Source organism: Budorcas taxicolor, chromosome 10, assembly GCF_023091745.1.
Source record: "Budorcas taxicolor isolate Tak-1 chromosome 10, Takin1.1, whole genome shotgun sequence".
Lineage (NCBI taxonomy): Eukaryota > Metazoa > Chordata > Mammalia > Artiodactyla > Bovidae > Budorcas > Budorcas taxicolor.
Genome location: NC_068919.1, coordinates 58,333,681 through 58,910,396, shown reverse-complemented (window position 1 = coordinate 58,910,396; position 576,716 = coordinate 58,333,681). Strand labels below are relative to the sequence as shown.

The following is a 576,716-nucleotide window of genomic DNA, read 5'->3' as shown; positions in this document are numbered from 1 at the left end:
TCCCTACTTTCTTCAATTTAATCTGAATTTTGCAATAAGGAGTTTGTGATCTGAGCCACAGTCAGCTTTTGGTCTTGGCTGACTGTATAGAATTTCTCCATCTTTGGCTGCAAAGAGCATAATCGATCTGATTTTGATATTGACCACCTGGTGATATCCGTGTGTAAAGTCATCTTTTGTGTTGTTGGAAGAGGGTGTTTACTATGTCCAGTGCATTCTCTTGGCAAAACTTAGCTAGTCTTCGGCCTGCTTCATTTTGTACTCCAAGGCCAAACTTGCCTGTTACTCCAGGTATCTCTTGACCTCCTGCTTTTGCATTCCAGTCCCCTGTGATGTAAAGGACATCTTTTGGTGTTAGTTCTAAAAGTTCTTGTAGGTCTTCGCAGGACAATTCAGCTTCAGCTTCTTTGGCATTAGTGGTTGGGGCATAGACTTGGATTACTGTGATATTGAATGGTTTACCTTGGAAACGAACAGAGATCATTCTGTCCTTTTGAGATTTCATCCAAGTATTGCATTTCAGACTCTTTTGTTGACTATGATGGCTACTCCATTTCTTCTAAGGGATTCTTGCCCGCAGTAGTAGATGTAATAGTCATATGAATTAAATTCACCCATTCCAATCCAGTTTAGTTCATTGGTTCCTAAAATGTCAGTGTTCACTCTTCCCATCTCTTGTTTGACCACTTCCAATTTTCTTGATTCATGGACCTAACATTCTAGGTTCCTATGCATTATTTTTTACAGCATTAGACTTTAGTTTCACCACCAGACACAGCCACAGCTGGGCATTGTTTCCACTTTTGCTCAACCTCTTAATTCCTTATGTAGCCATTTCTCCACTCTTCTCCAGTAGCATATTGGGCATCTACCCACCTGGGGAGTTCATTTTTCAGTGTCATATCTTTTTGCCTTTTCATATTGTTCCTGGGATTCTCAAGGCAAGAATGCTGAAGTGGTTTTCCATTCCCTTCTCCAGTGGACCACGTGTTGGCAGAACTCTCCACTATGACCTGTCTATCTTGGGTAGCCCTACATTCAGTAGCTTGAATTTTCATTTTGTTGATGATTTTCTTCACAGTGCAAAAGTTTTAACTAGGCCCTATTTATTTGTTTTTCCCTTGCCTGAGGAGACAGATATAAGTAAGTACTTTGCCTATGCTTCCTTCTAGGAGTTTTATGGTTTCAGATTTTACATTTAAGTCTTTAATACACTTTGAGTTTATTTTTGTATATGGTATAAGAAAGTGGTTTAGTTTTATTCTTTTTTTTAATTTTTATTTTTACTTTATTTTGCTTTACAATAGTGTATTGGTTTTGCCATGTACATGAATTAGCCACGGGTGCACATGAGTTCCCAATCCTGAACCCCCCTCCCACCTCCCACCCCATATCATCTCTCTGGATCATCCCCACGCACCAGCCCCAAGCATCCTGTATCCTGTATCGAACACAGACTGGCGATTTGTTTCTTACCTGATAGTATACCTGTTTCAATACCATTCTCCCAAGTCATCCCACCCTCTCCCTCTCCCTCAGCGTCCAAACGTCTGTTGCATGTAGCTGCCCGATTTTCCCAACACAATTATTGAAGAAACTTTTTCCCCATTGTATGGGGAAACTTTTCCACTTTTTCCATTCTTTTTCAACTTTTTCCACTCTTGCTTCCTTTGTCATAAATTAATTGACCATATAAATATAGGTTTATGTAACCATTTTCTATTCTGTTTCATTGATCTATGTGTCTGTTTGGGGGCCAGCCCCATACTGTTTTGATTACTGTAGCTTTGTAGTAGTTTGAAATCAGGGCCCCTGATGCCTCCAGCTGTATTCTTCTTTCTCAAGATTGCTTTGGCTATTCAAGGTGTATTTTGGTTTCTCACAAATTTTAGAATTATTTTAGTTCTGTGAGGAATGCCATGAGTAATTTGAATGATAGGGATTGCATTACATATGTGGATTGCATTGGGTAATATGGGCATCATAATAATGTTAATATTAATTCTTCCAATCCATGAGTGCAATATATATTCCATTTCCTTTTAAATGTCCTATATGTTTCAGAATCTTTCACCTCTTTGGTTAAATTTATTTATGATATTTTATTCTTTTTGATGTGATTGTAAATGAGAATTTCTCTTTCTGATGGTTCACTATTAGTGCTTAGATATGCAGTGGATTTCTGTATATTAATTTTGTGTCCTACAACTTTATTGAGTTTGTTTCTAATACTTTTCCATGATGTAGTTAGAGTTTTTTTGGATATAGTATACTGTCATCTGCAGAGAAGGACTGCTTTACCATCAGTTTTTCCTTTTCAATTTGGATGTCTACTATTTCCTTTTCTTAATTGTTCTGGGCAGGACTTTCAGTATTATGTTGAATAATAGTGGCTTTGGTGGGTATTTTTGTCTTATTCCTGACCTTAGAGGAAATTCTCTGAGCTTTTCACCATTGAGTATGTTGTTAGCTGTGGGTTTGTCATGTATATCCTTTATTATGTTGAGGTATGTTCCCTCTGTATCTACTTTGTTGAGAGTGTTTATCAAACATAGATGTTAAATTTTGTCAAATGCTCTATCTGCATCTCTTCATATGATCCTGTCATATGATCTCTTTAGGAGACTGTGCATTGAAATGTATATGTATTCTGCAGCTTTTGAATGGAATATTGTGTGTGTGTGTGTGTGTGTCAATTAAGTCAATTTGATCTAATATGTCATTTAAGACCAGTGTTTTCTTATTTTCTTTCTGGATGGTCTATTCATTGATGTAAGTGGGGTTTTAAAGTCCTCTAATAGTATTATGTTACTGTTCATTTCTCTCTTTGTTTAATATTTGTTTTATATATTTAGGTGGTTCTGTGTTGGGTGCAAAAATATACCATCCTCAGATTGACACATCAGCCATTATGTAATGCCATTCATTGTCTTTTTTTTAGTGTTCTTTTAAAATCTATTTTATGTGCAATATGAGTATTTCTATGACAGCTTTATTTATGTTTCTGTTTGCTTGGTATGCCTATCTCCATCCTTTCAGTTTCAATCTGTGTGTATATTTAGATCTGAAGTGAGGCTCTGGTAGGCCACATATGGGTATTGTTTTTGATACATTCAGCCACCCCATGTCTTTGGATAGAGCATGTAGTCCATTTATGTTTGTTTAGGGTGATTATTGCTAGGTATGTGCTTATTACTGTTAACTATTTTCTCATTTTTGTAGCTCTTCTTTGTTCCATTCTTTTTCTCTTGATCTCTTCTAATATGGTTTGATGATTTTCTTTTGCATTATGTTTGAGTTCCTTTCACTTTATTTTTCTGTGTGTATCTATTGTAGATTTGCAGTTTATGGTTACTGTGAGCTTCATATATATCAGTATATTTTGAGCTGATAGTTACTTATGTTTGAATGCATTCTGAAAGCTCTACATAGTACTCTCTGACACATTTGTTTTTGATGTTCAACTTCATGTGTTACTATTTTGTGTATCCCTTAACTACTTATTGTAGTTATAGTTGATTTTACTTCTTTTGTATTCTAACCCTCACAATATCTTTTTAAGTGTCTGATTCCCTGCCTTTACTAAATATTTATTTTTTATCAGTGAGAATTTTTTCTTTCATATATTTCTCTATTTTTAATTATGGTCTTTCCTTTTCCACTTAAAGAAGACCCTTTAACACTTCTTTTAAGGCCAGTTTAGTAGTAATGAACCCTTTTTGTTTTTCATTGTCTGGGACACTACCTTTCCTTCAGTTTTGAATGATAACCTTCCTGGGTTGAATATCCTAGGTAGTAGGTCTTTTTTCCTTTCATGACTTTAAATATATCCTGTCACTCCCTTCTGGTCTGTAAAGTTTTTGGTGAAAAACACCTGATAGTGTAATGGGAATTTTTTTTGTTTTAGTTTTTTTTTAATTTTTGTTTTTACTTTATTTTACTTTACAATACTGTATTGGTTTTGCCATACATTGACGTGAATCCGCCACAGGTGTACATGAGTTCCCAATCCTGAACCCCTCTCCCACCTCCCACCCCATATCATCTCTCTGGATCATCCCTGTGCACCAGCCCCAAGCATCCTATATCGAACATAGACTGGCGATTCATTTCTTACATGATAGTATACATGTTTCAGTGCCATTCTCCCAAATCATCCCACCCTCTCCCTCTCTCTCAGAGTCCAAAAGTCCATTCTATACATCTGTGTCTCTTTTGCTGTCTCACATACAGGGTTATCATTACCATCTTTCTAAATTCCATATATATGTGTTAGTATACTGTATTGGTGTTTTTCTTTCTGGCTTACTTCACTCTGTATAATCGGCTCCAGTTTCATCCATCTCATTAGAACTGATTCAAATATATTCTTTTTAATGGCTGAGTAATACTCCATTGTGTATATGTACCACCACTTTCTTATCCATTCATCTGCTGATGGACATCTAGGTTGCTTCCATGTCCTGGCTACTATAAACAGTGCTGCGATGAACATTGGGGTACACGTGTCTCTTTCAATTCTGGTTTCCTTGGTGTGTATGCCCAGCAGTGGGATTGCTGGGTCATATGGCAGTTCTATTTGCAATTTTTAAAGGAATCTCCACACTGTTCTCCATAGTGGCTGTACTAGTTTGCATTCCCACCAACAATGTAAGAGGGTTCCCTTTTCTCCACACCCTCTCCAGCATTTATTGCTTGTAGACTTTTGGATAGCAGCCATTCTGACTGGTGTGAAATGGTACCTTATTGTGGTCTTGATTTGCATTTCTCTGATAATGAGTGATGTTGAGCATCTTTTCATGTGTTTGTTAGCCATCCATATGTCTTCTTTGGGGAAATGCCTATTTAGTTCTTTAGCCCATTTTTTGATTGGGTCATTTATTTTTCTGGAATTGAGCTGTAGGAGTTGCTTGTATATTTTTGAGATTAGTTGTTTGTCAGTTGCTTCATTTGCTATTATTTTCTCCCATTCCGAAGGCTGTCTTTTCACCTTGCTTATAGTTTTCTTTGTTGTGCAGAAGCTTTTAATTTTAATTAGATCCCATTTGTTTATTTTTGCTTTTACTTCCAGTATTCTGGGAGGTGGATAGTTTTTCTCTTGATGTCTCTAAAATTCTCTGTCTTGAAGTTTTTTCAGTTTAATTGTGGTTTGTCTTAGTTTGGAGCTCTTTGGGTTCATCTTGTTTTGGACTCTCTGTTTCTTGGACCTGGATATCTGTTTCCTTCCTCAGGTTAAAGAAGTTTTCAGCCATCATTTCTTCAAATAAGTTTTCTCTCTCTTTCTTCTCTGTGACCCTTGTAATGTGCATGCTAGTATGCTTGATGATGTCCCAGAGATTCTTTAAACTCTCCTCATAAATTTTTTTTTGTTTCTGCTATTCCAACTGGGTGATTTTCACTCTTGTCTTCCAGATTCCTGACCCATTTTTCTGTATCATCATACCTGCTATCAATTCTCTGTAGAGTATTTCTGGGCTTCCTAGTGGCTCAGATGGTAAAGAATCCACCTGCAATGCAGGAGACCTGGGTTCGATCCCTGGGTTGGGAAGATCCCCTGGAGGAGGGTATGGCAATTAATTCCAGTATTCTTGCCTGGAGAAGCCATGTGGACAGAGGAGCTTGGCCAGCTGCAGTCCATGGGGTCAAAAAGAGTCAGATGCCACTAAGCATAGCACATTCTTCAGCTCTGATTGATTCTTTGTTATATTCTCTAGTTCTTTGTTGACATTCTCACTGTGTTTCTCTGAGTTCAGTGAGCATTTTTATGACTCGCTTTAAACTTCTAATCAGTTACAGTATTTATCTGTTTCATTAGGGTGTTTTTCTGGGATTTTATCTTTGCCTTCATTCATCTCCTCAGTTTCTTTGACTTTGTTTTTTATCAATTAGATGAAACAGCTACCTCTCACATTCTTGAAGGCGTGGCCTTGTGTGGAAACATCCTCTGTGTAGACTGTGTGTGTCAGGCAACTGGCAGGCTTGTTGGAGCTTCAGTGGGTACAGGCCACAGGGTCCAGCCCTTCTCCACCCATTTATCAGATTCTCTGGGGTTAGTGAGTGGGTTTCTTTCATGTATAATCTGCTGCTGCTAAGTCACTTCAGTCGTGTCTGACTCTGTGCAACCACATAGACAGCAGCCCACCAGGCTCCCCCGTCCCTGGGATTCTCCAGGCAAGAACACTGGAGTGGGTTGCCATTTCCTTCTCCAATGCATGAAAGTGAAAACTGAAAGTGAAGACTCTCAGTCATGTCTGACTCCTAGCGACCCCATGGACTGCAGCCTACCAGGCTCCTCCGTCCATGGTATTTTCCAGGCAAGAGTACTGGAGTGGGCTGCCATTGCCTTCTCCGATGGTGACCTTGAATGACCATTTTTCCTATGTGCCTCAGGGCAGGTGAGTGAGTGACTGGGTTCCTTCAGACATATCCCTCCCTATTGCATGTTGCTGCATCAGGAGTGGGGTGGGGTCCCTTCAATACTGTGTCTCTCTGTTTCTCCTGCCCATCTCTATGTGGTCCCTGTAAATGAAAGAGGGCTGGAACTCTCTCCAAGGCTGGAAGCACCAGAAAGCACCATATTTTGGATTCCCCTTCCACCTTTAAAGCACAGAAGAAACACATTCTCGGCACTTTAGCCCTGCAAAAGCCACCCTTTCGATTTGCACAAATTAAGCTGCACAGAAGATTTTCATCCAGCCCTCAGTTCTTCAGGAGGACTTGCTCTATATGTAGGTGTTGATTCCTTGTGTCAATAGGAGATGAGTTCAGGGTCTTCCTTTGCTGTCATTTTTGCACTGGAACTCTGAATAGGTCTTAAAGAAGGATGATTTTGCTGATAGTATCTGCAACCTCCCCCCAACCCCCGCCCATTGTAATCCCTAAACTTTCTATCCTCTTTCAAAATACAATTACTCCTGAAGATTTAGTGCATTAAGCTTGCTTGGGATTCAACTGCAATTTACTATAATTTCATTGGTTTATACTTATGTAAGTAGGGCCGAGAATACTGGGTGAGTGTATGAGGTGCTAAGGAAGGCAATAGGGGGGTCTTTCATGGCTGTGATGATGGTCTGGGTAGTGTGGAAAATCAGAGACAGCACTAGAGACCTGTTTTGGGGTGGTAAGAAAGTATTATAGGAGAAGGCTAAAGGAAAGGGAGAGAATGAGCCTTATATCAGTATTTCTCGAATGTTCATACATCTACCTTAGAATCACTTGGGGAAGCTTTATAAAGATATATAAATGCTGGGGCTCCACCCAAAGATGCTGTGGCTCAGTGAGCCTGTCCTGGGGCCCAACTAAGTTTAATAACCAGTACTGTTAGGCACTTTTTATCTACCTCATAATTTTTCACAAGGTCAACCGTCTTATTGGCTTTTCTTTACAAACACTTTTCACTTGGAAGGATAGCCTGGTCTACCTCATTGATCTTCTAAGCTGAGAACAAAATAGAGCAAGAAAGCCACTTTCTTCTAGAGGCTCAGTTTCCAGTGGCTGAGACCCTGACTCTTCTTGATGCCTATAGTCCTTTAAGCCTTCTAATTCTGTTGCCTCTGAAAATACCCAAGCAAATATCCAAGGAAAGACAAATTTCAGTCTGATGCCTTCTGGTAAGGGATGTTTATGAAGGCCAATGAATGATAGGGTTTCCCTTCTTGTTCAGTCACCCAGTCATGTCCTCCTCTTTGCAACCCCATGGACTGAAGCATTCCAGGCCTTTCTATCCCTCACCATCTCCCAAAGTTTTTCCAAGTTCATTTCTCTTGCATCAGTGATGCCATCCAGCCATCTCATCCTCTGATGCCCTATTCTCCTTCTGCCCTGAATCTTTCCCAGCACCTGCCCTGACTTTTCCAGTGAGCTGGCTGTTCAAATCAGGTGACCAAAATACTGGAGCTTCAGCATCAGTCCTTCCAAAGAATATTCAGGATTGATTTCCTTTAGGATTGACTGGTTTGATCTCCTTGCTGTTCAAGGGACTCTCAGGAGTCTTCTCCAACACCACAGTCTGAAGACATCTATTCTTTGGCGCTCTGCCACCTTTACGGTCCAGCTCTCACTACTGTACTTTGTTGGCAGAGTAATGTTTCGGCTTTTCAACATACTGTCTAGGTTTGTCATAGCTTTCCTTCCAAGAAACAATTGTCTTCTGGTTTTATGGCTGCAGTCAACATCTGCAGTGACTGTAGAGCCCCAAAAGATGAAATCTGTCACTACTTCCACATTTTCCCCTTCTATATGCCACGAAGTAATGGGGCCAGATGCCATGATCTTAGTTTTTTTAATATTTAATTTTAAGGTGGCTCTTTCACTCTCCTCCTTCACCTTCATCAAGAGGCCCTTTAGTTCCTCTTTGGTTCCTGCCATTAGAGTGGTATCATCTGCATATCTGAGGTTGTTGATGTTTCTCCCACCTATCTTGATTCCAGTTTGTAACTCATCCAGCCAAAATTTCTCATGATGTGCTCAGTGTATAGTTTAAATAAAAAGAGTGACAGCAGATAGCCTTGTCGTACTCCTTTCTCAAACCTGAACCAATCAGTTGTTCCATACAGGGTTCTAACTGTTGCTTGTTGACCTGCATACAGGTTTCTCGGGAGACAGTAAGATGGTCTGGTATTCCCATCTCATTAAGAGCTTTCCACAGTTTGTTGTGATCCACACAGTCAAAGGCTTTAGCATAGTGATTGAAACAGAGATAGATATTTTTCTGGAATTCCCTTGCTTTCTCTATGATCCAGTGAATGTTGAAAATTTGACCTCTGGTTCCTCTTCCTTTTCTAAACTCAGCTTGGACATCTGGAAGTTCTTAGTTCGCATAATACTGAAGCCTAACATGCAATATTTTAAGTGTGACCTTACTAGCATGGGAGATGAGTGCAGTTATCCGATGATATGAACATTCTTTAGTATTAACCCTCTAAGGAACTGGGATGAGGATTGACCTTTTCCAGTCCTGTGGCCACTGCTGGGTCTTCCAGATTTGCTAAGATGTTGACTGCAACACTCTGATAGCATCATCCTTTAGGGTTTTGAATACGTTTACTGGAATTCCATCACATCCACTAGCTTTATTGACAGCAGTGCTTCCCAAGACCCACTTAACTTCACATTCCAGAATGTCTGACTCTGGCTGACAGACCACACCATCGTAGTTATCTGGTTCATTAAGATCTTTTTAAATACAGTTCTTCCATATATTCTTTCCATCTCTTCTTGACCTCTTCTGAGTCTATCAGGTGTCTACCATTTCTGTCCTTTATTGTGCCAGTCTTTGGGTGAAATATTCCCTTGATATTTCCAATTTCCTGAAGAGATCTCTAGTCTTTCCGGTCTGTTGTTTTCCTCTAGTTTTATGCATTGTTCGCTGAAGAAGGTCTTGTCTCTCCTTGCTGTTCTTTGAAACTCTGCGTTTAGTGGGATGAACCTTTCCCTTTCTCCCTTGCTTTTCACTTGTCTTCTTTCCTCAGCTGTTTGTAAAGCTTCCTCAGACAACCACTTTGCATTCTTGCTTTTCTTTTTCTTGGGATGGTTTTGTTCACTGCCTCCTGTTCAATATTACGTACCTCCATCCATAGTCCTTCAGGCACACTGTTTACTAGATCTAATCCCTTGAATTTGTTCATCACCTCCACTGCATATTCATAAGGAACTTAGGTCATACCTTGCTTACCTAGTGGTTTCCCCCACTTTGTTTAGTTAAAGCCTGAATTTTGCTGTGAGAAGCTGATGATCAGAGCCACATTCAGCTCCAGGTCTTGTTTTTTCTGACTGTATACAGCTTCTCCACCTTTGGCTACAAAGGGTATAATCAATTTGATTTTGATATTGACCATGTGGTGATGTCCATGTGTAAAGTTATCTCTTGTGTTGTTGAAAAGGGTGTTTGCTTTTTCAACAACATAAGGAGGTTGCTTATGCCTTTTTGATTGTAGGATGTAGCTGATATCCTTGGGAGTGGGCCAGATCAACCAAGAAACCCAGCTTGAGTGTGTCTTTCTGACAACATAACCGTGTTGAATGCTTATAAAATATAGGAATGTGAGATAGTGCAATGGGGAAGATTGGTTAAGAGATGCCTCTTGTTTTTCCCCAGATACTTTGATGATACTTAATATTTTTACTGGGTTGAATCTGCTCAGTGTCTGAAGGAATTCAAATCTAAAACCATTTCCACATGTTTGTATCAGACTATAATTGGTCCAATATTTGAACCAGTTTGGGTTTTCATTTAATAAGATCCTTATTCCAGATCCAAATGACTATTGAATCATTTCCAAGCTTGAATTGATTCAAACTGTGACTCTTTCTGAATGATGACGGGTTGGGTGGTTGTTTCATGGAGACCTGTGAAGCTATGTGGGAGGGCTGGGATAGGATCTTTATATATCCACCACTTGGTGGCTGATGAGTTCTGTAGTGGGACAATCCAGTGCTTCCAAGCCAGAGAACACAGAGCTATCACTGTCCACTGAGTGGGGCCTGTTCTTGCTTGTGACTCATAGTAAAATATTCTTAGGCTGGTTTGTCTCCAGACTCTCCCTCACTCTTTTCATCTATCGGAAGAAAGCAAATTCAGGTCTGGGGCTGTGTTTACATGAAAGATAATCACGAGGAAGCTGGAATCTATATTCCAAAGTGCATGCTGCTTCACTTCAGGTGTGTCCAACTCTTTGCGACCCTATGGGCTGTAGCCCGCCAGGCTCCTCAGTTCCTGGGATTCTCCAGGCAAGAATACTGGAGTGGCCTGCCATGCCCTCCTCCGGGGGATCTTCCCAACCCAGGGACTGAACCCACATCTCTTACATCTCCTGCATTGGCAGGTGAGTTCTTTACCACTAGGGCCACCTGGGAAGCCCATATATTCAGAAGGGTTCAGTACAGATAGGGGAGTACAGGTGGTGACAAGTGCTGCTCAAAGAACTCAACCAATGACTTTAACTCTATGTAAAATAGGCTGTTTTCTGTATAGCTATCAATTCTCAATGACAATAGAAAAACTTTGTGGTGTATAGAATTATTTGGAATCCTGAGACTACAGGAAACTTAGAAGTATTCAAAATATTTATATATAACTTTTGTCTGAATATTACTTCCATATCAGAAGATAAAGGCCACATTCTCATGGCTAGGATATGAGTGATTTAATGGCTCAATAGCACATTAAAAACATAGGAAAGTTAGCTGGCAACTTTAGTTTCTATAAGCAATATCAATGTGAGTTGTGTGAATTCCTTAATCTAAAAGAACCAAATAGATATCATGTATTGCTTCATACATCTGTGCCCTTGTCAGGATAATTGAAAACAGAGTTTTGGTGCATGTTTGGTAGGTTCTGATTAAAACTATAGGATCATGATCAAATAACCTTGTTTCTCATCAAAACCATGGCCCTAGGCAGAAATCAAAAGTGAACGAACAATGCTGTCTTAAAGTACTTCACCAACATATTTAACTCTCCTTGTTCAGCCCATTTATAATTTTTTTCAAAAAGTATGCAGATTTAATGATCTGTGTAGCAGAAGTTTCCTCTGAGTATCTTATTTTGTTTAAACTTCTATAGACTCTTCTTGGCACTATTTGAAAATTCTTAGGGTACTGGTCAAGTTAAATTACAAACTCATAATATTTTCCTTTAGTTAATAAACTCTCTGAGCCAGGGAAGAAGCTATCATAATTTATTTATGTCCTTTAAATGATAGACCTCAAATCTGGTAGATTTTATTGCTGGTCTCTAAATATGTTATAGAAATCATCATTGATTCTTCATTTCCGTAAATATACTAGTCCAAATCTCAAATCACAGGGCGATCCGTAGGTCTGACTTTATAAGGCATAGAGTCAAAAGACAAGAGACTAATTCTGATACCTTCTCCTCATGTTGTAATTCATTCTGAGGATATTAAAGAATGGCTTTGGTGGGAGAGTTTCCATGTTCCATGTTGCAATTGGTAGCATCCAAACTAAACAGGTTTCAATATTTGTGGTAGCACCTGGGGCTTTAAATTTCTTTTTGTCACTGGAGTTGTGAGAAAGACTTGACATTTACTTAATTTGGCTCGCAATACTAAAAAAATAAGAACCACAGTGGATAAAATGCATGGATTTTTAAAAGTCACTTTTCTGCCCACCACCCATGGCAACAAGTTTGTTTATTTGGAAGAAGACTAAAACCTGAATTCCTACCAATAGTATGAACTGTAACAAATCTTAACTTGTTCTTGGGTGAGAATGCTGGAGAACACACAGACAGGATGCTGTCTCAACTATTCCTTTCTCTCCTAGTGAATTACTTTCTGAAGAATGAGGTTGATCCAAATTCTCCATACCTCAGTATCAACATCTGGAAAATATGGCTTACTGGGTACAATTATATAGTGTTTGAAGAAAAGAAGGGAATTGTTCTTTTATGAACATCATGAGAAATCTGCACTAAAAACCAATCTTGCTTTACACTTTATTTAGCAGAGTTTGGACTGCATACAAATTTAAGATATGAATACCATAATTTGTTGTGTAGACTTTTTTTGGTCCAGGTCTCCTGGTCTAATCTCTTTGGCTAGAATAAAAGTAAATCCTTAGAGGAGCCAAGCTGGGAACTCATTTTCTTCTCTTAAAGAATCAATGCTTGCAATAAGTTAATATCTACAAGGAATTTCCAAAATAATCAAGATACAACTGAAGTGATTGTGATGTGACTTTTAGAGTAAAAGCAAGACTAGTTTCCTCAGAAAGGTAGTAATAATGTTTTTAGATACCAGACATTCAGTAATGAATGTTTGAGTCAAGTCTAATAAAAGCATCTCCATGTAGACACCCATCCTTTCTACCCAAATTTGGAGTGGGATTCAGAGCTCAAAACAATTTTGCTTATCTAGCTATTTCAATATTAAATCATATAAAGAACAAATTAAGAGACTGAGGTAAGAATTAAGTACTTAATAAAGAAATTGGTTGATAATCTGTATGAACTTTTTTTTAATTGGAGTTTGGTTGCTTTACAAGGTTGTTAGTTTCTGTTGTTATAGCAAAGTGAAGCAGCTATATGTATACATATATTCAATTCCCTCTTTTTCAACACAAAGCATTGAGTAGAGCTCCCTGTGCTCTACAGTAGGTTCTCATTCGTTATCTATTTTATACTTAGTAGTGTATATATCAGAGAAGGCAATGGCACCCCACTCCAGTACTCTTGCCTGGCAAATCCCATGGGCGGAGGACCCTGGCAGGCTGCAGTCCATGGGGTCGCTAAGAGTCGGACACGAGTGAGTGACTTCACTTTCAGTTTTCACTTTCATGCATTGGAGAAGGAAATGGCAACCCACTCCAGTGTTCTTGCCTGGAGAATCCCAGGGACAGGGGAGCCTGGTGGGCTGCCATCCATGGGGTCGCACAGAGTCGGACATGACTGAAGCGACTTAGCAGCAGCAGCAGTGTATATATGTCGATCGCAATTCACTTCAACTCCCTGTCCCACCTTGATGTCCATATGTTTCTTCCCTACATATGTTTCCCTATTTCTGCTTTGCAAATAGGTTCATCTGTACCACTTTTCTAGATTCCACATATGTGCATCAATACATGATATTTGTTTCTGACTTACTTCATCCTGTATGACAGTCTCTAAGTCCATCCACGTCTCTGCAAATGGCAGAGTTTCATTCCTATTTATGGCTGAATAATACTCCATTCTATATACGTGCCACATCCTCTTTATCCATTCCTCTGTTGATGGACATTTAGTTTGCTTCCATGTCCTGGCTATTGTAAATAGTGCCACAGTGAACATTGGGATGCATGTATTTTTTAAATTAATTTGTTTATTTTAATTGGAGGCTAATTACTTTACAATATTGTAGTGAGCTGCTATCAAAAAGTCTGCAAACAACAGGAATGCAAACTAGAACAGTCACTATGGAGAACAGTGTGGAGATTCCTTAAACTGGAATTAGAACTGCCATATGACCCAGAAATCCCACTGTTAGGCATACACATCGAGGAAACCAGAATTGAAAGAGACACATGTACCCCAATGTTCATCGCAGCACTGTTTACAATAGTTAGGACATGGAAGCAACCTAGATGTTCATCGGCAGACAAATGGATAAGAAAGCTGTGGTACATGTATCTTATTAAATACATGGTTTTCTTTAAATTATTTTCTCTTGGTATATGCCCAGGAGGGGATGATTGGATAATATAGTAGCTCTATTTTTAGGTTCTTAAGAAATCTCCACACTGTTCTCCATAGTGGCTGTATCAATTTACATTTCCACCAACCAACAGTTCAAGAGTGTTCCCTTTTCTCCATAGCCTCTCCATCATTTATCGTTTGTAGATTTTTAAACGATGGCCATTCCGACTGGTGTGAGGTGATACCCCATTGTAGTTTTGATTTGCATTTCTCTAATAATCAGTGATGTTGGACATCTTTTCCTGTGCCTCTTGGCTATCTGTATGTCTTCTTTGGAGAAATGTCTACTTGGGTCTTTTGCCCATTCTTTAATTGGGTTGTTTGATATTGAACTGCATGAGATGTTTTGGAGATTAGTCCCTCAGTCAGTTGCTTTGTTTGCAAGTATTTTCTCCCATCCTGAGGGTTGTCTTTTCATCTTGCTTGTTTTGCTTTGTTGTGAAAAAGCTTTTACGTTTAATTAGGTTCCATTTGTTTATTTTTGTTTTTATTTTTGTAATTCAGGGGGTGAGTCAAAACAGGTCTTGCTACAATTTATGTCAGAGTGTTCTCCCTATGTTTTCCTCTAAAAATTTTGTAGTGTTCGACCTTACATTTAGATATTTAATCCATTTTGAGTTTATTTTTGTATATGGTGTTAAAGTATGTTCTAATTTAATTATTTTACATGTAGCTGTCCAGTTTTCCTAGCACCACTTATTGAAGAGACTATCTTTTCTTCGTTGTATATTCTTGCCTCCTTTGTCATTGATTAGGTGACCATAAGTATGTGAGTTTAGCTCTGGGCTTTCTGCCCAGTTCCACTGATCTATATTTCTGTTTTTGTGCCAGTACCATACTGTCTTGATTACAATAGCTTTTTAGTATAGTCTAAAGTTCAGTTCAGTCGCTCAGTCATGTCCGACTCTTGGTTTGCGACCCCATGAATCGCAGCATGCCAAGCCTCCCTGTCCGTCACCAACTCCCAGAGTTCACTCAGACTCACATCCATCGAGTCAGCGATGCTATCCAGCCATCACATCCTCTGTCATCCTCTTCTCCTGCCCCCAATCCCTCCCAGCATCAGAGTCTTTTCCAATGAGTCAACTCTTCGCATGAGGTGGCCAAAGTATTGGAGTTTCAGCTTTAGCATCATTCCTTCCAAAGAAATCCCAGGGCTGATCTCCTTCAGAATGGACTGGTTGGATCTCCTTGCAGTCCAAGGGACTCTCAAGAGTCTTCTCCAACACCACAGTTCAAAAGCATCAATTCTTCAGCACTCAGCTTTCTTCACAGTCCAACTGTCACATCCATACACGACCACTCAAAAAACCATAGCCTTGACTAGATGGACCTTTGTTGGCAAAGTAATGTCTCTGCATTTCAATATGCTATCTAGGTTGGTCATAACTTTTCTACCGAGGAGTGTCTTTTAATTTCATGGCTACAATCACCATCTGCAGTGATTTTGGAGCCCCCAAAAATAAAGGGACCCTTATTCCTCCTGCTCCATTTTTCTTCTCAATCTTGCTTTGTCTATTTGGAGTCTATTGTATTTCCCTCCAAACTGTAAAATGTTTTATTCTAACTCTGTGAAAAATGCCATTGGTAATTTGATAGACATTGGATCGAATCTGTAGATTGCTTTGGGTAGTATAGTCATTTTCCCAATATTAATCTTCCAATCCAAGACCATGGTATATTTATCCATCTGTTCATGTTGTCTTTGATTTCTTTCATCAGTATCATAATTTTCTGTATACAGGTCTTTTGCTTCTTTAGGTAGGTTTATTCCTAGGTATTTTATTCAATCTATGTGAACTTTTATTGTAACTATGAAATATATAAATAAAAGTACATTAGGCTCCTGATTGCATAGGTAAATTAAAAGCAACAGGCTGTTCACTTGATGATTTCATAGCTATTGAAAAGCAATTAGTCAATTAAACCCAAAAGCAATACTTTATTTAATTAGATTGAATACTTTTTTCGTTATACATAGAAGTTAAGACAAATTTGGAAGGGAGAAAGAGAATAAAAAATATAATCTTAGTTAACACAATAAACAAGAACAAAAAGCATTTTTCAAGGATCCCAAAATAGAGAATTTTAATAATTTTAAATGTATGCAAGTGTTAAAGTAATTAAACAAAGAGCTTATTAGACTAAGGTGGTTCTAATATCTTGGCAGCTTAAGCAAATAAACTGAAACCTAAGTGATAACCAATTACTTTAAGTGCCTCAAGGTTAAGAAATTGAAACTTAAGGACAACCAATCACACTGACTAGGCTTTCCCAAATAAGGCAATAGATTAAGCAATAGCCAATCAGATAACTTCTTTGCTTTGCTTCTGTGTCTGCTCTATAAGACGTTCTCTAAAGTCACTCTTTAGTGACTAAGCTCTTTAGCCACTGAAGAGTTCCTACTCATTTTTGGTTTGGCATTTAGCCAATTCAAATCAATGTTTACTCAAATAAACTCCAAAACTTTAATGTACTTCTGTTTATATTTTAACATAAGGATAATTTCTCCATTGATGGGAACTGATTTCCAGAATTAGAACACATTTAAATGAGCAAATATAGTCTGATAAACAAATATTTGCTTTAAAAAATAACATGTTTAAAAGGTACTCATTCAGTGTGTTGGATCCTAGTGACCAGGGAGATTCAGTATATCTCAAAAAGGCTAGTCACGTAATTCTTCATGTGTTAGGCCAAAAGACTTAAGCACTTAGGAGATATTACATTTTGCTAAGGGGGTGTCATTGCAGGGTCACTTGTGGCAAAGGATCACTAAGAAGTGGGGTCCAAGATTTAGCATCATCTCCAAGACAAAAATGCAAGGGTAGCAGTCAGAAAAATGGAAAGGCTGATGGCCAAGGAAGATCAGAAAGACCAAAACAAGATGATGATTCAACTTCAAAATTCATTAAGATATTTGGGAAAACATAATGAATACAAAAAATACAGTAATAAAGCAAGGGCTTCACAGAGTCTGAATTCAAGACAAAATAGCTGCTCAAATAAGGCAAAAACAAAAGAACTGAAAATATATCATACTAAATACAAGATCAAAAAACATGGTTGAAAGTCATTTTCTACTCCAGGGGGATCTTCATGACCCAGGAATCTAATCTGTGTCTCTAGCATCTCCTGTACTGGCAGATGGATTTTTTACCACCGCACCAGCTGGGAAGCCCCTTAGAAAGAAGACAGGAAATAATTACATCACAGGAAATGCAACAAGTGGTACCCTTCCATACTTAGCAAAAATGTGGACAACCAGTACGAAGCACCTCAATATGGAGAACAACTTCTATCCCCTCTCACTTCTTGGTAGAGCAGTCAATTCCAAGGCTCAGTTAACCTAGAGTCTGCAGGTTGTAGTAGATTAGTCAGTTCAGAAAATGAATATCTTGGTTGAATTGGGGAGTATGAAGACATTTCGGTGAGCATGCATGTAAGGAATTCATTTATTCATTCACTTATTCAAAACATTTTCCATGGATGTCAGTTAAAAAATGGTAGAGGAAAGGCTTCCAAAGAAACCTCTTCTCTTCTCCTTAAAAGTGTAAAAACACTGGCCAAAAAAAAGAAAAAAAAATCAAGATCAGTTGGTTTTTTTTTAGAACTCTGGAAATTAATCAAAGGCTTACAGTAACCTGGGGAGCAATTATTCAAGAAAAATGGCCAAATCCTGACAATAAAAGCAAACTTCGTGGTGATCTAATGTTCCCTAGTCCACCCCAACCCCCTACTGCTCCAACTTTGTGATAGCATTAAAACCCTACAGCCACCACTCAGGGTGAAAACCAACAGTTTGGCAGCAACTGAAGAAGACAGAATGGGATTGGAACTCCTCCAAAGTTACCTTCCTGGAGAAGTTTTGACCTGTTCAGTGGTTCCATAGAAGATACCACTTCAAGGCTGTCTTTAATTAATCTGACATAGAACTTGCTCACTGAAAACAACTTTTTCCAAGGGTGTCTGTCAAAAACAATCATAGGCAGCTATGGCTGCCTGAAGCAGTAGGTAACATTTGGAGGAAACAATAGGCTATTTAGAAATTGCATTTCTGATAAAGTTCTAGTATCCACACTATATAAGCAACTCATGTGTAATGTGTGTTTGTGTGCACTTGTTCATGGTGTCCAACTTTCTGTGACTCCATGGACTGTAGTCCACCAGTCTCCTCTGTCCATGCAATTTTTCAGGCAAGAATACTAGAGCGGGTTGCCATTTCCTACTTTAGGGATCTTCCCAACCCAGGCATCAAATCTCTTCTCTCTCTTGCATTGGCAAGTAGATTCTTTACCACTGCACCCTCCTGGGAAGAGCTCTCAACACTAAAAAACAACAAAATATGGGCAAATGATTTGAATAATAATTTTTCCAAAGAAAATATGAATGGCCAATAAGCACATAACAAGATACTCAATATTATTCATTAGGTAAATTCAAATCAAAATCACAATAAGACCCCCTTCACATCCATTAGGATAGCTATAATCAATAAGACAGACAGTAGCAAGTGCTGGAGAAGATCTTAAAAAATTGGAACCCACAATACACTATGGGTAGGGACGTAAAATAGTACAGCAACTTTGGAAAACATTTTGGCAGTTTCTCAAAAAATTAAACAGAGTTACCAGAAATTTCACTCCTTTGTATCTAAGAGAATTGAAACTATGTATGCATATAAAAGGAGCTTCCCAGGTGGCTCAATGGGTAAAGAATCTGCCTGTAATGCAGGAAACATGGGTTTGATACCCCAATCCAGGTCAGGAGGATCCTCTGGAGGAGGGCATGGCAACCCACCCCAGTATTCCTGCTTGGAGAATCGCATGGACAGAAGAGCTTGGTGGGCTACAGTCCATAGGGTCACAAGGCATCAGACACAACTGAAGCAACTGAGCACACACATATATGGACATGAATATAAAAACTTTTACATGAGTATCCATAATGACATTATTCATAATAGTCAAAAAGTGGAAACCATCCAAATGCCAATCAACTGATAACTATATAAACATAGTATGCTATATTCATACCAAAGATTATTATTCACCAATAAAAGCAATGAAGTACTAGTTCATGCTACAGTATGGTAGAACCTTGAAAGTTTTATGACAAGTAAAAGAAGTCAGACACAAAAGTCACATATTGTATGATTTCATTTATTTGAAATGTCCAGAAAAGGTAAACCCATAGAGATGCAAAACAGATCAGTGGTTGGCAGGAGCTGGAGGGAGGGTAGAATTTGGAGTGACTGCTATTGGGTTGAGATCTCTTTTGGGGCTCATGAAATCTTATAAGATTATATAGTGAGTAATGGCTATACAACTTTGAATTAAAAAAACACTGAATTGTACACTTTAAAATTTAGGATGAATTTGGCATTGGGTAGATTTTACCTTTAAGAAGAAACTGGACTGAGGATCTGCAAGTATCAGTTCCTATGTTGAGCACTGAAGTTAGAAGAGTGAGGTATGCTCTAGGCCTTTATGAGAGTCTAGTGAAAAAGAAAGACATAAATACAGTTGACCCTGGTCTACTGTAAGTTGTATGTGAATTTTTGACTATGCAGAGGATTGGCACCCTTAACTCCAACACTGTCCAAGGGTCAACTATAATTTACTATAATGAAAACTTGAAAAGCGGGAAACCAGAAGAAGCATGTAATGTTGCTGGAATATTAGGAAAAGCTTCACAAATGAGGCAGCGTTTTTGAGCACTGAAGCAGCTCATCAGACAGGCAAAGGGAGAATGAAATTCAAGGCATAGGAAAAAATTAGTCAAAGATCTAGAAACTTGAAGAGCAGGCTCTGGCAGAAATTCAGTGCATAACACAGTGAGTTCCTATTTCTAAATTTAAGAGAGCCACTTTTAGAAAATGAGACCAGGCAATGAACAATCTAGCAGTGTCTTACCAGCTATGTCATATCCCCAAATAGAAATTCACATGACAAAAACTGTTTATACTAGTCAAGATTAGCTAAGTGTATATAAGATTTTTGTCAAAAATCACTTCTGGATGACTACCTAAATGACCAGTAAATGAATGATTCAGAGTAAATAAATGAATTTGTGGGCCTTTATATGGACTAAGAATTTGCAAAATTCAGTCCCTTGAATCTCACTAAATATAAAGCATGGGAGAGTGGCTTCAAATTACTGTATACTTTAGATGACTTTTTATTAAAATAAGAGATAGGTTAGCAATGAAAGGGAAGAATAAAAGAATATCTCAACTATTTTTTCACATATGAAGTAACTTTATTAAGTTATTCTTACTTTCAATGCTTATTTTGTGTTTATTTTGTGCCAGCTGGGTTAGTTGTTCTCTAGTTGTCTAAAGCTAGGAAAAAAAAGTAAGGATGAGAAGGGTGAAGGTCATACACTTTCTTAAATGTATAAGGGTGGATACATAAGCAGCTTTAAAGGAACAATCACAAACCACAATCACAGAGAACTTACCAATCTGATTACATGGACCACAGCCTTGTCTAACTCAGTGAAACTATGAGCCATGCTGTGTAGGGCCACCCAAGACGGGCCAGTTATGATGGAGAGTTCTGACAAAACATGGTCCATTGGAGAATGGAATGGTGTAAACCACTTCGGTATTCATGTCTTGAGAGCCCCATGATTAGTGTGAAAAGGCAAAATGATAGGACACTGAAAGATGAACTCCCCAGGTTGGTAGGTGCCCAATATGCTATGGTAGATCAGTGGAGAAATAACTCCAGAAAGAATGAAGAGAGGGAGCCAAAGCAAAAACAACACCCAGTTGTGGATGCAACTGGTGATGGAAGTAAAAACCAATGCTGTAAAGAGCAATATTGCACAGAAACCTGGAACGTTAGGCCCATGAATCAAGGCAAATTGAAAGTGATCAAACAGGAGATGGCAAGAGTGAATCAGTGAACATTTAGGACTGGAAGGGGTGAATTTAACTCAGCTGACCATTATATCTACTACAGTGGGCAAGAACCCCTTAGAAGAAATGGAGTAGCCATCATAGTAAACAAGAGACCAAAATGCAGTACTTGGGTGCAATCTCAAAAATAATAGAATGATCTCTGTTTGTTTCTATGGCAAACCATTCAATATCACAGTAATCCGAGTCTATGCCCCAACGAGTAATGCTGAAGAAGCTGAAGTTGAATGGTTCTATGAAGACCTACAAGACCTTCTAGAACTAACAGCCCAAAAAGATGTCCTTTTCATTTTTAGGGGACTGGAATGCAAAAGTAGGAAGTCAAGAAACACCTGGAGTAACAGGCAAATTTGGCCTTGGAGTACAGAATGAAGCAGGGCAAAGGCTAATAGTTTTGCCAAGAAACACACTGGTCATAGCAAACACCCTCTTGCAGCAACACAAGAGAACACTCTACACATGGATGTCACCAGATGGTCAATACCGAAATCACATTGGTTATATTCTCTATAGCCAAAGATGGAGAAGCTCTATATAGTCAGCAAAAACAAGACCAGGCCCTGACTGTGGCTCAGATCATGAACTCCTTATTGCCAAACTCAGACTTAAAGAAAGTAGGGAAAACCACTAGACCATTCAGGTATGATCTAAATCAAATCCCTTATGATTATACAGTGGAAGTGAGAAATAGATTCAAGGGATTAGATCTCATAGACAGAATACCTGCTGAATTATGGACAGAGGTTTGTGACGTTGTACAGGAGGCAGGGATCAAGACCATGCCCAAGAAAAAGAAACGCAAAAAGGCAAAATGATTCTGAGGAGGCCTTAAAAATAGCTGAGAAGAGAAGAGAAGTGAAAAGCAAAGGAGAAAAGGAAAGATATACCCATTTGAATGCAGAGTTCCAAAGAATAGCAAAGAGAGATAAGAAAGCCTTCCACAGTGATCAGTGCAAAGAAATAGGGGAAAAAAATAGAATGGAAAAGTCTAGTGATCTCTTCAAGAAAATTAGAGATACCAAGGGAACATGTCATGTAAAGATGGGCACAATAAAGAAGCTAAATGTTATGGACCTAACAGAAGCAGAAGATATTAAGAGGAGGTGGCAAGAATATACAGAAGAACTATACAAAAAAAGATCTTCATGACCCAGATAATCACAATGGTGTGACCACTCACCTAGAGCCAGAATGCAAAGTCAAGTGGGCCTTATGAACAAAGCTAGTGGAGGTTATGAAATTCCAGTTGAGCTATTTCAAATCCTAAAAGATGATGCTGTGAAAGTGCTGCACTTCATATGCCAGCAATTTTGGAAAACTCAGGAGTGGCCATAGGACTGGAAAAGGTCAGTTTTCATTCCAATCTCAAAGAAAGGCAATGCCAAAAAATGCTCAAACTACCGCACAATTGCACTCATCTCACATGCTAGTAAAAGTAATGTTCAAAATTCTCCAAGCCAGGCTTCAACAGTACATGAACCTTGAACTTGCAGATGTTCAAGCTGGTTTTAGAAAAGGCAGAGGAACCAGAGATCAAATTGCTAACATCTGCTGGATCATCAAAAAAGCAACAGAGTTCCAGAAAAATATCTATTTCTGGTTTATTGACTATGCCAAAGCCTTTGACTGTGTGGATCACAATAAACTGTGGAAAATTCTGAAAGAGATGGGAATACCAGACCACCTGACCTGCCTCTTGAGAAATTGGTATGCAGGTCAAGAAGCAACAGGTAGAACTGGACATGGAACATCAGACTGGTTCCAAATAGGAAAAGGAATACGTCAAGTCTGTATATTTTCACCCTGCTTATTTAACTTACATGCAGAGTACATCATGAGAAACACTGGACTGAATGAAGCACAAGCTGGAATCAAGATTTCTGGGGGAAATATCAATAACTCAGATAGGCAGATGACACCATCTTTATGGAAGAAAGTGAAGAACTAAAGAGTGTCTTGATGAAAGTGAAAGAGGAGAGCAAAAAAGTTGGCTTAAAACTCAACATTCAGAAAATGAAGATCATGGTATCTGGTCCCATCTCTTCATGGCAAGTAGATGGAGAAACACTGGAAACAGTGTCAGACTTTATTTTTGGGGGCTCCAAAATCACAGCAGATGGTGATTGCCACCGTGAAGTTAAAAGACACTTGCTCCTTAGAAGAAGAGTTATGGTCAACCTAGACAGCTTATTAAAAAGTAGAGACATTACTTGCCAACAAAGGTCCATCTAGTCAAAGCTATGGTCTTTTCAGTAGTCATGTACGGATGTGAGAGTTGGACTATAAAGAAAGCTGAGCACCAAAGAATTGATGCTTTTGAACTGTGGTGTTGGAGAAGACTCTTCAGAGTCCCTTGGACTGTAAGGAGATCCAACCAGTCCATCCCAAAGGAAACCATCCTGAATATTCATAGGAAAGACTGATGCTAAAGCTGAAACTCCAATACTTTGTCCACCTGATGTGAAGAACTGACTCATTTGAAAAGCCCCTGATGCTGGGAAAGATTGAAGGTGGGAGGAGAAGGGAATGACAGAGGATGAGATGGTTGGATGGCATCACTGACTCAATGGACATGAGTTTGAGTAAACTCTGGGAGTTGGTGATGGACAGGGATGCCTGGCCTGCTGCATTTCATGGGGTCACAAAGATTCAGACATGACTGAGCAACTGAATTGAAAGGATAAATAAGGCTGTGGTAGAAAGGATTAACTACGTATTCCTCAGATACAGTTAGGACAATAACCATTCAAAAATAAAAGTTTAAATGAAGAGACTTACTTGTAAGGTTTGGATAAAGAAGAATCCTAGGAATCATTTATGTTGCTGTTCAGTTCAAGCTCCGACTAGACATCAGGACCAGGGTTTTATAGGAATAATTATACTTTCTAAACAACATACCAAAGTTCTAAATTAGTACTTCAGAGAGTACACACGTTTACATCACTAACTATGATAGCACGTGCATGCTCAGTCACTTAGTCGTGTCCATCTCTTCACGACTCTGTGGACCATAGCCCGCCAGGCTCCTCTGTCCATACGACTTTAAAGGCAAAAATACTGGAGTGGGTTGTCATTTCCTCCTCTAGGTGATTGATAACGATTATAACTTGCTTAGATAATCCCGTGGAAAGAGTACTCTGCTGGGCTACAGTCCATGTGGTCACAAAGAGTCAATCAGATACGACTGAAGAGACTTAGGACAGACAGATGATAAAAGTTGGACAGAATACCATTAGACAGTAGATTGTAAAGAAAAGAGAGCAGCTAAGGCAGCCAGAAGTTGAGGGGCCAAGATCTCAGAGAACAGGTGCATGTGTTAAGAGAGTCTCATGTTTTACACTGCTCTTCCCCCCCCCCCAGGGCATTTCTGAATTCAAATCATGGGGCATGGAAACACAGAAGAATGCAGGGACCTAGTGCTGTGGTAGGCTCACTGCGCCAGAGCAACAAAACATTCGGGACTTGAGTCAAGGTACTGGAGAAAAGGGAACCAAGGGAAGGTGAGTCTGACTTTTTGCATTCAATTTTTGCTTTGGTGCATTTTTATGTCTTCTAAGCTATATGTGTATGTTAGGAGACTGAAAATCAAAGCAGAAAGCTGTTGGCAAGAGGCTAAAATACTAAACAAATTTTAGTAGTTGGTGCTAAGGATATAAAAGTTGGAGTTCAGAACCTTCTGAGTTCAGTTCAGTCACTCAGTCGTGTCCGACTCTTTGCGACCCCATAAATTGCAGCACGCCAGGCCTCTCTATCAACAACTCCCAGAATTCACTCAGACTCACGTCCATCGCGTCAGTGATGCCACCCAGCCATCTCATCCTCGGTCGTCCCCTTCTCCTCGTGCCCCCAATCCCTCCCAGCATCAGAGTCTTTTCCAATGAGTCAACTCTTCGCATGAGGTGGCCAAAGTACTGGAGTTTCAGCTTTAGCATCATTCTTTCCAAAGAACACCCAGGACTGATCTCCTTTAGAATGGACTGGTTGGATCTCCTTGCAGTCCAAGGGACTCTCAAGAGTCTTCTCCAACACCACAGTTCAGAAGCATCAATTCTTCAGCGCTCAGCTTTCTTCATAGTCCAACTCTCACATCCATTCATGACTACTGGAAAAACCATAGCCTTGACTAGACGGACCTTTGTACTAAACAAATTTTATTAGCTGGTGCTAAGGATATAAAAGTTGGAGTTCAGAACCTTCTGAGTAGAAAAGATCAATGAAATATCCCAAACTTCCCACTGACTTTTTTTTCTTTGAGAAATGCTTGATTTATAATATTATAAATGGTTCAGGTGTATGTAATAGTGATTCACAATTTCAAAGGTTCTACTGCACTGGTAATTATTATAAAATATTGGCTATATTCCCTGTGTTGTACAGTATATACAACTATATATAAGCTACATCCTTGTAGCTTATTTTGTACATAATGGTTCATAACTCTAAATCCCCTACCCCTATCCTGCCCCTCCCTGCCTCTCTCTTCCCACTGGTAACTACTACCAGTAGTTTCTTTTTCTTTTTATCTGTGAGTTTCCTTTTTTCTTATATTCATTAGTTCATTTTAGTTTTAAGATTCATATGTGATATCATATGCTATTTGTGTTTCTCTCCCTAACATATTTCACTTAGCATAATGCCATCCAAATCCATCCATGTTTTTGCAAATGCCAAAATTTCATTTTTTAATGGCCAAGTAGCATCCTATTGTACATATATTCCATATATTCTTTATTCATTCACATGTTGATGGACACTTAGATGGCTTCCATATTTTATAAATTGTAAATCATGCTTCTACGAACATTGAAGCCATTATCTTTTTGAATTGCTGGATTTTTGATTTTTTTATGTATACTCAGGAGTGGAATTTCTGGGTCATAGGGTAGTTCTATTAGCTTTTGAGACAAGTTCATACTGCTTTCCACAGTGGTGGGACCAATTCACATTCCTACCAACCTCTCATTTGTTTATTTCCATTACTCCAGGAGATGGATTCAAAGAGATAATGCTGTAATTTATGTCAAAGAACATTCTGCCTATGTTTTCCCCTGAGTTTTATAGTGTCTGATCTTACATTTTAGATTTTTTAATCCATTTTGAGTTTATTTCTATTTATGGTGTTAGAAAATGTCCTAACTGCATTATTTTACATCTAGTTGTCCAGTTTTCATATCACCACTTATTGAAGAGATTGTCCTTTCTCCACTGCATATTCATGCCTCTATTGTTATAGATTAATTGATTGTAAGTACATGGATTTACTTATGGGATTTCTATCCTGTTTGATTGATTTATATTTGTTTCTGTGCGAGTACCATACTTTTTTGATTCCTTCAGCTTTGTAACATGATCTGAAGACTGGCAGCCTAATTACTCAAGCTTCATTTTTCTTTCTGTAGTCTTCTCTGGCTGTTCGTGTTGCCACTCAAATTTAAAATTTTGGTTCAAGTTCTGTGAAGAATGCCAATGGTAATTCGTTAGGGGTTACATAGAATCTGTAGATTGTCTTGGGTGGTATGGTCATTTTAGCAATATTAATTCTTGAAATCTATGAACACAGTATATCTTTATATCTGTTTCTGCTCAATTTCTTTAATCAGTTTCTTATAACTTTCCAAGTATAGATCTTTTGCTCAAATGAGATTTTCAAAAGAGGTATACTCTAAAACTAGTAGCAGATTAAAATAGGCCAACCTTGAGTAGATCAAAATGATCTGCCCATCAGACAGCTTCTTCCATAAATGGTGCTGAGAAAACTGGACAGCTACATATAAAACAATGAAATCAGAAAACTAACACCTAACACCAGAACACTAAAGCTAAATTCCTAACACCATATACAAAGATAAACTCAAAATGGGTTAAAGACCTAAATGTAAGACCTGAAACTATAAAACTCTTAGAGGAAAACATAGGCAGAACACTCGATGACATTAAGTAAGATCCTCTATAACCCACCTCCTAGAGTAATGGAAATAAAAACAAAAGTAAACAAGTGAGACCTGATTAAACTTAAAAGCTTTTTCACAGCAATGGAAACTATAAGCAAGGTGAAACGACAGTCCTCAGAATGGGAGAAAATAATAGCAAGTGAAACAACTGACAAAGGATTAATTTCCAAAATACACAAGCAGCTCATACAACTCAATACCAGAAAAACAAACAACCCAATCAAAAAATGGGAAAAAGACATTTCTCCAAAGAAGACATACAGATGGCTAACAAACACATGAAATGATGCTCAACATGGCTCATTATTAGAGAAATGCAAATCAAAACCACCATGAGCTATCACCTCTTACCATTCAGAATCAGTTCAGTTCAGTCACTCAGTCGTGTCTGACTCTTTGTGACCCCATGAATTGCAGCAACCCAGGCCTCCCTGTCCATCACCAGCTCCTGGAGTTCACTCAGACTCACGTTCATCAAGTCAGTGATGCCACCCAGCCATCTCATCCTCTGTCGTTCCCTTCTCCTCCTGTCCCCAATCCCTCCCAGCATCAAAGTCTTTTCCAACGAGTCAACTCTCCACATGAGGTGGCCAAAGTACTGGAGTTTCAGCTTTAGCATCATTCCTTCCAAAGAAATCCCAGGGCTGATCTCCTTTAGAATGGACTGGTTGGATCTCCTTGCAGTCCAAGGGACTCTCAAGAGTCTTCTCCAACACCACAGTTCAAAAGCATCATTTCTTCGGCGCTCAGCCTTCTTCACAGTCCAACTCTCACATCCATACATGACCGCTGGAAAAACCATAGCCTTGACTAGATGGACCTTTGTTGACAAACTAATGTCTCTGCTTTTGAATATGCTATCTAGGTTGGTCATAACTTTTCTTCCAAGGAGTAAGCATCTTTTAATTTCATGGCTGCAGTCACCATCTACAGTGATTTTGGAGCCCCCAAAAATAAAGTCTGACACTGTTTCCACTGTTTCCCCATCTATTTCCCATGAAGTGATGGGACCAGATGCCATGATCTTCATTTTCTGAATGTTGAGCTTTAAGCCAACTTTTTCACTCTCCTCTTTCACTTTCATCAAGAGGCTTTTTAGTTCTTCTTCGCTTTCTGCCATAAGGGTGGTGTCATATGCATATCTGAGGTTATTGATATTTCTCCTGGCAATCTTGATTCCAGCTTGTGCTTCTTCCAGTCCAGCGTTTCTCATGATGTACTCTGCATAGAAGTTAAATAAGCAGGGTGACAATATACAGCCTTGACGTACTCCTTTTCCTATTTGGAACCAGTCTGTTGTTCCATGTCCAGTTCTAACTGTTGCTTCCTGACCTGCATACAGATTTCTCAAGAGGCAGGTCAGGTGGTCTGGTATTCCCATCTCTTTCAGAATTTTCCACAGTTTATTGTGATCCACACAGTCAAAGGCTTTGGCATAGTCAATAAAGCAGAAATAGATGTTTTTCTGGAACTCTCTTGCTTTTTCCACGATCCAGCAGATGTTGGCAATTTGCTCTCTGGTTCCTCTGCCTTTTCTAAAACCAGCTTGAAGATCAGGGAGTTCATGGTTCACGTATTGCTGAAGCCTGGCTTGGAGAATTTTGAGCATTACTTTACTAGCATGTGAGATGAGTGCAATTGTGTGGTAGTTTGAGCATTCTATGGCATTGCCTTTCTTTTGGATTGGAATGAAAACTGATCTTTTCCAGTCCTGTGGCTGGAAAGCCAAAATGGTCATCATCAAAAAGTCTACAAACAATAAATTCTGGAGAGGGTGTGGAGAAAAGGGAACACTCTTGCATTGTTGATGGGAATGTAAATTGACACAGCCAGTATGGAAGATGGTATGGAGATTCCTTTAAAAACTAGGAATAAAACCACCATATGACCCAGCAATCCCATTCCAAGGCATATACCCTAAGAAAACCAAAATTGAAAAAGACACATGTATAACATGGTTCAGTGCAGCACTATTTACAATAGCTAGAAAGTGGAAGCAAGCTAGATGTCCATCAACAGATGAATGAATAAAGAAGTTGTGGTACATATACACAATGGAATATTACTCAGCCATAAAAAGGAATGCCTTTGAGTTAGTTCTGATGAGGTGGATGAACCTAGTCCTTCTTATATTGAGTGAAGTAACTCAGAAAGAGAAAAATATCATATTCTAACACGTATATACAGAATCTAGAAAAATTGTACTGAAGAATTTACTTACAGGGCAGCAATGGAGAAACAGACAATGAGAATAGACTTATGGACATGGGGAGAGTGGGGAAAGGATGAGATGTGTGGAAAGAGTAACATGGAAACTTACATTGCCATATGTAAAATAGATAACCAACAGAAATTTGCAGTATGTCTCAGGAAACTCAAACAGGGCTCTGTATCAACCTGGGGGTGGGGATGGGGAGGGAGATGGGAGGGAGGTTCAAAAGGGAGGGTATATATGTATGCCTATGGTTCATTCATGCTGAGGTTTGACAGAAAACAAAATTTTTTAAAGCAATTATCCTTCAATAAAAAAAAAAGATCTGCCCATATGTTATCAGCATGCTAGAAGATAAGTAAATACTCCTTAAAAGATGACTAATCAGATGTCTTATAATATTGCAAACATTAGATTCAATATTCAATTAAACTTTACTAGTTAGGAAAGTGAAAGTGTAAGTTGCTCAGTTGTGTCCAACTCTTTGAGACCCTTTGGACTGTAGCCCAAGTTCCTCTTTCCATGTGATTCTCCAGGCAAGAATACTGGAGTCATGTCCAACTCTATTACTTCATGGACTGAGACCTGCCAGGCTTCTCCCATCGAGAATACTGGAATGGGTTGTCATTTCCTTCTTCAGGGTATCTTCCCGACCCAGGGATCAAACTCAGGTCTCTTGCATTAGGAGGCAGTTTCTTTACCACTGAGCCACCTGGTAAGCCCATTAGTAGGTGTATTAGAAAACAAAACAAAAATGTAACTTAAAAACAAATTATAGAAATAAACCAACCAGTGATTTACATATTAGAATTATCAAATATAAACACTAAAATAATTATGATTGGAACTTTTGACAAAACAAATAAAAAGGTGGAGAATTTCATTAAACTGGAATATGTGAAAAAAAATGAAAGGGAAATTTTCAAACAAAAAATAAAAAGATTTAATTAAGAATGTTAAAAATGGATTTAAAAACATATTAGACACACCAGAAAAGAGGATTAGTGAACTGAAAAAAGGTCAGTAGAAAGTGTCTAAAGTCAAGTCCAAAGAAGGAAAAAATATTTAAAAAATTTTTGAAGAGATAAGAGATATGTGAAATCGGATGTAAAGATTTAACATACATGTAATTGGAGGAGAGGCTGTGGAAGACGCAATACTTGGAAAGCTACTGAATGAGAATCTTTTAAAACTATCAAAAGATATCAAGTCATAAATTCAGGAAGGTATGCAAATCTCAGGATATAGAAATGAAATCAGGATGAAATGAAAACAGGGTGAAATCAAACAGAACCATGTCTAGGCACATCATAGTAAAATTGCAACAAAGACAAAAGAGAAAAATCTTTTAAAAAGCAAGAAAAAAACACACTACCTTCAAAGAGGCCAGCAAGACTGACAATTGAACTCTTAAAGAAGCAACAGAAACCATGAAACAATTGATTGGCATCTTTGAAATAATGTAAGGAAATAAATGTGAATTTAGAATTCTGTACCTAATGAACATAGTCATCAAAAATAAAGGCAAAATAAATACTTTTTCAGACAAAAGCTTAGCATTCATCATCGTTTGTCCTTCACTAAAATACTAAAGAATTTTTTACAGAAGGAAAATGTTCCTAGAATGAGGTTTAATAATGCAGAAAGGAATAATGAACAACAGAAAGAATAACTACAGTGTAAATATAAATACCTATTAATTAAAACAATAATCTAATGTTAGTGGGTTTAAAAATATATACATTGTATTGAAACACACAATACCAAAAGCACAAAGAGAGTTAAATGGTGTTAAGCTGTTATAAACCCTTGAGGCATTATGCTGAGCAAAATAAATCAGACAGAGAAAGGCAAATACTGAATGATTTCACTTACATATGGAATCTAAAAAAAACTATTTACAGGGAAGCCGTGGAGAAACAGAGAATAGACTTATGGATATGGGGAGAGGGGGGAGAGGGTGAGATATATGGAAAGAGTAACCTGGAAACTTACATTACCATATGTGAAATAGATAACCAACAGGAATTTGCTGTATGTCTCAGAAAACTGAGGCTTCCCTGGTGGCTCAGACGGTAAAGTGTCTGCCTACAATGCGAGAGACCTGGGTTCGATCCTTGAGTTGGGAAGATCCTCTGGAGAACGAAATTGCAACCCACTCCAGTACTCTTGCCTGGAAAATCCCATGGATGAAGGAGGGTGGTGGTATAGTCCATGGGGTTGCAAAGAGTTGGGCACGACTGAGCGACTTCACTTTCACTTTCTGGAAACCGAAACAGGGCTCTGTATCAACCTAGAGGGGTGGGATGGGAGGGAGATGAGAGGGAGTTTCAAAAGTGAGTGGATATATGTATGCCTATGGCTCATTCGTGTTGAGGTTTGACAGAAAACAACAAAATTCTGTGAAACAGTTATCCTTCAATTAAAAAATAAAATTTTTTTTTTAAGTTTTGAGGGTAAAAAAAAAAACTGAACTCATAAAACAGAACAGATTGATAGTTGCCAAAAAAAAAAAAGAGTTCAGGGATGGGGGAAATTTGCAAAACTAGTTGAAAGGTACAAACTTCCAGTTATAAGATAAATAATTCCAGTGACATAATATACAACATGATAAATATAGATATCAATACTGTACTGTATACTTGAACATTACTAAGGGAATAGATCTTAAAAATTCTCAATTGAGAAAAATTGTAATTATATGAGGCAAAGGATATTATAATTAAACATATAATAATTGAGATCCAAAATAAGAGTGTTGCCAACTAATAAGGAAAGAAATTGATTAATTATAAATACTTGACTTTGTAGTATTACTAGACATAAAGTAAAATTTCTATACTCAACAATTCTAGAGATAGTTTTCAAAATAGTAAATATATGTATATGTACAACTGATTCACTTTGCTATACATCTGAAACTAACACAACATTATAAATCAACCAAGCTTCAATAAAAGTTTTTAAAGATTTCATTTTGACAAATTTAAAAGGAAGATTAATACTTCTATTTCAGTATTAAATATTAGAGATAATTACTGTATTAATTGCAATAGAGGGACATTTCATTTTAATAAAATAATTTAAAGTGAAGATGTATAACCTAAATTTACATCCAACTAGTAAAATAGCCTTATTTTTAAGATTAACAGAATTAAATGAAGAAATAACTCCACAGTCATGCATAGAATAACTACAGAATGTTCAGTATTTTCAAATACACATGGAAAATTTGCCAAAATGACCGTATGCTGGCAAATAAAATAGTTTCCAATAAACAATAAAGAATCGAAGTCATAAAGTTAATTTTCCTGACCACCATGGAAACAAACTAGTAATATATAGATTATTCCCGAAAGAACTAGAAAAAAAATTTAAGAAGGACATTTAGCAATATGTAGGCAAGAACTTGTTGAATAGCATTGAGAAAATGTACAAAACCTTGGCTCAGTCACCATTTTTCATTGGAAACTTTTCTGGATTTCTGTGTATGCTTTAATTAATGCATTTGTTAAGCTGGATTCTCCTGTCCTCTCAAGGACTGAGTTTTCTCCTGCACTGCAGAAAGAGAAAGCTCTTCTGACTTTCACTGCAAGTCTCCCTATTTCTTTGACTTCTTTGAAAACCTAGAAGGTTTTGTAAGTTTTTAGTGTACATTTGCATGTAAATGTAAAGGAAAAAAAAAGTCGATTGGACATTGGAAATATGTTTAATCCAGGCCGTGTTCAATAGCAATTCAGCCCTGACCTTTTGGATAATCAGGCTGAACGAACAACAAACTGAAAGGAGTGGTATGACAAATAAGATGTGGAGATCAGCCCTGGGATTTCTTTGGAAGGAATGATGCTGAAGCTGAAACTCCAGTACTTTGGCCATCTCATGCGAAGAGTTGACTCATTGGAAAAGACTCTGATGCTGGGAGGGATTGGGGGCAGGAGGAGAAGGGAACGACAGAGGATGAGATGGGGGGATGGCATCACTGACTCGATGGACATGAGTCTGAGTGAACTCCGGGAGTTGGTGATGGACAGGGAGGCCCGGCGTGCTGCGATTCACGGGGTTGCAAAGAGTCGGACAGGACTGAGTGACTGAACTGAACTGAACTGATGAACGGATGAGCTGGTTAATGAACAAATTTAAAGTAACTATGACTGGGAAGCCTCTTTTCATGGCTCTTGCCTTTTCTGACTTAGTGAATGACAACACACAATTAGAATGCAGCGCTCTTGAATGAAAAGTCAGTGCGTCAAGAACCAAATCCGATTGGATTTTGACTGACTGGACCAAAGGTGGATGGGTAGTCATCATCTTAGTTCTTCCACAGTGTCTCCATCCTTCCCTTTCTGGCCAATTCATCTTCTGTAGTAGATTGGTCGTCAGGCTAAAGAAAAATGTACACTTTTACTCCTATAAATTAATGGGAGTTGATCATTCACAAAGTTTGGAAAGCCTAGCATTCCTTCATGTGGACAGGGTTGTCAACTCCATATGGTTGCATTCTCTTGTGTTTCATGGCTTTCTGTCTCTTGTCTTTCCCCTGCCTAGAACCCCCTTCTTCACTTATCAGCCAAGTGAGATCCAAGAAGACTTCCGCTCTGAGACTCATGGTCCTTTCTGACAAAAATGAATGGCTATCTTGTCGGTGCTTTACTTTTTTTCTTTTTAAAGCCTATCAATTATAGCAGTTTTATCCAGATGTGTTATTTATCTCTTTAAATATTTTCTTTCCCTTGTATAAGGCCATGAACTCCACAAAATTCGGGTCCATGTTTCATTTTTCAATAGTAATATTGTGCTCTTATTATGAGCCAGGCTCATAGCATAAGCCTCACAGCAACCCTTATTATAGTTATTTGTCATGCTCACTTTAAAGAAAAAGTCAGAGAGTTGAGGAAACTTGCCTGAAATCAACAGCAATTCAAGTGACAGAGCAAAGAGTGAACCTCCGTTTGTCTGAATCCAGAGCCTGATTCTTATCCAAATTCTTCATCTTACCAGTTTCACCTTTGAGAAAATTCTCTGGTGCTTAATAAAGGTTTAATGTTAAGGGCAAGATTTTTCCATAACTATGTTAGTGCCCCAGAGAACATGTTTGTAATAGTATGCAGGTAGAACTGATGAATGCAGAAACTATGTATCTAATAGAAATTTCTTTCTATATATATTTAAGCCAATAAGTAAATAAGCAGATTCTCTGAATTCCAAGGATGCATTTTATTAAAGAAAGCAGAGGAACAAGTGTATTGAAACCTCAAAGGAGTGTTTGCTTACAGAGATGTTCGGGAAGAGTGACAATGCCAAGCACACAGCCACAAAGGAAGGGCCACAAAACTTCCCTCCTGAAACAGCAGGCTGAGTGGGAAGTCCAGTTGATTTAATACTGTTCTTCTCTACAAGAAAACACTTTGAGTAGGAACCAGCCTTAAGCTTCCGTAAGAAGTCACCACTTTTCTCTTCTCCAAAGTCACTTAATCAGAATGAAGTAGGTCCATGGATTCTTCAGAAATGTACAGAGAGGGAGTGCCTTAGCAGCCCAGAAACATTCATCTCCCTTTAGTTTAATCATTGCCTGATGACTGCTGCGACTGCGTGTTGTCACTGGAGACAGCGACTGGTACTCTGAGTCAATTCTCGATTCAGGCAATAGTCTCATTTTATGAGTTTTATATCCCCTTCGTGTCGTCAGTTGTTTTGTTTTCTATTCTTGGAGGTCTTGCCAGTGACAGTATTGCACTGAGATACAGATATAGTGCCACTTTCCTGTGGAAAAGTGAAAGTCGCTCAGTTGTGTCCAACTATTTGCAACTCCATGGACTATACAGTCCATGGAATTCTCCAGGCCAGAATACTGGAGTGGGTAGCCTTTCCCTCCTCCAGGGTATCCTCAACCCAGGGATCAAACCCAGGTCTCCTACATTGCAGGCAGATTCTTTACCAGCTGAGCCACAAGGGAAGCCCATTTCCTGTAGAAGGAGGAACCAAAGCAAGTGTCAACAGCTCCTGTCAAGAAAGAGTTCAGAGTAATTGCCAGGGCTGTCTCAGATCAGTGACTTAATCCCCTCCTAGGAAGGGTGGGAATAATGAAAACAGCTTTTTATGATGTTTAGATGGCTATGGAGACTCACTTTAAGCCTGCACATAGAGTACAGAGACAAATGTTGCTCTTAGAGCCTGGGAAGTCATATGCAGAGGAAATTTCAGGACATTACTTTCCAGTTCTTTATTTTCCTCCTTGCCTTGCCATTTTTTTCTTCTTTCAGCCAAATATTGGGGCATTGGCTGCATTGCTCTTAAAATACACAAGTATTCTTCCTGCAGTACGACCCCTGGTAAGAGAGAGAGAGAACTGATGCAGATACATACTGCTGAAGCTTAATTCCTATTCCTTGTTCTGGGTTAAAGGATGAAGAGTGGGAGAAGTAGGAGTCCTTCCCTTCACTTTTTTATTTTACTCTTTTTTTCTGTGCACATTTTATCTCTTATTCAATAATCAAGTTCTCAGATACAGGCTTGGAACCCATCCCCACTCCCCATTAATTAATTAGTTTCCTGACCTCAGAGACTGTGTTCTTCATCTCATCAAGGACCGTGGTGTTCTCTTGCTATCTGATACTCACCATGTGTAAGCAATATTATAAAGACTCATGCCTTTAGTCGAACCTGGGATAGTGATTATCGGGACACATATTAACAATACAGTGGGAGGCTACTGGGTTGAGTGCTGCTTTAAGGCCAAGGAGGTGGCTGGGTCCCAGCAGCAGGTACATTTGACTTCACCCTGCCTTTGGTCTTACCCCGATCAGCATGTTATCTCAACTCTGAAGGCCCCCAGTGATGACTGCTCCTCAGTCTCCAGTGGACAAGAATTGAAGAAAAATTATCTTGAGGATATCTTCCACTCTTTTACAAAGTTACTAGAGTTTATTAAGTGCCCAGGGTCTGTCTGTCGGTCAGTTCTTTGACTAAGGCTGCCTTCAAACTCTGATTCACCCTTCTACCTACCCACCCCTTGCCCCACCCTCATCGCCCATCATATTTTGAAAGTTTAATCCCTGTCTCTGCTCACTGGCAGGACTCATTCCTCTTAAGCATGGTTCTCATTTCCTTATTTTTATAAGCTGGTGACCATCCAGTTTTCTCCTAGGCTGCAATGTGCAACACAAAAACAAGTCATTTAAAATCTGCTTCGTTGGGTTCTGGACCATTCTGGATACCAACTAGATAGACCCAGGAGTTGATAACAGATACCCATCCCAAACTTGGCAGGTCTGGTGGGGGAAACTGAAGGAAAAGATGTGTTTGGAAAAGATAAGAACCATCTGATTGGCTATACCGGTGTCTGGGGGATTCTATATCAAATACGTTTCTTTTACTGGCTTCAAACGTTGTCACAGTACACTGCTTAGCAAAGGGAAATAAGACATCTTTATATGCTAGGGGTGTGGGTGGTAAAAAAATAGAGGAAGAGTATGGCCTCTGATGCTTGTAGTTCTCAGATTGGAAGTGTGGATAGCTCTACCATTATTATCTCTATATCCTCGGCACCATCCTCAACCTCTGTAAGCCTCAGTTTCTCTATCAGTGAATTGAGAATCATATTAGAATCTTCATTATAGGGTTGTTCCAAAGATTAAAGGAAATAATGCATTGCAAAACATGTAAAGTACTTAGTCCAGGGCAAAGTATAATGAAGACTCAACAAATGTTAATGTGAGATAAAATTATCTTTTCATTAACAATCCTAAAGGAAATTCATTGGAAGGACTGATGCTGAAGCTCCAAAGTTTTGGCCACCTGATGTAAAGAGCTGACTCACTGGAAAAGCCACTGATGCTGGGAAAGACTGGGGTCAGGAGGAGAAGGGGGCAACAGAGAATGAGATGGTTGGATGGCAACACCAAGTCAATGGACATAAGTTTGAGCAAACTCTGAGAGATAGTGAAGGACAGGGAAGCTTGGTGTGCTGCATTCCATGGTCACAGAGAGTCAGACACGACTTGGCGACTAAACAACAGCTTTCATGAACAAAGTTCACCTGAGTCACTTACACCTGTTTATGTGTCCAGATCACTCACACACACACACGTCACAGAGATAGAGATAAATTTATCAAACTCTGTGCATTTGAATCTGAAACTTCATCTCATTCAAGAGCCTTCTTAGAGGCTTAGGAAGCCTCTCTATGCCTCATTTTTCTCTGTACAAAATAGGAATTATAATGGTTCCTACATTGGAAAGTGGTTTAAATTGTATAATGCATGTAATATGCTTAGTGTGCTGGGTACAGCCTTTAGTATTAGCCATTGGTTTTTTGTTTTTATTTTTTAAAAAGATATCAGAAGCCAAATCTGGAGCCCCAAGGCAAACATTATTTTGATCAAAGACAAAGCAATCATATTTCATTCAGGGGTTTGTTTCAAAATATCTGCCAGATATTAGCAAAAGTAAAAAGGCAAATATTCAAAAAGACTGAAAGAAAATAAACCAAAATATCCAGTGACTTTCTATTAGTGATGGGATTGTGGTAAAATGTTGTTTGTTCTCTTTATACTTTTCCTAAATTCCAAATTTTGTGCAATGGGCACATGTTACTCTTATAGTCAACAAAAATAATTGGCTTTTATGAATACTCATATACACAATTATGATAGCATGTGGACTTTAACCTCTCTCCTTAATGTCCTCATTTGACCTTATCTTTGCCAGAACCTCTGGTTAAATATGGCACCTAATGACGGAAGAATTGTTAAAAGTGTAAATGAATGTATGCTGTATTATAGATATTCAATTTTTTTGGCTCTGTTTCATTTTTGAAATGTTAAAATACCAAAATGTAAAAATATCCTACTCTCAAGAACAATCAAATATTAGTATTTAGTCCTTTTGGCTTTAGATACATTGTTTATCTAACTAAAGTATTTGGACTATTACAAATAAAATTCAGGTTCCCTTTGTTTTCCTCTCCAGGTTCCATCCCCTATCTTCTCCATGGGTGGGCATTATTATGAATTTGGTGGGTACCATTTCAATCTACATTTTTGTATTTTAATTGCATATATATGCTCTATAAATAGTAGACAATATTGTTTTCTATGTTTTGTGGTGTTTACAAATTTTTCCATAGCTTATTTTAACTCAAATTATATTTTCTAGATCAGTGCTGTCCAATAAAAATGTAACTGAACCACATATTAATTTAAAATTTTCTAATAGCCACACCTAAAAGCAAAAAGCAAAATTAAATTTAGTACATATTTTATTTAACTAAATATGTCCAAAATATTATTCTTCTAATATATATCTTTAGCCATATTTCAAGTGCTTATCAGCTTTATGTGGCAAGTTAGCTACCATAAAGGAGAGCACAGTTCTAGATCTATGTATATTGATACACATGCACTTAATTGTTGTGGAGCATCTCAGTTTATATATCCATTCACTTACTGATGGACAATTAGGTTTATTTTCCTATGGCAAATAATGTTTCCTTGAACATTTTTTTCTATGTCTCCTGTTGCACACGTACAAGAGTTTCTCTTAGTGACTATCATGAGTGAAATAACCTGTTCATAACAGTGAGCATCTAATTGTAAGACTGTTTCCAAATTGCTGTCCATAGTGGTATATCAGTTTAAAATCTTAACAACAGAGGCAAGAGTGCTGAGAATACTTGATCCACACATCTTCCCTGAAAGACTACTGCCTCTAAATGTTATTAATTTGGCAAGTTGTTTAATCTCTCTCACCTTATCTATGAAATGAGACTAGTAAAAATGCTACCTACCTCAGTTATTAGTTCAGTTCAGTTCAGTCGCACAGTCGTGTCCGACTCTTTGCGACCCCATGAATCGCAGCATGCCAGGCCTCCCTGTCCATCACCAGCTCCCGGAGTTCACTCAGATTCATGTTCATCGAGTCAGTGATGCCATCCACCCATCTCATCCTCTGTAATCCCCTTCTCCTGCCTCCAATCCCTCCCAGCATCAGAGTCTTTTCCAATGAGTCAACTCTTCGCATGAGGTGGCCAAAGTACTGGAGTTTCAGCTTTAGCATCATTCCTTCCAAAGAAATCTCAGAGTTGATCTCCTTCAGAATGGATTGGTTAGATCTCCTTGCAGTCCAAGGGACTCTCAAGAGTCTTCTCCAACACCACAGTTCAAAAGCATCAATTCTTCGGTGTTCAGCCTTCTTCACAGTCCAACTCTCACATCCATACATGACTACTGGAAAAACCACAGCCTTGACTAGATGGACCTTAGTTGCCAAAGTAATGTCTCTGCTTTTGAATATGCTATCTAGGTTGGTCATAACTTTTCTTCCAAGGAATAAGAGTCTTTTAATTCATGGCTGCAATCACCATCTGCAGTGATTTTGGAGCCCCCAAAAATAAAGTTTGACACTGTTTCCACTGTTTCCCCATCTATTTCCCATGAAGTGATGGGACCAGATGCCATGATCTTAGTTTTCTGAATGTTGAGCTTTAAGCCAACTTTTTCACTCTCCTCTTTCACTTTCATCAAGAGGCTTTTTAGTTCTTCTTCGCTTTCTGCCATAAGGGTGGTGTCATCTGCATATCTCAGGTTATTGATATTTCTCCCGGCAATCTTGATTCCAGCTTGTGGTTCTTCCAGCCCAGCATTTCTCATGATGTACTCTGCATATAAGTTAAATAAGCAGGGTGACAATATACAGCCTTGATGTACTCCTTTTCCTATTTGGAACCAGTCTGTTGTTCCATGTCCAGTTCTAACTGTTGCTTCCTGACCCGCATACAGATTTCTCAAGAGGCAGGTTAGGTGGTGTGGTATTCCCATTTCTCTCAGAATTTTCCACAGTTTCTTGTGATCCACACAGTCAAAGGCTTTGGCATAGTCAATAAAGCAGAAATAGATTTTTTCAGTAGATAAATTAATACATAAAAAGAAAGAACTTAGAACCATGCCTGGAAAATGTTAATTCCTCAATAAATGTAAGCTATTGTTGTCATTATTTCATTTGTTTTCTCATAACTGCTCTATGGAGTAAGCAGGATAGTTACTCATTACCAAGATAAGAAATTGGAAAAACTTAATCCAGGTCTGTGGTTCATTAAATGATATTTAATGAGATTAAATAGCTATAAAGGACCCTGACACAACTTAGTGACTAAACAACAACAAAGATTTAGAATATTTTCCTCTTACATCCTGATGTTCAATAAGAATTTCAGTTCTGTCTGCCACCACTATCACCAACATTGTTAACACTACCACATAATCAATACCATCATCTTGCCTACTATCCCACTGAGATCAAACCTGCATCAACTGGAAGAGGTGATACTATATTGGACATTATTGACTGAGCATCCATAATGCCTGTGGTTTAATCACTAGGTTGTGTCCGACTCTTGAGACCCCATGGACTATAACCTGCCAGGCTCTTCTGTCCATGGGACTCTCCAGGCAACAAAACTGGGGTAGGTTGCCATTTCCTTCTCCAGAGGATCTTCCCAACCCAGGAACAGAACCTGGGTCTCCTGCATTGCAGGCAGATTCTTTACTGAACTGAGCTACAAGGAAAGATCCATAATGCGTAGTGCCTAGTGAGAGTAAATTAGAGCCTGGTATTACTAGAGATGCCTCAAGTCTAGGCAGGTAGGACAGATACTAGGACTGGAGAGGTTTTCTTTTTTTCTACCTTAAAGTCTTCTAAAACTTCTTCCTTATTTTCACTCATTGTGTGTGGATATTTTTGTGGGTTTGTGTTTTTGTTTTTTTTGTACATCTGGGGGCTTTTCTGATTGGCAACTAGACCTTGAATTATACAGGGCTGGGTATCTGGATTATGTTATGTTCTTCTGAACAGTAAGTCTTATTTTAGAAGGCAGTTAGTTACTTTGGCTTGACTCAGACTCAGAACTCTGTCTTCCTTGTGGTAGATAGCAAATGATCTCCCCACTCAGTTTATTCAGCTCTCAGCTACTGTATATTTCAAGACCTCTTCAGGTCTTCCCTGGCCATTATAGTTTAGTAGTCATCCAAAGTTTTTGGCAGATTTTATATGTATATGTTCAAGGATTTCACCTTGTGCAGTTCCCTCCCTTCCAGGATAATTCCTCTAACTTTCTGCTTTGCCAGTCCCAAACTGCATCTGATAGCTCAGATTAGTAAGATGGTGGCTTTCTGCTGCTGTACAGCTGTGTAGGCAGAAGCCTGAAAACCTTCAAATCATACTCATGGAAATTCTTCTTTCCTATAGTTTTGATTTTGGTCACTCTCCAGTTCGTGTGTGTGTGTGTGTGTGTGTGTGCGTGTGTGTGTGTTCGTGTGTGTGTGTTCGTGTGTGTGTGTTCGTGTGTGTGTTCGTGTGTGTGTTCCAGATTTTACAATTATCATCTGAGGAACAGTTCTATCCACCCAGTCTCCACTATTTCTGAAACTGCAACACCCTGTTAAGTATCTTTTAATTTAAGTTGATTCCACCTTCCCCCATGCTATTTACCCATGGTAGAAATTGAATCTGAGTGGAAAGTACATGAAAGCATTTATAGTATTTTCTCTTCTTCTGAAAATGTTTTATTTTTTCCTTAATAAAAATTTTTAAATGGAAAGATTACTTGAGCAGTGATGCTGCTTACTTCCTATTACTTGACAAAAGGACCATGATGTTTTGCTGTTCTACTTTTAATGATATTAAGACTGATCACTGCTCTTGGTTGGAGATTTTCAAGCGGCCCAGGCAGAAATCAGTACCTTAAGGGGAAGTTGAAAGTAGAACGTCTCTCAGTGGGCTGAGTCACTGAAAATGCACAATTGTGGAGCAAAAGAAAAGAAAATAAATTTTGATTTGACATATTATTTTATGGCTTTTTCTGAGAAACCTGTGAACTCTGGTCAAGACAGAATAGAAATAAAATGACCCAATTACTAGGAAAGAGCCCAGAGAGCCCTTATATTAAAAAATTGTCAGCAACATTGTGGAATACTTAGAATCACTGGAGTTTCATAACAGGAATGGCCTTATTGGACCGCCTATTCAGTGCCAGGAATTTCCCACAGGATATAGTTTTACTTTCCTGTGCTGCCTATTCTTTCCGTACTGGTAGGATGACATCAATAATCCCAAAGTTCCCATACAGCCCTAACAGCCTGTGATTTATAATCACCATCCCTTCCCAACTGAGGCCATGTGTTCAGTTAATAGCTGAACTAAACCAAAGCATGGATCTATTTTCTACCCGGTACTCTTTCCATAAGAGGAAAAGCTAACATTTGTTAAGTATGCTGAATATTGTACATGCCACATATAATTTAATCCTTACTGTAGCCTACCATAAGGCAGGTAGTAACTCCATTTTTAAAATTATGAAATTAAGGCAGAGAAAGCTAAACATTTTAACAAATGCACCTCCAAAGCATATCTTTTAAATTTGTTTTACATTGGAGTATCATTGATTAACAACAGTGAGTTAGTTTAGGGTATACAGAAAGATATTTAGCTATACATATATGTGTATATATTATTTTTCAAATTCTTTTTCTCATTTAGTTTATTACAGAATATTGAGCAGAATTCTTTCTGCTATACAGCAAGTCCTTCTTGTTGTTCTATCTTAAATATGTGTATGTGTCAATATCAAAATCTCAGTCTATCCCTCCCCCTACCTTTCCCACCTAGTAATCATAAGTTCATTCTCTGTTAGTCTATTCCTATTTTGTAAATGAGTTCATTTGTATCATTAATTCTAGACTCCACATATAAGCAATATGATCTGATATTTGTCTTTCTCTGACTTACTTCTCTGACTATGGATGGAAGTTTGTGACATTGTACAGGACACAGGGATCAAGACCATCCCCAAGAAAAAGAAATACAAAAAAGCAAAATGGCTGTCTGAGGAATGCCTTACAAATAGCTGTGAAAAGAAGAGAGGCAAAAATCAAAGGAAAAAAGGAAACATATACACAATTGAATGCAGAATTCTGAAGAATACCAAGGAGAGATAAGAAAGCCTTTCTCAGTGATCAGTGCAAAGAAATAGAGAAAACAACAGAATGCAAATGACTAGAGATATCTTCAAAAAAATTAAGAGATATGAAGAGAGAATTTCATGCAAAAATGGGCTCAATAAAAGACAGAAATGGTATGGACCTAACAGAAGCAGAGGATATTAAGAAGAGGGGGCAAGAATACACAGAAGAACTGTACAAAAAGGATCTTCACAACCCAGATAATCACGATGGTGTGATCACTCACCTACAGCCAGACATCCTGGAATGCGAAGTCAAGTAGGCCTTAGGAAGCATCACTAGGAACAAAGCTAGTGAAGGTGATAGAATTCCAGTTGAGCTATTTCATATCCTAAAATATAATGCTGTGAAAGTGCTGTATTCAATATGCCAGCAATTTTTGAAAACTCAGCAGTGGCCACAGACTTGAAAAGGTCAGCTTTCATTCCAATGACAAAGAATGCTCAAACCACCGCACAGTTGCACTCATCTCACATGCTAGTAAAGTAATGCTCAAAATTCTCCAAGTCAGGCTTCAACAGTACATGAACTATGAACTTTCAGATGTTCAAGCTGGATTTAGAAAAGGCAGAGGAACCAGAAATCAAATTGTCACCATCCACTGGATCATTGAAAAAGCAAGAGAGTTCCAGAAAAACTTCTATTACTGCTTTATTGACAATGCCAAAGCCTTTGACTGTGTGGACCACAACAAATTTTGGAAAATTCTGAAAGAGACGGGAATAACAGACTATCTGACCTGCCTCTTGAGAAATCTGTATGCAGGTCAGGAAGCAACAGTTAGAACTGGACATGGAACAACAGACTGGTTCCAAATAGGGAAAGGAATGCATCAAGGCTGTTAATTGTCACCCTGCTTATTTAACTTATATGCAGAGTACATCATGAGAAACACTGGGCTGGATGAAGCACAAGCTGGAATCAAGATTGCCAGGAGAAATATCAATAATCTCAGATATACAGATGATACCACCCTTATGGCAGAAAGCAAAGAAGAACTAAAGAGTCTCCTGATGAAACTGAAAGAGGAGAGTGAAAAAGTTGGCTTACAGTTCAACATTCAGAAAATGAAGATCATGGCATCCAGTCCCATCACTTCATGGGAAATAGATGGGGAAACAGTGGAAACAGTGTCAGACTTTATTTTTGGGGGCTCCAAAATCACTGCAGATGGTGGTGTTCACAGCCATGAAATTAAGACGCGTACTCCTTGGAAGGAAAGTTATGACCAACCTAGATAGCATATTCAAAAGCAGAGGCATTACTTTGCCAACAAAGGTCCATCTAGTCAAGGCTATGGTTTTTCCAGTAGTCATGTATGGATGTGAGAGTTGGACTGTGAAGAAGGCTGAACGCCGAAGAATTGATGCTTTTGAACTGTGGTGTTGAAGACTGTTGAGAGTCCCTTGGCCTGCAAGGAGATCCAACCAGTCCATTCTGAAGGAGATCAGTCCTGGGTGTCCTTTGGAAGGACTGATGCTAAAGCTGAAACACCAATACTTTGGCTACCTCATGCGAAGAGTTGACTCATTGGAAAAGACTCTGATGCTGGGAGGGATTGGGGGCAGGAGAAGGGGATGACAGAGGATGAGATGGGTGGATGGCATCACCGACTCGATGGACATGAGTTTGAGTGAACTCCGCAAGTTGGTGATGGACATGGAGGCCTGGTGTGCTGCGATTCATGGGGTCGCAAAGAGTTGGACACGACTGAACTGAACTGAATGGGACTGAATGCCATGATCTTACTTTTTTGAATGTTGAGCTTTGTTTGTTTCCAATCTTAAGATATTCCTTTAATGTATTTGAAATTAAATGCAACTTCATTAAAAATTTTATTAAACATAGAGTCTCTCTCAATATAAGTCAGAATAAATTGAAGAACATAAGAATTACTTTTGAATCCCCTTAGGTCACGTAAACAACCTGTTTATAAAAACTTTATAAGCATGTGGAAAAGTGTTCATCAGTCATGTCCGACTCTTTGTGACCCCACGGACTGTAGCCCACCACACTCCTCTTTCCATGGGATTTCCCAGGCAAGAATACTGGAGCGGGTTTCCATTTCCTTCTCCAGTAGGCATGTGGAGTGCAAGAGAAAACTTTGAGTATTGCATTTACCAAAAAAAAAAAATAGTAAAACTAAATTTAGTGACTGTATTTCACATTTTTTAAATGTCAGCCAAACTCATTTAAAAAGCAATTATGTGCATGCATGGCTGATTCATGTTGATGGATGGCAAAAACCACAATATTGTAAGGTAATTATCCTCCAATTAAAATAAATTAATATTTTAAAAAGCAATCAGCTTAAATGTATAACCCTTCAATTGATTCTTCAAAATAAAACCATGGTGTTGTATGCTGCTTCTTAGGTACAGTAGTTTCTTTTAACAAAAAAAGTGCACATAGCAGTATAATGTCTGAGATATTAATTTTGGTAACTTTATGTCACTCTGTTTCTGATATGTAAAATGAGCTTTCTTCTCAGCGCCTTACCTGGAAAGTGTATTTCATGACTTAAATTATTTATTTATTTATTTATTTTAATTGGAGGTTTATTACTTTATAATATTATGATGGTTTCTGCCATACATTAATATGAATTGGCCATGGTAAAATATGGAGTGCTTCACGAATTTGTGTGTCATCCTTGTGCAGGGGCCACGCTAATCTTTGTTTCATTCCAGTGTTAGTATGTGTGCTGCCAAAGTGAGTACTGAATGTTGTTTTAAGCCAGCTTTTTTGCTCCTCTTTTACCTTCATCAAGAGGCTCTTTAGTTCCTCTTCACTTTTTGCCGTTAAAGTGGTATTATCTGCATATCAGAGGCTGTTGATATTTTTCCAGACAGTCTTGATTCCAGCTTGTGGTTCGTCCAGCCTGGCATTTTGCATGATGTACTCTGAATATAAATTGAACTAACGGTGAGAATATATAGCCTAGTCTTGCGCATGTGCTGTACATGCTAAGTCGCCTCAGGCACGGCTAACTCTATGTGACTCTGTAGACTGTAGCCTGCCAGACTCCTCTGTCCATGGCATTCTCCAGGCAGTACTGGAGTGGATTGCCATGGCCTCCTCCAAGGAATCGTCTTACTACTCTCCTAATTTGCACCAGTCAGTTGTTCCATATAAAACTCTAACTGTTGCTTCTTGACCAGTATACAAGTTTCTCAAGAGACAGGTAAGGTGGTCTGGTATTCCCATCTCTTTCAGAATTTTCCACAGGGTGAAAATTTGTTGTGATCCACACAGTCAAAGGCTTTAACTTAGTCAATTAAGCAGAAGTAGATGTTTTTCTGGAATTTCCTTGCTTTCTCTGTGGTTCAGCGGATGTTGGCAATTTGGTTTCTCTGCCTTTTCTAAATCCAGCTTGTACACCTGCAATTTCTTGGTTCATGTACTACTGAAACCTGGCTTGAAGGATTTTGAGCATAATCTTACTAGTATGTGAAAGGAGCTCAACTGTACAGTAGTTTGAACATTCTTTGACATTGCCCTTCTTTGGAATTGGAAAGAAAACTGCCTTTTTCCAGTTCTGTGGCTACTGCTGAGTTTTCCAAATTTGCTGACATACTGAATGCAGCACTTTAACAGCATCATCTTTTAGGATTTAAAATAACTTAGCTGGAATTTCATCACCTCCACTACCCTTTTCATAGTAATAATTTTAAAGGCATAACTTGACTTCACACTTCAAGATGTCTGGCTCTAGATGAGTGACCACACCAACGTGGTTTTCTGGGTCATTAAGACTTTTTTTTTTGGTACAATTCTTCTGTATGTTCTTGCCACCTCTTATTAATCTCTCTTGGTTCTGTTAGATCCTTATGGCTTCTGTCCTTTATCATGCCCATCCTTGCATGTAATGTTCCCTTGGTATCAGCTATTTGTACATACTTGTAATTGGAGATTAATTGCAAGTAGGCCACATCATTTTCAATTTGGGGTTGCAAAAGAACCCCATTCTGTGGGTTGTCTTTACATTTTATTTAAGATTTCTTAGATTTCTTTTGTTGTACAAAAGCTTTTGAGCTTAATTAGGTCCCATTTGTTTATTTTTGTTATCTTCATTACTCTAGGAGATAGACCACAAAAGCCTTTTGCCTATGTTTTCCTTTAAGAGTTTTATGGTATCCATTCCTACATTCAGATGGTTAATCCATTTTGAGCTTATTTTTGTGTATGGTGCGAAGAATGTTCTACAGTCGTTTTTTTACTTATAGCTGTTCAGTTTTCCAAGCATTTATTGACTGTCTTTTCTCTATTTATATTCATGCCTCCTTTATCTTAGATTAATTGACCATAAGTGTATGGATTTATTTCTGGGCTTTCTTTCCTGTTCCATTGATCTATATTTCTATTTTGTGCCAATATTATATTGTTTTGATGGCTGTACCTTTGTAGTATTGTCTGAAGTCAAGGATCCTGATTCCTCCAGCTCCATTTTTGTTTCTCAATATTGCTTTGGCTATTTGGGGTCTTTTGTGTCTCCATACAAATTTTAAGATTTTTTTGTTCTAGTTTTGTGAAAAATGCCACTGATAATTGGTAGGGATTATATTGAATCTGTAGATTGCCTTGGGTAGTATAGTCATTTTGACAATATTAACCCTTCCAATCCAAAAAGATAGTTTAATCTTTCCATCTTTCTGTGTCACCTTTCATTTCTTTTATTGGCATCTTAGAGCTTTTGGAGTACAGGTATTTTGTGTCATTGGAAGGTGAAAGTGAAAGTGAAAGTCGCTCAATTGTGTCTAACTCTTTGTGACCCCATGGACTATACAGTCCATGGAATTCTCCAGGCCAGAATACTGGAGTGGGTAGCCGTTCCCTTCTCCAGGGGATCTTCCCAATCCAGGGATTGAACCCAGGCCTTCCTCATTGCAGGTGGATTCTTTACCAGCTGAGCCACCAGGGAGGCCTAAGAATACTGAAGTGGGTAGCCTATCCCTTCTCCAGGGGATCTTCCCAACTGAGGAATCAAACCGGGGTCTCCTGCATTGCAGGCAGATTCTTTTCTAGCTGAGCTACTGGGGAAGTCCTTTGTGTCCTTAGGTAGGTTGATTCCTAATTATTTTATTCATTTTGATGTGATAGTGAGTGGGACTGTTTCTTTAATTTCTCTTTCAGATCTTTCATTTTTAGCATATAAAAATGCAATGGATTTCTGTATATTAATTTTGTATCCTGCAACTTTATTGAATTCATTGAGCTCTAGTACTATTCTGGTAGCATCTTTAGGATTTTCTATGTATGGTATCATATCATTTGCAAACAGTGACAGTTTTACTTCTTCTGTTCCAATTTGGATTCTCTTTTTTTTTCTTCTCTGATTGCTGTAGCTATGACTTTCAAACTGTTGAATAAATGTTGTGAGCATGGACATCCTTGTCTTGTTCCTAATCTTAGAGGAAATGCTTTCAGCTTTTCACATTGAATATGATGTTAGCTGTAGGTTTTTCATATACGGGCTTTATTATGTTGAGGTATGTTCCCTCCGTGCCTACTTTCTGGAGAGTTTTTGTCATAAATGGGTGCTGAGTTTTGTAAAAAAAACATTTTCTGTATCTATTGAAATGATCATATTCTTTTTATTCTTCAATTTATTGATGTGGTATATCACACTGACTGGGGCTTCCCTGGTGACTCACATGGTGAAGAATCTGCCTGCAATGTGGGAGACTTGAGTTTGATCCCTGAGTCAGGAAGATCTCCTGGAAAAGGGAATAGCAACCCACTTCAGCATTCTTGCCTGGAGAATCCCATGGACAGAGGAGCCTGCTGGGCTACAATCCATGGGGAGTCACAGAGTCAGACACAACTGAGCAACAAACACTATCACACTGATTGATTTGCAGATTTTGAAAAATCCTTTCATCCCTGGGATAAATCCCACTTGCCCATGGGGTTTTTGTTGTCACTATTTAGTTGCTAAGTCATGTTGACTCTTTGTGACCCCATGGACTGTAGCCCATTAGGTGAATTCTTTACCACTGAGCCACTAAGGAAGCCCCTGATCATGGGGTATGATCCTTTGAACGTATTGTTGGATTTGGTCTGCTAATATTTTGTTGAGGCTTTCTGTGCCTATGTTCATCAGTGATGTTGGTCTATAATTTTCTTTTTTGTGATATCTTTGTCTGATTTTGGTATTGGGGTGATGGTGACTTCATATAATTGGTTTGGGAAGGTTCTCCCTTTGCTGTTTTTTGGAAATAGTTTGAGAAGGATAGGTGTTACACTTCTCTGAATGTTTGATGTTAGTAGAATTTGCCTGTGAAGCCATCTGGTCCTGGACTGTGTTTGTTGGAAGATTTTCTAATTATAGTTCAATTTCAGTACTTGTGATTGGTCTGCTCATATTTTCTATTTCTTCCCGGTTCAGACTTGGAAGGATGTATTTTTCTAGGAACTTGTTCATTTCTAATCTCTTATGATCCTTTGTATTTCTGCAATGTTGTAACTTTTTTCATTTCTAATTTTATTGATTTGAGTCCTCTCCTTTTTTTTCTTGATGAGTCTAGCTAAAGGTTTATCAATTCTGTTCTTAAAGAACCAGCTTTTAGTTTTATTGATTTTTGCTGTTGTCTTCTTTGTTTTGGTTGCAGTTATTTCTGCTCTGATCTTTCCTATTTCTTTCCTTCTACTAACTTAATGGAGGCGGAATGCTATAAGAATGTCAATTAAGTTTCTGCTCTAATGTCTCATTTAAGGCCTGTGTTTCCTTATTGATGTTCTGTCTGGATGATCTGTCTTTTGGTGAAATTGGGCTTTAAAGTCCCCCACTATTATTGTGTTCCTATTGATTTTTCTTCTTATGGCTATTAGTATTTGCCTTATATTTTGAGGTGTTCCTATGTTAGGTGCACATATATTTACAGTATTTATTTCTTCTTGGATTAATCCCATGATCATTATGTAGTGTCCTTATTTGTCTCTTGTAACAGTTTTTATTTTAAAGTCTATTTTGCCTGACCTGAGTATTGCTATTCTAGCTTTCCTTTGATTTCTATTTGCGTGGAATACTTTTTCCCATCCCCTCACTTTCAGTCTGTATGTGTCCATGGATCTGAAGTGAGTCTCTTATAGACAGCATAAATACAGGTTTTGTTGTTCTATCCATTCAGCTAGTCTTTATCTTTTGGGTATCATTGGCATGCCAATGTCACACCATTTGTCACTCCAATGAATACTCCCCAGAACTATTGCAGCCAGCGTCTTTGTCCCCACAGTGAGCCACAGCCGCTTCCTGCCTCTGCAGGAGGGGTATTTGACCCGTTTAAGTTTAAAGTAATTATTGATATGTATGTTCTTACTACCATTTTTTAAATTGTTTTGGATTTGTTTTTGTACGCCTTTTTTCTTCCCTTCCTCTTTTGTTCTGTTCTGTTGTGATCTGATGAGTAATTTTAATTTTGTGTTTGATTCCTTTTCTTTTGTGTGTATGTATCTATTGTAGATGTTCAGATTGTGGTTATCATGAGGTTTTTATATAGAAGTCTGTATAAACAAGATTGTTTTAAGTTCCTGGTCTTTTAATTTCAAATGCATTTCCAGCATAATATACTTGTACTCATCTCAAATTGCCGATTTCGATATATCCATGTGCTGGTGATTTCCTGCCTTTACTGTATGTTTTCCTTTACCATCAAGCTTTCCCGTTTATAATTTTGGTGTTTCCAGTTGTAGGCATTTTTTTCCGCCTAGAGAAGTTCCTTTAGTGTTTGTTGCAAAGCTGGTCTGGTGTGGTGTTAAATTCTCTTAGCTTTTTGCTTGATTGTAAACCTTTTGACCTCTCTGTTGAATCTGAACAAGAGTCTTGCTGGGTAGAATATTCTTGGTTGTAGGTTCTTCCTTTTCATCACTTTAAATTTATCTTGACATTCTGTTCTGGCCTGCAGAGTTTCTGCTGAGAAATCAGTTGATGACCTTATAGGAGTTCCTTCATAAATTATTTCTTGGTTTTCCTTTGTTTCTTGTAATATTTTTCTTTATCCTTAATTTTCGTCAGTTTGATTGCTATGTGTCTTAGCATGTTCCACCTTGGTTATATCATGCCTGGGTCTCTCTGTGCTTCTTAAACTTCAGTGACTCTTTCCTTCCCCATGTCAGGGAAATTTTTAGACATTATCGTTTAAAATATTTTCTCAGATTATTTCTCTCTCATCCCCCTTCTGTGACTCCCTATAATGTGAATATTGGTGCTTTTGATGTTGATCTCTTAGGCTGTCCTCATTTCTTTTCATTCTGTTTTCTTCTGTTCCATGGCAGTGATTTCCACCATTCTATCTTCCAGCTCACTTATCCATTCTTCTGTCTCAGTTATTCTGGTGCTGATTCCTTCTAGTATATTTTTTATTTCAGTTATTGCATTGTCCATCTCTGTTTGTTATTTAGTTTTTCAAGGTCTTCATTAAACATTTCTTGTAAATTTATTTTTGATTTGTGCCTCCTTTATTTTTTGAGATCTTGGATCATCATTACTCTGAATTCTTTTCTGGGTAGATTTCCTATCTCTACTTCACTTAGTTGTTCTGGGATTTTATCTTGTTCCTTCTTCAGAAACATGTCCTCCTTGGTGGATGAGGCTGTCTTAGAGGCTTGTGCAGGCTTCTTAGTGAGCAGAACTGGTTCTTGCCCACTGGTGAGTGGAGCTGGGTCTTGTCCCTCTGGTGGGCAGGGCTGTTCTCAGAAAGACTTTAAGCACTCTGTCTGCTGATAAGTGAGGCTGTGTTCCTGCCTTGTTGGTTATTTAGCCTCAGGTATTCCAGCACTGGAGCCTATAGGCTACTGTGTGGGGCTAAGTCTTTGAAAGAAAGTGGTGACCTCAAGGTGGGTTCACACCAATAAGTACTCCCCAGAACTATCACTGCCAGTGTCTTTATCCCCACAGTGAGCCACAGCCACTTCCCACCTCTGCAGGAGACCTTCAGTACTAGCAGGTAGGTCTGGCCTAATCTTTTATGAGACCATTGCTTTCTTCCCAAGGTACTGATATGAATGAGACCTTGTGTATTCCCTCCCAGAGTAGAGTTTCTGTTTCCCCGAATTCTATGGAATTCCTGTGATCAAATCCTACTGCCCTTCAAAGCCAGATTCTTGGAGGCTCCTCCTTCCATTGCCAGACCTCCAGGCTGGGGCTCAGAACTTTCCCTCTGTCTCACTGTGGCTTTCTCTTTGTCTTTAGGTGTCAGGTATCTTTTTTGCTAGGTTTCGGCTTTTTTTTTTTTTGGTTAATTGTTGTTCAGTAGTTAGTTGTGATTTTCATGTTTTCATAGTAAGAGGCTCATGTCCTTCTGCTCCATCATCTTATCTCCCCAAGCATCTACTCTCTTTCTTCTTGGTTGGTCCTTTGTCAGCACTTGAAAATATGTCCTTGAGAACACAGATTTCACATGCATATATTCCCCCAAAATATACACTCTGTATCCGTGGGTGCTGTGTCCTCCCAAAGCATATCTTGAGTGCTTTTATTTTTTCTACCACTACTGTCACTATCATAATCCAAGCCTATGCCAACTCTCACCTAGATTCTTGTAATCTAACTGCTCTATTTTGTATTCACTCTTGCCGTCCCTCTCCAGTTTCTCCTGGAGTGACCAAAGTGACCTCTCAAAAATGTAAATCAAATAATGTCACCTTTCTATTCAGACTCTCCAGTGGATTTTCATTGCACTTAGAATAAAATGTATTAATAGACTCCATACCTTGGCCTTTGAGGTCCTATGGAACCAGCCTTTATTTTCCTTTCTGATACTCCCTCTTTCCATGATGTCATAGATGATGCTTATAAAATCCCTGTCTTCATATTCCCTAAATATGCTGTTTCTGCTGGGCTCTAAGCCTTCACACTGCCCAGCTGTTCCTCTCCAGCATCTTCGTATCACATTATTCAACTTTCAGCTGGAATATAACCTCAGCAACATCCTTCCTGGCTGTGTAAGCTAAAGAACAAAGTGCCTACCCACCCCCCAAGTCCCTGTCTGTGGCATTCATCTATACCACTATACTATTTTGTTACCTACACAGTTATCACTATCTGAAATTTTGTTGTTGTTGCTCAGTTGCTAGGTTGTGTCCAACTCCTTGCAACCCCATGTACTGTAGCCTGCCAGGCTGCTCTGTCCATGGATTCACCATATTATTATTATTATTTTTTTGTCTCAACCATGTTATTTTGTTTTTTTCATCTTACCCACTAGAACATATACCCCATATGTTAGTCTAAGTTCCCAAAGAAGCAAGCACCAAGGTGGGATTAGATGTGAAAGGGCTTTAAGAAAAACGCCCAAGAGGGAAAATGGGAAGGGAACACAGATTTGAGGGAGTCACCAGAACCTGATTCAAGTGTGAACCTGATGGAAGGAGAGAAGGCAAGAAGGTAAAGTTGAAGTGAACTAGACTGCTGTGCAGTCTAAGGAATGCTCAGTAAGGCCATTGATGAGCTCTCAAGTCATAGTTCATCATCTTAAGAATACCATGTCTCCCAAGAAGGGACAGTCGCAGCCAGTCACAGGCAGAGAGCAGTCCATTCAAACTGTGATCTGCAACAGAGGATGCAGTGGATTTCAGAGGACAGAATCTGAGGTGCCTGGTCCATTATACTACATATTTGGAGAGCTATAAGGCACGTTTTTATGCCTGCCATGCTTTATAAGAGCAAAGACTGCATGTGCTATCCGTTATCAGAGCTTTCATGATTGCTGACACACAGAAGATATTTAAGACATACTTATGGGATAAATAAATGAATAAACAAAAGAATGAAGAATCTTTCCCAAGATCATGTAGGTGGAAGAATTGAATTTGGAAACTAGCTTCTCTAGTTAGAGATAACTAAGTGCTTGTTGTTGTTGTTCAGTTGGCCAGTCAGTTCCAACTCTTTGTAACCCCATGGACTGTAGTATGCCAGGCCTCCCTGTCCCTCACCATCTCCTAAAGTTTGCCCAAGTTCATGTCCAGTGCATCAGTGATGCCATCCAGCCATCTCATCCTCTGACGCCCTCTTCTCCTTCCGCCCTCGGTCTTTTCCAGCATCAGAGACTTTTCCAGTGAGTCAGCTGTTCACATCAGGTGACCAAAATACTGGAGCTTCACCTTCAGCATCAGTCCTTCCAATGAGTATTCAGGGTTGATTTCCCTTAAGACTGACCAGTTTTATCTCCTTGGCAAGGGGCTCTCAGGAGTCTTCTCTCACACCACAGTTCCAAGGCTGTGCTACCAGTGTTTTGTTATACTGTCTCTAAGACTGTTAACCAGAATTTTTAAAAAAATCAATTATGTACACTTGACTGGACCTTCATGATATATTTACATCTCTTCTGAAACATTTTGTCCAAATTTTCTATCTATAAGACTTTTTTTTTTTCTTGGACCTAACAAAAAATAGAAAATATTGTATCCATCATGCAAAAAACATGTTAACTTCCCTCCCTTACACCAAGTGTGCTGGATATACAAAGTGGAATATTGTTTTCTTCAAGAGTAGTTACAAAGTGGAGGGGAAAAAAAAAAAAAGAAGACAATGCTCTTCCAGAAAGATTAAGAGTGGGCATCAACCCTGTTACTCTCAGTAAATGTCATGTAGAGAAAAGCAATGCATTCATGTTACCACTGTGATATGATAATCAAAAAGTCTGGAATATTTCTATAAAGGAGTTGAATTTTATCACAAAGGACAAACATCTAACTTGACCATCTTACAAAAATGCTAAAAAACCGAAGAGACATCTTAAAACGAGCTTCAATGCATGCAAGGCAAGAAAAATAATAGAAACCACATAAAATATTTTTAAATGTTATACTTTGAAGCTGATAGCTTGAGATCAAAGACAGTGGTAAATTGCTTATCTAAAGTATCTTCTACTCAGAAATCTGGATGGCAAAAATAAACAGCTTGGCTCTAGGCCTTAATCATTTTCCCTAAAACCAAAACAGAATAGTACTAGTTGTCCATAGAGTCCAAAGCAGTAAGCAAGTGAAAATACATTGGTAGTGCATAAGAGAACTTGGTTCAGTGACTTGTATGATGCAAAAGAGCTGATTTTCTAAAAATAAATCATTGTTTTAAAACCCTGGAGCCTTCATTCTGTGTAGTGACTTGGAACCCAGAGAAAAGAATATCTCTTTGATTAGCCTTGGATCTTTTGTTTTGACTCAAGGATCAGAAGGGCCACAGTACTTGCAGACAGGTGAGAAGAAATGAAGTAGAGAGAGATGATTAGTCATAAAAGAAGCGGTGGAATTTGGGATGGGCAGATAACTGATTTGCATAGGTGGAAATTAGGCAAGTGGGAGATGATTTAACATGGTATGAGAGGGAGAGAGGACAGCAGTCTGAATCTGATGGAGGGTTCTAGTGGAGACAAGGGTGAGAATGCTAATTTTGCATAATGCTATTATCTCTAATCTTGGTTTATATGCAAATTCATTGACTTCCAACTCAGAGTTACTAAATCAGGATCTCTAGGAATGGGGGCTGCAAACCTTTTTTATTTTAGGATCAACAAGTGATTCGCATGGTCATCCAAGACTGGCTGACTGGTTCAATTTGAATTTAATGTCTCCAGTTAGTAGGAAATTAATGTCCGCAAATTCCACTGCCAGTATAAATACAGGTAACTGAAACCAGTAAGAATATCCTTGAGCTTACTTTTTTCATTTACTTTAAGATGTCTTTCTGAAATTTGACTTCATGATGTTGCATTCCTATCTCCTTTAAGTGTCATAAAGAACAGTCTAGAGTCAGACTATGGGTACCACTAAGTGTTTCAAGGGAATGATAGAATAGAGATGACTATCAAGCCAAATAAATGAAACTGATTCACATTTTTAACAGTTTCATTGAAATATAATCGACATACAAGCAGATGCATATGTGAGTTTTGATATATGTATACAGCTATAGTGGAGAAGGAAATGGCTACCCACTCCAATATTCTTGCTTGGAAGATCTCATGGACAGAGGAGCCTGGCCAGCTACAGTCCATGGAGTCATAAGAGTCAGACACGACAGTGACTAAACCACAACCACCTCCATAGAACTATCACCATAATCAAGATAATGAACATTATCTATGACCCTCCACATTTCCGTTAGGTCCCTTTGAAACCTCTTCCTTCCGACTTTCGCTATTCTTCTGTCTTGTCCACAAGCAACAACTGATCTGCTTTCTGTCAATTTAGTTTGCATTTTCTAGAACTTTATGTAATTAGAATCACTGAATGATCTCTTTTGTCTGGCATCTCCTACTAAGCATAATTTTAGATTCATCTATATTCCTATTTTATCAATAGTTATTTTCTTTCTGTTTCCTAAGCAGTATGTTATTGTATGGACATTCTCGCTTGTTTATTCACTGGGTGATGTGCACTGGGTTGTTTCTGGGTTGGGGCCATTACAAATAAAGCTGCTATACACATTCATGATAGGTCTCTTCATGGACATGTGCTTTCATTTTTCTAGGGTGAATATCTAGAACTACAACTAGATTATATGATAAGTATAGCCATCACTTTTTAAGAAACTGTCAAACTATGTTCCAAAGTGATTATACCATTTTATATTCCTGCCAGCAATGTCTGAGTTCCAGTTCCTCCACAAGCCAAATAGCCCTTGATCATAATAGATTATCATTTTTATGTATAGCTGGATTTCATTTGCTAAAATTTTGCTTAGGATTACTACATCTGTGCTCAGGAGGGATATCAGTCTGTAGTTTTGTTTTCTCATTGTATTTGTCTGTTTTTGGTGTCAGGATAATGCTGGTCTCATAGGATGAATCAGGAAATGTTTTCTTCTATCCAATTTAATTTTCTGTAAGAGTTTGTGTCAATTTGGTATTATTTATCCATTAAATGTTTAGCAGATTCATCCATAAAGATCATCTGTGCCTGGTATTTTCTTTGTCAGATGTTTTCTAAACTATGAATTAAATTTCTTTCATAAAGCTAAAGCTACTCAGGTTATTTATTTTTTCCTGAGTAAACTTTGATAGTCTGTATCTTTTGAGGAATTTGTCAACAGTGGCTTTAAAAGGCAGAAAATAGTGAAGCAGCACATTAGAAAATCTGAGATAAAATTATTTTCTATTCTTGGTCAAACAATTAAGCTTGGGCTTCCCTGGTGGCTCAGTGATGAAGAATCCACCTGCCAGTTCAGGAGACATGGTTTTGATCCCTGATCTGGATAGTTCCCCACTGCTGCAGAGCAACTAACCCTGTGCACCACAACTATTAAGCCTGTGCTCTGGAGCCTGGGAGAAGCCTGCATGCCTAGAGCCCATGCTCTGCAACTAGAGGTTAGCTCACTCTTTGTAACTAGAGAAAAGCCCTGGAGACCCAGCAGAATAAAAAACAAACAAACAAATAAAATTTTTACAAAACAAGCTTGAGGTAGGATAAAAATATTTCAGTCATGCAAGTTCCTACACTCCAAAAGCTATTGAGGGATATGCTCTACCATAAGAGGTTAACTCAAGAGAGGAAGACAAGATAACCCAGAAATAGGGTGTCCAACAAGGAAATGCTAGAAAACTAGTCACAGTTAGAGCAAAAGGACTCCAGGATGAAATGAATAAGCTACTCATGCTTTTGTCAGGCAGTTCATTTGCTCAGTCGTGTCCAACTCTTTGCAGCCCCATGGACTGCAGCACGCCAGGCCTCCCTGCCCATCACCAACTCCCAGAGTTTACTCAAACGCATGTCCATTGAGTCTGTGATGCCATCCAACCATCTCATCCTCTGTTGTCTTTTGACTCTGTCATCTTTTGTCATGAAAAACAGAATTGAAAGAATTTTTTAGTATCTATTACTATATTGGGGAAAATTAATCAGTACATGCATATGTAAAATGGCCAGTGGGAATTTGCTATATGACTCAGGGAATGCAAAGCTGGTGCTCTGTGATAACCTAGAGGGGTAGGATGGGGAAGGAGGTGGGAGGAGGGTTCAAGAGGGAGGGGAAATACATATACTTATGGCCGATTCAAGTTGATGCATGGCAGAAACCATCACAATATTTTAAAGTAGTTCTCTTCTAATTAAAAATTTTTAATATTAAAAAAGTATATAGGTAACTAAGCAAATAAAAGAATAAAGCAGTAATGGAGAAAAACAATTTTATAAAAAGAAACTGTCATACCGTATCTGCCAAATAATGAACAATATTTATACAGGTATAATCCACTAGCACCACCTGCGAAGCCCAGAGCTATAATTGTTGTTCAGTTGCTAAGTCATGTGCAAATCTTTGCAACCCCAAGGACTGTAGCATAATCAGGCTTCCCAGTCCTTCCCTGTCTCCCAGAGTTTGCTCAAACTCATGTCCATGGCTGGAGTCGATGATGCCATCCAACTGTCTCATCCTCTTTCGTCCCCTTCTCCTCCTGCCCTCAATCATTCCCAGCATCAGGGTCTTTTCCAGTGAGTCAGCTCTTCGCATCAGATAGCCAAAGTATTGGAGCTTCAGCATCAGTCTGAATATCATATTCCAGTGAATATTCAGGGTTGATTTCCTTTAGGATTCACTGGTTTTATCTCTCTGCTGTCTAAGGAACTCTCAAGAGTCTTATCCAGCACCAGAGGTTGAAAGCATCAATTCTTTAGTGCTCAGCCTTCTTTATGGTCCAACTCTCATATCCATACATGACTACTGAAAAGACCATATTTTTGACTATATGGACCTTTGTTGGCAAAGTGATGTCTCTGCTTTTTAGTACACTATCTGAATTTGTTATAGCTTTTATTCCAATGAGCAAGCATCTTTCAATTTCTTGGCTGCAGTCACACTCTGCAATGATGTTCAAGCCAAAAAAATAAAGTCTGTCACTGTTTCCATTTTTTCCCCATCTATTTGCCATAATGTGATGGCACCAAATACCATGATCTTAGTTTTTTTGAATGTTGAGTTTTAAACCAGCTTTTTCACTCTTTCACCTTCATCAAGAGGCTCTTTAGTTCCTCTGCTTTCTGCCATTAGGGTAGTATCACTTGCATATATGAGGTTGTTAATATTTCTCCCAGCAATCTTGATTCCAGCTTGTGATTCATCCAGCCTTGTATTTCACATGATATATTCTGCATATAAGTTAAATAAGCAGGGTGACAATATGCAGCCTTGATGTACTCCTTTCCCAATTTTGAACTAGTTTGTTGTTCCATGTCTTGTTCTAACTCTTGTTTTTTTGATCTGCATACAGGTTTCTCAGGAGGCAGGTAAGGTGGTCTGATATTCCCATCTCTTTCAGAATTTTCCACACTTTGTTGTGATCCATACAGTCAAAGTCTTTAGCATAGTCAATGAAACAGAAGTAGATGTTTTTCTGGAATTCCCTTGTTTTTTCTGTGATCCAATGGATGTTGGAAATTTGATCTCTGGTTCCTCTGTCTTTTCTAAATCCAGCTTGTACATATGGAAGTTCTCCGTTCACACAATGTTGAAGCATAACTTGAAGAATATTGAGCCTTACCTTGCTAGCATATGAATGAATGTAATAATCCAGTAGTTTGAACATTCTTTGGCATTGCCTTTCTTTGGAATTGGAATGAAAACTGACCTTTTCCAGTCCCATGACCATTGCTGAGTTTTCTAAATTTGCTGGTATATTCAGTCCAGCACTTTAACTACATCATCTTTTAGGATTTGAAATAGCTTAACTGGAATTCCATCACCTCCAGTAGCTTTGTTCATAGTAATTCTTCCTAATACCCACTTGGCTTTGCATTCCAGTATGTCTGGCTCTAGGTGAGTGACCAGATCATCATGGTTATCCAGGTCATTAAGACCATTTTTGTATATAGCTCTGTATATTCTTTCCACCTCTTCTTAATCTCTTCTGGTTCTGTTTGGTCCATATCATTTCTGTCCTTTACTGTGCCTATCTTTGCACAAAATGCTCACTTGGTATCTCCAGTTTTCTTGAAAAGATCTTTAATCTTTTCCATTCTATTGTTTTCCTCTATTTTTTTGCATTGTTCACTTAAGGCTTTCTTATCTCTCTATTCTCTTCTCTTCTCTGGAACTCTGCATTCAGTTGGATATCTTTCCCTTTCTCCTTTGCCTTTTGCTTCTCTCCTTTTCTCAGTTATTTGTAAGGCATTATTTTGCCATCTTGCATTTTTTTTCCTTTCAGATGGTTTTGCTCATTGCCTCCTGTACAATGTTGCAGACCTCTCTCTCTCATATCTAATTCCTTGAATCTATTTGTCACCTCCATTGTATAATCACAAGGGATTTGATTTGGATCATACCTGAATGGTCTAGTGATTTTCCCTACTTTCTTCCATTTAAGCCTGAAATTTACAATAAGAAGCTGATGATCTGGGCCACAGTCAGTTCCAGGTCTTGTTTTTGCTGACTGTAGAGAGCTTCTCCATCTTTGGCTACAAAGAATATGATCAATCTGATTTCGGTGTTGACCATCTGGTGATGTTCATGTGTAGAGTCATCTCTTGTGTTGCTGGAAGAGAGTGTTTGCTATGACCAGTGTGTTCTCTTGGCAAAGCTGTGTTAACCTTTGCCCTGCTTCATTTTAATGGCATTAAATTTCTAATGTCAATTATTAAATGGATTGATTCACATAAAGGAATATCAAGTAGAGAAGAAACAGAAAAATTCTCATCTGACATAACTGGAAGTCAACAGATAATTTCTGTAAAGAGTATAAACATAGTATACAGAAAAGTGAAGATACATTCCAGAATAGAAAACCAAGAAATAGTACTGGACATACATATGTGTATAGCTTGGGACTACATTTTTCCTTTATAATCCTTATAGTACTATTTAACCTTTTAAACCAGAGAAGGCAATGGCACCCCACTCCAGTACTCTTGCCTGGAAAATCCCATGGATGGAGGAGGCTGGTGGGCTGCAGTCCATAGGGTCACAAAGAGTCAGACATGACTGAGCAACTTCACTTTCATGCGTTGGAGAAGGCAATGGCAAGCCACCCCAGTGTTCTTGCCTGGAGAATCCCAGGGACAGCGGAGCCTGGTGGGCTGCCATCTATGGGGTCGCACAGAGTCGGACATGACTGAAGCGACTTAGCAGCAGCAGCAGCAGCAACCTTTTAAACTATGTGCATTATTTTGATAAAAAATAAAAATTTTTTCCTAGACTAAAATTATCACTAAATTCCACTATTATTATGGTGATAGGAAACTTCCTAATTAAGTTTTTATTTATCAATACTTATGGACAATAATCCTTATAATTCTTATGGGACAAAGATCACAGTTTCTTAGCTTGTTACTTATGTCAGTTACATATTGATGGGTAACAAACCATCCCAAAACTTAGTGGCTTAAAACAATTAAAATTTCTCACAAGTCAATAGGTCAGTTGGATGCCTCCCCCCATCATGTGTGTACAATTAGTGAAGGATCAAGTAGGCAGCTCTGCTGACAGAGACAGCATTATCTCTTGTATTTGCAGGTTCTTGGATAGTCTAGGATAGCTTTGGCTGGGACAATTGGGTTTCTTCCATTTGATCTCTTATCCTTTAGCCTATTAGCTGGACTCAGTCTCATAGCAGCTAGCAGGGTTCCAAGAGACTGGAAAGGATGCAAGGTCTCTTGAATTCCAGGCTCATGATTGTCACAAAATTACTTATGCCTCATTTCATTTGCCAGTGCAGTTGTAATACAAGTTCAAATTGAAACAATAAAGAAATAGATTTTATCTTTTGATGAGAAGAGCTTCAAAGTCACATTGCAAAGGGTATGGGTCACAGAGAATTATGACTACTTTTACACTCAAGTCTCCTTTAACCCTCAAACACCCATTTTCCTTCCTACATGGGTTTTCCAACTCCATATACATTGTGTTAGTCCCTTCAGACTGTATAACAAGAGTACCACATATTTATTTCTCAATAAACTGGTACTTATTTCTCACAATTCTGGAGGCTGGTAAGTGCAAGATCGAGGCTCTAGCAGATCAATTATGAGGTGAGGACATGCCTTCTGGCTTGTAGACAATTACCTTCTCATGGTACCCTCACATGGCAGAGAGAGATCTCTTGTGTCTCTTCTTCTGAGGGCACTAATCCCATTCATAAGGGCTCCATCCTCATGAACCTTCTGAAGGCCCCAAATCTAAATACCATCATACTGGGGATTAGAGCCTCAGTATGACACTACTCCCTCAAAGAAAACTACTCCTCCTTAAAACGGGAATTTTAAAGGAACACAAATGTTCAGTCCATGGCTTACATAAAGGCCTCCATGCTGTTGCCTTACCCAAAAGACCTTTCCTTATGTTCTACAGGATATTCAGTTTTCCCATCCATTCAGACTCTAGATCAAGTCCCTTTCTCCCTTTCAAGCCCTCTCTGGCTTTTCAAAGCCTTTCATGATGTTCTGTGTTGTCCATATCACTCATTTGTCAATTAGTAATAATGTTTACTGTAAAGTTATCTTAGCCCTGAACTGGACCATACTTTCCTTGATGACAGGAATTGTGTCTTGTGATATTTTAAAAATACTACCTTGAGCCTGGAGGACTATCCATAAAGGCTTAATGAATGCATGAATTAGTTAATATATAGGTGAATAGATGAGCAGGCTGCCTTCTCTGACTTGGAATAGACTCCTGCCTATATACAATGACTGGGAAGAAAATTAGATAAGCCTCATACTCTGTAAGACCGTGACTCTAGGGTGTGTAAATCAAGCAGTTTCCAGGAATACAAGACAAATAAAAAGAGAACAATAAAGGAAGGTAGTTAGGAATGAGGGCAGGAAGGAAAAAAGGACAGGAGGAAAGCTACTTCCTCTTTCACCCTCACTACCTATAAGGTCACTCAGTCTCCTTTTGGACCAAAATTATGAATGCTAGTCCAGTCTCCCCTGCCAAGAGGGTCCTACCTACATCTCTTGTGTTGGAAAATTCTCTTCCCCTGCCTGGGCTCCCCTCTCTTTGATATGGGGATACTGTCCCCATATCACAAGAGGTCTGAACTGAGGCACAGTGAAAGACTGCCTCCCCACTGCATTAGGGCAGGGGTGTCCAGAGGCTTTCCTTCCTTCCTTCCTCATATTCCCTTCTTGCTGCATGAGGTTCTTGGCCCAAGGCACTTTGGACAATCTCATAAGAACTAGAGATGAGACATCCAAAATTCCTTTTATTGATTATTATGAGGAACTGAATTCCAGTCTTCAGAGAAATTTGGCCTTCCTGCCCTCCACTGGCTTCCCTTCAGGACAGAGAGAACCTATTATTGTGTCTCCCAAGCTCCCCTGCCCATCTGCTTTTGTTGAAACAATCTCTCTCCCATCTGTGTTTGATCTGCAATATTATTTTGTGCTCATTTTCTGGTAAAATATTTTAAAGCTTAGATATTTGTTTTTTAGTGGCTGTTTGGTGAGTTCCATTCATTCTTCTTCTGAAGGTACCATCGTTTCTGTTACTTTTAACTCATGTGGAGTTTATTGCTGGATTGTGCTGTCACCACTAAAGGTTCTAACAGTCTTTCTTTTTCCATTTAAATGCAGGCTGTCAGTTGCTGAATGGGTTTAAGAGTCTTATGACTACTAACAAGACCATCCAAATCAATCCCACTCCATAAGTTTAGAATTCTCCTCAGCTCTGGTCAGTCTGGAGAGTTGGCACCATCTCAGCGCCCACACACACAACTTTTTTTTTTTTTTTCATATTGCTCCAGATTTTAAAAAGGGCATTGCCTGTTAAGTCTAACTGTATACTTTGAGATATTTGAAAATAGTTGTAAAAAATTTGATGAAGATTAAGATGTTTTCAAAGTTTAAAATGTTCTACATGCTTCATAAATGCCTTTTCATTCCTGAGTTGAAATATATTGACAGTTAAGAATCAATTGATATAATCAGGGAAAAAAGGAAGAAGAGGGGAGGTGGGCAGAAGATGAACTGTGCTGGCTGTTTGTATTGCCCATGCTGAATACATGTATAAAACAAAACACGATTAGGAAACCAAAAGAGACAGTGAAAAGTAACTTTGGCTCCAAAGCTATTGACCCTTATCTCCCCTTTCAGATTCTGGGTAAGGAAACCACAGAAAACCACATAAGTGATTCATGTCAGCATCTCTACATATTCTTTTCTTAAAGAAGATCCAGGTGTTTAAAATCATATATACATATAGCCTTCTCTCTGAATATTTCACACCACCTAGTAAACTCCCTGTAACTCCCCTGCATTTTATTGGCCTCTTCGTATCATTTCCTTTGCACTTCTCTCACTAACCCTCAGGCTCTCAGTGCGGAATCTCTCAGAGTGGTGTGTCCATGTTCCCAGCTAGGTGGAAAAAAAAAAAATTAAACTATCTCAACCATAGAAGAATTTCCTGTGAAGTAAATTGAGCTTTATCTCAAAATTGTCCAAGGTTCTATACCTAATTCTGTGTTCTTATTATTTTTCTTGAAAGTGCCCCTTTAAGTCATATAAGATTCAGGTCCTACAAAATCCAGATCTGTCCTGGACTCTACTTACCCCTGGATTTTCTCTTACCCGTTAATTAGTTCATTTAAAATCAAAGTACAATTAAAGTGAAAGTGAAAGTCACTCAGTCATGTCTGACTCTGCGACACCATGGACTGTAGTCTGCCAGGTTCCTCATTCTATGGAATGCTCCAGGCTAGAATACTGGAGTCGGTAGCCGTTCCCTTCTAAAGAAGCATCAAATTTAGTTTTTTTTATTTGAGTCTCTCCATCAAACAAAAAATTCATCAAAACTTATTTAAAAGGCATCTTCTCTTTCTTCCTAAGTTCTTCCCACACTTATATATGCTGTTATATTTTCTTATCAATCAAAAAAAAAAAAAATCTAGCCCCAAACTAAAATCTTTTGGCTTATCCTTGTAACTTTATTGTCTTCCAAGTGGAGGGTTAAGTCAAGCTGGAGGACAGCTCTTAGTCTTTTCCGGTGACTCAGGATACTGCTAGTCCCCAAACAGAAGAACATAGGAACGAGCCTTTTAAGATGTGTGTCTTTGTAGCTCCTGAAGGGCTGAATACTGTCTGCAATGTATCAGTTCCTTAGGACTCAAGTTTCAAAGTCTTTGGGAACAAAAATGAGGTCATGATCCTAGTGTCAGTGTTTCTGCCCAGTAGAGAAGGCCCTACATGCATAGTTTGGGGATAACTTTTGCCAGTGTTTACTCACAAGATGAGTCTTCACATACCTGAGTGAGTGATACCAGGGCAAGGAAACAAGGATATTTGGACAGGGAGTCTTGACCCTCCCCCCCAACTACTAACTAACTATATTGAGTCTGATAATCATAGGAGTCAGAGGCTAGGGTTGAGCCTGAAGACCCTTGAATAAGTTAAGGAGGAAAGTGAAAGCAGCAGATCCTCAGAGCTGTGTGTGGCTCCCTTCATCTGAGCAGCCCAAGTCTTCTCTTCACCTAGAAAAACTTGTAGAATGCAGTTCCCACCTAATCCTTTCCATCTTAGACCTTTTATTTGGCCTATGCTTTTCACTGCCCTTGCACCCCAGTTGTTTTTTTTTGTTTTGTTTTTTAGAAACTTTGGATATAACCATGTAAAAATCAGGGTTAGGAGCACAAGCCAAGAAGTCCTAGGATTGTTTATTGTATCTGGCTTTGGTCAGTCATTCTGGTCTTGGGTTAACCTCATTAAGCTTCAATATATTTTATAGATAGAACAGGGTTAGAATTAATATGATTGTTAGAAACTAAATGAGATGTCCATAAAGTCCTTAGCAAATACCAGGCATTCAGTAAATATTAGCTATTGTGGTTGCTGTGATTACTTTTTTTTTCATTTTTTGAATTTTGAGGTTTTTTTTTTTTTGCTCTTTATTTTTTATTTTTTTTACTTTAAAATACTATATTGGTTTTTTCATACATTGACATGAATCCACCATAGGTGTACATGCGTTCCCAATCCTGAACCCCCCTCCCACCACCCTCCCCATATCATCTCTCTGGGTCAACCCAGTGCACCAGCCCCAAGCATTCTGTATCCTGTATCCAACCTACACTGGCGATTTCGTTTCCTACATGACAGTATACATGTTTCAATGCCATTCTCCCAAATCATCCCACCCTCTCCCTCTCCCACAGAGTCCAAAAGTCTGTTCTATACATCTGTGTCTCTTTTGCTGTCTTCATACGGGGTTATCATTACCATTTTTCTAAATTCCATATATATACATTAGTATACTGTATTGGTGTTTTTCTTTCTGGCTTACTTCACTCTGTATAATTGGCTCCAGTTTCATCCACCTCATTAGAACTGATTCAAATGTATTCTTTTTAATGGCTGAGCAATACTCCATTGTGTATATGTACCACCGCTTTCTTATCCATTCATCTGCTGATGGACATCTAGGTTGCTTCCATGTCCTGGCTATTAAAAACAGTGCTGCGATGAACATTGGGGTACACGTGTCTCTTTCAATTCTGGTTTCCTTGGTGTGTATGCCCAGCAGTGGGATTGCTGGGTCATAAGGCAGTCCTATTTCCAGTTTTTTACGGAATCTCCACACTGTTCTCCATAGTGGCTGTACTAGTTTGCATTGCCACCAACAATGTAAGAGGGTTCCCTTTTCTCCGCACCCTCTCCAGCATTTATTGCTTGTAGACTTTTGGATAGCAGCCATTCTGACTGGTGTGAAATGGTACCTCATTGTGGTTTTGATTTGCATTTCTCTGATAATGAGTGATGTTGAGCATCTTTTCATGTGTTTGTTAGCCATCCGTATGTCTTCTTTGGAGAAATGTCTGTTTAGTTCTTTGGCCCATCTTTATATTGGGTCATTTATTTTTCTGGAATTGAGCTGCATGAGTTGCTTGTATATTTTTGAGATTAGTTGTTTGTCAGTTGCTTCATTTGCTATTATTTTCTCCCATTCCGAAGGCTGTCTTTTCACCTTGCTTATATTTTCCTTTGTTGTGCAGAAGCTTTTAATTTTAATTAGATCCCATTTGTTTATTTTTGCTTTTATTTCCAGTATTCTGGGAGGTGGATCATAGAGGATCCTGCTGTGATTTATGTCAGAGAGTGTTTTGCCTATGTTCTCCTCTAGGAGTTTTATAGTTTCTGGTCTTACGTTTAGATCTTTAATCCATTTTGAGTTTATTTTTGTGTATGGTGTTAGAGTGTTCTAGTTTCATTCTTCTACAAGTGGTTGACCAGTTTTCCCAGCACCACTTGTTAAAGAGATTGTCTTACTCCATTGTATATTCTTGCCTCCTTTGTCGAAGATAAGGTGTCCATAGGTGTGTGGATTTATCTCTGGGCTTTCTATTTTGTTCCATTGATCTATATTTCTGTCTTTGTGCCAATACCATACTGTCTTGATGACTGTGGCTTTGTAGTAGAGCCTGAAGTCAGGCAGGTTGATTCCTCCAGTTCCATTCTTCTTTCTCAAGATTGCTTTGGCTATTCAGGTTTCTTTTATTTCCATACAAATTGTGAAATTATTTGTTCTAGCTCTGTGAAAAATACCGTTGGTAGCTTGATAGGGATTGCATTGAATCCGTAGATTGCTTTGGGTAGTATACTCATTTTCACTATATTTATTCTTCCAATCCATGAACATGGTATATTTCTCCATCTATTAGTGTCCTCTTTGATTTCTTTCATCAGTGTTTTACAGTTTTCTATATATAGGTCTTTAGTTTCTTTAGGTAGATATAGTCTCCTAAACAAAATGTATTTGTTTTTCAGGTATTTGACAGGGAAGAGTCAAGTTATATGGGCTTCCCTGGTAGCTCAGACTGTAAAGAATCTGCCTGCAATGCAGGAGGCCTGGGTTCTGATTTGGGAAGATCCCCAACTCAGAGGGCATGACAACTCATTCCAATATTCTTTCCTGGAGAATCCCCATGGACAGAGGAACCTGGCAGGCTACATACAGTTCAGAGTGTCGCAAGGAGTCTGACATGACTGAGTGACTAAACACAGCACAGTCAAGTTATATAATGCCATAGAGGATGGAAAGACATACCCATTGACTGTACTTGCTATCCTTTTCCTAGACCACTAAGAAGCCCTGAGATGGGGGCAGGATGGGCTGGGAGGGCCAGAAACAGAAAGAGAAGAAAACATGCAGAAGACAAGTGTGTTGAAAGACTATGAATCCTCAAGGGTCAGAATGGTCTATGGATAGGGTTTAGATTGCTGATGACCATTAGTGGAGCATCTTTAATCTGTACTGAGCACCATCCTCCAATTCCACAGGAATTTCTTCCTCCAGATGATTATGATGAATCTCAAAGGCTGGGAAGGGCAGCAGAGAAAACTGGAGTCCACAGAACAGGTTCTTCCTATTGGCAGCAGAGTCCTGGGTTAACTAGTCAAGTCAGATAAAATATATCCACTTATCCAAACTATCAGGTTTATGGCGTTTTAAAAGTAGAGATTAGTCTATTTCATAAGAGGAAATTGTGAAGTGCTTATTTAATTCAATATAAGACCACAAACTCTCATGGCTAGAAGGCAATTTAAAGACCATTCATTTCACTCCTGTTGTTTGTTAGATGATGTAACTTGAGGTTCAGAAAGGTCAAATGACTTGCTCATGGGTCCATTGCAACTTTGACGAGATAGCCAAAATAAAATTAGCTGGAACAGACAAACATTGGCTTGGCTTTTAACTTTTTATTAATTCAAACTTGATCGGTCAAATTGGTTTAGAAATGTAGATACAGATTAAGAAATGCTTATAAGTGAGTGGAAAGAAAATAAAAAGATTGGATCATATTTATACTGCTTTTTCTTCTCTGAAAGATGATGTTTATAAAGACTTACTGATTCATAGACCATAAACTTTGAGAGAAGGTAGTCTTACTTTTTCCCCTTCAGTCTTTTCTGTCTTTAAACACAGGAAAGTAACATGATAAAATACAGATTATTAGTGTCCTACTGTTCCCAGAACTCCCCTCCTCCTCTGTCCTTCAAAGAGCAACCCATCTCTCCTCACCCCACTCCAGTTAGGTTCTAAAGAGGAATATCTCTTTCCTCCAGAAGAGTAATCAATCTAATTTTTAAAAAGTCCAAAAAACCAAAAACAAAAAACAAAGGAAAAATGGCAGTAGACAGAGGACGAAGAAGAGAAAAACTCTAGGTGGTGTGGGATGGAGAGGATAAATTTTGTCAAAGAGTTTGAGAAATATGTTTTAAGCTATATGTTTTGATCTTCAATAGAATCCATTTCTAATTACCTCTTTCTCTTTAATTGGACTATACTTCTTCCAAAGGGCGCTGGTATAAAACAACCTCTCCTAAAAACCTTTCCCCTAGAATTCCCCTTTTATAAGGGTTACAAGCAATAGTTTAGGGAGGCCAACTTGTACTTGCTCACGAGCACATTAGGGGCATCTCTTCTCAGTTCCATTCAGTGGCCTCAGATTGGTAGCTTGAAATTGCCACGGTGGGAGTATTTACACCATAGAAATTGGCAAAGACTACAGATCAGGGCTTTTCTCCTCTTAGAGAGGCAGTTTACCAGTGCACCACTAGGGAGAAATATGGATAAAAGAATCCTCCCAATTCCCATGTTCTGTTTTTGTTTTTTAATCATGATCACTGTGTTTTCCCTTTGGACTCTCTCCACTGAAAATAAATGCTTCTAAAAATATAGTATTGGGAACTGGAAGAAAAGCAATGGAAAACTAACCTCCTTCTTTCAAGTTATAACTCCAGTGTCATTTGTTTGAGTTAACTTAATGTGTTAGAATGTGTCACTAGAGTAACAGAAAAGTAACTGTATCAATCCAGAATCTTCAGTTTTCTTCTTTCAAAGAGAGAAAAAACAGCCTTTGTTCCAAGGTCACACTCCATACACTAGAACATTAGCAGCTGTTTCATGAGAGGCTAGAAGTATGTTTATAGTTTCATTCAAACCCATCCATCACCATTACAATAAATATGTGCTTTAACAATGGATAAATATCATCACTTTAGCATGTGAAAGATAGCATAGTTTTTCTTCTTTTAATACTTTCTTACTAGTATTATAGCACTCTATTAGGAATCTTGACATCTATAAAATATCTTTTAAAAGATTATTTCTTTTTTGTCATAAATACCTAGAAAAAATAATAAAATAACAGTTCATCTCACTGGAAAAATATACAGGATAAAATTCTGCACCCAATTTCAGTTAACTACAGGTTAAAAACTTGCTTATGTAAGGTCCCTGTTCTCAAGGTATTTGCAGTCTCCTTGTGGAACTTTTTTGAGAACTTCTGTTTAGAAATTCCTTAAGAATTGTGACATATTCAGTGCATAATCTTAGTCATGGCATCTTCATCCTCTTGGGTTAGATTTAACTCATAAGAAAAAAAAAGCCAGAGGTCATTTGTCACCAAACCATAAAGTGGGCAATGAAACTGGAAAAGTACCTTTTTTGGTAAAAAGAAGCAGAGAGAAGAATAATAGGACTATTTTTCTTTCTGACTCATAAACTGTCTCTGTAGGTAACTCAAAACAAGGATTTCTGGAAGAGAACTGGGCAATGTAGCATCATCAGAATAAGTGGGTATCTTCCACTCATTCATATAACAAGTACTTGTGGGGAAGTTGACAAGGGAGATGGCTCATTGGATGCATAAGTTTCTTAATTTCCACTAGTTGAAAGAAATCACTCTCATTACTATATATCCTATTTTTTAAAATTAGCATCTATTCCTAAATATACATTTCTAAAAATTATCATATAGCAGGCACTGTATTAAATGCTTTTCATGCATTTATCCAACCTCTGTGAGATAGATAGATATTGTTACATTCAATATATAAATGAAAAAACTGAAGTAGTTAGTTACATCAGCAGCAGCCTGGAATTTGTAACATGAGCCTTCTGATTCTCAGTCCTGTGCTCTTAACCACTGTTAAGAGATCTTCCTCCTGTCAATACAAGAAAATCGCACACTACTTCCATCACTACATGAAAAGCCCCTAGAATGATGCAGGTGAGAACTGAAATAGGAGTTCAAAAGCAGCAGCACCTGTGTGGGCTGTGATACAATAGAATTGTGCAGAGGGGGCAAAACAGGCCCAACAGGATTGTTGTTGTTTACTCACTAAATTGTGTCCGACTCTTGCAATCCCATAGGCCGTGGGATTTCCCCCGGCAAGAATACTGGAGTGGGTTGCCGTTTCCTTCTCCAGGGGATCTTCCTGATCCAGGGACTAGGCCCTAGTCTCCTGAATTGGCAAGTGGATTCTTTTCTAGTGAGCCACCAGGGAAGCCCAAACAGGGTTAGGAGAGAGGAAACAGGACTGGTTGCAGGCGGCAGCAAGAACAGGGCAAAGGTTTGAAGGTAAGAACACAAAGATACTTTTGCTTGGAAGGAACAGAACAGATCAGGTAGAATGACATCAAAGCAGACAGTTAAGTGACTGTGGGTGATAGTGATTGCCTGGGAAAACAAAGAAACAAACAGAAACCAGGTTTGTTGCTACCTAAACCTAGAGGCGGAGAAGGCAATGGCACCCCACTCCAGTACTCTTCCCTGGAGAATCCCATGGACAGAGGAGCCTGGTGGGCTACAGTCCATGGGGTCGCTAAGAGTCGGACACGACTGAGTGACTTCACTTTCAATTTTCACTTTCATGCATTGGAGAAGGAAATGGCAACCCACTCCAGTGTTCTTGCCTGGAGAATCCCAGGGATGGGGGAGCCTGGTGGGCTGCCAACTATGGGGTCGCACAGAGTCAGACACGACTGACATGACTTAGCAGCAGCAGCAAACCTAGAGGCAGAAATCAAGAATAGCATCTAGGGCAGAGGTTCTTACCTCAAGTTTCCCAGAGAAATTTGAAAAATATCCGATGCCCATGACCAGATGGTCCCCCATATCCATCAATCTAGATTTCTGGGGACCAAGTCCAGGCTCAGTTTGTTTGGCTCATTTTGTTTTAAATTCCCCCAAAATGAAAGTCACTGGTCTAGTATCTTCAGTCAAACTAGATGCAAACAGTTAAGGATGGAGTTTGTGTGTGCGAAACACAAGTGGACCATCTGAGAACTAGGCCCCAAAGAGGGAGACAGACTGAAAGGTAGTGGAGATGCAAAAATGAACTGGTACCAAGAGACCAGATGGGGTAGGAGAGTGCGACACAGTGTACCCCGTGTGTAAGCAGGAGGGTTGGGTTCAAACCAACTCTGTTCACACTAGTCTGATGGAGAATCACACCAGAGGAAGAGAATAGAGTGACTTGATTAAAAGTAAGGGCTCTACCATTTGTTAGCTATGGGACCCAAGCAAGTTACTTGACCTCTGTGAGCCTCGGTGCTCTCACCTGTAATGGGAGGGCTAATCCTGTCTGTCTGTCAGAAATATATTACACACCCTTGGTATAGGAGAAAGATTTTGAGCTGACAGTCCTCTCAGAGATGTCAGCTCTAAAAACAGGTTGAAAACAGAATTGAAAGGTGTTCATTCCTGAGAACAAGGAGATGGCCATAGAAAAGTAGATTGCTGCCAGGTGGTAGGAAAGCACAGTCATTTTTTTTTGCAGTAATGATAGGGGAAAAAGAAGCATGACATTTTTGGAAGGCAATGTGGAAAAATATATCACGAGCCAGAAAGATGTTTATACCATTTTATCCGGTAATCCCACTCTTGGAATTTATCCTAGAGAAATAAATCAACAGAAGAAAAAGAAGCTGCACTGTATAAAGAACTATAATGTTGAAGAATGGAAACAACCTAAGTTGCCAAATATAGGTCAATGGCTAAGTAAACTGTTAAATGTCTACTCAATGGAATATTAAGGTTGAGATTCAGGAACTTTGTATCTTATTCATCTTCTAATTTTTAAAAGTTCACCATTAATTATACAAAGAATATTTTAAGACATTCAAAAATACAGAAAAACTAGAGTCCCCTTGACCAAATGACCAATCTTAATTTCCTGTCTAAAGGTGGCCGCTGTTAGCAGTTTGGTACAGACTCCCCCAGACATTTTTTTAGTATATTTACACACATATACATATATACTTTACATATGCATATACACATATCTGGGTTTTCAAGGTGGCTCATGGTAAAGAATCTGCCTACCAATGCAGGAGATGCAGGGTTGAGAGACCCCCCTGAAGAAGGAAATGGAAACCCATTAGAGTATTATTGCCTGGGAAATCCCAAGGACAGAGGAGCCTGGCAGGCTACAGTCCATGGGGTTGCGAAAGAGTCAGACATGACTTACCAACTAAACAACAACAGCAACAACAACATACACATGTCTGTAAAACTATATATTTTGTTTAGAGTGTGTGTTAAGAAAATGTCAATTTGCTGTTCTTGTTTTCTACAACTTTTTTCTTTTTATTTATTTATCGAACCTTCTAATATTGCCAGTCTGCAAAGTGAACATTGTAATTATCACTTTAATTTGCACTTCCTGACTTCTTGCTAGGGTTAACCTCTAGTCTGGCCAACTATATTTCTTTTTTAGCCTGTTACCTGTTTGTCACTTTTTGCCAGTTTTTCTAATTTATCATCATTTTGATACTCCTGTCACATATCAGGGTCAGTTTTAAGATGAGTGCTAAAATACTGAGTCAAATTATACTAGTAAAAATAATAATTAAATCCTACATGAAAACACATAAAGTATTGATGACATAGTATTAAATTGAAGGGATGGATATAAATTATGTGCAATATGAAATGATACCCATTTGAACATAGGCTGGAAGGGAACACTTAATAACATCAAAACTTTTGAAATAGGAGTTAACATTTTTGTTTGTGTTTCTCATTAAAAAAATTTTTAGGTGTTAACATTTTAAAAGGCACATGATAAATGCTACGTATTGATCAAAATGTTTTTACATGTACTAATACCTTTATTCCTCAGAACAATCCCTATTAAATTTCTTTGAACTTGCTAGAAATCACAATTTACTTAAGTGGCAAAGCCAGGATTTGAAAAAACTGAGCAATCTGACTCCAGAGCCTTCATTGTTAACTACTATATTGTACTAATATAACTTTTAAAAATTCTTTGTCATTTTCATGTTATAATTTATAATAAAAAATACCAATAGAGAGATATTGCAGGGGCACTTTTTAGTCATCAGTCTTCATGGAGTATATGCACCTTAGTAGTCATTGTGGCCTTCTATTTTGCAAGTTCGTAAATTCTAGCCTAACAGTAATGAGTGTAGCCAGGTCCCAGGGAACTGAGCCATGTTAACCAAACTCACAAGAGACTGACTAATTTATAAGTCAGAACTATGTCAGTTTTGTTCATTGATACTGAGAGCTTTCATTGCCAAGAGAAATGCAATACTCCCAGCAGTCCAAACATGCTCTTCCTGCTGGGAAAGTCTAAACTGGAAACCAAATTAAAGATTAAAAAGTTACTCAATGAGAGCAGAGTAAAAGCAATGGGAAATGGATGAGCTTGGCAAGCAGTGTCATCACAAAATAGTTACAGTGACTTTTAGTCCACAAACACAGGTGTACAAGAAAAGTGACTTTTTAATCATATAATTTTTATTCTTAACCTTCCTCCTACCAAGCTACGGGAAAACTGAACTTCATTTTCCTTTTTCCACTCTCCTCCCAGTGATTTCTGCAACACTATGCAAAGCCATTCTGTGGGGGTGGGGTAACATTATATGTCATACGGTCCTTGATCCTCTACCATCAAGCTACCTAAGTTGCCAGTGAGATATTCTTGTCACTTCCAGCATGCTGTCTGCTACTTCTGTGCTATACAAAGCAAACAGGAAGCTTTCAACTGCTGCCCAGACCCCACCCAGGCCCGAGGCTGGCTGTCATTCCATCAGCCTGGTTGCCTGTGCAGCCATTCCTGGGATGGTGGGGTATACATCCACTCAATCAGGGACACACTGGTCTTTGTACTTGCCTTCTCTCTCACTCATTTCTCAGGGAACACCAGGAGAAATGCCTTTCTTGCTGCTGTTGCTGCTGCTAAGTCGCTTCAGTCGTGTCTGACTCTGTGCGACCCCATAGACGGCAGCCCACCAGGCTTTCCCATCCCTGAGATTCTCCAGGCAAGAACACTGGAGCGGGTTGCCATTTCCTTCTCCAATGCATGAAAGTGAAAAGTGAAAGTGAAGTCACTCAGTCGTGTCTGACTCTTAGCAACCCCATGGACTGCAGCCTACCAGGCTCCTCCATCCATTAGATTTTCCAGTCAAGAGTACTGGAGTAGGGTGCCATTGCCTCCTCTGGAATGCCTTTCTTAAGTGCGGTAAATCCTGCCTTTGTGAATCTGGCCAATTTCTATGCTCATTCAGCACTCCTTTCCCTGTGACTTAGGCTTGCGTACCTATCCAAGACAGCTATGGGATTCTTTCTTCTTTATGTACTGGTGGATAGCTCCCCTGACATGAGCTCAGAGACAACTGTTAGCTTGGGGTTGGGATACAAAGCTAGACATCCTATGCAGATCTAGATAGGAAAGAAAGAAAAATGGAGGGAAGTTGGGAGGGAGCAATGGAGGGAGGGAGCAGAAGGAAGAAAAAGAGAACATCTCCAGATATGCTTTCACATAACCTCATTTAGAGTTGAGAACATCCAAGGCCTTAGTGTTGGTACTTGGTTGGGTCTTCAGCAGCCACCTGACCTTTTTCTGATTTTCATATCAACTGTACAAAACCTCTGTCTTACCACTTTCTTCTGGCAGACATACTGCATTTACTTTCCACCATGTTTTCCTCCTGTTGCTGTCCCGGCAGATGTCCTATAGACAGCCGAGACCATCTTCTCATATAACAGTTGGCAATACATAGTGAAATGTCATGTGTTCCTGGTGGCTCAACAGAAGGGGAGCTGGAATACAGCAATCCTGAGGCCTTGTGGCCCTGAGAACAGGGCCTGCTTCATGGATATATACCCTGTGTCATCAAACATACTTGGGTGAATGTTCTCCTATCATCTTTAGTTCTTAAAAACATTTTAACAAAAGGCCCTGCACTTTTATTTTATGCTGGGCCTAATATATTATACATTCCAGAAAAACATCTATTTCTGCTTTATTGACTATGACAAAGCCTTTGACTGTGTGGATCACAATCAACTGTGGAAAATTCTGAAAGAGATGGGAATACCAGACCACCTGACCTGCCTCTTGAGAAATCTGTACGCAGGTCAGGAAGTAACAGTTAGAACTGGACATGGAACAACAGACTGGCTGCAAACAGGGAAAGGAGTATGTCAAGGCTATATATTGTCACCCTGCTTATTTAACTTATATGCAGAGTACATCATGAGAAACACTGGGCTGGAGGAAGCACAAGCTGGAATCAAGATTGCCGGGAAAATATCAATAACCTCAGATATGCAGATGACACCACCCTTATGGCAGAAAGAGAAGAGGAACTAACGAGCCTCTTCATGAAAGTGAAAGTGGAGAGTGAAAAAGTTGGCTTAAAGCTCAACATTCAGAAAACAAAGATCATGGTATCCAGTCCCATCACTTCATAAAAAATAGATGGGGAAACAGTGGAAACAGTGTCAGACTTTATTTTGGGGGGCTCCAAAATCACTGCAGATAGTGACTGCAGCCATGAAATTAAAAGACGCTTACTCCTTGGAAGAAAAGTTATGACCAACCTAGACAGCATATTCAAAAGAAGAGACTTTACTTTGCCAACAAAGGTCCGTCTAGTCAAGGCTATGGTTTTTCCTGTGGTCATGTATGGATGTGAGAGTTGGACTGTGAAGAAGGCTGAACACCGAAGAATTGATGCTTTTGAACTGTGGTGTTGGAGAAGACTCCTGAGAGTCCCTTGGAGGACTGGTGAGGAGTCCCTGGTGAGGAGATCCAACCAGTCCATTCTGAAGTAGATCAGCCCTGGGATTTCTTTGGAAGGAATGATGCTGAAGCTGAAACTCCAGTACTTTGGCCACCTCATGCGAAGAGTTGACTCATTGGAAAAGACTCTGATGCTGGGAGGGATTGGGGGCAGGAGGAGAAGGGGACGACCCAGGACAAGATGGCTGGATGGCATCACGGACTCGATGGATGTGAGTCTGAGTGAACTCCGGGAGTTGGTGATGGACAGGGAGGCCTGGCGTGCTGCGATTCATGGGGTCGCAAAGAGTCGGACACGACTGACTGAACTGAACATATTATACAGCTGATTCAATCAAAAGATATCATTCCAACCTTTTTGATACATTACATTCATAGTATTACGTTCTAATTAGTTAATAGAGAGGGAACACATATCACAGTTCCTTTTGGGGTTTGTATAATTTTGATACTAGACCCTGACTCGAGCTGTGAAGGAATCAGGATTTTCATGCACTGCAGATGGGAATGGAAAAAAGTATATCCACTTGGGAAAATGGTTTGGCAGTTTCTTAATAAGTTACTGTGCCTGCTAATTTGCTTCAGTTGTGTCCGACTCTTTGTGACCCTATGACTGTATCCTGCCAGGCTCCTTTGTCTATGGGATTTTCCAGGCAGAAATATTGGAGTGGGTTGCCATTTCCTACTCCGGGGGATCTTCCCGACCCAGAAGTTGAACCCGCATCTCTTATGTCACCTGCATTTGCAGGCAGGTTCTTTACCACTGGTGCCACCTGGAAAACCCTAATAAATTAATACATCTCTCATATGATCTAGCCAGTCTGGTCCACTCATGTGTTTGCCCAAGTGAACAGGAAATATCTCCATACAAAGACTTTTACATGAATACATTCTTAGAAGCTTTATTTTGCAGTAGCTCCAACTGAAAAAGTCTCTGTATTCATCCTACAGAATACTGCTGCTGCTGCTGCTGCTAAGTCGCTTCAGTCGTGTCCAATTCTGTGTGACCCGATAGATGGCAGCCCACCAGGCTCCTCCATCCCTGGGATTCTCCAGGCAAGAATACTGGAGTGGGCTGCCATTTCCTTCTCCAATGCATGAAAGTGAAAAGTGAAAGGGAAGTCGCTCAGTCGTACCCAACTCAGTGACACCATGGACTGCAGCCTACCAGTCTCCTCCGCCCATGGGATTTTCCTAGCTAAAAAAAAGAGCAATGAACTGTTATTGACACACTCAACAAATGATTGTGCTGGAGAACAAACAATAATAAGCCCCACGAGAAGTCCTATACTGTAAGATTTCATGTCTATAAAACCAGAAAATACACACTCAGAAAATACATACATGATAGGCAAAGGATGAGAGTTAAGGGAGAATGGTGGATTACAGAGAGGCATGATGGAACTTTTAGGGGTGATGCTAATCTGCCAAAGATCAGATGGTAATCCACCTGGAATGCGGGAGACCAGGGCTTGATTTCTGGGACGGGAAGAACCCTTGGAGGAGGGCATGACAGCCCACTCCAGTATTCTTGCATGGAGAGTCCCCATGGATGGAGAAGCCTGGCAGGCTACAGTCATAAAAGTTATGAAAGTTGTAAGTGCATCTCAGATTTTAACAAACTGATCCCATCATGTAACCAGCCTTCATATCTAAGGAGTGTAACTAGCCAGCACTCCCCCTGTGCCTCCTTCCAATTACAACCTATTCCCCTCTCCACCTAAGAGAACACCACTATCCTGAGTTTTAACACACCATGGTTTTCCCTAGTTTTTTTTTTTTTTTTAATAACATGGAATCATTTGTTATACATGATGATCTTTCAGTTTGCAGGAGTTTTTAATATATTATAGATGAATTATCTCTCCAATATGTATGTACATTATAAACATTTTCTATCCTCTGGTTTCCTTTTTTGTTTTATTAATGATAGTTTAGAAAATAGTTCATAATTTTAATGTCTCATTTATCAGTGTTTTCACTAATGGTTCGTGGTTTTTCTGTCCTGTTTAAAATGATCTTTGCTCATCCGGAGGTAATGAAGATGTTCTTTTTTCCCTGTAAACTTTGTTTTACTTTTCATATTTAGATCTGAGCCCATCTGGAATTGATTTTTTTAATATGGTATGAAGGAATAGAACACACTCGAAGCAAAATTAGTCTATCTTTCCAAGCTTTAACTCCAAGCTGGAACCCACTTTCTGTTAACATTTCCCACTGTCCTGTAGGCCATTTAGTAGAATTTCCCTTCAGTGTAATCTGAATGAAGTACATAATACTGAGAATCTTTTGTTCTATCTTTTCTGGCATGGCTTGGATTAAATAATAGTGATTAACAATATGTTGGAGAAAAGCAATAGTCCAGATATCCAAATGAATAAGACAGGTGATGTTTTCTAAAACTGACTACTTCACAAAGTAATTAAGGTTGAAATATAAAAAGAGGGAGTAGTATATTAGGTTTAACCTGCGGGTTTCTCTAATAGAATTTTTGGATTTCAAATGATGTTGAATAGAAATAGACATTTATGTCTTTCTATAATTTCTTAAGAGTTGCTGGACTAAAATGCTGGACCAGACAAAAACCTTTTTAAAGAAATGGCAGCTATGGGGAAGAAGTCTGTTAGAAAATAAGAAATTTTGGTGAGGAACAATAGTTTGATCTTTCAGGGCTCTAAAATTGACTTTCCTTTTTGCTTTAGAATTCATCACAGACCTGGACTGTTAGTAAGGAAACGGGTTCACATGGGAAATTGTAATGAATGGAGGTAAAGAGTAAATGTTTATTAATTGTGGAAGGCTAGATTGACTTCACTTTGACTTTTCACTTTCATGCATTGGAGAAGGAAATGGCAGCCCACTCCAGTACTCTTGCCTGGAGAATCCCAGGGACGGTGGAGCCTGGTGGGCTGCCGTCTATGGGGTCGCACAGAGTCGGACACGACTGAAGAGACTTAGGAGCAGCAGCAGCAGCAGCAGAGGGAATTTATGAGGTCTGCATTTAGATACCTGTCTCCAGGATTTCTGAGATAGGACACTGTAGAGAGAAATCAGATTTTAACTGCATTAAGAATTTAGTTAATGGCTAATTTTGGTAAATTTGGTTAAGAAGTATCGATTCAAGTAATTTTTTTCAGTTTCAAAATTCTTTGGCTCTTTGAGTGATTTTAGTAATTATAAAAGTCCTGTTTGTGAGCTTAATGTGCATATCCTCTTCATTTATGGCTATATCCATACTTTCACTCATGGATGTAGCCTCACATATACAAACTGATTAGAATAATAGAATGATTGCAAACTATATGTTGGAATTAATTGAGACAACTGTTTTCAGAATGACTGGTGGTTTACTTGGATGGTGTCTTTCTATAGCCCAAAAGTCTGTGGAAGCCTAACTGGACCAATGCCATGAGCCGCCTTAATAAGGTCATTAAATTTCTGTCCCACGCTGACTTATGGAGCAATAGGCACGCTTTACCATAAGCTTCCCATTAGCTGTGGCATCAGCCTGAGACAGAAGCCTGACATCCAATCTTTGGGCTCCCTAAAATGTGGTCTAGAGGATCTGTTTTATCAGCCAGTCCCACTCCATTCCATCCTGTCATGGCTAATAAAATACCCCAGGAGTTGTAGATAAAATGATAACTTCATGTCACCAAAGAACTATCGTTTTTAAAAATATTTGTATCATTTCCTGTCAAGTGAATAATAACTCAGGCATGGAGACTGCAAATCAATGTATTATCCTGCCTGCTTGGGAGAGAAGGCACCATTCAAACTAACCCCTGTATTTATAGGAATTGACAGACAATTCTGTCTTCAGAGGAGGGTCTGTGCAACCTTCCAGAAAACGTGGAATGTCTTTCATCACAGAAGGAAGAAGTTGTGATCAATTTCCTGAAATAGTTTATGGCTCTTGGAGATGAGCTCTGGGTACCCAGCCCTTGGCTGACATACAGTGACCTCCCCAATAAGTAGCATCGTGTACTCAATGTCTCTTGACACTTAACACATCATGTATATTGGCCACCAAACCAGGAAGGCCCTATCATCTCATTAGCACTGCTCTTCTTTCCTTACAACTATTACTTAAATATGTCAATAAGGAAATAACAGTTTTTGTTTTTAACACTTACACAGTCTAGGGTAGAAATGTGTTATGTATTATGGTCTGATGAGTGGTGTTCAATGACAGACTCTGAATTTAGGGAATTACAAAATAATGGAAAGAACAGTGGGAGTCTGGAACCATGGATTCAAGGATTATCCCTGTCATTACCCTCTGTCTGTCCAGGTATGTGTGCTAAATTGCTTCAGTTCTGTCCAACTCTTTGTGACCCTATGGACTATAGCCTGCCAGGCTCCTCTGTCCATGGGATTCTTCAGACAAGAATACCGAGGACAGGTTACCTATCCTCTCTGAGCTTCATTTTTAATATATTAAAATCAAGGCAAATATCCAAGTGTATAAATATACTAATACTCAAATTCAGATGAACTGCTTCATGGGGTTGTTTTAAGGCTTAAAATAGATTTATCTGAGAAAACATGTGTAGTGGGTAGTCTTGAAAACAATCGGTGATCCAGAATTAAGGCAATCTTGGAAGATTCTGTGTAGATTTTATTCATTCCTAAAACAGCGATACTCAATCTCGGCTGCTTTTACATTTCCCAGTGCCGAGGCTGCATTCAGATCAATTAAATCAGAATCTCTTGAATTGGGATTAAGGCATCAGTATTTTTTAAAGCTCTCTAGGTGATTCTAGACAGATAAACTTGAGGATGACTCAAGGAGAAAGAAAACCACTTTCATGGTTTGCTTCCTATAGGTTGACCAAGCAGCTTAACATGATTTGGTTATGGGCTGTGTTAGGCACCTGGGATGCTTCTAGGCACATTGCAATTGCTCAAGAAATTTTTGTTGATAATCCACCCTTATGACAGAAAGTGAAGAAGAACTAAAGAGCCTCTTGATGAGAGTGAAAGAGGAGAGTGAAAAAGTTGGATTAAAGCTCAACATTCAGAAAACGAAGATCATGGCATCTGGTCCCATCACTTCATGGCAGATAGATGGGGAAACAGTGGCTGACTTTATTTTTATGGGCTTCAAAATCACTGCAGATGGTGATTGCAGCCATGAAATTAAAAGACACTTGCTCCTTGGAAGGAAAGTTATGACCAACCTAGACAGCATATTAAAAATCAGAGACATTACTTTGCCAACAAAGGTCCATCTAGTTAAGGCTATGGTTTTTCCAGTGGTCATGTATGGATGTGAGAGTTGGACTATAGAGAAAGATGAGCACCAAAAAATTGATGCTTTTGAACTGTGGTGTTGGAGAAGACTCTTGAGAGTCCCTTGGACTGCAAGGAGATCCAACCAGTCCATTCTAAAGGAGATCAGTCCTGGGTGTTCATTGGAAGGACTGATGTTGAAGCTGAAACTCCAATACTTTGGCCACCTGATGTGAAGAGCTGACTCATTTGAAAAGACGCTGATGCTGGGAAAGATTGAGGGCAGGAGGAGAAGGGGACGGCAGAGGATGAGATGGCTGGATGGCATCACCGACTCAATGGACATGGGTTTGGGTGAACTCCGAGAGTTGGTGATGGACAGGGAGGCCTGGTGTGCTGCAGTTCATGGGATCGCAAAGAGTTGGACATGACTGAGTGACTGAACTGAACTGAATCCCTCCAAATGACTATGAAGAAAGTTGAAAACTCTTCACATTAAGTCCATATTACAGCAACTCGCTCCTTGTTTAGTGAGTTACTTGGGGTAACTTGGCAAAAGATGATAGTGCCTGTCAAAAAAAATTAAAAGGACTTTGCATAAATAGTCAGGTGGCTCACATACAGGGTTATCATTACCATCTTTCTAAATTCCATATATATGTATGGCAAAACCAATACAATATTATAAAATAATTAACCTCCAAAAAAAAAAAAGAAAAGTCAGGTGGCGTGTTGACCACAACCACATAGAAATGAGTATAAAAGGAGGCAGGAGAGAAGATGAGGCTGTGCTGGGGTCCCCAGTCAGCACATATGCATACAGCTTTCCTTGGCTGCACGTGATGTGCAGCAGACAGCCTTTGTTGTCTGGCTGTTGGTGGAAGATGCCAGAAAAGTGTGAAAAGCCTTATGAATATGTCCTCTGAACATCACTGACAAGTGATTGGACTCCAGCTCTCCCATCTGTCTCTAGCAGAGTTGTCGTCAGCCTTCCAAGCCTGAGAGACTGGCTGTGTGATAAATCACTCAGTGACCTGGGAAGGTCAAGAGTTTTCATGGTGGAGAGGTGCCTATGATGGCTGTGGGAGAGGGACAGGTTCTAGTGAGCCAATAGTCCCACACAGAGAACTAGGTTAAAGGCTTAGGAAGGGTAAAACCTAGAGGGACTGATACAGTTGCACTGGGCTAGGAATTTTTTATATGTGACCACATTTAATGCTCAGATCCATTCTATGAGATGGGTATCTTATTGTCTCTGTTTTTACAGATTCACACAGATTCAGAACTTAAAGTTCTGAAAGCTTAAATGGATGTCTACAGATTGCATGTCTAGGAAGTGACAGAGTAGGGTCTTAACAAAGTCAGTTATCTCTCAGTTTGTGTCTTCTCTATCATAAGAACCTAAGTCATCTAAAGATGATCAGTCAACTAAGTCATCACTCAAGCTATGTTATTTTCATCCCAGAAAGTCAACCTCCTCTGTGTCTGTGTCCTGGACAGAAACCCTTCCTACTTAGAGTGTGGTCCAGGAACCAGTAGCATGGCCCGAGAGTGTAGTATTAATCAGGTCAAGCTCCACTGCATTTTAACAAGCTCGCCAAGGGATTCATTAAAATGTACAAACCCTACTCAGAAATCTTTATCTGAAAAGGAGTTTAGATCAGTGATTCTCAAATTTGTATGCATTAGAATTACTTGGTGGTTGGGGGTAAAATAAAGATTTCTAGGTCTTTTGCCCAAGGGTTCTAAATTGGGAGCTACTGGGTAGGACCTGGGGAATATGTGTGTTTTAACAAAGCAGCCCAGCTGATTCAGTAAAAGTGATCTGGAAAGACGGCTGTGATCAACATTGGCTCAGGAAGGTCATCCCCTGCCTTCATTTACAGATGATGAGACTGAGGTCAAGGAGGGGGAGGTGAGGTCATTGGTGATAGAATCAAAATGAGAATGACTTCCTTGAAGCAGACTAACCACATCAAGTTCAGTACTGTAGGCCTTGGAGAAAATCACTGCCAAGCCTCTGCCCCTTTTCAGGGGGTTTATGATTATACTTTTTTTCCAGCAGTTTATAATTCTGACCCAGATACACTTGATCAACTTCTTGATAAGAGAGGAACATTCTGGACATGGTGTTGGAGGAAACAGTGGGAGTCACTGGATCTCACTGAAATCTTTGCTTTCATAGACCCAGTTTTTAAAATTTGTTTTGTCAATGAGTAGGGATTGTTTTGGCAAGGAAGAGTTAAGAAGCACAGAGACCCAAGTGAAATAGTAATATTCACACCTCCATCTGTATGTGCTTACAAATATGTTATCCCATTCAACCTTGGCAGAAACCCTGTGAGGTACCATTTTACAGCCTTTGAACTGCAGAGTCAGGGATGGAACCTAGCCCTTTGGCTTCAGGGATCTCTCTGCTGGTACAATTATCACCTTCTGGGGAGAGTTAGGAAATTCCACCTACAGACTGTAAGCAGTTGGTGGACCACAGTTTGTAAACCCAAGAGACACAATTAAAATCATGCTTAGGTTGTACTTCTATTACCATGACCATGGAAATTTAATAACATCCTTGGCATTTTATTGCATCCCTTAGGAAGAAAGGCAAGGAAAAAAATACATCTTGGCGGTGCTTTTATTCAGAAACTATTCTTTTGGGTTTTGACATGACATAGTCAGGAAAGCATAATTTTTGTTAAATCATGCTTCTTCCATTTATTAATTATGATACTGGGCAAGTCTTTCTAATATCTACAAGCCTGGTTTTTCTTATATGTAAAATGTGTCATTGTGAGAATCTTGCAGATACTTATAATATTTAGTTTGATACAATGCTTGACATACATGTGAGGACACAATGGACAACAGGAAGTGAACCAGGAAGTGAGCTCGCTCCAGACACTGACTCTGCTGGCACCTCGACCTCCAGAACTCTGAGGAAAAATCCGTTTATGGCACTTTTGTTATAGCAACCCACAAAGAATGAGATACCTTCTTTAATATGAGACATTTCCACAGGCTTTCTTTGTCATTTTTTAGGAACATAGTCCCTCTCCTTTTTTTGTTGTTAGTAGAATGTTCCTCATTTTGAGGTTTGTTTTTTTTTTAATGTTTGCTTATGGTTAGACTCAGGTCATATATTCTCAGCCAGAACACTGCACAGATGATGATGTATCCTCCTCAAGATATCTCATAGAGCCATAAGATGTCCATCTATCTCAGCAGTCATGTTGACTTTGATTACTCTGACAAGTTTTTCAGGTTCTCCACTATGCAATTACTGTTTTCTCTCCCTCACAACTGATAGGAAATCTGTGGATACTTTTGTTGTTGTTGTTCAGTCCTGTCCAACTCTTTGCAACCCCATGGACTGCAGCATGCCAGGCTTCCCTGTCCTTCGCTATCTCACAGTGCTTGCTCAAACTCATGTCCATTGAGTTGATGATGCCATCCAACCACCCCATCCCCTGCCACCCCCTTCTCCTCCTGCCCTCAGTCTTTCCCAGCATCAGGGTCTTTTCCAATGAGTCAGCTATTCACATCACATGACCAAAGTATTGGAGCTTCAGCTTTAGTCCCTTGAATGATTATTAAGGGTTGATTTCCTTTAGAATTGACTGGTTTGATCTCTTTGCTGTCCAAGGGACTCTCTAGACTCTTTTCCAGCACCATAGTTTGAAAGCATCAATTCTTCAGCGCTCAGCCTTCTTTATGGTCCAACTCCCACATCCATCCATGACTACTGGATAAAACCATAGCTTTGACTATATGGACCTTTGTTGGCAAAGTGATGTCTCTGCTTTTTAATATACTGTCTAGATTTGTCATAGCTTTCCTTCCAAGGAGCAAGCATCTTTTAATGTCATGGCTGCAGTCACTGTTCACAGTGATTTTGGAGCCCAAGAAAATAGTCTGTCACTGTTTCCATTCTTTCCTCATCTATTTGCCATGAAGTGATGGGACTGGATGCCATGATCTTATTTTTTGAATATTAAGTTTAAGCTAGCTTTTTCACCCTTCTATTTCACCTTCATCAAGCTCTTTACTTCCTCTTCGCTTTCTGCCATAAGGGTGGTGTCATCTGCATATCTGAAGTTACTGATATTTCTCCTGGCAATCTTGACTCCAGCTTATGAGTCATCCAGCCCATCATTTCACATGATGTACTCTGCATATAAGTTAAATAAGCAGGGTGACAATATGCAGCCTTGATACACTCCTTTCCCAATTTGGAACCAGTCTGCTGTTCCATGTCTGATTCTAACTGTTGCTTTTTGATGAGCATACAGGTTTCTCAGGAGGCAGGTAAAGTGGTCTGGTATTCCCATCTCTTCAGTTTTCCACAGTTTCTTGTGATCCACAGAGTCAAAGCCTTTAGCACAGTCAATGAAGCAGAAGTAGTTGTTTTTCTGGAATTCCCTTGCCTTTTCTATGATCCAGTGGGTGCTGGAAATTTGATCTCTGGTTCCTCTGCCTTTTCTAAATCCAGCTTGTACATCTGGAAGTTCTCGGTTCACATACTGTTGAAACCTAGCTTGAAGGATTTTGAGCATTATCTTGCTAGCATGTGAAATGAGTGCAATTGTGTGGTAGTCTGAACATTCTTTGGCATTGCCCTTCTTTATGATTGGAATGAAAATTGATTTTTTCCAGTCCTATGGCCACTGTTAAGTTTTCCAAATTTGCTGGCATATTGAATGCAGCACTTTAACAGCATCGTCTTTTAGAATTTGAAATAACTCTGCTGTGGATGGTTTAAGACTATGCAAATATTCTTCTCTTCATCAAATCTTTTCCACATACTTATTAGTTATTGATGTTTCTTTCATGATGCACTCTTTACTATGATTCAAAATGTTAATTTTCCAGTTCCCATTCCCTCTCCACATTTATAAGTTGGCTCTCAGTATTTCTTGGTAAGCATGGGCCCTCGATGCTCTCTCATTTATTTATTCATGTATTATTAGTATGGATGCATGGCTTTTAATTTTTTTTTAAAGTTCATTATCAAACAAGTATTTTGATGCTCAAATTATCCCACATTTGGCCAGTTAGAACCCTTTTCAGTTACTACCTTGGTTCTTGTGACGTGATCCCATTTTTTTTTTTAATGCTTTCTTACTTTTAAGAATAACAAGATGTTCCAGGCTCACATTTTACCTACACTGCCCCATCCCTGGAGTTAGCTATTTATCCGAAGAGCCTTGGTTCCTTTTAGTAGATAATGGTATTAGAGACCAGGGTCTGGGTTTTAGGTATGATCATTGCTACTAAGTGGGTCTTTGGTTCTTGGCCATTTCAATAGGCAGAGCCAGGGAACAGTTACATGTAAATATACCTGTACATAGACATATACCTACACAAACATACACATATACACAATACATAGTGACTGATACTTGTATGTTTGCTTGTGCATATTACATGCATAGACACAATTATAAGAAAACATTGGTTCACACTGATTCCTCCAGTCTCAGTCCATACCACTAGAGTTCTTTCTTGCCTTCTCTCATTCTATATTTGCATGTCCCTTCTTCCACAGTAGGAATTCTGACTTTCATCAACATTAACCCATTTGCTCAATCCTATAATGCATCTAAAATAATTTCAGAATTGCTTTGCTCATATTTCTATAATTGAAAAAAGTGCTAAAAGAGTTCATAATTTGCAATTCTTCTCCACTCCTCATGCTCAGCTTTGGCCGAGATTGTGGGTATATGGTCAGAAATTGTGTTCCTAGCCACTACCCCCCGGAGAAGGCAATGGCACCCCACTCCAGTACTCTTGCCTGGAAAATCCCATGGATGGAGGAGCCTGGTGGGCTACAGTCCATGGGGTCGCACAGAGTCGGACACGACTGAGCGACTTCACTTTCACTTTTCAGTTTCCTGCATTGGAGAAGGAAATGGCAACCCACTCGTGTTCTTGCCTGGAGAATCCCAGGGACGGGGGAGCAGCCTGGTGGACTGCCGTCTATGGGGTTGCACAGAGTTGGACACGACTGAAGTGACTTAGCAGCAGCAGCAGCAGCCACTATCCCCATATATGACACCCTAATACGTTAAAGCCCCAAGGATTACAGTAAGGAAATTGATTGGCTAAAGATCTAAATGAATTCAGGGTACCTAAAGAACCCATGGTTTTGCTGTGTATTATTATGAGAGACCCACAGGTCTGCTCTATGATGGGGACTGGTGTTCATGTCCTATGTTTCAATTCCTGTAAAAAATACAAATGGAATTGTTTCAGGCTCAGAAACTAAGAGCCATGCTCCTCCAGACTGGTTTCTCTTTGATCTAGTCAATCCTCCACTATTTGCAGAGTGAACCATAAATTTGGTCTTACTACACTTCTCAAAACCTGCAGGCTACCAACTCATCGCCAAAGTGAGAATGTACCTTCCCATCTCCAAGCTCAGCTTCCAGAGTTTAATCCATGTCCTCTGGACAGAGCCAGTATATTAACTGGCAGACAACTGGAGAAAGCAGTTTTCCTATAGCCATTCTGAATCCCTCCTTTGATGCTGGGTTACAGTTCTCTCCTGCATGCTGCAGGACACACAGTTTCATCTGAATGAAATCCAGGTCTGATAACCCTGGGAAGCTACAAGATGCCAGGAAAGAGATTTATACATGTAGTTCTTTTCCACAGCAAGAAAATAATCAAGGTAGAAAAGATTGTCATTGAAACAGCAGTGCTTCCAAGAGCCTTCTGCTCTCTGTTGGAGGTGGTCCTATTCAGTCTTGACCCCTGTAGTTACAGTCTTCTGTTTGTAATCAGCTCATGTTGAATAGAGAGTTAATAAAATAAATGTTAAGTCTTTAATGACAAAGTCCCAATGTGATTTACATTTCTCTTGACTTTCAAAAGTGACTAGGAAAGGACCATAGAGGTTGGAGTGTGGCAGAATCAAGTGAGGACTGGGAACAAGGGACTTTGTTCTAAATGCTTATCCCTGGTCTCAGAGCATGAATTTGATTAGTACACCTATCTTGAAATCCTGGTTTTCTTCTCCGTATCTTTTCCCACCATTTGTTCCCTCTGTCTCAGAGGCACTTCCTAAGACAGAGTCAAACAGAAAGTAATATTTAGCCCACCACTTCTCCTTCCACTTGAATTTCTGCAATGTACAAGAGTGTGAGCCATGCTGTCCTAGTTCACGTCATCTTTTATACCTGCAAACTACCTGGAACACAATTCATAACCCTCAGATACAAACGTAATGGTCTTGTTCTTCTTTCCAGTTCTAGCTAGCAATAGCAACTATAGGTTGTGGTAGGCAGTATTGGAAACACCACTCCTCTTTCCAATGATCTTCACTTTCTTTGTAATTCCCTCAAGTATGATCTGAATCTGAGGACTTGCTTCTAACTCATAGAATATGGCAAAAATGATGAATGTCCCTTCCAAGATTACATTACAAAAGCCTGTAATTTCTGTCTTCCTCTCACTCCCTCACTTGTACCTTCATTTACCCTCTCACCTCTTCACTCTGGTGAAGCCAGCTGCCATGTTGTGAACTACTCTTCGAAGAGATACACAGTCAAAGAATCAAAGGATACCTCTGACCATTGGCCACTGGAGAACCAAGGGTCTCAGTCTAACAGATTTAGTTCACAAGGAACTAAATCTCGTCAACAATGATATGAGTGAGCTTGGAAGTAGATATTCTCCAAATAAGCCTTCAGGTGAAACTAATCCCATCCTTGTGGGAGAGCCAGAATGGAGGACCCAACTAAGTCAGTCCCAGGGAAATTATTAATATAAGATAGTAAGTATTGTTTAAGCCACTAAGTCTGGGGATAGTTCGTCACACAGCAATAGATAACTAATGCACAAATTCTTACTCAACTGTGCCACAAAGTTAACCTTGCAACACATCAGTTCATCTCACTGGTTCCACCTGCATTCTTTCACCCTCATAAATGAAGCTTACGTCAATCTGTGCACTTCCTTTATCTTTTTAAATAAACGTTTATTTGGCTGCATGGGGTCTTAGCTATAGGACTCAAGATCTTCATTGTGTCATGGGGGATCTTGTACTGCAGTGCACGAACTCTCTAGTTGCAGCACTCAGGCTCAGTGGCTGTGGCCTACAGGCTTAATTGCTCCATGGCATATGGGATCTTATGAGATCTTAGTCCCCTGACCAGGGATCGAACTGGCATCCCCTGCATTGCAGGGTGGACTGTTAACCACTGGACCACCAGGGAAGTCCTTGCTTGCTTTATAATTTCATTCAATTTCCATATTTTCTTGGCCCATTCCATAGGCTATTCTGCCACCATTCAAAATTGTTTTTTCCGTTGCACCTTAATAGCTCGTAGCATTTTCTTTTCTTATCATCAATGGGCCTCATCACATTCTTCCATAGCAGATAAATAATACTCAGTAAATAATTGTGTATTGATTTAAATGTAAATATTCATTTCATATCATTTGCTTAAAAGGGTTATTGAATACCTATTCTTTGGTAGGGGTTGAGAATGAATTGGTAAGTAAAAATATACACAGGCCTCATGGAGATTACCATCTAGAGAGGGAGGCCGATATTTGCATTGGTAAATTACATAGCAAATGTGTTAGACATTAAGTTCCCTGAAGGAGAGGTAAAGGTGCTGCAAGGTTAGAAATACTGGTTTTTATCTAGTTTAAGGGAATCAGGGGAGATGCTCAGAAAAAGTGATAACTGAGTTACGTTTTCAAAGGTGAGTGGGTATTAACTTAGCAAAAGTGAGTAGGGGTTTGGGGATGGAGGGAGGAGGAAAGCATTCTAGACAAAGGGAACAGAATGTGCAAAGTAGTCTTTGAAGTACTTGAAGAGAGTTAGTGAATCTTGATATTGAAAAATAAAGAATGTGATATGAGATGAGTGAAGAGGTAGATGAAGGTCAGACTTGGTTCTATCTTATTCTAGGCCAACTTTGGAAAATGGTCATTTCAAGAATATCCAGAAAGTCTCTGAGCTACAACTACATTCTTTTGGTGGCATTACAACCCAGCAGATCTCAAATATGTTTTAGACCTATTTTAGGGAGTTGTTTTTTGGAGCTTGCTTTGATGGCACTCTTGAGAGAAATCAAGACCATGAAAAAATGAAAAGACAGTGGCCCATGACCACAAAGAGTATGTGTTCTAGTTGGGGACTCATCATGGAAAAACAAGTCTCTGAATCACAGTGACACGGTGCACATAAAATAATAAAACAAGCCCTTAAAACGCCAGTAGAGAACTCAAAATTAAATAACCCTAGAGGATAAAGGGGAGATGAATGATGAGTAAATCCCTCTTTGTCTTGGTTTGCTCAAAGCCCACTTTCAAGCCTCTCTGACTAGCCAGTGAGTATCAGTCCTTTCAAAGATGTCTATGGTACAGTCTGGATCATAAGAAGGGAGGAATTGATCTCCAAAAATAGAAATGGAGACAAGGCTCTGTAAAACTAATTTAAGATGGCAAGAGAAGAACCAAAGATACTTCTAGGAAATGCTGCTGTCTAGTGATACTGGAATAGTTCCACTCATTTTATTTAGAAATGATAGAGGATGGCAGACACATGTGTGACTCATATGCCGGGCACAAGTTGATGGTCAGTAGACACCTGTTGATGGAGAAGGCAATGGCACCCCACTCCAGTACTCTTGCCTGGAAAATCCCATGGACAGAGGAGCCTGGTAGGCTGCAGTCCAGAGGGTTGTGAAGTCAGACACGACTGAGCAACTTCACTTTCACGTTTCAATTTCATGCATTGGAGAAGGAAATGGCAACCCACTCCAGTGTTCTTGCCTGGAGAATCCCAGGGGTGGGGGAGCCTGGTGGACTGCCGTCTATGGGGTTGCACAGAGTCAGACACGACTGAAGCGACTTAGCAGCAGCAGCAGACACCTGTTGAACAGTTTAGGGAGGGCTCATTCATCATCTAGGAGATCCTCACCCACTATGAGGATAGAGATTTCCATGGGAGGAATTATATAGCTTATGGACTCAAGGTGTCTTGAAGCCACGTTTGGGGATTCTGTCTCTCTCTCTTTTCCCCCCTGACTTTGAGATGCAGCCTGCTTGTACGAATGGCCCCTGCAGACTTCCTGTAAGGACAGGTCATATGGGTAGAAGAGACAATGCATGAGCCTGTGAGTGTAAGCCTTACTCATTAATTCTGCTTGCTCTTATGTGTGTTGGGATCTACCTCTTGAACTCACTCCTGAGTACTTGGGCCACCCCAACAGTCTTGAGTGGTCCTGCCTATAGGATTATAGGCTCAAGTTAAATCATCCATGAAACAAAAACTTAAACAGCAAATTCCAAGAGTGCCTTACTCTTGAGCGGGGGTGGCGGAGTGGCGGGGGGGGGGGGGCGGCGGGGAAACCACATGGAATGTTTAGGTATATGCAGATTTTCAGTGATCAAAAATGGCCACCATTGGGACTTCCCTGGCAGCCCAGTGGTTAAGATTTCTCCTGCTAATGCAGGCAGTGGGGATTTGATTCCTGGTTGGGGAGCTAAGATCCCACATGCCTTGTGGCCAAAAAACCAAAACATAAAACAGAAGCAATATTGTAACAAATTCAGTAGAGATTTTAAAATGGTCTATATTTAAAAAAATTGTTTTTAATGGCTACTATTTTAAAGCCCCAATGTCATTTCTTCTGTAAAGCCTTTTGTGAGCTTTCTGCCCACTTTGCCCCCATCAGATTTTGAACCTACTTCTACTGTTGTTTCGGAGAAGGCAATGGCACCCCACTCCAGTACTCTTGCCTGGAAAATCCCATGGATGGAGGAGCCTGGTAGGCTGCAGTCCATGGGGTCGCTAAGAGTCGGACACGAGTGAGTGACTTCGCTTTCACTTTTCACTTTCATGCATTGGAGAAGGCAATGGCAACCCACTCCAGTGTTCTTGCCTGGAGAATCCCAGGGACGGGAACCTGGTAGGCTGCCATCTAGGGGGTTGCACAGAGTCGGACACGACTGAAGCGACTTAGAAGCAGCAGCAGCTACTGTTGTTCAATCACTAAGTCATGTCTGACTCTTTGCAACCCCATGGATGGCAGCACGCCAGGCCTCCCTGTCCCTCACTATCTCCTAGAGTTGGCCCAAGTTCATGTCCAGTGAATTGGTGACGCTATCCAACCATCCCATCCTCTGCCGCCCTCTTCTCTTTTTGCCCTCAGTCCTTCCCAGCATCAGGGTCTTTTCCAATGAGTCGGTTCTTTGCATCAGGCGGCCAAAGTATTGGAGCTTCAGCTTCAGTCCTTCGAATGCATATTAAGGGTTGATTTCCTTTAGAATGGACTGGTTGGATCTCCTTGCAGTCCAAAGGACTCTCCAAAGTCTTCTCCAGCAGCACAATTCAAAAGCATTGATTCTTCGGCATTCAGCCTTCCTTACAGTCCAACTCTCACATCTGTACCTGACTACTGGAAAGACCACAACTTTGACTATTAGACATTTGTCAGCAAAGTGGTGTCTTTCCTTTTTAATATATTGTCTATGTTTGTCATAGCCTTCTCTTACAAACTGAAAATATTATACAGTAGTAACAGGATTTCATAAAATCCTCTTTGAGGGTATTCCCTAGTACTGTGCCTGACACACGATGGGTCCTCCAGCATTTATAGAATAAATGAATGTGCGTTATAGTCATTTTTCTGTGGAAACAAAGCATGGGCTAACTTTAGAGGAAAAACAGCAATTATGCTAAAGAACTGAGCAGAGACTTCTTTCTCCTCCCCGTGTGTCTCAGAAGAGGACTTTTTTCTGTGAGGCAGGTACTTGGCCTCTTCTGTAGTTGCCGCAGTGGCTTGGAGGACCCCAAGAAGCCAGAACCCTCTTCTCTCCCATGCCCCAGTCAGGCCCATCAGAGCACGCTGGTCTGAGCACAGATCCTGGGGCTCTAGGCACACATTCTGAAAAATACCTTTCTCCATAGCACGAGACCCAAGAACAACTGAGCATGACTCAGTGAGAGCCCAGGGAAAGTGAGGGCTGCTGTGGTTTCTCTTCTTCCTGTGGAAAGATCAGTTGATCCTGAGCCTGGGCTTCCCATGGGCGTGGGCTGCTAGCCTGATGCCTCTGCTCTGTTCACTTGACTCTTTCCTCAGGGCCAGGATGACACCTTAGGGGACTCACATCTGAATCATATCAGGAGGTCAACAGGGAGGAAATGAGAGGTGAGTGCAGATATCCTTTCCCCCAGCTGAATGGATAACAGACCTGGTAGTCATAATAACCAGCAGCCCTTGGGCATGTCTGGTATGCCAGCCACTGTGTGGAGGGCTGCAATGCACAGTAAATGTTCCTCTTCCTGTTATTGAGTGCTTACTCTGTACCAGCCACTATTCCAAGAACTTCAGAAGTATTAACTCTTTTAATCCTTAGCACAATCCCATGAGGTACGTTCTATTATTACCATCACCATTTTACAGGTAAGAAAACCAAAGCAGGGAAAGAGTGATTAACTTGCTCACAGAGATGGAGTATGGTGGAGAGGACTTTGAACTCAGGCAGCCTGTCTTCAGAGCCCATTCAACTACTTAAATATACAAGTGGTGGCTCAGACGGTAAAGAGTCTGCCTGCAGGCCAATCTGCCTGGGTCTGATCCCTGGGTTGGGAAGATCCCCTGGAGGAGGGAATAGCAACTCACTCCAGTGTGCTTGCCTGGAGAATCCCCGTGAACAGAGGAGCCTGGCGGGCTACAGTCTATAGGGTCACACACAGTTGGACATGACTGAGCAACTAAGCATAGCACAGCAATCCTTGCAAAAGTCCTTGTAGTGGTTACCATTCCTCCCATTTTGCAGATGAGGAAGCTGAAGTTCTAAGGTTCTTAAATGACCAGGATGAGATATAGAAGCAATTAACTAGAAAGGATGTGAATTTATTCTGGTTCCAGAGCCTGAGCACATTCCCCAGCATCATGCAGAGCTGAAGCTCAAATTGGGTCTCTAACAGGAAATATTTACAAATTACTAGAAGGGCAGCACGGTTAGGGTCTGTTCTTGAGAGATGACAGGGCTACTGATTCTGTCCCTTTAGGACCTGCTCTCCTCAGAATGACTGCTGCCACCACCTACAACAGGCCAAATGTCCCTCCTCAAAACCCTCACAAATAGGTGAGTGAGTCTGGCTCCCAGTTCCAGCCAGCATGGTTCTCTGAAACTCATTTCAGCACCCAGGAAAGAGCTCAAGGACCAGGGCATAGACCCCATCTGGGCTTCAACTCTGGCTCTAAACTCATGCCAAATGAGATGCCAAATGAGGACCCCCACCCCCGACCACCACCACCACATGTGTACTACTTTCCCTCTAAGTCCCAGTCTCCTTTGTTCTTTATTAAAGAGTGGAAATGGATAGATGCCTTTTCAGGTGCCTAGTTCAAGTGCAAAATGATTTTAAGGACTGAAATCTGTGATTACTATTTGACAGGCTTGAGCAATGCCTGGTCCGTGGGAGGGTGTCCACAGTGAAGATGAGAAGGAGCCACTTATTTACTTCTTGCCTGTGGGGGAACCATACTCTCCTTGATTCCCCTCCAGGCATGTGGTTCAAGTTATCTTGGCCAGTAACAGCAACTGCGGCCCAAGCTGCACTGGGTCCACAGGAAACTTCACAAAGGTTTAAGCATGGAAAGCATTTGGAGCTGTGTCAGTCTCAGCTGTGGGGACAAGTCAGGTGCAGCCAGCAGCCCCACTCTCAGCTGCTAGAGTGCAGGCAGAGGGCCTGCCTCCTTCCAGAAGGCATTTCCAATAAAGGGGGGTACATTTCCTTCATTAGGAAGAAAACAAACCCATATTGACAGTGTCACAGCATTTTTCGAGAGAAGAAGGAAACCATCTCCAAATGTCCTTGGTGAGCTCCTCTGGTGCACCTTTGGATGAGGCTGGCATGGGGAGGGAGATGTGAATTTACATGGAAAGTGAGAGGAGACCCCATGGTTCCTCCATCAAAACCTCCCTCCTCCAGCTAAACAATGCTTGTTTGGCTACATCATAGGCTATTAGGGCTTGAGGAGACAAAGAATGCACTCTCCCTGTTTTGCAGATGAGAACACAAAGCCCAGGGATTCCAAAGAACTCGACCAGCAGTTAGGACAGAGCTGCAGCTAGAACCTGTAACTCCTAATCCCAGTCCAGGGTGTTTTCTGGCATATTCCATTCCATACAACCATCGCAACAACTGAACACACATCTACTCATGTGTAGCTGATGCTTGAAAGCAATGGTTCTCAAACTGGATGCATGTCATAAATGCCTGGTGGGCTTTGAAAGAACACCAGTAACACCTAGGAGTCATACCCTGAGACTTGTATTTAGTGGGCCTGGTTAGTTAGGGCATGAGGCCCTAACACGGGTATTTTTAAAAGCTCTCCAGGTGACATGTACAGGATTGAGAGCCCAAGATTTAGAGCCAGTACTTATAGGACTATAAAGGTGAAAACAATGTGTTCCCTCTCTTCTAGGAATTCAGAGGGACTGGGGAATATATAAATAACTTCCAAGCTCCCATACAAAATACTATAGATTGTCTAACAAGAATACAAATCTTGACTAACATTTTTTCCCAGAAGGTTAATCCAAATAAATACTACTGTTTATTCCACCTAAGCAAAGCTTGCTCCCCTTTTCAGGCCAATCGCAAATCACCCCTCCTCCATGAAACATTTTTAACAAGACCCAAAAGGCAGTTGGCATACCTCTTCTCTGAACTCCTACACTGCCTACAGGCTGTAGGTAAATGACTCAGCACCAAGTTACATGTGATTTCTATTGTTATGCTGTAGTCATTGTGAAATGGAAACTTCCATTTTTTCAGTGTATACTATGTGCCAGCAATTCTTCTTTTTGCTTTCTGTACATTGCCACAAATATTCCCAGGAGCTCCACAAAGTTGTACAGATTGAGAAAGTGAAGCTCAGAAATGTTAAGTATCTTGCCCCAAACCACCTAGCTAGTAAGGACATAGGAATCTGCATGCCTCGAAAGGTCTTTCAAATGCATCATTTTATGTCAAATATAAACACTATTATTCCTTTATTATAACATGTACTACTGATATGTTACTCTGCAAGCTGTAAACTTCTTTGTTCATTCTCTTATTTAATCCTGACTATAGCTCTGCAGTCAGCTTTATTCGACAAGCAAGGGAATTAAGTCTGAAAAATTAGGTAGAAGCTCAGGATCCCATGGCCTACCCAGAAACCCAACTCTTTTGATTGCAAGTGCAGGACTATTTCTACTCCTGTCATGTACCGTGTGTCAAGCTTTGTTCCTTGTTCACCTAAAGTCCTATAAGGGTAAAGACTGTGTTTTTATGTTTCTCCTGTATTCCCAATATGCACCAGATATGCAGCCTGTGCCTTTATTAATTGATTTGCCAAGAAGTAGCAAGAATATCCTCATGAGGCATCCCATCTCTAAGGACATGAATAACAGAACACTTGCGGTACTCTGGGGTCTGGAAAGAACTGCTGAGGAGGCATGACTGGTTTTTTCTAGTGCTATGACTAAGTCATGTTCTTTAAAAAAAAAAAAAAAAGCCTTCCAGTCACTGTTTATGAAGGTATGATTCTCAACTGTCTGCATCAACTAACAGAAACAAAAACCCAATGTGAATTAAGTGACCTGGTTAAGATCATGAAATGAACCAATGGAAGAGAGAAAATTTCCATCTGTCTCCCTCCAAAGTCTCTGATTTGAATCCAAGTCACCTACCTATGGCATAGCAGTGTCCTTTTATGTATTTAGTCATAGCTGACCTCATTTCCCAAAGAACTCGGAGTGGTTTGCAATATGAATAGATACAAGTAAAGATAAAATACAAACAAATGAAGATAACCAAGGATGGAAAAAAGGGAAAAAAAAAAAGGTCAAGGAAATTATTTTATTAGAGAAGAAACACTGCCTAAAGCTTAAAACACTGCAGTGCATTTAAAATTGATCTTCTTCCATGTGTGGAGTTCAGTTGATGAGGTATTTTTAAGGGCTCAGGAGTTCCTCTGGGGCTTTACTCCATGCCGGATATTGACCCAGAAGTATGATTAAAGCAATCAAACTGTAGAATTTATCCCCAGGATGTGGTCAACACACTGTATTTATGCATCTGTGGTTAAAAGGGAAATGTGTCCTCCGAGACTGATGTTGCCAAAAGACCACGTCAATGCTTTGTGCAGAACAGAATTTTTATTTCAACAACTCTGAATCATGTCCATTCATTTGTTTAGCAAGTATTGTGACAATAAGTCATTTGCCAGGAACTGGGAAATGCACTAGAAATTCGAAGTCACATAAAACACGGACTCTTTCCCACAGGGCTTCTCAGTCAAGAGGAACAAACAAAATTTTTAAGCCTCTTGGTTTATAAATTATCAACACAACTGTAATAAGATTCTAGAGGTGTCTATAAGGGGTGTAAATGTAGGAATGGGGAAACCACTTCACTGAGATTATCTGTTGTTTCTTATCTTCTAACACAATCTAATTACAAGGACACTGGGGTTCTGGGTTGAAGGGGCCATCTTCAGTAAAGCGGTGACTTTCTGAACAGCCCAGTATTTCTGATCTGCATGGATAGGCAGGCAAAAGGGAGCAGTTTCAGCTTAAAAATGATGGTCAGCAGGAAGAAGCTGAAAGAATGTAAAGGAATGCTGTGGCAAATATTTTTATCTAAATTACTGAGGCTGATTTCTTGGCATGGCATAAGTGTTTTATTCTTGGCAATTCTCCATATGATAAAGACATGTTCAAAATCAAATTCAACTTTCTAAAAGACTATGCATCCATTCAAGCCACCTATGATCACATTTAAATCATAAATCTAGCATCTTGAGAGAGATGAGAAATGATGTGTATGCAGTTATCAGAACAAAAAACGAACCTAGTGACAAAAGTGATCAAATATTTTAATTCTTTGAATCTCTCGTGAGGACTCAAAAATTAGGAGCAACTTCTGGCTGAAGAAAATGTTAATAGTTATAAAAAATTTAGTATGAATACTGAAGAATTTACAAAGCAATAGTTGCAAAAGCAACCTGCATATAGAACTTACTGTGATTGATTTCAGTATATATGTCTGGAGAACTCCCAAAGCAGAGCTTCATGGAAAACTGATACAAGTCTAGTGTTAGCTCAAGGCATATGATAAGTTTCTCCTGTAGAAGCAAAAGCAGGTAAGGTAACTTTTAAAGAAAGTAATTGAAAACTTATTCTTATATTAACTCATAAGTTGGAAGCTGGAAAAAAAAAAAAACTTCATCAGTTCAGTCGCTCAGTCATGTCCGACTCTTTGCGACCCATGAACTGCAGCATACCAGGCCTTCCTGTCCATCACCAACTCCCGGAGTTCACCCAAACCCATGTCCATCGAGTCGATGATGCCATCCAGCCATCTCATCTTCTGTCATCCCCTTCTCCTCCTGCCCTCAATCTTTCCCAGAATCACAGTCTTTTCAAATGAGTCAGCTCTTCGCATCAGGTGGCCAAACTATTGGAGTTTCAGCTTCAGCATCAGTCCTTCCAATGAACACCCAAGACTGATCTCCTTTAGGATGGACTGGTTGGATCTCCTTACAGTCCAAAGGACTCTCAAGAGTCTTCTCCAACACCACAGTTCAAAAGCATCAATTCTTCAGTGCTCAGCTTTCTTTATAGTCCAACTCTCACATCCATACATGACCACTGGAAAAACCATAGCTTTGACTAGATGGACCTTTGTTGGCAAAGTAATGTTTCTGCTTTTGAATATACTATCTAGGTTGGTCATAACTTTCCTTCCAAGGAGTAAGTGTCTTTTAATTTCATGGCTGCAATCACCATCTGCAGTGATTTTGGAGCCCAGAAAAATAAAGTCAGCCACTGTTTCCCCATCTGTCTGCCATGAAGTGATGGGACTGGATGCCATGACCTTAGTTTTCTGGATGTTGAGCTTTAAGCCAACTTTTCCACTCTCCTCTTTGACTTTCATCAAGAGGCTCTTTAGCTTTTCTTCACTTTCTGCCATAAGGGTGGTGTCATCTGCATATCTGAAGTTATTGATATTTTTCCTGGCAATCTTGATTCCAGCTTGTGCTTCCTCCAGCCCAGCATTTCTTATGATGTACTCTGCATATAAGGTAAACAAGCAGGGTGACAATATACAGCCTTGACGTACTCCTTTTCCTATTTGGAACCAGTCTGTTGTTCCATGTCCAGTTCTAACTGTTGCTTCCTGACCTGCATACAGATTACTCAAGAGACAGGTCAGGCAGTCTGGTATTCCCATCTCTTTCAGAATTTTCCACAGTTTACTGGGATCCACACAGTCAAAGGCTTTGGCATAGTCAATAAAGCAGAAATAGATGTTTTTCTGGAACTCTCTTGCTTTTTCAATGATGTATCAGATGCTGGCAATTTGATCTCTGGTTCCTCTGCCTTTTCTAAAACCAGCTTGAACATCTGGAAGTTCACAGTTCAAGTATGGCTGAAGCCTGGCTTGGAGAATTTTAAGCATTACTTTACTAGTGTGTGAGATGAGTGCAATTGTGCGGTATTTGAGCATTCTTTGGCATTGCCTTTCTTTGGGATTGGAATGAAAACTGACCTTTTCCAATCCTGTGCCCACTGCTGAGTTTTCCAAATTTGCTGGCATATTGAATGCAGCACTTTCACAGCATCATCTTTCAGGATTTGAAATAGCTCAACTGGAATTAAGAATTACTGAATACTAGGTATATGGAACAACAGACTGGTTCCAAATAGGAAAAGGAGTACGTCACGGCTGTATATTGTCACCCTGCTTATTTAACTTGTATGCAGAGTACATTATGAGAAACTCTGGGCTGGAAGAAGCACAAGCTGGAATCAAGATTGCCAGGAGAAATATCAATAACCTCAGATATGCAGATGACACCACCCTTGTGGCAGAAAGTGAAGAGGAACTAAAGAGCCTCTTGATGAAAGTGATAGAGGAGAGTGAAAAAGTTGGCCTAAAGCTCAACATTCAGAAAACAAAGATCATGGCATCTGGTCCCATCACTTCATGGGAAATAGATGGGGAAACAGTGGAAACAGTGTCAGACTTTATTTTGGGGGGCTCCAAAATCACTGCAGATGTTGATTGCAGCCATGAAATTAAAAGATGCTTACTCCTTGGAAGGAAAGTTATGACCAACCTAGATAGTATATTCAAAAGCAGAAACATTACTTTGCCAACAAAGGTCTGTCTAGTCAAGGCTATGGTTTTTCCAGTGGTCATGTGTGGATGTGAGAGTTGGACTGTGAAGAAAGCTGAGTGCGGAAGAATTGATGCTTTTGAACTGTGATGTTGGAGAAGAATTGAGAGTCCCTTGGCCTGCAAGGAGATCCAACCAGTCCATTCTGAAGGAGATCAGCCCTGGGATTTCTTTGGAAGGAATGATGCTAAAGCTGAAGCTCCAGTACTTTGGCCACCTCATGCGAAGAGTTGACTCATTGGAAAAGACTCTGATGCTGGGAGGGATTGGGGGCAGGAGGAGAAGGGGACGACCCAGGACGAGATGGCTAGATGGCATCACCAACTCGATGGACGTGAGTCTGAGTGAACTCCGGGAGTTGGTGATGGACAGGGAGGCCCGGCGTGCTGCAATTCATGGGGTCACAAAGAGTTGGACATGACTGAGCAACTGAACTGAACTGAGGTGTATCAGGGAATCAGTTAAAGTGGAGAATTTTAAAGAGAAGTGTGCACACTTGTGACCAAAAACTAAGCTACCAGGAACTAGAAATATTGACCCTATGACTTAAGTGTCTACGAGAGAGAACACTGCATTAAGAGTACAGGCCACAGGGGAACCAGACCCCTGGGGTTAGAATCCCAGCTCCTCCACTGTATGTCTCTGTCCTCCACTGTATGTCAGATGTCTGACCATTCTCTCACTTGAAAACGGGGAAAATAATGACACCTACCTCACTAGGTTGTGAGGACTGAGTGACATAATGCCTATGAGGCTTAGCATAATAATCAGCACTTTTTAACAACACTAACTGTTAAAAAATAATTCAGCTGTTGTATCATAAGCACTCTCTCATGTGATTCTTACAACCCTGCATGGAATGTCCAACGATCCTCATTTTCATGGCTTGGGGCAGGTAAAGTGAAAGTGAAGTGAAGTCGCTCAATCTTGTCCAACTCTTTGCGACCCATGCACTGTGTAGCCCACCAAGCTCTCCGTCCATGGGATTCTCCAGGCGAGAATACTGGAGTGGGTTGCCATTTCCCTCTCCAGGGGATCTTCCCGACCCAGGGATCGAACCTGGGTCTCCCACATTGTGTTAACTAAACACCCCGTGGGTGATGGGCTTTCTAAATGACAACCACACCCTGCCTTCTCCCTCCCCTCCTTTCCCTAGGCAGCCAGACTGTTCATAGTGCAGACAGTCTTTCACTTGTTTCCTAAACGTCAGTCTTTCCCATGATTTTCTCCCCAACTATTCCTCCTTTCTAATTCTCCATGATCCTCAAGTCCCTCCTTTTACCATAAAATATATTTTGTTTTGTCATTGGCTTTCGTTGATTAACATTTTTTTTTTCAAATTCTATTCCATTATAAGTTGGGGCTTCCCTTGTGGCTCAGAGGTTAAAGCGTCTGCCTGGAATCCAGGAGACCTGGGTTCAATCCCTGGGTTGGGAAGGTTCCCTGGAGAAGGAAATGGCAATCCACTTCAGTACTCTTGCCTGGAGAATCCCATGGAGGGAGGAGCCTGGTAGGCTACAGTCCATGAGGTCGCAAAGGGTCGGACAAGACTGAACGACTTCATGACACGACATTGGGTATAATCCCCTGTGCTATAGAGTAAGTCATTGTTGCCTATCTATTTTATTACGGTAATTTGGGTCTGTTAATTCCATACCCCTAATTTTTCCCTCCCCCACTTCCTCTCACCTCTGGTAACCAAGTTTGTTTACTATGTCTGAGAGACTGTTTCTGTTTTATATGTCCATTCGTTTGTATAAGTTTTTAGATTCCACATGTAAGTTATATCATACAATTTTTGTCTCTCTCTGTTTGACTTATTTCACTAAATATAATATCCCCTAGGTCTAGCCACGTTGATGCAAATGGTAATATTTTTTCGTGGTTGAGTAATATTCCATTGTATGTGTATATATGTGTATGTCTTCCTAAGTCAGTCATCTATTGATGGGTCCTTGGGTTGTTTCCGTGTCTTGGCTCTTGTCAATAGTGCTTCTCTGAACATCTGCAAGCGTGTATCTTTTCGAATTAGAGCTTTACTTTCTCCGGATACATACTCAGGTGTAGGATATCTGGATCCCATGATAGCTCTATTTTTAGTTTTTTAAGGAACCCACATTTGGTTTTCCACAGTGGCTGCACCATTTTACATTCCCACCAATAGTGTGCAAGGGTTCCCTTTTTTTCTACACTCTTCCCAACATTTATGGTTTCTATATCTTTTGATGATAGCCATTCTGATTGATGTGAAATACATCACTGTGGCTTTTATTTGCATTTCAATCATAATCAGCAGTATTGCACATCTTCTCACGTGCCTGTTGGCTATCTATGTGCCTCCTTTGAAAAATGTCTAAGTCCTCTCCCACTTCTTGATTGGGTTCTTTTTCAGTATTGACTTGTATGAGCTGTTTCTGTATGTCAGATATTAACCCCTTCTTGGTAGCATCAGTTGAAAATATTTTTCTCATTCTGTAGGCTTTTTGTTGATTTCCTTCACTGTGCAAAAAATTTTAAGCTTTATTAGGTTCCATTTGTGTATTTCTTTTGCTTTGGAAGAATGATCTTAGAGATTATTACTACAGTTTATGTGAAATGAATGTTTTGCCTGTGTTCCTATCTAGGAGTTTTACAGTGTCAAAGCTTACATTTAGATCTTTAAGCTATTTTGAGTTTATTTTTATGTATGGCATAAGGGAATGTTTTAATTTCATTGATGTACATGTAGCTGCCCAACTTCCCAAATACCATTTGTTAAAGAGACTGTCTTTTCTTCATTGTATATTCTTGCCTCCTTTGTCCCAAATAAATTGACCAGAGGTGTACAGGTTTATTTCTGTACTCTAGATCAATGGCACAGAATGGAGAGTGCAGTAATAAACCTACCTGTATATGTACATATGTATGTATTTTTTGTGCCATGCAGTTTTGATTACTGTAGCTTTGCAGTATAGTGTAAAGTCTGCAAGGGTTATACCTCCAGTAGGCTCTTTTCTCTAGTTTGCTTTGGAAATTCTATGTATTTGTGGCTCCATAGAAATTTTTAGGATTATAGTTCTAGTTCTATGAAAAATCTCATGGGTATTTGATTGTTGTTGTTTAGTCACTAGGTCATGTCCAACTCTTTGCCACCCCATGGGCTACAGCATGCCAGGCTTCCCCATCCTTCACTACCTCCCGGAGTTTGCTCAAACTCATGTTCATTGAGTTGGTGATGCAATCCATCCATCTCATCTCTGTCACCCCCTTCTACTCCTGCTCTCAATATTTCTGAGCATCAGGGTCTTTCCCAATGAGTTGGCTATTCGCATCAGGTGGCCAAAGTATTGGAGCTTCAGCATCTGTCCTTCCAATGAATATTCAGGGTTGATTTCCTTTAGGATTCATCGGTTTGATCTCCTTGCAGTCCAAGAGACTTCTCCAGCACCAGAGTTTAACAGCGCTCAGCCTTCTTTATGGTCCAACTTTCACATCCGTACCTGACTACTAGAAAAACCACATATTTGACTAGACAGACTTTTCTCAGCAAAGTGATGTCTCTGCTTTTTAATACACTAAGTTTGTCACAGCTTTTCTTCCAAGCAGCAAGTATCTTTTAATTTCATGGTAGCAGTCACCATCTCCAGTGACTTTGGAGCCCAAGAAAATAAAATCTGCCACTGTTTCCATTTTTCCCCTTATATTTGCCATGAAGATAAGACCAGATTCCATGATGTTGGTTTTTTTGAATGTTGAGATTTAAGCTAGCTTTTTCACTCTCCTCTTTCATCTTCATTAAGAGGCTCTTTAGTTCTTCCCTTTCTGCCCTTAGGGTAGTATCATCTGCATATCTGAGATTGTTGATATTTCTCCCAGCAATCTTGATTCCAGTTTATCCAGCCAGGCATTTTGTATGATATACTCTGTATAGAAGTTGAATAACAGGTAACAATATACAGCCTTGATGTACCCCTTTCCCAGTTTTGAACCAATCCATTGTTCTATGCCTGGTTCTAACTGTTGCTTCTTGACCTGCATACAGGTTTCTCAGGAGACAGGTAAGGTGCTCTGGTATTACCATCTCTTTAAAAAATTTCCACAGTTTGCTGTGATCCACACAAAGGCTTTAGCATAGTCAATGAAGCAGAAGTAGATGTTTTTCTGGAACTCTTTTGCTTTTTCTATGATCCAGTGGATGTTGGCAAATTGATGTCTGGTTCCTCTGCCTTTTCTAAATCCAGCTTGTACATCTGGAATTTCTTGGTTCATGTACTGCTGAAGCCTAGATTGAAGGATTATGAGCATTACCTTGCTAGCATGTGAAATGAGTGCAATTTTTGCAGTAGTTTGAACATTCTTTAGAATTGCTCTTCTTTGGGATTGGAATGAAAACTGACCTTTTCCAGTCCTGTGGCCATTGCTGAGTTTTTCAAATTTGCTGGCATATTGAGTGCAGGACTTTCTCAGCATCATCTTTTAGGATTTGAAATAGCTCAACTGGAATTCCATTACCTCCACTAGCTTTGTTTGTTGGAGAAGGCAATGGCACCCCACTCCAGTACTCTTGCCTGGAAAATCCCATGGACAGAGGAGCCTGGTAGGCTGTGGTCCATGGGGTCATGAAGAGTCGGACACAACTGAGCAACTTCACTTTCACTTTTCACTTTCATGCATTGGAGAAGGAAATGACAACCCACTCCAGTGTTCTTGCCTGGAGAATCCCAGGGACAGGGGAGCCTGGTGGGCTGCCATCTATGGGGTCACACAGAGTCGGACATGACTGAAGTGACTTAGCAGCAGCAGCAGCTTTGTTTGTAGTTATCCTTCCTAAGGCCCACTTGATTTCTGGGATGTCTGGCTCTGGATAAGTGACAACACCATTGTGGTTATCCAGATCATTACAACCTGTTTTGTTATTTTGATAGGGTTTGTACTAAATCTATAGATTGCTTTGAGTAATATTGCTAAAAATTAAAAATATTAATTTTTCCAATCCAAAAACTGGGATATATTTTAATCCTCTTTAATTTCCTTTACTAATATTTTATAGTTTTCAGTATAAATGTCTTTCACCTCCTTAGTTGAGTTCATTTCTAGGTAGTTTTTTGACGTAATTTTAAATGAGATTTTTGTAAACTTTTGCTTTCTGATATCTCACCATGTGTATAAAAATGTAAGCTATTCCTGTTTATTCATTGTATACTACTACTACTAAGTCACTTCAGTCGTGTCTGACTCTGTGTGACCCCATAGACGGCAGCCCACCAGGCTCCCCCATCCCTGGGATTCTCCAGGCAAGAACACTGGAGTGGGTTGCCATTTCCTTCTCCAATGCATGAAAGTGAAGAGTGAAAGTGAAGTCGCTCAGTCGTGTCCAACTCTTCCCGACCCCATGGACCGCAGCCTACCAGGCTCCTCCATCCATGGGATTTTCCAGGCAAGAGTACTGGAGTGGGATGCCATTGCCTTCTCCGTATGAATTGTATACTACATCGCTAAGCTCATTTATTAGTTCTAATAGTCCTAGGGTGGAGACTTTAGGGTTCTTTACGTAGAGTACCATGTCATCTGAAAATAGTGACAATTTTACCTCTTCTCTTCCAATTTAGATATTTTTTATTTCTTTTCTAATCTGATTGCTATAGCTAGTACTTTCCACATTGTACTGAAGTGTTAAGAGTAGGCATCCATATTTTGTTTCTGCATTTAGTAGGAAGGCTTTCAGCTTTTCACTGTTGAGTATTATGATGGCTATGCATGCTCATGCTCATGCTCATGCTCATGCTCAGTTGCGTCCAACTCTTTGCAACCCCATGAACTATAGCCTGCCATGCTCCTCTGTCCCTGGGATTATCCTGGCAAGAATACTGGCGTAGGTTGATATTTCCTCCTCCAGGGGATCTTCCTGACCTGGGGATTGAACCTGTGTCTCCTAGGTCTCTTGTATTGGCAGGTGGATTCTTTACCACTGAGCCACCTGGGAAGCCCAGAGGCTGTGGGTTGTCATAAATAGCCTTTGTTGAGATATGTTCCCTCTCTATCTACTTTGAGTTTTTATCCTGAATGATTGTTGAATTGTATTAGAGCTTTTTCTGAATCTCTTGACGTGATCATGTTTTTGTCTTTGCTTTTGTTAATGTGGAGTATCACATTGCTTGATTGGCATCTGTTGAAACATCCTTGCAACCCTGGAATGAACTCAGCTTGATCATGGTGTATATTCTTTTTAAGTTTTTTTTTTTTTCTTGATTTTTGGATTTGGTTTGCTAGTATGTTGTTGAGGATTTTTGCATCTGTTAATATATTCCTCAAAGATATTCACTTGTACTTCTCTTTTATGGTAGTGTCTTGGTCTGGTTTTCCAATGGTGGCCTTTTAGAATGATTTGGGAATGTTCCCTCTTCTTCAAGTTTTTGGGAATAATTTGCAAAGAACAGTTACAAGCTCTTATTTATATAATTGGTAGAATTCACCAGTGTATCCCTCCAGTTATGGACATTTGTTTGCAGATTTTTTAAATTACAGATTCTATTTTACTTCTAGTGATTGGTCTGTTCAGATGATCTGTTTCTTCTTAAATCACTCCTGACAGACTGAATGTTGCTAGAAATTTGTCCATTTCTTCTAGATTGTCCAATTTAGCATGTAAGAGTTCATGGTATTCTCTTGTGATTTTTTGTATTTCTGTGCTGTCAGTTGTTATTTCTCCTCTGTCATTTTAAATTTTAATTATTTGGATCCTATGTCTTTTCTTCTTCATACACCTTACTAGAGGTTTGTTAATTTTGTCTTTAGAAAAAAACAGCTCTTGGTTTTATTGATCTTTTCTATTGGTTTTTACCACTATTTTTTTTTTAATTTACTCTCTAATATTTATTATTTAGTTTCCTCTACTGACTTTGGGCTTTGTTCTTTTCCTTGTTCTTTTAGATGGTAGGTTATGTTGTTTTATTTCAGACTAGTTTCTTGAGGGAAATCTGTTTCACTATGAATTACTTAGAACTTCTTTTGCTGCATCCTATAAATTTTGTAAAGTTGTGTTTTCATTTTCTTTTGTCTCAAGGTATTTCCTGATTTCTTCTTTGATTTCATCAATGGCCATTGGATTTTTAGTAGCATGTTGTTTAGTCTCCACATATTTGTTCTTTTCTTCTTTTTCTTTCTGTGGTTGATTTCTAGTTTTGTATTTTTGTGATCAGAAGAGATGCTTGAAATAATTTCTATCCTCTTAAATTTTGAGGTTTGCTTTGTGTCCCAGTATGGGGTCTATCCTGGAGTACATTCCATGCAGGCTTGAAAAGAATGTGTATTCTGCTTTCTTTTGGATGTGTTGTCCTTGTTGTTGTTCAGTTGCCAAGGCATGTCTGACTCTTTGTGACCCCATGGACTGCAGCATGCCAGGCCTCCCTGTCCCACACCATCTCCCAGAATGTGCCCAAGTTCATGTCCGTTGAATCAGTGATGCCCTCCAACTATCTCATCATCTCTCACCCTCTTCTCCTTCTGCCTGCAGTCTTTCCCAGCACCAGAGTCTTTTCCAGAGAGTCGGCTTTTCACATCAGGTGGCCAAAGTATTGGGGCTTCAGTTTTGGCATCAGTCATTTATCAGAATCATTAGTATTCAGGGTTGATTTCCTTTAGGGTTGACTGGTTTGATCTCCTTTATGTCCAAGGAAACCTCAAGAATCTTCTCCAGCACAACAATTAGACAGCATCAGTTCTTTAGCGCCTTTACTTTCTTTATGGTCCAACTCTCATATCAGTACATGACAACTGGAGAGACCATGGCTTTGACTATGTGGACCTTTGTAGATAAGGTGATGTCTTTGCTTTTTAATACACTGTCTAGGCTTGTCATTGCATTCCTTCCAAGAAGCAACTGTCTTTTAATTTACTGGCTGTAGTCACCATCCGCAGTGATTTTAGAGCCCAAGAAGAGGAAATCTGTCACTGCTTCCACCATTTCCCCTTCTACTTGCCATGACGTGATGGGACTGGATGCCAAGATCTTAGTCTTTTTAATGTTGAGTTTTAATCTGGCTTTTTCACTCTCTTCTCTCATCAAGAGACTCTAGTTCCTCTTCACTTTCTCCCATTAGAGTGGAATTATCTGCATGTCTGAGGTTGTTGATATTTCTTCTGGCAATCTTGATTCCAGCTTGTAACTCATCCAGCCCAGCATTTTGCATGATGTACTCTGCATGTAACTTAAATAAACAGGTGACAATATACAGCCTCCTCATTCTCCTTTCCCAATTTGGAACCAGTCAGTTGTGTCATGTAATGTTCTAATTGTTGCCTCTTGAACTGCATACAGGTTTCTCAGGAGAAAAGTAAGGTGTTCTGGTATTCCCATCTCTTTAAGAGTTTCCCACAGTTTGTTGTGGTCCACACAGTCAAAGGCTTTAGTGTAATCAATGAAGCAGAGGTAGATGTTTCTTTGGAATTCCCTTGCTTTCTCTATGATACAGAGAATGTTGGCAATTTGATCTCTGATTCCTCTGCCTTTTCTAAACCCAGCTTGTACATCTGGAATTTCTCAATTCAAGTATTGCTGAAGCCTCACTTAAAGGATTTTGAGCATAATCTTATTAGCATGGAAAGTAAGTGCAATTGTCTAGTAGTCTGAAGATTCTTTAGCACTGCCCTTCTTGGGAATTGGTATAATGATTGACCTTTTCCAGTCCTGTAGTCACTGCTGGGTTTTCCAAATTTCCTGACATATTAAGTGCAGCACTTTAATAGCATTAACTTTTAGGATTTTAAATAGCTCTGCTGGAATTCCATCACCTTCACTAGCTTTATTTGCAGCAGTGCTTCCTAAGGTCCACTTGACTTCACACTCAAGGGTGTCTGGCTCTAGGTGAGTGGCCATACCACTGTAGTTATCTTGGTCATTAAGATCTTTTTTGTACAGTTCTTATGTATATTCTTGCCATCACTTCTTGATTTCTTCTGCTTCTATTAGGTCTTTACAGTTTATATCCTTTATTGTGCCCATCTTTGCATGAAATATTCCTTCAATAGCTCCAATTTTCTTGAAGAGATTTTTACTCTTTCCCCTTCTGTTGTTTTCCTCATTTTTTTTTTTTTTTTTTTTTGCATTGTTCATTGAATAAAGCCTTCTTGTCTCTCCTTATTATTCTCTGGAACTCTGCATGCAGTTGGGGGTACCTTTCCCGTTCTCCTTTTCTTTTCACTTCTCTCCTTTCCTCAGATATTTGTAAAGCCTCCTCAGACAACCATTTTGCCTTTCTGCATTTCTTTTTCTTTGGGATGATTTTGGTCAGTGCTTCCTGTACAGTGTTATGAACTTCTGTCCATAGTTCTTCAGGGACTCTGTTTACCAGATCTAACCCATTAAATTTATTTGTTACCTCCACTGTATAATCATAGGGGATTTGATTTAGGTTATAACTGAGTGGCCTAATGGTTTTCCCTGCTTTGCTTAGTTTAAGCCTGAATTTTGCTTTAAGGAGCTGATGATCTGAGCCACATTCTGCCGGGAGCCAGCACAGGAGATCTTACCCATGACGAGGTCATGTGGAAGAGACCTGATAAGCAAGGCTTCAGGACTCGAGAGACCCCCTGGACCTGCTCAAGCATCTACCCCAAACCAGAATCCGTCAGTCTTACTATTTTGTGCCTTTCACCAACTCTTCTGACATTAACAGGGGGCTCTCCCTGACCACCTTTCTCTGGAGAGAATCACCTTAGGGCTCTACCTAATAAGTCTCCTGGACATAAAAGGAATATTTCAAATCAAACCCCCCTGTTAGCATTCTAGCTTGCTTGGCAGGTTTATTCAGACTCTTGCAGCTACGCATGTGATTATTCACAGCCTCCCAACTGTGAGAGTCACAGGAAGCCTAAAAATATAGAGCCTTTCGAAGAGTTAAAACTATTAGAGTAGTGCTGGTGTAGGATTTCACTGTTGAGCCAATGCTTGCTGCTAAGTTCCCATATCTCTTATCCACTGTGCACCTGGGAGTGCATTAGTTAACATAGTTGGAATGTAAGAAAAACAAGTGTAGCCTTGGAATTAACCACATCAGAGCTTTGAGCTAATTGGTTCTTTCTTTGTTGTAACTCACTGCACCTTTGCTCTGTGAGAAATGTAACTCTGTTTAATACTTTCTGAGGCTGACATAGATTAGAAATATAAAGAAAAAACATTTCAAGGGAAAATAAGTTTTCTGGTTGAACAGCCTTTATCAAAAGAGGGCCATAAAATGTTCACAGGCCTCCAAGGCCAGAAGATGATGTACACAACATTGTTTATGGGAAAGGTATGCAGAAAAAATCCTGGTTTCGATAAAGACAAAACAGATGTAATGTTTGGGCTGACTCTGTATGACTTTGCATCTTTCATTTCCCTCTGTGTACAAGTCAAGGTATAAAAGCGTCCCTGAAAAATAAAGTGATGGATCAGGACCGGTTCTAAAAGCCTGGTTCCCCCGTGTCTTTCTTTTCTTTCTTTCTTTCTCTCTCTCTCTCTCTCTTACTCTCTTTTTCAGGCTGATCCCTTGGAGCATAGAGGCTCTCTGTGTTCACTTTCCTGCCTGGGTTTCTAAGACCTGAACGGGAAGGCGCTCTGCATCTTCACTCCCTCAGGAGACCGGGAGGGCGCCTGCGGCCTACGTGAACAGAGCAAGTCCCTTGTCTTGGGGTTTTATTGGCTTTTTGTGTAAACAAAGGAATATCAGCTTCTATTCTTTTCTCTCCTCTATTATCTTATCTCCAACATTCTTTCTTTATTTTTCTCTATGCTGACGCTGTCACACTTCCAATACCCTAGATCCAACAGGGGCAGGATCCTGGCAACATTCAGCTCCAGGTCTTGTTTTGCTGACTGGATAGTTTCTCCCCATCTTTGGCTACAAAGAATGTAATCAATTTGATTTTGGTATTGACGATCTGGTGATATCCATATGTAAAGTCACCTCTTGTGTTGTTGAAAAAAGGTGTTTGCTATGACCAGTGCATTCTCTTGGCAGAATTTTGTTAGCCTTTGCCCTGCTTCATTTTGTACTCCAAGGCCAAACTTGCCTGTTACTCCAGGTATCTCTTGGCTTTTTACTTTTGCATTCCAGTCCCCTGTGATGAATAGGACATATTTTTTTGGTCTTCATCCTAGAAGATCCAGTAGGTCTTCACAGAACTGCTCAACTTCAGCTTTTTGTGGTTTGGGCATAGACTTGGATTACTGTCATGTTGAATGGTTTGCCTTGAAAACAAACTGAGATCATTCTGTAGTTTTTGAGGCTGCACCCAAGTACTGCATTTCGGGCTCTTTTGCTGATTATGAGAGCTTCTCCATTTCTTCTATAGCATTCTTGCCCACAGTAGTAGATATAATGGTCATCTGAATTAAATTTGCCCATTCCCAACCATTTAGTTCACTGATTGCTAACATGTTGATGTTTATTCTTGCCATCTCCTCCTTGACCACATCTAATTTATCTTGATTCATGGACCTATCATTCCAGGTTCTTAAGCAATACTGTTTTGTACAGCATCGGATTTTACTTTCATCACCAGACACAACCACAACTGAGCATTGTTTCCACTTAGGCCCAGCCACTTCATTCCTTCTGGAGCTATTAGTAATTGTCCTTCACTTTTCCCCAGGAGCATATTGGACACCTTCTGACCTGGGGGGGTGCTCATCTTTGCGTGTCATATCTCTTTGCCTTTTTAAACAGTTCATGGGGTTCTCATGGCAAGAATACTGGAGTATCTTGCTATTCCCTTCTTCAGTGGACCATGCATTGTCAGAACTCTCCACTCTGACCTGTCTGTCTTGGGTGGCACTGCATGGCGTGGCTCATAACATCATTGAGCTATGCAAGCCCCCTCATCATGACAAGGCAGTGTTCCATGAAGGCACTTTTGGATGTAGTTTCCTGTCGATATTAATTAAGCCCAACTCATCTATAGTGTAATTTATGGCCTTTGTTGCCTTGTTGAATTTCTGTTTGGATGACCTATTGATGTCAGTGAGGTGTTAAAAATCTCCTATTATTACTCTATTATTGTCTATTTCTCTCATGTCTCTTAGTATTTTATCTATATATGGAGATACTCATGTATTGCGTGCATGCTGTGCTGTGATTAGTCACTCAGTCATGTCCAACTCTTTGCAACACCATGGACTGTAGCCCACCAGGCTCCTTTGTCCATGGGAGTTCTCCAGGCAAGAATACATGTTAACAATTATAATATCTTCTTGTATTGATCCCTTTATAATTATATAATGCCTTTCTTTGTATTTAGTTAAAGCCTTTGTTTTAAGGTCTATTTTGTCTGATATGGGTATTGCTACCCCTGCTTTCCTGTTGCTTCCATTTGCATGAAATATTTTTATTCCATCCCATCATTGTTGTTCTGGGTGTGGTTTTTACCATTAAGTGAGTCACTTACTGGCAGCTTATTGCAGATATTTGGTGTTTTTTCCTTAATCCAATCAGCCACTCTGTCTTTTGATCAAAACATTTATTCTGTTGCTATGTAAAGTGATTATTGATTGGTATGTATTTTGGGGCCATTCTGTTCCATGATTGCCAGTGGCTTTGTAGTTTTCTTTGTTCTTCTTTTTTTCTGTTGTGATTCAATGATTTTCTTTTGTAATATGTTTGAGTCCCTTTCTTTTGATTTTTATGATTCTACTGTATGTTTTTGATTTGGGTTACCATAGGGTTATGTATGTTGGTCCATAACTATACCGACTTGCTTTAAACTGATAGTCATTCAAGTTCAAACACATTCTTGAAGATCTATTATTAACTGCTCTCCACATTTTGTGTTTTGATGTCCTATTTTATATATTCATGCTTATACTTTTGCTACTTATTGTAGTTATAATCACTTTTAAATTTTTTATATTTTTTAATGTATGTACTGATTATTTATATAATCTTCAATCCTTACTTTATATCTGCCTTTCCTATAATGCCTTTTCCTTTCTTATAGATTCTTTCTTCTTTGCTATTTAGAGAAGACCCTTCAATATTTATTTTTAGGGTACATTTAGTATTGCTGAATCCTTTTAGCTTTGGCTTGTCTGAAAAATATTTTATCTCTCTCTATTCTAAATTATAATATTTCAGAACAGAGTATCCTATGTTGCAGGGTTTTCCCCTTCAGGGCTTTGGATATAGCATGCCACTCCCTTCTGGCCTGCAAAGTTTCTGCAAAGAAATCAGTTGAAAACCTTATGAGGGTTCCTTATAAGTGACTCCTTGTTTGTCTCCTGCTGCCTTTAGAATCCTCTTTTATGTCTAACTTTTGCCATATTAATTTTGACATGTCTTGGCATGGGACTGCTTGGGTTTATCTTGTTTGAGACCCTCTGTGCTTCCTGCACCAGGATGCATGTTTCCTATTTTAGGTTTGGGAAGTTTGGGGCCATAATTTTTAATATAATTATTATTTTATTTGGAGTATAGTTGATTTACAGTGTTGTGTTGGTTTCAAGTGTACAGCAAATTGGTTCAGTTATACCCATTCTTTTTCAGATGCTTTTCCCATATAGACTATTACAGAATTTTGAGTAGAGTTCCCTGTGCCATAGCATAAGTCCTTGTTTATTATCTATTTTATATATAGTAGTATATATATGTTAATCCCGAATTACTAATTTATCCCCCCCAACCTTTCCCCTCTGGTAATCATAAGTTCGTTTTAGAAGTCTGAGAGTCTATTTCTGTTTTGTAAATAAGTTCATTTGTATGATTTTTTAGATTCCACATAGAAGTGATATCATATGATATTTATCTTTCTCTGTCTGACTTACTTCACTCAGTATGACAGTCTCTGGGTCCATCCATGTTGCTACAAATGGCATTATTTCATTCTTTTTTATGGCTGAGTAATATTCAATTATACTTATGTACCACATCTTCCTTATCCATTCCTCTGTCAATAGGTATTTAGGTTGCTTCCAGGTCTTGGCTGTTGCAAATAGTGCTGCAATGAACACTGGGGTGCATGCATTTTTTCAAATTATAATTTTCTCCAGATATATGACCTTGAGTGGGATTCCTGGATCATATGTTAGTTCTATTATTAGTTTTTTAAGAAACTGCCATACTCTTATCCATAGTGGTGGTACCAATTTACATTCCCACCAACAGTGCTGAAGGGTTCCCTTTTCTTCACACCCTCTCCAGCATTTACTGTTTGTAGACTTTTGATGACAGTCATTCTGACTGGTGTGTATACTTCATTATAGTTTTGATTTCCTTTTCTCTAATAATTAGCAATGTTGAGCATTTTTCCAATATCACCAATGAATACAGACACAAAAAATCCTCAACAAAATACTAGCAGACCAAATCTACCAATATATTAAAGGATCATACACCATGATCAAGATGATTTATCCCTGAGATGCAAGGACTTTTCAATATCTGCAAATCAATTTCTGTGACTCACCACAGTAACAGACTGAGGAATAAAAACCATACGGACATCTCAATAGATGCAGAAAATCTTTTGATAAAGCTCAATACCCATTTATGAAAAATATTCTCCAGAGAGCCAGCATAAAGGGAACCTACCTCAACATGATAAAGACCATATATGACAAAGAAAATGTCATACTCAATGGTGAAAAGCTGAAAGCGTTTTCTCTCCAATCAGGAACAAGACAAGAATGTCCACTCTTGCCACCTTTATTCAACATAGTTTTGAAAATCCTAGCTATGTCAATCAAAGAAGAAAAAGAAATAAAAGGAATCCAAATTGGAAAAGAGGTAAAACTGTCATTGTTTGCAGATGACATGATACTATATACAGAAAATCCTAAAGATGCTGTGAGAAAAGCACTAGAGCTCGTCAGTGGATTTAGTAAAGATACAGGTACAAAATTAATACACAGAAATCTCTTGCACTTCTATACACAAACAACAGAAGACTAGAAACAGAAACTAAGGAAACAATCCCATTTACCATCTCATAAAAAAGAATAAAATACGTAGGAATAAACCTACCTAAGGAGGCAAAAGACCTGTACTCTGAAATCTATAAGACACTAATGAAAGAAACTGAAGATGACACAAACAGATAGAAAGATATACCATGTTCTTGGATTGGAAGAATCAATATTGTCAAAGTGACTTTGCTACCCAAGATTCAATATCATCCCTATCAAATTTCCAATGGCATTTTTCACAGACCTAGAACATTTTTTTAATGTGTATAGAAACACAAATGACCCCAAATAGCCACAGCAATCCTGAGAAAGAAAACTGGAGCTGGAGGACTCAAACTCCCTGACTTCAAACCACACTACAAAGCTACAGTAATCAAAACAGTAGGATATTGGTACCAAAATAGAAATATAGATCAACGGGACAGGATAGAAAGCCCACTAATAAACTCATGCACCTATGGTCAATTAATCTATGACAAAGGAGGCAAGAATGTACAATGGAGAAAAGACAGTCTTTTCAATAATTGGTGCTGGGAAAACTGGACAGCCATATATAAAGAATGGATAGAACATTCTCTAATATAACATACAAAAATAAACTCAAAATGAATTAAAGAGCCAAACATAAGACCAGATACTGTAAACTCTTAGTTGAAAACAGAGGCAGGACATTCTTTGACATAAATTCCAGCAATCTTTTTGGATCCACCTCCTAGAATAATGAAAATAAAAACAAAAATAAACAAATGGGACCTTATTAAACTTAAAAGTTTTGGCACAGCAAAGGAAACAATTAATAAAAAGACAACTCACAGAATTGAGGAAAATATATGCAAATAAAGTGACCATCAAGGAATTACTCTCCAAAATATACAAACAGCTCATGCAGTTTGATATCAAAAGGAATTACTCTCCAAAATATACAAACAGCTCATGCAGTTTGATATCAAAAGGAATTACTCTCCAAAAGATAAACAGCTCATGCAGTTTGATATCAAAAAAAGCAAACAACCCAATCAAAAAATGAGCAGAAGATCTAAATAAATTTCTCCAAAGAGTGGATGGTCAAAAAGAATGTAATTTCTTCAAATACGTTTTCATACCATTTTCCCTCTTCTCCTGGATTCCCTGTTATGTGTAGGTTGGCATGTTTTATATTAACCCATAGATCTTGAATGTTGCTTCCTTTTTTTTTTTTTTTTTTTTTTTGTCTTTCTGTCTGCTGTTTTAACTGGGTGATTTCCACTATCCTGTCTTCCAGATCACTGATTCATTTTTTTGTCTCATTTAGTCAGCTATCCATTGCTTCTAGATTGTTTATCTCAGAAATTAATTTTTTTTGTTTGCTTATCCTGATAGTTTCCAATTCCTTGTTTCAGCGATCCCTGTTTCTTTCAGTAATCCTTTTAGTTAGCATTTCTATTACCAGCTTTTAGAGCTCGGGACCTGATATACTGATGAGCTTTATTTGTTCTTGCAGGGGATTTTGCTTGTTCTCTTAATTGGGAGTTGTTCCCCTGCTTTTTAATTTTACTTAACTTTCTCAGTCTCTGAATTTAGGAGAAATAGTTAACTATTGTGCTCTTGAAGAGGTGTTTTTATGTGGGAGCATCACTATGTACACTGTGTGTGACCAATGTGTTGGATGAAGACACAGCTTTGATAAGGATACGAGCCATGTCTTCCCTCAGAGTGTTAGCCACTATACCCTGATAGGGATGTGGTTGGTATTGGGGGATCTAAAGCCTATGAAGAGTGTGGGGCAGGACTTTTTCTTGCTCCATGACTGTTGCTACTGTCAGGGACCAGATCTGCTCACCACATGCTGTAGTAGAGATCCTGAAGGTCGGACTTGATCAGGCTCCATTTCCCTTGAATGCCTGCCCTGCCTCAGAGGAGGTGATCCCTGAAACCAGTTGAGGCCCATGGGCTCACAGAGGACTAATATGCTACCTGTGTAGGCATCTGTGGTTCCACTAGAACACAGCCCAATCACATCCCTTCTCCCATACATTCATCTCAGATCTTTTACAAGGCTGTGGCATGAGGTGGAGAGGGTCAAAGCACTCACTGGCTGGAAGATGGATCGTGGCATGCAGGTCAAGGTATCTCCTGCTGCACCACCTGAGCAAGCACCAACAATGGCCACCACCGCCCCACCTGGACAACATCCCAGGCTCCCTGGGCTGTCCCTGAGCAGCTAGACCAAGTGTTCCCTGGGCCCACCTGGCTCAGACCTCAAGCCAAGTTGTGGCATGGAGTGAGCAGGGCCAGAGCCTTTGTTGGGTTGGCGTGGGGACAGGAGCAGGGACCAAGGTGCATCTGTCCCCACTGCCACAGTAATCACTGACAGTGCCTGCTACTGTCCACCCCAACTGCACTGCAGGCCCTCGGGCTGTCTCTGACTAGCTATACCAAGTCTTTCCCCAGTGCTTGGCTGTCTCAGATCCCACACTAAATTATGGTGGGGAGTCAACAGGGCCAGGGTGTTTGCCCCGCTTGGATTCAGGAGAATGGTGAGGCAGCAGCCACTAGTGCAGAGTTCTTTCCTCCCTGATTGTTGGCAAGCCAGTACTCACACATTCTCTGCAGATAAAGTCTAGGCTTCCCCTTTCTTTTGTTCCAACACCTCTCTCAACAGCCAAGGAGGCTTGTCTCCTCCATGTAGACCACAGGACTGGGAGGCCCAGTCTGTGGTTTCACCTACTCACTCCCCAAGGTGAGGGTTCATCTTTGTGGGCCTTTTCTTCCTCTCAGATCCCTCCCAGGGACAGAGGTTTAGACTTTATGTCTTTTCTCCATGGTACCCATTTACACAGGCTTCTCTGATGGCTCAGCAGTAGAAGAATCCACCTGCCCAGATAAGGAAGATCCCCTGGAGGAGGGCATGGCAACCCACTCCAATATTCTTGCCTGGAGAATCCCATGGACAGAGGAGCCTGGCGGGCTACAGTCCATAGGGTCACAAAGAATTGGACACAACTGAAGCAACTTAGCATGCACCCATTTAATGGAAATCTTTCTTACATATTTGGTTGCATGGAAGTTCTTCTGCCAGTTTCCATTAGTTTTTCATGTGAACTGTTCCACATATTTTGACATATTTTTAATGTCTTTTGTGTGGAAAGGTGAGCTCCACATCCTCCTATTCCACCATCTTGATACTGTTCATCAACTTGTTTACGCCAAGGACACCCAGGACTATCCCCACTAAGCACTGGTATTAGGGAAGCCACCATTACTATGTGGATGACAGCTTTCCAGTCTTTTAACACCCCTCTCATCATCATCTTTGTGTCTATTTTTCCATACTTTTTCAGCTTCGAAGTACTCCCTTACAGATCTTGACAAGGTTCTCAGGGAAGATGAAAATATTTTAGAGATTACGGATGATTCCAACTTCCATTATCAGACCACAGATCACTTTAAAGACTACAGACAGTCAAAAGAACCTGCAGTATAACTCAGAGAAGAGAGGAGGCCAGAAGGAAGAGCACCTGTTTTCAAATATTTGAGATGCTATCATGAGGAAGAGACTGACTCAACATATTCTCAAAAGGTGGAAGCAGGCACTGGGTGGTGACTGGGGGCAACCAGATCTCAGGTTGGGAGAAGGGGCCATTTCCTCACAATGGGGCTGTACTCTTACAGGACTGGCTGCCTTGAGCTAGTGAACACTGCATCCCTGAGAACCCTCGGGCAGAGGGTGAATGCCGCCTGTAGGCTTATTCTGAAGAGGGTTCCTGCATTAAGTAGAAACTATACTATCCCCTGTTAGAATGCAGAAATGTCACCTGGAACAGTTCTACAGATGTTTAGCAGATGTCTGAGATAACAGCAGATGTCTGCTATAGATGTTCAGTGGATCTCTGAGATAACAGAGACTATGAAGGCCAACCTGGATAGGGTGTTTGATGGTGAAAAGAGTACAGACTGAGTGAAGGACGATGCTCAAGACAAACTACCCACCTTACCACACTGTCTCAATCACCACTGATATCCAAAGAAACATAGTTCCTCTTTGGAGCTGCCCAGGACTCAAGGAAGGCACTCTACTCATTTTCTCCACCCCATGTCTTTTTTTTTTTAAACCAGGGAGCCCTCCCATCCAGCAGCAAGTCCACTACATGCCTCTGACTGCTCTATGGTGCTATTTTGGAGAAAGTCCTCAGGCCTGGAGGATCAGATAGAAAGCCAAAAGTGAAGGGTAAGCGGCAGTTGATGAGTATATAATTGAGAATAGCCTCTGGGGGTTAGATCTGTTACCCTTGATTTCAGCCTAATGGCTGGATGGACCAAGGAATGCCACCACAGTGTAGTTAAAAGGAGGAGGGCTGGGGATACGTGTGGAGTGATAAAGAGCACAAGAGACCCACAGGCAGCTTGGCCCGGACACACATATCTCATATTAGAACTTCTCAGAATGAGCTAATAATAATGACTACTGTACAAAATAGCAAGTCAAAGAATTAGTCAATGGATCTGGGTTTGCTCCACAGAAATTTGGAGATGTATATAGTATCACATTCTTTTATCTCTCTATATCCAGTTAGACTAGCTCTCAACCTCTAGTCTTTCCATATGTCCCTTTGGCTTCTCTAAGAATCTCAGGTCTTGCTTGGTCCCAGGAGCCAGGAGAGGGCCTAGTCCTTTAGCCCCTAGTGAATGTCATTATTTCCATGGCTCCCATGTCACCTCTGTTGGTGTCTGGCTCTCCCAGCTGGTCACAAACAAAGTTACAGGAACAAGGACTATTACTCTGAAGTCCTGAACCATAACTGTTTTTAAAACATTATTTTTCAGTTATGTATATATTTAATTTTTTAATTGAAGGATTACTGCTTTGCAATATTGTGTTAGTTTCTGTCATACATCAACATTAATCAGCCATAGGTTGGTGATGGACAGGGAAGCCTGGCGTGCTGCGATTCATGGGGTCGCAAAGAGTCGGACACGACTTGAGCAACTGAACTGATGCCTATGTCCCCTGACTCTTGAATCTCCCTGCCACCTCCCTCCCTATCCGACCCCTCTTTGAAGCCCCATGTTGAGCTCCCTGCATCATACAGCGAGTTCCCACTGACTATCTGTTTTTCATATGGTAGTGCATATGTTTCCATGCTGCTTTCTCCAGTTGTACCACCCTCTCCTTCCCCCAACCCATGTCCACAAGTCTCTTCTCTATGTCTGCATCTCCATTGCTGCCCTGCAAATAGGTTCATCAGTATCAGCTTTCTAGATTCCATGTATATATGCATTAATATATTTGTATTTCTCTCTCTGACTTAACTTCACTCTGTATAATACGCCCTAGGTTCATCTACCTCATTAGAACTGACTCAAATACATTCCTTTTTATGGCTGAGTAATATTCCATTGTATATATATACACACCACAGCTTCTTTATCCACGATGTCATCTGTCAATGGACATCTAGATTGCTTCCATGTCCTGGCTATTGTAAAGAGTGCTGCAATGAACACTGGGGTTCACGTGTCTTTTTTCAATTATGGTTTTCTCAGGGTATAGGCTCAGTAATGGGATTATTGAGTCATATGGTACTTTTACTCCTAGTTTTTAAAGGAATTTCCATACTGTCTGTATCAATTTACATTCCCACCAACAGTGCAAGAGGGTTCTTTTTTCTCCATATCCTCTCCAGCATTTATTGTTTGTAGATTTTTTTTGATGATGGGCCTTTCTGATCACTGTGAGGTGATACCTCATTGTAGTTTTGATTTTCATTTCTCTAATAATGAGTGATGTTGAGCATCTTTTCATGTGTTTGTTAGCCATCTGTATGTCTTCTTTGGAGAAATGTCTGTTTAGGTCTTCTGCCCACTTTTTGATTGGGTTGTCTGTTTTTCTGGTATGAGCTGCATAATTATTTATAAGATTTTCATTTATAAAAATATTTTATCAATAATGTCAGTAATTCACAATACCTCAGGATAGTTTGTCATTAATGTTATACAGTTAGAAACTATTCCTGTTGTTCAAAACACATAGCTTTAGGAAATATAAACAATTAGCTGGTATAGCAGAGCAATACCAAGAAAATATTTTGACCTGCCCTATAGTATCTATAAATTACTTAGCTTAGAAATTTTGTTTTTATCTAGTTCAGAACAAGTAAAGTGAAAGTCGTTCAGTCATGTCTGACTCTTTGCAACCCCATGGATTATACAATCCATGGAATTCTCCAGGCCAGAAAACTGGAGTGGGTGGCCTTTCCCTTCTCCAGGGGATCGTCCCAACCCAGGGATCAGACCAAGTAGGCACATTATAAAGAAAAATAGGTACAGTTTTTATATGTGACTTAGAATGTGATCAGAATAGGGCTGAATGCCAGCCACAATTAACAGTAGGGAAGCATCAGTCATTAATGATTCTGTCCAGTCTTACTGGTCAGTGTCCTTGGTGAACATATTAATAATGATTTTAGTATCTTTCCCAATCACCTAATCATGATCCCAAATTAATTCCTTTTCAATCATTACTTAATAAAAGTGTCATTGTCTCAAGAAAGTAATACAGATTTTATTCAAAACAGTTTCTGAGGATGTGTTAGAGTCATGTTACTCCCATCCAATCTCTGTCCATTAGTTTGTACTTACATATTTACACAGTGCTGCACACTGAGGAGGGCGGCAGAGAGGGGACCAGAAGTAAAATCATCATCAGAGAAACATGCTCCTCTCTGCTCATTCAGGAAGACAGGGAACATAGAAATATTTGTGACAAAGATGAAGCGACATTTCTCATTGATCATTACATTACTTCCAAAGTAAGTTCACCACCATCTCACTATGCACCCTGATCCAGTAACATTTTTTTTTAATAAACCCAGGGATGCAGTTTATTAAAACTTTAAACTTGCCCTTATAAACCTTACGGGAACCAAACTTGAGATAGCCAGAGATTTCTGGCCAGCTCATCATGATTATTTTTGAACTCTGGACATTTATGTACGCAGTTCCAAGCTGATTTGCATTGTGCACCAGTTACAGGAATGGGTCTGCCAGGAAATTTTGAAACGCGAGGACAGATAGGCCCCTTTCTTGGTTAAATCACAGCTCCAGTCCTACAGATCAGCCCAGCCGGACCCTCCAGATCTTTTGCAATGAGCATTTTTAAACACATGGGTCATTTAATTCTGGCTTCCAGGCAGTTCGGCAAAATGCTTAGGCTAGAGAATTGCAAAAGTTTATGATTTCTCACCAAGGAATGAAATGTGACGCAGTAGAGCACAGTGCAGACATTTAACACCAGATGTTAATGTAAAAATTGGAAAATTGTGGCCTCACATAATTATCTGATCCCTGACCCACAAAAGCCATTTACAGTCCAGAAGGCATCATCGTTTCTGGCTTCTTCCACTATTAAACTTTGTGTCTAATTTTTAAAATCTAAAATTGTAATTCTGAGTTATTTAACTGAGATAACTAGATTATATAAATCTCAAGGCATTTTTTGCACATACTAACAGTAATATAATTCCTGGCTATAAAAATCAGAAGTAAAGGCTTTCTGATTTGTTGTTTTCTAGTAATTAAAAAAAAAAATTGTCAGGCACCTTTTCCTTGTCTATACTCCACCACTGCCTATTAACAACTTTATGAAATGCGTAAGGGAAAGGTGAAGATCTTGCTAATTTTCAGTGAAAGAGAACACCTGAAATACAAATTTCAAAATACATTGAACTTGTTTGCACTGCTTCCCTGAATCTGTATCCTTAAGCAAAATGATTGGCTTAGAAGGAGGATAGACTGTGGAGATATCCCAGATCTCTGAGGAAAGCCTGGTGCCAGAAGGAAGAACTGCAGGTAAGAAGCTGCAGACTTGCTGTCACTCAGTGAGTTCCAGCTCTTTTACTTCCTGTGTGACACTGGACAAAGCACTTAACCTCTCTGTGCCTTAGTTCCCTCTTCCTTAAAGTGAGTGCAGCATGATCACTCTGCCCACCTGACAGTTGCTGTAAGGCTCAAAGAATACACAAACTGAAAATTTCTATATAACTATGAAGAAAACAGCTCAAGTTCTGTTGTTTCAACTTGAATCTTGAGGAAACTGGGACCCAAAGAATCTCCTCTAAGCCCAGGGATAAGGTATTGAGAATTTTAAAGAGGCCCTCTTTTTACCTTGCATGAGTGTCTTACTTTTATTTCCTTATACTTTTGATACTAAAAATGACAGAGAGGAAAGGAGTTATAAGATCTCAGTGAATCACTAGCAAGAAATTGTGTTCAGCTGACTCAGACAGAAGCACTACTATGAGGCTTAGCACCTCTATGAGGTGAGACTGAGAAAGATCTGGAGATAGAAGGACACCAGGGACTATTCTAGAGAAACAGAAGCCAGTGCCAGAGCCAAGCCCTGCCCTCAAGAGAGCATCCACTTTGATCTTTTCCCCTTTCACTCTTCTTTTCTCCCTTCCTCCCTCCCATCAAAAACAATTGCAAATACATAGCAGGCAGTACTGGCAAAACCAACTCATAGAATGTGTGAATAAGAAACTGTCTTTGAGACCATGCTGACTAATTTCTCCACTGATGAACTGACCCTAAGGTCTAGGGGAGTTGGGTGGCACGCCCCGCCTCACACCAATCAGTAGCATTACTGCCATAAGAAGTCAGAGCTCCTGACCCATATTCCAATGAAATTTTCTTTTTTTAATTTAATTTTTATTTTGTATTGGAGTATAGTAGATTTACAATGTGGTATTTCAGGTATACAGCAAAGGGATTCATTTACACATGTACATATATCCGTTCTTCTTCAGATTATTTTCCCATATGGATTATTACAGAATACTGAATAGAGTTCCCTGTGCTACACAGTAGGTTTTTACTGATTATCTATATTACACATGGTTAGTGTGTTTAAGTTAATCCCAAACTCTTAATTTGTCCCCCCAACACACATTTCCCCTTTGGTAACCATGAGTTTGTTTTTGAAGTCTGTGATTGTTTCTGTTTAGTAAATAAGTTCATTTATTTTTTTTTTAGATTCCACATACAAGTGATATCATAGATATTTGTCTTTGTCTGACTTACTTCATTTAGTGTCCTAATCTCCAGGTCTTTCCATGTTGCTGCAAATGGTGCGATTTCATTCTTTAGAATGGCGGACTAATATTCCACTGTATATATGTACCACATCTTCTCTACAATGAAGAGTCAGAAGCATTTTCTCTGAGATCAGGAACAAGACAAAGATGTCCACTCTTGCCCTTTTATTCAACATGGTTTTGGAAGTCCTATCTATGGCAATCAGAGAAGAAAACGAAATACAAAGAATCCAAACTGGAAAATAAGAACTGAAACTGTCACTGTTGCAGATGATATGATACTGGACATAGAAAACCCTAAAGATGCTACCTGAAAACTACTAAAGTTCACTAATGAAATTTTCTTGACCTCGCATTAGCTATGCAGGAGGTTTTGTTATTTGTTTTTCAAATACAATCTAATATTTTTTCCTTTGAGGAGTTACATTCATTTTGCAGGAAGTCATATCACCTTAAGTGATATATATCTGGAAACTCTTATTTCCCTTCTTCTTTCTCCAGTCCCTTCTTTATCTCTTGCTTTCTTCATTCCTCTCTGTCTTTAGATCATAGATATATATGGGGGCAAATGAGAGAGAGAAAACCTGCCACATATTCTTTCTTTATTCATCTGTTGATGGACACTTAAGTGACTGCCATATCTTGTCAATTGTAAATAATGCTGCTATGAACATTGAAGTGTGTGTATCTTTTTGAATTATGGTTTTCTCTGGATATATGCCTAGGAGTGGGATTGTTGGATCATATGGTAGTTCTATTTTTAGTTCTTTTAAGGAAACTCCATACTATTCTCTATAGCAGCTGTACCAGTTTACATTTCCCCCAGCAGTGTACTTGAGTTCCCTTTTCTCTACACCCTCTCCAGCATCTATTATTTGGAGGATTTTTGATGATGGCCACTCTGACTGGAGTGACATGATACTTCATTGTAGATTTAAGTTGCATTTCTATAATACTTACCAGGGCTTCCCTGGTAGCTCAGCTGGTAAAGAATCCGCCTGTGATGCAGGAGACCCCGGTTTGATTCCTGGGTTGGGAAGATCCCCTGGAGAAGGGACAGGCTACCCATTCCGTATTCTTAGGCTTCTCTGGTGGCTCTGCAGGTAAAGAATCCGCCTGCAATGCAGGAGCCCTGGCTTCGATCCCTGGGTTGGGAAGATCCCCTGGAGAAGGGAACAGCTGCCCACTCCAGTATTCTGGCCTGGAGAATCCCCAAGGACAGAGGAGCCTGGCATGCTACAGTCCCTAGGGTCTCAGAGAGTCAGACACAACTGAGCAACTTTCATTCACTCACTCTGACTGGAGTGAGATGATACTTCATTGTAGTGTTAATTTGCTTTTCTCCAATACTTGGCAATGTTGAGTATATATTCATGGGTCTTTTGGCCATCTGTATGCCTTCTTTGGAGAAATGTCTATTTAGGTCATTTGCTCATTTTTTGATTGGGCTGTTTCTTTGATATCAAGCCACATGAACTGTTTGTAAAATTTGGAGACGAATCCCTTGTTGGTCACATAGTTTGAAAATATTTTCTTCCATTCTGTAGGTTATCTCTTTGTTTTGTTTATGGTTTCTTTTGCTATACCAAAGTTTTTGAGTTTAATTAGGTCCCATTTATTTACTTTTTTTTTTCTCCATTAGTCTGTGAGATGGATCCAAAAGGACTGCTACCATTTATGTGAAAAAGTGTTCTACTTATGTTTTCCTCTAGTAATTTTATAGTATCAGGTCTTACATTTGGTCTTTACTCCATTTGAGTTTATTTCTGTGTGTGGTGTTAGATAATGCTCTAATTTTATTCTTTTATGTGTGGCTTTCCAGTTTTCCCAGCACCACTTATTGAAGAGACTGTGTTTTCTCCATTATATAATCTTGTCTCCTTTCTCATAGATTAATTGACTGTAAGTGTGTGAATTTCTCTCCAAGTTTTCTCTCCAGTTCCATCTATATCTGTTTTTGTGCCAATACTGTTTCAGTTACTATAGCTTTGAAGTAGATAGAAAGTGAAGTCTGAAAGGATTATACCCACAGTTTTGTTCTTTTTCCTCAGGATTGGGAAATTCTGGGAAATTTTGTGATTCCATATAAATTTAAGGAGTAACTTAAAATTTTTTTTTACTTTTATATAATTTTTAAAGGTTATACCCCATTTCTAATTATTAAAAAATATTGGCTATACTCCCCATGCTGTGCAGTATATGCTTGTAGCCTTTCTTACACCCAATAGTTTGTATTATCCAATCTTCCACCTCTGTATTACCCCTCCAAATCCTCTCCCTATTGGTAACCACTAGTTTGTGGTAACCACAACTAAAGCATACTTGTGAGTATGCTTTTTCGTTATAGTCACTAGTTTATTTTTTATATTCCACATATAAGTTATATCATATAGCTTTTGTCTTTGTCTGACTTATTTCACTTAGGATAATGCCCTTTGAGTCCATTCACGTTGCTGCAAATGGCAAATATTCATTCTGAATAGTATTCTATTGTATAAATATATACCACACCATCTTTATCCATTCATTTGTTGATGGACACACAGGTTGCTTCCATGTCTTAGCAGCTATAAATAATGCTGCTGTGAACATTGGAGTTCATGTATCTTTTTGAATTAGTGATTTGGAGTTTTCTGTATGTATACTCAGGAGTGGAATCTCTGGGTCCACATGGTAGTTCTTTGAGTTTTTTGAGAAATCTCCTTACTATTTTCCACAGTGGCAGAAGCAATTTACATCCCCACCTATGGCGTATAAGGATTCCCTTTCATCCACATCCTTGACAACATTTCTTATTTGTAGACTTTTTGATGATAGTCATTCTGACAGGTGTGAGACGATACCTCTTGTGGTTTTGATTTGCACTTCTTTAATGATTAGTGCAGAGAAGGCAATGGCACCCCACTCCAGTACTCTTGCCTGGAAACTCCCATGGACGGAAGAGCCTGGGAGGCTGCAGTCCCTGGGGTCGCTGAGAGTTGGACACGACTCAGTGACTTCACTTTCACTTTTCACTTTCATGCACTGGAGAAGGAAATGGCAACCCACTCCAGTGTTCTTGCCTGGAGAATCCCAGGGATGGTGGAGCTTGGTGGGCTGCAGTCTATAGGGTTGCACAGAGTCAGACACAACTGATGCGACTTAGCAGCAGCAGCAGCAGCAATGATTAGCGATGCTGAGCATTTTTTCATGTGCTTGTTGGCCCTCTGCATTTCCTCTTCAGAAAGTTGTCTATTCAGTTCTTCCACCCATTGTTTAATTGGCTTGTATGGTTTTTGATGTTGAATTGTATGAGCTTCTTATATATGTCAGCTATTAAGCCTTTATCAGTCATATCACTTGCAAATATTTTTTCTTAGAAATATTTCACCTAGGTTATCTTTTTCTTTTGTCAGTGGTTTCCTTTCATGTGCAAAAGCTTTAAAGTTTAATTAGGTCCCATTTATCTATGTTTGCTTTTATTTCCATTACTCTAGGAGTTGGACACGACTGAAGTGACTTAGCAGCAGCAGCAGATGAATCTACCTTTTTGAAATCAGGATCTGGTACACTGGTGAGTTCTGTTTCATGGAATTTCTCTTGCTCTTCTTATTGGGAGTGGTTTATGCATTTTCATTTTATTTAACTTTCTCCTAAATTCATAGAGACACAGAAACTTAGCTTTTGTGGTCTTAAAGGGCATTTTTATATGGGAGCATCACTGGGTAGACTCTGTGTGATATCTTTGGTGAAAGGGCTGGTTTTAATATGGACACCAGCCACATCTTCCTTCAGGGTGTGCTGGCTGTTTTCCCCTTGATAGGGAGTGTGGTTGGCATTGGAGGGTGTAAAGCCTGTGTTGGGTATGAAGTGGGATTTCCTCTCTGCTCTGTGGCTGTCACCATCCCGTCAGGGGCAGGGCCTGCTCCCCAGGTGATGGGGTAGGAGCCGGGCTGGTTGGGCCCAATCAGGCTCCATTCCCCCTGAGTGTATGCCCTGCCCCAAAGGAAGTGATTGCTAAAGTAAGTTAAGCCACACACTCACAGAGGAATGACGTGCTGCCTGTGAAGGCCTCTGCAACTCCACTGGGATGCAGCCCAAGGTCACATTCCTTCCCTATCATGTTAGTCCCAGAGCTAGTACAACATGATGGAGTGGCTGGGGCATTCACCATTCTAGAGCTGGAGTCGGGGCTTTGTAGCTACAGGAACTGAGGTGGCTGAGCTGCTGCCAGCGGTCTGGGCTGCCTCCGCCTCCATGCTCAGCTGCAGTGTGGAGTGGGTGGAGCTGGAACACTGGGCTGGGAGGCTCACTGTGGCAAACTCTGGCAGCACTGCCCAAGCACACGCTGACAATGACCACTACTGCCTTAACCAGATCTCATCCCAGACCTGTCTCTGTGTAGCTATACAAATCTCAGGGCCAGCTGGCCCAGGTCTCATACAAAGCTATGGTGAGGAGTGAGCGGTACTGGAGTGTTTGCCCCATTCGGATTGAGGAATGCAGCAAGGTGGCAGCTGCCAGTACAAGGCTCTCTCTGCCACGATTGGCACACACAGACTCCTTGGTACTGAGTCCAACTCCCTGGTACTGAGTCCAAGCTTCTGCAGCCCTTCTATCTGTCTCAGCAGTTCTGCCATTAGCCAACAGGGCCTATCTTCTCCATGCTATTCCCCAGGCCTGGGAAACTGACTGCGGCTCAAACTGCTTGCAGCCCTAGATGAGGATCCACCAATGCAGGACTTCTCTTCCTTTCAGATTCTTCTCGGGGTGGGGGTCCTGACGCTATGCTTTTCTTCTGTCCTACCTTGTTAGGTGGAGATTTTTCTTGCAGCTTTGGCTGTATAGGAGTTCTTCAGTCAGTTTCCAACTGGTTTTCCATGAGAACTATTCTGTATGTAGATGTATTTCTGATGTCTCTGGAGGGGGAGGCGAATGCCACAGTCTCTCATTCTGCCATCTTGAGCTCTCCTTTGGAAAACACAATTTGTAATTGTCTATAAGAGCTCAAAACTTGGACAGAGACTTTAAAAACACAAGTTATCAACTTTAGTCCTGAATATAGAATTAATTTTCTTTTCTTTCCAAACAATCTGATAGTTTACATAAAATTAAAATTTTACTATTCCCCAAAGCATCACCAACACCCTTCAGGCCTTTTTATCTTTAGGTTCAAAATAATCCTTGGCACTTCAAGGACCTTGAATGGGTGTGTGAGTTTATTTGGACCTCATAGGGCCAAAGTAAACTGATAAATGTGCTTCTCTCACAGCTATCCACATTATCTGTTTATAAACAGCCTTATTTAATTTGAACTGAATTTGCAAACGTGTACCATTCCTAATCTTTCCCATCCCTTAAACATAGGTTGAACTGGTTCATTTTGTTCTTGACTCTGATCCTAAGAATGAGTACACTTTCCCTAAGAGAGAAAAAACAATTAGTTGATCAATGTAACAAAAACTTTCCCAATGAGTTTCCAATAAAGAAACAACACATCAAACACCAACAGTGCCAAAATATTTACTGAGAGTTTTCAAATCTTTCAAAAATGTTACAAAAAGCAAGCAAACACAGTGAAACTAATGACAAATTAGACACTAAAAACTAACATCTGGATAAATCTACGCAGGCATGTAGGAGAAAACGGTAAATCTATAAGCATTAACTATGATTAAAGCACTGCATTATGCTTTTCTATACGTATCTCATTTGACCCCATTCAGGAAACATTATCCCAGACGTGGAAATTAAAGCAAAAAAAAAAAAGATTGTGTGATCCATTAATATCTTGCTAGCCTGTTATCCATCAAGCTCACCCAAGGGCCATCTGACTCTCCAGAAATATAACTTAAATAATTCAATAAAGACCAGATTAAATATTCTATAAAGTTGGAAACTGATTTGTACAAAATTGATAAAACATGATGATTTTTGTTTTCTTATAGAGAAATTTACCTTCATGGTTAAAGTTATATAAAAATACCTCCAAGGTTATTTCCCTTTAGGATACTAACCAAAGTAAGGCTCTTACAGTGTCATTTCATCCAAGGCCTTTCCCACTGATTACTTAAGTTCCAGTTCTTCACATTTGTTCTTTTCAAACTCTGTTATTCTGATGATTAGTTAAATGGCATTTAACTAATCATCTATTCACTGAGAATTGTTTTTAATGATTTAAGAATTTGTGCTTTGACAATCCTCAAACAACCACATGAGGTAGGTAGAATATCCTCATTTTACAGAGGAAGAAACTGAGTCCCCGAGGCGGCACATTACCTGCCAGAGGTTACAAAGGTAAGTAACAGAACTGGAGTTTGAACATGAATATGCGTGAATTCTTTTTACAGATACTGCACTGGTGACTCACACGTGGACTGAAATTTGGGCTGGCACATCTCCAGAAACTCAACACATATGTTAGAATTATAAGTATGACAGGTGAACAACCTAAACCTGCATACTTAAATAGCAATTAAAGAGATTATTTGTTTGGTTTCAAATCTGAACTTTTCAAAATTGGAAATATCAAAAGTATTTGCAGATACATTAATTACATGAAATACTATCATCAAAGTGAAATTTCAGTGCTTTGCTGAGTCCATCAATAGTTATGGATGACACAGAGTAAATAACTACTGAGTTTGTTATAGAAAGTCATTGACAAGTACTTAGAATACTTTCTATCTAGAGTCTCTCTTTGACATTTCATGAACATGTCCCTGAGAATTTCTTGAATAAATTTGAGCAAGTTGTCAGCCTACCCACTGTAAAGATGCTCAGTGTACTTTGTCTCCAAACTAGCAGAAAAATGTGGAATACCAGCATGTTTCTCTTCTCTTTAGGCATGAAGGGGATCTGTTGTTCCGACTGAACACACAGGTAGAGATCAAGACTGGAGAGTAACAAGCTGCTGTAAGTCTGAAAGCAGCTTCATGTACAATGTGTACCTCTAAAATCTTAAACATGTATCTTGGAAATAGCTGACCTTACATATAAGTGTTAATGTGTCACAAGGATGCTTTTCACAGCTGAGATATATACCTTGTGAATGTACCCTTTTATCCAGCTGAAGATCCATTCTCTGTGTATGCAGATTTACAAGTGTTTCTCCATAAATGAGATTCTAAAGTACAGATTGATTGGTATCTAGGTTGATAAAAATCTTTGCTAGTATTTTGAGAGTTTTGTCCACCAACTCATCAATTAGGCAGTGCCCTCTGACCTGGTTGTCAGTAGAGTGCATTTCTATTCGATCGATGGGCACTGGCTGCTGTTTGCCACAGGTTTAGGATAAGTGAGGCCATCTACTCCAGCCTAGCCCCTGACCCCAAACCCTGGAGCCAGCTGATTTCAGCTCCAGCCGAAGTGAAAAGATAACTGTGTGGTTCAAATTCATCTTGACTCACAGTTTCACTGTTTTATCCTGGCTAAAGCTGCTCACTGTGTCTGTGGTTTTCTTACATAAATTTTCAATCCAGCTAGTGCTATTATACAGCGTCTTTTCCAACCCTGACATTGGGGGTGGATTTTTAGCTCGCATGTTTTTTCCAGATGTGATAAGCTCGCCGTAGCCCTCTTGGTGAGCAAAAGCATATCCAGATCTTCGCGAGCTTGATCTCCGAGTCTGAGGCTTTCGGGTACACAGGGGCCTTGCCTTCTTTTGAGCCTTCTGCCACTGGCGGATCTGGAGACAAAGGAGACCCAGGGTGAGATGGAGCATCCAAATGACAGACTCCACATAGTGGGCCACTTCCTGAGGTAAAAGCCTTTTTCCGTAAACACAACATCAGTAATAACCAAGTGCTCAACTTCACTGCAAAAGCAAGTTTTTCACCTAAAAGCCAGGAAAACTGGATATTGGTCAGTGTTTATTTCTACCAAGAGACTATTAAGCAAACAAAAAGTGTTAAGACAAATTTCAGAATTGTCTCCATCTCATACATCCATCTTAAATGAACAGGAACATATTTTGCACATAATGATTTTCTAACTTGCACCACCCAAACTCAGTATAACAATTTACAGTCCCATTTCCCCCAAGTAAGCCTTTACTTTCTCTTTTAGAGGTTCTCTGGCTCCAAAAAGTCAGTGGTGATGGACTAAGAAAATTTAGAAAATGAGAGTCATAAATTTCAAACTCTTGTGACAGGTCCAAGTACCATGAGATTTGTCATGGTTTTGATTTCTTGTGGGTTTTTTGGTGACCTTTTGAAGAGCTCAACATTGTTTGAGTGGGTTTGTAGCATCTCATTTCCCTGTAATGCTGAGGAGAGAAAAGATCCAAGGTTTGATGCTTAGCACCGTGTTCTCTAGATGAGTTGACTGATGGCTTAGATTCTGACTTTCATGTCAAGAGAAAGCCATCAAGCAGAAAATCATGGTGTGCATAAACATAGAAAGGAATGAGCATCATCTTCCTTCAGCTCATCCATCATTGTCTGGATTTATATCAGAATGAGCTCACAGGGCCGAGGGGAATGAGTGAGTTATTTCAGAAGGAATCTCTTGGCACTTTGGCCCCAGACCAGGAAGGATTTCATGATAAGGGAATTTCTACCTCAGTTCTTCTCAACATCATCAGCCTGGTCACTCATCTCATCAGTATTTCCCCCTTCTCATGACGTGGCTACAAATATGTGTCCCCTCTTTCTCCTTTTCTCTTCCTCTCTGGGTCCAGATCTAACGACACTGTGTTGCTTATACTCCTCTTTCCATGAAATACTGAAATATGTTCTGTTAATCCCTTGGCTTAGGTATTTCTAGAATCTATTCTTTCTGTTTTTTCTTCTACCTGTACTTTTCAACCCAGCTATTATGAACATCACTTCCCCCTTGTGTTTAATAATGTTACTATTAATACATTTCTGCAGATATTTAGAGCCCCTTCACCTCATACCATATTTGTCTCTCTTTTACTACTCTTTACTTTCCCATGTCAGTAAATTTCCATCAATCTTCCCTTTGCCTTGGGAGCAAATGTCCAAAATGCTGCCAGGGGTTACATGGTTGCTCTATGTTTAGTTTCTTAAGGAACTGCCATGCTCTTCTCCATAGTGGCTGCACCAATTTACATTCCTACTAATAGTGCATGAGGGTTCCCTTTTCTCCACACCCTCTCCAGCATTTATTGTTTGTAGACTTTTTGACAATGGTCCTACTGACTGGAGTGAAATGATACTTTGTTGTAGTTTTGATTTGCATTTCCCTAATACTGAGTGAGGTTGAGCATATTTTCATGTGCCTTTTGGCCATCTGTATGCCTTCTTTGGAGAAATGTTTATTTAGGTCTTCTGCCCAGTTTTTGGGTGGGTTTTTTTTTTTTTTATATTGAGTCCCATGAGCTATTTGTAAATTTTGGAGACTAATCCCTTATCAGTAGCATCATTTGCAATTCTTTTCTCCCATTCTGTGGGTTGTCTCTTCATTTTGTTTACAGTTTCCTTTGCTGTGCCAAAATTAGATCCCATTTGTTTATTTTTGTTTTATTCCCATTACTCTAGGAGACAAACCAAAAAAAGATATTGCTGCAACTTATGTCAAAGGCAAAACATTCTGCCTATGTTTTCCTCTAAGAATTGTATAATATCTGGTCTTACATTTGGATCTTTAATCCATTTTATTTTTGTGTATGGTGTTAAAGAATGTTCTATTTTTTTTTTTACATGTAGCTGTCCAGTTTTCCCAGCACCATTTATTGAAGAGATTGTCTTTCTTCCATTGTACATTCTTGCATCCTTTGCTACAAATTTGACCGTAGGTATTTAAGTTTACTTGTGGGCTTTCTATCCTGTTCAGTTGAGCTCTATTTTTGTTTTTGTGCCCATTATAAAGCACTACATTGTACTTTATAATGTAGTCTGAAGTCAGGGAGCTTGATTCCTCCATTTTTCTTTCTGAAGACTGCTTTGGCTATTCAAGGTTGGTTGTGTCTTCATAAACATTTTAACATTTTGTTGTTGTTGTTCTAGTTCTGTGAAAAATACCATTGGCAATTTGATAAAGATTGTATTGCATCTGTAATTGCCTTGAGTAGTAGTCATTTTGATAATATTGATTCTTTCGATCCAAGAACATGGTCTCTATTTCCATCTGAACTTGTCATCTTTGGTTTCTTTCATCAGCATCTTATAGTTTTCAGAGTACAGTTCTTTTGCCTTATGAGGTAGGCTGATTCCTAGGTATTTTGTTCTTTTTGATGTAATAGTAAATGGATCGTTTCTTTAATTTCTCTTTATTATCTTTTGTTAGTGTTGTTATTTATACACAGATTTCTGTGTATGAATTTTGTATCTTGCAACTTTACCAAATTCAGTGATGAGCTTTACTACTTCTCTGGTAGCATCTTTAGGATTTTCTGTGTATGGTATCATGTCATTCACAAGCAGTGAGACAGCCACCATGGAGAATGTATGGAGATTCCTTAAGAAACTAAAAATAGAGCTGCTGTATGATCTTGCAATTCCACTCCCTGGGCCTATATCTAGAGAAAACCATATTTGAAATGTTCATGCATCCCAGTGTTCATTGTACTGCTATTTATAGTAGCTAAGACATGGAAGCAACCTAAATATCCATCAACAGATGAATGGATAGAGAAAATATGGTATATTTATACAATGAAATATTAGTCATTAAAAAAAATTAAATAATGCCATTTGCAGCAACATGGATGGAATCTAGAGATTATCATACTAAGTGAAGTTAGAGAAAGACAAATATGATATCACTATATGAAGAATCTTAAAAAATGATGCAAATGAACTTATTTACAAACAGACTCACAGACTTGGAATATTTAACAATAGCTTTAAGTTCATTCTCTAATTATGTTGACATTGTTTAAAATGGAACTCTCCTTAAATTCCTTTGGAGGTTATTCATTGGTAGTTTATAAAACTAAGAAGATTTTGTGTACTAATATTTTGTATTATAAATTTGTATATTTGATAACTAGCTGAAGTTATGCTTTACATTTACGTGCATGCTAAATTGTTTCAGTCATGTCCAACTCTTTGCAACCCCATGATTGCAGCCTGCCAGGCTCTTTGGTCCATGGGATGTTCTCAGGCAAGAATACTGAAGTGGGCTGCCATTTCCTTCTCCAGAGGATCTCCCCCACCCAGGGACTGCACCCAAGTCACTTACATCTCCTGCACTGGCACTGGCAGGCAGGTTCTTTACCACTAGCACCACAGCTATAACTATGTCTTTATACTTATCAAAATTACTGCTATTAGAGTGCTTTTTTTAAATTAATAATCTATTCATTGTTTTAACTGTGATGATGTGGATTTGTGGTGTAGAGGAATATGTTAGTGGTACAAAGTGTTTTAAATGTGATGTTGACTTCCTATTCCTGTTATTTGGTGCATGAATCTATATCAATGTTTGAATTGTTTATTGTATTGGATCGTTAAGTGTGCAGTTTGCTTTATTGTGGATGCTGTAGGTGCTTCAGAAAGGGAAGTCTATGCTTGGGGTTTGGGTTAAGTTAGGGGTTGGGCGGAAGAATGGAAGGGAAGGATAGACTGGGAGTTTGGAATGGACATGTATACACTGCTATATTTAAAATAGATAACCAACAAGGACTTGTGTAGCACAGGGAATGCTTCTCAATATTCTGAAGTAACCTAAATGGGAAATGAATTTGAAACAGAATAGATGCATGTATATAACTGAATCACCTTGCTGTATACCTGAAACTACCCTGTAATCAACTATGTGCCAATATAAAAGAATACACAGCTTAACTTGTCATTTATGACTCCTCACCCACACTTAGTGTAGACACTCCCAGTGCTAGTACATTCAGATGTGGGCAGTTCCAGCCACAGCAACGTGATGCTGTGCACCTACCTGTCGGTGTTTGCTGATGAGAACTTCATTAGCTCTTCCCTGGGCTTCTTGTCAGGCAGAGGACATGATTCCAAGAGCAAAGAATCAACCCCTCAAGTATCCATCAGTGCTGCAACATACCTGATCACTCAGAGTTGGGAATAAATCCACCTTCAAAAATCTGAATGCCACCACAGGCATAACTGAAGCCACTGTTGTTAAGAGAATAACAAGCCAGATGCACTTCTGGGTCAAGGAATGTCGTGCATTTCCTATTATTAAAGACAAATAAACACTGTGGTTATAAATCGGACTGAATTACTGAATTGATTGTTGTTTGGATTTCCTAGAGAGAACACTGGGTATTCTCCCCCAGCATACAGGATGTTCAGTGGTGCTAAGAACAATGGTGAGACCACCCTTGGGAACTGCTTCATGGCTTGATCACGAGGAGACTGATAGCCAGAGACAGGCACTGTCTGATCCAGGTTCAGTCCACCTTCACCAAAGAGCAGCATTCCCTCATCCAGTTTCAGGATGCCTCAACCACAAAGCAGTCATTAAAGTCACATTTACCCTTAAACAAAACTATCATATCAAATGACACAGTAGATGTTCTAGATGCAGGTACAATCGCAAATGATGGTCTTTTCCACTGGCTATGTCATAAAAAGTAAGCTCTTTCTATGACAGGATCAACCTTTTAAATCCAGGCAACAGCCTCGAGCGGACATGCTGATCTCTCTTATGTTCCCACGGATAGGAAGTCCTCAAGGTCCCAAGGTGAGCAGAGATGCTCATGGGTTTGTGAAAACAGCATTCTCCACACTGGGAAACCACTGGTGCAGTCATTCAATATACTAGCTCTAGAGAATAGTGAAAGTCCTTCCCAAGCCTGGAGCCAATGTTCTTATTTTATACTCACACCTCGTATCCTGGGCTGTTTGTCTAAACAAAGCAATAGGGGTTAGTGAGGCAGACAGACAAATTATACAGAAGATGTCAACTGTACTTATATTTCCAAAATGAGCTTTTGTTCCTTTTGTTGGTTTTCTAGGGACATGATACCTCCAATTATTCCTCCCAATCCTACAGCATTACCACTGTTTGAATGGGTTTTAGGTGTGAGGGCTTGGCTACTTATTGGAATGTCTGTATTTCCTTTGTAGGATAGACACTGCCTATCAAAGACTGCTCGATTCCAACTGCCTGGGCAGAAACGAACAACTCCATAAATTAAATGTCTCTGAGCATCTTGAAGCTCAGTACCTGCAGCCATGGCTAGAAAAAAAAACCATCACTTTAAAACCACACTCCTATTTGCTGCTGGCTACTAAGAAAAAAAAAATTTCTTAAACCCCGGTGTTGATCTAACTTTTGAAAAGTCTCATTGGAACTCAGTAATTAATTCCTGGAATGGCATGTGCTTAGCTGGAGAGAGTGGTCACCACACAGACTACTTTCTCCAGTTGAAGCATTCCAGTCTCATTATGCATGTGTGAATGCTCTCTTAGGACTGGAAGTCTTCTGGTCAACACACTGAACTTTCAGATTTGGCACCAAAGAGAAAAGAAAAGGAAAAACTTAAATGTCTCTCCCCACTCCCCAGTATGCTTATTCACAACCATGTTTCTACATGGTTGGAACCTTTTGGTGGACAAAGGATTAACAGTTTATATTAAGTAAAAGTGGTGCAATTTAAATATTTCCAGGTACACAAAGCAAACAAAAAATTGAATATAATACTCTTAAATGTATATATGCAGTTAAATGGAATTACAATCTCAATGGAATTAATGTAATGGAATTAATCTCAAATGTATAACCTGATAGTTGCTCTTATTTTGCTTTCTCTATGAATCAGTCTTCTAATAATTGTTTTTCTAGACTGTTTCCCAACTAATGGATGCAGATCTCAGCCTTACCTAATCAAACTCAAGAAGGTTGTCACTGTGCCTCTCTTTTCCACATTTCCAGGATGAACTCAGAAACATCTCTGTTACCAGCTTATTTCATACACGCTAGAGATTTTAAAACTTCTTTAAAAAGTCTATTAATAGCCCCACTGTGTAAAGCTCAGTAGCCTTTGCTGGGAATCATTTTGAAATATGGGGGGCAATGACAGTATACTCCCAAGGTAGACCAGACGTATACTCTTGGTGGACTCAAAATATCAGGGAATCAAGGGATTTTAGGAGGTTTTTTGCTACCTACCTGCTGTTCAAATCGCTTGCAATGTCCCCAACAAGTAATCAAGTCACATTTTCTTTAATCATCATTATCCTGGTTAACATTTATTGATAAAGTACTATGTACCAAGCTGCATGCTAAGCATTTTATATGCATTATCTCACTTAACCCTCACAAATTCCCTATAAAAGTAGGAACTATTAATATCCCCAAGTTTAGAATTGAAGACATTAAGGTATAAAAAGGAAAAGAAACTTGCCTAAGGTCACACATCTTATAAGTGGCAGAGAACACTGGCTGTCTGGCAACAGAGCCTATACTTTGTGCCACTTACAGCCTACTGTCCAGCAATTTTTAAAAGACTAAATTATACACTGGGCTTCCCAGGTGGCACTAGTAGTGAAGAAAGTGTTACTTGCTCAGTCTGTCCAGCTCTGTAACCCACCAGGCTCCTCTGTCCATGGAATTCTCTAGGCAAGAATACTGGAGTGGGTAGCCATTCCCTTCTCCAGGCGATCTTCCCCACCCAGGGATCGAACCTGGGTCTCCTGCATCACAGGCAGATGCTTTGCCCTCTGAACCACCGGGGAAGCCCACTTACACACACAAATTAGACACTTCTTTTCTAAATGAAAATAAGTTCCACAGGTGAACTTTGGCATAAATGCTGGTTATAATGTGGCATAAAAGGGAGAGCCTGGCATTTCCTTCTCTTCCTTCTATCATATACCTGAACTACATGGTTTTCAGGCAGCTCTGATATATATGTGCTATGCCTCTTATTTGAAAAGGGACAGTCTATTGCATCTGCACTGTTAGGAAACTGTAAGCCTCCAGCTGTCTGGTTCAGTCAATCCCTAGAGACAGAATTACTGGTCATTCCTAGTCCCACCAAAATGAAGATACATTACAAAGACAAATGACATCTTATCATGAGGCCCCAGCAAATAATATGACTCACTTACCAACAAATGGAAACTGGTTTGGGAAGATGCCAAAGATGCCATTACTGTGCATTGTAAATAAAATGGAGAAATAAGTAGCTATGCTGCCCCAGATGAAAACGTGGTTAATGACAGTCCAATAGCTGGTATCCAAGGCTATCTGTAAATAAAGTCAAATGCAAAGGGGAGACTGTTAAGGATGAAAAGAGCATCATTTTACTGAGTAATGTCTCCTCAGGACACTTTTGTGAAAAGACAATTGTACCTGTCTAGTTACCAGCCAACCACAGGCTCTACCACTTTCTGCACAACACAGGGGACTGATGTGACATTTCTGGTAGACAACTGACCTTAGGATTTGTATCTGCCAGCCATTATATCTAACAATATTGAGTGAAAATCAGGAAATAAAATGTTAAACTTTTAAATGAGAAATAAAGCAGAGTGGCTTCTAATTTCAATGCTACTTTCCAAATTGCTCTCTAAATTTGTCTGTTGGAGAACTTTTTCATAGTGAGAAAGTGCAACATTTTAAGATCTGTACATAGATTTTCATTTGACCATTTTGACACAGGTATAGTCTGTTTTATATCAATATTCTAATTCGTTTTGATTACCATTTCTGTTAAATTATTCAAATAATAACTAAAATCCTTAATCCACTTTTGGCATCAGAAGTTGGGCTTCATGGTGATCTGGGAGCATGTTCACAAGCCCTTCTCCCATCCAATAACTTGTTAGGGCAGCACAGCTGAAAAAGAGTAATCTGATATGGGGAAACTAAGGAAGCCACTAGTGAATATGAACACTTCAGTCCTCAGAGGCAAAAAACGTAGGTTCTGTGAAACTGGGTCATTTGTAGTGATGTGGATGTACCTAGAGTCTGCCATACAGAGTGAAGTGAGTCAGAAAAACAAAGACCATATATTAACTTATATACGTGGAATCTAGAAAAATGGTACTGATGAACCTACTTGCAGGACAGGGACAGAGATGCAGACAGAATGGACACGTGGATGCAGGGGGAGGAGAGGGTGGGGTGAATGCAGAGTAACATTGCTATGTATTAACACTGCACCATGGATAAAACAGGTAGCTAGTGGGGACCTGCCGTATAGCACGGGGAGCTCAGTCAGCTCGGTGCTCTGTGATGACCTTGCAGGGTGAGAGGGAGGCTCATGAGGGAGGGAATATGTATACACAGAGCTGATTCACATTATTGTACAGCAGAAAGTAATACAACATTGTAAAGCAGTTTTATTCCAGTTTTTCTAAATAATTTTTTAAAGTAGGTTCTAGCATCTTTATTTGCATCTCAGAGGTTCCTCCAAATGGTCCAAATGAAAGTTTAGATTTCTAGCAGAGTCTCAGAAAGACCACAGATTTCCTGCCTGCCCAGCGGGGCTCCACCTACACAGTAAATAGGCTCTTATGCATTTAGAGGCATACTTCCCCTTCCCACACGAAGTTACTGTCCTTTAAAGTGATGCCCCATAAAAAGAATGTTAGCAGCCTTGATGAAACTGCAGGGGTGCCAAAGGGACAGCCTTTTCTTTCCTCAAGAGGCTTGAGAACAGAGAGCCTTGCCTTCCATACCTCAGCAAAGAAAGACTTGCTGGTCTCCCTACTCATTCCTCAAGACAGCTGACCAAAATCTCTAGCTCTAACTTTCGCCATCTGTCAGTTCATCACCATTAAAAGACACCAATAGTTTGACCTGTGCAGGTATGAGTAGGCAAGGAAAAATCACAACCAATTTAAGATGACTCGACTTGGCGGGGGCGGGGGCGGGGGGGGGGGAGGTAGTCCCTACACTGAAAAACACAGACAAGCACTATTAATTTTAAAAAGTAATGAGAACTCTTAAGGAGAAGCAATTAGATAATAGAAAAAAATTCTGGAAGAAAAAAGTGTCATTTCTGAATTTAAAAATTCAATAGAGAAACCAAATAAGAGTTACTGATTAGAACTGAATATTCTGTAAAAACAAATGGAAACATCTCATAAAAGGGCAAAAACTCTTAAGAAATGGAAACCATGTGCAAAAACGATATGAGACATGGATGGTAAATCCGTAGATGTCCAATCCATGGGCCCAACATTCAAATAATGGCATCCTAGAAAGAGAAAAAGTAGCAATCAAAGAAATGACGAACCCTGCTCTGTGATAGCAGCAAAGATTTTCAGATTGAGAGGGTACTCTAAATTATAGGCAAATCAATGAATGAAGTTACATTCTGGTAACATTTGTGAAGTCCAAGGATAAAAAACATAGCTTCTAGACAGAAAAGATACTATTTACAAAGGAAAGAGACTCAACCTATTAGCAAGCTGTTACACTGAAACAGAGATGTAGTGGAAAATCATTTACAGAACTCCTAAAACACTCTGATTCAAGAATCTTATGCTCATCCAATACATGATTTAACTGTGAAGATAAAGATTTGAATTCAAACGTACAACATCTATGTACTCCTGCAGAAATTACTCATGCTTAGAGAGGAAAACATGTTAATGCCACTCTCAAAATGAGCTTATTCACAAAATTCCTGAAATTTACTCTGTGTACTAAAGACAGCAGTTTCTGATTGAAGCCATGATTTCATGATGGATACCTTAGCTATGTCAGATACTTCCAATTCACTCTATTGTTTCTGCCTCTGCTATAGAATTGAACACAGGGGACCTAGCCATGGAGGGTTCATAAAGCATCAATATGCTTTATGTAGTTGTAAAACAGACAAACAGAACTCCTCTGAGTGGAGAAATCTGGGTCTGATTTTGGATGTTATCTGACTCTGAATTTTGAACTCCCAAGATGTCAAGTGTTAGATGGCTTTGGTTTGAACTTACTGATACTCACTTAGATGGACCAAGGAATGGCAGAGATGTCATTTAAAAGCAGTATGCTTACATTTGACTCATTCAGTCTAATAAATATTGAGTCATGAAGAGAAAGTCTGGGGTTTAACGAGATCTTTTGTTGATATAAGTAGCTAAGATTTGTAAGAGAGATTATTTATAGGATAGAAAAAGAACTTGCTGCTGTTGCTGCGTCGTTTCAGTCGTGTCCGACTCTGTGCGACCCCATAGATGGCGGCCCACCAGGCTCCCCCGTCCCTGGGATTCTCCAGGCAAGAACACTGGAGTGGGTTGCCATTTCCTTCGACCGAAGACAATTCAAACTCTGTAAAAATTAAGCCCTTGATTGATACTTTCCCCCTTAAAACGCACATAAAGGCAAAGAACAGAGGTCACACTGCTTGTTGTATCCACCCAGAGGTACAGATTTTAATGGATTAGAAAGCTTTTGTGAACTCTAACTCAATAACTAATAGTATTGTCCACCATTTTCATTAAAAAAGAAATAAAAACAAACTCAAGATGTCCAGTGATGATCAATGGATCATCAAAAATCATTCCTACCAGATGGGAATGTAAATCGGTGCAGCCATTATGTAAAACAATATGGAGGTTCCTCAGAAAACTAAAAGTTGCCATGTGATTCAGCACTCCCACTCCTGAGCATGTATCTGGACAAAAGTATAATTCAAAAAGATACAGGTTCCTCAATGTTCATAGCAGCACCGTTTACAATAATCAAGACATGGAAGCAACCTGAGTGTTCACTGACAGATAAATGAATAAAGATGTGGCACGCACACACACATGCAGACAGCACACTGGAAGACTGCTCAGCCATGAACAGAATGAAGTAATGCCGTCTGCAGCAACATGGATGGACCTAGAGATCATACTAAGTGAAGCAAGCCAGAGAAAAGCAAATATCATACGATATCACTTACATGTGGAAAACAAATATAATACAAATGAAGTAATTTATGAAACAGAAAGAGACTCACAGACATAGAGATCAGACTTGGGGTTGCCAAGGTGGAGGGGGTTTAGGAGAGGGACAGATTAGGATTTGGGATTATCAGATGCAAACTACAATATACAGAATAGATAAACAATAAGGTCCTACTGGAGGAGGTGTAATATATTCAGTATCCTGTGATAAACCATAATGGAAAAGAATATGAAAAAGAATATATATAAAACTGAATCACTTTGCTATATAGTAGAAATTAGTACAATATTTTAATTCAATAAAATAAATTTTAAAAAAATTATTCCTACCAGAAAAGCTTATATGAACTTGAGATTCAAATGTGCCACACACCTAACATTCAACCTCTTGAATACAGAAATGTACTACCAAATAAACATTATATCTCACTATAAAACTAGATGCATAAAGCAGGGCACGCAAAGCCGGTGCTCTGGGACAACCTAAAGGGGTGGGGTGGGGAGGGAGGTGGGATGCAGTTCAGGATGGGGGAGACATATGTATACCTATGACTGATTCATGTTGATATATGGCAAAAACCATCACTATGTTGTAAAGTAATTATCCTTTGAGTGAAATAAATTAAAAAAACCTAGAAGTTACTTTTACAGAAATCATGGGAAAGTTTCTATTATCATTAGAAACTTTTTCTCCCAAGAAGGAAACACAAGGAAGAATTAGTATATCAGTTCTCTTTACATACAGTGTTCAGTCCCAAGAAGTGCCCAGTTCATTTTAAGGTTTCTACTAATACGGAGGTTATAGACACAAAATGCTAATCTCCTACATCTGGGGATTTATGTTAAAACTTCCTGTTTCATCTCAGAATGTGTAGTTAAAAAGAAAACCCCAGTATTACAGGGGTCCCCAGCCTGCAGGATCTAATGTCTGATGATCTGCGGCTGTTGTAATAATACTAGAAATAAATGCACTATAAATATAATGCATTTCTGAAACCATCCCCCCACCACCCTGGCCCATGGAAAAACTGTCCTCCATGAAACCAGTCCCTGGTGCCAAAATGGTTGAGGACCCTACTAAGACTACTGTCAACAAATGAAGCAGAATTTTGCAAGATGTAAAGCCACCCAGTTAAGATATTTTCGCCAGTAGGGTTACCTGCACGCTGACCACAATGACCAGAGACGTGGCCGTGGTCACTGCAAAAGACTGGTAGTCTGCAGTGTGCCGTCCATCTTCTCCAGCCATGTTGTGAAAGGCCCCATAAGGGATGAAGAAAAGGGCTAATGATGTATAGACGCCATGTGCCATACAGATGAAAAATTCATGCTTGTTAAAAAGTAGATTCAGCTGCCCAGGTTTGTAGAGCTGGGGATAATCCATGCTATTCTGGTCACTAACATCCTGTCAACAGAGAGTTACTTTAGTGGAGGAGGCTCAAGGAGAAGTTAGAGAAACTCCGAATTTCCTGTCTCTGGAAATAGCACGTGCATATCTAAGCATGGCCTTCCCAGGTGGCTCAGTGGTAAAGAATCCACCTGCCAATGCAGGAGACCTGAGATGAGGGTTCAGTCCCTAGGTCAAGAAGGTCCCCTGGAGGAGAAAATGGCAACCCACTCCAATATCCTTGCCTGGAAAACTCCATGGACAGAGGAGCCTGACAGGCTACAGCCCATAGGATCGCAAAGAGTTGGACACGACTGGGCATGCATGCACTATCTAAGCATGCCCTAATATGCACTGCTCATTACTTTGTTTTCATTTCCACAGTAACCCAAAGGATATTAAAATTATCCCTACTTTATATAGGAGGAACTTGAGTCTCCAAGAGAGATTCATGAGAGGCAACACAGCTTTTATAACAGAACCAGAACTTGACTTTATGTGGATATTTGGCTTCAAACTGAAGTTTCTTTTCTATACTCTCCTGCAGCTGCGCTCATGTTCCCAGAATTCTAGGACATCCAGTGCAGCCAGTGGGTCCTGGGGTTAGCTGCCAAGGCAGTGACAGGGGATGCCAGCAGAGAGCCTGAGTCAGAAAAGCACCCCCTGAGTTCCCAACTTCAGGGGGAAGGTGAGCAGGAGGAAAGGAACAGGGAGAGAGGGAACAGAATGTGGATTCCAGGTGCAAGGGAGCTGAGCCTGCAGAAGTGAGAGTTATACCCAAGGAGGACTCCATAGGCAGCTACCAGATGCTCAGGTTAGGGAGTTTAGACAGAATGAGAAGGCATCATGCATGGGCCCAGCCAGGCCCTGGGAGAAGCTAAAGCTGTGCACACTAATAACCTGGGGAACAGATTGCACTTCAGTAGGTTTGCGGTGGGGCCTGAGACTGCCTTTCCAACAAGCTCCAAAGCAATGCTGGTGACCATACTGTGAGCACCACACCCAAACACCAGACAATCCTGATTTCAAACCCCAGCTCTGCTGCTTAACAGGTGTGTAGTCTTAGACCCATCACTTAACCTGTCTGAGCCTCAGGTTCCTCATCTTCAGAAGTGCAAACAAGACCATCTCCCTCACAGGATCACTGTCATGATGAAATGGGTATGTATTCAGCAGAGTTCTTGCCACAGTTCATATAATTAAAAACCAAGATGCTTCTATAAATAATAACAAGATAATGATAGTAATAGTAATAATAGTGTTACAGTCTCAGAGTCAAGTGGCCTGGTGCTAGGTTGAGGTCTGTCATTTACTGACCGTATGACTTTAGGAGAATGATCTTAACTTCTGAGTTTTAGTTTCCTCCTTATAAATTAAGCAGTGCCATAAATGGTCACTGAGGCCTTCCAGCATAGCATCTCATGATCGGAAGATCATTTAAGGGTCAGAGTAGGCAAAGCAGAAAAGGATATGGGTAGACACTCAACTTGATGGCAGTAGGGGCCTTATTGTGTATACGAAATTTCCCTGGAGGATCAGATGGTAAAGCGTCTGCCTGCAAGGTGGAAGACCTGGGTTCAATTCCTGGGTCAGGAAGATCCCCTGGAGAAGGAAATGGCAACCCACTCCAGTACTGTGGCCTGGAAAATCCTATGGACAGAGGAACCTGGTAGGCTCCAGTCCATGCGGTCGCAAAGAGTCAGACACAACTGAGCAACTTCACTTATTGTATATACAGTTGACCTTTGAACAATATGGGTTTGAAGTGAGTAGGTTCACCTACACACAGAATTTTTCAATAAATATGTACTACCTGATCCACTCTTAGTTGAAACCTCAGATGCAGAACCGTGGATATGGAGGGGCAACTCTACAGTTATAGGAGAATTTTGGACTGTGTGGGGGTATGGGCCAAGGTGAGGGGGACCGCTAACTTTTGTGTTGTTTCAAGGGTCAACTGTGTATTTTTTATCTATATCTTTTAGCTCTTAGGTTATTTCCATATCTTATGTACTATCAATAATGCTGCAATGAATATAGGACTGTATATATCTTTTCAAATTAATGTTTTGGCTTTCTTTGGATAAATACCCAGAAGTGGAATTGCTGGATCACTTGATAGTTCTATTTTTAATTTTTTGCAGGATTTCTATACTGTTTTCCACTCTGTTCAGATTTTCTGCTTAATCATAATTCAATCTTAGTAGGATGTATGTTTCTAGAAATTTATTCATTCCTTTAAATTGTCCAATTTGTTGCTCTATAACTGTTCATATTAATCTCTTATGATCCTTGTATTTTTGTGGTCAGTTGTAATCTCTTCTATTTCTGATTCTGAGTCTTCTCTCTTCTTTTCTTGGTGAGTCTGCCTAAAGGTTTATTGATTTTATCTTTTCAAGGAATCAGCTCTTAGTTTCATGGATCTTCTCTATCACTTTCTTAGTCTCTATTTCATTTATTTTTGCTCTAATTGTTTTTCCCTTCCTTCTACCACCTTTGGGCTTTGTGCTGTTCCTAGTTCCTTGAGGTATAACGGCAGGTTGTTCGAGTCTTTCATGTTTCTTGAGGTTGGCATTTATTACTATGAACTTCCCTCTCAGAACTGCTTTTACTCTGTCCCACAGATTTTGATATCTTATATTCCCATTTTAATTTGTCTCAAGGTATTTTTAAATTTCTTTTTTGATTTCTTCTTTAACCTGTTGCTGTTCAGAAGCATGCTGCTTAATCCGCACATATAAGTGAATTTTCCAGCTTTCTTCATGTAATTAATTTCTAGTTTTATACCACTGTGGTTAGGAAAGATACTAGACATGATTTCAATTTGTAAAATGTATTAAGACTTTTTGTAGCTTAACAGATGATCTGTCCTTTAAAGTGTTTCATGTGCAGTTCAGAAGAATTTGCATTCTATTGCTTTTAGAGGGAGTATTATACATATATGAGAATATATATATAGATATAGAATATATATTCTGTATATATTCCTTGTATTCTACATATTATATATAGACATGTAATAATGTATGTTATTTTATATACATGTGTGTGTGTCTACACACACATTAAAAGTGTTCCCTGGCAACAGTCATAAAAATCAGGACACCAGACAGGAGTATGAGCTCCTTTCTGGGTCAGGCTGATTACTATAGTCCCGTAGGCTCCTTGGAAAAAAAGCTATGACCAACCTCGACAACATATTAAAAAGCAGAGACATTACTTTGCTGACAAAGGTCCATCTAGTCAAAGCTATGGTTTTTCCAGTAACCATGTATGGATCTGAGACCTGGACCATAAAGAAGGCTAAGCACCAAAGAACTGATGCTTTTGAACTGTGGTGTTGGAGAAGACTCTTGAGAGTCCCTTGGACTGCAAGGAGATCCAACCAGTCAATCCTAAAGGAAATAAACTCTGAATATTCACTGGAAGGACTGATGCTAAAGCTGAAGCTCCAATACTTTGGCTACTTGATGCAAAGAACTGACTCATTGGAAAAGACCCTGATGCTGGAAAAGATCGAAGGCAGGAGGAGAAGGGGACGGCAGAGGGTGAGATGGTCGGATGGCATCACCAACTAAACTGGAATGAGTTTGAGCAGTCTCCAGGAGTTGGTGAAGGACAGGGAAGCCTGACGTGCTGCAGTCCATGGGGTCACAAAGAGTCAGACATGACTGAGTGACTGAACTGAACTGTTGGGACCAGGAATGCAAGTTTCTCTGGCTTCCAGAGTTAGGCAGCCAAGAGGTGTCCCCTGGGTGGCAGCCACAAAAATAGGGGCACTAGACACATGTACCAGCACCTGTTCAGGAGATAATGGTGCTCTGAAGTCTGGCAAAGGGAGCATGTAAGGATGGCACCGACCCTCTGTCCCTGGAGTGTGTTCCAGCAGACTCCGAGATGTGTGTGCTCAGTTGGATGCCTGCTCCCAGGCCGACATTTTAACATAAGCTGGTGAGCCTCTGTGACTGGCATGATCTGCTGTGTCTGCACTGGGCCCAGGAACAGTGAGTCTGAGCACATGGGCCCATTCAAAACTGTTTTTTAGATTGCTTCAGTCTTGTGGGTCTTGGAACAGGAGCCCCATTGGTTTGGGGGGCTTTATCTCTCAGTTGTGGGTTTTAAAAGTTAAGGTGTTCAATGTGGGGTGCATACCCTTCACTCCTAAGGGAAGAACTTCAAGCTTTGAGTTTTCTCCTGGTTGAAGACTGCCATGCTGAGGGTGGGGGCACGGTTTATGGCAAGATTGTGTCCCAGCCTCTCCAACTCGCTTCCATGAATGTGGTCCTCTTGTTTGCTCAGTGTGTAGTCTTCACTCAGACAGCCTTTAGAGTTGTTTAAGAGAAAATTTTTCCTTGTGTAGTTATAGACTGTGTCCACAGCAAAAGGTGAGTTCAGGATCTTCCTTTATCACCATCTTGAACTCTCTCCTTATTATATTTTTTTCCATATTGCACAATAACCATCTTTTCCCAGAAATTGTTTTATTTTTAATATTTTACTCCACATTCTGGGCAGCTACAAAGCACCAAGAAAAGGAACACTTGTAAACATGGGAACTTGGAAATGAATGAGCTTAATCCTTTATATCAAAAGTCTTCAAGAGTTCATTGCTTTTTGTAGAATTTCACAAAATGAGTTGTTCATAATCTGCCTTTTTTACATAAGAGAAGTGAGGCTTACAACTGACTACAAAGCTTCAGAATGGGAGAGCAGAATGAGCTCATAAAGTTAAGATTTATATTTTGCAATAGATGGCTTTGGGCCAGAAAATGAGGCCTAGCAAATGGATCTAACAACAGCCTGGAGAAAATCTGGTCTCCTTAAAAATACTTCAAAAATTTTTTTTAAATAATACACTCTAACTGTGCCATGGAAACTCCTCTGGCTAGTCTTTCACTTCTCCATGGGCAGCCAGACTTTTCCCCCATCCAGGAAGTACCCTCCAAGGCCTTAAGTGTGCCAAGGACCTACCATTTTATAATTGATTCCCTCCCTTCCCTCCCCGCAAGCACACTGAGCTAAACTAAAGAAAACGATACCCTTTCTCTCTCCATGGCTCTGGGGCTCTATGTCTCCCTCTCCCATTGGCAGGGTGCTCCTCTGGCCTGGAGTTTCTGTTTTGAGTCATGCTGGGCAGTTTCACCGCAGATGCTAGCTCTTTGCACTCCAGCCCAGCTCCATGATTCTCTATGTATCCTCACACAGTTCACTGGCTAATACAGTTCTGAACTAATACATAGTTCAGAGGCGAATACAGGATTCCCAGTGTGTGAACTAGAGAGACTAGCTCTGAAGCATATTGGTCAGTTCTACATGAAAAGTAAGTAAACGTACAGTCCTATGAGTTTGGGAAATTCTGGGCTACAATGTAATTAAAGAGACAATTTCTTGTAGGACCTCTCAGAGCCTTTAGAGAAAATAATGTAGGGTGTGAGTCTTTAAGAGGATAGTTCAGTTCAGTTCAGTCGCTTAGTCGTGTCCGACTCTTTGAGACCCCATGAATCGCAGCACGCTGGGCCTCCCTGTCCATCGCCAACTCCCGGAGTTCACTCGGACTCACATCCCTCGAGTCAGTGACGCCATCCAGCCATCTCATCCTCTGTCATCCCCTTCTCCTCCTGCCCCCAATCCCTCCCAGCATCAGTCTTTTCCAATGAGCCAACTCTTCGCATGAGGTGGCCAAAGTACTGGAGTTTCAGCTTTAGCATTATTCCTTCCAAAGAAATCCCAGGGCTGATCTCCTTCAGAATGGACTGGCTGGATCTCCTTGCAGTCCAAGGGACTCTCAAGAGTCTTCTCCAACACCACAGTTCAAAAGCATCAATTCTTTGGTGCTCAGCCTTCTTCACAGTCCAACTCTCACATCCATATACGACCACAGGAAAAACCATAGCCTTGACCAGACAGACCTTAGTCAGCAAAATAATGTCTCTGCTTTTGAATATACTATCTAGGTTGGTCATAACTTTCCTTCCAAGGAGTAAGTGTCTTTTAATTTCATGGCTGCAATCACCATCTGCAGTGATTTTGGAGCCCAAAAAAATAAAGTCTGACACTGTTTCCACTGTTTCCCCATCTATTTCCCATGAAGTGATGGGACCGGATGCCATGATCTTCGTTTTCTGAATGTTGAGCTTTAAGCCAACTTTTTCACTCTCCACTTTCACTTTCCTCAAGAGGCTTTTTAGTTCCTCTTCACTTTCTGCCATAAGGGTGGTGTCATCTGCATATCTGAGGTTATTGATATTTCACCTAATCCGAGATCTTTTGGGGGAGTTAGAAGGGTTTTTGATCCATGTGATACCTATTAAGGTATCGACTCCATTCTTAGGACTCTTTCCATGATTTGCATCTTCTCAGTTCAGTTCAGTTGCTCAGTCATGTCCAACTCTTTGCAACCCCATGGACTGCAGCACGCCAGGCCTCCTTGTCCATCACCAACTCCCAGAGTTTACTCAAACTCATGTCCATTGAGTTGGTGATGCCATCCAACCATCTCATTCTCTGTCGTCCCCCTCTCCTCCTGCTTTCAATCTTTCCCAGCTTCAGGGTCTTTTCAAATGAATCAGTTCTTAGCATCAGGTGGCCAAAGTATTGGTGTTTCAGCTTCAGCATGAGTCCTTCCAATGAATATTCTGGACTGATTTCTCTTAGGATAGATGGTTTAATCTTCTTGCAGTCCAAGGGACTCTCAGGAGTCTTATCCAACACCACAGTTCAAAAGCTTCTACTTAGAAGCTAAAAGCAACTAAAAGGCATCAACAGAGCAAAGTAAGTTACGAAGACAAAGGAAAACACATACCTGGTCAAAAATCCCCATGGCTAAAACAGGCAGCGATGTGTAGACAATGTTAAAAAGGGTAATGAACCACTGGTCGTAGACAGTCTGAAATGAAATTAACACATCAGTGAGAAACAGCATGCATAGGTGTAAGAATATTCACTTTTAGGCTTTTGGACTAACTATCTCAATTTTCCTAAAGTGGATGCGAGTTTGGTGTTAGAGTCAGACAGACCTGAGTTCTCCCCAGGCTCATTCTCTTATCAGCTTTGCTGCTTTGTGGGACACCTAGATCTCTCTAAACTTCAATCTCTTCATCTCTAAAATGAAGTCATACTTTCCTTGTAGAATTTCAGTTGGGGAGAAGGGCATGAGACACGTAGCACACCTAACACAGTGCTGGATGCACATAAGCTCTGGCCCCTTTGATGGGTTATTTCACCCTTTAGGTTTTCAATGTCTTCTATAAGTCCAACTACCTGAACTGCTAAGCAATAAGCAAAGGATCCATGAACATCTTCAGAGGGAGATACAGAAATGAACCTGTCAGCCCCATCCTGTGTTCACATGGAGAACTTTTTCTTGTGAGTGGTTTAAAGCAAAGTGGGCATGGAGCTAGCTGCTTGCTACACTGGATATAAATCAGACAATAAAAACACCCCTCACACCTATAGACAACATTTCCTTGCATGAACCTCACTAAAAGTGAGGCATGTGAAATAGTTCTTATGCATCCTTTGTATTAATAAGTATACAGAAATGTAGAAACAGAATGGAAAAAGTATTATAGACCTTATCACAAGCAAAGGGAAAGATTAAAACATAGGTCTCCAGCTCTAGAGACTTCCCTGGTGTTCCAGTGATTAAGAATCTGCCTTGCAATGTAGGGGATCCAGATTCGATCCCTGGTCAGGGAACTAAGATTCCACATGCCACGCTCCACAGCTACTGGGCCCACATAATCTGAAGCCTGTGTGCCACAACTAGAGAGCCCATATGACGCAACTACTGAAGCCTGTGCCCTCTGGAGCCTTCGAGCCACACCAGAGAGTCCATGCATCATGATGAAAGATCCCACATGACACAACTAAGACTTGATGCAGCAAAATAAACAAATATTTTAAAAACAAATAAAATAAAACATAGGTCTCCAGCCCCTAACCAATGTCTGTTCTACCACTGTATCATTCATTCATTCAATGTTTATTAAGAAACCACTATGTGCCAGGTACCAGGTTCTCAGCAATGATAATTTAACATGATACAATCAGATAAAAATTCCTCATGAAATCTTCACTGTAATGGTGCCGAGGAAACAACAAAAAAGATTTTATATAATAAGCAAGATATATAGTTGATGAGTAAATGAGTAAGAAAGTAACAAATACTGGGGTAGAAAGAGGGTAGGAAATATGGAAGGGTTGTAAGGTGATTGGAGAAGGTATCACTAAGAAGTAACATTTGAGAAAAAAGATCTGAAGAAAATTAAGGATCAAAATATGCAGCTTTCTGGGACATGAACATTTCACATGGCAAGTAGATCACATGAAAAATCTGTGAGGCAAGAAAGCATCTGGCAGGTTCAGAGGACAGCAAGACAGCCCATTTGGCTGGAGCAGAGCAACCTACATGGAGTATCATGAATTTCAAATAAATAATTACAGGAGGATCCTATAGAGGTAACTATGGATTGTTCCCTAAATAAAAGATGATGGCATTAGAGGATTTTGAGCACAGGAACATCATGATTTGTACTTTAACCTGATTCTCTGGATTCTGTGCTGAGAATAGACTAAAGAGGCACAATTGTGGAAGTTGGGAAACCAATTAGGAGGCTAGTGCAGTGCTCCAGGTGAAAGATGAAGGCAACTGGATCAGATGATCAGTGGAAAGAAGTGCTGGAGTTTGAATATTTTCTGAAGCACACTTTCTTCTTAGGGAAATTCTGAAAGCAACAGGAATCTTAAATGCAATTGTTCCAGAAAGAGAAACTAAAGGTAAGTTCTACATATAACATATAACATAGGTAAGGCAATCTTTCAAATCATGTCCTATACATGTAGATAATATAGAAGAAAAAAATATTTTGGTGGCTTTATTGGTAAATCTGGATTTGGACTATTATATGTCTTTGCATTGCTGTTTGTTCTTGAGATAGTGTATACTTGTTCAAGGAAAAGAGAAGTGGAAGCCAGTCTTTAAAGGCCACATCTCAAAGAATGAAACTAGATCACTTTCTAACACTACACACAAAAATAAACTCAAAATTGATTAAAGATCTAAATGTAAGACCAAAAACTATAAAACTCCTAGAGGAGAACATAGGCAAAACACTCTCCGACATAAATCACAGCAGGATCCTCTATGATCCGCCTCCCAGAATTCTGGAAATAAAAGCAAAAATAAACAAATGGGATCTAATTAAAATTAAAAGCTTCTGCATAACAAAGGAAAACATAAGCAAGGTGAAAAGACAGCCTTCTGAATGGGAGAAAATAATAGCAAATGAAGCAACTGACAAACAACTAATCTCAAAAATATACAAGCAACTTATGCAGCTCAATTCCAGAAAAATAAATGACCCAATCAAAAAGTGGGCCAAAGAACTAAATAGACATTTCTCCAAAGACGACATACGGATGGCTAACAAACACATGGAAAGATGCTCAACATCACTCATTATCAGAGAAATGCAAATCAAGACCACAATGAGGTACCACTTCACACCAGTCAGAATGGCTACGATCCAAAAGTCTGCAAGCAATAAATGCTGGAGAAGGTGTGGAGAAAAGGGAACCCTCTTACACTGTTGGTGGGAATGCAAACTAATGCAGCCACTATGGAGAACAGTGTGGAGATTCCTTAAAAAATTGCAAATAGAACTGCCTTATGACCCAGCAATCCCACTGCTGGGCGTACACACCGAGAAAACCAGAATAGAAAGAGACACGTGTACCCCAATGTTCATTGCAGCACTGTTTATAATAGCCAGGACATGGAAACAACCTAGATGTCCATCAGCAGATGAATGGATAAGAAAGCGGTGGTACATATACACAATGGAGTATTGCTCAGCCATTAAAAAGAATACATTTGAATCAGTTCTAATGAGATGGATGAAACTGGAGCTGATTATACAGAGTGAACTAAGCCAGAAAGAAAAACACCAATACAGTATACTAACACATATATATGGAATTTAGAAAGATGGCAATGATGACCCTGTATGCGAGACAGCAAAAGAGACACAGATGTGTAGAGCGGACTTTTGGACTCTGAGGGAGAGGGAGAGGGTGAGATGATTTGGGAGAATGGCACTGAAACATGTATACTATCATGTAAGAAACGAATCACCAGTCTATGTTCGATACAGGATACAGGATGCTTGGGGCTGGTGCACGGGGATGATCCAGAGAGATGATATGAGGTGGGAGGTGGAAGGAGGGTTCATGTTTGGGAACACCTGTGTTGGATTCATGTCAATGTATGGCAAAACCAATACAGTATGGTAAAGTAAAATAAAGTAGAAATAAAAATTAAAAAAAAAATAAAGGCCAAATCTCAATCTGAAATTTCTTTTGAAGCTCCACAGGTGGTTTTATTCAACACTGAATAAACCAGACACTGTGAAAAATGCTGATTATTGTATTCTCAGCAAGGTTAGTCCCTTGGTGAGAAGTAAGGAGCATGGATATGTCAAGCAACTCACGGAGACTTCATTCTTAGGGCAAAAAAAAAAAAGAAAAAGAAAAAATGAGAACAGAAAAATGGAGGTGTGGGCTAGATGAGAGAAGGAAGGAATTTGCTTTATTCTCTGAATATCTCAGAGAGTTGAGGCCTGGAATCTACATAGGAAAGACCTGCTCAATGTCATTTTCTCTCTGAGGGTATGCCAAACACAAGGTAGGAAAGTTGAATTCTACTACCAATAAACAGTTGAGACAGGATTTAGGCAAAGGGGCAACATTAGGGACCACCATCAAGAGGCCTATGCTTGTGACTCAGAATAACCATTTCTAGTAACCAGTTTTTAAGTTCTCTTTTGTTATCTGTGCGTGCACGTGAAGTCATTTCAGTTGTGTCTGACTTTTTGCTACCCTATGGACAGTAGCCCACCAGGCTCCTCTGCCCATGGGGATTCTCCAGGCAAGAATACTGGAGTAGGTTTCCATGCCCTCCTCCAGGGGATCTTCCTGACCCAGGGATCAAACCTGCATCTCTTACACCTGCTGCTTTGGCAGATGGGTTCTTTACCACTAGCACCACTTTGAGGCTTATTAAATTCTGCCTGAACTCTGCTGTGAGGATCTGAAAAGGGGCCTTATGTCCAGCGATATGCTAGGTGTTTAACAACTAAGGTCTTAAAATAAAAAGCCTGAGTTGTAACATTTACCAATTTCCATGATGTAAATATTTTCCATTAGCTGTTCAAGCAGTCATATCACTGAGTTATGAAGAGATGTGCCATAGCACACCACTGTATAGTATTTCTACCACATCAATCCAGTAGATACCATTAACCTCAAGAGCGTAATCAGCAAAAGATGGAGAACTCATTTAAAAGTGATTCAGTGGGAGGAGAGGGTAGGATGATTTGAGAGAATAGCATTGAAACATATATATTACCATATGTAAAAATAGATAACCAGTGCGAGTTTGATGCATGAAGCAGGGCACCCAAAGCCATGACTCTGTGACAACCAAGAGGGATGGGATGGGGATGGGGTGGGAGGGGGCTTCAGGATGGAGGGGACATATGCATATCTGTGGCCAATTCATATTGATATATGGCAAAAAAACTCACAATATTGTAAAGTAATTGTCCTCCAATTAAGGTAAATAATTTAAGTGATGAGTTTGGATTAGTTATGAACTTTGTTTTCCACATAGTTTATTTAAATTATAAGTTTACAGAATTTAATTTTCATTAACAACTATGTTTAACCACTGGCTCACATTTAAAAAGCAGTTCTTAGGGACCAATATGGGCTAACTCTAGCATACCTCAGCCTATGTTTATGCTGGGAGCAAAGTAGTACAGACAGCGCAGATTCTAGAGCATCTGAGACTCTGTGTGGCAAGAGAGAACCTGCAGAAGGGCAGGGGAATTGCCTGGAGTGTCAGGCAACCATAATAGACCAGAAAAGCTTGTGAGCATTCCCTGGAAACCCCAGGATATTCTAGCAGAGGTATCTGACACAAGCCTGGATTTATGGTGCTCACAAGACAGGAGCATGTGCCATCAATAACAACTGATTAATACCAAACTCCCCACTGAAGATGCACGTATGCATGCTCAGTCGTGTCCCACTCTTTGTGAACTCATGGACTGTAGCCCTCCAGGCTGCTCTGTCCATGGAATTCTCCAGGCAAGAATACTGTAGTGGTTTGCCCTTTCCTTCTCCAGGGGATCCTTCTGACTCAGGGACTGAACCTGTGTCTCTTGCATCTCCTGCACTGCAGGCAGATTCTTTACCACTGAGCCACCTGGGAAACCTTGTATGTGGCAGAGACATGTGCCATCAATAGCAATTGATTAACACCAAACTCCCCACTGAAGACAACAACAATAACAAGAACCAAGGGCAAAAAAAAGTATCTCCATCAAAGCCTCAATGAACTAATGAATGGGGAATACCTCTCAAGATCAGGGGGAGGATGAGAATTTAAGAACCACTTCAAGGCCTAGGATGATGTGTGTTTTTTTTTCTCCAGAGACCGTGTTTATCTCATTCTATGAGCTGCTGAGGTTGGGATGAAAGCCTGATGTTTTGTGGGCCAACCAGGTGTCCTGCCGTAGACCCTAATCCCAGGAGGCCGTCCAGATTGGGAAGTATGTCAACAGGATCTCTACCCTTGACGGGAACATTATCCCTCTAGTCTCAGAAAATGATTAAAAGCAGAGGGTCCTGAGTGCCTCAGTTGCCTTCTGTAAATCTTCACCATCCCCAGGGCACATGGCTCAGAGCAGTGCAACCCTCCAGGGGCCCAGCCCACAGTAGATTGTTAACAGAGTTGCAGATACCACCTCCTATCTGCCAAACTCCTGTCTGCTCAGCCTCTTTCTCTTGCTTCAGATGAGCCAATGTGTCCAACGAGTCTATTCCTAGAAATATATGTCAGAATGCCTGCCTTCCTGCACCAAGAGACCTATGAAAACGCTCATACCAGCACTGGTTATAAAAGCTCCAAACCAGAAACATTCATGGCAGACACTGTGTTATACTGATATCATAGAATTCTACAAAATAATAAAAAGCAAGGAACTATATAACTGTATCCAAAACCACAAATGAATCAAAAAATATATACGATGTTGAGCAAAAGAAGCCAGACAAAAAAGTATGATTCCCTTTCAGTAAAGTTTAAAAATGTGCCAATCTATGTTGTTTAGAGGTTTATGCTCATATGGTAAAACTATAAAAGAACATGATTATAAAATATCAGGGCAATGATTACCTCCAGAGAGTTGGAAAATGAGGTGTGACTGAGAAAAGGCAAGGGAGCTTCTGGGGTTTGGCAACCTTCTTGTTCTTGCACTGGATCATGGGGATGTGAGTGTTCATTTTACAATTTGTTAAGCTGACGTTTATATATTATATACTTTTTTGTAGATTTGTTATTTTTTACAATAAAAAGGGAAACACATGACCTATTCTTTAGTCACAGTCTGGTGGGACTTTGGGCAATGGGAATATTTTAAATATCCTGATGCCCATGCCATATCTAGGCCAATTAAATCAATATCTTTGGAGGTGGGATGATCAAAGTATCAATAATTTTTAAAATTTCTCTGGTGAGTCCACTGTTGAAGCCAAGATTGAGAATTTAACTTATCCCATCCAGAAAGAAAGCAGTAGCTGACACATACCCTCAAGTATTTTATGATGGTTTCATATCAATTCATTTCATGATTGAAGCATGGAATATTTAAGAGGGGGAAAGCAATTTAATTGAAGTGTGATAGCCCCAGGCAAAACCTCACACTGTTGGATCTCTTTTTCCTCTACCTCATCCACCATCCAACCTCTACTCACTGAGGACAGATGATTTCCTCATCAAGAAAGAAAGAATCTGGAAGATTATGACAAGCTAAACTGTGAGTGGGGCTTCCCTGGTGGCTCAGCAGTAAAAAAACATCCATCTGCCAATACAAAAGACACAGGTTTTGTCTCTGGATTAGGAAGATCCCCTGGAGAAGGAAATGGCATCCCATTCCATATTCTTGCCTGGAAAATCCTATGGACAGAGGAGCCTGGGTGGGCTACAATCCATGGGGTCCCAAAAGAGTCAGACACAACTTAGCAACTAAACAACAACAAAACAATCAGCACTGATGGTCTGGCCTAAAGCGCCATGAACATCACCACAAAGTGCCTAGCATTAAACCTGCAGTTATCTGATGGTAGCGTTTGTAAGCTGGTGTTCAGATCTGAAGCCTCATTTCACAACTTGAGAAAGAGAGGACAGGAAAGGAAAATTAGTGAGAATAAAGTTTAAATGAGTTTTTACAATTTCTTGCAAGAGGGCTTGCTGCCACGCAGAATCACAACAAAAAGAAAACAAAGATTAGCTGGCTGATAACGTATGGAACACCCTATGGGCCAGATGGTATTAACTCATTAAATAATCACAACAATCCTGTGAGGTTGGTGCTATTAACAGGTTCCAGTTTATAGATAGGGGAAACTAGTTTGAGGCCCATTAAGTTAGGAGACTGCCCAATGTCACTGAACACAAAGATTTTCAAAGTGATATAGGGAACTTTTAGGGGATCCACAGTGTCAAAACTATTATCAGAATGATGCCAAGAAGCTGTTTACTTTCCTTCTTTACTCTCATTCTCATATGAGTATATATGATGTGTGATGTCACAACCAAATGGATGCAGAAGCAGATGTGAGAACCCAAGTGCCTCCTGTTGTGATAAATAGTAAGAACTTAAGTATAAAAACTCTCTTTGCAAAACTAATTTTTTATTTTGAAAAGTACCACAATTTTTTTTCACTAAAATATGTTATTTAGATAAGCATGTCATGGGTGTGTTATTTTTAATAAATGTTTAACTATCCTCCATTTTAATTCCTAATATATTGCCAATGCAGGAGATATGGGTTCGATCCTGGGTCGAGAAGATCCCCTGGAGAAATAAATGGCAACCCACTGCAGTGTTCTTGCCTGGAAAATACCAGGGACAGAGGAGACTGGGTGGGCTATAGTCCATGGGGTCGCAAGGAGTCAGACATGACTTAGCAACTAAACAACAACAACAAATAATAAATATTGATAGAGTCCTGAGATCACAGAGTCGTAAGACTGCTGGCCTATCAAGTGTCAGGACCACCTTCCAGCCCTGGTACTCAGCATTCATAGCACTGACCGTGGTATGAAACCACTGCTCAATCCGTGGTATCACTTGGCAAGTTTCTTTAAAAGCTTCCCTGCTCTTGTCATTTTATATAGTTGAAAGTGTACAACAAATACAATTCTGTATGCTGGTTTTTGTCATTTAAAATGATACAATTTGCTTAAAAGCTTCAAGTGGTTTCCCATTTTAGAGTGAACTTCTAAGACTCTGCACCATGCCTTAAGGCCCTTCGTGATCCATGCAGCCTACCTCTTCAACTTTGCCTTTCTGCACTCTTGTCCTTTCTTATGGAGCTTCAGCTTCACCGATTGTCTTTCTCTAACTTACCAGGCTCATTCCTATGTCAGGGGACATTTGCACTTGCTATGCCCTCTGTCTGGAATACTTGAACCCCAGGGTATTCATATGAACATTTCCCTCTAAACACTCAGGACACAGTTCCAGTGTTAACTTCCCAATGAGAACTTCTACAATACCCAGTGCTTTCTTAATAGCAATTCTGAAATTATCTCACTAATTTACTCCTTTATTATCTGTTTTCATCCCACTGGAATATAATCTTCCCGGGTAGCTCAGCTGGTAAAGAATCTGCCTGGAATGCAGGAGACCCCACTTCGATTCCTGGGTCAGGAAGTTCCCCTAGAGAAGAAACAGGCTACCCATTCCAGTATTCTTGGGCTTCCCTGGTGGCTCAGACAGTAAAGAATCTTTCTGTAATGTGGGAGACCTGGGTTCAATCCCTGGTTTGGGAAGATCCCTTGGAGGAGGGCATGGCAACCCACTCCAGTATTCTTGCCTGGAGAACCCCCATGGACAGAAGAGCCTGGTGGACTACAGTCCATGGAGTCGCAAAGTCAGACAGGACAGAGTGAGTAAGCACAGCACAGAATATAATTTCCATGAAACAGAGACTTATGCACAGCGATAACTCCCATATCTAGAGCAGTGTCTAGCCAATGGTGGGTGCTCTAAAAAGATTTGTTGAATATTCTACAACTTTTTATAAATGTTAAACATTTAACTTGCTAGTAGACCCTCCCCTGAGGACATGCCATGGGCTTTGCAAACTCAAGTGTGTCCAGGCCTGGACTCATTCTCACAGTCCCTTAACCAGGCCCCTTCCCATGCTCCCTAAATCAGTTTCTGACACTACCACTTCCATCCCAGAGCCCAAGTCAGAAATCTGATCTCTCTTCCTCTCTCCAACACCCCACATTAAATTAATCCCAAACCCCACTAACTTAACCATGCCAGATGGGTGGTGTTCCAGCCCAAACCAGTCTTCACTTCAGTTTGGGATGGGAATCCCAAACCAGGGATTCCCATTCTTTCCCTCTTCACCTGCTTCACTCTGACGGATCCTGAAAGGTCAGCCCAGGGTCAGATCTTCTAGTAAGCCTTTCTGAGCTCTGCCCACTGCCATCTTCCATAGCTGGGTTCCAGGCCAGTAGTCCCATGACATTCCATACCTCACTGCTTCACAGCTGTCGACTCAATAATTATCTATGTACTGGTTCCCAGGCCCTCCCCACTAGACTTCAAGCTTCTTGGTGAAACTGCAGGATCCCATGGGGCTCCTGGGCATGGAAGCCTTTCCATGTCCCCCATTTCTTGTTTGTAGGGAACAGCTCCAACCTGTATGACCTTGAGTTTCAAAGGGAAGATTCCAGCAACTGTTAATCAGGAACAGGATGCAGAGACAGGGTGAAAAAGCGAAGAAACAACACTGAAGCCTAGGACAAGGTCCTGGTTCCACCTCAAGGGAGTTTCAGTTCAGTCACTCAGTCGTGTCCAACTCTCTCTGATGCCATGGATTACAGCATGCCAGGCTTCACTGTCCATGACCAACTCCGGTATCCTGCTCAAACACATGTCCATCAGTGATGACATCCAACTATCTCATCCTTTGTCATCCCCTTATCCACCTGCCTTCAATCTTGCCCAGCATCAGGGTCTTTTCCAATAAGTCAGTTTTCTGCATCAGGTGGCCAAATTATTGGAGTTTTAGCTTCAGCATCAGTCCTTCCAATGAATACCCAAGACTGATCTCCTTTAGGATGGACTAGATGGATCTCCTTGCAGTCCAAGGGACTCTCAAGAGTCTTCTCCAACACCACAGTTCAAAAGCATCAATTCTTTGGCACTCAGCTTTCTTTATAGTCCAGCTCTCACATGTGTACATGACTACTGGAAAAACCATAGCTTTGACTAGATGGACCTTTGTCAGCAAAGTAATGTCTCTGCTTTAGAATATGCTGTCTAGGTTGGGCATAGCTTTTCTTCCAAGGAGCAAGCGTCTTTTAATTTCATGGTTGCGGTCACCATCTGCAGTGGTTCTATAGCCCCCCAAAATAAAGTCTCTCACTGTTTCCACTGTTTCCCCATCTATTTGTCATGAAGTGATGGGACCAGATGCCATGATCTTAGTTTTCTGAATGTTGAGTTTTAAGCCAACTTTTTCACTCTCCTCTTTCACTTTCATCAAGAGGCTTTTTAGTTCCTCTTCCCTTTCTGCCATAATGGTGGTGTCATCTGCATATCTGAGGCCATTGATATTTCTCCTGGCAATCTTGCTTCCAGCTTGTGCTTCATCCAGCCCAGCATTTCACAAGATGTACTCTGCCTATAAGTTAAATAAGCAGGGTGACAATATACAGCTTTGAAATACTCCTTTTCCTGTTTGGAATCAGTCTGTTGTTCCATGTCCAGTTTTAACTGTTGCTTCTTGACGTGCATGCAGATTTTTCAGGAGGCAGGTAAGGTGGTCTGGTATTCCCATATCTTGAAGAATTTTCCAGTTTGTTGTGATCCACACAGTCAAAGGCTTTGACATGGATCAATAAAGCAGAAGTAGATGTTTTTCTGGAACTCTCTTGCTTTTTTGATGATCCAGCAGATATTGGCAATTTGATCTCTGGTTCCTCTACCTTTTTTAAATCCAGCTTGAACATATGGAAGTTCATGGTTCACATACTGTTGGAGCCTGGCTTGGAGAATTTTGAGCATTACTTTACTAGTGTGTGAGATGAGTGCAATTGTGCGGTAGTTTGAGCATTCTTTGGCATTGCCTTTCTTTGGGATTGGAATGAAAACTGACCTTTTCCAGTCCTGTGGCCACTGCTGAGTTTTCCAAATTTGCTGGCATATTGAGTACAGCACTTTCACAGCATCATCTTTTCAGGATTTGAAATAGTTCAGCTGGAAATCCATCATGTCCACTAACTTTGTTCATAGTGATGCTTCCTAAGGCCCACTTGACTTCACATTCCTGGATGTCTGGCTCTAGGTGAGTGATCACACCATCATGGTTGTCTGGGTCATGAAGATCTTTTTTGTAGAGTTCTTCTGTGTATTCTTGCCACCTCTTCTTAATATCTTATGCTTCTGTTAGGTCCATACCATTTCTAGGTATGGTATGGACCTAACAGAAGCACATAACAATAACCTCAAGGGACATACATAACAATATCTTTGAGCTCTTTAGCTCACACTAAAATCCCCAACAAAGGCAAGATGTCAGCACTCTTCCTTCCAGAGAAGACCAGAGAGGCCAGATTAGAAGAACCAGAGAAATGCATCAAGAGATTGCCTGAGACCAGGCTAATGGAGTACAGGCCCTCATATACCCCAACCCTTATCAGCACACCCCCTCTTTGAACCATTGCTATAAGACTCCTCACCAAATCCTCCCAGGTTGGGACAAACAGTTTTCAAGGGCAGGAGTACACTGTGTTCCCCTTTGCCTGGCAAAGTAATAGAGATATTCTTTACTACTGCACATGAAACTCTGTCTCTGACAAATGGATGGTGCCCATAAGTGAATACCTTCAATAAGGAGGGAAGGAAGGAAGATAGGGAGGGACAGAGGGAGGAAGAAACATGCAAAGATTCAAGCTTCAAGTCGTGTGTTTAACAATTTTTTTAAAAAGGTGCATTTTCCTACTGATTATACTTTTTTATGGAAATGCAATCCTTTATTGCTACAACCAAAGATATTTGTACCCGTAACAAACTACTATATTAATAAAATCAATGGAAAATTAGAGCATGATTTAAAGAACATGAAATACCGTGATATAATTATGCACTTTCCTTGTGAATATTTCATTATATCAACCACTGTTTACTCTAACTCTAGTTTTGCCTCTACAAATGTCATTCATGAGTCACTCACTTTTAAAAAACACCTTTCCCAGTGATGTGTATTGATTTAGCACAGTTTAGGCTTTAGGGGCTTGAAAGAGAAAAAGGAGAATGAAAAAACTGGCTTAAAACTCAATATTCAAAAAATTAAGATTATGGCATCTTGTCCCATCACTTTATGGCAAATAGATGGAGAAACAATGGAAACAGTGACAGACTTTATTTTCTTGGGTTCCAAAATCACTGCAGATGGTGACTGCAGCCATGAAATTAAAAGATGCGTGTTCCTTGGAAGAAAAGCTATGACCAACCTAGACAGCATGTTAAAAAGCCAAGACATTACTTTGCCAACAAAGGTCCATCTAGTCAAAGCTATGGTTTTTCTAGTAGTCATGTATGGATGTGAGAGTTGGACCATAAAGAAAGCTGAACACCAAAGAATTGATGAGAGTCTCTTGGACTTCAAGGAGATCCAACCAGTCCATCCTAAAGGAAATCAGTCCTGAATACTCATTGGAAGGACTGATGTTGAAGCTGAAACTCCAATACTTTGGCCACCTGATGCAGAGACCTGACTTATTGGAAAAGACCCTGATGCTGGGCAAGATTGAAGGCAGGAGGTGAAGGGGATGACAGAGAATGAGATGGTTGGATGGCATCACCGACTCAATGGACATGAGTTTGAGCAAGCTCCAGGAGTTGGTGATGGACAGGGAAGCCTGGAATGCTGCAGTCCATGGGGTCACAAAGAGTTGGCCACGATGACTAAGTGACTGAACTGAAATGATTAAAAAAATTAAGTCACAAGCAGTATTTCTACTATTACAGGCTTCTTCCTTTCCTTGCAAGAAATCTCCAGCTGCTCAGATGGTTATCCTAGTAAATGTTCCCCTTCCCCTTTAAGTCCTTAGCTACATTCAGAAAAATTTTAAGATCCCCTCTGATGACTAGGACCAGATGAGAGGGACATACTAGCCAGATCATGACCCACATGGACTCCCATCCATTTTCTCCCCTTCCAGGCATCCTCAAGCCCTCTACTACCTCCACTATCCCCATCTCTCTCTCTCTTCTGCTATTCTCATTGTTATGGGTTGACCAGAAGCCCCAAAGAGATGGGAGGGGTGGAGGGTGGAGGAGGGATTCTTCTGCCGCCTCTCGTGTGAGCAGCATTCTGGCCTGAGACTATATCAGACCACTGCTGACATTCTGATTTGGGGTGACTCAAAATTGTTTATATAAACAGGAGTCCTGAACAAAAATTTTGGCCTAGGAACTGCATCCTCCTAGGGGCAGCCATACCACCCCTACTTCCAAATTTTCTGTTCTGCATGATGCTACTAATCTGTTTGGAAGCCTAAAAGTGTCTCTTTACAGATCAGAAAAAAAAAAAAAAAAGTGGAGTGTTCCTTTTCCCAACCTCACTGTTTTCCTATTTAGGGAAAGCTCCTCCTTGCTCCCTTCTCTGTGGGAGCAATTTATCAACCTTATCGACCATTTTATATAGAGTAAAAATACCACAGCTACAAATTACAGTCTAACAGCTTGGGGAACACAAAAGCTATGATTTATAGAATACCACATTTAAATAAACTTTAATAAGGATCTCAGACAGTTACAAAGGGCTTTCTATTCTGAGACCGTTGGCTTAGCTCCTTGTTCAAATGACAGGACGAAATACCTCTCTGGAGACATGTATTCATCCCTTTTGCTGTGTGTTTCAGAGGAGAACTATATAATGATACATTTTTTTTTCTTTTTGGCCTTAAAAAACATTTGCCATTTAAAGAAAACACATTGTGGGATAAATATGAGGTGCTCAGCCTCAACACATCTGTTACTGATTTGTGTAATTAACAGAAACCCACTAGCTGGATCCAGGAGTAACGGCCCAGGCCTGAGCACCCACCCCTCCCTGGGTTGTCCCCAGAGCACATGTGGAAGGCAAGGCGGTGGCAGGGGAGTGAGGGGGGAGGTGGACGGGGACTGCCAGCCAGGTTGAGATGGGCTTGCAGGTAACCAAACCCATGAAGTCACCCAAGCCTTGAGATTAGTCGCACTCTTTCACGTCACTTTCCAAACTTTTCATTATGAGTTTTCTTATACTGTTTGACAGAACCAATGTTTTTCTGGCCTTGACAAGATAATTGTTTCCATATCACAGCAGAACTTAAAAAAAAAACCATACACAGCCCTGTATCTCACTGACAATGATAAATTGTCATCAGATAATATCAGAAGTACACAGTGCCAGTATTTGCATGGTTTCAAATGTGAATTTCCTAAACAAGGATTCAACCAATGGGTTGTTTTTTTTTTTTTTTTTTTTTGAGGTGGGTGGGGGGCTTATCTCCGGTTCGGGACAGTTTATTTTTATTAAAAGTCTTGAGGGCATAAGGTATTTTAAAAATAAGTTATGCATATAAATAGTATACATGAGCCCACAGAGGATTCCATGAAAACCATGCAGGCTTTGATAACAGATTAGAATAAGGTATGTCCTTAGAAAGGCTCCATGATTCAGTTTAAAGATTTATATGATCTTTCTCCAAATCCCCCTGCTCCAGAAATCTGGTTGGAAATCTCATCAGGAGAGATTATATTTAAATTGTCTTTTTAGTGGCAGTTTGCTGGCAGAAGGTGGCCTTCAGCTTCCAGATGATTCCAGGAGGCAGTCTGCCTAGAGGCAGGCCTGGCCTTTCTAAGGATCTGAGTTGTGGGAGACACTCCCTACAGTACAAAGTCTCTCCCTCTCAACAAGAGAGTTCATTTTCTCCCCATAGTCACAGTATACTGAGTGTTTCTGGATGTTTCTCCTTCCTTTAGATTCCAAATAAAGCAAACATTTGCCTGATTAGGGGTTAGGAGAAGATGGTTGTTTCTTAAAGATAAAGCCATTCTCTCGAAGGTCCTTGGAGAAGGAAATGGCAATCCACTCCAGTATTCTTGTCCGGAAAGTCCCATGGACAGAGGAGCCTAGCAGGCTACAGTCTGTGGAGTCACAAGAGCCAGACACGACTTAGCAACTAAATCATCACCACCAGCCATTCTCTCAAGTCTGTAACAATTCCAGTGGCCACTCATCAAGCAGAGCAGAATGAGCACTGAAGAAAAAGTCAGAAGGCATGGTGAATTCTGGTCTTTGCCTTGTTTATTGCTGATCCTCAACTCTTGGGGAACTTGGATTCCTCCTCTATAAAATGAGGAACTAGACGCAGTATCACTGACATTCCCTGCTAGAGCAAAGATTCTAGATTTCAACAAGGCACACACATTTTGTTCTGTGTCCAGGCTGCTTCTCCCAGGAAAGGTCCACCCAGCAAAGCAAACAAAGAGTCTGGTCCCTGCCCAGCATATTCTTTCCCCATGTGTCCAGAAACAGTCACAACAGAGGCGAGCCACTGAGGTTAAGCAAAGGAAAGTCCACAAACCAAGCACAACCAGCCTGCAGCACACCATACTCCATCCCAGTGACCTCAGGGCCACTGTCTCACAAGCAGTGAGAGGTCCCACCCATCGGCCCCTGGGAACCTTGCACATCACAGCTGAATGGGCTCACACATCTGCCCCAACCCACCTACCAGGAATCTACTGGAGCTCTCATCAGAGAATAAGAGCCTAGATAAAATTCACCAGGCACCGAGAGACAGGCCAAGGTAGTAAAGAAACAGCACATGTCATTTCATTAAGTAATTAAACTGGTGTCTTAAAAGTCAACAACATGTCTATGGACGCACATCTGTTTATGTTTGATCAGATGTTTTCAGCTGCAGAGTGGATTACTTCAAAGCAGTCTGTTGAGAGAGGCAGGGAAGAAATATTTAGGTGTTTATGAATCATGCTGAGATTGGACAGGGTTGGCCCCAAGATACATCCCATCCATGACAAATTTAATTTTAAAAAACCCTTGGTGGAAAAATAAGAGAAAGGTGACTATAGAGTTACTCGACATCAGTTTCATATTTATGAAAATGAAACCATTCCCAGGCTGTTAAGTTCCCTGAGGGCAGGAACTGCATCCCTCTGGTTCATTCTGTTATTGCTGGAGGCCAACAGAGCACTTGGCCCCAAACTGACACTCAGTTTCCTCTTTTGAAATGAATGAGCATTCAGAGACTGTAGGCTCTATGCTAGAGGATGTCAGCGAGTCTCAGTCTTGTGGGGACTAAAGAGATGACTGCAGATCAGGCCTGCCAAAGATGGACCTCTGCACACATGCCTGATGTTACTGCAGCTGCGGGGCCCTGGAGGTTTTATTACTACTGGCTCCATTTCACTGCAGAGCTTTCAATTCCACTGAAGCAATTTAGGAGAAGGATGGCAGGGGTGGGAAGACTGCAGAGGGCCAACTTTCATTAACAGATTGGAAGTAAGCAGCTTTCTAATGGGCTCTACGGGCTAAGGAAGCCTGTCACCCAGCATGTGGCTTTGGAGGCCCAGGACAGCTCAATGAGTTCAGTGGGTGAAAAAGTGTCACTGAAAAAATGTCCCCTATTCAAAAATTCTCATTCTATGCAGACTAGTGTCTCTCCCAAAAATGTTGTTTTCTTTTCACTTGCCTCATTTACAGCATATTGTCCTTAGAAAAACAGGGCTAAGAAAAAAAGCCAAAGAATTTTTTCAGTTAAACCTGTTGTTAATCAGGAGTTTCCAGTGAAAAACAGGGAATGGAAAAGAGGCCATGAACCCAACCAATCCCAATTCCATATTCAAGTTGCCCTCACAGCCAGTTCTTAGTAATACTAACACATCAGCCCACTCACACGTGGGTGGTATGGAGCGTGCGTGTGTGCTTAGTCGCTCAGTCCATGACCTTTGGACTGGAGTCCACCAGACTCCTCTGTACCCCGTCCCTGGGATTCTCTAGGCAAGAATACTGGAGTGGATTGCCATCCCTTCTCCAAGGGATCTTCCTGACCCAGGGATCGAACCTGCGTCTCCTGTGTCTCGTGCACTGGCAGGCAGATTCTCTACCACTGCGCCACCTGGGAAGCCCAGGGTAGGATGGGGGAACACCAGTGTTTTCATCTTTATAGAAGTACAACATCTGTTCTTGAATATACTTCTTGCTTTATACAGTAAGTAATACCATGCAGTTTATAAAAGTTATTTCTGAATGAGTTGATTTTAAGTGGAATTTTAGAAATTAAAAAGATATTTTAAATTCCACTAACAGCAGGTCAGCTGGAAAGTATTCAGGTGTGACAGGAGGGTTTTCCTCCTTTTAATCAATTATGTTATACCTTTGCTTCCCAGATGGCACAAAGATAAAGAATCCAGCTGCCAATGCAGGAGATGTGGGTTTGATCCCTGGGTCAGGAAGATCCCCTGGAGAAGGAGATGGCAACCCACTCCAGTATTCTTGCCTGGAAATTCCATGAACAGAGGAGCCTGGTGGGCTACAGTCCACAGGGTTGCCAAGAGTCAGATATGACTGAGCACACACACACTTATAACTTTATTCAAACCAGCCCCTGCCTCCCTGAGGTAGCTAGACTTTCAGGCCTCCAGACTTCCACTTAATTTTGAAAACATTCATATTCTCACTTGAGATTTAATTGAGCCCCTGAAGTCACACCAAATCCTCATAGATTTCTCCCTTTCCCTTGCTCTCCTATTAACTTCAAATTCAGTACTTCTATGAGACATATTTGTGCATGTGTCTATTTCCCAATGAGAAAATGAGTACGCTGTGGGTAGGGACTTGACCTATTCATCATTTTATCTTCTCTTCCCAAGTCAGTAAACAAGCATTTTTACTAGCAACTTGACAATGCCGTGTGACTCATGGCTATGGGCAAGGGATGAATTATTCAATGTAAATGACAAAAATTTAAATGTTTATGAAATCAGAGTAAACAATTTGTAATAAATGTACATTTCTGAGTGCCATTAAGAAAAATAACATTTTTGAAGAATGTAAAACAAGAGGGATTTCTCAAAAATGTGATGATTTTTTTAATGAGAAAGTACAAAATATATGTTCTCAGATATATAAAAGTTGACATACATTCACATATATTTGTTTTTATAATAAGGACAAAACTTTGAGGATAGTGAAAATGAGTTTGTAAAAGTTTAGATGTAACCCCCTGTCCCTACTTTAGCATGTAAGACAGGGTTATTTCATCCCTAGACTAGAGCTAATTAATAAAGTAGAAGTTTTTGAAAGAGAGGACCATAAATAGCCTATTCTTCTAGGAAAAATATTCTTAGCATCATTTTGTGCTTTGTACATCTTACCACTTCAAAACACTGAAACTATGATAAATAGTTTTGAAATTGTCACCACAGAGACATCTATTCCAGAATTTCCCAAAGATGGGTTCTGTATGGTACCTGTTCCATAGAACTTTATGCATATTGCTTGGAAAAAACAGGGCTCTATGCCAAGTGAGTTTGGGTAATAACATCAAATCTCATTGACGCTAAGACTATTTATCATAAGAGACAGCATTATCGATGCAAAGATTAGACCAAAGTGAGGATCTAACACTCTCATAAAGCTAAGGCAGCAAAGGATTGCATCCTTAGTGTGAGAGTACAGAGGAAATCTTCATGCAGAAAGGGACCGCAAGGAAATTTGCCTGTTTCAGACTTGGCACCAGCTAAATGGAGAGACAAAAAAAAAAATCTCCTGAAACCTGAATCTCTGATGGTATTCAGCAGAGTTTGCAATCTAAATTCAAAAAAATCCTAAAACAGAGAGAGAGATCTCAGGTAGGTAGTGTCCTCAGGGAATCAGTGCATGCCACACAAATGCTTTCTAGAAAAGAGAGACTCGGGAGTGATGTGATCACAATGGCAGCTTAGGTCATCCCCAGCTTCAGTTCCCCTCACAAAAAGACCACCCAGCAACTGTCCACAGCTAAGGGAGCACTGTGAAACCCCAGGAATGGGAGTGAGTGCCCCACTGCATCACAGAGACCGAGAAGGATCACATTAGAAGGGAAAGAAGAACCACTACACTCTGACCCTGTCACCTCTCCCCGAGGCTGGCACAGCACTGCACCAAAAGGGCTCCTCTGGGCCTATGGTTTCTCCAGTGAGAGAAAGAGAGCCCAAAGTGGATCAGATAGAGATGTAAGGGAGACAGGGCTTACAGCAGTCAGCACTCAGCAGCACTGAAGCAGAGATGCCAGCCAGGGGCTCTGCCCATTTGCAGAACTGAGCCAGTAACCCCTTCTGGCCAGGAAATCTTGTTTGGTCCAGGCAGTTCTGCCTGATATGGGTACTCGGTCAACAAGCTATATTTGCTGTGTAGCCTGTTCTGTAGCCTCACCCTGGCAGAAGAGAAAACTTGAACTGTGGTATTGGAGAAGACTCTTGAGAGTCCTTTGGACTGCAAGGAGATCCAACCAGTCCATTCTGAAGGAGATCAACCCTGGGGTTTCTTTGGAGGGAATGATGCTGAAGCTGAAACTCCAGTACTTTGGCCACCTCATGAGAAGAGTTGACTCATTGGAAAAGACTCTGATGCTGGGAGGGATTGGGGGCAGGAGGAGAAGGGGACGACCGAGGATGAGATGGCTGGATGGCATCATGGACTCGATGGACGTGAGTCTGAGTGAACTCCGGGAAATGGTGATGGACAGGGAGGCCAGGCATGCTGTGATTCATGGGGTCGCAAAGAGTTGGACATGACTGAGCGACTGAACTGAACTAACTGCTGAATATAGCCCCTAGTCCCATTGAACCAGGAAGCCTGGGCAGTGAACCCAGGGAGCCCTCCATCCTACAGCCTGTTTATACAGACCCCCAGATCAGAAGGCCTGCCCAAGTGTTAGGTATAGCTTCTGACCCCATACAACCAGGGAGTCAGAACAGTGACCCTGGGCAGCCTCAAAGCCCAGCCTGTGATACTACCCAGTCAAGGACCCCAGTCTATAAATCCACCCTGAAGCAGAGCCCAACATACAGAACTGCCCAACTGCTAAACACTGCCTATAACCCAGCCCACTCAGGGAGCTCAGCTAGTGCATCTACTCAACCTTGGAGCAAATCACCTCTGGGTTCCACCTGATGAGGGAACCCAGACAGGGACCCAGCCCAGCTTTGGGGCACACACTTTGGTCCCACCCAATCACAGAGCACAGCCTGAGGTCCCTCCAAACTTACAGTCCTGCAGGTGGCTCTACATAAACACAGAATCCAGCCAGTAGCATCATCTGGTCAGGAAACAGTCTGAGATGTCATCTACCACGAGCAATCACAAAGCTCAGCCAGCAACAGCCCCCTGACCTCAGAGCACAGGAAAGGACTTCACCTAACTAGAGACCCTGACAGCGCCCCCCACCTGGCCACAGATGCTGCCAGCTGACCCATCCAGTACTCCAAGCTGAAGGAGATCTATGAACTGTCTGACAAGGAATTCAGAATAACCCTCTGAAGAATTTCAGTGAACTGTAAGAACCCACAGGAAACAAAGATTAAGAGAACAATACATGAACAAAATGAGAAGTTCAGCAAAGAAATGGAAATCATCAAAACAAAAATCCTACAGCTAAAGGATACAAGGACTGAAGATGTCAATAGAGAGCATCAACCAAGTGGAAGAAAGAATCAGTAAACTAGAACATAGGTCATTTGAAATTATCTGGTCAAACTCAAAAGAAATAGAAAGCAAAAATGGTGATTTTCATGGGCTGGAGAGAGAAGGAAATAGGGAGTTGCTTTTCAGTAGATACAGAGTTTGTTTCAGTTTTATAAGATGAAAACGTTCTGAAGGTCTGTTGCATAACAATGTGAATGTACTTTTAATATACTGAATGGTACATTTAAAATTGTTAGGACAGTAAATTTTATGTTTATGGTTTTAGCATAATTAAAAATATTTTAAAATTATTTTTAAAAAGCTGACATAGACTATAATTAAAAGACCTACTTCATATGATTATTATAAGAATTGAACAAATATAGGTAAAACATTTAAACAATGCCTGGCACATAGTAAGTGATATTTAAGTGTTAGCTATAACAACAATTTGCTTTTATCCTTACTTGTTGGTATCAACAATATCATGACTCCACCTAGAAGATGACATCAAAGCATTGATGCCACACTACAAGGGTACTGTCATTGACCTGCTGCCTTTTCCTCTCCAACAGCTAATAACAAGTTACTACTTGCCACTCTGCTGACAAGCCTATCTACTTTTGTGAAAATCCTGGAACTGGAACCTTAAATTCTCCACAGTGTGGACAGCTAATAAAATTTGCCATGTCCACCAAGAAGACACCTCTCAGACATCCCTTTCTGTACCTAAGATACCAGTTCCTGCAGGCATCACAGTCTGACACATAATAAATATTCACTGATTTGATGAAAGCCTTTAGTGGTAAGACTGAAGTATCCTGTCCAGTAGCTGTAAACCTAAGTCTCAATTTGATCAAATCATCATAAAAATGAGGGCAAATGGCCCTAATAGCAATCCAAGATAGCAATCCAAGATTCTACTCAGTAGCCCAATTGGTCTTATGTGGTGACTCCTCCTGTGCTTAAAGAGGATATTCCCTGCCTTATTAAATCAGCCAAGACCCAGCCAAAGCAAAATAAACCAGGGAAAATCTACTCTATGTCTTTTTTATAATGAAGCTAAATATATATATAAATAATTAAGAAATATTACCTGTGGCCCAATTAACTATCATATAATATTAATATTAATGCAACTGAAAAAACATCATTTTACTTTTTGGAATCAATGCCATAACACACTAAGATCCTAAGACACTGACTCCACAGTGTTGGTCAGGCTGTACTTATTTACACAGACTTATTTACTTATTTTTTATGCAAAGCCTATAGAAATGGCCCTTGGTGCAGGTACAGTAAGTCGCATCTGCTGGAATGACTGGAGGCAAGGTGGAAGGACTCTCCTTGCTGGATCTGCCTCAAGGAACACAAGAAAGTACTCTAGAGACATCCTACAACACTGAAATGACTATACACCTTCTATGTGCCAGGTGTCATTCAAGAGTATAGGCTGAGGGACTTCCCTGGTGGGCCAGTGGTTAAGAATCCAGCTTCCAATGCAGAGGACCGAGGCTCAATATTTGGTCAGGGAACTAAGACCCCACATGCCATGGGGAGACTAAGACCCCTCATGCCACAACCAAGACTCAATGCATCCAAATAAAAATAAATAAGCAAAACACATAAATAAAAATAGCCATGTGTGCACAACTCAGAAATGCTTTCTTTCCTGGAGGAGCTCAGAGTTAAGCTAGATAAAATCATAATAGACTGAGTTAATTGGGAAAAGCAATCCTTTCTCCTGAAACAAATACTCCTCTTTCTCCTGACCTTGTCTGAGTGCATGTATAAGCCTCAGGGGCCAAGGTTTTGGCAAGGTTTATAAGGAGATTCTAAGCCCTCTGGAACAATTCTATTGGGAGGGGTGATAAGATGTTGGCTTAAGTCGCCCCTCTGACTCAGAAAAGGTAAGTAGAGTCTAGAATGGACAAAATAGCATCAGCAGACTGGATTTCACTCTGGGCTCTGGGTTCAAAAAGCATACCTTCAGATTTTCTTCTATATTGGCCAGCCCCCTGGTTCTCAAAGTACAGTCCCCCGCCTGCAGCATCAGCATCTACAGGCAACTTGCTAGAACTGCAAATTCCTGGGCTCTGCCTCCTACCTACTGAATCAGAAACTTGATGGGAAGCTGTGCTTTAGAAACCCTCCAGGTAACTCCTATGTACATTAAAATTTGAGAACCACTGGTCCAGCTCAACTCACCACCATCAGAAAGAATACAGTGGGCCAGTCCAGACTGACAATGGATTTAAAAGAAGACCATGCAATTAATTAGTTTTCAGTGTAAAAAATAATATAGGGTTGGCCAAAAAGTTCATTTGAGTTTTTCTATAAGATGTTATGGAAAATCCCTAATGAACTTTTTGGCCCACCTAGTAATAACAAATAATAAAAAGGAGAAGACAGGAATACAGAAAAGAAACATGATCAATAAAATCAACCATTTATGAAACCTAATCATAAATGGGTGATGTGCATCATAGCTGAGTTTACATCAGGTACTCATGTCTTTGGTGCAATCACTTTTCCCCCTTGCTGTTCTCTTTCAAACTGAAAATACTGTTGAGAAGATTAAAAATCTACTTGTTTAACATCTGACTCTGCCAGTTTTATCAGATCCTGAAAACAGAGCAGAAAATCACACAAATGTGGAGATTACAATTCATTGAACATTCATTTCAATTTCACAGTTTCAACAAAGACAAATCTGGCGGTAAACTTGCCTATTCAAGCTTTGTCTGTCTGCACATTCAAATCATTAACTGCTTCTCTGTGTCCTAAGAGGTCTAAGTAAGAGTTGACATCTCTTCAGTGTCTTATCATCTTTCAAAAGCCCCAAACATTTGCAGTACAAAAACTGGATATCTCAAAACACCACTTAGCAAATAGCCTTGTTTCATTCTCAAGGGGATGAAAAACCAACAGCCCAGGAGGGCACAGGCCACACTCACACTTGTCTTTGTTGGACTTAAGGTGGAACTATAAGCAGGTAAATATCCCCACACTGGTGCCTTTTTGGGGGGAGTACTAAGAAAACTTTTATTTCTGAGAAGATAAAATCAAGATCCAAATAAACTGGAAAATTCTTAAAGAGATGGGAATACCAGACCACATTACCTTCCTTTGAGCTTATGGAGGTGATGGAATTCCAGTTGAGCTATTTCAAATCCTGAAAGATGATGCTGTGAAAGTGCTGCACTCAATATGTCAGCTAATTTGGAAAACTCAGCAGTGGCCACAGGACTGGAAAAGGTCAGTTTTCATTCCAATCTCAAAGAAAGGCAACGCCAGAGAAGGCTCAAACTACCACACAATTGCACTCATCTCACACGCTAGTAAAGTAATCCTCAAAATTCTCCAAGCCAGGCTTCAGCAATATGTGAACCGTGAACTTTCAGAGGTTCAAGCTGGTTTTAGAAAAGGCAGAAGAACCAGAGATCAAATTGCCAACATCTGGTGGATCATCGAAAAAGCGTGAGAGTTCCAGAGAAACTTCTATGTCTGCTTTACTGACTATGCCAAAGCCTTTGACTGTGTGGACCACAACAAACTATGGAAAGTTCTTCAAGAGATGGGAATACCAGACCACCTGATCTGCCTCCTGAGAAATCTGTATGCAGGTCAAGAAGTAATAGTTAGAACTGGACATGGAACAACAGACTGGTTCCAAATAGGAAAAGGAGTATGTCAAGGCTGTATATAGTCACCCTGCTTATTTAACTTATATGCAGAGTACAGCATGCAAAATACCAGGCTGGATGAACCACAAGCTGGAATCAAGATTGTTCGGAGAAATATCAATAACCTCAGATACGCAGATGACACCACCCTTATGGCAGAATGCAAAGAGAAACTACAGAGCCTCTTGTTAAAAGTGAAAGAGGAGAGTGAAAAAGTTGGCTTAAAGCTCAACATTCAGAAAACTAAGATCATGGCATCTGGTTCCATCACTTTATGGCAAATAGATGGGGAAACAATGGAAACAGTGAAAGACTATATTTTGGGGGGCTCCAAAATCACTGCAGATGGTGACTGCAGCCATGAAATTAAAAGACGCTTGCTCCTTGGAAGAAAAGCTATGACCAACCTTGACAGCATATTAAAACGCAGAGACATTACTTTTCCAGCAAAGGTCCATCTAGTCAAAGGTATGGTTTTTCCAGTAGTCGTGTATGGATGTGAGAGCTGGACTATAAAGAAAGCTGAGTGCCAAAGAATTGATGCTTTTGAACTCTGGTGTTCGAGAAGACTCTTGGGAGTCCCTTGGGCTGCAAGGAGATTAAACCAGCCCATCTTAAAGGAAATCAGTCCTGACTATTCATTGGAAGGACTCATGTTGAAGCTGAAACACCAGTACTTTGGCCACCTGATGCAGCGAACTGACTCAATGCAAAAGACCCTGATGCTAGGAAAGATTGAAGGCAGGAGGAGAAGGGGACAACAGAGAATGAGATGGTTGGATGTCATTACTGACTCGATGGACATGAGTTTGGGCAAGCTCCGGGAATTGGTGAAGGACAGGGAAGCCTGGAGTGCTGCAGTCCATGGGGTCACAAAGAGTCAGACACTACTGAGCAACTGAGCTGAACTGAAAAATCAAGACTTTGTTTTATTTGAACTGTCTAGAGATTACCAAAAATATCAACAAAAATATCAGAGTCTGCTTTTCGTTTGGAGAACGTTATTATTAAAAGAGAAAATCTGGGTACAGGTGTGCCTTACTTTAAGAAATTTCAACCTCTCAGAGAAAGAGAAAAATGTACAATACCTATTTCCTTTACCACAAGGATTCACTAATTTCCCTCAGCACATTTAACATAAATGCCAAAATTTAATTCATACTCAATTTTTCTGAAATAAAATAATTGAAAAAAATAGCTCCATGTATACCATTTAAACCAGTAACTATAACCAAGAGGAAAGAAGAATTGAAGAAATCTCTGATAATAGTTACAATTACCATTTCATTCTCAAGGACAATCTTTTTCTTTTGTTGTTTTCTAAAATAGTGATGCCATTTTCTAGTCACAGATATATTTAAATGCTGTCTTAACATTTCACAGTTGATTCTCAGGGTCAAAACTTTCCTGTATCCAAGATATGGGCTTAAGTAACCTTTAAGATGGCTATGAAGGTGAAGGTGAAGTCACTCAGTCGTGTTCGACTCTTTGCAACCCGTGGACTGTAGCCCACCAAACTCCTCTGTCCGTGGGATTCTCCAGGCAAGAATACTGGAGTGGGTTGCCATTTCCTTCTCCAGGGGATCTTCCTGACCCAGGGATCGAACCCAGGTCTCCCACATTGCAGGCAGACGCTTTAACCTCTGCACCACTATAGATAGATATTAAAACAGAATCCTAATTTACAAATTTGCTAATATTTCTTCCTTGCCACCAACATAACCTATAGATCATTTTTAGCTAATGAACTGCTATCAAAACAGCCTTGAGGTTGGAGTTTCAATTCCTTCCCCTGATTTGAAATATTTACATTTAGTGTGTTGGGTGAGTGACCATCTTCCTAATAGATATGTTTCAACATTTCTGATTATTGTTTCTCAAATCCACAACTAAAACTACAGCAAGCTTACCTGTCATCATACAACATTTCAATAAAAACATAAAAATGCACAGAAAGGTGTACTCATTAGTTATTATGTAAATAAGCAAAAGATAAAAATCTAGCTAAATTATTTTTTTTAGGTTGAAAGCTCAGGTCAACTATGAATTACATAACTGTCACACGGTCATTTGTATTAGACATATGAAAATGATCTCTATGTATTATAAAGAACCATGAAGAACAGTCATCGACAATCCAGGGGATCTTATAAAAGAAAAAAAAATTTTTTTTTTTTTTTGCTCACCTGAGCTGAGAAACCACAGAAGAAACCAAACCAGAAATGCACAAGTGTGAAGGCAAAATTCTTATAGAAGAAATAGCATAAGAATTTGCACATTCGGACATAGGACCACCTTCCATGAACAAGGAGAAGCCTTTGGAGGTATCTGAACTGTGCAAATGAGTAGTCGCTGGCTAGGACTGCCTGCAGTCCTTCCTGGCCACTGATGCCGACGCCAATGTGAGCACCTAAAAAGAAGAAGGACACTTTCACTTCCCAGACAAAGACACCTCTTTGGGGAAACTATCACTCCTTTCTTTTCTTCTTTCTTTCTTTATAGCCATATGGCATGGCTTGGGGTATCTTAATTACCCGACTAAGGACTGAACCTGGGCTTCAGCAGTGGAAGCACCAAGTTCTAACCACTGGACCATCAGGGAATTCCATCAGGGAATCAATCTTCTCATAATGCTATTATTTATTCATGGAAATCTTACAACTATAGCATTTACCATTTTTCCCACACATTATCTCATGAAACACTCTTGATAGTTAGGTGTTTATCCTAGTTTTATAAGAGAAAATTGCTCAGAAAGTTCCATAATTTGAACAAAGTTTTACAATTTGTGGCAAAACATAACAGTTGGGACTATGTGTCTAGTGTTCATTCCTCTACACCATAGCTACTTACTTCTCCAAATAGTGATAGATACACAAATGATTTAATTAAAAACAGAGGATTGTTTTGTTTTTTTAATGAATGGTGGATGCATTGTACCGGAAAGTATTCATTTTAGAACCACTGGGAAAATTAAATTTCAATGCAATTTCCATTATATATTGCCAAATGCTGAACCTGGGCCTCCAGGTCTGTAGTGTGCCCCATTAAGCAAATGTCTCCTTACTTTTGATCATGCTGACATCATTGGCTCCATCGCCGATGGCCAAAGTGACAGCATTTCTATACTTCTTCACAAGCTCTACTACTTGGGCTTTCTGGAGAGGGGTGACTCGGCAGCAAACCACAGTCTTACACATGCAGGCAAGTTCTAGAAGATCATTCTTGACATCACTTTCTAGGGCATGGGCCTAGGTTATTAAAAAAAAAAACCACACAATAGAACAAGAGAGATGTCATTTGGGAAGCAGATTTCTTATTTCTCAACTGATTTCTAAACAGTTTAATTCACTTCAATAAGTCATTATTGACTCAGGGTCACACAAACGACAAAAGAGAATACTGAATGCCTTCTGTGTGCCAGGGAATTTTACCATAAAAGTCAAAAACACAGTGCCCTGTGTGTCCTCCTTGGTGCATTATCATGCTGTGCTGGCAAGATACAGTTCAATGCCAGGGAAGTTCCAGAATCCACTAAAATAAGGGAATGTGAAGGACACCCCGCTTAGAATGAACTACAAAGTGATGATTTGTTTGTTCTACATGGTGACATTTTTGTTTCCTTTGCATTATTGTTTTGTAATTTAGTGTTTAGTGTTGTGGTTGTTGATGTGAGGGCAGATTAGCAGCAAATGATCTGGAGATCAGTCCTTGAAGAGCATAGTGACTGAAATCAGGAGAGTCCTGTGCAAAGGGTGGCATGCAACCTGTATCTCAGACAGGGTGCGTCAACCAGTTCCACCTTTGCTCCTCCCCAAATATATCAGAGCCTTTAGACACACCAAGAAAGGACTGAAAAAGAGGACATAGTCCTTTGCAATTAACTGTAATTTTTTTTCTAGAAAATATCTCACTCTACATTATTTAGTAAATGCATTAAGAGAAAACAGGAACCCATCTAAACTCTGAGTCGGCATTATCTTTGAATGAATCTCTAGCAAGATGTTCACAGCCCATCACATTCTGGTCCCTATATTCTTTTTGAGGTCTGTCTTCCACCACCACCTTTAAGTTTACTCTTGTCATGCCAAATTGCTTGTTTCTACAAGTTAACAAGTTCTTTCTTGCCTCTGTGCTTTTGCACTTGCTGTTTCCTCTACCTGAAAATATCACTTTCTCTAGGAATTCTTCCCTAATTTTCCCATGAGGAATTAAATGTGCTGCTTTGCCTCTATGCTCTCAAAGCACCATGTCCATGCTTCTGTATAATATTTATCACAATACTATGAGATTAGCTCTCCCACCAGATGACAATCTCTAAAACAAACAGATTCTGTTCTCTTCATATCCTTATCCATCTTCAGGCTCTGGCACTATGACCTGGGCATGCTTAATAAATGTTAACAGGATGAATGGAAAGATGGGTGAATGAGTATAAAAACATAACTCCAATGTAGAAAATTCTCATGTCAAGGCCTAGAATTTTTAGGGGCAATTGTGAATTAGCATTCTCAAATATAATTACACTCTCTGAAACAGAAAGCTGGTAACTGGCTGTCTTGCTTAGAATGGTTCCCATCTCTCTCTTTTCTCTTTTCTTTATTATCAACAACTGAAAAACAGGCACAGACTGTGAGAAAACAGATCCAATTACACTCTGCAAAGCATCAAGATCTGAGCAAAGTGAAATCACAATTCTTTTTTAAACTTCTGACCATAGTAGAAGAAACCTAGCCAATTCTCCTTAAATGAAAAATGATATTTCATGGTTTCTAAAGCTCAGGCTTTGAAGCTGAGGGAATTCTTGAAGAGCAACTCTCTTAGATCTTTCTTTCAACATATTTGGAGATACAGAGAGAAAATCATTTCTGTTAACACCTGAGTGCCCTAACTGACCTCACACTGACCTCTCTGAACCTGAGAGAAAGTCAGAGCACAAGTCTTTGGGGAATCTTTCCCTATCGTGGTCCCTGGGGAATTCAACGAAGGCCACCAGCTCCAAGTCCCAGCTGACAGGCTTAGAATTCTCAGTTGCTGCTCATTTGTGCAAGAGAGAAGTTCGTGTCATCTGGACAAACTTTCAACTAAGCTTGGCCTGCAGCTGAGCTCTGTAACTTTCCATGGTGTAGAAGACAACACATTGGTACGTCTGGAACCCAGCTGCACGATGCTCTAAACACTAAGAGCTAACAGACAGCTGATTACAAGGCGGGAAACACAATATACTCCTGTCCAACTTCTTCTGTCCTCTAAGAAATAGTCTACAAGGAGATCCGTTTGTTTTCCAAACTCTGAAAGTGAAAAATAATCATCAAAGCCGGAAAAAGATGAGATTAGCTCTTTGTGCATATAAAAGATCATTTCACTGAAGTACAATCAGAGCTTTTGTTTTCTAAGTTAGAAACTCAGAAGAGCATTTTGATATTTGTTCAAGATTTGGAACCTGAACTACATTAAAAGCACAATGGAAGTTTATTCTATTACGACAAGAACCAGATTTCCTAATCAAAGCAAATTGTTTGGCATTGCTCTAAAATGCTGCTATTTAGAAAAACCACTAGAGGTATCTTAATGGCAGTAATTTGGTGTGGTAATTATATGAAGGTCAGGTTGTGCTCTGCAAATCGCAAATGTTAGGAAGAGCAATAATTGCAGTACATCCATCCAGTTGCATTATTTTAATTAAACAACAGGAACTGTGATACTCTCCCTGAGAAGAGCATTTAAACAATACTGCTGAACAGTCTACAGTCATTAAGACAAGACTGATATTCTCTGAATTCAGCATTTCTTCAGATCCTCACCTTCACTGTGATGGTTCAAGCAATAATGTATGAAATATATATTAGAAGTTTCCCTTTCCTTTGCAAACAGGAAATAATTGTGTCCACCCTGTTTCTAGCAGTGTCATTTGTTTTGAATACACAAAAGAAGATTTCATTATGACAGCAGAAAAGAACTCATTATTGGGGTGGAGAAAAAGAAATAACAAAAGCCTTAAGCAAACTCACCAAACTGTGGCCATTTATGATCAAGGCATAATCCCCTGTTACGGTTTCTTCTACAACTGAGTCCAGCTCCAGCGACTGCTTTTTTTCAAAAACTACATGTCCATTGGAAAAACTTCTGTTTCGTCCAAACAAATTTTCCTTTGCTTTCCTTAAAGGAGAATGGAGGAAGGCAAATCATAACAATGTATACGGAGCATACCTATTCACTCTAAGGAGAGGCTAGCCTAGAGGTAAATTCATTTCGTCACTATTCAGACAGACTGCTTGCATGAGATTCAGTTTCAGTGAGCTAGCTGGATGATTTGTTGTGATGGGGGATACCATAGCAAATTTGCAAATTCCAGGAAGTAGGAGGGTAAACACAAGGGAAACAGAATCATCTTGAACGTTTTAAATTACCTTAAAGCTAAATCATCATCGTGGGCTGGGTTGGAACCAGGGGCTCTTGTTAAATTTGATATATAAGGTTACCTGAGCTTCATGGACTTAAGAATGACTTATCTGGCACATGATACTGTTAAATAATGGAAAGGGAAAGACTGAAGACAACTGATAAAATCATCTAGGAATTCTGGGAAATTCTGTACATAAATTAATCAACTTGTAGAGCAATGTAATACAATCCAGTTAAAACAGCAGCCTTCTGAGAGACACATCTTTTAGAAATTTGACAATAAAAACAAATAATGGCATTTACTGAATTGGCATAGTCATTATAATACAATGGTATATTTTAAGTGAAAATTGTATTCATTAGCTCCAACAATAGGGTAAGTCTTCTGAGAAAGGAGCTACAGACACCAAAGTATAGAGGGCAGTTCCAAATGGAAACTCCCTCCAGTGCCCTAGATCTCATCAGCACTAGAATAATCCTGCCCACATCCATTGCTGCCGTTTAAGAGGAAGAATGTATGGTGACTTAATACTCTTCCTTAGAAGTGGCATTTTATTCTTCCCTTCAAAATAGAAAGACAATGCCTTTAAAGGGAGGAAAATTTCCTCTCTGAATCCCTTGGATAACAGGCTTTGAAGTAACATAGGGTGAGCTGACATGACTGCTAGAAATTTCAGTCACAACCAGGGAACCACACAGTAGGTGCTCCCAAAGATGAGTGGCAAAGCCAGACAAAACACTTTGGGCCACAACATGCACGTACAAAATGAGCACCCAGGACAGAATGGGGAGTGAGAGGCCAGAAAATAGGTATTTTGTCTTAGAGTAAAATGAAATGATCCTCCAAAGACTCATCCTATGTTTAAAAAATATATATATACTTAAATGGTTGTGTCTTTTTGTTTGTTTTTGTTTTTTTGCTGTGGCTCCTCTGAAGGAAGAGAATGTTCACATTATAAAAACAACCATTTTAGCCCTCAGCTTTCTAATTATTTGAAAATGTACCACTAATTGTTTACAAGTTAAATTGAAACATACACACACACACACACACACACACCCCTTCTAGCTCAACATCTCCTTCTGCTGGCAGAATGAATGAAAAAGATTAATAAAGTCAGAGCACTATGTGTGAAATTTAGGGAGTTAGGGTGGGCAGAGGGAGGGAGGAGTAGACATGAAAAATCATTGCTTTAAGCGGGAGATACAGGACTTTTACATCAGATAAGTATGTAAGGGAATCCTCCTCACCATCATGAAAATTTACAGTCCCAGGTAATGAAGAAAGCAAGAGAGACAAGTTGCTCTGAAATGAACATATTTCTCTGACAGGTTTGCAGAGCTCATGAATTAGGTCCTCAGAAAGCACCAAAGGGCCAGCATCTCCTGAGGTCTCCTTTTTAGTAAAGTTCTCACTTGCTGTATTAATGACTCAAACTCTTGTTTTCCCCCCAGAGAATGAAAACATTCCAAAGAAGGGTGAAGTTCATGAAAGTATTGGCTGAAATTCTATTTACTTAGGATTTTTTTTCCCCTAAACTGTCTTCCTAACATCTCACATGATCCCTTTTCCAGGCAGAAAAGGGACAGACAGTGTTTCTGGCCCTGCTTAAATTCCCACTGCACTCCCCCTGCAGAGCCTCCATTTGCCCATGCTCTATAGCTGTCATTTCTTTTTCTTCCTAGAACTTAGCTCTTCAAACACCAGCTAGTTCTCACAAAGCAATTTATTAGGAGGGGGAAAGTGACACATAACTCCCTTCAAAGAATATGAACTATACAACGAACACACAATGCTTTAACACAGAATACAAGTTACAAATGCTAAAACAAAAAGAGTGCCTGTTTTTTCCAAGCTCTGTAATGAAGGGCAGTCTGTTACAATGCTGGCATACAGAAATACATTAATGTCTGAGAACGACCTTGGCTGGCATTCACAGCCCCACACCAACCACTGAAACCTCACCACAAACAGAGCAAAGCACAGTTAGGCCCATGTTGGTTTACAGGCAATCCATAAAGTAAAGAGAGAGCAGGAAAAAGAGTCGTTTTGTCAGGCTTCTTAAGGCACTCTGTATTCAAACATTAAAAGGACCTCTTAGAAAATGGATTGAAACTATGTTATTGTGTTTAGAAGAATACAATTTTGACTTTGACATGAGCACTGGACTTGAAACCTGGAGATCTGGCTTCAGGCCCAAGGTCCGCCTCTGACATGTCATATGCCCACAGCTGAGTTAGCTGACCTCTAGCCACTTGATTAGCCAGTCACAGACCCATGGGAGAACCCAGGTCTTCAAATTTCTAGTCCTCTATCTGCCACATCAAAAAGCTTACACATAGTTAGCCACAGGCTGCCTCTAGGCTGGGACAAAGACACAGTGCTAGAGCAGGAGCTAAGGGACATTATCCTGCCAACAAAGGAGAAAGTACATGAAATTTTGACATCAAGCCCCAGTTTCATCCCTTATTAACTGTTTGACCTGTAAGATACTCAACCCCTGAACCAGTATCTTTATTAAAATCTAGGTGAATGGTACCAGTCAATCACATTGGTTGATACCATTATGAACACCTGGGCAGCTCTACCAGGCTGTACTAGGAGGTCTCCAGTATTAAGTGCTCTAAAATTTTACAATTTACGATAGAAACTAAACATACTAAAACACTTTGTCAGGGTGACTAGAAATTGGGAATTAGGAACAAGGGGCATTTTGTTTGGCCTGTGTAATGTTTAAAAAGAATCTGTTTGAATTTATAGACATGATGTTCACTTTCACCAAACCCCCAGCCACTGATCACACAACCATTTGCTTTTATGACCCCTCCTCATTCAAACAATAGCTTTCCACCAAATAGGTATATAAAAAAATGCAATATGCATGTCATTGATTAAAGAGGAAACATCAGTTCCTAGGTATATCACTGGAATACTAATCAGAAGCAACAGAATCTCTTCATGGTTCAGTTAATTTTTCTAATAAAATATGTGATCAGTGCAACAAAAATGAAACATGGATTTGGTTTGCTTGTAGGCCCAAGCAAACTTAAATCCTCAGTCTGCTTTTCTTTGGGCAGAAGACATATGTTATCGGTGAAATGTAATCAGTGCAGTAATCTTCAAAGAAACCTTAACAGGGTTTAATTGTAGATTTCTGGACAGACCCTTAATACTAAAGCAGCTATGGCAGCAAACTTAACCCAGGACTCAATGTGCTTAAACATTTTCATGACATTAAATCTGAAAAGTTTATGTGACATTAAATTTGAAGCAAACATCTTCATGATATGCATGAAAATACATCACTGTTTATGAAATAATTGAAACACATCTGATGGGTTTAAATATGAGCGTTGTAGGTCATTTTTCCTCAAGAGCTACCATCACTTAGATCAGCGGTCCCCAACCTTTCTGGTACCAGGGACTGAGTTCATGGAAGATAATTTTTCCACAGACTGGGAATGGGGGGAGGGATGGTTTCGGGATGATTCAAGTGTATTACATTTATTGTGCAGTTTACTTTACTTCTATTCTAATGCTGCCACTGATCTGACAGGAGATAGCAGTTCATGGCCTGGAGGTTGGGAACCTCTGACTTAGATCCTGTACTTCTGATACATTTTTTAAAATATTTTTGCTTGAACTCCCACTGAACTGAAACATGTAACAGAAGAAAACTGAGTGGTGTTAATTTATAATTTCAATATTTCATCCCTAAAACCTTGGGTTAGATATAAGAAGCCAAGTATAGGATTGTAGAGAGCACCTCCAGTAATAACTTTTCTTGGATGTTCTTTTCCCCCCTAATATAAGGAAATGCATATATAAATATATTGAATCTTCTCATGCAGAATTTTCTACTATGTACTGCCTGTCTGTCTTAGACTCTAAGAATGGGGTAATCTCCAAATCTTTGTTGAAATAAACATTATTTTCCAGCAAGTTAAGAAAAGTGACCTCAAGAGCCCTGAAATACTTAGTCTAGATGGAAAATATTTTTCTCCTCTGAATATATTGTTCTTCTCAGATAATCTTTTGGCTTACTGTATGAACACTATTCAGTTCAGTTCAGCCGCTCAGTCGTGTCCGACTCTTTGCGACCCCATGAATCGCAGCACACCAGGCTTCCCTGTCCATCACCAACTCCCGGAGTTCACTCAGACTCATGTCCATCGAGTCAGTGATGCCATCCGGCCATCTCATCCTCTGTCGTCCCCTTCTCCTCCTGCCCTCAATCCCTCCCAGTATTACAACTTCATTAACACAAAGTGCCAGAAATAAGAAAGCAAACATGACCCATAATTCTGTCATCCAGAGAGAACCACATGAGGAGGGAGTAGGGTAAGTATGGATATAGATGTATATAGTGTTTTATACACATACATACATACTTATATACACACATATGCCTTTTTAGAAAAACGGATATTATGCATGATATTTCATAATCTCACTTTTCACTTATCATGGACATCTTCCAATGTCAAAAAACACATAATTACTTTTAAGACTGTATGGTATCTCATTGCATCTATATCATACAAATTAACAAAATCCCGGTGGCTGGGTGTTTGAACAATTTCCAATTTTCTATTATAATAATTGATGCCACAATATCTATGTACGTATGCATACAAACACACATGCATGCACACTCAAACATACATACGCTTGTCCATTTGTTTTCTTAAGGGCAATTCCTAGAGGTAAAAACCACTGGGTCAAAACTGTACACATATATAATTTTGAAATATATTGCTAGTTCACCCTCTAGAACGTTTCTACCAACTTATTCTCCTGACAGTATATAAGAATTCATATTTCTTCACATTCCTTCCACATCACTACAGTTATGTCACCCACTTAGTCAACCACACGTACCTGGATAAAATCTTGAGGTATTAATTTCAGTTCCCCACCCTTTCTGCAATCACCACTGCTACCACAGACAACCCTCTCTGTTTACTCAGAGACATACCTTGCCTCAGGAGGATGTGACAGAGCCAAACACAGAGAAAACAAGAGTCAATATCTTGTCTTTTGAGTATGAAAATAGACTCTTGAAACTCAAAGCAGAGTTGCCATCCTGAGTTCCAGGAATCTGGAATTCTAGTAATTGGGCTTTTTGAAACAGAAGAGAAGAGTTTCTTCAAGTGTCAAAAAATTAATCCTTAAAGGAATCAGAGCATAAAATGTTGCCCTAAGCGATAGACTGAAAAAAAAAGACTCCTTTTCTCTGTTTCCTACCTAGCGTAAAGGAGAGAGACTGAAGAGATTAGATGCTCATGAATCAATCACTAAAGAAGCCTAGGTGCTGCTCCCACTCTGGACTGGGAGTGGGCAGCTTTTGGGAATCTCAGTGTGCAACAGTAGTCACTGAAGCATGGTGACATGAAGGGGAGCAGAAGAAAGGGATTTCAGGAACACTCAACACCATGTGAAAGCACTTCTCAGACACAGAGAAGTGAGGAAGAACCCCTGAACACCCATGTTTCCCCAGGAGGATGTGGAAGTCAGCCCACAGGGAAAAGGAAGTGGGAAGTGCCAATGCCAGTGGGGTAGATGCTGAGCCTCAGTGACAGTAAGACAATAGCACGGCCTAGCCTTGAACTAAATTTACCCACAGTGCCTAATTTAATTGTTCTGTCATCAGGCAGAAAAGGGGTTCGAATCTAGTTTTAGAAAATTTTATGAGTTTCTGTTCTTGCCCAGCTCAGTATACTCCAGGCTGTGAAGTCAGACAAGCTAGAAATGACAGAGCCTCCTTCTTCTTCCTTCACATCAAATCAAATTCTGAGTCCTATCCTTTATACCTCCAAACAGCTGTCAATTTCATTCCACTCTTTCCTTCCTCATTCTTACAACCTCTTACTGCCTTAGTTTAACCCTCAACATTCCCAAACTTGAGTATTCCAACAGCTTCCTACCATTCGTCCATACCATTCATTTTTTTCCTCAAACATACTTCATCTATCCGGTCACGCGAGTGTTATTTCTAAGTGTAAAACTGGATTTGTCTCTCTTCTGCTTAGAAGTCCTCCATATCCATCCAATACCTTCAAGATAAAGTATGTTCACTTTTGCTTATCACTCAGTCTATCACCACTTTTATCTCTGAAAAATTGTCCCCACCCATAACTCTGTACTATACTCTAGCTACAACTTGACACATGGTTCCTGAAATATAACATGGTGTCTTTCTCATCTGTATGCCTTTGTGTATGCTATTCCATCAATCTGCAATACTGTTACCCAATGTAATCAACAGAGGAAGAGGATTCATAAAATGTGTAATGGGGGTCAGCATATTGTTTTCAGTATCTTAAGAAGGCTAATTAAAAGGGTAGTTTTTTTATGATGAGAATGCAAAGATTGTCTAATTCTTTAAAGTTTTGTTTTACTTTCAGCTACTTTATATCTACCTGGTATAGAAGAGGTATATCAACCTGCTATATCACACTGATTAGAAGCTGTAACTGAAGATTACTTGTGTCTTTGCCAAATAAAAATTAGAAAACCTAATTGTTACTGATATAATTTTATCATTATTATTTATATGATCTTAATAATAGACTCCAAAGTTTATTGGAAAAATATTTTTTAAAAATTAATCCTTGTTGTTTCAAAGACTGGGAACAATGGCTAAGGAAAGAGGGCAGGAGGAAGGGAGGAAGTGGAAAGACTGGAAGGAAGGCAAGAAGGATGTTCAATGAATGGTCATAAAGCTTTAAGCTCTTATATTAATCCCTCAAATAAAATCATTTATAGGGTTTGTATTTGCATATTTTCTCATTTTACAAATGAGGAAAACAAACAGAGAGGTTGAATAGTATATCAAAAATCACTTAGCTAGCCAGACCACAAAGACAAGATTCCAACTTGGCTCAAGTCAACACAGATTCTGTACTTTTCCCCTTACGCTGGCTGTGTCTACCTGAAATCCATTCTACTGTAGTTGCCAACCTGGTATCTGACCTCAAGGGAAGCAACCAGATGCTTCAAAAACTGCATTTTTTAATTTAAAGAGAGTAAGAGTACACCCATGGTGTTTTCAGAGAAATGTGGCTAGTGAATGGGTGCACAGGCTCTCAGGCCTTGCTGCCTAGATTCAGCCCCACCTGAACCACTGACTAGTTGTAAAACTTTGAGCACATTATTTGCCCTATGTGTGTCTCAATTTGCTAACTGGAAAACAAGGATAATGATAATGTCTTTCACTGGGTTGCTTTGTGAATGAAATGAGAGAATACATGCCTACTGCTTACTACAGTGTCCAAGGCACTGTCTCAAGTTCAGTCATTCAGTCATATCCGACTCTTTGTGAACCCACAGACTGTAGCACGCCAGTCTTCCCTGCCCATCAGCAACTCCTGGAGCCTACTCAAATTCATATCCATTGAGTCAGTGATGCCATCCAACCATCTCATCCTCTGTCATCCCCTTCTCCTCCAGCCTTCAATCTTTCCCAGCATCAGGGTCTTTTCCAATAAGTCAGTTCTCTGCATCAGGTGGCCAAAGTATTGGAGTTTCAACTTTAGTATCAGTCCTTCCAATGAATAGTCAGGACTGATTTCCTTTAAGATTGACTGGTTTGATCTCTTGGCAGTCCAAGGGACTCTCAAGAGTCTTCTCTAACACCACAATTCAAAAGCATCCATTTTTTGGCACTCAGCTTTCTTTTTAGTCCAACTCTCACATCCATGTATGACATTAGAAAAATGAGAGCTTTAACTAGACGGACCTTTGTTGGCAAAGTAACGTCTCTGCTTTTTAATATGCTCTCTAGGTTGGTCATAGCTTTTCTCCCAAGGAGCAAGCATCTTTAAATTTCACGGCTACAGTCACCATCTGCAGTGATTTTGGAGCCAAAGAAAATAAAGTCTGTCACTGTTTCCATTGTTTCTCCATCTATTTGCCATGAAGTGATGGGACCAGATGCCATGATCTTAGTTTTCTGAATGTTGAGTTTTAAGCCAACTTTTTCACTTTCCTGTTTTACTTTCATCCATATAGTCAAAGCTATGATTTTTCCAGTAGTCATGTATGGATGTGAGAGATGGACCATAAAGAAGGCTGAGCACCAAAGAACTGACTCTTTCAAACTGTGTTGCTGAAGAAGACTCATGAGAGTCCCCTGGATTTCAAGAAGATCAAATCAGTCAATTCTAAAGGAAATCAACCCTGATTATTCAATGGAAGGACTGATGCTGAAGCTCAGTCCTGAGCCATCTGATGCAAAGAGTCAACTTATTAGAAAAGATCCTGATGCTGGGAAAGATTGAGGGCAGGAGGAAAGGCAGCGAAAGAGGATGAGATGGTTGGATGGCATCACCAACTTGATGAACATGAGTTTGAGGAAACTCCAGGATAGTGAAGGAGAGCGAAGCCTGGCATGCTACAGTCCATGGGGTAGCAAAGGGTCGGACAGGACTTAGTGATTGAACAATTATTAAATAAATTATTAATTTTCCCAATAGTCTACAGACTCTATCATTAAACTTATAGAAATAATAATGATAAAATTACATCAGTAATAATTAGATTTTCCAGCTTTTACTTGTCAAATACATATGCGGTCTCCAGCTATAGCTTCTAATGAGCATGATATAGACATTTTCTACAGTGAGTAAGACAGTGTAAAAATGTTGGGAGATTTGATCTACAAGTATTAAGGTTAAATGATGGAGACACACACAGTAAGGAAGCTTATGGTGCCCCACTGTTGTGTTGAGTGAGCTGTGTTGAATGGGCTGTGTTAGCCCCTTCAGGACTAGAGCAAGTGGCAAGCCATTTGCCTGTAAGCCATTTGGTCAGACCCCAAATGGACTGAGTTTAGAGAAAGCAAAACTAGTTATAAGAAAGCACTTTCTAAAGTTCTGGGGAAATATTAGGCAGACTCTTTCTCAACTCTCAGATTTTCCTTTCCCCTCCTTCCCTCTCCTTTCCTCTTTCCTTTAACACTCACCTGAGTTCTTCTCTGACCTCTGTAGCTGTGTTTCCTGCGATGATGAACACATCATTCATGTCATCAGTCAGCATGTTGCAGGCATAGCCAATATTAATGGCAGTTTCTGATACAAAAGAAAGCCCACTTCAGTTAGAACATTACTTAATAAGATAAGTATCTTTTTCATAAGAGTTTTGAGGCCTTTCCATATTTCCTTAAGGCCTACAGGCCTCCTTAACTTCAGAGAGAGTATGATTGGTAATAAAATAAATACAAGAGATCGAGGAAGAAATTTAACAATTTGCTAAATCCACAAAAAAATACCAACATCTATGAATCCTCAACATTCTCATCTAGTTTTTAAAAAAACTTTTTGATTTCCAAAAGGAGTACTCATGAAAAGATCCCAAGAACTTGTGATATAGTAAATTGTATACATTTTACTTGTATAAAATTTTACCAGAAGTCTTGAATACTGTCTTTGCAGAGCTGAAACACTAAGCTATTATGCAATCTGATATAATAGACAAATTGAAAACTCCCAAAATGTTCAGTTGAACAGCAAAAAAAAATGATTTTAAGTTTTTTTAATTCTCCCACATGCAACATTGCCATATTTCCATTAAGTGAATAGAAATTTGGAATTTGAATATCACCTCAAAAACAAACCAGGACTGATGCTACAAGATAACACGATATTACATGATATTAACCAATCCTACCTCTAATTTTGTATAAGTAGAGCCTAGGATAGGTAAGTACCCCTTCCATCTTCAATACAATCATTCAATTTTAATTTTATTGAGTTGTTAGACTCTTGTGAATTCTATGGAGTCATTAGATTTGTCCCAAGTCAAGGAAGACAACTGATAAAACTTCAGCATATCCTTTGTAGAAACCACAGAAATTAAAGCTAAATAGTAAACTTATGAGTATTCATAACTAATTGAATGGCTGTACACACTGATCAAGTGAAGTCTCTTAACAACTCAGCACAGAGCTAGACTCTCTGTGTTTTACATTTTGTAATCAGTGATTTGAGTAAACGTATAGAGAACTGATTTATCAGGTCTGCAAATCCTCCAATGTTCTAAAAAGTAACTAACAGGTAAATAGAATCTTAAAAACATGTATGCCAGTTAACTGAATATTTCTGGTCTACTGATGGCCAAGTAGAAAATCATGTTTGTTTTAACCATTACTGCTAGCAATAGACCCAAACTGTATTGATCCCCTTTTCTTTCCTAGGAATCATGATATTCTGAACCTAATGACTCTTTCTCTGATGACTTGGAATTTTGTTATGCCTGAAAGTGGGTCAGCTCTTAGTGTCCAACTGCATGGGCAATCTTGGAATTCAGCCAGGTTACACTTATACAGTCGTGGTGGCTGTTAAAACACCAAAATATTTTCATACCAGTTGATAAAAAGCGGCTTTCTTGAGTCTCTCCAAAGCCTACCCCTCCTAGAAGATTCCCAAACCTCCCTACCAAGAAGAAACTAAAGAAGTAATGCTGAAGTCTCCAATGTCCTGCTCCAGAGCTCTGCCACTCTGTGATCTAAACCAGGATCAGTGCACATACAAACCAACAGTTAAACATTTTAACACCATTGCTGCCTATAACTATTATTTTTAAGATGTATTTGAACTGAAACTCAACTGACTCCAGGGTGTACTACAGAAGATATTTGGTTCAGTCCAGTTCAGTCACTCAGTCGTGTCTAACTCTTTGCGACCCCATGAACCGCAGCACGCCAGGCCTCCCTGTCCATCACCAACTCCCGGAGTCCACACAAACCCATGTCTATTGAATCGGTGATGCCATCCAACCATCTCATCCTCTGTTGTCCCCTTCTCCTCCTGCCCTCAATCTTTCCCAGCATTAAGGTCTTTTCAAATGAGTCAGTTCTTCACATCAGGTGGCCAAAGTATTGGGGTTTCAGGTTCAACATCAGTCCTTCCAATGAACACCCAAGACTGATCTCCTTTAGGATGGACTGGTTGGATCTCCTTGCAGTCCAAGGGACTCTCAAGAGTCTTCTCCAACACCACAGTTCAAAATCATCAATTCTTTGGCGCTCAACTTTCTTTATAGTCCAACTCTCACATCCATACATGACCACTGGGAAAACCATATTCTTGACTAGACAGATCTTTGTTGGCAAAGTAATGTCTCTCCTTTTGAATATGCTGTCTAGGTGGGTCATAACTTTCCTTCCAAGAGGTATGCGTCTTTTAATTTTATGGCTGCAGTCACCATCTGCAGTGATTTGGAGCCCAGAAAAATAAAGTCAGCCACTGTTTACACTGTTTCCCCATCTATTTGCCATGATGGGACCAGATGCCATGATCTTAGTTTGTGAACTTTAGGCCAACTTTTTCATTCTTCTCTTTCACTTTCATCAAGAGACTCTTTAGTTCTTCTTTGCTTTCTGCCATAAGAGGGGTGTCATCTGCATATCTGAGGTTATTGATATTTCTCCCAGCAATCTTGATTCCAGCTTGTTCTTCCTCCAGCCCAGCATTTCTCATGATGTACTCTGCATATAAGTTAAATAAGGAGGGTGACAATATACAGCCTGAGTGTACTCCTTTTTCTATTTGGAACCAGTCTGTTGTTCCATGTCCAGTTCTAACTGTTGCTTCCTGACCTGCATACAGGTTTCTCAAGAGGCAGGACAGGTGGTCTGGTATTCCCATCTCTTTCAGAATTTTCCACAGTTTATTGTGATCCACACGGTCAAAGGCTTTGGCATAGTCAATGAAGCAGAAGTAGATGTTTTTCTGGAACTCTCATGCTTTTTCCATGATCCAGCGGATGTTGGCAATTTGATCTCTGGTTTCTCTGCCTTTTCTAAATTCAGCTTGAACATCTGGAAGTTCACGGTTTATGTACTGTTAGAGCCTGGCTTGGAGAATTTTGAGCATTACTTTACTAGCGTGTAAGATGAGTGCAATTGTGCGGTAGTTTGAGCATTCTCTGGCATTGCCTTTCTTTGAGATTGGAATGAAAACTGACCTTTTCCAGTCCTATGGCCACTGCTGAGTTTTCCAAACTTGCTGGCATATTGAGTGAAGCACTTTCACAGCATCATCTTTCAGGATTTGAAATAGCTCAACTGGAATTTCATCACCTCCACTAGCTTTGTTCGTAGTGATGCTTCCTAAGGCCCACTAGACTTCACATTCCTGGATGTCTGGCTCTAGGTGAGTGATCACACCATCGTGATTATCTGGGTCATGAAAGTCTTTTTTGTACAGTTCTTCTGTGTATTCTTGCCACCTCTTCTTAATATCTTCTGCTTCTGTTAGGTCCCTGCTATTTCTGTCCTTTATAGAGCCCATCTTTGCATGAAATGTTCCCTTGGAATCTCTAATTTTCTTGACAAGATCTCTAGTCTTTCCCATTCTGTTCTTTTCCTCTATTTCTTTACACTGATCGCTGAAGAAGGCTTCCTTATCTCTCCTTGCTATTCTTTGGAACTCTGCAATCAAATGGGTATATCTTTTCTTTTCTCCTTTGCTTTTTGCTTTCCTTCTTTTTACAGCTATTTGTAAGCCCTCCTCAGACAGCCATTTTGCTTTTTTGCATTTTTTTTCTTGGGGATGGTCTTGATCCCTGTGTCCTGTACAATGTCACAAACCTCCATCCATAGTTCATCAGGCACTCTATCTATCAGATCTAGTCCCTTAAATCTATTTCTCACTTCCACTGTATAATCATAAGGGATTTGATTTAGGTCATACCTGAATGATCTAGTGGTTTTCTCCACTTTCTTCAATTTCAGTCTGAATTTGGCAATAATTTTGGTTAGTTTGATCGTAAATTCTTGTTATATATTTGCTTTCCTCTTTGTATTTCAAAGACTTTCCTAAGTGCAGTATTGGGCAAATGTCTTATTAATTAAGCTTCCTGGTTCATTAAAATTTCACCACAAAAATGATAATCCTCTTTTCAAAACATCATCATCAAATTACCTTGTTTGTCTCCTGTTAGGACCCAGATCTTAATATTGGCTAGTGATAAGCTTGTAACTGTTTCAATCACACCGTCTTGTAATTTGTCTTCTACAGCAGTGGCACCTAATAGCTTTAATGAAAAAATAGAGAATACCTTACGTTAATGCATGCATATAACACCCATAACATCTATGGCTTTTAATCACAGAGTTTAGAGGTCAAAGCATATAAAGATGGAAATTAGGATGTGTTGATATAGCAAGCATCCTTTATGTGCAGAGGTGGGCTGGGGAAACCCCCAGAAGGTTCCCTAATCCAGGCAACTGGTGGGCATAGCAATTAGTGCAGAGGTCCTGGAAGTTAGAATTTACATGAGGGATATGATATGCTCAGATAAAACATTAGCATAAATGATCAGAAGCCATTTGGGCTTGTAGAGCCTCAAGACTCCCCCACGTATATCAAAGGAAAGGCCTCATCTCAGAGTCAGGACCTCAAAATAAAAAGTAGAACCATTCTCTTCAATGAACAAACCATCAGATGTCATGAACAAAAAGTGAAGGTTCTTATGCAATATTTCATCCAAAGATGATCAAGGTGTGATCCCTAGTACGTCACAACAGCCTAACAGTCTAGCCACTGGGGCCCTAGGGAAGAGTGGTTTCTAGAATAAATCACGCTCTGGACAGTACAGATATAATCAGCCTCTCATGGGTCTAGGTTGGTTTACAGCTGGATCCCCACTCTTCACAGCAAGTTTCCCTGTTCTAAAAAGGTGGGTCATACAGTATGGAGGAAGAAAAAATACAACATCAAACAAAACATGACACACCAGAGGCTGACAAAGAATAGGGAGTCTACTATCTTCTAATCTTGGGGGACTTCCAATGGCATAAGCTACTGCTAATTGAAATAATCCTCTGGCCACATATGACAAACTCAAAGCCAACGTATAAAGCATGATTCAAAGTTTGAAAGAGTAACATCTGCTGTGTGCAAGATGATTTAGCCAGTGGATTATTCCCTTGCTAGATCTCTAAACACATACTATCCCTTGTGTAAACACAAACCATCATGCTTCTAAATTCATACCATCAAATCCCTTTCAATTTCTTCATACAGCCCTGCTATCCGTTCATCCCTCTCATCTGTGGTGGTATTTGCATCTTCAAGCATCTTATGCCACTCTCTGAAGTACTTGTCATCCAGATCTCTGTATGCGATGGCCAAGGTTCGAAGGCCTTCTCCTGCAAATTCCTGCCAGGGCAGACAGAGACCTTGGAACCATCCCAAAACAATAATCACAACAATAAAATAACAAAAGTAATGAGTAAGAAGTTATGCACTCAAATTCATTTTAGCCCAAGAGCACAACTTAGTCCTCTTGACTCCAACTTTTTAGTCCCCTTGGAAATGGGAGATGATATTTTTATTTTGTATTTTATTCCAATGGGATTGAAACATTCAAAGGACCTAGCATTCCCCCTTAAGACTGCTGAAACACCCACTAAAGGGTCCTCTTTGAGAGGTGATCAATGGTGCGCGTGACTTCAAGTAACCGTTCAAAGCAACATGTTGGTTTCTAACCTATATTCTGCCTGAAGGAAGTACTGCTAGTGATGAGAGGGACTCAGCCTGTTTTATGGGCCATGGCCCTAGGTTTTCAGGGGAGAAAAAAATGACCTTCAGAGGAGCCATGGCTCTCAAACCAAAGGAAGGGGGTTCTCACAAGGGGCTGCAACATGACATCTCACCAAAGTCATGCTGCTGCTGCTGCTAAGTCGCTTCAGTCGTGTCCAATTCTGTGCGACACCATAGACGGCAGCCTACCAGGCTCCGCCATCCCTGGGATTCTCCAGGCAAGAACACTGGAGTGGATTGCCATTTCCTTCTCCAATGCACGAAAGTGAAAAGTGAAAGTGAAGTCACTCAGTCATGTCTGACTCTTTGTGACCCCATGGACTGCGGGCTACCAGCTCCTCCATCCATGCTTTCCCCCTAATAATATAGTGATGTCTAAAACTAACTCCCTCCCTGTGTTTATGTTTGAAGATTTACAATAATAAAGTAAATCTAATCAATAAAGATGCATAAATAAATGTTATGCAATAGAAATTCAAGGATATTAATTAACATTATAATAATAACTCTAGAGGAAAAGTGAGAAAGGCAGGAAAGTTAATACAAATTTTCACTTCTGGGAACTAGTACTAGAAGTGGTGGTGGTTGTTGCTCAGTCATTAAGTTGTGTCCAACTCTATGACCCTGTGGACTGCAGCATTCCAGGCTCCTCTGTCCTCTACTATCTCCCAGAGTTTGCTCAAATCCATTAGAAGTTGAAGCTTTTACTTTTCATCCTAAAACTTTTTTGCTGTAGTAAAGTCTAATTTTTAAAATAAAATTGTTTGAAATGTTAAAGAGATCATCAAGCCCAGTTACTTTTTAAAAATCATTTTTTAATAAACTATCTTCTATGGAGTTAGTATTTAATAACAGGTCAATTTTATCCAAGGATGATACTCCTTCTTTAGTGTCTCAGTCAACTGAGAGTCTGAAATAATACCTCGGGTGCTATATCCTTTTAATATGCAAATAATTCACTAAACATAGGAGACTGGTAGTTGCTAAGTGTTTCAGACAGTCACAATAGCTAGAAACATATGTTGAACGCTTGGATAAATGCTAAAAACCTCCCACTTTGCACAGGCCTCTAGTGGCCACTTTATGGGCTTCTATACTGGAAGCATTTTTATAGCCATTTCTGCTCCTTTGGGCATTGCCATGAAGCATGTCTTCTCTGTTATATTCTGGCTTATGGAACAGACACAGGTTGGCAATCAGACACAAATTAAACTTTGACACACCCTAATTAGGTAAATGGAAAATCAGTGCCCACTGTGGTGATGTGGTTTAGCCCAGAGAGAGCATGAGAAAAATTATCCAAACTTATCTCATAGGCAGTTGGTAGCACTTTGGATATTGCAATCACACTGTATAAGCCCTCCCTTCCAAAATCACCACTGGGTCCCCAAATGATCTGAAAATCTAGTTACTGCCTTATAATGATCTTTTGTCCTCTTAATTCCAACAAACACTTCTTTGACTTTAACTTGCAATGCCCCTGGGCATTACCAGTGCTTTTCTTTGTTCTGCACAGCAGTGAATCAACTCTAAGATGACACTACAAAAGGGGACAGATGATTTAAGTTATTTAATTAGTGCATGAAACAAGTTGAACATTTAGGATTAGCAAGATCATTTCCTATCATTAAATCATTCAAAAATCAAAAACTAAATAAAAATTTAAAACCTCAGAATTTAGAAGTCAAAATGAATAAAGTGAAAGAAGCAAAAGCAAGTCAAATTGATACTCATAGAAATGTAGAAAGATCAAATTAGGTTTCCCATACTTTAGTATGAAAATCCAGGACCTTGGTGTTTGAGCAATGGCAAAATCAAATGCTTATGATTCCAATGTTGTTTTCATAAAAAAAAAAAAAAATTTTTTTTAAAGGACCATGATGGCCTTCTGGAAGAGATTAAAAGAAAATCAAGAATGCTCTATTGGGAAGACAAAAACAATAGCTATGTTTGTAACCAATATTACCAAACCATCATTCTTTAAACTTAAAGTCAGGCAGAGGTTTTTATTTGTTTGTTTGTTTTTTAAAGATTCAGGGTATTTTTTAACATTAAATATAGGGCTTGGCAAAGAAAATGAACTCTCAATTGCTTTTTAAAGGAGAGAAACCAAGGAGGAAGTAAGAGTTCTGAGCAGTTGCCCTTAAATTTCATATTGGGTGTGACAGAACCTCAAACAAATGTTAGAATGACCCTTGAAATCTCAGGGTTTTTAATCAGATAACATTCATATTTATTCTTAGACTCTTACTCTTTTGCAAAAAGAAAAATGTATGCCAAAGATCATCCCTGCTCCCTTTAGGAAGCTTCTGGAAAGAAACTTCGCATAGTCTCAGGCTGTATGCATTTGCTAACTTCAACCCAAGGGACATTAGTGACTCATCATGATATATGACCCGGATAAAAAGACCCTTAAAGGAGAAAGTCGGCTACAAAGATTATTTTCCTCTCACCATATAAACATGGCCCTAAACTATCCCCTGGGTGGAGGGGAGTAACCGTAAGAGATTCCGTTAATACCAGACACATCAGAACCCAAGGGAAAGCAATTCTCCAGTTCCTCTTCACTAAAACTAGTCCAGTCACCCAGGTGGAACAGCCCCCAACTGTAAAGAAGTCAGAGCAGGTTTCCCTTGGTGTGCTGAGTCATCTCCTGACCAGAGTTCAGGAGCCCATACTCAGTGGCTATTTCTCATCAGCTGCGGGTTCATCCACCTTGGAGAGACTGACCTGATGCTCAGCAAGGCAGGGAGTGGGTCCATGTGCCAGTTTCTCAGCGTTCACTGGCACAGTTTCCTGTGGAGCCGTTCTCCACACACTTTCTATTTCAGAAATCAGATCACTTAGCTGATATTTTAAAAAGAAGACCTAACCACAGGAAGCTGCCAAAGGGCCTCCGTGCTAACCTTACCATAAGGGCACTTACACTGAGATGGTCTGAAGTCAAAGTCAGAAGGTCTTCATTGGATGGATGAAGTCTTTCAAACAGAATAGTATCTGCTCCTTTGGAATAAAGCTTTATCTGTCCTTCTGGGTTTCGAACTGAAAAAAAAGTTGGGAAAGTAGATAATAATCAATGAAATCCATCAAAATTAGACTCTCCTTGGCCTCCAGCCAGGCAATTTGGAAATGAGCATCATGCTTTAGGCAGTCATAAAATACTCAGTGCCTTGGTTAAAAGGTCATTACCTAAGTCACCTGACTTTACTCCTGTTTCGTTAATTTAGAAATATTCCATCTACAGGAACAAGTATTTTTGTTCTGATGCATACAACCTTCCTATTTTCCTTGCTTACTATTTCTGAAGAGCTGATACATTTAAATTTAAGCCTTCTGTATTGAGCAGAACTGAGAGCTTTGTTTGCCTGTCTCCTGATGTGAAATTCAAGACTGACTGTAGGAATCAGCTATCAGCATTATGCCAAATGATCACCATATGGAGTTCGAGTCATTCAAAGTCAGGGTTTATGCATTTTTCTCAGCCTTTGCTGATATATATCTTCACTACCTTTATTCCTTAGAAAAGCTCTTTTACTCTCGGGTCATAATCCTAGCTACAAGCAGACTTCTCAGGGGGCTTTCAAAATTGAAGTTTCTATCTTCTTCCCACTAAAAGTCTGTATTAGTAGGGCTGTGTTTTAACCTGCTCCCCCCAGGTTTGGGAATGATAGCTTTGACAAGGCTCCAATCCCTCATTTACAATCCTCAACTCCTCCCCTGGGTGGCACACATGTTGCTGTCAGACAAATCTTTCTTTAAGCCACAGAATACTTGACCTATATTTGTAGGCTTGGTTTTACATCTTGGAACATACCAGGCACCTAATTATTTATTAAACAGATGAATAATATAGAAATGTATTTCTCCCCTACTGCTTCTAAAGGACTGACACAATTTAGGACAACTGCTCATGTCACAGCTTCATGGTTTGAACAGTGACCCTCACAAGCTTCATCGAGTCTAAGATTATTATATGCTTTCCACTCAGTTGTACCTTATCTCTAAAAATAGAGTGCCTCATAACAGATGGACATAAATATTGACTACTATTAGTTTAAGAGGATATGAAGTTCAGAGCTTGACTTAAAGGAATAAAATACCACAGTACAATAAATTACTTTTCCCCATAACCTTTTTTTTAATTGAAATATAGTTGATGTACAATATTATATAAGTTACAGGTGTACAATATAGAGATTCTCCATTTTTAAAGGCTACACTCCATTTATAGTTACTCATGCTAAGTCACTTCAGTCCTGGCTAACTCTTTGTGACCCCATGAACTGTAGCCCACCAGACTCCCCTGTCCATGAGATTCTCCAGACAAGAATACTGCAGTGGGTTGCCAGGCCCTCCTCCAGGGGATCTTCCCCACCCAGGAATCAAACCTGTATCTCCTATAGCTCCTGTACTGCACATAGATTCTTTACCACTAAGCCAGGGGGGAAGCTCAGAAGTTATTCACAATTTTGTAGAAGTTATTCTACAATATTGGCTATGTTCCCTGTGCTGTACAATATATCCTAGTGGGTTATATTATACATAATAGTTTGTATCTCTTAATGCCCTATCCTTAAAATTCCCCTGCTCCCTTTCCTCTCCCCACTGGGAACCGCTAGTTTATTCTCTATATCTGTGAATCTGCTTTTTAGTTGTAGCCACTAATTTGTTGTATTTTTTAGATTCCACATGTGAAAGATATTATACTGTACTTGTCTTTTTGTGTTTAACATATCATTTAGCATAATGTCCTCCAAGTGCACCTATGTTGTTGCAAATGACAAAATTTAATTCTTTTTTATGGCTGAGCAGTATTCCATTGTATATGTATACCACATGTTCTTTACTCATTTGCTGATGAACACTGAGGTTGTTTCTTCTAATTTTTAATGACCCTTAGTCAACACTTGATCTAATCCAATTTCCTTCTAGCTTGAATAAACCTAATGCATCCTGGAAACTTTTTTGTATTGGGATTTATCTATGGGTTGTCTTCTCTTCTAAGACCCATGGTCAACTTTCATAGTTTCTAGAACTTGCAATTTTTCTTGTACTCAGCTCTAATGTCCACAGTGGGGAAAATGAGAGAGAAAAAAGTGCAATTTATATCTATTCAATCAAGTGGAAGGAAAACATTTACTCCTAGGAAAGGCTTTCTCTTTCTTTTCTTATACAGCAATCCAATTTAATTTCTCCCACATTTTCTTCCTTCTGTTACCAGAGCTATAAAGTCAAAGTGTGTATATCCTCCACTTGCTAGTAAAACTTCTCTATGACTGTTAAGTCCAAGGTAGGATATTGATTCTCAAACTTCTTGGTCTCAGAACCCATTTACACTCTTAAAACTTCATAAGGACTATAGGTAGGTCCTATCTATCAATATTTACCACATTAGAAATTAAAACTGACAAATTTTATTATATCAATAGTCTTATGACACTAATGATATTAATCAAAATATAATTATTATATAAATAACAATAAACATTACATATTTACATAAATGACACTTTTTCCATAACAAAATAGTTTGGGGAGTGGCAAATGTTCTATATGATTATAGATCTCTTTAATGTCTGGTTTAACAGAAGATGGTTGTATTCTCAAATCTGCTTTCTGTATTCAATCTGCTGTGATATCACATGTCATGTGGCTTTTGTAAACCTCTGTGACATACTCATGAGAAAAAAACTAATGTTTTATAACATTAGCATTGTTATAAAAATACTTTTGTCCTTATGAATCCTCTGAAAATCTTTCAGGTTTTCCTAGGGTTCCCCAGATCACTCATTGAGAATCCCTGGTCAAGGGAAATCACAAACTCATTATGAATTGTGCAAATTCCTTACCATCTCTTTGTCTCACCATCTCAATTTCTATTCTGAAAAAGAGATATTTAAACAACCTAACTTCTAATGCCATTCCAGCTCTACAATTTCCTGATTTAGTAAAGCTTTTCCATATCTGATGCCTCCTCTTAATCCATCATTAACTCCTTTAAATTTGAGTTTGCATAGTCCAATTTCATGGAATCCTGCTTAATTTTACTCACTGAACATTTCTTTTAGCAGCTCAGCTAGTTTTATATCCCTTTTCATTCAAGGCTTCTAGTCAGTTCTGCTAGGAAATCTTTAGGCTAATAAAATCTGTCCTTTCAGAAGTTAGCTTTTTAAAATAAATTAAAAATAAAATAGCAGTTTTAAGTGATTGAGATAACAAATAAACAGAGCCTGGACAAAGGTCACAGATTTTTAATTATATAATATGTTCCCACTGCCTGTCCTTTAAATACTGGTGTTCTTCAGAGATTTACCCCAAATTGACTTCTCATCCCATCCTTCACACGCTCCTTGGGCTGTCAGATTCTTTTCCTGGCTTCAGCTATAGGATGGTTACTCTAAATGTGTATCTCCTGCCTAAATCCATTTCCAGTGCTCCCTTCTGCCTGGACATCTAACTACCAACTGGACATCTCCTCTTAAATGTGCCTGAGCACATTAAACTGAAACTGGATACATTATCACCAATAACTAGTTATTCCTCCTATGTCTCCGTGTGTGTGTGTGTGTGTGTGTGTGTGTGTGTGTGTGTGTGTGTGTGTGTGTCCAGTTTTAAATATCAGCTTCACCATCCACTCAGTCTCCCAAAGCAGTCATCTGGCCATCACTCAAATCTCCTCCCCCTTCACTACCCATATCCAATTGAAACCAAGAGGTCTCTGCCACCTTCTCTCTTTCCTAGATTATCAACTGGTTTTATTCATCCCAGTCCTGTTTCCCTCCAAACTCTTCTATAACACAGCCATCACACGCAGTGTGAATCATCTTCACACTATTGTGTAGAATCCCGTAATTGCTTCCTTTTGCCCTTAGATCAAGTCTGGACTCCTTTACTGTCGTTCAGTCACTCAGTTGTGTCTGACTCTTTGCGACCCTATAGACTGCAGCGTGCCAGGCTTCCCTGTCCTTCCCTGTCTCCAGGAGTTTGCTCAAACCCATGTCCATTGAGTTGGTGATGCTATCCAACCATCTCATCCTCTGTCATCCCCTTCTCCTCCTGCCTTCAATCTTTCCCAGCATCATGGTCTTTTCTAACGAGTCACCTCTTCACATCAGGTGGCCAAAGTATTGGAGCTTCAGCATCAGTCCTTCCAATGAATATTTGATTCCTTAATGTGGCAAAAACAGGAATCATCTAGATCTGCCCCCTTTTAGCCTATTTCCTACCCTGCTTCACCATCTTCTCCTGGATGCAACCACAAAGTAGTTTTCAGTTTCATATTCTACTTCAGCTTCAAGTTCCTAGAACATGGTAGGTACTTAATAAATATTTGCTTGATTGAGTTAAATTATAATTATGCAAAATATGTTATAAGCAGTAGCTATGCCTTAGTGATATAAGGAAAAGAAAAAATTCAGAAATGGCTCCAGGTTTCTGTTGTATGAGTAAATACAACAGTAATACCATGAAGGTTGATGAATAATTCTACATGCCATATTTCAGTTGGGTTAGAAATGCCTGTCACATCTCAGTGTGATTTGTACTTTGATAATCCTTAAAAGGTTTAGAGTTGAGAAACCTTTACGTAAAGATCTTGCAAGGGCTTTACAAGGAGCTACTGTAATTTATTCTTCTTTAATAATTATCTGCCACTTGGCCCTATTAATAACTATCCTTGAATTTTATCTGTTTTTATTTACATAATTAGTAAACATGTAAATAACTATTTACATATTTCCAAAACTATATAATGAGATCTATACACTTCTCAAGGTTTCCTAGATGGTGCTAGTGGGCAAGAACCTGCCTGCCAATGCAGGTGACCTAAGAGAGGCAGGTTTGATCTCTGGATTGGGAAGATCCACTGGAGGAGGTCATGGCAACCCACTCCAGTATTCATGCCTAGAGAATCCAATGGACACAGGAGCCTGACATGCCATGGTCCTTTGGGTCGCACAGAGTTGGACACAACTGAAGCAACTTTGCATGACTACACCCATATACTTATCTATGAGGCATATTTTTTCAGTTCAGTTCAGTTGCCCAATCGTGTCCAACATTTCATGACCCCAAGGACTGCAGCACACCAGCCTTCCCTGTCCATCACCAACTCCCGGAATTTGTTCAAATTCATGTCCATTGAGCTGGTGATGCCATCCAACCATCTCATCCTCTGTCGTTCCCTTCTCTTCCTGCCTTCAATCTTTCCCAGCATCAGGGTCTTTTTCCAATGAGTCGGTTCTTTGTATCAGGTGCCTAAAATATTGTATCTTTTATACCTTCTGACAAAATTACTTACAGAAATCTATTTTTATTTAGAATGAATAAAAACCACTGAATAAATCAGGGCTCTTGCCCCAGAATGAAAGTACCACTGGTACTGAAACTATACATTCATGATTCAATGAATGATTGTCTAAAACAGGCCTGAAGAAGGAGGAGAAGTCCTAGGAGGAGGAGAAGACAGCAACAAATGTCTGAGACTTCATGTTGGGGTGTTTTCCCCACCAAACCCGTGACAATCATGAGTCTGACACTGTTGTTTTTTTTTTGGTCTTATTATCAAACATAGACTTGTCTACCCTAGTGGAGTCTCTCTTTCAAAGTCCTCCTGATTAAAAAACAAACAGAACTGATTAAAAAACAGAACAAACATAAAGCCCCAAGCCTCCATGCATTCTGCGGCGGAACACTACCTTTCTTCATATGGGATCCATTAAGGCAAACATGTGACATTTGTGGTTAGGCTGTGATTTCCCTGTAATAGTGACTGATGCTGGGGAAAAGCCAAAAGCTCCCCTGTGTAGCAATCTTAGGTTTTGTCAACACCCTCAGAGCAAAGAGAAGCCAGTTCTGGGCCAACCCAACATCAATAACACTTCCCTGAAGCTGTAAATAGAAGATAATCCCTGCTGATACAACATCAGGCCAACACCCAGAGCAGCATATGTGCTCATTAGTAACACTGACAATGACTGCCTACAGCTTGCTGTCAGAAAAATAAAAATAAACACCCTCAGATGATGTTTGGTTTTTACCTGCTGAGAGCAATCTCCCAGGGCTAGTTTCCAGTAGTAAGACACCAAAAGTCCTACTGTTACATACACACACACTTTTCAGAGTAAAAATTGATTTAACATGTTGATCAGGATATTCATAAGTTGTAAAATGTTGGGTTAAATGTTATTTAACAGATATTCCTAGAGAACATACTATGTGCTAAGCACTTTGCTTGGCTGTGGGTAGTTTATGAGGTTTAGGGCACAGTCCCTGCCTTCAGGTAGCATGACTTTAACGGGAAAAGTCATGAGTATCACAGGACTGGTATCACACTAGTGCTTCGAACAGGGGGCTCTGGGAAACAGAGGAGAATGTGGTTATTCGGAAAGGAGGAAAAGAATCGAGAGAATGGGTGACACCTGAATCAATATTACCAGATAATTAGGAGTTTTCTGAGAAAGGAAGAGGAGAAGAGGAGAGGTCTACGTTGAAATAGTCCATGCAGTGTGAAAGTGCACAAAGCATGCTGAGTATCTCAGGGGAGAATAGAGTAGTATCTAAGGATCTCTTAGTCTAAGGAAATGGCTCCCAAACTGTGGTCCAAACAGTGACGCAGCAGCAGCAACAACACCTGGGAGCTTGTGAGACATGCAAACTTTTAAGCCCCACCCCAGACCTGCTGAATCAAAAACTCTAGGGCTGCACTTTAACAGCATTTAAAATCTGCATTTTACTTTATACTTATCTTTCCAAATCACATATTTGCCTATCTTCTAAATTACCAGGTGCTTCCTAAATATGATTCAAATTGTAGAAGCCCTAAAATAATTCAATCATATTAAAAGAAAAACAGAAGAAGGGCACGTAAAAAACACTATACGTATGGCTAGAAATACTATCCAAAGTCAGACAACAAACTGGAAAGCAGTGTCTGCAAGCTGCATCACAAAGGGCTTCTCTCCCTAATATATAAGGACGTCTATAAATATAGAAGAAAAAAATCTAGCAGTTCAATAGCAAAATGAGTGAAGAGTACTAACACTGTACAGAAGGAAAATATACATGTATCTCAAGCATAGGAAATCAACTCAACCTCATCCATGATAAAAATGTACAAACTAAAACTACTGTTACATGCCATTTTAAAAATTGACAAAAATCTGAAGTTTGATGTTGATGAGGACATAGGGGTAAAGGCATTCATACTATGGAGGTGGGATTGTAAAATGATATACCTGCAGTGGGTGCAATTTGGCAATAACCATCAAAATTAAAAACATGTTTATCCTATGACCCAACAATCTCATTTCTGATAAACTTTCTGAAATAATTGCACATGTACAAAATGAAATATGTACAAGGCTACTCATTTCAGTACTTGTAAAAGCAAAAGTTTGAGGATAGCATAAATGGGCACCACTAAGGGACAAAATGAAAGTGTTAGTCGTTCAGTTGTGTCCAATTCTTTGCGATCCCATGGACTGTAGCCCACCAGGCTCCTCTGTCCATGGAATTTTCCAGGCAAGAATTCTGGAGTGGGTTGCCATTCCCTTATCCAGGGGACCTTCCTGACCCAGGGATCAAACCTGGGTATCCTTCAGGGAGACCTGGCAACTAGCTCTACTACTACTATACTACTACTACAAGGGACAAAATAAATTTTGACTTAATCCATAAAGTGGAGATTTACATAGTTTAAAATTTTTTAAGTATATTCTTTTATGTACTGATAAGGAAAGAGTTCTTAAATATACTGCTAAGCTATAAAAAGCAAAAATAAATAAATAAAATCTTCATTTTAACAAGTCTTCCTGGTGGTTCTGATGGGAGCTGAAGTTTGAGAGCCAGTTACCTAGGGGCACAAAGCAGATGGAGGTATTAAAAGCATGTGACCTACAACAGGGATAAAGAGGCCAGACTTTGGAGAAAGACAAATCTGGATTCAAATATTTGCTCTGCATCTTACTGGCTTTGTAACAAGATACATGACAATACTGGGAACGATACTTGAAATCGTTGAGCTTTAAATGTCCCATCCCCTGACTGGGGGTGACATACTATTACAAGACTTTAATAAAATATTTGTATAGGGTTCAGTTCACTCACACTGGCATATAGCAAAAGATAGATAACAATTTTAATAAGAACATAGTTGTGACAAAGTTCTCTATTAGACATACAAAATTTGAGATAACTGTAGTATAACCCAGTGACAGAATCCAAGAGAAGCCTGAAAATGTGTATGGAGGCCTCAGAGAGAGACTGAAACTGAAGAGCCATATGGGAAGGACACAAAATATAGGCAGTAGCTGCCACCACATGAGCGGTCAAGATTATCCAAGGAGAGCGCAGAAGAGGAAGGGACACCAACACTGAAGAGTACGATGAAGAACAGTCAGCTTGAAAAGGAGCTTGAGAAAGAAAGCACAGGACGAGGGGAGACCCAGGAGCCAGTGTGGTCAAAGAGGCCAAAAGAGGAGTGTCAAGAGAAGCAGATTAACAGTATCAAATGTCACTAAGTTTAAAGGGATAAAGATGATGATAGAGGATAGATAGATGGACAGATGGATAGTAGACAGATAAGGTGGAGGGAGAGGAGGAGGAAGGGAGGAAAGAAGGAAGAGGGGGAATGTCATTGTACTGGGTAGTTAAGAGGTGATGTCAGACTTCTGAGAAGGAATTCTGTCTTGAAGATTAGAAGCAGAAGCCTGACCCTTATAGGCTGAAAAGAGAAACCAAGATGAGAATCAAAAACTGATCTTGAAAAATTAAGCTGTGACGGAAAGAAGAAAAACTGGGTGGCAAAATCAGTGGAGATCAGAATATGAACAATAAATTTAAGGAAACAAAGATGATCATAGAGTTGCAGGCTGAAGAAAGAAGTCAGTGATGAAGAAGAAAGTGAAGTTACAAGCAAGTGAGAAGAGAATGAGTAAGGAAGGAAAATGGAGGGGAACAGGTAGAACCTTTAGCATTGAAAAGGAACAAGAGCGATTTTCCTCTGAAGCAGAAAACAGACTGAGCAAAATCGTAGCTTGGGGATGCAGGAGGAAAATGGGGAAAAGGGTAAGGTGATGGTGCTGGACACAGAATAAGCACTTATTTCATTAGTTATACTCACTGCTACCGAGTTGAGGCTAAGTTGAGGATGACACAAGCTCAAAAAGTTAATACATATCACAACTCTCAGCACATAACTAGAGTGAAATCATCCTTGAGAAGTTTCCATATAACCATAGTATTATCAAAAGATCGAAAATACTCTCAGCCACCAACCATACCTATGACAGACATCCTTTTTCGGAAATTGTTGAAATCCAAAAAGGCAAGCAATTGATAAGTAACTAGTGTTCCCAATTCTTCTATTGTTATTGTCTCTGGGGTCCGAGACTTAAAGATGAACCCCAAATTTTTTGCAGCAGTCACTAGAGCCCCTTCATCAGGTGACTGGACTTGGTAAATCAGTTCTCCTAAAAGGAAAAGAAACAAGTGGATTACATAACAAAAAGAAACCGATTATTAATATGAAGATAGTAACATTCACAGAACACCAACATCAATTTCAACTCATTCTATAAGACCCAACCCAAGTGTCAGCTCTAGAAATTAGACTTTTTCCACTCACTAACCAGCTGAACAGGCACCTGTCCTGTGAAACTTTCAGGACACCATGCATAACACCATGCATAAGAGCCTTTGTCAGATTACAGGAAAAAAACTCATTCCTGAGCCTGCCTCCCTCCTATGTGGAAAGCGTCTTAGGTCAGAGACCACAACTTTGTATTTTCAGTGACTAGAAACATGCCAAGAAAGTTTTACAAACTAAAACACTTAAAACTCACATAATCCTCATGGCAATGAGGCAGGGATTATTAAAATTATTACAGGCATACCTCAGAGATATTGCAGACTTGGTTCCAGACCACTGCTAAAAAGTATTGCCATAAAGCAATTCACATGAACTTTTTGGTTCCTCAGTGCATATAAAAATTACATTTACATTATACTGTTGTCTGTTATGTGTGCAATAGCATTATATATAAGAATATACATACTTAGTTAAAAAATACTTCACTGCGGAAAAAATGTTTGTAATCTGAGTCTTAGGTGAGTCATAATATTTTGGCAATAGTAACATCAAAAAATCACTGATCACAGATCACCATGAGAAATATATGTGTTTGTCACTCAGCCATGTCTGACTCTTTGTGACCCCATGCACTATAGCCTGCCAAGTTTCTCTGTTCATGGGATTGTCCAGATGAGAATACTGGAGTGAGCTGCCATTTTTTCTCCAGGGGATCTTCCCTAATCAGGGATCGAACTTGGGTGTCCTGCATTGCAGGCAGATTCTTTACCAGCTGAGGCATCAGGTGAAAAAGTTTGAAATATTAAAAGAATTATAAAAATGTCACATAGTGACACAAGTGAGCAAATACTATTAGAAAAATGGTGCCAATAAAATGTACACCCGTGGTGGATTCGTGTCAATATATGGCAAAACCAATACAGTATTGTAAAGTAAAATAAAGTAAAAATAGATTAAAAAAAAAAAACTTGCTCGATGCAGGGTTGGCACAAATCTTCAATTTGTAGAAAACACAATATATGTGAAGTGCAATAAAATGAAGCACAACAAAATGAGGTATGCCTGTATTTCCATTTTATACTGGTAAAACTTATGACTGAAAATGTTATGCGGCTTTTGCAAGATAACACAACCAGACTGACGATGCAGACATCCCAAATTCCTCTTCAGTCTGCTGCTAATGATCATTTTATGAAAATATATCAAAGAAATCCCTTGAAATGTAAGGAATAAAACCAGGATATTAATGATTGGTACCTGATATTGTGTAGGTGCTGGAGTGGGGGTAAGAGAAGAGAAGAGAGGAAAAGAATGAAGTGGAGGAAAAAAATAAAAATACACTTAAAAACCAGCATGAATAAAGTAAGCCCTTCTATATAAAATTATCTTTGTATGTAAAAATAAATTAGAAAAAAGTAGGCACAGCTAGATCCATTTTACTGATTTATAATAATGTCCAAGATAAATTGTTAGGAAAACTGGTTGCATATTAATCTATGTACTAGAATTATTTTTCTGTTAAAAAGAAACTACCTACATATCTATGTGTATATATATATATATATGCATACATGTATAAGCAAGTACAAAGTGTGAAATTATGTACACCAAATGTTAACATTAGTTACCTCTGCTGCTGCTGCTAAGTCGCTTCAGTCGTGTCTGACTCTGCATGACCCCATAGGTGGTAGCCCACCAGGTTCCCCCGTCCCTGGGATTCTCCAGGCAAGAACACTGGAGTGGGTTGCCATTTCCTTCTCCAATGCAATGCATGAAAGTGAAAAGTGAAAGTGAAGTCACTGAGTCGTGTCCAACTCTCAGCGACCCCATGGACTGCAGTCTACCAGGCGCCTCCATCCATGGGATTCTCCAGGCAAGAGTACTGGAGTTGGGTGCCATTGCCTACTCCGAATTACCTCTCTAGAGATTGAATTAAAGTTCAGGGAAGAAATTACTATCTTTGCCTTTATAAATCCTTATGTTGTATGGCTTCATTTGCTATAAGAGGCATAAATTAATTTTTTAAATTAAAAAAATTGAAGCAATTACTTCATCTATTATGAAATGACATGATAACTTCCACTTCTGGAAACATGGTGGACTAGGTTCCAAGATCAATCTCCTATGTTAGAACCAGGTATAGATTCTATAAATAAAAAGCATTTAAATATTTTTGCACGTACCCAGGACTGGCAAGAAAGCAGCAGTTGCTCAGGTCAAAGACTGAGGAACAAAAATACAGTTGGATTAAAGGATGGACATTTTGAAACTAATTGGTTTCCAGTATCTCAGGGCTTCGGTTAGAAAAGACACAGGCCAGGGAAAGAAGTCTAATAGGAGATCACTTCTTAAAACTGAGCACCCTCCCCCCTCAAAAGGATGTTCTCTCAGTATGAAGGTAAACTGGAAAACAGTGCCCATTTTAAGACTGCCTATAAGGAAAACTGTCTATTTATAAGAGAGAAAAAAATATGCTGAAAATTTATAACAGGAAACTGACTTTCATGTGTATTTGCATCCTAAATTCACAGATCACCCAGATATTGTGAATTTAGGTTGCAAATACACATTAGTGACTAAGTGAAAGTCACTCAGTCATGTTTGACTCTTTGCGACCCCATGGACTACACAGTCCATGGAATTCTCCAGGCCAGAATACTGGAGTGGGTAGCCTTCCCTTACTCCAGGGGATCTTCCCAACCCAGGGATTGAACCAGGTCTCCCGCATTGCAGGCGGATTCTTTACCAGCTGAACCACAAGGGAAGCCCAAATAGCGTCTAAAGGAAATGCAAATCATTTCTTGGAGAAACCAGTCTTAGCCTCAGAACCTGAAAAACTTCTACAAATGAAGTCCGAAATAAAATGACCAAGATATAATTAGAACCAACAGAAAGAACAGAGAGAATAATATCCCTAAAAACTTTAGAAATTGAAGTTATCAGAAATACTACAAACAAATATTTAATGGATTTCAAAAATAAAAGAGATAAAATTAATCAGATTGCAAAAAGAATTAAAGACTTAGTAGAAGTCAAAAACAGCAAATTAAATAATACGAGAGAGAATTTGTATATAGGGGAAAAAATTGAGAAAATTCCAGAATATATCCCAGAGGGACAAAGAAAGGGAAAAAATCAAAGAATTATTAAAAGACATAGAGAATAGAGTGAGAATGTTACACACTAAAGATCTATTACAAGAGAGGAAATGAGTCAGAGTCCATACTTGAAGAAATACTATGGCTGAGGAAATTCCAGAAGTGACAAAAGACAACATTCTATGGACTCAAGAATCTCAATGAATTCTCAGCAATACAAATATATTAAAAATTCACACCTTCACTAAGACTATGAAGAAGAAGAAATCTCAAGTCTATGCCCCGACCAGTAACGCCAAAGAAGCTGAAACTGAACAGTTCTATGAAGACCTACAAGACCTTCTAGAACTAACACCCATAAAAGATGTCTTTTACATTATAGGGGTCTGGAATGCAAAAGTAGGAAGTCAAGAAACACCTACAGTAACAGGCAAATTTGGCCTTGGAATACAAACTGAAGCAGGGCAAAGGCTAATAGAGTTCTGCCAAGAGAACACACTGGTCATAGCAAACACCCTCTTCCAACAACACAAGAGAAGACTCTATACATGGACATCACTGATGGTCAACACCAAAATCAGATTGATTATATTCTTTGCAGCAAAAGATGAAGAAGCTCTATACAGTCAGCAAAAACAAGATGGGGAGCTGACTGTGGCTCAGATCATGAACTCCTTATTGCCAAATTCAGACTTAAATTGAAGAAAGTAGGGAAAACCACTAGACCATTCAGGTATTACCTCAATCAAATCCCTTATGATTATACAGTGGAAGTGAGAAATAGACTTAAGGGACTAGATCTGATAGAATGCCTGATGAACTATGGATGGAGGTTTGTGACACTGTACAGGACACAGGGATCAAGACCACCCCCAAGAAAAAAAAAATGCCAAAAAGCAAAATGGCTGTCTGAGAAGGCCTTACAAATAGCTGTAAAAAGAAGGGAAGCAAAAAGCAAAGGGAAAAAGAAAAGATATACCCATTTGAACGCAGAGTTCCAAAGAATAGAAAGGAGAGAGAGGAAAGCCTTCCTCAGTGATCAGTGCAAAGAAATAGAGGAAAACAATAGAACGGGAAAGGCTGGAGATCTCTTCAAGAAAATTAGAGATGCCAAGGGAACATTTCATGCAAAGATGGGCTCAATAAAGGACAGAAATGGTATGGACCTAACAGAAGCAGAAGATATTAAGAAGAGGTGGCAAGAATACACAGAAGAACTGTACAAAAAAGATCTTCACGACCGAGATAACCATGATGATGTGATCACTCACCTAGAGCCAGACATCCTGGAATCTGAAGTCAAGTGGGCCTTAGGAAGCATCACTATGAACAAAGCTAATGGAGGTGATGGAATTCCAGTTGAGCTATTTCAAATCCTGAAAGATGATGCTGTGAAAGTGCTTCACTCAGTATGCCAGCAAATTTGGAAAACTCAGCAGTGGCCACAGGACTGGAAAAGGTCAGTTTTCATTCCAATCCCAAAGAAAGGCAATGCCAAAGAATGCTCAAACTACCGCACAATTGCACTCATCTCACATACTAGTAAAGTAATGCTTAAAAGTCTCCAAGCCAGGCTTCAGCAATACGTGAACCGTGAACTTCCAGATGTTCAAACTGGTTTTAGAAAAGGCAGAGGAACCAGAGATCAAATTGCCAACATCCAACGGATCATTGAAAAAGCATGAGAGTTCCAGAAAAACATCTATTTATGCTTCATTGACTATGCCAAAGCCTTTGACTGTGTGGGTCACAATAAACTGTGGAAAATTCTTTAAGAGATGGAGATACCAGACCACCTGACTTGCCTCTTGAGAAACCTATATACAGGTCAGGAAGCAACAGTTAGAACTGGACATGGAACAACAGACTGGTTCCAAATAGGAAAAAGCTGTATATTGTCACCCTGCTTATTTAACTTCTATGCAGAGTACATCATGAGAAATGCTGGGCTGGAGGAAGCACAAGCTGGAATAAAGACTGCTGGGAGAAATATGAATAACCTCAGATATGCAGATGACACCACCCTTATGGCCGAAAGCAAAGAGGAACTAAAGAGCCTCTTGATGAAAGTGAGAGGAGAGTGAAAAAGTTGGCTTAAAGCTCAACATTTAGAAAACTAAAATCATGGCATCCGGTTGCGTCACAAATAGATGGGGAAAGAGTGGAAACAGTGTCAGACTTGATTTTTCTGGGCTCCAAATCACTACAGATGGTGATTGCCGCCATGAAATTAAAAGACACATACTTCTTGGAAGGAAAGTTATGACCAACCTAGACAGCATATTAAAAAGCAGAGACATTACTTTGCCAACAAAGGTCCATCTAGTCAAGGCTATGGTTTTTCCAGTGGTCATGTATGGATGTGAGAGTTGGACTGTGAAGAAAGCTGAGTGCTGAAGAATTGATGCTTTTGAACTGTAGTGTTGGAGAAGACTCCTGAGAGTCCCTTGGACGGCAGGGAGATCTAACCAGTCCATCCTCAAGGAGATCAGTCCTGGGTGTTCATTGGAAGGACTGCTGTTGAAGCTGAAACTCCAATACTTTGGCCACCTCATGCGAAGAGCTGACTCATTTGAAAAGACTGTGATTCTGGGAAAGATTGAGGGCAGGAGGAGAAGGGGACGACTGAGGATGAGATGGTTGGATGGCATCACCGACTCAATGGACATGGGTTTGGGTTGTCCATGGAGTTGGGTGGACTCCGGGAGTTGGGAAGCCTGGCATGCTGTGGTTCATGGGGTCGCAAATAGTCAGACGCGACTGAACTGAACTGAACCAGGGAGAAAGGACTGATCACCTTCAAGTCACAACTGAACTAACACGTGACCATGCAGTAACAGAAATCACAGTCAAAATACAGTTAAATATCTTCAGTGTGCTGAGAAAATTGTCACCTTAAACCTTTGCACACAACAAACATCATTCAAGAATAAGAATGTGCCAGGGGAAGACGGATTGTGGGAGAGAAGGATTGAGCGTTTGCAATTAGCAGATGCAAACTATCATATAGAGGATAGATAAAAAATTAAGGTCCTACTGTATAGCCCAGGGAACTATATTCAATATCCTGTGAAAAGAATATAAGAAAGAATGTATATATATTCTTTTATATACATATATATGTACATATATATGTGTGTGTGTATATATGTGTAACTGAGTCACTTTGCTGTAAGTAGAAATTAAACACATTTTAAATTAACTATACTTCAGTAAAAAAATTTTTTTAAAGAATAGGGATGAAATAAAGTTGCTTTCAAGCTTTTGAGAGTTTACTACCAGTAGCTTCTCCCTAAAAGAAATTCTAAAGAATACATTTTTGACCAGCAGAAGCTCAGTGATTGCACAGCATTAAAGACCATAGAGATGAGTAAATATATGAGTAAATCTAAGTAAACTGACTATAAAAACCATAAAATTAACCTCTTGAGGTACTGAAAAATAAAATATAAGACAAAAATACTATATAAATCAGCACAAGGTTTATTAGTATTGAAGCGTTTTAAGGTCCTTATTTTGTTCAAAAAGGCTTAGGCTATGTTGAGTAAATTATGCTAAAAGTTCTAGGCTATTAACTAAGAATACAAATAAGAGTATATTATTTTCAAGGCAGTAGAAATAAAACTGAACTAAATCTATAAGACTACAAGAGGCAGACAAATGTTAGGACAAATATAAAATACAAAAAGATGGTAGAAAGATATCTATCAGTAATTACAGTAATTATATATTAAATTGTTGCTGTTGTTGTTTAGTCACTAAGTTGTATCTGACTCTTTTGCACCCTCATGGATTGTAGCCCACCAGGCTCCTCTGCTCGTGGGATTTCCCAGGCAAGAATGCTGGAGTGGTTTGCCAGTTTTCTTCTCCAAGCCCAGTGATCAAACCCGTGTCTCCTGCACTGGCAGGCGGACTCTTTACCACTGAACCACAGGGAAGTCCATATATTAAATACTTAGAACCTAAACATATTGATAATCAACAATGGGTAACTGGCTAAATGTTCTATTTAAGATTTGGTTTAGTTAAACTGGATATTCTTTTAAATATCAAAAATTTTGCCATTTACAAGAGATGTGTCTAGAACATTAAAAAAAAAGAATGGCAGGAAAGAGTATGGAAAGCTGAATAATGCAAATACTAACAAGAGGGAAACATCAACAACTATACTGGATCAGACAAAATAAACATCTATAACTATACTAGCATCAGACAAAGTAAACATTAAGGCAAACATGTTACTAGAGATAAAAAGGGTAAATATATATTGATAGATGTTTTCATTTAAAAAAATTTAACTCTAATCTAGTATCTAATAATGTGATCTTAAATATACAAAGCAAACATTAGCAAAACAAAGTAGAATTAATGAATACACAATTACAGTGCATATAACTATGCTTGTGGCTTCCCTTGTGGCTCAGCTGGTAAAGAATCTGCCTGCAATGTGGGAGACCTGGGTTTGATCCCTGGGTTGGGAAGATCCCCTGGAGAAGGGCAAAGCCACCCACTCCAGTATTCTGGCCTGGAGAATTCCATGGACTGTATAGTCCCCCAGTCCATGGGGTCTCAAAGAGTCGGACACGACCGAGCAATTTTCACTTTCACTATACCATAGTGATTTAAATACACTCTCATTAATCAAGAAATCAAGTACTCAAAAGGACCCAGAGAGGGAGAAGATTAAACAATACAATTAATAAACAGTATCTAGTAGATATATTAGAACCCCATTTTCAATAACTGCATAATGCACATTTATTTCAAGCACACACAAAACACAGAAACTGAACATATATCAAGCCATAAAGCAAGTTCAACAAATTTTAAAGGACTGGTTTTAAGGTAACAAGAAAAATTTTCTAAATTTTTTATCTCTTTAATTGACATCTACCTAAATAGAAAAAAACTTGTATTGAAGCCTTTGTACCTTCCACTTCTCTGCTTCTGAAATTCCTGGCAAAGGGAATGAGAATATCAACTTTCCCAAATGTCTCCATGAAACAAAGAGCACTCACTTAAAATAAAAGCAATACCCTCAGCTATAAATTATAGAGTCGTATAGTTTTAAGTTCATCAGATTTGGGTTCTGTTCTTTATCATAACTAACATTTATGTAAGTAAGGTTTATATTTTCCAGTGCTCTTGAACATACATGGATTTAAGTCATCTATCCTATAATTAGAACTTTAAAAGGAGAAAAAAAATGTAATTTCCCCTTATTTAGTATAGTAATCCTTCACTGAGAATTTGAAATCGCAAAGGAAAAAACTGAAATAGTTGAAATGATACACACATTTACTTCTCTTCACTTCAAAATGCTTTTATATGGCAGAAGAGATTGGTTCATATCCACAAGAACAGGTACAACTTAATAGAAATAATACTAAAATGTTAGTAAGAATGTAAAGGTACTAGAACTCTCATATACTGACAGTAGGAATGTAAAATGATACTCCATTTTGGGAAAATAGTTCGGCAGTTTCTTAAACACACCTATGCTATGATCAGGCAATTTCCATTCCTAAGTATTTACGAAAAACAAATTTGTTAACTTTTTTAAAGACATAAAAATGTTTATGGCAGCTTTACTCATAATAATCCAAAGCTAGAAATAACCTAAATGTCTGGACAGAGGGCTGGGGAAGAAAAAAAGTGGTAAACATATTCATAAAGTGAAATGTTACTCAAATTTAAAAGAATGAACTACTGACTGATATGACAACATGGATGGGTGACAAAAACATTACATTGCATGAAAGAAGCCAGACACAAAAGGATACCTATTATATGATTCTGTTCATATGAAGTATTAATATAAGGACAGGCAAAACTCATTTTTGATGATAAAAATCAGGATAGTGGTTGCTTGGGCAGTGGTTGGTGATGTGGACTAGAAAGGAACATGAGTAATCTTTCTTGAATGATGGAAAATATTAATACTTTGATGGGGTGGTGGTTACATGGGTGTATATAATGGTCAAAATTCATTAAACAATATACTTAAGATCTGTGTTTTATTGCATTTAATTATGTCACAACAGACAGAGAGAATGGACTTTGGGGCACAGTCAGGGAGGGAAAGGGTGGAACAAATAGAGAGTAGCATTGAAAATACACATTACCATATGTAGAATTAGATAGCTGGTGAAAATTTGCTATGTGATGCAGGAAGCTCAAATCAGGTGCTCTGTGACAACCTGGAGGGGTGAGAAGGGGTGGCAGGGAGGCTCATGAGGAAGGCAACATATGTTTCCTCATGGCTGATTTGTACTGACGTATGGTAGAGACCAACACAATATTGTAGGGCAATTATCCTCCAATTAAAAATTAATTTAAATATTAAAATATCACAATATGAAAAAATTGTAGTGATACCATAAAAGAGGAATGAGTATTTTCAGTGAACCAGAAACTTGAGAAATGTCCGAAAGATAAAAAGTATATTTGATAAATGAATAAATAAGAAAGGAGAAAAACACAGTTCAAAGAATTTGAAGAAGAAAATTAATACAGAGTTAAAAGCAACGCCCAAAGTTTCTCCAAATCAGAATCAACAAAAGAGAAGAGCAGACGTGATCTTGGGGGCACCAGAAATAAAATGAGTTGAAGAATTCCACTCAAGCTTGCCAGGATGACTTTGGCTCCTCCTGCCAGCTTATTTCCAACAACAGGCTACAGTGATATTTGCCTCAAGATGAAACCTTGAAAATGTTCTTTTACACTAAGTACACAATCCACCTAAGGAACCTTTTGTGGCTTTCATGCTGGGGCTGGAGACCAAAGCTGAAAACAGCCAGAAATAGTTTTAGAATCCCACAAGGATAAGAGAAATTAATTAACAAAGGAAAGGGAGTCCATGACTGTGATACTTTCTTTTAGGCCAGACCTTAAATACAACTTTCTTTGAAATGAGAGTTCTGACACAGAATCCTAGCATTAGATTTGAAAAACTCAGTTACGCCCAGGCATCATATGAACTCCAGGAAGCGGGAAACTCCATGCCCAGAAGACAAGCAATGTTTTGTGACTCTCCCCAACAATCTTGGGAGACAGGCCGCTATCAAAACCTACATTCACCAAGAGGCAAACTGGGATGCTCAAACACAAATGAGAATAGGCAATAACAAACAATAAAATGTTTGAGAACAACATGAAAGTTAGACACAGAACTCTCAAAACAACATTTCATAAAATGAAACACAGCAGAGGAAACAAAAGATTTCAAATTAAGAATAATTAATATCCTCGAAGAGACCTAAGAAGATATCATAATATTAAAATCAGATAGCTATTAAAAGAGAACTTTAAAAATGAAATGAACCTGAAGGCAGAGATGAAAAAACTTACTTAAAGACACTGTGATATCCTCAGATAAAAATAGCATCATTGGCATTAGTATTACAAAGATCAGTTTAAGCATTGTTGTATGCAAATACCGTGTTCAGTCATTTAAAAAAAAATTATCCCTTTTAACTGGCTTATCTAGGCCCTCATCTTTTTACTGTTCCTAATTTTTTCTTTTCCTTTAAGTCTCTCCATATTTTTAGAAAACATTCAGTATACAAATAAATACAAAGAAAAGCTAGTAATAGGTAAAGGAACATTCCGAACATTTCAATGAAAATATACCTATTTAAAAAACAAGATTCAGACATACTGCACTTACCTGCACTATTTTCCTCTGACATTACAGTGTGGCAGAGTGCAAGTAACCTAAGGAATTCATGCACTTTGGGATCACCCAGTTCAATGGATTCCATCAAATGGTGGTCAAAAAATTGAAATGTTCTGTCTGCTTGAGGGCTGACTGAGAAACCCACGGTCTCTTTTTTCTGTAGGAGAACAACAACAAAACTGTAGACTTCATTCCAACAAAAGTCTTTTAAAATTCAAAAACACTTCCTCTAAATATTTTTAGAGTTTGTATGACTTTTCAGCCTCCAAAGCCTGGCACCAAAATGGCTTTCTGTTTCCTCATTACTGTTAAATATCATCTTCCCATTTCAGATCCATGTAAGCCTTCATTACCAGAGCAATAAACCTTCCAAAAGCATATGGGGAAGAAAAAAAATCCAATGGCTGTACAAATTCTCAAATGTTTACTTCAACTCCAAAATACAAAGAAGCCCTAAAAACTGAAAGTTGCTTTCAAAACCTACTTGATGGAAAAACTTGACCTGACTTGAACTCTTTTTGGCAGCAACATCTGACCTGGAATAGTATGTGCGTAATTATACACTTTTTAAAGTCTACTTAGCATGAATTAATATTTTAAGATATAAAAATATTAATGTGTTTGATTACAGAGTACTTCTCTGATCTCACTAAAGAAACTACAAAATATTATGACAAAATTAAAATCAAGATCTTGAGATATTTGTACTCACACATTCACTGTGGCATAATTCACAATAGCCAAAAGGTAGAAACAACATTGGAGAAAGCAATGGCACCCCACTCCAGTACTCTTGCCTGGAAAATCCCATGGACGGAGGAGCCTGGTAGGCTGCGGTCCATGGGGTCGCTAAGAGTCGGACATGACTCAGTCACTTCACTTTCATTTTTCACTTTCATGCAATGGAGAAGGAAATGGCAGCCCACTCCAGTGTTCTTGCCTGGAGAATCCCAGGGAGAGAGGAGCCTGGTGGGCTGCCATCTATGGGGTCGCACAGAGTTAGACATGACTGAAGCGACTTAGTAGCAGTAGCAGCAGAAACAACATAGGGCTTCCCTAGTGGTTCAGATGATAAAGAATCTGCCTGCAATGCAGGAGACTTGGGTTTGATCCCTGGGTTGGAAAGATCCCCTGGAGAAGGGAATGGCTATGCACTCCAGTATTCTGGCCTGGAGAATTCCATGGACAGAGGAGCCTGGCAGGGTACAGTCTACGGGGACCACAAAGAGTCAGACATGACTAAGTGACTAACACTTTCACTTCACTTCAGAAACAAAAGAAACATCCATCAACTGATGAATAAAGAATATGTGGTTTTATATATCTATACACACACACACACAAAGAATATTATTCAGCCATAAAAAAAGAACCTTGTCTTTATGCTGCAACATGAATGAACCTTGAGGACATTACATTAAAAGAAATAAATTACTCACAAAAGAATAAATATTGCATAATTCTATTTATGAGTGATTTATTTCTTTTAAGGAATTCATGCAGATATCTAATTATGTTAGTAGATATCTAACATAGAAAAATTCACAAAAACTGAGTGTAAAACAGCAGTTTCCAAGGACTAGAAGAATGGGGAAGTGGGGCATTGCAGTTCAATGAGAAATTACAGTTTCAGATGTACAAGGTGATGAAGTTCTAGAGATCTGCAGTACACACTCAGTGCTCATTGTTAATATTAGTTTACTGTCCACTTCAAAATTTGTTGATCACAAAAATGAAAGAAAAAGGATTAAAGATAGAACAAAATAGAAGATAATTTTAATATTAAATAAGATCTGTTAATTCACTGATTCATGAAAAGCATAAAACGTACTACTAATTTTTAAAAGTTTATTACTCAAAGGACTAGACCTGTGATAAGGTCTTTGCCAGAACAACTGATAAGAAAATACTTTTCAAATACACTCTGTCTTGGAGACTGCAAAATAATATTTTAAATATAATACTTAATATATCCAAGTACATGAGAATACATACCATTATACAAGGTAGTCCATTAGCTGTGTTTATTTCAGAATCATAGAGACTTACTTTAATCAAAGATTGTTTTGTTCATGTAATAAAATTTTAAAACAGCTACCCAATAGGAGAAAAAATTGATCAACTCACTAGTACAAAGCAAAATACACACTGGCCTTAGACTTCCCTAAACCCCCTCCCCCTTACACCCAGGGAAGAAACCATGACTTGTAAAGATTACAGCCTGTCAGACTAGAAAAATATATAGAAGGAATACAAATTGGAAAAGAAGTAAAACTGTCACTGTTTATAGATGACATGATACTGTACATACAAAGTCCTAAAGGTGCTACCAGAAAACTACTAGAGCTAATCAATGAATTTATTAATGTCATTCAATAATTTAGTAATGTCATTCAATTATTTAGTAATGTCATTCAATTTAGTAATGTCATTCAACAGATAATTCTGAACTGCTATTTCTCATGAACGCCTCTTGAAGCTGGAGGATACACTTCAGCCGAATAAAAGATAACCGGTAAAACAGTGGGAAAGGGAAAAGCAGTTAGTGCTAAGTACTGAATCTTATTAACTGAAGAACTAAATATAAAAGAAACAGATTAGGATTATAAAACAAAATGTATATGCTATATATATTGACTACATAGAAAGACTGCTTAAAAATTAGAAGGTCCTGATGTCCTCATTTCAGTATTTGAAGGTCAGAAGATACCATTTAAAAACTCAAATCAATTAAGAGAAATCTATGTACACTTAAGATTAAGAAGCATCATTAATAAAAATAGTAGGAAAATATGAGGGAAAGAAGGATAGACATAATAATTTTATCATTTTTCATATTAGGAAATTGATAGATACTCCTTACAAAAAAAGAATTAAGAGTATTATACAAACTCTTGAAAGTATACAGTGGAGAAACAATAAAATATTTTCCTAAATACCATAAGAGAAGCAAACACATAGGCTGTAGAATCTCTAGAGAATTATTAAAAATTATAAAGTATAATCTAAAATATTTAACAGATCCAATGTAATGGCCCTAACTCACTCACTAAAAAATTGCATGTAAAGTAAAAGCCAGTCCTATGCTGTATATTCTTAAGAGACATATCTAAAACAAAGTTATTCAGCAATATTGGAAAAAAAAGGTGGGCAAATGCAAATCAAAAGTTAACCAGGAGACATGATCTTAATATCAAATAAGATTGCATCCAGGACAAGGAGAATTAAATGAATCAAAGAACACATTCATGATAAAAATATAACTACTATGAACATCAATGCACCTCACAATAGCATCAGTACTTATAAAATGAAGACTTCAGGCTATATAGAAGAGCTAAAGAAAGAGAGAGAGAAATTATCAGAATGCTTTTATTAACCTGTTTAATCCAAACAAATAACACAGATAAAAAATAATGAAATAGAAGACCTAAATAATATAATTAATAAGGTAGAATTAGATGACAATACAGCTAATTTTATACCTTAAAAACAGAAAATACATAAACTTTCATTTTAAGGACCCTGGAACACTGACCACAATTGATCATATTAAGCCACAAAGAAAACCCGAATAAATCCCCCAAAGTAGAAATACAAATCTATTCTCTTATTAAAAATATTATAAGGAAGGAGCAAGTCCCAACCTCTTCGAAATGTTTAGTTCTTCTCATGGTTCAGTGTGGCTATTCAAACTGATATAACAAAAATAAAGATATTACAGGCCAAAATCCATGTAATAAAACTAAAGCAGTGTTCAGAGGGAAATTAATAGCCACAAATTCTTATACAAAAAAGGGAGAGAACAAATTTCTTTTTATTTTATTGAAGTACAGTTTATTTACAATGTTGTGCTTAATTTCTCCTGTACAGCAAAGTGACTTTTTAAAAAGTCTTGTCAAAAATCAAAAACTCTGATTGTGCTAGCAAAGGTAGGAGAAAGCAGACACTATTGTACGTTGCTTGTGACAGGGTAAATTGGTGGATAAATGTATACATACAACTGATTCACTCTGCTGTATAGCAGAAACTAATACAACAATGTAAATCAACCATATTCCAATAAAAATTAATTTTACAAAATAAAAAAATTGATAAAACATTGTGTTGGTGAGGGTAGGAGAAAGCAGGCATTCTTGTACATTGCTTGTGACAGGGTAAATTAGTGCAAATTCTAAAGAGGACAATTTGGAAATATTGATCAAATTACAAATGCACATACATTTTGACTTAGCAACCCCATTTCTAGAAATGGAACTTATTAGAAAATACAGGATCCATGCGATATAACATGTATACATGGTTACTTTTGTTGCATTTCCTTTACAAGCAAAATGTTGCAAATATTCTAAATGCCCATTCCTACCTCCTTACGTAAGTTAAGGAACATCAACATAATAAAATATTATTCACAATAAAAAGAATTAGGGAGCCCTTTTTTCCCACTTTTATAGAAGGATCTTGATCATTGCTAAGGAAGAAAGTTAAGCACAATAAGCATAGTTCACTACTACCTATGTAAAAAATTGAGAAATATATTTGATTATATATAATAAATATCTCTAACAGAGGGGAAAAATAGACAGTGAACTCTGTGATTGGGAAACCTGGATAAGAAGGAAGTTTGGACCATACGAATCTTTTTTTTTAAAGTTACATATTTAGTATCTACTCTGATCATGGTGGAAATTAGGCTTCTAGGAACTCATCCTTTTTTAAAAGCATGTACAATTTGAAATTAAAAGTAAGAATGAACTTAATCACCTCCACACCTTAGTCATGCCAGTCTTCTGACCCCAGTCATCATGCACTTCACCTGCCAAAACCAAAACTGAGAATTAAAAATAGATGAAATTGAAACTATATTTATACATTTAGTTTGAAGAAATATACTTGTTTATTAAAGCACCACTACTAGATGACATTATGAATTCAAACCTAGACATTTTGAAGAGTGTTTTCAAATAGTAACACTAGATATGGCAATTAACACAGAAAGATATTCATTTGCCCAAAACAGAACTAAAATCAGTACACATTAATAAAAAATAAGCCATAATTCTGTTTTTCTGTAAATTTTATCATTCTGTTGTTACATTATCTGTGATGTTGGCACAAGGCAAATTTTTGTTTTTCACTTTATACACACTGTTGGGGAATCCAAAATGGTATGCAAGACAGACCAACTCTCATCAGTGCTGAAGCGTGGTGAGTACATCTTTGTCTATATTGGTCTGGCCAGATACATCTTTAATGTCTATAATGGCAAGGTCAAATTAGCATGTAAACATTAAACAATGTCAGAGCCTTCTGTAGTCAGAGAACTTAGCCACCCATCTGCCAAACATTTAAAAGTAACTATTCTTAATATAAAGCCAATATGGGCTTATTACAAATACATTGGAAAATACAGGGATTTTTAAAACAGGAATGAAAAATCTTTAAAAAAAATTTTCATTCCTGTTTCATGGATGACAGACTGAAAAACAGAATATAAAGTGACATGTGAAAATCACTCAGTTGTGTCCAACTCTGTGCGACCCCATGGATGATACAGCCCATGGAATTCTCCAGGCCAGAATACTGGCGTGGGAAGCCATTCTCTTCTCCAGGGGCACCTCATCCCAGGGATCAAGCCCTGATCTCCCACATGATTCAACTAAAACTAAAAAGTCAGCATAGTATACTAGCAGTGTTAGTCATTCAGTCATGTACGACTATTTGTGACGCTGTGGACGGTAGCCCAACAGGCTGCTCTGTTCATGGAATTCTCCAGGCAAGAATACTGGAGTGGGTTGTCATTCCCTTCTTCAGGGGATCTTCCCAACCCAGGGATTGAACCCAAGTCTCCTGCATTGCAGGCAGATTCTTTATCCTCTGAGCCACCAGGGAACTCCATAGTAGGTTTTTAATTCAAATCTCTCTCGTTTCACTATTCAATACAAACATGCGTGCTAAGTCACTTCAGTTATGTGCAACCCTTTGGACCACTGCCTGACTGGCTTCTTTGCCCAGGGGACTCTCCAGACAAGAACACAGGAGTGGGTTGCTGTGCCCTCCTGAAAGGGATTTTCCCAACCCAGGGATCGAAATGGTGTCTCTTACATCTCCTCCAGGTTCTTTGCCACTAGCACCACCTGAGAAGCCCCTCACCATACAAGAGTATGACCCCAAAAAGCACTGATAAAGAGTTACTGGTGGTTTTTCTGGGGCTCAGGTATAAATCTAGAATACAGTGAGGCTGCTATATGAGAGGAATCCCTGGGCTAGTGGATGAACCTCACCCAGCACCTGGAATTTAGATACCAAACTCACCACAGTTATATTCTAGTCATTACCCCCTATGCTATAGCTCTGATAAATGATAAAAGCAAACAAACTGTCTTTGTGTAAAATGGTGTTCTCAAAGAAAGCCTCTTCATAAAACTGGTGATGACACAAAGAAAAACTGAAGTCTAAGAAAATGATAGATCTGAGAAAGAAAACAGACCTTTAGGCAAATAAGAATAGATTATAAAAATTTCCCAAGGCCTGAATCTATGGCATAAACAAGGCCAACTGTATGGGGGAAAATGATTCTGGAACAATCTATGAGTTCTTTAATAAGAATATATTTTACTGACATAATAAATTATTATAAATTGGAATGGCTTTATAAATGAAAGGTCTAAAGGGCTTGTTAAATCTTTCAGTTACTTTCCTGCCTTTTATGAGGGAAATTACAAGCTATCAAAGATCATGGCATCTGGTCCCAACACTTCATGGGAAATAGATGGGGAAACAGTGGAAATAGTGTCAGACTTTATTTTTGGGGGCTCCAAAATTTCTGCAGATGGTGATAGCAGCCATGAAATAAAAAGACACTTACTCCTTGGAGGGAAAGTTATGACCAACCTAGACAGCATATTCAAAAGCAGAGATATTACTTTGCCAACAAAGGTCCACCTAGTCAAGGCTATGGTTTTTCTAGTGGTCATGTGTGGATGTGAGAGTTGGACTGTGAAGAAAGCTGAGCACCAAAGAATTGATGCTTTTGAACTGTGGTGTTGGAAAAGACTCTTGAGAGTCCCTTGGACTGCAAGGAGATCCAACCAGTCCATCCTAAAGGAGACCAGTCCTGGGTGTTCATTGGAAGGACTGATGATGAGGCTGAAACTCCAATACTTTGGCCACCTCATGCAAAGAGTTGACTCATTGGAAAAGATCCTGATGCTGGGAGGATTGGGGGCAGGAGGAGAAGACGACGACAAAGGATGAGATGGCTGGATGGCATCACCGACTCGATGCACACGAGTTTGAGTAAACTCCAGGAGTTGGTGATGGACAGGTGGACAGGGAGGTCTGGCGTGCTATGATTCATGGGGTCGCAAAGAGTCGGACACGACTGAGTGACTGAACTGAACTGAACTGAATATCACAGGATTTGTAAATTTGGAGATTTGCAAAGATCTTGGGATATATATATTGTGAAAATCCAGGGACTTTTCTAATAGCCTCTGTGACAAACATCAGTTCAGTTCAGTCGCTCAGTCGTGTCTGACTCTTTGTGACCCCATGAATTGCAGCACACCAGGCCTCCCTGTCCATCACCAACTCCCAGAGTTCACTCAAACTCATGTCCATCGAGTCAGTGATGCCATCCAGCCATCTCATCCTCTGTCGTCCCCTTCTCCTCCTTCCCCTAATCCCTCCCAGCATCACAGTCTTTTCCAATGAGTGAACTCTTCACATCAGGTGGCCAAAGTACTGGAGTTTCAGCTTTAGCATCAGTGACAAACATATCTTCAAATAAATCTTGGTCCCCATGTCTTAAAGTTTCCTTAGGGTAATTTCCTAGAAGTGATATTGTTTCTATTATATTACCAATAAGTGCCATGATAAAAGAATACAAAAGGCCTACAAAATTCAAAATGACTCCAATACTCCAACAAAATTTTTTCATTTAAACTGCTCCTGGGTTGTATTTATCAAAAGCATCTGAAAATAATATCAAAAGAAAAAATTTTAAGAAAAGGTTCTATTTTATTTAGCATCTTCATAATATTAATAGTGATGTAAGAAAAATGTACAATGTAACTGAGGCCGTGTAGAAGTCCAGGTTGACTATTATCTGATCTACTACCAGAGAAGGGTGGGGCAGGTGTGGACAGAAGAGAAGTGAGGAAACCATGGCAACCAGGGGTTATGGGGAGTGGAACAGCAGAGGGAGGTCTAAAGACAGGAGAGTATGAAAATCAACTTATATTTCTCAGTTTTGCTCAGGATCAAATTTTACTTTAAAATATTTGGCAATTTGTGAAGTTTCCCATCAGAAGACAAAGGAAAGGTTTCTCTCTCTTTCTTGGATTTTCTTTACTTCCTGAGATTTTTGTACTGAGAAACTAGACACTTGAGTTCAGTGAAGTGATACTAGGAATCCAGAGGAACCTGACAGCAGCCCTCTGGAGAGCTTCCATGCTCTCAGAAGGAACTGTCTGCTAACTGGCCTAAGTCGGGGTGACAGGGTCACATGTAACTAACTAGAAAGACTGAAAATCCCCAACACACCAGGTATCATAACAAAAGCATACAAATAGGAACTCAATATTGATGGAACAGCTTGTCTGACCACTAAAGGTAACCCTGTGCAGTGTGAATTTTCAGGAATGAATTGTAAATTCTTATAAACAAAGACACTAACATCAGTTGAGGGCTGTTAGGAAGCAAATATAAAATACTGCTTTCACTGAGATAAATCAGGCTCTGAAGAACTCCTCCTCCCTGGAATATGAGTCTATTAAGCACCACACAGTTTGAGCAACAAAAGGAACCTTGGACAGTATCTAAACTAACCCTCATGGGGTTACATGAATGGTAACAGATCCAAAGCTTTATCTGAATTATTCAACATTCACCCAATAAATATTTAGCAAGTGTTTATTATGTGCCGACCACTCTGGTAGATGCTGGTGGTCTCCGTATTAATAAGAAAGCCAGAGATTTTTTTTATTTTAAAAATATATAGGGTTTCTTAATTTTTTTAGGACTGTTAACAATAACAACAAAAAGAAAAGGTTTCTCTTACCATAGATTCTCCCATTAATGGAACATTTTTTAAAAGTCATGATGTTTTGAGTGAGGGTACCCGTCTTGTCAGAGAAAACATATTCAATCTGGCCTAGTTCCTCGTTGAGTGTGGTCGTTCGAGCTTCAGCAGGTGTTGCCTTCCTGGAGTAATACATCTTCCGATCCCAGTTTATAAAATAACTATGTCCCAGACGAATTACTTCCACACTTTCATCCATTTAAATGGAAAAAAAAAAGAGAAATACTCCATCAATCTCAGAACATACAAAGCTTTAGCAAAGCAAGAAGTCTGCCAATGTCTTCAGAGTTTAGAAGAAAATGTGAATGCTCTGTTTCCAGGTCCTAGTGACCTTCTGAGGCATCTCAGCATAGTCTTTTCATAAAATGTTCAGTCATTTCCTTATAGCACCTTGAAACAACGGCCTGACTTGGCATAAAGCCTTCAGGAAAGTTCCATGCTTCTCTATTTACATTAAACAGGCCCAGGCCCAGGGGAGATTTCTTGTGTAGCCTACCAGTTATTTGATGTGGCTTCATTTTACCAAAAGAGGTAAAAAGGAGTCCCTCCATGAAGCACTAAGCAAACCATAGTAGATATTGAGTAAAAACAGGGTGTATTGTCATATTACTTTGCCCATTTACCAGAAAAAGAGCATTGTCTTGTGATCTGGTGGTGATTTATGACTTTTCACTTCCAGAAGTGGAATTTCTAAAGCCAAGAGTATAATATTTTTCAGTCTTTGTCATACATAAGGACAGATCAACTTCCAAAAAAATTACAACAATGTAAGTTTCTACCATTAGATTATTGAAAATTATCTTTTAGTCTATGCCAAGTCAAATGGCATCTTATTACTGTTTATTGCATTTCTTATCAATGAATCCAATATCTGTTTCAAGTTTTATTGGCCAGTTATGTCTTCCTGGAATTATCTAATTGTATTACCTTCCTAGTTCATCTCTCCTATTCAGGTATTAGTGTATTTCTTATTGACTTGTATATATGGAATATATATCTATATACATTATATCAATATGTTACACAGTTTATCATTCATCTTTTAATTCTGTTTCCACTATTTTTGACACAAAGAACTTTTCCCTTTTTAATCAATCAAATTTATCAATGGTTTATAGTTTCTGTTTATAGCTTCTTTGGGGGAATTTTTGCTTAGATAAGCCTTGCCTATAGCAAGATTATATACAGATATCTATACTTTTCTTCCAGTTCTTTAATTTTTTCCACATTTAATTCTTTCTTTCAATTAGAATTTTCTAAGTATGACATGCATATTAGAAGCTAATTTCAATTTTTATCAAATGTATTCTTATCATTTGTTGAACAATAAATCCTTTCCCCTATTGTGTTAAGATGACTCCATGTCACATACAAATTACTTCCTCACTAGAATCTATTTCAGCCATTTCAATTTTGTTCCTTAATGTGTGATTTAATTTATCTTATGTTTTCATTATTGTAGCTTTATAAAATTTGGCATATGAGGTAAGAAAATCGTCATTCTCTTCTTTTAAAAAAATTCTTATCTGTAATCACTAATTTATTCCTCTTGATAAAATCAATGTGTTCATCAAATAAACTTTAGAATCTGTATCAACTTTTTCATAAAAGTTACTTGAGACTTTTACTAAAGTTATAATAAACTCAATTATTGGAAAAGAATGAATATTTTATAATAAATACAACTTAAACAAGGATAAATCTTCTGAGGAGCTCAACTTTGGAAAAGTACTTCTATTGGTAAAGAGTTTTAGTTTTGTTTTGTTGTGCTTTGTTTTTCACATAGGTCCATGCCATAGCTTGACAGATTTATTCCTAGACATTTTATCTTTTTATTGATAAGATAAATTTTAATTGCTTTGGTTTAATCTGTTTTTAATAAAAGAAGCTTTCCTTAATATTAAAAAAAGTGATTATGTGACAAAAATCAACATTTCACTGAATTATTTTACTGAGTTTTACAGAGTTATTCTATGGATTTTTGAGGTTTATAATCACATTTTCTCTGCTCTTCCTCTTTAAAAGGTTTATTTTGGTTTCATGTCTCATTTTTTTCATTAATATTTTAGTTGCATGACTTGGACATTAACAAGGACATCCAGAACAGTATAAAACAGTAATGATAAAGCAAGGACTCATAGCTTATTTCTGATCTTAATGGGAATGAAGCTTTGGTTTTCTCATCTGTAAACTAAGTTGAAAGCAGCCTGATTATGCTAACTCTGAACATTTAACTCCTAAAAGACAAAAGATGACACCCAAGTTCTTTCTAAACATTAAATCCTGTACATCATTGACAAACCATTAGCCAGACTCATCAAGAAACAAAAGGAGAAAAATCAAATCAATAAAATTAGAAATGAAAATGAAGAGATCACAACAGACAACACAGAAATACAAAGGATAATAAGAGACTACTATCAGCAATTATATGCCAATAAAATGGACAATGTGGAAGAAATGGACAAATTCTTAGAAAAGTACAACTTTCCAAAACTGAACCAGGAAGAGATAGGAAATCTTAACAGACCCATCACAAGCACAGAAATTGAAACTGTAATCAGAAATCTTCCAGCAAACAAAAGCCCAGGTCCAGACAGCTTCACAGCTGAATTCTACCAAAATTTACAGAAGAGCTAACACCTATCCTACTCAAACTCTTCCAGAAAATTGCAGACGAAGGTAAACTTCCAAACTCATTCTATGAGGCCACCATCACCCTAAAACCAAAACCTGACAAAGATGCCACAAAAAAAGAAAACTACAGGCCAATATCACTGATGAACATAAATGCAAAAATCCTTAACAAAATTCTGCAACCAGAATCCAACAACCCATTAAAAAGATCATATATCATGACCAAGTGGGCTTTATCCCAGGGATGCAAGGATTCTTCAATATCCACAAATCAATCAATGTAATACACACCACATTAACAAACTGAAAAACAAAAGCCATATGATTATTTCAATAGATGCAGAGAAAGCCTTTCACAAAATTCAACATCCATTTATAATAAAAACTCTCCAGAAAGCAGGAATAGAAGGAACATACCTCAACATATTAAAAGTGACATATGACAAACCCACAGCAAACATTATCCTCAATGGTGAAAAATTGAAAGCATTTCCCCTAAAGTCAGGAACAAGACAAGGGTGCCCACTTTCACCACTACTATTCAACATAGTTTTGGAAATTTGGGCCACAGCAATCAGAGCAGAAAAAGAAATCAAAGGAATCCAAATTGGAAAAGAAGTAAAACTCTCACTCTTTGCAGATGACATGATCCTCTACATAGAAAACCCTAAAGACTCCACCAGAAAATTACTAGAGCTAATCAATGAATATAGTAAAGTTGCAGGATATAAAAACAACACACAGAAATCCCTTGCATTCCTATACACTAATAATGAGAAAATAGAAAGAGAAATTAAGGAAACAATTCCATTCACCATTGCAATGAAAAGAATAAAATACTTAGGAATATATCTACCTAATGGAGAAGGCAATGGCACCCCACTCCAGTACTCTTGCCTGGAAAATCCCATGGACGGAGGAGCCTGGTGGGCTGCAGTCCATGGGGTCACCAAGAGTCAGACACGACTGAGCGACTTCACTTTCGCTTTTCACTTTCATGCATTGGAGAAGGAAATGGCAACCCACTCCAGTGTTCTTGCCTGGAGAATCCCAGGGATGGGGGAGCCAGGTGGGCTGCTGTCTATGGGTCATACAGAGTCGGACACGACTGAAGTGACCTAGCAGCAGCAGCAGCATATATAGAAAACCATAAAACACTGGTGAAAGAAATCAAAGAGGACACTAATAGATGGAGAAATATACCATGTTCATGGATTGGAAGAATCAATATAGTGAAAATGAGTATACTACCCAAAGCAATCTATAGATTCAATGCAATCCCTATCAAGCTACCAACGGTATTTTTCACAGTGCTAGAACAAATAATTTCACAATTTGTATGGAAATACAAAAAATCTCAAATAGCCAAAGCACTCTTGAGAATGAAGAATGGAACTGGAGGAAATCAACCTGCCTGACTTCAGGCTCTACTACAAAGCCACACTCATCAAGACAGTATGGTACTGGCACAAAGACAGAAACATAGATCAGTGGAACAAAATAGAAAGCCCAGAGATAAATCCACACACCTATGGACACCTTATCTTCGACAAAGGAGGCAAGAATATACAATGGATTAAAGACAATCTCTTTAACAAGTGGTGCTGGGAAAACTGGTCAACCACTTGTAAAAGAATGAAACTAGAACACTTTCTAACAGCACACACAAAAATAAACTCAAAATGGATTAAAGATCTAAATGTAAGACCAGAAAGTATAAAACTCCTAGAGGAGAACATAGGCAAAACACTCTCTGCCATAAATCACAGCAGGACCCTCTATGACCCACCTCCCAGAATATTGGAAATAAAAGCAAAAATAAACCAATGGGACCTAATTAAAATTAAAAGGTTCTGCACAACAAAGGAAACTATAAGCAAGGTGAAAAGACAGCCTTCAGAATGGGAGAAAATAATAGCAAACGAAGCAACTGACAAAGAAGAATTAATCTCAAGAATATACAAGCAACTCATGCAGCTCAATTCCAGAAAAATATATGACCCAATCAAAAAATGGGCCAAAGAACTAAAGATATTTCTCCAAAGAAGACATACAGATGGCTAACAAACACATGGAAAGATGCTCAACATCACTCATTATCAGAGAAATGCAAATCAAAACCACAATGACATACCGGTCAGAATGGTGGCTATCCAAAAGTCTACAAGCAATAAATGCTGGAGAGGGTGTGGAGAAAGGGGAACCCTCTTACACTGTTGATGGGAATGCAAACTAGTACAGCCACTATGAAGAACAGTGTGGATATTCCTTAAAAAATTGGAAATAGAACTGCCATACAACCCAGCAATCCCACTGATGGGCGTACACACTGAGGAAACCAGAACTGAAAGAGACACGTGTACCCCAAGGTTCACCACGGCACTGTTTATAATAGCCAGGACATGGAAGCAACTTAGATGTCCATCAGCAGATGAATGGATAAGAAAGCTGTGTTACATATACACAAGGGAGTATTAGTCAGCCATTAAAAAGAATACATTTGAATCAGTTCTAATGAGGTGGATGAAACTGGAGCCTATTATACAGAGTGAAGTAAGCCAGAAAGAAAAACACCAATACAGTATACTAATGCATATATATGGAATTTAGAAAGACGGTAAAGATAACCCTGTATGCGAGATAGCAAAAGGGACACAGATGTATAGAAGAGTCTGTTGGACTCTGGGAGAGGGTAAGGGTGGGATGATTTGGGAGAATGGCATTGAAACATGTATAATATCATATGTGAAATGAATTGCCAGTCCAGGTTCGATGCAAGATACAGGATGCTCAGGGCTGGTGCACTGGGATGACCCAGAGGGATGGTATGGGGAGGGAGGTGGGAGTAGGGTTCAGGATGGGGAACATGTGTACACCCGTGGCGGATTCATGCTGATGTATGGCAAAACCAATACAATATTGTAAAGTAATTAGCCTCCAATTAAAATAAATATTTATATTTAAAAAATAAATCCTATACATCTAGTTCTATAAGTACATGACATACCTACATCTCCCTCTCCAGAAATGGTATGGTATCAGTTCAATTTCTATTTAAATGGTAATACTTTTTTTCCCACACAAACTATAAAAGCACACTGTAACTCTGTAGAATCATAAAAACAAATGTCATACTCTGCATGTATTTATTTATACATTACCCAGTTATAATCTAATCATAATTTCACTCCCACTCCACTTCCTTGTAAGTTTCTTGCTAGCTGTTCTAATCAGCTTTGTTCTTCCTATTCCATTCACTCAGAAAGCATTAGCACTTATCATAAACTAGCCACATTGCCTGACCTGTCATAAGTGGTCAGTTAGTGTTGAATGAGTGAATCCTGACCCTTATTCCCCAATTTTACCAGTAAGGACATTAAGACCTACAGAGGTTGTGAATAACCCAAGGTCACACAATTAATCCCAGAACCAAGACTAGAATTCAGGCATCTGGTAAAGTCAATGCATACCAGACCTGGAGAGTGCCATAAAAAATGGCATTATGCATTGTCATAATGCGAGTAACTGTTCAATCACTTGACATTTTCATTTATTTAAAGGTAAAGCATCTCCCTAAAAATCTAAGCAAAATGAATAGAGAACAGAATTTAATCCTGTGTTGTGGTTCAAGTTGGTGGAAGTATTCTTAATTAATTTTAATTCTTAGACCTTAAAATAGTCTGTAGAGAAGAAGGTATCCTTTTTGTTTGGAAAAGGAGGATTTAGGAGAGTCACAATGGAACATTCACCCCTTTGCTTTATAATAGCAGAGAAAAGGAGACAAATGTTCCAGAGTTAGTATAATCAAACTGCTTAGTGTTTTCTGCCTGGATGCTTAAAGAGCAGGGCTTATGATTTCCCCCATTCTGTGGCAAAATAAGCAATATGGAAACAAGTTTCTTTTGCTTTGGAAAAAATAGCTAATTCCTTGGGAGTACAGCTATTACATTTCTTAAGATGATGTATTAAGAAACTGTAGCAGGTTATATTTTAACACTATAGATAAACTGACAGCATAGAAATACCCTGCCAAAATCAACTTATTATGCTCACATGGAATTGTTAACCATTCAAGGTAAATTCTGCACTGTTATCCTTCAGTGACACAGCACTAATTTATTCATTGAACCTTTGGAAACCTTTGTAGAAAACCTTCATCCCTCTAATCAGAAATACTTGGACTTCTCTTTTTCCAGATCTTGGTGTGAGCAACCTGAAATCCCCTAGAATGCTTCTTGCCTCAACTTTTTGTCAAGCTGACTTCAGATCACTGTTCCTATTTGGTGAGGAAAAAAGCTCATATTATCTTCATCAATACCATGGCTTACCAACAAGTAAAAAATTCTAGTGTCTTTTGATGTCTTGGCTGATTAATAAATCATGTACAACTTAGACATAGACATTGTGCCAAGTGTTAGAAGACTTGGGTTTGGATCTTGGTTCTATCCCTAATCAGCTTTACAATCCTGAGAAAATCATCTCATGAAAGAAGTTCAACAGCAATGACTTCAAAAGATTTTGGGAGGGGGAGACGTAAATGAGTAATGTATGTGAAAGCACTTTATGTAAAATACAAATGTCTATCTTACATTAATTGTCTAGAGGTAAGGTGATGTTATCTGGAGCAGAAAGTAACTCAGGAGTCAATTATTTTAATCCTCTCGTTTTACAGCAAGTGTTTCCTAGGCAAATGAGGGCACAGAGAAGCCAAGTACTTTCTCCAAGGTCACACAGATATTAGTGGCAATGATAATATCAGAATGTGAACTTGGACTATTCCAAACAGGTTTTCTTTCTGCCACTGCAGGGAACACATTAGAAGGAAAAAGGACCTGGGAATCTTGGTCTTTAAAAAACAATATTAGAAATCATAAAATGAAAAATGCCAATACACTTCAAAGAAAGAGTATATACAGAATATACTTCCTTTGTGAGGACACATGAAACTGCTCATGTGCAGATGGTAAGTCACTCTGAGCAACTATTGTTCATTTCCACATAAAAGGAAAGCTATAAAAGCTGACCATAGCTCCTTTGGCAAAGAGCAAGATTTACTACAGACTTTATAATTGGATACAAGCATGAGAGGTCCTCAGAATCAAAGACAAGCCAGTAGGATACATTTTAAATAGAGCCCACTCTGACCACAGTTCCAGAAGGCCCAAAGTAATTTGTGGTGTTGTGGCCACATGCCACTATTTCAAGTCAATTTCCCACAACTTGACATTTCAGTTTCCTGACTGCTATCCAAAATAAGGGTGGATTTTGTGCATTAAACTTCCCTAGCTTCATCAGAGTGAGGATTTTGGAAAGAGAGAAAAAGAAGCTCATAAAAATTAGTAGGGATTTAGAGCTGGTGATTTTGTGTATTGTTAAAATACTGGTGATGAGGAACGTCAAACAACCAAGTCTCATCTTGGCTCCAGTGTCTTTGGGATTGTCCGCCTCAGTCTTGGCAGGATTAGGATCAAAACTGTCTCAGGTACAGATTCTAGGGCCAACTTCTAACTTTTATCAAACACATACATAAACACACACACTCACAGAGTGCTTATGTAGATAGATAGGCAGACCATTTTAGCCCTAGTTTATAGGACCAAATCTAGAAATGACAAATCAAGTTGCAGAGGGAGTAATAAGCCAAACTTCTTTTTCAACAATGAATAAGCACCAACAACTATATTTCAACCCCTTCATGTAGTTACTAATAAAAATAGAAAGAATTAATATTCACTGAGCTCTTATAATGTGTCAGGATTTGTCTAAGAGCATTATAGTTTTGCTTACTCTCTATACTACCTTTTAAAGTAGAACTATTACTTTCTCCATGTATAAAACGAGGACACTGAGGTACCAGGAAGTAAAGTAACTTGCTCAAGGTTATGGAACTATAAAGTGGTAGCACGGGGTCTAAATCCTGGTATCTCGATGCCAAGAAGGCATCATCTCAATAGATCCCCCCAAATATTTTTCTGTTTCTTTCCCAACATCAACTCAATTCTAACTTATTAGGTTGCATGAGACTACACAGTAGTCTGTGTATTCCAGAGGAAAACATTCCTAAGAAACCAAATCAAATCAAGAAGAAAATAAAATGCATCTATTGTTAATTTGAAAATGTACAACTTAAGCAGATTAAACAGCTTAGTTGCATTTGTAACAGATGCGGCAGATCATGAGCAGTTAGAGACTTCTCTCTCACTGCTTTAATTTTAAGACAAACAAAAATGATTACATAGAACACAGGCTTTTGACAAAATGGTTTCAAAGAACAAACTCTCATCTTACCTCACATATAATGAAATGGGTACCACTGTATTAAGGATAATAATATATGACCAGAATGTTAAGAATCCTGAGAACACAGAGTTCTTCTCTCGTTCATTCCAAAAGAGGAAGGTTCTGAATTGGTCCCCAACTTGATTCTCCCAGATTGAATTTCCAATCGCAAGAATAGTTCCCAAGCATATCAGAAACCCAAAAATCTGAAATGAATATATAAGTCCAGTTAAGGTTAACTTGAATCCCAACTAGTCATATCAACACAATGCATTTACACTTCTAATTCCAACTGTTATTTGAAAATCAAGTTATACAAAGCTCATCTAATTATCATTAATCAAATGAGTAAAATGTAATATGCTTACACTGGGAACTTGGCTAAATATTTTACATATACATTTTCTCACTTAATTCTCCCATTGACTTTCTGAGATAGGAAAAAACATTCACACTTTCCAGGCCAAAAACAAAACAAAAAACAAACAGGTTATATAACTTGTTTATGGCCACAAAGCTAATAACTTCACATCCTCTATTTGTGAAGTATGCATATGTTTAAGTGTCTCCCAAAGATTAAGGGCTTCCCAGGTGGTGCAGTGCTAAAGAATCTGCTGCTAGTGCAGGAGACACAAGAGACATGGGTTCTCTACCTGGGTCAGGAAGATCCACTACAGTAGTAAATGGCAACCCACTCCAGTATTCTTGTCTGGAAAATTCCATGTACAGAGGAGCCTGGAGGGCTACAGTCCATGGGCTCGCAAAGAGTTGGACATGACAGCGTGTGGGTGTGCACACACACACACACAAACAGAAGTACAAGATCACATGTCCTGACTTGCTCTAGTCAGTTCCAGTTTACATCTACTGTCCAGCTGTAATATTAACAGTATTCCCTTCTTTCACCTTCAAAAGCATCCTGGTGAATGATAAATTATATGGTAACCAAAGGCACAAAAGCAAAAGGAAGAAAACATCAGTAATAAAAGACTGTCTCAGACTAGTCAGGTCTCTTGGCTACAAGTCTAGCTGCACAATGTTTCCTTGAAGTCAACAAGAAAGATAAGGGTTAGTTAGAATACTGCATGACATACAGTAAAAATTTTCAGGTTGCCTTTGAGATTCAAAAAAAAGTAGAAAGCAACCTTGAAATTGTTAGCCAATTCCAGATTTGCAAATACTCTATCAGTATTAGCGAAGCAGACATTTTGGAGGTAATGAGGCCCCAAATGGAAAATCTCCAAATACAAATTCCACAAAAAGAATGAAGATTTCTGAAAGAAATCTCATCAGAATGTAAGAAACATATTAAGATAATGATTGTGATATTGCCTAATTTTGTTATAATAACTTACCCATAGGACTAGAGTATTCATCAGTCTATCAATGCTTGTCCTCTTAAACTTTGTCTTACCACTGTTCTGCATTAGTTTAGTGTCAGGACCTGCAAAAGAAAAAATGAAAGAAAAATAACTTTGAAATGATTAGATTATATATTATTATTATCAATTCCTAAGAATATCAAATGTTCCTGAAAGGAAAATAATATTTTTCCAAAATAATTTGTTTTATAAGAGTAGGATTATTTATGTTTGTTTATGTTTATGATGATGCCGCACAATTGCACTCATCTCACATGCTGGTAAAGTAATGCTCAAAATTCTCCAAGCCAGGCTTCAGCAATACGTGAACCGTGAACTCCCTGATGTTCAAGCTGGTTTTAGAAAAGGCAGAAGAACCAGAGATCAAATTGCCAACATCCAGTGGATCATGGAAAAAGCAAGAGAGTTTCAGAAAAACAAAGCCTTTGACTGTGTGGATCACAATAAACTGTGGAAAATTCTGAAAGAGATGGGAATACCAGACTGCCTGACCTGCCTCTTGAGAAACCTATATGCAGGTCAGGAAGCAACAGTTAGAACTGGACATGGAACAACAGACTGGTTCCAAACAGGAAAAGGAGTACATCAAGGCTGTATATTGTCACCTTGCTTATTTAACTTCTGTGCAGAGTACATCATGAGAAACACTGGGCTGGAAGAAGCACAAGCTGGAATCAAGAGTGCCGGGAGAAATAGCAACAACCTCAGATATGCAGATGACACCACCCTTATGGCAGAAAGCAAAGAGGAACTAAAGAGCTTCTTGATGAGAGTGAAAAAGTTGGCTTAAAGCTCAACATTCAGAAAACTAAGATCATGGCATCCAGTCCCGTCACTTCATGGGAAATAGATGGGGAAACAGTGGAAACAGGGTCAGACTTTATTTTTGGGGGCTCCAAAATCACTGCCGATGGTGACTGCAGCCATGAAATTAAAAGATGCTTACTCCTTGGAAGAAAAGTTATGACCAACCTAGACAGCATATTAAAAAGCAGGGATATTACTTTGCCAACAAAGGTCCGTCTAGTCAAAGCTATGGTTTTCCCAGTAGTCATGTATGGATGTGAGAGTTGGACTGTGAAGAAGGCTGAGCACAGAAGAATTGATGCTTTTGAACTGCGGTATTGGGGAAGACTCTTGAGAGTCCCTTGAACTGTAAGGAGATCCAACCTGTCCATCCTAAAGGAGATCAGTCCTGAGTGTTCATTGGAAGGACTAATGTTGAAGCTGAAACTCCAATAGTTTGGCCACCTCATGCGAAGAGCTGCCGCATTTGAAAAGACCTTGATGCTGGGGAAGATTGAGGGCAGGAGGAGAAGGGGACAACAGAGGATGAGATGGTTGGATGGCATCACCAACTCAATGCACATGAGTTTGGGTGAACTCTGGGAGTTGGTGATGGACAGGGAGGCCTGGAGTGCTGCAGTTCAGGGGGTTGCAAAGGGTCAGACATGACTGAGCGATTGAACTGATGATGAAACAACTGATTCTCAACTGATGTCTTTAACAACAATCCTGGAAACTGCAAGAGAATTTATCTCCTTAGAGAGATAAATCCAGACATAATTTGTAGCTAAAAGGTTTAAGAAATGCTATTTTCCAAAAATCTATGTACGGATGTGCTTATAGTTTGAAGCAATTAAAGTCAATCACATAGAGGAATGATTTGGAAGTGTTTAAAAGAATGTCCTAATAAACACAATTTAGAACACTGAAGCCCAAAATGGAAAGTTAAGAAAAAAATCAAATGCTGGATGTGTTTCCCAAAAAAGATTTTTGGTGGCTTTAATGGAGAAACTCCAAACAATACAACAGCAAGTAATTTAAACCTTTATTGGGTATATTGCACACTGTTTATATGATATGCATTTTTGTAAGGGCAAGAATTGTCTTAAATATGGTGTTGAGATTTATTTCAAGTAATCCTTTTAAATCTCATGTTAAATATTTACTAACTGCCTTGTTCAAGAAATTCTAAGATTATTAGCTGCTCTAGAGGTAGATTATTAGATGACTAACAAAGAATATTAGATTATATTGCTAAGTAAATTTCTTATAAACAAAGATGCTCAATAGAAGTGATCACATTTTAATTATATCTGATTTCCCTAGTCTTCCCTCTCTACACCATCTTCCCACAATTAGCACTAATCCATGTACCCACTTAATAGAGGAGGAGAGGGGGAAGGAGAGAAAGGGGGTACACATGGAATTATACATCATTCTAGAAGTCAAGAAACAATGGGAACATTCTTAAAAGACTCCTTTACTTAAAAGACAAATTGGAGTAAAGACCGGGGTCTCATAACAATTCAGTCTTGAGTTAGAAATTGTACCCCAGTGTCCTTTTCCCAGCCAATGCTGGGCAAAGAAGACCACCCAGTTTTTCCCAGAATCGTTTATTAAAGTCATCTGGACATTGAGGGTGGGAAGCATTTCTTTTAGTAAAGATCATAAAGGGCAAATAAAGTTTGTGATTGCTAAAAGCTGAAATATTGACAGACCAGTTTTGTGCTAAAAATTTACATTTCTTAGGCATACATACACACAGACTAGCAAAGAATCTGTTTAACGAGTTCTTAAGTACTTATTTAAATATAGCCACAGATGTTAAGATACACATCTCTTCTTCCCCTCATAGTCAAGATTTTGAAAGAATTTTCTATACCCTTCAGCCTCTGATTCTTTGTCTCCAACTCATTTCTCAAGCTAGTTTCTGAGCCAATCACTCCACCAAAACAGATTTGGCATTGTCATCTCTATCTTCCATGCCTTCTTTGACCTCTCAGCAGACTTCGACACTGTTGACTATTTCATCCGTTTGAAACACACTCTTCCCTTAGCTTCTGTTTTAGAATGTTCTGCTATTCCTCCTACCTCTTTGATAGCTTCTTCTTTGTCTTCCATTATGCTCACTCCTTTCTTCTCAACCATTAAACAGTGAGACTTCTTAAGAATTAAGTACAGACCATCTTCTCTTCCTTTTCAACCCACCTTCCCCGGGAAATCTAAGATCATAGCTCTAGTTAACATCTGTAGACCAAATGTGTATCTTCAGTTCAGATCGCTCCTCTGAGCTCTAAACTTATATATTTCATTGCCTATATGATAGCTTCCCCTGGATCTTTCTAAGGCCCCTCAAGTGGCCCTGGTCCAGCCTAGCTTGAGCTCTTTCTCCAGGGTTCCTTATCTCAATGAATGGCACCACTATCCAGTCAGTTGTGAAAGGTGGGAGAAACCTCAGAGTCTAATCTATCCCATGACTCCCACTCTAATGTAAAGTATCATCATCTCTCAACTGGACTTCATGTAGGAAAAGCCTAGCAACTTTGTCTCCTGCATCTGCTACCATCCTATGTATACACTTTTTCCTGGATCCTATTGACCAACTTTAAACATATTACAGGCAAAAGCAAAACTTTCCAGTTTAACACATACACATATCATCTGTGTGAAAAACTGACAATGGCTCCTCAATGCTCTTAGGATAAAGACCAAAATTCTGGATACAGACTATAAGGGTCCTGGATGGTCCAACCTCTATCCCTGTCTCTAGGCACATATTCACCTCTATTCTCCAAGTTTTCCAAGTTCCACACTGGCCTTAAGTTTTGCCTTTTTTTTTTTTTTTAACCTCCCCAGCCTCATTCCCACCATAGGGCCTTTGCCTATGGTATGCCTTTTAGCTAGCTTGTTCTTTCCCCTCAGATTCCTCCACCATATACTCTTGTGAGTTCATGTTCTTTTTCTTCAGAGTACCTTTCTCAGTTTGATATTATACACTCATTACTATAATTATTTAAGAGTAATGTCTTTCTTTCCTACCCGACTCAAATCACATGAGTGAAGGGACTGCACTTTTCTTGGTCACATTCTTGCAAAAAAGTAAGTAGCACAGTGCATGCCACATAGCAGGTATCCTGTAAGTAACTATTTAATGAATGAATTTGTTTATTAAGTACCTACAATGTTTTAGGAAATATCTATATGTGCTTTTCACATAATATTAGCTCACTAATGTGTAAAACAAGCCAATAAATTAGATATTATTATCCTTAGGTCACGAACAATCAAACTGAGGATTAAAGAATTTACATAACTTGCCTGAGGTTTCTTTTTTTTTTTTTTTTGGTCTGTAAGCATCAGAGCCAAAATTAGAACCCAGATACATATAACTCTAAAGCTTTTGCTCTTAACCACTATTTTTAAAGTCATATGAAATAGTCCATTAATTCATTAACTCACTGACTCATTCAATCAATGTGTAAGACTATGACTCATTCAGAGTTCAAACAGGAAACAGATGACACACTGAACAAGGATTATTAGAGCAAGGTGTATTTATAAAGAGAGAGACTACAAAAGTACTGGTGGGTGTATAGGAGGTACAGGAGAAGTAAAATGTTAACACAGTAGCCAAGCACTTCATAGCAATCAAGATGGTTCTTCATCTACCCTAGAAGGGAGACATGAGGGGAGGGGTGGTTATTATACCCTAAAGGAGAGAGCTGTGTAAAGTCTGCAGCTTCTAAAGGAAGGGTGGGTTTATGTTGGGGGACCCAGCCAGCTTTAAGGGAGGCAGCTAGGGAAGTAAATACCATGACCTCAGTCTTCTTCCTTTGATTTCTTCCCAGAGATCCCCAAAGACAGGACCAAAGTTCAAGGAAACCTATTAGTGTAAACCATACAGGTCAGCCTCCCAGGGTAGAGAGCAGAGTGTGAAATGGTGACAGTAGATCTGCAGGGGCAAGTGGAATACAGCCAGCACAAGAACCTACTATGCGCCAAGACAGTGCTGACGCCTATGGACCCCTCACATGGATAAGACTTCTACCCTTAGTAACAGGACTTTCTCCTGTCGTGAGTTAAAAGAAAAGCCATTCCAGGGAGGCATGGCCTAGCTGTTAATGTATATTAGAAAATCTTCATAAATTATAGATTTGCAAAGTAAACCATGTTTATGTCAACTACACTTCTTACAGAATCCTTAAGAGCAGGTATAACTAGAGTACTAATATGGAAAGAATAGTTTACTTGTTTGAGATTACTTTCATAAGATCTCGATGTTTACATGGACATAGTTCCCAAAATTAGATGTCTCAAGACTTCGGATGCTGAGACACTCCTTTGTTCAACTCTAGCACTGACAAAATCAACCATCCCTCTGCCTGCAATTATTCTAATTAAGCTTTCTATGAATATTTTTGCCTAGATGAAACTTAATATAAGCATGCTCTGCTTTATAAATATGTATAATAAATAAATGCTCTGCCAGTGAACATTAAGGTCACATCACAAAAGAGGGTGATTCCCCATTTCTCCCTGCCAAGATCCAAGAGCAGTACGTTATCCCAACTCTCAGCCTATGGAGCAGATAGTGTGCTCTTAATAGATGCCAAAAGAAGGGAGAAGCAGGCAAGGAAGGAGAATAGCAATTGTGAGGCATTCTCTTCCATATGCACTGCCTTTCTGAGCCTTTATAGTGCCTCTCTAATATACTCATTCCCACATTACAGCAGATAAAACTAAAGCTTAGGACTTATAAGAAACCATGGTTTAACATCCTTCAGCTGGCAAACAAATCCGAACCCAAATCTGTCCAATCCAAATTCTGTGAACTTTCTGTTATACTGTTTTGGAGAGGGACCTGTTCACCTTACCACTCCACTTTCTTCTATGTAGGAGCATTTCCACACAAAGCCAACATGATGAAGGAAAACCTGACCCCTGAGTGGCTCACAGCAGCTGTCCTAACATAACATGCTATAGCTGAACCACTGTTCTGAATGAGTCATTCCAAACAAGATCACACAAATGCAAACAAGACTTTGGGTTACAGTCCACTCTTAGGATGATGCACTTCCACTTCTCTAATGACAGGGAACAAACTGAGACGGCCTTTCCCATCGGACGACCCTGAAGGGCTTTCCTGGTGGTCCAGTGGTTAAGAATCTGCCTGCCATGAAGGAGACACAGGTTCTATCCCTGATCCAGGAAGATCCCACACGTGGCGGAGCAACTAAGCCCATGCACCATGAGTACTGAATCCGCACTCCAGAGCCCAGCAGCCACAACTACTGAAGTCCACACACCCTAGAGCCCATGCTGTGCAACAAGAGAAGCCATCACAATAAGCCTGCACACACAGAAACTAGAGAGTAATCCCCACTCATCACAACTAGAGAAAAATGAGGCAATGAAGCAGCAATGAACACCCTGCACAGCCAGAAAACAATAAAAAAAAATCAAAATTATTAAAAATAATAATAATAAAAGAGATCTTCAAGAAATCTCTTAAGTGTGACAATTGAAGTGGGAAGATAAAGAGAGGTTAATGTATAAGACTAGCATGCTTTTTCTCAATACAAGATGCAAAATAAGGAAATATATAATCAAGGGTTTATTCCCCTGACTAAAGAATAAAAGCATCTGATGAAAACATGATGAAACCAGATTCATCCCCAGTTAAAATGACATATACTGCCTCATTTCGAGGGATTTCTCAAGTCCTTATAATGGCAATGCCCTGACAGTAAGAGCCTTGCTAACACTCACAGCTGAGAGTATTTAGCAGGAATTTAGAGGATTTTTCTAGATTCAGAACACTTTTGAGTCTTTCATGAACATTTTGTTGTTGCTGAAGAAAGTTAAGAAAAACATTCCAATTTTAACTACACATATAGTCAAAAACACAGCCCAAAACACATCTTAATTTGGTGTCACAAGAAACAGGATTTTAAAAAGTCAAGGGCTGGCAATTGAAGCCATGAGTAAAAATTGAGAGGCTTTATGAAATGATGCTACTGCAAGCTTCCTTGGCAAGAAAGTGCCACCTTGGGCCCTTTAGAGATAAATTAGAGACAGGTAAAGGAGCAGCAGGAAGAGTAAGAGATGCTCCCCTTCCTCCTTCAAGCCCTACCCTCACCTCCAGCCTGCACAGTCCTTCCAGAATCTGCTGGCCTGCTGACAAATAGTAGAAGAAGCTCTGAAGTATACACAGAAATGACTGCAGGATCTCTAACAAGGCTTTTCCAAAAGGATTGCTTGAAATTGGCAAACTACAAAGTCGACAACAGAGCCAGGACTTTCTTTCACGCTTGTCCTCTACTTTAAAGGCAGGCTGATTAATACATATAATGATAGGGATGATTGAGATGGGGTTAGATAATAAGAAAATAAACATTAGGTATCTAGCATCTGAGTAATTAAGGCCCATGCACTCTCAAGAGTAAGTTCATGATGTCAGTGGTTCCTTACAGAGTGGGGCCAGGCACACTGTTTCTAGAGCAGTGGTGTCTTACCCTGGTGCTCTACACTCTGTAGTCAACTCAGAAGGGCACTTTGCATGCTCATCCAACCTGGAGAGCTGCAGACTGTGCCCATGCAGATCTCAGGAAGAGTTTACCCACTGTAAACTCCTGTTTACCCCTGGGGAGTCCACTGTACCTGCAAAAATAACCATTCCAAAACACCAGCTGGTATTTCTCAGGACACAGCCCCTCAGGATTATCTTCTCATTGTTGAGGGAGTGCTTGCTGCCCTTCCAAGAGAGAACTCCGGTGAATTTATCTAACTTGTTGTTAGGTGCCTCACACACAACAATCCCTGTAAAATACAAGAAACAAACATCTTTATGCCTCACCTTGAACTCTCTTTAGAAGCTGCAATACCATGTTAGCAGCCTACTTCTCACATACAATTCATTTTCCTTCTCTTTTCAACAGCCCAGTGTCATATATATGAAAAAGTGAAAGTGTTAGTCACTCAGATGTGTCCAACTCTGTGAACCCCATGGATTGTAGCCCGCCAGGCCCTTCTGTCCATGAAATTCTTCAGGCAAGAATACTGGAGTAGACTGCCATACTGTTCTTGACACACACACACACACACACATACATACAAAGTCAAGCTAGGAAAAATCACCTGTGGCAGGGTACAAATGTTGTGAAACATGATTTTATGCACTGTCCAAAGAAGAACAGAAACCCCAAGAGCCATGGGATATTTTTTCCTTTAAAAAACAATCACTTATCTCAACTTTTGGTTTGATTTTTGGAAAGATAAAGCAGAGGTGATCCTAAAGTTTTTATTTCATCTTTTTTTATTATTATTATTTAATGTAACTTTCACACAGGTTAAGATGGCATACTTTTAGTTTCACAACCAAACTTAATTGGGTCTTTCTAGGCTCATAATCAGAATTTCGGGTTCCTACTGTACTATATACTATAAATAAACCTGGGCCTTGTTTGCCCCATGTGCCTGAGAATGCATGTGATTCCTTTCAGCTGTTCCATGCTTCTTACCTTGATTAGATTCAGAGTTCTGGGGACTCTCAGAGGCACCATATAACTTGCCCCAAACTGTCCGAAAGATGTTTCTTTTTTTTTTTTAATACCAAGCCCATTCCAAATCAATCAATAAATTTGTTCCATTATTTCAATAAGAAAATACACTTTTAGGATGACGGTTCTCTTGATAGAAAAAGAAACCAGAAATAATCTTTCACAGACTCTGTCACAAAGTATATCTATTAGATTTAAGTACATTTGCATTGCACATAGTTGGGGTTAACTTTCTGAGTACAAAGATCTGAAAGACAGAGGGAGAGAGGAAGAAAAAGAGAGGAAAGGAATGAAAAAGATAACTGAGAATAGATCCAAAGAAGATTCAAGCCAGCCAGGGGTAAGGTTAGTGTGTACAAAATTCTTTCCCCAAAACAATAAAGATACATTTATTTAATCAAAAACCAAAAGGGTATTTTGCAAGATAGAAAGCAACATTTGGAAAATAAAAAAGGGAAGTATGTCTTTAGCACTGACTGAAGGGAAGAGAGACCAGGGGGCCTACAGAAGTTCTGTATTGCACTGTTACACCCCCATCAAACACCCTCCTGAACTTAGAGACTTCTTACCTAACTCCTTTCCTTCCCAGGATGATATGTTTTCCTTTTAAAGCTCATAGACATAGGTGATGGGAGCTTCTCTGGTGGCTCAGACAGTAAAGAATCTGCCTGCAATGCAGGAGAGCCGGGTTTGATCCCTGGGTTGGGAAAATCCCCTGCAGAAAGAAATGCTACCCACACCAGTACTTTTGCCAGGCTCCCATGGACAGAGGAGCCTGATGGGCTATAGTCCATAGGGTCTCAAAGTTGGACACGACTGAGCAACTAACGCTGCAACAAACCTACATAACAGCAACCAGTTTTCACATGGCCTGATCACTCCTAAGCAACCAGATTGCTAAAGATAATAGATGTTGCTTGAAAAAAACAAAACAAACAAAACCCTGAAAGGAATAAGAGACTCTAAGGGCTTAGGCTGCTTTTCCAAATCCATCTACCTTTCCCCAGAATCACTGAAATATTGCTGCCAAAACATCCCAACTGGGACACACACTGGCTTCTTCCCAGACATCTACTGCTAACTGTGAGTGTGCTGGCAGAAGGATTTGGATGAGGCTAAATAATCCACACAAAGTCACTTTTTATATGAACAGGAATGGCTAAGTCCTCATTTGCTCCTATTATAGCATATCACAGATACTCAAAAGTAAGTGAAAATTGATTTCAACTAGCCCAAGTTATTTAGACAACTCCATTGTGGAAGAGGAGACTTTTTCTAAACTCTAAGAATTCAACATCTTTTTTTTGTTGACCAATAATTAACATTCCCAAATTTTACCGAACCTTGAATTAGGCATCACCAGCAAAACCTACATAAAATAATGGGTCCATAGCAACCTTTAAAGCTTATTCCAGATTTAAGACTCAATTTCTCCAGCTTCAAACTTGGCCACTAAAAAAAAAAAATGTGCTTTGGGCAAAAACAACAAGATACACAGTCTCTGCCAACAGGAATATAAAAAACAGGCTCATTTGATCATTTTTATTGTTGCAAGCAAAGACTGACATTGAAGCAAATATAGCCTTGAACATGCTGGCTGGCTCCTCCCTGGCCCCAGGGCTCATCCATTTCTGGCCTGACACCATGGGTGTGGTTCTAGACAGGAACAGACAGTAAGGCCAAGGGGCTATGCCTCAGTTTTTGGAGGCCCAGCACCAATTCAGTCATTCTGGAAGAGTATGAGCCCAGTGGTTTAAGTTCATACTAAATACAGGGCCTAGTGAAAATAAAGTAGAATGAACAAAGCCAAGCTACTTTTTTTTTAATCTTTAGAAGTGCTCAGCTTCCCTCTTTTAGTCCTGTTAGCACAAAACACAAACTTCCCCATGTCTTTTCTTCCTCTTTCCAAAAGGGATAAACAGGTTCCTTGGAGCACTGTATTCACTTCTGTATCCCCATAACCTATCATATTACCTATATAATAGGAACTTAATAAATATTTGTTGGAGAGATGGATGGAAAGATGACTTCAAGAGAGAAATGGGAAGGTGATGTGGGTATCTGAGCAGATCTAATATGAATGAAAGATGTGGTGGTATATTTCCATGGTAACAATGATAAAGGGGATTGGAAGACCTAACGGTCTAGCCACAGTGGGCCACTTAAGTTGACCTAACTCTGAAGGGATACAAATAGATCTGAGAACACTGAAAATAAAGGAGGCAACTTCAAGCACATGAGAAGCAAGCAAAAATATATCCCTGCCACAAAGCACAATAAGGATTAGAGAAAAACTGTAGGACCCTGCTTCCCTTAGCTAACTGAGTCATAGAGTAAGTGGCAGGCAACAGTTTGACAATGGATGAGAAAACAGTTTAGAAAAAAGAGCATTGTTTCTCACATAGTTATTCACAGAACACACGTACAGAGAACAAAATCATCTTTAATGAGCAATAAAACTGGGGAGAAAATCATGTCAATTATGAAGTATAAATATAATGAAACTAGTCAGTCACAGTTGTTTGCTTCTCTGAAAAAAACAGATGTGAAAGCAGATAGCAGTTCATCCAGTTTGCAATCACACAGAAATACTCGAGGCTCGTACCAAACAAAATCTACAAGGTTTCACTCTGAACCCTCTTGGCATTCTAAATTTAGTCAGCTGGATTGTTAGTTAATTAACAACCTACTAACGTTCTCAAACTAGTGTTCCACTGTAGAGTGGAAATCTATAGTTTATCATGAAAATGGAACTCAGTGTCCCATATTTCAAGATTTTCCCAGAGTACTTGACTTTATTTCTTTATGTATATTATTACTGTTAGCAATGCTTCTTGATTATCTGCACTGCAACTCTTCTCGAAGACAATTAGCTATTGAATTAAGACTTCGTTGCTGTTCACGAGTGCTCTAGCCAAGTGCTTATTAGAGTTTAGAAGACTGCCCTCTACTGTTGCCCTGATGATCGTGATAAACATTTTTTTCTTAGAAAAATGTCACCTTCCCATTTTCTAAAACCTCATTACTCTTCAACCGTAAGCCTCAGCTACCCATCATCATCACTATAATGGCCACATCAACACCAGCAGTAAAGAAAAAAGTTATTTTCTTCACAAGGCTTCTGTGTCACACACAGTCACATCAGCTCTGCTACTGAGCTGTGCTTCTATCCAGGTGAATGAGAAACTGACCTGGTAAGTTTAAAAAGTCACAAGATTCTAACAAAGACTTTGTGTGTTTGGATTTTTTTCAACCAAAAAGAGATCCTTGTTTTTCTGTGTTTTAATTACACACATGCTCTTCTTTAGTAAGGACCACAAAAATACACAAAGATTCCTTAAATAAAGAGTCAACCTTTCCCTGCTTCACAACTCAGTATTAACAGTCATACAAAATATGTAAACTTGTCACTGTTGCAAAAAAACAGATCTTAGTCCAGTAACAATATGCAAAAGATTCTTAAACATATTTGGACAATTTACATCCGGGGCTTTCCCCAAGGCATAAGACTGACCAGTTTACAAATGTATAATTGAAACTATTTCCAGTTATTTATAAAAACTTGTCAATTCCTAAAAGACTTCAAAATGAAAAATCAAGATCCACTCTATTTTTATACTTTTTATAATATTAGGCCAAGTTATATATCATTTTTTATACAATTCAACAGACTACATATCAATTTTTCTGATGTTTGAAATGTATAAAAATATTTATATGAGAACTTTTCAAATAAATGGATTTACCTACCAAAACCCAACTCCGTTGTGCGTGTATTGGTTTCTATGTTTGGCCAGCTCTTCTATAAACTCTTGTCAGGGATCCTGACATTCAAGATCACTGAGAACTTTGCTACTTTTTAAAAAACATGGTGATGTCATCTGGGTCCTGGATGGACTTGATCTCCGGAATTTAATTTTGCATTTTCAGGTTTAAAGTATTCTTAAATTAAAATCTTCCCCTGATCAGGAGCTAAGCGGTCATGCTGATTCCCCTGACTCTCCAATGCTGCCTTTTTGTTTGCAATTTAGAGCCTCTCACGTAAGGCTTTGCCAATAGTCCTAGGTTCATATTCTACTTCTTCCACTTAGTAACCATGTGACCTTGGGGAACTTATTCAATTTATCTGGGTCTCAGTTTCCTTGCCCATAAATTGGAAGTAATAGCAATCTCTTCTTCCTGGGGCTGTAAGGATTTAATAAAATAAAATGTGCAACTACTCAGCATGGTGCCTGGTACATAGTGACTACTTGTTCACGTGTCAACATCACGGGTAGGCGTGGGAACTTTATAACTTTTATCTAATTAAAGGTTTCTTTGAGGATGAGTTCTTGTTCAAATCTGTCTTCTCCCAGGGCTATAAGTCTTATGAAGGCAAGGCCTGGGTCTGACTTGTTAACCACTGTATCTCGGGGCTTAGCAAATCCCTTGGCTTTGTGTTAAAATACACATTTAGTAAGTAAATGAACAGGTGACTGAGTGAATGGATAAAAGAAAAAAAAAAAAAAGCAAGCAAGGAAGCTCAGGCCGTGCCTTAAGAGGCCACCAACAAGTTACTGTCCTTGCATTTAAGAGCAAAAGTGGGGAGGCAGGAAGACTTACAAGAGACATCCTAAGGCCCTACCCACCTCAGTTTTGACGCTTGCTGTTGTCCCCAGGTTGGAGGTCCCAATGTGGACTTCTTGGGTTAGGATAGGGAAACTCGGGTATTCAGTTATTTAGAAGATATGATATGCCATTTTGATACAGGACTAAAACTGTAGTTTGGTACTAAAGATAGTGTATGACACAAATGGCAGAAAGTGAAGAAGAACTAAAGGGCCTCTTGATGAAAATGAAAGAGGAGAGTGAAAAAGTTGGCTTAAAGCTAAACATTCAGAAATCTAAGATCATGGTATCTGGTCCCATCACTTCATGGCAAATAGATGGAGAAATAGTGGAAACAGTTGCTGACTTTATTTTTCTGGGCTCCAAAATCACTGCCAATGGTGACTGCAGCCATGAAATTAAAAGACGCTTACTCCTTGGAAGGAAAGTTATGACCAACCTAGACAGCATATTAAAAATCAGAGACATTATTTTGCCAACAAAGGTCCATCTAGTTAAGGCTATGGTTTTTCCACTGGTCATGTATGGATGTGAGAGTTGGACTATAAAGAAAGCTGAGCACCAAAGAATTGATGCTTTTGAACTGTGGTGTTGGAGGAGACTCTTGAGAGTTCCTTGGACTTCAAGGAGATCCAACCAGTCCATCCTAGAGGAGATCATTAGATGTTCTCCTGGGTGTTCACTGAAAGGACTGATGTTGAAGCTGAAACTCCAATACTTTGGGCACCTGATGCAAAGAGCTGCCTCATTGGAAAAGACCCTGATGCTGGGAAAGAGTGAGGGCAGGAGGAGAAGGGGACGGCTGAGGATGAGATGGCTGGATGGCATCACTGACTCGATGGACGTGAGTCTGAGTGAACTCCGGGAGTTGGTGATGGACAGGGAGGACTGGCGTGCTGCACTTCATGGAGTCGCAAAGAGTTGGACATGACTGAGCGACTGAACTGAACTGACACAAATCTCAGGAGAAAAAAATACATGGTAACTAGAAGCAAAACCAAGATCTTACTCAGATTTGCCCAGATATCACAAGCCAAAAGATACACACAGCAAACACAGGAAGGGCATGCCTCACACATCTGTCTCCTCTATTAGACCTTGCCATAGCCAGGCAGGGCACTTCCAAATGTACACAATGCTGACATCATACTTTTAATTTAAGCTAAAGGATACAATGTGTGCTGTGTGCTCAGTAGTTCAGTCCTCTTTAACTCTTTTGTGACCCTATGGACTGTAACCCACCAGGCAAGAATGGGATTTCCCAGGCAAGAATACTGGAATGGTTGCCATTTCCTCCTCCAGGGGATCCTTCTGACCCAGGGATCAAACTCATGTCTCCTGCATCTCCTGCATTGGCAGGTGGATTCTTTACCACTTAACCATCTGGGAAACCTAAGGGATGCAATATCTGGTTTTAATTCGCACAACTGAAAGAAAGTTTTTTTACCCCCGAGAAGAAAACTTGAAATCTATTGATATCCCATTATGACAAAGGTTAACAGAAGAGACCTAAAAGAGGGGATAGAAAAAGAATGGAGGAGAAGTATCAAAAGAATCTTGATAGTACATGTGAAGATATGTTGTAATTCTACATACTTTGTGTTGCAACTTGTCTTTAAAGGTGCTTAATGATAAATTTTTTCTTCCAAGGAGTAAGCGTCTTATAATTTCAGGGCTGCAGTCACCATCTGCAGTGATTTTGGAGCACAAAAAAATAAAGTCTGATCCTATTTCCACTGTTTCCCCATCTATTTCCCATGAAGTGATGGGACCGGATGCCATGATCTTCATTTTCTGAATGTTGAGTTTTAAGCCAACTTTTTCACTCTCCTCTTTCACTTTCATCGAGAGGATTTTTAGTTCCTCTTCACTTTCTGCTGTAAGGGTGGTGTCATCTGCATATCTGAGGTTATTGATATTTCTCCAGGCAATCTTGATTCCAGCTTGTACTTCTTCCAGCCCAGTGTTTCTCATGAGGTACTCTGCATATAAGTTAAATAAGCAAGGTGACAATATACAGCCTTGACATACTCCTTTCCCTATTTGGAACCAGCCTGTTGTTCCATGTCCAGTTCTAACTGTTGCTTCCTGACCTGCATATAGGTTTCTCAAGAGGCAGGTTAGGTGCTCCAGTATTCCCATCTCTTTCAGAATTTTCCACAGTTTATTGTGATCCACACAGTCAAAGGCTTTGGCATAGTCAATAAACCAGAAATAGATGTTTTACTGGAACTCTCTTGCTTTTTCAATGATCCAGCAGATGTTGGCAATTTGATCTCTGGTTCCTCTGCCTTTTCTAAAACCAGCTTGAACATCAGGGAGTTCACGGTTCACGTATTGCTGAAGCCTGGCTTGGAGAATTTTGAGCATTACTTTACTAGCGTGTGAGATGAGTGCAATTGTGCGGTAGTTTGAGCATTCTTTGGCATTGCCTTTCTTTGGGATTGGAATAAAAACTGACCTTTTCCAGTTCTATGGCCACTGCTGAGTTTTCCAAACTTGCTGGCATATTGAGTGCAGCACTTTCATAGCATCATCTTTCAGGATTTGAAATAGCTCTACTGGAATTCCATCACCTCCACTAGCTTTGTTCGTAGTGATGGTTTCTAAGGCCCCCTGACTTCACAGTCCAGGATGTCTGGCTCTAGGTGAGTGATCACACCATCATGATTATCTTGGTCATGAAGATCTTTTTTGTATAGTTCTTCTGTGTATTCTTGCCACCTCTTCTTAATATCTTCTCCTTGTTTTAGGTCCATACCATTTCTGTCCTTTATCGAGCCCGTGTCTGCATGAAATGTTCCCTTGGCATCTCTAATTTTCTTGACGAGATCTCTAGTCTTTCCCATTCTGTTCTTTTCCTCTATTTCTTTGCATTGATCGCTGAAGAAGGCTTTCTTATCTCTTCTTGCTATTCTTTGGAACTCTGCATTCAGATGCTTGTATCTTTCCTTTTCTCCTTGGCTTTTTGCTTCTCTTCTTTCACAGCTATTTGTAAGGCCTCCTCAGACAGCCATTTTGCTTTTTTGCATTTCTTTTCCATGGCAATGGTCTTGATCCCTGTCTCCTGTACAATGTCATGAACCTCCGTCCATAGTTCATCAGGCACTCTATCTATCAGATCTAGTCCCTTAAATCTATTTCTCATTTCCACTGTATAATCATAAGGGATTTGATTTAGGTCATACCTGAGTGGTCTAGTGGTTTTCCCTGTTTTCTTCAATTTAAGTCTGAATTTGGCCATAAGGAGTTCATGATGTGAGCCACAGTCAGCTCCTGGTCTTGTTTTTGTTGACTTACTCCTTGGAAGAAAAGTTATGACCAACCTAGATAGCATACTGAAAAGCAGAGACATTACTTTGCCAACAAAGGTCCGTCTAGTCAAGGCTATGGTTTTTCCAGTGGTCGTATATGGATGTGAGAGTTGGACTGTGAAGAAAGCTGAGCGCCAAAGAATTGATGCTTTTGAACTGTGGTGCTGGAGAAGACTCTTGAGAGTCCCTTGGACTGCAAGGAGATCCAACCAGTCCATTCTGAAGGAGATCAACCCTGGGATTTCTTTGGAGGGAATGATGCTGAAGCTGAAACTCCAGTACTTTGGCCAGCTCATGCGAAGAGTTGACTCATTGGAAAAGACTGATGCTGGGAGGGATTGGGGGCAGGAGGAGAAGGGGATGACAGAGGATGAGATGGCTGGATGGCATCACGGACTTGATGGATGTGAGTCTGAGTGAACTCCGGGAGTTGGTGATGGACAGGGAGGCCTGGTGTGCTGCGATTCATGGGGTCACAAAGAGTTGGACACGACTGAGCGCCTGAACTGAATGATAAACTTGATGTGATATGTCATGCACGCTCAGTTGTGTCCAACCCTTTGCGACTCCATGAACTGTAGCCCGCCAGGCTCCTCTGTCCATGGAATTTTCCAGGCAAAAATACTAGAGTGGGTAGCCATTTCCTCATCCAGGGGATCTTTCTGACCCAGGGACTGAATCCACATCTGCTGTGTCTTTTGCACTGGGAGGCAGATTCTTTACCACCATGCCACCATAAACTTAATAAACTAATAATTTCAAGAGAGTGATGGAAATAGAAAAGATTTTAAAATAATAGAAAAAAAGAGAATTCAGATAGAGGAGAAAGTAAACTATTAAAAACAAAGACTTGAAAGAGAAAGATGCAAAGAGAATAGTTAGAAATAATGCAAAAAGGGAGGAAAGAAAAACGATGGCTAGGGTCATGAGAGAAATGTGTGGATATAGTAGAAGTATTGTTGTGTGAACATGTATGTCTCAGAGGTAGGGAAAGAATGAAATTAAAACTAAGGCTTAAAAAGAAGGAAAGGAAGGAAAAGTTGAAGGCTATAAGAAAGCAAAAGCAACTGCGGGAAAGATTTGGCGTTTGTTAACTATTCCAACTCTTTCAAAGACTTTTCCACATATTGTCTTTAAATTTGTCTGCTAAGAGGGGGGATTAATTTTTATATTCTACCAAAAAAAATAAAAATTGATAAAAAAAATCTATAAAATTTATTTCCCCTTAATCCCTCTATTCATTTTTCAGATGTTTTCTTGGAAATAGGAAATCACATTTTAATATGGCTAAACCCATAGAACATCCTATTGCCCTGAATGTTATGGTAGATTGAAATTCAACCCAAGATTTAAGAAGAAAAAGTAAATTTAGCAGAGATCTGATATTTAGCTCAGAAGTGTACCTGCCTCATAAATTTGGCATTACATGTTCTCTGAAAAGTGATCACAGTTTATGTATAAATGAGAGAAAATACAGGTCTGTGTTGCCTTTATTGGCAAAAACTATTATATATTAGAGGTTTTGTGAATTATCTATGCTATTCGAAGCAAATGCAAACTACAACTATTAAGTAATAATTATGAATACACTTTCAAAGTAAATTTTATTAAGTATTAATAAAGATTTTATCTATGTATATATATTCATCCACATACACACACACACACACACAGAGACAAGTCCTTTAACCTCTCTGGACCTGTTATTCCATCTGTGATAAAAGAATTATTTTAGGTGAAGAAGTATTTTCTGCTTTAGCCCAAGCAGCACCACTTGTACACAGCAGCACCACTTGTATTAGCTTAAATTTCGGACTTCTGTGTTCAACTGTTTTGTTTGGAGGAAAGATTCTGAGGAAAGTCATTATAAAACCACCACAGCAGATGGTCCCTTTCCCAGCCACTGCCCTCCAAGAGAAGGGCACCCAGCACTCTTGCTTTGTCTTACAAGTTCCCATCATGAAGCCTCTTCTTCACCCATCATTTCATACTCCACCCTCAGCCCCTTACCTTAGGCCCCTCCTTTGCTCTGCCATGTCTTTTCAGGGCCTGAGGCTGATCCTGTCCCCCACTCTCTGGACCTGTGACCATTTATTCATGCATTAATCAAGGATTTGTTGATCAATCACTCTGTACCATGCTTTTTTCCAGGGACTTGGCATTTATCAGTGACCAAAACAGAGATCCCTGTTCGGCTCACACTGAAGCAGGTAGACACAGACAATAAATAACAACCAGAAAATAAGCACTTTGTAGAGTATGCCAGATGGTGATAAGTGCTATGAGAAAAAAGAAAAAGTCAAGCAGGCCAGGAAGGATTGAGAGGGGTATGAGGAGTCATGTTGAGAAGGCAGATTCTTGGCCCCATTCCTGCAGTTTCAAGTAAGAAATCTACCTAATCCAGCGTGTCCCTTTATACAGAATCCTGGAATTGACCTCTGGTCACAGGGTGTGGTAGAGACAGCACTCAACTCAACTCCATACTCATTTCCCTCCTTGCATTTAGGTCAGGCCCATGTGACTCGTGCTGGCCAATGAAACATGAGAGGAAGAGCAGTTAAAAGTTAGCTTGTCTCTTTCATCGCATCCTTACTCTGATGTGCTCACCTTAAGGGCCATTAGTCTAGGCATCAAAGCTACAAGATGAAGAAGGCCATCCAACCTGCATCAGATGTGACATGAGGAAGAAATAAACTTCTACTGTTTATGCCACTATGATTTCAGGGTTGTTTGTAACTAAATCACAGCACAGGCTATCTGGGCCAGTATCTATGAAAGAAAACGAGCTGGCAATTATAACATAATTTTCTGCTTTTTAACAGTAAAGTAAGCAAGAAGTCATGAATTTTTACCTCCTCATAGATTAACAGAGGTGTAAAGGTACACTTCTGCCAGGAAAGAAATGAGTAAATTACATTTAGGTTGCACTTTTAAGACTCTATGAATATTCTGTGATGTGTTTTAAGCAAGTATTTTGATTCATGAACACAATTTACTTTTTGGATTTACATAACAGTAAAATTTCATTGAAAAAATTACTTAGTAGAGAATGTGTAATTTATTTTAATCTAATCAAAATATGTCTTGGGCCATTCAGTTTCCTGGCTATTCCCCTGACTTAAATCTCAAACTGGAGGAATATTTTTTTTCTGTAAACATTTGTTACAATGGCACTCATTTAAGAAAGATTAAAATATTAACAGTATCCAGATGGAGTCTACAAGCAAATGCAAAGCACAAGCAACAGGAGCTCTAAGTTGTGCCCTGAGAAACTTTAAAATGTAAAGCTGCCTGTGCTCTAACTCACAGGATCATGCTTGTCCATATTTTCCTTTAGTAGACTCCAAAGAAAACATTTAGAAAGATAGGCTCAAACTCATAAATATGGGTTAATAAATAAAACAAATCTGTATGGAAATATTGATATCCAAGTCCAGATACATAGGTGTATAAAGCAAGAGACCATTGAGGGGTGCCAGGAAGACCCCAAAGGTTCTCCAACCACTTATCAGGATGCCCGAAGTCCTACCATTAATTATTTTTCCTTTGACTAGAAGAATTTTGCTACTCTGTGACAGCTTTGACAGGAAAGAACAAGACACAGATGGAGCAGAATAGGCAGGGGAGACCATGCTGAGGAGCATGGGACTGGGTTGAATGATGTGAAGATGGTGATAACAAAACCCTGGTCTAAAATAAAGGCCAATAGTAGACAACTGATTAATAAATTATAATATTCTTCTTGAACACCTACTACCTTTATGATATTATACCAGACACTCTGAAAGACACAGAAATATATGAGGCAGAGTTGCTGTCTTCATCAAGTCTGTAGTCTGGGGTTTGGTCTTTGTTATGGAGCCAGAGAATGCATGGCTAGTTAGAGCTAGAAATAGGAGTGTGGTCTGTTACTCATCCTCAGCAAGTCTGTATGAGGCTCCAGGGAGACCCAGGTCAGGCAAATGAAGGGTATTACGGGACCAGAGGGAACAAGGTCTAGAGAAGAGAAAACAAGGATGAAAGGAACAATGAACTGATACAGCCATTCTCTTGGTAAACACTTTTACCCTGGAGCATGAGAAGAGATCACAGGCTTTGATGCTTGGAGAATTTTATGTCCTTCCACCAAATAAAAAGAAACATAAATTGAATTTCATATAATTATTTTGATACATGGCTTTGTTACAAAAGCTTTTTGGTTTTGAGGTCTTTCTTTTTCAGTTTTAAACACTTACCATCAAACTTCGCAAGTCTGCTAATATCTGCTCCAAGTTCTGAGGTAACTGAGAGCGCCTGGCGCACTTTAAGGTTTGTTTCCCTGTGAAATTAATTGACATGACATGAACTTTTAAATGAAATAGCCCAACAGTATCTTACACAAAGCAATCAGGGGCATTTCTGCAATTTTAGCACATGCATAATCCAACACAAGAGATTCAAGAAACTCCCTCTGGATTGTCATTCACACCTCCCACACTATCTCGGGAAAGTGGACACATCTTTGCAGACTCCTAAGAGTTAGCATTTCATCCACGGCACATCTCTGTAACAACAGTGATCTGTTTGGCTATTTAGAAAAACAGAAGATGTATTAATAACAAGTATGGTTGCATTTGAACATTCTTAGACATCACGCAAGAGTTACAAAACACATTAGGAATGGGAACACAGATGCCAGTTAAAGGAGGTCAGTATCACTCCAGAATCTGGTATCTATGCAGAAGTTTTACTGGTAAATTTCACAGTAGCTGAAATTCAAATGGGAAAAGGAATACAGCTTTCTTTTTCTTGAAGAATCAAGCCAAGAATCCCATACATCTAGAATCATAAAACTAGACAGGGACTAGGTAGATCACAAGGAGCTGGTCATCTTCTTCCAAACAATACCATGTATACACTGGTGATGGCAGTCTGGTATTCATGAGATGACCAGCAGTGAAGGGTCTATGGCCATCACTTAAGTCTCCTGTTTAAGGAGTTTGTCATGTCAGTTTCCTCACTGAGTTCAACCAAATTCTCTTCTACCATAGCTTAAGAGCATCTGTCAGAGTTCAGTCTTTATGGAAATGTTTAGTAGTAGGTTCAGTAGTAGTGGGTCAACAAATATCGATTGAATACATACCACAGTCACCCATGAAACTCAGTGCAGCCCTGAAGGTTACTGTCCTCTTGAGGAAAACAAGTGGTAGGTAAAAAAGCAAACATCACCTTTTGGAAGTGCATGCCAAACCATGAAAAACTGAATTTAGAGAACTGAGCAGATACCTACGACTTCATTTAATCTAAACTTCTCCATGATTAAGTTTCACAATGATATCATGGCAATAAGAACTGAATCCAAGGAATGCCCATTAGTCAAACAGCTTTCTGCAGAAAACATTAAGCTGAATGTATAATTGATAACTTTATTCAAAAGTCATTTAGATCTTATTGATCTAAATCTACAAATTCTAGGAGGCAGAGATGAGTATAGACAGTCAAAAATAACTTCATAATTGAGGCAGAAACTGAGTTGGGCTTGATGGAAAAGAGTGAGACAGTGGTGTTGAGATTAAAGGACAAATGTTTGCCCTGTAAATGACTTCAAATAATTTAAACAGTCACACCAACTGGACCAGATAGCTCTCATTCCTCAGCCTCCTCTATTCCACATTCCTCTATTCCACATATGCTGTCACTCATCAAAGTTCATCACCATGTTAATTTATTTCCTCAGGATTCTAATATCTCACTTCCATATTCAGATGTGGAAACTAAAGAGGAAGAATAATCACACACAGGCCTCACTGATAAAATTTTTTTTTCAAAAAAACTCATTTTTTTTCTCAAACAATATTTTTTAATCTGTAAGATAACCACAAATGACAATATAAAATAGCACATGCATAAAAGATCTGAATAGACACTTCAATAAAGAAGAAATACAGTGATAAAAAAAAATTTCACTATCATTTCTCACAAGGGAAATGCAAATTAAAACCATAATGAGATACTACTACATGCCTACTATCTAAAAAATACTACTACTACATGCCTACTATCTGAACTATCTGAAGTTAAAAAGATCGATCATACCAGGATAGACAGTCACTGAAAATCTCATATACTAATGGTGACATCTAAAACGGTACAGTCACTTTGGTCAATATCTTGATAAATTTCAAAATGATTTTCAATATAAGAAACAATACAGAAAGATCCTTTTTACCTTTTAGTCAACTTCTCCTATGGTACCATCTCACGAAACTGTATCACAATATCACAACGAGGATGCTGACATTAACAGTCAAGATATGGAACACTTCAATCCACACAAGGATTCCTCTGGGCTCCATTTATGGACATACTACCTTCTCTGCCTCCTCCAACCCATCTTAAACTCCTGGCAATCCCTAATCTGTTATCCATTTCTCTAATTTCATAGAAATGTTACATAAATAAAATAATACAGTATGTGACCTTCTGATATTTACTTTTTTCATTCAATATGATTCTGTGAAGATTCATTCAGGTTACTGCATTTATCAAGAGATAGTTCACTCCTCTTTATTGCTCAGTAATATTCCACAATATGGATATACTACAGTTTGTGCAACCATTTGCCTGATGATGGACATGTAAGTTGTTTCTATTTGGAGATATTAAAAATAAAGCTGCCCTAAATGTTTGTATACAAGTTTTTGTGTAAGGGTAAGTCATTTCTCTGGGATAAATGCCAGGTAATGAAACTGCTGGATTATACAGGAGCTACATGTTTAGCTTTTTAAGAAACTGCCACACTGTTTTCCAGAGTGATTGTAGCATTTATATTCTCATCAGCAATGTGTGAGTGATTTGGTTTCTCAACATTCTTGCCAGCATTTGGAGTTCTCACTAGTTTTTATTTTGGTTATTCTGATAGGATAAGTGGGAAGTGATACATCATTGTTGTTTTAATATCCCAATGGCTAAAGTTGTTGAGCATCTTCTCATGTACTTATTTGCCATCTGTAAGTTATCTTTGGTGAACTGTCCTTTAATATCATTTGCCAATTTTCTAATTGGATTATTTTTACTGTGGAGTTTTTAATATTTTTCATATATTCAATATATGAGTCCTTTGTCAGATATATAGGTTGCAAGTATTTTCTCCTAGTCTGTAACTTTTATTTTCATACTCTTAACAGTCTTTTGCACAGAAAAAAAAAAAAATTAACATGACCAAGTCCAGTTTGTCAAATGTTCCTTTTGTGCATTATGCTTTTTGGATCAAATCTAAGAGCTCTTTGACTAGCCTTAAATCTTCAAGACTATCTACTATGTTTTTTCTAAAGGTTTTATAGTTTTATGTTTTATATTTGAATTGTTTCCTTAACAATTACAGGACTACTCAAACTATTTCATACTGGATGAGTTTTGACTGTTTTTCAATCAAGTAGTCCATTTACTCTAGGTTGTTAATGTGTATAGAGTTATACATAGTATCTACATATCTTTTTGATGACTTCAGGATCTATTATAATACTCCCTGGTTCATTCATGATATTGTTAACTTGTATCTTTTTTTTTCCTTTCCCAGTCTTAAAATTTGTCTATTTTACTGATGTTTTCAAAGAACTAACTCTTTGTTTCTTTTTCTACATTCTTTTTCTATTTTCAAATTCATTGATTTTTTTTTCTCTTTGCTCCTTCCTTCTACTTGTTTTGGTTTATTTTGCTATTTTCTAGGCTATGAATGGAAGATGTGATAATTGGTTTGAGGCTTTTTTCCTCTTTTCAAGTGTATACACGTATAGCTATAAATTTTCCTCTTAGCACTATTTTAGCTTCTGCCAAACCAAGGGTAGGATCACATAGGCTGATCTCTATTTGGATACCTCAGTACAGCAATGATTTAGAAGGCAGTGGTTAAAACCATGGGCTTTTTTGTCAGACTGCCAGGTATGAGTCCTGGTTTCATTCGTTAGAAGTTTGGGACAAATTCTTTAGTCTCTCCAAGCTTTCGTTTCCTTGCCTATACAATAGGGCTTATAGTACCTATGTCAGGGTTAAATGATAGAATCTATCTCAAGCACATGCTTTAAAATGTAAGTGTTCAATATATGTTTTTATGTCAGACTAACTGAATCCATTGAAACAAAATTACTATATGGTCTATAACTAAATTCCAAAATAGCGTCTCTGACAGAACTGCATTCTACTTCCTTGCTCTCTTCTCTCTCTACATCCTCACTTGACCCAGTTCCAAAAGTTGCCTTATAAAGTAACACCAGTTCTTTCTTCAAGCGATCTTGATTGCCATTCCTCTCATTTTCCTTAGAAAAGCACTTGAAATTAAAAACAAATAAACAAAGAGACCCTTCCAGGGAATCTCAGTGAAGAATCCCTATGTAAACTATATATAACTCACATATATAGTTAGCTCATTGTTTCTGAAATAAATTCAAGAAAAAAGACAGTTTTCACAAGATCTGCAAAGTAACTAGCAAATGGACTAAACGAGATTTCCCTGATGGTCCAGTGGCTAAGACTTCACCTTCCAACGCAGGAGGTGCAGATTCAATCTCTGGTCAGGGGCTAAGATCCCACGTGCCTCACAGCCAAAACACCAACACATAAAACAGAAGAAGTATTGTAATAAATTCAGTAAAAACTTTGAAAATGGTCCACATCAAAAAAAAAAAAAATTCTTAATGGACTTTGCAATTTAACAGTCTTATTTCTTCCAAGAATATAAAATGAAGGGTTTTTTAGATTTTTTGATTGAGGTATAGTTGATTTACAATGTTTCAGGTGTACAGCAAAGTCATTCAATATACACATATATTCTTTTTCAGATTCTTTTCCATTACAGGTTATTATATTTAATATAGTTCCCTGTATTATACAATAGATTCCTGCTATTTATCTGTTTTATATATAACAGTGTATGTACCTGTTAATCTCAAATCCCTAATTTTCCCCTTTGGTAATCATAAGTGTGTCTTTATCTGTTTTGAACTAAATTCCTTTGTATCAATTTAGATTCCACATTTATGACACTTGTCATAAATGTCATATATGACATTTGTCTTTCTCTGAGTGACTTCACTCAGTATGATAATCTCGAGGTCCATCCGTGTTGCTGCAAATGGCATTATTTCATTCTTTTTAATGATTAATATTCCATGGTATGCACACACACATACACACACACATTGCATCTAAGATTAAGGTTTAAGATTTAAGTTAGGCCTGGTTTCTAAAGCTATTGCTCTTAAATAAATTGAAAACCAATCTAAACAATTATTTGAATTGTAATAACTTACCCATCAAGCTCAGCAGTTTCAATATAACAGAGACCATGTGGCTCACTACTTGATAGGAGAAGGAGATCAGCCTATTTTGAAAAACCATGATAAAGAATATTTGAGGGGGGAAGATTGGTTGAATGCCTTCAACACTATATCACCCATCCATTACTAATGAGTCAGCAGAGCCTTAGAAAAAAAGTGAGACATGAAGTCTTGCTCCACCTCTCTGACATATGCCCTGAATCAAAACCACCTTCCTTGTTCCTGCTTTGCACTCTCTTGGCCATCCGAACATAAGCAAGGGCAGGATATAGCATATAAATTAACAATCACTTTATTTTTTAATAGAAATATATAAAGTTTTTATATATTCCTATATAAAATTTATATCTTTTATAGAAATATATAAAATTCCATTTTCTTGCTTTGACAATTGTGCATGGAAAATATAAAATGTTCTCCAATAAGTAAGATAATTGGAAATACTTATATGCACACACTTTAATTCTTCAGTTATCAGTTAAGAGCAGAGGGCAGGCAAAGAAATGGGGAAAGACAAAAGTGAAGGAGCATGAGAAAGTTGAAAACAATAGAAAAAAATGAGAGGCAAGAAAAGAGAAAAGGATTAAAGGAAAAACAAACTTGAAAAGATAAACAGGATGACAGGAAGGTTCAAGAGGGAGGGGACATATGTGTACCTATGGCTAATTCATGTTGATGTGTGGCAGAAATCAAACTAATACTATAAAGCAACCATCTTTCAATTAAAAATGAATAATTTTTTTAAAAGACAAACAAAAAAAGAAAAAGATGGTGGTGTATAAGAAAAGGGAAAGAGAAGAAAAGCAGAAATTAAGCAAGAAGGCTGGATAGAATAGAAAACACGGTAAAAACAGAAAACATTCAGAGACGAGGAGCTGGTCTAGGACAGAGATAAATTATTCTCTTGGTGCTTTGGAAATGACTGAGCATGATTCAGTTTTAGAATTCTGGTAGCCTTCTACATTGGGAAATTGTTTATTTGAAATTTCAAAATTAATTTAAAATAAAGGTTTTTATGAAATTCTTAAGAATTCGAATATCTACAAAGAAGTGACTAAAATTATAGCAATTTATTTTGACATATTAGCCTAACAATTTTTTACCTCTAAATGTATGACTGGCATTCCAAAACTGTCCATTTTTCTTACCTTTGGTTTTTAAATATTAGAAATATCCCATTATCAAAGCCTGGAGGTTAAATTCAGAATCAAACTACTCATTTTATTCTCTCAAGTGTTTAAATTTTCAACTCAAAAACAGGCCAGGTTTAGCTGCATGTATGGGGGAATAGTTTTGTCTAAGTCATAACAAAACAGAAAAACAACTCAGTGACAAACCCCTAACAAAATAAACAGGTTTGTACTATTAAGGCTCTTCAACTCTGGATGAAAAAGTCACAGACGTCTGTCAAGGCAGAAATTATTTACTTTCTGACTTCTCACAACATGACCAAAGCAAACTCACTCTGAAGAGGACATGTGAAGAGTATATGCCAGTTATAAGCCAACATTTTTAAAGTGAAAAAGTGTTATGAAAATGTACCTTGATTTTATTTCTCACATTTACAATGAATAAAGGCATAAGGCACAACAGCAGTAGAGCTTCACACTCTTTGGCCTATGGTTCTCCTCCCTGACTTTAACAGGATCATTTTAAACAAAAGCCAGAATTCTCTAATTGCTACCATCTGTGACTGAAAAATAGTTATGAAGTTTAGAGAAAGATAACCATTTGTACCTACGGTTGCTTTTCTTCAAAATTCTGCCTAGTAAGAACTATCAAATGTTACTGCGTAATTTTGAGCTCAGCTGCCTTAACACATATTTTCAGTAAATAAGAAGAGGGACTGTTGGCCACAGTTGGCTCAGAACATGTGACTGAGGCACCACTGCCACCTGGTGACTGGATTCTCTCCTGAGCAGTGACTCAACCTCCTAGAGGCAGAAAGTGTCAACCTCACAGGTTCTGGGCTAACTCTTACTGCTCTCTCTCCCTTGGGAAGCTGGGACTTCTATCTTCCCTTCATCTACCTTCCCTGCCTCCTCCTGTCACCTCCATTGTCAACTTTTTCTATGTCCTCTGAACCTTCCTCCTGTTTTCCCACTGCCTAATCCCTGCCCTGCCTCCCCTCACTCTTCCTCGGTTCTCCCAGCCCAACTGCTGAGTTTTGGTATTTCCTTTTGCTAACTTCTCTCTTCAAGTGTTGTTCATTCATTGTAGCTGAAGAGGGTATGTGAACGAGCAGTGGCCAGCTAAGTCGCCATCATGCCACCCTGCTTCCACACACACTCGGTAGTCCTTTTGGAAAGGACAGGCAGGAGAGCTGCAGGAACAGCCTTGTTAGCACTGGATTGCCCTCTGCCCTTTGGAGCAGGGAGTGGGGCGACACATGGGTGGTCTGAGGGCACAACAAGCCCCAACATTCTGTCAGTCTCAGGTCAGTCTTCCTTAAGCTGATCCCTTCAATATCTCTCAGGGACCCAATTCCTAGTCGATCCAGAAACTTGTGTTTGAGTTGGAGGTGTTTATAATACCAATAGCCAAAATTTGGTGAGTTCTTACTATGTGTCTGGCACTATTCTATATAGCCTAGACTTAATGCAGTATTTTATTTAACTCAAAGAAATCCTAAATGTATATCTTGTTGCTGTCTCTACTCTACAGATGAGTAAAGCGAGGCCCAAATAGGTTCAGGTACTTGTTTGAGGCCACAAAGTAGGGCACTAGGGTGTGAATCTAGGCAATTCAAGGCCTATACTGCCAGGAGTACTAAATTGAGTGAAAACTTCTTTCCCTCAAGGATTTTATAGTTTAGTAAAGACAGAACATGATAAGGGTTCTAAGTATCTTATTAACAAAGTGCTATGGGAGGAATGCAAGTGAGAAAGGGGTATATCTGACTGGTAGCTAAGGAAGGGCTTCATGGAAGAGTCCAGATGGAATGGAGGGCAGCTCCCTGCAGGCAGAGGTGTTAGCAGGAATGATGTACAATAACAGAAAGTGTGATTACTGGAACTCACAGTGGGACCAGGCAGCAGTTAATTCCAACCATACCCATCTTCCTTAGACTCTTATTTGTACTGGGTTGGCCAAAAAGTTAGTTTAGGTTTCCAAGTGATGTTATAGAAAAGCTTGAACAAACTTTTTGGCCAACCCAATACTTTCTTCTGTCAATTCTTCGTTCCTTTTCCCCGTGCCCTCCCAGGAAAGACTCAACTATCTCTCTTAAGAATTGAGGATTGTTTTTAACACAGTGTCTCTTCACCCACCTTCCAAAGGTAACGAAAAGCCCAAGCAGCAGCTTCACGGAGACCTGAAACAAATATACCAGCCAGAGGACTTTTGAAAAGAATCTGTGGAACATCTGTAAGTTCTAAGAGCCAATGGCACTAGACTCCTAGATTTATTAGGCATAATTAATGTTTGTTGAATTAAAGAGCCAATGAAGCTAAACCTCAAGCAATCATATAACATCTAAAAGCTGCGCAGCTAAGGGCTAACAAAACATTCACATAATTGTATCACTTTATTCTCTCAACAGTCTCATTGAGGGATAATGTTGTTCCTACTGTGTGGATAAGAAACCTGGGAAGGTCATTTCCAGCCTGACAAGCACTAGATGAACTAAATTAACTCACATAATGCCCGTAGCAAGTCATGGTGAAAGCTTCATCACAGAACCCAGGGCTCTAAGAGCTTTAAAGCCATACCCATGACCATATGGAGCTTAAAGGGCAAAGCTAGAACTAGAACTCAGAACTCTGACCCTAAAATGCATACTCTTTCTTCTGGTTGGCTACAGAATGACCGGAATACAACTATAAATAACAAACAGCATTTTGCTTTGCTAGTGTTCAAAAATCAAAACTACAATGGTGAAAGAATATTGGGATTTGATTCATAACCAAATGGAAAGATGAATTTGTAGAATTAACTGAAACATATTTGGATCTCCCTTCATTTTTTAAAGCCATTCTCAAACATGGAATTCTTCTTTATCATCTACAAAATTATCTCTTCTTTTATTCTTTTATAATCCAAAAATAAAAATCCAAAATGGCTCATGTGGTATGAATAACTTATGGAAAAATATGTTGATATGGACAAAAATCAGAATGAAGTCATAAAAATGAAAATGTGCAAGACGAAAGTTATTATTTTTCTTTAAAATTTAAGTTTCAGATCCATTGTTCAGATCCAAATGTTCAAATGCATATTGAACATATCACATTTTTTTAAAGAGGAAGATTTATTTCAGCCATTAGAGTAAAACAAGTAACTCTGAAGTTATAAAAGTTAAAATAACTGAAAAGGCAATTCAACCACAAAATGGCCCCCCTAAAAGGATATCCTTTAAAAGATGCTGAACAAACACTGGATGAGATGCCCTGATGACGGGTCCAGAGAGAGACAAAACCTGTCCGTGATCAGGACTGGAGTTTAAGTCAAACTAGTCCTTTCATTTCTTAAGGTGAAATTTTCAGTTTCTGTAGCAGAAGAATGCCTTTGTTCTAAAGCAAAAATTTACTGTTACACAAAGGCCATTTTGTGCAGGGGATGGAAGGGGAGCTTTTCCCAAATAAGCTAAACGACTAAATTCATGTGAAATTCAAATATGCTCATGTCCAGGAAAAGGTTTATTTCTACCACCAGATAAGAAGAGCAAAACAGGAAAATAGCACTGTGGTCAATTAAAGGAGGAAGGTAGGCATGGTTTCCAGGGACCAGGGTCTACCAGTATCGGGAACTACTCTGCAGTGTGGTTTTCTCACACTGTTTACTTGGTTCATCTAACACAAGTTAGTCTCACTGTGATAACTGAATTATGCTCTCCATTTTTTCTTGGCCCTAAAATAAAAATAGGAGCTCTGGAAATTCAGTCCAGAAGTGTTTTAGATTTTTTAAGGTAAAGGGCAGTAAGGATTCCTTATCTGGAAAACAGAGGTGAGTAACTCTTAACAGGCCAGCTAACTGGTCATCTCAGACAAGCTCCTTTCCTTGCTTAAAGTGACTTAAGTTAGAAATTCTAAGTTTGACAGTTAGAGGCTATGCATTAGAATTGGGAGCAGCACTTCTAGCATCCAAGCCTAGAGGCTCTGACTCTGGAAGCCCAGGCTCAAGGTAATTAGGACAGGTCTTCTAATGGAGGCAGGAGCTGCATATGGTAGTGGTAAAGAGTGGGGTTAAAACCCAGATGGAGTTTAACTCCTAACCCTCCTATTTACAAGCTATCTGATGGCACTGTACCTCTATTTTCTTATCTGCAAAATGGGAACAATAATAGTACATAACCTGCTGTCATTGGGCTAATGTGAGGATTAAATGAGTTAGGCTGTATAAAGAGCTTGTAATATTATCTGATATGTGGCATGTAGTCAATAAAGGCTAGCTATGATTTTTCATGATCTTCATGATCTGGTTTCCCAGGCTCTACCTCAGTGCAGTAACTCAGAAGTGAGTCTCTTTTAGAGACCTGTGATTGTTGCTCGCCACATGTAAGCTCTCTGATAGCCTCTAAGAGCTGATGCCAGGGAGTGGGAAGGTATATTAGCACTTCTAAGTGATTATAGCAGTTCACCCATAGAAACATTTATTTGTCCCTGAAAACAGCTTCATAGGTGCTGAGTAGCTGCACATGGAAAACTTTTGAACAAAGTGACCTAATCAAGAGGCACTGAAATGTTCTGGCATTTGGAGGACCCCCTCACTTATCCAAAGACTAAAGCAACAGAGCTATAATGGCAGGAGTCAGACAGACATGACTGGAAATTAGAAAAATATCATCTGCTACTGACCAAGCAGTTGCAGACCAGGCTTTAGGTCTGTGGCCGGAGTGGGCTTGCTAATACTTCGCTCCAGATAGACAGATTATCCAGCCATAGATGAAGCTCTCTGGAAGATCGAAACTACCCAGACCCTCCCATCACCCCCACCATGGGGATTTACTCCTATAAAATGAATGCTGTGACCAAGCAGGGCAGAGTGTTCTCTCTGTACACAGACAGAGCCTGAAGAGAAAGGGAAGGAAGGAGGTGCCAGGTCATGCACACCTGTTACTGCCCCACACTTGACAATCAGAGAAGTCACTCCTGGGAAAGAGGGGAGCAAGCAAGGGGGTGCAAGATGGTCAGTGTTATTTTGTTGCTGTCCCTCCAAGTGAAAGCAAGAACAACAGGACCTAGGGAAGGGTTGGGAATAATTAAGGATTTCTGCCCCATCACATGACCACAATGAAAAGGCTACATCTGCACTGTCCAATAAGGAAGCCACAAGTCACACGTGGCTATTTAAATCTAAATTAATTAAAATTAAATAGAATTTAACTTTCAGTTCCTCAGTTGCATAACCACATTACCAGGATTCCATATCCACAAGGTGCTTCTGACTGTTCTATACTTGGACAGCACATAGAACATCTTCTTCACTGCAGAAAGTTCTACTGGACAGTACTGGGACACATGGATCACTGACTTCATGGGAACTCATCTAAATGTGGATTCATTTTAAACCAGTGCTAACGATGTGTTTGTGGAACTGGTTTCCTGCCATGTGATGCCTGCACTTATACTTGACTCCATGCTTCATTCCACAGAAAGGTTTGCAATAACAAGCAGCGTGTATACTATAACACAGAAAATACAACTAAACTAAAAACAAAGACCAATGAAAGTGCAAGTTAGAATAGTAAGGCTTTAGAAGGCAAGTTGGAGCACAGATACAATATGGGGTCAGAGAAATAAGCACTTCTCTACTTAAAGTGTGAATTTTTTTTCTTTTTTTGACTTTTAAAGAACAGAAATTTATCTCTGATAGTTCCAGAGGCTGGGAATTCCAAGATCAAGACACTCACTAGAGGATGTCTTCATCCAGTGACAGCCATCTTCTTTCTGTGTCCCCATGTAGCAGAAAGGGTGAGGGGATTCTCCGTTGTCTCCTCTCTAAGTGTGCTAATCCTACTTTTTTTTACTTTATTTACTTTTAATTGAAGAATCATTGCTTTACAGTATTGTGTTGGTTTTTGCCAAACAACATGAATCAGCCATAGGTACAGATGTGTGCCCTCCCTCTTGAAACTGCCCCCCACCTCCCTCCTCATCCCACCCCTCTAGGTTGTTACAGAGCCCCTGTTTGACTTCCCTGAGTCATACAGCAAATTCCCGTGAACTTTTTTTGAATGTCCTATTCACTGACTAGTTGCCTTAGCATGGGTTGCTCTCGAGAATCACTATACACAGAAAATGACTTAATGAAAGAAAACTGCTTCTGAAAGTGACTATTTAAGAATCTCAACTGAGTTGTTCTTATAAATAGATCTTGGGGCTGTTTATTTTATCCTGTGGGAAAATGTCTCAGATTTAATGAAGAACATAACTTGATAAATAAAATGATATTAACACAAAAATTTTCCTGACTAATCTAATATACATTTGACATAAAGACTATATAGAATTTTTAATCCTGTTCTGAATAGCTTTTATTTTAGCCTTGCATTTAATATGATCTATAGTTAGTCACATATTTTAGTCTGAGTTGATCCCTTGAATTTTATTAAGGGAACTGTAACCCAGGAATTTTGAAAACATAAATTATAGTGCATTTGAAAGAAAGTAAAACCTCAAAAATAGCATTTAGTGAGAACATTCAATCAACATTTTCTGATTGGGATTATTCAGGAGAGAGCATTCATTTTCCTCTTTCTCTAGCTAGTCTTTTCTCCTAAAATCCTGCAAATTAACAGCATTAATTCCATTGTTAGGGGACAGTATTCCAACTACGCAGGAATAAACTATTTTTAAAGTATTCTGGAGCATTTTAAAAGCTGTTATTACATCAAATGATTTTAAATCTTTTTATCTATTAGTTTAAAAGACCCCAAAGAAAATAACAAGGTGACAATCACTCAGTCTTGTCTGAGTTATCATGTTATTGAAAGTAAGTAATCAATATGTCCTTAAAAGTATCTTAAAATTGAGACATTTTAATAATGCTTCTTGGTATTCTCTCCTTGGTTATGCTAAATTATTACAGATTTGCTGAATCTGCAAGTGTAAATAGTTTAGTACATATACTATTTTAACCTGAGATAAATTCTTTAAACAATACGAAATACTCACAGCAACAAATTGGTTATTTTCTAATTTAATGATGTCTCCCACTTTGACGTTCATCCATTTTTCATTCTGCAGTCTAAGAACAAAAACAAAATTAATTTTTTTTTTCAGGAATAGAGAAAAGAATCAAGAAAATGTATTCACAATACAGCATCAAGAAGCAAGTAAGACTTTTTTCCTAGAATGCTCAGTTCAAAGAGCCTTGCATAACAAAGTCGTTTACCTGAGTGATATGGGAACTAGAGAGAGGTCAAAAGAGGTCAAGTGATTTGCCCAAAGACCCAGTGAGTTAGTTATCTCTAGGGCTAGACTCAAAATGCCTAACCCTTGGTGCGTCCTCTTCCCACCACTCCATGGTGCCAGCTTTATACAGCAGCTATTAACTCTTACTTGCAGAACATTCAAAAACAAAAAAGCTCAGGGGGAAGGAAAGGAATAAATTTAGTCATTAATATTCTTTTCAAACTCTATGTTAATATAAAAACATCACAGCTGTTGTCTCAGAAGTCTGTTTAACTGGAGGCAATATATGAAGGACACAGAGGCAAGGGAGAGTAGTCCAGGGCAACAGCTAGAATGCAAGAGGAAAAGAATAAAAATTCTGGAAAGGACAAGAGCAGCAATCAATGACCAAAAAAAAAAAAAAACTGAACAAGAAAGACCACCTACAAATCTCTTTGGACTATGGCCAAAGGACAGGCTTGGTGGCATTCTAACAGCTAGGATGAACAGCTCAGAAGTGAGAACATGGTCAAGATGTTACACTGTTTCCTTTGAGGTTCATGTATATAATGGAGTCCCAAGTCTACCTTCACGAAGTTCAAAGCGGTTTATGACAAAAAGCTGTTGTGTCCCGTTGGTCAGGCCCCTCTCAACAAGTTAGGCAGACAGCCCATCTGGAAACACCACCCATGAGTATCCATGATGCTCTTTCTGAAGTTCTCTGAAATGTAAACCAACTTTGTTTTCTGAGTTAGAAACCTTCATCACACCCCCTTCCCAGCAATTTCTTCTAGGAGAGAAGGCTGTGACAAGAAGGGCAGGTTTCCCAACAAGTTAAGCTGGACAGGTTAATTTCATTGTTAAGTTTTTGAAAAACAACCTAATATACTTGTTTTATAGGCTGGAAAACAGTTTTAAATATTTATACAACTGTGAAATATGCCTCACACTATCTACCCTGCTGGGTCATTTGGCTTAAACACTCAAAGAATTTCTCTTTAATACAGCTCCAAGTACATGTTGTTCTGGAAAGTTTTCAATTTAAGCATTTTCATCTCTAGCCAGAATTCATTCATTTTTCCAATACCATACTTTTCTGTACTTTATCTAGGTTGATGACAATGAGAGAACCTAGGAAGCCTTTAAATCTCATTTTATTTCTTTTTACAGGTATGAATATATTATGTGTTGGTCTGTTTCTCCTGGGGTATCTACTTTCAGGCATTAGTGACATTTCTCAGGGAACAGTATCTCAGAAAAAATAAAACCAAGACAGAGACCGTGTCTTTATTTATGGAAACTGCACTGCTACTGAATTTCCCTGAAGTCTCTACTGAAAGTTCCTCTGCATCAAGAAGATGCCGAGAAGACACTAACTCTCATTTGCAAGCTCTTATTCCTCCTACCTGTATACTCTAAGCTCTAGGAAGGACCACATCCTACCTCATTAACCCAAATGGAAAAGTCAACCCAAGTTAAAAGGAAACTCTATAGGATCCCTTACACATTTCAAAACATACACTTGAGAGTTAAGTAACAACACAGGTAAGTAACAACAGCCACTATTTGGGGGGAATAAATCAAAACCTGAGTTTTCTTACTTAATTCTAACTTGCTTTTCTCTACTGTTATAATATTTCCCCCCATAAAACCAAAGCAATTGGAAAAGATGCTTTTAAAAGTCTGGTGGTATCCATGGGAATTACTTGAATTAACTGCTACACTTGGAACAATAGTGGAATAAAGTCTCTTTAAGAAGACAATCTGCAGAGGTGGTCCTACGATGGCGGAGGAATAGGATGGGGAGATCACTTTCTCCCCTACCAATTCATCAAAAGAACATTAGAACGCTGAGTAAATTCCACAAAACAACTTCTGAATGCCGGCAGAGGACATCAGGCACCCAGAAAAGCAGCCCATTGTCTTCGAAATGAGGTAGGAAAAAATATAAAAGGCAAAAAAAGAGACAAAAGAGGTAGGGACGGACATCCATCCCGGGAAGGGAGTCTTAAAGAAGAGAGAAGTTTCCAAACACCAGAAAACACTCTCACTGCCGACTCTGTGGCAAGCCTTGGAACCACAGAGGGCAACATAATCGGGAGGAAAAATAAATAAATAATTAAAACCCACAGATTGTATGCCCAGTGATAACTCCCCCAGCGAAGAAGCAGCGCAGACGCCTGCATCCTCCACTAGCAAGTGCGGGCTGAGCAGAGAGGCGCCGGCTGCATTGCTTAGAGTAAGGACTGGGCCTGAATGCCCCAAGGGCAATCTGAGGGAACTAATTTGGGATAGCAAACCAGACTGTGGGATAGCTACCACACGAAAAGCCCTAACCTAAGACAGGAATGGGAAGTCAAGTGGGCCTTAGAAAGCATCACTACGAACAAAGCTAGTGGAGGTGATGGAATTTCAGTTGAGCTATTTCAAATCCTGAAAGATGATGCTATGAAAGTGCTGCACTCAATATGCCAGCAAATTTGGAAAACTCAGCAGTGGCCATAGGACTGGAAAAGGTCAGTTTTCATTCCAATCCCAAAGAAAGGCAATGCCAAAGAATGTTCAAACCAACACATGATTGTACTCATCTCACATGCTAGTAAAGTAATGCTCAAAATTCTCCAAGCCAGGCTCCAACAGTACGTAAACCGTGAACTTCTAGACGTTTAAGCTGGTTTTAGAAAAGGCAGAGGAACCAGAGATCAAATTGCCAACATCCGCTGGATCATCGAAAAAGCAAGAGAGTTCCAGAAAAACATCTATTCTGCTTTATTGACTATGCCAAAACCTTTGACTGTGTGGATCACAATAAACTGTGGAAAATTCTGAAAGAGATGGGAATACCAGACCACCTAACCTGCCTCTTGAGAAACCTGTATGCAGGTCAGGAAGCAAGAGTTAGAACTGGACATGGAACAACAGACGGGTTCCAAATAGGAAAAGGAGTACGTCAAGGCTGTATATTGTCACCTTGCTTATTTAGCTTATATGCAGAGTACATCATGAGAAGTGCTGGGTTGGAAGAAGCACAAGCTGGAATCAAGATTGCCGGGAGAAATATCAATAACCTCAGATATGCAGATCACCCTTATGGCAGAAAGTGAAGAGGAACGAAAAAGCCTCTTGATGAAAGTGAAAGAGGAGAGTGAAAAAGTTGGCTTCAAGCTCAACATTCAGAAAACGAAGATCATGGCATCTGATCCCATCACTCCATGGGAAATAGATGGGGCAACAGTGGAAACAGTGGCTGACTTCATTTTGGGGGGCTCCAAAATCACTGCAGATGGTGACTGCAGCCATGAAATTAAAAGACGCTTACTGCTTGGAAGAAAAGTTATGACCAACCTAGATAGTATATTCAAAAGCAGGGACATTTAGTTGGACCTTTGCCAACTAAGGTCCGTCTAGTCAAGGCTATGGTTTTTCCAGTAGTCCTGTATGGATGTGAGAGTTGGACTGTGAAGAAAGCTGAGTGCTGAAGAATTGATGCTTTTGAACTGTGATGTAGGAGAAGACCCTTGAGAATCCCTTAGACTACAAGGAGATCCAACCAGTCCATTCTAAAGGAGATCAACCCTGGGATTTCTTTGGAAGGAATGATGCTAAAGCTGAAACTCCAGTACTTTGGCCACCTCATGCAAAGAGTTGACTCACTGGAAGAGACCCTGATGCTGGAAGGGATTGGGGGCAGGAGGAGAAGGGGACGACAGAGGATGAGATGGCTGGATGGCATCATCAACTTGATGGACGTGAGTTTGAGTGAACTCTGGGAGTTGGTGATGGACAGGGAGGCCTGGCGTGCTGCGATTCCTGGGTCATAAAGAGTCGGACATGACTGAGCGACTGAACTGAACTGAAGACACCATCAGGCCTGCTCACAGAACGAAGGACTGAGCAGATAAAGCCAGCTGCAGACCATGCCCCTCCGCTGACTGGCAGCCAGAGCCAGAAGGTGGCAATTGCAGCCCCAGAGAGGCATTATCTACCAAACTGCAAGTAAGCTTCATTGCTAACTAAGACTTCTTGGGATTCTGGACGGTCAACATCCGCCTGAGAAGGTGCGCCAGTTGTACACCCAGAAAACTGGGGCGGCAGGGACAAGGGAGGTGATAAGTCGCAGCGACCGTACTCGCCAAACACCTGGTCATCTGAGCTGCTCGGACCTGGGAAGAGCACAAAATGCAGGCCCAACCGAATCTGCGCCTCTAAGGACTACCCGAGTACCTGCACCTGAGTGGCTTAGACCTGGGAAGTGCATACACGCAGGGCTGGCCTCAGACAGTTCCTGGCAGAGCAACCTGGAATCTAAGCGGTGTAGACAGGGGAAGTACACAGGCAGTGAGCGGGGGCTAACCTAGTGTGGCCAAGACACTGCAAACACACGCCAGTGTTGTTTGCAGGGTCCTTCCCTCCCCACAGCACGACTGAACAAGTGAGCCCAAAAAAGTGTCCACCACTGCCCCCTTGTGCCAGGGCAGAAATTAGACACTGAAGAGACCAGTAAACAGAAGATGCTAAAACAGAGGGAACTGCCTTGGAAGTGACAGGTGCAATAGATTAAAACCCTGTAGTTAGCACCAACTACATAGGAAGGGGCCTATAAATCTTGAGAAATATAAGCTGGATCAAGGAACTATCCAAAAATGAACTGATCCCACATTGCCCACAACAACACCAGAGAAAGTCCTATATATATTTTTACTATTTTTACTATCATTCTTAATTTTTTTTAATTTTTAAGTCTTCTATTACTCCTTTAATTTTCATTTTTATAACCTACTATTACTTTGCAAAAGAGACCCTATTTTTTAAAGCAAACTTCATATATATATATATATTTTATAATTTTTGTGACTTTGTTTTTTTTTTCTTTAATATTATATTTTTGAAAATCCAACCTCTACTCTAGATTTTTAATCTTTGCTTTTTGGTATTTGTTATCAACTTTGTACCTTTAAGAACCCAATCTTCAGTACCCATTTTTACTTGGGAGTGAGTTTACTGGCTTGACTGCTCTCTGCCCCTTTGGACTCTCCCTCTTCTCCACCAGGTCGCCTCTAGCTCCTCCTTCCCCCTTCTCTACTCTACCCAACTCTGTGAATCTCTTTGTGTATTCTGGATGGTGGAGAACACTTAGGGAACTGATTACTGGCTGGATCTGTCTCTCTCCTTTTCATTTCCCCCTTTTATCCTCCTGGCCACCTCTGTCTCCTTCCTCCCTCTTCTCTTCTCTGTATAACTCTGTGAACATCTCTGAGCGGTCCAGACTGAGGAGCACACATAAGGAAGTGATTACAGGCTAGCTTGCTCTCTCCTCTTTTGATTCTACCTCATCTCATTCGGGTCACCTCTAACTCCCTCCTCCCTCTTCTCTTCTCCATGTAACTCTGTGAACCTCTCTGAGTGTCCCTCACTATGGAGAAACTTTTCATCTTTAACCTAGATGTTTTATCAACGGTGCTGTATAGAAGGAGAAGTCTTGAGGCTACTGTAAAAATAAGACTGAAAACCAGAAGCAGGAGGCTTAAGTCCAAATCATGAGAACAGCAGAGAACTCCTGACTCCAGGGAACATTAATCGACAGGAGCTCATCATACGCCTCCATACCTACACTGAAACCAAGCACCACCCAAGGGCCAACAAGTTCCAGAGCAAGACAGACCACGCAAATTCTCCTCCAACACAGGAACACTGCCCTGAGCTTCAATATACAGGCTTCCCAAAGTCACTCCAAACCCAGTGACATCTTATAACTCATTACTGGACACTTCATTGCACTCCAGAGAGAAGAAATCCAGCTCCACCCACCAGAACACCGACACAAGCTTCCCTAACCAGGAAACCTTGACAAGCCACTGATACAACCCCACCCAGAGTGAGGAAAGTCCACAATAAAGAGAACTCCACAAACTGCCAGAATACAGAAAGGCCACCCCAAACACAGCAATATAACCAAGATGAAGAAACAGAGGAATACCCAACAGGTAAAGGAACAGGATAAATGCCCACCAAACCAAACAAAAGAGGAAGAGATAGGGAATCTACCTGAGAAAGAATTCCGAATAATGATAGTGAAAATGATCCAAAATCTTGAAAACAAAATGGAATCACAGATAAATATCCTGGAGACAAGGATTGAGAAGATGCAAGAAAGGTTTAACAAGGACCTAGAAGAAATAAAAAAGAGTCAATATATAATGAATAACGTAATAAATGAGATCAAAAATACTCTGGAGGGAACAAGAGTAGAATAACAGAGGCAGAAGATAGGATTAGTGAGGTAGAAAATAGAATGGTAGAAATAAATGAATCAGAGATGAAAAAAGAAAAACGAATTAAAAGAAATGAAGACAATCTCAGAGACCTCTGGGACAATGTTAAATGCCCAACATTCGAATCATAGGAGTCCCAGAAGAAGAAGTCAAAAAGAAAGACCATGAGAAAATACTTGACGAGATAATAGTTGAAAATCCCCCTAAAATGGGGAAGGCAATAATCACCCAAGTTCAAGAAACACAGTGAGTCCCAAACAGGATAAACCCAAGGGAAAACACTCCAAGACACATATTAATCAAATTAACAAAGATCAAACACAAAGAACAAATATTAAAAGCAGCAAGGGAAAAACAACAAATAACACACAAGGGGATTCCCATAAGGATAACAGCTGATCTTTCAATAGAAATTCTTCAGGCTAGGAGGGAATGGTAGGGCATACTTAAAGTGATGAAAGAAAATAACCTACAGACCAGATAACTGTACCCAGCAAGGATCTCATTCAAATATGAAGGAGAAATCAAAAGCTTTACAGACAAGCAAAAGCTGAGAGAATTCAGCCCCACCAAACCAGCTCTCCAACAAATGCTAAAGGATCTTCTCTAGACAGGAAACACAAAAAGGGTGTATAAACCCGAACCCAAAACAATAAAGTAAATGACAACAGGATCATACTTATCAATAATTATCTTAAATGTAAATGGGTTGAATTCCCCAACCAAAAGACAAAGACTGGCTGAATGGATATAAAAACAAGACCCCTATATATGTTGTCTACAAAAGACCCACCTCAAAACAAGGGACACATACAGACCGAAAGTGAAGGGCTGGAAAAAGATATTCCATGCAAATAGAGACCAAAAGAAAGCAGGAGTAGCAATACTCATATCAGATAAAATAGACTTTAAAACAAAGGCTGTGAAAAAAAGACAAAGAAGGACACTACATAATGATCAAAGGATCAATCCAAGAAGAAGATATAACAATTATAAATATATATGCACTCAACATAGGAGCACCACAATATGTAAGACAAATGCTAACAAGTATGAAAGGGGAAATTAACAATAACACAATAATAGTGGGAGACTTTAATACCCCACTCACACCTATTGATAGATCAACTAAACAGAAGATTAACAAGGAAACACAAACATTAAATGATGCAACAGACCAGTTAGACCTAATTGATATTTATAGGACATTTCACCCCAAAACAATGAATTCACCTTTTTCTCAAGAGCACACGGAACCTTCTCCAGGATAGATCACATCCTGGGCCATAAATCTAGCCTTGGTAAACTCAAAAAAATTGAAATCATTCCAAGCATCTTTTCTGACCACAATGCAGTAAGATTAGATCTCAATTACAGGAGAAAAACAATTAAAAATTCCAACATATGGAGGCTGAACAACATGCTGCTGAATAACCAACAAATCACAAAGAAATCAAGAAGGAAATAAAAATATGCATAGAAACAAATGAAAATAAAAACACAACAACCCAAAACCTATGGGACACTGTAAAAGCAGTGCTAAAGGGAAAGTTTATATCAAGGCAGGCATACCTCAAGAAACAAGAAAAAAGTCGAATAAATAACCTAACTCTACAGCTAAAGCAACTAGAAAAGGAAGAAGTGAAGAACCCCAGGATTAGTAGAAGGAAAGAAATCTTAAAAATTAGGGCAGAAATAAATGCAGAAGAAACAAAAGAGACCATAGAAAAAATTAACAAAGCCAAAAGCTGTTTCTTTGAGAGGATAAATAAAATCGACAAACCATTAGCCAGACTCATCAAGAAACAAAGGGAGAAAAATCAAATCAATAAAATTAGAAAATGGAGAGATCACAACAGACAACACAGAAATACAAAGGATCATAAGAGACTACTATCAGCAACTATATGCCAATAAAATGGACAACGTGGAAGAAATGGACAAGTTCTTGGAAAAGTACAACTTTCCAAAACTGAACCAGGAAGAGATAGGAAATCTTAACAGACCCATCACAAGCACGGAAATTGAAACTGTAATCAGAAATCTTCCAGCAAACAAAAGCCCAGGTCCAGACAGCTTCACAGCTGAATTCTACCAAAATTTACAGAAGAGCTAACACCTATCCTACTCAAACTCTTCCAGAAAATTGCAGACGAAGGTAAACTTCCAAACTCATTCTATGAGGCCACCATCACCCTAAAACCAAAACCTGACAAAGATGCCACAAAAAAAGAAAACTACAGGCCAATATCACTGATGAACATAAATGCAAAAATCCTTAACAAAATTCTAACAACCAGAATCTAACAACACATTAAAAAGATCATACATCATGACCAAGTGGGCTTTATCCCAGGGATGCAAGGATTCTTCAATATCCACAAATCAATCAATGTAATACACCACATTAACAAATTGGAAAACAAAAGCCATAAGATTATCTCAATAGATGCAGAGAAAGGCTTTCAAAATTCAACATCCATTTATGATAAAAACTCTCCAGAAAGCAGGAATAGAAGGAACATACCTCAACATAATAAAAGTGACATATGACAAACCCACAGCAAACATTATCCTCAATGGTGAAAAATTGAAAGCATTTCCCCTAAAGTCAGGAATAAGACAAGGGTGCCCACTTTCACCACTACTATTCAACATAGTTCTGGAAGTTTTGGCCACAGCAATCAGAGCAGAAAAAGAAATCAAAGGAATCCAAATTGGAAAAGAAGTAAAACTCTCACTCTTTGCAGATGACATGATCCTCTACATAGAAAACCCTAAAGACTCCACCAGAAAATTACTAGAGCTATTCAATGAATATAGTAAAGTTGCAGGATATAAAATTAACACAGAGAAATCCCTTGCATTCCTATACACTAATAATGAGAAAACAGAAAGAGAAATTAAGGAAACATTCCATTCACCATTGCAATAAAAAGAATAAAATATTTAGGAATATATCTACCTAATGAAACAAAAGACTTATATACAGAAAACTATAAAACACTGGTGAAAGAAATCAAAGAGGACACTAATGGATGGAGAAATATACCATGTTCATAGATCAGAAGAATCAATATTGTGAAAATGAGTATACTACCCAAAGCAATCTACAGATTCAATGCAATCCCTATCAAGCTGCCAACAGTATTTTTCACAGAACTAGAACAAATAATTTCACAATTTGTATGAAAATACAAAAAACCTCAAATAGCCAAAGCAATCTTGAGAAAGAAGAATGGAAATGGAGGAATCAACCTGCCTGACCTCAGGCTCTACTACAAAGCCACAGTCATCAAGACAGTATGGTACTTGCACAAAGACAGAAATATAGATCAGTGGAACAAAATAGAAAGCCCAGAGATAAATCCACACACCTATGGACACCTTATCTTCGACAAAGGAGGCAAGAATATATAACGGATTAAAGACAATCTCTTTAACAAGTGGTGCTGGGAAAACTGGTCAACCACTTGTAAAAGAATGAAACTAGAACACTTTCTAACACCATACACAAAAATAAACTCAAAATGGATTAAAGATCTAAATGTAAGACCAGAAACTATACAACTCCTAGAGGAGAACATAGGCAAAACACTCCCCGGCATAAATCACAGCAGGATCCTCTATGACCCACCTCCCAGAATACTGGAAATAAAAGCAAAAATAAACCAATGGGACCTAATTAAAATTAAAAGCTTCTGCACAACAAAGGGAACTATAAGCAAGGTGAAAAGACAGCCTTCTGAATGGGAGAAAATAATAGCAAATGAAGCAACTGACAAACAACTAATCTCAAAAATATACAAGCAATCCTGCAGCTCAATTGCAGAAAAATAAATGACCCAGTCAAAAAATGGGCCAAAGAACTAAATAGACATTTCTCCAAAGAAGACATACAGATGGCTAACAAACACATGAAAAGATGCTCAATATCACTCATTATCAGAGAAATGTAAATCAAAACCACAATGAGGTACCATTTCACGCCAGTCAGAATGGCTGCGATGAGAGGGTGTGGAGAAAAGGGAACCCTCTTACACTGTTGGTGGGAATGCAAACTAGTACAGCCACTATGGAGAACAGTGTGGAGATTCCTTAAAAAATTGCAAATAGAACTGCGTTATGACCCAGCAATCCCAGTGCTGGGCATACACACCAAGGAAACCAGAATTGAAAGAGACACGTGTACCTCAATGTTCACCGCAGCACTGTTTATAATAGCTAGGACATGGAAGCAACCTAGATGTCCATCAGCAGGTGAATGGATAAGAAAGCTGTGGTACATATACACAAGGGAGTATTACTCAGCCATTAAAAAGAATACATTTGAATCAGTTCTAATGAGATGGATGAAACTGGAGCCGATTATACAGAGTGAAATAAGCCAGAAAGAAAAACACCAATACAGTATACTAACGCATATATCTGGAATTTAGAAAGATGGTAACGATAACCCTGTATGCGAGACAGCAAAAGAGACACAAATGTATAGAACAGTCTTTTGGAGTCTGTGGGAGAGGGCGAGGGTGCGATGATTTGGGAGAATGGCATTGAAACATGTATAATATCATATGTGAAACGAATCTCCAGTCCCAGGTTCGATGCATGATACAGGATGCTTGGGGCTGGTGCACTGGGATGACCCAGAGGGATGATATGGAGAGGGAGTGGGGTTCAGGATGGGGAAGACGTGTACACCCATGGCGGATTCATGTTGATGTATGGCAAAACCAATACAATATTATAAAGTAATTAGCCTCCTATTAAAATAAATAAATTTAAAAAAAAAAGAAAACAATCTGCAGAATCCCAAGACATGCAAAGAATCCCTGATAAGGAAGAATCTGATATGGTCAATATGGATTCCTACTGGGAAAATAAAGCAGAGTGATAAAGCAGAGAAAATTGCTCTCCTCATGCTAGATCCTTGTGCTCATTCTCCTCTGACCCACCCACAGCCCTATTTATATTTTACCCCCTACTCTCTAACTTATTAAATATTTCCAAAAATAGTAAAACATTTACAATCAGTCATCTGACCATTCTCTACAAAGATTTGACCATTAGTCTGCTGATGTCATCCAACAGGTCAAAGAAGCGGAAAATATTAATAATACCTATATGAACTCAGTCTCCCTTAGTTTATCTCACTTTACTTCTTTTCTCTTGCCACCTGTCTGCCCTCTTCCCAGAACATGTACCTTGGAGTGGCTCTTCCCAAAAGGCCCCTTTGTAACTCCAGATACCTCCGAACACCTACTCTTGTCCTTGGTCACCTATCCATCTCCACCTATCCCAATGCAAAGTCCTTCCCTAAGAAGCAGCACTCCAAACACTTGGCTTCCAAAGTCTATGACTAACACATTTGAATCTTAAAAACTTTCTGGGATGTGCATGTACACATTTCACAGGATATAACATCTGTGACCAATGAGCTACAGAGAACACCAGGCAACAATGTCGTCTGACACAAAATTTTTCTGAACTTGAAACAAAATATTGTTTTGAAGGTACACAATCATGGGAGAGATTTCCTCAAAACAATTATTATCCAAAACTAATTATCAATATGACACAAAAAACAGCAAGTGGTATTCTTTGAATGTTGACCCTGACCCTAGCACTATCCAGCTACTTCATCAATAACCAACACAACAACACATTTCTCAGATTTGCAGATGGCCTCCTACCAAGAAGAGAGCATAACCCTTACAAAAATGATTATGATAGAAAGTTACAACTTGGGACTTCCTTGGCGATCCAGAGGTTAAGCCTTCATCTTCCAATGCAGGGGATGCAGGTTCGATCCCTGATCAGGGAGGTAAGATCCCATATGTCCCAAGGTAAAAAAAAAAAAAAAAAAAACACCTAAAACAGAAGTAATATTGTAATAAATGTAATAAAGACTTAAAAATGGTCCACATCAAACAAATTCCTTAAAAAAAAAGTTATGACTTGAAGAGGCCAGCAGAAACTGAACCAAGAAGAGGAAGAAGAAGTACAGAACATTATTTTGCAGAGGAGAAAGTAATGTTCTACAGATGTAATTAGGGTCATGAAAAAAAAGGTCCTGGAGACATTGGTAAACCATATGTTCTTGGGTAAGCCTCTCATTTGAATATATATCTACAGAACAATCAATATGTATAATATAATCAGAGGAGTTTCTTAATGTTATTTACTATTCTTTCTTACCAGGTAATTATAACCTCACTTAACTAGGACTTCAGAGTACACTGCAATGAGCACTAAGGATCATAACTATAGAAGTACCAAACTTACTAACAAGTATAAACAGATAAAGATCTACAAAGGAATTTAAATTGAATATATTTTAAATTCCACCATATTTTCTTTTCCTACCCACTACCACCACCACTGACCACACGACATCAAAGATATATCAAGGGCTGGAGGGACAGATAGGAAAATTTCCTTTAAAGCTCATCTTCAAAATATTTCTAGACTTTGTCTAAGATTTTGGTTGGTATGGTCATTTCATTTTGTCATCATCCTGAAACAACAAAACGGACATTCCCTGACTTTCCATGTGTGTTGCAGCTGCTCTCAAGGTTCATGTTTGAAGCAAGTGTGCATCATAGCTCCGTGAAGGGAAAAACAGGATGGCCTTTTGCGCTGTGACCATGACGCTTGGCTCCCCAGACTCAGTATTTTTAAACTTTGCTTTTACATTTGTCAAGAAAAACCCTCCCATTTTAATAGAGGATTTGCAGTATACAAACACTCTGAAAGCAAGTTAATTCATTGTACGGAATCAAGAAATTCCAAGATTTTTAAATATGCTTCAGTTTTCAGTATCACAGAATTGCTTCAGGTTTTGAAACTGACATAATTCGGAAACAGTTATGGTAATAAGTAAGGCTTTACCTTATAAGCACAAAGCCAATCACCACAGAATAAGCCAAACTTCAAGATAAGAACTCATAAATTTTAAATTCCAAAGGTGCCATAGAAGATATGGCATTAAACTGTCACAAAATAGTGACTAGAATTATTTTGAGGAAAGAAGTTTTAAAAATACACCCACTAGAGGAGGCTGGTGGGCTGCAGTCCATGGGGTCGCTAAGAGTCGGACACGACTGAGTGACTTCACTTTGACTTTTCACTTTCATGCATTGGAGAAGGAAATGGCAACCCGCTCCAGTATTCTTGGCTAGACAATCCCAGGGATGGGGGAGCCTGGTGGGTTGCCGTCTCTGGGGTCGCACAGAGTCGGACACAACTGAAACGACTTAGCAGCAGCAACAGCTATATATCTACTCTCAGAACATCAGAGAATCTGAGTTCTGAGAAAAGGTGATGAGAGAAAACCACAGTCTCTAATAATTATTGATAAATTGGCCTGAACCTAATTCTTCCTTTTTTAAAAAAATGTTTATTTGGCTGTACCAGGTCTTAGTCACAGCATGCAGGGTCTTTGATCTGGCATGTGGGATCTTTAGTTGCATCATGCAAACTTTTTGTTGTGTCATGTGGGATCTAGTTCCCTGACCAGGATTTGAACGTGGGCCTCCTGCACTGGGAGTGCAGAGTCTTAGCCACTTTACCACCAGGGAAGTCCCTGAATCTATTTCTTTCTGATGAGGCATAGCATACTAAGAGTTGTTACGATTTGCTGAGAAACTGCCTGAAGAAATGAGAGTGAGACAGCACCTACCATTCCCCATGTCACTGAACTGTTGACACCAGAGGCTAGAAATCACCTATTTACCTTGAGCAAGATCCCAAGTCCATTGCTGAAGCTTAAGGGACAGAAAGAGGAAATCTTCATTGGTCTCTTCAAGGCCATTGTGGTCATCCTTTCCACAATCTAATGCTCCTGACTGCCCATGAGCAACACAGATTATCCTGAAAAGATTTCCTCAAAAGCTTTGCTGTGGTACTAGATAGAGAAGATAATAAAGAAGGCCAGTGTAATTGACTTCACCTAATTAACCAAACAATCCACATGAACTTGGTTTCTTCCTTAATCTCAAGCCCATGTCAGCTCTGTAACATACAAAAGCATCACTCTGCTCATACAGACTTTGTTTTATTCACTACTGTATCCTTGTGTGTGTTAGTTGCTCAATTGTGTCCAGCTCTTTGCAAACCCACAGACGGTAGTTTCCCAGGCTCCTCTGTCCATGCAATTCTCCCAGCAAGAATACTGGAGTAGTTTGCTATTCCCTTCTCCAGGGGATCTTCCCAACTCAGGGATTAAACCTGAGTCTCCTGCACTGCAGGCAGATTCTTTACCACTGCACCACCAGAACCTAGAATAATGCCTAGTTTATAGTAGGCACTCAGTATTTGTTGAATGAATAAGTAAGTTCAGTTCAGTTCAGTCGCTCAGTCGTGTCCGACTCTTTGCAACCCCATGAATCGCAGCACGCCAGGCCTCCCTGTCCATCACCAACTCAGAGTCGTGTCCATCGAGTCAGTGATGCCATCCAGCTATCTCATCCTCGGTTGTCCCCTTCTCCTCCTGCCCCCAATCCCTCCCAGCATCAAACTCTTCTCCAATGAGTCAACTTTTCGCATGAAGTGGCCAAAGTACTGGAGTCACTGCTTTAGCATCATTCCTTCCAAAGAAATCCCAGGGTTGATCTCCTTTAGAATGGACTGGTTGGATCTCCTTGCAGTCCAAGGGACTCTCAAGAGTCTTCTCCAACACCACAGTTCAAAAGCATCAATTCTTCGGCGCTCATCCTTCGTCACAGTCCAACTCTCACATCCATACATGACCACAGGAAAAACCATAGCCTTGACTAGATGGACCTTTGTTGGCAAAGTAATGTCTCTGCTTTTGAATATGCTATCTAGTTGGTCATAACTTTTCTTCCAAGGAGTAAGCGTCTTTTAATTTCATGGCTGCAGTCACCATCTGCAGTGATTTTGGAGCCCAAAAAAATAAAGTCTGACACTGTTTCCACTGTTTGCCCATCCATTTCCCATGGAGTGATGGGACCGGATGCCATGATCTTAGTTTTCTGAATGTTGAGCTTGAAGCCAACTTTTTCACTCTCCTTTTTTACTTTCATCAAGAGCCTTTTTAGTTCCTCTTCACTTTCTGCCATAAGGGTGGTGTCATCTGCATATCTGAAGTTATTGATATTTCTCCTGGCAATCTTGATTCTAGCTGGTGCTTCTTCCAGTCCAGCGTTTCTCATGACGTACTCTGCATATAAGCTAAATAAGCAGGGTGACAATATACAGCCTTGACGTACTCCTTTTCCTATTTGGAACCAATCTGTTGTTCCATGTCCAGTTCTAACTGTTGCTTCCTGACCTGCATACAGATTTCTCAAGAGGCAGGTTAGGTGGTCTGGTATTCCCATCTCTTTCAGAATTTTCCACAGTTTATTGTGATCCACACAGTCAAAGGCTTTGGCATAGTCAATAAAGCAGAATAGATGTTTTTCTGGAACTCTCTTGCTTTTTCCATGATCCAGCAGATGTTGGCAATTTGATCTCTGGTTCCTCTGCCTTTTCTAAAACCAGCTTGAACGTCCTGAAGTTCATGGTTCACGTATTGCTGAAGCCTGGCTTGGAGAATTTTGAGCGTTACTTTACTAGCGTGTGAGATGAGTGAAAGTGTGCAGTTGTTTGAGTATTCTTTGGCATTGCCTTTCTTTGGGATTGGAATGAAAACTGACCTTTTCCAGTCCTATGGCCACTGCTGAGTTTTCCAAATTTGCTGGCATATTGAGTGCAGCACTTTCACGCCATCATCTTTCAGGATCTGAAATAGCTCTACTGGAATTCCATCACCTCCACTAGCTTTGTTCATAGTGATGCTTTCTAAGGCCCACTTGACTTCACATTCCAGGATGTCTGGCTCTAGATGAGTGATCACATCATCATGATTATCCAGGTCGTGAAGATCCTTTTTGTACAGTTCTTCTGTGTATTCTTGCCACCTCTTCTTAATATCTTCTGCTTCTGTTAGGTCCATACCATTTCTGTCCTTTATTGAGCCCATCTTTGCATGAAATGGTCCCTTGGTATCTCTAATTTTCTTGAAGAGATCTCTAGTCTTTCCCATTCTGTTCTTTTCCTCTATTTCTTTGCATTGATCACTGAAGAAGGCCTTCTTATCTCTTGCTATTCTTTGGAACTCTGCATTCAGATGCTTATATCTTTCCTTTTCTCCTTTGCTTTTCACTTCTCTTCTTTTCACAACTATTTGTAGGCCTCCCCGGATAGCCATTTTGCTTTTTTGCATTTCTTTTCCACGGGGATGGTCTTGATCCCTGTCTCCTGTACAATGTCACGAACCTCAGTCCATAGTTCATCAGGCACTCTATCTATCAGATCTAGGCCCTTAAATCTATTTCTCACTTCCACTGTATAATCATAAGGGATTTGATTGAGGTCATACCTGAATGGTCTAGCAGTTTTCCCTGTTTTCTTCAATTTAAGTCTGAATTTGGCAATGAAGAGCTCATGATCTGAGCCACAGTCAACTCCTGGTCTTGTTTTTGTTGACTGTATAGAGCTTCTCCATCTTTGGCTGCAGAGAATATAATCAATATGATTTCAGCGTTGACCATCTGGTGATGTCCATGTGTAGAGTCTTCTCTTGTGTTATTGGAAGAGGGTGTTTGCTATGACCAGAGCATTTTCTTGGCAAAATTCTATTACTCTTTGCCCTGCTTCATTCCATATTCCAGGGCCAAATTTGCCTGTTACTCCAGGTGTTTCTTGACTTCCTGCTTTTGCATTCCAGTCCCCTATAATGAAAAGGACATCTTTTTTGGGTGTTAGTTCTAAAAGGTCTTGTAGGTCTTCACAGAATCTCTGTTCGTTTCCAAGGCAAACCATCCAATATCACAGTAATTCAAGTCTATGCCCCAACCAGTAACGCTGAAGAATAAGTAAATTCATAACTATAGAATTATTACTTCTAAAAACATTTGCTGATGATAGCATTTCCTTGAATGTCTAATAAGAACTATAGCAACGAACAATTTATTTAATGCTTCCAGGGACTGTGTTGGTCCCTCAATGTACAGGGTTGCCAAATAAAAATAAGTATGTGGGTGCTCAGTCATTCAGTTGCATCTGACTCTTTGCTACTCCACTGACAGGAGCCCACCAGGCTCCTCTGTCCATGGGATTTCCCACAAGAATAATGGGGTGGGTTGCCATTTCCTTCTCCAGTGGATCTTTCTGAGCCAGGGACCAAATCTGAGCCTCCTGTGTCTCCTGCATTGGCAAGTGGATTCTTTACCACTGAGCCACATCCAGTTAAATTTGAATTTAAGATAAACAACAAATAATGTTTTAGTTTAAGTGTATCCCATGCAACATTTTGGATATAGTTATATTAAAATATTGTCATTGTTTATCTGCATTTCAAATTTAACCAGAGGGCCTATATTTTGCTATATCTAGCAACACTGGATAGTATCTTATCTCTTTTTTAATCCTCCCAGCAGCCCTAAGAGAAAGGTACTATTGCTACTCCCATTTTATTAACTTTAGTCAGAAAAAAAGCTGAAATTCATACAGACTAGGACACTTACCCAAGTCTGCAACATCTATCAAAAATTCAAATACCCACATACTTTGACATTCTACTTTAAAAAACTAATCATATTAATGCTCAAAGGTGGATATAAAAGGATTTTTTCAATATTTATTGATAATAGCAATGTATGAGAAACCATAAGTGTCCATCAATAAGAATAAGTTAGAATACCAGGATATATCTATCTTATCATGCCTCATCTTCTCACTGGAATACAGTGCAACCACTAAATAATATATATAAGATAGATCTATATGTGGTAATGTGAAATACCCTCTAAGTTACATTATTAGGTTGAAAAGGAGCACATGTAGAACACTCATATGCATTGAAAGATTCTAACTGTTTTGAAGCAAAGATTTACATTTGCATTTGTCTGCAGTTACACACGTAAAAGATTCTTGAAAGACATGTGGGAAACTGTTCAATCGTTGCCATTAGAGAAAGGAAATTAAAAGGAGAACTAGGATGCAGAGGAAGTGCCATTTCATTGTATACTTTTCCAGGCTGTTTGAATTTTTGGCATTACACATATTGGTATTTTAAAGTACAACTGGGGAGTAAAAATAGAAGAAAACTCCTCCAAGTTTACATGTGAGTGGCAAATCAGAACTGCAAAGTGAATCTGCCTGAATACAAAGCCATGTTCTTACTAAATCTATATTCATTATTCTTTTTTTACTTTATTTTCTATGATAATTATGTATTATATATTTAGAAAGAGGATGGCTCCTAAGGAGCTGAAGAGATTCAAGCATAGCAATAGTACAGGCCCCCAGTGTTTAAATACAGCTGATTCAAAGCCAGCTTGCAGTCATGGTCCCCTGACACAAATGTCCAGTGGACAGCAGCAGTCTCTGGCTCTTTTCAATCCCACTGCTGTCAGAGCCACACTAAAGTAAGAAATACAGTTTCTCCCTAATCCTCTAACAGACTGGTTAGCAGGATCTCATTACACTGAGATTGAGCATAAGACGGCCACAGCCTTGTCTAACTCAATGAAACTATGAGCCATGCCATGTAGGGCCACCCAAGACAGACAAGTTATGGTGGAGAATTCTGACAAAATGTGGTCCACTGGAGAAAGGAATGCCAAACCACTTCAGTATTCTTGCCTTCAGAATCAAATTGCCAACATCCATTGGATCATCGAAAAAGCATATGAGAGTTCCAGAAAAACATCTATTTCTGCTTTATTGACTACGCAAAAGCCTTTGACTGTGTGTATCACAACAAACTATGGAAAATTCTTAAAGAGATGGGAATATCAGACTACCTGACCTGCCTCTTAAGAAATCTGTATACAGGTCAAGAAGCAACAGTTAGAATTCTATATGGAACAACAGATTGGTTCCAAATTGGGAAAGGAGTACATCAAGGCTGTATATTGTCACCCTGCTTATTTAACTTATATGCAGAGTAGATCATGAGAAATACTGGGCTGGAAGAATCACAAGCTGGAATCAAGATTGCCGGGAGAAATATCAATAACCTCAAATATGCAGATGACACCACCCTTATGGCAGAAAGTGAAGAAGAATTAGAGCCTCTTGATGAAAGTGAAAGAGGAGAGTGAAAAAGTTGGCTTAAAACTCAACATTCAGAAAACTAAGATCATGGCATCGGTCCCATCCCTTCATGGAAAATAGATGGGAAAATAATGGAAACAGTGAGAGACTTTATTTTTTTGAGCTCCAAAATCACTGCAGGTGGTGACTGCAGCCATGAAATTAAAAGACACTTGCTCCTTGGAAGAAAAGCTATCACCAACATAGCTTTGACTAAAAAGCATATGACCAATATGCTGCCTAAAAAGCTGGACAGCACATTAAAAAGCAGAGACATTACTTTACCAACAAAGGTCTGTCTAGTCAAAGCTATGGTTTTTCCAGTAGTCATGTACGGATGTGAGAGCTGGACTATAAAGAAAGCTGAGTGCCGAAGAATTGATGCCTTTGAACTCTGGGGCTGGAGAAGCCTTTTGAGAGTCCCTCGGACTGCAAGGAGATTCAACCAGTTAATCCTAAAGGAAATCAGTCCTTAATATTCATTGAAAGGACTGATGCTGAAGCTGAAACTCTCAATACTTTGGCCACCTGATGCAAAGAACTGACTCATTGGAAAAGACCCTGATGCTGGGCAGGATTGAAGGTGGGAGAAGAAGGGGATGACAGAGGATGAGATGGATGGATGGCATCACTGGCTAGATGAACATGAGTTTGAGCAAGCTCCAGGAGTTGGTGGTGGACAGGGAAGCCTGGCATGCTGCAGTCCATGGGCTTGCAAAGAACTGGACATGACTGAGTGACTGAACTGAACATAAGACTCATATCTTTAGAATCTATTTATTTTGAAGAATGCAGATGTTTTCCTCCTTGTCCTTACTTCTTTTTAGCACCATGCTGATGCTGAGGCAGAACCACACACGGAGGTCAATGGTATTGCTCCCATTTTGGAGGGAGAAAGGGTAAGAAAAGGGAGAAATGATAAAAGGTAATAATTCTAAAGCATGGATAGTTTGGTTTAGAAATTTTATGAGAAAAAATGCAGTTATTAGCAATGCCTTGCCTAATTTATACAAAGGTCTTCCCAGATGGTTCAGAGGTAAAGAATCCACCTGCCAAACAGGAGATATGGGTTGAGGCCCTGGGTTGAGAAGATCGCCTGGAGAAGGGAATGGTTACCCACTCCAGTATTCTTGCCTAGGAAATCCCATGGACAGAGGAGCCTGGTGGGCTACAGTTCATTAGGTTACAACAAGTCAGATACAACTTAATGACTAAACAACAACAACAGTTCAGTTCAGTTGCTCAGTAGTGTCCAACTCTTTGCAACCCCATGAATCGCAGCACGCCAACAACAACAACAACTTATACAAATCCTTGTAGAGTCTTTTGAGCACTATTTGGATGCAGAAATACACACACAGTTTGGCCTTACTATTTTGAAAACAGAATGAACAATTCGCTTACTAAGTTTTACCTGAGCAATAAGCCACTGACAGTTGTACAGAAAATCTATTATCTTTAATCATTTCTATAAACTGAAACATATCTCCTGAATGAGTCTCCCTAGAGCCCATCTTCTGTAATTTCTTGGTAGAAATCCATTAGTAGATGGCTAATAGATGATGCAACCCCTAGTAAATTAGAAAAAAATTATCTCAAAGGAAGACTATTCCATCTGCTCTGATACACGAATGTTGAAGGAATACTTTCATTTGACCATGGAGCAAACAGAGTTATTTAGGTCCAGGTCACGTTCCTGGGCAGCAAAGTCAGGAGGAAAATCTGCATGCAACAAGTTTATCAGCAAGTTCTCTTGAGAACAACACCTGTGGGATAGGAAGGAAACCACCAGGCAGAGTGGGGAGCTGGACTGCTGCTGCAGCCACGATAAGGGCTCAGCCAACCCCAGGGGAGCTCTGAGCTGGAATGGGCCTCTAGAGTTGGATCAAGGGTTCCTGGCCTTTATACTTCAGCATATCCAGTCACTGGATGCAGTCTTGTCCCAGACACAAGCAAAGACTTTAATTAAAAAAAAAAAAAAAAACTGCTCCTTAACCAGGAACAGTTCCTAGAGAAAGCTGACAGCTGAGGGCTATGTGCAGGCAGCACACAGCTTGGGGAAATACTTTCTGCATTCTGGAAGAGAAACTGGGGTGGCAGCAGAGCACATGGGAACTTTATCAGGATTGAAGGCCTATAGTCTGTTTTCCCATCGCCTCTAACCATGTTCTTAATCATTTTTTGAACATAGGGCCAAATTAAGAGAGAAGCAAATATATGTTAAACCAGAAAAAACTAGTTGTTTAATATATCAAGTAATAATGCATGCCATATTGACACAGCAAAAGTCTCTCTAGGGGGTGTGATCTGGTTTGCTCTAGTCAGAGAACATGGCATCTCTGGAAACAGCATTCCTGACCCTGCAGCACAAAGCACAGCTGAGGATATCACTGAAAGATGAGGAGTTAATTTACTTACAAGACTTGCAGTCATATTAAATCCTAAACAATTTTAAAGAAAATGTTTAAGTGTTACTTTAAAGTAGGCTTTACTATTTATCACTTTGACTTCCTCAGAAACAGGATAGCATGTAGGTGAATTTTTCAATCAAAATCCACTGGCATAGGAGGCACTATCATCCTTCATTTAAGGAGTTCAAGACTGCTTCATACACACAACATGCGCATTCTGAGTCAGGCGCTGCACTGAGTGTTGAAGCTACAAGTAGAATTAGATACAGACTGTGGTTTCAAGAAACCTAGAGACTAGTGGGATATAAATATGGCTCTTCAATAACCCTAATTAAATCATTTTTGCCTTCTAATACCTGAAACATGTGGATATTCTTCCACTCAGCATTGAGGAATACCTGTATTCAGGAGAATGACCTCAGTGTGAGATTATTTGCCATACAGCTGTCATCAAAAGCTCAAAATGGAGGAAATTGATAGGCCAGAGAAATTGTCTAATAAAGGATATATTAACTTTCATTCCTCAAGATATTCTCAGCTTTGTCCCCTTACACAGTGAGCTCATCAGAAAACTATATGCCTGGACTGTATTACTCTGGTCCCTCTAGACTTAGCTTCTCAGAATCATGACTTAAAGTCACGCCAAAAGATTTCAATCAGGATTTACTTGTGGTCATGAGTAAAGTATCTCTGCTTTCTGAGATTTCAACCATTATGTCATTCACATCTTTCTCTCAGGACCAGGGTAAATCTTATTGCTTGTAATTACTAGAATACTTCCTTTCACTGGGCCATCGGTTTTGCACCCTAGATAGATCCTTTCATTATGAGGAGAAACAAAGTTCAAGGTAATATTTGAACTTCATGAGAAACAAAGCCTAACGGATTGTTTAAACAAAAACTAGGAAATTTTTTTTAACTTTATTTTACTTACAATACTGTATTGGTTAGGAAATTTTAAAGTAAAGATTCTGTCCTTTGAGGATGACATTCTAGGGACAATCTTGATACTTGAGGAAACAGAATACTATTTAGAATGGACCAGAAGTTGCAATCAATTTTTTTGAATCCTTACATTTATCAAGAGGAAAATCTCAACCTTAAGTTTATGAAAGACATGATGTAACATACTAGAAAGAGCCTATGTCATGAGAACCAGAAGACACAGACTTGGGCCTAAGTCTGCTACCAACCAGCCATATCACTTGGGCAAGAAGTTCATCAAAACTGGAATTCCCAACTATGATCTACATTAATTGGTTCATGCCAACTCCTCAGAATGCTTCTTTATACAGAATCCTAAGGATTTAAAATGTGATAAACCTATCTGATATTTAAACATGTATTATGATGATACCTATGAATTTTATACAAGTTTATGAAGAATTTTATAAACTATAAAATAATATATACCTTAAAGTATTGTGACTACTTTCTTATTACTATAAAGCACCTCATTATAAGAATGGAACATTCCAATTTTTAAGTCTTCAAAACAGCTATCTATATTTAGTATCTCCACTTCAAGATTGCCCATGCTTCTTTCTCCAATCAGAATTTTGTCTCAATCCCTCCATCTATAATCTCTCTTCATGATGTTAAATCCAAGCATCAGTTCTCAGTCTTCACTATACCCAGCACAGTTAACCATTCCCTCCTGCTTCAAACACCTTTTCTTTAAATCCAGAGCACCGTACTCCCTTGGTTTTCTTCCTACTTCATTAGTTACTCCTTCTTAACCCCTTAGCTACTTTTCTCTTCTTCCCATCTTCAGAACTCCTCTCTCTGTTATCTAGAGTCTGGAATCTCACTCTAAGTGGCCAGATGACTCCCTCATATATCTTCAGACTTCTCCCCTAAGGTTTTTCTAAGTGGCCAGATGACTCCCTCATATATCTTCAGACTTCTCCCCTAAGGTTTTTCTGCTCAACCTACATCTCTACAGAATAGTTACTATCTCATTAGAACTCTGGTTTTCAAGTCTAGTCAAAAACAAAACATAAAACAATCAATGTCACAACAACATTCTTCTTTCCCAGTTTTTCCTGTCTTGGACCTCACCCAAGAAAACTCCTCCTGATTTCTCTCTTCACACACCTCCATATGACAGCACTCCTATTGACTCTAACTTCAAAATACATCTCCAAGTGTGGGTATCAGATAATGTTAAATGAATACTGCTATTTCATTAAGTGTAGTTATGGTATTTTGGCAAAATATATTATAAGTCCTTATCTGTTCAAGAGAAACACTAAAGCAGTATTTACTGACAATGTGGTATGACACATAGGGTTTACTTTTATTAATAAAATATCCCAGATAATAAAAAGTGAGAATAGATACAAAAATTGCAGAAAGTTGATGATGGCTACAGCTGGGTAATGTATTAAAGAGAGTTCACTGTACTGTTCTATTTTCATGTGTTTAAAAATCTATAATAAGATATATTCCACTTATCTTCTATACTACTACCACGAGTTGATGATGCCACCATCATCATCTGTACAACAGTAGAAAACTCACAATTTGTCATTACCATTCTACACTTGCCCTTCTCTGCTGTCCACTATCCACACACCAGCCAGAAAAGTATTTTTGTCCATTATACAATTCTCCTGCTTAAAACTAGCTTTGCATCACATTTAGTATAAAATTGGAATTTTCCAACATGATCTATAAGAATTGGCTCTTGCCAACCCCTCCTCTTTATCACAATGCCCTAGCTATAGTAGACATCTTACTGTTAAGTTCATTGACACTTTGGAGCCTTTATACTTACTGTTTTCACCCAGATCTTGGCATGGCTAGGTCCCTCTCAAATCAAACTGCATCTCTCTAAGAGAGCTTCTTTGGTCACCTTGTTTCTTTGGCTTCCAGATTTGAAGGATCCCTTTTATCTTTTTAATTGAATGAAAATTCTTTAAATTCTATAGTGCTTTATAATTTTCAAAAGCTCCACACATATGATTTCATATAATCCCATAATAACCCCTCTTTTTTTAATCCCTTGTCCCTTTATTGCCTCCTCTCCCCTCTCTTCACTGGTAACCACTAGTTTGTTCTATCTGTGAGTCTGGCTTCATTTTGTTTTATTTATTAATCTGTTGTATTTTTTAGATTCTACTTATAAGTAACATCATAAAGTGTTTGTCTTTCTCTGTCTGATATTTCACTTAGCATAATGCCCTCCAAGTCCAACCATGTTGCTGTAATGGCAAAATTTTATTCTTTTTTATGGCTGAGTATTCTACTGTGTTTGTGTGTACACACATATACACACACACACACACATCACATCTTCCTTCTTCATTCATCTATTGATGGACACTTAGATTGTTTCCATATCTTGGCAATTGTAAACAATACTGCTATGAACATTGGGGTGCATGTATCTTTTCAAATTAGTGTTTTCAGAGGGATTTTTGACTATATACCCAGGAGTAGAATTGCTGGGTCATAAAGTAGTTCTATTTTTAGTTTTTTGAGAAATCCTCATACTGTTTCACAGTGGCTGCTGCTACAGTTTCTATTCCCACCATCAGTGTAGAAGGGTTCTCTTTTCTCCACATCCTTGCCAACATTTTTCATTCGTGTTCTTTCTGGTGATAGCCTTCTTGACAGGTGAGAGGTGATTTCTCACTGTGGTTTTGCTTTGCATTTCCCTGATGATTAGAGATGTTGAGCATCTTTTCATGGGCCTGTTTGGCCACACCATTTAAAATGATCTGCCCATCTCTCATCCTACTACTATCTTATTACCCTATTTTGTGTTCTTAGTTGCACTTATAACAACCTGAAACCATATTACTTAGTAATATTTTCTTTTTTGTCCATCTTCCCCATTATGTAGTTCACTCCTTAGGATAGGGATTTGTCTGTCCTGCTCATTTCTGCATCCCTAGCAGGTAAAACAGTGCCCGGCATATATAAGGGGCTCAATAAATATTAGTTGAATGAATATTTGAATGGATTAGTTATTTACATAGTTACTCATACTGTGTGCTTAACACATTTAGCTCTAGGGTTGCAGTGAATAATAGTTCCATATGGCTACACCTGTCTGTGGGAAGGCCCTAAAAATCTAGTAGAGATAAGCACAAAGTACAGAAAGAGTAAATATAGAATGAATCCTTGCAGGGCAAAGAGTAACAGTTTAGAAAATAAAAATGTTATTCATTTTCCTCAAAGTGTGTACTTCTGAGTTACATTTCTTCACCGCCATAAGGCAAGTGGCACATCCCACAGGGATGCCAACTTCTTTCATAGCTTTACATTTCCAATTTCTTCACTATGACCTATATCATGAATATATGTTGCCAACTGAAAGAGTATGTGGATTCTGCTGAATTCAGCAAATATTGAACACCTACTACATGTAAGGCAGTAGAGAAGCACTGTGCATAAACCCTAAAGAGGCTCCCAGTCAAAGGGGAAGACTAAAATGGACCGTAAAGTGCTGTGTTTAACTCTAGCTTGGTGACAGATACATGCTACAGGAATAAAAAGAGGATGCTGATAGTTCTACCTGCCTGAAATAGATACTGAAGGGTTTTCCAGAGATGGTTAACACAGGAGTTGAACCCTAATGGATAAAAAAGGGAGAAAGGAAAGCATAGCATTGCAGGCTGAAGTAAGGCAAGTAGTTCTATGTGATTGTAGGTAATGTTAGAAAGACTGGCTGGGAGCTTGACTGGAGTAAGTACTTTGATGGTAAGGACAGAGTAGGGAGTTGCCAAGGAGTTTTTAGCAGAAATATGTTGTGATTTGAGTCGTTTTGTAGAAAGAAAACTGTCAGGAATATATTTGGCTAAGCACAACTCAGGCTTGCTTAGAGAAAGTATACACGCACACTACACTAGCAAAGACTCTAAAACAATCTCTCTCTACACCATGTAGGGATGTCATTGTTTCCCACTGGAAAAATTTACTAGAAGACAAAATCTAAAATTTATTCTCAAACAGAACTCAAAAAAATACTGTAGACCAACAAATGGCAGTGAATAGAATTAGACAAATTACTAAAAAGAGAAATGATACAGTTAATAAATACTTGAAAATATTATCATCTTCACTTTCTAGAAAACAACATATTTTTGAAACAACAAGACATCTGTTGTGTATCTGTTATGCAAAACAACTTATGCAATCGGCTTAGATTTTCAAAGTGATAATGCTCAAAGTTCTGATGGTGTTGTGGAAAAATCACTTTGTTCAAATGGGAGGATAAATGGGCCCGAACTTCCTAGAAAGCAATTTCACAACATTATTAAGAACCTTTAAAAAGGACAAAGTCTAGATTCCCAAGAAATACAGCCTGGTCAGGAAATACAGACTACCTGGATGGGAGCAGAATTTGGGGGAGAATGGGTACATGGATATGTATGGCTGAATCCCTTCACTGTTCACCTGAAACTATCATAAGATTGTTAACCAGCTATACCAAAATGCAAAATAAAAGTTTAAAAAAAAAAAAAAGAAAAGAAAGAAATATAACCTAAAGAAATAAACAAACATATGAAACACTTCAAAAATGCTCCTCCAAGAATTATATAGTAAAACAAAATATTAGAAACAAGTTAATTTCCTAATAGGGGAATGATCAATTATAGCATATCTACTATTTAACTACTAAAAAAAGTTTTCAAATAATTTTTAATGATATAAATGAGTTATATCAAAAGAAAAAAGTAAAATACAAAGCTATTACATGGGCTTTTTTGCATATATACAAAAAACAAAAAATACAAGGAATAATACTTTACTCCAAAAAGTAGAAATTTTGATTTTTCTGCATTATTATATTTTTAATTGATTAATATCAGTCAAAGATTCACTTCTTCCAGGAAGCCTCCTCTGACCTCTAGACTGGGCTAAGCACCCTGTCTTCAGTGTTTCTATAACAGTTCATGAAAATCCCCATCATCATCCACATTATACTGAAATTACCTACTTGTTTTCCTCTCTCCCCGCAAAATGAAAATTCATGAAACTAGAAATGGCATGTTAATCATCTCTGGCACACTGAAGACACTTAATATTTAGGGAACTAAGACAGACTTAAACATTTCTCTTTGGCTCAGAATAGCTATATGTCTGGTTTTAATAGTGCTGGAACAATAATTCAAGTGGTCCCAATAGGACTGGCTGTTGAGCCCTATCCAAGCCAATAGTGTTAGGTGTAAGCAGGAACTTCAACATTCTACCATGCCACGACTTAGGACAATAACCTGAACTCCCAAACTAATCCACTCTTCCTGGAACCTGTAGGCCTAGTGAAACCCAGCTTCTGGTGAAGGTATACCTAATATATGCACTGCCCCATACATTACTCCATGGGCCACAGCTCTGGACAACCTTGGAACAGCTGAAGACTTTGGGTTGAGGGTTGGAATATTAAATAGTAGTTCTGTTTCTCATATTTTAGAGGCAAGAGGGGTGGGAAAGGCCTTCTAATGCAATCCCTTTATTTCTCTCTGTCATTCCTCAAATCTCAAAGTCTCTAAAATTCTCTGACCCCTGGATCTACATAGATGATCCTTCTTTTTTTTTCTCTCCAGAGTAGACTCCAGTTTTCTCTATTAAGAAGATGAAAACATTCCATCAGAAAGTTGCCCTTTGAATTACTTTCTGGAAAATATTCTACACTGTATGCTCCACCCAGCTCTTGGATGAAGTTTTTCTGCATCACAGCAATGACACACTGGTCTCACACTCCCCAAGCCCTCTATACTTTCTAGCTATCAGGGGGATTTGGACCTTATGATTTTATTTGTAATCTGCTAATATATATGTGGTAAAGAATCTGCCTGCCAATACAGGAGACACCGGTTCAATCCTAGGTCAGGAAGATTCCCTGGAGAAGGAAATGGCAACCCACTCCAGTATTCTTGCCTGGGAAATCCCATGAACAGAGGAGCTTGGTGGGCTACAGTCAATGGGGTCGCAAAGAGTCAGACATGACTCAGCAACTGAACAACAATAATACATAGGCAAGTATGTGAATAACAATCTCTTCTCTCCTGAACTTCTTTCCTAATCATAAGAGCCACTGCTGGGAACTGTGTTGTCGACTTGGTTAATCGGGAGATTTTTATGCTAGGGATGGTGGTCAATAATTAGGTATCATTTGAGTAGGACTAAAATTAGTTCAACATTATCAGTATCAGATTTGAAACTTCATACCAGATTGGCATGAACAAATTTGCATGCCAATTCTAAGTACTTATGCTGTGATACTTTGCACTAATTTGCATATGCTAGTACAATTTCTACCTTTTTAGACATCTAGTATTCGAAAATGTTCTCTACTTTAAAAGGCCTACATTGAATATTGTTTTCTTATCATTCTTTGTATCTCAATTCCAGTCTTCTTTCTTCTTTACTCCTAGAAGACGAGTGAGAAAAGAGATACAAAGAAAGGACAAAATTTGGAGTGAAGAAAAAAAGAAAACTCTGAAGTGATTCACCAGAATACAATAAAAGGTCCTCACTGATAGTCTATATATAAAAATGAGTGATGGCATCTCTGTGCTTTGGCACCCAAAAGAATTAAGACCAAAGGCAAAAAAGAAAAGCAAAGGTCTTATGGAATTACTTTCTGTAATGAAGTGTCAAGTGAAAAACAGAGAGTACAACAGAAAACAGGACAGATGCTGAGCAGCACTTCTCCAAGCGGGAAGTGAGGCTGTAGCATGTTAGTTACCTGAGGGGGAGCAAATAGAGGAAGCCAGGTCCCTTTTTCTATTTATTATTTTTCTTGCTCTTATAAGAAAATTAGGTTCTATTATTTTTAAAAAATAATAATAATCTATTTTTAGTACCCAAGTTTCAGAAGAAAATAGTAAGTGAAAGAAGGCAAATCTCCAGTAAAGCCACGGACCTAATAACTTCCATAGCTGTGACCCCAAAACCTATTTCTAATAAAGCAAGTGTTGGCCGAGCTGAAGCCTCAAGGGGATTAAGTTTGGATGCTCCAGGCCCTGCTGACAGAGACAGTAAACAGACTATATGGTAGAGGTCAGTAACTTCCAACACATATCTAATAACTGAGTCTAGAAAGAGGAAAAAAAAAAATCCCTCAGCTTTCCCCTTTTGGCAGAAAGCTTTACTTCTCTACATTTTAAAACGATTTACAGTTCATATGGTTTCCAGACCTGCTCTCCAGAAGCAAGGGCACAGTTCCCTGCCTGGGTCTCTCAGCTCTCCACATGTGATTTATCAGGCAGCCATCCAGATGAATATTTGATTTGAAAATGAAGCCTTAAATTTAACAGTGTGAAGGGGGAAAGTGTGCCTGAATGCAAATGTCTGGAAAAGGGCAAGGTAACCAGACAAGGCAAACTGGGTTAACAGGATTCATTAGCAGGCAATTCACAAAGTCCTGCTGGAGGGCAACATCAGATGCAGACACAAGGAAACCCATCTCCACATCCTCATCCCCAGTGTTGAGAGCTGCCCGGGCTCCCACATTTTTGTTTTTCTGACATGCTGCAACCTGGGGAGAGCTGAGAAGCAAACAGTAAGCATTGCTTCAAATGCTTCCTAGAGCTCTGCTAATTCAGAAATGAAGCCCAGATGGACCAAATCTTCTCCCTTTCTTTAATGTCAAGCACAGTCTCAGGCACCTTAAGGTGCAGCAACATCAGGGAGACTCCAAATAACACAAGGCATTTGGGTTAAAGATGGGTCTGACATCCAATTGACCCCACAGCAGACACCATTCTCCAGTGGCAATGACAGCAGACAATGATGTGCACAGAATATGTAATCTGTGGATACCCTGCTTTCCCATATTAGTTGCAGGGAAGAAGAAGGATAGGGAATACTAAAAAGATATTCTGATCTTGTCTCAAAGTGAGCTGTTTAATTTAAATGCATTTAATTCATCCATCACATAATGATTGAGTCTCAGCTCCATGCAGGATGCTGCTCAGTCAGGTGACGGAAATACAGAGACTGTCTCAGCCTCCAGTAACTTAAAGTGACATGACAGACAAGCAGAGCAGGAAAACTCCCTTCTCCCACATCTATCATGACCCCCTTCCACTGGCTTTTCCTCCATGCAACAAACATGCACTTTTCCAAAAGCAAATCCTTCCACATATTCTCTGTTTTGAGGAAAACATTCAAACTCTCAGTGAGGTCTTCAAGGCCCTTCAGGCTCTGACTTTGGACCATTTTTCCAGCCTTGCTTCACACTGCTTTTCTCTCAGTCTTGCCCTTTGCGCTTCTGCCATAATCACATTCTCCTTTCCACCACGGGGTTTGCGCATGCTGCTCCCTCTGTCTGTAATTCTCCTTCTCATTCCATCATCCCACCCCTCATCTAATTAATTCCTAGTTGTCATAAGCTCTCAGCTTAAATTTACTACTCTTGCAAAGAACCGTTTTCTAAACTTCCTTATCTCTGTCCACTTCCCCTGCCACACATACCCAAAAAAACCCATTCTTCAGAATCATACTTTTCCTCAGCAGCACCCGCCTTGGTTCATAATTACACACCACTTAGCGTGACTGCAGTGGTTCTCCCTTATCTGTGGTTTTAGTTACTGCAGTTTTAGTTACTTGTGGCCAGCCACAGTCTGAAAACATCAAATGGAAAACTTCAGAAATAACTCATAAGCTTTAAATCATGCACTAAGTAGCATGAAGAAATCTTGCTCTGTCCTGCTCCATCCTACCTGGGACATCAACCAGGCCTTAGTTCAGTGTATCCCACCCTTTAGTCACTTAGTAGCCACCTAGGTTATCAGATCACTGTCACATCATTGCAGTGCTTGTGTTCAAGTAATCCTTACTTTACTTAATAATGGTTCCTAATTTGGGGGGCTCCAAAATCACTGCAGATGGTGACTGCAGCCATGAATTAAAAGACACTTACTCCTTGGAAGGAAAGTTATGACCAACCTAGACAGCATATTGAAAAGCAGAGATATTACTTTGCCAACAAAGGTCTGTCTAGTCAAGGCTATGGTTTTTCCAGTGGTCACGTATGGATGTGAGAGTTGGACTGTGAAGAAAGCTGAGCGCCGAAGAATTGATGCTTTTGAACTGTGGTGTTGGAGAAGACTCTTGAGAGTCCCTTGGACTGCAAGGAGATCCAACCAGTCCATTCTAAAGGAGATTAGCCCTGGGTGTTCTTTGGAAGGAATAATGTTAAAGCTGAAACTCCAGTACTTTGGCCACCTCATGCAAAGAGGTGACTCATTGGAAAAGACTCTGATACTGGGCGGGATTGGGGGCAGGAGGAAGAGGGAACAACAGAGGATGAAATGGCTGGATGGCATCACCGACCTGATGGACGTGAGTTTGAGTGAGCTCCGGGAGATGGTGATGGACAGGGAGGCCTGGCATGCTGCGATTCATGGGGTTGCAGAGTCGGACACGACTGAGAGACCGAACTGAACTGAACTGAAGCATGGGAATAGTGATGCTGGCAATTCAGACATTTTCTTACTGTGCCTAGTTTTAAAACTTTATCATATTATGTATGTATAGGAAAAAACATCGGAGAAGGCAATGGTTCCCCACTCCAGTATTCTTGCCTGGAAAATCCCATGGATGGAGGAGCCTGGTGGGCTGCAGTCCATGGGGTAGCAAAGAGTCGGACACAACTGAGTGACTTCACTTTCACTTTTCACTTTCATGCATTGGAGAAGGAAATGGCAACCCACTCCAGTGTTCTTGCCTGGAGAATCCCAGGGATGGGGGAGCCTGGTGGGCTACCATCTATGGGCAACTGTCCATGATTTCAGGCATCCATGGGGGAGAGAAGGTGGTCTTGGATAAGGGGAGACTACTGTATTTTATCGGGCTTCCCTCATAGCTCAGTCAGTAAAGAATCTGCCTGCAATTCAGGAGACCCGGGTTCGATTCCTGGATCAGGAAGATCCCCTGGAGAAGGAAACGGCAATCCACTCCAGCATTCTTACCTGGTGAATCCCATGGACAGAGGAGCCTGGCAGCCTACAGTCTATGGGATCCAAGAGTCAGATACGACTTAGCAACTAAACCAGTATTTTACTAAGTACTTAATTAAGTATTTAACAGTCTTTTATTAAGTCCACCCTTCCCACTAGATACTGTCTTTATGGTTGCAGAGACCATGTCTATTGGGGTTCACTGAATTTCTGGTACCTAACAGTAACTGATGTAATAAGCATCAAAAATACAATTAAATCAAATGTAAGAAGACCATCATGACACTATGTGCTGTGATAGAAACAAGCAGGGTTTGGGAGTGTCTGGTCAAGGCATTAACCCTGGGAACATCATGCTCTGAACTGTTTTCTGACACTTTCTGCTACACTTTCTCCCATTTGGAATACAACATTCTCATTGTTGGAAGATGCTATGGTTAAAATCCCTTTCTTCTTTCCCTAATATATTCTGTAACTTACTCTCATACCTAACTTTCCTCTCCCATCATCATCTTCTATTATTCATTACCATTATATTCATCCTTACATTTCCAGTATCCCGTTTTGTGTTAAGGCTTTTTGTACTGACTTCACTTCTTAAGATCCTCACCATCACCACAAAGGTGAAGAGAATCACAGAGCCTTAGTCCTAAGGGCTGGAAAGGACCTTGAATATCTGGCCCAGTGGTACTCAAACTTCAACATGCATAAGAATCCCACAAGGTGCAAACAGAGTCCTCTCCCAGACTCAGAGATTTTGATTCAGGAGGTCTGGGAAAAGCAGTCCTCAGACCTCACTGAGAGAAGCACTTGTATGTTCCAGAAATGCTTGTGCTGGCCCCTCAGAGGCCACCACAGAGAGTAAGATGGCAGCTGAGGACCCCAGCTGTACTTGTATACATTCTATACATTGGACTTCTATATAAGATTTCATTTGAAAGGGATCTGCTGATTGGAAAAAGTTTTTAAATCACTTATATCCACTCCCTTGTTTTATAGATGAGAAAATTGAAGCCCTTGGTCCTTAGTCACACAGCAAATTAGTGACAAAGCAGAAATAAGACATCAGCTTCCTAACACTACACTGGTGGGCTTTCCCTGATAACCACACTCCTGTGCCATTCAATACTCCTATAATGAGATGTCTATACATGACAATGACGGTCATAGATGGGCCACATTTCACCAAGCAGGTAGTTTCAAACATGAGAGAATGGATTTATGCTAATTCATCTATCTGTATTTTTCATCCAGCATGTTTTCAGGCTCCAGGTACTAGTCACCTTTATGACCTGTGCATGCTCAGGCATTCCGTCAGTCGTGTCTGACTCTGCAAACGTATGGACTGTAGCCTGCCAGGCGCCACTGTGCATGGGGTTTTCCAGGCAAGAATATTGGAATGGATTGCCATTTCCTCCTCCAGGGTATCTTCCCAACCCAAGGATCAAATTCACATCTCTTACATCTCCTACATTGGCAGGCAGATTCTTTACCACTTAGCCACCTGGTAAGCCCTTTATGACCTGGACCCTTCCCTAATTCTCTTCTGTCTCCCTCCCCTCTCATCCCCTCCCCTCATTCAATTAGCTCTCCAATGGATGATCTTTGTTAGAAGACAATTTTTCCATGATTTATCCTGAGACTATGGTATCTCTGCTACTAGCCTCCTGAAACTTGGGTTAAGATCCTCCCATGTGTGTTCTCCAGCTCTGTGGCCATTGCTGAGTTGTCCAAATTTACTGGCATACTGAGTGAAACACTTTCACAACATCATCTTTTAGGATTTTAAATAGCTCAGTTGGAATTCCATCACCTCCACTAGTTTTGTTAGTAATAATGCTTCCTAAGGCCCACTTGATTTCACATTCCAGGATGTCTGGCAATAAGTGAGTGACCACACCATCATGATTATCCAGGTCACTAAGAACTTACTGTACAATTCTTCTCTGTATTCTTGCCACCTCTTAATGTCTTCTGCTTCTGTTAGGTCCATACCATTTCTGTCCTTTATTATGTGCATCTTGCATGAAATGTTCCCTTGGTATCTCTAATTTTCTTGAAGAGATCTCTAGTCTTTCCCATTCTGTTATTTTTCCTCTGTTTCTTTGCATTGATCACTGAGGAAGGCTTTCTTATATCTCCTTGCTATTCTTTGGAACTCTACATTCAAATGAGTTTTTTTTTTCCTTTTGTCCTTTGCCTTTAGCTTCTCTTCTTTTCTCAGCTATTTGTAAGGCCTCTTCAGACAACCATTTTGCCTTTTTTGCATTTCTTTTTCTTGGGGATGGTCTTGATCCCTGCCTCCTGTACAATGTCATGAACCTCCAAGCATAGTTCGTCAAGTTAAAATCCCTTTCTTCTTTCCCTAATATATTCTGTAACTTACTCTCATATCTAACTTTCCTACTCTATCAGATATAATCCCTTGAATCTATTTGTCAATTCCACTGTATAATCATAAGGGATTTGATTTAGGTCATACCTGAATGGTCTAGTGGTTTCCCTACTTTCTTCAATTTAAGTCTGAATTTGGCAATAAGGAGTTCATGATCTGAGCCACAGTCAGCTCCCGGTCTTGCTTTTGCTGACTGTACAGAGCTTCTCCATCTTTGGCTGCAAAGAATATAGTCAATCTGATTTTGGTACTGACCATCTGGTGATGTCCATGTGTAGAGTCTTCTCTTGCATTGTTGGAAGAGGGTATCTGCTATGACCAGTGAATTCTCTTGGCAAAACTCTGTTAGCCTTTGACCTGCTTTGTGACAGAAGAACTATATAAAAAAGATCTTCATGACCTAGATAACCACGATGGTGTGATCATTTACCTAAAGCCAGACATCCTAGAATGCGAAGTCCAGTGGGCCTCAGGAAGCATCACTACGAACAAAGCTAGTGGAAGTGATGGAATTCCAGTTGAGCTATTTCAAATCCTGAAAGATGATGCCATGAAAGAGTTGCAGTCAATATGCCAGCAAATTTGGAAAACTCAGCAGTGGCCACAAGACTGGAAAAGGTCAGTTTTCATTCCAATCCCAAAGAAAGGCAATGCCAAAGAATGTTCAAACTACCACACAATTGCACTCATCGCACAGGCTAGCAAAGTGATGCTCAAAATTCTCCAAGCCAGGCTTCAACAGTACATGAACTGTTAACTTCCAGATGTTCAATGTGAATTTTGAAATGTCAGAGGAACCAGAGATCAAACTGTGAACATCTGTTGGATCATCAAAAAAGCACGAGAGTTCCAGAAAAACATCTGCTTCTATTTTATTGATTACAAGCATTTGACTGTATGGATCACAACAAGCTGTGGAAAATTCTGAAAGAGATGGGAATACCAGACCACCTGACCTGCCTCCTGCGAAATCTGTATGCAGGTCAAGAAGAAATAGTTAGAACTGGACATGGAACAACAGACTGATTCCAAATCGGGAAAGGAATATGTCAAGGCTGTATATTGTCACACTGCTTATTTATTTTATATGCAGAGTACATCATGAGAAATGCCGAGCTAGTTGAAGCACAAGCTGGAATCAAGATTGCTGCGAGAAATATCAATAACCTCAGATATGCAGATGACACCACTCTGATGACAGAAAGTGAAGAACTAAAGAGTCCTTTGATGAAAGTAAAAGAGGAGAGTGAAAAAGTTGGCTTAAAACTCAACATTCAAAAAACTAAGATCATGACATCCAGTCCCATCACTTCATGGCAAACAGATGAGGAAACAATGGAAACAGTGAGAGACTATTTTCTTGGGCTCCAAAATCACTGCAGATGCTGACTGCTGCCATGAAATTAAAAGACACTTACTCCTTGGAAAAAAAGTTATGACCAACCTAGACAGCATATTAAAAAACAGAGACATTACTTTGCCAAAAAAGGTCCATCAAGTCAAAGGTATTATTTTTCCTATAGTCATGTACGAATCTGAGAGTTACACTATAAAGAAAGCTGAGTGCAGAAGAATTTATGCTTTTGAACTGTGGTGTTAGAGAAGACTCTTGAGAGCCTCCTGGACTGCAAGGAGATCCAACCAGTCAATCCTAAAGAAAATCAGTCCTGACTATTCATTGGAAGGACTGATGCTGAAACTCCAATACTTTGGCCACCTGATGCGAAGAACTGACTCTTTGAAAAAGACTCTGATGGTGGGCAAGACTGAAGGTGGGAGGAGAAGGGGACGACAGAGGATGAGATGGTTGGATGGCATTACCAACTCAATGGACATGAGTTGAGTAAGCTTGAGGAGTTAGTGATAGACAGGGAATCCTAGTGTGCTGCAGTCCATGGGGTCGCAGAGTCTGACACGACTGAGTGACTGAACTGATACTGAACTGATATTTGCATGAAATGTTCCCTTGGTATCTCTAATTTTCTTGGTGATCTCTAATCTTTTCCATTCTATTGTTTTCCTCTATTACTTTGCATTGTTCACTTAAGAAGTCTTTCTTATCTCTCCTCGACATTCTTTAGAACTCTGCATTCAGCTGGGTATGTCTTTCCTTTTCTCCTTTGTCTTTCACTTATCTTCTTTTTGAAACTATTTGTAAGGCCTCCTCAGATAACCATTTTGCCTTCATTCATTTCCTTTTCTTTGGGATGGTTTTCGTCACCACCTCCTGTACAATGTTACAAACCTCTATCCATAGTTCTTCAGGCACTTTGGGTGCTGCACTCAATATGCCAACAAATTTGGAAAACTCAGCAATGGCCACAGGACTGGAAAAGGTCAGTTTTCATTCCAATCCCAAAGAATTTGGGGCAATGCCAAAGAATATTCAAACTACCATACAACTGCACTCATTTCACTTGCTAACAACGAAAGGCTCAAAATCTTTCAAATTAGGCTTCAACAGTACATGAACCGAGAACTTCCAGATGTTCAAGCTGGATTTAGAAAAGGCAGAGAAACCAGAGATCAAACTGCCAACATCCAAAGGATCATCGAAAAAGCAAAAGAGTTCCAGAAAAACATCTATTTCTGCTTCATTGACTATGATAAAGCCTTTGACTGTGTGGATCACAACAAAATGTGGAAAATTCTTAAAGAGATGGAAATACCAGACCACTTTACCTGTCTCCTGAGAAACGTGTATGCAGATCAAGAAGCAATAGTTAGAACCGAACACAGAACAATGGATTGGTTCCAAATTGGAAAAGGAGTATAATAAGGCTGTCACCCTGCTTATGCAGAGCACATCAGGCAAAATACCAGGCTGGATAAATCACAAGCTAGAATCAAGACTGCTGGGAGAAATATCAACAACCTCAAATATGCAGATGACACCACACTAATGGCAGAAAACAAAGAGGAACTAAAGAGCCTCCTGATGAAGGTGAAAGAGAAGCGTGAAAAAGCTGGCTTAAAACTCAACATTCAAAAAACTAAGATCATGGCATCTGGCCTTATCACTTCAGGGCAAATAGATAGGAAAACAATGGAAACAGTGGCAGATTTGACTTTCTTGGATTCCAAAATCCCTGCAGACTGTGATTTTAAAAGACACTTGTTCCTTAGAAGAAAAGCTATGATGAACCTACACAGCATATCATGAAGCAGAGACATCACTCTGCCAACAAAGGTCTATATAGTCAAAGCTATGGTTGGCTCAGAGGTTAAAGCGTCTGCCTCCAATGCGGGAGACCCGGGTTCGATCCCTGGGTCGGGAAGATCCCCTGGAGAAGGAAATGGTAATCCACTCCAATATTCTTGCCTGGAGAATCCCATGGACGGAGAAGCCTGGTAGGCTACAATCTATGGGGTCGCAAAGAGTCAGACACGACTGAGCGACTTCACTTACTTACTTATGGTTTTTCCAGTAGTTGTGTATGGATGTGAGAATTGGACCATAAACAAGGGTGAGTGCCAAAGAACTGATGCTTTCAAACTGTGGTGCTGGAGAAGACTCTTGAGAGTCCCTTAGAGAGCAAGGAGATCAAACCAGTCAATGCTAAAGGAAATCAACCCTGAATATTCATTGGAAGGACTGATGCTGAAGTGGTCAATACTGTGGCCACCTGATGCCAAGAGCTGGCTCACTGGAAATGAAACTGATTTTTGGAAAGATTGAGGGCAGGAGGAGAAGGGGGTGACCGAAGATGAGATGGCTGGGTGGTATCACCAACTCAATGGACATGAGTTTGAGCAAACTTGGGAGATAGTGAAGGACAGGGAAGCATGGGGTACTGCACTCCATGGGGTCACAAAGTCAGATATGACTTAATGACTCAACAACAATGTGTATTCTCCCAGAACACTTCATGCTTCCTTTTATCACGGCACCTACTGCTGTGAAATAATAGTCTGTTTGTCCACCTCCTTCTCTGGACTCTAGGCTCCCCAAGGGAAGGAACGTGGGTTTTAATAATCCCTGTATCCCTAGTATCAGCATAGTGGCTGGTACAGAGGTGTCACACAAATGTAGGTTCAATGATAGATAGCTGAGTAATAAACATGAATTTCTGCCACTACTCTCAAAGCTCCTGTAAAATGTCTATTTCATATCTCTGATGAAGCCCAGGAGTGTGCTGACTGACACACAGAGAAAATTAGATCTAAATGAAACATGTCTGTTGCCAACATAGTCCCCTTCAGTCTTCACTGTAGTCCATGCATTCTCCGTCATGAAGCCCTCTCTAATCTCAATTCCATTTCTCAATGCCTTGCTTTTCTTCTTGACCCCTGGAACACCCCCATACTGGGCTTAACACTGGAAATTAGTCAAGTTTAAAACCCAATACTTATTTTGAATTAATGTGTACTTTTCTAAAGCTTAAAGAAAGTACACTTTTCCCACACACATTCTTCATTTAAAATGCTAACAATTTCTTTCACATCTTTAAAAACTATTCTTTTCCCATCATCCAAGTCAATTCCTTCTGAAATGTTCAGCATCACAATCTCAATTACACTTCCCCTTTCTTCCTTACCATTAGGAACTAGTTCACAATGCCATAATCAGAGTTTTTCTTTTCATGGGTTGCTGACAATATCACTCTTACAGCCTCCAAATTCCCAGATGCTTTTGAGTCTTTAATTCTAATTTAGAGATTATTATTCTTACTTCTGTTCACACTGACCTCTCTTTCTCCTGTCACTATTATAAATCTATTCCTTGCCAAAGATCAAGATAGAATTTTTTAAATTCCTGACATGGAATATGGAACTAGATCTTGGTTTTTGAGAACACTGTTCAAATTTAAAGGTGATTTAATGTTCCCTGAATTACAGCTTTAACGCCCCATTTCCACCCCGGCTCTCAAATCCTACTGAGGTTTTCTGTCACTTGGCATTAGTTTGTCTATATACTGACAAAAAATTTAGAGAGCTGCACATTCCTAATGAGTTGTTTTGCTCACTCACCTTACCTGTGAGTAAAAACAATGAAATGTGAGTGTATCCTGGCAATTCTAGAGATAAACCTATTACATACAGTATATGTATGAATGTATTTTATTGGGGGCAGAAATTATCTTTTATTTAACTCTGCATCCCCAGCACATAGCATTCTGCCTGATACACAGTAGGGTTTAATAAATGCCTGAGTGAAAAGAAAAAATGAACAAATAAACAAACATAGAACCTCTGATTAAAAGCTAAAAAAACAGTGAGCATTTGTTTCCTAAGTCCACTTTAACGGACCACAAAATAGGTCTTAAAATCATTACTCTCTCACAGTTCTACAGGCTAGAAGTCCAAAATCAAGGTGTATGCACAATGTTGCTCTCCCGACAGGCTCTGGAGAAGGATGTGTTCCATGCCTCTCCCCCAGCTCCCAACAGCCTCAGGCATCCTTGATTTGGGGCTCTATAGCTCCAATCTCTGCCTCCATCTTCACCTTATCTTCTTGTCTATCTTCTTCCTTGCTCTTCTCTTATACACTTGTGATTGGATTACCAGGATGATCTCATCTCAAGATTCTTAACTTAATTATATAGGCAAAGACCCTTTATCCAAATAAGATCACATACAGTTTCCAGTGGATCTAGCTTTTGGGGTGAGGGGAGCACCATTCAAGCCATGACAATAAGGTATAGTATGATCGCAATTATTTTTTAAATAAGTAGTATGTGGAATAGAAACAGAAAAGAAGAGGAGAAAACAAAGATACTCAGATGTAAGAGAAAAGGGAGCAATAAAATGCCTTCACAAGTTCATTGCAGTTAACACTGATCTGGATAGTGGAATCAAGAGAAATATCTATCCTTTATACTCTTTTTAAGTTGTCTTCATTTTCTACTCACAAAAGACAGATAATATATCAATATAAAATGCATGGGAGAAGGGAACACATTGAGATTAATCTCAGAAGATCTAAAGCAAAATGCCCTTGTAGTAGAAATATACACAGTTAATCAATAGTAAGTAGTTAATTGACAAGTGCTGTCAAAATTTTTCCTGGGTTTGGTTTAGACAAACCAGTGGGCTCTGACTGAAACCAAATTTATTTACTATAATATTATGATCTCTTTTAGCTTTCAGATTTTATCTTAAAAAGCCTTTACATTATTAAAATTAATGTTCTGACATTTCCAAGGCCTTTGTGGCTTAGATTTATGTTTGTTTTTTCAGAAGAAATTCTAGATCTCTCCTCATGACAACAGAGAAGTGATGCATAAACCTATTTTTTAAAAAAGAGAAGCAAGTTTTAAATGTTACATAGAATGTGGTGTATTTTTAGCTTCTATTGTCATCTCAGATAAAGTGGGTACTAGCTACAGAATAACCTGATATTTTGGTGAGCAGCTGCAACAGAGTTTGTGTTCAGAGCCAAGGAAGAACCAAACTACTTTGAGTAATAAAAGGGAGATAAATATGAGAAGCCCCAAAACTGAGAGAAGGAGACTGAAGTCAGCTATACTGAGCATTAGATGGGTCAAGGAGAAATGATACAGCCAATAGCCAAGAGAACTCTGGGGAAGAAAAATGGTAAAAGGTGATTTCGCATTGTTTGCTATGGAATTTGTGAAATAAACTTCCTTGTTTATACCCCCTACAAAGTCTTAATTCAACTCTACCTTGCTCTCTAATGCTTTCATCTACGGGAGCAGGGGGATTCTTCAAGGGAATTTTAAGAGGAAAAAAAAGTGGCTAACATCTGGGTTATATAAACTTTAAAAAGAAATTAGGAGATGCCTCTGAAAAAAAGCCCATGTGCAGAGTTTTGAAAGTGCTATAATTTCCTATTATTTCAAGATGTACGTCATTCAGGGAAATAGTCACCATTTAGAAATTCAACACTTAAAAAATTGTATTCATTCAATATAATAATTGATTACAATAGAAAAATCATTTATAAGAAAGAACTACAATGTCAAAGCTTACATACAAAAACCAGTATATTCCATCTGCAAAACTGACATGTAGAATTGCCCATGAAATGATCGGTCTAAGAGTTAAACGGAAATTAATTTGAGGGTGAAACTATTCTTGAGACTATTCTTGAGACTATTCTTTTACTCTGACTTAGCAGTGTGATCTAAAGTTAAATCAATTTTAAACCATTTCCACTGAGTCCAAAAAACACTGAGACTACTCCCACTAGCTTGTTTTTTAATTCATTGTCATTTTAGCCCATAATAGTGTGTTTTATTAATATTATTTTTAAAAAAGAAGAATCAATATTTTTCACCTCAAATTTTCTTTTCAAATATGCAGAGCTATTCATATAGACCCTGAATATCTGTCTCCTAGACCCAGCAGTGCCATCATAACATAAATTATCTACAATGGGCTAGACATTTTTAAAAACACTGAAACTTGATGCTCTGTCTTGCATTTAACACAGAAGTTTCCACTCTGGTTGCAAACCCACGGGCCCTCATGAAGAAGAGATAACTTAATGCAGAGTTCATTCATTCTTCCGTGAAATTAATAGAATTCTAGAACCTTGCATGTTTCCACTCACCCAATTACAAGCAGCACACAGACACACTAAACATGCATCAGCTTCAGATTCATCAAGTTCAATGACCTCAGTTAGTTTTTGTTTAGGAAGCTCAAGGGCAAAAAGAGCATATTTAATAAGAAATAATAATCTGCTGTTACCCAAGACTGACATTTTGGATCATAATCCAACAAAGGATGATGACATACGTGAATTACCCCCTCCTGAGTCAGTTATTGCCAAGAATTCAACAGCGTATGATAGATCGTTTGACCATAGGTCTACATACCTCTAATCTGGCAATACAAATATGGGAAGAGTTCCTTCTTAGCTGCCTAAAGGATCTGCTAGCCTTCTGAATCACTACCCAAATTTCCTCAAGGAACTCTGCAAACCAAAGGCTGATGCATGCGAGTGCCATATAGCTAGTAACTGTAGTATAAAGCTTATATTCAAACCGTTTCAAATTACTGATGTTTGGGGACTTACATGTGTCACTAGCACACTGTTTTAAAGCAGAATGTTCTGGAGCTTTTTTTCATGTTGTGCTATGATTAAGCAAAGATACACTTGAAATTTGATGGTGGTGGTCTGACAGGAAACCCTTGTTTTAGGAAACTCTCATGTGTGGTAGAACTGAAACCTCCCACGCTTTGGTCAACATACCTAACCTGGTCCTGCTCACACTTAAACTTGAGATACTCTGACAAAAGTTACTATCAGTGGACTGAGTAATAATCCTTCAAGTTTCAATTACTTAATATAGGAAATAACAGGGTCAGGGTAATCATTCTAGGTGGATTTGGTAAATACATCACAAAACCCAGTCTTATGGAAAAGGGTAACTATCAATTTAGAAAGATCAAGAAACTATACTTTAAAATTAAAAACAGAGTAAATATCAAGCAGCGAGGAAATGGTCATGTGAATTATAAGATATGAATTCAAGTGAATACAGTCTTTAAAACTGCAACACTTAGGGAGGCTCAACAGGGAGGTGGTGCATATATAATTATGGCTGATCTGTGTTGCTTTATGGCAGAAACCAACAAAACATTGTAATGTTTCCCCAATTGAAAATAAATTTTTAAAAATGCAACCCTTAAAAATTACATGTATAAAAATAATAGAGATTTGGAAAATGGTAATGACATGGTGTGAAGTAAAAACAAGAATAAAAACACACATATATACACAACTATGAAAAATCTTGAGATAGAAGGAAAAAACAGAAAGGAAATATAAGAAAATAGTAACAATAATTACTTTTGGATAGTGGAAGCATGAATGTTATTTTCTCCCTTCTACTTTTTTCTACCTCCCAAATTTCTCTTAATAAACATATGCTATTTTTATAACAGGAAAAAATACCAAATTAAAAAAAAAGAAAGGAAATGTTCTCTTCTAATATCCAATGGGAGATATCAAACTAGAAAATTTGATGAAACAAGGAGAAAATTTACTCCAACTGAATTAATACATTTGTTTTCATAATTATGCAGCATATCTAGGAATATCAGACTTTAAGAGGGAAGACAATACTCTGCAGTACAGAAAGCCCTTGTCTTTCCCTATAAACACTCAGTTTCAAATGAAAAATGGTTGAAGAAGATTGACAGGAAGAATTCCGTGAAAGAACTTGGGAAATTTAAGCCAAGTGTGCCAAAGCTCAGGAAAGTATAAAGTGGAATGTGCTACATAAAAAGTTGATGGGCAAGAGCAAACCGACATCTAGAGGAGTCAGGGAAGTGTCCCACCTGAAGGAGGGCAGGGCCAGCTCAGATTCTCCTAGTGTAGAAGTCTAAGTTCAGAAGATGCTAGGTAAGTAACAAATACTAAGAAAAAGTAGCGCTGACTCAATTTGTTCATAATAACACAAATCACAATGCCAACAGCCAGCCAAAGCAAACAGAGAATCCTGAGTTGAGAACCCAGAAGCCAGCCCCATGGCAAAGAGTTCATTTTCTTCTTTGCTGTTTTCTCATTTGTAACCAAGAGCAGTGCTACCCAATAGAAATAGAATGCCAACCACAAATGTGGGCCACAAAGGTAATCTTAAATTTTCTGGTAGCCACATTCAAAAAAGTTTTTCAGAAGGTAAATTAATATTGATGTTATATTTAACCCAGTGTATACAAAATATAACTTCAAAAAGTAATTTAAAACAAATTATTAATGATACATGTTACATTCTCTTTTTGGTACTAAGTCATTGAAACCTGGCATACACAATGTACTTAACAACACGTCTGAATTTGAACCAGCCTCATTTCAAATGCCCAGGAACCCATGAGGCTAGCAGCTATCTAATTGGGTAGCAGACTTCCACACTCCTTTCCTTGTCCCAAACCCATATGACTAGGAATGTTGATGGGACAGGACAAAAACTGGAAGCTGCATACATATATGAAAGTCAAGAAACAATTCGGCGCTGAAGACAACACATGTAACAGGAAAGAAAGAAAAGATGAAAATGAGGAAAATTTAAATTTCTCAAAGAAAACCTAGCAGAGTAATCATTGATTGGCCATATGTTTTACTAAAACTGTGAGCCTTACTACAAAAAAATGTAAATCAGCATTACAGAGTTATTCTTTTGTGAGGCTCAGATAGTAAAGAATCCACCTGCAGTGCAGGAGACCCAGGCTTGATCCCTGGGTCGGGAAGATCCCCTGGAGAAGGGAATGGCAACCCACTCCAATATTCTTGCCTGGGGTATTCCACGGACAAAGGAGCCTGGTGGGCTATAGTCCATGGGGTCACAAAAAGTCAGACACAACTGAGCAAATAACACTTTCATTTTCATATAAAAAATTATATCATTTTTAAAAAATCAATGGAATTCTTTCCCTTGGATGTCTTTTACAATTTGAGAGATACAGGCATAAAGATAGAAGTGTGGGTAAAGAAATGGCCTTGCCTGAGCGACTTCACTTTCACTTTTCACTTTCATGCATTGGAGAAAGAAATGGCACCCCACTCCAGTGTTCTTGCCTGGAGAATCCCAGGGATGGGGGAGCCTGGTGGGCTGCCATCTCTGGGGTCGCACAGAGTCGGACACGACTGAAGCGACTTAGCATAGCATAGCATGCATGGAGATTCCTGATTGTGTCTGCATAGTCGAATCACTGTGAAACTTGAGAAACACAACACCAAGGCCTCCCGTGCAAGCCACTCATTACTTGCTCTGGGACTGGGTGAGGCACAAGTACAACGCACAGCCCAGGCTGAAAAGTGCTAGGTGGAATGACCTCTGTGGAAACCTTCAGACCGGTTCACACAGCCCCTTACCTGCCTGGGTGTTTCCACAGTGGCAGCTGGCCCAGGATGTTAGCATACCCTGAGGAACCCTCATGAGAAACACTGGGTGTCTCTTGATACGTATTTCAAGAGGAAGAGTCAGCAGACAGCATTTGTAGCCTGGAAGAGAACCTTTTCTTCCCATACATCAGACACAGCAATTTCTACAACATGGAATCATTCACTCCTGCCTAGTTTTAACACTAAAGTTACCACAAGATTTTATCAAAGGTTAATTCAACACTTATTTCTTAAGCACTTTCATGTAAGGTGCAGAAGATTGGTCCTGACTGGAAAGGAACATAAGTAACAAAATCAAAACATGAAATTGAAAAGGAAGGTTATAAAGGAAGAATCTTGTCTCCCTAATTATTGTGTGGCTTAGGTTAATAATGTTCATTAGCTTGCCCCATGCTAAGAATGTAGATGAGTAATGCTCCAGACACTAAAAACAAGGATATATATGCTTCTTCACATACATATTATATATAGATAAACTATATATATTGTGTGTGTTAGTCAGTCGTGTCCAACTCTTTGCGACCTCATGGATTGTAGCCTACCAGGCTCCTCTGTCTGTGGCATTCTCCAGGCAAGAATACTGGAGTGGATTGCCATTCCCTTCTCCAGGGGATCTTCCCAACCCAGGGATCAAATCTAGGTCTCCTGCATTGCAGGCAAATACTTTACCATCTGAGCCACCAGAGAAGCCCATGAAACCATATGTATATACATATATGTAAATTAGACTTCTAATCACTCATGACATAATATATAAATGTAGGCTTTGTGGTCTGATTACATCATCTCTATTTATTTTATATATAGTTTATATTATTAATTATGTTTATATTTCTATAATTATATGCAAAGCCCTTCAGATGCAAAACAAATAGAGAAGATGTGATCAGACCACAAAGTCTACATTTACACATCATGTCGTGAGTGGTTAGAAGTCTAATGAGGCTCTTACTTGCCGTGGAACCCTGGACAAGCCACTCCCTTTCTAGGCCTTAATCTCAGCATCTCTAAAAAGAAGCACTATCACCACACCTTGGGGTTTTATCAGAATTAAATGTGGAAGCATGGAGCCCACACATGGTGGTTGTTGATTAAGTATGTGTTGAATCTGAACGTAAATGCCCATCTTCCTCACTTCTGAGGGCAGCAGAAGGGATACCTGAAGGCCAGAGGAAAATTAATTGCCCAAAATCTCATAGTGATCACTTACACAGACCATGTTTTCTGACTGTGCTTTCATCACATCCCCTTCCTCTCAGGGATCTCCCGCCCAAGACTGATCTTGCCTCCCCTCCCTCCAGGACAAGCTGATGATGCCTCCCCTGCCCTAACGTGAACCTCAAGTTCAAGCCTTCTGCCAGAAGCACAAAGGGAAGCCACAGGTACCTGGCAGTGCCCAGCCCAGTAAGACACTCATCTCCAGCAACATCCAGACACCTGTGATTCTCTACAGGCTTTTTACTTTAACCCTGCGTCATGACCCACAGCACATGACCCCAAAGCACTTTCCTAATATTTTCCTTTAACACTGCCATGGGATTAAGCATGCATTAACTACTCTTAAGTCAACTTCCTTGAAAGCAGATCCTGAGATGGGGATTCATACTCTAAGGATTCATTATGAAAGCACTTCTGAGAGAAAATGCAAATGAAGATGAGAAGCACGTGGAAGGGGAAGAAGCCACGCAAGGGCATGACTGCAGGCAAAGTCCCACCTTCAGCCTGATTTCAACACCCACTTGCAGTGCAAATTAAACCTCATAGTTTATCCAACTCGAGGTAGGGGCACTGCTCTTTCTTACTCTTGCACCAACTGGTCATTGGTTCCAGTAGTCCAAGGGCAGTGCTCTGAAGAAAGTAGCAAGTGCAAGCCCTTTGAAGCAATGCAGACAGCAGCCTAGGTTAAGCCCAGCAACACAGTAGTGGTCTGACATTTCCCTCACAGCATCCTCTACAATCACCAGCTCCAAAGGAGGACTGAAATCTCCCTGGGCTTTCTCAAATCTAAGCACATTTGATATTTCCAACTTTGCAAGTCCCCAAAAGTGAAAAGCCAGTCCTGAAAGCCAGAGTACATTCTGTGAAGACCACAACCCCAGCCACTGGTATTGGCTAGTAAAGGGACCCTGCAACATTTTACAGATAAAGCTCCTCTGGTAGATTGCCCTCTCAGAAAGAATACTTGTTACCTCTCAGTTTGAAAGTTCAGCAGCCACTCAGCCACTGTGCTAGGCTCAAGGGACACAGACATGATCAACAGAGATGGCCAAAGGAGCTCACAGTAGTAGATGATCTTAAAAATGAAAAATGCTGTGTGATTAACCATATCTTAAAGAATACTCCATTCTCAGGACTGCCCTATGGTCCAGCAGGGGACCCAGATTCGATCACAGGTCAGGGAACTAAGATCCAGTATGCCACAACTAAGACTTGATGCAGCCAAAAAATAAATAAATAAATATTCTGAAAAAAAGAACACTCCATTCTGGATATGTGCTTCTACCTTCAACTGTACAGAATCAGCAACAGTACTTTTCAAAATGTCACACATATCAAATTACAAACAGATGCTACCTCTAAAGGAATTGACAAGAAGCTAAATGAAAGCACAAGTAAGACTAGCGCTACTTCTAATAATCATGACAAAGACTGTTGTGTGGGACACATACAAGCATCAAGTTTCTGAATATTTAAGTTACTGGATTACTCCCATGGGCTCCAGGTAGAGGCCTCAATATCTTTCACTGCCCAAATACAGTCACAAAATTTAACTGGTAATTTGAGATTCATTTAAAGATATACTGAACCCTTTAGCTCAAATTCATCATGTAATTGCACATATTTTTAATATAGTCCATATGAGATGATAATTCAAAGTAATGACACTGATTATCAAATATTCTTTGGGGAATTAGTCAGATCATATTGTCAGATCTAATTCCCAGTCAGAACTGCAAGGCTTGAGAAATTCAAGATAGGCAACAGTCCAACTCAAAGTCATATACTACATCAGCTTACAAAGAGTCACCACCTCATAAGAACTTGCTCAACACCACAAAAGTATTCAGGATCAGGACTAAACTCAAGTCTCTCTGGGCGCGAAACCCAGGCTTTTAAACACCATGCTACAGTGGCTACAACCCAAAACCTGCTGACGCTGGAAACAAACCATATGGTTCCAAGCATCTTTATGACTTATCCATGTCACACCAGGATCACACTCTCAGACGCTCTGTTTCTATAACTGTGGTTTTAGATTAAGACCATTTTTCTTCACTGTGCATTTAATACCATTTTCTAAAATAATCTAATAAAGGAAAACTATATGTTCATTGCACTGTAAATAATCGATCAATATTTTACTTATAGAAAGAGATTAATTACTTTAATCCTACCAGTTATTGTCTAAGCTACCTAGCCCTTCTCGATGTCCATTTCTTGGAATTTTTCCATCTCATGTGATTAACTCATTTTATGATATTTCCTTTAAAAACTACATTATTCACAGTATCCAAAAGCTTCAAAATCATTAGCAGACATGACTGATTGCCAGACTGAAGTACAATGTTACAAATTTACTTCGCCATATGTTACTATTAGAAAAAAAGGGACAAAGAAAGAGACTAATAAACAATGAAATGAAAGTTTAAAATGTACCTTTTTGAAAGTTTTCTGAAGGCATTTTTGCTATTGTTTGTGTGTAAATACACATTTTAAACCATTTCAGGGTCAAGAACCATTCCCGTATATATATTTTTTATTGATGATGAATTTTACAGCAATTAAACATCTGTATTATGGTGGATAATCCATCCTAAATTCAACTATCAAGTTGGTACAAAGTTCTTATCACTATATTTATATGTGTTGAAGTCTCTTTAGCAATATTCCCAGAAATTACCAAATTAAATCATTCAAATACTTACTAAACATCTACTACATAAAAGACATCATATGTGTGCCAGTTCCAAATAGTGTTAGATCTAGAAATGAAAAAGTAACTATAGCATGTCTGTATTCAACAAAGGAAACTCCAAAGGAATTTATTTGAAGTAGAAGTTGAGCAGGTAGCACAAGCATCTGCTGAACATGAGAGAGAGCCATGAAGATACAAAGGACTTACACTGCAATTTTTAACAAGTTAAAAGGGGGAAGAAACATATATTCAACTAAAAGAGAAAGCCACCAATGGTCAAGACCTGTTTGATGACCAGAAATCTTAAAAGTAACTTAGAGAATGTGTTTCTTACTTGCTGTCGATGAGCACTTCAGATTGCCGATTATTCACCTGATTATCACTCTTGTGGCGAAACTGAAAATCAAAGCATTTGTGAAAAGATATATTAAATCAGTGCTCTGTGGTGACCTAAATAGGAAAGAAATCCCAAAAAGAGGGGAATATATGTATACATATGTACAGCTAATTCACAATGCTATAGAGCAAAAACTAACACAACATTGTAAAGCAAATATACTCCAATAAAAATTTTTTAAAACATATTAAATCACACTTTGTCAGCACAAATAGTGACACTGAAACTACTTTGAGTTCACCTGTTTGGAAAACAACATCAATTCTAAAATGAGCATGACTTATGCTTACCTTGGCCCCAGCTCCATGTGTTCTAAATTAAGACCCTTCTCAAAAAAAAAAAAAAAAAAAAAAGACCCTTCTCACTCAATCTCATTCTGGGTATCACCAGTGGAATAAGTCTGGCCACATGCTCTTCAAATTCCCACACATTTTTAGCTGTCTTCTAAGAAGAAAATGTGCCCTTTACTCTGTCGCATAGTTCCAGAGAAAACCATACATGAATTTTGATGTCTTCAACAAGGAATGGGGGCTTCCATTTTTCTCACATATGTGCTCAATACTGAACACCATCCATTCTGTTTTATGGATTTCTTTGAAGTCAAGCAATTACTTGTTAACAGTGATCTTATGAAATATTGAACATTTAAAACAAAATCAAAATACAATACTGAACCACCTTTGGTGTGGATTTATGTTTTTATGCCCAAGTGATCCTATTTCTTATGCTATATTTCAGTAATGTAAATATCTTTTATTGCTTAGAAGAATCCACATTATGAGCCTTCTACTAAACTAGTAAATGAGCAGCCATTCAGATAGGAACAGGATAAAGTAGAGATAAAATGTTATTTCAATTGATTAGGCTAAATAAACAGATGAAGAGGTGGTAGTATCAGGACATAAGAAATTTTGATTTCATAGATTTTAATCATCAGGATTATCACTTTTTCCTTAAAAAAAAAACACCTAACACTGTATTAATATCACAGTATATAAATTGCTTCAATCAGCCCTTCCCCTTTTCAACATCCTTACCAAATCCATCCCATTCTTTCTGTTATGCTATGCTCAGTGCATACAATTACACTGATTGCCATGTATAAGTAAATGAATATTACTAAGGAAAAAAGATAATTAGCATTTGTTAACAGGAAAAGAGTTTTATAACACTGGTAGAAGAGTAAATTATGTCAACCCATCATTGGCATGCGAATTTCTCTCCAGCAATAAGAATGGAAACATTATTCTGTCAGAATATATATGTAATTTGAAAGGGGTGGATGTTCTGTTTCCCCCTCCATACCTACACCTCATCCTTCTACACTCTTCCCTGTGCCAGGGGATGCTGATCTATTTAATCCCTGCCTTTTGGATTGGGCTTGGCTGGTATTGACAGAAAATCATGGGGTCAGAGGAGAGTAAAATGGGGTTATATGGTTTCTTCTGAACTGAGTCAGCAGTGGGTGCTTCCTCTATAGATAGCCCTCAACTTCAGCTCCAGGTCTGGTAACTGCCTCCTCCCTTTGTCCCTTCAGGCCTAGAAGTAGTACTGCCACCTTCGTTGCTACCCTACGTGCTTTTCCTCTCTCACAACCCTTTTAATAGTGCCTTCATTATTAATCTTTCTCCAATCTTTGGCCACCTCATGCGAAGAGTTGACTCATTGGAAAAGACTCTGATGCTGGGAGGGTTTGGGGGCAGGTGGAGAAGGCGACGACAGAGGATGAGATGGCTGGATGGCATCACTGACTCGATGGACGTGAGTCTGAGTGAACTCCGGGAGTTGGTGATGGACAGGGAGGCCTGGTGTGCTGCGATTCATGGGGTCGCAGAGTCGGACACAACTGAGCGACTGAACTGAACTGAATCTTCCCCCACTCCACGGTGACATCTGTTTCCTGCCAAGACCCTAACTGATAAAGATATTCTGTTGTTAAACTAGACATATTATCATAAAAAGATATTCAAACATCAGAGACTTAATATATAGACTTAACACCTCTATATCTAACCTGAACAAGCTTCCCAGGTGGTGCTAGTGGTAAAGAACCCGCCTGCCAGGTAGGAGACATAAGAGATGCAGGTTTGATCAGGTACATTCCCTAGAGGGGCATGACAACTCACTCCAGTATTCTTGCCTGGAGAATTCCACGAACAGAGGAGCCTGGCAGTCTACAGTCCATGGGGTCACAAAGAGTCAGACATGACTGAAGCAGCTGAGCAAACAACTTGACTAGCTGGTTAGCATCACAGAAAATCACTATGGAGTTCACTGGCTAAAAGCTGAGTGGCCTAATCTCCGAGCCTCAGGATGCTCAGGCTTTTCCAAGGGATTTTGCCATTGACACAGATGGAGCCTGGGAGGACTAGAAACAATTATCACAGGTTCAGAAGATATATAAACCTATCACTCAATGGCATATAGAAAGCCACTGAGGCTAGAGCATGTGCAGTCATCTAGGGTGAGAATAGAATTTGTCTGAATTTAGAATGCTTGGTTTTCCCAAAACTGTTTTAAATCTGAATATGATTTACTTCATTTGGGTTATGGAGATTTTAAAATGCTCTATCATCTTATACCTTAATTATTTACATTAGTTGCTTGACTTTTTAAATTACTTGATTTTGTAATTTCATCCAAAGATGGGTTCAATAAAGGACAGAAATGGTATGGACCTAACAGAAGCAGAAGATATTAAGAAGAGGTGGCAAGAATATACAGAAGAACTATACAAAAAAGATCTCCACGACCCAGATAATCATGATGGTGTGATCACTCACCTAGAGCCAGACATCCTAGAATGTCAAGTCAAGTGGGCCTTAGAAAGCATCACTATGAACAAAGCTAGTGGAGGTGATGGAATTCCAGTTGAGCTATTTCAAATCCTAAAAACTGATACTGTGCAAGTGCTGCATTCCATATGTCAGCAAATTTGGAAAATTCAGCAGTGGCTGAATTTTCAGCAGGACTGGAAAAGGTCAGTTTTCATTCCAATCCCAAAGAAATGCAATGCCAAAGAATGCTCAAACTACCGCACAACTGAACTCATCTCACACACTAGTAAAGTAATGCTCAAAATTCTCCAAGCCAGGCTTCAGCAATACATGAACCATGAACTTCCAGATGTTCAAGCTGGTTGTAGAAAAGGCAGAGGAACCAGAGAGCAAATTGTCAACCTTCATTGGAGCATCGAAAAAGCAAGAGAGTTCCAGAAAAACATCTATTTCTGTTTTATTGACTATGCCAAAGCCTTTGACTGTGTGGATCACAATAAACTGTGGAAAATTCTGAAAGAGATGGGAATACCAGACCACCTGACCTGCCTCTTGAGAAATCTGTATGCAGGTCAGGAAGCAACAGTTAGAACTGGACATGGAACAACAGACTGGTTCCAAATAGGAAAAGGAGTACATCAAGGCTGTATATTGTCACCTTGCTTATTTAACTTATATGCAGAGTACATCATGAGAAACTCTGGGCGGGAAGAAGTACAAGCTGGAATCAAGACTGCCAGGAGAAATTTCAATAACCTCAGATATGCAGATGACACCACCCTTATGGCAGAAAGCAAAGAGGAACTAAAGAGCCTCTTGATGAAAGTGAAAGAGGAGAGAGAAAAAGTTGGCTTAAAGCTCAACATTCAGAAAACTAAGATCATGGCATCCGGTCCCATCACGTCATGGCAGATAGATGGGGAAACAGTGGTAACAGTGGCTGACTTTAATTTGGGGGGCTCCAAAATCACTGCAGATGATGACTGCAGCCATGAAATTAAAACACGCTTACTCCTTGGAAGGAAAGTTATGACCAACCTAGACAGCATATTAAAAAGCAGAGACATTACTTTGCCAACAAAGGTCCGTCTAGTCAAGGCTATGATCTTTCCAGTGGTCATGTACGGATGTGAGAGTTGGACTATGAAGAAGGCTGAGCCCCAAAGAATGGATGCTTTTGAACTGTTGGAGAAGACTCTTGAGAGTCCCTTGGACTGCAAGGAGATCCAACCATTCCATCCTAAAGGAGATCAGTTCTGGGTGTTCATGGGAAGGACTGATGTTGAAGCAGAAACTCCAATATTCTGGCCACCTGATGAAAAGAGCTGACTCATTTGAAAAGACCCTGATGTTGGAAAAGATTGAGGGTGGGAGGAAAAGGGGACAACAGAGGATGAGATGGCATCACTGACTCAAACGGCATGAGTCTGAGTAAACTCTGGGAGTTGGTGATGAGTAGGGAGGCCTGGTGTACTGAGGTTCATGGGGCTGCATAGAGTAGGACATGACTGAGCAACTGAACTGAACTGGTACGATGAGTGAGGATGCTGCTGCTGCTAAGTCGCTTCAGTCGTATCCAACTCTGTGTGACCCCATTGATGGCGGCCCACCGGGCTCCCCCATCCCTGGGATACTCCAGGCAAGAACACAGGAGTGGGTTGCCATTTCTGTCTCCAGTGCATGAAAGTGAAAACTGAAAGTGAAGTTCCTCAGTCATGTCCGACTCTTAGCATCCCCATGGACTGCAGCCCACCAGGCTCCTCCATCCATGGGATTTTCCAGGCAAGAGTACTGGAGTGGGTTGCCATTACCTTTTCTGGAACAGAGGATGTGAGAATGCCTAATATCTACCAGTTCCTAAAACTTAGACAAAGACTTGAGATACAGGATAAATAATACTGTACTGAATGGAAACAGGTTTGTCTATCAATTCTGATCTTATCACTAATTAGCTGTATGTTCATTAGAAAATCTTTAGTTCTTTATAGGTGAGAGTGTCTTCACGTATAAAATGAGGGAGTGAGTCTACTTATTGAAGCCCCCTTGCTATTACCATAAACAGCCCTGGCTCTATGACCTCTATATTAATCATCAAATAATCATAAAGCTTCTTATGGTAAATATTTGCCAAATAACTTCATTCAAAAATTTCAAATGGATCTCTATTTTCTACTTCTGAAAGGTCACAACTAAAACCGAGACCGAAGGAATGCTCAAAAGCAAATACTTACATAGTCATCTGTGGCATCTTTGACAGCTGTCATAGTTACCACTAGGACCAAGGGTACAATGGTGGTAAACCAAGTCAAGGAGGAAATTTCCGGAATCAGCTGAAACAAACATTTCAAGTAGTTTAGTGCTTTTAAGTTTCATAAATATAGCTTTCAAGTTTTGTCATTCAACTTCATAAGACAACAGAAATTAATGAAATGATATTCAGTTATTTGTACAAATGTAGAACATTCAATAATGTGTTTGCACTCAGATATAAGACACATAGAATAAAAGCATCATTGAACAATTTTCAGACTACCTGGCAAAAAATTAAATTTTTATAGCAAGTTGAGAAGAAAGCTTCTTGAAGTCTTTCACAAATGATCATTTTTTCCCAGGATGATAATGTCACCTATCTTTTCTCAGCTTCTCAATTCAACTTTTCACAGTTTTACCAGCTCCTTACAATTCTCAAAGACAGAATCTTCAAGCACCTACCTTGCACCAGACATAATCCCAAATACTTTTAATATATGATATCACTTGATACTCAGAGAAGTTTATCAAGTTAGATTCTGTACCAGAGGTGTTTTGCACAAATCTAGAGTGTTTATATTCCATGTAAATAGTGCACAGCACAGAATACACTGTGAATGACAGCCACAAGTCCAGAAATGCCACAACCCTGGGTACCATTTCCCTACTTTATAAAAAAGTATCAGAGAAGTCAAACTGATTTAGCAGCCCAGAATATACGCTGCTAAAAATTGAATCTAGGTCTATCTGACTCCAAAGCTTGGGCCTCTACCTGTAAAGCCACCCACCTAAGAGGGACACAGTGGCAGTCGACATGACTCTCTTACAAAGGTAGTCTTCAAGCGGGGTTCATTTTGGAGTTACTTCAGGGCCATCAGGCAAGGAAGGATGGGTGGAGATGGTCAGTGCATATTGATCAGGCCTCAACCAAACAGCACTACAATAAATTTTATGCAATAGCTTCCTCATAAGATTTAAAAAAAAAAAAACCTCAAAAGCCTCTGAAGGACCAACAAAAACATCAGCCTGAATTGCAGAAAAGATGGATTCTAGTCAGAGTTCTATCATTAACACATGGTAAAAGCTTCACACCTCACTTAACCTCTCCAGATCTCATTTCTGCATCAATTTTAAAAAAAGGAGATTATACTGAACCATCCTAAAGACCCCTTCTAGATATAAAATTCTGTGAACAGGAATCTTTGGTCATAAATAAGAAAACCCATTAGAGAAATTAGAGAAGTGGTGTAAAGGGTCCTATGAAGACACCGAAAGCAAATTCATGGGGGGAAGGGAAAAAAAGTCTCTTCCAAAATTATAAGGTGTACTTTCAGTGCTATTTTTTCTCCTGTTCAGCATCCAGTTCTTTTATATTTTTTTCTCCCTACTCCAGGAGGACTCCTCAGACCCTACCTGCTTACCTCTTAATGATTTCACACCCTTTTAAACTCTCTCTCCAAAGTTCTTTTCAACTTTCCCTTACAGAACTTGGTGACTATTGGTCTTGTGCAGGTATTTAGCCTTTGATGGAGTTTACCACCCACTTTGGGCTGCATTCCAAAGCAATTTGACTCCAGGGAGACCTGGTCTGGTATACCAGGTCTGCCAGCCTCACACCAACCCTGGGCTGGGCCTCCATCAGAAGGAGCAACCAGTTGTTTTCAACTCTTCCCTTATTCCTTAATACCCCTCTACTTTGAGTACACATAATTTTGATGGACTGACTCCATCCAACTGGCTTCTGGACTTTGGCATGTGATCTAGGTCAAGGCAATCACTGCATTAAATTCCTGTGCCAGAGTGACAGGTTTGGAAAAGGAAGATAACACCATGGTCCAATTAAAGCTAATCCCAAGACTTTTTAGAGAACAGAAAAAGTGATTCATTTTCATCCTCCCTTTCTCCCTCTTTCCTCTCCCCACTGCCTCTCCCTCTCCTTCTCCCCCTCTGCCTCTCTTTTACATCAGCACTGAAGCCAGGAAAATAAAACTCTAAAGTTTTCAAGGATCACCAAGTAGAGAGGGTCTGCCTGAGAGTAAACATGAAGGAAATAAAAAACAGAAAAGTGACATCCTATTGAAATAAATAGTTGTCATAAAGCACATTAAGTGAATTTAGATGTCTGTGACTTACGTTAACTGAATTTAGATGTCTGCAACTTACTACCAAGATTCTTAAGACAGTTATTCTACTGAATAGCTGTTTAGTTAAAGAAAAAACAGTGCTCAAACTATAATCAAGACTGTACATATCCAGTTCATCCTCTTACCTCCTATAATTAATGCATAGCCCAGCTGATTCAGAATCTACCTGTTTGATGTGATTACTCTAAAATAAATATGAGGTAAATAACTGGCTAATATGAGCCACTTATATGTATGCTAAATCTTTGATTTATGCCTTTCCTTCCTGAAATATCAGTAAAATTTGAAATTTCACTTAGGTTCAAATTTTAGTCAACCAGGAAGAAAAAGGAAGGTTACCAACTACCAATGAACCACTCAAAACTATAAAAAAGTCACAGTGAAATAACATATAGCATTTACTTATATATACGTAAAAATATGTCATTGTTCTTAGATGCAAATAAAATTTACCAAATTAAGTTCCACAAACCACTAGTCAGATAAATTCTTTGCTTCAACTCTGTCAATAACCATGCTGTGAATGTGATAGGGAGATAAAGAAAGGAAGCAGGCTGTGAACAGTAATTATTAGGCTCTGGTTTGGTTCAAATAAAGTGCAAGGCAGCATTTTAAAATGACCTCAGTGTTTAAAATGATGAATGTACTAGTTATTTTACCCATTCCTATCCCTCCCACACTTGTGAAGAGAAACTGCAATAAAAACATCAAAAATCTGATAAGGCTGCTTTTCTATGCATGAACATTTAGATAAGCAAAATAATTAATTTTCTCAAATTATATGAATACTCTTAACAAAAACAGATGATGAAGAAATACAACCTAGACATTACCTGCAAAATCAGGAGGAAAAGGAAATATGCATTTGCCACTCTTTGGAACTGTTCAAATAAATTAATCGGCAAGAAGGTGAGAATGCTGTACTTGGATGTGTGGATACGATTATCCTGAAAAAGAAACAGCATCACATTAGTTTGGGGTGAGGCATGACTCACTATCAGAAAAAGCTCTAAACTTATGAGACAGAGAATGAGTTATGCCAGAGCAAGAAAGATAAGCTGATTATCTAGGAAATTTTAGACTCTGTGTGGGCCAAGGGTTTCATTTTTCCCAAGAGGACACGCTCCTGATACTAGGTGAAATTACCATTCAAAGTTATAAAATCATCCATGACTTAAAAAATTATCAAATGCAAAAGTCTGCCCCTGACATTTTTTATCCTTATGTACTCACCCACTTGGCAGCCATTTCTTGAGAACCTACTGTTTACAGACACTGAACTTGTGGCTGGGATTTGTGAAATAAAAAGGAACTTCAGGAATCACTTGGTTCACCTTCTCAAAGCCATGATCCTTTAGATAACTCTGACAAGGGCACCTAGGTCTATCTTTGAGTCTTCTGGTGGAGAACTGACCACCTTACAAGGCAGGTGTAATCCTGTTTCCATTTCAGGATGGGAAATGATAGAAAGGCCTTTATTATGAGAGACTCAAATCTGCCTCCCTGTAAATTTTGCCATGCGCCAAATTCCATCCCTGGGGTCACCTAAATAAAGTCTAAGCCCTTTTCATATTGACAATCTTCAAATACTTGAGGGTGACTCACAGGACTTCCCTAAATCCTCTCCATTATGATCTAGGTGTTCATGAAACCCTTAGCCATTCTCCATGACTTTTTCATGGACATCTCTTCCTGATCAGCCTCTTCTGCATCCATCCCAACCTCTCTGCATCTCTCTTAAAACATGGTGTCCAAATACAAATATTCATTGCAGATCTAGCTCAACTGGTCCACATACAAAAGAGCCTTTGATGTTCTGTGTTCTGGATTATTATACTAACTTGCCTTAAAATTTCATTAGCATTTTGTCAATTAATCTCACTGTTTATTCACACTGTTTTGATGAAGTAAAATCTCAAGGTCATTTCTTCATAAATCATTATTAAATCAAGTCTCCCATTCCTAAACATTCACAATTTATTTTTTTAAGTCCTGATGATTTTTCACATATTCCTTTTATAGGAGCCAAATTAAAAAAATTAATCTTGGGTGTGCTATCACAAAAGCACTAAATATTCCTCCCAACTTTGTGTCATCAAAGAATTTCAAACACATGCCTTTTATATAGTCTTTCAAATCTATATAAAACTAATTCATTAAAAAGTACAGAGGTAAAACAAAAAAAATTTAATAAAAGAAATAAAACTATAGCAAGTTGCTAGAGATTTCTCCACAGATTATAGCTGATATCTTTTTCAGGCATTTACTAAAATATATTAAATTTATTTAACAATTTATAAATCTAACTACATTCTCATGAGACTTCACTCTATCTTATTCACAAACATAGCAGAAGAAATTTGGTATGACAGATCTTACTGACACTCAGAATCAGCATGCCTAGAGAACTTCTATCCACTAATATCATAAAATGGAGATTAGTCCATATGATTTTTATTTATTTTTTATTGAAATAAAGTTATTTATAATGTTTTTCTAGTTTCTGGTATACAGCAAAATAATTAAGTTAATATATATATATATATTCCTTTTCATATTCTTTTCCATTATGGTTTATTATAGGATATTAAATACAGTTCCCTGTGCTATAGAATAGGATCTTATTTATATCTGTTCTACATATAATCACTTGCATCCATCCATCTAATCCATCCATCCACCCCCACTCTTCCCCTTGGCAACCACAAGTCTGTTTGCTATGTCTATGAGTCTGTTCCGTTTCATAAATAGACTTGTTTGTGCTGTATTTTATTTTTAAATTAACTTTTATTGGAGTATAGTTGCTTTACAATGTTGTGTTAGTTGTGTCATATTTTAGATTCCACATATAAATGATATCACATGGTATTTGTATTTCTCTTTCTGACTTACTTATCATATATGATATATAATACATTGGAGAAGGAAATGGCAACCCACTCCAGTGTTCTTGCCTGGAGAATCCCAGGGATGGCAGAGCCTGGTGGGCTGCCGTCTATGCGGTCGCACAGAGTTGGACACAACTGAAGCGACTTAGCAGCAGCAGCAGCAGTTCCATCCTTGTTGCTTCAAATGGCATTATTTCATTCTTTTTATGGATGAATAATATTCCACTGTGTGTGTGTGTGCACACAGGCACCTATGTGTATATACACATATGTCACATCTTCTCTATCCATTCATCTGTGGATGGACATTCAAGGTTGTTTCCATGTCTTGGCTATTATAAATAGTGCTACGATGAACACTGGGATGCATGTATCTTTTTGAATTAGTTTTATCTGGATATATGCCCAGGAGTATGATTGCTGGATCATATGGCAACTCTATTTTTAGCTTTTTGAGGAGTCTTCATACTGTTTCCATAGTGATTTACATCCCCACCAACAATACAGGAGGGTTTCTCCGCACACTATCCAGCATTTGTCATTTGTAAATGACAGCCATTCAGCCCATGTGAAGTGATACCTTATCGTAGGTATTATTATTATTATCATTATTATCTCTAATAATTAGCAATGTTGACCATCTTCTATGTGCCTATTGGTCATCTGCATATTATCTTCAAATAAATGTCTATTTAGGACTTATGTCCATTTTTTTGACTGGGTTATTTGTTCTGTTACTCAAAAATATGAGATATTTGTATATTTTGGAAATTAAGCTCCTGTTAGTTGCATCATTTCCAAATATTTTCTCCCAGTCCATAGACTGTCTTTTCTTTTTGTTTATGGTTTCTTTGGTTGTGAAAAGTTTTTAAGTTTGATTAGATACCATTTTTTTAATTTTTCTTTTATTTCTATTGCTTTGGGAGACTGATCTAAGAAAACACTTCTACAATTTATGTCAGAGAATTCTCCTCTGGAAGTTTTATGGTGTCATGTCTTACATTCAGGTCTTTAAGCCATTTTGAGCATGTTGTGAGTATGTTTTCTAACTTCATTGATTGACGTCCAGCTTCCCCAACACTATTTGTTGAAGACTCTTTTCTCCATTATACACTCTTGTCTTTGTCAAAGATTGACTGACCATAGGTGTGTGGGTTTATTTCTGAGCTCTCTATTCTGTTGCACTGATTCACATGTTAGTTTTTGTATCAATACCACACTGTTTTGATTACTGTCATTTTTTGGTATTTTCTGAAGTCTGGAAGGGTTATTCCTCCTGCTTTGTTCTTTTTCCTCAGAATTCCTTTGGTAATTCTGGGTCTTTTATGGTTCCATATAAATTTTAGGATTATTTGTTCTATTTCTGTGAAAAATGCCATAGGTAGTTTGACAGGGATCACACTAAATCTGTAGGCTGTTTTGGGTAGTATAGTCATTTTAATATTAATTCTTCCATTCCAAGAGCCTGGGGTACCTTTCCATTTCTTTGAATCATCTTCAATTTCCTGTATCAATATTTTATAGTTCTCAGTATATGTCTTTCACCTCCTTGGTGAGGTTTATTCCTAAGTATTTTTGGATGCAATTTTAAAAAGGATTATTTTTTTGCATTCCCTTTCTGATATTTCATTGAAAGTGTAAAGAAATGTAGCCAATTTCTGTGTGTTAATCTTGCATCCTGCTACCTTGTTAAATTTATTTATCCATTCTAATAGTTTGTGTGCAGAGCCTTAGCATTATGTCATCTGTGTATAATGGCAATTTTACCTTTCTACCACTCTGAATAGCTTTTATTTCTTTTTCCTATCTGACTGCAGTGGCTAGGACTTCCAGTACTACGTTGAATAGAAGTAGTGAGAGTGAGCATCCTTGTCTTGTTCTATGTTTTAGCAGGAAGGCTTTTTAGCTTTTCACCATTGAATGTACTTTTGGCTATGGATTTGTCATAAACAGCCTTTATTACGTTGAGATATGTTCCCCTTATGCCCACTTTGGTAAGAGTTTTTATCATGAACAGATGTTGAATTTTATCAAATGCTTTTCCTTTATTTGTTGCGATGACCATGTGGTTTTCGTATTTTCTTTTATGGGTGTGGTATATCACACATTGATTTGTGTATTTTAAACCATCCTGGTGATCCTGTGATGAATCCAACTTAATGGTGGTATATGATCTTTTTTATGTGTTGTTGGATTCAGTTTGCTAATATTTTGTTGAAATTTTTGCATCTATATTTACCAAAGATATTGGCTGAAAAGATATTTTCTTTTTTGGTAGTGTCTTTGTCTAGTTTGTTATCAGTGTGATGGTGGCTTCATAAAATGACTTTGGGAGTGCTCCCTCCTCTTCAATCTTCTGGAAGAGTTTGATAAGGATCAGGATAAGTTCTTCATTGTATGTTTAGTAGAATTCTCCAGTGAAGCCATCTGGTCCTGAACTGTTTTTTTTTTTTTTTGCAGGGAGGTTTTTTTTTGTTTGTTTTACTTTTTTTATTGTTAATTACAGATTTCATTTCACTTCTAATTATCTGTCTGTTCAAATTATTTGTTTCTTCTTGATTCAGTTTTGGTGGGCTGTATGTTTCTAGAAACTTGTCCATTCCTTTTAGGCTGTCCTATTTGTTGAAAAATAATTGTTCATAATATTCTCTTGTGCCTTTTTGTATTTCTGCAAAATCACTTATTTATCCTTTATCCTTCATATTTTATTTGGTTTTTCTCTCTTTTCTTCTTGGTGAGCCTGTCCAGAGGTTTGTCAATTTTGTTAACTCTTTCAAAGAACCAGCTCTTGGTTTTGTCAATTTTTTCTAATTTCTACTTTGTCTCTGATATTAAGTTTTCCTTTCCTTCCACTGACTTTAGGTTTTGCTTTCTGTTCTTTTAAGCTTTTTATTTCAGACTTGTCTTATTTCTTGAGGAAGGTTTGCATCACTATGAACTTTCCTCTCAGACCTGCTTTTGCTGCATCCCACAGATGCTGAATGGTTGTATTTTCATTGTCATTTGTCTCAAGCTATTTTTTAATATCCTCTTTGATTTCATCATTCACCCGTTGATATTTCTTAATAGCATGTTGTTTAGTTTCCATGTAATCATTTTCTTTTTTCTCATGTTTCATGTTTGAGATAATTTCTATCCTCTTAAATTTGTTGAGGCTTATTTTACATCCTAGTAGGTGGTCAGTCCTAGAGAATGTTCCATGGGCACTTGAAAAGAACACATATTTTGCTATTTTGGAATATAATGTCCTAAAAATATCAATTAAGTCTAATTGTTCCATTGTATTATTTAGGATCTCTGTTGCCTTGTTGATTTTCTGTGTGGAACATCTGTCCATTGACGTGAGTGGGAAGTTAAAGTCTTCTACCATTATTGTATTCATGTCAATTTCTCCCTTCACATTTGTTTTCTGTTATGTTCATTTTATGTATTTGGGTGCTCCTATATTAGGTGAATATGTTAATACATATACTATCCTTTTCTTACGTCGATCCTTCTATCATTACATAGAGTCCTTCTTTATCTTTCTTTATGGACTTTGTTTGAAAGTCTATTTTGTCTCATGAGTATTGCTACCCCCACTTTCTTGTCATTTCTGTTTGCATTAAATGCCTTTTTCCATCCCTTCACTTTCAATCTATGTGTATTTTTTGCCCTATTAAGTAGGTCTCTTGTAGGCAGCATACTGTAGGCTCTTATCTTTTTAACCAATCTGCCACTCGAAGTCTTTTAATTGGATTATTTATTTCATTGACATTTAAGGTAATGATTGATAAATATATGTTTATTGCCATTCTAAACCTTGTTTTCCAGTTGATATTTTATTTATGGTTCCTTTCTTTGCCTTATTGTTTTTCCTTCTGTGGTGAGATGGTTTTCCTTTATATTACACTTGTGTTCTCTTCTTTTTGGTTTTTGTGAATCTATTGTATGTTTCTAATTTGTGATTACCTTCTTTTTAAAGCATATTAACACATTCCTATATCTAGTTGCTTTAAATTGGTAGTCACATAGGCTCAAACACATTCTTTTTAAAAATATATACATTTTCTTTACACTTTATTATTCTCCCCCACCACATTTTTTTTTTATTTTGATGCCTTTTTTTTTATATATCTTCATGTTTTTTCTTTTGCAGTTCATTGTGGTTATCATAACTTTCACCAAAAAAAAATTTTTTTAACTTCTATACTGGCTTTATTTAAGTGACTTATTTTCCAGTTGTAATTTTCTCTTTCCTATAGATTCTTACTTGTTTTCTATTTAGAGAAAACCTTTCAATATTTTATTTTAGAATATCTTTAGTATTGCTATATTCTTTTAGTTTTTGCTTCCTTGTGAAATTCTTTATATCTCCTCTATTCTAAAGGATAATCTTGCAGGGTAGAGTGTCCTGGGTTGCAGGTTTTTCCCTTTCAGAACTTTGAATATATCTTGCCACTCCCTTCTGACATGCAATGTTTCTGTAGAGAAATAGGCTGAGAGCCTTATGGAGATTCCTTTGTAACTATTAATAACTTGTTTTTCTCTTGATGCCTTAGAATCTTCCCTGTAACTTTTGCCGTTTTACTTACAACGTGTCTTGGTGTAGTTCTGTTCAGTTCATATCGTTTTGGACCCTCTATGCTTCCTGTAACTGGAATTCTGTTTCCTTTAGGTTTGATACTTTTAAGCCACAATTTCTTCAAATATGTTTTTGATCCCTTTTTCTCTTTCTTCTCCTTCTGGGATCCTATGATGTATAGATTGACATGCTTTATATTATTCCATGAAAAAGTGTGAAAGTAAAAGTATTAGTTGCTTAGTGATGTCTGACTTTGCAATCCCGATAAGCGGACTGTAGCCACCAGGCTCCTCTGTCCAGGGAATTCTCCAGGCAAGAATATTAGAGTGTTTGGCAGAAAGCAACACAATTCTGTAAAGCAATTATCCTTCAATTTGTAAAGAATTAAAAAAAAAAAAGAATACTAGAGTGGGTAGCCATTCCATTCTCCAGAGGATCTTCCCGACCCAGAGATTAAACCTGGGTCTCCTGCATTGCAAGTGGATTCTTTATCATCTGAGCCACCAGGGAATATTACACAGATCTTGTATATTGTTTTCATTTTTTTATCTTCCCGTCTGCTATTATGATTAGGTGATTTCCATTATTTTATCTTTCAGATCATGTACTTTTTTTTTTGCATTATTCAGTTTGCTATTTATTGCCTTTCACTCAGTTTTCCTCTCATCAAATGAGCTTTCTAATTTTTCTTGGTTCCTCTTCATAGTTTCTAGTTCCTTTTTAAAATAATCTGCATTTCTATCAATAGTCTTTTTTAATTCCTTTGTTATTTTTATTTTCTCTTTTTATTTTAACTCAGAGACTATTATACTGGAGACGTCTGTTTCACTGTTTCTTCTTTCAGGGGAATTCTCTTGATCTTTTAATTAGGAATGGTTCCTCTGCTTCTTCATATTCCTTATATTTCTCTTACTTGATGAATTTAGGAGAAGCTACTGTGGTCTTGGAGAGCTGTTTTTATGTGGGAGTGTTCCTGTGTAGTGTAAGTGAGTCTAATGTTTTTGGCTGCATGGGCTGTTTTTAGTACAGATGCCTGCCGCATGTTTCCTCAGTGTGTGCTGTTTGTTATCTCTTTGGTAGAACATATGACTGGCATGGTGATAACAAAAGCCTGCACTGGATATTAAGCAGGGCCTCCTCTTTGCTCTATGGTTGTCACAGTTCTGTTGGGGGCAGGGCCTGCTCCACAGTTGTGGTAAAAGCCCCCAGATCCATTTCTGAGCTGTGATGTGAAATAGGCAGGTCTTTGGAGAAGGCAATGGCACCCCACTTCAGTACTCTTGTCTGGAAAATCCCATGGACGGAGAAGCCTGGTAAAGCTGCAGTCCATGGGGTTGCTAAGAGTCAGACACGACTGAATGACTTCACTTTCACTTTTCACTTTCATGCACTGGAGAAGGAAATGGCAACCCACTCCAGTTTTCTTGCCTGGAGAATCCCAGGGATGGGGGAGCCTGGTGGGCTGCCATCTATGGGATCGCACAGAATCGGACACAACTGAAGTGATTTAGTAGTAGCAGCAGCAGTTATGGGAGGAGCCACTGAGCATACCTCTTCCTCCAGAACTGTCCACCAGAGAGTGTATTCTATGGTGTCACCTGTTACCTGTGATACAGGCTCACAAAGTACACAGTTCCACCTCAGCCATGGGAATGCAGTTGGCCCTGGTGTTCCTCCAGAGCTATATTCACAAAGCCACCAGCACAGATCTGTAGGTGCAGTTCCACTTAAGTCAGGTACCAGGACCACAGTAGTTGTGCACCTGGACTTGCTGTGCGAGCTATGGGAGCAGTCCAGACCCAGACCCACCCCAGTGTGCATGTGCCTGCCAGCAAAGCCCACAGCTGCTAATGTCAGAACTGCCCAAGCCATCGGAGCACCCAGAGTCTGCTCGGATGTCCTGCAGCACTGAGTTTACAAAGGCACCAGTGGCTAGGGGGTAAATATGTGGATTACACAGCCATGAGGAGAGGGCTCAGTTTCAGCCCTTCTTCCTACATCACGTAGCACCTGCAAATCAGGTCCGATTTCAGCCCCACCTCCACATGTGGGCAATCCACTGGCTCTTGCACACTCCCAGAGCTCACAAAGGTGGAGCCACACCCACTGTGAGCATACCAATAGTGGGGCTGCTATGGCAATCTTCATCTACCCACTAACAATAGCACTTCACTTCCTTGGTAGGCTGGGAGTATGCATGTACTCCTTGGTTGCAGCCTATACCGCACTCCAGGCCTTTCAGGCTGTCTCCATGCGGGTCTGTCCTTTGAAGCCCACGTTTCAACACTCAGCACCACCACACACTATCAGATACCAGGTAAGTGGCACAGGCTCCCTGTACTGGTCCCTCTCTGTTCTTGCCACAAACCAGCAGCTGTACTCTCCTCCGAACCCCTGAAGCTCCCTCTCTGTCCCAGCTGATCTCCCCCCATTTGAAGGGCTTCCTAGGGTGAGGAAACAGTTCCTCTTTCACAGCTCCCTTCCAGGGATCCCATCCTGATTTTCTTTTTTCTTTCACCCTACCCAAGTACGTGGTGATCTTTCTTGCAATTTTGATGTTCCGAGATCTTCTGCCAACATTCAGGAGGTATTTCATAAGAATGGTTCCCCATGTGGATATATTTTTGATATATTTGTGGAGGAGGTGAGCTCTTCATCTTTCTATTTTCCCATCTTGACTGGAACCTCCTCCCATGTGGCTTGTTTTAAATGAACCTACAATGATACCTAGTAATCACTACTACCTGGACTATCCAGTCCATGGAATTATCCAGGCCAGAATACTGGAGTGGGTAGCCTTTCCCTTCTCCAGGAGATCTTCCCAACCTTGGGATTGAATCCAGGTCTCCTGTATTGCAGGCGGATTCTTTACCACCTGAGCCACAAGGGAAGCCCAAGAATATTGGAGTGGGTAGCCTTCTTCTTCTTCAGGAGATCTTTCCAACCCAGGGATCAAATCCAGGTCTCCTTCATTACAGGCAGATTCTTTACCAGCTGAGCACAAGGAAAGCTCAAGAATACTGGAGTGAGTAGCCTATCCCTTCTCCAGTGGATCTTCCAGACCCAGGAATCAAACTGGGGTCTCCTGCATTGCAGGTGGATTCCTGACCAACTGAACTATTGGGAAAGCCCAAAGGAAATAATGTCATCTGTTAAATGGCCATTTTTAACATTTATCAGGAATCAATGCATCCAGCTCTGTGAAACAAGTTGTGGGAGAGTAAAAGAAGTGTCAAGAGAAGGATTTGCAGCTTCATTGGACTGATGCATCACACTGTGCTGAAAACTGTCTGTAAGCTGATGATCACTATTTTGCACTGAGTTTTCTATCCAAAAACTTGACTGGGAAGGAAGGGCTGTTGGTCACAACTTATTTTTCTAAAAAAAACGGGACTTGGAAAACTAATGGGAATGAGAAAAGCTAAGGAGAAAACACAGTTAACCAAAAGGATCACATGTTCCTAATTCCATTTTACATTTTCCTGCTAAGTTGAAACTAAAATAGAAGTTAAGCCCGTATCTTACTAAAAGGACAGACAGAGTATTTGCTGGGACCAATTCTAAAGCCTGACAGGAATTATAAAGAAGTTCTCCTATAAAACTGAATTCCACAAAGGTGAAGAGTAAACTGTACGGGACCGGGACAGAGGGATAATACCAAATGGGGACTGTGACAATTCTGTTTAAACTGACTTATAGCAGTGATGGTGTTTGTCCTGCTGGCTTTGCTGTGACTCAGTCACAGATGATGCGAACACGCATAGCTGACTGGGAACAAGGAACGAGGGCTCCCCCTCCTGGAGAATCTCCACACCCTTTTACCTTTGTTTTTCAATAAAAAGGAACAAATAATGCTTCCATTTCTACTGCCCTATCCAAGAATGTGACCATCAGTTAGGCTGTGATATTTGGCCATTTCCTTGAGCCAGCCTATTGGCTTACTGTTATACTGGACAACTCATTCTATAATATAACATGGAAGAGCTTCTCCACTATCCTCTTTGCACTACTTTTCTACCAAGGACCACTAGAAATAACCCAACTTGAAAGAAAGGAGGAGGAAGTGGACGAGAAAGAAACCAAGGAGGTGGGAGTACATGGAGGGAATCTGTAGAGCTTCTTTAGTGCTGACAGACATCAGGCTGGAAGTCATGGCTTTAGTCTGTTAGCCAAGTGGACTAGTCAACTGACCCCACAAGGAGGTAGGTTTAACCACACAGACATAAGCAATCTGGGACTAGAACAGACCTTCCACATGGTAAGAAAGAGCTTGTCCCTAGAAAAGCATCAGGAACTGCCTGCTTCTTTTAGGAAGCTCACTTCCAAGAGGAAGAGGGCAAAGCTGAGCTGAAGAAGCTCAGGTATTTACCCAAGATTGACGCATCAGGGAAATAACTCCACATCTCATGGGGCAGAGTGAGAAAAGGGGTGGACAGAGAAACATCACCCTAGTAGAGACCTTTCCACCTGGAAGGCAACATCAGAAAGAGGTAAAGGCATTGCTTCTCTGAAATATCATAAAACAAAGCCCTGAGATAAGCAGAAGGTGGCACACCTGAGGATGTAAAAGAGGGATTATGAAGCTAGACTAGAGAGGTCAGCACAAACTGTAATTAGAGAAGTTTCTCACAATCAATACTATGGATTTTAGCCTTTACTGTAAAGTCTTAAGTAATCCTAATGAGGTTCTAATTTTAAAAGATTACCCTAACTACAAGGGGCAGTGGGAGACGCCTGGGACAAAGATGGTGATGACCAAGAATAGATGTGAGAAGACCAATGAGAAGGTCTTTCAATTATTTACAGATGAGAGATGATGGATGGCTTAGACCGGGATGGTGGCAGAAGGGTGGCAATGAGATAATAATAGTTTCTGGTGTTTGTCAAGTTCTTACTATGTGTATTGTTCTAACAGCAACATCCTTATGAAATAGGTACTATTATCCCCCTTCTATAGAAGGGAAATCCAAGATATTAATACAGCAATATTAAGTAGTTTACACAAGACTGCACAGTTTTTAAGTAGTGGAACCAGGATTTGAATCAAGTCTCTCTGCTTTCAAAGCCCATTCTCTTTACCACTAAATGAAGTGAAGTTGCTCAGTCATGTTCGACTCTTTGCAACCCCATGGACTGTGTAACCTACCAGGCTCCTCTGTCCATGGGATTTTCCAGGCAAGAATACTGGAGTGGGTTGCCATTTCCTTCTCCAGGAGATCTTCCCAACCCAGGGATGCAACCCGGGTCTCCCACATTGTAGGCAGACGCTTTACCATCTGAGCTTCCCCAATTCACTGCAAAGTAGATGTCTCTTCTGCTTTCAGAGCAATCAGCCCTTGCTTTCTCCTGTACTCTACTTCTGGCCTGCTGCCATTTTCTGACCAGAAGAAATACTATACGCCTACCCTTTCCTCTTGAGTCAACCTCCTCAGTAGGAGCCCCAGTTACCTACTGTCTAGTGCATAACCACAGCTTCCTTGAACTCCTTTCAGTCCCCCTCAAAGCTCAATGTAGGCAAATAGTTCAGCTAACCACTCCCTTAGTTTAGCTCTCCAACAGAAGCAGCAAAAGTCTTTAACATTTACAACACTGACTACTTGGTGGAGGGGAAGAGTAAAGTAAGAAAATGACAAATTCTTCAAGAGGGGGCCATCAAATAAAATATTCATAAAATGAAAAACATAATTTTTTATAATCTGATTTTATCTTGTAATCATATTGCTTAAGAAAACAAACCAAATAGAAAGTAGTAGATACTGCTAAACTAGTAGACAGGGCATTTCAGGAGTTTGCCTCAATTCTTCCACTGGCAAAATGGAGTAATATTTCTCATTACATTTACACAATCGTTGTGCAGATAAGATGGTATCATAGACATGAAAGCAATTTTGTTAAGTTGGAAAAAAAATTATACATATATAAGATATTTGTGAGCAGCCCCTCAAATAACCCAAATGGGTTTAGGAAATCCAGCGTCCTAGACAGGATAAACCAGGTATGCCACAGTAACCAACAATTTCAGAATTTTCATGGTTTAACATAATAAGGGTTTGTTTGTTTGTTTTTACTCATAATACTTCTCTAGCATGAGCCAGCAAGGAGATCTGCTCATCATAGTTACTTATAATGGACCAACCACCATCTCAAACACTTCCAGTTGCATTAATGGAGGCAAAGAGAACACTCTGAATAGTATCACACCCACAAGTTAATGCTTCAACTGAAATGCTCACAGCTCATAGACCAGAAAGAGTAACCATGTGTCCATAAGGCGGAAAGCCAGAAACACTAACAGACATCAGTAATGGATACCATAACCAAAAATGGAAACTAACCCTAATATTTGAAGAGTGCCAGACACAACAGATACAAAAAGTAAAAAATAAAAAACCAACCTCAGTGTTCCCAACCCAGTCCTGTTTCAATGCCAGGTATAACAAGTATTTCCCCCTTTACCTCAGCTAACAGTGCCCCAAATTTCTTAGTCCTGTGACCTAGATTGACTCAACTCCCAACCATAACTCCAAGGTCAGGCCTTCTGCTGCTGCTGCTAAGTCGCTTCAGTCCTGTCCGACTCAGTACGACCCCATAGACAGCAGCCCACCAGGCTCTCTGTCCCTGGGATTCGCCAGGCAAGAATACTGGAGTGGGTTGCCAGATTAGTTTAAATCAATTACATGGCCTACTCTTCTAATTACAAATTTGAATTCAAGGATCAGCACATGACCTACATCATGTGATTAAAGTCTTACTAATATATCAGTTTTGGGAATTTGCTGGCAATATAGGCGTTTTCTCTCCTACTGAAGTCCAACCTGGAAGAAAGTAGCCTTAGGAGTCACTGATAGCATCTTGGGACCATGAATGGAGAAGGCTGCCAAGAATAAATTCTACACTGAAGATGCAGGGCCAAGAAACACTGAGAATGAAATCAAACCAAGCCTCTTCTGAGAAGAACCCTACCTCTCAACTCTTTAGTTATATGATATGTCCATGCCTTACATTGTCTGTGTTAATTTGAGTTGATTTTTCTTTTACTCCCAACCAATCAAATCCCAGGTAAGAGTCTTAATAATATAATAAAAAGATCAGTTTACATTTTTATATAATAATTTACTTTTATCTCTATATTTGCCTTAAAGGGTGAGTCATGGAAGGCTGAGCCTAACCGCGTTCGGTGGTTGTCTGGGGACACTGCCTGCATCTGTAAATCCCACAGGCCAAACCCCAGGAACTTTCGCAATGAGTACCAAAGTTTAAGCACTAGCAAAAGATCTTCCCAAATTTGATGAAACATTTTTATTCCATGTCAGTTATAAAAAGTAACTGTCAGGATCTTGAAGGGGGAAAGCCTATTTTTCTTTCCAGAAGAGGAGGCAGATATAGTATTGTTATAGTACATCCTGGATTCCAGAGAAATAGCCCTGACTAAGGGAGGGATTATCTTTAAACCATAAAATGAAAACCAAAAAGAGACTGTGTCCACAGACTACTTGCATTAAAAAGGAAGTGGCCTAAAGGCATTTGCATCACACGGAAATATGTGCAACGCCCATGTTTATGCAAAGATCCCAAAAGAATGCATGTATGGGGCAAGCGGGTGTGGAGATCCGGTGTCTGGCGCCTCACTGGTACCAGGGAGAACCACAACTCCTCAGTATTAGTCAAAAGTTGCCCAGTGAGGAGCCCACAAGTGTTCCTATTTGGAAGGAATGGAGAAGTGATAACTACAGAGGGAGGGTCAACACACAGATGAGGCTTTACTGAGAACCGCTAAATCCTTATCATCAGCACCAACACCATCACGATCAGCAGCTTCAGAACATTCTCCTAAGCTTCGGCTCCCCACCATGAACAAAAACATGTGTGGGAGGAAAAGAACAAAGGGACATGTCCCTGAACCTTTATCTTTTCGTTTAATTTAGGACCTTCTATGTGTCAGGCACTGGATCGTGGAGCCAGGACTACCGATGTGAATAAACAAAGACCCTACCCTCTGAGAGGAAGTTTGCACTTTAGATGTAGGGAGAGAGGCAGACAATAAACTTGTAAACTGATAACACAAATTAAGTCAGCGATCTGTGCCATGAAGAGAGCAGTGAGCAACAGAGCAGGAGCACCTTCCCTGACAAGAGTCTTTAAGAAGCTGCTTGTTTGGCTTTCCAGGTTAATGCAACCTCAAGATTTCACTATCTGATAAGAGTGCTGGGGCACCTGTCCCCCAAGGATGCCCCAAACAGTCCTTCAGGATAGCACAAAAAAATAAATAAATAAATAAAACATATATATGTGTGTGTGTATCATATATATTTTAACAAAATATTCAAAAGTTAGGGTTTCCAAAAAAAAATGGTTCCTAATGTGCAAAGTACAGATTGTCTTTATTATATATGTATACACATTAATGGACTTCTTTGTGGCTCAGTGGTAAAGAATCCACCTGTCCATGAAGGAGACATGAGTTTGATCCCTGGGTCAGGAATATCCCCTGGAGAAGGAAATGGCAACCCACTCCAGTATTCTTGCCTGGAGAATCCCATGGATGGAGGAGCCTGGCGGGCTACAGTTCAAAGGATCACAAAAAATTTGGACACAACTTAGCAACTAAACAACAATAATACACATATTCATATAAACATATACATAAATACATCTATATAAATACATATATATTTAAGACTCCTCAGTCCGTGGAATTTTCCAGGGAAGAATACTGGAGTGGGTTGCCATGCCCTTCAGGGGATCTTCCTGACCCAGTGATTAAACCCATGTCTCCTGCTCTGCAGGCAGATTCTTTACCATCTGAGCCACCAGGTATGCCCAAATATTATAATTATATATATATATATGAGAATATTGGGAAGGTTTACTTTTCACAAGACGCATATTCAAAAAGTTTGAAGACTGCCAGATGAAACACTGTCATGGTCAAAGGAAATGAGTGTGGCCCGTGTGGCATCAAGGGCTTCCCAGGTGGCACTAGTGGTAAAGAATCTGCCTGCCAACACAGGAGACTCAAGAGATGTAGGTTTGATCCCTGGATTGGGAAGATCCCTTGGAGAAGAAAATGGAAGCCCACTCCAGTATTCCTGCCTGGAAAATTCCATGGACAAAGGAGCCTGGAGGGCTACATTCTATGGGGTCACAAAGAGTGGGGTACAACTGAGAGACTGAGTATGTGTCATCAAGACTTAGACACAAAACGGACATGCATGACTATAACACCAACTAATAACATATACATATACATAACACCCAACATCTCCCAATAACATCAGCTAACAGGTGTTACATATGACAAGCACTGTACATACATCATCTTAGGTGATCTTTAAAAGAGAAAAAACCAGTGAACTGTTACAATTTCAGCCCATTTTACAGATGAAGAAACTGAGGCTTGCAGCAGTTGCAAGCGTTGCTCATAAAAGCTATATTTCATGGAGTTATGTATTCTCCCTAATGGTATATGTTTCCTGAGAAATAAGTAAGAAACAAGGAGTCTTTAGATTCCCTCTTGATCAATGAACTCATTGATCCTCATAGAACATTCTGCAACTGGTGAAGAAAAGAGCCTCCCTAAACTAAAGCACAGTGGACAATGCACACTAATTTAATCAGCTGGAGCAGTCGCTCTCAGCCTTTTCAATCTAGGGAGAGTGTCACAGGGCTTGTCTAGGGAGCATCATTTCCCATCTAGGCCTCAGAAACATAGACAGTGGCAGCAAGCTTTCAGGAAGGCCTCCGTCTCACCTCAGAGCAAATCTGCCTGGCAGTGTCATAAACCTTGCTCTGTTTTCTACTCTCAGGCCTTGGTTTAGCGTTCCAGCATCCAAAGGACTGTTCTAGAGCTAGTAAGTGGCTTCTGACTAGTAACTTATCTACAAAAAGCTAATATTGGACAATTACCAAGGGAACACATTAAATTTCCCTCTGAGATTAATTTAATCACACTAATTTTTTTGTCTCCAGGGTGTTTAGACATGTACAATAAAGACTTTTAAACCATTCCAGATAAAATGTTAACTTTTCTTTTATGATATCTAAAAAAGGACTAGAAAGACTCTTAAAATTGTAAAGAGGGAGATTCAGTATATGATTTCTCCAGAGAGATATGAGGTAAAACAAAAGAAAAGCAGAGAAAATAAAAAAGGAATCAAAGGTTGTATTTCAGTGGGACTCTCACAGGGCATCCCTAAGCACTTGTTTGTCTCCTAGTTCTGGTTTTCCAAAGCTCTTCTGTGCCTCCACCTTGATGGTCTGATATCTGCTCGGAACAGGGCCCAGCTTTGGCTCATTGGCTCATCTCAGTCCAGGGCTTATGAGACTTTGGACAACCAGAGTGGGCATTTCTTTGAGGTGATGTGGAGTTTGCTTGCTGAACTACAAGGGCATCTTTGGATAACTTAGTGCATACAAACTGCTTTGTTTATTAAGACTAAAAATTAGTCCATGTTGTACAGTCTGGGAACGAAGCCAAACTTCAGGCAGGACCTCGGCCTTTATGACAATAACAAAGGCACAGTGGAAAAGTCCAGTTAATGAGGAAAGGCTCCCATAAAGAATTTCCCAAAGGGCCAAGGGGTTATAATAACACACTACAAATAGTCTGATCCTTCCTAAGACTATCTCTTATACTAGGGTTCTGTACAAATAACACCAGCTCTGGGGAACCTGAAACCCTGAGGATCAGATGAGAAATGTGTGTAGCTCTGAGTTCCTATATTCTGGAGGATGCTGGGGCAACAAGGACCTCAGGCCAGATCATAGAGGTGTCCTCCTCCAACATTCCTGGGTTTTCCTGGTCTTTAGCCCATTCTCATTCAGCGTAGGCTCATAAACCTAAATTTAGACAAACCCACACTACCTGGCTTTATGATTTTTGTTTGTTGAGTGGTTTTTCTTTGGGAATAAAGGTGTTGAGAAGAGAGAACAGAAGAAAAGTTGGCAAAGAGGGAAGGAAATCTGTCTACATGGAATAGGGGAAGAGAGAGGCTTCAAAAGCATCTTCTATCATTAAAACATAATTCAGTTCAGTTCAGTCACTCAGTTGTGTCTGACTCTTTGTGACCCCATGAACCGCAGCACACCAGGCCTCCCTGTCCATCACCAACTCCCAAAGTCTACCGAAACCCATGTCCACTGAATTGGTGATGCCATCCAACCATCTTATTCTCTATTGTCCCCTTCTCCTTCTGCTGTCAATCTTTCCCAGCATCAGGGTCTTTTCAAATGAGTCAGCTCTTCGCATCAGGTGGACAAAGTACTGGAGTTTCAGCTTCAACATCAGTCCTTCCAATGAACACCCAGGACTGATCTCCTTTAGGATGGACCTATTGGCTCTCCTTGCAGTCCAAGGGACTCTCAAGAGTCTTCTCCAACACCACAGTTCAAAAGCATCAATTCTTTGGTGCTCAGCTTTCTTTATAGTCCAACTCTCACATCCATACATGACTACTGGAAAAACCATAGCTTTAACTAGACGGACCTTTGTTGACAAAGTAACATCTCTGCTTTCTAATATGCTTTCTAGGTTGGTCATAACTTTCCTTCCAAGGAGTAAGCGTCTTTTAATTTCATGGCTGCAATCACCATCTGCAGTGATTTTAGAGCCCCAAAAAATAAAGTCAGCCACTGTTTGCACTGTCTCCCCATCTATTTGCCAATTCATTAAAACCTGTGTATGATGTTATCACAAAAAAGAAAAGATTTGTACTGTGATCACATCATACACAAAGGTTTTAATGAATTTTCATCAAACTCACAAGTTTTGCTTAGGATGGCTTAAGTTAAAATAAAGACTACCCTAAATTTCCTTTGAGGAACTGGCAATGGAATTCTCTAACGACATACATAAAAGCAGGCGGATGTCCCCTGTAGGAGCTGACAAAGATTCACTAAAAACTCAAATGAGTGCTGAGTAGAGCAAGAGTTGCCAAGATATGAACAGAGAAAATGCCCAGTGGTTTCAAATGAGAATCTCCAATCAAAACTCACCAGAACAGATACACTAAGCTACTGAACTGATTTGCAACTGAGCTTCTTCTCACTGAAGCAATTTCAGGAACCATACTCCAAGGCAAGTTACAGTGGGCATTTCTTTATTTAGTAGTCAATGATCCACCCATGCATCACTGGAGGCAAGGCGGGGCCGGGGGTGGGGGGGCAGGGAGATAGGAATCATACAACAGATACAAAGCTCCCTTGAAACAAAGCAGAACAGAACCTTTCCCCTGCTTCTTGGATAAATGAATAGAGGAATGAATGAGGGGCACCCAGCTTCATCACCTGCACCTTCTCCAACATCTCATCTCACCTCCTTCAAATTCCTCTTCCTGACTCCACGTTCCTCCTCCTGATTCACTCCATATGGGGTAAGGGATCAAAAACAAAGTTCACCGAGACCCCTCTGAAAGTGTAATGGATAACCCAATAGTCGTTCTGGGGAGGAAGAAGCCAGAGGTGTTGATGGGTTTGGTAGAACAGATTCAGGAGGCATTTCATGAGGATGGACAAATGTGCCCTGTGTCACTAGTGGCACTAGAAATAGGACAAGGAATTCAAAGGGAATAGAGGAGGCAAAGCCTAAACATATGACTAAGTCCCATGACTTCATGGCAAATAGATGGGGAAACAGTGAGATATTTTATTGTTGGGGGCTCCAAAATTACTGCAGATGGTGACTGCAGCCATGAAATTAAAAGACACTTGCTCCTTGGAAGAAAAGTTATGACCAACCCAGACAGTATATTAAAAAGCACAGACATTACTTTCCCAACAAAGGTCCATCTAGTCAAAGCTATGGTTTTTCCAATAGTCATGTATGGATGTAAGAGTTGGACTATAAAAAATGCTGAGTGCTAAAGAATTGATGCTTTTGAACTGTGGTATTGGAGAAAACTCTTGAGAGTCCCCTGAACTGCAACGAGATCCAATCAATCAATCCTAAAGGAAATCAGTCCTGAATACTCATGAAAGAACTAATGCTGAAGCTGAAACTCCAACATTTTGGCCACCTGATGTGAAGAACTGACTCATTTGAAAACACCCAGATGCTGGGAAAGATTGAAGGCGGGAGGAGAAGGGGACGACAGAAGATGAGATGGTTGGATGCCATCACCGACTCAATGGACATGTGTTTGAGTAAACTCCAGATGTTGGTGATGGACAGGGAGGCCTGGCGTGCTGCAGTCCATGGGGTCACAAAGAGTCAGACATGACTGAGTGACTGAACTGAGCTGAACTGAAGGCATGTGGCCTGAAGCCTTTTTGAGAAACTCGGTCAGTCAGTCAGTTTTTGGGAAACTGGTTTTCCAAAAATGGTTACTATTTACATTGATAACAACAAAGGATATCAAATCTATTTGAGATATTTCCCTCCCTCAATGGTCCTTTCCAGTGAGATGGTCTACTTATACACTCACTAAGAAAAGTAACATCCAGAAAGCCAGAGAACACTTGCATAGGTCATGTCAGAGTCAAGGCCCATGTGTAATAGGAGGGAAAGGGGCAAGGCACAAGTTTCTAAAGAATGACATAGTTCAAGGACACAACCTAAACCAATTAGAATCAAATGGGACCAAGAAGTCAGACAAGACTAGACTTTGACCCTCAATCAGCAAGTGAAATGACACACCCAGAGGTGCCATGACAGTTCCAGTTCAGTTCAATCACTCAGTCATGTCCAGCTCTTTGCAATCCCATGGACTGCAGCACATCAGGGCTCCCTGTTCATCACCAACTCCCGGAGCTTACTCAAACTCATGTTCATTGAGTCAGTGATGCCATCCAACGATCTCATCTTCTGTAGTACCTTTCTCCTCCCGTTTTCAATCTTTCCCACCATCAGGGTCTTTTCAAATGAGTCGGCTCTTCGCATCAGGTGGCCAAAGTACTGGAGTTTCAGCTTCAGCATCAGTCCTTCCAATGAGTATTCAGGACTGATTTCCTTTGGGATGGACTGGTTGGATCTCCTTGCAGTCCAAGGGACTCTCAAGAGTATTCTCCAATGCCACAGTTCAAAAGCATCAATTCTTTGCTGCTCAGCTTTCTTTATAGTCCAACTCTCACATTCATACATGACTGCTAGAAAAACCATAGCCTTGACTAGATGGATCTTTTTTGGCAAAGTAATGTGTCTACTTTTTAATATGCTGTCTAAGTTGGTCATAACTTTCCTTCCAAGGAGTAAGCGTCTTTTAATTTCATGGCTGCAGTCACCATCTGCAGTGATTTTTAGAGCCCAAGAAAATAAAGTTTCTCACTGTTTCCATTGTTTCCCCATCTATTTGCCATGAAGTCATGCCTGGATGCCATTTTTTTTAATGTTGAGCTTTAAGCCAACTTTTTCACTCTCCTCTTTCACTTTCATCAAGAGGCTCTTTAGTTCTTCACTTTCTGCCATCAGGGTGGTTTCATCTGCATAACTGAGGTTATTGATATTTCTCCCAGCAAATTTGATTCCAGCTAGTGCTTCATCCAGCCCAGTGTTTCCCATAATGTACTCTGCTTATAAGTTAAATAAGCAGGGTGACAATGTACAGCCTTGATGTACTTCTCTCCTGATTTGGAACCGGTCTGTTGTTCCATATACAATTATAACTGATGCTTCTTAACCTGCATACAGATTTCTCAGGAGGCAAGTCAGGTGGTCTGGTATTCCCATCTCTTGAAAATTTTTCCACAGTTTGTTGTGATACACACAGTCAAAGGCTTTGGGGAAGTCAACAAAGCAGATGTTTTTCTGGAACTCTCTAGTTTTTTCAATGATCCAGCAGATGTTAGTAATTTGATCTTCTGCCTTTTCTAAATCCTGCTTGAACTTCTGGAAGTTCACAGTTCATGTACTGCTAAAGCCTGGCTTGGAGACTTTTGAGCATTACTTTGCTAACGTGTAAGTGAAAGTAAAGTCACTCAGTCATGTCCGACTCTTCGAGACCCCATGGACTGCAGCCTACCAGGCTCCTCCGCCCATGGGATTTTCCAGGCAAGAGTACTGGAGTGGGGTGCCATTGCCTTCTAATGTGTACGATGAGTGCAATTGTGTGGTAGTTTCAACATTCTTTGGGATTTCCTTTCTTTAGGATTGGAATGAAAACTGACCTTTTCCAGTCCTGTGGCCACTGCTGAGTTTTCCAAATTTGCTGGCCTACTGAGTGCAGCACTTTCATAACATAATCTTTTAGGATTTGAAATAGTTCAACTAGAAATCCATCACCTCCAGTAGCTTTGTTTGTAGTGATACTTCCTAAGATCCACTTGACTTCACATTCCAGGATCTGGCTCTAGGTGAGTAATCCCACCATTGTGGTTATCTGGGTCATGAACATCTTTTCTGTATAGTTCTTCTGTGTATTCTTGCCACCTCTTCTTAATATATTCTGCTTCTGTTAGGTTCATACTGTTTCTGTCCTTGACTGTGCCCATCTCTGCATGAAATGTTCCCTTGGCATCTCTAATTTTCTTGAAGAGATCTCTAGTCTTTCCCATTCAGTTATTTTCCTCTATTTCTTCGCACTGATCACTGAGGAAGGCTTTCTTATCTCTCCTTGCTATTCTTTGGAACTCTGCATTCAGATGGGTATATCCTTCCTTTTCTCCTTTGGCTTTCACGTCTCTTCTTTTCTCAGCTATTTGTAAGGCCTCCTCAGAGAACCATTTGGCTTTTTGCATTTCTTTTTCTTGGGCATGGTCTTGATCCCTGCCTCCTATACAATGTCATGAACCTCTGTCCATAGTTCTTCAGGCACTCTATCAGATCTAATCCCTTGAATTTATTTTTCACTTCCACTGTATAATCATAAGGGATTTGATTTAGGTCATACCTGAATGGTCTGGTGGTTTTCCCTACTTTCTTCAATTTAAGTCTGAATTTGGCAATAAGAGTTCATGATCTGAGCCACAGTCAGCTCCTGGTCTTGTTTTTGCTGACTATATAGAGCTTCTCCATCTTTGGCTGCAAAGAATATAATCAATCTGATTTCAGAATCGACCATCTGGTGGCATAGTCCACACATATCTAGCTTCAGTTGAAAGCACTTCACTTACTATTAGCATATACTGTAACTGAGGGAGGGGCTTATCACAACCTACATTGCTAATCACATTGTACCCCCTCTACTCTGTGAATCCAAACTGGATTTCGCATGTGTGACTAGGCCCCACCATTTCCCTGAAAATACCACTGAAATATGCCATGCTTCTGTTGCAATATTACATGAGATACTTTCTACATATATGCCTTCTTACTCATTCAGTTCAGTTCAGTTCAGTTGCTCAGTTGTGTCCGACTCTTTGCAACCCCATGAATTGCAGCATGCCAGGCCTCCCTGTCCATCACCAACTCCCGGAGTTCACTCAGACTCATGTCCATCGAGTCAGTGATGCCATCCAGCCATCTCATCCTCTGTCGTCCCCTATCCCTCCCAGCATCAGAGTCTTTTACAGACACGCTATTGTAAAAGAACAATGACAAGAACTATTGTAAAGAAGGAAGAGAAGGCAAGAACAGAAGGAAAGGGAAGGAGGAAGGCAGACATGCTGTACAAAGAAGAGTTACATATGGAGGAGGACAAACCAAACCTCCAACTTCACATGCAGAGATTAAGAAAGAGCCTTTGAAAACATACACATTACCATATGTAAAATATATAGTCAATGCGAATTTGCTGTGTGACTCAGGAAACTCAAACAGGGGCCCTGTAACAACCTAGAGAGAGGTGGAAGAGAGGTTCAAGAGGGAGGGGACATAGGTATACCTATGGCTGATTCATGTTGATGTCTGGCAGAAACCAACACAATATCATAAAGCAATTATCCTTCAATTAAAAATAGTTTCTTTAAAAAGAAAAAAAAAACCCTCCTTGCAAACCTTGTTTCGGATGTCAAGAGTTTCTTGAAGACATTTTCCCTTCAAATCTAAATCATATTCACCATAAAGCCACACCCATCCAAGTAGTAAGGACTTGGGTAAATACCAACTGTCCCAAGAGATAACTAAGTACTAGGAAAATTGGAATCCTGAATCTGGAAGGTGAGTCTACATTTTACCAACTAAGTGACCTTGAAAAAATCTTAAAACCTCCAATTGTCAGTTTCCCCATCTGTAAATTATGTGTAATAATATCTACCTTGCAGAACTGGGAAGATCACATGAGATAATGTGTATAAAAGCACTAGCACTGTGCTTCCTAATTAAATACACTTTTTTTCCTCATTTGCTTTTGCCAAAACCTTCAGGGCACATCTAATAGAAATAAGAATAGAGGATCTGTCCAGTGTTTCTGAAACTCAAAGTGTGTATATGAATCATTTGAGGGTTTTGTTCAAATGCAGATTCTGACTCAGCAGTCTCATGATGCGGCCCTAGATTCTGAATTTCTAACAAGCTCTAGCGGAGGAGATGATGCTGGGTAGAAGACTGCTTTTCAAGAAGCAGAGTACTAAAGAGCCTGTAAGTTTTGATAGGCACAAAATGTTGTAATATGAGAAAGGGTCCATGTATTTTTTCAAAGGGCTGTGTAAATAATTTAGTGAAATTCATACAAATCCAAAGAAGTCTCATCTGTCGACTATAGATTACGAACCTTGAGTAATACTTGATTTCACCATGAGACTATGGAGCCAAATCAACATCAGAGCTAAAACACTGAAATGCCTTAAACGAGGGCTTAGACTACAGAAAGAAAATGTCCTTTTGATTCAGCTGCAGATATTTTTCTAGATTTCTCTTTAAATCCTTAGAAAAATACATTGGATGAAAGTAAAAATCAGAGATACTTTATGCATTTTCAATTAAAGCTCAAGCAAATAAAAAGATCAGATGAAGCATTACGTTGGGGGCCGGGGGACAAAGACTATGGCAGAAATTCCACAGGTATGTGGAGGCAAGGAGGAGCATGGCAGGAAGAGAAGAGGAGAAGAACACAAGGAACCCTTTTTAAAAAATTATAAAATGCAAGAAAACTAACCCTCTGCATAGAAAATAACATATAGACACTGAATAGATTCAAAAATTTATTAATGATTATTTGTTAATAAAGCATAAGTTCAGAACTATTCCTAGTGTCAAAATACTTTAAGTATTCATGTTTAATAAATACATGTAAAATTCACATTTGAATTAGACAAACAAAAAGAAAGTCAACTACCTTTCATAATCAAAACATTCAATTCCAGAATAACCCAGAACATTTGAAAGACTACACCATCTTCTTCCAACAGTTTAGGTTTAGATGGGCTTGAAGGGGATTGGTAATTGCCTTTTTGCGTAGCAAATGGTTCCTCAAATTCAGACAAGGATTAGGTTTCCAAATCAAGTTAGCCCATTTTTATACTATATAAATGTAACATGATATTTTATCATTCTTTCATATTTTTCAAAAGATATTTATTACTAACGTTAATTTAGTTGCTCAGTCATGTCCAATTCTTTGCGACCCCATGAACCTCAGCACACCAGGCCTCCCTGTCCATCACCAACTCCCAGAGTTTACTCAAACTCATGTCCATTGAGTCAGTGATGCCATCCAACCTTCTCATCCTCGGTCGTCCCTTTCTCCTCCTGCCCTCAATCTTTCCCAGCATCAGAGTCTTTTCAAATGAGTCAGCTCTTCACATCAGGTGGCCAAAGTTTTGGAGTTTCAGCTTCAACATCAGTCCTTCCCATGAACACCCAGGACTATCTCCTTTAGGATGGACTGGTTGGATCTCCTTGCAGTCCAAGGGACTCTCAAGAGTCTTCTCCAACACCACAGTTCAAAAGCATCAATTCTTTGGCGCTCAGCTTTCTTCACAGTCCAACTCTCACATCCATACATGACCACAGGAAAAACCATAGCCTTGACTAGACGGACCTTTGTTGGCAAAGAAATGTCTCTGCTTTTTAATATGCTGTCTAGGTTGGTCATAACTTTCCTTCCAAGGAGTATGTGTCTTTTAATTTCATGGTTGCAGTCACCATCTGCAGTGATTTTGGAGCCCCAAAAAATAAATGAGCCACTGTTTCCACTGTTTCCCCATCTATTTGCCATCAAGTGATGGGACCGGATGCCATGATCTTAGTTTTCTGAATGTTGAGCTTTAAGCCAACTCTTACTTTCATCAAAAGGCTCTTTAGTTCTTCTTCACTTTCTGCCATAAGGGTGGTGTCATCCACATATCTGAGGTTATTGATATTTCTCCCAGCAGTCTTGATTCCATCCTGTGCTTATTCCATCCCAGCATTTCTCATGATGTACTCTGCATATAAGTTAAATAAGCAGGGTGACAATAAAAAGCCTTGACGTACTCGTTTTCCTATTTGGAACCAGTCTGTTGTTCCATGTCCAGTTCTAACTGTTGCTTCCTGACCTGTTTCTCAAGAGGCAGGTCAGATGGTCTGGTATTCCCATCTCTTTCAGGATTTTCCACAGTTTCTTGTGATCCACACAGTCAAAGGCTTTGGCATAGTCAATAAGAACTCTCTTGCTTTTTTGATGATCCAACAGATGTTGGCAATTTGACCTCTGGTTCCTCTGCCTTTTCTAAAACCAGTTTGAACATCTGGAAGTTCACGGTTCACGTATTGCTGAAGCCTGGCTTGGAGAATTACTAACATAAACATATTTTTAAAAGATTCATCTCTTCTTAGAAAACTATCTTCTTTACCCAGATATAATGAAAATATTAACTGTGGATCTGTTTGTGTGCTCAGCGCCTCAGTCATGTTGTACTCTTTGCAACCCTATGGACAGTAGCCCTCCAAGCTCCTCTGTCCTTGAGATTCTCCAAGCAAGAATACTGGAGTGGGTTGCCATTTCCTCCTCCAAGGGATTTTCCTGACCCAGGGATCAAACCCATGTCTCCTGCATCTCCTGCATTGGCAGGTGGATTCTTTACCACTGAGGAAGTCCCAATTGTAGTCTAATACCACCTGATTTTATACTTAATATTACAATGTGTTATGCTATTATTTTATTTCTGCATATAAGATAATGTTAAAATCTCAAGGTGACCACAAATCCCTGAGGAGCTAAGATCCTATCTTATACAAATCTCTAAAGGATTTAATGAAGTGATAAAAATTACTAATTACTCAATATCAGTCTGATAAACCCAATTTTCAAAATGCAAAATAATATGTCAAGGGAAAGCAATTTCATTTATCAGAACAAACATGAGCTATTAATAAGTGTTAGCAATTCACAACACAAACAAGTAGTTTCCAGTATATAACTTAGAGAAGTACATTTGCCAAAGAAAGATAGGCTCTAGCATAAGTATAGATTTTTCACATTTTTAGCACAATGTATTTGTGTGGTTTATTAACATTTCTACATCAGAGAGTGAGGGAGAAGAAAAAAAAAATCAAACATTTCTTTACCTTATTTTTCTCACCTAAAAAAGTCTGAACAATGCATTCTCTGCAAAACATTATGAAGTTCAGTCTACTGTGCTTCTAATCTCAAGAATGTCTTGCTTATAACAATGGTGTTTTTGTGGCATTTGGCATACAAGAGTGTTTAAAATATTGCAGTATAGTACTACGTGGTTTGCAAGAATCATAGAAACATGATTTGGAAAGCAATCTTCAAAGTTCAATTATTCATTCCATCCTTCTGCTTCCATATAAGTTATCTAAACCAGCACTATAATAGATTTAATATCTTTAAAGGCTTTCTGCTAATTAAGACAGAGAGCAATAATGTACCACAATTAAAAATTGGGTTGGCAGCCAGGAGAGCTAATTATAGAAACTGGAAACTAGCTAAGGCAACAAGACATAATGATTATGGTCCAATGGCAACCTGTTGGAAGGCATCTATTGATAAGGCACTGGCTCTAGCCTCTACTGTGTTGTGCTCAGTATTTTAATTAAGAACTTACATCAGTTATTCTTGAACTCAATGGACATGAACTTGAGCAAACTCTGGGAGATAGTGGAAGACAGGGAAGCCTGGCGTGCTGTAGTCTATGGGGTTGCAAAGAATCGGACACAACTTAGCAACTGAATAACAACATCAGTAATTCTTAACCTGGTTGCTCATTAGAAGCACATGGGTGGATTTCTTTTTTTAATTTCACTGCATAGACTCCATCCCCCAGAGCCTCTGCTTTGATTGGCCTATAGGCTTATATATCAGTGAAAATGAAGGTATGCTCATAAGTCCACATGTGACACAGGACAGTAAGGTCTGTTTTACAAGAAGCAAGATGCAGAGATAAATGTGGCACAGTCCTGATCACTAATAATGAAAATGAGGTTAATATGAGATTAATAGGCATCCACAATCACCAAAAACTAGCGCCATCTTTGGTTCCAGAAATAATGCTGCTACTTCAAGATGGTCAAATAACTTTTAGAATATGGCTTGACTTTGGAGCAACCCATTTTAAGAAATGATAGCAAAGCTGAAGCTCTTTAAAAAGAAAGGGAATTGGAGATGATTCTGGAAACAAGTCTACTTAGTGAGCCAAATATCAGAAATGTTGTCATGGGAAACAGGAGATGCATTTGCTCTGCTTTGGCCTCAGAAGAAAAGCTAACCCAAAGGATAACAGAGCAAAAGAAGATCACTTTGCATCAATCAGTAGACAAACTGTCTAATGGTCAAAGCTATGCAAAGACAGAAAAGGCCCTTTTAAAAAGTGGTGAGTTTTCCTCTTCTAGAGGGATACAAACTCAGACTGGAAGTGCCATCAGTGAAAATTCTGTAGAAGGCGATGGAAAAGCTTTAAAGGACAATTCTACACTGAGATTCTGTGATGAACTTCAGCTATCTTCCTTACTGTACACATCAGGTTTTCTCATCTGAATAAAATAACTCCTCTTCCGTGCACTTTCAGACTACTGGTGAAGAATGATGTCACCAACTGCAACATATATACATTGAACCTGGACAGGCCACAGCTATAATGAGGTGACCTTGATTCACAGCAAACTTTACAGCCAAAGAGCACACATGAAAACCAGAACAACCAGCGCTGCCAGAGATGCCACATCAGAACACCAGCAGGTAGAAATTTAGATCACCAATCTAGATATAAGAATCTGCTGTTCTCTGCTCCAAAGAACAGTCTTTCACCATTCAAGCCAGCATATTCTTACAAAGACATGCACACATTCTTATAACTACAACCTTCCCTACATGCACAAAAATACACAACACACAAATATTTATATATATGGCTGCTTATCAACTCTTAGTATCATTTTTAAGTGATCTCCAGAGTCGGACACAACTGAAATGACTTAGCAGTAGCAGGTCCAACTTTAATGCCTAAATAGTTTACTTTTGTAAGAAACTGCATATAGACTGTCAGACACAAAATTCAATAGTAACCCAGTACTGGTTTTATAATAGTAGACATGAATTTGAGACTAAACTGTTAACACAAATGATTTGATTACTCTTTCAACTACAAAATATAAAATGTAATAGTTATTAACTTTTAATAATATGAATCACAGAAACAAACTCTTTGGTCCAGTAAAGAAAGTTACAAAACCGGGTTAAAAACCACCTTGAGACTGACTGTTGGGTTGGTGGTTTTTCCGTTAGCCCCTCAGCTGTTACTGAACTTGCCCAACATTATCCACATGATTGATTTATGGATCACCTTCATAAACCACTGGCCAACAAAGGAAACTGCAGTTGTAGTTCTTGCTTCACACAGGAGGTTATTTTCCTTCCTGCTCCGTCTTTTCTTTTCTCAGCCTTAGCTTAAATCTATTCCACCAGAGCTAGGCTACAACAGAGCTCCAAAATTCAAACATCAAAATTAGCTTATTTTAACTCTTTTAATTCCAATTACATATTGTGTGAAAACTATTTAAAATTTTATATCATTGCAATGAATAAAGTAAAAGCAAAATAAACAAATGAAGCTAATTACGTGGCTTTACTAGAAACTTACTTCATAGAGCAGACGGAACAGAACTAACTTATGAGGATGCTGAAATTATCTCACTCAAACCTGGAAGGAGTAAAAAGCAAACTCTTCAAAGTTTTAGAGCTTAACTGGATTTTTAATTTTCTTAATGTGCCATTTTAGAACATTTAGAAACAGGAATTCAGAGGCTAAAAGTTTAAAACAGATCAATCAAATTAAGGAAACAAAACAAAACAAAAAATCAGACAAATGCTTAGCCAAATAACAGTATTTAAATAAATCAGATGTCAAAATGATAAAATATTTATACTTTTAAAGTCTCGAATCTAGAATGAAAATGAATTTGAGGCATATCCAAAAATTATCTTTTCTCCTACAAGTATTTATAAAACCTCTGTCAGGTAGAACATAGAATAACGGACATGGATATTAACAGCATACAAAACAGAAAGCGTTCCAATGTTTGCTAAAAAGTCACTGCTACTATAGTAACGCCTCAATACAAAAAAAGGGCAACAACCGACAACCAGAAAAGACAGTAAATGCAAGTTACTGGCACTTTCCACAACCAATTCCAACTTGTCACAGTGCCTGGCATCATCCATACTTTTTGGTTGGTACATAAATTGCTTTAATCATCAGACTTCTTGGTGAGCATCTATAGCATGTTGGCAGTGCAACTATGCTGCTCATGAAAAAAAGAAGAGAAAACCAAATTTTCCCAGGATTAAAAAAAGGACTCGGATGTGTCCCAACATGTAGATATCCCAAGAGTCTTCCAAAGAAAATGTTTAAAGTTTTACCTTCCCATGGCTTTCTGTACCTATTCAAAATGTGAGAAAATTGACTCAAAAATCCTTCACTTCATTTCAGTGAGTCTGAAAGCTTAAATACTATTTCTCTTTTTATTGCTTATTATTAACTAAGTAAGCCCTTCTCTTTTGCATGGTTTTTCCCTTGCCCTCTGACTTCCAAAAAAATTAAACTGCTATCTTCAGGTCCACCAACTGCTTCCATATGGATGTAAAGATATTCTGCTTCAACTTTTAAGTTCAAGAGTACCTAGCTTCAGATATGGTTACCCACCCCCCTGTTTCCTGAGGGGCTCCTCCCTGAACCCCACCCCCACCCCAGCTTTCATCTCACCCCTTCTCTGTTTTCCTCAGCACTCTGCTCTCTAACTGTGTGGGAGTTTCTACCCTTACACCTTTCAGCCATCACTCCTTAACAAGTTCTGTTTTTCTTCTAACTTGAAGTGCCTTCTTCCAATGGATATCCTTAATCTACTACTCCAACCCCACCCAAGTTACATTCCCTATTAACCTGGGCATTTCCATTTGATCATCAAATCTATTTAATCCAGAGGGCTACTAAAATCCTCACTTTGTGACTCCTCAGCCCCTGAGAGCCTATTACGTCATATTCAAATTCTTTTTAACAGTCAGGTCTCACCTACCTGAGCTATAATTTCCCATGACCCATCCCCACAACCAATTAGATCAGTCTTGAGGATTTTGCTCCCCTCTCGTTTCTAACAAGTGGTGGTACATATAAACAAACAAGTCTCAAGTCATTTCCCATTTCCTTTGGTAACACTTCGTCAAACGTCTTCACTCACACTGAGCCTTCATTTCCCTAACACAGGCCACATCACACAATTAGAATTTAGTATTACCTTTTGACTATTACCTATTATCAAATTCGTTCTTATGTGCGGGTCTTCTCTACTTGAATAGATTACACACACTCCTTGAAAGTGGAAAGCAGAATCTATATCCCCTTTATAAATAACCCCAGCACTTCCCTGGTGGCTCAGACAGTAAAGAATCCACCTGCAATGCAGGAGACCTGAGTGCTATCTCTGGGTTGGGAAGATTCCCTTGAGAAGGTAATGGCAACCCATTCCAGTATTCTTGCTTGGGAAATGCCATGGAGAGAGGAGCCTGGCGGGCTACAGTCCAATGGGGTTTCACAGTGTTGGACATGACTGAGCAACAAACACTTTCACTTTCAGCACTCAAAACATTGCCAGTCTAAGCAACAGGGTCTTCTAGAATGCAGTTTGGGGCCCACCTAAAAATACCCTACACATTCCAGTTTCCTCATGTATTTTTACTCCTTTGAGCTTCATATTCTTTTTGTACATCTCCTCAGAACCTCTTTGGAAAGTAATTAAGTCAACAAACACATGTTGCTAGGTCTAGAGTAGGTATATTGTGAACATATTGAATTTTAAAAATCATTTTTATTTCTATTTTTTTAAAAAGGAGACAATGAAACATTAATTCACCCACACACAGGAACAGAAAATTTTACTGTCAGTCTGGTCTCAGAGAAACACAGACACATCATTACAATGTGGCCCTAAAGAGGTCCAGTGACTGTCTGAGTTCACACACCCAGAATGATGGTGGGCCACAATCTCTAACTCCACACTCAACCACTTATTCTGAGTTAAAAGAGAAGTGACTATGTAAACATACAAGTCCCAGTCAGTGGGTGGGAGGGATATGGAAGGGGCTCATGCTGAAGGGCACCTTGGTGATGTCATTGCAGCACTGACTGCTGAGAGTCCACCATACTGTCACACTGAAGAAACACTTTTTGGAAAACCCAAATGGTCATTGTTTTACCAATCACAAAACTCATAAGAGCAACAAGAGCTTCCATTTAGTAACCTTAATATCAACAAGCCATCTCAAGATTCTAAGAATAAATTAAGGTGTTCAAATTGAAATTTGGGGAAGGAAGGCCTCCTTTAAAAGTATCCAAAACTACTTGGCTAAATTTTCACCAATTTGTATAAGCCAGTACACTTCCTGAATAGGACCAGTAATTTAGCTCAGGGAAAAAACTCTTTAGAAACTTCCCATCCACCTTTGTGCAAGAAATATTTTCAGATAAAAGCTATTAAGTGTTCAGGTTTACTGGACTTCCTGAGTTGGAGGCAGGATAAGTTTCTCAGCACTCAGACAAGTTCCTCCCCCTTCTCAAATTCTGTTTGAGTTCAAGAGAATTGAATAGGGATATGTCTGTGCTAACGTAAAGAAAAGTAACAGGACACAGTGGGAACCAGCGTTTTCCAATATTTCTTTATTTTTAATAATGTCAGAAAATAGCTATAATTAATCTAACATTTTTTCTGACATTTTTGACATCAACACATTCTAATACAATTACAGCTGTTTTCACTACTCCTACCGTCCACTCTGAACTCCTCCTAATGGGGATCGTGAGTGGCTGTCTGGCTAGCGCTTATGTTTTCCTAACGTTTTTAACATTAACATATTTTAATACAACTGTTCTCATTACTTCTATTATTCATTCCTATTATTAACCAAGAAAACTTTGAACTCCTTTCTAATGAGAATAATAAGTCTAGCGCTTGGCTCACTCTTCCTCCACTCCGGTCCTGCTTTGTGTTACATATCTTGGCAGTCTGAAATCCCACTTGCAGTTTTATGCTTTCCACCTTGCAGTTTTCACAATATCATGTCTCATTTGCCAATTAATTTTACTTAGAATCATTAACCTTGTCTTTTGTTTGTGTTCTAAACCCTTTATCTTTTAAAAGCACTTTTGGTCATTTTTTAAGACTGTTTTATGTTCTATAAATTGCTTTGAAGCTTAAGGGTTTGTTGATAAATTAGGGTTTTTCTAGGTATTGAAATATCTTTTTTCAGCCTTCAAAGAGAAGAGTTTGCTTGGCCAGTCTTTGTGTTTGTGGAAATTATACCATTTATCTGTGCTTTGTGTAAATTTTTACCCCAAGGTCTCATCTACAAATGCTAAAGGTAGGATTTAAGGTCATTCTTAGCCTCACATTTGTAAAATTTTGTATGTCCTTTATCTACCTTTGTCTTCAGAGTATAAAAACTTCACCAGCAGGTAATGTAATAAGAAAAGGAAAGGGAATTCAGATGGTTTGTTTGGTGGGTTTTCTCTTGTTGCTGTTTTTCAAGATTGGTCAAATGAGCAGCAGGGTATCATGGAAATAAACAGGCTTTCAATCTGACCCATCTAAATTAGGATTCTACCTATGAGCTGTGTGACTTCAGAGAAGTTACTAAATGGATTCCACTTCATCTCTTCGGGTTTTGTGGAAGATTAGCTATATGTGCAAAGCACCTGGTACACAACTAGACTCACAGTTTTAAGAATATGAGCCATTATCCAGCTCTGTGACCTTGAGTAAATCACCTGAGATCTCTGTGCACCAATGTCTTCATAAATAAAAGTGAGATGAGTAAAGTGCTCCCTTCATAGAGTTGCGTGATGAAATTAGTTTACTATAATAGAATGCTTAGAACCCTGTAAGCACTTACATATGTGTAAGCTATTATCATTATTAACACTAACTTTGTTACTGTCATCACAGTTAACCATACATCTGTCAATATCCATACTAAGAATATCAGGACTATTTCCTGAACTTATCAAATGCATTGCACAGAGTAGTTAAGTACTAGCACCTTCATATGGCGTAGCTGGCAGGTTGGAGGGGGGTGTTCTCTACAATCATAGTCTTTCACACTGTTAGTCTTCTTGCTTTAGGCACATCTGTATCTCCATATTGCATTGCCTGTATAATTTATCAGCAACTTCCACACCTTTAGTATCACAGACTTGCTGACTTTTTGACATGATATCTGCCGCAAAAAGTAACTTCAGCCAATTTTCTCAGTGTCTTCCTAAGCCATTTTCACTGATATCCTACTTTGCTACTGCTGCTGCTAAGCCGCTTCAGTCGTGTCCGATTCTGTGCAACCCCATAGATGGCAGCCCACCAGGCTCCCCTGTCCATGGGATTCTCCAGGCAAGAACACTGGAGTGGGTTGCCATTTCCTTCTCCAATGCATGAAAGTGAAAAGTGAAAGTGAAGTCACTCAGTCATGTCTGACTCTTCGTGACCCCATGGACGGCAGCCCACCAGGTTTTACCCAGTACTTCATATGAAATCTAAAATTGACTGTGCATACTTGCCCACAAACATGTTAAAGAAAAAATTCATAAAAAAGGTTGAGCCTAGGATCTGGTACATAGTACATATACAATATATACTACCTAGTCTTACTGTTATCAAACATTTATATAAATTATTTCATTTAACCCTATGGTAGATAATCCTCTAAGGAAAATGCCCCCATCTCACAGGTAAAATTAATGATATGCAGAAAAATAAATAAATTGAAATCACAAGTTAGTAAATGAGAAAGAGAGTAAAGGATTCAAACTGTGGTTTATCTTATCCCCAAACATTCTCTCCACTACATTTGAGGAAGCTTCACCATTTTTCCTTTCACATTTTTTATAATTTTCAGTTTATCCCCATCCCCTTTTCAGCCTTCAGGGAAGAATATTACTTCATCAATTATTAAGAGCATTCTCTCTGAGATATGTTCAGTTCAGTTGCTCAGTTGTGTCCGACTCCTTGTGACCCCAAGAACCGCAGCACGCCAGGCCTCCCTGTCCCTCACCAACTTCCAGAGTCCACCCAAACCCATGTCCATCGAGTCGGTGATGCCATCCAACCTTCTCATCCTCGGTCGTCCTCTTCTTCTCCTGCCCTCAATCTTTCCCAGCATCAGAGTCTTTTCAAATGAGTCAGCTCTTCACATCAAGTGGCCAAACTTTTGGAGTTTCAGCTTCAACATCAGTCCTTCCAATGAACACCCAGGACTGATCTCCTTTAGGATGGACTGGTTGGACCTCCTTGCAGTCCAAGGGACTCTCAATAGTCCTCCAACACCACAGTTCAAAAGCATCAATTCTTCGGCGCTCAGCTTTCTTCACAGTCCAAATCTCACATCCATACATGACCACAGGAAAAACCATAGCCTTGACTAGACGGACCTTAGTTGGCAAAGTAATGTTTCTTCTTTTTAATATGCTGTCTAGGTTGGTCATAACTTTCCTTCCAAGGAGTAAGCATCTTTTAACTTCATGGCTGCAATCACCATCTGCAGTGATTTTGGAGCCCCCCAAAATAAAGTCTGACACTGTTTCCCCATCTATTTGCCCCATCTGTAAGTGATGGGACCGGATGCCATGATCTTAGTTTTCTGAATGTTGAGCTTTAAGCCAACTTTTTTACTCTCCTCTTTCACTTTCATCAAGAGGCTCTTTAGTTCTTCTTTACTTTCTGCCATAAGGGTAGTATCATCTGCATATCTGAGGTTATTGATATTTCTCCCAGCAATCTTGATTCCAGCTTGTGCTTCCTCCAGCCCAGCATTTCTCATGATGTACTCTGCATATAAGTTAAATAAGCAGGGTCACAATATACACGCTTGGCCTACTCCTTTTCCTATATGGAACCAATCTGTTGTTCCATGTCTAGTTCTAACTGTTGCTTCCTGACCTGCATATAGGTTTCTCAAGAGGTAGGTCAGGTGGTCTGGTATTCCCATCTCTTTCAGGATTTTCCACAGTTTCTTGTGATCCACACAGTCAAGGCTTTGCCATAGTCAATAAAGCAGAAATAGATGTTTTTCTGGAACTCTCTTGCTTTTTCAATGATCCAACGGATGTTGGCAATTTGATCTCTGGTTCCTCTAACTTTTCTAAAACCATCTTGAACATCTGGAAGTTCATGGTTCACGTATTTCTGAAGCCTGGCTTGGGCAATTTTAAGCATTACTTTACTAGCACCTGAGATCTGTAAGTTTTTTTAAAAACCCATTTCCATTTGAGGTAATATCCTTTAAAGCTACGCAAGACTGAGCGAAAGGCCCGTGGCTTCGACCTTTCCTAAAAGGATAGTCCACATTTGAAGTGCTTAAAAATCCTTAAAAATCAGATAGATATATATTCAAATACTGTCTCTATAAAGAATAGCTCACAGGGTCACTGTTTGCTATTCTGCTTTAATCCATATAAGTTTATGAAATCAGTACGCTTATTATCCGTAATTTTTATCTGACTAGACTGAGGCTGAGAAGAGTCCTACAGCTCATGTGTGGCCAGACATCCTGTTGGGAGTTCCCAAATCAACACACCATCAGCCAGGTCTCATAGGGACCCTTGTTCACTCTAGGAGGGCCTGGCTTATCCCCTTTGAGCCATGGGAGGGGTCATTAGACCCGGGACACTCATGCCCCTCTCTGCTCTGCAGCTTCCCGCTCTCAACTCCTGGTGTCATTCTTGGTTTTCCTAGCCCTTAATGGGCTTTGTTTTTTCCTTAGTATGTTTAAACTCAGAGATGAAGCTGCCTTATTCCATCTGCTGCAGCTGCAGAATATTGTTCTACTGCCTTGTCACTGGTAAGAAGCCCAACAGAAAACACACACATCTGTGTGCTTCTGTTCAATATCATGCAAGCCCAAGAAAAAAAAAAACACCTCTGTTATCACTGGCATATTATTATTAAAAGATGAAGCAAGCATGGCAAATGGTTACTACCTGTTTAATCTGGGTAGTGGGCACACAGGTGATATATTATTTCCTGTACTTATGTCTAAGTTTGAAATATTTTATAAATTAAGTAAAAATAACTATAAAGGACAGTATCATCTTACACATAACATAAAAAATATGGCTTTCCTTATACAGTCACTACTCACAGAATGAAAATACTTCTTACATATTGGAAAAATAAGGATATAGCCAAATATGTAAACGCCTGATTACCCAGTAGTAGATTACTAAACTTTTCCCCCAAGGTCTTAAAATATAGACTTCTACTCCTCTTATTTAGGATTTGGTAGTCAAGGCTTTCAAGGGTCATCCTCAAGAGTTAAGGAACTGGCTATAAAATGGATAGAAAGGCATGGGGCCAAGTCTAGTGATGACCAGCCGAGCTAAATGACCAGATGGCATGAGGCTGCACAGAGTGGAAATAATCACCATGGAGAAAGTCATCCTCCCACTCCCACTCCAAGCTAGAAAGCACATTCATCAGCCTTCTGAGAGAGATTCCTTCTTTCATGGGCAGGCTTACTTTAACCAAGCTTATAAGATTAATGAATAAAATCAGAGTTGCCATATATTATTCTAACGAGAAATCTGTCATAGAGGCAGTGTGCTGACTCCCTGTAGAGACAGTTACACTGAACATCAAGATATAATCACAAGTTTGCGTAATTAGCACAGCATGAGAAAAGAGAAGTGGTTAGCTATCTCTGTTGGTATCGAGCTAGAGCAGTCCAATGCTTTCATCTACACATATGGAAAAGACCTCCCAAAAAGAACCAAATATTAAAAATAATCCACTGGCCAAAATTCTCTCTCCTCTAGCTAGTTCCAGGATGGACACTGCTAAAGATGATGCAACAAAGATCCTGTGTGCCCAATAAATTCTTTTTTTAAAGTAGTTCAGAACAAGCTTAAAGCTCACACATTTTAAATAATAATTCTCACTGCTCACTTGATAAATACAATCATTCAGGTTGGGAAACTTTCTCCTACATATACTTTTCCACATTTAGCCTGAGTTGCTTAGAGAAAATCCCCAAATGTTATTCATCCCCCATCAGCCACTTTCACCACTTCTATCACAAAGTACTACCATAGAGGCCTGTTTTCATAGTATTCTTAACATTATTCAAGTGCCGAATGGGCACCAGAATAAACTAAGCATCATTCTTAAGAAGATTCTTCATCTTATTCCCATACCAATATGAATACCAATCATTCTTAATGTGTAAAAATATAAGTGTATAAACATTACTAAAATCTAAATTTATTTTTAAAAATCTGAAACATATGGCACCTTGCTATTAAAATGGCCCAACAAAGTTTTAAGTGAAGTCAAAGTTCTAGAAGGTATGAATCCTACTATCTTAAGACCCATCCCAGGCTGTGTGTGCAATATGTGTTTTACTCACTTTGTACAGGAACTTCTCATTATATTCACGGTCATTGGCTTTTACTATCCGTTCCACTTCTAAAGAGAAAGAGAAATCAGGTAAGAAATTAAATTTTCAACCAAAAGAAACATACGACTCATTAAACTAACATCACATAGGTTACTTTGATTGTCATCAAGATTGCAAGAATTCTTTCTTTTGAAATTTGAAGGGCATTGGTTTTTTTCCAGCCTAAATGTTGGAACGTGTATCGGAAAAGTCCCCAAATGGAAAGCTGAAGTGTTTTTCATTGTCTTTCTAATACCAGCCATAAAGCAAAACAGTATGTGTTGCCAGTTTATATATCCCTTTCACTCCATAAAGACCCTTTCTGTTAACTTCAAGTGGTTTCTAAAAAAAGAAGAAGCTATGTCAAATGCCACACTGGAAAGGAAATTTTGTTTTGCTATAGAATTGTAAGACGTAACATAGCCAAATAAAACCATACTGAGGTGGCCAGTGAGGTCACTGACCTTATGGTTATGGAGCCAATGGTAAAATTTCTAAACAATCCATGTATAGTGAGAGGAACTTGATACCTTCAGGACATTGAGACTGGCCCTTAGCTGGAAATGGCCAAAAAAATTAAATCTCTTCGGAAAGCAAATGCAGAATTCCAGCTCAAGGTAGCAACTTATGAAGATCTTAAAGTCATCTCCTCCCCATAGACACATCAAATCAACAGCTATATCCAGAACAAGTTCCTCTGAAAACACCTAAAAAACTAGCTGAATGATGCCCTTCACATCAGGCAAACAAGAGGGAAACCAATCAAAGCAGGTAGGAAAGGCTGAGACACAATCTCATCCCCACACAAAGGACGAGGGAACTCAAAACCCAGAGCTTCAACCTGAGAAGCGAAGGGTTCATACCCCAGCTTTCCAGATGAGTACCTGAGAGACAGCCTCCAAAGCATCTGCTTCAAAGACCAACAGGGCAGGACTGTGGCAAACTGAAGCACAGCTTTTTAAAGTGCCTACAAGCAGACTCACCCACCCCAGGGCGCAGCACAGAAGCAGCCTTTTGAAAAGCACCAGAAAAAGACTCACTTGCTAATTTTAAAACATTGGTCTTAGAGGCAGGGACCTCTGGCATACTCCCCAGAGATGGTGGTTGGTGGGCACAATCTCCCTGCTCTGCCTCTGCCTTGCTAATGCAGATGGGTGCCATCTTTTATTTCTTCCTTTATTCTTTTTCTTTTTCTCCTTGTATTTTTGTTTTCCTATTTCTCTTTTCCCTTTTTATCTTCCAATAGGTGCTATTTTTGTACTCCGCCTCTGCCACTCCCCAGAGTTCTAGGATGCCCTGGAGAGGATGTCCAAACACACCTGGTGCCCCAGTTTCTACATCTGATGACCCAGTTTTTCACAGCTGCCACCCAGGGAACACTCCTTGGCCACTTGGCTCTGAAAGCCACAGCCTTGTGTTCCTAGATCCTATGGAACTGTAAAAATCAAAGATACTATTCTTGGCAGACTACCATCCTCAGGGCACTGCACAGACAGCTGACTAAAACACATTCCCAGTATTTCTGAGAAAGAGAACTATTTGCATGTCTAAAACCTTGGGCCTGTGGGGCAGGCTTCTGGTCTGGCACTCAGGGGACTATACACAGGTTCCCAGGGAATAGAGGCCGAGGGACACAATCTTTGCATTCTTTCTCTACCTCTCTCCAGCTCACCAGGATCTTCAGAAAGAAGCTTATCCCTTCTCTGGGGCCCAATTTTTCTGTCTAATGCCAGGGGACATCTCTATATCACCTGAAAGTAAGTACAAATAACAAAATAATAGGACCATAAACCCAAAGATTATCATATTGCAGAAATTAAAATTTGTAAAGGGCAAAACAAGCCTTTGACTCTGTGGATCACAACAAACTGTGGAAAATTCTGAAAGAGATGGGAATACCAGACCACCTTACCTGCCTCCTGAGAAATCTGTATGCAGGTCAGGAAGCAACAGTTAGAACTGGACATGGAACAACAGATTGGTTCCAAATAGGAAAAGGAGTACGTCAAGGCTGTATATTGTCACCCTGCTTATTTAACTTCTATGCAGAGTACATCATGAGAAATGCTGGGCTGGATAAAGCACAAGCTGGAACCAAGATTGCTGGGAGAAAAATCAGTAACCTCAGAAATGCAGATGACACCACCCTGATGGCAGAAAGTGAAGAAGAACTAAAGAGCCTCTTGATGAAAGTGAAAGAAGAAAGTGAAAAAGTTGGCTTAAAACTCAACATTCAAAAAACTAAGATCATGGTATCTGGTCTCATCACTTCATGGCAAATAGATGGGGAAACAATGGAAACAGTGAGAGACTTCATTTGGAAAGGCTCCAAAATCACTGCAGATGGTGATTGCAGCCATGAAATTAAAAGACGCTTGCTCCTGGGAAGAAAAGTTATGACCAACCCAGACAGCATATTAGAAAGCAAAGACATTACTTTTCCAACAAAGGTCCATCTAGTCAAAGCTATGGTTTTTCCAGCAGTCATGTATGGATGTAAGAGTTGAACTATAAAGAAAGCTGAGTGCCAAAGAATTGATGCTTTTGAATTGTGGTGTTGAAGAAGACTCTTCAGAGTCCCTTGGACTGCAAGGAGATCCAACCAGTCCATCCTAAAGGAAATCAGTCCTGAATATTCATTGGAAGGACTGATGCTGAAGCTGAAACTCCAATACGTTGGCCACCTGATGCGAAGAACTGACTCACTGGAAAAGACCCTGATTCTGGCAAAGACTGAAGGCAGGAGGAGAAGGGGATGACAGAGGATGAGATGGTTGGATGGCATCACTGACTCAATGGACATGAGTTTGAATAAACTCCGGGAGTTGTTGATGGACAGGGAGGCCTGGCATGCTGCAGTCCATGGGGTCGCAAAGAGTTGGTCATGACTGAGCGACTGAACTGAACTGAACTGAAAGGGCAAAACAAGACAGTGCCCCAGAAACACCAGCAGAGCATGTTTCTGTTGTAAGAGTAGCAAATTCCCACTCCATGTTTACTGACTCAGAGTTGACAAAAGGGTAATAATGGTGGAGCAATGAAAGTGATGGAAGAAAGACCAGTCAAGCAACAAACAGATGTCAGTGTTGGAGTCTCCTAGTCACTGACTTGACCATCTCAACCTGGGATTCCCTTAATCCCACAGTTCTCCACCTAGATAAGTGACAGATTATAAAAAGTATAGGCATGTGATAAGAGTTTGGCTTTAGAGAAGGTACACACAACCACAGAGATAAAGGTAACTGGAGAGTAGAAGTAACTTAGAGGCACATATTAGGGATGAGGAAACAGCAAGAGAGAAACAAAGAGGAGGAGATAAGAAGGGAGACAAAGATAAGGGAGATGAACAGGGAAAGAAGGAAGGTAGGAACATGTCTTACCATCTGTACCCTGTATGCCAGGCATCATGATTTATAAGAACTGATTCCTATTTCCCAAGAGTCTAAGAGGAATCTAAATGTCTCTACAGCCCCTATATTAGTTCAGCTCTCAGGTATGAAGTTCACCTCTGAGGACTGCTATGATTGGACTCCTAGCATTTGTAGAGTGTTTATTTATCTGTTTGATAGCCACCTACATGACTTCCTTCTTTACCACTGAAAAAAGTCAGTTCCCTGTGTATAACTCTGAAATTGAGAACCCACCAGGAAGCAACCTCTCAAACAACCGCCCTCTGAAAGAAAGTTTCCAAACTCTGACTGTAAAAGCATCATCCTCTCTTTTTTGCTGATTCTCCAACAAAGAGCAAAAATATCAAAGCCCAAAATGAAGTTTTGGAGGCTAAGAAGACTTAAAAACTTAAAAAGCTAGATGATGTTTTTATTCATCCCCACATCGACCCAGGCATAGTAAAACTGCTGACAGGAAAATAACCAATGTTACTGGCCCACCGGCATCCTGTATGTAATTTCCAGATTAGCTGTAAGTTAAAAATCAGATGTGCTACTCTGCTCAGTGTTATATGGCAGCCTGGATAGGAGGGGGATTTGGGGGAGAATGGATACATGTATATGTGCGGCTGTCCACTTGAAACTTTCACAACATTGTTAATTAGCTATACAGCAATATAAAATAAAACATTAAAAAATCAAATGTGCTCATATTAATTGGCTTTAGTTTAGATCATATACATTCAGTTGATGATCATTTTTAAATTACACATTTATATGAAGCACATCCAAGCACAGAATTCTATAGTTCTGTTTCTAGTTTTGCTTACTCTAAATATCAGAATCTTGACTCCTATCCAGTGTCTCCATGAAACTACCCTCCCCAAGGACTGAAAACAGCCATTTCCCAAAGTGGCCAAAGGAGTAATTTCTGTGCTGGGAAATTCTGGATCCTCTCCCTAGTGTTCACACTGCTCTTGCCCCTTGAGACTCTGTTAGAGCCAGGAGGTCCTCTCCTATTTATATCTGTGTGCTCGCTTAGTAGATCAGTCACGTCCAACTCTTTGTGACACCCCTGGACTGTAGCCTTCCAGGTTCCTCTGTCCATGGAGTTTTCCAGGCAAAAATAGTGGAATGGGTTGCCACTTCCTTCTCCAGGGGGTCTTCCCAACCCAGGGATCAAACGTGCATCTCTAGAGTATCCGGAATTGACAGACAAATTCTTGACCATTGTGCCACTTGGGAAGTCCCTATTTACTTTTAAATTCATCTTATTAAGTCTTCATCTTTACTTCTATACTTTCAGTAAGCATTTTCTTTCTGAACTGAGTCTTCATGAAAAAAATTCTGGCAGATTTTTATCCATTCCTTAAGTCCTGCAAAATTCTGGCTTTGGATCTAAATTCCCAGTTTTCTGCCTTTTGCCTTTTTATGCTAGGCCTGAATTATCTTTGTAGGAATTGACATTCTTCCATGTACTACAACAGTATGTGAGGGGATATAAACCCCTGTTGGCAATAAGTCACATCCTGCCAAGAAGAGGAAGCCGAGACCGAATTCCCCATAAACAATGCCCACTGGGAACTGCTCAGAGGTTCAATGACTTAACACCTGCCACTTCATAGGCATCCTTCGAGATGGAAGAGTAATAAAAGGAAAGTGCTCACCAGGGGATTTATCATTTACCAAGGTAAGCTCATTCCTGAACAACTGGTGTCACTAAATGCTTCTTTTTGGAACCAGACACAAAGTGATACACATGGATTATAAAATACAGTAAGCTAGCATATGTTCACAGTGAAATGAAAGAGCTCACAGTTCAAGATATCATGTCCTTCTACTTCCCTTTCCTTTCAGGTCCCACTGAAATGACAGAATATATTTTTCTAAAGAATAAAAACATAACAGTGTTAGAAAATAAGAATGTGAGTTAGCAGAGGCTCATATATTTTAAAGACAGTCTAGAAAATAAAATAGAAATCAGATGAAATCAAGTTGTCCAAAAAAAGAAAAAGATAGGAACAACGCTAGCCAAAAGAATTAGAAGACTGGTTTTTCACAGTGGTGCTCCAGACAAGTTCCAAATTCAGCCAATAAATACAAAGATTGAGAGTGTGCTGTAGTTATGCCTATTAGCTTGGCAAAATGATAAATAGCGTGGCCTTTTACTCTAAGAAGTGTCCCAGTTTGGGAATATTTACCTAGTGGTCCAGTAGTTAAGAATCTGCCTTCCAATGCAGGGGACATAGGACTGACCCCTGATCAGTTCAGTTCAGTTCAGTCGCTCAGTCGTGTCCAACTCTTTGCGACCCCATGAATCGCAGCACGCCAGGCCTCCCTGTCCATCACCATCTCCCGGAGCTCACTCAGACTCACGCCCGTTGAGTCCGTGATGCCATCCAGCCATCTCATCCTGGGTCGTCCCCTTCTCCTCCTGCCCCCAATCTCTCCCAGCATCACAGTCTTTTCCAACGAGTCAACTCTTCACATGAGGTGGCCAAAGTACTGGAGCTTCAGCTTTAGCATCATTCCTTCCAAAGAAATCCCAGGGTTGATCTCCTTCAGAATGGACTGGTTGGATCTCCTTGCAGTCCAAGGGACCCTCAAGAGTCTTCTCCAACACCACAGTTCAAATGCATCAATTCTTCGGCGCTCAGCCTTCTTCACAATCCAACTCTCACCTCCATACATGACCACAGGAAATACCATAGCCTTGACTAGACGGACCTTAATCAGCAAAGTAACGTCTCTGCTTTTGAATATACTATCTAGGTTGGTCATAACTTTTCTTATACGCCACAGTGCAACTAAGTCCATGTGCCACAACCAGAGAGAAGCCCACTCGCCTCAAGGAAAGATCCCACATGCCACAATGAAGACCCCACATGCTGTAACTAAGACCTGATGCAGCCAAATAAATAATAAATAATTTTTAAGCATCCCAGTTTGGAACATAAGTTATCTGATACCCTTAGCTTTGGAGCATTACCAAAATAATTAAATTGTAATTGAGCCAGTTGGGCCCTCTTACACACCCTTCCCTCACCCATTGAAGAGAGCAGGCAACATGCTGAGGGAGGAAACCAAGAGTGGGTGTTCAGGCCTAAGAGAGAAGCAGCTGCAAACCCCCACATCACCTACAGCTGACTTAAGCCCTAGTAATACCTGCCTTCCTGGGGTAATTGTGGGGTTTGCCAGATTGCCTGACTATACCACAACACTATAGAATGATTATCTCTGCTCCTCCCAAATTCAAATGTTGAGACTTAATCCCTGATATGATAATATTTGAAAGCCTTTGGAAGGTAATTAGGTCATGAGGGTGGAGCCCCCACAAATGGGATTAGTGCCTTTATAAAAGAGGCCCCACTGAATCCTCCTACACTGTTAGTAAGAATGTAAATTGATGCAGCCACTATGAAGAACAGTATGGATGTCCCTTAAAAACAAAAATTCGTCTACCACATGATCCAGCAATTCTACTCCTAGTCATATACCTGGAGAAAACTATAATTCAAAGAGATACATGCACCCCATTGTTCCTTGCAGCACTATTTACAATAGTCAGGACATGGAAGTAACCTAAATCTTTATCAGTAGGAATAAGGAAGATGTGGTACATATATACAACGGAATATAACTCAGTCATAAAAACAAACAAAATAACGTCATTTGCAGCAACATGGATGAACCTAGAGATTGTCATACTGAATGAAGTTAGGCACAGAAAGACAAATATCATAGATTGTTTATATGTGGAATCTAAAGAAAAAGGTACAAATGAACTTATCTACAAAACAGAAGTACAGTCACAGATGTAGAAAACCAACTATGGTCACCAAGAGGTAAAGGAGGGAGGAATAAATTATGAGTTTGGGATTGACATTTACACACTAATATATATATATATGCTGCTGCTGCTGCTAAGTCGCTTCAGTCGTGTCAGACTGTGCGACCACACAGACGGCAGCCCACAAGGCTCCGCTGTTCCTGGGATTCTCCAGGTGAGAAAACTGGAGTGGATTGCCATTTCCTTCTCCAATGCATGAAAGTGAAAAGTGAAAGTAAAGCTGCTCAGTAAGTGTCCAACTCTTCGTGACCCCATGGACTGCAGCCTACCAGGCTCCTCTGTCCATGGGATTTTCCAGGCAAGAGTACTGGAGTGGGTTGCCATTGCCTTCTCCATATATATATATGAAGTGAAGTCGCTCAGTCGTGTCCGACTGTTTGCAACCCCATGGATTGTAGCCTATGAGACTCCTCAGTCCATGAGATTTTCTAGGCAAGAGTACTGGATTGGGTTGCCATTTCCTTCTCCAGGGGATCTTCCAGACCCAGGGATCGAACCTGGGTCTCCCACATTGTAGGCAGACGCTTTACTGTCTGAGCTACCAGGGAAGGTATATATACATATATATATAATAGATAACTAATAACCTACTGTACAGCACAGGGAACTCTATTCCACACTCTGTAACAGCCTATATGGGAAAGAATCCAAAAAGAAAAGAGTGGATATATGTATGTATGTGCGTATATATATATATATATAGCTGATTCACTGTGCTGTACACCTGAAACTAACATAGCATTGTAAATCAACTACGCCCCAATAAAAGGTTTTTAAAAAAAAAAAAAAAAAGGCCCTAGAGAGTTCCTTTGCCCCTTCCATTATGTGAAGACACAGCAAGAAGACAACTATATATGAACTAGCAAGCATGCTCTCATCAGCCCCAAATCTGCCAATACCTTGATCGTAGACTTCCCAGCATCAAGAACTGTGAGAAATAAATTTATGTTGTTTACAAGCCAACCAGTCCGTGTATTCTGTTATAGCAAACAGAACAGACTAAGACACATGGGAAAACTCTGTGAGCTGACTCTATCACTGGACCTCCTATTTAAAGGAGAGGCCTGACAGGAAAACGACTTTGAAACCACACTAATCCATCTAGTCCTTCATTTGTAAACACAAACCAGCAACCATAAGTCACATAAGACATCTGAGAAAAACCAAGAACACAAAATAGAAGACTCCAAGGGGAAGAGATAATGCTGAAAACAGGTGGGGGAAGAGGGTTGTTTTTGTTTTTAATTCTAATTAGTACCTTGAAGATATTCAAGAAGACATGGCACCCATAAAACAAGAGCAAGCTAATAGGAACAAAGAAAATACAGGACAAGAGAAAGCTCCTGGAAATTAAAAATATTTAATGCACAAACTGTATAATAGGAAAGACAGAATGAAAACTAAGACTGAAGAAATCTCTTAAAATATGTATGAAAATGACAAAAATGAAATGTGAAAAAAAAACACTTGGGAGAAAAAAATATAAACAATGGATGGAAGGAAATAAATAGAAGAAAATTTCTCTACACAAGAATAAGACAACTCTTCAAAGCAAAAGGGCCATCAAGTGCCAATCAGGATGAATGAAAATGAAAAACATACATAAACATTCATAAAATTTTGAATTCTAAAAATAAAGAGAAAAACATTTAAAACTTCCAGAAGGAAAGAAGTTTTCCTCCAGAAAGAAGTCTTCCTCCACAAGGAAAAAAAAGGTTAGCCCCAGAGTTACAAGAATTAGACCAACATGAAATTTCTCATCAGCCACAAGGATGATAGAAAACACAGGAGTGATGCCTTCCAGTTTTAAGGAAAATATTTTGAACTTAAAATTCTATACCCAGTAAAATAATCGATCATGAAGGGGCAATAAAAACATCTTTAAACATGCAAGAGCATTTACAGACAAGGTGTCTCCAAAATAACTACTCAAGAATGTACAAGAAGAAGAATAACAGTTTAAGTATTGAAAGTAAAGTTGAGTGGAGGAAACAATAAAAGGATGATGATCAGCTAGAGTCCATAATGAAAATAAAAATGCCTGACATGATGACCTACATATCTGTTCCAGGTAGACCACCAATTCTACAGAAAAAAGGGAGGCATGTCTAGTAATAGTAGTGTTAGTCGCTCAGTCGTGTCCAACTCTTTGTGGTCGCATGAACTGCAGACCTCCTGTCCATGGGATTCTACAGGCAACAATACTGGACTGGACTGCCACTCCCTTTTCCAGAGGATCTTCCCGACCTACAGATCAAACCCAGGTCTCCTGCATTGCAGGCAAGATTCTTACCATTTGAGCTACAGGGAAGACCTTAAAAGGTAAAATAAACCAATTTCTTTGGGAAAGTACAATTATGTATTAGCTCTTTGCTAAAACAATAATTTCTCTAAGAACTCCCCATAAAGTAGTCATTGTTTGATATAAAGAACATAAAGTGAGGACTTTCCTGGTGGCTCAGTGGTAAAGAACCCACCTGCCATTGCAGGAAACACGGATTTGACCCTTGATTCAGGAAGCCCCACATGAGGTGGAGCAGCTAAGTCTAGGCACCACAACTATTGAACCTGCACCCTAGGACCTGGGAACCACAGCTACTGAAGTCTGCATGCCCTAGAGCCCATGCTCCACAGCAAAAGAAGCCGCTGCAAGAAGCCCACACACCACAACTAGAGTAGCCCCCACCAGCAGCAGCTAGAGAAAAGCCCGGCAACAACAAAGACCCAGAACAATCAAACAGAAATAAATTGGTTTTTTAAAAGAACATAATGTGAGATTTTTAGAACTGTGTTTTATAATAAGCCTAGGGATATCTCAAATATAATCCCAAGGTCCCAACAAGAGTTTCTGTGGGCCCAACATTCTGTAGTTTCTAAGGCCCAACATCAGTTCTCTGCTGAAGTGATGAAGTTCAAAAATGTATTTTAGGATATTTAAATGAGCAAATGAACTTCATGTCCTTTGAGCTATCATCTAAATTATTATTCCTCTCTGGTGAAGTACAAGTCAAGAGTTGTCACTTCTGTTCCTTAAACCTAAAGTAAGAAACTGACTTCAAGAAAGAAATGAAGAAAAATGTATATAAACATGCTTTACAAAGTATCAGAAGATGTGAGAGGGGCAACAGAGACTTGACTCTTCAAGGAAAATTATAAAAATGCCTCTCAAAAGTGTTTACCTGACCCTAAGCACCCCCTTGTTGCCCCAGGGGACGTTAACTCCCCTGTAGATACTAGCTATACTTACATATGGCCAAGCAGACAACCATGGAGAAAGAAAAAAACATGCAAGGCTGTATGATGATTGTGGTTGGCCCCTTTCGCCATAAAAAGAACTTAAATTTTCCTTTTATTACTGCATTTGTATAAAGACAAATATATTACTATTCTATAATAAAACATTTTTATAGATTTAAAAAATTATTCCTCTCAACTGCACTTGTGCTAAACACTAAATGACTATAAGGTTGAGATTGAACTTCCTAGGAAATACCTGGAAAGCTGCTACTCTGTGTTGCTAGCTGAATATAGATGTATAAGGCAGAAGAGCAAGCTGGTAACAGTGTTAACATTCTTTTGTGACAGCTGAGGAGCCCACCAAAGACATGTGCTTGGACAGGAAGCCATCCTTCACCATTTCAGTGGGCAAGACAATAGCCATTAGCAGAAGCAAAATTATCTTAGACATTGTTTTTAATCTGCTCCAGAAGAGAGGCAAAAGAAGTCATTAAACTTTCAAAGTCCTTTTTCCTACAGGGTGCTGGAAATAGACTTCACTCCTCAAATCTCAGCAAGGCCGAAATAATTTGTCTGCCTCAATCAAACAAAATATCAATGAAGCACTCATGGAATGCTTGTCTTTGAGCCATGTGCTTCCAGTTACACAGAGAAGATAACTAAATGAGGCTACCCTATCTATTTTATGAAATGATTATAAATCAGTTAAATGTTAGGGAACATTTATTAAAAAGAGTAACCTGAATTTCAGAATATGACCTGGAGGAACCCCCTCACCCCCTGAAATAATTTTCTTATAGGGCTGACAGTTTGTTTGACTTGGTTTCAGACAATAAAACCATATCCATTTATGTATTATGTACGCTTGCCTTTCCTTACAGAAGGAGGAAATGCATCTAGAAAAAACCCGAAGTGTTAGAGGATCACTATGACCTAAGTTTAAAAGATGGGAGGGACCTAAGACTGCTCTGCTGGAAATTTTTAATTGTAAGCACAATGCTGTTCTCATGTTAGCAAGAGGTTTTAGACCCATAAAAATGAGATTGATAATGGGGACTTCCTTCATGGTCCAGTGGCTAAGACTCCACGCTTTCAATGCATGGGGCCCAGGTTCAATTCCTACTTGGAGAACTGGACCCCACATGCCACAACTAAGTAAAGATCCTGCATGCCACAACTAAGCTCCTGAGTGCCACAACTAAGACCCAGTGCAGCCAAATAAATAATTATTAAGTGAGTCTGATGAAGGAGCCCTCAGAAGAAGAAGCCAAGATAGTGAAGCAAGATACTTGAGATCTCCTTCCACCAGATCATCTGTGTGAGCACTTTTACTCAGGAAACTCTCCTTACCCATGCATCCTCAGTAATAAAATGCCACATTATGGGGCCATCATTAAGTGAGAAAATGTTTGCAAAGCACTTTATAAACAGAAAAATACTCAAAAATGCCTTTTTTTAATGAAAAAAATAACAGGTGAAAAAGAGGAAATCATCTAGGTTCATATAGTCAATGTCACTATTACTACTATAACTAAAGAGGGTCTAAAGTAATTTTCTGAATATTTTCAGTAGAAATTGGCAAATACGCATTGATTCTTTGTCTCCAAACAATGTCAATGTGACCTTAGTGTTTAAAATTAGTTAGTAAATGTAGCAATTCTGTTAACAAGACTAAGAGTAAGGGGAAGATTTAGGAGGTTTCCATTGGGCCCATGAGTGATCACAGCAACTATGAGCCCATAATTAACAAGCACACTCTCTTTCTTCATTTAACTCCAGAGCATTTTGTCCTTCACCAAATGTAGCTTAGAGGACACTGTCTAGGCAGTTGGCTTTAGCTCCCCCAAACCATGAAATGAGGAAGCATCATGGAGAATTTGGGGGTGTCCCTATAAAATCCTGATAGCACAGACTAATATTTCCTCAAGAAGGCTGGTCCCAGTCCAGAAGTTGAAGAATATCTCCAAACATGGAGTGTCACTTGAGGTTTGAGGGTTGTAGGATTTTGGGTTGGGCAAAATTTCCCTCAAGCCAAATTAATAACTTAAGCTTTTTCCCTTCTTAATGTTCTTTCATTCTTCACAATCTGGCCTGTGTGGTTGGGAGCCAAAGTAATTCATTAAAGACATGAGGAAAGAACAATGAACAGGGCAAGGTTTTAGAGACAAAAAAAAAAGAGTTCCCCAGCCTTCAAGATTTCCTGATTTGACTCCAAGAGCACATTCCGATACAATTGAAAAATGTGTATCCCAAATCAGGGTTTTCTACTGAAACTCAGTGGTGACCTGCATCTGCGAGGATTTGTTGACATTTAAAAAGCAAACTAACAGGAGAATTGAGGCAAAAAAAAAAAAAACCCTTCCATGATTTTTTAAAATTCTCATGCTCACAAAAGAGCTTGGAAACAAAGTTAGGGGAGTCAACAAACACTAAAGGGCCCTGGGATTGTTTTCCTCTGGGTTGAGCCAATTTGCTTATCAGGTCCAGATATTTGGAAAACTTGATTTATTGAGAGTTTTGTTCCTCTCATGACTTCCTACAGCTTAATGAAGAAATATAAAAATATTTTACTAATTCATTTCTCTTCGAGCATACATGAATTATACTATACACATTACAAGTTAAATCGATAGAATCTTCCCATGAGCCTCACCATGTGGCTTTCTTCTGTAAGTATAGATTCACAACTGGAGATTTAAGACTTCACTGTAATACAGTGAAAAGAATAACAGCTACTGTGTACTGAGCACTCCTTAAAAGTCAGATGCTGTATGAAGCATTTCACATGAATTAATCCTCAGAACAATCCTACTAGGTACTCGCTATTATTAACACCACTTTACAAGTAAGAAAAATTAAGGCCTAGCACAATTATGTAATAGAATCTGATTTCAAACACTGACTGTAAAAGGAGCTCAGAAGAGATTCTAAGGAGATGGTGGGTGGTACCATGCAGAAATGATTAGAGAACTGCACATTAATGTACCCACGCCTATGTCCAGAGGTCAAAGACAGGAAGATGAGACCTCTCTCAACAAAAGTGATGCTCCAGGGGACTTCCCTGGCGGTTCAGTGATTAAGGCTTCCTGTTGCCAATGCAGGGGTGTGGGTTCAACCCCTGGTTGGGGAACTAAGATCCCACATGCCCTGGGGCACAGCCAAAAGATTTTTTTCAAAGTGATACTCAGGATGTACTTCAAAACACAGACTCCCTCTCAATCAAACCTGGGGCCCTGTGACTCCTTACATTTCATTGCTTCCAGGCTTCTCTCTGCTTCACAGTGGAGTACCTCCGCCCTCCGCCAGAGAACCTGACTGACCTCTCACTGGAGGCTTTCCCAAACCCCTGTCCAAAACTTGTTTTCTTACCAACCTTTTTCTTATGGATACAATACTAGAAAACTGGATTTTTATCTACATTCTCTTACAATTTGATTATCTACAGCAAAAACTATATTGCTATGAACTATGCCAGGATCAGAATATTTCCTATACAGATAAAAAATAGCTATATTTTCCCACAGCCTATCCATTCAAAATGAAAAAAAAAAAAAAATCAGAATCTACCCCAAGGATCACAAGAGCCTGGAAAAAGCTGAAGGACATTTAATTTCCCTTTGTGAGGCACAGTCCAGCTATTCAAGGGAAATCAAGCCACCTGTCACAAAGTGAGAGGAAAGAACCCCATGTGGGAAAGACAGAGATGTGAGAAGGAAACTCGAGGAGGGCTCTTATCTGCTTCACACCCCAGGGCTTACACAGGAAGCTGTGTTTCTCAGAGCTTGTGTTTGTCATTTTGAGATGTGTAGGGCTATAAATTAAGTTTCTTTAGTACATACTGGTTTCTGAGCCTTAATTTCTGAAACCATTTGGCAAATAAAATCTGCTGGAGCCAAGACTAAGTGATTTATTGCAGGAATATTTACTGAACTTCAGTAAATATTGAGTAAAGGCTCTATTCTAGACAGAGAAGGAAAAATAAGTAAGCCAGCCATCATGTTCAAAGGTCATGTAAATGTGCACAGCAATGAAGTGGAAGGGAGGCCTAGAGGGCCACGGAAAGCAGAGTAAAGGAAAGTCAAGTCCAGGTGGGGGTGGTCAAAGTCATTCCCACCTGTCCTGGGAAGCTCTGAAGGGAACTTAGGCGAATACAAACTGTGGAGTGTGGTAGGCTGGACCCAATCCAAGCTGAGTCATAGTCATTTACTAAAAAGATTAGGCATTTGGTGGAGGTGGTCTGCCACCCAAAATGTGGTGAAATATGGGTTTTGCAAGAGGACATCTACAGTTCCTCCTCAGCTGTACCTTCTAGCAGAATATTGGACCAATTGAAAAGATGAAAAGAAAAACATAGAAGCCTTGATTTCTTTACCTATTCATGAAGCAGCCAAATAAAACACATTTTAAAGGAGATGAAAGAGAGCCAGAACTTTGAGCAGAAAAGAAGTCTGCCCACATCTCCGCCCCTCTTCTGCCCACACTCTGGTCCAAGCCACCTCACCTCTCCTCCTGGCTGTGGTAATAGCCTCCCCTTGGGTCTCCTCACTCCTACACTTTCATCTATTTTCAACAGAACAGAGTGACAGTTCCAGAATTGCAGTAGTTTCCGATTGCTGCTCTAGGAAATCACCACAAATGTAGTTGTTTAAAACAGTACTAACGTATTGTCTTATTATTATGGAAGTCAAAAGAGTGAAAATGGATCTCACAGGGATGAAACTGAGCTGTTCATCAAGACTGGGTCTGTGCTTTGCCTTTTCTAGCCTCTAGGGCTGCCCTAATTCCTTGGTCATGTATGCCATCACTCTGACTCCTGCTTTCATTACTACAGCACCTCCTCTAGCTTCTGCATCCCTCTTATAAGAAACCCTTTTCATTACAACAAGCCCACTTTTATAATCTAGAATAACTGTCCCATCTTAAGATCCTTAACTCCATCACATCTGCAAAGTGTCTTCTACCATGTAAGGTCACAGGTTCACAAGTTCCAAGGATTAGGACATGGACACTTTTATCTTTGCATGAGCGGGGCATGAATCTGCCTACCACAAGACTCATCTCTGTCCTCCACACAAAATGTCCAATTTTGCTCAGGAGAGAAGCCATTTCTTCTAATGAAGCTTAAGCTTCAGCTTACCTCACTTGCACATTTCATCCCAAGACCCTGGGAGTAACACTAGAAATCTGTTTCACTCTGTCTTTTTTTTTTGATGTGCAAGATTAAAATATTTTAGCCACAAGGGCTAAGATCATTGTCTCCACTCTATTCCCTCCCATCACATTTTGCCTTGTACTAGACAATGCTGGGATAAAAGACTGTCAAGTTAAAAATACACTGGGTTTGTGTTTAGCAGAATGTATTTATGTGATTCACTGTCACTTCCATATAAAGTTACTGGCGGTCACCCCCAAAGTAGGAATAGTTCTGTCTCCATGGGGAATTACCTAGCATGGCAAGATGAAAGTGCATAGCCCAAGGTCATATGGCAATATGACTGTGTCTGGTAGCACCTGGAAGCAGAAGTATGTGAATCATGGAAGAAACAGGAGTTTGCAACACTGAGCCAGAAGTTAATCTGTGAAGGATTCCTCCCATCATCACACATGTAAAATTGTACATGGAAGGTTTACTTTTCATTAACTACTAGTCAAAACAAAATTCATCTCGCATTATAGTATTAGGAGAATCAAATGCTTGAGTATCCTTGATATGTAATAAGCCTATCATATATTTTTCTCTTTACATGAGGATTGAATGTATAAAATTTATTATGATCCCAGGGCTGACAGAGCACAAACCCATTTGCAATAGTATCATAAATAGTTAAGCACATCTGTAACAGCTCAAATATGAAGGAAACTTGACAGAAGTTTTCCCAAGGTTAACAGTTCTAAATCTTTACATGACATTATGGAGTCATGAAGTTGCAAAGTTACTCTCAGTTCACTTCAGTTGCTCAGTCATGACCGACTCTTTGTGACCCCATGAATAGCAGCACTCCAGGCCTCCCTGTCCATCACCAACTCCTGGAGTTCACTTATACTCACGTCCACTGAGTCGGTGATGCCATCCAACCATCTCATCCTCTGTTGTCCCCTTCTCCTGCCCCCAATCCCTCCCAGCATCACAGTCTTTTCCAATGAGTCAACTCTTTGCATGAGGTGGCCAAAGTATTGGAATTTCAGCTTTAGCATCATTCCTTCCAAAGAACACCCAGGACTGATCTCCTTTAGAATGGACTGGTTGGATCTCCTTGCAGGCCAAGGGACTCTCAAGAGTCTTCTCCAACACCACAGTTCAAAAGCATCAATTATTCGGCATTCAGCTTTCTTCACAGTCCAACTCTCACATCCATACATGACCACTGGAAAAACCATAGCCTTGACTAGATGGACCTTTGTTGGCAAAGCAATGTCTGCTTTTGAATATGCTATCTAGGTTGGTCATAACTTTTCTTCCAAGGAGGAAGTGTCTTTTAATTTCATGGCTGAAATCACCATCTGCAGTGATTTTATTCTAGGCTATCATAATTTAAAAACTAATTTTAATGTGCTAGAGGGAAAAATGAATTATCTTTCTAGTATCTCTACAGAAAGTTATGCACAAAACAATGGTCATAAAAGAGGCAATCAAAAAATAGGGCACCAAAAGTAGAGGAACAAAGGTATTATAAAGGTCTATCAAGTAGTGAATTAACAAAGCTGTTATTTTTCTGAATTTTGTGATATGCACGGTATGTTACAGATTTTCAAAATTGAGATTTATAAGGATTTTTTTTCTCATGCTAAATGAGCATTACCTTTAATACTTAGTTTTGTATTAGTTTAAAGCTTCAAAAAAAAAATAACTGGATCTAGCCCTAACCACCACCCTCCCCCTTGCTCAGTCAGTCATCTCCAGGCACAGTGCCTCTTTGTTGTTCCTCTAACAGGCCAGGCACACTCTCACCTCAAAGTGTTACACTTGCTGGTCTCTCTGGCTAAAATGCTTGTCCTCCAGTAACTACATGACCCCCTTCTCACTTCTTTCAGATATTTGCTCAACTATGTCTTTCTCAATTCAGCCTTCCCTGATTATCGTTTTTAAAACTGCAACACCTCCAGTACACAAGATGACTAACTTATTCATTTATTGTTAACTATCTCTCCCCCTCCCCCCACAAGAATGTAAACTTCATACAGGTTTAAGAGTTTTTTATTTTTAAAATCTGTTTTGTCAATGAATTTCACCTTTTTATCAAGGGCACATGTAACCTTAACCAGGACAGATCACATCCTGGGCCATAAATCTAGCTGTGGTAAATTCAAAAAAACTGAAATCATTCCAAGCATCTTTTCTGACCATAATGCAGTAAGTTTAGATCTCAATTACAGGAGAAAAACTATTAAAAATTCGAACATATGGACTGAACAACATGCTGCTGAATAACAACAAATCACAGAAAAAATCAAAAAAGAAATCAAAATACGCATAGAAATGAATGAAAATGAAAACACAACAACCCAAAATCTGTGGGACATGGTAAAAGCAATGCTAAGGGGAAGGCTCATATCAATACAGGCATACCTCAAGAAACAAGAAAAAAGTCAAATAAATAACCTAACTCTACACCTAAAGCAACTAGAAAAGGAAGAAATTAAGAACCCCATGATTAGGAGAAGGAAAGAAATCTTAACAATTAGGGCAGAAATAAATGCAAAACAAACAAAAGAAACCATAGAAAAAAATCGACAAAGCCAAAAGCTGGTTCTCTGAGGATAAATAAAATTGACAAACCATCAGCCAGACTCATCAAGAAACAAAGGGAGAAAAATCAAATCAATAAAATTAGAAATGAAAATGGAGAGATCACAACAGACAACACAGAAATTCTGGATCATAAGACACTACTATCAGCAACTATATGCCAATAAAATGGACAACTTGGAAGAAATGGACAAATTCTTAGAAAACTACAACTTTCCAAAACTGAACCAGGAAGAGATAGGAAATCTTAACAGACCCATCACAAGCACGGAAATTGAAACTGTAATCAGAAATCTTCCAGCAAACAAAAGCCCAGGTCCAGATGGCTTCACAGCTGAATTCTACCAAAAATTGATAGAAGAGATAACACCTATCCTACTCAAACTCTTCCAGAAAATTGCAGAGGAAGGTAAACTTCCAAACTCATTCTATGAGGCCACCATCACCCTAATACCAAAACCTGACAAAGATGCCACAAAAAAGAAAACTACAGGCCAGTATCAATGATGAACATAGATGCAAAAATCCTTAACAAAATTCCAGCAACCAGAATCCAACAACGCATTAAAAAGATCATACATCATGACCAAGTAGGTTTTATCCCAGGGATGCAAGGATTCTTCAATATCCACAAATCAATCAATGTAATACACCACATTAACAAATTGAAAAATAAAAGCCATATGATTATCTCAATAGATGCAGAGAAAGCCTTTCACAAAATTCAACATCCATTTATGATAAATGCTCTCCAGAAAGCAGGAATAGAAGGAACATACCTCAACATAATAAAAGTGACATATGACAAACCCACAGCAAACATTATCCTCAATGGTGAAAAACTGAAAGCATTTCCCTTAAAGTCAGGAACAAGACAAGGGTGCCTACTTTCTTCACTACTGTTCAACATAGTTTAGGGAGTTTTGGCCACAGCAATCAGAGCAGAAAAAGAAATAAAAGGAATCCAAATTGGAAAAGAAGAAGTAAAACTCTCGCTGTTTGCAGATGACATGATCCTCTACATAGAAAACCCTAAAGACTCCACCAGAAAATTACTAGAGCTATTCAATGAATATAGTAAAGTTGCAGGATATAAAAACAACACACAGAAATCCCTTGCATTCCTATACACTAATAATGAGAAAACAGAAAGAGAAATTAAGGAAACATTCCATTCACCATTGCAATGAAAAGGATAAAATACTTAGGAATATATCTACCTAAAGAAACTAAAGACCTATATATAGAAAACTATAAAACACTAGTGAAAGAAATCAAAGCTAATAGATGGAGAAATAAACCATGTTCATGGATCGGAAGAATCAATATAGTGAAAATGAGTATACTACCCAAAGCAATCTATAGATTCAATGCAATCCCTATCAAGCTATCAATGGTATTTTTCACAGAGCTAGAATAAATAATTTCACAATTTGTATGGAAATACAAAAAACCTCGAATAGCCAAAGCAATCTTGAGAAAGAAGAATGGAAATGGAGGAATCAACCTGCCTGACTTCAGGCTCTACTACAAAGCCACAGTCATCAAGACAGTATGGTACTGGCACAAAGACAGAAATATAGATCAGTGGAACAAAATAGAAAGCCCAGAGATAAATCCACACACCTATGGACACCTTATCTTCGACAAAGGAGGCAAGAATATACAATGGATTAAAGACAATCTCTTTAACAAGTGGTGCTGGGAAAACTGGTCAACCACTTGTAAAAGAATGAAACTAGAACACTTTCTAACACCATACACAAAAATAAACTCAAAATGGATTAAAGATCTAAATGTTAGACCGGATACTATACAACTCCTAGAGGAGAACATAAGCAAAACACTCTCTGCCATAAATCACAGCAGGATCCTCTATGACCCACCTCCCAGAATACTGGAAATAAAAGCAAAAATAAACCAATGGGATCTAATTAAAATTAAAAGCTTCTGCACAACAAAGGGAACTATAAGCAAGGTGAAAAGACAGCCTTCAGAATGGGAGAAAATAATAGCAAATGAAACAACTGACAAAGAACTAATCTCAAAAATATATAAGCAACTCCTACAGCTCAATTCCAGAAAAATATATGACCCAATCAAAAAATGGGCCAAAGAACTAAACAGACATCTCTCCAAAGAAGACATACAGATGGCTAACAAACACATGAAAAGATGCTCAACATCACTCATTATCAGAGAAATGCAAATCAAAACCACAATGAGGTACCATTTCATGCCAGTCAGAATGGCTGCTACCCAAAAGTCTACAAGCAATAAATGCTGGAGAGGGTGTGGAGAAAGGGGAACCCTCTTACATTGTTGGTGGGAATGCAAACTAGTACAGCCACTATGGAGAACAGTGTGGAGATTCCTTAAAAAAACTGGAAATAGAACTGCCATACAACCCAGCAATCCCACTGCTGGGGATACACACCAAGGAAACCAGAATTGAAAGAGACACGTGTACCCCAATGTTCAATGCAGCACTGTTTATAATAGCCAGGACATGGAAGCCACCTAGATGTCCATCAGCAGACAAATGGATAAGAAAGCTGTGGTACATATACACAAGGGAGTATTACTCAGCCATTAAAAAGAATACATTTGATCAGTTCTAATGAGGTAGATGAAACTGGAGCCTATTATACAGAGTGAAGTAAGCCAGAAAGAAAAACACCAATACAGTATACTAACATATATATTTGGAATTTAGAAAGATGGTAACAATAACCCTGTATGTGAGACAGCAAAAAAGACACAGATGTATAGAACAGTCTTTTGGACTCTGGAGCGAGCAAGGGTGGGATGATTTGGGAGAATGGCATTGAAACATGTATAATATCATATGTGAAACGAATTGCTAGTCCAGGTTCAATGCATGATACAGGGTGCTCGGGGCTGGTGCACTGGGATGACCCAGAGGGATGGTATGGGGAGGGAGGTGGGAGGGGGGTTCAGGATTGGGAACATGTGTATACCCGTGGCAGATTCATGTTGATGTATGGCAAAACCAATACAATATTGTAAAGTAATTAGCCTCTAATTAAAATAAATAAATTTATACTAGAAAAACAAACCAAAAAAATATATATTTTGTCCACAGTTGTTTCTTTTCTGTTTGGAACAGTGTCTGGTGAGTAACAGGTACTAGTATGTATCTATGAAATGACTGACTGACTGACTGGATGAGTGGATAAATGAGTAAGTGAATGATTGAACTACCAGCCAAGGTTGAAATTAACATAAGACAACCAGCACTACCACAGTGATACAAGATCATTTCAGTCAAAATCATTGAAATGTGATGTTTTAATTGGTTTATTCATCATATGAAGGCAGGTTTACAATTCACAGTAGGCTTTTCATTTCTGAATTATTAAAAGTATTTTTCTTTATAAAAAATACCATGTTTGGGATTACCTCATAAACTTTCAGACTTCATTCCACCATCAAGAGAAAATCCAGATTTCAAAATTAAGACTAGAAATAAAAAATCTTAATCTTCTTTAAATTACAAAGTTCTATTAGAACAAATAGTGAAAGTAATGTTTTGGAGAATAGGTCCACCATCCTGATTGTGGGCTGGGAAGTGTGGGATCTTGCCATCCTGGGGAGTGAGATTTCGACATTTTATAGACAAAATCTCTATAGCCTCCCAGGTGGTAATAGTGGTAAGGAACCTGCCTGCCAGTGCAGGAAACATAAGAGATGTGGGTTCAAATCCCTGGGTCAGAAAGATCCCCCAGAGGAGGGCATGGCAATCCACTCCAGTATTCTTGCCTGGAGAATCCCATGGACACAGGAACCTGGTGTGCTACAGTCCACAGGACACAGGAACCTGGTGGGCTACAGTCCACAGAATCACAAAGAGTCGAAAACGACTGAAGCAACTTAACACACACACAGCATTTACTAAGACTACTTAAAATAATAACAACGACAGCAACCATTCAGTAGGTGCTTACTATATGCCAGGTATTGGCTCAAACACTAAATTAAAGGACTGTTCTAAGGTGTGGGTCTATGGAAGGAATATAAAGCATCTTTAATAATAACTCATTATACTTCTATGGATGAAATTTTTCAATTAAGAGAATTTTTTTAATAAAACTGAAGTATGACAATTAGATTATTACACAGCTGGAAATACTAAATAATAAACTGGAGAATTGGAACAATGTATTTGGAAATATGTTCTAACACCAATAAACATGTATGACATAGAATGCAATTCTGAGTATTACTACATTATTCACTGCAATGAGGCAGCTCAAAATAGATCTATATTTGTATATGTGTCATAGCTAAAGCTTAAACCCATTCTAGTAAAGATGACTGATTAACATATTGATTAACAATTATTTTCTTATTCAACTTAACTATTCATTTTGCTCATTTCTTACTTCTAATCCTAACAGTCTAAAATACTTACCTAATGACCCAGATAATCACGATGGTGTGATCACTGACCTAGAGCCAGACATCTGGAATGTGATGTCAAGTGGGCCTTAGAAATCATCACTATGAACAAAGGTAGTGGAGGTGTCGGAATTCCAGTTGAGCTATTTCAAATCCTGAAAGATGATGCTGTGAAAGTGCTGTACTCAATATGCCAGCAAATTTGGAAAACTCAGCAGTGGCCACAGAACTGGAAAAGGTCAGTTTTCATTCCAATCCCAAAGAAAGGCAATGCCAAAGAATGCTCAAACTACCACACAACTGCACTCATCTCACATGCTAGGAAAGTAACACTCAAAATTCTCCAAGTCAGGCTTCAGAAATACGTGAACCATGAACTTCCAGATGTTCAAGCTGGATTTAGAAAAGGCAGAGGAACCAGAGAGCAAATTGCCAACATCTGTTGGATCATCAAAAAAGCAAGAGAGTTCCAGAAAAACATCTATTTCTGCTTTATTGACTATGCCAAAGCCTTTGACTGTGTGGATCACAATAAACTGTGGAAAATTCTGAAAGAGATGGGAATACCAGACCACCTGACCTGCCTCTTCAGAAACCTATATGCAGGTCAGGAAGCAACAGTTAGAACTGGACGTGGAACAACAGACTGGTTCCAAATAGGAAAACGAGTACGTCAAGGCTGTATATTATCACCCTGCTTATTTAACTTATATGCAGAGTACATCATGAGAAATGCTGGGCTGCAAGAAGGACAAGCTGGAATCAAGATTGCCAGCAGAAATATCAATAACCTCAGATATGCAGATGACATCACACTTATGGCAGAAATGAAGAGGAACTAAAAAGCCTCTTGATGAAAGTGAAAGAGGAGAGTGAAAAAGTTGGCTTAAAGCTCAACATTCAGAAAACGAAGATCGTGGCATCTGGTCCCATCACTTCATGGGAAATAGATGGGGAAACAGTGTCAGACTTTATTTTTGGGGGCTCCAAAATCACTGCAGATGGTGACTGCAGCCATGAAATTAAAAGACGCTTACTTCTTGGAAGGAAAGTTATGACCAACCTAGATAGTATATCCAAAAGCAGAGACATTACTTTGCCAACAAAGGTCTGTCTAGTCAAGGCTATGGTTTTTCCTGTGGTCATGTATGGATGTGAGAGTTGGACTGTGAAGAAAGCTGAGTACCGAAGAATTGATGCTTTTGAACTGTGGTGTTGGAGAAGACTCTTGAGAGTCCCTTGGACTGCAAGGAGATCCAACCAGTCCATCTTAAAGGAGATCAGTCCTGGATGTCACTGGAAGGACTGATGCTAAAGCTGAAATTCCAATACTTTGGCCACCTCATGCGAAGAGTTGACTCACTGGAAAAGACTCTAATGCTGGGAGGGATTGGGGGTAGGAGGAAAAGGGGAGAACAGAGGATGAGATGGTTGGATGGCATCACCAACTCAATGGACATGAGTTTGAGTGAACTCCGGGAGTTGGTGATGGACAGGGAGGCCTGGCGTGCTGCAATTCATGGGGTTGCAAAGAGTCGGACACGACTGAGTGACTGAACTCAACTGAACAACTATAGAATAATGTTATATAATGTAGCTTTCGATAATCTTATAAAACAGACTGTTTTAAAACAATCTGCTTCCCAATAAAACAGGAAATATCGGGAAAACCCATCTATTGAGAACAATTATAAGAGATGATACATACAAAGCTGTTTGAAACTACCATGGAACAACAAAATCAGCCAGGATTTTAAGGGAAAAGTTCCAACAAAGAGAAATATACTGAAATGAACCCGATATTCTGTTCCTTTCCCCTGAGCCATGTGGTAATTCCTAACCTGCCCAGAGATGAGACAATAATTAGAATTCAGAGCCTGGCAGGGAAGAAGGGTCCTAGTAACATACTAGGATTTGGATTGACTTAGAGCGAGAACAAACTAAAGCATACAAGGTCTTATAAACACTGAAACCCAGCCTTAACTTGTCTCAGTTCTTGACTGGATCAAAATGACCTGTTCCTTCTCTTACTGCCTGCTGGAAGAAAGGTAAATCTCCTGAAGAAAAATAACATCCAGACCCTCTGTAACTTTTTCACATGCAATGTATAGATTTTAATAATAAACTAACAGGTATGGTACAGCACAATAACAAACTATTGAAAACCAAGAGATAGAAAATATAAGCAGGCTCACAGATAATCTAGATATTGGGACTGTCAGACATGAAGTTTAAAATAAATATGGTAACAAGATGGATAGTTTCACTAGAGAAGCAGTATATATATTAAAGAAACAAATGGAATGTCTTATTCATCTTTTGTGTCACAAGTCCTCTGCAATAGGAACAACCAAGTACCTACTAAATAATATATAGGTATCTTAACTTCAACTAAAGCACTGCCTCCTTTGTAGGCACAGTATATACAGCACCTGGAGCCCACAATACTTTTAAGGAACACAAAAATGTTTAAATTTTCATTTAAAGTTAGAAGAAAAATGGATATAATAATAATGGATACATTTTCCAGTGGTCATGTATGGATGTGAGAGTTGGACTGTGAAGAAAGCTGAGTGCCGAAGAATTGATGCTTTTGAACTGTGGTATTGGAGAAGACTCCTGAGAGTCCCTTGGACTGCAAGGAGATCCAACCAGTCCATTCTGAAGGAGATCAACCCTGGGATTTCTTTGGAAGGAATGATGCTGAAGCTGAAACTCCAGTACTTTGGCCACCTCCTGCAAAGAGCTGACTCATTGGAAAAGACTCTGATGCTGGGAGGGACTGGGGGCAGGAGGAGAAGGGGACGACCCAGGATGAGATGGCTGGATGGCATCACTGACTCGATGGGCGTGAGTCTGAGTGAACTCCGGGAGTTGGTGGTGGACAGAGAGGCCTGGCGTGCTGCGATTCATGGGGTCGCAAAGAGTTGGACAAGACTGAGAGACTGAACTGAATGAAAGATGTAACATTCCCAATCATGATGATGCAAATGATGGTGACACCAAAGTCAGTGCCTCAAGTCATGTGGCCACTGTAACAAGTCCAAGAGGAAGGAACTAGCCTTAGCTTTCTCTGCCAATTAGCACCACAGTGAATATAGTCCCAACTATGTGGCAACATTTCACCTCATTACAAAGCTATTTACAAATGGACTACTTAATAGCTCATTACAAATAGCTATGACAGTCTGTAAAATGAAATTCTATATGAGGAAGATCAGCAAGTTGTGTTCCCCATCAAGAGTGGTTCAAGTAACTAATTTATTAGTTTCCCATTTAAGTATTATTTCATAGTATTTGCGCCCAAGATGTTCAATCCAAAACGACTAAGTAGAATGACTTTTGGAATGGACTTTTGCCAAAAATCAATACGATGACAAACTATTCTAAATCTAAAAGAAAACTTAAAAGAGTTTAAAGCCAAACACAATGTGTGAACATTATAATTAGGTATCATACCAAAAATAAAAACAAGCTCTGAGACATGAGATGTGGGGACAATTGGGGAAACTGAAAAAAATGGAATGTATGTTACTTGTTCTTAAATGTTACATTTCTTGGATGTGGTGACAATACTCCAGTTAAGATGGAGAATGTCCTTGTTCTTAGGAGATCTGTGCTTAAGTATTTGGGGATAAGAGTCATGATGTCTTCAATAACAAAAAGGTTTATGTGTATGCATGTGTTTGGGTGTGTGCTGGTGGCAGGGAAAGGAAAAAGAGGAAGCAAATGTGGCAAAATGTAACAACTGTAGAATTTAGGTGAAAGGTATTTGGGTGTTTATCATTCTTCCAATTTTTTTTAAGTTCCAACATTTTCAAAATTAAAAGTTAGAGGAAAATATAAAAAAATATAACGTTACAGAGAAAAGTTTAAGGTAGAAAAGGTATCTATGATTTCAACATTATGATTTAAGAGCCAGTTTCAAAATGATGCACACCATAGTTCCATCTGGAGATAATGTGGATAAATATACATTAACATATTAATAGAGGTCACTGATTGGAGCTCTCTAAATTGGGCAACATGGCACTCTGGAGCAGTTATCTCTGGACTGTCCAATTACAGTTACTTCTATTTTCTTATTTTTATTCATAAAAAATTGCTTATTTTATACATATGCATTCATATATACATAGAAATTATTTTAAAAGAGTGAAACTGAACTTATCAAAACCTCGCAACAATAGATTCTGTTGGAAACTTGTCCTTGTCAAAACTGGTTAATCTAATGTTTACATTATTAAGATAATACCAGTGACTAGATATAAATAAATCACTTGATTTGAAAAAGAAAAAATGACAAAAATAATTCTGGACTCTTAAATAAGCTTTGGAAATATGAAAATATTGCCCCAGAGGGCATAACTAATGACCTACATGTGCAAATTACACTGAGACAGATTTCAGCTCATTATGAAACTGAACATCGGAATGAATGTGTCCAACAAGTGAACAGACTGCACCAAGAAATAACTGCCTATCAAAGTGGGTTAACCAACTGTCACACATAGGATTAGAAGAAGAGTATTAGATATACTCTAATCCAGCCTTTCCTCTCTAACAAGTCTGAAATAAAGCAGCAGTAATAAACCAAATACACTTCCACTAAAGGAAAAACTACACAATAATCTGTCACTGACTAACAAGGTTTAAGACAAGATTAATACTCTCAGGTCACAATGCTGTATTTCTTAACACTAGAATACTATTTAAACTGTTCTGCTAGACAAATTACTCAACCAAAAACCAAATGTTTCTTGCCATAATGAACCTAAATTATTTCTAACCATATGATCTTAGTTTTAAGTGTTGGTGTATTCATACAATGGAATACTGCTTTACAAGAAAAAACCTGAATAACAAAATATTGATACATGCAATCACATGGAAATATGTCAAAAACCTTACACTTAGTGAAAGAAGACACAAGAATACATGCTGCATGGTTTCATTTATACTAATTTCAAAAATAGGCAAATCAACCAAATAGAAATCAGAAAGTGGTTGTGTACAATGCAGGGAAAATGAAAAAGGGGGGCATAAGGAACTTTCTGGAGTGAGAGAATTATTGTCTCTTGCTTTTTGGTGATAATTACAAATCTACATAAAATTGTCAAAGCTCAAACAGAACACTCAAGATCTATGTGGTTTTTGCTTAGGAATTAAATTTGAAATTAAAATGAATGCTAAAAAAAAATCATATTTGCTTTGTATCTCCTGAAGAACTCAATACTTACCAAGTGATTTCTTCTTACTGCAGAACATTATTGCACTTGATTATTTTTCACCAGGCCTCACAGCTGGCCTATATAAGAAAATGGGATATGTACAAAACATTAGTATTTGAGAAACACTCGTCAACCAAAAATTCCCATCATTCAGCTTTCTTCCTAGTCAAATTTAGATGACTAGGAAGTCATTAACACAACAAAGAATAACAGACTCCATTTATGAGACTTAAATCTAACCAGACAGACACAGAAAACAAACTTATGGTTACCAAATTGGAAAGGGGGAAGGGATAAATTTGGAGTTTGCAATCAAAATATACACACTACTATATATATAATATATAACCAACAAGGATCTGCTGTATAGTACATGAACCTATGTACGATGTCTTGTAATAACCTATAATGGAAAAGAATCTAAAAAAGAATGTATATATGTGTGTATATATACATATATACACACATATGTATATATACACACACATATATACACATATGTATATATACACATATGTATATATACACACATATACATACACATATGTGTATATACATACACATATGTATATATACACACATATACATACACATACATATACATATATATGTACATATATAGAGAGAGAGACCCAAGTCAATTTGTTGTACACCTGAAACAAACACACCATTGTAAATCAATTCTATTTCAATTAAAAATTTTAAGAGAGACAATTCTATATAAAAATTACCTATTTGTATTATAGCAGATATATGGAACAACTTAAAGTAAGAACAAGTATGAAATTCAATTTGGGATTAAAATGGAGCCAAATTTTCTAATGTATCCAAAACTCTGTAAATTTGAATATTACAGAGGTGATGCTCCAACACCTGCCTTTTATTTAAGTGCCAAGTGTGATTCCTTCCAGAGTCACCCAAGTCCAGGAAGTGCAGATGGTCATAAATAGAATTAAATGAAGGAGGAACATGCCTAGACACATAGTAATCAAACTGACAAAAACTAAGGACAGAGAAAATATTAAAAGCAAGAAAGAAAAAGCAACAAATAATAAACAAGGGAATCCCCATAAGACTATCACTTGATTTTTTAACAGAAACTGTACAGGCCAGAAATGACACCCCACTCCAGTACTCTTGCCTGGAAAATCCCATGGACAGAGGAGCCTGGTAGGCTGCAGTCCATGGGGTCGTGAAGAGTCAGACACGACTGAGCAAATTCACTTTCACTTTTCACTTTCATGCAGTGGAGAAGGAAATGGCAACCCACTCCAGTGTTCTTACCTGGAGAGTCCCAGGGACGGCAGAGCCTGGTAGGCTGCCGTCTATGGGGTTGCACAGAGTCAGACACGACTGAAGCAACTGAGCAGCAGCAGCAGTACAGGCTAGAAGGGAGTGGCTTGATATGTTGAAAGTCAGGAAAGGGAAAAACCTAAAATCAAGAATAGTTTACTCAGCGTGACTCTCATTCAGAATTGATGGAGAAATCAAAAGCTTTATAGACAAACAAAAGCTTAAAGAATTCAGCACCACCAAACAAGTGTTACCACAAATGCTAAAGCAATTCTTTAAGCATAAAAGAAAAGGCCACAATTAGAAACAAGAAAATTACAAAATGGTAAAGCTCACTAATAAATGTAAACATATAGTAAAAGTAGGAAATCATCTACACACAAATATGATGTCAAAACAGTAATTGTGAGAAGAGTAAAGTACAAATGCAGGCTATTTGAAATGCATTTTAAATTAAGAAACCAGCAACTTAAAACAATCATGTATACATATAGACTGCCACATCAAAACTTCATGGTAACCACAAACAAAAAATCTATTACAGATAAACACACAGAAAAGAAAAAGAATCCAAACACAACACTAAAGATAGTTATCAAATCACAAGAGAAGTAAACAAAAGAGAAAAGGAATTTTTAAAAGTCCTACAAAATCAAAAACAACTTTAAAATAGCAATAAGAACATATATATCAATAATTATCTCAAATGTAAATAGATTAAATGCTCCAACCAAAAGACATAGGCTGGCTGAATGAATACAAAAACAAGATCCGTATATGTGTTGTCTATAAGAGACCCACTTCAGATCTAGAGACACACACAGACTCAAAGTGAGGGGATAGAAAAAGGTATTCTATGCAAATGAAAATCAAAGGAAAGCTAGAGTAGCAGTACTCCTATCAGACAAAATAGACATTAAAATAAAGACTGTTACAAGACACAAAAAAAGGACATTACATAATAGTCAAGGGATCAACAGAAGAAGATAAAACAATTATATATGCACCCAACACAGGAGCACCTCAATATATTCAGCAAATGTTAACAGACATAAAAGGAAAACTGACAGTAGTACCATAGTGGAGGACTTTAGCATTGCACTTACATCAACAGAAACATCATCCAGACAGAAAATCAATAAGGAAACACAGGCTTTAAATGACACATTAGAACAGATAAATCTAATTGACATTTATAGAGCATTCCATCCAAAATCAGAAGAATATATCTTCTTTTCAAGTGCATATGGAACATTCTCCAGAATAGATCACATGCTGGACAAAGGAAATCTTGGTAAATTTAAAAAAACTGAAGTCATACCAAGCATCTTTTCCAACCACAGTGCTCTGGGACTAGAAATAAATTACAAGAAAAAACGGCAAAAACCACAAACACATAGAGGCTAAACAATATGCTACAAACACCCAATGGTTCACTGAAGAAACCAAAGAGGAAATTAAAATATACCTAGAAACATAAAAATGAAAATACCATAATCCAAAACCTGTGGGACATAGCTAAAGTAGTTCTAAAAGGGAAGTTAATAGTGATACAAGCTTAGCTCAGGAAACAAGAAAAATTACAAATAACAACCTAATCTTACACTAAAGCAACTAGAAAAAGAACAAACAAAACCCAAAGTTAGTGGAAGGAAAGAAATCATAAAGATCAGATTGAAAATAAATGATATAGAGACAAAGAAAACAATAGAAAAGATTAGAGAAACTAAAGATTATTCTTTAAAAAGATAAATAATTGATAAACCTTTACAGACTCATTAAGGAAAAAGAGGATTCAAATCAATAAAATCAGAAATGAAAAAGGAGAAATTACAACTGACAGCACATAAATTCAAAGTATCAGAGACTACTATGAATAACTATACACCAATGAAATGGACAACCTAGAAGAAATGGACAAATTCTTAGAAATGTACAATCAACTAAGATTGAGTCAGGAAGAAACAGAAACTATGAACAGACCAATTATATGTACTGAAATTGAACCTGTAATTTTAAAAAACTCCCAAACAAAAGGCAGGAACAGATCATTTCACAGGTGAGTTCTATTATACACTTACAGATTAGCTAACACCTATCCTTCTGAAACTATTTCAAAAACTGCAGAGGAAAGAACACTCCCAAACTCATTCTATGGGGCCCCCATCACCCTGATACTGAAACCAAACAAAATATCACAAAAAAGAGAAAATTACAGGTCAATATCAATGATCAACACAGACATAAGAATCCTCAATACTAACAAACCAAATCCAACAATGCATTAGAAGGATCATATACCATGATAAAGTAGGATTTATCACAGAGATGCAAAGATTTTTTAATATCTGCAAAATCAGTGTGTGATACACCACATTAACAAGTTGAAGAATAAAAATCATATGATCTAAATAGATGCATAAAAAGGTTTCAACAAAATTAAACACCCAAAATTAAACACCCATTAAAAGAAAAAAGAAAACCTTCTATAAAATGGAAAGAAAATCCTCCATAAAATGGGCATAGGGAAACTACCTCAACATAATAAAGGCCATATACAACAAATCCACAGCTAATATCACACTCAATGGTGAAAAACTGAAAGCATTTCCTCCAAGATCAGGAATAAGACAAAGATGTCTAGTCTTCACCACTTTTATACAATATAGTTTTGAAAGTTCTAGCCACAACAATCTGAGAAGAAATAAAACAAATCCAAATTGGAAAAGAAGAAGTAAACTGTCACTGTTTGCAGATGATGCAACACTATACATAGAAAATCCTAAAGATATTACTAGAAAGCTACTAGAACTCAATGAATCTGGTAAAGTTTCAGGATAAAAATTTAAAACACAGAAATCAGCTTCACTCCTATACACTAATAATGAAAGATCAGAAAAAAAATTAAGAAAACAATCCCATTTACCACTATAAAATACTTGGAAATAAACCTAGCTGAGGAGGCAAAATACCTGTACTCCAAAAACTATTAGATGCTAATGAAAGAAATCAAAGAAGACACAAATAGATCAAAAGATATAACATGTTCTTGGTTTGGAAGAATCAATAATGTCAAAATGGCAATACTATCCAAGGCAACCTACACATTTAATTCAACTTCTATCAAATTACCAATGGCATTTTTCATAGAACTAGAAAAAAAATTTTAATTTGTATGGAAACACAAAAGACCTCAAATAGCAAAAACAGTCTTGAGAAAGAAAAACAGCTGGAGGAATCAGGCTCCCTGACTCCAGCCTATTGTACAAAACTATAATCATTAAAACAGTATGGTACTGGCACAAAAATGGAACTGAAGATTCATGAAACAGGATAGAAAGCCCAGAAATAAACCTACTCATCTATGGTCAATTAATCTATGGCAAAGGAGGCAAGAATACAGTGGGAAAAAAGCATTCTCTTCAATAAGTGGTGATGGTAAAACTGAACACCTACATATAAAAGAATGAAATTAGAACATTCCCTAACACCATACACAAAAATAAATTCAAAATGGATTAAAGACCTAAATGTAAGACTAGAGTCTAGAACTCCTAGAGGAAAATATAGGCAGAACACTCTCTGACATAAATCACAGAAATATCTTTTTGGATCCCCTCTCCCAGAGTAATGGAAATAAAAACAAAAATAAACAAGTCAAACCTAAATCAACTTTAAAGTTTTTGCCCAGCAAAGGAAACCATCAACAATGTGAAAAGACAACCTACAGAATGGGAGACACTATTTGCAAATGATGCGACCAACAAAGGGTCAAGCTCCAAAATATACAAACAGTTCATGCAACTCAATATCACAAAAACAAAAACCCAATAAGCAAAAGATCTAGATAGACATTTCTCCAAAGAAGACATACATATGACCAAAAAGGCAAATGAAAAGCTGCTCAACATTGCTAACTATAAGAGAAATGCCAATGAAAACTACAATGAGGTATATCACCTCACAGTAGTCAATATAACCATCATCAAAAGGTCTAGCAGTAATAAATGCTAGAGAGGATGTGGAGAAAAAGGAACCCTCTCCACTATGGAGAACAGTATAGAGGTTCATCTAAGAGCTTAAAAATAGAGCTACGCTATGATCCTGCAATCCAACTCCTGGGCATAATTCAAAAAGACACATGCACCCAATGTTCACTGCAGCACTATTTACAACAGTCAAGACATGAAAGCAAACCAAATGTATATTGACAGATGAATGAATAAAGACGTGATGTGCACGTGTGTGTGTATGGAATATTACTCAGCCATAAGAAAGAATGAAATAATGCCCATATGCAGCAACATGGAAGTACCTAAAGAGTACCAGGTACTAAGTAAAGTAAGCCAAAGACAACAATCATACAAACATTATTTCCACATAGAACCTAAAATTTTAAAAGACACAAATGATCTTATTTCCAAAAAGAAAGAGACTCACAAACAGAGAAAACAAACTTATGATTGACAAATGGGAGAGGGGGTAGTGAAACAGATATATTAGGAGGTGGGATTAACAGACACACACGCTCAGTAGTGTCCGACTCTGCGGCCCCGTGGACCAGGCTCCTCAGTCCAAGGGATTCTCCAGACAAGAATATTGGAGTGGAGTGCGATTTCCTTCTCCAACATATACACACTCTGTATAAAACAGGTAGCCAACAAGAACCTACTGTATAGCACAAGGAACTATACTCAATATTATGTAATAACCTACCTATAAGGGGAAAGAATCTGAAAAAGTATATGTGTGTGGTATACATATATGTGTGTGTGTATATGTGCTGCTGCTGCTGCTAAGTCACTTCAATAGTGTCCGACTCTGTGCGACCCCATAGATGGCAGCCCACAAGGCTCCGCCATCCCTGGGATTCTCCAGGCAAGAACACTGGAGTGGGTTGCCATTGCCTTCTCCAATGTATATGTGCTACATAATATATAAAAGTATATGTATGAAGTAAGCAAGGAAAACATAAGAAAAATGGGACTACATCAAACTAAGAAACTTGCACAGTGAAGGAAACTATCAACAAAACAAAAAGGCCACCTACAGCATTTGGGAAGATATTTGCAAATGATACATCTGATAAGGAGTTAACATCCAAAATATACAAAGAACTCATACAACTCAACATCAAAAAAAAACCCCAACCCCACTAAAAAATAATCAGAAGACCCAAAGAGACATTTTTCCAAAAAAATACGTATGGATGGCAAATGGATACATAAGAAAGATGCTCAACATCACTAATCAGCAGAGTAATACAAATCAAAACTGCAATGAGATGCACCCCAATGTTCATTGCAGCAATACTGAAAATAGCCAAGACATAGGGAAATAACCTATGTTCACTGAAAAACAAATGGATAAAGAAGATGCACTATATATACACACACACACACACACAATGGAATGCTACTCAGTCATAAAAAAGAATGGATGGATCCAGAGAGTATCATACTAACTAAATTAGAAAGAGAAAGGCAAATAACATGATACCATGTATATGTGGAATCTAAAATATGATACAAATGAACTTAACTAAGAAACAGACTCACAGACATAAAAATCAAGCTTGTGGTTGCCAGTGGGGAAGGGAGTTGAAGAGAGATGGATTGGGAATTTGAAGTCAGCAGATGCAAGCTATTATATACACAATGGATAAACAAGATCCTACAGTATGTGTGCCGGCTAAGTCACTTGTCATGTCCAACTCTTTGTGACTCCATGGACTGTAGCCTGCCAGGCTCCTCTGTCCACGGGATTCTCCAGGCAAGAATACTAGAGTGGGTTGTGATGCCCTCCTCCAGGGAATCTTCCCAACTCAGAGATCAAACCCACATTTCTTATGTCTCCTGCATTGGCAGGCATATAGAGAACTATACTCATTATCCTGTGATAAACCATAACAGAAAAGAATATAAGAATGTGTATATGTGTGTGTGTATATATATATACACACACGTATATATATAAAACTGGACTTTGCTGTACAGTAAAAATTACATTACAAATCAACTAAATTTTTTAAAAACTACAATGAGATACCACTTCACACATGTCAGATGGCTATTATCAAAATGACGACACATAGAAAGTGTTGGCAAGGATGCAGAGAAAGAGAGTTTTCTTATGCACTTTCACTATGAAAAACAATATGGAGATTCCTCAAAAAAGTAAAAGTATATCTACCATAAGATCCAGCAATTTCACTTTGGGGTATTTTTTCACTTTTGGATATTTTTCCAAATAAAAATACTAACTCAAAAAGACATTAAGCACCCCCATGTGCATCACAGTAGTATTTACAATAGCCAAGATATGGAAGCAAATAGCCAAGATATGGAAGCAACTTAAGTACCCACTGATAGATGAATGGATAAAGGTGTGGTGTATATAAACAGTTAAATACTATTCAGCCATAAAAAAAAATGAAATCTTGTCAATTTTGATGGACAACATAGATGTCAACATAGATGGACCTAGAGGGTATTATGCTAAGTGAAAGAACAGAAAGACAAATACTGTATGGTTTCACTTATATGTGGAATCTAAAAAACAAAACAAATGGAAAATATAACAAAACAGAAACACATATACAGAGAACAAACAGGTGGTTGCAGGGATGGGGAGACAGAGGGAGGGAGAATAAGTGAAACAGGGAGATTAAGTATAAACTTCCAGTGACTAAACAAATGAATCACGAGAATGAGATGTACTGTGTGGGGCATATAGTAAATAATAACATAATATTTCTGCATGGTGATAGATGGTAACTAGACTTATTATGGTGATGATAAGAAATACTGAATCATTGTGTTGTGCACCAGGAATTACTATAGTTTTATAGGTTAATTATACCTCAAAAAACAAACAACAATCTCATAGAAAAAGAGATCAGATTTGTTATTACCAGAGACAAGGGGTGGAAAGAGAGGGAGTTGGATGAAGCTGATTAAAATATACAAACTTCCAGTTAGAAGATAAGTACTAAGCATGTAAAGTGCAACCATGATCAATATAACAGCAGTGTATGTTATGTACAAAAGTTGTTAAGAGGGTAAATCCCATGAGTTCTCACCACAACAAAAATAATTTATCTATATGAAATTATGGATGTTCATTAAACTTATTGTGGTCATCATTTCATGATGTAGGTCGAGTCTTATGCTATACACCTTAAACTTACACAGTGCTGTATGTCAGTTACTTTTCAATAAAATTGAAAGAAAAAATTATTTAGAAATAAATAGGGGGCAGAATAATGTTTCATTTTTTCCCCTACATGTGGTCTAATTTCTTTCATATGGCAAACTCCATTAAGGATTTAGAATGAATAAATAAAGGGTAACAACGTCAACCCAGTAGACCATGGACATGAACTCAGACACCTCTGCAAACACATGACAGTAAGGAGAGCTTCTGAATTCATATTCCCTAGGTTAGCAAGAGAAATGACTTGTTTGTTCCTGCTCAAAGATGTGGTGTGGCAGGATGCATTAAACACCCACGAAAGAAGAAGCTGGTCACTCATCTAAAGACCAGAAAAGAGGAAGAGCAAGGCTTATGGCTTAGCAGTTACAAGAAACGAGGATGCAAAGGAATTTCATCAACACCTATTTCTCCACTATCAATTTCTAGAATCTAAAAAGCCTGAACCATCAGCATTTCTCCCTGTTGTGCACCTAGATTTACAAGTTCCCATCCACTACAGCCAGGAAAAGCCATAGCCTCAGCAGTGCTGTGGGAATAACACCCACTGCAAGGTGTCCCTGACATGTAGGGCCATCAACACTTTCTAAGACCCACTGCTTTTCCAGGGACAACTCACTAATATTGATGAATCCAACATGAAGATGGGGTTACTATTGCTGGGTGCTGTGAGAAGCCAAGAGAGGTCCTCCAATATGACCCATCAATAACTCTTCTTTTCCTCTTCCCATGCCTTCTATGAACTGCTACAAGGTTGCCTAAAACAATCCTCCCCTCCCCTCACTGTTCCCCAACCCTAGGCAGCAGATGCCTCCAGGACAGGCCTGCTGACCAGTTACTGCTTTTCCCTGCCTTCCTTCATTAATAGGTTTCCCTGTTCCAGCCCTGACCACCCATAGACTTGGGTCCTCACTGAAGCCAGAGTGATATTGATAAACAGCATTATGTCACACCCCTACTTAAAACCTTCTAATCACCTCCTATTGGCCTTAAAAAAATTAAAAGATCAAATTCCACATGATTCCGTGGTCCCTCTGCAACCTGGACCCTGTTAGTCTTTCTACTCTGATTTCTCTCATCACTCTCCTTACAGTCCCCATTCCTCCTCGCACCCCCTCATGTCTATACTACAGAAATATTCAGCTCAGCTTTTTCCATTTGAAGGCCATGATTCATGTTGTCTCCTCTGTCAGTCATAATCTAATACCCATGGTCAATCCTTTCACCTGACTAATTTGTACCTATCTTTTCAATATCAACTCAAACTGCACTCCTAGCACTTCCTCTAGGAGCTCTCCCCTGGCCCCCCAAATCAGAGATAAGACCACTTCCTATACGCTCCCATAGAATCAAGAACTTACCATCTCAGAACCCCTATAATTCTAAAATTTATTTGCCTATCACATTAGCTGTTTTCCCTTTAGTCTACAAACTCCAGTGGGGCAGAGAACTGATCTGTCTGGACCATAGTTGTATCTTCCATATTAAATGCATGACTGGCATGCGGCAGTGCTCAATACATGTCTGCTAAATGAAAGAATTAATTTCTCAGTTTCTATGAGCAATGAAGTAAAAGCTTCCTGATACTAAAGGCATCTCCCTTTTAGCAACTGTCTCTTCCTAGACCCCAACTGCAAGTTCAAGAAAGTTTTAGATCCTCCCAAATTGGGAACCTTTGTGGCTTTCTTGGCCTCTCTCTCTCTGGCTGGTAGCTATTCTCCTGTGCAACCCCACCTCCAGTCTAGGAAGAACCTCAAAGAATGAGAAGTATTTGGTTAGCAATAGGAAGAGCGTTGCAGGCAAACTGAATAGCATGAGAAAGGAGAAGGAAATTTGCACATCTCTGGGAGGAGAAGGGCAAGAGGAAGCACCCTGACTCTAAAAGAAGATGCACAAAAAGGATTTTTTTTTTTTTTTTTTTTTGAGAAAAAGACTTTCTGTGAGAAAAACATGGACAAAAGTGGGTTTTTATCCATGAGGAGCTATTTTTGTTCCAACAAAATTTCACAACAGATACAAAATGTGGACATGGGAAAGGATGAATGGATTCAGTGACAATGACACCTCGATCTGATGGCCCCATCTGGCCAGTGGGTTTTAAGGCTCATCAGAAAGTTCTAAGTCAACTTGTTAGGGCTTGAAAACTCTCTGGAGACTAAGTTAACATATTCTGTTTTCATGAGCTCAGAGTCCCTCGAGCAGGTAAAAGGAAGAACAGTTCTTTAAGCAGGATGGCAAAAGGGACTCTCCACCCTGACAGGTGCCAATGAGAATGCAGGCAAGAAGAAGAAATTTAATCTCTCAGGAAGTTATTAGGAGTACTGGCCATTGGCCAACATTTTCTTCCTTTCTCCTTCTTGGTTTGCTAGATCGCTTTGAGGGATTAGCACTAACAGATAGCCAGTACACAGGATGAACGTAATATATAGTTGTGCAATAAAAGGTAACTAAAGAGAAAATATCCATGTAACCCCTTCCATCTCTTATTTTAGATCTTCCTACAAGCACTTTGCATTTTAAAATCCCCAGACAATTAAGCACAAAGCAAAACCATATCATTTCTAAAATTACCTTTAAGCCTTACAATTATTTCAATGCTTTTAATTTCTCTAATAACAACTTCCAAAATATCTTTAAAACTTTTTATTTTTAATATAATGAATAAATCTTTTTTAAATTTAGTCATTTTTGCCTTTGTAGAAAATATGCTCTATTTCATATTTAATGCAGCATTTCTCTGAGGTTTGTGAAAATTGTTCCTTATTAATGATCTTATCCAAGTGTTTTTACTCTCTAAAACATGTGGTTATAACAAAAATTAAGAATTCAAGTCCACGTTTCCTCCAATCCAATCTTTTCTTTATAATAACAACAACCCAGATATATCTAATGGAGTATTCATAGTTGAGGAAGTAAATTTTAGTTCTTTTATTGTCATATTTATCAATTCACCAAAATACCCCAGCTGACATTCACTGATGTTAGAGAAAAGAAAAAGCCATTTTCTATTGAACTTTCAGATCAGTGAGGGTCTAAGGAAATAGACTGGGGGGAAAAAACAAAAAAACAAAAAAACAGGTGATAAAGGATTTGCTAAAATAAAATCTAGTTTAGGATTTTGAAATTCAACCATTTACAAGTGCTGAAGCAAACATTATTTACATAAAAACATTGTTCCTTTTTTGAAATCACCCCAAAGCAGAAGAAATGGAAGAAGGTAAGTCGCTGAATAGGTTTTATCTTACCCTTGCCTTCATCTCGTGCAAGGGGTTAAGATGCTGGTTTTCGTGTGTCAAAGTCTTGCTGGATTTTTATAAGAAAGACAGGTCTGGGGAAAGTAGGAAGAGAGAGAAATGTAACCCAAATAATAGCTAGGTACTTTACCTATATTCATTTATGTGAGTACTCTTTTAGAAAAGATTTAGAGTGATGCTTGCATGAAGAATTTGATTTTTTTTTTTTAATTTGAAGTTCAGGTTTTGAATCTTGGTCACAGAATGTAATTCTTCTAATAGAAAAAAAAAAATGGCAAAGTCAAAAGAAAACCCCAGTTTGTTTAGGGAAAATAAGAAGTTGATTTCAGATACCTTGAGATTAAGGGCCATAAAAAGATATCCAAGTTGGAAATGCTACTCAAGCAGCTGTTGCATAAGGGGGAATACTGGTCATATTATGATTCCTCATAGAGGTCCCTACTTTACAATTAAAATGGGTACACTAGGGTGCAGGTGACTCAACACTTTAAGTAAAGGATTAAAATGGAGTTTCTCTTTAAAGATCAGAGGCCATTCAACAATCAGATTATTATAGGTAATTCCCCTTGCTCCAATTCCACAATCGCCAAGCAACCTGCTGATAACAACTCGCTTTCCCACAGAAGTCTGCCTACAGGGAAGGAATACACTAGCCACGCATGCTGAAGTGAACATTCTGGTCCTCCTGACAGTTCCACTGTACATTTTCAATTAATAAATTGTGGTTCATCTGTCTAGATCATCTGTCTCCTGAGCTATATTACTCTGCCCCAGAAATGTAGATCTGTTTTCGGTATGCTGTTAACTTATGGTCTAAAGTATACAGGACAAATGACCCACCCTGGCCATAATAAACTCACCAACAGGCCACCAAGGGCAGGGCCAGCTGATCTGCTCAAGGGGCAGCAGGATGTGGTGGCTGCAAGCTTGTCTTTTACAGTCAAAGAAACTGACCTTGGATTCCTGCTTTTTCCACCAGCATTACAGAATCCAGGGCAAGAAAGCTGTCTAAGCCTCAGAACATACCTGGACAGGTCGTTGGGAAAAGGGAGCTCATTATATAGCGATCTTGAAGGCAATCCTCTGAACGTCCTCTGTCAAAATGTCTAAATAAACATTAGGATAAAATGAGGACAGTAAGGGTAACTCCTGTAAGACATTCTGCAGCAAAGGAAGTAACTGCAACTGGGTAATGAGACTTTAAAGAGAAGATGTATTTACAGTGGGGATCCAGGGCCATAGCGATAAATTGAGGGAATAAAACCAGTAGGAAGGGAGAATGAAAATATGAGGGAGGGGGACAGCAAGACAAAGGAATCAGAGGAGACTAGAAAAGGGGAAAGGAAGGGGTGGAGCAGTTGGAGAAGGGACAGGAGGAGCAGCTGAAGCCAGGAAAGTAGGGCAAGCAGATTCCTGGCAGCTCTCCTTTCTCGCCAGAGTGCTGCCAGGGAGCACCCTCAGCCTGGCTTCATCTCAAGGTCAAGGGAGGAACAGGGGTGTGCCCGAGGAGGATCCTCTACATCCTTTGCGCAGTGCATCCTCTCCAGTTCTCAGAACTCAGCAACAAGACCCCAGAGAGCTTCAAGGAGCCCAACTCAGCCCTCACCCCTGTGAGATCTCTACCCCCCCCAACCGTCTGTTCTCCTGTCTCCATTCTGCTCTTGCCTCCCTCTCTCCCCAGGTCTGCCTCCTCTTCCTCTTGGGAGGCACTGTCCTGAACAAGACAGACTTTCTGGAGAGCAGACCCCAATCCGAGCTCAGCCACTTTCTATCTAGTGTCACTCTGACCAGGTCACTTACCCTTCCTAAGACTCACTCTCCGAATCTGTAAAACAAAAGAAATAATGCCTTCCTCCCAGGGCTGTTGTGAGAATATACAGCTCACTCCATAAAAATGTGATCCCTCCCCCTCCTTCCTTCCTCCCCATCTGTCCTCTCTCCTCCTACTCCCTCCCCTTTTCTCTGCTTTCACTCTCTCAGTTTCCTTTCCCTGTTTCCTTCTCTTTCACTTTCTCACTAAGGCACTTGCCTTCCAACCCAACCCACCTCCTTTCTGAAGACTAATCCACCAAGAGAGAGGGGAGGTGGGCTGAGGCTAGGTGAGTGGAAGAACCCCTCTGCTTCAGCAATAGTGGGGCCTAAGGATGGGAAGAGGGATGGCAGGATTAGGGAGTTAGCCCCTTCTTTCCTCCTCTGCTGTCCACCTTCTCTGGTCCTGCTCCTGCCCCTATTCTCCCTCTGGCCCTAGGTTCCCAGAAGCTCAAAAGCAAAGCTTCAGCGAGTCCTCCCACCTCTGGACGTGGTGACCTTGCAATCATATATGCTGGCAACACTGCCTATCAGCCCAAGGATATTCCCCCTGCTCCAGGCCTCTAAGGGATGGGGTGGGGGAGGGAGCACAGCTCTGAGACTCCAGGGAAGGGATATTTTTCGTCCAAAAGGGAAATCTCAGCCTTTGGAGGTTAGACCAATGATGAATAAAGTAAAGAATAAGCCCAAGCCTCAGTCCTACATGTGTGCAGTTTTGACTATGAAGTGAGAGTAGGAGGTATAGATAATGTTATCATCATATTTGGTGTCAGTGACAACGCCAGCACCCATAGGGCTTGCAGAATGAAGATACTGGGCAAAAATAAAAGTAAAAAAATTTAAGCCAGTCTGTGTATGTGTTTGTCAAAGTGATGGTTAGCACATACAAATGTATAAACTGCCTACCAATTATATCTAATTACCATGCCTCAACAATAAAGTATTTTATTTCCCATATAATATATATCAGATTGATGGTGTTGTGAGTTATTATGTTGGCACTGAAGTCTGTTTATATTCTGTTAGGCATGCAGCTGTTACCCAGCCACAGAATACTAAAGTGGTGGGAACCCTGCTTCCTTTTTCCTCTTGTTTATGTCCTGCTTATTTTCCAACAGTTTCCTCTTCTCTTTCCTTTCTCATCCTTTCCTCATCTGCTCTCACTGCCTCTCTTGTGCACTTTCAAAACCCTTTTCCTCATCCTGCCCTTTATCAAACATGCCTCCCCCGGCTTCTTCTTTCCCCTTCTCCATTAGCTTGGAGCCAGAGGACCGGGTTTGATCCTGTTGGCTCTCTCCTTCCAGCAAGTTCCCCTCCATTCTAAGCCCTGGTTTTCTCATCTGTAAACAGAGACAATCAGCTAACTCATGGGATCATTTAACGAACTGAGGTCATGCCTGTAAAAAAAAAAAATTAGCATAGTGCCTCCTAATACAAAGTTAAACACTCAAAAAAGGAAAGCTATTACTTTAATTTTTCTTAAATATATCCTTAACTCTATATATGTAGAAAACCTCCTATCAAATTTGAGAGCATCTCTACTGACATTCAGTCATCAAGCACTTATCAGACACCTGTTCTACATCAAACTTGGGCTGGGTAGAGGGATGCAAGGATCATTTCTTCAAAAGCCAGGAGTCTGGGGTAGATGAGATCATAAACATAGAAACTTCAATATTGCAGGTCTGTGTCAGAGGAAGGGACTGAGAACCACGGAGACAGAGGGAAGGGGGTCACCAAGCCTGCTTTGCAGAGTCAGCTACGATCTCACACATGGTAATTCCCAGTCAAGTCCTGAGTTTGCTCAATAAAGCAAGGTAAGTACAAGCAAAAAGAACAGCAAGTGGAAAGACCAAGTATTGTGAAAGGGAGCAGTGACGTCATGGAACCAGATTACAGGGAGCATGGAGGAGTGTGGTGTGTATGGGGCTGGCAAGATAGGTAAGAGATGGAGTCTGAAAGAAGTCATCAATGTCAGCATTATCACTCCCATCCACTAAGTACCTAGCCTCATGCTAAGCACATGTTAAATGTAACCTCTCATTTAATCCTCACCAAAATGTTATGGGCAGGAACTATTGTTCTCCCATTTGATAGATGAAGTGACACAGGACATTGTTACAGTCAAGATCTTGATAGATCCCCAGGTATTGGGGAGGCAGAAGTGTTCTCTCTGCAGAAAGGTATGCTTAGAATTTAGGCTCCCTTGTCCACTGTCATTGCTTCCTTGTGTCCCTCTATGTGAGTGCAAGCTGACAGAGTTTTTAGGAAGGTTTTACTCTCACAGCCAAGAACAGGAATGGAAAAAGACGGGGGGATAATGACAACAGGTAACGGAGCTGGATTCTAGAAATGTGTCTGCAGTTGAAACTGACAAATGTTAAAAATGGTCCATATGCTGGGTCACAAAGCAAGAAAGAATCTGGGATGACTTCTGAGTTTTTGGCTCAGGACAAGAGAGGATAATTAATGAAAATGACAAATAGAGCAGTGAAAGGAGAAGGCAGAGGAGCCGGAGCAGGAATTGAGGTGTGACAATAATTAAGTTCACTTTGAGCATACTAGGCTTGAAATGCCTCTTGATCACTGAAAATAGCCTCAGCACAAAAGAGAAGAGACCAATTTGTAGACTTGGAATCATCAACATATAAGGAAGCACTGAAGTCATGGGGGATGAATGATCTCATTCAGAAAGAAGAATAATGAAGAGAAGTGAGGAGAGGCCAGCGGGTGAGGATGAGTCAGTGAGAGGACGAGGACAAGGTCCAAGGGAACACCCAACATCAAAAGAAGGTTCACAGAAAGATATATTGAAACAAAACGCTGTAGCTTTCCTCCTACACCCTCTTCTTCAGGGCATCCAGCACTGAGGCTGGTGCAGGGTAGGCAGGTGCTCAGCAAACTAACACTGAGTGAAGAAGAGGAGAGAAAAGAAAAAGGTAGCCTCAAATTAAGGAAGGACCATTTCCAAAACTACAATGATCAATATTTAATGTTTATATTTAACATTTAATTAGAATTTTATTTGTCAATATTGCCAAGAAGTAAGACTTGAGGCATGCACTACAAGCGTGGAGCATTTTGAGGTTACAGTGTTTTCCCTGACGTCTCTTGAGAAATCCTGAAAGCAAATACTAGCATCTGATTCCTGTACATGCTGTGCAAGCATCTAGTATACACACATTAAGAAGTTTTATTTCAAGGACAGTAGCAGTTTATTTGAAACAATAGGTTAAGTTTCTTTTTCCTACTAAATGAAAATTTCTAACGTATCATATAAGAAAAAAACAAAATCCTTCTGAGCACAAAAAATCCTCCAATGACACATAAAAATCACTTGGCTCCTCATTTTTTAAAGATACATCATGATGATGAAACGATATAAAAACACAAGACAGACAAATATAGGTCTCAAAATTCTAGGTCTCAAAATCCCTCTGAATTTACATTCTGCTGTAAAGGCAGGCAGGGAACAACACAGGTGAGGTGGCTGGTCTGGAACACAGGTGTTGGTAATCCCATACACGATCCCATATCTCCTCATCTCCTTTCTGATAAGTTTTCAGCCCCTATTTAATGTTTCTCACTCATCTCTTTTCTTTTTTTCAAAACAGCTCATTGTTAACTAGGGATATGAGACTCTCTCATGTCTATCAACAAAACTAGAAGAATCCATTTCTCTGTTCATAGAAATCTCAGTACTAGAAACATATCTACCCCTTATGCCTTAAAGGGAGAGTTTAGTGACAAACTGTTTATGTCCAAAGGAAGAATTGATCATAAAATGAACAATATCTTGAATAGGTGCATCAGTTATGAGCCCTCTGGGAGAAAAAAAAAAAAACTAAAACCAACTGTGGTCAAAGGAAGTGACAAGTATCCAGAAACCAAGAAAAAATGCTGCACGGATGTTTCTCCACTAGCCATGTAATAGATGATGTTAACAGAATCAACATTTGAACTTCAAAGGAAAAAAAGAAAATGTCCTATTTTCCAAATCCAACTAACTTCCCCCCAAAATTATTTTTTAATGAGAGGAGAATAATAAAGACTGTTTGCTAAACTTCAACACACAGAAAATAAAAACAAAACAGTAACCCGGAAAAGAGAAACAAAAAGCACCAAACGAGGCAGAGCTAACTCCCTCTTGGTCCCAGCAACCTTTCAGTGCTCCCCAGACTCACCTCAGCCTTGACCTAAGCCTCTCTTCACAAAGGGGAGATTGCCCAGCAGCGCAGCAAGATCAAACAGGTACCCATTCCGTGACCGTATCAGTGAGAACAATGAGAAAAGCCAGGCTATTCTGAAAGCTCTAGTAATTACATAGAAAACAAACCGGGTCTCTAGGGGACATTCTTGAAAATCTGAGATCAACTCCCGGAAAAACACTCTTGGCCGCTTACCACTACCGGAAGCTGCTCGAGGTAGATCAGAACTAGCATCTCATCAGAAAAGGAGGAAGGAGTTGCAGGGAAGCAGCTTCACTACCAGTGAAGAACAGAGGGAGCAAAAAACAGTCCTTGGAAACATACCAAAAGCCCAGAAGAGTTTCTCCTGGAAGAGTTGCCTGTTGCTACTCCCAGGGCAGAACTGGTTAATCTTGGAAAAACAAAAGGGAGCTCCCTAGAGGCTGGCTTCCCCAGGATGGCTTTTTCTGTAGGAATCAAGAGTTCAGAAGAACAGAAGCAGATAAGGAAAGGGGTCACCATGGCTTCGAATTATCAAACTTTTATCAACCCTCGACTGAGGAAGATAAGCAAATATCTTTGGAGTTGCTACATGTTTTTGCCAGAGTTGAAGGAATTAGCAATGTCAATTTTTAAAAAAAAATCATTAGAAGGGGACTTCAACTCTCTTATGCATGAAAGCTAAGCACATTCAAGCAACATGTAACATGCAGAGTGAGGACTTCTTTTTTTCCCCAACATCCTTAATTTCAGCTCAGAGGAAGCAAACCATTAACCCTAAGGATGCTGAAGAAAAAATGCACATGGAAACAGATTTAAACCTCTTAGTTTAGAATCACTTAGAGAGGGTTCTGGTTGTTGCGCTTTTTTTTTTTTTCTTAAGAGTGTTCTGGTTTTTAACATGGGATTAGATAAAAACAAAATATTTTGGTCCATGTCTATTTTGAAAGGATTAGGGCTACTTTTCAATATATCTAAAGCCAGTTATGGGGTTTCCAGAAGTTGCATCAGATTTGCAGTTAAGGACTGAAACCAAATATGTTTTAATCATATCTCTCTAACCAGAGCAAGTTGATCCCCTGTGTCAACTCTCTTCTCAAACAACATGACACTGAGCCCTCAACTTTCCATTGAAAGCCAGATCAGAGAGAAGGGAGGGCCTTTCCATACCGTGGCCCCACAGTCACAAAGAAAGGAGAGATTTCTTGAATCAATGGAAACAGAATAAAAAACACAATCAGAGAAAACTAACCAAACCGATCACATGGACCACAGAATTGTCTAACTCAATGAAACTAAGAGCCATGCCATATAGGGCAACCCAAGATGCACAGGTCATGGTGGACAGTTCTGACAAAACGTGGTCCACTGGAGAAGGGAATGGTAAACCACTTCAATATCTTGCCTTGAGAACCCCATGAACAGTATGAAAAGACAAAAAGATATAACATGGAAAGATGAACTTCCCAGGTCAGTAGGTACCCAAAATGCTACTGAAGAAACAACTCCAGAAAGAATGAAGAGATGAGGCAAAAGCAAAAACAACACCCAGCTATGAAAGTAAAGTCCAATGCTGTAAAGAACAACATTTCATAGGAACCTGGAATGTTAGGTTCATGAATCAAGGTAAGTTGGAAGTGCTCAAATAAGAGATGGCAAGGGTGAACATCGACATTTTAGGAATCAATGAACTAAAAGGACTGGTATGGGCGAATTTAACTCAGATGACCATTATATCTACTACTGTGGGCAGGAATCCCGTAGAAGAAATGGAGTAGCCATCACAGTCAACAAAAGAGTCCAAAATGCAGTACTTAGGTGCAGTCTCAAAAATGACAGAATGATCTCTGTTCATTTCCAAGGCAAACCATTCAATATCACAGTAATCCAAGTCTATGGCCCAACCACTAAGCCTGAAGAAACTGAAGTTGAATGGTTCTATGAAGACCTACAAGAACTTCTAGAACTAACACCCAAAAAAGATGTCCTTTTCATCACAGGGGACTGGAATGCAAAAGTAGGAAGTCCAGACACACCTCGAGTAACAGGCAAGTTTGGCCTTGGAGTACAAAATCAAACAGGGCAAGGCTAATAGAGTTTTGCCAAGAGAATGCTCTTGTCATAGCAAACACTCTCTTCCAACAACACAAGAGAAGACTCTACACATGGACATCACCAGATGGTCAACACCGAAATAAGGTTGATGATATTCTTTGCAGTCGAAGATGGAGAAGCTCTATACAGTCAGCAAAAATAAGACCAGGAGCTGATTGTGGCCCAAATCATGAGCTCCTTATTGCCAAATTCAGACTTAAATTGAAGAAAGCAGGGAAAACCACTAGAATATTTAGGTATGACCTAAATCAAATCCCTTACAATGGATTGGAATACATTGGATTGGAATACAATGGAAGTGACAAATAGATTCAAGCAATTAGATGTGCATGAATGCATGAAGAACTATGGACAGAGGTTCATGACACTGTACAGGAGGAAATGATCAAGACCATCCCCAAGAAAAAGAAATGCAAAAAGGCAAAATGGCTGTCTATAGGAGGCCTTACAATAGCTGAGAAAAGAAGAGAAGTAAAAGGCAAAGGAGAAAGGAAAGATATACTCATTTAAATGCAGAGTTCCAAAGAACAGCAAGGAGAGAAAAGAAAGAATTCCTCAGTGATCAGTGCAAAACAGAGGAAAATAACAGAATGGGAAAGACTAGAGATCTCGTCAAGAAAATTAGAGATAGCAAGGGAACATTTCATGCAAAGATGTGTACAATCAAGGACAGAAACAGTATGGACCTAACAGAAGCAGAAGATATTAAGAAGAGGTGTCAAGAATACACAGAAGAACTATACAAAAAAAGATCTTAATGACCTGGATAACCACAATGGTGTGATCACTCACCTAGAGCCAGACATCCTGGCATCTGAAGTCAAACAGGCCTTAGGAAGCATCACTACGAACATAGTGGAGGTGACAGAATTCCAGTTGAGGTATTTCAAATCCTAAAAGATGATGTTATGAAAGTGCTGCACTCAATATGCCAGAAAATTTGCACAACTCAACAGTGGCCACAGGATTGGAAAAAGTCAGTTTTCATTCCAATCCTAAAGAAAGGCAATGCCAAAGAATGTTCAAACACCACACAATTGCACTCATCTCACACATTAGCAAAGTAATACTCAAAATTCTCCATGCCAGGCTCCAACAGTACATGAACCAAGAATTTCCAGATGTTCAAGCTGGATTTTAAAAAGGCGGAAGAACCAGAGATCAAATTGCCAACATCCACTGGATCATCGAAAAAGCAAGAGAGTTCCAGAAAAACACATGCTTTATTCACTATGCCAAAGCCTTTGACTGTGTGGATCACAATAAACTATGGAAAATTCTTAAAGAGGTGGGAATACCAGTCCACCTGACCTGCCTCCTGAGAAATCTGTATGCAGGTCAAGAAGCAACAGTGAGAATTGTATATGGAACAACAGACTGGTTCCAAATCAAGAAAGGAGTACATCAAGCCTGTATATTGTCACCCTGCCTGTTTAAACTATACACTGAGTACATCACACGAAATGTCAAACTGGAAGAAGCACAAGCTGGAATCAAGATTGCCAGGAGAAATATCAATAACCTCAGATATGCAGATGACACCACTTTTCTGGCAGAAAGCGAAGAGGAACTGAAGAGCCTCCTCATAAAAGTGAAAGAGGAGAGTGAAAAAGCTGGCTTCAAACTCAATATTCCAAAAATGAAGATCTTGGCATCTGGTCTGAGCACTTCATGGCAAATAGATGGGGAAACAATGGAAACAGTAACAGACTTTTATTTTCTTGGGCTCCAGAATCACTGCAGATAGTGACTGCAGCCATGAAATTAAAAGACACTTGCTCCTTGGAAAAGCTATGACCAACCTAGACAGCATATTAAAAGCAGAGACATTACTTTGCCAACAAAGGTCCATTTAGTCAAAGCTATGGTTTTTCCAGTAGTCATGTATGGATGTGAGATGTTGATGTATGGCAAAACCAATACAATAAAGTAATTAACCTCCAATTAAAATAAATAAATTTATATTTAAAAAAAAAGAAAGCTGAATGCCAAAGAATTGATGCTTTGAATTGCGGTGTGGGAGAAGACTCTCGAGAGTCTGTTGGACTTCAAGGAGGTAAAACCAGTCCATCCTAAAGGAAATCAGTCCTAAATATTCACTGGAAGTACTGATGCTAAAGCTGAAACTCCAATACTTTGGCCACCTGATGCGAAGAGCTGACTCATTTGAAAAGACCCTGATACTGGGAAAGACTGAACGCAGGAGAAGGGGATGACAGAGGATGAGATGGTTGGATGGCATCACCGATTCGATGGACATGAGTTTGAGCAAGCTCAGGGAGTTGGTGGTGGATAGGGAGGCCTGGCAGTCCATGGGGTCATAGAGCTGAACATGACTGAGCAGCTGAACTGAATTTCTTGAATCAAGAGTGATAGCTCCCTTCCTTGCATAAGAAAAAGGACCAAGAACAGTCCATATGAAGAAGCAATCATTTCTTTGAAATATTTATAATGAAAAACTCTTTTGAATTAAAAAAAAATTTAAGTATAACCTCTATACCTTTGCCAGTCATATTGATAACTATTACAAGTGTGGTAGTTACCTTTGTTGAAAGATATTTAAGGAAATCTACACCTTCTCCTCCATTGTTAATGGGGATAGAAACTGATAAAATATCTTAAAGGGAAATTAATGCCTGTCAAATATAGAAATGTGTATGTTTCCCTCTCTCAGGAATTTACAAGATGACCACAAATATGTGCAAACATACTGTAAAGATGTTACAGTGCTGTGATAGCAAAAAATCTAAAAATGGCTTACGTATAGGAGACTGCCTAAGTAAGCTGAGGTTCAGTTCAGTTCAGTCCTTCAGTCGTGTCTGACTCTTTGCGACCCTATGAATCACAGCATGCCAGGCCTCCCTGTCCATCACCAACTCCCAGAGTCCACCCAAACCCATCTCCATCAAGTCGGTGATGCCATCCAACCATCTCATCCTCTGTTGTCCCCTTCTCCTCCTGCCTTCAATCTTTCCCAGCATCAGGGTCTTTTCAAATGAGTCAGCTTTTTGCATCAGGTGGCCAAAATATTGGAGTTTCAGCTTCAACATCAGTCCTTCCAATGAACACCCAGGACTGATCTCCTTTAGGATGGACTTGTTGGACCTCCTTGCAGTCCAAGGGACTCTCAATAGTCCTCCAACACCACAGTTCAAAAGCATCAATTCTTCAGTGCTCAGCTTTCTTTATAGCCCAACTCTCACATCCATACATGACCACAGGAAAAACCATAGCCTTGACTAGACAGAACTTTGTTGGCAAAGTAACGTCTCTGCTTTTTAATATGCTTTCTAGGTTGGTCATAACTTTTTTTCCAAAGAGTAAGCATCTTTTAATTTCATGGCTGCAGTCACCATCTGCAGTGATTTTGGAGCCCAGAAAAATAAAGGCTGACACTGTTTCCACTGTTTCCCCATCTATTTCCCATGAAGTGATGGGACCGGATGCCATGATCCTAGTTTCCTGAATGTTGAGCTTTAAGCCAACTTTCACATTCATACAAAGGAGTACTATACAGCCATCAGGAGGGGGTCGAACTGGAGTGAAGAATCAGATGGTCTGGGTTCAGATCTGGCTCCATTAGTGACTGGCCAGGCAACTCTGAGAAAGTTCCCCAACCTCTCTGGGCCTTAGCTTCTCCTCCGTAAAAAAAGTGATAATTATAGTATTTACAATAGAGGATTGTTGTGAATAAGACAGTGCTTGGAGCATAGTAGATGCTCAATAATTATTAGTTGTTCTCAACAAAAAAAGCAGGCCTTTTCAGACTGACAGGGAAAGATGTCTAAGGTGTACTGTCATGTGAAAAGAACAGGTTGCAAAAGAATATGTATAGGATAATCCCATTTAGTAAAAACATTTTAAATATGCTTGCTGCTTGCTCTTTCTTCCAACTAAAATATAAGTTTCTTGAGAGCAGGGACTCTTTTTCACTGTTGTATCACCAATGTCCATGATAGGCATTCAATAAATAATTGTTGACTGAATGGATGATAGCAAGAAAGCTGAGCAAGAAGAAATAATTAATAACTACCAGTGAAGATAGTTACTAATATATTAATAATATTTATTATTATATTATTATATATACCCCACGCCTGAGGCCAGGGGCAGCTGCCAGGAGGAGCCACCCTGTGCTGGAGGCCAGGGACGGCAGCTGGGAGGAGCCACCCCACGCCCGAGGTCAGGGGCGACAGCCGGGAGCAACAACCGGAGGAGCCGTGGCTGCGCGAGCGCAGGAGGGCCTAGAGGAGCTATCCCACGTTGAAGGTCAGGAAGGGCGGTGGTGAGGAGATACCCCTCGTCCAAGGTAAGGAGCAGCGGCTGTGCTTTGCTGGAGCAGCCATGAAGAGATACCCCACGCCCAAGGTAAGAGAAACCCAAGTAAGGTGGTAGGTGTTGCAAGAGGGCATCAGAGGGCAGACACACTGAAACCATACTCACAGAAAACTAGTCAATCTAATCACACTAGGACCACAGCCTTGTCTAACTCAATGAAACCAAGCCATGCCCACAGGGCAACCCAAGACGGGCAGGTCATGGTGGAGAGGTCTGACAGAATGTGGTCCACTGGAGAAGGGAATGGCAAACCACTTCAGTATTCTTGCCTTAAGAACCCCATGAACAGTATGAAAAGGCAAAATGATAGGATACTGAAAGAGGAACTCCCCAGGTCATTAGGTGCCCAATATGCTACTGGAGATCAGTGGAGAAATAACTCCAGAAAGAATGAAGGGATGGAGTCAACACAAAAACAATACCCAGCTGTGGATGTGACTGGTGATAGAAGCAAGGTCCAATGATGTAAAGAGCAGTATTGCATAGGAACCTGGAATGTAGGGTCCATGAATCAAGGCAAATTGGAAGTGGTCAAATAAGAGATGGCAAGGGTGAACGTCGACATTCTAGGAATCAGAGAACTAAAATGGACTGGAATGGGTGAATTTAACTCAGATGACCATTATATCTACTACTGTGGGCAGGAATCCCTCAGAAGAAATGGAGTAGCCATCACGGTCAACAAAAGAGTCCGAAATGCAATACTTGGATGCAATCTCAAAAATGACAGAATGATCCCTGTTCGTCTCCAAGACAAACCATTCAATATCACAGTTATCCTAGTCTATGCCCCAACCAGTAATGCTGAAGAAGCTGAAGTTGAACGGTTTTATGAAGACCTACAAGACCTTTTAGAACTAACACCCAAAAAAGATGTCCTTTTCATTATAGGAGGCTGGAATGCAGTAGGAAGTCAAGAAACACCTGGAGTAACAGGCAAATAGGCCCTGGAATGTGGAATGAAGCAGGACAAAGACTAATAGAGTTTTGCCAAGAAAATGCACTGGTCATAGCAAACACCCTCTTCCAACAACACAAGAGAAGACTCTACACATGGACATCACCAGATGGTCAACATCAAAATCAGACTGATTATATTCTTCACAGCCAAAGATGGAGAAGCTCTATCCAGTCAACAAAAACAAGACCAGGAGCTGACTGTGGCTCAGATTATGAACTCCTTGTTACCAAATTCAGACTGAAATTGAAGAAAGCAGGGAAAACTGCTAGACCATTCAGGTATGACCTCAGTCAAATCCCTTATGATTATACAGTGGAAGTGAGAAATAGATTTAAGGGCCTAGATCTGATAGATAGAGTGCCTGATGAACTATGGAATGAGGTTCGTGACAATGTACAGGAGACAGGGAGCAAGACCATTCCCATGGAAAAGAAATGCAAAAAAAGCAAAATGGCTGTCTGGGGAGGCCTTACAAATAGCTGTGAAAAGAAGAGAAGTTCAAAGCAAAGGAGAAAAGGAAAGATATAAGCATCTGAATGCAGAGTTCCAAAGAATAGCAAGGAGAGATAAGAAAGGCTTCTTCAGCGATCAGTGCAAAGAAGTAGAGGAAAACAACAGAATGGGAAAGACTCGAGATCTCTTCAAGAAAATTAGAGATACCAAGGGAACATTTCATGTAAAGATGGGCTCGATAAAGGACAGAAATGGTATGAACCTAACAGAAGCAGAAGATATTAAGAAGAGGTGGCAACAATACACAGAAGAACTGTACAAAAAAGATCTTCATGACCCAGATAATCATGATGGTGTGATCACTAACCTAGAGCCAGACATCCTGGAATGTGAAGTCAAGTGGGCCTTAGAAAGCATCACTACGAACAAAGCTAGTGGAGGTGATGGAATTCCAGTTGAGCTGTTTCAAATCCTGAAAGATGATGCTGTGAAAGTGCTTCACTCAATATGCCAGCAAATTTGGAAAACTCAGCAGTGGCCACAGGACTGGAAAAGGTCAGTTTTCATTCCAATCCCAAAGAAAGGCAATGCCAAAGGATGCTCAAACTACCGCACAATTGCACTCATCTCACATGCTAGGAAAGTAATGCTCAAAATTCTCCAAGCCAGGCTTCAATAATACGTGAACCGTGAACTTCCTGATGTTCAAGCTAGTTTTAGAAAAGGCAGAGGAACCAGCGATCAAATTGCCAACCTCCGCTGGATCATGGAAAAAGCAAGAGAGTTACAGAAAAACATCTATTTCTGCTTTATTGACTATGCCAAAACCTTTGACTGTGTGGATCACAAGAAACTGGAAAATTCTGAAAGAGATGTGAATACTAGACCACCTGACCTGCCTCTTGAGAAATCTGTATGCAGGTCAGGAAGCAACAGTTAGAACTGGACATGGAACAACAGACTGGTTCCAAATAGGAAAAGGAGTACGTCAAGGCTGTATATTGTCACCCTGCTTATTTAACTTATATCCAGAGTACATCATGAGAAATGCTGGACTGGAAGAAACACAAGCTGGAATCAAGAGTGCCAGGAGAAATATCAATAACCTCAGATATGCAGATGACACCACCCTTATGGCAGAAAGTGAAGAGGAACAAAAAAGCCTCTTGATGAAAGTGAAAGTGGAAAATGAAAAAGTTGGCTTAAAGCTCAACATTCAGGAAATGCAGATCATGTCATCCGGTCCCATCACTTCATGGGAAATAGATGGGGAAATATTGGAAACAGTGTCAGACTTTATTTTTTGGGCTCCAAAATCACTGCAGATGGTGATTGCAGCCATGAAATTAAAAGACGCTTACTCCTTGGAAGAAAAGTTATGACCAACTAGATAGCATATTCAAAAGCAGAGACATTACTTTGCCGACTAAGGTCCGTCTAGTCAAGGTTATAGTTTTTCCTGTGGTTATGTATGGATGTGAGAGTTGGACTGTGAAGAAGGCTGAGCGCTGAAGAATTGATGCGTTTGAACTGTGGTGTTGGAGAAGACTCTTGAGAGTCCCTTGGACTGCAAGGAGATCCAACCAGTCCATTCTGAAGGAGATCAGCCCTGGGATTTCTTTGGAAGGAATGATGCTAAAGCTGAAACTCCAGTATTCTGGCCACCTCATGTGAAGAGTTGACTCATTGGAAAAGACTCTGATGCTGGGAGGGACTGGGGGCAGGAGGAGAAGGGGACGACCGAGGATGAGATGGCTGGATGGCATCACGGACTCGATGGACGTGAGTCTGAGTGAACTTCGGGAGTTGGTGATGAACAGGGAGGCCTGGCGTGCTGTGATTCATGGGGTCGCAAAGAGTTTGACACGACTGAGCGACTGACCTGAACTGAATATTTATTATATTATTAATACTATAATAATAATAATCAGTAGTATATTAATAATAAGACCTGATTGGCCCTGGGAGAAATGTTTCACTGGTTCTTACCCATTTGTACTACTTAAATTTTCAGTCAGCGTGTATGCCAACCAATGAAAATGTATTTCTTAGAAAACAGTGATTATTTTTTTACATGGAATATCTTGAGATCTACGGTTGCCCCCACTAGCAGCACACAGATCGGGGAGCAAGTGATGATTTTCCCCCATAATCAAATAAATTAATGAGTCGAAAAGCAACTTACAAAAGAAGGAAAGCAGACAGCTCTTTTTTTCTTTTTGGCTTCCTATTGATTTTTCCAGTTATTCCTATCATCTCCAAGCCAGAGAGCCTCTGCCCTAGTCCATGGGAACTCCTTTCCTGTATCTAAACATCAACTGCACAATCCTAACTTGGTATCTTTGCTCAGGCCATCCTCTCCTTTGGGGAGACCTTTTCCAACCTGTCCTTAAAGGACCAGATCACATCCTCCCTCCTCACTTCCAGCCTTTTCTGTCTTCCTAGCATCTCTGGTCCCTCCCTCACAGGCAGTGCCAGAGACTAGGTTTAGGTTTGGTACTATCCACCAGCCCTTCCCCTATCATGTCTGCTATCTTCCCTCCCAGCTTATACACTGCTTAAGGTAGGACTATAAGAATTGTGCTTTTCGTTTTGCAAGCCCCCTCATACACGTACACATAAACACACACACACACACGCATGGTTTTATACTGTAAAGGAGAGTCGACGTTAAGGAGCTACATGTTGTGATTTTTTTTTCCATTTGCCCAAAAGTTTCTAACATTTTTGTCATCCTTCCTGTAATTTCAAGACTAGAGATGTCTTTCTTCGGCTTACTAAGCATATTTTTGTTAAATGCTTCTAAGAGATCTAAACTGGTCTAAAACATTCTAGTTATTCCTATTCTACCTAGTCTGAACTGATTAAGTTACAATATTTTTCCCTAACCAATAACACTGACAGAATGAGGAATCTTAATGAGAGGAGAAAGTATAGAACGGCTTCCACGCCTACACCAAGACCATGAACACCTATCCCATGCACAGAAGCTCTCCTAATGCATGCGTGTGTGTGTGTGCGCGTTTACCCCATGAACAGAAGCTCTCCTAATGCATGCGTGTGTGTGTGTGCGCGTTTACCCCATGAACAGAAGCTCTCATAATGCATGCTTGTGTGTGTGTGTGTCAGAGAAAGAGAGAGACAGAAAGATTTCTAGCACTAATTACTTACTTTGAAACATTCATTTAAAAATGCAAGTACCTTGCTATTGAATATTCTTCTAAGGATTCTCAATATTCTATTAAGGATTATGTCCTTAAAATCACAGAGCATCAAATTTATTTGTCCCATCAATTTAAGTCCCAAAATTCTGTATCCATCTTTGGAATATAAGCTTACAGAAGTTGCCACTATTCCTCTGCCAGGCTCTCATCACCCACATCTCCCCTTGACTTTCTTCATTTCATTTAGATCTGTAGTTAAAGTCACCCACTCCAAGAGGCCTGCTCTGGTCAACCTACCTAAAACAGCACACACACCCCATCAATTCATATCCCTTATCTTCCTTTATTTTTCTCCACAGGTAAAATACTGTGTATTTTCTTGTCTTGTCCACTTTCTTCCTCCAGAAGGTCAGCTTCAGGAGAGGGACTTTGTCTTGTTCACTGATGTATACCCAAGGCCTAGAACCATGTATAGTAGGTGCTTAATGAATGTTGATTAAACAAATGGATAGTAATAACATATAGTTCTTTGCTGCTTAGTAAATATGTCTGCATCCCCCTCCAGAACATTAGCTCTCATCTCCTCCTCTGCTGTATTTTAACAGTGTTCAGCAGACAGTAATTTATTCATAACTGAATTAAAGCTGAACTCTGTCAAGCATAGTTCTCTATATCAGGGGTCCCCAAGCAGGAGAGTGAGCGGTGGGTGAGCAGGTGAAGCTTCATCTGCAGCACCCCCATCACTTACTTTTACCACGTAAACCATCCATCCCCCGCCCCCCAGAAAAAAAATGTCTTCAGTGCAACCAGTCCCTGGTACCAAAAAGGTTGTGGACCGCTGCTCTACAGGACACTTTCCATTTCTATTAAACTTCCCCTTATATTGTGCCCTTAATTTTTCTCAGCCTACTTTATCAGTCCCCAAAGTAGTACCAGTTGGCAGACCTAATTTAAATAGACTTCACCACAGACCAGTAGTGATGAGAGTCAGATTTCAGAATCCTCTGTAGCTGCATCTGGAAGCATCAAATTAAGGGAAGGAGGAGGAGGCAGCGAGAAGAAAGGATAGAGGCCTAGAGCACGTTGAAGGTGAATAAAGCAGGTGCCCACTCTTTAGGGCACCAACAGAGGTTCTACACTTTCTCTGGATAACCAAAAAAAGTGTATCTGTGCTCAAAGTAACCGGCAAAAACAAGAGTTTAAATGTTCTGTTTTTTTCCTCTTCTAGGTACATATAACCAAAAGAATTCAAGACAGGGACTCAAACAGATACTTGTACACCAATGTTCATAGCAGCATTATTCACAATAGCCAAAAGATAGAAACAACCCAAATGTCTGTCAATGGATAAAGAGATGAGTAAAATGTGGTATAAATATACAATGGAATATCATTCATTCTTTAAAAGGAAAGAAATTCTGATACATGATACAACATGGATAAACCTTGAAAATACACACTAAATGCAATAATCCAGATACAAAAGGACAAATATTATATGATTTCACTTATATGATGTACCTAAAATAAGTTTTAAAAAAAAAAGAGGTCACCAGGGGCTGGGGGAAGGAAAGAATGGGGAGTTATTGTTTACGGTGTATAGAGATTGGGATGATGAAAAAATTCTGGAGATAGTGATGATTATATAGAATTTTTAATGCCATTAATGTCACTGAAAAATGTACTTAAAATTATTAAAATGGTATATGTTATGTTATTCCCCTTAGATAATATTACCTGAACACAGTTTTATCTTTAATATTAACTGGTCAGCATATACATTGATATACACATACATCAAAGTTGTGTTTTTTGAAGGCCTTATTTTGCTTTAAAACTTTACTTTTTACAAATGACCTTCATGTCTGTAATCTAGAGTTTCCAAAGAACTTTCTCAATGATTGCCCTGATTGGTCCTCACAACAATGAGGACCAATGAAATTATGAATTATGTGACCAGTGAATTATGTTAAAAGAATTTTGATTAAATGCCTGAGCACTTGAGGGAAAAGTTTTTCTTTCCTCATTTATCCACTCTCCTAGTTGGTTCTCCAACTTTACACACATTTCATCATAAGAAAGAGATGGAATTCTTTATACTTAAGATTCTAAATCCAGTTTTTCTGAAAAGAATAGCATTGTATTTCTTGGAACCTATGAATATGTCTAGCTTTACTACCAAGACAGCTGCAAGCTGAAAAATTACTGTTGTGAGTAAACAGGTTGCATGTGTGCTCAGTTTTGTCTGACTCTCTGCAACCCCATGGACTATAGCCCACCAGGCTCCTCTGTCCATGGAATTTTCCAGGCAAGAATAATGGAGTAGGTTGCCCTGCCCTCCTCCAGGGGATCTTCCCAACCCAGGAATCAGACCCATGTCTCTTATGTCTCCTGCACTGGCAGGTAGATTCTTTACCAAACAATAATCACCTATACATCAAGTGAAATGCACTGATCCATAGGTTGAAATCTATAGTTGGAAGAAACGCATTTAACAAAGACTTTTTCATTCAAAAAATGTAGATACTCTCTCTGATAGGCACTTTGTGAAACACAGAAAGATGAACAAAATGTGACTTTTGCTCCTGAGACCCTGGTCATATGCTGGAAAACAACAGACATGCAGATGAGAGGTTTCTACCAGGAAAGGGAAAAACAGCAGGCTCTGCTATTGAGAAAGAGACTGTGGAACAGGAGTGTCAGCCACTTTGTATTGATCGAAATCTTGTTACCACAAAACAGGGGGCTTCACTGGTAGCTCAGTTGTAAAGAATCCTCCTGCCGATGCAGGAGATATGGGTTCAATCCTTGGGTTGGGAAGATCCCCTGGAGGAGGACATGGCAACCCACTCTAGCATTCTTGCCTAGGAAATCCCATGGACAGAGGAGCCTGGTGGGTTACAGTCCACGGGTCACAAAGATTGGACACAACTTAGCAACTAAAACACCACCACAATGAAACAGACTAAGAGGTAACAGATACCCTGAAATTAAGCCATTACAAGAGTTTTAAGCTATTCTCTTTCTTTGCTTGCTCAGTTTTTTAATGCCTAGAAAGGAAGATTCAGCTGACTGAAGTAGCAAACCAAAACTTGGTGTCAGCCTGAATGACAGGGAAGTGTCTTTGGCTTAATATTACAATTCGGACATACACAATAAAAAAAGGAAAGAAAATCAGAACAAATTATACCTGACTCTATAAATAATCCACCTGCTATGTGTAGACAAGAAGCCATCTTGAACCTATTGAAGGATCTCTTTGAGAGATGATCTGTAGGTTTACAAACCTACATAGCAAAACAAGGGAATTGCTGAGTTATAAACCATACATTGTTGTGAAAATACTTAACTGCCTTAAACTCTGCTTATAAAATTAGGAAAATTAAAACCTTCTTAATCGTTCTAGATCAAATGAGATATTCACTAAACAAATAATAAATGAATATGAAGCATAAGTGCATGAGCAAATTGCCTGTGCAGTGATAGAACAAGAATAAATAACACAAAACCCAGTACTTGTCACATGGTCATTGCTAGGCAATGGTCAATGTTCTTCCTGCTACCTCTCCAGAATCTTCCCAAATGGCTACATTTCCCAGATTGGAAGAGTGGGAGACCTCCAAGTTCTGAGCTCTCCCCACGTCTCCAGTTCTTCCCATCCTGATACAACCACCTGCTTTCTCCTCTTCTCCGTAGCATTTCCTTTCTATACACCATAAAACAGCACAAGAAACATACAGTTCTAAAGAATGAGCTCAGTAAGGATAAAGACAAGTCTTAGTTTTTCTTTCTACACTCCAAGGAATCGTTTGAAAACCACTGCTCCATGGCAAGATTCAGCTGGTGAGAGAAGTGCTCTGAAAATGTTCCTGCCCCCCACCCCATGTCCTTTTCTTTTCAGTGATTGAAACCTACGCACTTCCTATTCAGAAATGTGTTCACCAAACTCAGAAATCATACATACCCTCACAGTGTTTAATTTCAAAAAAAGAGGGAGAGTTTTCTAACCTCTTAGAGTTTCATTTACTGCCTGGTACTTTCCGTGGTGTGTTTAGCTAAGTTCACCATGAGACTACAACTCAACTCCTCCTCCACCAATCTCCCCACCAATTACTTCCCGTTGGTCAGTTAACCTTTTGAGTAAGGAAGCAGGTTTCCTTACATTGGTCAACATCAACGACTAACCCATTACTGATAGGGTAATTTCCTATGTGGAACTTTCCATCCTCGATGAAGAGATACATGGTTGAGTTTTAGTTATTACTGAACTAACTCACAAAAAGAACAGAAACGAAACCAGGGAAAGCAAGAAGGAAGACATTTCTCTATAAGTTAGGCCCTCATAGTGACCCAGATTTAGGAAGAGAAGAGATTCCTTCTCTACTATTAAAATTTCAGGAATTAAAAGTAAACTAAAAATAATATAAATCCATGACTATACTAAAATTAAGCTGGTATGATTTTTAAAATAAGATACATAAATTCCTGGATGCTAAAAGTACTTCTGGGGACCAACGCCTTCCAGCAACTTGGATGTCTCTTCAAGGGCTCTCCTGAATATCCCTTTCAGTGCATTCACTCAGACACAAAGCAGAACAGTGGGGTCCAGAAAGTCTGTTATTATCCAAGCCCACTCACCAAAACCAGGTGATTTGCATTTCACTTGTCCTTTCAAATGTGTTCTGAACCATGTGTTCCAGAGCTAGATGACCCAGCTCTAAACCCGATGGCCTTATCCAAGCCAGACAACTGGCATCCTGAGTTGCAAAAGTCATTCTAAAGGTTCATTTCCAAATGCTCCACAGGCAAAACTGGATCCTGGGATAGACTGTTGGCACCAGTGAGAGGAACACGCCCCAGAACAATGTACCTCTTGAGATCAAGGGAGCATGGTGTCTTCTTTGAACACAATAAGTCACCAGGAGATATTTTGGGGCTCTGTTTTTTAGTAGATCAACATCATAAGCCATTAAATAATAGGGGGCATTTACCAGAAAGGAGGCGTCAATCTGGAAAGGATTTGATCTGGATGGTTTCAGGGTTCTAGTGGTTCTTGCCACCTTCAAAACACAGGAGTAGCCTGACACTCTTTGACACTCACTCCAGCCCCACATTCTTCTTAGCAGGCTATCATCCAGCAAGAAAGAAGCACTATGGCCATATGGCTTTTGAAAAGTTCTTCCCTTCATTTCCATACCCTTTTAGCCTACCCTGCAACATCAGTAAGTATGAACACTCCCTACTCCTAGCATGTCATTTGGAAAGTGCAGGATCAAAGTTCAAGATCAAAGAAATTCAGCTCCTAATCAGAACTATTTCTATTTCACCCATCTGTCACCATTTTCTAAGGCCCAGTTCTGAACCAACACCTCTGCAAGACATTAGGGATTCCAAGATAAACAAGACCTGGTCTCTGCCCTAGAAAGAACCTTTCTAGTGGAAGAGAAATAAGTTCTGAATAAGTCACTTTGATACAATATAATAGAAACTCTAAGAGAAGTGTCCCTGTTCCAAATGTGCTTTGGAATATAGGTAGAAGGAGAACTTATTCCTGTGGGTGTGGAAGCGTCAGGGAGGAACCTCTGGATACCACTTGAAGCTGAATCCCAAGAGATGAGTAAAGAGGCTATGTGTAGTTCCATGAGCTAGCAGTCCAAGAGGAAAACGTCACTGGTAGGTTTTATATCCTCTGTTCATCTACTACTCCATCCCCCCTCAAAGAACAGCTGCCCTCTACTGTCACCTGGGTTGTCATTCCAAATGGCTGGAGTGAGCCATGCATCCTACAGCATTAATGAATGTGGAGGACAAAAGTGAGCTAGTGGTCACTTTCAGCACATCAGTAAAGGTAATTACTAGGCCCTGGGGGATCAGAAACCAGGCAGGGGTTAGGCAGGAGTTGAGTCCTGAAAGCCTCAAGTGCTGCCTTGGGCACTCGACCTCTGAGGAAAGCAAGATGAATGTGCTCTTATCTGCGTAAGGTGCTGACCCTGTGCTATACTGCAGAGTGTAAGGAAATGCATCCTACCGTGAAGCTGGAATACTGCAAGGGGACATGGTGCAGGAGGTGAAAGCTCAAGATGGAAGGAGGGAGGCCAAGCTATCTGAAGTGGCTGCAGGATTATCCCACCCTCTAGAGATATCCCCTATGGGAAGCAAACAGACCCCATTAAAGGTTTTCTTTGGGAAAATATAAATTCCAGATGAACAATATCAAAAAGTACATCCCCCCCCATTTCTGAATACATCCGCACAAATGCTGAGTCACCTTGAGGTAGAATGTGCTCCAGCCTCCAGGCCCAGGACCCATGCTGACTGAGTGTATGACACAGCTACTTCTGGTGCATCCGCATGTTCCTATGCATCCTTTTAGGTAAGGAAGGTGTTTTTCAGAAGTTCCCTTATTGGTAAGCCAATGTTTCGTCTGTATCCGGTCTTTCAAGGGAGTGAGTGAAGTGAAGTCGCTCAGTCGTGTCCGACTCTTTGTGACCCCATGGACTGTGGCCCACCAGGCTTCTCTATCCATGGAATTTTCCAGGCATGAGTACTGGAGTGGGTTGCCATTTCCTTCTCCAGAGGATCTCTCCGACCCAGGGAATTGAACCCGGGTCTCCTGCATTGCAGGCAGATGCTTTAACATCTGAGCCATCATCTGTGTCCAGTCTTTCAGGGGAAGCAGGCATGAATACATTCCCAGAAAAGGAGAATGAGATCTGAGGTTATGTCTCACCAGAAATCAGAGGGAAGAGAGAAATGGAGGCAGACACTAAAGTCCTGGCTTTTCCTAGCTTGGGCCTAAGCTTTCAAGAGAGAATTGAGATATACAGAGGCACCTGGGAAACATGGATGAGTGTCCTGTGTCCTGCAGCTAGACTGGGTGCCCTGTCCACCATGACACTGCATCCAGCGAGAATGGAACAGCAGGCGAGCACTGGAGGAGGAAAGTGGCTTCAGACACCTACGCCCGTATTCCTGCCTCCTGGCTGCTGATGAAGAGCAAGGTCTAGGTCAAGATGAAGAGATTTCCTTGCACAAAGAGAATCCAGAGGACCTCATGAGGCAGGAGACAGATGGGCCCCAGGCTGAGCAACCAGAATTTGTTTCCTATGGACAGATCCTGCAAGATGAAGAGGAGGAAAAGCTGAACACTGTTCAGATAAGAGATCACATTTTTCTCATTCTCAAGGTCAAGGAGACCTTCCTGACCACATATGTGAGAAAGACTCCTTGGAGGTCAAAAGAGAGGGGGTGTCACCTCATAGCAAGTAATGTCAACCCACCGTTAGGCCTCTTCACTAGACTCCATCTTGGCTAAGAGATGCACAGGCACACATGGGAAGACCCTGAGGTATACCAAATAAGGACACAGAGTCTGGCAAAGCATGATGATTGGCCAGAGGAAACCCAGAAGAAATGGCCCAGATAAGGCAATCAAACTACCGCAAGGGCGTGACTTCTCTGAGCCCACCTGTGTGTATATCCATACTTACTCTTTCCTCCTAATAAACACTTTGCTTGCTTCACTTTCTGCCTCTTTGTAGAAACTCATTTTCTGCAAAGTTGATGGGCCCGAGCCTTGTCACTGATCTCTGGTCCTGGAGGTCTTGTGGCTAAGATTCAGTGCTTTCACTGTCATGACCTGACTTCAACCTGTAGCCAGGGAACCGAAATCCTGCCTCAAGCTGCTGCAGGCTGAGGTCACTCAAGATCACCAGCATGGATCCAAGGCTCTCACCTTGTCACAGAGGCAAATGACTCCTCCATTTCCCTAGATGCCATCTTGGAGAGTGGCAGGGAGAGGAGAAGAACCTAAGAAATCTGAGTTCCTCTTGAGTAAGAAGCTGCACTTGCCCATCAGGGCGTTGGTCTTGCTGTAATCTCCACCTGTCCAAGCCTGAAACCCTTCAGGGTCTGCAACACCCACAACTCAAGGTCTCACACACAGCACTGGGCCTAGCACGGAATATCAGAGCCCAGGACCCTGTGAAGAGATTTCCTAGGTCTTGATGACCCCTCCTGGGGTCTCACTTTCTTCATCCATAAAATAAGGGTCTCAGACTACAATGCTTAAGCAACCAACCTAAATCTAACATTCCATAATAACAGTGAATAACAGTGAGAGGTACAAACTCCGAAATAGCTATACAGTACTTAGAATTTTCTAAGTGCTTTATACATAGCCACTGAGTTCTTTCTTAAAACAATACTGTGACAAATAAGCCTTTTGGGGCTTCTCTTGTGGCTCAGCTGGTAAAGAATCTGCCTGCAATGCAGGAGACCTGGGTTCTATCCATGGGTTGAGACGATCCCCTAGAGAAGAGAAAGGCTACCCACTCCAGTATTCTGGCCTGGAGAATTCCATGGACTGTGTAGTGCCTAACCTGTCTCTGCTTCTGTGTAATTATGCCTCCTTTCACTCCTTATAGGAGCTGGTGTGAATTTATTCATCCCCAGAAACTAAGATGTGTCTGGTTCTCCAATAACGTGCTAGGAATATAAACTCACTTCATTACAATCAGGTTAAGACAGACAGCAGCACCCCAAAACCTTATACCTTAATCCTTAACACCAATATCTAATAGCACTGGTATACTTCAATAGTCTCATCTTCACACTGTTAGTAATATTATTAGGAATAATGCTAACAATATGGATTATGTATTAATTAGCAAGAACTAAAATTAGTAATACCTTCAAAAAGATTATAAAATCATGCTGCTATTACTCTTGCATGTTCTCAGATTTTTACCCAATATCAGAAATAAAAATGTTTTGTTCTAGAAATTTTAACTGATTATATTAGATGAAACTTTTACATGGTTTATCAGATTTACTTTGTCCTTTAGGCTATTTTTTTAAGTTACTTCAAAGGAAAAAATACACTTATATGTACATTTATACCTCCAGCCCACTTTGCTATAGACCTGAAACACAGTATGTAAATTAACTATACTTCAATTTTTTTAATTGCTGAATTAAAATGTATTATTAATCTAAAATTAAAAACTGATCCTCAATTCAGTTATTGTAAAACTTTGAAGTATACTTGGAACAACTTGGGCATGTGAATCTACTTTTCCAGTGGTAAATTTTATGAAATTTAACAGACCAAATATCTCCAGTGAAAATTAAGTGCCTGGATTGAGGTACATATATATATATAAAACACACACATGATTTTAAAGACTTAGTATGAAAAAAAAGAATGTAAAATATCTCTTTAGTAAATGTCTGTATTTATTACAAGCTAAAATAGTAATATTTCAGATATACTGTATTGAATTGAATAAAATGCATTATTAAAATTACCTTTAATGATTAATAGATGTTAATGTGAAAAAACACTGGTTCTATGCCTAATGATAACAGTCACACTATAATAGTAATTTAGCAACTGGCCTATGGTTTGACATTCAGGAAGCTGACACAAAAATATACAATTTATTGACAACATTATTGACATATACTGTACTATTGAGTAATTAGTATTCTATTTCCTAAATTGCATTATTTGCATAATGAAAAGTATAGAACTGACTATCCTAAGTCTGTGCCAGAGATATAAAGATTAATTAGACATAGATTCTTACATAGAATGTTGGAATTTAGTAGGAGAAATAAAACATAAAATAAATTATTATGACAAATTATGCAGTGGTAAGTGCCTGTATAAAGGGAAAAAGAAAGTTGCAATAGGAAGGGAAAGAGAAGAGATTCATAATCAGGACAAACTCAGGATAGAAAACATTCGAGCTGGGCTTTGAAGGGTTGGTATGATTTATGTGTATAACAAGGATGAAAATCATTCAGGCAGAGAGAACAACAGCAAAGTCAAAAAGAATCAAAAAACAGTATGGGCAAGAATTAACAAATACTGTGCTTCAGTTTGCCAGATTGAGCATACAGAAGACACTGAAAAAAATTAAGGAACAAAAACATAGGGTTAGATTATAGACTCTTACAATTATATAGGCAAGTGGTAATAATCACCTAACTTAAGGCAATGTCAATGGAAATGCACAACAAAGTATAAATTCAAGAAGTATTCCAAAGATAGAAACAACGCTTGGCAACAGGAAGGAAAGAGGGAAGGGAAAAGTCAAAGATGATGCTGAGTTCTGAGCCCTAATTCTAAGATGATGTTGGTGACCTTGACAAAAATCATGAAAAAGAAGGAAGGAGTGATCCATCTATCTGAGCCATATGTACTAGCCTCAGCTAACTTATCACCAAGCAGGAGGAGAGAATGTCTTAAACCCAACAGTCACTTTATGATTCATCAGACGTGAGGGTGAAGTTACTCTCTCTCAGAAATAAAACAAAAGCTGCACGTGATTAGCCAGATCTTTCAGAAGCAAGAAAATGTTGAAGTGGGCTGTCTAGAATGACTCAGTCTTAACTCTGAGCCTCAAAATCTAACCTTAGAGGAAAGTTTTAAAGCCTTTATGTTCCCACTCTTTAATCCTTAACTAGTTGAAACCTGAAAGCTATCTTTTCTCTTTTGAGATGTAGTTGTGACATAGTTCCAAACTTTCAGTTTCATCTACAGTTAAAAAAAAAAAAAAGTTAGCGTGACATATTCTCAACCTCTAAATTGATCAAGGAGGTACTTTAGATTTCATCATTTGATTTTGCCCTCTGTCAATATTCTGAATAGTCTTTTTCCATATTGCTCTTAATCTCTAGCCACACCACCATCACTTGATGGTATTACACATCAGAGAATCTTTCATTTTAACCTTGTTCCCATGAATCGTTCTCACCCCGGTTTGTAGGAACTGATTGAGATACACCCAGAGATTTTGACATGTCACATCTGTCCATCAAGACTGCTTTGGGTGACCTTTTCAGTATACATTTATCTATGCTCCTAGAGTCTTTTAAGTTTAAAACAATCTGGGCACAAATTGTATATTTTTCCAAAAGTGTGGACAGCAAACTGAAAATTCAAGTTCAAAATTCCACACAGGATTGTATCTAGTAACACAATAAGCAGATAACTCTATGCTGAGCAATGGAGTCTCCCTCCTGGACATAAATTTATAGATCATCATAATTGAAACCTGACATAAAAAAAACTGTAGGTAAATACTGATGCCATTGGAGCAGAGCACCATAAAGAGAAATTTCTGAGGCTCCTCTTTTATTCAACTAGGAAACTTTTGGTCCAATTAAGGGAACACAAATGTAACTTCAAAGGGCTTCAAAAAGTGTGCAAGTTTTCACTGATAAAAGTTTATCTCCTCAAGATTAAACTATACAGTCCTCAGACATTTATTAATCCTCTCACATATGTTTCAATGAAAGGTGAAGCTGTTTTATTTACTCCAACCTTGAGTGTGGAGATTTTCTTCTTCTGAACTATTGATGTAAGCATGACATTTAAATACACATGAGTAGCAGCAATTCTATTTGAATATCCTGATTGTGTCAATTATCATGATGCTAACCATGTCCATTCCACTCTGAAGTTTAAATAAACAGGACCACCTCTCTCTGCTCTTAGCAGAGGATTTATAGGGGCCATGTGTCTGGCATTTGGGAAGATGTTGGCTTGTTCTCAGCAGTGACTACATATACAATATTGTCATATAATTTTCGGATTTTTCAAAGACTTCAAAGCTCATAACCTTCTGTGAACTTGCTATCTGGTTATGTTTATCATAGCAGGGAATAAAGGAAGGAGTGCTATGCAGAGACTGTAAATTATGAGCACTTCACAAATGCATTTTGTATGTCTATAAAATGCCAAAATGTCCAAGAGAAAAATAGAAAGGTTAGTTGGTCTACCACCCATACAGGGAGAAAGCCAGGCTGGAGTAAATGTGACTTAAATATTGGTTTGAAAGGGCCATTTAATTTTTCCATGATCAAGATATTTTATCCTAATTTTTTCCTTTGCTAAATGAGTGATGTTTAATTGGTAAGTAGAAATGAATTCATTTCCTCTCCACTCTCTTTTCTAAAAGTGACCAGATGTCCCATTTGGGGGAATTATCTTCATGACATGGTTCTAAGAACACAAAACAGGCCTTGTGTGAGAGCAGAGGTGGGTGAAGCCCACCCCTGCCACTTTGTAGCCAAATACCATTGGGTAAGTTACCCTTTGTGTCTCAGTTGCCTTATCTGTAAAGTGGGGATGATTATAATGGATCCTGCCTTATCAAGCTGTGAAGACCAAATAAGATAGTATGTGTATAGTACATGGAAAGTATTCAATGAGTACTATTATTATAACTGAAACACTAGATAGAAGAAATAAAAGTTTATACTTTTCACCTCAGGGATTAGGCCTTAAAGGACCAATAGAAATTATTTTTGAGAGGACTCTGAATTCTCTATTCCCATAGATTCTGTTCATACTTTACTAGAACACTTGGAATACTGATGTCCTCTTCTGCATCAAGCACTGAAAGAGGTTTCTCATACGTATTACAGACATGAAATCAAGCAAAACGTAATGTCAATTTTCCCATGAATACTTTCCTGTTTATTCTCTCATTATGTTTTGTTCACCCAATAAGCAACTGTTATGTGTCAATGGGCTATCCAAATGCAGTTGTCCAATATTCCTGACTCTTACCAATCAATGAGCAAACTTTTCTAGAAAAGCAGCATTTAGAGAAAGGCTTGGATTCCCTATGCCAGAATGTTCTAGGAGGACTCATTCCAAGGGATGGCAAGTTATGCACCTACCTCTCTGTGCAGTGCGGGCTGAGGCGAGCCACTGGGCCTTTGCATGACTGAGCATCACAGTGCATCATCATGACTCAAAAGTGATCAGTTACCAAGTGACATCTAAACATCTTGACCACCTACCAGCAGCATTTTGCTTCAGTTACTGGAAGCTCCTCAGAGTGAACACGGTCCTGGGATAAGATATGAAATCATCGGCTTCCCTGGTGGCTCAGATGGTAAAGTATCTGCTTGCAATGCAGAATCCCAGGGTTCAGTCCCTGGGTTAGGAAGATCCCCTGGAGAATGGAATGGCAACCCACTCTAGAATTCTTGCCTGGAGAATTCCATGGACAGAGGAAGGCTACAGTCCATGGGGTCACAGGAGTAGGACATGACTAAGCAATTGTCATACTTTCACTGCCTCTGAGGGTAAAAGCACATATTGCCAGGAAGTACACAGCAGAGAGGCACAAAAGTAGTGTCATTTTTTGTCACTCTGCACCATGAGTGTCTGCTGTCTCTTCCCTGTTAAGAACACTCACCAGGTTTCTCTCATGAAGTGTTGCCCAAGCTCCTTAATGCTGTACACAGGTTTAGAGGTGGGAGGGGCACCATTTTAGAGAAAGTAATAGAGAGGGACTGAAAGGAATCTAACATTTATTAAATGTCAAATGCCACTTTAATGATCTTTCCACTGTACCACACCTTGTAGCAAGATTTCAAGATTTGTCGGGCATGACTGAAGCAACTAAGCACATTCTTCTGCCAAATTTCCCGCTGATCACGATTTAAGTATCAACACTTTGGTAAGACTGAGCACAGCCTACCAACTGCAAGGCCCATCTCAGTATCACTGACAGCATCCATCACTTTTCTTCCTTTTATAATCTATAAACCGTGCTGGAACACTGTCTTTCACACTGGAGTTAAGTAGACTAGTGCAGCCTCTCTGGAGGGCAGCCTGGCAGTGTTCCAAACAACTTATATATGTGTTCCACCTTGGGACTTAATTCTCTCATTTCTGGGAATATTCACTAAGAAATGATCAGCAATGTGGCAAATATGTATACAAATATATATGCGGTTAGCAAATCATCCTCAGTTCACATATAGATATGAAAAGTGAAAGTGTAGTCACTCAGTCGTGTCCAGCTCTTTGCAACGCCATGGAATCCCCAGGCAAGAATACTGGAGTGGGTTGCCATTTCCTTCTCCAGGGGATCTTCCCAACCCAGGGATCGAACCTGGGTCTCTAGCATTGCAGGCAGATTCTTTACTCTCTGAGCCACCAGGGAAGCACTATATAGGTATATCTATATAACCAAATGAAATGCGTGTTCACTAGGCAGGTAGCCACACTAGTGCACCCTGAAAGGCACTGTTGCCCACCTGCTGGCAGGCACCAGAATTGAAGATACAATGCCAAGGAGGAACCATCATGTAAGAAGTCAACTGAATTTCACTGACTGCAAATATCCCAATTTCAAATCAGAAATTAGGAAAAAAAATTTTTTTTAATCACTTCGTTGCTTTTTATATATAGCTGTTTCTCCCTTTGCCACTCATTCCTTCCCCATACCAACCACTGAGAGCACACCACCTTCATTATCCGAGAAGTCTACCTACCTTGTAAATCCCTTCTTTCTTTCCAAAGTCAAAGTAGGCATGAACAGGACTCAATTGCTGGTATGAAGAAAACTGTGTGAATAAATAAATGTATCCATTCTATAGATTAGTCAATACTACTTTGAGTGACTCTGATGTATCAGAGTGAAACTAACAGTGCAAACATTCGATAGTTCACACTGCCTACCACCCTTCTACTAAACCTCAAGCTTCAACTTGAGAAAATGTCATATTACCCTAGGCTACACATATTAGGGGAAGAAACTTCACTTAACCACTATGTTTTAGATAAAGTATTTTTATTAGAAATCACATTTTATCTTGAATCCTAGAGTTCACATGCACAGTAGGATATTTTCTGCCTGATGGGCAGAAATTAAACTTGGGAAAAGCACAAATTGGTAGCTTCTTGCACAGAAGATAACACAAACAGTACAGAAAGATTATCCCCTGGGGGTTCTGAGAGGAAGTACCTAGAACCTTAAAACCCAGCTTCCGCTATCTGGGCTCAGCCTCCTCTGACCACAGGCTCTTCAACTCAGCCCCTACCCACAAGATCACAGGGCCAATCCAGACCTTCTCTGATCCTGCACATCTCCCTCTTACTGAGACTAACTCTCAAGACTCATACATTTCTGCAGAATCTACCTCCTTATACTCTTAGTGTTTATTTAATTACCTGTAATTTTCAGTTTAATGATATGTCCTCTCCTTAAGACTCTAAGCTTCCTAAGAAAAGAAACTGTGTCTGTCTCATTCACAGCTTTATCCCCAGTACCTAGCACAATGCCTAGCATATTGCTGGTGTTTAATCAATTTTGTTCCTGGGATACTGTGACTTATAATAAGAAGACTAGGGACTTCCCTGATGGTATAGTAGCTAAGACTCCATGCTCCCAATGCAGGGGCCCTGGGTTCAATCCTTGATCAGAGAACTAGATCCTACATGCCACAACCAACAGTTTGCAAGCTGCAACTAAAACCTGATATAGTCAAATAATTTTTTTTTTAATTGAAGTATATATGTGGTCTTCATCCCTGTTACTGGCATAGAGCTCCTAAAACCCTTGGAATTTCCTAAGTGATAAGAGTAACTGAGGTGCCTTGTCTTTTGTTATGTTAATGAGGTGATTTTTGGAGAGCATCTAACCGTGGCGGGCTTGTTGCCAATAGAATCTACCATCTAATTAGACTGTTGTGACATTCAGTCCAACCCCTTAACCTCCAAGTACAGCAGAAGTTGGGTAACTTTCTCTCCTGCATCCAGCCTCTCCCTGGAATACACCCTTTGAAAACTGGGGATCTACTTTGCTCCTATCAGGCAATCCCCCACCTCCAGGGACCGAAGTCCAATCTCTGAGCATCCTTAGGCATCCAAATCATGCTGGCTTCCACCTCTCTGCAAGCTCCACTCTGCTCACTTCCAACAGCTGCATCTTTCCCCTGGTGCAGGCCTCATCTCCTCACAGGCTGTATTTATCTACCAGTCTCACTGGAAAAGTCTCATCAATTCTGGGAAAGACTGAGGGCAGGAGGAGAAGGGGACAGTAGAGGATAAGATAGTGGGATGGCATCACCGACTCAAAGGACATGAGTTTGAGCAAACTCTGGGAAATAGCGAAGGGCAGGGCAGCCTGGCATGCCACAGTCCTTGGGGTCGCAAACAGTCCGACATGACTCAGTGACTAAACAACAACACTGGTTCTTCCTTATCTGCCTCTTTTAATACCAGTAGAACTCCAGTTCTCAGTGTGGAGACCTCAAGAGAGAGTCCGAGCAAACAGACCCTTAGAGTGTCCCCAAATTCAAGACCTGAGAGAGTACGGAGAAAAAGTACTGTGATGCGAGTTGCCAGTGTAAAGAAAGTTACGGTGAATCACCCACTACAATGTACTCAACTGTCTGAAACTGCAACAAAAGACTCAATAAGAGCATTTAATCAGTCTACTTGGGAACATAGTTTATTCACAGATACATATATAAAATACTTTAAAAATTCACAAGTGAAACAAAATAATACGCAGTTAAAATACTGCAAATATTAATAGAGGAGGAAGTAGCCAAGATGGGAGAGTTATAGCCAAGATGGTAGAATACGGACACCCTAAGTTTACCTCCTCCCAGAGGCACACCAAAATTACAACTATTTACAGAGCAACTATATAAGAATGACTTGAAGACTAGCTGAAAATATTTTAAATAAGAAAATACAAAAAGATGGTTAGGAGGGGTGGAGACATGGTACACCCTCAGGTGGGCAACCACAAACAGGAGGATAGAGAGAAGTTCTTCCCAAAGAGTGAAGGCTCTGAGATTCATATCGGGTTCTCAAGCTGGATGGGGCAAGGGGGATGGGAGTCCTACACTGGGAAGATGAGCCCCAAGCACTGGCTTTGAAAGCTAGCAGGAACTGTGTATGAGATAGCTAGAAGGTTGTAAGAAACAGACACTCTGCTTTTAAAAGATAAATGCAGAGAATTCTCTGGTGGTCCAAAAGTAGAGAGTCTACCTTGTAGTGCAGGGGATGCAGGTTCAATCCCCAGTTGGGGAACTAAGATCCTACAAGCCGTGGAACAAGTAAGCCTGTGTGCCACAACTAAAGGGCCTATGTGCCACAACCACTGAGCCTGCACGCTCCAGAGCCCGCATGCCACAGACAGTCTGCGCACCACAAAAGAAGATCCTGCAATGAAGAAACACAGCCAAATAAATAAATATCTTTTAAAAATATATAAATAAATAAAAGGTGAATGCAAAAATCTTACACACTTTAAGACCCAGTACAGAGGCAGTAATTTGAAAGGAGACTGAGTCATCCCACTTCCTGATCTTGGAAAGCCTCCCAGAGAGGCAAGAGACAATGAGGACTTCCCCTGTGGACACAGGGGCTGGCAGCAGCCATTTTCGGCAGCTCATTCTGCAACAAGGACACTGGTGCTGACAAGCACCATTTGTAGTCCCCAGTCTAGCCTGTTAGTGTCAGGAGCTTATCTATCCACCAGCAGGCCATCATCAGTCCTGGGACTCCTAAGATCAAGTAGATAGCTGCTCAGGGACCCAGCCTCATCCCCTGGCAGGCTGCCACCAAACCAAAGAACACCCAGCCCATATAGCCAGGCACCCTGTGACTTAGCTCTGCCCACCAGTAACCAGCAAGACCTGTCAGTTAACCAAGCAGGAGGCAAGCTAGACCTAAAAACACAAGAGACGCAAGTTTGATCCCTGGGTTGGGAAGATCTCCTGGAGTAGGAAATGGCACCCAACTCCAGTATTCTTGCCTGGGAAATTCCATGGACAAAGGAGCCTGGTGGGCTACAGTTCACGTGGGGGTCACACAGTCAGACATGACTGAGAGACTAACACTTTCACTTCACTTTCACTAGAGCATATAGCTCTGGTGACAAGAGGAGAGTATGATTCTGAGCCTCAAAAACCCCTTATGTCTCTGACACAAGGCTGTTGCTCCAAGATCGTGAGATGTAGACAACCTGTCTAATACATACAAATAGAGAGAGTTAGGTAAAATTAGGAGATGAAGGAACAAAAAAATAAACGAAGATAAGCTCTAGAGTTCAAGGTAATGATTATAGAGTTGCTCTGTGAACTCAGGAGAAAAAAGGATGAACACGGTGAGAAGTTTAGCAAAGAATTAGAAAATATAAAGAAAAACCAAACAGACTGAAGAATATAGTAAGTAAAATTTTTTTTAAATTACACTAGAATGAATCCACAGTAGATTAGATGATACAGAGGAATGATTCAGTGAACTGGAAGACAGAGTAGTGAAAAACTACATGAGCTGAACAGGAAAAAAAAAAAAAAAAAACTTTTTAAAATGAAGACAGTTAAAGAAACGTCTGGGACAACATGAAGCATACAAAAATTTGAAAGATAGGGGTCCCAAAAAGAGGGGAGAGAGAAAGGGGCAGAGAATTTAGTAGAAATAATAACTGGAAATTCCCTAATCTGGAAAAGGAAATAGACATCTGGGTCCAGGAAACAAGAGGGGAGAGAAAGGGGCAGAGAATACAGTAGAAGTAAGAGCTGAAAATTCCCTAATCTGGAATAGGAAATAGACATCTGGGTCCAGGAAACAGAGTCCCAAACAAGATCAACCCAACGAGAACCACACCAAAACACACTGTAATTAAAATGCCGGAAATTAAAAGATAGAATGAGAATCTTAAATCAGCAAAGGGAAAAACAATTGTTTACATACAAGGGACTCCCACAGGTTAATCAGTTAAAGTTTTACAGGCCAACAGGAGTGCCAGGATATATTTAAAATGATGAAAGTAAAAATCCTACAGGTAAGAATACTCGACCCCACAAGGCTAGGATTCAAATTCGCAGGAGAGAAAAAGGGTTTAACAGACAAGTAAAAGTTGAGTTCTGACCACTAAACCAATTTACTAGAAATATTAAGTAGACTTCTCTAAACGGAAAGGAAAAACCACAACTAGAAATTCAAAAATTACAAAAGGAAAAAATCTTATTGGTAAAGGCAAACATAGAGTAAGAATAACAGATTAACTACTTTAAAGTGAGTAGAAAGGTTAAAAGACAAAAGTAGCACAATCATTTGTATCAACAATAAATAGTTAAGGGATACACGAAACAAAAAGAAGTAAAATATGATGTAAAAAATATTAAACGTGGGCAAGAGCAAGTAAAAATGCAGCATTGTTAGAATATGTTTGAACTTAAGAGATTATCAAAGAAAAAATATATACATAAACACACACACACCCACCTCATGGTAATCACACACATACCTCACGATAACCAGAAACCAAAAATCTATAAGAGATACACATGCAAAAAACATAACACTAAATAAGAAAAAAGAGGGAAAAAAGGAGCAAAAAAGAACTAGAAAAATTAACAGAATGGCAGTCAGTACATACCTATCAATAATTACCTTAAACATAAATGGACCAAATGCTCCAATCCAAAGATAAGCAGTGGCTGAATGAATAAAGAAAACAAGACCCATATATATGCTGCCCACCAGAGACTCACTGCAAATCTAAAGAAACACACAGACTTAAAGTGAGAGGATAAAAAAAAGTCTCCATGCAAATGGGAACAAAAAGAAAACTGGGGTAGCAATATTTGTACTGACAAAAATAGACATTAAAACAAAGCCTCAGAGAGGCAAAGAAGGAATTACAAAGTGATCAGGAGATCAATCTAACAAGAAGGGAAACAACTGTAAGTATATATGCAACCAACACAGAAGCATCTAAATACATAATGCAAATATTAACAAACATAAAGGGAGAGATCAACAGTATCACAATCATATTAGGGCAATTTAACACCCCACTTATATCAATGGAGAGATCACCCAGACAGAAAATTAATAAGGAAAGAATGGCCTTAAATGAAACATTAGACCAGATGGACTTAATATATATGGAACATTCCAGCCAAAAGCAGCAGAATATACATTCTAATCAAGTGCCCATGGAACATTTCCCAGCACAGATCACCTGCTAACTACCTAACAAATCTCAATAATGTTAAGCCTGAAATCATAGCAAACATCTTATCTGCCTAAAAAGGTATGAAACTGTAATACAACTATAAGAAAAAACATGCAAAAGCATAAACACAATAAAGCTAAACAATATGCTACTAAAAACCAATACATCACTAAAGAACTCAAAGGGAAAACTATAATACACCTGGAAAAAATTGAAAATGGAAACACAATGACTCCAAATCAATGGGACACACTCAAACCATATCTAAGATGGAAATTTATAGTGATAAAATCCTACTTTAGGAAACGAGAAAAATCTCAGATAAACAATCTTACATCTAAAGGACTAGAAAAACAAGAACAAAACCCAATATTAGCAGGAGGAAAAAAACAAAGATCACAGCAGAAGTAAATGAAATAGTAGAAAAGATTAATGAAACAGCTGGTTCTTTTAAAAGATAAACAAAATGGATAAACCATTAGTCAGACTCACCAAAAACAAAAAGAAAAAAAAAGAAGGCCCAATCAATAAAACCAGAAAAAGGAAAAGTTACAACTGACACCACAGAAATACAAAGGATAGTTGGAGATTGCTATGAACAACTATACTCTGATAGGATGGACAAGATAGAAGAAATGGACAAGTTTCTATAAATATACAATCTCACAAGACTGAATCAAGAATACACAGAAAATAGGAAAAGAACAAATACCAATAATGAAATTGAATCAGTAATTTTTAAAATTCTCCCAAAAACAAAAACAAAAGTACAGATCCAGACAGTTACACGGGTAAATTTTACCAAATATTCAAAGATGGGTTAACACATATCCTTCTCAACTATTCTAAAAAACCCAAGAAGAAACACTCCCAAACTTACTTATGAGGCCAGCATCATCCTAATACCCATAACAAAGACACTGCCAAAAAAAAAAAAAAGAAAGAAATTTAAAAGTCAATATCCCTGAAGAATAGATGCAAAAAAAACCTCAACAAAACTTTACCAAAACAAATTTAATAATGCCTTAAAAGAATTATACACCATGATCAAGTGCCCCTCCAGTAATTATACACCCGCCCCTCCAGTAATACAATGATGATTCAATATCCACAAATCAATCAACATGCTATGCTGTATCAACAAATCGAGGAATAAAAATAATATGTCAATCAGTTCAGTTCAGTCACTCAGTCACGACCGACTCTTTGCGACCCCACGAATCGCAGCACGCCAGGCCTCCCTGTCCATCACCAACTCCCGGAGTTCACTCAGACTCACGGCCATCAAGTCAGTGATGCCATCCAGCCATCTCATCCTCTGTCATCCCCTTCTCCTCCTGCCCCAGATCCCTCCCAGCATCAGAGTCTTTTCCAGTGAGTCAACTCTTCACATGAGGTGGCCAAAGTACTGGAGTTTCAGCTTCAGCATCAGTCCTTCCAATGAGTATTCAGGTCTGATCTCCTTCAGAATGGACTGGTTGGATCTCCTTGCAGTCCAAGGGATTCTCGAGAGTCTTCTCCAACACCACAGTTCAAAAACATCAGTTCTTCTGTGCTCAGCTTTCTTCACTGTCCAACTCTCACATCCATACATGACCACTGGAAAAACCATAGCCTTGACTAGATGGACCTTTGTTGGCAAAGTAATGTCTCTGCTTTTCAATATGCTATCTAGGTTGGTCATAATTTTTCTTCCAAGGAGTAAACGTCTTTATATGTCAATAGACGCACAAAATTAAAAATCCACTTTCAATAAAAACTCTCAACAAAGTGGGTGTAGAAGGAATTTATCTCAAACTGACGAAAACCATCAGTCTGCAGCTACCACCACACTCCTCAGTGAAAATGAAAGCACTTCTGCTAAGATCAGGAACTAGACAAGGATATCCACTCTGTCACTTTTATTCATACTAGTGATAGCCCTAAAAACTGCAATCAAACAAGAAAAAGAAATAAAAGGGATCCAAATTGGAATGAGAGAAGTAAAACTGAAGGATACAGGCCACCCCTGTGTTCACCGCAGCACTGTTTGCAATAGGCAAGACATGGAAGCTACCTAAATGTTAAATGTCCATCAACAGGTGAAAGGATAAACATGGCATGGTACATATATGCGTTGAAATATTACTCAGCCATTAAGAATGAAATAATGCCATTTGAAGCAACATGGATGGACCTGGAGATTATCACACCAAGTGCAGTAAGTCAGACAGAGAAAGATGAATATATGATATTGCATATATGTGAATTTTTTTTTAAATGATTCAAATGAACTTATTTACAAAGCAGAATCAGTCTTAGAGAAGGGAAGAATGGGGAAGGAAGGACAGAATGGTAGTTTGGGTTTGACATGTACACACTGCTAAATTTAAAATAGATGACCAAACAATCTACTGTATAGCACAGGGAACACTGCTCAATACCAGGTAATAACCTAAATGGGAAAAGAGTTTGGAAAAGCATAGATACATATGTCTAAATCAATCACTTTGCTATACACCTGAAATGAACACATTGTTAATTGCCGGGAGCCAGCGTGAGGAATCCCACCCGTGACAAGATCATGAGGAAGGAAGCCTGACAAAACGCAAGGATGTGACTAGGCTTCAGGGGTTCCCCCTGGAATTTCCTGAGCATGTACCCCAAAAACCAAAAATCTGCTGGCTTTTGTACTCTGCTCTTCTGATATTCTCTGGAAAAAGTCAAATCAGGGCTTTAGTCTTCTGCATTTGAAAGGGATGTTTCAGTTAAACCCCCTCTGATAGCTCTCTAGCTTGCCTAACAGGTTCCCCAGACCTCTTACAGCTTGTGAATTGCTTACAGCCCCCCAACCGTAAGAAGCACAAAGCTTGAAAGCATCTTAAAGATACAGAGCCTTTTCTAGAGAGTTAAAAATCATATTGGTGACAGGTTTTCACTGTTGATTCAATGATTGCTGCCAGACCTCCATATTCTTTATCTTTTAGGCACCTGGGAGGATGTTAGTCAATGTAATCGGGATGTAGAAAAAGATATATAGTAGTTTTGATGTTAGCAACGTTAGACTTTTGAGTTAATTACTTTTCTTTTGTTGTAAATCACTGTACTCCTTTTACTTGTTATAAATTGCTGTATCTTTGCTATGTAAGAATGTAAGTTTATTTAGTGCTTTCTGAGAGTGGCACCAGACTTTGGGAAGATCAGCACAAATAAGTCCTCTGGTTGACAAACCCTTATCAGAAAAAAGGCTGTAAAATGTTAACTGGCCCTTTTGGCCGGAAGATTATGTAAATTACCTAAGACTTGTGTATACACCTAGGTATGCAGAGAGAAAAGCCTGGTTTTGATAAGAGTCTGGGCTGCTAACGCTGCATAACTTTGTGTTACCCATTGATCTCTATGTATAATCAAAAAGTATAAAAGGCCTTCTGAACAACAGAGGACAGGGCCAGTCACTGGACTGGTTTCCCCCGGGTCTCCTCTCTAATTTCTGGCTGAATTCCCATCTGGGGCGTGGAGGCTCACCACGTCTACTTACTTGTCCCGGCTTTTAAGATCCACATGAGGGGGAGCCCAAGGCGGGGCACCCCCCGATATTCAAGAGGACGCCGGTGGCCTAACGTAGATGGTGCAAGCTCCTTGTCTGGAACTTTATTGGCTTCCCATGTAAACCCAGTTATTCAGCCTTCTTTCTCCACTTAATTTTCCTACTACACTATTTCTCCCTAATCTAATCTTATATTAATAAATAAATAAGTCTTTCCTCGCCAACGCCGTCCTTGCTTCGAATTCCCTGGATCCACCGGGGTTGGACCCCGGCAGTTAATCAACTATAGAAGAGCTTCTTTCAACATCTCTTGTAAGGCAGGTCTAGTATGAATGAACTCCCATAGCTTTTATTTGTCTGAGAAAGTATTTCTCCCTCACATCTGAATGCCAACTTTGCTCTGTATTCTTGGGTGAAAGCCTATCTTTCAGAATTCTGAGAATGCCATTTCATTTTCTCTTGGCCTAGAGGATTTCTGCTGAGAAATCTGCTGATAACCCAATGAGTTACTGTCCTTTATTCCTGGCTGCCTTTAAAACGCTTTTACTTTTGACCATTTTAATATTATGTGTCTTGGAGAAGGTCTTTTTGCATTGAGATAATTAAGTGTTCTCTTAGCTTTAAGGACTTGTATACACAATTCCTCCCCCAAGTTTAGAAAATTCTATCAGCTATTCTTTCCTTAAATAAACTGTTCCCTCTTCGTCTTCTCTGTCTCAGATATCCATTCCCCTAATGTTGACCTTCCTAAAAGAGTCAGCTCTCATGGGCATACACACCAAGGAAACCAGAATTGAAAGAGACACATGTACCCCAGTGTTCATCGCAGCACTGTTTATAATAGCCAGGACATGGAAGCAACTTAGATGTCCATCAGCAGATGAATGGATAAGAAAGCTGTGGTACATATACACAATGGAGTATTACTCATTCATTAAAAAGAATACATTTGAATCAGTTCTAATGAGGTGGATGAAACTGGAGCCTATTATACAGAGTGAAGTAAGCCAGAAAGAAAAACACCAATACAGTATACTAACGCATATATATGGAATTTAGAAAGATGGTAACGATAACCCTGTATGCAAGACAGCAAAAGAGACACAGATGTATATAACAGTCTTTTGGACTCTGTGGGAGAGGGAGAGGGTGGGATGATTTGGGAGAATGGCACTGAAACATGTACAATATCATATATGAAACAAATCACCAGTCCAGGTTCGATGCATGATACAGGATCACCAGCTCGGGGCTGGTGCACTGGGATGACCCAGAGGGATGGGATGAGGAGGGAAGGGGGTCCAGGATGGGGAACACGTGTACACCCGTGGCAGATTCATGTTGATGTACGGCAAAACCAATACAATACTGTAAAGTAATTAGCCTCCAATTAAAAGAAATAAATTTATATTTTTAAAAAAAGCACTTTCTTCTGTGTTCCAGCAGGTGGTGCTATAGCACAAGTTTTTGGTTTCTGTTAAATGAGCTGCCCCTAGTTGCATTCAACCTTCATATATTAATGTACAGATGTGTGGAGTTATTCAGCATCCTATTGTGTTGACAGAGGCACCTTTGTTGATTTGTAGTTGCTATATAGTTGTAGACTGAAGGGGCAGAGAAAGTTAATCCTTTACTCCACTCCACTTTCAAGAGTGGGCACTTTCCAGCCTCCGCCTCTTTGACAGAGGTGTGCCTCTGTGCCTTCAACTATTGCTTCTTATGCCTCCGGGGTCACTGCTGCCTTGCTTCTGCCACAACCACCGTAGTCACTGACATGGTGGGTTCTTCCTTTATATCCAGCATCCTCTGAGTTGTAGCTTTTACTGCCATGGGGGAAGGAGGACACTGGTGGGATGGTTGCCAAGGTCTCACAGGCATCTCTACCTCTTAGGTGCTATAAGGCTCATGGGCCCCACCACTGCAGAAGGAGGTGGAGGCTGGATTGTGGGCAGCCCAGTGGCAGCCCCATTGCCATTGTTGCCAAGTCACTTGTGGCTCTGGCGCTGTTGTGATTAGGAGGTTAGACTCACGCACAGTCACCTCACCTGCAGCTGCTAGGTTCTCTGCAGCTGTGGAGTCAGCTGCTATGGTCAGAGGGCAGGGCCTGAAGGCGCTGACTTTGCAGTTCACTCAGTTCCACTTCTATCTGTTCCCATCACCAACCTTTATATTGTACAGATGTGTGCAGTTATCCAGCATCCTGTTGTGTTGACAGAGGCACATTTGTTGACTTGTGATTGCTATACGGTTGTAGATTGAAAGGGGCAGAGAAGCAATCTTTTACTCCACCATGCTACCGATGTCTCCACAGTCAGGGCCCAGGGAAGTCTTTCTAATCTCTTGTCATCATGCCCGAATCCCAAGATTCGTTTGGTTCTTCCACTGGAGCAGAAGCTGCTGCATACCATGAACTGTAGCAGAAGCCCCTGGAGTCACACAGTGACAAGAAGTCAAGTGGTAAGTGGGAAAATTACTGGAGGTAGAGTATGCATTAGCATGAGACTGAGAACTTCTGGAGGTCTTAATTTTTTAAGGGGGTGGGGAAGCGTGATGAAATTGTCTGGGTTCTACCTCTAGTAACCTTATCGTATACTCATGGTATATGGACAGTGGACAAAGATCCTCTCTTGGTCCTGGCAGAAAAAGAGGCCGGCAATGAAGTATCACTTCACATCGGTCAGGATGGTCATCATCAAAAACACTACAAACAATAAATGTTGGAGAGGTTGTGGAGAAAAGAAAACCCTTTTGCACTATTAGTGGGAATGTAATGAAAAAGGAAAAAGACTATTGATACAGCCGCTATAAAGAATGGTATGGAGATTCCTTTAAAAAAAAAAAAACTAAGAATAAAACTACCACATGACCTACCCAATCCCGGTACTGAGCACATACCCTGAGACAACCATAATTGAAAATGACACATATTCCCCAATGTTCATTGCAGCACTATTTACAATAGACAGGACATGGAAACAACCTAGATGTCCATTGACAGATGAATGGATAAAGTTGTGGTACACACATACAACAGAGTATTAGCCATAAAAGCAAATGAATTTGAGTCAATTGAACTGAGGTGGATGAACCTAGAGTGAAGTCAGAAAGGGAAAAACAAATACTGTGTATTAATGCTCATATATGCAATCTATTAATGCTCCTTGAAAGAAAAGGTATGACCAACCTAGACAGCTTATTAAAAAGCAGACATTACTTTGCCAACAAAGGTCCATTTAGTCAAAGCTATAGTTTTTCCAGAAGTCGTGTATGGATGTGAGAGTTGGACTACAAAGAAAGCTGAGTGCCAAAGAACTGATGCTTTTGAACTGTGGTGTTGGAGAAGACTCTTGAGAGTCCCTTGGACAGCAAGGAAATCCAACCAGTCCATCCTAAAGGAGATCAGTCCTGAATATTCATTGGAAGGACTGATGCTGAAGCTGAAACTCCAATAGTTTGGCCACCTGGTGCGAAGAACTGGTCCATTAGAAAAGATCGTGATGCTGGAAAAGATTGAAGGTGGTAGGTGAAAGGGATGACAGAGAATGAGATGGTTGGATGGCATCACCAACTCAATGGACATGAGTTTGAGTAAACTTCAGGAGTTGGTGATGGACAGGGAGGTCTGGCATGCTGCGGTGCATGGGGTTGCAAAGAGTCAGACACAACTGAGTGACTGAACTGCCTGGCTGATGGAATCTTAAAAAATGGTACTGATGAACCTGTTTACAGGGCAGGAATAGAGATGCAGACAGAACAGACTTGTGGACACAGTGGGGGAAGAAGAGGGTGCGATGAATTGAGAGAGTAGCATTGACATATATACGCTGTCATATGCAACATAGAGAGCTAGTGGGAAGCTGCTGTGTAACACAGGGAGCTCTACCCAGTGCTCTGTGACAACCTAGGGGGTGCGATAGGGGGAGTTCAAAGGAGGGGATATACGTATACTGATGGTTGATTTATGTTGTTGTACGGCAGAAGCAAGCACAACATTGTAAAGCAATTATCAAATTAAAAATAAATTTTTAAACAAAGGAAAAAAGGACAAAGGCTATGCTTTACCTGAACTCTTTTAGAAGAGTTTGATGCTGGGTGATGTGTCCTGGTAAGCAGTAAGAAAGAGCTTCTGTGCAAGGTGGGTGTCATGTCTGGGATGAGCAGATGGTGTGTGCTCAGTTGCTCAGTCGTGTCCAACTCTTTGTAACCCTACAGACCGTAGCCCATCAGGCTCCTCAGCCCACGGGATTGTCCAGGCAAGAACACTGGAGTGGGTTGCCGTGCCCTCCTCCAGGGGATCTTCCCAACCAGAGATTGACCCCATGTCTCTACGTCTCCTGCCTTGGAAGGTGGCAGGAGTGGGAAATTTGCTTGGGTTGGTTTCAAGGCATGCAGTTGTTGAATAAATCAACAATTACTTGAGGGTACTGAAAATCTTAAGGGGTAAGACTTCATCTAATAGCACAGGCTCTAGAGAGCTCATGTAGCCTTCTGGGTTGAACAATGACTAGTTGAAGAGAGTTATTTATTTGAAGCTGTGTGTGAAGTGGGACTGAATGAGGAAAGTGGAAGCAGGGGACCCATTTAGGTCCCCGTGTGAGGAATGACTAGAGAAACAACTGAAAGAATAGGAAGGGAAAGGAGACGCTGAAGAAAGACTGTCAGCAGTGCAGACAGAGGATGTGGAAGGCTGGGAGAGAAAAGTTCTTTCAGAAAGAAGAGTAAGAAGAAAGTAAGATTTTGAAAGTGTCTGTTCCAATTAACTGTGAACGGGATTTGTGTGACCTGAATTAGAGTTTTCTGGGTGGAGTGACGAGGAGAGGAAAGAGACTATGAAGACTAAGAGAGAAAGCTGATGCTAGAGTTTGTTGTTACAGATCACCTGTTCTAAAAGAATAGAAGGAAAATGAGATGATCTGGTAGCTGGCTGGAAAAGAAAAAAGAATTTTTTTTTAATATATAATTGGCAGAAAGAGAACAAAAGGGTAAGAAAGATGAATATATGCAACTTTCACTGATATCTAGGAGACTCCCCAGAGTAATCACCGCAGTGGTAGGTGAACTGGCAAGCTTCTAGGCAGCAAAGCCTAGGATGTGCTGAGCCAGGCTGTCACTGCAGGTCCTGACTCTTCCATCAACTGACCCTGGAAACTTAATCACTCACAATCCATATCCTAATGTGTAATGTGGGACCAATAATCATTTCCCTGTATACCCAGCACTGTTCCTGAACAACACCAGAAACTCATTAAGTATCCCTTGGTTGATTACCTTGCAGAGTAGTTATGAGAATGTAAAAAAGAACCCATGTGGGAAGGTTTTAGAGTGCTATAAATGTCATTATTCAGTCAATGTTATTTGTCAACATAGATCAGTATTTATCATGTGTTAATGTCATAATATGACTTCATTTATTCTAATTCCTGAACTTAAAATATACATGGAGTGAAACAACATACCTTTCATCTCTAGGGGAAATTACTTACAAATAAGTTTTAATATGTTTAGGGCATTGGTATCTAAATATATCTACCTGCATAAATTGCAAGAGAATCAACAGCAGAACATTTCAAAACTGTACTTCAGCTGTACTTCTGGAGATTCTCTGATTCTGTACTTCTGAGGTCAGACTGGGGGTGGGGAGGATGGGGGGCGGTGTCTGTACTACTTAAAGTTCCTAAGCCAAGGGAATGGCCAAGATGGCAGAGCAGGAAGATCCCAAGCTCACCACCTCTCAAGGGCACACAGAATTTATAACTATAAAATTTACAGAGCAACTATTGATGGGAAGGACCAGAATCTAGCAGAAAAAAGCTTCTACAACAAAAGATATAAAGAAAGAACCACAATGAGAGAATAGGACCAGCAAAGTCATGGTTTAGTCAGATCTATATACATTCCTGGTGGGTCACTCAGAAACAGTAGGATAATTACAATTGCAGAGTTTCTCCCCAAAGTGAGGGGTCTGAGCTCCATATTAGACTCCCCACCCTAGGGGGTCTTACACTAAGACAAGCCCCCACAACATTTGGCTCTGAAAGCCAGCAGGGCTTATTTTTGAGAGTGCCAGGGGGGTCTACTCTTAAAGGATGTTTACAAAATCTCACATTCTCTGGGACCCAGGGTATAAGCAGTAATTTGAAAGAAACTTGGGTCAGACCCACCTACTGATCTTGGAGGGTCTCCCTCCCACCTCTCTGGGGTACACAGACAGTGGTGGCAGCCATTTTGGGTCGGGGGCCGGGGGGGGTGCTGTTCTACCATGCAAACACTGGTGCTGACAAGCACCCTTGAGCTTATTAGCTTCAGGACCCAACCCTGCTCCTGCCCACCAGAGTGTGGGTACCAGCAGGGCAATGCCTTAGGACAAGCAACTAGCTGAATGGGAACATAGCCCCAACAACCAGCAAGCAGGAGTTGTCTTAAAAAGTTCTGAGCCCACAGCCACCATGGGACATGGTGCTGTCCATGAGAAGGCCCAGGACCTGACTCCATATACCAGTGCATAGACCCTAGGACCTAGCTCTGCCCATCAGGGAGCAGGCAACAACCCCAGGACGTCCTGGGCCCTGACCTCACTTTCACAGGTGAGTGGGCTCTAGCCACAGGACCACACTCAGCCAACAGTAGGGCAGGCACCTATTCTGGGACCCTCTAAACCACAGCCAGCTGTCTCATGATCCAGCCTCATCAACCAGTGGCCAGCAGACTTCACTCCTGGCAACCAACTAGGACAGGAGCCAGTCGTGCCTACCTGATCACCCATGGTAGTCAGCTCACTACACAGGACCCACACATGCCAGAGGAGTGACACCTCTAGAACATAGGGCTCTGGTGATCAGAGAGGATTATACTGCTGGGACATGTATGACATACCCTACAAAAGGTTAAGAAATGTAAACAATCTACCACATTACAGGCCAAAAAAAAAAACAACAGCAGCAAATCAGGCATAATGACATGACAGTGGATCATGTTCCAAACAAAGTAATAAGATAAAACCCCACAAGACTGGGATCATCTGAGAAGAGTGGGAGTGGGATGATCGTCAGTCCAGGGTCGACGCATGAGACAGGGTGCTCAGGGCTGGTGCACTGGGATGACCCACAGAGACGGGATGGGGAAGGAGGTGGGAAGGGAGTTCAGGATGGGGAACACATGTACACCCATGGATGATTCGTGTCAATGTATCGCAAAAACCAGTACAATATTGTAAAGTAACTAGCCTTCAATTAAAATACATAGGTTTTTTTTAAAAAAAACACAAGAAATAAGTAGAGATAGCTAATCTGCCCAACAGAGTTCAAAGTAATAATCATAAAGATGGTCCAATAACTCAGGAGAAGATTAGATGAACAGAGTAGGAGTTACAAGTGCCTAAAAGAGTTAGCAAATATAGAGAAGAACAAAACAGAGATGAATACAATAACTGAAATGAAAAAATACACTAGAAGGAATCAACAGTAGATTAAATGATACAGAGGCACAGATCAGTGGAACGAAAGAGTAGTGGAAACCACTAAAGCTGAACAGAAAAAGAAAAAATAAAGAGAAGTGAAGGTGGTTTAAGAGACCTCAGGGACACCATCAAGCATACTAATATTTGCATGATGGGGGTTCCACAGGAGAAAAAAAGGGACTGAGAACATATTTGAAGACATAATGGTGGAAAACTTCCCTAACCTGGGAAGGGAAACAGACATCCAGATCCAGGAAGCAAAGACAGTCCCAAAGAGGATCAACCTAATGAGGTCAATACAAAGACACCTTTTAATTGAAAGGGTAAAAATTAAATATAAAGAAAGAATTAAAAGCAGTAAGGGAAAAGAATCAAGTTTTATACAAGGAAACTCCCATAAGGCTATTAGATAACTTTCCAGCAAAAATTCTGCAGGGGAGAACAGAGTAGCATAATATATTTAAACAGATGAAAGGGAAGAACCTACAACCAAAATATTCTACCCATTAAGGTTTTCCTTCAGATTTTCATGGAGAGATCAAAAGTTTTACAGACAAACAAAAGCTAAAAGAGTTCATCACCACTAATTCACCTTAATAAGAAACATTAAAGGGAATTCTCTAAGGAGGGAGGAGGAGGGGAAAGAGAAAGAAAGAGCGAGCTTCCTGGTAAGGGGAAATATTTAGTAAAGATAGTAAATCAACCTTATGCAAAATTAGTAAAAAGGTCAAAAGACAAGAACAGTAAAACCACCTATATTTGCAGTAAGTACTTAGGGGACACACAGAACAAAACGATGTAAAATATGATGTCAAAACAGTTATTGCGGGGGAGGGATGTAACAAGGTAGAGTTGTTAAAGTACATTAGAGATTATGAGGTTAGTAACTTAAAATAACATAGATAGCTACAGAAACCTTATGGTAACCACAAATCAAAAACCTATAATAAAAATACACACAAAAAAAGAGAAAAGAATCCAAAATAACAGTAAAGAGAGTCATCAAATCATAGGGAAGAAAGCAAAAGAAGAATAATCAAAAATTAACTACAAAAGCAATCCCAAAACAATTAACAAAATGGCAGTAAGTACATATGCATCAGTAACTATCTTAATTGTAAATTACAGGACTAAACGCTCCAGTGAAAAAGACAGAGTAGCCAAATGGACATAAATACAAGAGTTACATATGTGCTGCCTGAAAAAGACTCACTTCCGATCTAAAGACACGCACAGACTGAAAGTGCGGGAAATGGAATAAGGTATTCTATGCAAATGGAAATCAAAAGAAAATCAGAGTAGCAATACTTATATCAGACAAAATAAACTTTAAAACAAAAACTGTAAGAAGAAACAATAAAGGACATTACATTCATAATGATCAAGGGATCAATCCAAGAAGATGCTATGACAATTGTAAATATACATGTACCCAATAAAAATATTTTTACCCAAAGCAAATATCAACATACATAAAGGGAGAAATTGACAGCAACACAGTAAGAGTCGGGGACTTTAACATCACACTTACATCAATGAACAGATCAACAAGACAGAAAATCAATAAAGAAATATTGGCCTTAATCGAATCGCCAGTCTATGTCCAACTCAGGATACAGCATGCTTGGGGCTGGTGCACGGTGATGACCCAGAGAGATGTTATGGGGAGGGAGGTGGGAGGGGGTTGGGAATGCATGTACACCCGTGGTGGATTCATGTCAATGTATGGCAAAACCAATAAAATAAATAAATAAATAAAAATAAAAATAATAAAAATAATTAACATCATGGAAACGTGAAAAAAAAAAAAGAAATATTGGCCTTAAATGACACATTAAACCATTGACTTAATATATATATTGGCCAAAATTCATATATATATATTTATAAATAAAACATTCCATTCAAAAAACAGCAGAATACACATTATTTTCAAGTGCACATGAACATTCTACTGGATAAAATGTTCTAATCGACATCTAACCCGACATTCTAATGGATAGGCCACATAATAACCCACAAAAATATTTTCAATAAATGTAAGAAAAGTGAAATAATATCAAGCATCTTTTCCAACCACAATGCTATGAGACAAGAAATCAACTATAACAAAAATCTGCAAGAAAACACACACACACACACAAACACACAGAGGCTAAACCACCAACCAATGGTCACTGAAGAACTCAGAAATTTTAAAATATCTGGACACAAATGAAAATGAGAGAACAAAAGCTATGGGATGCAGCAAAAGCAGTTCTAGGAGAGTAGTTACAGCAACAGAAGCCGACCTCCGGAAACAAGGAAAATCTCAAGCAATCTAACCTCACACCTAAAGGAACTAGAAAAAGAAAAACAAAACCAAAAGTTAGTAGAAGGTAAGAAATCATAATGATCACGGCAAAAATAAATGAAATAAAGACTAAAAAACAATAGCAACTAAGATCAGTGAAAAGAACTGGTCTTTGAAAAGATAAATAAAATTGACAAATGTTTAGTCAGACTCATCAAGAAAAAGAGGGCCCAAATCAATAAAATCAGAAATGAAAAAATTACACCATCATAGATTGCTGAAAATTATTGCAAACAATTATACGCTAATAAAACAGACAACCTAGAAGAAACAGACACATTCTTAGAAATGTACAAACTCCAAAGACTGAATCAGGAAGAAATAGAAAATATAAACAGACCAATTATCAGTAATGAAGTTGAATCAATGATCTTTAAAACTCCCAGAAAACAAAAGTCCAGAACTAGATGGCCTCCCAGGTGAATTTTATCAAACATTTAGAGAAGAGTTAACACCTATCATTCTCAAACTATTACAAAAAATTGCAGAAAAAGGAATCCTTCCAAACACATTTTACAAGGCCAGCATCACCCTGGTAGCAAAACCAGACAAAGATGCTACAAAAAAAAAAGAAAGAAAATCACAGGCCATTATCCTTGATGAACACAGATGCAAAAACGTTCAACAAAATACTAGCAAAATGAAACCACCAATACATTAAGCAGATCATACACCATGATCAAGTGGAATTTATTCCAGGGATGCAAGGATTTTTCAGTATCTACAAATCAATGTAATAAACCCATATTAACTAATTGAAAAATTAAAATCACATGATCATATCAGTAGATACAGAAAATCTTTTGACAAGTTTCAACATCTATTTATGATTTTTTAAAAAAAAAACTCTTAACATGGCGGGTATAGAGTGAACATACCTCAATATAATAAAGTCCATATATGATAAGCCCACAGCTAAAGTCATACTCAACAGTGAAATACTAAAAGCATCTCCTCTAAGATCATGAAGAAGAGACAAGAATACCCACTCTCACCACTTTTATTCAACATACTATTGAAGTCCTAGCCACAGCAACTAGACAAATAAAGAAATCAAAGGAATCTCCAAACAGGAAAGGAAGAAGTAAAACTGTCACTGATTGAGGATGACATGATATTATACACAGAAAATCCTAAAGACACCACCAGAAACTACTATAGTTCATCAATGAATCTGGTAAAACAGCAGGATACAAAATTTATATCTAGAAATCTATGCATTTCTATATACTAACAACAAACTACCATAAAGAGAAATTAAGGCAACAATTTCATTTACCATCACATGAAAAAGAATAAAATACTTTAGAGGGAGGTAAAAGACCTTTGTCCAGAGAACTATAAGATATTGATGAAAGAAACTGAAAATAACACAAACAGATGGAAAGATACACTGTGTTCACGGATTGGCAGAATGAATATTGTTAAAATGATCATATTATGCAAGGCAATCTGCAGATTCAATGAAATCCCTATCAAATTACCAATGACATTTTTCACAAAACTAGAATAAATTCTAAAATGTCTATGGAAACATAAAAGACCCTAAACAGTGAAAACAATTTTGAGAAAGAAGAACGAAACCAAAGAAATCACACACCTGACTTCAGACCACACTACAAAACACTATGGGACAAGCACAAAAGCACTGACATACAGATAAATGGAACAGGATAGAAAGCCCAGAAATAAACCACACACTTATGAGTTTATGTCACAGATCAACTAATCTACGGCAAAGGAGGCAAGAATAGACAATGGAAAAAAGACAGTCTCTTCAATAAGTGGTGTTAGAGAATGTGGACAGCTACGTAAAAGAATGGAATTAGAACATTCTCTAACACCATATACAAAAATTAACTCAAAATGGATTAAAGACCTAAATGTAAAACCTGAAACCACTGAACTCCTGGAAGAAAACAGGGACAAAACACTCTGACATAAATTGTAGCAATATGTTTTGGATCTCTCTCCTAAAGCAAAGGAAATTAAAGAAAATAAACATGAGACATAATTACATTTAAAAACCTTTGCACAACAAAGGAAACCACTGACAAAACTAAAGATAACCTACTGAATGTGAGAAAATATTTGCAAATGATACGGCCAATAAGGAGTTAATATCCAAAATAAACAGCTCATACAACTGAATACTTTAAAATTTTTTTTAATGGAGGGATGAGAAGGAGGCTCAAGAGGGAGGGGATATGAATATAATTATGACTGATTCACATTGTTATATGAAAGAAACCAACACAACATTGTAAAGCAATTCTCCACTAATTAAAAAAAAAATGTTTTTAATGAGCAGAAGACCTGAATAGACATTTCTCTAAAAACAACATACAGATGGCTAACAGGCACCTGAAAAGATGCCCAACATCATTAATCAGAGAAAAGCAAATTAAAACCTCAATGAGATATCACCTCACACCAGTCAGAATGGCCATCATCAACAAGAACACAATTATCAAGCTTTAGTAAGGATGTGGAGAAAGGGAACCTTCATACACACTGGTGCAACCACTGTGGAAAACAGTATAATTCCTCAAAACATTAAAAATAGAGCTATCATATACCCAGCAAGTTCACTGCTGGCAATATAGCTGAAAAAAACAAAAACACTAATTTGAAAAGATACATACACCCCAATAGTCAAAGCATCATAATTTACAATAGCCAAGATATGGAAACAATCTACATGTCCATCAACAGATAAGTGGATAAAGAAGATGTGAGATGATCTATCAATTGATTGATAAATATACACACAAACATACAGTGGAATAGCACTCAATCACAAAAAAGAATGGAGTTTTGCCCTTTGCAGCAACACAGATGGACTTAAAGGATATGACACTAAATGAAATAAATCAGAGAAAGACAAACACTATGATATCACATACGAGTGGAATCTAAAAATACAACAAACTAATGAATCTAACAAAAATAAGCAGACTCAACAGATACAGAGAACAAATTCATGGTTAACAGTGGGGAGAGGAATGGGGGAGGAGCAAGATAGGGGTACGGAATTAACACAAACTACTATGTATTAGTATTAAAGAAATAAGATATAAGTATAGATTGTACAGTAGCCTTTTCTGGTGGCTCAGACAGTAAAGAGTCTGCCTGCAATGCAGGAGACCGGGGTTAGATCCCTGGGTCGGGAAGATTCCCTGGAGGAGGGCGTGGCAACCCACTCCAGTATTCTTGCCTGGAAGATCCCCATGGACAGAGGAGCCTGGTGGGCTACAGTCCATGAGGTCACAGAGTCAGACATGACTGAGCGACTAAGCACACACGTGTATTATACAACATAAATATAACCAATATTTCATAATAACTTTAAATGGAGTATAGCCTACAAAAAATTTGAATCACAATGTTGCACACCTGAAACTAATATTGTAAACCAACTATATCTCAATTTTAAAAAGTCTATGTCCAGCCAAACAGCCCACCATGCGTAAGAGAGCTCAGACATTTCAGACAGACAGGTTCTAAGATAAATTAACTCCCATGCTCCCTTTCTGGGAAAAATAAAATAAAAATAAATTTGTTAAGGCAAATCTAATGTGCAGGCAACTTGGGAAGTACAAACGTTTTACAAAAGGACTGATGCCTCTCATTCCATTATTAGACTGTCCTCAAAAGAGCGAAAAGCCACCAGCATCGTTTAGAACTCTACCACGGAAGGAACTGTGGGTCAAAAATCTTCACCCCAGTATCTGTGAGCCCCTGGACACTCCGGGTTCACACCTCCTCCCGGGCCCCACCTCTTTTGGTTTTCTTCTCCCTTTTTCTAAAAGCTGCCTCTACCCCAACCCTTGGGGTTCTGCCCTTCTCCAAAACCAGCGGCAGCAAGAGCAGCCAATCCTCTCCCTCTTCCGGCTTGGCTACTCTTGTAGATAATTAGCACACAGGCCACTTCCCTTTTAAGGCATGTTAACTGATGGTTACTACAAGGGTAGGTGGGAGGAGAAAAAGTAGGGGAGAGAAAAAGGTTCCAGACTCCCCCAAGGCCTTACCATCACAAACTTGGTTCACGGTTTTGGCTTCCCACCAGAGAGAGGAGCCGGAGGGGAATTCCAGGAGTGAAGAGCCGATGGCGTCAAGATGGCAGCCGCGGGAGGAAGATGGACTCCCTGCCTCACAGGAGACGCACTGACTCTGCTGCTACAGGGGAAACAACTTCCTCTCTCCCGCGACCCCCCAAAAACGCTAAAAACTGTCTAACAACTCCTACACGTCAGGCAGAAGCAGGGAAGGCCCACACGAAAGCGGGTGGGAGGGCCTGGGTTGCAACTCCGCCATGAACCCTACCTCTGGTGCTGCAGAGCCCAGAGTTGGGAGGGAACTCAGACCTGGAGCTTCTCCCTGAGGAGTGAAGGGTCTGAACCCCATATCTGGCACCCCAACTTTTAAGACTTGCGCCTTAGAGACCAGCCCCGAAACACCTGGCTTTGAAAACCAAGCGAACTTCCGCCCAGGAATCCCACAAGGCAACGGGAAACCAGAAGCAGCTCTTAAAGGCCCCGTGGGCTCGGGCTCACCGGCAGGTGCCCAGATCTGATGTGAATGAGACTCACCTGCTAATTCTAAAGCTTCCGCTTGAGAGACAGGCATCTAACTGAGCACCCTCGAACCCCTGCCGGCTTGCGGGCAGCCTGCTGAGCTCTCCCTCTGCCTCACTCTAGCCAGTGAGTGTGATCTTGTTGTTCTCCTTTTCCCACCAAGCACCATCTCTCTCCCTCATCCCAGCTGGTGGGCGTCAACGTGACACTCCCCCCTCCGCTCCAGAGCCCCACAGCCCCTACAGGGGACCTCTTACTCACATCTGATGGCCCGGTGTTTGTGGCTGCCACAAGGGGATTCACTTGATCGCCTGGTTCTGGAGGGCAGGGGGCTTTCAATCCTGGGTCTCATGGGACAGGAACCGTCAGAGAGACAGTTTTGACAAGCTATTCCCCCAGGGCACTGCACAGACAGCCAAGTGACACACACCCCCGTCTTTCTGTGAAAGAGGCCTATTTGCTTGCCCAGGAGCTTTGGCCTAGGGGCAGGCTTCTGCTCTGGCACACTTCCAGAAACCCAAGACACTGTCTTTGCAATCTCACTCTGCCTTGCTGCAAATAGCTGGTATCTCCTGGAAAGGAGCTCGTGCCCTTGTCTAGCACACCAGTTTTTTGCAGCTGCCACCAAGGGACACCAGAGGGTGGCCAGTTGGCTTATACCTGTGGGTCCCATAGGTCTGTAACCAACCAAAGAAGACTTCTTAAACAGCTGCCATCCCCATGGCTTGGAGAGGTTAAACGGCAACCCACTCCAGGATTCTTGCCTGGAGAATCCCATGGACAGAGGAGCCTGGTGGGCTACAGTCCATGGGGTCACAAAAAGTGGGACACAACTGAGCAACTAACACTTTCACACTTTCATGCCTCAGCCCAGTCAGGGCTATCCTGCCAGCTCATCTCAGTAGCCAGCTAGCAAGTAGGAGGCAGAGAAAGAACAGGATGAAAAGTAGGGGAATCCTGCAATTTGATACCTGGCGTAGAGTTTCCAGGCCTGTTCCCAAGCCTTCAGATATGTGGCTTTTGGCAATAAGACTAATTCTACACTTGCCTAGCTATTGGAATGAGACTACAATTGGAAGATACTTAGTTCCTTTAGCCTAATAAAGTCACAGAAGACAGTGAGTGAAGTGAAGTTGCTCAGTTGTGTCCAACTCTTTGTGATCCCATGGACTATAGCCTACCAGGCTCCTCCATCCATGGAATTTTCCAGGCAAGAGTACTGGAGTAGGTTGCCATTTCCTTCTCCAGGGATCTTCCCGACCCAGGGATCAAACCCAGGTCTCCCGCATTGCAGGCAGACGCTTTACCTTCTGAGCTACCAGGGAAGCCCACAAAAGACAATAAGTGATATTAAATACTACTTTTTGTGAGATTTGCTAAATTAATCAGGGTATGGTATTACCTCTATAATTTCTGAAAATAGTTGCCATCTCCTAATCTAAGTTAGAATGAATCCTGCTGTTTAGTTTACTTTTCAATTTTGTCCTTTTTTAAAAACTGGTTTTTAAAATCAGGCTCAAACCAAAACTGAAAGGAGTTAAGATCATTTTTAGTAGAGAAATTTCAATTAACTTTAGGTTTAAAATACAGTCTACTGAATCTTAAAATTAGTTTTAATATTTGCCCTCTATGGCATCTTGCCTGATTTGAGAACATATAGATTAATTCAGGCTTCACCTGAAATAGAATTTCACCTGCCAATGCAGGAGGTTTGATTAAATCCAGGTTTGATCCCTGGGTTGGGAAGCTCCCCTGGAGAAAGAAATGGCAACCCACTACAGTATTCTTGCCTGGAAAACCCCATGGACAGAGGAGCCTGGCAGGCTACAGTCCATGGGGTCAGAAAAGAGTCAGACATGACTTAGCCACTAAACAATAACAACAACGACTAATAGATTGATTCAGGGTCACAGTCTGTGTGTCTGTCTGTCTGTCTGTCTGTCTCTCTTTCTCTCTGGCATAATATTAGATTACTGAAAGATGAACAGGATTGAGCCTGATATTTTTTTTTTAAGTTAAATTGGTATGATCTGAAGAGTAAATCCATTTAAAAGATTTCTGCACTGGGCGTGCTCCACAGTTCCTTCCTGGCAGGTTTATCCCTTTCTAGAACTTAGAAACCTTATTCCTAGGGCGTTACTGCCATCTAGTGGAAATTATATTAAATGCTCTCACAAGGCAAATTTTCTTTCCTACTTTCTCTCCCACCACTCTAATCAGCCATGCATTTCTTTTTCTGTTCCTCTACCTGATAGCTGCCTCAGTGCACCCAGAATAGAAAATATTTGGTCAGTCATTAGGGGCATCTTTGAAATATGGGACCTAGTGCCAATCAGACAGTTCAGTCGCTCAGTCATGTCTGACTCTTTGAGACCCCACGGACCGCAGCACGCCAGGCCTCCCTGTCCATCACCAACTCCAGGAGTTCACTCAAACTCATGTCCATCGAGTTGGTGATGCCATCCAACCATCTTATCCTCCGTCGTCCCCTTCTCCTCCCACCTTCAATCTTTCACAGCATCACAGGCTTTTCAAATGAGTCAGTTCTTCGCATGAGGTGGCCAAAGTATTGGAGTTTCAGCTTCAGCAACAGTCCTTCCAATGAATAGTCAGGACTGATTTCCTTTGGGATGGACTGGTTGAATATCCTTGCAGTCCAAGGGACTCTCAAGAGTCTTCCCCACATCACAGTTCAAAAGCATCAATTCTTTGGCATTCAGCTTTCTTTCTGATCCAAATCTCACATCCATACATGACTCCTGGAAAACCATAGCCTCGACTAGACGAACTTTTGTCAGCAAAGTAATGTCTCTGCTTTTTAATATACTGTCAAGGTTGGTCATAACTTTTCTTCCCAGGAGCAAGTGTCTTTTAATTTTGTGACTGCAGTCACCATATGCAGTGATTCTGGACACCCCTCCCCCGCAGAAATAACGTTTGTCACTGTTTCCTCTGTTTCCCCATCTATTTGCCATGAGGTGATGGGACTGGATGTCATGATCTTCGTTTTCTGAATGTTGAGCTTTAAGCCAACTTTTTCTCTCTCCTCTTTCACTTTCATCAAGAAGCTCTTTAGTTCTTCACATTCTGCCATAAGGATGGTGTCATCTGCATATCTGAAGTTATTGATATTTCTCCCAGCAATCTTGATTCCAGCTTGTGCTTCATTGAGCCCAGCATTTCTCATGATATACTCTGCATATAAGTTAAATAAGCAGGGTGACAATATACAGCCTTGATGTACTCCTTTCCCAATTTGGAACCAGTCTGTTGTTCCATGTCCAGTTCTAACTGTTGCTTCCTGACCTGCATACAGGTTTCTCAAGAGGCAGGTTAGGTGGTCTGGTATTCCCATCTCTTTAAGAATTTTCCACAGTTTATTGTGATCCACACAGTCAAAGGCTTTGGCATAATCAATAAAGCAGAAGTAGATATTTTTCTGGAACTCTCTTGCTTTTTCGATGATCCAGTGGATGTTGGCAATGTGATCTCTGGTTCCTCTGCCTTTTCTAAAACTAGCTTGAACATCTGGAAGTTCATGGTTCACGTACTGTTGAAGCCTGTGTTGGAGAATTTTGAGCATTACTTTGCTCGCATGTGAGATGAGTGCAATTGTGCGGTAGTTTGAGCATTCTTTGGCATTGCATTTCTTTGGGATTGGATGAAAACTGACCTTTTCCAGTTCTGTGGCCACTGCTGAGTTTTCCATATTGAGTGCAGCACTTTCACAGCATTATCTTTTAGGATTTGAAATAGCTCAACTGGAAATCCATCACCTCCACTAGCTTTGTGTGTAGTGATGCTTCCTAAGACCCACTTGACTTCACATTCCAGGATGTCTGGCTCTAGGTGAATGATCACACCATCGTGATTATCTGAGTTGTGAAGATCTTTTTTTGTATAGTTTCTGTGTATCCTCACCACCTCTTCTTAATATCTTCTGCGTCCGTTAGGTCCATTCTGTTTCTGTCCTTGATTGTGCCCATCTCTGCATGAAATTTTCCCTTGCTATCTCTAATTTTCTTGACAAGACCTCTAGTCTTTCCCATTCTATTGTTTTCCTCCATTTCTTTGCATTGATCACTGAGGAAGGCTTTCTTATCTCTCCTTGCTATTCTTTGGAACTCTGCATTCAGAAGGGTATATCTTTCCTTTTCTCCTTTGTCTTTTACTTCTCTTTTTCCTCAGCTATTTGTAAGGCCTCCTCAGACAACCACTTTGCCTTTTTGCATTTCTTTTCCTTGGGGATGGTCTTGATCCCTTCCTCCTGGACAATGTCATGAACCTCTGTCCATAGTTCTTCATGCACTCTATCAGATCTAATCCCTTGAATCTATTTGTCACTTCCACTGTATAGTCATAAGGGATTTGATTTAGGTCATACCTGAATGGTCTAGAGGTTTTCCCCACTTTCTTCAGTTTAAGTCTGAATTTGGCAATAAGGAGTTCATGATCTGACCCACAGTCAGCTCCCAGTTTTGTTTTTGCTGAGTATAGAGCTTCTCCATCTTTGGCTGCATAGAATATAATCAATCTGATTTTGATGTTGACCATCTGGTGATGTCCATGTGTAGAGTCTTCTCTTGTGTTGTTGGAAGAGGGTGTTTGCTATGACCAGTGTGTTCTCTTGGCATAACTCTATTAGCTTTTGCCCTGCTTCATTCTGTACTCCAAGGCCAAATTTGCCTGTTATTCCAGGTGTTTCTTGACTTCCTACTTTTGCATTCCAGTCCCCTATAATGAAAAGAACATCTTTTTTGGGTGTTAGTTCTAGAAGGTTGTGTAGGTCTTTGTAGAACCGTTCAACTTCAGCTTCTTCAGCATTACTGGTCGGAGCATAGACTTGGATACTATGATATTGAATGGTTTGCCTTGGAAACTAACAGAGATCATTCTGTCATTTTTGAAACTGCATCCAAGTACTGCACTTTGCACTCTTTTGTTGACTGTGATGGCTACTCCATTTCTTCTATGGGATCCTTGCCCACAGTAGTAGATATAATGGTCATCTGAGTTAAATTTACCCATTCCAGTCCATTTTAGTTCACTGATTCCTAAAATGTCGATGTTCACTCTTGCCATCTCCTTTTTGACCACTTCCAATTTGCCTTGATTCATGGACCAAACATTCCAGGTTCCTATGCAATTGCTCATTAGAGCATTGGACTTACAGCCAACAGGACAACAATATTTCTATTCAGTCAAAAGTGATTTGGCAGAAACACATGTAGGAGAAAATTAAAATTTTAAAATATTTATGTGAATAAAAAATAATGTTAAAACGTGAAAAACAAAATATATATGGTATGCTACCTTTTATAAGAAAGAAGGTAAAATTTTAAAATATGTGCTTACAGGAATTCCCTGAAGGTCCAATGGTTAGTGGCACCTTCACTACCATGGCCCAGGTTCAATCCTTGTTTGAGGAACTAAAGTCCTGCAAGCTGTAGGGTTCAGCCAAAAAAAAAAAAATGTGCTTGCAATGTTGTATATCAATTGTATCTCAATCAACCTGGAGGAAATACATTTGCTTATTTTTGCAAAATGAAATGCAGAAAGGATAAACAAGAAACTAATGGTATTGGTTACCTAAAGAGAAAAGAAAGAAATGAGTAGAAAAGATACAGAAAACAATGGAACCACTCTGATTATATATTTGATTTTTGAATCCTGTAAACATTTATATTTTTTAAAGATAAAATTAAGCCAACAGGTTGCAGGAACTCTAAATTGAACAGAAACAAAGCAACCTGAGTATGAGCTGCTGCTGCTGCTAAGTCGCTTCAGTCATGTCTGACTCTGTGCGACCCCATAGATGGCAGCCCCCCAGGCTCCCCCATCCCTGGGATTCTCCAGGCAAGAATACTGGAGTGGGTTGCCATTTCCTTCTCCAATGCATGAAAGTGAAAAGGGAAAGTGAAGTCGCTCAGTCGTGTCCGACTCTTAGCGACCCCATGGACTGCAGCCCACCAGGCTCCTCCAACCATGGGATTTTCCAGGCAAGAGTACTGGAATGGGGTGCCATTGCCTTCTCCGTGAGTATGAGCACATCAATAATATGACTACTTACAAGAAGAAAAAACTATTACAAATAATTTTCGAATGTAAAACTAACTTTCCATCTTTAGGGAGCATTCTAAGGATAATGAGAACTGTGAGAAAGTCTTGAACCTGGTAAAGTTTATTGTTGGCAGCAGTAGTAATTCTGAATCTAGTTTTGTGTGTATTTTAAAATGCCAAATAAATATATTGATATTGTTGGAAACAAGTTTTCCAGGAGAGATTTTTTTTAAGTCATAGAATGGGGAAGAAGATGCAAACCGTAAGGCACTGGATTAAGAAATTGGTGGTATTATTACAAATCCATGTTTTTTAAAAGTACTTATTTCCACCTATATGGGAATAAAATCTAAAAAAGAGTAGATATACATATGAGTGAAGTGAGTGAAGCCTCTCAGTCGTGTCCAATTCTTTGCAACCCTGTGGACTGTAGCCCACCAGGCTCCTCAGTCCATGGGATTCTCCAGGCAAGAATACTGAGGTGGGTTGCCATTTCCTTCTCCAGGGGATCTTTCCGACCCAGGGATCGAACCCAGGTCTCCTGCATTGCCAGCAGACACTTTAACCTCTGAACCACGAGGAAAGCCCGATATATGTATACTCCAATAAAATTTTTTTTAACTTGCAGACATCAAATATATAATAAAAGAAATTTAAGTATATATTTCCTAGGTTTGTCTGTTAAAAGAGCTTAGAAGCAATGAGTCTCCTGTAACAGGGAATACACTTTATATCCTGATCTCAGTGTCCAAATGCCACAGTCCAGTGGAAGGAAGCAGGGTCCCATGATGAAATAACTAACTCCAGGCTGAGTCAGGGTAATCCTGGAACATATTCTCATTTCAGAGCATAAGAATGTGCTCAAAGGCTGATCATTCTTGTTATTTAGTCACTAAGTCATGTCCAACTCTTCTGTGACCACATGGACTGTAGCCCACCGGGCTCCTCTGTCCATGGGGTTCTGCAGGCAAGAATACTGGAGTGGATTGCCATTTACTTCTCCAGGGGATCTTCCTGACCCAGGGGTGGAACCTGTGTCTCCCACACTGGCAGGCAGCTTCTTTACTACTGAGTCACCAGGGAAGCCCCTCAAAGGCTGAGGGGGACATGCAAAAGGACACAGAAGCCAGCCAAGATAGACAGCAGAAAATAATTACGCATTAAACTCTTTGAAAACCCATGAGTGTATACCCATCCTCAAAAAGAAAGGAAAAAATAAATGAATGCCAGTGAATGCATGCAGAAGGAATAATAAAAACGAAAGATCATTATTCTAGAACCACCATAGAAATAATAGATTCAGGCAAGAATGATTAAAGCATGCTAAAGTCATTCAGTGAAACAGTGAGGCATAAAAGAATATTTATACAGTCTGAAAGTGTCACTCCACAGTGATATAGATTTGTTACAAAGGAAAATATACCTTTACAACACATCTGGCAGCCAGCACTTTGACTAAATGATTGAACTTAATATGGGTAAAAATCAGCAGGCTCCTCTTGATATGACACACTGAGAAGGATTCAACATCATCCCGGTGATATTCCTTCCCAAAATGCCTGGACTGAATCTATTCTTAAGGAAACATCAGATAAATTCAATTGAAAAACATTCTACAAAACAACTGGCCAGGACTCCAAAAACATCAATGGCATAAAAGACTAAAAGACTGGAGAACTGCTCTTGATTAAAGGAGACAAAAAGAGACAGATAATTAAATGCAATGTGTAATCCTTGATTGGCTCTTAGATGACTAAAACATTATGAAAGATTATTGAAATAACTAGGGACATTTAAATAAGTACTTATCTTAGAAAATAATATTAAATATAATATCAGATCATAGAATTGTATCAATTTTAAATTTCCCATGTGTTATAATTCTATTCTAGGTTAGAGAATGCTCATTTTAGGTGATACATGATGAAGTCTTTAGGAATAAAATGTCACAATGTCTATAAGTATCTCTCAAATGGTTTAGCATGGTCTTGTTCATTAATATGGGCTTCCCAGGTGGCTCAGCAGTAAAGAATCTGCCTGCAATGCAGAAGACACAGGTTCAGTCCCTGGGTCAGGAAGCTCTCCTGGAGAAGGAAATGGCAACCTACTCCAGTATTCTTGTCTGGGAAATCCCATGGACAGAAGAGCCTGGCAGGCTACAGTTCACGGTGCTGCAAAAGAGTCAGACACAACTGAGCAACCAAACAACAAATGTGCTCAGCCATTCAGTCACGTCCGATTCTCTGTGATCCCATGGACTATAGCCCACCAAGCTCTTCTGTCCATGGGATTTCCCAGGCAAGAATACTGGAGTAGGTTGCCATTTTCTACTCCAAAACAGTAAACTTACATCCATTAACAAACTAGTGTGTTTCTCAAAAATATATAAGAGGTCCTAGAAAATGATTCTATGCCTAGGAGAGAATGTCATGATTGGTTGCCATGGTGCCCAGAAGGTTCCTATATATTCTCTGGAGCATGTCATAAGCATGAAACATGTAGATACAAAAGAGCAAGCTACAAGCTAGAATATAAAAAGGAAATCCCAGCACCATTAGTTGAGTCAAAACTTTTCTTAGCTAGCTGACCTCCTCCCTTGCAAAGAAATGAGGACAAGATCTGTTTTTCTAGTTAATGATGACTAATAGTACTTTTTAAATATGTATTTATTTGGATGCTCGCGGTCTTGGGAACAGCATGCAGGATCTTCAGTCTTCATTGTGGCATGCAGGATCAGTTGCAGCATTCGAACTTTTAGTTGTGGCATGTGGAACCTAGTTCCCTAGCCAGAAATCAAATCCAGGCCCCCTGCATTGGGAGTGCAGCGTCGTAGCCACCAGGCCACCAGGGAAGTACCATGACTAACATTGTAATGAAACAAAAGGCAAGTGTGTAGGGGTATATGTGTATGTGCTTTAAACTTTCAAGAACTCTTGAAATGGGTAGGAAATAGCTGTAGAGAAGAGCTCTTTAGAGTAAAGCCACTGTAAAAAAACAAAAATGCATGGGCAGTGTGAGGAACACTAGTAGAAATGGAAACTACATGAAAGAGTCAAATGAAAATGCTGGATTAAAAAAATAATACCAGGAATAAATAATTATTTAGATAAGCTTATGACAGCTGAGGGAAAAATTCAATATATGGAGACAGGTCAAGAAATTCCCCCAGCTGAAACACAAAGAATTTAAAAAAGAATGCATAAAAAACTGTTGAAAAGTGTCAGATGGCCCAGTATATGAGTAACTGGAGCCATAGAGGGAAAGAGTAGAAACTTAGGGCAGAAGAAATATTTGAAGAGATAATGATAAAAAAAATTTTCCAAAATTAGGAAAGACATCAAACCACAGATCAAAATTTCATAGAACCCCAAATAAGATAAATTAAATACCATATACACACACACACATACATGCCACTAGTCTAATTGCTGAAAACTAAAGATAAAGAAAAAATCATGAAGATAGCCAGAAAAAAAATCAATTACATAAGAAAAGAAAATCCCACAAAGATACAAAATAAAGGAGTCATGCTCAATCATATTTGTGTATCCACTGTACAGACTCTAGATATCGTCAGCTACCTCGAAGGAGGAAGAAGTATAGCCATAGATTACTGGACAGTAGGGGAAAGGGAGGATGAAAGCATGCCTTGCAGCTCGGAAGGCATATTTGGGCAGTAGTTCACATGCATGGTCTTTGGGGGCAGATAAACTTTAATTCCATCCTGAATGTCATTGACCAGTTGTGTTCGGTTTTCCTGCCTATCAACCAGAGATAATGATGTATACTCTGGAGAGGCACTAAGAGAACTACATTTTAAGAAGACATAAAGCACTCAACAGAGGGTTTGGCATAAAGTCAGTGCTCCGAACTGCAAGCTGAATTATTAGCATACGTTTTGTACCTATGTCTTAAAGAAAAATTCCGAGCAAGTGCAGAGGCTTCAGTAAGCTGTCTTGGACTCATCTCAGTAGTCTACTTCTATCTCCTCCCTGCAATATTTTCAACATAGTCTGTGATCAGACCTAACAGCTTTATATCCAAAAAGCTTTCAAGGAAAATCCAAACTCTTCTACTTGCCATTCATGGTAATTTCTACACTTTCAGTCATTCCTACTAAATGATATAACTTAAATTCATTATGGACTACTCTTTTCAATAGAAAGTACTTTCTTTCATCTTTGAAGATTTTAAGCAAAATTTATGTATGTCCCCATGTTACTAGGGGTTTCCAGGTGGCTCAGTGGGTAAAGAATCTGCCTGCAATGCAGGAGACCCAGATTCAGTCCATGGGTGGGGGAGATCCCCTGGAGAAGGAAATGACAACCCACTCCAGTATTCTTCCTGATAAATACCATGGACAGAGGAGTCTGAAGGGCTACTGTCCACGGGGTGGCAAAGAGTCAGACATGACTTAGTGACTAAACTGTCACCACCAAGCTGCTAACAGCAATTGCCTCTAGGAGAATCTGAGGGACTTGGGTTCAGGATGGGAGGAGCATTTACTCTGCACAATTTTCTACTCTGACTTTTACTATTCTTATTTTCTTAACCCTGCTCATGTGCTATTTTAAAATAAAAATAATCTTTAAAATTACCAGGAGATAAAAGAAATACAGGAGTTAGAAACTATGCAAACCAGAGGCAACAGTGATATCTTGAAAGTACCAAAAAGATTAGAAATATTCATACCAGCATTCTTTACCCAGTGAAAATACCATTCAGAAATGAAGGTTAAATAAAGACTTTTCAGAAAAACAAAAGCTAAAAGAATCTATTTCCAGAAGACCTATAGTTCAAGAAATGTTAAGGAGAAGTTCTTCAGACAGAAGGACCATGATACCAAACTTGCTGCCGCTGCTGCTGAGTCACTTTAGTCGTGTCCGACTCTCTGCGACCCCATAGACGGCAGCCTACCAGGCTCCCCCATCCCTGGGATTCTCCAGGCAAGAACACTGGAGTGGGTTGCCATTGCCTTCTCCAATGCATGAAAGGGAAAAGTGAAAGTGAAGTCGCTCAGTTGTGTCCTACTCTCAGAGACCGCATGGACTGCAGCCTTCCAGGCTCCTCCGTCCATGGGATTTTCCAGGCAAGAGTGCTGGAGTGGGCTGCCATTGGATCTGTACAAATAATCTTGCCACATAAGTACGGCAATTATAATTTATTAGTGAATAGAAGGTAGTTACCTATAACTGCTGTATATAGTAGAACTCAGTAGAGACATTACAATCTGAACAAATGGAAGAGAAACATAAGACAAGCCAATTAATATGTAAGGTTGCAGTCTCCCCTGGAGGCATGGGTTTGAATCCCACTGGAAATGGCAACCCACTCCAGTACTCTCGTCTGGAAAATTCCATAGATGGCTACAGTCCATGGGGTCACAAAGAGTTGGACACGACTGAGTGACTTCCCTTTCTTTCTTTCTTTCTTTTCTTTCTGACAAAACTATCTTTAGGGCTTCCCAGGTAGCGCTAGTGGTAAAAAAATCGCCTGCCAATGCAGGGGACACAAGAGATGCGGTTTCAATCCCTGGGTCAGCAAGATCCCCTGGAGAAGGGCATGACAACCCACTCCAGTATTCTTGCCTGGAGAATCCCATGGACAGAGGAACCTGGCAAGGCTACAGACCATGGGGTCGCAAAAAATTGGATACAACTGAAGTGACTTAGCGCATCCACACACACACCATCCCCATAGTCCCTTTACAGGAAAACTGCCAAGTTTCCACAGCTGAGTACCTATACAGTGATGGTATTTTGAACTGGGAGACTCCATCCCCCTCCCCCTTCCCACCCCCATGCATCTCCATGAATGAACAGAGCTGACTGGGCCAAGACCCTGCACTTCATTCAGCTGCAGTTATCTATAGGCTGGACAGCAACCTATGGATATTTGCTTTAAGAATTCTATACAGTTGTGTATACAAGTGATTTGTTTGGGCTACCAGATTTGTTATCTCAAGAATATGAGCTAGATATTTGGCATCTTGTAATAACCTATAATGGAAAAAAATCTAAAAAGAGAATAGATACATATATAACTGAATCACTTTGCTATATAGCTGTAACATTGTAAATCAACTATACTTCAATAAAAATATGAATATAAAAAAAGAAGATGAGCTATAAAATTAGGGGTGTAATTGAGCAAGAAGAGAGTCCACGCTGAAAGATTTGCAGGGAGAAGGAAATAACCACATGATGTAAGGTAATAGAAGACACCATTTTAAGCAGAATCCATGCAGTGGGCTGCAAGGCAATAATTTGAAGATCTGAGAGTTTGTGGGAGGAGCACCATTCAACCCACAACACTGTATATACCAGTGCCTATAGGAGCGATAAAACTGGGGGTGTAGTCCCTGCTCCACAACTGACCTGCCATGTCTGACCTTTAGTACATCGGCTAACCTCCCTGGATCTCAATTCCCTGCCTGAAATAAGAATAATAATATCTGCCCTACCAGTTCACTGTGAAATAGTGTTCACCTAGTACACTTTAAATAAATGCTAAATGAATAAATTAGCAAGTGAATAACTGAATTCATGTGGAGGTATTCAGTGTGCCATATCAAATCAGATTAGGAACTTAGCAGAAGGTAAGGGCTGAATATTTAGACTTGGGAGTCCTCAGCATTAACAGGAATAGATGAGGCTACCTAGAGAGAAGGAGACAAAGAGAAGAAAGAGTTCCAGAAAAATATCTACTTCTGCTTTATTGACTATGCCAAAGCCTTTGACTGTGTGGATCACAATTAAACTGTGGAAAATTCTGAAAAAGGTGGGAATACCAGACCACTGACCTGCCTCTTGAGAAACCTGTATGCAGGTCAGGAAGCAACAGTTAGAACTGGACATGGAACAACAGCCTGGTTCCAAACAGGAAAAAGAGTCCGTCAAGGCTGTATGTTGTCACCCTGCTTATTTAACTTCTATGCAGAGTATATCATGAGAAATGCTGGGCTGGAAGAAGCACAAGCTGGAATCAAGATTGCTGGGAGAAATATCAATAACCTCAGATATGCAGATGACACCACCCTTATGGCAGAAAGTGAAGAAGAACTAAAAAGCCTCTTGATGAAAGTGAAAGAGGAAAGTGAAAAAGTTGGCTTAAAGTTCAACATTCAGAAAATGAAGATCATGACATCCGGTCCTATCACTTCATGGGAAATAGATGGGGAAACAGTGGAAACAGTGTCAGACTTTATTTTTCTGGGCTCCAAAATCACTGCAGATGGTGATTGCAGCCATGAAATTAAAAGACGCTTACTCCTTGGAAGGAAAGTTATGACCAACCTAGATAGCATATTCAAAAGCAGAGACATTACTTTGCCAACAAAGGTCCGTCTAGTCAAGGCTATGGTTTTTCCTGTGGTCATGTATGGATGTGAAAGTTGGACTATGAAGAAAGCTGAGGGCCAAAGAATTGATGCTTTTGAACTGTGGTGTTGGAGAAGACTCTTGAGAGTCCCTTGGACTGCAAGGAGATCCAACCAGTCTATCCTAAAGGAGATCAGTCCTGAGTGTTCACTGGAAGGACTGATGCTAAAACTGAAACGCCAATACTTTGGCCACCTCATGAGAAGAGTTGACTCATTGGAAAAGACTCTAATGCTGGGAGGGATTGGGGGCAGGAGGAGAAGGGGATGACAGAGGATGAGATGGCTGGATGGCATTACCGACTCAATGGACATGAGTTTGGGTAAACTCCAGGAGTTGGTGATGGACAGGGAGGCTTGGCGTCCTGCGATTCATGGGGTTGCAAAGAGTCAGACACAACTGAGCGACTGAACTGAACTGAACTGAATCAGAAGGTTATGGGAACATTCCTTTCATGTGAAGTCTACATGAAAGTCCAATATGTGAAACAAAGACACACAGAGCTCCTCTGACTGGAGCTAGATAAGGTCCCAGAGCCCTAGTCCATGCTCTATAATGACTTCTCAGCAGCTCCTCAGAAGTCCTCAGGCTCTGCTGAACAGTTGGTAAACCACTGGGTTAAATCAGTGGTTCCTAATGTGTAGTCCCTGGACTGACAGCTATAGCATTTCTGGTAACTTCTTAGAAATGTGAATTCTTTGGCTCCACCCAAGAATGAATCAGAAATCCTGGAGATGAGGCTTAGCAAGCTGTGTTTTAGAATGTTCTCCAGGTAATTTTGACACTCATAAAGTTTGAGAACCATGTAATAGGAGGGCAGACCATCTGCCTTTGAGGACTTCCCTGGAACTGGACACAGAACAAGAGACTGGTTCCAAATAGGAAAAGGAATATGTCAAGGCTGTATATTGTCCCCCTGCTTATTTAACTTATATGCAGAGTACATCATGAGAAACGCTGGACTGGAAGAAACACAAGCTGGAATCAAGATTGCCGGGAGAAATATCAATAACCTCAGATATGCAGATGACACCACCCTTATGGCAGAAAGTGAAGAGGAACTAAAAAGCCTCTTGATGAAAGTGAAAGAGGAGAGTGAAAAAGTTGGCTTAAAGCTCAACATTCAGAAAACTAAGATCATGGCATCCAGTCCCATCACTTCATGGCAAATAGATGGGGAAACAAGTGGAAATAGTGTCAGACTTTATTTTTCTGGGCTCCAAAATCACTGCAGATGGTGACTGCAGCCATGAAATTAAAAGACGCTTACTCCTTGGAAGAAAAGTTATGACCAACCTAGATAGCATATTCAAAAGCAGAGACATTACTTTGCCGACTAAGGTCCATCTAGTCAAGGCTATGGTTTTTCCAGTAGCCATGTATGGATGTGAGAGTTGGACTGTGAAGGAGGCTGAGCGCCGAAGAATTGATGCTTTTGAACTGCGGTGTTGGAGAAGACTCCTGAGAGTCCCGTGGACTGCAAGGAGATCCAACCAGTCCATTCTGAAGGACGTCAGCCCTGGGATTTCTTTGGAGGGAATGATGCTAAAGCTGAAACTCCAGTACTCTGGCCACCTCATGCGAAGGGTTGACTCATTGGAAAAGACTTTGATGATGGGAGGGATTGGGGGCAGGAGGAGAAGGGGACGACCGAGGATGAGATGCCTGGATGGCATCACGGACTCAATGGACGTGAGTCTGAGTGAACTCCGGGAGATGGTGATGAACAGGGAGGCCTGGTGTGCTGCGATTCATGGGCTCGCAAAGAGTCAGACACGACTGAGCGACTGAACTGAACTGAACTGGTGGCTCAGTTGGTAAAGAACCCGCCTGCCAATGCAGGAGACATGGGTTCAATCCCTGATCCAGGAAGATTCCACATGCCTCAGAGGAACTAAGCCCATACACCACAGTGATTGAGCCTGTGCTCAGAGCCCAGGAGCTGCAACAAGAGAAGCTACTGCAATGAGAATCCTGAGCACCACAACTGGAGAGTAGCCCCTACTCGCCACAACTGGAGAAAATCCTGCACAGCTACAAAGATCCAGCACAGTCATAAATAAATAAATAAAATTTTTAAATAAAATAATTAGGAAAATTTTTTTAAAATAAACCTTCTCCAATACTTTGGCTACCTGATGCAAAGAGCTGACTCATTGGAAAACACCCTCCCTGATGCTGCAAAAGATTGAGGGCAGAAGGAGCAGGGGGTGACAGAAGATGAGATGGCTGGATGGCAACAATGAACATGAGTTTGAGCAAACTCCAGCAGACAGTGAAGGACAGGGAAACCTGGCATGCTACAGTTCATAAGGTCAAAAAGAATTGTACATGACTTAGCAACTGAACAACAACAACGAAGAACATTTGAGGTTGGGACTGGGGACACTGGGGCTTCCCAGGTGGCACTAGTGGTAAAGAATCCACCTATTAATGCAGGTGACCTAGGTTTTGATCCCTGGGTCAGGAAGATCCTCTGGAGAAGAAAATGGCAACCCAATCTATTATTCTTGCCTAGAGAATCCCATGACAGGCTACAGTCTATGGGGTCACAAAGAGTCGGACATAGCTGAAGCAACTTAGCACACACACTGGGGACATGATGGGATTTGGGAGCTGCCACTTGGAGTCTTTCTCTAAGACACCAGCAGAGGTGGATGAATGAGGCTGAAGCATCAGGAAAGTCCTGACCAACGCCAGCAGGTGTCAACATGTGCTCCAGTTACCAAGTCTATCTCCTGAATTCTTCTTGCAGTGACTCAGAAGAGATCAGAAGAGAGTGGGGATTTGCAGTAACCTAGTGCTCTGTGGGGCTTCCCTGATAGCTCAGCTGGTAAAGAATCCGCCTGCAATGCAGGAGACCCCAGCTCAACTCCTGGATCAGGAAAATCCCCTGGAAAAGGGATAGGCTACCCACTCCAGTATTCTTGGGCTTCCCTGGTGGCTCAGATGGTAAAGAATCCACCTGCAGTGCAGAAAACCTGGGTTCAATCCCTGGGTTGGGAAGATCCCCTGGAGGAAGACATGGCAACCCACTCTAGTATTCTTGCCTGGAGAATCCCAGTGGACAGAGAAGCCCGGTGGGCTAGAGTCTATGGAGTCACAAAGAGTCAGACACAACTGAGTGACTAAACACAGCAGAGTGCCTTGTAAAGAGAGTTTAAGAAAAAGAGGCGTCTAAGAGGCTGCATTGAAGTGACTGGTCAGGAAAGAACCAGACTCTCAATGAAAGTAACAGGCTCAGTGGACATGGGGGCATGAGAGAGGAGGGAATTAGGTGGCTTCATTAAGGGTGTGGGGTGAGGACGCGCCACGACTGACCTCAGTGATGAAACAATCCTGACTCAATATCCAAGAGATTTGGTTGTAATTCATGTATCACTGTTGAATTTGTATTTTTAAATGTTCAAACTTACATAGAAACAATATCTATAGACAAAAAAACAATAAAAGTTGTATTTATTCTGCATTTAAAAATATTGTAAGTTCTATCTTTTGTATATGTTGGTATAATGTAGTCTTCATCCTTCCTTGAAAAGGTCTGTACTTTACTTCTGGTGTCTATTTTTCCTTTTTGTGTATATTTTTGTGGTAAAATACACATAAAACTAACCATCTTAAACATTTTTGAGTATACAGTTCAGTTATATTTGCCTTTTTAATGCTGAAAAATGTCCTTTTTTCATGAAATAGTAGTAAAAACAGACTATAGTTGGCTGGGGGAGCTGAGTTTTCTGGAAAATTTTTTAAGTTAGTACTTTATTTTGAAATGCTACTGGACTGAAAAAACCAGAAATCTGTGACCCACTACCTTAAAGAGTTGGGATTTAGAGAGACAGAGAGTTCGGGGGTGGAAATAGGCAAGAATAGTCATACAGAGAGGAATATGCAGGGCATTTTTTTGAAAGGTATAGACCAGATTTGTCAAAATACAGTGCAATTAAGTTTTGATCCATTTTCAAATACTTAGTGTCTAGTGATATCCAGCTCATAATAGAAACTCAACACAGATTTGTTAACTGAGTGCAGTGAAAGTTCAAGTCAGAAGCAGAAGAGCCAGAAAATAAAGTGTGAACTTCATTTTATAAACCAGAGCTGCCACCGCAGATGTTTCTAGAATGTGTAACCAATGTGCTAAGCTATCAATCTTCTCCCTCCACATGGGAGCCAGGCAGGACCCAGGGAGTCTAGCCACCTCTAGCCTAGATGTGTTCTGGTATGCTATACAAACATGACAGTTGTCCATAGACACCATGAGTGGAAGTGGGTGGGAGGCAATGAGGCAGCCACTGAAGATAACTGAGCATTGGAGAGGCCATTGATGATAGCAGCATTTCCATGAAGACCATCAGGCTGGTGGGAGAGCACTAAGCACAGCCTAAGTTGGAAGCTAGAATCATTGGTAAAGAGAGTTCCAAGATATATATAACAAACATTAAATATCTCTCCAAATTTATTTCTTCTCCCCACTTCCTTTTTAACAAGACTCTGATTTTTCCATAGTATGGTGTACATGGAATTGACTTTACCCTCAGCTCCATGAATGAGCCCTGACTGGCTTAAATCAAACAGCACTTCTCTTCCCCCATCCCACAAAGACAGACACATATCCCAGGAAGAGCTTTCTTTCTTCTTTCTCTTTCCTTCTTTTCTTTCTGTCTTTCTAATGAGGACTTTTAAGGAAAAGTTTCTTACATTTCTGTTTGAAGTCGGCATGGGAAACAGGTCACTCTAAGGGGTTGGCAGCCATCTTTGCACCATGAGGGAAGAGCTTGTCTGAGAAAGGAGTTGATGGAGCAGAGAAATGGAGAAAGGGAAACTTGGTCCAGATCTCAGTACTTTTAAGCCACAGAGGAAGGCTTACCTGAAGCCCTGCCCTGGACCCTGAGTTTTAAATTCCCATGTCTGCTTAAGCCAGTTTGGGTCTTGTTCTCTTTCATTTGCCACTGAAAAACTATGGATGCACAAGGCTAAAGTGATCCTCAGAGTAAGAGAGGAGAAAGTGGGCATTTGGGGCAATCAAGCACTCTGAAGAAGGAGTGACTGTTTAAGGACAAGACAAGAGAGGTCGGTCAAGGAGGCTATGCTGAAGTGACTGGTCATGAAGGGACCAGGTGGCACTGGGCTGGAAAAGGAGGGCTGGATCTAGCTTTAACATGAAAAGAAGAGGTGCACACCTGAATGGTTTCTGTCCTGGCTTCTACTTTAACACTACAACCTTCCCCTCAGGGATAACCAAGTCCACAGGATCCTTCCCCCTCTAACCTCCAAGGGAAATGATGCAACCAGTCACTAGACAGTAGCTGGTTTAGCCATGGAAAAGAGAAAGGGTTGTTGCAGCAGGTTCAGGGATTTAAAGAGGAGGATTAAAAAGAAATGAGGGAAGGGGAGTTTGTGATAGGAGGTGGGGGGAGAAAACTGCTAAAGAAAGAAGAAACCCAGAGAATAAGAGAATAGCATAACACATTGCTCTTAATAAAGCAATGGGCCCAGGACCAAACAGATATACCAATTCCCAAATCTGAAGCATCACTTACCAGCTGTCTTAATTCACCTCTCTAAGTGTCCCTTTCCTGTCTATAAATGAGCTTGAAAATTCCACCTTTAGTTGACCGCGAGGCTCCAAAAATACCATATAAGGAAGCCCCTAGCAGAGAAGGGTGAGCATTCATTACTCCTGGTTGTCGCATAGAATATAATGAATGAACAGCAGGAAGACAGGAGAGGAAGAGAGGAAAATGCTGCTTTACTTAAATTCTGACCCTCCTCTATAGCAAGGAGCCAGGGTTCACTCAGTACAGAAGCAGCACTTGAGGAAGTGAAAAGAAAGGATGACACTCAAAGAGATGGCTTCTGAAAAATGCCGACGTTTGCTTCCTTTTCTCTGCGTTGTGCTTGTTTCTCACGGAACCACTTAGTAAACCGAACTGAATTGGACTGACAATACTTGAGAATTTTCAACATACCGGGGGGGGGGGGGGGGGGGGGGACACTTGAACAACGTATCATAACAAATCAAAACTTCCCCGAAGCTTGATTTCATGTGGCAAAGTGTGGCGCCACTTCCAGCCTAATCTGGGCTAGCTGGGGCCTGCAGGACGTCCCGGATTAGAGCGCCCGGGGCCTCACGCACTGCCCCCCAGGCTGGGATGAGCTGGAGGCCGCAATCTTGAAGGCGCTTTTTTTTTTGTTCACCCCTGAATTCTCTATCACTAGAGCCTGCCTGGCAAATAGCTCGGGGTTTGGCGGGGTCCGGCGGGGGGGCGGAGGTTGCAGGGGGCGGGGGGTGGGGCGTGGCGGAAAGCAAATGTGAGAAACAAAGAGACCAGGCGGAAAGCCCTGGAGACCAGGAAGGAGAGATGGGATTCTGATTTGGCAGTGGCACCTGCTACCCGCTACTAGGAAATCATAGGACTGTTCTCGTATTTATAAGGCACTTTATTGGTAAGAACCATCAGTCATCTCTAAAAGGTGCACTAGCGCTCCGCCTGTATTATCCCCTCTAATCTTCTCAGCATCTTCTAAGGCGTCTTACTGTCACCATTTTTGTAAGGTCACACCGTCGGGGAGCCCAGCTTTGCCCCCAGGCCGCCACGCTCGGGCGGGGAGGTGGCCGAGGCCTCAGGGAGCCGCGGAGGACCGCCGGGGCGGGGCATACGCGCAGGTTACTGCACCCTCACGACGGGGCAGGCTCAGCCGGCCTGTCACACCCAACAGCCAGCACCCCAGCTCTTTCTGCCAGAGATCCCGCAGCGGTGCGCGGGCGGCCCAAAAGCTCCACTGTCGCCCCCTCCTCGCTGTGCATCCCCGCACCGCCCGCAGCCCGGAGGAAGTCCATTCCGCCGCCGCCGCCCTGCACGCCCGAAGTGCGCCCACCGCCCTGGAGGGGGTAGGGGGCTCCGCCGCCGTCATGTTGCCCGTCGCCTACGCGGTTCTGGCGGGGTTGTTGATGCTCCCGCTGCTGGTGAACCTCTGCTGCCCTTACTTCTTCCAGGACTTGCGCTACTTCCTGCGGGTAGCCGGCGTGGCCCAGCGGGCGCGCAGCAATGGAAAGCGCCGGCCAGTGCGCACCATTCTCTACGCCTTTCTGGAGAAAGTGCAGCAGACTCCACACAAGCCTTTCGTGCTCTTCCGCGACGAGACGCTCACCTACGCGCAGGTGGACCGACGCAGCAACCAAGTGGCTCGGGCGCTGCGCGACCACCTCGGCCTGCGGCAGGGAGACTGCGTGGCAATTTTCATGGGCAATGAACCAGCTTACATATGGCTGTGGCTGGGACTGATCAAGCTGGGCTGCGCCATGGCGTGCCTCAACTACAACATCCGCGGCAAGTCCCTGTTGCACTGCTTTCAGTGCTCTGGGGCGAAGGTTCTACTGGTCTCACCAGGTGAGCCTGGGGACCACCTCACCCTGGCACTGGGCTCCTTCTCTTCTTGGCAGCCTGGCATAGGGGTTGCGGGGAACGAGGGTTCAGATCGGAACTAGAGATGTAGAGAGAGGGGATGGCAACTCTTTCTCCAAATGCTAATTAGTGGTCATTAGAACCTTCCGTTGTAGAAGCTGATCAAGCCAGATACTATGGGAATCACCGTACATACAGTGTTGCTGGTAATACTTACAACACATAGGGCTGACTTTGTAGATGAGACCAGTCAGGCCAGAGAGGTGAAGCTTTATGTCCCAGATCACAGAATTGGGAGGAGGAGATTAACTAGATCTGTCTACCTCCGGAATTCAAGTTCCTAGCTGGCGCTGACAATATCTGCATTAAAATACAGCGGGTCTAGAGTGTGAAGTCCAGAGGATCCAGAGACTGTTCCCTCTGCTCCCTGATTGACTGTATAATCCTGGGAAAGTCCCTTTCCCTCTCCGTGTCTTGGTTTCCTCCTCTCTAATGGTCTTCAAGGCTGCTTCCAGCTCTCAAATTCTGTTAGCCTCCCTGGATTCTCACTGCAGAAAGAGAGAATCCACCTGATCCCCAAGAAGACTTTGATCCCCTGCTGCAAGCCCTAGTGAGCCCTCATGACGTTTATAGCGACAGTGACCTTTGGTTCTGTAGTTGCCTTCTGCAGCTTTTCAACAAGACTTAAAATGGTAACTTCATGCTCCAGTGGTGACCAGGTCAGGAAGAATCCAAGAATCTGTTACCCAAAGGACTGACTGGGTTTCCTATCCCAGGAAGCTTGTCCCTACACTTGAATAAGGACCAGGATTGCTTTTCACTCTCTCAGTAAGAGGAGGCCTAAACAGGTGTGGGCTAAAAGATGTGGAGAAATAGGGAGCCAGGAAGTCTCACCTTTCTGGAATGTCTTTCTTTCTGTGCCAAGCTCTATACTGGATGCTTTTATTACCCTGAGAATTAATATATCGTTACTCCCTGTCACACAGCTGAAGAAACTGAGGCTTAAAATTCCAGCCTAGGTCTGTCTAGTTTCAGAGCTCATGACTCTCCCTACACCATGCTACCTTTCTCTTCACAAATGAAAAGTGTTAGAGCTGGAACAGACTAAGCATCCATCTTTTCTCCGCCTTCATTTCATAGTTGAGGACTCTGAAGTACGCTAAGGAGTTTGCCTAGTTACAGTAAGTCAACATGTCTATTCATTTTGGGAAGCCAGGAAACTACACACCTGTTCCATCAGACATAAAATAAATAATCCAAAAAGAAATGAAGGCTTTGTATAAAAGCTGAAAAGCAAAGAGGTAATTTTAAAGGCATAATCTGAGGTCTTTCCACATGACATAGTGGTAAAGAATCCGCCTGCCAATGCTGGAGAGGCAAGAGATTCAGGTTTAACTCCTGAGTTGGGAAGATACCCTGGAGAAGAGCATGGCTACCCACTCCAGTATTCTTGTCTAGAGAACCCCATGGACAGAGGAGCCTGGTGGGCTACAGTCTATAGGGTCACAAGGAGTTGAACACAACTGAGTGCCTGAGCATGCGCGCGCACGCGCGCGCGCGCGCGCACACACACACACACACACACACACACACACACATATTATTTGAAAGGGATAGCCTTTTGAAGAAAATTCCCAACAATTTCTAGTTGCCTGGGAAGAGAGACAACTTCACTATTTAGTAACTGGAAGACTCTCTTAAACCTATTTACCAGTTGATTCAGAGGAAAGTTATTAACACAGTGATCTGGGTACCACTTCAGGAGTCATTTAAGTACTTTTTACCTGCATATTATCCCAGGTCCCCTAGTGAGGGAGTCCAGGCCTGGGAGTTTTGTTGACAAAGAAGCTTCGATTTAAATGACTATACCGGAGTTTGGTTCTGTAATCAAATCAGAAATACAACCAGATATCTCCCTTTATGCCCAGGCAACAGTCTTCTGTCACTGAGTATTATGTGGTCAGCATACATAGATAGTGTAATGAAATTCCAACATTCAGGTCAAATTTGAATGACTTTCCAGGGGACCTACAGCACTCTGACAGTAAACTGACCTTTGAGAGAGGCCACACATTTGAAAACCATTCTGTTTTTCCAAAGCACTGAGAGACCATTACACCACATGCAGAATTGCACTCTGATCCAAAACAGTTACTGTCATGGGGGTAACAGAGTCCAAAGTTGCATGCTGATTAGTAAATGTGCCCATGTGCAAATGTGTTGAATGGACTGATTCTTCAAATTCTTTAAAGTTGGAAAGAATCTTAGAGATATCCTAAGATTAACAAGTGTGTTATATAACAAGTGTGTTGTTTATATAACTCTTAACAAGTGTGTTATACTGCAGTAAAAAGTTTAGAAGAGTCACTTTAATGAGTGGAAGAATCACCTGGGGAGCTCATTTTAAAAAACAATTTCCTGAGCCTCATCCCCAAAAAAACATTGATTCAGCAGGACCGTGGGGGAGGCAGGAAAGTATATTTTTATAGCTAGCCCCATCCCACTCCTAGATGATTTGGAAGCAGATCATCTAAGGAATAGGCTTTGAGTCTGGTAATTCCCACTTTGTTTAATAGTTGTTTGTTTAAAGTTGAATGAACGAAGGCCCAGAGGAGTGATATCAATTGCCCAGGGTCAGAGAGAGCTGGAGACAGAACCTAATTATTTTTGTCTCACTTCTAGGATGTTTTTTTATATTCTATTATGCCATCTAAACATGGGACATAAAGATAAGAAGTTTTACAAATGTTGGAGGGGTAACAATTCAACAGGGTTTGATTCTTCACTTCAAACTTCAACCTCAGAGCACATGGGTTTCTTGAGTTTCAACTGTGTCAAATTCTGGAGTGTATGCAAAGGACTGGCACAGTGGTGTTTATGATGAAGATTGATCCCCTTGTCATGAATCTGGGGGACTCTTCACAAAGTTTAACAGGGCTCAATCCTGTCAGGCATTTCAGTGCCCAATTTTTTTCATCAGAACTTACTATACTTAGAGAAAGCCAAAGACTCACAACACCTCCCTGCATCAATCAGAAACACCCATCTCCCGGAGAACAGGATTTTCTCTGTGTGGTGCATTTCAGGATCCTTATCCGTAGAAGGCTCTAATGTAAGTAATCACATGGTAAAATTACCTTCAGCTATTGGAACCTCCATCAGTGTTGTAGTTGATAGAAACCAATTTGTTGGGCCAGTATTTTTTTCAAGCAGTTTCCCAAAACAGGTAAGACAGGAAGCCATATTTAATTTCATACAACATAGAATATTTTTTTTTAAAAAAAGAGTCCCCCAAATAGTGAATTTGCTTTGTTTCCATTTATGCTAACATTAAGATTGTTACTAACCTAGCTCTTCTCCTGGAAGGATAACTCCTTCATTAGCTCACTGGCCAGGTCTACCTTGCATGGCTCAACCAATGATGCGCAGCACCCCCAGTATTGATACTCCTCTTGTATAAGGCTTTAGTAACAAAGATGGGCTTCCCAGGTGGCGCTAGTGGTAAGGAGCCCACCTGCCAATGCAGGTAGACATAAGAGACCTAGGTTTGATTCCTGAGTTGGAAAGATCCCTTGGAGAAGGACACAGAAACCCGCTCCAGTATTGTCTGAAGAATCCCTTGGACAGAAGAGCCTGGCAGGCTGCAGTCTATAGGGGCACACAGAGTTGGAGATGACTGAAGCGATTTAGCACCAAGCAACAATTAAAGATACTTTGTGTTTCAAGATTGAGATCCAGAGAGGTTATAAAATGTTCCCAATTATCTTTGACCTGGTCTTTCAGGGTTGTAAAATATAAAATTTGACCTCCAATGTGATAAGATAAAATGTTTCCAATAGCTTTCAAAAGTATTGCATCACTGAAAGTTCTAAAAGAGGAGAACATTCTAAAACTAGTGTCAGGACCAAAGAGAACCCTTGTCAAATAAACTTTTGAGGTTAGATGCAGAAAAGCAGATGGTATAACAATTTGATATCATATCAAAAAACATTTCCCACAAGGTACAAGCTAGTTGCCCTGGTGGGAGGCAGAGAGAGAAAGCTAAATTAGTTTAAGGATCTTACAGTCCCGTTGAAGAACAGAACTAAGTCGCATGTGATTGGAATGATGCGGAGAATGTGATAAGTATACTGGGAGGGCTTCAGAATGCTCTAGAGGAAAAAGAAGAGATGAATGTTTCTTGGGGGCATTGATAACAGAGCTGCTGCTGCTGCTAAGTTGCTTCAGTCATGACTGACTCTGTGTGACCCCATGAACAGCAGCCCCATCAGGCTCCTCTGCCCTAAGGGACTCTCCAGGCAAGAATACTGGAGTGGGTTGCCACTTCCTTCTCCATGACAACAGAGCTAGGCAAGTGCAATTGGGGAGCAGGAATTCTAGGCAGGAGGAGCCCAGAGGCATTTTTCCTCAGGTCTCCAACTCACTCCAGTATTCTGGAGACCACAGGGTCGCAAGAGTAAGACATGATTTAGTGACTAAACCACCACCAACACAATGAGTTGCTTTATTAAAGAGTTTTACTATGTAAGGACTACAGCAGGCTGGACTTAAATGTTAGTCATTTTTAAACTGTTTACTGAGGAAACTACTGTAGAGAAAATAGGACTCAGAAAACCCAAGGAATGGCCAACAGTGGTGGCCTCACACTCATGAAAGGAGATAATTTTCTAGTGCAAACTTCAGTCAAGAATCAGGGCATAGATACAGCCTGTCTCCATTCCTCTTCTGGGCTGCTCAAGGAGTAACTTAGGTGTGTTGCAACTTAGGTGTGTTGCTTCAATGTTCTTTGTCTCAACAGCTTACAGTTCTCTCATATATCTCCGAATAATGCCTTAGTAATACCTAGCACATAGTCGTCACTCAGTAAATATTTGCGGCATTAATCAGTTCAGTTCAGTCACTCAGTCGTGTCCAACTCTTTGTGACCAGATGGACTGCAGTGCGCCAGGCCTCCTTGTCCATCGCCAACTCCCGGAGTTTACTCAAACTCATGTCCATTGAGTCAGTGATGCCATCCAACCGTCTCATCCTCTGTTGTCCACTTCTCCTCCTGCCTTCTGTCTTGCCCAGCATCAGGGGCTTTTCCAATGAGTCAGTTCTTCGCATCAGGTGCCCGAAATATTGGAGTTTCAGCTTCAGCATCAGTCCTTCCAGTGAACACCCAGGACTGATCTTCTTTAGGATGGACTGGTTGGATCTCCTTGCAGTCCAAGGGACTCTCAAGAGTCTTCTCCAACACCACAGTTCAAAAGCATCAATTCTTCAGCATTCAGCTTTCTTTATAGTCCAACTCTCACATCCATACATGACTATTGGAAAAACCATAGCTTTGACTAGACAGACCTTTGTTGGTGGCAATAGTAAGTTCCATTTTTAAAAAAAAGTTCCATTATTTTGGTTAGTTGTAACAAGCTTTCTTCTTTGAAGTTTAAGAACTATTGGGATGGTCATGAGGGCATGAAAAAAAAATGATATTAAAACAGTCAAATATATCCTGATCTGAGAAAATCCATTTAGACCCAATCTGCCCCAGGCCCATCCTCTCCCTACCACAGACTTAAAAAAAATTTTTTTTAATATAAATTTATTTTAATTGGAGGCTAATTACTTTACAATATTATATTGGTTTTGCCATACATTGACATGAATCCGCCACAGGTTTTTTTTTAACTTTTTATTTTATATTGGGATATAGCCAGTGGGCTGCCATCTATGGGGTCGCACAGAGTCGGACATGACTGAAGTGACTTAGCAGCAGCACCAAGCAATGTTGTGATAGTTTCAGGTGAACAGCAAAGGGATTCAGCCATACATGTACATGCATCCATTCTCCCCAAACCCCCCTCCCATCCAGGCTGCCACATAACATTGAGTGGACTTCCCTGTGCTAGTAAGTCCTTGTTGGTTATACACTTTAAATACAGCAGTGTGTTCGTGCCCATCCCAAACTCAAACTATCCCTTCTCTCCATCCTTCCCCTCCGCCCCGGCAACCATAAGTTCATTTTCTAAGTCTGTGAGTCTGTTTCTGCTCTATAAGTAAGTTCATTTGTATCATCTTTTTAGATTCCACATATGAGGGATGTCACAATATTTCTCCTCTGACTTAACTTCACTCAGTATGATGCTCTCTAGGTCCATCTATGTGGCTGCAAATAGCATCATTTTGTTCTTTTTTATATCACAGACTTATTTTGCCTCCCAGTTTTCTTCTGGCAGAGGGCTACAGGAGAGACTCTCTCTCCAGGACTCACTGCCAGAGAGGGAGCTGGTGATGGGCACAGAATGGGCTGCTGGGGAGAGTCTGTGCCCAGGATGGAACAGCACAGAAACCCATACAACAAATGAGGAAGGTATTCAAGAGCTAGGATCCCAGCCAAGTAGCCCAAGGTCTGAAGACAGCTCGCTTAAAGACAGTCTGTAAAATTTTTCTTCTTGACCTGCTCATAACTAAAGCTTGCAAGGGAGGACAATTGTACATCTCCATTCAAAAACAAACCAGCACATTGCTGGCATGTATGAGAATGTTTATCAGTTTATTTTCTTTAGCAATAAGAACAGAGTGAAGGGGTAAAGACAAAATAAATTCTAAATCCTCAGTGAATGTTATTGAATTAAGGAAGAAGGATAGAGTTCAAATTATACTGCATACTGAATGTAAGCAGTCAGTGTTTGAAAAAGACCTCCCACAGCCTCTGAGAAACCGGGAAGTACACAGGTGGTAGATAGGTGACTTGTTTGCTTATGGATATCAAATGATTATATAGGGCCTGGTATGATCTGGTAATCTCTGACAAGGAATTACCTTTGATTCTAGGGCTAGTTAGAAAGCAAGATACTTTGACCAAGAACTTTAACTGAGAGAAGTGAAAAATAATGTTAAGAAATTATGTAACTATATAAATATGAGATGAGTGTGTATCTCCCTGCTAAAAATTTCTTTACTCTTGAGGGACTTAGCCTTGATTAAACGTCTTTCTGACCTCAGGGTGATTTGCATTGTGGAGGGAAGGTGAGGGTATGCGAAAACTGAAAGTGTCAGTCATTCAGTTGTGTCTCTTTGAGAACTCATGGGCTGTAGCCCCATAGGCTGTAGCCTGTCAGGCTCCTCTGTCTTTGGGACTTCCCAGGCAAGAATACCAGAGTGGGTTGCCATGCCCTCCTCCAGGGGATCTTCCTGACCTAGGGATTAAACCCAGGTCTCCTGCATTACAAAAAGATTCTTTACCGTCTGAGCCACCAAGCAAGCCCTGGGGGAGGTTATGTTTGGAGGGTGTTCTATGACATTGTATTGATGTACAGACCATATGCTAGATTATTCATTACTATAATTCCAAACTGCCAATAACAGAAATGAGAAATCACAGTTACAAACTGTATTTTTTAAACATTGAGATCTCCATGATCTCTGTTAGAACCAGTTTGTTTCAGTTGCCTTTCTTACTGAAGGAAAGTCTTCAATCCTGATTTGGTCATCTGCAAATCAGTTCACATCATCCTGAAATTCTGATCAAAACCATTTCTTTTCACTGCCTTCTTTTCAAATCTTACTTTATTGGTAAACATTTCTGGGGTGCTTTATGTAACTAACTTGGTTAGTTACTTGCTCCATGAGGCAATCTAATAGCAAAACAAGCTACTAGATTGAATGCTTTTCCTATTTAAAAGCAGTGGGTTTAGCCAGTAGCATTTTGCCACTTTGGTGATGAAGATTGATTCAGCTCACTACCCACGCTGTCTCGCTGCTTTCAAGGAATGGGCCTGTGTCCTCAGAAATTTATCTTCTGACCTTCTTTAAATAAAAAGTAAATGGGAGAGGAAACTTCATATGCTAACCTGATTTTTTTCTTTTCTATGCAATGGATCTTAAGGAGTGCAGATTTTGTAATCAGTTGATTTTCCATCATCCAAATGTGTACTGCTTTCTCTGAGATTCTATAAGTGAAAATGAAAGTGTTAGGCACTCAATTGTGTCTGACTCTTGTCTCCTACATTACAAGCAGATTCTTTATCATCTGAGCCACCAAGGGGGCTCTCTGGGGTTCTACACCCATCCATGATTTCAGCTCAGGCTAATGAAGAAAGGACAGATCTACTGTACACCCTTCAGGTGCAGGCAACTTTCTGTGAATACTATTTCTCATACCCATGCTTTTCGTAAAACTTGAGGTTATTCTCTTCATCAGAAAGACAAAGAGATGATCCATATTACTATTGAAAGGCAGATCCAAATGCTTTCACGAGCACTGAGCATGTCAGGTAGACAATGTCTTCCAAAATTTCAAGGTCCTTTACCGAAACTTGAACTTGAATCACTAGTACAAGAAAGTGGTAATCCTTGAAGCCCAATATAATTCTTTTCATTTTGTTTGTAATGATCCATATAGAGACTCACTGACCTTCTGTCCTCATTTGTAGAAACAAGGTTACCATCGTCTATAACACAGGATTGTTGGGAAAATTATGTGAGGTGATGTATGTAAAGCTACTATACAAACTGTCCTCCACAAAAGAAATTTGTAAATTTTTAATCAGTAAGAATGAAAGGTGTGGTGGATGCTGTGATGCGCTGCCCAATTCCCCACTCCAGCACTGAGGTACTCCTTCCTCTGCTGCTGGAGGCATTGGCAACTGCCAGCTGTCAGCCTAGGACCATTCCAGGACTTGCCGTTGGTTGAAGAAAGCCACTTTGCCCAAGGTGCATCCAGTGACTGGTTGGTGGGCAGGCACAGAGGAAGAACCCATTTTGTTTCATTTGGGACAGCCTGAAGGGCCATCCCGGGCCCAGAGTCCCCGTAGGATCAATTGAGGGAGGCCACTGCACGGCTGCATCGAAGCACAATCTCTTTTTCCATCCAGTCTACCTCCATTGCAGCCCCGCAGGCATCATTCCCAAGAGGACCCCTACACAAAGGTCTCAGAATTCCAGGGAGCTCAACCTGTGTCAAGTAGAATTATTTGATCTTATGTGTCCTTGTTGATTGCCGCATCTATCTTAAGTGGGTTTCCCTGGTGACTCAGATGGTAAAGAATCTGCCTGCAATGCAGGAGACTCAGGTTTGATCCCTGGGTTGGGAAGATTCCCTGGAGAAGGGAATGGCTACCCACTCCAGTGTGCTTGCTTGGGAAATTCCATAGCCAGAGGAGCCTGGTGGGCTACAGTCCATGGGCACAGAAAGACACAACAATATGGGCACATGGACACAACTGAACAACTGACACTTTCACTTTTCTCTTAGTCTTCACTAAGCAGATTTATAGTAATAATTACCCAAAAAATTCCTGTGTGAAGCGGAAAACATGGGGGCCAGTCCTATTTATAACAGATTTAAGAAAAGACATTAAATATTAAATATACAGTTAATGAGTTACATTCACATCCAGAATTTCCCTTCCAATCTCAGTTTATATATGTATGTATAGATGTATTTATATAAATATTGCATCTTTAGTTTAAAGGGGAAATGTCTGCTACCATAGGACATATGTTGTTCAGTCTTTAAGTTGTGTCTGACTCTTTGGCACCCCATGGACTGCAGTACACCAGGCTTCCCTGTCCTTCACTATCTCCCTGAGTTTGTTCAAACTCATGCCCATTGAATCCGTGATGCCATCCAACCATCTCATCCTCTGACGCCCCCTTCTCCTCCTGCCTCCAGTCTTTTCCAGCATCAGGGACTTATCAGGTAGGTAAAGTAAAGGTCAGTATAGGACATGTGAGGTATGCCTTGATATGATTGGGAGCCACTGGAACCTCAAGTCAATATCCAAACGTAAATTCTACACCAACAGCCCAGAGGTCAGATAAAGAAACTGTGCTGGGCAGGGGCAATGGCCTTCCCTTCAGATAAGATGACCTCTGTGAAAGGTCAGGGATTATAAACCAAAAGCAGGCAGAGGGCCAAGTGGAAACATGAGGGAACGGAAGCCCCAGTTATCCAAATTAGTTCAACTGTGATCAAGCATGATACCTGCTTAATTGCATTTCCTTTTACCTTTATTATTCTGTTGTTGTTGTTCAGTCACTAAGTTGTTACATGGACTGAAGCATACCAGGCCGCCCCGACCCTCACTATCTCCTGGAGTTTGTCCAAGTTCATGTCCATTGAATCAGGTGATGCTATCCAACCATCTCATCCTCTGCTGCCCTCTTCTCCTTTTGCCTTCAATCTTTTCCAGCATCAGGGTCTTTTCCAATGAGTTGGCTGTTTATTTTATTATTATTATTATTATTATTTTATATAATAATTATAAATTATATAAGAAACTACTAATTTTGGATATATCACTAATGCCTGCATACATCTACTTTCAAAAAATTACAGAAAAAATTAAAGTCCCTTTTGACTTATAATTTTTCTGTCATCAAGACTTAACAAATCTTGTCTGTTCTACCTCCCAAACATCTCTTAAATGCGTCTACTTCTCTCTAGGCTCTGTGGCTACCTTAATGCAAAGTTTGATCTACCAAATGGCCTCCCTACCTCTGGTCCTTGCCTTCTCCAACCCATGTACCTGATGTAAGCCAGAGACCTGGTCCCCACCTACATCCAGTTTCTTCTTCCAACATTTTTCCCTCTCATTCTACGTTGCAGTCAGCTTTAGCCTCTTTGAGCTGCTCTGGCAACCTGCTGTTTGCCTCTGGGCTTCCCTGGTGGCTCAGACAAGGAATCTGTCTGCAGCACAGGAGACCCAGTTTCGATTCCTGGGTCAGAAAGATCCCCTGGAGAAGGGAATGACTATCCACTCCAGTATTCTTGCCTGGGGAATCCCATGACAGAGGAGGCTGACAGGCTATAGTCCATTGGGGTCACAAAGAGTCAGACTCGACTGAGTGACTAATGCTCACTTGTTTGCCTGTGGGTCTTTACATAAGCTGTCCCTTGGCTACAAACAGGCTCAGTCCATCTCAGTGGGTCTTCATCTTGCCAACTCCTACTTACCCTTCAGGTCTCAGTTGAGATAACACTTCCTCTGGGTTGTTTTCGTGCCCCTCCTCCGTGCTTCCAAAACACCACCTATGACACCTTATTTTAATGGATTATTCCTTGATTCCTCCCCCTTAGACCTGGGCTCTGTGAAAACAGCATCTGCTGTACACACTGTTGCTTCCAGTGCTGAGAACCGTGCACACAGGAAACACACTTTAAATAGATGTCAAATAACTGTTGGGAGAGAGAGAGGAGAGGAATAAGAAATAATCCAGGTAATTTATGAACACACTATTTAACTAAATAGGCTCAGTCTCGGGTAGAAGAGAAGGAGGGAGAGAGATTTCATAATTCTTTAAGTAGCAATAGTAGTTTTGTTTTGTTTTTAATTTACTTTCATGTCCTTTACTTGGAGGTAAGACATACCTCTATCACAGAAATGATTTAATTTTGCATTTGTCTGGAGATTTATCAACTCACAGTATTGCAATATCTAAATCCTTGAAAGTCAACACATTCGCTTATTCCTCTGTCTCTTCCCCAGTGACTAATACAATACTTTGTGTAGATTCTTTCAGCTGTAAACACTTGTTAAGCACTTATGGCAGGGCCAAGATGCTCAAGTTATAATCCCTTCACCTCAAAGTTTTCACTGCCAAATAGAGGAGAAAAAGAAGTGAAGCGTGTCACACTACATACTAAACACACTGCTAACCATATAATGCAAACTCCTGTGGGAGGACCACAGAGTTAAAAGCAATGAGACTGTTTTGAAAGATGAACAGAAGTTTTTCCAGTGACCAGGGGCTGGGGGCAGGACGGCGTTCCAAGCAGATGAAACCACCTGGACAAAGGTGGTAAGATGTGAGAATTATGGCTCCATTCACTTCAGATAAATCAGTGTGGTTAGAGGAAAGGGGACAAGGGTAGTTAAGAAGATGACATCAGAAAAATTGGGGTGAGGGATGTAGGCTGAGAAGAACCTTAGAACCATCCACTGCATTAGAAAGATTCTATCACAAGGGATAAGCAACCACTGAAGGATTTTAAACAAGGCAGGAACAAGAAGTCGGGCAGTGGTGTCACTGATACTGGAAGCAGGGAGAGGTTAGAGGCAAGATCGGTCAGGAAGCTATTGTGACAATTTCGGTAGGAAATAATGAGAATCTGAACCACGGCACTGGCAAGGGACCTTAGCAAGCCAGTTACTGTTTTTACAACAGTAATATTTCTGATGATCTTCTCGAAATACTGAAGAACTAAAGAGCAACCATTCAAAATGAAAGAGGAGAAGAGAGCATCAAAAGGAATAAGCTGATCTGATGGAGGTTAAAAAAGAACTGAGACAAATAGTACATTAAGGAATGATAGCCAGTAGACACTCCAGGAGAAAACTGTTCAAGAAAGGAAAGATGATTATAGTGTGTTACTTGGCTCTACAGTCATATTTGAAATAATTACATTGTCATGATCTTGTCAATCCTGATTATTTGTTCTAGAATCTAGAGTCAACACATAGACAAAGCTAGAAAGACAGAATTATAGTCTGAGAATAGATAAAAAATACCATTAACTCTGACAACATAAAGTGAAAATAATAACTGTTGGGGGTGAACAAGGGGGGAATGGGGGTGGGTTTCAAAAATGGTAAGTCACGAGGTACCAGGAAAAGTATGTAATTTGGTGATGAAGAACTGACTGCTAGAAGAAAAGCTAAAAAAAAAACCCTAAAAGTCCCTGCCTCCAGGCAGCAGGTTTATTTGTGAGATAAGGGCGTACTGACTTGTATTATAAACTCTTTGGTACTATTTCATTTATATTTATCAGGTGCATGACTGCTTTGGTTAAAAAACTTTTCAACTTTTTAAATGCATCTATCCAGATGCAATCTCATGTCTTGATGGAGACATCATACGTAAATATCTGAAAAACAAAGCTTGAAATATGAATCAGATATAGCCTCCCTAAGGTAATTCCCTGGGATATTGAGTCACCTTCCTATTAAGAATAAGCCTATTCACTTCAGTTATCACAATTCAAGACAAAGAAGCTTAAAGAGCATCTCATCTTATGATTTAAAATTTAAAATAAAAATTTTAAATGGTATAAAAATTCAAGTAACAAGCCAGAAATGTGGTTTACACATTACATCAATGCCTTTAAAATGTTTTACTTTGACCCCTATGAAAACTACATTTGTGTGTAGCTCAGCACTCACACACTCACATAGCTGAAACTCAAAAAAAAAAAAAAAAAACTTACCTCTTCCTATGTATGATATACTTTCTATTTTATTTTTTAGAATAATCATCACTTTAAATGATTTTAACAATCCACTGCTGTATTGTGACTCAGAGTTTGAAAAACATGCTAATCAGTCCTTTTTTTCTTAGGTCGGATAATGTGCTTATGAAATTTGGAGCTTATGTCTCAGATCAGCTGAACCTTCCTAGTAGAACTACTTGTTGCTGATATTTTTAAAATGTGTTACATAAAGTTAGCTTCTATTATCCTTTTAGTAGCATGGTTCCCTTCTTTTCATTTCTCTTTTTCCTTAAAATTTTCTTTTTTTAAAATCTCTGGTCCTGTGGGGCATACATTGGGAATAACTAAATTCATTTCTGGAGTGTTTTGAGATATATATATATCAGATATGCATATAAGTCATACACATATAATCTTGGTTTTTACCCTTATGTGGTTTGTTTGCACTTGCCATGTAATATACAGATTTCAATCATCTGTCACTTTTTAAACCATCAAAACCCAGCCTTCCCATAAATATTGGGATCTTGTGATATTTTCAGATGTGGTAAATTCCATGTTAAAAATACATAACTATAAACATTACTGTGTCTACATGTTCTAACAACACTTAGTGGAAACAAAGTCGGTACAAAATGTATTGCACTAATAGAGCTTAAATGAACTAATTTAGTTTGTTTGGATTTTTTTCTCTTATTAAATTAAGAACTACAAGCCGCTGTTGAAGAGGTGCTGCCAAGCTTGAAGAAAGATGATGTGGCTGTCTATTATGTGAGCAGAACTTCTAACACAGATGGGGTCAACTCTTTCTTAGACAAAGTGGATGAAGTATCAAGTGAACCTGTCCCAGAATCCTGGAGGTCGGAAGTTACCTTTTCCACTCCTGCCTTATATATTTATACTTCTGGAACCACAGGTAAAAAATAGAGGATTCTCAAAGCAATGGACCTATCCTGAAAGAGTTAAATGTTGGGTTAGATTTTTAAATGCTCTCTTTCTTTGGCAAAGCTTATCAGATAACTAATACTTCAGGGGATTTAGCTCATTGCCTGTGGGAACTATGATCTTGTTCCATAGCATATGAAAACATTTGGGTTTCTCTAAGGTATGCATACTTCCCCCAGTTGGTGTATAGAACAGGTAGAGAGATTAACGAAGAACTACAAAAATAATTAGGGTGATGATAAGATTTGGCACTGAATAGGTTGTTAGGATTTTTTTCAAAATGATTGTTGCTTTTTGATTAAGATTTGTCACTGAACAGGTTTTGGAATTTTTTTAATGATCGCTACATTTTGATTATACTCTGTCCAGCATCCGTATATAATGTATAACCAATTATAAGTGGACCACCAAGAAGACTATAGAACAATAATGGGGTTATATTTGTACAAACATTTTGATCACTATCTTTCCATGCAACAATGACTTGAAGCTGTTTGGTTCTGTGGGTGTAGAATGGCTCTTAGCTCAGGGCCTAAAATGGTATATTTCATCAAATCTAGGATGTCTTACACCTTTGGTGTAAGCTGTACTATTGTTTTACATAAGCCGCTAAGAGAAAACACTGCCAACTGTCATATTACTGAAACACTGCTGTGTGGAACAGGCGACATTAAAGGTAGATAGATGTAGTAGGTGCTCTTCTAGGAGCTCTATGGTGTTCATACATTTCTCCCACCACTCTTAAGACAGGTACTACTCTTATTCCTGTTTTACAGATTCAGAAACTGATGCCTAGAGAGTTTAAGAACTTCCCATGATAGGAAGTAGAAGTGTCAGGCTTCACTTTGCTAGGCTGACTCCACAGCTCATACAACTGACCTCTCTGCCAGAATACCTCCTAGTTCACCCATCTGATAGCTATTTGGTGTCTGCCTACTCAAGGTCAGGGAAAATGTTACCAAAATGTAATCATATGAAGACTGAGAGCTACATGTAAGAAAGGATAGGAAGCTACCCCCAGCATCCTAATTATTCTTAATAATATTGGAAAGTTGAATATGTGAGTCATTCGGTTAAAATTTTAACTCAAGCAGATAATTATAGCATGCATTCTCCTTGTAAAATAATCAAACATTAGAGATAAGGGTTACTTTGAGCCTTATGAGGAGGGGTATCTTGGGATGACCTATTAAAGCTAATCTCGAGAGCATAATAGCTATCGTTCTTTTGTTTGTCAACAGTTCTATTTCACCATGTCAGCAGAATGGTAGGATGACATGGTTTAACCAGATGCTTCCACTGCATCCAGAACTACCTCAATATATGGAACTTATACCCTCATTTCTCAATAGAATGGTAAAACTAAACTGTAAACTTTGATTTGGGAAGTAACTGAGGTAAAACAAGCCCTTAACTAGTGACTGGAAGTTCTAGTCTTAATACTAAATAGATAAGCACAGAACTTGTTCACAACTGCAGGTTTTGCCATGAAGTATAAAACCCACCTTAGGGGAAAAAGAGATTAAGCACTCTTTCATCCAATCCCATAATTCAGAATTTAGATTTAATTGGAATATAATTAGGTTGATATTTATTTTACCTTTCTTATCTCTGAATAAAATATCTGCCAAGTTACTAGTGTTCAGTTCAGTTCAGTCGCTCAGTCGTGTCTGACTCTTTGCGACCCCATGAATCGCAGCACACCAGGCCTCCCTGTCCATCACCAACTCCTGGAGTTCACCGAAACTCATGTCCATCGAGTCGGTGATACAATCCAGCCATCTCATCCTCTGTTGTCCCCTTCTCCTCCTGCCCCCAATCCCTCCCAGCATTAGAGTCTTTTCCAATGAGTCAACTCTTTGCATGAGGTAGCCAGGGTATTGGAGTTGCAGCTTTAGCATCAGTCCTTCCAATGAACACTCAGGACTGATCTCCTTTAGGATGGACTGGTTGGATCTCCTTGCAGTCCAAGGGACTCTCAAGAGTCTTCTCCAACACCACAGTTCAAAAGCATCAATTCTTCGGCGCTCAGCCTTCTTCACAGTCCAACTCTCACATCCATACATGACCACAGGAAAAACCATAGCCTTGACTAGACGGAACTTAGTTGGCAAAGTAATGTCTCTGCTTTTTAATATGCTATCTAGGTTGGTCATAACTTTCCTTCCAAGGAGTAAGCGTCTTTTAATTTCATGGCTGCAATCACCATCTGCAGTAATTTTGGAGCCCCCAAAAATAAAGTCTGACACTGTTTCCACTGTTTGCCCATCTATTTCCCATGAAGTGATGGGACCAGATGCCATGATCTTCGTTTTCTGAATGTTGAGCTTTAAGCCAACTTTTTCACTCTCCTCTTCCACTTTCATCAAGAGGCTTTTTAGTTCCTCTTCACTTTCTGCCATAACGGTGGTGTCATCTGCATATCTGAGGTTATTGATATTTCTCCCGGCAATCTTGATTCCAGCTTGTGCTTCTTCCAGCCCAGCATTTCTCATGATGTACTCTGCATAGAAGTTAAATAAGCAGGGTGACAATATACAGCCTTGATATACTCCTTTTCCTATTTGGAACAGTCTGTTGTTCCATGTCCAGTTCTAACTGTTGCTTCCTGACCTGCATACAGGTTTCTCAAGAGGCAGGTCAGGTGTTCTGGTATTCCCATCTCTTTCATAATCTTCCACAGTTTATTGCGATAACTCCAGAAAGAATGAAGGGATGGAGCCAAAGCAAAAACCATACCCAGTTGTGGATATGACTGGTGGTAGAAGCAAGATCCAATGCTGTAAAGAGCAATATTGCATAGGAACTTGGAACGTTAGGTCCATGAATCAAGGCAAATTGGAAGTGGTCAAACAGGAGATGGCAAGAGTAAACGTCAACATTCTAGGAATCAGCAAACTAAAATGGACTAGAATGCGTGAATTTAACTCAGATGACCATTATATCTACTACTGTGGGCAGGAATCCCATAGAAGAAATGGAGTAGCCATCATGGTCAACAAAAGAATCTGAAATGCAGTACTTGGATGCAATCTCAAAAACGACAGAATGATCTCTGTTCGTTTCCAAGGCAGACCATTCAGTGTCACAGTAATCCAAGTCTATGCCCCAGCCAGTAACACTGAAGAAGCTAAGTTGAACGGTTCTATGAAGACCTACAAGAACTTCTAGAACTAACACCCAAAAAAAGATGTCCTTTTCATTATAGGGGACTGGAATGCAAAAGTAGAAAGTCAAGAAATACCTGGAGTAACAGGCAAATTTGGCCTTGGAGTACAGAATGAAGCAGGGCAAAGGCTAACAGAGTTTTGCCAAGAGAATGCACTGGTCATAGCAAACACTTTCTTCCAACAACACAAGAGAAGACTCTACTCATGGACATCACCAGATGGTCAACACCAAAATCAGATTGATTATATTCTTTGCAGGCAAAGTTGGAGAAGCTCTATACAGTCAGCAAAAATAAGACTGGGAGCTGACTGTGGCTCAGATCATGAACTCCTTATTACCAAATTCAGACTGAAATTGAAGAAAGTAGGGAAAACCACTAGACCATTCAGGTATGACCTAAATCAAATCCCTTATGATTATATACTGGAAGTTACTAGTATAAACATTAATAAAAAGAATTCCTTTAAGCAATCAGAGAACAACATGTTTTCCCTGTGCCTCAAAGGCAGTCATTAGCATAAAATTATATAATAGTTACCAAATATTATTTCTTCATTAATACAAAAGTTTATATCAGGAAGTTTTCTGAAAGTGCTTAACACCACAAAAGATGTGTGTTTCTGTTTTAAAAAATATAATTCTGAGTTTTTACTATCTGGATAATTTTTTTTCAAGGTGAATACAATTGATTTGTTGATTCTTTCTTCGGTTTCTCATTATTAGTATAGAATGGAGCATTAATACTCATGACATCAAAGACCATCAACTGTGAACTGTGTTTACAATGATGGTAGTTTGCCAGTCATATTTCTTTGCCTTCTAACAAATTGCTTTTATTTAGGCAATACCATCAAATATTGAGGCATCTTAATCTAAACAGAATTGCCTTTCTCTTCACAAAGCCAAGTGACCCACTCTGGTTTTTAACTCTAGACTCATCCATTGTGCAATGACTTCATGGCCTCCCCAACTAAACTGACTCCCATGGGCAACAATATAAGCATACTCTTTCAATTGAGTCTTATAAAAAAAATCTACATAAATTATAGTTCAGTTCAGTTCAGTTCAGTCGGTCAGTCGTGTCCAACTCTTTGCGACCCCATGAATCGCAGCACGCCAGGCCTCCCTGTCCATCACCATCTCCCAGAGCTCACTCAGACTCACGTCCATCAAGTCCGTGATGCCATCCAGCCATCTCATCCTGGGTCGTCCCCTTCTCCTCCTGCCCCCAATCCCTCCCAGCATCAGAGTCTTTTCCAATGAGTCAACTCTTTGTATGAGGTGGCCAAAGTACTGGAGCTTCAGCTTTAGCATCATTCCCTCCAAAGAAATCCCAGGGTTGATCTCCTTTAGGATGGACTGGTTGGATCTCCTTGCAGTCCAAGGGACTCTCAAGAGTCTTCTCCAACACCACAGTTCAAAAGCATCAATTCTTCGGCGCTCAGCCTTTCTTCACAGTCCAACTCTCACATCCATACATGACCACAGGAAAAACCATATCCTTGACTAGACGGACCTTAATCAGCAAATTAATGTCTCTGCTTTTGAATATACTATCTAGGTTGGTCATAACTTTTCTTCCAAGGAGTAAGCATCTTTTAATTTCATGGCTGCAATCACCATCTGCAGTGATTTTGGAGCCCCCCAAAATAAAGTCTGACACTTTTCTACTGTTTCCCCATCTATTTCCCATGAAGTGATGGGACCAGATGCCATGATCTTCGTTTTCTGAATGTTGAGCTTTAAGCCAACTTTTTCACTCTCCTCTTTCACTTTCATCAAGAGGCATTTTAGCTCCTCTTCACTTTCTGCCATAATGGTGGTGTCATCTGCATATCTGAGGTTATTGATATTTCTCCCGGCAATCTTGATTCCAGCTTGTGTTTCTTCCAGTCCAGCATTTCTCATGATGTACTCTGCATAGAAGTTAAATGAGCAGGGTGACAATATACAGCCTTGATGTACTCCTTTTCCTATTTGGAACCAGTCTGTTGTTCCATGTCCAGTTCTAACCGTTGCTTCCTGACCTGCATACAGATTTCTCAAGAGGCAGGTTAGGTGGTCTGGTATTCCCATCTCTTTCAGAATTTTCCAAATACAAATGTACTTAGTGTACTAAAAATATACTGAGATACCATTTTTTCACCTTTCAGATTGGCAAAAATTTCAACATTTGAAAGGACGTTTTTGAAGGGCTGTGAGGAAACAGGTGCACTCCTGTATTACTGATGGGGTAGTCAATGGGGACAGCCCTAATAACTGGCAAAGTGGCAGTGTCTATCAAAATTACAAGGTCTGATACCTTTTGGCCCAGCAGTCTCACATCGACAAATTTATCTTACAGATGGAGCATCATTCACAGTGTGAAGTGCCGTGTGGACCAGGTTTTTCCACATGTGGACCAGCGTCATTTGAAATTGCAAAATAGTGTAAATAAACTATAAAACACACACACAGAGGAGTAAATGCAGAGAAAATAAGTGGATGAAAAAATAAGGGAAATTTCTACATACAAATATGGACAGAACTTAAAAATACTTTGTTAGTGAAGAGGGGAAGTGCAGAATAGTATGCTTTTTTTTTTAAATTGGGGGAAAGGGCAAGAACATAGAAGCAAATGAGCCTATATTTACATAAAAAACTCTAGAAGAGTATGTGAGAAATTCATAGAAGTGACTATGAAGGAAAGAGATAGGATGGATGGGCTATGTAATCTCTCTGATTCTCAGTCTTCTCATCTGTGAACTAGAGAATATAATTCTACTTATATCGTTAATTATGAGAATTGAGTGAAAACTTGGCAATCCAGTTGACCCTTGAACAATACGAGGGTCCACACAGCCGAAGATCTACACATAACTTATAGAAGGCCCTCCATATAGGTTCTTCAGCATCTGCGATTTTTCATCCATGGATTCAACCAACCATGGGTGTGTTTACCACTGAAAAAATCCTCATATAGTGACCCCAAACAGTTCAAACCCCTGTCCTTCAAGGATGCTTAGCAAGATGGTAGACCCAAATCAGAAATTCAGTAGACAGTCACTCGTTTTCCCTCATCTTACCACTCTAATAACCAGCTAACTCAGGGGTCAGCAAACCATAGCCTGAGGATCACAAACACCACACCACCACAAGTTCTGTAAATAAAGTTCCATGTCCACAGGGCCAAGTTCGTTACTTTTTTTGTTTAGCTGCTTTCAGCTATAATAGCAGAGTTAAGTAGTTGCAATAGAGACTTATGGCCCTGCAAAACCTAAAATGTTTACCATCTGGTCCTTTACAGAAAAAACTGTGAACTTCTGGTCTCACCAAATGCAATCTTCTAATCCCTAGATGATGAATCTTCCTAAGACACATCTCTCTCCCAGATCATGTGTCTGTGAATAACCATTCTTGATTCACACATGCTTCTCTTGTACCTTTATGCAGGTCTCCCGAAAGCTGCAAAGATCAATCATCACCGCATTTGGTACGGAATTGGCCTTGCTCTTGCCTCCGAGGTTACAGGGGATGATGTAATCTATACCCCCCTACCCTTGTACCACAGTGCTGCACTTCTGATTGGCTTACATGGATGTATGGTGACTGGTAAGCTTTTCTTCTCAACAGGGTATTGAAGCCCAGTACACATTCAATGTGCTTATTCAGTTCAGTCGCTTAGTCGTGTTCGACTCTTTGCGACCCCATGAGTTGCGGCACGCCAGGCCTCCCTGTCCATCACCATCTCCCAGAGTTCACTCAAACTCACGTCCATCGAGTCTGTGATGCCATCTAGCCATAAGGAAAAGTAATACAAAATTTTCTATTTTCCTGTGTGCTATAGGAATAGTGTTTAATTCCATGTTAATACTGAGTTTGTTTGGCTTACACATAGCAAACATTTAAAAGAATTTATAGTGAATGTCATGATGGTCCATTGGTTAGGACTCCACATTTTCATTGCTGAGGGCCTGGGTTCAATTCCTGATCAGGAAACAGAGATCCGACCAGCCCCAAGGCCAAATAAATAAATAAAAAGAATTTCCATTTTTTCATGCCTGTGTGTCTTTTAATATAATGCTGTAATTGTTCAGCATATCAAAGAGCAAGCTTCTTTTAAATCTTTTAGGTCTTTATACAGGTTAAGATACTCGATCCTTCGATTCCACAAATAATTCTCTTATGTCATTTCTATCTTCAGAAATCTGCATGTTGATCTCCATTAGCACCTGGTTTAAACTTCTCATTCAGTTGGCCCATTCTACTTCATTCTTCCCTCTTCCCACAGGCTCTCAGCTCTGGTCAGAATACTTAGATTTCCCCATCTCTTCTCTTTCCTTCTGAAACTTTACATTTACATTAGATTTGCCATTCTTACTACTGTCAACAGGATTTCTGCACCTTGTGTACATAAAGTCTCAGCCCAATATCCACCTCTTCAGGAGACTACCTCTAACTTGCCAACTAAACTAAAAAACTTAACTTTTTCTCCCATGTGACATTTTAAGTAATTACATATGTATATACAGTAACATATGCATATATTAATTTATATACAAATACACATGACTGCCCAAACCTCTGCTCCTTTTCCTCATCAGCTTACTGATTGGATATAAAACACTTAATCCAGCATCAATACCAGCCTCCAAATCAGCAAGGAATGCCTGGGTCTGATCATACTGTTGGGCCCTTCTAAAAGAGAATGACTCTGAAGCCCTCCTGGAGATAAATCAATCAGTCATACATCTACTTAAGCATAATAGATAAATGCTAAGAAGGAAAATGTAGTATTTTTTTAAAATTTCTCCTAAAACACTTGATTTTGCATGTTTAGGAGTAGAAATAAACTAATAACATGAAAAATACCTGTGATATTTTTATTCCACTTTTCTACATTTCATGCTTATGTTAGGTTGAATATGATAGGTACTTTGTTTTTACCTATCATATTAGTTTTCTATTCCCACTGTAACAAATGACCACAAACTTTGTGGTTTAAAACAACACAGGTTGATTCTCTCCCTTTTTTGAAAGTCAGAAGTCCAAAAGTCAAGATGTTAGTGAGGCTACATTCCTTCTGGAAGCTTGTAGGCAAGAGTCCATTTCCTTGCCTTTCCTAGCTCCTGGAGGCTGCTCACATTCTTTGGCTTGTGGCCCCTTTTTTCATCTTCAAAGCATTTCACTCACGTCTTTTGTTTTTGTCATGCTTTGTCCTACAACCCTTGACCTTCTTGACTTCTTATCACACCCCTGTGATTACATTGGTCTCTCCCAATCAGTTCAGTTCAGTTCAGTAGCTCAGTAGTGTCCGAATCTTTGTGACCCCATGGACTGCAGCACACCAGGCCTCCTTGTCCATCACCAACTACCAGAGTTTACTCAAACTGATGTCCATTGAGTCGGTGATGCCATCCAATCGTCTCATCCTCTGTCGTCCCCTTCTCCTCCCACCTTCAATCTTTCCCAGCATCAGGGTCTTTTCACATGAGTCAGCTCTTTGCATGAGGTGGCCAAAGTATTGGAGTTTCAGCTTCAGCATCAGTCCTTCCAATGAGTATTCAGGTCTGATCTCCTTTAGGATGGACTGGTTGGATCTCCTTGCAGTCCAAAGGACTCTCAAGAGTCTTCTCCAACACCACAGTTCAAAAACATCAATTCTTCAGTGCTCAGCTTTCTTTATAGTCCAACTCTCACATCCATACATGACTACTGGAAAAACCATAGCTTTGACTAGATGGACCTTTGTTGGTAAAGTAATGTCTCTGCTTTTTAATATGCTGTCTAGGTTGGTCATAACTTTTCTTCCAAGGAGCAATTGTCTTTTAATTTCATGGTTACAGTCACCATCTGCAGTGATTTTGGAGCCCAAATAGTCTGTCACTGTTTCCATTGTTTCCCCATCTATTTGCTGTGAAGTAAAAGACTCAGATGCTGGGAGGGATTGAGGGCAGGAGGAGAAGGGGATGACAGAGGGTGAGATGGCTGGATGGCATCACCACTCAATGGACATGAGTTTGGGTAAACTCCAGAAGTTGGTGATGGACAGAGAGGCCTGGAGTGCTGCAATTCATGGGGTCACAAAGAGTCGGACACGACTGAGCAACTGAACTGAACTGAATGGGACTGGATGCCATGATCTTTGTTTTCTGAAAGTTGAGTTTTAAGCCAACTTTTTCACTCTCCACTTTCATTTTCATCAAAAGCCTCTTTAGTTCCTCTTCGATTTCTGCCATAAGGGTGGTGTCATCTGCATATCTGAGGTATTTGATATTTCTCCCACCAACCTTGATTCCAGCTAGTGCTTCATCCAGTCCAGCATTTCTCATGATATACTCTGTTCAGTTCAGTTCAGTCACTCAATCGTGTCCGACTCTTTGCAACCCCATGAATCGCAGCACACCAGGCCTCCCTGTCCATCACCATCTCCCAGAGCTCACTCAGATTCATGTTCATCGAGTCCGTGATGCCATCCAGCCATCTCATCCTCGGTTGTCCCCTTCTCCTCCTGCCCCTAATCCCTCCCAGCATCAGAGTCTTTTCCAATGAGTCAACTCTTCGCATGAGGTGGCCAAAGTACTGGAGCTTCAGCTTTAGCATCATTCCTTCCAAAGAATACCCAGGGCTGATCTCCTTTAGAATGGACAGGTTGGATCTCCTTGCAGTCCAAGGGACTCTCAAGAGTCTTCTCCAACACCACAGTTCAAAAGCATCAATTCTTCGGCGCTCAGCCTTCTTCACAGTCCAACTCTCACATCCATACATGACCACAGGAAAAACCATAACCTTGACTAGACGGACCTTAGTCGGCAAAGTAATGTCTCTGCTTTTGAATATACTGTCTAGGTTGGTCATAACTTTTCTTCCAAGGAGTAAGCGTCTTTTAATTTCATGGCTGCAATCACCATCTGCAGTAATTTTGGAGCCTCCAAAAATGAAGTCTGACACTGTTTCCACTGTTTGCCCATCTATTTCCCATGAAGTGATGGGACCAGATGCCATGATCTTCGTTTTCTGAATGTTGAGCTTTAAGCCAACTTTTTCACTCTCCTCTTTCACTTTCATCAAGAGGCTTTTTAGCTCCTCTTCACTTTCTGCCATAAGGGTGGTGTCATCTGCATATCTGAGGTTATTGATATTTCTGCTGGCAATCTTGATTCCAGCTTGTGTTTCTTCCAGCCCAGCATTTCTGATGATGTACTCTGCATAGAAGTTAAATAAGCAGGGTGACAATATACAGCCTTGATGTACTCCTTTTCCTATTTGGAACCAGTCTGTTGTTCCATGTCCAGTTCTAACTGTTGCTTCCTGACCTGCATACAGATTTCTCAAGAGGCAGGTTAGGTGGTCTGGTATTCCCATCTCTTTCAGAATTTTCCACAGTTGATTGTGATCCACACAGTCAAAGGCTTTGTTTTTCTGGAACTCTCTTGCTTTTTCCATGATCCAGTGGATGTTGTCAATTTGATCTCTGGTTCCTCTGCCTTTTCTAAAACTAGCTTGAACATCAAGGAGTTCATGGTTCATGTATTGCTGAAGCCTGGTTTGGAGAATTTTGAGCATTACTTTACTAGCATGTGAGATGAGTGCAATTGTGCAGTAGTTTGAGTGTTCTTTTGCATTGCCTTTCTTTGGAATTGGAATGAAAACTGACCTTTTCCAGTCCTGTGGCCACTGCTGAGTTTTCCAAATTTGCTGGCATATTGAGTGCAGCACTTTCACAGCATCATCTTTCAGGATTTGGAACAGCTCAACTGGAATTCCATCACCTCCACTAGCTTTGTTCATAGTGATGCTTTCTAAGGCCCACTTGACTTCACATTCCAAGATGTACTCTGCATATAAGTTAAATAAGCAAGGTGACAATATACAGCCTTGATGTACTCCTTTCCCTATTTGGAACCAGTCTGTTGTTCCATGTCCAGTTCTACTACTGTTGCTTCCTAAGCTGCATACAGATTTCTCAGGAGACAGGTCAGGTGGCCTGGTATTCCCATCTCTTTAAGAATTTTCCACAGTTTGTTGTGATCCACACAGTCAAAGGCTTTGGCATAGTCAATGAAGCAGAAGTAGATGTTTTTCTGGAACTCTCTTGCTTTTTTGATGATCCAATGGATGTTGGCAATTTGAACACTGTTTCCTCTGCCTTTTCTAAATCCAGCTTGAACATCTGGAGGTTCATGGTTCACGTACTGTTGAAGCCTGTGTTGGAGAATTTTGAGCATTACTTTGCTCGCGTGTGAGATGAGTGCAATTGTGCGGTAGTTTGAGCATTCTTTGGCATTGCATTTCTTTGGGATTGGATGAAAACTGACCTTTTCCAGTTCTGTGGCCACTGCTGAGTTTTCCATATTGAATGCAGCACTTTCACAGCATCATCTTTTAGGATTTGAAATAGCTCAACTGGAATTTCATCACCTCCACTAGCTTTGTGCATAGTGATGCTTCCTAAGACCCACTTGACTTTACATTCCAGGATATCTGGCTCTAGGTGAATGATCACACCATCGTGATTATCTGAGTTGTGAAGATATTTTTTGTATAGTTCTTCTGTATATTCTTGCCAGCTCTTCTTAATATCATCTGCATCTTTTAGGTCCCTACCATTTTATCCTTGATTGTGCCCATCTTTGCATGAAATGTTCCCTTGCTATCTCTAATTTTCTTGAAGCGATCTTTAGTCTTTTCCAGTCTATTGCTTTCCTCTATTTCCTGCATTGATCATTGAAGAAGGCTTTATTATCTTTCCTTGCTGTTTTTTGGAACTCAGCATTAAAATGGGCATATCTTTCCTTTTCTCCTTTGCCTTTCACTTTTCTTTTCTCAGCTATTTGTAAGCCCTCCTCAGACAACCATTTTGCCTTTTTGCATATCTTTTCCATGGGGATGGTCTTGATCCCTGTCTCCTGTACAGTATCACAAACCTCCATCCATAGTTCATCAGGCACTCTGTCTATCAGATTTAGTCCCTTAAATATATTTCTCACTTCCACTGTGTAGTCATAAGAGATTTGATTTAGGTCATACCTGAATGGTCTAGTGGTTTTCCCTACTTTCTTCAATTTCAGTCTGAATTTGGCAATAAGGAGTTCATGATCTGAGCCACAGTCAGCTCCTGGTCTTGTTTTTGCTGACTGTATAGAGCTTCTCCATCTTTGCCTACAAAGAATATAATCAATCTGATTTCGGTGTTGACCATCTGGTGATGTCCATGTGTAGAGTTTTCTCTTGTGCTGTTGGAAGAGGGTGTTTGCTATGACCAGTGCATTCTGTTGGCAAAATTCTATTAGCCTTTGCCCTGCTTCATTCTGTACTCCAAGGCCAAATTTGCCTGTTACTCCAGGTGTGTCTTGACTTCCTACTTTTGCATTCCAGTCCCCTATAATGAAAAGGACATCTTTTGGGGGTGTTAGTTCTAGAAGTTCTTGTAGGTCTTCATAGAACCGTTCAACTTCTGCTTCTTCAGCACTACTGGTTGGGGCATAGACTTGGATTACTGTGATACTGAATGGTTTGCCTTGGAAACGAACAGAGATCATTCTGTCGTTTTTGAGATTGCATCCAAATACTACATTTCAGACTCTTTTGTTGACTGTGATGGCTGCTCCATTTCTTCTATGGGATTCTTGCCCACAGTAGTAGATATAATGGTCATCTGAGTTAAACTCACCCATTCCATTCCATTTTAGTTCACTGATTCCTAGAATGTCGACGTTCACTCTTGCCATCTCCTGTTTGACCACTCCCAATTTGCCTTGATTCATGGACCTAACATTCCAGGTTCCTATGCAATATTGCTCTTTACAGCATAGACTTTACTTCCATCCCCAGTCACATTCACAACTGGGTGTTGTTGTTGCTTTGGCTCCATCTCTTCATTCTTTCTGGAATTACTTCACCGCTGATCTCCAGTAGCATATTCCGACCCAAGGGAGTTCATCTTTCAGTGTCCTATCTTTTTGCCTTTTCTTACTGTTCATGGGGTTCTAAAGGCAAGAATACTGAAGTGGTGTGCCATTCCCTTCTCCAGTGGGCCACGTTTTGTCAGAACTTTCCACCATGACCCATCCATCTTGGGTGGCCCTACCCGGCATGGCTCCTAGTTTCATTGAGTTAGGCAATGCTGTGGTCCATGTGATCAGATTGGTTAGTTTTCTGTGATTGTGGTTTTCAATCTGTCTGCCCTCCCACGGAGAAGGATAATCTCCCCTTTTCAAGATCCTTAGTTTAACCACATCTACATAGTCTCTTTTGTCATGTAAGGTAGCATATTCATGGGCTCTAGAGATTAGGATGTGGATGTGTTGAGAACCATTATTCTGTCTATACCATCCACCATAGAAGACTATCTCCTGCTTGCTCAAGACACGTGCAGACTCTCCAGAATTGCAACCCTAGCTTCTTCTCCAGGTTCAGCTCCTTTGACCCATTCACCTTTCACCACTCTGGTCACAGACCAACTGAATCTTGGCCATCCCCCAACCTTCTCGACTGTCCTATCTTTATGTTCATGTTTTTTCCTCTGCCAGGAAGTCTCTCAGTTTTCCTCCATATTCATTTCTCAAGACCTAATTCAAATCCTACCTTTTTTAAAATATGTCTTTCTCAGCCCTTGCCCAGGAAAAATTAATCTACCTCCCCCAACACACACACACACTTAGGGCTTCACTGGACTGTGTTTATTTATTGCAAGCTGACTTTTACTAGAAAACCTTATGTCTTCTCCCCCACTATACTGTAATCTCCTATTGAATAAAACCATGTCTTATTCTTTTTTTTGCATTGAATATAGTTGGTCCCTAACACTTGTTTATGAATGTAATTCACATATGAATATCAAAAGTGAAAAATATAACTTGGGACTGTTTTGGTAGCAATCCTTTATTGGTACCTTCTATTCCTTCTCGCTAGGTGCTACTCTTGTTTTGCGGACCAAATTTTCAGCCAGCCAGTTTTGGGATGACTGCAGAAAATATAACATCACTGTCATTCAGTATATTGGTGAACTGCTTCGATATTTATGCAACTGTCCTCAGGTAACACTCCCTATGTTGCATTATCTTTTTGAAATGCTTAAGATGGGAATTCAAGTCACTTTGGATCATGCTAGGTTTCAACTGCTTCTCATATATCAGTTTTCAGTTTATACTATAGTTTTTCATTATAAAGTTCTTGGCAGCACACCTACCATAGGGAATTTGTTGGTTAGTGTGTTAGTGGCTCAGTCATGTCCAACTCTTTGCAGCTCCATGGACTGTAGCCTGTCGGGCGCCTCTGTCCATGGAATTCTCCAGGCAAGAATAATGGAGTGGGTAGCCATTCCCTTATTCAGTGGATCTTCCAGATCCAGGGATCAAACCCAGGTCTTCTGCATTGCAGGCAGATTCTTTACTGTCTGAGCCACCAGGAAAGCCATTACTTGATGGCAGTCATTGTAATAGGGCTTCCCAGGCAGCTCAGTGGTAAAGAATTTGCCTGCCAAGCAGGAGGCACAGGTTTGATCCCTGGGTTGGGAAGACCCCTGGAGAAGGGAATGGCAACCCATTCCAGTATTCTTGCCAGGAGAATTCCATGGACAGAGGAGCCTGACAGTCTACAGTCCCTGAGGTCACAAAAGTCAGATCTGACTGAGCATGCACACAAAGCAAAGTTGCTGTGATAACGTTATTCCCTGCCTTTGTACCTGTTTTCATACCTTACCCCCTACCAGCATATCCTCTGCTTCCTTCTCTACTTGTTTAAACTTACTCACTGTTAAAGCCCAGCTTCAGTGATACCTCGCATGTTAAACTCATGTGAGTCACCCAAACAGAAGTCATTGCTTCCTTCCTGTACCTCATTTGTTTTCTCCTCCTTTGTGGCCCTTGTCACTTTGCAAGTGTTGGTCTTCATGCCTCCCATGGGACCACATCTCATTGCCTTGCCCTCTCTTATAACACATTCATGCAGAAAACTTTTACTTAATGTTGCTTAGTGAATAAACTTAGGAACCATCTGACCAAATCTGTTACCAAGCTTAGAACAGATGTCCCAAGGTAATGACTCCAAGTACTGTGGATCTGCCCTGCCTGTAGATACCCACATATCTTGATGGGGTTGTTTGAAAGAGCTCGTTCTGCCCAGGTTCTCAGCTCTCATCAGAGAGGGCAGCCTGCCTGGGACCACATCAAGGTCCCAATTTTTTACACCCATTATTTTGCACCTACTCATTCTTTACTGTATGAATTTATCCCGTGCACCATAGGATGTTTAATAGCATCCTTGGCTTTTACGCAGGACATGCCAGTGATACCCTCCCCATCCTCCCAGGTCATCATAATCAAAATGTCTTCAGACATTGCCAGATATCCCCTGGCAGGCAAAATCAACCCTTCGTTAGGACCACTAAACTAGACAATGCAATAAACTCACCAGATTCTACTTTCTTTAATCCTTTTACTCATCAAAAGAAAACAAACTCAAAGGATCACTAAGTTGATCAACTGCTATTTATAAGCACCAGTTATGTTCAGTTTCGGAGAAGGCAATGGCACCCCACTCCAGTACTCTTGCCTGGAGAATTCCATGGACAGAGGAGCCTGGTAGGCTGCAGTCCATGGGGTCGCGAAGAGTTGAACACGACTGAGCAACTTGACTTTCACTTTTCACTTTCATGCATTGGAGAAGGAAATGGCAATTCACTCCAGTGTTCTTGCCTGGAGAATCCCAGGGACAGGGGAACTTGGTAGGCTGCTGTCTATGGGGTCGCACAGAGTCAGACATGACTGAAGTGACTTAGCAGTAGCAGTATGTTCAGTTTATATATAGGCTACCTTAGAAATATTGCAGATCCAGTTCCAGACCATCACAACAAAGCGAATTCCACAATAAAGCAAGTCACGTGAATGTTTTGGTTTCCGGGTGCACATAAAAGTTATGTTTATACCATGCTGTAGTTTTTTAAGTGTGCAATAGCATTATATCTTTAAAAAACAGTGTATATACCTTAATTTTAAAATACTTTATTGCTAAAAATGTTAACCATCATCTGACAATGCTGGCTTGCCACCAACCTTCAATTTTTGAAAAATATAAAGAAGTATCTGCAAAGCACAATGAAGCAGGGTATGCCTGTAACAGAAGCAGTGTGACGTAAAGAAGTATAAGACGCTCTTGCCTTAGTTCTTTCCCTTCTAACTTCATGTGGTCTCTGCCCACATGGCACTTCATTAGAGAGATCCTTCCTACTGATTCTCAAGCACACCGTCCTGCTGCCCCTTACCATGCATCTCATGGGTTACTGCTTTCTGTGGCACTGTCATTCCTGACACAGTGCAGGTTTGTTTGACTGTTGTCTTTCTCCTCCAGTTAAATGAAAGCTCCATGCACCAGGGCTTTGTTGATTGCCAGATCTCTGGCACTGAGATCCATATCTGGCACATTCTAGGCATCAACAAATTTTGCTGAATGAACCTCTAAATTCTTGCTCCTGAAAGATATATAATTGACTTGAGGGAAGTAATGTGTTCCCCCAAAATATCTGGGCTTAGCACACATTATTCTAATTCATGAAGCAGAGTCAACAGATTCCTGAGGGTCATAATTAGCTATGAGTTGGGTGAGGACCTTTCCCATAGCAATTTCTGTTTTTCACATGCATATTCCACCTGGTCTGGAAGATTGCATGCCTCTGTATCAAACCCCAGAAATCCATATAGGGCCCGCTGTTTGACTTTTCTTCTCTGCCTTAAAAACACCTCAATGTCAGTTAGAAGTCTCCTGAGGGAGGGAGCATGTTAGGTTTTTTTTCCTGTTAGTTCTAAGGGGAGCCACCTTTCGAGTTGAGGAAAATAAACATGTTCGTATGTCACTTTTTCAGGTTCATACCCATACACACACTTCCACATTTCCTTTTTATTAATATTGTCTCAGATGCTGGAAAGCATTCAGTTTCATTGGGGTTTTACATCATCAAAATATATTATGATTTGGTGTATAATAGTAGTACATGGACAACCTCTAATCTGGAAAGAGATTTGGAGTTTCTGTTTGCCCTTGATTTACCCCACCCCTGAGTTCTGGTCTGGTTTGTCTGGAAAATACTTGTTAGTATTGTAAGAAATGCTCAAAGTCATCTCGATAAACCTTCAGTTAAAGGTTTTTTAAAATGTTATGATCTTTTGTATAGAAAATGCAAATCAAAAATACAATGAGGTAGCATAGAGGTCAGAATGGCCATCATCAAAAAAAATCTACAAACAATAAATGCTGGAGAGGGTGTGAAGAAAAGGGAACCCTCCTATAGTGTTGGTGGGAATGTAAATTGGTACAGCCCCTATGGGGAACAGTATGGAAATTCCTTAAAAAACTAAAAATAGAGCTACCGTTTGATCCAGCAATCCTGCTCCTGGGCTTATATCCAGAGAAAAACATGGTCCAAAAGGATGCATGCACCCCAGTGTTCACTGCAGCAGTTTACAATAGCCAAGGCATGAAAGCAACCTAAATGTCCATCAATAGAGGAATGGATAAGATGTGGCAGATGTATGGAATGGAATATTACTCAGCCATTAAAAAGAATGAGATAATGCCATTTGCAGCAATATGGATGGACCTAGAGGGTGTCATACTGAGTGACGTCAGTCAGACAGTGAAAGAGAAACATCCTCTGTTATCACTTAAATATGGAATCGTAAAAGAAATATATAAATGAACTCATTTACAAAATGGAAATAGACTCACAGACTTAAAGAACAAATTTATGGTTGCCAGCGGGGGAAGGAATAACTAGGGAGTTTGGCATCGACATGTACACAGTGCTATATTTAAGATGGATAACCAACAAAGACCCACTCTATAGCACAGGGAACTCTGCTCAAGATTATGTAACAACCTAAATGGGAAAAGAATTTTTAAAAGATTAGAAACACGTATATGTATAACTGAATCATTTTGCTGTACATCTGAAACTTTCACTGCATTGTTAATCAACTATACTCCACTAAAAAATAAAAAGTTAAAAAAGAGGAGATGATATAATGAAATATTGCCATTTGCAGCAATAATAGCAAAAGTGGATATAAACTAGAACTGATGGTGGAAGGTTCTGCATCAATATCATCAGAAATGCCCTCAGCTTTCAAGCTTCTGAAATTGGCTGATCCTGGAGCAGCTAACTCTACCGTCAGCCCCCAGGCACTGGACATCAGCGAGGCAACTCCTACCCTAGCTAAGCATATGAACCAAATGACACCCATCCACAGAATGACCTGGTTCATCAGGAGAATCTGGGGCAATGTTGAGAAGATGCTTCTCCTCCCTCTCCTGGGTCATGTCCAGTAGCTCCCTTGGTAAAGCAGAGGACTAGGGAGAAATGCACAAGCCACCCTAAGGTAGGAGTTCAGTTTTGGCTCAACAGGCTTAATGTAGTGCTTAAGAGCAAGGACTCTGGAGGCAGCAGGTCTGAACTCTGACCATTTGAGCAGCATGGTCAACCTCTCTCAATCTTTTATCAGAGACAGGAGACTTACTGTCTGGGGAAGACCTAGAGAAGCTCTGAACTTCTCAAGGACCCTAGGAGCAGAGGAGGGCAGGGGTTGAGGCACTGAGAGCAGAGACTGAGTAACTGTCTACTTACTGACCAGCTGCCTTCCCCTGCACAGCTTTCAGAACTGTTTTAGTAAGTGATGCTTGCAGGCAAGATGTCGGAGGAGAGGTATACTTTGTTGTTGCTGTTCAGTCTCCTAGTTGTGTCTGTCTCTTCGCGACCCAATGGACTGCAACACGCCAGGCTTCCCTGACTCTCACCATCTCCTGGAGTTTGCCCAAGTTCATGTCCATTCCATTGGTGATGCCATCCAGCCATCTTAGGGAGTCATTCTTAGGGAGAACTAAACTTTCGCAGAAAAGAAACTGGACATTGGCTCACCGCCACTTCACTAGACAGAGCAGCTCAAGCATCTTTTTGTTGCCTTGTGCGTGCTCAGTTGCTTCATTGGTGTCCAACTCTTTGTGACCCCATGGGCTGTAACCCATCAGGCTCCTCTGTCCATGGGATTCTCCAGGCAAGAGTACTGGAGTGGGTTACCATGCCCTCCTCCAGGGGATCTTCCCAACCCAGGGATCGAACCTGCGTCTTTTATGTCTCCTACATTGGCAGGCGGGTTCTTTACCACTTAGTGCCACCTGGGTTGTCTTACTCCTAAATATGAACAGATTCCAAAGGAAAACCTCTAACAGGAAAGATCATTTTTAAAAAAGAAGAAGAAAGAGCATTAATTCAGACAGTAGGAGAAGACTTCCAGAAATCAATAATTAATATTCTCAGAAATGTTAGAGTAGACATTATATCCATAAACCAAAATAGTATGCTACTAAAAAAGCCAAAATAATGCCTCCTGAAAAATAAGATTTAAAAATTACTTAATCCATAGAAAAGTTGCCAGATAAAGTTGAGTAATCTTACAGAAAATTGGAGGAAAGATAAAGTGATAGACATGAGTGGAGACAAAATAAGAAAATTAGAGGATCCAAAAGATTCAGTATCTGATTAACAGGACATTAGGGAAAGGATAGCAAAAATGGAGAGGAGGAAATGATTAAGAAATAACACAAGAAAACTTCCCAAAACTGAAGGATGCATTGAAAGGGCTAATTGAGTACCTAAGAAAATGAGTGGAATTTTTTTTAATGCTTAAACTACACTATGATGTTATTTAAGGCTATCAAAAGAGAGAGAGGATTCTATATGAAAAATATTTGACTTGCCAACAGCAACACTCAAGCTGGAAGACACAGGAAGCTGTGCCTTCAAAATTCTAAGTAAACATTATTAATGATCTAGAATTTTATATACAACCAAATTATTAATCAAGGGCAAAATAAGATTTTCAGACATTCAAAGTCTCAAAAAAAAAACCTTACCTCCTGTATACCCTCCTTTAGGAAGTTCCTAGAGAAAATATTCCATCCAAACAGGAGAGTAAAAAAACAAAAAGGAAGACCCAGGATCCAGGGAAAAGAGACAAAGGATATTCCTAGGCCAGGAGAACAACTAGTCCAGATTGGAACAAAAGGATGAAAGGAAGAAAAATGGAAAAAAAGGAAATTATATCATCTGCTAGAAGGAGTATCGTTGTATTTAGATGCTTTTGGAGGATAAGGAAAGAACTACAAATAAAAACTAAGAAAATCAAGCAAATGGGCAGGGAGGAAATTATTCCTAAGAAAAACAAACATTTGTTCAAGAATTTGTTCATAGTATGTTACTGAGTTCATCAGTGGTGAGTTAGGGGCAGAATAATGTGAACATTAAATATTGTTTTAACCAAAAATTGTGATATTGGAAAATTGAGAGAGAGTTTAATCCCCATCCAGCACAATGGGAAATCAGTAAATAATGTCTAAAGTATTTACTCGAAAGATAGCAGATCTTTTCGTTTAGAAACATGGAGGTGAGAAGCAGCAGCAACAAGCATTAAAAGCATCTGCCTCTGGGTAGTAGGCTGGAGTCAAAGGATGAAGACAGATAAATGGAATAACATTTCTTCATATAAAAGCCTTTCAGTACTGTTGGGTTCTTAAACTCTGTGTGTGTGTGTGTGTGTGTGTGTGTGTGTGTGTGTGTGTGTTGCTGTTTTTTTAACTAAGGAAAAGCATGCTCTCTGAAGTCATATAGATTTGGATTTGAATTTTGGAGCAACTGTGTTTCTACCCGTGTGATCTTGGGCAAATTACTTTAAACTTTTCGAAGTTCTGTTTCCTCAACTGTAATCTGAGGCAAATACTTGATTATCTCTCACATTTCAGTAGGGCTCCCTCGGACCTTAAGATAATACAGGGCAATTGCCTGACACATAGCAAAACCCTTAATAAAAGTCTAATGCTTCCTCTGATTACCTGGCACCCTTCACCCTCTCTGAACACCCTGACCTCTGACCCTTCATCAGTCATTCAATCCGCGGTGGATTAAAATGCCCCAGGTGTGTTTGCATGTTGCACCTCACCTGTAACGTGGAATAGAATGTTTGATCTTTGTTTAAAAAAACAAATGAGCAGGTGACCCTTGACCTAAAATACAGTTCCTTTGGGGAGTGGCTCTGGTAATGAGGAAATTCCAAAAAGAGAAACACTGCTACTCACAGGCCCTGGTGATCAAAAGCTTAGGTGAGAACCAGACATCTCCAAAGGCTCCAGGAACTCTCAAACATTTCCAGCCTACAGCCTTAATCCCTTTTGCAGGTGTAATTGGATCTCTCTGTTTATGATGAACACTAAGCAGGTGGTATTGTGACTGTGAGCCCAGCTACCTGGCACCTGCAGGTGACAGATGCACCTGTGAGGCCAGCCCACTTCCCACATTGCAGAGTGCTGCAGCCTCCTGCATCCTAAGCCCTCCCTGGTGTGGATGTCTCATCTGTGAACTGTTGAACAGGATGGCTGGTGTTTTCATGGTGGAGGTTATGTCTTCTTTTACTACAGGAATTATACTCTATGCAAAGCACAGGACCAGGCACTATGGACGATATATAGAGAAATTTGGACTCAAAGGAGCTTACAGTCTAATTAGACAAAGAAATGAACTAAGAGGGCAATGGTGGTCTGCATGTAGAAGAAATAAGGTCTCGGGTTTACATTCTGAATTGCTACTCTTGAACTTCTCACACAGGCCTTGGGACCAAGTCAGGTGGTTATTTTTAAGCAAATATTTTTAATGTTTTATTCTCAGAGTGGCAGTGAGGCACACCAGTGTTGGGGCAAGGATAGTCTCTGCCAAGCTGACAGTCCTTGCTGAGGAATAGTGCCTTATAGACAAGGTGACCCTATTTATAAGTCACTATCCAAACAGGGCCATTTGAGAGCAGAAGGCGTGTCGCTAAGAAGCACATCGGAACAACAGGTGTAAACCAGGACTGCCCCTGGCAAACCAGCTGTATGGTGTCCTGACTGCTGTTGTTATTGTTTTAATCACCAAGTCATGTCCAACTCTTTTGCAACCCTCTAGACTATAGCCCACCAGGATCCTCTGTCCCTGGGACTTCCCAGGCAAGAATACTGGAGTGGGTTGCCATTTCCTTCTCCAGGGAATCTTCCCCACCCATGGATGAAACTTGTGTCTCCTGCATTGGCAGAAGGATTCTTTACCACTGAGCCACCTGCAAAGCCCATCCTGACTTATCGGTACTTGATAATTATAAAAGGGATCCAAGTAACCTAGGGACCAAGAGAGCTGAAGAGAATAGGTTGCCACTCAGAACAAGTAGATTCGTGCAAGTTCAGAAGGCCTCTCAGGTAAGACTTCTCAATACACTGGTTAAGAACCACTGGCTCAGACTTCCCTGGTGGTCCAGGGGTTAAGAATCTGCACTTCCACTGCAGAGGGTGCAGGTTCGATGCCTAATTGGGGAACTAATATCCTGCAAGCCATGTGGTGGGGCTAAAAAAAAAGAACTACTGGCATGAAGCCCCTAGTCTGTCTCTCTGCCTACACATTTCCTCCTCATAAGACTGCACAAGGGGCCCGCTTTTAACTAGGGACAGGTATTGTCCACCTCTCTGGTTAGATCTCCTGAAAGAACTTTGTCACTTGAATTTTGACCAAGGAGCTACTTAAAAATTAAATGCTCACACACTGCTCCACTGGCTCCTTGACACCTCTCTCATGGAAACCATTCAAGTTTTGTTTGGTTCAGTTTTTAATCACCGGATCAAAGGTTCTCCCCTTGTCAGAGAACTGCCAGCCTCTCACTGCAAACAGTTTTTTTTTTTTTTTTTCCCAAAAAGGGTCTCTTATTCCAAAATCATTTCACAGTGATTTCACAGAGTAAGAAATAATGTAGAAATGCTCTTCAGAATGTCTGCTCTTTTAAGCAAATCGCTGTTCAGTTAAAGACATTCATATTTGACAGTAGAGGAGAGCCATAGTTACCTAGCACTTTCACCTCTCTCCATCCTGTTTTCTCTCAAAGGTCATCGAGCTACACATTTTGCAAGTTAAAATTATACTAATTTACCTGCCCCTCCCTCCAAGCTGTGATCGCCTGACCTCAATCAAATGTCTCATTAATATAAAATATCATTAAAATTACCTAAGGTTCGGGGATATTTATAGGGCCTCATAAATGTGATTGAATGGAAAACAGCCCAGTTCTTATCCACCTCTCTTGCTGATTGATAAAGCTCAGCTTTCAGTTGTGTATTCAAAATAGCTTTTCCATTGTGATTTCTATTTATAGCAAAGCATATTCCTCCAGGCCACCTGAGGCAGCTGGAAGCCAGTTCCCGCCCCCTTTTCCCCTCCACCTGCTCTTGTGATCACCTGGTCTCTCTAGACAATGAATGCGTGAGCAAGAGTCTTCTGTCCAGTCCCATCAGGCCCTCACGGGAGCACTCTTGACTGATTCTATGGAAAATGATCCTCTCTCTCTCCCTGGACTGTGTTCCCATTTTCTTCTTCATTGTCAAGTGAAGACTATAGCTTCAGATTGTGTCCCTCTCTGACAGACCGCTTCCCATGGCACCTACAATTCACTGAGATTCGCCAGCCTCATCAAGAGAACCGTCAACATGCGCAGGGAGCTCAGCTCAGTGCTCTGTGATGACCTAGAAGGGTGGGATGGTGGTGCAAGAGGGAGGGGATATATGCATACATGTAGCTGATTCACATCATTGTACAGCAGAAACTAACATAACATCGTAAAATAATTATACTTCAATATAAAACTTAGAAGGAAAACAACATGTGACTCAGGCTTCAGATTGGATGGGGATTAAATACTGGCATCACTAAGTTTTCGGTCCAGTTGTCTCATATCACCTCTTAAAAATCAAAATGGGAAAATACAAGTCTTTCGGCTATTAAGTTCCCAGTGTCGGCCCATGCTGTGATGGGAGTGAGGGGTTGGGTATAATATGTGTGGGGGACAATAAAGGCGTGCACTAAGGTCAATTCATAACCAACATAAATATGTAGAAACACAAAGGCCATTATTAATATGCAAGTACAGCCTCCCAAGATGTTTCAGTTTGGTCTCTTCTTTCTCCTGCTACAGAAACCAAATGATCGTGACCACAAAGTCAGACTGGCAATGGGAAATGGCTTACGAGCAGATGTGTGGAGAGAATTCATCAGGAGATTTGGGGATATTCACATTAATGAGTTCTATGCTTCCACTGAAGGCAATATCGGATTTATGAATTACACGAGAAAAATTGGTGCAGTTGGAAGAGTAAACTACCTACAGAGAGTAAGTATGTTGGAAAATGAGGGCATCTGTAGCCAGCTTTCAGTACATGGAGATTTCTTGAAAGCTGTATCATGATGATGCTCTTATTAGAATTCCGTGACCCATCTATTCACCAAGAGAGGTTTTGCTCATTCTCTATGACAATGACCTAAAAATGACAGGGTCCTTTAATTTTCACATATGAATTTCTATTAATGACAATCCACTATGTTTCCCATCTATTACTTGTGTGAAGTCTTTAATGCCATTTATACTTGTATATGTTAAAAACACTTGAAGGTTACCAGTTCTGTATGTTAACTACACATTGTGACATGTGTCACCATCAAGAGGCTGGTGGGGGCTCTTTTTATACATATAGGTGCAGGGCCCTGTCCCCAGAGCTTTGGAAGGAGGGATACCTTGTGTTCACCTTTGTGTTCACCTTTGTGTTCACCTTTCCCTGGTGGCTCAGAGGTTAAAGTGTCTGCCTGCAGTGCGGGAGACCTGGGTTCAACCCCTGGGTCGGGAAGATCCCCTGGAGAAGGAAATGGCAACCCACTCCAGTATTCTTGCCTGGAGAATCCCATCAATGGAGGAGCCTGGTGGGCTATAGTCCACGGGGTTGCAAAGAGTTGGACACAACTGAGCAACTTCACTTTCACTTTCTTTTGTTCAAAGGAGGGTGGGCCCAAACATCAGTATTTTTTTTAGTATTTTTAGAAATAAAGTTTTTAATTGGAGGATAATGGCTTTATAATGTTGTGCTGGTTTCTGCCATACAACAGCATGGATCAGCTATGAGTGTGTGTGTGTGTGTGTGTGTGTGTGTGTGTTTATCTTCTGTCTTGAACCTCCCTCCCACCCACCTCATATCCCACCCTTCTAGGTAGTATTTTTTTAAAGCTATTCAACCAAGATTAAGAACTGCTCCTTTGAGAGAACCAGGATGCATCCGAGTTCTAGGATGCAGTTGTGTTCACCTGGTAACCACACTGGGCTTCCCAGGTGGTGCTAGTGGTAAAGAACCTGCCTGCCAATCCAGGAGACTAAGAGACGCAGGTTGGGAAGATCCCCTGGAGGAGGGCATGGCAGCCCACTCCAGTATTCTTGGCTGGAGAATCCCATGGACCGAGGAGCCTGGCGGGCTACAGTCCATAGTGTCACACACAGCTGGACACGGCTGAAGTGACTTAGTACCACGCCATAGTAACTATACGAGAAAGATATTTCTTATGTGTAAGCCAGCTCATGCAGCATTTTCTTTTCCCTCTCAGTCATTTTATTGCCTCATCTCCAGACAATCTCTTTGCTTTTCATTGTGTCTGAGCAGTCTTCCAGATGACCACCTATTCTGCAAAATTCCAGAAACTTCAGCAAATGCTGAATCTTCACTGACTTGAGCAGTCATTACTGTTGTTATGCCTCGAGCACCTCATCCTGCCTGGGCATGAAACAGCCACACCAGAGCTCCCAGGCAACCGATGCCCCCAGGGACTGACCAACCAAGTACAGAGGACAATAGTCCTCGTGCATTAGAGAGCTGGCCCTAAAGACCAAATTCCAGTACCATCCCAGACTAGCCCAAGGTCATGCCCTTTCCCATGGTCATGCCTCAACTTCAGAAATAAAACAGAAAGGGAAAATATAGAGCCTAGTACCTGGCCCAAACTTATGTAATAAGGGGAAAGAGTTGTTGAAAGAATTACATTAGACAGAATATAGCCCAATGCCTGCCATATAACAGCCTTGAATAGCTGTAAAGATTATTATCGTTCCATTCTTTGTATCCTGGCCTGATCTCCTGGGATTTCCAAGTCCAAGGCACCTCTCTAACAATAAGAGCAAAGCCTATACTACACATGTCCCTCCACTGTCGTCTACACCTGTGCCACCCAGTACAGTAGCCACTAGCTACACATGGCTATTTAAATTATGTCAATTTTTAATCAGTTCTTCATTTGACCTAGCCACATTTCAAATGCTTAGTAGCCACATGTGTTTAGTGACTACCACGTTGGCTAGTACAGTTATAGAACATTTCCATCACCATAGAAGATTCTACTGGGCAGCTCTACTACAGACTTGAGAATCACTGTTGAGAGGGTCAATCTTCTCTAGTCAGGGTCAGGCCAACCTGGGTGAGTCCAAACCTTGGAGACCCAGGATAAATGCGGTTCAAAAACAAGAGAGGGCAGACAGCTGAGCTGAGGCCTGGTGCAAGATATCTATGTGGTCACTTAAGTGTTAGTCACTCAGATGTGTCTGACTCTTTGCGACCCCATGGACCATAGCCCGCCAGGCTCCTCTGTCCATGGGATTCTCCAGGCAAGAATACTGGAGAGGGTTGCCATTCCCTTCTCCAGGGATCTTCCCAACCTGAGTCTCCTGCATTGCAGGCAGATTCATTACCATCTGAGCCACCAGGGCACTACTGACACTCAAAGACATGAGTTGCAAGGACTTCTGTGCTGGTCCAGAGGTTAAGATCTCACCTTCCAATGCAAGGGGTGCAGGCTCAGCTCCTGGTAGAGGAGCTAAGATCCCACATGCCTTGCAGCCAAAAAACCAAAACATAAAACAGACGTAATATTATAACAAATTCAATAAAGACTTTTAAAATAGTCCACATCAAAAAAGATATCTTTTTAAAAAGTGAGTTTCAGGGAAACATTCAAACCAAACCTGAGAAGTTGATGTTGTGTATTACTAGTTCTTTCCTTCTCATCCACTGATTGCCATGTTTTGTCATTTTCTACTTTAAACAAAACCATATTTTATAACTAAAAAAAAAGATTACCATACATTTGGTAGGGAAAGAAGCAATAGTTACCACCGTTAATTTTTTTCACATTCTTGCAAATAAACAAGATCTACATTTGTTGACTATATATGCTATTTGGTTTTTAATGGTTATCTGCTACTACAAAAGCATATGATTGGTTAATTTATGTATAGATTTGAATATAAATTTGAAATGGACATAGTAATCATAGTTAATAATTAAGTCTAAATACTATGATGTTTGTGTTTTGCTGCAAGTGTAGATAATAATATACTTATTGCTCTTACTGAGTTATATAAATTTAAATTCTTATGCCCTTGGATTATAGTAACAAGAAATACAGTAAAATTTTAATAATTTTATAGCCATGGCATGAAACAAATTATACCATTGTACCACTGAATCTTAAATGTATTTGAGGACATGTCCCTGGAACAGAAAACATTTAACCGTGGTGTATTAACATTAAACAAGATTTTTTTTTTGTGGGGGGGGTGGTGGGTGTTAAATAAGACTTTAAAAGCCCATTAGTGATATATCCATCAAAGAACATGTATGAGAATATTCATAACAGCTTTATATTTAATAGTCTAAAACTACAAATAATCCAAATGTCCATTAACAGGAAAAGAGATAAATAAAGTATGGTATATTCATACAAGGAAAGTTGCATGTCAATAAAAAGTATATCACTGACACAAACACCAGCAGGGAGGGAGGAATATCACAGACATGTTGAGTGAAAGCAGCAGATACGAAGGCATATATTTATTTCATGTATTTGATGCTTAAGACTACTTGATAGTAATAAAAATCAGAATAGTGACTTGACAGAGAGGGGCAGGAGGAAACCTCTAAAGTAATAGAAATGTTTAGTATCTTGATCTGGACAGTAGTTACGTAAGTGTATGCATATGTAAAAATTCATCAAGCTGTACACTTATGGTATCCATACTTTATATATTTTCTGTATGCTATAACACAATAAACAATGAAAATTTGTGAAAGAATATGTGCTCAAAATGATCCATTTTAATTTTACTAGAAAGTCATAAATTATGAGCTGATTAAATATGATGTAGAGAAAGATGAACCCATTCGAGATGGAAATGGATACTGCATCAAGGTTCCCAAAGGTACAGTAAAATTTTGTTATATTAACCTGTCATGTCTTATCTTAACCGAGTGAACCTTAAGAACTAACATATCACTGCTAAAATGAACATGTAAAATTTTCCAGAGTGGGTGGGGGAAGAGGTTTACTTTGTACCTCTGGAAATAGAGAAATTCCAAAAGGCAATGATTTATGACCACATGTAATGTAACTATAATTTGAAACCTTGCTTAGTAACTTCTTCATTATGAACGGGATATGTAATTATGGTTACAAAACTATAGCTAGTTTTAGGAGGCTTTTACTTTAAAGCTTAAACTACCATGCATTTGTCAAATTATGTATATAAATCATTATTCAGTAAAATATTAGTATTAAAATTACAAATGTGTAACCATAGAGAATATGTACCCTGTGTGTGTGTACATGGTGTACATATGTCTGTATATGATGTACATGGAAATACACATACATGTGCATGTAAAATGATACTTTCTGCAGCCAACTTGTTACCAGTGGGTTGTATGCCATCTGTTTGAAAGGCAGGTTAATAATAAAATTTTCCTACTGCTAGCACATAAAGCAATGGCACCCCACTCCAGTACTCTTGCCTGGAAAATCCCATGGACAGAGGAGCCTGGTGGGCTGCAGTCCATGAGGTCGCTGAGAGTTGGACAAGACTCAGTGACTTCACTTTCACTTTCATGCATTGGAGAAGGAAATGGCAACCCACTCCAATATTCTTGCCTGGAGAATCCCAGGGATGGGGGATCCTGGTGGGCTGCCGTCTATGGGGTTGCACAGAGTCGGACACGACTGAAGCGACTTAGCAGCAGCAGCACATAAAATAGCTATATTCTTCCTTCTGTCTTAGGTGAACCTGGACTCCTGATTTGCAAAATCACAGAGTTAACACCATTTAATGGCTATGCCGGAGGAAAGAGTCAGACGGAGAAGAAAAAACTGAGAGATGTCTTTAAGAAAGGAGACCTCTATTTTAACAGTGGAGATCTCTTAATGATTGACCACGAAAATTTTATCTACTTCCACGACCGAGTTGGAGACACATTCCGGTTGGTTTCTCTGAATTATTGAACCAAAAACAAACACATGCACAATTTGGCTTACTTCTAAATTAGAATCATGTTCCATTTTGGTTGTGGTGTTCCATTTCCTTCTCTCTGTCATGTCAGTTCAACCTCCTGTATTCCCAGAAAGGTCTTCCCTGATGGCTCAGCGGTAAAGACTCCACCTGGAATGCAGGAGACACAGGTTCGACCACTGGGTGGGGAAGATCCCCTGGAGGAGAGCATGGCAACCCACTCCAGTATTCTTGGCTGGAGAATCTCATGGACAGAGGAGCCTGGCGGACTATAGTCCATAGAGTCTCAAACAGTCGGACGCAACTGAAGCAACTTAGCACACACACATATTCCCAGAAAATATGGAACAAGATACACAGGGTGTCACTCTGCAATGTGCAGTGAACTTGGCTGAGCAACCAGATGAGACTAGGAGAGAATACCTGTGTCTGCTTTGGGGCACCTCCATAACTTGGTCTGTTCAATTCCTCTCATTATCATCAGTTATTACCAGCCACTCAGGTCAGCCAGGGATGTTCACACTGTTTTCTCTCATAAGGCTTTTCTTCAGATAAAATCAAATGCAAATTAATATGAAGATGATCTAGTTGAAGAGGAGGCAAGGGTTCTGAGCCCCACCTGGGCCTCTCCCTCCCGCTTTCCATCCCCAACCAAATGGTTTCCCACAGAACCCCTACGTCAGCACAATGAACATTGAAAGTCATTGTAACAGACCATGAAATTAATTCTCAGCAACAGCATTGTCCTGCAGCCTCATGACAATTTGTTTAACCCAGCTTCCTTATTGTATAAACTCCCTGAGGCCAGACTCTGTCTGCTTGTTCACCCCCAACCCTAGCACCTAGCACAGTGATTACTTTTTGCATGAATGAATAACGAAGAGATGGGAGTTGTCTAGTAGAAAGAGCATGGATATGAATGAGAACTCAGCTCCCAGGCTTCCTTTGCCTGTGAGCAGATGTATTAGCAAGGCAGGTAACCTTTCTCCACCTCAGTTACTTCACCCATGAAATGAAGGTCCCAGTGATCCTTAGGGTTCCTTCCATCTCTAACACCCCGTGACTCTGGATCTAAATTGTTAGTTTATGCTGCCTTCATGTTACTAAAAAGATACCTTGGGGAGATCTAAAGAATTTTAAATGTAAGTCAAAATTTAACTAAAATTCAACATTTTATTCTCCCTACAAATAAAGTATGATATTTTCTTTCTTACTAAAAGCATTTTCATAGACCTAAGACCCTGAAATACAAGTATGAAATTCTATTTAATAGAAATTTGCTAACTGGATTAAATAGCAAAGTTAGTAAATGAGGAAAGGGAGAGACCTAAGCGCAACAAAAAGTCACTGAGATTTATTTTTTATTCCTAGTGCCTTTCTTAGGCCAAACCTGTATTTTAACATTAGAACATCATTCTGTGTACATTTCATGTCGGGAGGTTAAAATTTCACATTTTATTATTTAGGTCTATGCCTTTGTCTTTCATGCCTCAAGCAGGACGCCTCTCCCATGAGTTAAGTTGGAGAGTTTGAGGACCAAGGTGAGGAAGACAAATGCAGCCATCCCACAGACGCCTGGAGAAAACACCTGCCACACACCACCAGGACCACAGACCACCAATGACCTCTGCTAACCTTGCCTTTTTTTCCAGGTGGAAAGGGGAAAATGTGGCCACCACTGAAGTCGCTGACACAGTAGGACTGGTTGATTTTGTCGAAGAAGTGAATGTTTATGGTGTGTCTGTGCCAGGTATGCACAATGTATGCTAAATCAAAGCCAAAACTCCTACACTAACTGAACATAATTTTAACCCCAGGGCAAAGTTTGTCATCACTTTTTCCTGCCAGCTGGAAAAGCAAATAACTCTTTGCCAGCTCCTGGGAGTAAAGGGCTCATGTCTGGTTTATGTGCATTCTAAACCAGCCACGTGAGTCCCTCTGAACCTAGCCTTCCTCTGTGGTTCAGCTCCCAAGCTGTTCTGAGACTCTCCAGCAAGACAATCTCCCAGAGATGCAGGGCCCATGCAGCGTTCGGCATGCCTCGAGAAAAGACGTGTCACTCTTGAGAGCTTAGAAATGGCATCTTGGCCTCTGAACTGGAAGGCACAAATAACAGGCAAGTGCAGTTGCTATAGGAAAAAAGCCAAGAAGGGGCTGAGTTTTCCCAGACTTTAACAGCAAGTTCCTGATCCCCGCTTGCCCCACTGAGTTTGAGAAGCTTCACACAAAGTGCTGTCACCAAGCCTGTGTCTGCTGATCAGCCTCTGCTAAGAGAGAGGGGTGTGTGGGGTCTGATTTGGGGTCCTGACTCCAACACCTGCTGGCTGTTTGACTTTAGGCAAGCCACTAAATTAGGGAGAATACCAACCCTGCAGTTAAGATTGCCAAGAGAACTAATTCATTTTAATTACATAAATGCTAAATATATGTTTATCAGATATGTACATGAGGGTTGTCATGAAATCATTGTAATTATAGATGTCAGGAGGATTAAAACCTCCAAATCACTATCCAGATATAAGGTACTAGGGGTAATGGTGTTTCCTAGAACTCAGTACTTGGGATTCTCATCTGTATTCAGAATGGAAATCCCAAAGTCCCTTTTTCTTGAGTTATGATGGTTTCACATGACATCATGCTGTCCTTTTGTTTATTAAAGACTATTTGAGGCTTTCTCTTGCCTGTTCCTCTCGAGCTCTGTGACAGTGACATGATAGGAAGTGTAGCCACATCTTGGGTCAGAGTCTGACCCAAGTCCAACTTCTCATGTTGGACTTCAGGCTGAATTATCACAAGGGCCCATATCCTGGTTGTCAGCCATCACACCATGTTCTCACAGATCCCACCCAAAATGTTGCATGCACTTCTAAATGCTGGATTTTTTTTTAAGTAACAATACAAAAGAATGAGTATGACAAGGTAAGAGAATATGGGAAATGGAATGAAAGGCCTAATCCATGTTCTTCAAAGTGGTGTCACCTATAAATTGGAACTTGCCATTGGCACTTGCCATCTGCCTCTACAAGGATCAAATTATGAGCTGCTACAGCTGGAGTTCAGGGTAGAGATCAGGAATTAGGCAATCTGTGCTTTGGGAAAAGCTAGTAGAGCAGGTCTTCAGATAGATATTTTCAGAAGATTTTCTTAACCTAATTCTTGCATCTCCTTTATCTTTTGTAGAAAAGCACTAAATTCTTCATGGTGACATCTGCTCCTCATGACTAGCAGTAACCTGCAAAACATATATATATATATATATATATATATATATATGTGTGTGTGTGTGTGTGTGTGTGTGTGTGCTTGATTGCATGTACTCCCCATTCACTAAAGTCTCGTATATACTGACCTTCCCCACTACCTCCTTGGAGCAGTTTCTCAGAGCCATCTGAAATGCTATCTTCCAGGCTATAGCCCTCATTTTGCCCTCAAAACTTAACTCACAACTAATCCACCTGCAATGCAGATCTGGGTTCAATCCCTGGGTTTAATTCTTGGAGAAGGAAATGGCAACCCACTCCAGTATTCTTGCTTGAAGAATTCCATGGACAGAGGAGCCTGAAAGGCTACAGTCCATGGGGTTTCAAAAGTCAGACATGACTGAGCAACTAAACCACCACTAACACTGTACATTTTTTTTTGGGCTGACAGTGGGGTCCCTGGACCAGCAACAGCATCATCGCCTAGAAGCTTGTTAAAAATGTGCTATTTCTCATATTAAAAATGCCCACCCCAGACCTACTGAATCAGAATCTCTGGGCTAGGGCCCCAGAAAGCTGTGTTTTAACAAGCCCTCCAGTGATTCTTAAAAACAATCAAGTCTGGTTTGAGGTGATGAATATTTTCTAGAACTAGATACTGATAAGAATTGCACGACATTGTAGATGCCACTGAAGCGTACACTTTAAAATGGTTAAAATAATGATTCATTATTTTACCACAATTTTTAAAAAACACTAAAATCTGAGAAGCATGGAGGCCTAGTGGTTCTGAAAATCTAGCCAGTCTTTAGAATCATCTGAGAAACTTTTTAAAGCTAGGATCTAATGAGTCAGAACCTCTGGGGTTTGGGACTCAGTCTTTTGTGTCTTTTTAAAAATTTTATTCCCAAGTGGGTCTAACAACCAGTAATGTTTCGGAGCCACTGATATAGAACAAAGAAGAGGAGGCTAATGGGTTTCAAATGATTGGGAGACATCAGAAAGAACAAGGAGCAGGTGTGTTCATATTGCTCTGGAGAACAGAATGAAAATGGATGGATTGAAATGACCAGGGAGCAACTTTTAGCCTGAGACCTCTCCTGTAACCTGAGGGACCAGCAACAAAATGCACTGTCTCCTGAGACAGACAATGTCCCACCAATGTGCAAAGAGGCTGGCTGTCCACTAGGAATCCTATGAGAATTCTCACAGCAGTGAAAGATCAGGTACAAATCCCAACATCTCTCCTGTTTTCAGATTCTGTGAGTCTCAGTTCAGTTCAGTTCAGTCTCTCAGTCGTGTCCAACTCTTTGTGACCCCATGAAACACAGCACGCCAGGCTTTCGTGTCCATCACCAACTCCCAGAGTTCACCCAAACTCATGTCCATTGAGTCGGTGATGCCGTCCAACCATCTCATCCTCTGTTGTCCCCTTCTCCTCCTGCCCTCAATCTTTCCCAGTATCAGGGTCTTTTAAAATAAGTCAGCTCTTCACATCAGGTGGCCAAAATACTAGAGTTTCAGCCTTAACATCAGTCCTTCCCATGAATATCCAGGACCAATTTCCCTTAGGATGGACTGGTTGGATCTCCTTGCAGTCCAAGGGACTCCTAAGGGTCTTCTCCAACACCACAGTTCAAAAGCATCAATTTTTCTGTGCTCAGCCCTCTTTATAGTCCAATTCTCACATCCACACATGACCACTGGAAAAACCATAGCCTTGACTAGGTGGACCTTTGTTGGCAAAGTAATGTCTCTGCTTTTTAATATGCTGTCTAAGTTGGTCATAACTTTCCTTCCCAGGAGTAAGTGTCTTTTAATTTCATGGCTCCAATCACCATCTGCAGTGATTTTGGAGCCCAGAAAAATAAAGTCAGCCATTGTGTCTCCATCTATTTGCCATGAAGTGATGGGCCCGATGATCTTCGTTTTCTGAATGTTGAGCTTTAAGCCAACTTTTTCCCTCTCCTCTTTCACTGTCATCAAGAGGCTCTTTAGTTCTTCTTCACTTTCTGCCCTAAGGGTGGTGTCATCTGCGTATCTGAGGTTATTGATATTTCTCCCGGCAATCTTGATTCCAGCTTGTGCTTCATCCCAGCAGCCTTGAAATGTGGCAGTTCATCTAGAGAAAGACATAAGTCCACTGGGGTGATTCTCAGTTCCAAAGGACTTAACAAGGCTTTCACAGATCTCAGCTTTGAACCAGGAAAGAACTTCCAAGTTTGGGTCTAAAATAGAGATGACATCAGAACTGCCAAGCTCCTCTGTAAAACTTTATATTATCAACAGAACTTTCTGCAATGTTCTGAAAATGTTCTATATCTGCACTCTCAGTATGGTAGCCAATTGCTACCATATGGCTGTTGAGCAGTTAACACATGGCTGGTGAAACTGAGGAACTGAATTTTTCCTTCTATTTAATTAATCTGAATAGCTACATGTGAGCAGTGGTGACCGCGTTGTTAGTACAGCTCTAGAGAACCCCTGGCTTAAATTGTTGCAGACAGGAGCCTTCCGCCTGGAACTCAACTAGCCCCAGCCGACCTCTGGGAATCAGGACAGAGACCTGAGATCCATCAGCCCCATTCGCCTCTCAGAAGCAAGGTGCCAGCTGACACTGAAGATTTCTGTTGCGTCAGCCTCTGCCCTCATTCTAAAAGGAGCTCACTGGAGACATTCAAGATTCCTGAGACTAGTGCCTTTGACACAGCTACCAGGGGACCCTAAAGAAAGAGGGTCCAGTGCCCTGCCTCCCTCCTTCAGACAAGAGGCAAAGCAAATGTGGGTGCATTTCCTTTCTTGTACGCTTTCCTCTGGTTTTCTTTAGAGTCATAGGTAAACATGCAATCACCATGGGAGAGATTTCGAAAGCTGGGACCCAAGTGACAAAGGGTGGCTCAATCTCCTTCTCTGGTTACAGTTAAGTAGTTCAGAAAAATGGACCCAGACTCCCACTGGGTCTCCTGGATCAGGTAGAAGATGTATTTATAAGTAATTACCACTGTCCTCACAAGAAAACAATGGTAATTGTTCTGAATGCCTCTCCGCTTACAGCCCTGCCTTATAGGATCTGTTTTCTCTGTGGAGAGTCCAACCTCTCCGGACTAGTATGGCATCAAGGTGGAGGCTAGGGGTGACACAGCCCACCCTCGATCTGCCTTCACCTTCCCGTCTGTCAGCCTCTCTGGAATGCAGAGGCAAAGCTGTTAGGAACCATAATTACATAACTAAGCCTCAGAGGTGACATTTGTACCTGAAGTACAGTAGATCCTACCTGCTACCTAAACAACAACCTGAGCCCAGTTATCCCTGAACAAGAGTTTTTCATCAGAGTTCAAAAAATTTCCTTTAGGCTCTAGTTCAACCAGTTGTCCATACAGTAGTTTACATCTAGGCTGTCAAACCACAACATGAATCAGCCTCCCTTTTGAACCTCCCTCCCATCTCCCTCCCCATCCCATCCCTCTAGATTGATACAGAGCCCCTGTTTGAGTCTCCTGAGCCATAGAGCAAATTCCCCTTAGCTATCTATTTTACACATGGTAACGTAAGTTTCCATGTTACTCTCTCTATACATCTCACCCTCTCCTCCCCTCTCATGTCCATAAGTCTATTCTCTATGTCTGGTTCTCCACTTCTGCCCTGTAAATAAATTCTTCAGTACTTTTTTCCTAGATTCCATATATATGCGTTAGAATATGTTATTTATCTTTCTCTTTCTGTCTTACTTCACTCTGTATAACAGGCTCTAGGTTCATCCATTGAACAAGTCTTTTAATGTCACTAAGCCTCAGTTTCTTCACCTGTAAAATGGAGATAACGTTTGCACCCCTTCATACAGTTGTTATGAGGTTAAATGAGATAGTACATAAAACACATTTCATGGACTTCCCTGGTGGTGCAGTGGGTAAGAATCTGCCTGCCAAAGCAGGGAACATGGATTCAGTCCCTGGTCCAGGAAGATTCCACAGGCTGAGGAGTAGCTAAGCCCATGGGCCACAACAACTGAGCCCTCGCACCACAGCTACTGAAGCCCGCATGCCTAAAGCCTGTGCTCCACAGCAAGAGAAGCCATTGCGATGGGAAGCCCCTGCACTGCAACTAGAGAAAGCCCACATGCAGCAGCGAAAACCCCACAAGCCAAAAATAATAAATAAATATAGTAGTGTGTACATGTCAAAAAATTAATAGATACGAAAACACACTTCGTAAAGGGCCTGGCATGTAATAAAGATTCAATCAATGTATAGCTTGTTGTTTTACCATTAATTCACTTCAGAATTTAACTTCAAAATATATTTTGAAATACAAATTCCAGCTATCCGAAAGAAACCCATGCCATAATGTTGTCTCAGTTCACTATCCTCTGACCTAGCAAAGCACCATAAAATAAAAACACCTAATTTTTATTCCCTTTAACTCTAGGTCATGAGGGTCGAATTGGCATGGCCTCGATCAAGATGAAGGCAGACCATGAATTTGATGGACGGAAACTCTTTAAGCACGTGGCCGATTACCTGCCTAGTTATGCAAGGCCCCGGTTTCTAAGAATTCAGGTGAGACCCTGTTGTTATCAAGTTCAGTTATCCTTTCTCTTGGAGACCCCTGCCTCTTAGGAAACAACTCTTCTCTACCATGGCAACCTTGCCAGCCAAATTTTCACTACCCTTTTCAGGGAGCTCAATGAGGAAGCAGAAATACCAGAAGATAAAACTAGCTGAAACTGAATCCTAATCCCTTTCTCCTTAAAATGACAGACAGTTCATTCAGCAAGAATGTTAGCAAATAACTCACAATGTCTGTTTGATGCAGTATAACAGACACATAAAATAGAAATGCTCTGACCTTCTTATTGTTTCCAGTTTTAAAGAATGGTTAAAAAAAAAAAAAACCTCACTGAAGTCCTGCACCTGTCTACGGCCTGAAATTTAATTGGGCATCATTAGCCAGTCAGAACTCCAAAGCTAAGCTATCACTGATAGAGGGACTGTTTTCTTTCTCAAACATTAACCCCTTAGTTTAACTCACTTTTGGATCTTGGGCACTGTGACTCTGTAGCTGAGGATTGAAGAAAAGCAGTGTTAGATTACCAGATATTGCTAAGGTTATACAATTATCTCTGTTGATATTCATAAAGCCCTGACATTTGCTTTACAATGAGACGTTGAGAGACATCAAAGTTGAAATATCCTCAAATCCCCCTATTTATTGAAGTAGAAACAAGAAACAGAAACAGTGTGAAAAAGCAGATTTGTCTGTGTGTAGATGATTGCTTTCCCCACCTCACCATTAATCAGAATTTTCCAGCAGTACCTGAAGCTTGCCAAGCAAAAGATGCTTCTGCTTCATATTCCTCTGTCACAGCCCCTTCCGCCCCTCAAGTAATCTTTAAGCTTTAAAGGAAGGAAAAATACCTCCACAGAGGGCCCCCTAGTGGAGTTTCTGAAGACAGGCTATACTGGTATCCCACAGAACCCGCCTCACAGCTCTCAAATGATTGATGTTTTTCAGGACACCATTGAGATCACTGGAACTTTTAAACACCGAAAAGTGACCCTCGTGGAAGAGGGCTTTAACCCTGCAGTTATCAAAGATGCCTTGTATTTCTTGGATGACAAAGCAGAAATGTATGTGCCTATGACTGAGGACATTTATAATGCCATTAGTAATAAAATTCTGAAACTCTGAATATTACCAGCAGGATAACTCAATGTATTTCCAAAAAGAAGCTAAATGGATCTAGTGCAGCCAACTGCTGATATAATCCACCTTTAATTTGAAGACTGTACGGTGCATTTTTTAATGTACAGCAGTAAGGGGAGACTTTTTAAAATCACACCTGAACCTTTGCAAGTGAAAAGATCTGGATATAATTATTTTTCAGTTTGCACCTACTGTTTGTATTGCAAACTAAGCTTGTTAGAGGCAGGGTGTTATTTTTTTTTAATATGCAATAAAATAGATGAACACCAAGATAAGAAATGGCACTTTTTCCTGACTTGATTCTAAATGCAGACCCTTCAGCAAGTGATGGTGGGAAGACTGGTCAATTGCATGTAAAAGAATGAAATTAGGGACTTCCCTGGTGGTCCAGTGCTAAGACTCTGTGCTCCCAACGCAGGGGCCCTGGGTTTTATCCCTGCCCAGGGAACTAGATCCCACATCTAATGACTTTTCATGTTGAAACTAAGACCTAGCTCAGTCAAATAAGTAAATAAATAAAAATACATATTAAAAAAAATGAAATTAGAACACCTTCTAACACCATACACAAAAATAAACTCAAAATGGATTAAAAACCTAATTGTAAGATCAGAAACCATAAAACCCTTAGAGGAAAACACAGGCAGAACACTCTCTGACATAAATCACAGCAAAATCCTCTATGACCCACCTCCTAGAGTAATGGAAATAAAACAAAAATTAAATGGGATCTAATTAACCTTAAAAGCATTTGCACTGCATCATTTCAGTTCAGTCGCTCAGTCATGTCTGACTCTTTGCGACCCCATGAATCGCAGCATGCCAGGCCTCCCTGTCCATCACCAACTCCCAGAGTTCATTCAAACTCATGTCCATCGAGTCGCTGATGCCATCCAGCCATCTCATCCTCTATCGTCCCCTTCTCCTCCTGCCCCCAATCCCTCCCAGCATCAGAGTCTTTTCCAATGAGTCAACTCTTCTCATGAGGTGGCCAAAGTACTGGAGTTTCAGCTTTAGCATCATTCCTTCCAAAGAACACCCAGGACTGATCTCCTTTAGGATGGACTGGTTGGATCTCGTTGCAGTCCAAGGAACTCTCAAGAGTCTTCTCCAACACCACAGTTCAAAAGCATCAATTCTTCAGCGCTCAGCCTCCTTCACAGTCCAACTCTCACATCCATACATAACCACAGGAAAAACCATAGCCTTGACTAGACGGACCTTTGTTGGCAAAGTAATGTCTCTGCTTTTTAATATGCTGTCTACGTTGGTCATAACTTTCCTTCCAAGGAGTAAGCGTCTTTTAATTTTATGGCTGTAATCACTATCTGCCGTGATTTTGAAGCCCAAAAAAATAAAGTCAGACACTGTTTCCCCATCTATTTGCCATGAAGTGATGGGACCAGATGCCATAGGAAACTGTAAACAAAGTGAAAAGACAACCCTCATATTGAGAGAATAGCAAATAAAACAACTGACAAAGGAATAATTTCCAAAATATACAAGCAGCTCATGCAGCTCAATACCAGAAAAACAATCCAATCAAAAAGTGAGCAGAAGACCTAAACAGACATTTCTCCAAAGGAGACGTACAGATGGCTTATTGACGCATGAAAAGATGCTCAACCTCACTCATTATTAGAGAAATGCAAATCAAAACTACAACGAGGTATCATCTCACACTGATCAGAATGGCCATCATCAAAAAGTCTACAAACAACAAATGCTGGGGAGAATGTGGAGAAAAGGGAACCTTCTTGCACTGATAAATTGATATAAATTGATACAGCCACTATGGAGAACAATATGGAGATTCCTTTTAAAATAGGAATAAAACTACCATACGACCCAGCAATCCCACTACTGGGCAGACACCCTGAGGAAACTATAATTGAAAAAGACACATGTACCCCAATGTTCACTGCAGTGCTATTTACAGTAGCTAGGACATGGAAGCAACCTGGATGTCCATCAACAGATGCATCAATAAGGAAGTTGTGGCACATATACAAAATGGAATATTTCTCAGCTTTAAAGTATACATTTGAGTCAATTCTAATGAGATGGATGACCCAGGGCCTATTATACAGAGTGAAGTCAGAATGAGAAAGACAAATATCGTATATTAACACGTATATATGGAATCAAGAAAGATGATATACTGACGATCCTACTTGAAGGGCAGCAAAGGAAACAAAGATATAAAGAACAGAGTTCTGGGTATAACTTGGGAAGGAGGGGATGGGATGATTTGCGAAAATAGCATTGAAACATATACATTACCATAAGTAAAAGAGATGGTCAGTGGCAGTTTGCTATATGATGCAGGGAAGCCAAAGTTGGTGCTCTGTGACAACCTAGAGGGCTGGGATGGGGTAGGAGATGGGAGGGGAGTTCAAGAGAGAGGGGACATATGGATACCTATGGCTGTTTAATGTTGATGTATGGCAGAAACCGTCACAATATTGTAAAGTCATTCAGTTCAGTCCAGTTCAGTCACTCAGTCGTGTCTGACTCTGCGACCCCATGAATCGCACCATGCCAGGCCTCCCTGTCCATCACCAACTCCATGAGTTCACTCAGACTTACGTCCATCGAGTCCATGATGCCATCCAGCCATCTCATCCTCTGTCATCCCTTTCTTCTCCTGCCCCCAATCCCTCCCAGCATCAGAGTCATTTCCAATGAGTCAACTCTTCTCATGAGGTGGCCAAAGTACTGGAGTTTCAGCTTTAGCATCATTCCTTCCAAAGAAATCCCAGGGCTGATCTCCTTCAGAATGAACTGGTTGGATCTCCTTGCAGTCCAAGGGACTCTCAAGAGTCTTCTCCAACACCACAGTTCAAAAGCATCAATTCTTCGGTGCTCAGCCTTCTTCACGGTCCAACTCTCACATCCATACATAACCACAGGAAAAACCATAGCCTTAACTAGACGGACCTTAGTCGGCAAAGTAATGTCTCTGCTTTTGAATATACTATCTAGGTTGGTCATAACTTTTCTTCCAAGGAGTAAGCATCTTTTAATTTCATGGCTGCAATCACCATCTGCAGTGATTTTGGAGCCCAAAAAAATAAAGTCTGACACTGTTTCCACTGTTTCCCCATCTATTTCCCATGTGATGGGACCAGAAGCCATGATCTTCATTTTCTGAATGCTGAGCTTTAAGCCAACTTTTTCACTCTCCTCTTTCACTTTCATCAAGAGGCTTTTTAGCTCCTCTTCACTTTCTGCCATAAGGGTGGTGTCATCTGCATATCTGAGGTTATTGATATTTCTGCTGGCAATCTTGATTCCAGCTTGTGTTTCTTCCAGTCCAGCATTTCTCATGATGTACTCTGCATATAAGTTAAATAAGCAGGGTGACAATATACAGCCTTGACGTATTCCTTTTCCTATTTGGAACCAGTCTGTTGTTCCATGTCCAGTTCTAACTGTTGCTTCCTGGCCTGCATACAGATTTCTCAAGAATAAGGTCAGGTGGTCTAGTATTCCCATCTCTTTCAGAATTTCCCACAGTTTATTGTGATCCACACAGTCAAAGGCTTTGGCATAGTCAATAAAGCAGAAATAGATGTTTTTCTGGAACTCTCTTGCTTTTTTGATGATCCAGCAGATGTTGGCAATTTGATCTCTGGTTCCTCTGCCTTTTCTAAAACCAGCTTGAACATCAGGAACTTCATGGTTCACATATTGCTGAAGCCTGGCTTGGAGAATTTTGAGCATTATTTTACTAGCATGTGAGATGAGTGCAATTGTGCGGTAGTTTGAGCATTCTTTGGCATTGCCTTTCTTTGGGATTGGAATGAAAACTGACCTTTTCCAGTCCTGTGGCCACTGCTGAGTTTTCCAAATTTGCTGGCATATTGAGTGCAGCACTTTCACAGCATCATCTTTCAGGATTTGAAATAGCTCAACTGGAATTCCATCACCTCCACTAGCTTTCATAGTGATGCTTTCTAAGGCCCACTTGACTTCACATTCCACGATGTCTGGCTCTAGATTAGTGATCACACCATCGTGATTATCTGGGTCATGAAGATCTTTTTTGTACAGTTCTTCTGTGTATTGTTGCCACCTCTTCTTAATATCTTCTGCTTCTGTTAGGTCCATACCATTTCTGGCCTTTATTGAGCCCATCTTGGCATGAAATGTTCCCTTGGTATCTCTAATTTTCTTGAAGAGATCTCTAGTCTTTCCCATTCTGTTTTTTTCCTCTATTTCTTTGCTGATCACTGAAGAAGCCTTTATCTCTTCTTGCTATTCTCTGGAACTCTGCATTCAGATGCTTATATCTTTCCTTTTCTCCTTGGCTTTTTGCTTCTCTTCTTTTCACAGCTATTTGTAAGGCCTCCCCAGACAGCCATTTTGCTTTTTTGCATTTCTTTTCCATGGGGATGGTCTTGATCCCTGTCTCCTGTACAATGTCACGAACCTCATTCCATAGTTCATCAGGCACTCTATCTATCAGATCTAGGCCCTTAGATCTATTTCTCACTTCCACTGTATAATCATAAGGGATTTGATTTAGGTCATACCTGAATGGTCTAGCGGTTTCCCCTGCTTTCTTCAATTTGAGTCTGAATTTGGTAATAAGGAGTTCATGATCTGAGCCACAGTCAGCTCCTGGTCTTGTTTTTGTTGACTGTATAGAGCTTCTCCATCTTTTGCTGCAGAGAATAAAATCAATCTGATTTTGGTGTTGACCATCTGGTGATGTCCGTGTGTATCCTCTAATAAAAAAAATTCTTTAAAAAAAAGAAATAATACAAGACTGAAAAATAAATGCAAACCCTGAAACTGACAGCCTAACTGGTCGTTTTTCACAGGTCTCCCACTTACAATGCTAATGGTATTTTAAGTAAAGAAGGATAAGGAGGTGGGAGGTGAGGGGGTAGGTCTCCAGGGAAGAACCCAATGAGGTCCAGATCTACTGCAAGGCCAACCCTACTCCCCGAGAGCATCCTGGCCACTGTCCACAGCATTATTCATCAAGTGATAAAGCCACCTATAGTCTCAGAAGAGGCTTAAGTCTAGAGTATCAGAGTTCTATACATAAAAACGTGTTCAGCAAACTTTTCAGCTATAGCAAGGGTCGCAAACTCCAGTGTCTTCAGGACTTGTTTTGGTAATGTGGATGAGGAGAGAGGTCACAAATGATCATGGAAAACTTGGGGACAGCCAGGGCACAGTTTTGGTCAGCTGATTACTGTCGTGGGGCCATACAGCCCAGGTACTTGGGGATAGCCTAAGGGAAACTACGTATGCCACTGCATCTGTGAATTTGCCAATCATGTAGGACGATGGTGGCTTGTGGGTCAGCATTTGGGAAGTTTTGCAAAATACTAGCTATCTCTGCCTTTGCTTTATTGATCTCCTCGTGAAAATTTTAACCCAGGTGATGGGAGATAGCCAAGCTTTTGACAATGTAACGTTGTGCAATTTTGTTATTTGGAATCTTGTTAAAGTGACTCATGTTGTACGCAGTGATTATGTTAAAGCAATCCTGTCATTCCACATCACATGGGACCCATTTTCATTTGAGAGGTCAGCACTTACATCACGCCATTAGAGTTCCAGGAGCCAAAACCTGCTGGTGCCTGACCACCTTTGACCCACATCTTAGACTTCCCAAGAAACTCAGATGGCCTCCTCAGTCTCTCACTTCCCCAAACGTCTGAGATTCAAGTCAGGAACACAGCTCTGTTGGGATGAACAGAGGCACCACCTACAATATCCTCAATACCTGGGTTTGCATTTGTGTAAACAAATTTAAGCAACCCATCCTGTGACAGGTAATCAGTTTTAAAGACTGATTATTCTCTTTTAAAAGGGTCAAAAATTGTGTACATAAAATTGTCTGTGTAAATCACCTTCTTGATTTGAAAGCACAAATGCATATTTTTTTAATACACTGATACCCGTGTAAATGCTTCCCTGGTGGCTCAGTGGTAAAAGAATCTGCCTGCCAATGCAGGAGACACGGGTTGAATCTCTGGGTCGGGAAGATCCCCTGGAGGAGGAAATGGCAACCAAGTTCAGTATTCTTGCCTGGAAAATCCCATGGACAGAGGCACCTAGTAGGCTATAGTCCATGGGGTTGCAAAGAGTCGGATTGAGAGACTAAATAACAACAACCACCACCACCCATGTAAATCATTCAACAGGTCTCTGATTTCAAGTGCACTGGTTGGAGACATATAATGAGTGTGTAGATAGGCTGCTACAGGCACCAGCATCTGAAATAAAAGCTAAGAAGAATCAGTATAAAAACACAGTGACCCTCCCTAAGAGATGATGTTACACACGTTATTCATTTGTACACCAGCTCCACAAGCATTTAGTGGGTCCCTGCTAAGGACCAACAGATAAGCTCAGCACAGTGTGATGGAGTTTTCCAAACCGCTGTTTAGGAAGTCAGGTCAGACCTTCAAGGGAAGCTGACTGGAAAGACCCCTAGAAGGAAGGCAAGAGTCTTCTCCAAGTGTTTTGACTTTTTGAAAATAATTATTTTGTCATTACAGTTGGTGGGCCTGCATGAAGACTAAAGAGACAGCTAAGAGGAAAGATGTCAGTCAGGATCACTGCAGCCCTGTGCAGGGGAAAGCTGGATGCCTGGCCAACCCAGGTTTTCTAGTCGGCATGGGTACCGTCTCCCCAGGTGCACAGAGTACCGTACTGTCATGTGGATATACAGCTGATGGTGCATTCCACTATGATGGTCAATTTCCTTTTGTACAGATGTCATACATCTATGAAGCTGTAAGCTCCATGAGAGTAGAGAGTTCATCTATTTTGCTCATCATTATACATCTAGTGCCTCATACATGGGAGGCAATAATTATTTTATCAGGCAACCCTGATAAATACCGGTTCCACATGCAAGCTTTTATATATATATGTGGGGCATGGGGAGGTGTGTTAGAGGCAGAGAGGATGAGCCAAATAGATTATCTGAGTCTTCTAGTTCAGGTACAGCAGTGAGTCTCAAACTTGAACACTGAGAGTCACCTTCACCAAAAAGTTTTGGTAGGACACAGACTGGGACTTCCCTGGTGGTCCAGTGATTAATAATCCGCCTTGCAATGCAGGGAACACCACTTTGATCCCTGGTCTGGAAAGATCCCACATGCTGTGGGGCAACTAAGCCTGTGTGCCACAGCTACTGAGCCTGTGCTCCGCAGCCCACAAGCCGCAGCTACTTTTAGCCCACGTGCAGCAATTACTGAGGTCTGCACACCTAGAACCTGTGCTCTGCAACAGGAGAAGCCACTGCAATGAGAAGCTGATGCACCACAACTAGAGAGTATCCCCTCTCTACAACTAGAGAAAGCCTGCGTAGCAAGGAAGACCCAGCCCTGCCAATAATAAACATATAAACATATTTTTAAAAAGACACAGACTGCTGGGACCCATTCTCCAGAGTTGAAACTGGAATTGGAATTTGCAGTTCTAACAAATTCCCAGGTGATGCTGATGCTGTTGATCAGGGGCTGCATTTTGAGAACCACTGACACAGAGAAAAAGCATCCTGACTTACACATCATGTGTGCTTAGTATAATTCAGTTCTTCGGGTGTGGATTATCTTTCATTAACTTAGATTTAGATTTGGATCTTAGATTTGGAGTGACTCAAAGTACAGGCATCAGGGAAGGTCCAGCATAAAGCAGCACTCTATCTTTAGCCTTCAATCGTTCTTGAAAATTCATGTTAACAGTGTCTATTTACTAGATACACGCATACTTATTATTTGCTACAGCAAAACTGAAAGCAATCCTAGAGAGTGTCTAGTCAAACCTCTTTAATAAAACAAAACGAAACGAAACGAAACAACGAAAGCCTGGGGAGAAGATGTACAGGCAGCTCATTAGCATCATTAAGCTCCCACCCAGAACCTGCAGAAGAGATCACCTCTTTATAGACCAGAGCATGTTCCCAGATCAGCAGCATCAGTATCAGCTGGGAACTTGTCAGACATGCAAATTATCAGGCCCCTCAGACCTACTGAATCAGAACCACTGGGGAGGGGCCCAGTCATCTATGTTTTAACAAGCCCTGCTGGTGACTCTGCGGCAGGCTCAACTTGAGAACCACTGGCTTGGAGCAGGGCTTCTCAAGCTTCAAGCTGCATAAGAAGTGCATGGGGATGCCAGTGCTTCTGGTGCACATGCCCCTCTTGGAACAGCAAGCGACTCTAGAACACTGCAGCTTTTTAGATCACTAGAGAACTGTTAAAAAAAACCCAAAGCCTTAGGCCCATCTGATACCAGTTAGATCAAGATTACTGGGAGTGAGCACCAGGTATCAGTACTTTGTTTTTAAAGACTCCCAGGTGATTCCAGTATGGGCAAAGTTCAGGGACTAATTGAGAACAAGAGTAATAGGCAAGTATAAACTCTTGACAAAGATTCTCACCCTGACCAAAATTCTACTTAGGCTCCTCTAAGTCATCTTCACAACTGGGCCACAACCTTGACTTATAAAAACTTGAACAAAATAGGAGCAGAGTTTCTAAGTGTTCAAGGCCACACCCCTCGGATAATCCTACATCCCCTTAAAGTGCCTGCCTGAGAAAACCCAAGGCTGCCAAAGTATTTTCCACTTATTCCAGCCAACACTTGAAGATAGGGTCCCTATCTCCCAATCTCTGTGGAAGGGTAGGGGCCTCACTCCGATAAGCACCAGTTAGCAAACCCAGGTGGGCTTTCCATGGATCAAACCCCTCTCCTGCTTTTGGTAATTTTTCATTTCCCTAACCCTACTGAGCCCCTGCAGGCGTTCTCCCTGTTCCCACATTCTCCCTCTAAAGTGTCCAGTGACCTCTGTACAAATATAGTTAAGCCTAGTTCACACTGGACTCATTTTTCTATAGCAAATAGTTATTACTGATTGAAAATCTGTTCTTACCAGGACTTCCCTGGTGGTCCAGTGGTTAAAAATCCACCTTCCAAAGCAGAGGATCCGGGTTCCATCCCTGGTCAGGGAACTAGATCCCACCCACATGCCACAGGGCAATTAAGTCTGCGCATGGCAAGTAGAGAGAAGCTTTTGCACGCAACAAAGACCCAACAGCCAAAAGAAAAAAAAAATGTATCCTTGCTGTTTTAACTAGCAGCCACTTTATCTTTAACAGTGTTAATATAACCAATTTCAGAACTACTCCCTATAAAAGTACCATCTGAAATGGAAAGAACTCACCATGGGTAAGCTGCTCGGGAAAAAAACTTTCATTTGACTACAGGGTCCAGAAAAAAAAGAAAATGCACAAGTTCCAAACCTAGAGAGGGAACATTTATCTGTAAAGAAGAATTAGAGAGGTCTGATGAATAGTGAGATTCTGATCAAGGACAACCTTGAACAGTATGATCTGGTGGGAATAGCATGAAGATAAGGAGTCCTGGGCTTGCCCATTTGTAAGTTGTGTGACCTAGTGTCTCTATTTCCTCATTTATAAACTGTAAGTCACAGTGTCTGGCTCAAACTGTCTGCGTTTTTCCTACCAAGGGCTTCTCCAAACTTTTTCTCACATTAAAGTCAGATCTTTAGCATATTAAAAATCTGTAAGTACATTCATTTAGGCTCCAGAACATGCCCTGGTTAATAAGTCAATATTTTAGTGGTCAGAAAAAGAAACCATAAACAAAAAAAATGACAACCTACAGACTAAGAGAAAATATTTGCAAATAATGCAACTGACAAGAGCTCAATTTCCAAAATATACAGCTGATACAAGTCAATAACAAAAAACCAACAACCCAACCTAAATAGACATTTCTCCAAAGAAGATATACAGCCACCCAACAGGCACATGAAAAGATGCTCAACATCGCTAATTATTAGAGAAATGCAAATCAAAACTACAGTAAGTTACCACCCACACTGGTCAAAATGGCATCCTTAAAAAGTCCACAAACAAAAACTGCTGGAAAGGGTATGGAGAAAAAGGAACACTCCTACACTGTTGATGGTAATGTAGATTGGTGCATGAAAAGCAGGATGGAGGTTCCTCAAAAAACTAGCGTTGCCATATGACCCAGCAATCCCACTCCCAGGCATATCTTTGGATAAAACTATAATTCAAAAAGATACATACAACCCAATGTTCACAGCAGCACTATTTACAATAGCCAAAAAATAGAAACAATCTACAGGTCCACCAAAAGATGAATGGATAAAGAAGATACAATGTCTGTATATATATCACCCACACACATATATACACACACAACAGAATACTACTCAGCCACAAAAAAGAATGAAATACTATCATTTGCAGCAACATGGATGCAACTAGACATTATCATACTAAACGAAGTAAATCAGAAGTAGAAAGACAAATACCATATGATATCACTTATATGTGGACTCTAAAATATGGCACAAATGAATTTATCTGTGCAACGAAAACAGATTCACAGAGAGAACAGACTTGTGGTTGTCAAGACGGGAGTAGGGGTGGGGGGATGGATTGAGAATCTGGAATTAGCAGATACAAACTATTATATCCAGAATGGATAAACAACAAAATCTTTCCCTGTACTACTGCATAGCACAGGGGACTATATTCAAAACCCTGTAATAAACCATAATGGAAAAAGTAAAACAAGTATTTCAGTGGTCAATTGAGTGACACAGAATAATTTTTTTCAGAGACAAGCACAATTTATTTCCACATTATGTTTCATGAAACTTGAAAGTCTCAGTGTCACAAGCTAAACCACAGAAGCTGCCCATCAATGCCCCACCCTAGACCCTTTCTCTCTAGCCAGCCTGCTGGAGTCTTCTGGACCATGCTGGCTTAAATTCTCTATTTGAATCCTATCATAGGTCATGAACCTCTATGAGGTTCATGAGAAATCATTGGCTTTTTCCCAAGAAAAATGCACATACATATAAGCACATAAATTCAGAATCAATTTTAAGAGGTTCAGAGACTCCTTGAAGCACATTTATGGACCGAGGCTGAACCTGCTGGTCTAAACCATTGCCTGCAGAGGGCAGCAGGGCAGCTGTAGCCCACACTGAGAGCTGCATTCAGGAAAGTTGGGGACACTGTAGAACTTGATTAGTTTTTTGAAGGCACTCTTCTTCAGCAGCATCATCTCTTCTGGGAACCTAGAAAAGACTCTGACCCGGCAGGAGCCACCATTCTTCACAGAGCCTTCTGTGCTCAGTTGCTTCTGAGCACTCACAGGCACGCTATTGCAACTGAGGGAACGTACTGCCTTCTTCTTGTTCTGCACAGACAAATAACTGAACAGGAAGGAGGACAGCTTGTGCTCGGTGACGTCTGGAGCCTCTTCAGAGAAGCAGTCATCCAGTGGGTCCAGCACGGTCTCAAGATGGCGGCTCACAGGACTGGCTCCCACACGCGGAGGCTGCTTGACGATCTTCCTGGAATGGGCTGGGTCATCGCCTGCCCCGTTGACAGGGGGGAAGGACATCTCCTTGGCCAAGGCTCTGGGGCCCCTGGTTTGGAAGATGAGGTTCGCCCCCTGAGGGCTGGGTTGGGAAGTACAGTGCTGACTGAGGATGAGGGTGGCAGCATCCTGAATGAGGTTCCAGTCTCTCAGGATGTCATCCCTGGTGGTGAACTGGGATGTCACAGTGAAACGGATGATCAGCTTGTCCTGGACAGTGGCTGGAATGAGGAAGAGACGGCCGGCCTTAGCTATTTCCTTTAACACGCTTTCTGTGAGGCAGTTAGGACCCTGTTTGAAGGATAAAGACAAGAGCATACCACATTATTCCCAGTAAGCATCCGCAGAAGCCCAGTATTTACATTTCCAAGAGGCTGAAAGTCACCAAATAACAGCCTTCATGTGAGACAGAAGATCGCATTACCTTGAGACGAAAAACCACCAGGCCAAGGTGCCTCTTGGCAGGAATTTCAAAGAAAGGGTCATTTCTGACCAGAGATTCAAAATACTTAGCCATTTCTGTGCCCTAGAATTGTGAACATCAAGAGAACTGAGATTATTAACAGGAAGAGAAGACTGTGCATAAAACTTCGCCCTGCTAAACAGGTTTAAAGCTGTCATGCCTGTGAACCATGGAGACCTAAGTGACTTCTGCCTGATTTCCTTCTCCATTTGATTTTGTTCCAAGCTGTAAAACCTCCAATGGCTCTGTATTTCTTGTCACATTAGCTCCACTTTGAGAACTCATGTCTCAAGGCCCTCTCTCAACCCACCCCCAGAAAGAGAAGGCTTGCGGGATCCTAGTTTCCCAAGCAAGGTTTGAACGCTGGCCTTCAGCAGTGAAAGTACAGAGTGCTAACCATGGACCACCAAGGAATTCCCAGAAGCCACTTGCCTTGCCATTAAGGCAATGTGCCCTCATAAACCAGCTTCAGGTGTCTCAGCTTCCAGACTGACCAAGGGGGCTGGCAAGGGCCCACACCCAGCCCACGTTCTACACTGCCAGCCAGGTGCCTCTTGCAGGGTGCAATTGCTCAGAGGAAGCAACATTTGTTTCTCCTGCACATTAAGGCACAGTGTGGGCTGCTGACAGCCCTGCCCCCATATCCTAAGTCGCCATCTTCCCCTAACCTCTCAAACATTTTCACCTCAAATGCCCTTTATCCTCTTTTTTTCTGACATTCCACAAAGAATATATTTTTACCTATTATCCTCATGGAGAAGGCTTTAAACCTGTTTAATGGGTACAGAGTTTCTGCTGGGGATGAAGGGAAAGTTCTGGAAATAGTAATGACAGTTGAACACTTTGTAAGTGTACTTAATACCACTGAATTGTGCACATAAAAATGGTTAGAGCTGTCTCTGCTCAGTGTTATATGGAAGCCTGGATGAGAGGGGAGTTTGGGGGAGAATGGATACATGTTATAAGTATGGCTGAGTCCCTTTGCTATTCACCTGAAACTATTATACCATCGTTAATTGGCTCTACCCTAATACAAAATACGTTTTTTTAAAAAAGAAAGAAAAAAAAATTTTTTAAGATTAAAATTTAAGGGTTATGTTATCTATATTTTACCACAATAAAATAATTTTAAAGCTTTGTACCATATTGATCTTTCACTGAAGTTATCATTTTTAATTTCCTTTTTTTTTTCTTAGAATTACTAACTAAATAAGGCTAAAATTTGCCCTTTTTTTTTGCCCTTTCTTTCATTTTTAAAAATTTCCCCAGGTAACCAGAAGGATCTTAATAAACTATTTGCTAAGTAATTGCTACTACCTGACTCTCACACTGGCTACTCTATTTCAAGAGAAGTCAAAAGGATTTAGCTAACAATCCTTTTGATTTGATCCAGAACCACTTTCTCTCTCCAAGGTGTGGTCTGTTTAAAATTATCTCCAATCTCTCCCTAAGCACTTTTCATTTTCAAGCCCTAAAACTCTCTCTCAGGGGAAGCACTCTACTAAGTGTTTTCTAGCTGTTTTATACTTTCACAATTTACTTTCTAATTCTGTCGTCATTTCCCCCATACCTCCTTCCCTCCAAACCCATTTCCATCTTGCCCTACCAATTTTGAGAACTTTCTGTGTAAATTTTTCTTAAATCTACATGAGTAAGACATCTCAGGTACAAATCTAGAGATGATGGCAGGTGGAATAGTGAGGGAAGCTCCTGGGAGAAGCGGAACTTAATCTACTGGCATCATTTGGAGAGGAGAGGGTGGTTCAGGAGAGTGAAACACAGGTGAAGGCGCAGAGGCACACTGAGGATGCAGCCAGAATGGGCCAGGGAGAAGCCTGAGCTTAGAGGCTGATAACTGGGTCCTTGAAAGCCAGGCCCCAGGGTCTGGGCCTAGTGCAGGAAAAGGGGAGCAGATGGGAATCGAGGACTTTGAGTTGGGAAGAGGCAGCATGAGGGGAGTGGGCCAGCACCTGCAGGTCAATATCCAGTCCTAAACTGGAAGCAAAAGCATTTTCCTGACAACTTGTAACCTCCACCACCTCATCCCCTAGCGACTACATTTCAGTCTTGAGTCTGAAAATCAATCTAGAGAGAGCAAAAGTGCCTCATGTCCCTCAATAGGCTGGGTGACAGCCGCTCATTGATCAGCACCCAGTAAACCAACACCTTGATGTTAATAACAAATGTAAAATTACCAGCAGTAAGCCAGTCATCCTTAGTGATTCAACCATTTCATTGGGCTTTGTATTTGTTAAAGGAGGAAGGAATTCCCTAGAGGAAAGGTGGACAGGAAAAGACACACAGAGGAACAAAGGATGACATTTTTGGATTAAGCCTGCTGCTTTTATTCAACAACCTTGTCTTTCTCATGGGCACTTGTAAAAATGAGAGGAAAACACTGCTGACAAAAATTCTTAGTTAAGTTCCACCCCTTCCAGGAAGAATATGACAGAGCCTTAGCCATTTTGTCTAGTGCTGCTTGACAAAAATCTTAGACATAATACAGATTGCAAGTCACTGCACCCACCTGGCTCAGTTCTTATCTGTGAAGTGCCCCTACAGAGGTGTCACAGTGAGACTGTCATTGTGAAATTTACCAACAAAATTTAAATGTGGTCTGAATAAATTTAAACTTTTATTTTCATGTAGTTATAAATTCACAGGTACTTATAAGAAATCGTAGATCACATGCTCTCTTACTCACTTTATTACAATGATGACAGCCTGCAAATTTATACTACAGTATCACCACCAGTATATTGACATGGACACAATCTATGCATTTTATAGATTGGGGGTTACCAATACTCACCTGTGTATGTGCTTGTGTGTATTTTGATCAGTGCAATTTTATCACATGTGCAGGTTTAATAAATATGAAGGTTTACAAACAAACAAAAAAAAGAATGACAGAGGGACAGTACCTATCTCAGTCACCTCCGGGTCTCTTTTCTAACACAATATTTTTTTTCTTGAATTGAGTTGAAATAAATTATACCAAATACGCCTTTAGTAAATACTTATTGACATAATGCAGGGAAGTTTGTTCCAGACTTGGTAGGATTGCATGTCTAAGCCAGGAGAGCCAGGTTTCTGGCATAACCGTGAGAGTGACTAACATTTCCAGACAGCTGTGACTATCTGAGTAATTACTTAAAACACAGGCTCCTACCCTGGGCACATGCCGCCCTTTGATTTACTCTCTGTTTCTTTCTCTGCAAACCAGGCTCTCAGGCCATGCCCCCTGGCCCCCGCAGTGCTCGACAGTAGCAGAAGGGATGGTGAGACACTCAAATGGGCAGCACAGACACCAGACAGCCCTTGGTGTCACGTTCTGCTCAGTGATCCTCTAGCTAACAAACAGATGGCCACCCTGAATAATCAAGTCCCAGGAGTTCAGGAACAGGCCCAGACATCTGAGCCATACATCACAAGTCCCTAGGGCAGGTCTGCAAAGCAGAAACCAGCCTTCCTCCCCACTAGGCCATAAAGAGAGCCCAGGCTCCGCCCACATCTGCCCACTACATACATGTCTGACATGCGCTTGAAGATTCTTCACCCCAAAGGACCGAATCACGAACCAGAGTTTAATAGAGCGAAAGCGCCGGCTCAAGGGGATCTGCCAGTGCTAGAACAAAGGAAGACAGTGCTCGTGGTTAAAGACAGGGCCCCCGCTGCTGCCACACACCCCGCTGGGCTTCATCATCCGTTGCCCACACAGCCCTCCAGGGACACACGCTGTCACCATGACTCCTGAGCCTGCTGGTAAGAAGCCAGGCAAGTTACCCAGAGGCCGCTGCATTATGTGACCAAACCCTAGTGAGCTTGGCCCTAAGGGGCCACAGGCACAGGCGGACACCAAGTCCGTGACCCTGAACCAAGGAGAAGACATTTTGCTTTAAATGCTACTTTAAACGTTTCATCCCAGGCTGAAATCCAAGATAAGGTGAAATACAACTTTCTCCAAAAAGAACCTAATTACTTGAATTGCAGAAAATAAAGTTTTATTTCTATTCCAGAAAATAAAGTTTTATTTCTATTACAAAAATGTAAAGTATGGGGGTCAAGAGCTCAGATGCTTGAGTCTGGAAAACCTGGGTTTCTCCTCAAGCTCTGCCTCTGACTACCTGTGCCCTTGGGCAGTGCTGCCTCACGGGCTCCTCGTGAGACAAGAATGAGCAGCACCTCCAGGGAAGTGGTGTGAAGAGAACCAGGGTGAAGAGCGTCACAGGAAACTCTCAGTAGATGTTGGCTATTTAGATGATAAAATGTGAGCCACCAATCACAGCGGCATTTCTGCCTAGAACTAAGATGATCGTTACTTAATATCACTGTCCTGTCCTGATCTTCCTTGTGACATTCCTGTGTCCTCAGGAGGCAGCATTCCAGTCCTTGGATTTCAAATAAGCAAGCATATCTCAGCCTCTGTTAGACTCAAATTGACCCTTTGCTCCTGGTGACCAAGTCCAACAGAGCTTAAAGTTCAAGGCTGCAGGCACCAAAGAGCTGAAAATGTTCAAATCAATTCCACACCAATCTCTAAGGTCTGAAAACAGAGTAAAGGGTTTGGAAAATATTTGCAATTGTCTGATGAGTACTCTGAGTTTAAATGACCTCCTCCTCAAGTGTCAGAAAGCTTTGCCACAATTTCTGTTGACTAAAAATAAATATTTGTTCCATCAAATATTTATCTAGTCCTTCACAGAATGGCCTAATCCTCAAAACTGTGCACATCTGCATCCTTCACCCCAGTTCCCGACTCAGGCACAGTTTGGACATGACCCCTTGGTTGATGGACAATGTTTCTCTGTATCAAGTACTAAGCTTTGATTTCCAAGCAAAACACTCTTGTGTTGACGACCAGCTTAGGGACTTTCTCTACCAGCAGAGGGCATCAAAACCTGGATACAAGACAAAAATCCCTGTGACAAGCAAAGTGTAAACTCCACCCTTAGTTAGATGGACACTCCGGATGTAGACTACTGAATGGATAATAGTGGTCTTTCCTAAAAATATAGTTTTCCAGATGGCTATGGCCAATTGACTACAATAACTGACCAGCAAATTAAATGAGAAGCAGAGATGATTTTCATTTTGATTTCTTTACAGTCTGTCCATATCCCCCAGTTGTTCCTCTTGTCGCTATTCTGAAATCAATCCATGCTGACCCAGGAGGGTGATTCTAGCTGACATTTTCTGTTGGAACATGGCTCTTCTTTAACTCAAGGTGTCACCAAATCTTTTCTATGTCCTATCAAGGTTTTGCCAGTCTCCCTGCCAAGGACAAGACAATGCCCTCTCCACTAACTGTGGGGAGAAGAGGAAGCTTCCTGATGTCAGAAGACTCTAGCCCTGATTTTAGGTGGCTCCAGGGTCCCAGGGATGAAGTCCTCAAGTCTTCTCTACCAGTTTGCTGCTCTTTTCTGGCTCATCTTAAAATGGATAAGTTTTTATTTAAAGTTTCAGTCACCTGGGTGAAAAAGAGCTTGAGGTATGAGTCAGAGCAGCAGTGAAGACCCCTGGGATCACAATGGACAGCAGCTTCACTTTTCTAGGGATTGCTTCAAGATTTGAAGATTAAAATCCGTAAGATTAGAGGTGGGGGGAGGAAAAAATAAAGTAGCACCTTCTGGTTGTAGAAATATTCATAGTAAGATTCCCCTGGATCAGTGCTAAGAAAAGCTCAATTTAACATTCTTATGAGTGATCTGCAAGAGACAGAGCACCATAAAATCTCAAAAGTGATGGGAAAGAGCCACAAGAAGATCCTGAGGTAGGGTTGTGGACAAAAACACCAAAAGTAACATAAAATCCAAAATGGGCCAAGGTAAGAAAATGCTCTTAAGTTATGATGATCCAAGTTTACTTACAGGAAAATAGGCATCATATCATACTCAGGAGAGAAACCCAGAATTATCCCTAAAGATATCCGGCCCTTGGGCTACTGTATTTTTTTTATTAAAAAAAAAATACTGAAAACCCACTACACAGGACAGTAGTGATGAAAGAACCATTATTCTATTTTTATCAACTTCTGGAGGGTCCTCCCAGACCACTGTAAGCTTATTGACTGAAATTCTAATCAAAAAGCTTCAAAAAAAAATCTTAAGAAATATGAACTGGTCCAAGGGATAGTAACCAATATAATCAAGAGATGATAGAGTGATTATTTTAGGACTAAAAGGCCTAGATGCTTCAGCCCAAGGTGAGAAGACAGAACCGTCTCTTCACAAAAAATGACTCACAGATAACAGGCATCGCTCTCTGTGCTTCTCTGAATTCATTCATTCAATCCTCACAGCAAGCCTAAGAAGATAGCACTGTTATTATCACCCTCATTTTATAGATAAGAAAACCTAAATAGTTTAAGTCATTTGCCCAAGTCCACACAAATTAATAAATGGAGAAGCCAGAATTCAAACACAGATCATCTCTTAATCAATACTTAATCTCTTTACTATGCAACCAATCTCTGCAGCTTAAAAGAAGAGCTTTTAGAAATGTCATGCCTACCATTTATGGAGCATGTACCACATTCCCAGTAATAAGTGATCTACATGTTATGTTTCCATTGCAGCCTCACGATACGCTATGAAACCAGTACCACCAAGCCCATTTTGCAGATGAGAAAGTCAAGGCTGAGAGAGGTTCACTAAGTTTCCCAAAAGCCCACTGCTTGTATGGAATCTCAGAGCCAGCTCATCTCACTATCCCTCGCTTTGGCTATGTTATATGTAATTTACTAGTTTACATCACTGGGTGTGCGCATGCTAAGTTGCTAAGAGTCCTGTCCAACTCTGCAACCCCATGGACTGTAGCCCACTAGGCTCCTCTGTCCATGGGATTCTCCAGGCAAGAAAACTGGAGTGGGTTTCCATGTCCTCCTCCAGGGGATCCTCCAGACCCAGGGATCGAACCCACATCTCTTACGTCTCCTGCATTGGCAGGGGGGTTCTTTATCACTAGCACCACCTGGGAAGCTCTTCCATCCCTGTCTCCCCTATAACTAAAGGAAGGACCCATCTTCAGGCTGAGAAGTAAATCTGAAGAAGTTATTTCCCCAAGAGACAGTAGAGACTGGGAATGTGTACAGCATCAAGAGATTGAGGTGCAGCTACTGGGCAGACAGGAACGCTTGGAGGCATCCAGAACTTCAGGAAGGGTACCCATTGCCCCATCCCCACCGCGTAGCTTCCCACAGCACCTCGATGGGGACTAAAGGAGGACAGTGGTGTAAGCAAGGAGCCTCTTTTCCTGCCTGTAGAAATTCTCCTTCCTGCCCTGCTGCTGGGGAGTAAGCAGAGAAGGTTACCCAGGATGGAGGCAGAAGGGAATTGGGAGAATGTTCAAATGCCACAGATACTTAGGACACTTGCACACTGCCTCAAAGGTTGGTCACATTTTTTAGGGTTTTTATAAAATTTTCTGGGTTTCATTCTGTATGCTCAGGCACAGTTTGAATCTGAAGGTACACAGCGGCAATACTGTGGGATGGGCTCAGAATGTGAGGGAAGGAGACCCTCGGGGGGTCAGAAGCAGCCAGTTTTCCATCTCAGAGGCCGCCAGGCTGTCCACGCCCGCCACTCACCATGAAGTCGGTGGCCACGCCCGAGTCAGCGTGCCTGAGGTAGACAGGGTCTACGCTGAAGGTCTGCTGCAGCTTGTACTTGTCCTTGACCCTGCGGGGTTCCAAATGGGCATAAGTGGGCTCAGGCCTCTCTGAAGGAACTGAGGCCTTCCCACAGGCTGGGAGCCCGGCTGCCACACTCACCAGAAGCCGGTACAATCAAAGTGCACCATCATCCACTTGGAAGGGTTAAAGGTGAAGGAATCGGCATACTCGATGCCCTTCAGAAAGCCCCGGAACTCAGGGCACAGGAAGGCAGTGCCTGCATAGGCAGCGTCAATGTGGAGCCACAGCCGCTCACGGGCACCTGAGGAGGCAAACGTCACCTGCTGGGGATGGCAGCGTGGCGGGGGGGGGGGGGGGCACTCGTTGGTTGTCACCAGCAGCTAAAAAGCATCTTTCATCTGGCCTGGCTGTGAGGGAAGGACTGGGCAAGGGTGCCCGGGGCGGAATAAGACACAGAGGCATGTGGGCACGGGGAGGGTGTCAGTGCAAGGAGTGGGGCTCAGGGAGGCAGGGCCACCCCGTTGGGGAAAGACTACAAGCCTCACCCTGGCCTTTCTTCTCACCAACCAGAGGGGCGACACTCTCTTGGGCTCCACTCAGAGCTTCCTGGAGCAGAAGCCAATTTACCACTGGCCCAGAGAACAAGGTTAATGGATCCAATGCAAACATTAGAGAGGGAGGGGCTCTCTTTCCTAATGGGCTTCTCACTTGAGAATTCTGAACAGTCACATTTGGGCTTCTCTTCTGCCCTTATTCCCTGCACTCAGGGGTTTACTCTGCCCTGCCCTTTTCATTTTCTTAGCCGAGACTAGAAAATATTCCACTATGCCTCATTTACCCTCTGTTTTGGATACACCCTGCTTTAAGCAGATTTCAACATACAAGGGAGAGGGTGAGAGATCTGAGAACCTCCCACTGCTGCCTCGAGGATGGGAAGCAAGGGAGGTCAGCTCAGTCCCCCACTGGGAGAAGCGGTGACCTGGCTGCCTGGGAGAAGGCACTCGTGACCTCTGGTAACTCCTCCCACGCTCTGTGCCTTGACCAAGGAGGAACAGGAGAATTCCACTGAGCTGGCTTCAGGCTCTTACTCTAGGGAACATGTTAAAACTCATCACTTGTCTTCCTAGCCAGACGAGGCAAACACTTACAGATGGGGCCCAGCTCTGACAGGCAGTCAAATGCACAGACCCCGGTGGTCCCCAGTGTTGCACAGACCTGGGGGAAAACAAAGGCAGTTAACATGGGAAGATAGGCTTATGTGACACATTCAGCCTGAAAAAAGATTTTGGCAGAGACATTATCTACCCCATGCATCTGACTGGAACAGCAGGTATTTCACACTATATTTTAACATGACCCACAGTAAGAAATTATGTACTGAAGAACTGATGCTTTCAAATTGTGGTGCTGGAGAAGACTCTTGAGAGTCCCTTGGACTGCAAGGAGATCAAACTAGTAATCCTAAAGGAAATCAACACTGAATATTCATTGAAAGGACTGAGGCCGAAGCTCCAATACTTTGGTCAACTAATGTGCAGAGCTAACTAACTGGAAAAGACCCTGATGCTGGGGAAGATTGAGGACAGAAGGTGAAGAGGGCAACAGAAGATGAGATGCTTGGATGGCATCACCGACTCAATGCACATGAGCTTGAGCAAACTCAGGGAGATAGTGAAGGACAGGGAAGCCTGGCCTGCTACAGTCCATAAGATCACAAAAAGTTGGATACAACTTAGCAACTGAACAACAACAACAGTAAGAAATATGTTTTAGAGAGCCAACTAGGACATATACACATGTGTATTTGAAATAAAAGTTTTACCACATATGCATATTCTCAATACAGGAAGGTACTCTCATATTTTCTATTCTATTTCTTGTTTTCTTTTCTTTTAATGCTGGTTATGACCCACACAACTTATTTCCTAACATATCAACTCATACTTTGTAAAACAAAGTATATTTGAGGACCTTTTGGCTCTTGTTTGCAGCCTGTTACTTACCTGAATTCTGCCAAAATTCCTTCCTCCCCTTCCAAATCTACTCTTTTAAGCTGAGAATGTGGTCTGACTTACAAAGATGGGCACCAGGCCCCTTTCCCTGTCCTCCTTGATGGCTTTCTGAAGAGCTTCCCCTCGGAGCGAGAAGTTCTCATCCACAGGCAGAAATTTCACCTTGACCAGGGAAATCAGACCAGCCTTTTCCACCGAGGAGTGGGCCTGGAAGGACCATGGAAACCTGTTAGCAGAGTCGTCTGGGAATGAGCACTCCCAGAAACCACTGAAACCAGACAAAGGGAAGCAAATACAGTATCTGACGTTTGTCTTCCCCCACGGTTCCTTGGAAAATCTCCCAGGCCTGAGTAGCCCTGAACCCAACAAGCTTCTGTCTACAGGGAAATCTCTCAAGAATTAAGACTCCAGAAGCCCAGCCCTCCCTGCCTGAAGGCTTGGCCTGTGTTGGGCAACTCACCTGGTCGGAGGCATAGGCCACAAGCCGGGCGTTCAGGAAGGACTCGTCCACCTCAGGCTCAGAGGCTTTCATTTCCAGGATTCTGTTCTTCCTCGCTGCCAGCAAGGCGATCAAGGTGGACTCGCTGACTGTGCTCTGCAGTGGAAGCAGGATTCACAGCGGTAGCCTCTCCGTGTATTCTCTTGACAAATTCCCCAGCTTCGTAGGGAGTGTGTGTGTGTAATAGCTATTCTGGAGGAAGCACACACACAGCTCCTGCCTAAGGAGCTACCTCCCCCCACTCCCCAGCTCGCATGCCTGTTCTCCATCTCCATTGACAACCTCCTATGCATTCCTGGGAAACCTCCCTCTCCTGTAACTTTCCAATTTTCAACAACATCTTTATAGGTCACAGGGACCAAAAAGAGAACGTCCAGAGAATGCTCGATACATGTCTGCTTATAGATATGTTCGTTCCCTGTGTCTTTAAAAAAAAACAACTTTCAATGTATTCATTTGGCCAAAAAGTTCAGCTCTTTTGCCAAAAAGCTCAGATCTTCCCCACCATCTTATGGAGAAACTCAAACTTTTTGGCCAACCCAGTATTAGGTGTGAAATGGAGTTTGTTTCCACAGGGATAGCCCAGAGAGGGAGGGTCCTGGCTCATGGGCGAGAGGACTTGGGCCTCAGTGTTGCTGCTGATGGCTCTTGTGACCTTAAGCTAGTATCGCCCCTCCAGAAGGCTCTTTTCCATTTATAAAATGGAGAGTGACTCTTTCGCTGCCTCCCAGAGGGGACTATCATTATCCAAAAAATATTAGGTAGGATTTTGCTCTGGGCGTGACTGTGGGAATCCTGGGGGCCACCTCAGCAACCTCCCAAGAATCTTGATGCTCCTTGTCATTCGTTTGCTCAGTCTTTGGTGTCCTGGCTTCCTGAAATCTTCAGGTGACCTACAACTGATTGGTCCCTTCTGAAAAGCCTGGCAGACTGTGTCACAGAGAGTGGTATAGACCAGATCCCACAACATATTCAGTGGCTAAGAACTACTCCATAATAAGGAAGCCAGCAGCATAGTAATAATAATATAATGATACCACCTTCTATCCATGTAGCAATTCATAGTTTACAAAGAACTTTCTGCCATCCCACTTGCTCCTCATCAGACCTGCATCACATGATTACTGTCTACATATGAGAACAGTGATGCTCAGGGAGATGACAGGACTAAACCAAGCTCATAGAGCTGATGGATACAGGAGAAAGCACTGTTTGGATTTAGACAGGCCTGGGGTTTGAATCCTCATTCTTCCACTCACCAGCTGTATGATCTGGAGCAAAATTTTAACCTCTCTGAGCTCCAGTGCTCTGGTTTCAAACATCTGGGATGATGTTTAAATGACACTATTTACCTACAGGATTCTTGAGATAGTTAGATGAAAAGCAAGATCATGCCCAGCAGACATTTAGCATGTTCTTCCAGATATAATATCTGAAGCTGTAACTATCTGCTAACACCCAGAAGGTCTACAACATGCAGGAATTTGTCTTTCTTGTGAGGATCAGATTTAATCAGTACAAGACTGGAAGGAGGTGGGACTTCCCTGGTGGTCCTAGTGGTTAAGAATCCACCTACCAATGCAGGGGACAGAGGTCTGATCCCCAGTCCAGGAAGACTGCAACTAAGCCAGCGTGTCACGACTGCCGAGCCCCAGTGCCACAACTACTGAGGCCCGCGCACCCTAGACCCTGTGTGCCGCAACAAGACAAGCCACCGCAGCAAGAAGCCCAAGCACCACAGCTAGAAAGTAGCCTCCACTCGCCACCCCTAGAGAAAGCGCATGTGCAGCAACAAAGACCCAGTGCAGTCAAAAATGTATAAATAAATAAATAATTTTTTAAAAGACTAGAGTGAGAGAGGCAGTCACTTAGCTAGCAAATGGGTGCAGCAAACATCCCAGTTCTCATCTCAGGGCAACACAGCTACTTTTATTTAATAGATGAATTCACTGAATCCTAACATCCACCCTTTGAGGGAATAAAAATTATGATTATTATTTCTCTACCTAATCATAAAATCAAGAAAATGACACATTACAGAAGAATTCAAGAATTTGAGGCTTCTCAAAGGTCTCAGAACCAAACCCTCATGAATGTCAAGGGTTTACAGATGCAGAAGTACCTAGCAATGTGCACAGCCTATGGGAGGAACCCAGCAAGCTCCTCTGTGCTGCACTGATCTTGACAAAAAAATTAATATTTGAAGAACTATCATTTGACAGATATTCAAAAGATGGGATTAGAGGTTAAGATAAATTGATTGTTAATTTCTCTCACTGGCAAGGATCTGCTGGACCTAGGAGGGTGGGTAAGAAGTCTCTGCTTGCCTTCTCTTTTCCAATTACCATAAGGTGTATCACGGGACAAGAGAGGGGAGTTGTCAGATTATAAACTAAGAAACGTGAATCAGGTGATCCCAGAAATGTGATCACATGTTGACATTTTGTGTGTGTGTGTGAGTGCATGCTAAGTCGCTTCAGTCGTGTCTGACTCTTTGCAGCCCCATGGACTGTAGCCTGCCAGGCTCCTCTGTCCATGGGATTCTCCAAGCAAGAAAACCGGAGTGCATTGCTGTGCCCTCCCAGAGGGGATCTTCCAGACCCAGGGATCAAACCAGAGTCTCCTGCATCTCCGGCATCGCCGGCAGGCTCTCTACGACTAGCGCCACCTGGGAAACCCTGCTGACGTTTTGCGCTGTGCTGTGCTTAGTCGTTCAGTTGTGTCCAACTCAGAAGCCCTGCTGACATTTTAATCATTTTCCAAAAAGAAAAAAAAGCTAAAAGAAGAGTGGAGACAGTGGTGGCTGCATTTAAAGGCAACAGAAGTCAAGATGGTAGCGACAGCAACGGCGGGAGCAAGGCCCGTGGTGGGGCTGTGACATCTGTGATGGTCGTGTCGGGCATGACAGTGGCAGTGATCATGCTGACAGTGGGCTGTGATGGTGGTGGTGTGAGCGACATGGCAGAAATTCCACAGAAAACACGAGAACTGCCCGGGGAAGTCTGGCTTATCTTTTCCTACTTCGTCCCTATGCTATGAAGAGGCACCTGCAAGACGCCTCCTCCCTGGCTGCCGGGGTGGTGGTGCAGGAAGTGCTCAGGGAGTCCCAGCATTTTTGCCAGCCAGTCCATGACGTTCATCTCCAGCTCCGTGCACGCAGGACTAGAAGCCTGAAACAGGGGAAGCAGTTCATCTGGATTGCTTCAGGGCACCAAGATGCCCCCACCGGCCCCCCAAACACATCTGTCTCTGCCTTGACCTTCCCTCTGTCTTGTCCCTGGAGAAGGGAGAAGGGACCACTTTCAGGTCCTGTGCTCCATCCCTGCCAGACCAAAAGGGGAAAAGAAAACAGGGCTTTGGTTCATGCCATCCTCAATGAGGTAAATTCTCCTGTGACTCCAAAGCCTTATGGACAAACAGGCCCAGAAACTTCCATTTGGCTTCTATTTGGCTCCGTAAGTCCCTAAAATATCCAACTGAAAAGCATTCTAAAGGCCCGGGGGAAGTTTTAGGACTAAGAAAGAAACCACTTCCTTCTGGAAAAGATAGCAATTCTCCTAGCTTCCAACCCACCGCACCCACCCACCCCTACACACAAACACACACACACACACACACACACCGTATAATAGTCAAGGCTTAAAATACAGAGCTGTTCTAGGAGGATTCTGGCACAATTTAAAGCTGATTGGTGCTTAAGAGCTTATTAAGGGAAGTCTTAGGGAATATCCCTAACCCCTCAAACACAATGTTACCATTAGGTATCAAAGTGCTTAGAGAATGTCACAAACTGGTAATAACCAGATGTCAGTCCAGATCTCATCTCTATCTGTATGAGTTGTGTGGTCTTGGGGAGATAAGTTACTTAAGCCTTAATTTCTTAATTGGCCCCAGAAAATGGGGCCAATACTCATATAGTTTCATAGGGTTAAAGAATAAAGTGAGATCATTTATATAAAGCTTAAGCTCAAAGAGAGTAGCCATCGTTAATATTTACCTTGAAACCCTGTTCAGAAGCCAGGACAAAATATGTCTGTCCCAGGATGTCCCTTCCTGCTATGCCCTCTTTACCACTGGTTATAGCCACAGCCACTGTTACTCACCCAGGTGAATCCCAAGCAGTTGATGGCATCAGCCAGCATGTCTCCCAGCAGTGATGGCCAAGAGGTGAGAGCTGGGTAGTAGGCATGCATATGGGGGCTTTGCCAGTGCACCACCTGGAGGCAGAACATAGACACAGGTGGCACCAGGGGGCAGGTCCCAGGGCTTTCCTCCTCCAGAGACCCTCCCTGGTACGGGGAAGCACCCACTCTAGAGATTGGCTGACACTTTCAAGACAACCAAACAAGTGACACAAATCCATAAAAATAAGACATATTCACAGTTCTTGCTGCCCACATTTCTCCTATTCTAAGCTCACTCATCAGTGGAGCATTTGCACATAGGCAAAGACCGGAAGGGAATATACAAGATGAAAATCGCTATGGGAATCAGAGCTGTGGATTCTGGGTACTCTTTGCATCAGTCTCCAATGCTTAGCCCCCACAGCACTCCTATCCACTAATAAAAGGAAGGGGAGATTGTGCTCTGTAGCAGCAGGTGGCTTATCTCATCCAGTCATTTGCAAAAGGCATCCCTAGTTCCCTGGGCAGGCATGGGCTCAAAGCTGTACTGAGCTTCCCAGTAGAGATGAAGAGAGAAGACCAGAGGATAGAAATGCCAGTCCAAGGATATGGGATCCTGCTTCCAGGTTAACCCTTGAGCCCACAGCTGGACTAACCAGATGAAAGGACGAGCCAGTGGACAGGAAGAACTCCCTACAACAAATCTCAGAAACATTTTTGATGGCTCGTCGGCCCCCTCTGGCTTCATCTCACCAATCTACAAACATGACCCGTTCATATCTGTGATCACATCTTTGAGCAAAGCTGTGTTCCCCAAAGGAAGGCACTTCTCATACAGACACGATGTTCCAAAACCTATTAATTCTTAGAAAGCTACTAAAGGTGCATTTCCTCCATGATCCCCTCCCCAAAACCATGGGACGGTCTCATTCTAGATATTTCACCCTATTGAGAGCCCATGAGATAACATTGTAGTTTATTACTGAGTTATTTCATGTGCACAGATCCCTTTAATCCTTCAAGAGCAAGGACAGTGTTCTGGAGAGTGTGTATAGTAGAAGGAGCGCAAGATTTAAGCCCAAGGACACAGGTTCCAGTCCTACCCGTTGGCTATTAACAAGCTGTATGACCTTGTAGATTGACTGTGAAGCTAATGAATTTAAGCATCAAGGTCCCATGTTTGCATGAGTCTCTTTCAAGATTAATTCTTCATTTTTTTTTTAATTTAAGGAGGTCCCAAATTTTGCATCCAATTAAGACCTCATACAACCAGGATCCTCCTCTGTACCTCTCTTTCTCTCTCTCAACCTCAGTTTCTCGTCATAAAATAAATCCCATCTCATAAAATAAAACATCTGGGGTTGTTGTGTGAATTAGCTTGGGAAGAAATTTGTAAAATGTAAAGCACTAATAATGTTAATGGTAAGCTAATCACATGGTGATAAATGCATCACATCCTGACTTGACTCTTAGGTAACAGACCTCTTCCTCTGAATTTCACCAGGCAGAAGGTGTCATAGGTAATAACAACATCTTCCACTTTCTATGCTTTATCTTATTTAATTCTCACAGTACTCCGATTAGGAGTTTCTACCATCATCCCTATTTTACAGATAACAACTGGGGCTGGCAGAGAGAGACAACATCCCCATGACTGTATACATCTGGTAAGCACAGATGGCAGAAATCCAGGACTGCCTGACTCCAGAGCCCAGCACCTAAGCAGGATGGCACTCTGCCTTCTCCCCCTGCTCTTCTCTCCCTCCCTCCCTTCCTTGGTTTCTCTAACCAAGGTTGGAATTAAGGCAAAAAGAGTTTTTCTTCTTTTGTGTCTAGGGCGTGGCGTGGAGGGGGAAATTAACCCAGTTTTCAATGAGGTGCTGACCCATATGAGAAAGCAAAGGGCCAACTGCTTTCAGGCCAACTCTCAGAGGCTGGTGCAGCCTGAGAGATGAGATGAAAGATTGGGTCTTCGTTATCAATGTGCTTAGTGACAGTATTTTGGAAACCCAGAGAAGGGCTTCCACCTCCTGGCCTTATCAAGAGGCAATTGTCTGTTCTAATAAGATACATGAGATCAGATAAGCTGGAGGAATGCTTATCAAAACAGACAGACCTCTAGGTCCAGAAATGAACCTCTTTAACCACACGCCCAGCAACTGCTGGAATTTTTCAGTCAAATGAATCAGCTCATTTCCACCTCTTCTGACAGTTGCTTTCGGTCTCACTAGCAAATTACGGTTGGTGCCTCCACCAATTACATTTTACAGAATGAAATCCATGAGATAATCTTATCAGGAAACTAGCCTCCCTGGTAGAGCTTTGCTGATATAGAAAATGTCAAACGATGCTTGTGAAATAGGCTGAATGGTCAGAGATGAGCATTTGCCTTTGTACAAATTTGCTATCACTTGCTGTGTTTGAAGACTATCTCGCCCCGGCCTCCAGGTGTACTTCTGGCACATCTAAGTCGAAAACTCTTCGGGGGTGATGGGAGCAAGTGTCAAGGCATGCTGGGGAAGGGCAGCTGGACACATGGGGTTCAAGACAAGCACTCCACGCAGGGAGAACTGTCACTTTGGGAAAATCAACGAACCTGTCTGAGCCTCAGTTTGGGGATAAAACAAGTCAGTCTACAATGTAGCTAATACGGTGCCTGGCACGTGGAGCGCAGTAAAAGGCAGCCCCTCCATGGGAGGAGCACAGTGCACTTGCAGCAGGAGCGCTGGGCACAGCTCCTCACCTGGCGCTTCGGGATACCATCACAGCCCACGGCGGCCCCAGCACAAGCCCCAGGCAGCAGCCAGCCTCTGCCAGCTCCCTTGCCCCCCTCGCGCTGTCGCTAGGCTGTGCCCCTTGTCCCTGAGAGTATAGATGACTCAGGGGGAGCTCCTCCCTACTCCTGAAAAGCAGATCCATCAGATATCCCTTGGTCAGGAAGGATATAGCTCCCACTTCAGAGGGGAAAGTGACTGGGACTCACTTGGCTTCCTGGCCCCCCAAGCTGACAATCAGAATGCCGTCAGAGGTGGGTGTTCTTGGCTTCCCTGGTTCCCTTTGGCACATATCAGGATTCCATAGGAGAGCCCCCAGCTCTGCCAACAGGAGCACCAGGAACTAACTCCCACCACCCACTCCATCCTGTGCTCCCCACAGTCATCCTTCCCCCTCTGGCCCAATTTTCACCACTCATCTTATCCCATCAGATCTCCACCCTTCTGTCAGACAGGCCCTAGGATGTAGTTCTTACTCCCTAGCCAATTCTACAGGTCAGTCCTGGCACCAGAAACCTAACTTCAGTCCAAGTCCTGGCCCTCCACGTGCCCAGGAGACAGGCTGGGATGTTGGTGGTCTGGAGCCTGGGGGTCATTTCACGTTTACTCAAAGCAGGGTTTCCAGGCCTAGCGCCCACCCTCCTCCACACCAACATCCAGAATCACCCTGAGGTGACTGCATCTCACCCCAGGCATGATGATTCGCTCAATGTCCCCAAAGATGCTGTCCCAGCTGTCGGGCTCCACGGGCGCGCTCTCAGGCAGCTGGGCTCGCAGGTAGCCAGGCCTCACGTCCGGAGTCACCCGCCGCTCCCGAACAGTGGTTAGGTACTGGCAGATGTAGTCCACCATCTCCTTTCCTAAAAGAGAGGCAGAGAGGCCAGCCTCATGTCCCGTGACTGGGCCTGGCTAACCCACGCCCATCGCCCTTGGGTTAGGGCCAGAGACTTGGTGAGGAAGGAGATGGATTCATGGGCTGAGTCAGGGAGGGTCTGACCTCCAGCACACAGCTTGTCTTCAATTTAAAAATTAAGAGGTGTGCAAAGGAGTGAATGAATGAGGCAGAGAGTATGTGACTATATAAATGAACAAGGGGAAAAAATTCCAAGGCCTCAAACTCTAAAACCAAGGTAAAAAAGTGAGAGTTAGTTGCTCAGTTGCTTTGCAACCCTGGGCTTCCCTGGTGGCTCAGCTGGAAAAGAATCCGCCTGCAATGAGGGAGACCTGGGTTTGATCCCCGGGTTGGGAAGGTCCCCTGGAGAAGAGAACGGCTACCCACTTCAGTATTCTGGCCTGGAGAATTCCATGGACTGTATAGTCCATGGGCTCACAGAGTCAGACATGACTGAGCGACTTTCACTTTGCAACCCTATGGACTATAGCCTACCAGGCTCCTCTGTCCATGGGATTTCCCAGGGAAGAATACTGGAGTGGGTTGCCATTTCACCAAGGTAAAGTATTTATTTTTCCTCCCCTTCCCTTCTCCATATCAATCCTGAACAACTCTCCCACCTTTCTTTTTCTTTTCAAAAAACAGAGTATGTATTTATTCATCACCTTAGAGGTTCAGTATAAATACTGTGGTTCTTTCTAACCAGAAATTACACACATACACACACACCCACACACAGACCCCTATACTCTTTGTTGGCACAAATGGCAAGCTTCCACACCAGGTTCTGATAAAAGATTTAAAAATTCTATTAGTTCACCATTTCCACTGGACCATTAATTCCTCACATTTTTGGACCTGTGAACATCTTTGAGAATCTGATTAAAACTGTAGGTTTATACACATATGATTTTGTGTATAATTTCTGAGGTGCATAGACTCCCCAAAGTACAACCACAGGCCCAGACTAAGAATGCTGGACTAGGCTGAAATCTTGGGGAAATGCAGGACTATGTCTTAATCAACTTATCTCCCTCAGTTCCGTCTCCACCAACACCTCAGTGCCTGGAACAGTTTTCAGATGCTCAAAAAATTTTGTCAAATGAACAAATAAAATAAGGAAGAAAATGCAGACCTTATAAAGCTAATGTGGGATACGATTAACCAAAGCAACAATTATTATGAAAGATTCTCCTTTACATGTTTTCCAGATAATCTAGAAACAAATTTTATGTGTTTCATACATAGATAGATTTCATGTCTTAAGAGTCAAATCATGTCCCCTTTTTCTTATATCTACTTACAGTGAATAACCAAGAAGAATGAAATCTGTAATAGGAAAATGTGGTATGCTGATTGAATATTATACATGTTATAAATCTTCTCAAATTCTACTCTAAGACTTCACTGTAGTCTTTCCCTATTTTTTTCTTAACTGCAATCATACCCACCCAAACGTTTGATCCCTGAACAAGTGTGATATGTTCAAGAGGTATACTTCATTAAATGAGGATTTAACAGGGATAAAAAAAAATAAGAAAGAAAAACACCCAAGTCAAATATTGAAGTCACTGCAAATTATCTTTCTTCCCTTTCATTTCTGCAGAAAAGGGTCTCTATCTTCAGAGCCTCTGTCTCTTTGTGTCTGTCATTGTCTCTCTCCCTCTCTGTCTCTCTCAGTATCTATCATTCCTCCTTAGGACTCCCTAGGCTCCTTTCTGCCTGCAACAGAGAAAGAGAAAGAAGGAAGGAGAATCTGATGTCTTCGCAATGCATCAGCTCACGAAAAATTCTTATGAACAGAACTAGCCCCAGACAAAACTGTGAAAACTCCCAGTACTTCTCTCTTCTTTGTGCTCTCCTCCAACCCTCCCATGGCCTGATGCCTCTCGTGATTGCAGCAGCATCCCCCCAGTGCTCTGACAGCCTTGGACCTAGCCCTCCACTTGTCCAGGGACTGTATGGAATATTTTTGTGTTCCACACACAGGATAAATGTCCACAGGAACCTGCTCTCGGCTGAATGCCTTTGGAAAGCAATGGAATAAGTTAATGTCCACTGAAATGCAGACATGTCTACTTAGTGAGTTATGTCTGGGTAGACAAGAGGAAAAGTTGGATTTTAATATTAGACCATGACTTACTGCAGAATAACTTACTAGTGGGGATGAGGATATAAACACTTATAAAAAGAGAAATTATAAGCAACTACCTATTTCCCTTCTTAGGACAGCCACGCCTGAAAAACAGGATAACCATCTGGTTTTGCTCATCACACAAGGTTTGAGAGACAGTAGGTACTCTTTAAATATGGAATGAATGACTAAATGAAAGAACTCTCCAGGCAGAGTCACACAGAGAGAAACAGGAAGAAAGATGAGATTTTTGCAGTGACTGCAGAATACTAAGAGGAATTCTTTTCTCTTTCAGAAAATGAATGATCCCCTTTTTCCCATTTAGTGGATCAGAAATCCAAATGCCCTATTCTGTGGGAAAGTGGAAAGGAAGAACGTGGCTCAGCAGTGTGGATGTCCATGAGATTCGGTGCCTGAGAGGGATGATGAACAAGAGGCTGGGAAAAGTTTTAAACTCTGATCCCACATTCCCTTCTCAGGAAAAATTTTGCAGAAGCCAACTCTCAAGAGTCAGCTCTAATGCTCCAGTCAAAAGACACCCCAACATCTAAGCAGCTGTTTCTAGAAGAGTGGCCACAGGGAAAAGGCCAGGGACACCCGTGCTCACCTCTCTCTCTGTACTCCTCAGGTTCCATCATATCGCTCGGGCTCAGGGCTGGCTCCTTCTTGCAGAGGACACAGTAGAGGATGCGCTCCTGGGTAGCCCTCTGTGCACTCTGTATTTAAAGGGTTCTCCTCTCTTCCCCCCTTAGCTCCACCCCTCAATGTCTCTTTCTCTAGGTTTAATTAATTCCACCCCTTCTTCCCCTAGTCCTTGATGGGAGCAGAGACCACAGCTTTAGCCGGTCCAGAGACCTAGGATAAAAGGCATGTCTAATTAAACAGCGCACTTAGCAGGCAGCCTCCAGGTGGATATGGTAAAGAGCCCTCTTTTCTTTCTGCCCCTGGCTTCATACAGTGGAGGACGAGCCTCACACAAAGCTCCCGGCTCTGTAGCCCAGAATGAAGCCAAGCAGGTGCCGAGTAAGTAGCAAAGGTTATTAGCATCGTTCTTGCCATGGAGTCCCCATCTGAGGCCAGGAGGGAGAAACAGCACTTACAGGGATGCTGTTCTGCTGGCCACACGGGTGCTCAGGAACAGGCAGATGTTATCATCTAATACGATGGATTTTTTTTTCTATTATTACTACATAATACTTATTGCTGTAGCGATAAGAAAACAGATAAGCAAAAAAACCAAAAATGGAAACATCACTGAGACTTAACCCTTGAAGTACTTAAACGGCTGTGAGCGCCTGTGCTTGGAAAGAGACATGTTGAAACAGCTGTGGAGGAGGGGAAAGTAAAATGTGTAAAAAGTGATCAAATGCTTTCAGGTGTCAGAGAGAACAGTCCGTTTGTTTCCCATCTTCACTTCCCCTGTCTCCCTGGTGGAGTCTGATGGTTACTCCTCTCACGGCAGGGCCCCTCATGCTCCTCCTTCCTGCTCTCTGGCTGCTTGTCTCCTCCGACTGGCCTTTAAAGTGTGGGCATGCTTCAGGGGATTGCCCTCCCCTCATCCTTCTTTCTAGGTGGCCTTATCCATTTCTGTGACTTCCCCCATTTCCATGGCTTTAAATGTTAACAGCTGAGGGACTTCCTGGTGGTCCAGTGGCTAAGACTCTACACCCCCAGTGCAGAGGGCCCGGAGTTCCATCCCTGGTCAGGGAACCAGATTCCACACGCCACAGCTAAGAGTTCGCATGCCTTAATGAAGATGGACAATCCCACGTGCTGCAACTAAGATTCGGTGCAGCCAAATTAAAAATAAATAAACAAATATTACCAAGTGATATTCTTATAGATAAAGACCCCATGTCAGATTCATACCAGGAGGCCCTCCCAGGCTTCTGAGTTCAAAACCCTTACATTCAACTGCCTACCAGAAAAATCTTCTGGCGTGGCTCTTAGGCATGGCAAACTTAACATGATACAAAATTGAATTTTAGTCTTTCCCTAAAAATCTGCTTCTCATTCAATCTTCCCCATCTCAGTTCATTATATCTCCATCTATCCATCTATTCAATAGAATATAATAAAAGGGAGTGAGCTATTGATAACAGCTACAACATGGATAAACCTTGAAAACACTACGTTAAGTGAAAGAAGGTAGTTATACAGGACTACATATTATATGATACTATTTACATGTCATGTCCAGAATAGTCCAGTTTGTAGAGACAAAAGGTAGAGTATCAGCTACCAGAGGTTGACAGCTTAGGGAAATAGGGTGCGGTTTATGGGTTTTTTATTTTTTTGGAGGAGGGGATGATTTTTTGGAAAGATTAAAATGTTTTAAAAATTTTGTAATGGTTACACAAATCTGTGAATATACTAAATGCATTGAATTGTATACTTTAAATGGGATTTACTATGACAAAGGAGACAAGAATATACAAGGGAAAAAAAAAACAGTCTCTCCAATAAATGGTGCTGGGAAAACTGAACAGCTACATGTAAAAGATGAAATTAGAATATTCTCTTATACCTTGTGCATTAGTCACTCAGCTGTGTCCTCTTTGTGACCCCATGGATGACAGCCCTCCAGGCTCCTCTGTCCATGGAATTCTCCAGGCAAAAATACTGGAATGGATTGCCATTCCCTTCTCCAGAGTATCTTCCCAACCCAGGTATCGAACTGCAGGTAGATTGTTTACCACCTGAGCCACCAGGGAAGCCCAGAGGAATAAACTCAGAATGGATTAAAGACCTAAATGTAAGACCAGAAACCATAAAACTCACAGAAGAAAACATAGATGGAACACTCTCTGACATAAATTTTAGCCATATTTCTTTGGATCTGTCTCTTCAAGCAAAGGGAATAAATGGAAAAAATAAACAAATGGAAACTAATTAAACTGAAAAGCTTTTGCACAGCAAAGGAAACCATCAACAAAATGATAAGATACCTACTGAATGGGAGAAAGTGCAAATGATTTGATCAATAATGGGCTAATATCCAAAATACATAACATAAAGAAACCCCTAATTTAAAAATGGGCAGAAAACCTGAATAGACATTTTCCCAGAGAAGACACTGAGATGGCCAATAGGCCCAGGAAAAGATGCTCCACTTCATTATGCAAATCAAAACCACAAAGCAGTATCACTTCACATCAATCAGAATGATTATCATCAAGAAGTCCACAAATAAAAAATGCTGGAAACGGTATGGAGAAAAGGGATCCCTTCTATACTATTGATGGGAATGGAAATTGGTGCAGCCACTATGGAAAACAGTATGGGATTCCTTAAAAAAAAAAAAAACTAACTAAAAATAAAGCTACCACATGACCCAGCAATTCCACTCCTACACATATATCTGGAAAAAATGAAAACTCTAATTTCAAAAGATATATGTACCTCAGTGTTCACAGAAGCACTATTTGCAAAAGATAAGACATGGAAACAATCCAAGTGCCCATCAACAGATAACCTGGTTCAAGATGGAATATTACTCAGCCATAAAAGAATGAAAATTTGCCATTTGCAGCAACATGGATAGACCTAGAGAATATTATGCTTAGTGAAATAAGTTGGAGAAAGACAAATACTACATGATATCACTTATATGTAGAATAAAAAAATAAACTAGTAAATATAACAAAAAAGGAAAAATAAATAGGAGGATTTAAAGTATGCTGCTGCTACTGCTAAGTCGCTTCAGTCTGACTCTGGGGTCGCACAGTCTGATTCTGTGCGACCCCATAGATGGCAGCCCACTTGGCTCCTCCGTCCACGGGATTCTCCAGGCAAGAATACTGGAGTGGGTTGCCATAATAAAGCTGTTGATGAAGCACGAGGAAGTGGAGGAGGAGCAGGAAGAGAAAAACCTCAGGAACATAAGGTCTTTGATGAATAAATGTCCTAGTAGATTTGGATCCAGTGATATTGTCAATAGTATAAATTTTTCACAAGAGTAGGAAAAACAATAATATTGACAGTGATAATAGCTGACATTTATTGAGCACACCAAAACTGGTTAGGACGTTTCAATGACAAACTATGAGTTATTTTTCTCTTCAAGTGTTACTTCTGCTCCTTCTCTTTCATTCTTCTACAACTCCAATTACGCCTATGTTAAACTTTTTAACCAGTATCTGTGTACGTATACATACATAGTATATATTACATAATATGTGTTATATAAATTAATATATTTTATATTGTTTTGTTTCCCATCTTCTTTTCCCTCTGAGTTTCAGTGTGGCAATTATCCTCTATCTTTGACTTTTCTCTTCAGATGTATCTAATGTGATGATAAACCTGGTTATTGATTTTTCTGATGTCAGTTATTGTGTATTTTTCAGTTATAGAATTTCCATTTGGTATTTTTCCCCCCATAATTCTTATATTCAACAGAGGACACACCCAGGACATATAAAGAACATGCAAAGATCAACTTTAAAACTCCTAGAGGAGAACATAGGCAGAACACTCTCCGACATACATCACAGCAGGATCCTCTATGACCCACCTCCCACAATATTGGAAATAAAAGCAAAAATAAACAAATGGGACCTAATTAAAATTAAAAGCTTCTGCACAACAAAGGAAACTAGAAGCAAGGTGAAAAGACAGCCTCCAAAATGGGATGAAGCAACTGACAAACAACTAATCTCAAAAATATACAAGCAACTCCTGCAGCTCAATTCCAGAAAAATAAACGACCCAGTCAAAAAATAGGCCAAAGAACTAAATAGACATTTCTCCAAAGAAGACATACAGATGGCTAACAAACACATGAAAAGATGCTCAACATCACTCATTATCAAAGAAATGCAAATCAAAACCACAATGAGGTACCCTTTCACGCCAGTCAGACTGGCTGCTATCCAAAAGTCTACAAGCAATAAATGCTGGAGAGGCTGTGGAGAAAAGGGAACCCTCTTACACTGTTGGTGGGAATGCAAACTAGTACAGCCACTATGGAGAACAGTGTGGAGATTCCTTCAAAAACTGGAAATAGAACTGCCTTATGACCCAGCAATCCCACTGCTGGGCATACACACCGAGGAAACCAGAATTGAAAGAGACACGTGTACCCCAATGTTCATCGCAGAACTGTTTATAATAGCCAGGACATGGAAGCTGCCTAGATGTCCATCAGCAGATGAAGGGATAAGAAAGCTGTGGTACATATACACAATGGAGTATTACTCAACCATTAAAGAGAATACATTTGAATCAGTTCTAATGAGGTGGATGAAACTGGAGCCTATTATACAGAGTGAAGTAAGCCAGAAAGAAAAACACCAATACAGTATACTAACGCATATATATGGAATTTAGAAAGATGTTAATGATAACCCTGTATGCGAGACAGCAAAAGAGACACAGATGTATAGAACAGTCTTTTGGACTCTGTGGGAGAGGGAGAGGGTGGGATGATTTGGGAGAATGGCATTGAAATATGTATAATATCATATATGAAACGAATCGCCAGTCCAGGTTCGATGCAGGATACTGGATGCTTGGGGCTGGTGCACTGGGATGACCCAGGGGGATGGTACGGGGAGGGAGGAGGGAGGGGGGTTCAGGATAGGGAACATGTGTATACCCATGGAGGATTCATGTTGATGTATGGCAAAACCAATACAATATTGTAAAGTAATTAACCTCCAATTAAAATAAATAAATTTATATTTAAAAATAATAATAAAAGACAGTATACCCAATACAAAAATAGATAACAAATTTGAACAGGTACTTCTTCAAAGAGGATATCTAAACAGTCAATAAATGTACAAAAGCTGTTCAATCTCATTAGTAATCAGGGAAAAATAAA

At 40.0% G+C, this 576,716-nt stretch overlaps 3 protein-coding genes and 2 non-coding genes across 5 annotated transcripts; 1 reads left to right on the top strand and 4 right to left on the bottom strand.

The window, feature by feature from the left end:
- Nucleotides 1-45,910: 45,910 nt before the first annotated feature.
- Nucleotides 45,911-46,014, bottom strand: LOC128054871 (U6 spliceosomal RNA). The gene has a single exon (XR_008200023.1). It is a non-coding gene; the product is annotated as a U6 spliceosomal RNA (small nuclear RNA).
- Nucleotides 46,015-132,856: 86,842 nt separating this feature from the next.
- On the bottom strand, nt 132,857-417,481 carry ATP8B4 (ATPase phospholipid transporting 8B4 (putative)). The gene is made up of 30 exons (XM_052647369.1): nt 417,305-417,481; nt 413,937-414,112; nt 411,990-412,069; nt 371,299-371,357; nt 341,156-341,512; nt 332,986-333,099; nt 329,990-330,088; nt 324,919-324,980; nt 274,530-274,602; nt 266,389-266,459; nt 261,337-261,419; nt 248,281-248,439; nt 240,808-240,896; nt 239,462-239,658; nt 230,516-230,724; nt 226,224-226,267; nt 221,443-221,608; nt 210,368-210,556; nt 201,013-201,128; nt 197,538-197,702; nt 196,464-196,575; nt 192,503-192,608; nt 183,143-183,290; nt 180,199-180,382; nt 179,318-179,541; nt 152,423-152,506; nt 145,393-145,638; nt 140,445-140,583; nt 137,431-137,561; nt 132,857-133,138 (listed from the first exon to the last, which is right to left on the bottom strand). Exons 1-30 carry the CDS (start codon nt 417,479-417,481, stop codon nt 132,857-132,859), a joined length of 4,341 nt encoding a protein of 1,446 aa, XP_052503329.1.
- On the bottom strand, nt 139,998-140,069 carry TRNAH-GUG (transfer RNA histidin (anticodon GUG)). The gene has a single exon. It is a non-coding gene; the product is annotated as a tRNA-His (tRNA).
- A 68,563-nt stretch (nt 417,482-486,044) lies between the features above and the next one.
- SLC27A2 (solute carrier family 27 member 2) lies at nt 486,045-538,922 on the top strand. The gene is made up of 10 exons (XM_052647053.1): nt 486,045-486,522; nt 500,439-500,648; nt 507,281-507,439; nt 514,742-514,866; nt 524,860-525,054; nt 528,864-528,954; nt 529,807-530,005; nt 531,687-531,784; nt 537,660-537,790; nt 538,746-538,922. Exons 1-10 carry the CDS (start codon nt 486,045-486,047, stop codon nt 538,920-538,922), a joined length of 1,863 nt encoding a protein of 620 aa, XP_052503013.1.
- A 10,992-nt stretch (nt 538,923-549,914) lies between these two features.
- Nucleotides 549,915-571,527, bottom strand: HDC (histidine decarboxylase). The gene is made up of 12 exons (XM_052647182.1): nt 571,497-571,527; nt 568,551-568,723; nt 565,069-565,182; nt 564,013-564,135; nt 560,927-561,061; nt 560,530-560,673; nt 559,603-559,669; nt 558,593-558,755; nt 558,410-558,500; nt 554,351-554,449; nt 550,783-550,884; nt 549,915-550,649 (listed from the first exon to the last, which is right to left on the bottom strand). The coding sequence occupies exons 1-12, from the start codon at nt 571,525-571,527 to the stop codon at nt 549,915-549,917; spliced, it is 1,977 nt and encodes a 658-aa protein (XP_052503142.1).
- Nucleotides 571,528-576,716: the final 5,189 nt, after the last annotated feature.

Coding starts and splice junctions, on each gene's coding strand:
- ATP8B4 (XM_052647369.1), bottom strand. CDS start 417,481: ATGGTGACCCCTTTCCTTATCTGCTTCTGTTCTTCTGAACTCTTGATT. Junction 330,089..332,985: donor TTTTCCTCCTGATTTTGCAG/GTAATGTCTAGG, acceptor TGTTTGTTTCAG/CTGATTCCGGAAATTTCCTC. Junction 324,981..329,989: donor AAGATGCCACAGATGACTAT/GTAAGTATTTGC, acceptor TTTGATTTTCAG/TTTCGCCACAAGAGTGATAA.
- SLC27A2 (XM_052647053.1), top strand. CDS start 486,045: ATGTTGCCCGTCGCCTACGCGGTTCTGGCGGGGTTGTTGATGCTCCCG. Junction 486,523..500,438: donor GGTTCTACTGGTCTCACCAG/GTGAGCCTGGGG, acceptor TATTAAATTAAG/AACTACAAGCCGCTGTTGAA. Junction 500,649..507,280: donor TTATACTTCTGGAACCACAG/GTAAAAAATAGA, acceptor ACCTTTATGCAG/GTCTCCCGAAAGCTGCAAAG.
- HDC (XM_052647182.1), bottom strand. CDS start 571,527: ATGATGGAACCTGAGGAGTACAGAGAGAGAG. Junction 558,501..558,592: donor TTTGATTGTACCGGCTTCTG/GTGAGTGTGGCA, acceptor GGAACCCCGCAG/GGTCAAGGACAAGTACAAGC. Junction 550,650..550,782: donor TGGTGGTTTTTCGTCTCAAG/GTAATGCGATCT, acceptor TCCTTCAAACAG/GGTCCTAACTGCCTCACAGA.